The sequence below is a fragment of the Rhinatrema bivittatum genome, chromosome 3, assembly GCF_901001135.1.
Source record: "Rhinatrema bivittatum chromosome 3, aRhiBiv1.1, whole genome shotgun sequence".
Taxonomy (NCBI): domain Eukaryota; kingdom Metazoa; phylum Chordata; class Amphibia; order Gymnophiona; family Rhinatrematidae; genus Rhinatrema; species Rhinatrema bivittatum.
In genome coordinates this window covers 25133334-25710049 of record NC_042617.1, presented here as the reverse complement: position 1 = coordinate 25710049, position 576716 = coordinate 25133334, and the positions used below count along the sequence as shown (strand labels likewise).

Sequence of the window (576716 nt, the reverse complement as noted above, 5' to 3'; positions counted from 1 at the left end):
TCCAGAGCAGGCCATTCCTCCTAGGATATAATATATAATCTGTCTAGCAGTACTTTCATCTCTTCCTCAGTTCTTCTTCTACCAAATCTGTTCTCTTTGGCAGTTTTGGGGGAGCCTGAGTTTTCAAGGCTTTTACCGTACAACATGCAAAAGAACTCTTGATAAATCAGGTGCATTGTTTGGAGATGCCATACCGTAGAGGAGCTCCTTGCTAGAGGTGACACAGCAATGACAGCTCTTTCAAATAACCCATCAGATGTTATAAATATCAAAAAGCTTTGACTCTTTAAAAATGTGGACTGAGTTGGGGGTGGAGGGACCTCTGTTTTTTTTTTCTTTTACATTTTCTTCCATTGGGTTTGATTTCATAGTCTATGGGGCTGACAATGCTTAGAATGCTAAATTGCATCCTAGTCAATAATGGTTTAGCACAGGTGAAAACCTGCATGAAACCAAGCATGTGTGCGCACTAAAAATTACACACGCGTGCAAAATATTCAAATAGAGTAATCATGAACTCATTGGCTATTATCATCATAGACCCTGCTAAATTTACCAAACCTGATAGATCCTGCCAAATTTAGCAGCAGGGGGTATAGGTAAATGTTAGGACACTGATCGACATTTAACTTGGGGCAGGGAAAGGTCATGCCCTCAGGTCCTCCCTCCCCCTTCCCAGTTAGTTGGATGGCCCTTACGGGTTCTCAGTTTACTGGCTCTGGTCCCCAAAATTCCTCACTGGTAAAAGAGAAGCCAGCACCTCTGCACAACTCCAGATGGTGCATATGGCTAGATACACTGTGAAACATCACTAGGCAGCATCGTTTGGAGTTGTGCAATGGTACCAACAGGAGGCTGATGGGTTCCCTCTTTCCGGTGAGGATTTAAGTGGGTGAGAACTGGTGAGGTGGGGTCTCAGCTATAGAACTACTTCAGGGGGATCTGTGGAAGGAGGGTGGGGCGGGTGGGAAGGGAAGCCGCCTTCATAGGAACAGGCAGTGTGCAGCCACAAGTTGGGCTCATTTTCAGCTATAAACTAGTATCATCAAGAACTAGTAAGTAGCATAATAGGTTGGGAACCAGAAAACCAGAGTTCAAATCCTGCTTTTCCCAAGGATACACTCTGTGACCTTGAGCAGGTTAGTCATTTCCCATTCCCGACGGTACGCAAAAGCTGTCTGAGGCAAAGACCTATAGGCCTGCCTTTTATTTGATGTGAAGCACGTTGGTGCTTAGGTTCCCGGGTAAAATCTTTTGAATATTGTCTTTATAGAATATTGTCTACAATGGCATTTGAAATGTAATAAAGATGTTTCTATATGCATAGAAGTAAGGCAAACTTCTAGATTCTCCATACGAAACTTTGATAGCCATATTCCTAAGGTCAGGGAAAAACTCAATTAATCCAAAAGTCTCACAGACCTCTCTAACAAGTGAATGTGGATGTCCAAATCCTGGCACAAATCATCATTTCTGACAGATTGGAAAGTTGCATCATAGATGCCTGCACATGATTTATGCCTTCCAGATGGACCTTGTACAACGTAGGAAGTTTGTTCAACATACGATATTATGAGATGGAATATGAAAGGTCTGAAGATCTTCTTGCAATTGACATCAAGAAGGCATTCTTCAAATATATATATGCTATAATTCACCTATAGAGTTTGGCATGAAGATTCTGAAATGGTCCAAAGCTTTGCACAATAAGTCAAATGTCTCCATTGATTTCCCTTTGTAGCATGGCTTCCAATGACAGAGCCCATTCTTTGCTACGGCAATGAAACCTGCTGAGGCAGGAATACTCCACAGATCGGATCCAAGTAGGGGAAACCTGCAGTGCAATATTATGACTTGGGCAAAACCTGCCCTACGTCAGAAAATGCAGAAGGAAAGCGATTTGCACCAGCCCTGCAGATATTTTCATGCATGGTTTCCATTTGAAAATTAGCAAGCGCAAAGACCGTGTGCTAAAAGCGGCTGCATGCTTTGCTCCTCCTATTTGTTCGGGTGGCTGAGAGGGGGCTAAAATAGCATTTGTGCCTTTGGAAAACGTGCGCTATTTCAGTGCAATATTGCAGTGCAATATTATGACTTTATCCCAATTCTCAACGGGAAAACGCTTAGGGGGAAAAAGCTGCCACAGAGATTTGCCCCTGTTTTTTTTTTTTTTATCCGTTTGCTTCCTTCCCTTCAAATCTGCATGCAGCATTGCATCTCCCACCCGATCCAGGCCTCCAGGTCCGCCTCCGCACACAACACACAGACGTCTACCCGAGGAGAGTGTAGGCAATTTAACCGCATCAATGGCTTTTTTGCAAAGTCGCCCTCTGATGGTTTAACAGAACAGTAGGGGGTTCTTCAGCTGTGGCTTCAGAGCAAATGACCAGGGCCATCCATTGCTAGGTGTGTGAGAAAGAAGCGAGGCCGTCCCACTGCTGTTACCAGCTCCCGCCCTTCCACGGGATGCTTCCCCTTGCCATCATCTCATGCACTCTTTCATTTGAGATCTTGTCCTTTCAGCTAATCTTCAGCATTCACCCTCTGCGCCTTTGACTGGCAGGCCAGAAAGCGTGTGCCATTGGACCACAAATCTTTCTGGATATCTCAAGTCAACGCTATTTATTTATGTTTTCTTTCTTTCCTATGTCCTCATTATGCTTCTGATTTATCTCTTATTCCATCCACCCTAGATTTGGTTGTGCTCTGAGGGCTCTGCTTCAGGTATTGCTCCTTCAGGGTTATTTTACAAACTATAAAGATTAAACATAATCTCTTCTCTCATATAAGTCTTCATTCTTAGATGCCAGTAGCATCATCCGTTAAGACCTAACATACGTGAATAATATCCTGTCAAAGATGTCCAGTTTAACTGGAATGTAGTGGAGCCTTCAGTCACTACAGCGTATTCATGAGGAGGCATAAAAGATATCCTGAGTGGGCACCCCTGCCCCCACCCTCTACAAGCATGACGTGTTGGCTCAGGAATAAATCAGAACGGTTATAGTGGTCATTATCTGTATTCCAGGAAGCATCCAAAATCCCAGTCGTTTTTCAGGCCTCTAGATATCATTGCTCCACATCCGTGAATCCAATTCAGAGAAGAGCAACCAAAATGATAAAGGGGATGGAACAGCTCCCCTATGAGGAAAGGCTGAAGAAGTTAGGACTTTTCAGCTTGGAGAAGAGACGGCTGAGGGGGGGGATATGATAGAGATCTTTAAGATCATGGGAGGTCTTGAACGAGTAGATGTGAATCGATTATTTACACTTTCGAATAATAGAAGGACTAGGGGGCATTCCATGAAGTTAGCAAGTAGCACATTTAAGACTAATCGGAGAAAATTCTTTTTCACTCAACGCACAATTAAGCTCTGGAATTTGTTGCCAGAGGATGTGGTTAGTGCAGTTAGTGTAGCTGGGTTCAAAAAAGGTTTGGATAAGTTCTTGGAGGAGAAGTCCATTAACTGCTATCAATCAAGTTTACTTAGGGAATAACCACTGCTATTAATTGCATCAGTAGCATGGGATCTTCTTAGTGTTTGGGTAATTGCCAGGTTCTTGTGACCTGGTTTGGCCTCTGTTGGAAACAGGATGCTGGGCTTGATGGACTCTTGGTCTGACCCAGCAAGGCAATTTCTTATGTTCTTAAGTGAAATAGATTTCTTTTCAGCCCTGAGCTCAGATTTATGTTCAGTGATTCTGGTTTTTAATTTCCTGGCTGTTTTTCCCCCACATAGCTCAATTCACAGGGACACTTAAGAAGGAAAAATCACAAATTCATGTGTTCTTTGCTTTTGTATCATTTGCCTCTCCCAGGGTGATAAAAGCCATCACCAGTCATATTTCTGCAGTTTGAGCAATTTTGACACCTAAAATTACTTCCTTTTCTGTTTGAGAAGCAACAGGATGTCTGATAATTCTCTGGATATTCAGCTTCCAGCAATTTCTTTCTCAAATTGGATCTTTTCTGGAACGAAAGAAAAAAATCAGTCTCAAAAAAGAAAAAAAAAAAGTTTTTCCAGTGTCATCTGTGATTGCAGGATATGCCAGTGTCGCCGAATAATTCTGCTAATAAGACGAGAGACAATGGTAAACGACAGTACAAACGGTATTCTTTCTTCCCTGGTTTGTAATGTTTTTTTCAGTAGTAGCTTTTATCCATCTTGTTGTATAACCCTGTTCTGTGCTTGTATCTAAATATTGCTGATAGCCTCTTATCACAAACTTTTCTTTCACATCCTTCTCTCTCTCCCTCGCTCTTGTTGACCATTGGTGTTTCTTTTCAGACTGAGAAATTATGATTTTACTAAGTCTCTAAAGAAAAGATTTGGGATCAACGTTAGCAGCACGCAGGTGTCTGTCACAATCTTGCCATCTTTTAATCCGATCTTTACATCCAGAAAATGCATCTGATATATATTTTTTTCTTTTTCGCTCCATTCTGCTTTAAATATACACACCCTCCCTCTCCCTCACCACCCCCCATCCAACTTATGGCTTCCTGATATTCAGTCACCACCTCTCCTTCCCTCGCCACCCCCTGCCCCCTTGTACAGTTCCTACCCCACCCCGCCTCCCCTATGCGCTTCATCCCCCACCCCCGCGCTACCCCCCACTTTGTCGTCTCTTGTATATAATTAATTATGTCCAACTTGGTTAACCATATGTAATCTCATTTAATAACTGTGGCGCCCGTTGGCTCTACAGTAAAGTTGTCACCTTTTAACTTTCTATCCTTCCTCCATCTATCATTGTAATTTCCTTTCTCAGTTGTCTGTAAACCGACATGATGTTTTTTTTACGAATGCCGGTATATAAAAGTTATAAATAAATAAATAAATAAAATATAATTATAGCTGGGATTCTATTCCTGTTATCTATGCAAGTTTTGAAATCATCCTTTTTACCATCCAGAATGAGAAAAATATCATCTCTGTATGAAAATAAATATTCATATTTATGGATGAGAAGGTTCACATGGCTAGGAACCCAGAATGAACCTCATAGCTGCCCCCCCCCAAATAAATAAATATGCCTCAGGACAATATATATAATATGTTACTCCCTGGGGAATTCTGTGCAAAAAAATCTGAAATTCTGCAAAATTCTGCACATTTTATATTGGTTAAAATAACACAATTGTGTTATTGTGAGGGAGTCCCTCCCAATACCTTAAGGGACCGTGCACAGCTGTCTCATCCAGTCTTCCTTAAGATCCAGACCCACAAGCAATCCTAGCTGAAGGTTAAGGTTTATTATTATTTATATACTGTTGTCTCAGCATAGCCTTCACAGCGGTTAACATATCTGCTGAGGCGTCCCTCAGCAGACTACAAGAACTCAGGGCCCAGAAGGGTTAAACAGAGCCCGGGAGCAGACAGGAAGCCAGCCTGTACTAAAATCTGCTATATTTGATGTGCATGCCACCTGAACTTAAGGTGAGCTGCTTTCTTTGTTTTGATTTGATTTGCACTGTAAATAAATTGCTCATAAAGGAAATAGCCAGAGTTTGTCTCCTTATTCCTCCTGGCTGTTTCCCAAGCCGCTATTGCCCAAGTCACCACATATGGTAGTAGCAGTGGGATCTCCTACAAAGCGGGAAGCACAGGCAGGAGCCCACAGCCGCAGCAGCAGAAGGAAAAAAGAAACATCCCTGCAGAGTTTCACTTACCTAGCTGTGCACTCAGAATTCAAGCAGTAAGTCAGGGCCAAACAGGCCAGCATGTTTTATTTGTTTTGTTTTTTCCCTTCTCCTTTACCTGGAGAGATGAACATAAGAACATGCCATACTGGGTCAGACCAAGGGTCCATCAAGCCCAGCATCCTGTTTCCAACAGTGGCCAATCCAGGTTTCAAGTAACTGGCAAGTACCCAAAAACTAAGTCTATCCCATGTTACCATTGCTAATGGCAGTGACTATTCTCTAAGGGGCGGATTTTAAAAGGCCCGCGCTTGTAAATCCTTCTGGATTTACGCGCGCAGGGCCCTCGCACACCGGCGGCCTATTTTGTATAGGCCGCCGGTGCGCGTAAAGCCCCGGGACGCGCGTAAGTCCAGGGGCTTTCGAAAAGGGGTGGGAGGGGGCGTGTCCGGGGGCATTCCCGAAACAATGCAGCGTTTCGGGGGCGGGCCCCGGTGTTTCGGGGGCGGGCCCAGGGGTGTGGTCGAGGCCTCCGGACCAGCCCCGGGACCGGAGGACAGAGCGGAGCTTCCGGCGACACGCGCAAAGGTAAGGGGGGGGTTTAGATAGGGCCGGGGGGGGTGGGTTAGGTAGGGGAAGGGAGGGGAAGGTGGGGGGAGGGCGAAGAAAAGTTCCCTCTGAGGCCGCTCCGAAATCGGAGCGGCCTCGGAGGGAACATGCAGCTCGTGCTGGGCTCGGCGCACACAGGTTGCACAAATGTGCACCCCCCTTGCGCGCGCCGACTCCGGATTTTATAAGATACGCGCGTAGCCGTGCGTATCTTATAAAATCCAGCAAACTTTTGTTCGCGCTCGCGTATTTTTTAAAAATCTGCCCCTAAGTGAACTTAATAGCAGGTAATGGACTTCTCCTCCAAGAACTTATCCAATCCTTTTTTAAACACAGCTATACTAACTGCACTAACCACATCCTCTGGCAACAAATTCCAGAGTTTAATTGTGCGTTGAGTAAAAAAAGAACTTTCTCCGATTAGTTTTATATGTGCCCCATGCTAACTTCATGGAGTGCCCCCCTAGTCTTTCTATTATCCGAAAGAGTAAATAACTGATTCACATCTACCCGTTCTAGACCTCTTATAATTTTAAACACCTCTATCATATCCCCCCTCAGCCGTCTCTTCTCCAAGCTGAAAAGTCCTAACCTCTTTGGTCTTTCCTCATAGGGGAGCTGTTCCATCCCCTTTATCATTTTGGTTGCCCTTCTCTATACCTTCTCCATCGCAATTATATCTTTTTTGAGATGTGGCGACCAGAATTGTACACAGTATTCAAGGTGCGGTCTCACCATGGAGCGATACAGAAGCATTATGACATTTTCCGTTTTATTCACCATTCCCTTTCTAATAATTCCCAACATTGTGCTTGCTTTTTTGATTGCTGCAGCACACTGAACCAATGATTTTGATGTGTTATCCACTATGACACCTAGATCTCTTTCTGGGGTTGTAGCACCTAATATGGAACCCAACATTGTGTAACTATAGCATGGGTTATTTCTCCCTATATGCATCACCTTGCACTTATCCACATTAAATTTCATCTGCCATTTGGATGCCATTTCAGAGAGCAGCTGTCCAATGCACAGCAGGTCACTTAAAGCAGCTGATGAAGCTTATCAGGTCGTACACACCTGGTGCAGCATGACATCATTACACCTCCTGGAGTTGTTGTGCGGCTCGGAGTTATAGAGGAGTCTAATGGTGATTGGTCCTTACCCATAGTGATGGTGCCAAAGCCAGATGGCAGCATAATATTCTGCATTGACTTTAGAAATGTCAACGAGGTCTCAAAACTTGATGCATACCTGATGCCTCGAGGTATGAGCTGATTTAGTGTCTGGGATCATCACAATTCATCTCTACCCTGGACCTTACAAAAGGCTCTCACGCAAGCAGTAAAGGAAAAGACTGCGTTCTCAGTACCTGGGGGACTTTTCTAGTTCACTGTCCTCCCTTTTAGATTCTTTGGCACCCCTGCAATATTTCAGTGCTTGGTCAACTGCCTGCTCAGTCCACTTCAAGGGTACGCAGTCATCTATTTTGATGACATTATGGTGTATATCCCAGATTAGAAGACACACTTAAGCAAACTCCAGGCCATGCTAACTAGTCTGAGTAAAGCAGGATTGACAACCAACTCTAAGAAGTGCTTCATTGGGGGGGGGGGGGGCAGGAAGTTCAATATCTTGGCTACATCCTGGAGAAGGGGATAGTTCATTTTCAGTCCTAGAAGCTTGAGGTGATCACCTGGGTGCCAGTCTCACAAACAAAAGTGAGAGTGTTCCTAAGCATCATTTATTACAAGTTTTTATATACCGGTATTCGTTTTCACATCATATCGGTACTATAGAAGATTTATCTCCAGTTATTCAGAGAAGGCATATTGTTCTCACAAGGCTGTTGGTGAAGAAAGTACTAGAGAAGATCCAGTGGTCAGCTTAGGCAAAGAAGGCCTTCCAAGCTCTGAAAGAGGCATTATGCTCTGAACCAGTCCTAATAAGTCCAAACTTTACCAAAACCTTCACGGTGCAGACCAGTGCCTCAGAAGTAGGCTTGGGAGCAGTCTTAATCCACAAGAAGGATGGCCAAGAACATCCTGTGGCATACATTAGTCCAGAAGCTGAAGCCACAGGAAAGGCATTATTCAACAGTCAAGAAGGAAGCCTTGGCAGTCAAGTGGGCCTTAGAGGCCATGCGCTACTATCTGCTGGGACAGCAGTTCATGCTCATATTGAACCACCTCCTTTGGATAAATAGAAATAAGGAGACCAATGCAAGGGTGATGAGACTGTTCTTGGTCCTACAGCCCTTCAACTACAAAATCCAACATAGGGCAGGAAAGGAAACACCAATGCAGATTTCCTGGTCAGGCTCAGCAGCACCAGAGGAATGCCCTTTCTGTAGCCAGGAAAAATGGATATGAAAGATCGCTCTTGATGATGATAGAAGATGATCATAATAAAGGTTTCAATAGGGAAACCAAGATGGCCACCATCTGAGAGGCACGCCGAGAGAGCTCCCTCTGTGCTTTGTTTCTTGCTGCCAGTATGCCTCATACTAAATGTAAGGCAAAATTAAGGCAGAATATTTGCTCTTCTCTCTTGATGGATGTACAACAGCGTCGAATTGAGAGCTTTTTTGCAGCTCCACCGCCAATTTCACCAGAAGCGCAGGACATTTAGGAGCCCAACGTGGAGTGAACGCCATCTCCATTGGCCGAAGTTGTTTCATTCGGCCCCGATGCGCCGACAAAGCCTTCCCCTCCGTATTGTGCTCTTGCTGCTGACGAGGTCGTTCAGCCATCGTACCCCGAAGAGGGGCACAGAAAGCTGTCGTTGGGAGGGAATGGAACAGAGGACCTCAAAAGAAATATCGTGGCTCTACCATCAAGGGGTTTAAATTCTGTATTGAATTTATTGCATTCATCAGAATCTTTGCGAACGGATGATTCTGTTGGTCATGCTTCTGCTACAACTCCTCCCAGGATTAAGGAAGGTATTAACATCCCTATGAGAGTAGGCGATGGGGATATCAAGGTATGTCCGACACCTAGACCAGCTTTGATAAAGCCAGCTGTGATAATCTTGGACGCTGTCTGGAATGCACTCCTATCTTTGGAATCAGCTATTTCTTTTTTAACCACTGTTACTCTTGACACTAATCATTGCGTACTTGCTATTGAAAGTTTGGTTACTACCCATGGAGCAAAACTTGAAGAATTGGAATCTTGGGTTTCTACAGTTGAGAAAGTCCAGCATAAACTGGTTCATTTCTGATTTGGTTTACTCTAAAAAGTTGGAGAATGTTGAAAATTCTTTGAGAATTTTGAATTTAAGGGTTCTCAATTTTCCACTAATTAAAATGATTTCCCCATATGATTTAATCAAGAGTTATTTGTCTCAAATTCTTAAGATCCCATCAGATGCTATGCCTGTTATCTCTAAAGCTTACTATCTACCTCAAAATAAAGATGGAACAACTGAAAAGCAAATGCTAGACCCTTCTTTAAATCTGACGGATATTCTTGAATTATCCCAGGAGACAATTGTGCTTAAGAGAGGAACGTTGCTGGTTTCTTTTGCATTTATTTCAGATAGAAATTCTGTGCTCAGGTTTTTTCTTCATAATTGTTTGCAGCTATTCCATGGACCGAAAATTTGGATTTATCCAGACATTACCAGAATAACTCAAGGGGCAGATTTTAAAACCTGCGCGCGGGCGCAGATTTGTTCGTGCAACCCGGCATGAACAAATCTACGCCCGATTTTATAACATGCGTGCGCAGCCACGCGCATGTTATAAAATCCAGGGTCGGCATGCGCAAGGGGGTGCACAATTGTGCAACCTGCGCGTGCCGAGCCGCGCAGCCTGCCTCCATTCCCTCCGAGGCCGCTCCGAAATCAGAGTGCCCTTGGAGGGAACTTTCCTTCTGCCCCACCGCACCTTCCCCTACCTAGCCCCCCCCCCCTCCAGCCCTACCTAGAACCCCCCTTACCTTAGTTGAAGAAGTTACGCGAGCCGGCCAACGGCCGGCACACGATCCCGGGCACAGTGGCAAATGGCCGCTGTGCCTGGAGGCTCAGGCCATGCCACGCCCTGCCCCCGGACCGCCCACTCCCCGCCCCTTTTTGCAAGCCCCAGGACATACGTGCGTCCCGGGGCTTGTGCGCGCCGACGAGCCTATGCAAGATACGCTCGACGCGCACAGGGGGAGGCAGGGGTAGGTTTTCGGGGGTTGTGCATGTATCTTATGCGCGCAACCCTTTGAAAATCTACCCCCAAGAGCGCAGGTTTCTTTCAATGAGATCTGAAGTGTTGTCATGGGGGGCCAAATTTACATTAAAATACCCCTGTAAATGTTTAGTGAAATATCCTAATTCTAATTATATTTTCTTTGAACCTTCAAAACTTCAGATGTTCCTTGATTCCAATGTCTAGGGAGCTCTCTTAAGTAGGTTTGGCTAAACTAAGAACATAAGAACATACCATACTGGGTCAGACCAGCATCCTGTTTCCAACAGTGGCCAATCCAGGCCATAAGAACCTGGCAAGTACCCAAAAACTAAGTCTATTCCATGTTACTGTTGCTAGTAATAGCAGTGGCTATTTTCTAAGTCAACTTAATTAATAGTAGGTAATGGATTTCTCCTCCAAGAATTTATCCAATCCTTTTTTAATCACAGCTCCACTAACTGCACTAACCACATCCTCTGGCAACAAATTCCAGAGTTTAATTGTGCGTTGAGTAAAAAAGAACTTTCTCCGATTAGTTTTAAATGTGCTACATGCTAACTTCATGGAATGCCCCCTAGTCCTTCCTTTATCTGAAAGCGTAAATAACTGATTCACATCTAGAGCTCTGTTAAGTAGTTTGATAATCTCTCAAGGCTTTCTTTTTGCCTTTCTTTTTATTGTACCTTTGGCTCTTTATCCTCTTGGTTTCTCCCTTTTTTTCTGTTATTTGGAGATATGTATAACAGTGAGATATTCACCTTCTGTTTATTTTCTTTGTTCTTCCTTTCTAAATGATTTTGATGCATGTTTATTTGTAAAATTCATTAAAAATAAAATTAAAAAAAAAAGGTCTCAATAGTAATTTGGAAAAAATAAAATTTAAAAAAAGGTCTCAATAGTAATTTGGAGCAATTGTTTCAATCAAAAATTGTTTCGTGATTGGGGCTTCACATGGGATGAGTTTTGTTTCGTTTGCTTGCATTATTTAATGAATTGCATGGAAGGAAATCATGAATACCTTTTTTTTACAAAATATTCTTGTTTTGAACATTTTTACATGCTAAATCTGTAATGTCCAATTGAGAGGGTACAATCATTATCACAAAGAGTCAGAAAACGTCTCTAATCTGCATACGTGTGCTGCTTAAAATTTTTTAATTTGGGACCTTCACAACTGAGGGGTACAGTGTCGCCTTTGATCACAAGTTGTGACACTTTAAGTGCTTGCTTCCGCCCTACTTTCTAATCATTGCTCCTGGGTTTTCACCGTATGTTTTTTTGTTTCTCTTTTCGTTTGCATATAAAAAGAGGGAAAGCTGATAACTTCTGTGGGTTCCATCTTATTTTAAATATTAAGTATCCCCGACATGGTCCCCGTTTCGGATACCTTCCTGCTTTAGGGGATCTCCACAAAAAAAGTTTTTTTAGGTCCCAAGACTCTTCCTCATAATAGCGGTATCTACACCAGCTGTACCATGCCCCCACCATCCTTTCGCTGAAGAAATAGTTCCATGTATTACGCCGCGTTCACTCTCATTTCATGAATTTGGGTCCATTGGAACGGGAATGCTTCTCATGCATTATTTGTACCTGTCAGGTACCTGAATGCCTCTGTTATAAAACGTGGTTATTTGAACAAGCGTTCACACAATGATATCCGATTAATCTGAAATGCCATTTAATTTTCTACCCCCATTAACTCCCTGCTTCTTGTCCCTACCACCCTTTATCATACCCCTAAATTACTACTCTCCCCGTACTCCCGCACTATCCCTGATTATGAACTTTCAATTGGTTTTAAAGAATAGAATATTCCTTTGTTCAATTTAGAACCTGTTTTCCCTATCAGCTCCGTTATTGTCTTATATGCTCTATGGTTTTTGTTTTGGTTCGTAAATGATTTTTAGTTAATTCCGAATTCATTATTGTATGTAAAACATTCTACTAATTGTTGGTTTACTGTCTGTAAAGCCTGCTTTCCGTCAAACCCGTTATCTGTAAAGCCTGTTGCTAATTTATTGTTAATTGTAAACCGCGGTGATGTATATTCTTACGTACTGCGGTATATAAAAATCTCTAAATAAATAAATAAATAATCCCCTTTCCCCTCCTCTCTTCTAGGTTATTTATATATTTCAGTTCTGAGGCTCCCATTATAGGGTTTATGATGTTCCATTTTGGTAATCCTCCTCTGGACAGTTTCTGCTCTGTCTTGAAGGGTAAATTGCCAATAAGTCTTACTAACCGCAATGCCCACATATTTGAAAGCCCATGCAGAACAGGGAGATTTTCAAACACAAAGGTACCATGTAAATGAAGTTTATTTATTTATTTAACACGTTTCTACATTAACAAATATCAGCGTTGCTTTGCAGTTTACAATAATACATTCATAAAACTTTACACAGATTAAAACGTAAACAACATAAAAGGGATAAAAACAAAAGACAGGAACCATATGAAACCTATAAAATCTAAAAGCACAACTTGATCGCTCTGCAAAAACATCTCTTCATGTTTGAAAATCAGGTTGTTGTGAAGGTGAACCTGTGCAGGTACTGTATATTTAGGAGAAGTAAAACCGGGGTGTGCATTTAAGCGCATCAGTGGCATGCCATCTTTATGCATACCTTTTGAAAATGTACGGCTCACCCATACATCTAATGCACGCCCTCAAAATGCCCCAGAGCATCTCTTATTTTTAAGTGGACAATTCTGGGCATCTTATGGAAGTATTTGCGAACTTTCAGGAAGCTGAAAATCCCATGTACGGTGGATTTAGTTGGGATAACAGGCCCCTAAGTCTTTGAAAATTTACCCCTGAATGGCCCACTTCTTCTGGGGCAGAACTTTGTTCACATTGATGCTTTGATAAGAACATAAGAAATAAGAACATAAGAAATTGCCATGCTGGGTCAGACCAAGGGTCCATCAAGCCCAGCATCCTAGGATCATGATCCATAATTCTGAATCAATTGCAATCAGTAAAACAAATCACCTTTTTATGATCCACTTGATAGCAGGTTTTGATCCACAGACTACCATGAATAGCATGTGGCACATTTAAAACTAATCGGAGAAAGTTCTTTTTCACTCAACGCACAATTAAAGTCTGGAATTTGTTGTCAGAGGATGTGGTTAGTGCAGTTAGTGGAGCTGGGTTTAAAAAAGGTTTGAATAAGTTCTTGCAGGAGAAGTCCATTACCTGCTATTAATTAAGTTGACTTAGAAAATAGCCACTGCTATTACTAGCAACGGTAACATGGAATAGACTTAGTTTTTGGGTACTTGCCAGGTTCTTATGGCCTGGATTGGCCAGTGTTGGAAACAGTGACCCAGTATGGCATGTTCTTATGTCCTTACTCTGCCCTTCTCTATCCAGGGTATTTATTGTAATTTTTTATTATTTGAATCCTGAATAAAGCTACAAGGAGATGAGCTATCTTAGTTTCCTGGGTGTTCAAATTAACTAAAAAAAAAAATAAATCTCTAACTACTTTGCTGTCTGAAGAACAAATATAACTCTAGCAGCTAAAAGCACTTGCAATTACTTTTAAAAACTACATTTTACAACTCTGCACGTATGTGTCGTATGCGCAACCGTAAAAAGTGTTATTAGCCTTCTGCTAATGCACGTCTTCTTGTACCTTGCCCGCTCCCCACCCCTCGTTTCGCACATCCACACACACATCCACATCTAAAAGAAATGCAAAAGAATAGCTCATCAATATGAATTCAGGACTGCGGGGGAAGAAAAGGAGAATGATAGAGACAGATTACAGAAAGCACTTAGCATGTGGTATTCTCAGAGGAGCTTAATGAGCCACCTTGTATGACCACTGATTGTCACATCAGCAAGCAAGAGGCAATCATTCGTCCTTTCCTCCTTCTATTCTGCCATTCTTCAGTTCTTCCTTCCTGCCCCATAGCTTTTCTGAATTTATTTCTGACTATAGGCCTATGTCCTTCCTCCCCTTTCTAAAGTTCTCGAATAGGCAGCGTAATACCATCAGGTTATCCTATTTTGACTTCTCAGATTCAGTTCATATTTATTTTTCCTCTCTCACCTGTGGCATTTTGTCTTCAGTATCCTGGTCGACGACTCCTCCTTCTCTTAATCTTATCTCTCAGGAAAGGTTCCTCATGGCTTTATATGGGGGCCCCTACGTTTCTTTCCTGCCTACAGTCATTCCTTGAATGCGCTTGAATTTTTTTTCTTTGGGCGTCCTCATCGTTCCTTTGCTAGTGACGCCCAGATCTTTCTCTCCTCTCTGTGTCTGCCCAGCTCTCGTCCTTTGTTTCTGCTGTTATCTGTGCGGATGCTGAACCCAGCCATGACTGAGGTTTCTCTGTTTTACAGCCTCCGCTCAGGTCTCTCGCGTGCCTAACTGTCTTCCTTTCCACTGATCCCATGCTGTGCTCCACTTCTGACAATATGGGGCCGATATTCAGGCAGCTGTATGCGCGTAACGTTAACCAAATAAGGGGCCTGATTTTCAAAAGCATTTACTCAAGCACAACTGGGTTTTACTTGAGTAAATGCACTTTACTCGACTAAGTGGGCTTTTGAAAATTGCTACTATAGATGCCATTGATTTCTCCTTAGGATTTACTCGCGTAAGTGCACTTTACTTGAGTGAATGGCTTTTGAAAATTGCTAGGATGGTAGGTTACATTTACACACGTAACTCCTTTGAAAATTGCCTCCTAAGCTTGGACTAAATATTCGGTCTGAAGTTAACTGTACAAAGATACACTGTGAACTTTAAACTTGCTATTTGGCCGTCCAGAGTTATTTGGGTATCTTTGGCTGAATATCAGCGCTGATCAGTGAAAGTTGAAGTGCGCCTGAGGAACACACTCAGCACCGCTTCCTTTTGTCTGGTTAGATTTTGTGTGTGGGGACAAAACTTAGCTGGTCAGCACAGGGGACTGGACAAACCCTGCCATTTGAAATGTCAGGGTTTGTCCAGCTCACTCCCAAAGTTAGTCAAACAAAGTCTTTGAATATCTGCCTGTAAGGAAATAACCTCAGCTGGGCCGATCCAGTAAAATGCGCGGGAGAGCCGGCGCTCCGAGGCGAGCGCCCGCTCTCCCGACGTACGCCCAGGCCACTCTCCTGGGCGGGCGATTCTCCATGCAAATGAGGGCCCGCGGTAATAAGGAGGCGCTAGGGACCCTAGCGAATCCCTAGCGCCTACTGTATAAGGGGTAATAATAGCGTGTGGAAAACATGCGTCCAAATGGGGCTAACGGTGCGCTCGGCCTGAGTGTTAGAATTAAGCTCTCTCTCTCTCTCTCTCTGTTCTTATATGTCTGTCCTCACTTCATCCCTTTGCTGTGAGCTATACAACGTTCTCTCATCTTCGACTCCTGTCACGCTCTGTTTCAAGTTCCCTTCTTCTGGCACTGGGACTTCTGTAACAGCTTCCTATCAGTTCTTTGTCAATCTGCGCTTTGCCCCGTACGGCTCTAACAAAATTATGTCCTGAGCCTCCTCTGCCATTCTCATATCACGCTTGCTGTGCTTTCTCTTCAATGCCTTTCTGTCAGATATGCGCAGAGTTAAAACTTCCTCACCAGCACCTGTAAACATGGCCCTGTGTAGTAGCTGGGATGCTCATTTTCAAAGACCCACTGAGCGGAAAAGATAGCCTGGCAATTTTATCTGGTTATCTTTAGGGAAAATGTCAGCTGACATTAACTGGCTAGGTTTAGTGCGGCTGCTACTTATACTTACTTATACTTATACTATACTTAACCGGTTGGTGCTGAAAATCAGGCACTAACCAGCTAAATGCTCTTAAAAATACAACAACAACAACCTAGGGGTCCCTCCCTGCCTCCTACAGCTGATGACAGAATTAAAAAGCTCCCTTCCCCATGAGTGCCAACTCCTTCCCTCCCTCTCTTCCCCCCGCCTGGTATTTAAAGCTGCCCAGAGTCGGATGCCCCCTTCTGCCTGCCCGCCCGACAGCTAATGAAGAAGATTGCCCGGAATTGAATGCCACCTTCTCCCTCCCTCCTACCTGCCCAATTAGTGCCAACCTGTTCCTTCTCTTCCCTCCACACTATGTTAAAATTAAAGACAACAGCACCAGTTGCGCCCTCCACCTCTCCCGTCCTTGCCGACCAAAAAAAAGAGGCCTGCCTGCTGCTGATCCCCTACCTCCGCTCTGCCCAAAGAATGCGCACGTCCTGGGCCTCCAGTTTTCCTCATGCATGGGGCTCCGGGAATGGTTGGGGTAGCACTGACGTCACGATTCCATTTCATCGGTTTTCTTAAAACGGAAGAGAATGTGCACTCTGGGAGCTGGCAATTATTTTGCATTCAGTTTTTGGTTTTGATGGTATTTTTCGTATATTTATTTATTGTTTCAGTCTTATGAATACCTCTGCCCTAAAATGCTCAGTGATGAACAATATATATATAAAAAAAGGACAATAAAATCATCTTGTGCACGCACACGCACACACACGTAAATATGTGCTAAAGGCTTTCTGGTTTTCCTTCTTCGATGAGACGCATCTGAAGACGTGTTCACCTTGGAAGACGTTAAACTGCAAAGAAAAAAAAGAAAAATTATTTTCTGCTACATGAGCATGTTCAGGATCAGCAGGAGTTCCGTTTCCGGCCTTGCTTTGTAATGGGAGCGCATTTCCAGTACTTTTCCGAGAAACGACCTTGTCTTTGTCTCTCTCTCTCTTTGTTGCAGGATCTCGGGTTACGGGGCTGCTGGTGGGAAGGGGGCTAAGAGTGCCAAGAGGGCCCATGGGACTGCAGTCCTGGGAATTTTTGACCTTGAAAAAGACGACACCTTGTACATCTTAGTCGGGCAACAGGGAGAAGATGCCTGCCCTCGTGTGAGTACATCCAATTTATTCTCCATGATGTGACCCTGAAAAAAAGTTGGTAACCTCCCCCTTAATAATGCCCGTGCTCGATATTTATAGTGAAAAAGCAGCACTGAACAAAAACCCAACTCTCCCTGGCCACTGTCCTGGTTTTAAAGTGAAACTCTGCTCTTGTTGTAGCTTTAAACTTTCAAAGAGCTTTTAATTTGATCAGGCCTTCCCAAAACCTCCCCTAGTTTCCCGCTGCAGCTTTCCTCCCCACTCTGACCCTTTTTTTTGCTCTGGTTGGAGCTGCTTTGTATGGGTCCAGAATTAGGGAATTTGAACTACCAGGTATGGGGGCGGGGCAGCGTTCTGGTCCAGCCACTTTCCCAGGGACCCTTGCAAGCTTGCTGCTTGCCTGGCGGTATGCTCCTCCCTGGGGCTGCCGTTTCTCAGGCCAGGGAACCGGACAGCCTCTTCCTTGCTGTTTCCATACGCTCGGCAATTCCTGGAGACGCGGCCTCCTCCAGTCTATGACTGACGTACTCGTCTCGTGGAACTCTTGGCAGGTCGCTATATGTTTTAGTGGACCAACATGAGAATTACAGGAGGATTCTCTGTTGCACATGAATTTTAGAGTCCCCTCCCGCTCTGGCGAAGACCATTCGTCCACTCCAGCATTATCTTTGGATTATTCCAATATGGTTGGCCCAGCACAACTACCAGCACTGAGAGCGACTGTATGACACTGGTCAAATCCTAGCTTCTCCCAGTGGATCAGGATATGCTTTATGCACTAGTTATTTTGTGTTATATTTTATTATTGTTCATGCACCAGTTTATTTGTCTTATATTTTACTATTCTATATTATATTTTTATGTTTGACTTTTATGTATGTTTTGAAATGTATGCCGCATATACTTTGGATCTGTGGTTTATAAACTTGGAAATAAATAAATACATATTGCTGGGCATCCATTTTATGAATCTGAAAAAAAACACAAGTACTTGAAAATAATTTTTTTTTTATGGATAAAGAGGGCAGTATTAGCACATTACTTGCCCATGTGCACTTTTCAAAGATTACACAGTACATCGTGGTTACTTTGTTTAAAGAAATTAAATGGTAGAAAATAGAGAGAGATTTTGCCTTGTAATTGCCTGAAAGAGGTCATGTGGCATTTGTGATTCTGCAAAAAACAGTCTAAGTGAAAGGTTCTCATTATCCAGTTTTAAGTGTGCTGTTCCTTGGCCCTCTGCATCAAAATGTTTTTTGTTTTTTTTAAATATGATTACAGTCTTGCCATCTCTAATTGTGTCTGAAACCTTTACTTCCTGAGTAGCTGAACAAAGTTAAACTTGTAGGAAAAATGACTGGCTTAATGACTACTGGGAAGGAGGACTGAGTTGACTTCCCGATGCTGAAGTCGACTCCACGGGCCAGCAAAGGCTGAAATGTAGCAGAGATAGTGTTCACAGCGCTTTGGGGAGGAGAGAGGCTCAGATATCACGCAATGGTGACACCTAGTGGCCAGAGTCAGTGTGCACATGGACCATGTTCCGGAGGGCCCCTGGCTGCAGGGGCTGGGCTAGAAAGGCAATGGGAATTACAAGTGGGGAACGTCCCCGTAAAGGATCACTGTAGATCCTTGGCCATACCCCTGGGGGGGGGCTCCTGGTTGTCCACCTTGGCTCTTCCCAACAGTAAACCACCACCAGAATGCATGGTTGTGCGCTCTTTATTTTTCAGTGCTCCCTGCTTTCTGTTCAGGCAGCGCAGAGCAGAGTCCCTGCACGCACCGCGCGTATCTTAAAAGGCCTTAAGCCTCGCGCGTATCTCCCGGTACGTGTGGGCGTGGTCTGGGCGTGGCACGGGCAGGCAAAGACTGCACCATGAAGTCAGCACATAAGTAGTTACGCGCACAAGCGCACGGCGAGGTCCCCTACCGTATAACTTTACTTCTGCTATGGATGGCGTGCAAGTCATACAACAAAAAAAGCAAGGCTAGTCAGTGGGATTTTAAGACTCAGGGCTAATAGGTTAAAAGGGAGGCAAGTTAGCTAGGTGGTTTAGGAAGTCCTCTCCTTTACTGGGGCGAACTGGGAGCGAACTGGTAAAAAGGCCTATTGCATCGCTGCGCGTACCTACTAAAATCCCCTCCCCCCCCCCCACTTACATGCTCGAGATGGCATTCACGTGCCCATGCACGCGTCAATATAAAATTGTGCACACATGTACACGCAGATAGCCGATTTTATAACACGTGCGCATCTACGCACATATGTTATAAAATCGGCGTGTCCATGTGCGCGTGCGATAACGGCCCATCGCGATTTGAAAAATGACCCCCTTGGTTTCGTTTGTTATAAATTTTAAAAAGCTATTTTTCGTTTATTTGTACCAATTGTTTTCCATTGAAGTCAATGAGGAAAGCAACCTTAAGGCCCCATTGACATCAATGTAAATAAAAAAAAAACCCAAACTAGACGGGGACTGGGGCCAAATCCAGGAACTGAGGCCTAAGCCTGGTACCTGACCCAAGGCTGGGTCCCACTGCTGAGGCCTAGGCCCCAGTTGGCACCCAGCCCAAGGCCAAGTCCCTCCACCAAGGACTAGGCCCAACACAGAGGCCCAGCCAAAGGCCGGGTGATATTGCATTTAAAGTTAGGACAGTGCCCTTAGGCATGTATCCCTGTAAACCTCAATCAGTAACATCTTGGTCCATTAGCATATGGGCCCCTTCCAAACAACACTGAGATAGGTGACTGCTGAATGGCCTTATCAGTAGAGGGGCCTGCAATATATCATTGAGCAGAGTGGCTACCACCTGCGGCTTCAGGCAGGTCAGTCCTTAGCCTCTTGGCCCTGCAAAAGGACTGGGATCTTCCTCTAGGAACGTGTGAGGCTGACATCCCTGCTTCTTGCCCCTATACTGGTACTTGAACTGCTGCTTTCTGAGTCCCCGCATTTTCCCATGGCCTCTATCCTTTGGTAACCTTTGTGGTTTGGCTTCACTCAAGTCTTTTACCAACTTCTCCAACTCCTTGCCGAATAGAAGTGCCATCCCCTAAAGGGAAGCTTATACAGTCATGCCTTAGATACTGAATCTACCACCCAGCTATGGAACCATAGTAATCTTCTGTTTGTGACCCCAGATGCAACCAGCCTTAAAGATAACCTAACCATGTATTACAATGTTTCCACCAAAAAGGCCGCTGCTCACGCCTAGTGGGCCCTCTCCTGACTTTCTGGCAATTGCTGAACCCAGCATATGGGTGACCCGAGCTACAGAGACCCTGCAAATTGAGGCCTGAATCATCATGGCCTCTGAGGATAAGACCTCCTTTAGGACTGCCTCTTATCTTCCTGTATACACTTAGGACTCATAGCAGCTTATTATTGTCATCTGCAGGAAGTCAGTACAATTTCCCCATCACCCTGCTGCCTTTGAGTCTGCCCCGAGGGAAGTCCCATTCTGTGAGTACCATCCGTATTAGGGCCTCATGTAATGGAAAAGACTTTGCGGGCTTCTTAATGCACTGAAGGACTTGGGTCCCTTCTGGCAGGTTCTCTGCCCTGGTATTAGCTATCTTCAAGACTGGATGCTGGTGATAAGGGCTGCATGCTCCTCCTTTCAGAACAGCCAGACCACAGAGGAGGCCTCGTCATCCAAGGAGCATTGTCTTTCTTGAGAGCCCAGGAGGTGGTTTGTCTGCCAACCACCCCTCCTCTCCCAAGGAGGTTGGTGGTCGTTCCAAGCAAGCCCCTCTGCCTGTTGGATTCATGGACCCTTGAGCCGGCTGGGACACATCATGCGAAGGCCCACAGTGGAAGTTGAAGCTGGGAGGCGGCACAGGGCAGGAGACCAGAGGGATCTTCACCACTGGAAGCCCGAGGTCCCCCCAGGAGGAGCCCGTGAGGACCCGAGCCACTTGGACTTGCGTGCGGTCTCCTGTGGGTCGGTGCCTGAAGAGGAGTTCCAGAGGATAGAGAAGAGTAGAGCTGAAGCCAGGAGGCCAACTGGAACTTCACCACTGGAAGCCCGCGGTCCCCTCGAGAGGAGCTCGTGAGGACCTGAGCCACTTGGACTTAGGAGAGGCCTCCTGGATGAAAGCCGGAGTCAGGAACCAGTGGACAGAAGCCAGAATCAGAAGCCAGTGGACGAGCTGAAGTCAGAAGCCAGTAGTCGGAAGCAGCAACTACCGTGTTTCCCCGATAGTAAGACACCCCTGATAGTAAGACGTAGTGGGAATTTTAGGGGGGTCGGCTAATGTAAGACATCCCCCGAAAGTAAGACGTAGTGTTCAAAAAAAATTTATTTTTAAATACCTGTCGGAGGGCCGTGTGGGTCCAGGCGGCCGGCGGCGGGAGCCGGGTGGTCGCATGTTAAATCTAGGCCGCGGGCGGGTGGGCGCTTGTTCCCGGGGGGGGGGGGGGGGGCGGGTGGACGCGCGTTAGTTCGAGACGGCCGGCGGGCGGTCGCGTGTTACATCTAGGCCGGGTCGCACAGGCGCGCATTCATTCACTGCCGGTGGGGGCTGCCTCGGCAGCCCCCCCGGCAGCCCCCACCGGCAGTGAATGAATGCGCGCACAGGCCCACAGCGCCTGTGCGACCCCTGCGATTCGGCGCTGGGGGCTGCCGGTGGGGGCTGCTTTCGGCGCTCAAGGCAGTCACATGCTGTGACGTGGCATGTGACTGCCTTGAGCGCCGAAAGCAGCCCCCACCGGCAGTGAATGAATGCGCGCCTGTGCGACCCGGCCTAGATGTAACACGCGACCACCCGCCGCCCGCCGGCCGTCTCGAACTAACGCGCGTCCACCCCCCCCCCCCCCCCGGGAACAAGCGCCCACCCGCCCGCGGCCTAGATGTAACACGCGACCACCCGCCGGCCGTCTCGAACTAACGCGCGTCCACCCGCCCCCCCCCCCCCCCGGGAACAAGCGCCCACCCGCCCGCGGCCTAGATTTAACACGCGACCACTCGGCTCCCGCCGCCGGCCGCCTGGACCCACGCGGCCCTCCGACAGGTATTTAAAAATAATTTTTTTTTGAACACTACGTCTTACTTTCGGGGGATGTCTTACAGGTTTTTTCCAATATAAGACATACCCTGAAAGTAAGACATAGTGGGACTTTTTGGGGTAAAAAGAAAGTAAGACGCTGTCTTACTTTCGGGGAAACACGGTAGTAGCTCTCAACAGAGTGAACCTCGTTGCAAGGCAAAGCATAGCCTAGCTGCCGGGTTTAAATACCCCTGCAGCATCTGACGTCATCTGTGGGCTGCTCCCTTTCTTCCCGCGCTGGCCCCTTTAAATCTTGAGCCCCTGCGCGTGTGCCTAGGGAGCGGGGCCAGGCGTGGCATATCGACGACGTCTCCCTCAAGGAGGGAGCACCGCGGCAGAGGCCGGGACGGGCCTTGCCAGCCGAGAAGGCGTTGCAGTGGCCCGGGCCAGCCCCGAGGTAGGTAAAGGGACAGGGGCACGGCCCGGGACCGTAACACTGCCTCTGCATAGCCCATGGATGAGTCAAGGCTGCTGTTCTGTCTCCCATATTCTAGACATTTTGTCCCGCTGTAGAATCTGTCTTCTGCATGATGCAGAAGGCTAGGTGCATTACAAGCACAAAATCAGAGGAAAACCCTCTAGGGTGAACTCTGCTAGGTCTCTGGCAGGGTCTGAAATAAGACCCTGCTCTGGGCTTAGTGAAATGTACCCCTGAAACCCTTCGGGGCCACCCCCATCTACCAAGGGGGGCTTACCATGGCTAGCTGTCCTGGGATTAGGGCTTCCTCCTCGCCAAGGGTTCCGGAGGTTACAGCCCTACTATTGCACTCCCATTCGTGGCCCTTCACCTACGTGAGAGAGGTTACTGCTGGGGCCCTTCCTGGGGTCCGCATCCAGACCACTATCATGCAGAGGGCAGAAGGAGCCTGTCACACTGAGCACATTTCCAGAGCTCAAGAAGCCATACCTGCAGCTCCTAAGCATGGTTACAGAGCCTGCAACCACGGTACCATCAGCCACCAGACCGTGCTAAGCGTAATCTGTGGGGCCGATGCAATAAAGTGCGCCCAGTCTAGTGCACAGGTAAACATGCGGTTAGACATGCTAGACTAACATCCAATGCAAAAAGGGAATTGTTGCGTCCAAAACAAGCAGCCAAACAAACTCATAGCTAACAGCGCTTATCACATGTAAATGCCATTAGATGAGGCTATTAGCCAATACCCCCTGATGCAGAAAAACGCCGGTCACCCAATGCACCCTTTTTAAAATGGCAAATTTAACCGCAAGCCCTGGAGCTGGCGTTAAGTCGTACCACAAGCCAAGGGGGCATGAAAAATACAAAAATACTGCTGTCTTTGATCCCTCCTGCTGAGTATCATTGCGATACTAAGATCTACCGCTTGTGGCGATGAAAATTAAGGAAAATGTAATGGGCTGATAACCCAAAAAGTATTTCTGGGCGCAGCATGCCCGTGCACAATATACACGCTCCAGAGCGATGCGAGTGTGCCGTGTAAACCAACTGCGGGGTGAGAAAACGGCAGCTCATTATCATATAGCATCGGGCGCCTAGGAGAGGTGGTTGTGCACGCATTAGGAAAACGGACACTCAATACGAGCCCCCGTTTTACCGCGTGTGATATTGCACCGGCCCCTGTATAAGTAAAAAACGAAGCATTCCGATCTGCTTAGAGTAGGGCGTAGCCTGTGTCTCTCCTATCTCAGCGCTGCTCAGAGCGAGCTGTTCTAGTGCCCATGCACTACCGCTGTGCGGGCCTGCTGCAATCCCCTTTTAATACGGTGCAACATGATCCGCCCTCCACCCATTTTCCCACACTTCGCTCTCAAGTTTACTCACCACCTCCAGGGGAAATGCACTTTCAGTCAGCCTCCCCTTCTTTTCTCCTCTTTTTTTTTTTTGCTAGGTTATATTCAGCCTCATCCTGGAACGCAGAAAAAATGCAGCAGTTCCAGGGGAGGGAGGCAGACTGACGGGAAGAATAAGGAAAAGGAGGGAGAGAAGGAAAGAGTGAGATGGAGACCTCAAGCCCAGTGTTTTTTTTGGAAAGGCCAGGCCTCTACAGAGCCACCACTCCCAAAGAAGGAGGGGTCCTCCTTAGGAGGATGCTCAGTCCCTTGGGAGCAGAGATCCAAGCCCTAGGTACCCACAACCAGTAAACTCTGGAAGGCAGCTGAGCTTAGAAGATCAATCCCGAGAGGTTATTGTCCCAGTAGCTTAGTGAACTCCACCAGGCCAGGGCCACACCCTCACCCTGTGAGTGAGCGATGAGTCCGTCTATCCTTGTCCACAGCTGCAGGAGGCAGAGACTACTGACAAAAGCCTCCGACCACGCCCAGCTTTATGCTAAAGTGTGAAGCCATAAAAGGGGTGTGAGCTCTGACTCCAGCAGCTGAGGAGCGGGAAAATCCCAAGAGTCAAGCAGGAGGAAAGGAATCTCTGTTTCTTCCCTCGTGGAAAAAAAATCTTAGCACAGATTTTTAGAGAATTCGGGATCTCCACTTCCCTGTTTCCTTCTTGGAAGGCACTTCTCAGTCTCTCCTTCCTTCAAGGTTGATTCTCTGTCCTTTAGTCCAGTCACTTTCCTCCAAAACCCCAGTAGCCCCCTACTGGGCCATCACACTCCCTGCCAACCTGAAGCATGGACTGGAATGTACCGCTCTTGCTTCAGGATCAAGAATCAAATTCATTCAACTCAGTTTCCCACAGGGCCACATCTAGACTGAGAGGTGGTATTTATGCAGCTTTTGTGCTGTGAGGTGCTGTGTTCCTCAAGTAATACATGAGCTGTTATCCTATGTTCTGCTATGTGCTTCTGCTTTTTTTTTAATGTGTGTCATTTTATGGCATGACGGACAGAAGTTGATGTTTGAGCTTATGATGCACCCAAAAAATTTTCAGGACCCATAGCAAGATCCAGATGCCCAGCTTTGAAATCTGTGCTGCAGAAAATATCCATGTGGCATGGTCCATTAATTAAAAACTATTTGTAAACCCCCACCCCCAGCTCAGGGTTGGTACGAGAGGGGGGAAATAGCATAACAAGAAAAAGAAAGCTCCTTAAAGTATTGTGCATCCAAGGGTTCTTAGAAATTGGGAGAAGATACTGAATTTCCAGGGTCCCCCCTGCTCCACACAAACCAGAAGTGAAGATTCTCGGGGACACCCACATATAACCCAATAGGCCAGGGGCGGGCAATTCCAGTCCTAGAGAGCCACAAACTGACCTGCGTTTCAGGATATCCCCCGATGAATGTGCGTGAGGTATAGTCGCATGTGCTGCCTCCATCGTATGTAAATGTACCTTGTGCATATTCCTGAAAACCAGGCCTACCTACCCTCATGCAGTACACCCTTGCCTCAGAGTCCCCACTCCTGCAGTCAGGAGTTAAATAATCCAAAAGTCCACCGTTAGGATTCAAAACATTACTGAGCACCTTGGAACAAGTAAAGACAACCCAGAATACCATGCGTCACATTGCAGAAACAAACAAGCAGACAAAATACCACGCAGCATAAAATAAGTAACACAGGGCAAACTGTTTGGTGCAGTTTAGTTGGAAGTTCTTTCTCAAATCCGTCCCTAAGAGGAACATGGAAAAAAGATCACGGGTTTCTCTCCTGTAGGAATGAAGTGAAGCCAGAAAAAGGTATGTGTTATCAGGTAGAACAAAGATCCTCCCAGTCCCTTGAGAAGTGAATGAAAGCGAGGCGCTGGCTAGTAATATCCCCCTTCACTGAAGCCCTCCACTTCTCTTTTCCCCCAGAGTAGTCTCTGACACATTGGTTAGGATTTCTTGTTTATGGAAGTTAATTCAGCTCCTGTAGTTTCAGCAGTACCTCGGGGGCAGTTAATAGCTTGCGGCTTTTTTTTGGCGCTGTGAGCTGATCTTACTCCGTGCGTGTGAGACAGAGGCAGGGCGACTCGCCACTGGACCTTAAGACTTCCCCGGGCCTCTCGGCTAACGAAGCATACAGAGTTGGTACAGATCTCCTTTCTCAAAATGACAGAAAGAGAAACCTCGTTCTCTGCTCCTGGGCTTGCAGAGCTGCTCACTCTCTGCTGTCTCCTGGGCTGTTATCAGGCAGGTTATTCCTCCCCAGCTCCCTATAGCCCTGTGCTTTACACACCGCACGTCTCTTGTAGCCTGATTCATCATAGACACAGAATGGCAGAAAAGCTTTAGTGACTCAGGGCCTCAGTGTGTCTTTTTTATTTTTATTTTTTTTTAACCCTGATGTTCCCTGTCTACAGTCTGCAAGCAACACCCGAGTCAGACAATGCTGTTTCTCCTCCAGTCTGGTTCTGGGCAGCAAGCAGCTTCCTGATTGGTTACTTGCAGGCATCACTCACACTTTCAAGTTAGAGAGAGCAGTCAAGCTGGTGCGAAGCAACAGAAATGAACCTCTTAGGGGGGGGGTAATTTTCAAATAACCCACCTACATTAGGCAGCTAAAACATGCATAAGTTACGCTGATTTTCAAGGTGGACTTACACACATAAGGCCACTTTGAGAATGAGGCCACCAAATTTACCCACACACAATTATGCCTGCGGAAAATTATGTGCGCAGAAAGCTTTTGGGAAATTTTATGCACGTACGTTTTTGAAAATGAAAAAGTATGCGTGGAAGTCCAAGCCCCCGCCAGCTCCACTCCCGGGAATGCCTCTGCGCTCTGTCTGCGTAACCTTACACGTGAAGAGAGCATAGATACGCAAATTTACCCACATACTGGCCGGGCAATTTTGGAAAAGGTCATTTCTGCTGATAAAATGCTGTTTTGCCCCCCCTGGAATCGCCTCTGGAAATTACCTTCTTAGGGAGTCATTTTCAGAAAGCCCAGGAAAAACATGCCTAAGTTACGCCGGTTTTCAAGGAAGACTTCACTCGCGTAATTCCGCTTTGAAGATGGCCCACACCCAATCACACCTGCTGTTATGTACATGGAACATTCTCAAGAGCCTGTACAGTTTTGAAATACCAAGTCCAAATCCCTCTCTTACACCGCTCCCGGCAGCGCATTCACAAACAGGACAGACGTGTGCCAGTTCACCCGCCTATCAGGCTGGCAACGTTTGGAAGAGAAAAAGCCGTTTCTTGTGGGGAAATCTCTTTTACCCAAAGAAGTGTCTTTGACCGAGGGGAGGTGGGGGTGTGGGGCTGGCACTTGCACGCAGTACTTTTCCATTTTCAAAAGCGTACGATTAAAAGTTGCCCAGAATTGTCTACGCACACGATAGCATAACCCGCGATGAACAAACTGGAAATAGCGGAATAGAAGTCGGAATAAATATATGAATCAATGTGTGAGTGGGGCAGTTTTCAAAGTGGACTTATGCACGTGAGCACGCCGGGGAGATCGGGGCCAACTCACGGGTGTATTCGCCGCCTAATTTACGCGAGCCGTTGGAAAATTACCCCCATAAGCTAGGTTTGCATTCCCCTAAAGGAAACAGTTCTTCATGCGTGCTTGAGGGTTAGGGGAGGGTCACATATCGTGACGTCCGTTCCGCCGAGCAAGTTGCTTCTTATCTGTGCCCTCCTCCACCTCCTGACTCCGTGCTTTTCTCCTTGCTGTGCCGTACGCCTGGAGCATCGTGCATGGGGCTCCCTCAAATCCAGTGTAAACGCTCACCTTCTTGAGGCTGCTTTCCAATCCTAAGCACTTTTCTTCGATAAACCCAATTCCCGTAGGCTCTTCTGTTTCATGTGTGTTTGTCTTGGCTAGACTGTAAGCTCCACGGAGCAGGGACTGTCTCTCAAATGCATCTGTACGGCACCGCATTATTTCTAGTAGCAATTTAGAAATGAGGAATGCCATTGGTAGTATATTGGCCCTTTTCGTGTTTTTGATTAATTTTCCACGGGTCTGTCCAGTGGAGTCCTCCCTTATTCCCTAAAATGAACAGGGTTAATAAGTATTTAAAAAGAAGGGATCGCAATATTTGTCACAGCTTCTTCTTTTTAGCAGCTTCCATGTGCTTTAACGCAGCCCTGCAGCACTTTGGGGGGTGTGATCTTCCCAGGGGATTTATCGACATTAAGGGTATAGTGACCACTGGGAGGCAGGGTTCCCCTGCAATTTCATGGACAGCATAGTCTGGTTCCGTATGGGCCTGGAGGAAAAATGTCTCAGAAGGCCATGGGTTACTGACCCAGGCATCGCGCACCTGCTGACGCAGCGCTCTATTAAGGTGAAAATTATTTCCATATTAACGGAGGAAGGAGGTGGAACTACCCTTCTGCCATTCGTGCCGGCTAACCATACCGTAAAAGTAAACCACGAGTGCCCCGTGCTCTAGCAGTAAACTTAAAAAATGATGAACGAGGAGCCTCTCCTTAACTTCCCCCTGGGGGGTGGATGCAATCACAGAATGCTAGCGAGGTAAACAAAGCCTTATTAACTTTCCTGGCTGCTCTGCTTTTCTTTAGCTGAAGAGAAACTCAGCTGCATGCGGGTAAACATTTTTTTCCGTTTCATGGAAGTTGGGGGCTGGGGCGGGTATAGAACCCACATTCTTGGACTTGCTGTGGGGGGAGGGGGGGGGGAGAGAGAAGGGGGGAGGGACGCACAGAGAAAAGGGCCCAGCTGGATGTGGCTCAGAGGCAAAGTCTCAGAGATGCTGTAATGATGCTGTAGCTCCTGGAAGGTATAAGAACGGATTATTTCTAAGGGTCTGGTTTGCACCGTCCCATGCAGCGTGGCCCACTACTCCTTACATTTCAAAAAATAGCACAGGGCTAACCATAATCTGTGCATGCCCAGGACGCGCATGTTTCTAAGCTCGGCTGATCCCACCATAGCATTAGTTATCTGGCAATGGTCGGACAGTGCTGCCGCAGTATTCCAGATCAGATTTAAAAAGCTGACTTTGTTATGTTTATGTTTTAATGGGGGTTTAAAAAATGTTTTTCTCACAGGACAAGCAGGATGGTTGTCCTCACAAATGGGTGACATCGAGGATGGAGCCCACCACGGAAAACTTCTGTCAAAGTTTAAACAGAACTTTGACTGGCCCCTACTGGGCATGCCCAGCAAGGCACTGACCCTGCAGCCAGCAGGGGTCTCCCTTCAGTCTTCTTTTTTCCGCGCAGCAGTTGCCACGCGGTGAAAGGAGCTCTCTTACCACGTTCCTGACAGGAATTCGGTATTTTTCTTTCCGAAGAAAATTTGCCCCTCAGGGGTCTCCCTTCGACAAATTTTTGTCACCGCCGCAGAAACCGGTAAGTTTTTTGCCTTTTTTCTTCGACTACCGTCGAATTTGGCCCTCGAGGCCTGTTGGCAATTACCGAGCCCGCGACTAAATTTGGCCTTAAGCCATGGCGACGGGGTTCCGTCGATGCCCGGATTGTACCCGGACTATGTCAATCACAGACCCCCATAGGGTTTGTGTTTTGTGTTTGGGTAGTGAGCATGATGTCCTGACTTGCACCAAATGTGCCCTAATGACACCTAAGGGTCGCAAAGCCAGGATGGAGAAGATGGGGCTCCTCTTCCATGCACCCACCCCAACGCCATCGATAGCATCGACGTCATCGGAACCGGCACCGTCGAAGTTGCACCACCATCGTCAACCCTCCGGTGACCGTCCACCATCGATGACTTCTCGGCCGTCGACTCCTGTCCCCTCCCCGGATGGGCGAGGAGACCGGAAGGACAAGCATCGCCATCGACGGCACAAGTCTCGGCCTGTCGAGGATCCACAGTCATCGACCTCTGAACAAGCCGAGCCACCGACTAAGAGGCCTCGTTCAGACTTGGCACCGTCCACGTCTCGTTCGCAGGCATCGAGGAAACCCTCACCCTCTCGGGGTGTGGGAGCCGTGATCCCACCGGTTACGGTGGTCCCTCCGGCTCTGCCTCAGCCTCCCTCTCCCATCGAGCCGGGTATTGTTACCCCTGGTCTCCGGGCAGAACTGGACCGGCTGGTCCAGGAGGCCATCGAGAAAGCGATGCAAAGATTCCAACCTCCATTGGCACCATCTCCGGCACCGATTCCGGCACCGCCACCGGCATCGACCCCGGCACCGACTCCGCCACCGAGGAAGGAACCGACCACCGAACCTTTGGTGGAAGCGCTGGCACCGCTACTACAACGTATGGAGGCACTTGTACATGCCCTCCCATCGATAATTCCAGTAGCACCGACAGCTCCATCGTCTCCGACTGGATTTTCATCGGCGGGAGAAACACCGTTCCTGATTCCCCCTTCCGGGGTGGTCCCATCGGTGCCTTCTCGAATATCTCCACCGATTTATCCTTTGGCTCCATCGGTTCCAAGACCGGCACCGACTCCATCGGCAGCACCGAAACCCTCGATGCCGTTCCCAGTACCGATTGTACCACCGGTTCCTCCAAGGTTTCCTTCGATGCCTTCGGATCCTCAACCAGGTCCATCGGGGCTTCAACCCCCAAGTGATCCCTATGATACCTGGGGTGATGATACATCTTCTGACACAGATTTACCATCACCGCCTTCTCCTACAGAGAGTAGAAAAAGATCTCCTCCAGAGGATCTCTCCTTTATTAATTTTGTAAAGGAGATGTCCGAAATTGTACCTTTTCAGCTGCAATCTGAGACCGATGACAGACACCAGATGATGGAACTGCTTCAATTTTTGGACGCTCCAAAAATCATCGCTTCCATCCCCATTCACCAGGTGTTTCTTGATCTCTTAAAGAAAAACTGGGAATCTCCTTCATCTGTATCACCAGTTAACAAGAAGGCTGACTCCACATACCTCGTCCAGTCAGCACCAGGCTTTCAAAAGCCTCAACTGGATCATCGCTCTGTTGTGGTGGAGTCCGCACAAAGAAAAGCCAAGCGTCTCAAGCCACACTCCTCCACTCCGCCGGTCAAGGACAATAAATTCCTAGACAGTGTGGGACGGAAAGTGTACCATGGAGCTATGCTGATTTCTCGCATAGCCTCATATCAACTCTACATGACGCAATATAACAGAGCCATCCTTAAACAGATGCAAGATTTTGCTGACACATTACCTGACCAATACCAGCCACAGCTTCAGGCCCTTCTTAACAAAGGGTTTGAAGCGGGGAAGCACGAGATCAGAACGGCTTATGACATCTTCGATGCCTCCACAAAGGTTTCAGCTACTGCCATCTCGGCCAGACGTTGGGCTTGGTTAAAGTCATCCAACCTTCGCCCAGAGGTCCAGGATCGTTTAGCGGATTTACCCTGCTTAGGGGACAATCTGTTTGGAGAACAAATTCAGCAAATAGTAGCTGAATTGAAAGATCACCACGAGACGTTGAAACAACTTTCTTCTGTTCCGTCTGAGGTTTCCTCCAAACAACCACTTAAGAAGGACTCTAAGAAGTCGTTCTTTCGGCCACGCCGTTACTACCCTCCATCGGCCAGGCCTCGTCCAGCTCGATCCTCTACTAGGCCTCAGCCGCGTCAGCCAAGGAAACAAAGGCCTACTGTAGCCCCTCCTCCTGGGCCTGCGGTTGGCCTTTGACTCCCCTGTAGGGAACACATGCCAAACCCCTCTTCCAGACATTCCTGTAGGAGGTCGACTGTACCATTTTCTAAACCTTGGTTGCAGATCACCTCAGATCAGTGGGTGCTAACAATTATCGCACAGGGTTACCACCTCAACTTCATAACTCTTCTGGCAGACTCCCCGCCTCTTCAAGCGTGGAGTCTATCCACCCATTTGGCTCAATTACAACAGGAAGTGTCTCTTCTTCTGCAATCAAATGCTATAGAACCCGTTCCTCCCTCTCAACGAGGCAAGGGATTCTATTCCAGATACTTCCTAATACTAAAGAAATCAGGGGGACTACGTCCCATTTTGGACCTTCGAGCCCTCAACAAATACCTTCAAAAAGAGAAGTTCAAAATGGTAACCCTAGGCGCGCTGCTCCCTCTGCTACAAAGAGGGGATTGGCTGTGCTCTCTCGACCTCAAGGACGCTTATACCCACATTGCGATCACACAATCCCATCGCAAATATCTGCGGTTTCTCGTAGGCCACGACCATTATCAATACCGTGTCCTACCTTTCGGTCTGGCTTCTGCCCCACGAGTCTTTACCAAATGTCTCGTAGTGGTAGCAGCATTCTTAAGGAAGGAAGGTGTCCACGTCTACCCCTACCTGGACGATTGGCTAATCAGGGCCTCCACCCAACAGATAGCTCAATCCTCCCTAAAATTGACAATTCAAACACTCCTTTCCTTAGGGTTTCTTGTCAATTACGAGAAATCTTGCTTAGTCCTGTCTCAAACCTTATTCTTCATTGGAGCAGACTTGGACACCTTACAGGCAAAGGCTTACCTTCCTCTTCAGAGGGTCCACACCCTAATGTCCCTGGCTCGCCAGCTCCAGTCTCAGAACACTGCCACGGCTCGCCAGTTCCTCATTCTCCTAGGACACATGGCATCCTCGGTTCAAGTCACTCCCATGACCCGACTAGCCATGAGAGTAACACAATGGACTCTACGACACCAATGGATTCAAGCTTTTCAGCCTCTGTCCTCCATAGTCACAGTCACACAAGCGCTGCGCCTATCCTTAACCTGGTGGACGACTCAGGTCAACCTCCTTCAGGGCTTACCTTTTCTTCCACCGGATCCGCAAGTAATCCTAACCACCGACGCTTCTCACATCGGTTGGGGAGCCCATGTGGACGACTTTCAAACCCAAGGGTTATGGTCCAAAGAGGAAGCCGAACACCAGATCAATTTCCTGGAACTTCGAGCAATCCGCTATGCGCTCCGCACTTTCAAAGATCATCTCTTTCATCAGATAATCTTAATCCAGACGGACAACCAAGTGGCCATGTGGTACATAAACAAGCAGGGAGGCACAGGCTCCTTCCTTCTGTGTCAGGAAGCTGCGCAGATCTGGGCGGAAGCCCTCTCCCACTCCATGTACCTCAGGGCCACTTACCTGCCGGGAGTAGACAATGTATTGGCAGACCAGCTGAGCCGTGTCTTCCACCCACACGAGTGGTCACTCGATCCTCTGGTAGCGACCTCTCTGTTTCACAAGTGGGGTTCTCCCTGCATAGACCTCTTTGCGTCCCCTCAGAACCACAAAGTGGACGATTACTGCTCTCTCATTCGGAGCCAGCACTCTCGGCCGAGGGATGCATTCTCCCTCAAGTGGACAACCGGTCTGCTCTATGCATTCCCTCCACTCCCTCTTGTGTCAAAGACTCTCGTGAAGCTCCGCCAGGACGGAGGAACCATGATCCTGATAGCACCTTACTGGCCACGCCAAGTATGGTTTCCAATACTCCAGGATCTCTCCATCCGCAGGCACATTCCTCTGGGAAAGGACCCGCATCTGCTCACTCAAAACGACGGATACCTCCTCCATCCCAACCTCCAAGCCTTGTCCCTGACGGCATGGATGTTGAAAGGTTAGTCCTTCAACCATTTAACCTTTCAGATTCCGTTTCTCGAGTCCTGATAGCTTCACGAAAGCCTTCCACAAGAAAGTCTTACTCATACAAATGGAAAAGGTACACATCATGGTGCACTTCTCAGTCCCTTGATCCCCTTTCCTGTCCAATCTCCAAATTCTTGGACTATTTATGGCATCTCTCTGAATCAGGTCTTAAAACCTCTTCTATCAGAATGCATGTCAGTGCGGTAGCCGCCTTCCATAAGGGTATTGGGGGTAATCCTATTTCAGTGCAACCCCTAGTAACACGCTTTCTTAAGGGCTTACTCCATCTAAAGCCACCCTTGCGTCCTCCGGCCCCCTCCTGGGACCTTAACCTGGTTCTTGGTCGTCTAATGAAACCTCCTTTCGAACCTCTGCACTCCTGTGACTTGAAATATCTCACTTGGAAAGTGTTATTCCTTTTGGCTGTTACTTCAGCTCGCAGGGTTAGTGAATTACAGGCCCTAGTTACCTATCCGCCTTACACTAAGCTCCTGCAGGACCGGGCGGTACTCCGCACTCACCCTAAATTTTTAGCTAAGGTAGTTTCGGAGTTTCATATCAATCAATCTATCGTACTACCTATCTTTTTTCCCAGGCCCCACTCAAACTCTTGAGAGCAGACCCTGCATACCCTAGACTGTAAACGGGCTCTAGCTTTTTACCTAGACCGTACAGTTTCCCACAGGAAGAGCACTCAATTATTCGTCTCTTTGCATCCTAATAAGTTGGGACAACCTGTGGGTAAGCAGGCTCTTTCTTCCTGGTTGGCGGACTGCATTTCTTTTTGCTATGAGCAAGCTGGCATTCCTTTTCAAGACCGTGTTAAAGCACACTCTGTGAGGGCCATGGCGACGTCAGTGGCACACCTTCGATCGGTGCCGCTTCCGGACATCTGCAAAGCTGCAACCTGGAGTTCTCTCCATACTTTTGCAGCCCATTATTGTTTGGACAAGGCTGGAAGACAGGACTCCATCTTCGGCCAGTCTGTCTTGCGTAACCTTTTTCCAACCTGATGTACCAACACCCTTCCACCTACCCGGTAGGGTGCGGATGCCCTTTCCCAAATTTCTCCTCAGTTGTTGTGCCTGCTGCACACCGTTGGGTACATTTGGTGCAGGTCGGGACATCCTCAGCTCGGTACTCACCCATTTGTGAGGACAACCATCCTGCTTGTCCTGTGAGAAAGCAAATGTTGCTTACCTGATGTAACAGGTGTTCTCACAGGACAGCAGGATGTTAGTCCTCACGAAACCCGCCCGCCTCCCCGCGGTGTTGGGTTCGTTTTATTTTTACTTTCTAGGCACTGCCTGTAGCTTTGAAAATCAGACTGAAGGGAGACCCCTGCTGGCTGCAGGGTCAGTGCCTTGCTGGGCATGCCTAGTAGGGGCCAGTCAAAGTTCTGTTTAAACTTTGACAGAAGTTTTCCGTGGTGGGCTCCATCCTCGATGTCACCCATTTGTGAGGACTAACATCCTGCTGTCCTGTGAGAACACCTGTTACATCAGGTAAGCAACATTTGCTTTCTGTTTTATCTTCTAATTCATATTCTGCTTCAATATTTTCTTTCCTTTTCTTCTTTTCCATTTTGCCTCTTGTCTCACAGTTCACCTGTCTCTTTCCTAAATGTTTTGTTCTTTCTTCATTCCTTTATTTCTGTGCTTTCCAGCCTACAGAATGTTGGGAAGCATCGTGCAGAAGGGATCGCTCTGTCCAGCCGTCTGTCTGTCCTGTCCAACTGTAGGCACAGTAACTCCCCAAAAAAAAATAAAAAATACGAAAAAAAGGGATGGAAATTCACCAAATTTGACATGCAGGAAGACAATGTGAATACGAGTAGTCTGCAGCTTAAGGCATCACAACAGTTTGAAGTTGTAACTTTTCCAAATTCATACCGTTATTCAATGAAAATGTTTCTTTAAGATGCCCAGGGATCTCCAGGCAGGTGTGCGTTAGTGTTCGGAGGATTCACTGGGAGGCCCCGTGAGGTGACTTCCTATCCTCCGAGCAGTGTTGGTGCAGTCCCCTCCTGGAGGTGGGCCTTGGCACTTTCCTCTTCAGACATAAAACAAATGTGTGTTTTAAAATGTGTCTGTGCTTTTAACAGCACTATAAATTACTAAGTGCCAGGTTATTGTGCTGAAAGTTAAGCTATCTGGCCTTGACACACTGGAACCAAACCCCATTTATAACTTTCTTCTTAAGGGCCAGTTGGTTTTGTCTTACCACAGTCCAACTTAAGATGTGATTTTCAGGACTTCCTATAATCTTGGCCAAGTATGAAAACCAGAAACATTGGATCCCTATTTTCAGCGACCTAGACCTCCCAACAAAATCCACATACTGTTAGAAGCTGCAGACTGCTGACCAGTGCTTCAATCCAAAACCCCTCCCTCGCCTGTCCAGCACTTTGATCCAGAGCAACACAGGCTGACACAGAAAGGGAAAAATAACTTGCAGCTGATGAAGGATGGTACCAAACGGCACCATCAAAACCACCTTCCCCGCACTTCCAAAGTCACTCACACACACACACACACACACCTTACACTCGTACCTATCCATACACACGCACACCCCTTACACTCATACCTATCCATACACACGCACACACACACACACACACACACACACACCCCTTACACTCGTACCTATCCATACACACGCACACATACTCCATGTCATTATAAGTGCGGTAATTTACCCAGACTGAGCAAAGGCATTCCATAGGTGGAGTTTGGGGGAAGGGGTTGGACTTACATGCATAAAAAGATTTACATATTAAAAAGTACAGAAAATGTGCGTGGATGTTGTAGCAGGTATAGACTGTGCAGGAAAATTTGGGGGGATCATTTTTAAAATGGACTTCCGCATACAGGTCCTCTTTGAAAATTGGTGTAACTTATGCGCATATGTACTGACATTTTTTAGGTGCAATGTTAGAAAATTATTCAGTTCAGCTTTAACCAGCTGCTGTTCATCTTGTCAGCCAAATGAAGCCTTTCCTTTTTCAATCAAACTGTAATCTATGCATTGCAGTGGGTCATTGCACATTATTATTACTCAGTTTCTCTGCTCTCAAACTTTGGACCTCAATTAGCAGTAGGGTTCCACAAAAGATTTTCTTTTTATTCCTAACACAGAAACATAGAACATGCCGGCAAATAAACACCATACGTCCCATCCAGTCTGCTCATCCACACAGTAACATAGTAATGACAGCAGAAAAAGACCAAATGGTTCATTTAGTCTGCCCAGCAATTTGCTTATGGTAGTAACTGCTGCTCCGTGCAGATTACCCCCATGTGTTCTGTTAAGGGTAGTAACTGCTGCTCCGTGCAGGTTACCCCCATGTGTTCTGTTAAGGATAGTAACTGCTGCTCTGTGCAGGTTACCCCATATGTTCTGTTAAGGGCAGTAACTGCTGCTCCGTGCAGGTTACCCCCATGCATTCTGTTAAGGGTAGTAACTGCTGCTCTGTGCAGGTTACCCCATGTGTTCTTTTAAGGGTAGTAACTGCTGCTCCATGCAGGTTACCCCATATGTTCTGTTAAGGGTAGTAACTGCTGCTCCGTGCAGGTTACCCCCATATGTTCTGTTAAGGGTAGTAACTGCTGCTCCGTGCAGGTTACCCCCATATGTTCTGTTAAGGGTAGTAACTGCTGCTCCGTGCAGGTTACTCCCATATGTTCTGTTAAGGGTAGTAACTGCTGCTCCGTGCAGGTTACCCCATATGTTCTGCTAAGGGTAGTAACTGTTGCTCTGTGCAGGTTATCCCATATGTTCTGTTAAGGGTAGTAACTGCTGCTCCGTGCAGGTTACCCCATGTGTTTTTTAAGGGTAGTAACTGCTGCTCCGTGCAGGTTACCCCATGTGTTCTGTTATGGTTAGTAACTGCTGCTCTGTGCAGGTTACCCCATGTGTTCTGTTAAGGGTAGTAACTGCTGCTCTGTGCAGGTTACCCCATGTGTTCTGTTAGGGTAGTAACTGCTGCTCTGTGCAGGTTACCCCATGTGTTCTGTTAAGGGTAGTAACTGCTGCTCCATGCAGGTTACCCCCATATGTTCTGTTAAGGGCAGTAACTGCTGCTCCGTGCAGGTTACCCCCATGAGTTCTGTTAGGGTAGTAACTGCTGCTCTGTGCAGGTTACCCCCATGTGTTCTGTTAAGGGTAGTAACTGCTGCTCTGTGCAGGTTACCCCCATGTGTTCTGTTAAGGGTAGTAACTGCTGCTCCGTGCAGATAACCCCATGTGTTCTGTTAAGGGTAGTAACTGCTGCTCCGTGCAGATAACCCCATGTGTTCTGTTAAGGGTAGTAACTGCTGCTCTGTGCAGATAACCCCATGTGTTCTGTTAAGGGTAGTAACTGCTGCTCCGTGCAGATAACCCCATGTGTTCTGTTAAGGGTAGTAACTGCTGCTCCGTGCAGATAACCCCATCTGTTCTGTTAAGGGTAGTAACTGCTGCTCTGTGCAGATAACCCCATGTGTTCTGTTAAGGGCAGTAACTGCTGCTCCATGCAGGTTACCCCCATGTGTTCTGTTAAGGGTAGTAACTGCTGCTCTGTGCAGGTTACCCCCATGTGTTCTGTTAAGGGTAGTAACTGCTGCTCTGTGCAGATAACCCCATGCCTTCTATTAAGGGTAGTAACTGCCGCTCCATACAGATTACCCCATGTGTTCTATTAAGGGTAGTAACTGCTGCTCTGTGCAGGTTACCCCCATGTGTTCTGTTAAGGGTAGTAACTGCCGCTGTGTACAGGTTACCCCTATACTGCATAAGTGGGGGGATTTTGATAGACACGCGTGCCGATGCCATTACCAGTTTCCCCAGTGTGTTCCCAGTTTGCTCAGGTAAGGGATAGGGACTTCCAAAACCCCCTTGTTTAATAGCTTCCCTTCTCCCCTGTTAGCCCTGACCTTGGAAATCGTGCTGATGTGTTTAGTTTTTTTTGTTTTATGGCTTACGTGCCACCCATAGCCGAAGTAAAGTTACGCGGCAGGGGACCCTGGGCACGTAAGTATTTACGCACTAAGCTCTTTGTGAAATCCTAGAACGCCCAGACCCTGCCCAGACCACGCCTGCTCCTTTTTTGGGGAAAACCTTTTGCGCGTGCAGCCGGAAATGCACACGTATCCGGGCTGCTCTTAAAATCAGCCCGGTGTGGTGCCAGCCTAACTTATTTGCGTATCCCGTAAATGATGCACGCGCCGGGCTTTTAAAATTCCCCCGTTAGGTTTTTTACAACCGCAGTGCACGACCTTGCATTTTTTACCCTAAAATCCTAGGTGCCAGACTAAGTTTAGACCATTCTTCAAGCTTCACTAGACTCCTCTTCCATGATTTGCATGCCTTCCCTGTTGCCGATTTTGATATCATCTACAAACAGGCAAAGCCCTTCTGCAACATCACCTACAAAGATGTTAAACAAAACTGAACCGAGAACCAATCCGTGCAGCGCATCACTGGTAACCTCCATTTTTCCGTTCACCACTACACCTTTTAGCATCCCACTCCTCCAGTTTCTAAACCAGTCAGTCACTTTAGGTCCCGTGGCATAAGTGCTCTGTTTATTTATAAGTCGCCTACGCTGAACCATTTCAAAGATCTTGCTGAAATCCAAGTGCACTATACCTGGCGCTCTACCCTGATCCAAGTTTCCGGTCACCCAGTCAAAGAAATTGATCAGCTTCGTCTGACAAGACCTACTTCTGGTAAAAACCATGCTGCCTGATATCCTGTAATCATTTGGATTTCAGAAACCTCACTTTCCTCTGTTTTGGCAGAGATTCTATTAACCTTTTCAAGAAATGCATTGCTAATCACAGGAATTAGGCAAAGAGTGCAAGTTGCTCAATTTATTAAAATAAAGTGGAACCCTGTGTAAAGGTTAAAAGGATACTACTTCTGCTTGAAAGTACATTGGAGGTCATCGATGCTGTGCTTTAATTAGGAGAGTGGTTTTAGGGTGGTCATGGGGCCTGGGTTCTAAGCCACCTTAACATTGGCCTTTTACACTTGTGAATGGCTGATGCTAACTTGGCATGCACTAACTAATGAGATGCAAATGAGCAGCATGTTAACTGGTTAATACGCGTGGGTAATAGGGTAGTGTGCGGCTGCCTTTTCCTGCAGCTTTCTGCCCCTGATATCCGTTTGCTAGGGAGTTTCTGTGTCACCAAGTCACTATCACCTCTCCCCGATCTCAGCTGCTACCTTATGACTGAACGTAGGCTGCAGTTTCCTAAAACTGGCAGAAGCCCAGAAGCCTCCTGCCTGCTTTTTTTTTTTTTTGACTTTCACTTGTTTTACATAGAGTTTACCTGCCTCTTTTCCCCACAGTGCCATCTACAGCTCCAGCTGACCAACTTCTCTGTATGCTGGGGCTGTTTCTGACTGTCGGGCAGATACAGTAAAGTCTACGGGAGAGCGGGCAAACGCGCACCGGCCACTCGCAGTATTTAAATTAGGTCCGGCGGTAGATCAGGGCAAAAGGAGGCTGTCAGCGGGTTTGACAGCCGACGCTCAATTTTGCCGGCGTCTGTTCTTGAGCCCGCTGACAGTCGTGGGCTCGGAAACCGGACGCCAGCAAAATTGAGCTTCCGGTTTTCAGCCCGACAGCCGCGGGCCGAATTCAAATCTATTTTTTATTTTTTTACTTTTTTTACCCTTCGGGACCTCCGACTTAATATCGCTATGATATTAAGTCGGAGGGTGCACAGAAAGCAGTAAAAACTGCTTCCAGCACTTTCCCAGTGCCGGAAGAAATTAGCGCCGTCGTTTGGGTCGGCGCTAATTTCGGAAAGTAAAATGTGAGCTTGGCTGCACATTTTACTTTCTGTATCCCGCGCGCATACCTAATAGGGCCATCAACATGCGCTATTAGGTTCCGCGGGTTGGACGTGCGTTTTCCCTTACCCCTTACTGAATAAGGGGTAAGGGAAAACGCGCGTCCAATAGCAGGCTAACAGTGCGCTCCGTCGGAGCGCACTGTACTGTATCGGCCTGTGTGTGAGGTGCCCGCTGCATCACAGACCTCTCCAGGATTTTTGCCAGCCCAGGCCCAGGCCTAGTGCGCCTGTGTAGAAATCCAAGCCTGCAGAGCCCCTTCCGTCTCCGTATACTTCTCCTTGAGACCCCGCCCCCACCCATGCTCAAGCACACTGCATAAAATAGCCTCCTTAATAGACATCCTCTGAAGGACTACGATGTGCACAGAATGTGCACAGAAGCACCGTGAATCCCCCAGCACAGACTATCCATGCCCGGTAGTCACCAGCTGTGAGAGACGGAAGGATCCGCGGTGAAGCAAATGGTTCCCTGGTTACAAATTGTTGATGGTGCCCCCCCTCCCTCCCGCAGCCGATCCCCCACCTCCATTCCTTGGCATGGATTAGCAGGAAGAGGGTGCCTGCATGCAAGCTTTCCTCCCATCCTTCCCCCAGTTGTCAAGGGGGGGGGGGCAGACTTTCTATCCTCTCCCCGATTCATTCACACTCTTCATCCTCCCTGTCTAGCGCTTTTCCCACTCCCCAGGCCTCCAGTCCAATACCATCAGCCTGAGGGATTTTATTTATTTATGTATTTGTTTTTTATATACCGACATCCAACTAAAGTCAGCACGTCGGTTTACATATAACAAAAATTAGAGAGGTTACATTGTAATAGAAAGTAAAACAGAAAATAATAAAACAGAGAAGGAGAAATAAAAAGAGAGATAAATAAGTTAGAATTAGGATGATTCAGCTACACACGCACACCTTCTCTTTCTCCAGCACGCCCATCCCCTGAGCATGCAGGACGATTCGGCTGCAGCTGCGGGGCACCACTCCTTCTGGTGGGAGCCGCCCACGTGATGCCATTGGCTGCTCCTTCTTTTGTCCACATGGGTGGGTGTGAAATGACCCATCCTCCCCCCCCCCCCCCCCCCCCCCCCCCCCCCGCAGAAGTGGACCTGACACGAATCTTGCTCCCTCCGTCGCAATGGGCCAGTACAATATGGGCGCCTCCTTCTAGCTCGCCTGTGCAGACGACACGACGCTGGCTTCCTTCCGTGCCCATGCCCAGAGAGAGAGAGAGAGGCATGATGTTGGCATTGTGGAAGGGGGATACGTCCTCCCATGGCCAAAACACCTATGAGCAGCTCAGCAGTACTGGGAGTGAGAAGCCCGGGCAATGGTGTCCCTTGTCTCGTGGCACCCTAAGTCGGCCAGCCAGCTCGCCGTACCCAAAAGCTAACACTGACGGCAGGGAGGGAGGGTCAGGCTGTCGCTCACAAGACAACACGCCCTACCAGACTCCTCGCGGGCATGCAGCTCCCCGAGCCCTGCCCTCGCAGTGGCACAGTCCCTGTCTTCTGAATCTCCTTCTCCAGACGCCTGCCCCACCGTGGAGTAAAGGCCGATAAGATGACAAGTGACTCCTTCAGTTTCAACGTGAGCCACCCTCACCAGGTCCAGCAACCCACACAGATGGACTTTACCAGTTTTTTATCTTGTGCTGGCAGCCTGGCCAGAGAAAAAGCAACCAAGCTGGCTGAACACTGACTGGTTGGCAGCCTTAATTGGATCCTAAGAATTACTGTGTGAGATTCTCATTCTCATTTTTGATGAATCGTTTCAATGTGCGTTTTCAAAACGTGCTGATAAATAGCTCCCAACACCCCCCCCCCCCTTCACATTCCAGTAATGCTTCAAGACAAGTCTGCAATGTTTTAATAGCAAAATTATTTCCATTGTTAAATGCTTACTGTGGGCAGATTTGCTCAGATTGCTTTAAACATATTTGATTTATTTATTCATAAGTTAATTACGGCTCTGATTCAGCAAACAGTTCCTCACATTTTGTACCCATGGGAAAGTGATTCAGCCCGAGTGAATTTTTATGGCAACTAATGGAGTGTAGACGCTTCATAATTTCTGGTACCTAATCATAACATTTTTTTTTTTAGGTAAATTTAATTTAAAAAAACGATTTGCTACATAAATAGAATTGGGTTTAACGATTATCTGTAAGTACAGTGCTGTCAGCATAAAAGCCCGTGGTAGCCTGCAGCTTGCTGAGCAGATAGCACGGTGCTGTAAGGATCCCTTTAGGAGGGGCTGCAGAATCCTGTGACCAGAGTCCTGGCTTCTGATTGGTTAAATTTGGCAAGAGCAGCAGCCAATAACGATGGCTCCAGCCCCTCTCCCCCCCATCCTCAACACCTCCAAAAGCAACATGAAAACATTGAACAGGGCACGGAAATTCGATAAGCAGAGGGGGGTAACTTGCTGGCGTGGCGTTTGCTACCCTTAGCAGAAGGCATAGAGGTCACTACCCTTAGCAATAAGCCTTGAGGCTTTTAATGCAACTGCAACACTGCTCCCCCGCTTCAACGGCAGGGGGGGCGGGGAAAGGGGAATTGGATTCAGACAACAGCGAATGAGGACCCCCCGACTTGTACGGTCTGGGGTACTGATACGCAGGCATAAGGGAAAAAGCACAGGTCTGCTTCTACGGCCAAGTCCATAAGCAAAGCAGGTCAAGCAGCACTGTCTGAATTTTCAAGAAAAGCTCATCACTCAGTAAAAGATGTTCTAGCTGAAATGTTTGTGGGTTATCATAAGGCTTGGGGATACCTACACAGAGTGGCAGTTACTACCCTTAAGAAGCTTGCTGGGCAGACTGGATGGAGCATTTGTTCCTTTACTGCCGTCATTACTATGTTTCTGTGTTTCTATGAAGTTATATATCAACCAGCAAATGTTTTCCCATCAAATCCATTATTCGTATTTGATTACTCACTTTTCTAAGCCTGACCTCCCAGCAAGTTGTATTCAGGTACAGTAGGCATTCCCCTGTCCCCGGAGAACTTAAAACTATAAACATTATAAGTATGAATGTATTTTCAAAGTGCATGTACATGAATACAAGCTATGTATGTGCATATATGCTAATTTTACACTAAGTCTGTATCGCAAAAGGTGCATCAGTGGGGGAAGTGAGATCTGAACGCCGGCTTTTCTGGTTCTTAGCCTGCTGCTTTAACCACTAGCCCATTCCTCCACAACCATGTCATGTGGGTACTTGCCTCCTCCCTCGATTCCATATTATCTCCAACTCCATCCTCCCCTCATCCCCGCCGCCTCCTTCTCTTAATTAAACTGTGAATGAAACTCTCTGGCACAATAATATTTGCAAACAAAGATCTTTATTGGATGGCCATGGCTGCAGCATAGATCAAAGTAAATAAACTACATTCAACCATTAACCAAACCATCTTTATGTTATGCAATCCCTATAAGATGACCACACCCTCATCTGAGTTGCAGTTTAAAAAGGCTCATTATGTATCATGCTAATGCAATATTCTGGCGCCGGGGATGCAGGGATGCTGAAGCCATGCCCTTCCGTTGACGTGCTTGGTCCGTGGCAAGAGCAGGACTCGCTTATTCAGGATGCAGCACAAGTACTGGGGATGAGCAGGCCAATCCCGACCCTCAAAGCCGAAGACTTGACAGGCAAGTCATCTATGCTCTCACCTACCCATGCAACGCAGTGGCTGGAATACCTGTTTGGTATTCACTGCCTGACCAGCTTTTACATTGCACTTATCCTGCACAGCATTAGGGATGTGAATCGGGCTTCGAACGATTGAAAATATCGTCGATATTTTCAAAATTGTCAGAAATCGGGGGCTCCCCCAAAACGATAGGAAAACCCCATGATATTGTTCGTGGGGGTTCTCTTATCATTTTGGGGGTGGGCGGGAAAAACGGCACACAAAAATAACCTCTAAACAATCTTTAAAAATGGCGCGGGCCATCCAGTGCTCCTACCATGTGACAGGGGCCGGCCAATGGCACGGATACCCTGTCACATGGTAAGGGCAAAGGGCCATCGGCGCCATTTTGATTAGTGGCAGCCGACGGCCCGGGAGTGGGAGATCGCTCCCGGGACCCCCACTGGACCACCAGGTACCTGTAAAAAGTTTTTTGGGGGGTCGGAAGGGTGGGAGAAGCTAAGGGATTAGTTTTAAAGGGTCAGGGTGGGTTTTTTGTTTATCGGCTCGGGCGCAGCTGATAAACAAAACCGCGATCGGGCCAGACGAAAAAAAAAAACACGATGTGAATCAAAACCGGAATCCGAACCGATTCCGGTTCCGATTCACATCTCTACACAGCATAGCAGCTAGAGAACCCGCTTGCTATTCTCCACCTGATCTACTTTCAAAAATAGCACTTGCCGTGTACCCTTAGGGCATGTCCAACCTTGCCACAAGCCCACGGTAGCAACATCTCACTTACCGTGGGCTCCCCACCATCCAGGCTGTGGCTATAACCTAATCCCTAATGCTGCCTATGGCTGCAAAAGCCATGGAGGCCCTTATTCAAATCAAAGCCATAGTACTTCTGTAAACATACTGCATATTTGCTGCAGAGATAGCATGACTGCCGTGATAGCAAGGTCCCCCAAAGCCGTAGGGGTTGGAGCAGATTTGCGCCACATGTGCAATTGCCTCTATTCATATGTAACCCTTTTTCGGGGAATATATCTGATTCCAAAGGGCCATAAAAGAATTTCTTAAAATGGACTAGCTCCTTTGCCATTTCCCCAATTCTTCTGCCTCCAAGGGCTGGGTTCTTTTCTGTGGGGGGAAGGCTAACCATCTGGGCCCAGGCACTGGAATCATTCTTTTTGTGTGTGTTACCATAGCTCTTTGGGTCAGGTGCCTTGACAAAACAGGCTGGACTCCTTGGATGGGTGCTCAAATTAAAGTTTACTATGCTCGATGTCAAAAGAATCAATAGGAGCAAATAATAAAGTGTCAAAGTACATCCAGATTCATTATCCTTCAGGGTGCAGAGGTTTAAGTTGTATCTGCCTCTGGGGACGTGTCCCTTTGTACTGAAACTTGGCACTTGTATTTCACCCATGCTGTAGAATGAATGAGTGTCCCAAGGGGCTGGAGTCTGCCTACCAGGGCGGATGTCCCATTCCCCAGAGTGCCTGATGTCCAGAGGGCACCCTGCCTGCGTCTTGTGTCCCAAGGTGGAAAATGATTGGGGGAGGGGGTCTCCTGATATTCTTTTCCTTTAGTATCCCCTTCGAAAGATAGACTTCTGATCCTTCTTTTTTTTTTTAAATTTATTCTTTATTCAATTTTCATTCAAAACAATTTCAAACAAAAATATACCGTATGTAATAGTGAATGTAATAGTGAATACAATAAAATTAAGATAATTCTTTTACATCAACATAAGTAAGTTTAGTTTCACTAATTACGCCTCATAATTGGGGGAAAAAACCAAATATTTAATCCATAACATATAAAAATTCAAGAGGAGAGGGAGAATACTCTTACTTATTGACCATCTACATTTCCACCTTCTGTATTTTTATCCTGTAAAAACATCTCCAAATGTGACGGGTCAGAAAAACTAAATCTATTTCCCTGAAAAGTTACATAACATGTACTTGGATATTTAAGGAAAAAACTAGCCGACTTCTGATCCTTCTAAAGGGAGAACCTTTACCGGACTGGAACAATTCTTACTGTCTGGGTAAGGCAGCAAAATACTTCCTTCCCCAAGGATGAAAAAACACTTAGGGCCAGATTTTCAAAGGGTTATGCGCGTAAATCCTCTCCTGCGCGCGCCGAGCCTATTTTGCATAGGCCTGGTGACTCGCGCAAGCCCCAGGACGCGCGTATGCCCTGGGGCTTGAAAAAAGGGGTGGTCTGGGGGTGGGGAGGTCTGGGGCGGGGCGGGGCCGGAGCCTCCAGGCACAGAGCGCAACCTACGCCTGCCCAGAGGCGGGCGCAACTTATAAGATAAAGGTAAGGGGGGATTTTAGGTAGGGCTGGGGGGGTGGGGAAGGGAGGGGAAGGTGGGGGGGTGTAAGGAAAGTTCCCTCTGATCGGAGTGGCCTCGGAGGGAACAGAGGAAGGCTGCGTGGCTTGGCTCACACAAATTGCACAACTGTGCACCCCCCCACCGACCCTGGATTTTATAACATGCTGCACGCGCATGTTATAAAATCGGGCGTACCTCTTAAAATCCGGCCCTTAGATTGCCAAAAACACCCTGGATCTTCTCTCACAAGTCTCTGCAGCTTCTTCTTTACTGGGGCGAAATGGTGTGCAGGACCCCTCCTGCATTTTTGTAGAGGGGATTTCCGCCTCCCAGAAGGCACAGGTTTAAAACTGCAAATATCTTAATTCTCTGAGCAAAATGGAAAAAAAACCAAACTCTCTAGGTCCCTTTTCCCTCAGTCTGTCACCAAGACTGCAGGGCAGCGCCTCTCCCTCTCTGTGCTAGATTGGGAGCCTAACCTGGAGAGCACACTGAATGTTTCATGAGTTTTCCTTCATGAAAGCAAAACTACAGTGCCCCCCATTCCTCTCTCCTACCCCCCCCCCCCCAATGGATTAAGGCTACTCATTCTAGCAAGCCTCTGGGGGAGGTGCTGTGTGGAATGGCAAGTCCCTCTAGGTGACTAACCATGGACTGGGAGCTAGCACCATCTAGTGGAGACCTCATAGATTATACACATAGAAGGTACTGTGTGTCGTATATCACCACAGGCTCAACTAGGGGGTCGATTATGCAGGATGAAGCCTGCATAATCCTAGAGTATCCTTGAATTACCCAACCCACAAAGGGTCCACCAAGAACGTTTCTCCAGTGTAGATGAATAGCGAATAGCACTTAAGGGGCTGAAGCGAACCCATGCAGAGCTACATACATCACCTAATAGCCTCCAAAAAGAGGCTCCCTCCTTGGCAACCTGCAAGATAGTCAAGGAACTGGTACAGCTGACAAGGCAGGAACTGCACACACCACTGACCATTCTTGGTGCCTCAGTGGAATACAGGAAACATACCCGTGCATAACAAGGTTGCCCGAACTCACTCCATGCTGTTCGCTTAGACACTGTGTACAGCCATACCCTCTCAGTAAAGGAATAGTTCTTAATATTCCTACTGAGCCCACCCACTTGCACCCTTGCCCCATGACCCCCAGTTCTAGCGCCTACTTTCCACTGAGAGAGGCTCACCTCCCATTCACGGAAACCTTGGAGGCATTAAATGTCTCTATCCTGATCTCCCCCCAATCTTGCCTTCCCTCTAGGGTATATAAGTCTTTTGTCAGTCATTGACCACTGACCATATTAGCAGTTGCTCTCTTGACCAAATGCAACTGGCGCCGAAAGGCTGGTGGACGGACCAACCATAGCTTAAATTGAGCTCACCGGCCCTCCCACCAGCCTCTGCACCTCCCCCCCCCCCCCCAACCCGGAGGCAGAGCACCTCCACAATTGTGGCCTCTCCTTTACCTGGGATGGGGGTGGCTCCTCTGTGTTTGATTATTGCATTTGTTGCTTGGTGTAAATGTGCCTTTGGAAGGTATAATATAATATAACACTCTCATTACATAGGTTCAGTGTTCAGGTTTTTAATGTGATTGCCATAGCACTTGGCGTATCGTATGAAGTGTTTCTGTAGATGTTGCCTGTGAGCGGTCTTGTGGATTAAAGATGAGAAGAGGTTCTAATACAAAAAAAGTCCCACTGATGCAGATATCGAAACGTGGATCCATGTCCGGGGCAGTGATGGCAATATAAAGATAAGTGTGGAGTTTGAATTTTACTCTCTATGTGAGGACATTGTTTTCTACAAGGATTGCTCCTGTGGGGACCTTTGATATATATGAAAATAAAATAAAAAGAAGTTAAGAGTTCCAGAGGTCCAGGTATAGATTTTTAATAGAAAGTAACAATATTAAAATTCTTAATATCCCTGAACAAGCTTCACCTGTAGTAGTTAGAGCATTTTATGTTGGGTTAATAAAGAAGAAAGGACAAGCTGAGAAAAGTGCTAGTCAGAAGGAACAGGTAGTGGAGCCATCGATAAATATATCAGATTTGCTACAAAAATCTCAGGACGAAATAGACATTAGTGAAAGAAGTACCCTTTTAGTTCAGTTTGCTTTCATCACTGATAAGGACAACGTTTTAAAGTTATTCTTTCGAAATAGAACTAAAACCTTTTTTGGTCAGAAAGTCTGGATTTTCCCAGATTTAGAAAAGAATACACAACAACGCAGGAAAAAGTTTTTGACTTTCAAGAAAGACATAGAGGATAGAGGAGGATTCTTCCTCTTAAAATACCCCTGTAGGTGTATAATAAAGCTTGAGGGGAAGGATTATTCCTTCTTAGATCCAGAGCAGTTAAAAAGCCTTCTAGATAATAGATCAGGTGAATAAGGAATAAAAGAGATTCCATTGTACTTATGTTAAAGTATGTTTAAATTCTTAAGAAATTGCTCTTTTTTCCTTTCGTATCGAATTTCACAATTTTTTCCTGTAGTTGGATGTTCATCTACGGAATGAGGATCATGATATTGCTGTTTTGTTTTCTTTTTGATAAATAGATGCTTCAATGTAGATGACATGTATTTCTTTCAGCAAGGTGTTTTTTTGGTTAAAATATTCTTGTGTAGAATGTGAAAATTTATAAATAAACAATTAAAAAAAAAAAAAAAAAAAAGAAAGTAACAATATAATAAAATAAAGTTGGTCTTATGAGTAAAAGCAGTCTGTGACTTATACATACTAGGGTAGATTTTAAAAGGTTGCGTGCCTCTGGGCAGGTGCAAATTGCGCGCACTGGCCAGCTGCCGGCGCGCAATCCCCAGCACAGCTGCTAATATGGCCACTGTGCCGGGAGCCTGACCCCGCCCCGGACAGCCCACATCCCACCCCTTCCCCGCCCCGTTTTGCAAGCCCTGGGACTTACACGCGTCCCGGGGCTTTACGCGCGTCGCCGGGCCTTTTTAAAATAGGCCCGGCACGCGCACAAGGCCGATTACACGCATAACCTTTTAAAATCCGAGCCCACTATGTACTTGGAGGTCCCACAAAAAGAATAAAAAGTGGAAAAAGAATTCAGGTATAATAAGTTAATTTAAATATTGCTGGGTGACTTGTGGTTGTTGGAAGCAAGAGAGATAAGACAGGAATAAATTAGAGTATGATGAGGCCATGACAATGTAGAAAGCTTTGATTGATTCTTCAAAAAAGACATATTATTCATCTTTAACCTCAAAGTCTATAAATAAGCCATTAGAATTAGGTTCTGAGGAAAAAAGTATGAGGCAGAATCCAAAGGGACCTACCAACATGTACAGAATTAGTGGTTTATTTTTATGAGAAGGTTCATAATTTGTGTTCGATATAAAGTGTTCTTTTGGGGATTTAGAGATGAGCAATAATAATGAAGGTTGGGAAGTAAAGAGAGACACTTTTGTGCCATTATCCAGTAGGAGTTTAGGGAATGTGTAATCTTTAGTTAAGACAAAGAATTGTACATTAGATCCCTATCCATTTGGAGTATTAAAAAGTATTATGCCAGCTATTAGAGACGTTTTAATAAATATTGTAAAATCAATCTCTGCAATTGGGGAGGTTCCAGATACTTTGAAACCTGTTTGAAAAATAGATCTGAATCTGTCTTGTCACTGGCTAGTTATCGTTCAGTGTCTAACCTTTGCTTATTGGGACGATAACTTTTAAACAGGCGTGCGGGCGCATGTTCGTTGGCCCGCACCCAGGGACACGGCCATTTTATAACATACGTACATATATTCATGCATGTTATAAAATAGCCTGACCGCATGCACACGTGCGTTCAATTTTAAGTGGGTGCGTGTCTGTGCACCCAAATGCCACTTCTACCGTGTAATGGGGGATTTTAAAAGGCACGCGCACCAACCCGATTACCAGTTTTCCCAGTTTATTCCCAGTTCGCTCAAGTAAGGAATAGGACTTCCAAATCCCCATAGTTTAATTGCCAACTTTTTCCCATTAGCTTCGACTCTTTAAACCCCGTCGATCTGCCTACTTCTCTTTATTTTATTACTTATGCTTCATCCATAGCAGAAGTAAAGTTATGTGGCAGGGGACCCCTGGCACGTGTCTGGCGCAAAAGTATTTATTGTTGCGGGAGCGCTGGGGAGAGGTCCCAATTCAGGAGAGATATTATGCCCTTAGGCCAGGCACGGCCCCAGAAGGTGAACTCCGGAGAAGCGGCGAGGCAGGCGAAACGCATCTGAGCATGGGCGGACAGGCTAGAGACTCGTAACCCTGACCTCTGCTGAACCTGAATGCTCCAGAAGAGATCCAACAATGCAATGCTGGTCTCTGGAGTAGCCCTCCAGCCACTCGTTAGCCCTTTCAGACCCGCCACCTGGGAACGGCAGATGCGACAGGATGGACAGAAGTCGAGGACAGGCGATGGCACTGGAACAAGGACGAGATGAAGGCACTTGGAGACTTGGATTAGACAAAGGCACTAGAGGACTAGGACTAGGACAAGGTTTCAGGATACTTGGAAAGAGTACAGGTTGAGTACTGCACCGCAGTGCGCCCTACACAGCCGCCCATGGCTGGTCGCGGACCATGCCGGAAGTGAAACAGACTCCAGGCGAGAAAGTGGAGATTTGGGACTGGAAACATGTCGAAGATTGAGGAGAGGCCTGCACCGAGGCACGCTCTGGTCGCAGACTACGCTGAAGCGGAGCAGGTTCTGGCTTGAGTCTTGGGCATGGACGAAAGCAGGAATAAGGTACTCCAAAGACCGGGAACAGGATTCAAGACTCAGAATTCAAGACTTGGAACTCGGATTCAGGAACAGACCTCAGCATTAAAAACAAGGGCCTTCTGGAGACTTGCACTGCAGACGTGAAGACAGACCTTATGCCATGAAGTACCCTACACAGCCCCCCATGGGCTGGTCACGGACCATGACAGTGGCACACCAGGAAAGGTGGACAAGTAGGAAACCTGGAAGCAGGACGTAGAGCCTAAGATGAGGACATCAGGATCAGGACTGGAACACTGAACGTCAGGAACATCTGGAGACAGGAACATCATGGCACAGGACGGACTAGGACGCAGGATCCGACAATAGACCAGGAACCACAGCTGAAGGCAAGGGAGCTCCCACGAAGAAGAAAAGACCTTGAAGAAGCAAAGGTGGACCTCGGAGCCTCCTGGAACAAAGAGCTGGAACAGACGAGGAATCCAGGAGCAGACTGGCTCCTTGCGAAGGCAACGAGGGACTGACGAGGAGCCTTTTTATAGGGCTGAAGAGAAGATGCCCATGGGGCTTTTCCCGCTGCGGGTCCTTTTAATAGCCAGGACCGGGAGCAGCAGCAGCGGCGGCCGTGAGACGAGGCCAGGACGTCGGCGGCTCCATGCCACAAGGAAGAAGCAGGTCGGCAGCGGCTCTGCCCGCCACAAAGCGGAGGACGGCAGCGGCGTTTGGGCCATGTGGATGGCAGCATCAGCAGTGGCCTCCAGGCCAAAGAAGACTGACATTGGCGGCAGCCTCCGGGCCACGAAAGAGGAACGTCTGCAGCGGCTCTGCCCGCCGCAGAGAACAGAAAGAGGAAGCGCTCAGGCCGCATGGCAGGTGAAATCCAAGAACACCCATGTCCCGCCTAGACTCACCCATGCCTCCCCTTTTCGGAGCTTTTCATTTGTGCCTGCAGCAGGAAATACATATGCATGCCGTGCGCATATTATAAAATCCAGGGTCGGCGCGCGCAGGGGGTGCTCAATTGTGCAACCTGTGCACGCCGAGCCGAGCAGCCTGCCTCCGTCCCCTCCGAGGCCACTCCAAAATCGGAGCGGCCTCGGAGGGAACTTTTTTTCCGGCCCCCCCCCCCCACCTTCCCCTCCCCTACCTTTGTTGAGAAAGTTACGCCTGCCCGAGGCAGGCGTAACTTGCGCGTGCTGGCTGGCCAAGCCCCAAAACAGGCCGCTGTGTCGGGGCACTCGGCCACGCCCCGGGCCATGCCCCACCTACGGCCACGCCCCCAGACCGCCCATTTTTCGAAGCCCCGGGACATACGCGCGTCCCGGGGCTTGCGGGCACCGCCGAGCCTATGCAAGATAGGCTCGGCGCGCGCAGGGGGAGGCAGGGGTAGGTTTTCGGGAGTTGCACGCGTATCTTACGCGCACAACCCTTTGAAAATCTATCCCATAGTTTGTAGAGAGTAGTATTCAACATAACAGGCACCAAAAATCTTCATCGTATCAAAAGAAGAATACTTTACAATAGGTTGTCTAGCATTAGGGAGTATTCAATTAGAGAGACTCGAGGTTACAAAAATAATCATCTAGGGGTTTCCGAATTTGGGACCATGATGCCAGTCTGTGAAACTTAATAGCTACATTAGCTGTATAGCTATATAAACAAACAGAATTCCACCAAAAATGTTCACTAAGTAAATCACTAGGTTTCCAAAAGGATAGTATTAAATGGATGGCATTGGCTATAGCAAGCAAAAAATCAAGAAGCTTGCTTTGTGAAAGAGTGAGCTGGAAGGGTAAAGTGGAACTCCTTAGGACTAGTATCCGGTAGGATAAGGGAGTTTTAATATGCAAAATTTGTGAAATAATGGTCCACACTTTCTGCCAAAAGGTCGATATTAGAGGACAGTAAAACAATATGGGGCAGATTTTATAACATGCGCGCGCAGCCGTGCGCATGTTATAAAATCCAGGGTCAGCGCGCACAAGGGGGTGCACAATTGTGCAACTTGCGCGCGCAGAGCCACACAGCCTGCCTCCGTTCCCTCTGAGGCCACACCAAAATTGGAGCGGCCTCAGAAGGAACTTTCCTTCTGCCCCTCCCCCTGCACCTTCCCCTCCCTTCCCCTACCTAACCCGCCCTCCAGCCCTACCTAGAATCCTCCCTTACCTTTGTTGAAGAAGTTACGCCTGCCGGCCAACGGCCAGCCCGCAATCCCGGGCACAGCGGCAAATAGCCGCTGTGCCTGGATGCTCAGGCCCCGCCCTGCCCCGGACCGCCCACGCCCCGCCCCTTTTTGCAAGCCCCAGGACATATGTGCGCCCCGGAGCTTGTGCGTGCCGCCGAGCCTATGCAAGATAGGCTTGGCGCGCGCAGGGGCAGCTTTTCGGGAGTTACGCGCGTAACCCTTTGAAAATCTGCCCCTATATGTGACAGTGAGGCTTTGGGAGCAGAACAGGGCCAACAAGCGGAAGAGGGCGTCATTTTAGCTCTAAATAGTCTCCATGGGGTCCAAACCGCTCTGTGAGCTACAAAAAAAGAGGTCTGAGTAATGCTAGATGATAATGAGATGCGTTTTGAGGTACTCCAAAAAACTTTCCAATTAATATCAGTAGATTCTGTATTGGTTTCAGTACTCCATAATTTTTGTAATCCCCCAGGCGGTTTATACAAAGCATTTCTAATCATTTTATATATCCGAGAGGATAAGTGCCCTAATGGACCATATTCATGATATGGATTATATATAGCAGGGTATTCTAAAAGATACAAGTGTGAACAAAAATTAAAAGATAAAGCTCCTTTGAGTTGTAGCCAAACGAAAAACTGAGATTTTGGTAGCGAATGGATTCCTTGCAAATCTGAAAAAGGAATAAGTACCAAATACCACAGTTCTACCAATTTCTCCAGTTCAGACAGCGACCACCAATTTTTAGGGAAGGGTGAAACCACGGGGAGGCTAATTTAGAATACTGCCAATAAGGGGCCAGGGAGGACATTAATTTGTCATATGCCTGAAAGGCGGATAAAGTAGTAAGGAGAATGGGATTGTCTCTCACCACACGTGAAGGGCTCATTCCTGTAATACATTCTAAGGGAAAGGGGAGCATTGTGTCTCACTCAAATGAAACCCATCGAGGTGTGTTTTCTATGGAGAACAAATTAGCTAACCAAAAATATCCTTGCTGTAAGATATATGCTTGATGATACCTAAAAAAGTCTGGAAAGTTGACACATCCCTGATATTTCTCTGCTTTCAATTTGATTAAAGCTTTTCAAGGGGTTTTATTATTTCCATAAAAAATGTGAGAACAAGTGATCCACTTGTCTATAAGAATCTTTAGAAAAGTATATCGGGATCATGGAAAGTGCAAAGTTTAAGCATGGCGCTAAAACCATTTTAATAGAATCCAGTCTACCCCATCATGTTAAATGTAAAGGGGACCAATGGATTATGGCATCACGTAGCATTTGAAGAAGGGAAGTTTCACAATTGGAAATGGTGAGGAGTGTATCTCTGAAAAAATGTATACCCAAATATTTAAGCCCTTGTGATTGGTTCTGAAAAGGATATGCAGTTAAATCCTCTTGCATTCCCAAAAAGTTCAAAGGCAGTATTTCAGTTTTGTGCCAGTTTACTCGATACCCAGAGAGAGAAGAAAAGACGGAAATGATCAAAAACAGAGAAGGTAAGGAGGAATTTGGATTAGCTAGCTAAAGAAGTATATCATCAGTACAAGCAGAAAGTTTGTACATTTCAGTACCATACATAATACCTTGCACATCCAGTGTTTGCCTAACAGCAAGTAGAAAGGGTTCCAAAGCCAGGTTAAATAACAGGGGTGATAACGGACATCCCTGTCTAATTTCATGTTGGAGAGTGAATCGGGAAGAAATTCTATTGTTTAAATATATAAATGCTGTTGGGCTGTGATAGAGCAATTGAATCCACGATGCAGATGTAGGTCCAAAACTGAACAATTGTAGGGTAGCAAATAAAAACTTCCATTCTACTCTGTCAAACGCTTTTTCAGCATCAAATGACATTGCAATCACTGGATATTGTGCAGATTGCACGTGGTTTTGTATGTGCAGTAATAAGTGTGCATTTCTGGAAATCAGTCGATGTTTAATAAAACCAGATTGATCCGGATGAATAAGGGATTCCATGACATCAGCTAACTGAGTAGCCAAAATTTGGTAAAAATGTTGTAATCTGTGTTGAGTAAAGATGTAGGTCAGTAAATGGAAACCATTTGTGGATCTCTACCTTTGGAAGAACTACCACACATGCTTCATTGAAAAAAGGTTAACAGTCAGGGGAGAAAGCAAGAAACATATAGAATCTACGCATATGAGGCATCAAATTGGACCGGAAAGCTTGAGAGAAATCTACTGGAAAGCCATCTGGCCCTGGAGCCTTTCCTGGCTTCAACACTGAAATGGCATTAGAATATTCCACCATGGAGATCGGATGCTCCAGCTTGGACTGCTGTGTGGGAGTTAATGAGGGATGAGACCATTGTGAAAGAAATTGGTTTATGTCAGACTTCGAGGAAGATACTTCGGAGCTATATAACTCATAATAAAAATTGTGAAATTCCTATAGTATTTCCTTACCAATCACCACTAGTTGCCCGGAGGATGATTTAAGGGCATGAATTCGTTTTCTCTCTCTTTTTTTTTTTTTTAGATAATTTGCCAAGAGATTCCCACATTTATTATTCTCTGCATAGTAGTGGGCCGTCTGCACAAAAATATCTTTACCAGCTTGATGGCATAGTAATTCATTGTATTCGTATCTTGCCTTAAATAGAGCTAATAATGTACTAGGGGATGAACTAACTACTAATATGTGCTTGTTCTAAATAAGATACTTCAGAATGCAGTTTGGTGAGTTCAGCCTGTTGCTTTTTATGATTGTTATACTCATGTCAAGGGCCCGGGCCGAGTCCCCCTTCTCCACCGCTTCCCGAGGCCAGAGGGCCTCCGCTCCTGCTAACGTCAGCGCGGGCCTGCTGGTGCATAGGACGCCGCCGGTGCAACTCCCAGTGACCTCCTGCCCTAGGAGAGTGTGCCTTCTGGGGAGATTTAAAGGACCCGCGGCAGGAAGATGCCGCTGGCCCTTCCCCCTTGACGTCAGGGCTCGGCCCTTTAAAACCTCACTCCTGACGATCCTTGGACGACTTGGCAACAGGTCTTTTTGGCTGTGCTTCGGTGCTGTGCTTCTTCTTGCATTCTTGCTCCCGGTTCTCCTGTTCCTGCATCCTGAGCTCCTGTTCCAGTCTTCCTTGTGCCTGCTCCTGCCTCCTCCTCCGGTCCCCTCTCCTGCTCCCTTTCCTCGGACGGATCTCCCTGGCTTTTGACTTTGGATTGGACCTCACGCCTCTTGCTCGCTGCCTGCCCTGGACTTTGGATTGGACCTCACACCTCCTGCTCGCTGCCTGCCCAGGACTTCGGATTGGACTTCATGCCTCTCGCTCGCCACCTGTCCTGGACTTCGGATTGGACCTCACGCCTCTTGCTTGCTGCCTGCCCGGAACTTCGGATTCACCCTCGTTGGACCCTCTTCACATGGGCCCACCTAAGTCCAGCAGACCCCCAGAACCCAAGGGCTCAACTTGCGGGAAACAGGGTTGGTATTGGTGAAGTGTCCGCCTTCGGCTCTTGTCGCTCTTCAGCCTCACCTCCTGACATTTGGAACCGGCAGTGGGATCTTCTCCCAGGTAGCAACAATCCCAATTCAGGCCAAGGGTCAACAACCTACACCGTGCTGGTAACAGATTGCCAAGTCCATGGACCCGGCAGAGGCCTCTGCCAGACAGGACATACCAGGCCTTGCCCAGAAGATCCTGGAACAGCAGAAGGTCCTTGAGTTCCTCGCCTCGGCGGTGGATCGCCTAGCCAGCACCTTGAGCCCTCCATCCAACAGGGGGCGTCCGCCCTGTCTGCTGAGCGTCTCTCGCCTCCCATTCCCTCCGCACGACTGGTCCTACCGCTCCCGGCTCCTCCACACTTCACCGGGAACCCCCAGCTGTGTCGCGGCTTCATTAATCAGTGCCACATGCACTTTTGCCTGCAGTCCACTCTCTTTCCCACAGACCTTACCAAGGCCACTTACATGTTCTCCCTTTTGGATGGTAAGGCCCTGACCTGGGCCTCCGCGCTTTGGGAGCGAGCCGATCTGGTTCTGGAGGATATTCAAACGTTTCTTTCATTGTTCCGAACCGTCTTTGATGACTCCGGATGGCAGACGGTGTCCAGCAGCAACTTGTTGCACCTGCATCAAGGGTCCTGTCCCCTTACAGACTTTGTAATCCAGTTCCGCACCTTGGCATCTGAACTTCAATGGGGCGAGGACTGTTTGCGCTCAATTTTCTTGGACGGTTTAAACCCATGGATCAAGGATGAGTTGGAAACCCGTGAGTTACCTTCTTCATTGGATGCCCTGATTGACCTTGCCGGCCATATTGATCGCCGGCTCCAGGAAAGGTCCCGGGAGTTATCGACCGCTAGGAAGCCAATACCTACATCTCGGCCCTCTCGCCGTTCACCTTCTCCCAAGCCAGTACCAGCTGCACCCACGGATACACCTGAAGAACCCATGCAGTTGGGCCGCAGTCATTTGACCCGCAAAGAATGCCTCCAACAGCATTGTGCAGGACTCTGCTTGTACTGCGGAGGAGCAGGGCATCTCCTCGCCCATTGCCCAGTGCATCCGGAAAACGTCCGGGCCTAGGGCAAATCGGGGGACTTTCCCTAGGTCTAACTTATCCTGCTTCCCCGCTTACACTACCAATAACCATCATCGGCGAGATTTTCACACCTTGGATCTAGTTGATTCCGGCTTAGGCGGCAACTTCATTCTTAAATAACTGGTTCAGCATCTACGGATTCCCACCTGTCTTGTTCCAACTCCGCTGATAATTTCTTCCATCTCAGGTGAGCCCTTGCCAGGGAGGATCACCCATACCACGATACCTGTCACGCTGCGCACTGGCGCCCTTCATGAGGAAAGCATCACCTTTCACATCTTGGACTGTGCCATTCACCCCATAGTCCTGGGGTTGCCCTGGCTCTGAAAACACTCCCCTCAATTTGAGTGGACTTCCATGCAGTTGTCACAGTGGGGTCCCTTATGTCATGATGCTTTCCTAAAGACACCGTCCACTCAACGCTGCCTCTCTACCGCCCTGGCTCCTGTTGGTCTACCAGCCCACTATGCCTCCTATGCAGACGTCTTCTTGAAACAAGGGGCGGATATTCTACCACCGTATGATTGCGCCATCAATCTCCTGCCCAATACAGAACCTCCCCGTGGGCGTGTCTATCCTCTCTCCCTTACTGAGACCAAGGCCATGTCTGACTATGTGCAGGAGAATTTGGCTAAGCGATTCATACAACAGTCAACATCCCCCACTGGAGCAGGATTCTTTTTCATGGGAAAAAGGATGGGTCTCTACGACCCTGATGAGACTACAGGGGTTTGAACGCCATTACCCAAAAGGACAGCTATCCGTTGCCGCTCATCTCAGAGTTATTTGATTGCCTGTGAGGAGCTAGAATTTTCTCAAAACTTGATCTCCGCGGGGCCTACAAACTAATTTGGATACGAGAGGGCAATGAGTGGAAGACGGCATTCAGTACTCGAGATGGGCACTATGTTATGCCATTTGGCTTATGCAATGCTCCCGCCACCTTTCAAAACATGATGAATGAAATCTTCCGCAATCTTTTATACAGCTGCACAGTTATCTACTTAGATGATATCCTGGTTTTCTCCAAAGACTTACAAACACATCGCCAAGATTTTGTCCGTGTACTTCAGCGTCTTTGAAACAACCATCTGTTTGCCAAACTGGAGAAATGCTCCTTTGAGGTGGAAAGTTTACCGTTTCTTGGTTATATCGTCTCTCGACATGGATTACAGATGGACCCCGAAAAACTCAAAAGAATTCTGAACTGGCCCCAGCCAGTTGGCCTGCGGGCCCTACAGCACCTCTTAGGATTTGATAATTATTACCGGACTTTTATCCATAACTATGCAAAACTATTACTGCCTCTCACCGCTTTGACCTGCAAGACAGCGAATCCAAAGCAGTGGCCTGCCGCGGCCATATAAGCTTTTCAACGTCTAAAAACTGCCTTCCTCCAGGAACCTTGTCTCCACCATCCCAATCCCTTGCGGCCCTTCGTGATTGAGGTGGATGCCTCCTCTGTGGGTGTGGGAGCAGTCTTGAGCCAGCATTCCCCTATGGGCACTCTTCATCCATGCTCCTTCTATTTTAAACAATTTTCTCCTGCAGAACGCAACTATGGGATTGGTGACAAGGAGCTCCTGGCAGTGAAACTCACTTTTGAGGAATAGCAGCCTTGGCTCAAAGGGGCACAATATCCCATCACTGTATACATGGACCATAAAAACTTAGAGTACCTTCATCAAGTCCAGAGACTGAATCCCCGTCAGGCCCGCTGAGCCCTCTTCTTCGCCCTTTTCAATTTCTGTCTACGCTACCGCCCTGTTATGAAACATCTCAAGGCAGATGCCCTTTCTCGTTCCTTTATCCCAGAGGACATCGAAGAACCCCCGTGCCATTTCATCGATCCGGCTCGGGTCATCCTCTCTGCCACCATTACTGTGCCTTTGGGGAAGATGGTCGTCCCACGTCGACTTTGGAACACCGTCCTGCAATGGGCCCATGATGTCTGCAATGCGGGCCACCCCGGGAGAGCTCGTACTTTGGCTACTCTACATCGCTTCTACTAGTGGCCCACGATCAGATGCGATGTAAATGACTATGTGGATTCCTGCCTGGTTTGCACTCAGCAAAATCCTTTCACTGGATGACCCTGGGGCCTACTACAACCCCTTCCTGCGCCCACGGAGCCATGGTCTCACATCGCCACGGATTTTGTGGTAGACCTTCCATCTTCTGACGGTAACACTGTCATATGGTCGATAATAGACTGGTTCTCCAAAATGGCACACTTTGATGTCCTGCCTGCTCTTCCTTCTGCTCTGCAGTTTGCACAACAATGGCCTTCCTCAGCATATTGTTTTGGATCGTGGAATGCAATTTACGGCCAAGTTTTGGAAAGCTCTTTGCAAAAAGTTTAATATTTCGCAAGACTTCACCACGGCCTATCACCCACAAGCTAATGGACAAGCGGAGAGGACCCATCGTACCCTAAAACAATTTCTTCGCAGCTACGTTAATGCATGTCAAAAAGACTGGGCATCCCTCCTGCCCTGGGCAGAATTCGCATTGAATTCTCACATCTCCTCAGCCCCAAGACGTCTCCTTTTCTCCTGGTATATGGCCGACAGCCTCTTCCTCCACTACCAGTACCATCTCCAGCAGCTCAGCTAAAGGCCCAAGAGTTACACACTCTTTGGAAGGATACCCAATGACTCCTTCAAGAGGCCAGTCGCAAGGTCAAGAGAATGACCCAAAATATACACCTTAAACTCCCCTCCATGTGCCTGGCTCCACGTTATATTGGACCATTCCCCATCCTTTGACGCTTGGATCCTGTCACCTACCAGCTTCGCTTACCCCCATCACTACGAATCCGCAATTCCTTTCACGTCTCGCTCCTGAAACATTTGGTCCTCTCTTGGCCCACCAGGAAACAACCGGAGCCACAACCAATAGCCTCTGATGATGACACCACCTATCAAGTCCGAGATGTTCTGGATGTAAGAAAGCAGGGCCGTAGATGGGAGTACCTCCTCGCTTGGGAGGGTTTTGGCCCAGAGGAGAATTCCTGGGAACCCGCCATCAACATCCTGGATAAAAATCTGCTACTACAATTCCATGCTTCTTACCCCAAAAAGCCAAAACCCCCTGGAAGGGGGCCTAGGAGGGCGGTACTGTTATACTCACGTCCTGGGCCCGGGCCGGGACCCCCTTCCGCACCACTTCCTGAGGCCAGAGGGCCTCCACTCCTGCTGACATCGGCATGGGCCTGCCAGTGCGCAGGATGCCACTGGCACAGCTCCCGACAACCTCCTGCCCTAGGCGTGCATGCGCGCCTTCTGGGGAGATTTAAAGCGCCCGTGGCAGGAAGACACTGCTGGCCCTTCCCCCTTGACGTCAGGGCTCGGCTCTTTAAAAAGCTCACTCCTGACGATCCTTGGACACCTTGGCAACAGGTCTTCTTGGCTGTGCTTCGGTGCTGTGCTGCTTCTTACGTTCTTGCTCCTGGTTCTCCTGTTCCTGTCACCTGAGTTCCTGTTCCGGTCTTCCTTGTGCCCGCTCCTGCCTCCTTCTCCGGTCCCCGCTCCTGCTCCCTTTCGTTGGATGGATCTCCCTGGCTTTTGACTTCGGATTGGACCTCACGCCTCTCGCTCGCCGTCTGCCCTGGACTTCGGATTGGACCTCATGCCTCTCGCTCACTGTCTGCCCTGGACTTCGGATTGGACCTCATGCCTCCTGCTCACCACCTGCCCTGGACTTCGGATTGGACCTCATGCCTCTTGCTTGCCACCTGCCCTGGACTTTGGATTGGACCTCACACTTCTTGCTCGCTGCCTGCCAGGAACTTCAGATTTGCCTTGTCGGAGCCTCATCACAGGGGCCCACCTAAGTCCAGCTGGCCCCTGGAACACAAGGGCTCAACCTGAGGGGAACGGGATTAGTATTGGTGAAGCATCCGCCTTCGGCCCCTGTCGCTCATTAGCCTCGCCTCCTGACGTTGGGAATCTGAGGTGGGATCTCCTCCCAGGTAGCGACAATCCCAGCTCAGGCCAAGGGTCCACAACCTACACCATGCTGGTAACAATGATGTTTAATGCTAAAACTCATAATGTCCCCTCTGATAGTAGCTTTGAAGGCCGCCCACAGTGTGGAAGCAGAGACCTCAGGGGTGTCATTGAGAGAGAAATATTCCCCAATTTTAGTATCAAGAAATGTGAGAAATTCCGAGACCTCCAATAAGGAGGAATTAAACCTCCATAGTTTATCTACTTGCCTCGAGGAGGTAAGAGATAGTTTGAGAGAGATTGCTGCATGGTCTGATATTAGAATTGGATAAATACGGGCTTCCTGGATCTGGGGGGTGAGCTTAGAGGAAGTTAAAAAATAATCTATCCTGGAGTAGGTGGAAAGCGGATGAGAGAAAGGTATAATCCTTGTCTGTGGGATGAAACAATCGCCAAGGATCAATAAGTTTGGCAGAATCCATTAAATCCAGCAGTGCTTTATGAGCCCTGGATTGAGAAAGTTTAGTATATGATTTCCTGTCCTTAAAAATATCCAAGGGCAAGTTGAAATCTCCCCCTAATATTAGGGGAAAGATACCAACCTCCAGGGACTGGGAAAAAATGGTTTGGAAAAAGGCCGGGTCTTCTATATCAGGAGCATAAAGGTTGAAAAAAATAAAGCTTTCATCATTAATCTTCCAATTTTTATTCAGTTTTTTAAGATATATATTTAGTCATATATTTTTAGAAAAATATAACATCCACACATAGCATGCAAGAAATACAATAATATTTACATATTCATAAATATCTACTAAATCTAACTACAGGGGACATATCAAAGCACAGAGCCCTTCAGTATAGATATAATTCAGTATTTTTTTGTGCTGAGGAACAATCAGTTCTCTTAAAAGTTTGAAGATGTCACCAGGGGTAGATTGGCCTATCAGGTGATCAGACATCCCCTGCTGGGCCAGTCGTGCCGATCATGTGGGTGTTTTCTTTCACCTTTCTGGCTCGAAGAGAAACCTGCAGGGCCGTGGCAGAGCCCTTCCCCCTCCCCACCTTGCAGGAGCAGCAGGTAGCAGTGGTCTTCTTCCACCTCCCTTCTTGCACTGAAGAGCAGCACTGCCATCCTAACGCCAAAAGAAAAGGGAAGGCTCGAAAGCTATATGTGTGTGTATGAAAAAGAGCACATCTTGGTGTGTGTATGAGAGAGAGCCTGCGTGTATGTATGAGACAGCCTGCATGGTATGTGTGTGAGAGAGCCTGCAAATTTGCATCAGAGTGCGAGAGAGACAGAGGCTGTGTGTGTGTGAGAGAGTGACAGAGCCTGTGTATATGTGAGAGACTCTGTATGTATGACAGAGCAAGAGTGCCTGCATGTGTCTGTGAGAGGCTGAGACTGTGTGTGTGTGTGTGTGTGTGTGTGTGTGTGCGAGAGAGAGAGAGACTGTGTGTGTGAGAGAGAGAGAGTGACAGAGCCTGTGTATATGTGAGAGACTCTGTATGTATGATAGAGCAAGAGTGCCTGCATGTGTCTGTGAAAGGCTGAGACTGTGTGTGTGTGTGTGTGTGTGTGTGTGTGTGTGTGTGTGTGCGAGAGAGAGAGAGTGAAAGAGCCTTTGTATATGTGAGAGACTCTGTATGTATGACAGAGCAAGAGTGCCTGCATTTGTCTGTGAGAGGCTGAGACGGGGTGTGTGTGTGTGTGCGAGAGTGAAAGAGCCTGTGTATGTGACAGCATATATGTGAGTGAGAGAAAGTCTCTGTGTGTGACAACATGAGAGTATATTAAGGGGAGGGGAGAGAGAATAAAGATTGTGAGGCCTCCTCCCCCAGTCCACAACAATCTGTGGGTGACTGGAAATCAAAAGCTCCCAGGTATGGGAGAGCCTATTATTTTAAATTTTGGGGTATTATTTCATGTGTCTGCTGTTTGAAATATTTGGTGTTTGGGAAATATTAGAAAAAACCTGTGAGTTATTTTAATTACTGGATGTTCGTTGTCTGTTGCCTGCTTGACATGTTTATTCTTTTTATTAGTACGGTTTTAATATTATGAATGATGTTTCATGTCTCTTGACTTTATTGCTTAATGCTTTATGAGGAAAGATGTTTCTGTTTTCCCATTGTTGCACTGCATAATAGTCAGGCTTGCTTTGCTTTCCAGAGCATGTGCATGAGCAACAGTGAGTGAGCCAGTGAGCATGTGTGTGAGCAAGAGGACTTTTTAAACCAGTGAGCATGTATGTGAGCCAGAGTTTGTGAGCCAGTCATCATGTGTGCGTGAGAGAATATAAAAGGGAGTTTGTGTGAGAATGAACATGAGTGTTTATATGAGAGACAGGAGAAAGTTTGTGCACACCTCCTATCCCTGACTAATCCATGACAATCTCAGGGTGACTGGAATCTAAAGTTCCCAGGTATGGAGAGCAAGGGAATTTTTTTAAGCCTTCATTTTAATTATTGGGTGTTATTTGATGCATCTGGTATTTTGAAATATTTTGATTGGAAAATTTAAAAAACAATGTTATATATTTTTAATCATTTAATCAGCTGCTTTGAAATATTTATTCTTTTTATGAACATGGTTTTACTATTATGATTGATGTTTTATATATCTTGATTTTATTTTTGATGTTTAGTGAGGAATGGTGATGTTTCTGTTTTTCCATCGTTGCACTGCATACGGAGTCTGTCTTGTTATGGTTTTCCAATTCAGTTTTTGCCTGTCCTGCTTCTAGTTCAACTTTATTGTCTCTTTATTCTGTATTTGGTGAGGGTATGTGTATTCTGCATGTGTGACTCAAGTGAGGTATCTACTAGTGTGTAGTTTCTGTGTAAGTATCTATAACAGCTTGACTTTTTCTGTTATCCTAATATCAGGTGTATTGGTGTTTTAGGGCCTGGTATAATATTTGCATTATTCCTTTTCATTGTTAAGATTGTTACTGTTTGAGTGCTGGCAGTTAGTGTTGTTTTCATATGGAAGGTTTATTATATTGTAATTCAGTTTACTCAAAGCTTTCTCAAGGCTGACATGCTTTACAATAGTCCTAATACCATATGATTGCTGGTGTTTTTTTTGCAAAGTTTTCTGGCTGGTACCCTAGTGCATGCAAATAATATACATGTTATAAGTGATATTTTTGCCTTAGAACATTGAATGTTCTTTTTCATGTAAAATCTGTTACTATAAATGCATAATTTTTAATTGTTTGTGGTAAGGTGGTGCCTGGAGTGTGTGCAAGGCTGTAAGGTTCGCCCTATGACACCTAAGACCCTCGCACCAGCTCTGGCTGCACCGGCTCCACAAGAGAAAGCAGGATTCCACCTGGAGCTGTGCTACTTTGGGTTGGTGGCTCTCCCCAGTCTCAGCCAGGCTTAATTTTCTGTTTTTATAAGCCCAGGGAACAGTAGGGGTCACTTCTTATCCCCTCTCCCCTGGAGTCGGTAGGCAGAGCAGAGCCTGGGGCATCATAAAGGCAGCAGACTGTGTAGCCTGCAGTCATTGGGAATGCACTAGAGTGGTGGGAGGGTTGCGGAGAAGTGGCGGCAAGCTACAGGCACAGGAAGGAAGGGGGCGTAAAACAGGAGGAAGTACCTATGCAGTGCTGGGGAGACTTCTGTCTGAGGTGACTGCACTGAGCTCTGAGAGAAGCAGCTGGCCCTGGAACCAGTGAGTCTCTTAGAGAATGAGACTGGGAAAGGTAGGGTGCCTGCTGCAGAATGGGGAAGGGCTGGCAACAAGCAAGAACTTTACATCCTGATGCAGCCATGCTGGACTGGGGGCACTCACTGTGTGAGCACATAAGCAGCAGCACAACAGTTGCATGTCTATGTGTGTGTGTGTGTGTGTGTCAGAGAGAATGAGTGAGAGAGACATAGCCATATACACTTTATCTGTGAGAGAGAGAGTGTGTAGGTGTGGGTGTCTTTCTCTCTGACACACACTCTTTGTGTGGGTGTGTCTTTGAGTCTGAGAAAGAGTATGTGTCTTTGTATACGCCAGTGTGTATGGGCCAATAAAGTTTCTGCAATCTAAAAATTGGTTTGTGACTGAGCGTGTGTGTGTCTGACATTGGCTGGCAGTGTCATTACTTGCAACTGGTTCAAGAGCCAGACCAGGAATCCAGAATATATCTCTATAAGAGATATAAGCAGATGTGTAGGGGGCCCAACCAATTTGAATAGATGGAATGGGGGTTGCAGCTCTGCTTACCCTTGATCTAGAATATGCTCAACTTCATAGTTTTTTTAGGAAAGATGAAGTTTATTTTGGACATATTTTTGCTCAATCCTGCCAAGTTTCAGGGTTGACTTGGTGTGCTTTTGAGAGTTATTGACATATGTGCTGCAGGGAAATTACATGAGGGCATCAAATACCCCATAGGCTGGTTTTGAAAAAATCCCACATGCTAATATTTTCCTGCAGTCCGCACCTGCATGTTGCATGAGCGGGGTCAAAAAGGTTGTCCTACGAAGTCCATTCATTCCTCAACATAGGCTCCTGTTTCACCTGGTAATGGCTTTGTCAGGAAGAAGAGTCTATATCACGAAGAGGACCCCCATCCTGAGAATAACTCACTATAACTGCATATATAAAAAGCAAATACAATTGTTGGAAATATACACAGTATTACTTAATAGTACAAAAATGTACCCTCAACATTCAGGAAATCATGGATGTGTCACAAAATGCATTATTAAATAAACAGATACTCCATAAGAATTTTTAGAAATGTCGAAATACAATTTAAAAAAATCTTTCTTGAGACTTACACGGGGATGAAACCTTCAGCCCCATAAAACAAAACCCATACTGTACATTATAATAATAAAGCAGTTTAAAACACAGCGCCACCCGCACGGGGCTTACCTCAGCCTTCCTTCTGCTTAATTAGACATTGAGAAATCATAATGAGGTTGAAAATCACGAGATGCGTGAACTATTTATATCCTCCTGATGCACAGCTGAGGAGGAAAAAATGCACGCCAAATCCATGGAGGGGCTCAGCTACAGATGACGTCATCAGGCTTCAAATCCAGCTCAAGACAGTTGATGATCTTACAGAAAGGTTTCCCACTCTATCATTGAGTTCAAGCCATGCGGGGCACCTGTATTCTAAGAATAAATAGAAAATTGTTCTCTCCATTGCAGTTGTACAATCATACGTGGCTTTGACTTTTTATTAACTTAATACTGAAAGCATGTTTTATGTCTTTTAGTATTTATTGGTTTAATATTTATGGCTTCTGATATTATTTTATTAGGATATCTTTTATTTTCACTTGTTAAATTTTATCTCTTATTATTATTATTGTTTGTAATTTTCTTTTATTGTATTTTATTATCATGTTAACCGCTGTGAAGGCTACGCCGAGACAACGGTATATAAGTACCAATAAACCTTAAATCCTCTGCTGTGTAACAAAAAATTGTATTATAGAATAGCTTTTGTAGAGGCATTTCTCTGCTTATGAGGAGGGTGTCCATTCACCATTTACCTTTTTGACTGCTGGAACGTATTTATTGAACTGAGGGTGCTTGTTCATTGATCACCTTTGGATCTGGTGGAGTTTATTGTGAACTTTGCAACAGATCTCTCCATGGTGTGCAACGACACAGAGGGGTAGATTTTAAAAGAAGCGCGATCAGCCTACTTTTGCTTGCGCATCAGACTCAAGCAAAAGTACGCTGGATTTTAGTAGATACGCGCGGAGCCGCGCATATCCACTAAAATCCTGGATCGGCGCGCGCAAGGCTATCGATTTTGTATAGCCTGCGCGCGCCGAGCCGCGCTGCCTCCCCCCGTTCCCTCCAAGGCCGCTCCGAAATCGGAGCGGCCTTGGAGGGAACTTTCCTTTGCCCTCCCCTCACCTTACCCTCCCTTCCCCTACCTAACCCACCCACCCGGCCCTGTCTACACCCCCCCCTTACCTTTGTCGGGGGATTTACGCCTCCCGGAGGGAGACGTAAATCCCCGCGCGCCAGCGGGCCTGCTGCGCGCCGGGCCGCGACCTGGGGGCGGGTACGGAGGGCGCGGCCACGCCCCCGGGCCGTAGCCACGCCCCGTACCCGCCCCCAAAACGCTGCCGACACGCCCCCGCAACGCCGCGCGCTCCGGCCCCGCCCCCCGACACGCCCCCCTCCGAGAACCCCGGGACGTACGCGAGTCCCGGGGCTCTGCGCGCGCCGGGAGGCCTATGTAAAATAGGCTTCCCGGCGCGCAGGGCCCTGCTCGCGTAAATCCGCCCGGTTTTGGGCGGATTTACGCGAGCAGGGCTCTGAAAATCCGCCCCACAGAGAATATTTGTTTAGAAAATGAGCATGTAAGAAAATAAATCAGAGAAATAGCTGTGCTAAAAATATATGGTATTATATAATACATATTCCGGTTTTGAAAAGTACTATTGTGTGTCTCTCTCTACAATAATAACATAAAAAGGTACAGGGCCATACAATGATATTGTTATGATGGTGAAACCGAATGACGGCATACAAAACACATTAAATAAATAAATAAAATAAAAATATAGATGTGTGTGTGTGTGTGAGTGGGTGATTTAAGAGATGTTTGATATAAAACAAAAATTGAAATATTCTTTACTTGTAAGAAAAGGCAACGGACAGGTTTTTATGAAAATCAATCTAGTCGAATTTATTTTCAAAATATTGTAATAAAGGTTTAATACTGATTGAATATTTATTGAGGGAGGTATTAGTTTGTTTTGTAGGGGTGTATATATATATATGTGTATATTTACATTTCAAACTGCTTTCAAATTAATCATTAAAATCACTGAACCATCTTGAGTGGCCTCAATGATATTTCAGACAAATAGTACTTTTTTAGGGTGTCACGACTTAGAGCATGCCCAATCCTGATTCATCAGAAAACCGGATGTTCAAGGTAAAGTGGTTGGTGCTGGAATCATGGACAATTAACCAAATATCACAGAGTTATTGAAAAGTGCTTCTTAAGTGATTTAAATACCATGTAACAAAAATTTTAGACAAATAAATGATAAGATCCTTACGTTCTCCTTTACGGTCATGTTGCAGTTGTCTAGTGAAATGTCAAATCTCCAAAACCAACTATTAGTGCGCTTCCACACACAGGACAGTCCCATTTTACGGAGGGTATGCGTTGGGGAGAATAATGAAATTGAAGACGAAATTCAAGTTAATGGGAGCGTGAACGAATGGGCCGGTGGCGGAGGTGGTGGTGGAGGAGCAACATACGTATTTAAGGTAAGGAAGTGGGATCACTGCTCTCTCCATGCTAGCTGAAATGAGGAGCGCTCATGTGTTGTTCCCGGAATTTTGAGACTCTGAAACGTTTAGGCCCCACCACCGCTACCTTCGTGCTATACGTTCTCTCCACATCAGTAGCTTTACTTTTTTAAGCTGTTGATGGGGAGAAACAAACCTCCGAGCAGTAAAGCTTCAAATCGAGGGATGTCGTGGGGTTTTTTTCTGACAAGCCGGCTCCCGCTCTGATACGTGGTTGCTCATTTCCCTTCGACTACAACTTCACCAGTGCAAGAACCTGCTGTGTTCAAGGTGAGGAACTGTCCCGGTGGGCCGGCGCAATGCCTTGCGGGAGGGTCAGGGTTCCATTCTCGAGTCTGTCTTTTGCTTCTCGTGCTGCCCAGGGCTGGGGATACTGCAGGGGTGTCGTTCACAGCCTCTGGATGGAAGGCGAGAGAATCCTCTACTGTTTTTGGAGTTTTTTGCTCTGGGTGCATCTGTATTTTGAAAATGGTGTAGGTGTACCTGTAGGGAGGGTAATTTTCAAAGCCACCTCCACCAGATAAAACAGCATTTTACCTACTGAAAGGCCTTTTACAGAACTGCCTGCCCGCTGTGTGGGTAAACTTTAGGGAACTGTGTTCATCTGAAATGAAATAGGAAATATCAGCATTTCATTATATTTTCAAAATAGAATGAAAGAAAAACCAATTTCCTAGTGTCTAGCAGATGGACTCAGGACCAATGGGTATAGTGTACTCCTGATAGCAGTTGGAGACGGATCAGATTTCAATCTGACGTCAGCCCCTAGTACATATACCCCTGCAGGAAGTGCAGCTCTTCAGTATTTTCTGTCTCCATAGCAGTTAGGGACTCTCTGCACGCTCATACAGCGTTAGAGTAATTTTACCAAGGAAAATCAAAATAAGAAGAAATCTTACTCTGCAGATGAGCCCCGCTCTCCTGCGGTGACACCCATTGGGTCCCTCCCCCAGTTGAGAATTCCCGAGGTGATTTCCGTGATCCCTCGGAGGTAAGCCTCGGTCTGGCGGCTGACCCTTGGCGAGGACCTAGCCCCCGACATCGGGTGAGGCTGAGAGGCAGCGGGTTCAACTTCGAGCGCGGCAGTGAAGGTATTTTCCCTCTCCTCCCGCAGCCGGAGACCGCCCGGAACGAGACCGGGAAGCGCCGAGACAAGGTAAGGTAGACATCTAGTTAAAAGTCTCCGGCCTCCAAAGCTCGAGGAATCGCACAGGTCGCCAGCCAACACCAGTGCCACAGGGTTGATCTGCCCTAGCAGGGCTAGACCCCGGTCAGATCCGAGGGTCCTCCCACGTGGAGACCCTCCGAGGTGGTCGCCATATTGTCCGCGTGGTTGCCGTCACCATTTTGAGCTGTTTGCCGCCCTATCCGCCGTTCCAATCCATGCGTACAGAGGCGAGACGTGTGCACAAATACCTTGTGCGCACAATGTCGCGTGCCTATGTACCGTGCGCACAAGCGACGCACATAGCCACACGCTTACTGTGCCGGGCGCATAACTTCGATCTGTGCGCATAACAGCACACACATCTCACTGAGTGCTCACCAAACCTAAGTGCACAACTTCGACGCACCAGAGCGCACAACTGTATCTTACGAGCACAAGCCATGGCATAACTAAAGGGGAGCCAGCTCAGGCTCAGGCCCCAGCCGCACCCCACAATGAAAATCAGCCGACCCGTCCAAAGGAAGAAGCCATAGGGGGCAGACTTGCCCTATTCTACCAAAGATGGGTCGCGATAACTTCAGACAAGTGGGTCCTATCCATCATTCGAGAGGGATATTACCTGGATTTCCATCACTTCCCTCCAGACAAGTTTGTGGAATTTCCCTGCCATGACCCTTTCAAGAGGATGGCAGTGGAAGCCACACTGACCAGATTGCTAGCCTTAGAGACTATAACACCGGAGCCCCCACAACAAATAAATACTGGATATTATTCCATCTATTTTATCATCCCCAAGAAAGAAGGAAAGTTCAGACCCATCCTGGACCTCAAGGTGGTCAGCCGTCATCTGAAGATTCCTCGCTTCCGCATGGAAACCCTACGCTCAGTAATAAGGGCGATACAACCGGGAGAGTTCCTTACATCCCTGGATCTGTCGGAAGCCTACCTACACATTCCGATCCATCAACAGCATCAGCGTTTTCTATGCTTCTCGATCCTCGGCTGTCACTACCAGTTCCAGGCACTACCTTTCGGGTTAGCCACTGCACCCCGGACTTTCACCAAGATCATAGTGATGGTGACAGCAACACTGAGGAAGGAAGGAATCCGCGTGCACCCTTATCTAGACGATTGGCTGATCAGGGCAAAATCCCAAGAGGAAAGCCACCGGGCAACCAACAGAGTCAAAAGTCTACTGGATAGCCTCGGGTGGGTGGTCAACACAAACAAGAGCTGCCTGCAGCCCTCCCAATCTCTAGAACACTTGGGAGTCCGGTTCGACACCAAACAAGACAAGGTCATCCTGACACCGACAAGGAGATCAAAACTGATGACCCAGTTGCGAACCCTGTTGAGCGAACTTCGCCCCACAGCATGGGACCTATAGGTCCTCGGCCTCATGGCATCCACACTGGAAGTAGTGCCATGGGCACGAGCTCACATGAGACCCCTACAATGTTCACTATTATCACAATGGAATCCACTGTCCCAGAACTATACCGTACGTCTTCAGCTCCCGGACAGAGTTCGGGCCCAAATACGGTGATGGCTACAAGAAGGCCATCTGAGCCAGGGAACAAGACTATCCTCACCAACCTGGATCCTGCTTACCATGGATGCCAGCCTATGAGGATGGGGAGCACACTGCCAGGAGCTAACCGCCCAAGGGCAATGGAACAAAGAAGAGTTAGTTTGGAACATCAATCGCCTAGAAGCCCGGGCAGTCAGGCTAGCCTGCCTACGGTTCGATCACAGACTCCGAGACAAAGCGGTCAGAGTAATGTCGGACAACGCCACAACAGTGGCCTACATCAACTGTCAGAGAGGAACCAGAAGCCAACAGGTGTCTCTGGAAATAGACCTCCTAATGTCATGGGCGGAAGCGAATCTTCAAGAGATCTCGGCCGTCCACATCGCCGGGAAAGACAACGTCGCTGCGGATTACCTCAGCAGAGAAAGTCTAGACCCAGGAGAATGGAGGCTGTCGACCACAGCATTCCAATGGATAGTAAACCATTGGGGAACACCAACCATGGACCTCCTGGCAAACCGGTCCAACGCTCAAGTGCCCAGCTTCTTTAGCCGCAGGCGGGAACCCCAGTCCCAGGGAATCGATACCCTGGTACAGACCTGGCCACAGGAGACTCTATTATACGTCTTCCTGGCATGGCCCCTATTGGGCGCAATCATCCACAAGACAGAACACCACAGGGGACCAGTACATCTAGTGGCCCCGAACTGGCCAAGAAGACCGTGGTATGCAGACATGCGAAGACTGCTGACAGGGATCCCCCTTCCGCTACCTCCACACAGAGACCTGCTCCAACAGGGACCAATCCTCCACGAGGATCCAGCTCGATTCTCTCTTACGGTCTGGCCATTGAGAGGACTCGCTTAAGGAAGAGCGGATACTCGGGGGCAGTAATTGACACCCTATTCCGAGCATGCAAGTTCTCCACATCCCTAACATATATAAGGATTTGGAGAGTATTCGAAGCCTGGTGCAAGGACCGCGACATCATACCACGCTCAGTCAAAATTCCTGCAATTTTGGAATTCCTGCAAACGGCCTACAGAAGGGATTGTCTCCCAACTCCATCAAGATACAGGTGGCCGCATTGTCATGCTACGGAACCAAGAGCGAGAGCGGCAGCATAGCCTCTCACTCGGATGTCTCCCGCTTTCTGAAAGGAGTCAAGCAGATCCGACCACCCCTAAAGTGGCCGGTGCCTCTTTGGAACCTCAACCTGGTCCTAGATTTCCTAGCAGGAACCTCCTTCAGACCTCTCCGCAGCCTGTCTCTCCGACTATTAACACTGAAGACAGCCTTCCTGCTGGCAGTCTGTTCGGCCCATCGTATATCCGAGCTACAAGCACTGTCCTGCCGAGAGCCGTTCCTCAGACTCACCCCGGGAACCATCCAGTTGCGCACAGTTTCGTCATTCCTCCCCAAAGTAGTGTCTCACTTCCATCTCAACCAAATCATCTCGCTACCATCGCCAGATGAGCATAAGAATTCGGAAGAGGCTCGAAGTCTACGCCATCTCAACGTCAGCAGGCTCCTAGTCCAATACCTGGAAAGATCGGAATCCATACGAAAGACAGACCAACTATTCGTCCTTCACAGCGGGAAGAAGCAAGGGGAAGCGGCCTCATGAGCAACCATAGCCTGCTGGATCAAAGAAGTCATCAAGGCGGCCTACGTAGAAGCAGCCAAGCCACCGCCTTTACAAGTCAAGGCCTATTCTATTAGAGCCCAGGCGGAAACCAAGATGCTGTCACTCGCCGAGATCTGCAGGGTGGCGACATGGTCCTCCATCGACAACTTCTCCAGGTTTTACCGCCTGGATGTTCAGGCTCGGGAGGACACAGCATTTGCAAGGGCAGTACTAAGTGGGTCACGGGCAGCCTCCCACCCAGTTCGGGAGTAGCTTTTATACATCCCATCGGTCCTGAGTCCATCTGCTACATTTATTTTATTTTATTTATTTATTTATTTTTAATTTTTATATACCAAGGTTCATGTAGGAAATACAAATCACTCTGGTTTACATAAAACAGTGAGATGCCCAAAAAGGGAGGGGCTTTACATAAAACAGTAGAACAAAGTACAAATTGAACATAGAATAGTGTAGTTACAAGAAACGTTTGAACTCAGTATCATAGTGTTGAAACAAATAACAAATAGAACCATAAAGCGCAGTGTATACAATAAAGTATAAATTATAAATTATATATAATAAAGTATCTATAAACACATGCTAGGAAATGGAGAAATTACTTACCTGATAATTTTGTTTTCCTTAGTGTAGACAGATGGACTCAGCATCCCACCCACGGCTGCCGACAATCATGGAATTCTCGGGGGACATCCCCAGGAACGAGTGATTCTCTGGTAAGCCATGGTTTCCTTCATCTAGGACACACATCCTACCGGGTGTCGACATTTCTCGGTTGAGGGCACTGGCGGTCTCCAGCTATAGCCAATTCAACCAGTTCAAATTAATTAAGTTATCCAAGTTATAAAGTTAATCAAGTTATCCAAGTTATAAAGTTAATCAAGTTATTTGAATTATTCAGCCATGCATATATCCACAATGCTTTTCGAGGAGAATACTGAGGAGCTGCACTTCCTGCAGGGGTATGTGTACTAGGGCTGATGTCAGATTGAAATCTGATCCGTCTCCAACTGCTACCAGGAGTACACTATACCCATTGGTCCTGAGTCCATCTGTCTACACTAAGGAAAACGAAATTATCAGGTAAGTAATTTCTCCATTAAATTTCATTGGTTTTCTTTTGTTGCATTTTGAAAAAAAGCTGCAAAAACAGAAAATAAAACACAAAAACCAGCACCAGTTTGGGCCCCTGGGAGTCCCCGAGGCCACATCAAAACGAATTTCCAGCCAACCTTCCTAAAAAAGTGGCCCAAGGCTTCCAACCCCAACCACCTAGACCCTCCCCCCCCCCCAAAAAAAAAAAAAAACATTGCTGTGGTCAGGGCACCTCTGGAGGGGAGGGCGGGAACTACACAAGCCCTCACCCATCCGTGGGAGTCATGTGTAGTAAGGGGCAGATTTTCAAAGGGGTACGCACGTAACATACGGACGTACCCCCTGAAAACCTGCCCCAAGTTCCCCCTGCGCGCGCCGAGCCTATGATGAATAGGCTCAGCGGGGCTTTCCTGGGGGGGTGTGTCAGGGGCATGTCGGGGAGGGGGGTGTCGCAGCAGCACGTCATCCGAGAGTGGGACCATGGGCATGGTTCCGGTCTGGGGGCGTGGCCGAGGCCTCCGAAACAGCTCCCAGGCCGGGGAATCGCGCAGCCAGGGCAGGCGTAACTCTTCAAACAAAGGTAGGGGGGGTTTAGATAGGGCTGGGGGAGTGGGTTAGGTAGGGGAAGAGAGGGGAAGGTGCGGAGGGGTGGAAGGAAAGTTCCCTCCGAGGCCGCTTCGATTTCAGAGTGGCCTCGGAGGGAATGGAGGCAGGCCGCGCGGCTCAGCGCACGCAGGCTGCCGATTTTGCACAGCCTTGCGCGCGCCGACCCCGGATTTTAAAGGATACACGCGTATCTATTAAAATCCGGCATACTCTTGTTCGCTCCTGGTGCACGAACAAAAGTACGCGTGGGCGTACTTTATTAAAATCTACCCCTAAAAGTGGCAATAGGGATCCCCGCTTGCCTCCCGCTTCTGGGAGTCTCCTTTCAAATGGTGCCCATCGGCCCCTGAGACTGGCGCCATAGTGACTTCAAAATACTACTTACATCATTCTTTGAAATGCTAAATAGTTCAAAATACTAAAAAACATACAGCCGTACAAAAAACTGGCCCAGGCCAGAGCCCTTTTCACATCACCATGGCCATGGAGTCAGGGTCAACCGGCACCATTTGAAAGAGGAGGACCTCATCAAACTTCTTTTAGTTACCAAGAACCTTTTCCTTTGAGTTCATTTCCTTTAGATTTGCATTTGCAGTTAAATCAACTGAAATTTAGGAGCTTTGTTAAGTCTTGGCTTTATAACCAAGCTTTAAATAATTGAATTGATTTCTGTTCTTAATTATTTAGCAGTATCTCCTACTGAGTTATTCTTGTATAGCATTTTTTTGCTGCATTTTATTGTTTTATTACTGTCATGTTTTGAGTTTTGTCATTTTATTATTATTGTTATTATTATTATTGTACGTCTTACCATTGTATTTTGTCTTAACTGTCTTGATTACGACTGTGAATTTTTAATTGTTACCCACATAGCTGTAATTCTCTATAAACAATTTATCAAAGTCAATAAATAATAATAATAATGATAATACTTTTGTATTTTAAAAAAACTGCGCACACATTAGCAGGTGCCAATGAGTATGGACAGTTTGGGTGGAGTAATTTCCCCTTTGAAAATCGGTACAAAGTCCACGGATAGAAGCTACCTACAGAATTTACGCCAATGTGGGCAGTCACCAAATGACCCCCCCTTAATGAACACAGGGCTTCCGTCCATCTTGATTTTTCTATTTGCTCAAACTGTTAGATGGAGAATGGAGAGCCTGTCGCCTTGCTAATTGCAGCAGGAGGTGGTGGGAGAGCCTACAGAGATCAGAAAAGCACCGCCTTTTCAGAAAGACTGGAAAGTGATTTATCTGTTCCAGGGCTGAATGGGAGATCAGGAGCCGCAGGTATGGAAGCTTCACTGACTCGTCAATAGTTGAAACAGAACTTGAACAGGGTGGAAATTCAAAAACCACTTTTAGACTTAACAACGTGTCTGTTGTCCAGTTGAGCCTCCTCCAAATCAAGGGAGACTGGGTTGACTTCGATTTTTGGGCTGCGGCTACTTCCGTCCATATTGACTAAACCCTGGCTTGACCCAGTTTGCCAAATATTACCAGTACCACTGCGATATCATTTCCTTAATTTGTAGACAAAAGGGAAATGAACTGTAGAGCAGAGTTGGGGAGGGGAGACAGAGTGGGGGGGGGGGGAGCAGGACCAGGGCTGGGTATGACCTATGTGAGAGGGAGGGGCCAAGGTCAAGTGTGACACACACACACACACACGCATTCTCTCTCACACACACCCTTGTGCAAACGCACTCAGGAGCAGCAGAAGCAGTGGGGCATTCACCTCCTGTCTCTTCAGCCTTTGCCATCCTCCCTCATGGCCTCCTTAATTGTGCCAGGAAATTGCAGAAAACTCAAGGCCAAGTGGCTGCTCCTGTCTCAGCCCCAACTCATTCTGGTCTGCTTTCCCCCGGGGGCGGGGGGGCGGGGGAGTAAAATTGGTTTGTGCCACCACCATCCCTACTCTGTCTCCTCAGGGAGCCGGAACCCATTTACACCACCAACTCTACTCTGCCTCCTTGGGTCTGCTTCATGTTCACCCCAACCACTCCTGTTCCCTGTAGAAGAGGAGAGGGGGGAAACCAACAAGAAGGAAGGGGCTGGAGTAGAGAGCAGAGGGGCTGCTCTGTCTGCGCTGCATCTTATGTCTGAAAAGAAGGGGTGGGGACTGGGTTCCAAGCCGTTCCCCCAGAAATTAGGCCCTGATCCTGTCTACGGTGCTTCTAAATGCACACAGCATCGTTCACATGCACATAAGAGAAAGTGCCTGCTTCCTGGAGCTTATAGACAGAAAAGGCAGATAAGAGACTTCAGGAAATGTACATACTGTAGAAAACGTGGCAAAGATCAACAGGGCTGTGGTGGGTGACAAGGTAGTATTTGAACTTAAATCCTAGGCATTCGCAGGACTCATAGTGCTGTAACCATTACATTACAAGCTTCTCTGCATCACTACCTTCATAACAGACTGATAGTATGAAAAAACAGCAGCCAAACAGGATGTGAGCTATCAAGGCATCCAGCACTACTGGATAGGCAGGCACTTAAAAGATAAATGGCTGCTTTTCTTTCCTTTCAAGCCGTCGAATAACTGGAAAGGCATCGTTCACTTGATGCTGTGGAGGCGTTTGAGAGTCAATGTTCTGCATTAATAGACTGATCTTGTAATGTTGTGTTTTCTTGAGGTTAACGGGGGGAATGTGTTGTGTTCTTCCCTGCAGGTGGCGGAGGTGGCTGGCACGATAACACTTCCTACCACTGGTCGGGAAAGTCCTTGCTGGAAGGTTCCGCTGGAGGAGAATCCTGCCCCCAGGCCATGAAGAAGTGGGGGTGGGAGACAAGAGGGGGTTTCGGAGGGGGTGGAGGGGGGTGCTCCTCAGGTGGAGGAGGCGGAGGATACATAGGTAAACATGTTTCCTGTCCAAGGTGTCACGTTATCCTCCTCTAGTTTTAACAGTCATTGATTGGACATTTTTGTATAGGATATGATACCAAAGTTGTAGTTGGGTCTATCTAGAGTCAATCTTGATGTCTTGAGCCTGGTATGATGTAATAGTCACCAAAAAGCCTTACTTCTTCTCAGGCCAGGCTTCCCATAATCAGTGAAGTCCAGGAGATCTTAACATCAGTTTGATTGTTTTAATGTCCACTATAAATCAAGGTGAAGGTATCAACCCAATCCCATGCCTTCATCATCTTGCGTGGGACCTGTCTAAGTTAAAGGCATCACAATTGACTGTTAGAGGTAAGAAGTCTTCTGAATATTTGGAAGATGTTAACATTCTTTACCCCGCAAAAAATAATATATTAGTGGAGTTCTCAGAAAACGTTGACTAGTTAAAGATCATCATTCTATCAGAGATGTTCACTTTTACCTAACAGTTCCCACATCAAAAATGCATGCAAGACTACTCTTATAAAAGTAAGAGATTTTCATGGAGCTCTTAAACATATGGGCCAATATTCAAAAGATCTAGGCGCCTAACTAAGGGCCTAATTTACAAAAGCATATACACACTTAAAATAGGGTTTTACACGTGTAAATGCACTTCACCCAAGCAAGTGGGCTTTTGAAAATTGCTACAATATATGCCATTGAATTGTCCATAGGATTTACCTATGTAAGTGCACTTTATGCTCGTAAATAGCTTTTGAAAATTGCTATGGTAGTATGTTACATTTACACGTGTAACTTCTCTGAAAATTCACCTGTTAAGATGTTAGGCATCTAAATCTTCCTAAATTAAAATCCTACACACACACATACTGAAGCCCCTAAATATAGGTGCCTGTTGTTACTATTACAGAAAAAGAAGGCAGGCCAGGAGTAGTGGGTCAGTTCGGGGGAAGTAAGATTTCCAGTGCTGATATGAAGCTTAAGTGGCTATATTTAGGTGAATAAATAAGCCTAATTTAAGGGCCTCTATTAGACATCTATTTTCAGTCAAACTTAAAACTAAGGGCCTGAATTACGATGCATTTTGCCTATAGACACATATATGTCTATACTCAAAAGCATTTAGCCAGATAACTCCGAAGTTATCCAAATAATGAAGATTTGGACACTTATTTGGCTAAATCGTAGCCAGCTAATAAGGTAGCCGGCTAATAAGTTGGCTAGACAGAATTTAGCCAGATAAGTTAGGGGCATTCCGGGAATCGTAACTGGGAGGCGTTGAGTTAGCCGGCTAAGTTAACTGGCAAACTCCAATATTCAGAGGTAGCCAGAAACCTTAGCCAGCTAAGGCCTGGATTCTGTAAGGTCGTAGACCTTAGAGAATCCGGTGGTAACGGGGGGTGGGGGGCGAAGCGGGGGGGGCGTTCCTGCGATAGCCGGCAGCGATCGCACTTCCGCAGTGCAATCGCTGCCGGCTTTTATGGTGTAGTTATTCGGCGCGAAACTGACGGCGATAAAGAATCTTACCTTTCGCTGCCAGCGATGTGTCCGCAGCGTCGGCCCGGGTGCCGCCCTGACTCCTCCTCTTCCGGGGCCGACTCCGCCCCGAGCTTGCTATCGCACACGAAAAGGGACTTTTCCGCGTGCGATTGCGTTAGAGAATGACCCCCTAAGTCTGGTTGGGTCAAAGAGCTGACCTGGAGTTAGCTGGATAAAGTTAGCTGGCTAATTTTTAAGATGTAATCACCCTCGACAACTACTACTACAAAAACTAAATAGCTCAATGGGCAAACTGTCACTCCCCTTCTTGACTAACAAACTTCAAACTACAATCTTGTAAGAGAGCATGTCAATAAACTATATTATAAATATTTAAGGAGGGTGGCGGTAGGTTTCATTCGACCACTTCATCCCATGGGAATGTATCTGCAGTCTGTGTAATCATTAACCACTGCCTTCCTTCCACATGAGTTTTTTTTATATTGTTATTTCATTATTTGAAGTGCTCTAAGTGCTCTATATTTTGAATTGATGAGTCTAAGCTACGAAAAGCAGACAGTCCAGCTTCCACAAGTCTCTATAAATATTGTGGCACCGTGAGATAAATCCAACAAGAAAACAGGATACTTTCCTCCCTACATGGCCATGTTTCAGACTCGCCGTCCTTCCTCAGGGGATGTTAGAAAGTGAATGACCCGCTGTTTCCTACGGTCTACTCGAGTCATCGTGAATCGATGATTACTTTTACGCCGCCATGTTTGTTAATCGCACGGATTCTCCCCATTTAGCCCATTGAGCTAATTAGTTTTAGTAGTCTTTGTAGTAGTCGTTGAGGATGATTATATTTTGTATATTGGTATTATTTGCTAATCATCACCCAGTTGTGGTTTATTCTTTTTAATTTTTAAGATAACCAGCTATGTTCAGTAGTGTGGCCGCACAATTGAATGTACCTGCAAAGTTAGCCAGATAAGCTTATCCAGCTTAACTTTGCTATCTGGACAGTGACTTAATATGGACCTCAGAATGAGAAAGAAACCTTAGTAAATGAGGTCTTAAGTTCAGTGCTGAAACTAGGTCCCTACATTTATGAGCTCTGCTTTTTGGAATATTAGCCTCACAGAGTGTACAGTAATAATTTCATACAATAATGCAAAGAAGTAAGAGATGGACACTAACTCACTCCTCTATACGCGCTCATATGCTATAGTCTGTCTCATTGGGTATGCACTAGGATGATGGACTCTGTCTTAAGATACAGTACTGTGCAATAATTTAGGAAGAAACAGAGTAGTCATTTGACATTATATGACACCTTTTACAAATGGTACAGTAGGTTATATTATCATGTATAGTAGAGTAGCAAATTCTGGTTACAAATAACTTTGAATAATGCTAATGATGCATTAACGGCCTGAAGCTGATCCATATCTTCTGAAGAAGGGTCACTTTGTCTCTTCCTACTGACCAAACTAACCAGAACCAGGGCTTCAGTTATACTTTTGTGATCATATTAGCCAAGAAGCCCACCATTTTCTCATCCCTTTAACTCCTTTGGACTTGCTGTATATACTCTAGTTGGTTTGGGACAGGGTGTACCTTCCATAGAGGATCTTGGTTTGCTTTATGCCTATGAATTCTTGATCTGTATGACGTATGAGTTATCAAAGCTGCAGGTTTGGTATTTCCCCTCTAATCTAAGGCACGATGGTGGTCCTGGAGATGACCATTTTCAAAGCAATCTTGGAATATCAAAATGGATTAATGTGCATATAGTGCCCTGTATGAAAACTGCCCTCCAACGTGTGCAGTTTGAAACAACATGTAACGAAGCATTTCGTTACATGTTGTTTCAAAATAAAACGAAAGGAAAAATCAAACAAAATTAATTGGATTGGCCTTTCATTTAGGAATGCAGACCCAGGTACACCGCTGCCAAAGCCCCTTTTCCCCAATGCTACTAGAATTAAAAAAAAAAAAAAGACTCCCTGCCCCCCCACATCTTTCACATTTCCCTAGCTTCCCCTTGCCCATCTTACCCAACTGTGTGCTTGTAAATGCCAAAATGGAGCAGGAGCAAACCTTAGTCATTCCTGCCATGCTGACTCCAGCTTTTAGATTGGTACCAGCTGCTCCTGAGGCTGGTGCCATTTTGTTGTACGCCTGTATACCATATGGCTGTACAGCTGAATAGTATTAGCCTCAGGGCCAGCGGATGACATTATGACAACCTGGAACTCTGATTCCATATATGGAGCTGCATTCCTACAGTGATGGCAGCAGCCCAAATCCAGCTGTTGCAGTGCTACTGGAATCAGTCATAAGAGATATTTAATACCCATTGGCTGGATTTATAGTCCATGGTACAGGGTTCTGGAATGACCACACTAGGAGGAGTGCGGGGGAAGGGACTCTATTAAATGTTTAAATAAAATAGAGTGCATGTGGAAGAACATTATAGGCTTTTTAATATAGTTATATTTGTTTTAAGTTTTGTTTGTATGTCTGGGTTTTTATGTTTTGTTTTTCTTATACTGTATCTGTTTCGTATATAATTTTATGCATCTGGAGTTATAACAGGCATTCTACGCATAGGATTTGCGGAATATAAATTGTTTTATATAAATAAATCGAGGAGAAGTCCTCGGGTAGTTGTAAATGAAGATCTACAGTGCCGGGATACTGACTGAGCTAGAATAAAAGGGAGAAAGGAAGAACTAATGGGCAAAAGAAAGATATTTTTAAAATAGCTGGGAGTTTCTAAACTTGCAGCCTCTGATGGCGAGTGACTCGAGGGTTCACTTCCAGGAACATTCTTCATAATTAAAATATATGGCAGGCCTCTGCGAAGGCGCCCGGACATGGCCCCTTTTCCTCCTCCCTTGGTTAAGGGCTGCCTGTTACAGTCAATTAGAGTGCCGGAAGCAAAATCCAATCTAGCAATCGCTAGCAAGTTACAGAGAGATGAACATTTTCACCCAAATGGTACTGAAAGAGCATAAATCACCGAATGGACAGATTTAGTGAGCTTGCTTGGGGGAAGAGTGTCTTGTCATCTTTCAGTATGGCGCTCTGGTAATGACTGCAGCTGCTGAAATGTTGATGAGGATCCATAATGAAGCAAAAATAATAATAATAATAATAATAATAAAACCATCACAAATCCACCAATCAAAAATATTATCATGGATATGAATTGAAAAAAATAAGTGACCAATGTCAATAACAACTATTTTCCTAAAAGGGCTGTCGTATAGTGTGGCACCAGTTCTTTAAAGGCATCAGACCCGTTCACAGAGAGCCACTTAACCCATAAACAGAGCCTCAGAAAAACAGTGCAAGGAATTCCAGGAGTCAAATACTAGGAGAAAACAACAGCACTTCTCTTTTTAATGTGACGCGCCGTTCAGGCGTCAGTTGTTTCCAAAGTCAGAATCCTGTCACTTGCGTTGCGGCCCACCACCACGCGAGAGCGTATTCAGAAGTCTCGGCAGCGTTCATGTCTGCCAGGCATAGCCATGTTCTTCCGCTTTGAGGGCTCTCGCTCCCGGAATGCTGCCTCTGATATTTTGGCACCCGGGATTTCTTGCACTGTTTTCTCTCGGGCTCTGTTTATAAGTCAAGCGGGTCTCTACGAATGGATTTCATATCCTTAAAGAACTGATACTGCAACGTAAGACAGCCCTCTTGTGATATAGTTGTTACTGGCATTGTTCACTTATTCTCTCATATCCAGGGAAATATTTTTTATATTTCTGGCACTGGGATCCTTCACATGGCTTTGACACATGATATAAGTGGCACCTGTGCACATTCTTATACTGTTTATTATGAAAGGAAAATATGTCTGTCTGTTAAATTCCCCAACCTTAAAAAAATAATAACAGCATGTACTTAATTGTTTGAAATGTTCTCCCCCCCCCCCCCCCCCTTTAACTGTTGGGATATTCATAATGTTATCTGATTTACAGACCAAGAGAATAACTCCTAATTTAGACAGATGGGATTTTTTGATTTCCAGAAGTTAAAATGACCCACAGAAGGGCTGGTTTGCACAGCATTCAATGTCTCAAACATTGCAAGGTGGATGGAAAGATAATCCTGCATATTATTTGTTAAAAATCAGTATTTTTCTGCTCTGTCCCTGGAAATAAAAAAAAACCTCATCTGATCATCTAAATGAGCCTTTAAGATTTATCCTCATTCCCTGCACACATGTTCTTAAATGTGACGAAACTAGAGCAGCCCAAGCACTGGTGTGGCATTAACTACAGGACACCGCTCCCTTCTGATTCCACTCGCACAACCTGCAGTGGTTGAATTTATGGTTTCTTAAGGTGCATTCTCATTTTGTCTTAGGTGGCAATGCTGCAGAGGACAATGACCCCGACGTGGATGGGGGGGATGGCGTGTCCTTCCTTAATCCCGTGGGCATTTTGTACATGCTACCACTGCAAGGTACTCGTACCATTCCAGTCTTCCTTTCCGGTTTAGGGCAGTATATGAGTCATCAGAAGAGCAGGGCAAGATTTGGTTTTATCCATGCAGATGTGCTACCAAAGGTAATGGGCCGGATTTTAAAAGCCCTACGCGCGCCGGGCCTATTTTATAAAGGCCCGGCGATGCGCGTAAAGCCCCGGAACGCGTGTAAGTCCCGGGGTTTTACAAAAGAAGCGGGGCGGGGCCAGAGGCCTCCAGCTCAGCGGCCATTTGCCGCTGTGTTGGAGGATCACGCGCTGGTGGCCTCGGAGGAAACGGAGGATGGCTGCGCGGCTCAGCACGCACAGGCTGCCGATTTTGCACGGCCTTGCGCACGCTGACCCTGTATTTTATAACATGCGCGCAGTAGCGCACACATGTTATAAAATCAGGAGTAGATTTGTTCGCGCCAGGTTGCTCGAACAAATCTACTCCCGCGCGCACCTTTTAAAATCTACCCCTTTATGTTTTGGCATCAATGTGTCCGTACATTTGCGGGGGGGGGATTTTCCCTCCTTCAGACAGGACCAGATCATCAGCAAAGCCCCGAAATAAAAATCCAGAACTTCCTTAAGTAAAACTGCGAAAACCTTGAGGAAATGTCACCAGCCAGGTTGTGGCACCAGAGAGGTTGGATGCCGCCTTCCTAACCCTGGACAAAGAAAATTACTCCTTTGCTTCTGAATGTAACCCAAAAATGCCCCACCAGACCTCCCTCCCTTCCTGCATTAATGCACAGGAGCTCACAGTTCCCGCTGCCGCACTGGGGCGCGCCCCACGCCTACTCCTAGATCTGAACTCTTAACTAAGGCTATCTAGTGGTTGCCACATACACATATATAGATATACGAGAGCCCCAAAGAAGCTAAACAGCCGTAATTATTATTTTGAAAGAATGTATTTATTTGTATTTATGTATTTATATGATAATGTATGTATATAATATATTTGATTATGCACTTTATTTTGCATAGTCCTGTGATGGATCAGAAAGGCAGTTATATAAACTCCAGATTATATTTTATATACATACATTTATGCATACACACGCACACGCACACACGCTCTGTCAACCCAAGGATCTGGATTATAATCCAGGCGTGAAACCCATCCTGCTTGCTCAGCAGCACAGAGCATGACTGGCTGCCTGCTCCGTACTCGTTTACAGGACTCATCTTGCTTTTCTTAAACTTTTCGATTTAGTGATGGAGAGCCACGGGGAAGTGGAGATTAAACTGGAGCCCAACTGCAGCCACTGCGAGATGGACGTGTGCCACGTTCACCCAGAAGCTCAAGAGATTGTTTGCCTGTGTGGGTATGGAGCAACCTTGGCGGCTGACGGTGTCTCCTGCCTAGGTATGGGAATGAATGATTTGGAATCGGGGGTTACCGGAACATTTCGCTCGCTGTCTTTACAGTAAATGCACTGGATAGATGGTGCCCATATCTCTTTCCAGTCCCGCCCTTACTAAAGATATCAGCAGCATTTGGAGGTCAGACTAGATTGAGAAGTCTGTGAAAAGTGCACACTGAATATAAGCATATTTGCTTTTTTTTTTTTTCCTTTATTTGTATTGTTGCTCAGAAAATAAAAGAATTATTGGAAGTATAACAAGAAAAGGAAAGATAACTTTCTGTGAGAAAGAACAGAGCCTACCAAATAAGACACATCTGAGAGAATCATTCCACACTTAGTGGTCTTCCCTTTAAGGGCACTTTTCTCTGGCCCAGCTTGCACGGAGGATGCACCCGTTCAGTTCGCCCTCATACATTGCACCAGTTATGAAGGAAAATGACCCCCACCCCCATTCTTACTCTTTCAAAACGAGCAAATGCAAAGAGCCCAGGTTAAAAAGCGTCTTGTGATTTCCACCTGCTCTTTGTGTGTGGTAGCAGAGTGGGGGACAAAATAGCGTGTGCACACGTTTGGAAGTCCCATGCAGAGACGCGCGCTGTTTTCCTCTCCCGGCCTAACACACACCCACAGGGGCACTAAGTGGAAGCCACCCAGCACTTTGAAGTGCAAGCGAGAAGGGCAGCCTGCAGCCAGGCATTTTACCTGTGGAAATAGGCCTTTGGAAAATCACCTGCTCCTGATGGTGGCCTTCTGTGAAAACACCACTCTCAAAAGTAATAAACCCAATCTTCAAATTACAATTATACTCACAGTATTCATTAGCCACCATTTCACCATTTTTTACTCTTTTTTTTACCTTTTATTCTTATGTACTATTTTTTTCTTCAATTATTTTTTAGATGTGTTTAGATGTGGGTTGGGTGTTGCACAGATAAGTACATTTTGAATTTGTCACCCGAAAAATCTAAAGATTCTTTGAGACGGTAGATTGTCAGAGAATGAACAGTACCCACTCTGCTGCAGTAGCAAGAAAAAAGAGAACTGTTTACCACATTTTATACAGAAGATAATTAAAATAAGAATAAAAGTTGAAAGGTTTTTTGTTTTTTTTTACCAGTGTTGGCTAGAAGCACAGAGAGAGAAAATAAAGATTTTGGTGCTACTGCTGTCTGAGGTTTTCTCTCTCATTAGCAGGTGTGCTAAGTACTAGCATTAAAGTTGGAAATTTGATATTTAATGTGGCACAGATAAATGGTGGATAAAGTATAAATAAAAGTAAACATTTTTGTGTACAAAAATTTTGAACCGGTAACCGGTGAATATTGTGAGTATAATTCGGTCTTCGGTAAATCCATTCATATTTGCTTATAGCCAAGGGGCCCAATTTATAAATGAATGGCTTCCAAAAAGTCAAGCTCAAAGACTGCTGGGAGGCACTGTAACATAGCCTGGGACTTTGGCGCTGCGTAATGCCAAACCGTTACCTGCAAGACTGATCTTTACTGCCAAATCCCCTCGGGGTTTTTTTCGATGCTGTGTATTTTTCTCCCAGCATTACTTGTTTTTAATGTTAGGGGTTTTTTTTTTCATGAATATTATTATAAGGTGAAGATAACCGACATGATGGTAACAGACGGCCTTAACGTTTCATTAAGTAGTGCTGTAATGTCCTCTGAGGAAGCAGAGAGCTTAATAAATGGAAAATAGCTAGCTCAAAAAATTGTTTAGACACACATGCTATCTAACTAAACCAGGGTCGCCATCCCTTGAGGCTGCAGTCTTGTTAAACCCAATGGGACAGCAGAGAGCAATCAGGAACTGAGAAATGCCAAAGCAAAGAACAATCGGAAAGCTGTTTTGGATATTAAAGTCCTTTTCTTGTCTTTTGGGGGTTTCATTATTGACAGGGACACCTCCAGTCATGGCTGTGTAAGTTTTAAGCTGCGCCGCTCTTCTGAACTCTTGCACTCATGGCGTAAATAATCTGTGTCTTATCTGTGCATGGAAAGTGTTTGCATGCGGAAGGGACTCCAGCTCGCTTTACAGGTGCAACCTTCATTTCTTCCTTATTTCTTTCATTCTACCCAGTACCCGGTGTCCCTGAGTCTCATCTCCCTCTATCTCTGGTCTTGTCCGTGGTGACCTCAGCGCTTGTGGCTGCCCTTATCCTGGTCTTTTCGGGGATAATGTTTGGTGAGTGTTGTAATGTGATAGGTGATCTTGCAGTATACAGACCTGCTTGTTGGATTAATGTGCACTGAAAGCATTCAAGTTGTCTAAATCCACCTTTTTTTTTTAAATTTTGCCAGCAGGCTTGTGAGATTGGTGGGGATAAGTGACTTTGGTTATGTTCGACAAGCACTGCAAAGGTTATTCAGTTACCTCTAATCACATATGAAAATAAAATGCTTAGAAAGAAATCAAAATGCAAAAAATGCAAGTGTTTTATGTCCACAATATTTACTTGGAAGTGTTTGTATCCTGACAGCAACAATATCTACCCCCAGAAAACAAATAAATATATTTTTTACAAACTAGAAATCGGTTGATTTGTTTTAGTCAAAATGTTTGCGATCCAAGGGATAGGATGTGATCCGAAATATTTTTGGATGTGTCTGCCTCTTTAATTGTGATTACCCTGTCATGTTTTTAATCCAGAAGTCGCCAAATTAAAAGACACAGATGCCAGGTTTTCGTTTTCAGTCTGGTCCTTGGGGACAACCCTGTGTTGCTTGTTGATCCTTCCGCCTCCAAAGCTATGAGTAGCAAGGGATGAGCTGTTTAAAGAGGTCTTTTGAGGGAAGGTTGCCGCTACCTCCTTCAGATCGCAGCTGGGAACAGGGGCACCACAGCTGGGGAGGAGAGTGGGGGGCAGAAAAAAAAAGACTCAATTAGGAGTGCCTGAGGGATACGAGAGAGAAAAATCCACTGGGTGATTTCAAAATAATAATAATATTACTGTTAAATTCTTCTGTTTACTTTGATGCATGTAATGAAACACTAGAGCAGTGTCTTATCAGCGTCATATGTACTACATTGCCTCGAGCATCCTGCGTTTCTGTGTCCCCTTTGGTAGTGTATCGCCGGAAGCATCAGGAGCTGCAGGCCATGCAGATGGAGTTACAGAGCCCCGACTACAAACTCAGCAAGCTGCGGACCTCCACCATCATGACTGACTACAACCCCAATTACTGCTTTGCAGGCAAGGTCACTTCCATCGGGGATCTCAAAGAGGTGCCCCGCAAACACATCTCCCTGGTCAGGTAAATCTGCCTTTTCCCTCCCTCCCTTCCCTCCCCCCCTCCAACCTTGTGCAGGCAAGCGAGCCTGCGGCTGTGACCTTCAGTGTTACAGCAACACCTGGCACTGAATGTGAATCTGTGCCGTGGTCAGAAAAACCCGAATCCATGCCCCGTATTGCGGTTTATACTGAATACCGCTAAGCCGCCAAGAGAGAATCATGTTTGCAACTCATTTTGGGTGCATGCTATAGGCCTTATTCAAAAGGACATTTTCTTATTCTGTGACAGTGGGAAAAAAATCTTTTTGCAATAAAGCCCAGTGTATTCTTAAGTCTGTGAACCTGTGGCAACAGTGCCGGTGATGTCTTAAGGAAAGGTGTTAAAAAAAATAAAGGAAGGAAGGGAATAAAACCGAGAGACTTAACACCTTGTACAGGAGTCTTTGACTTGGGAGATGACACCGAAAAGAGAGCAAATGTGAGGCAAAAAAACTTTGCTGACCTCATGGACATGACATAAAGGGAATGTTCAAAGCTCTTTCTGCAGATATAAAACAGCATTATTTTCCCACAGAAATCAGAGCGGTAAAAATGATCTCATTTGTGTGCAGGTCGTACTTTTACCCAAGGATGGGGTTTTGGGGGAGGAGGGGGATTGAAGACCACATTTAGTTTTGATTATACAGAACTACAGACCTTATTCTGTGCCAAATAATTGCCCCCAGGGAGAGCAGAAGTGCCCAGGTGCTTTTGCTTAGGTTTTATTGCAGACCCCCATAAATAAAAAGTATCCACTGAGTTTGCAGCTCGGTGCCAGGTTGGGATTTATTTATTTACAACATTCCTAGACCACTTACCAACATTGCTAAGCTATTTACAATGATACATTCACAAAATATAGCACAGATTAAAACATAAATAACATAAAATGGATGAAGACAAAAACAAAAGACAGGAACCACTTAAAAACACATAAAAAATACAAAATCTAAAAGTACAACTTGATCATTCTGCAAGAATATCCATTCATGCTCATAGCCCCAGATTCATTTAAAACATCATATGTTAAAAGCAGTCTGAAAAAAATGCACTTTCACCACCTTTCTAAATTTTAAACGTGATGGTTCAGTCTTAATGTTTCTTGGTAGCATGTTCCTTAATTCTGGACCCTGAACGCAAAAGAAGCGCTCACGAGATTTGTCTTATCTACTAAAAAGAAGGCAAGCATAGCGGGTGCTGAGACTGATCTTAAACTTCTCACAAGCTGGTAGATCTTCAGTGGCGGTCCATTCATACCTTTAAAAACTAAGAATACAATTTTACGTTTTATTCGCCACACAATGCTAGCCAGTGAAGCTTAACCAGGGTAGGAGTGGCGTGCTGTCTTATTGAAATTCTGGCAATTATGCGAGCTGCCGCAGCCTGTGCTAACCGCAAAGCATGTATAATAGACGGTAGTGGACCTATGTACAATGCACTGCAATAATCAAATGACAAAATGACCAGTGTGCGCATTACAGACTTCAAGTCCATTTCATCTAAAAAAAATGATGCAATCTACGTAACAAATGCAGTTTGTAAAAGGTGCTCTTTACAACCTTATTAATCAGTGGCCAGTTTAGTATCTACAACGACATCTAAATTGCGTACTTGGTTAGAGATTGCAATAGACATACTGATTTCTTGCTGTTGCTAGCAAGAAGAGGCATGCATGATTGCACACGTTCTCAGAAAGGAGGTCCTATCACTTTAAGAGCCATTGCTGGTGTCTCCTGTTGCTGCAAGGTGCTGAGAGCAGAGCCCAGGTGCCGGCCTGGATCAGAGCCTCAGGCAGTGGTGACGTTTTCCATGGGACACCTGATCAGGTCTGAAGGCATCCCAGTGTGCCATAGCCCACCAGTTGGGAAACACTATCCTAGGCTCTGCTCTGACTACCTTCTCCTGAGTAGGAAGGAACCAGCTTTCTCCAGGACTTAATGAAAAGAGAATTAAGCCCTGGCCAAAACTATGCGCATCACTGCTGTAGCCAAGACTGGAGGGAGCCTGGCCTAGGACAGCATAGACATAGATCCAGTGCAGCCGGGGCTGGTGCAAGGCTATTATGCACTCCAGAAAAGCCTTAAAGCCTTGCACCTCCCAGCCCCAGCTCCACTCACCACACACATATAAAATTAAAAGTTAAGCATTTGTGATAAAATTGTACACGAAAAAGGACATTCAAAGTGCAATCTTCTGAAGTAAAATATCATAACATGTATCCTATATTTATATGCATTGCTGTGGTGCCAAACAGAAAACTGCAAAAAAAAAAGTCAAAAAGACACTTGGAATTCATATGGCATTAGGCCTATTTAATGTGCATTGGGTGTAGGCTTGGCCCTTAGAAAGCCATGGGTAAACTAAATTGCAGTATAGTAAATTTCTCATACCAAAACGGCATTAACTGCCAAAATTCAAACAGTAATAATATTACCTATAAAAAAGGCAACACTGCAAATATTACACCAGATCCTAAATCATCAATACACCTCCTATTAGGAAACAGAACAATCCAGGCTGATATAGATCCCAACACTGAAATTACACCCTAACAGAATACCTCACCTGGGTCTAACACTGGCAGAACACAGACAGAGCCTCACTAAATACAGTGCCACGATACTGACTGCTAGGCAGTCCCCCTGCCAGCAGGGGTCCTCACTGGGCCAAGCTCAGACCCATGATGCAGCAAGACCAGCCCTATAAAAGCCTCCCTTGCAGGGTACTCCCTGCCTCAGCGTGGAGTCTCGTTTCTGTATCTGGCCCTTTGCCTTTGTATTCCTTACATAGAATCCCTGTTCTTGCCTGCTTCTTTGCTCTTTTTAGGCCTCCCAGTGGCATTACTTACCTGCGTGTTCCTAGCTTTGCTCCTGTCCTGTTAGGTCTTTCAGGGGCCTCCTTGTCCGTGTGTTTCCCTTGTGCTATCTGTTGTTGTTCTTTACTTTGTCTGGTTCCTTGTTAGTCTATCCTTATACGATTGTAAACCACTTTGAAACCATTTTTTGGAAAAAAGCGGAATATCAAACAATTGGAAATAAATGAACAATACATAAATAAAGAATTTTGAAATCCCCACACGACATTCACAGCACAGATTTTGTACCCATTGCAAAACAGGTGCAAAGTTCACAGGTACTACAATGAGCTCAGTGCCAGCCAGCCCCAAATTTTCAAAGGCAAATTCAGCTGGGGAGTTTCCATTCGAAAAAGTGCTTGCCGACCCCCGGGGTACCTGGCATTTGCAAGCACCCCCGCAGGATTTAAAAACTGATAGGGAATGTTCATACTGTCTAGTTTTGGAACAAAGTTTGTGGTTACTTTTTTACCTGAGGACTTTCAGCCGAGTATCATAGAGGGAGCACACCCATACTTCCAATTTCAAACTAGCTGTAAGTACAAAGTGTTCACAAAAATTCGCACCTGCCTCTTGTGAAGGCAGATGTTCTGTAGAAAATAAAGCATGGAGACTTGAAAATACAATCTAGTTTCCAGCCCCACCCACAGTTTGCCCCCAGGGAATGCCTTCCCTATAGGTGGCTGCAAGCTAGTGAGGTCGATATTCTAAAGATTTGTCCAAGTCACTTTTTCAATTACCCAGACAAAGCCCGAGATTTGAATATTTTCCCCTGCTGACAAACTACATTTTGTCAGGTTAACTTATTACCCACACAAATTCTAGCCAGATTAAAAAAAAAAGACAGCGATGGGGTATTCCAGGGACGGGACTAAATTTTAGTTGGTGAACACTGATATTCGGCACTACCTGGCTAACGTTAATAAGTCTGGGTGGCACATTCCTGCCGTAATGTTACCTGGATAATTTTATCTGGGTATATTCAGTGGAATGCTGCTTTTTAACTTATTCATAAATGACCTAGAGTGGGAACAAAGAGTGAAGTGATCAAATTTGCTGATGATGCAAAATTATTCAAAGTTGTTAAATCACAAGAGGGTTATGAGAAATTGCAAGAGGATTTTGCAAGACTGGACATCCAAATGACAGATGACTTTTAATGTGGACAAGTGCAAAGTGATGCGCATAGGGAAAAGCAACCCAAATTATATCTACACAACGAAAGGTTCCACATTGGGAGTCAACACCCAGGAAAAGGATCTAGGCATCATGGTGGATATCTTGAAATCCTCTGTTCAGTGTGCAGTAGCAGTGGCCAAGAAAGCCAATAGAATGCTTGGAATTATTAGGAAAGGAATGGAGAATAAAACAGAGAATATCCTAATGCCTCTGTATCGCTCCATGGGGCAACTAGACCTTGAGTATTGTGCGTTGTTCTGGTCACTGTATCTCAAAAAAAATATAGCGGGATTAAAAAAGGTACAGAAAAGAATGACAAAAATGTTAAAGGGGATGCAAGAATTCCCTTATGAGGAAAGGCTAAAGAGATTAGGGCTCTTCAGTTTGGAGAAGAAATGGTTGAAAAGAGATATTGATAGAGATCTATAAAATAATGAGTAGAGTGGAATGAGTAAACACGAATCAGTTGTTTAATCTTTCAAAAAGTACAAAGCCTAGGGGACATTCAATGAATTTACTAGGTGATACATTTAACATAAATAGGAAAAAATATTTTTTACTCAATGCATAATTAAACTCTGGAATTTGTTGCCTGAGGATGTGGTGAAAGCTATTTATGTATTTATTTATCGAGTTTTATATACCATCATCCGGTTTCGCCATCATAATGGTTTACAAGTTTCGATCGAAGTAGAAGATCTTAGATAACTAATACAAGCATTATAATACAGATAAGATAAAAGTTATAATTGGAAGTAATTGAAGCATTATAATAACAATGAAATACAAGTTATAATTAGAGGCATGCAATTGTAATAAAATATGATCAGGGTGGAAATAAAAGTTGTCATGACTGAGAGAGATAACAACAGTGAGGTGCAGTAAAGAGATATATTGTGAAGAGGATGCATGATTGTCATTGGGTGTTTTGATAGGCATTGGTGAACAGCTATTAGTATGGCTTGGTTTAAAAAAGGTTTAGATAAGTTCCTGGAAGAAAAGCCCATAAATCATTATTAAGGTGATCCGAGATAAGCGGTAAGGAATCTATCTACCCTTTGGGATCCTGCCTGAAACTCATGGCCTGGCTTGGCCACTGTTGGAAACCGAATACTGGGTTTGATGTTCTTTGATCTGACCCAGAATGGCAATTCTTGAGTATAGGGTCTTTGTGATCTATCTGCCTGGTTCATACACAGTAGATACTACACATATTAGCACATATGTGCTAACCTGAGCATGGGCAATCCTCTTTACTTCAAACCTTTAAAACCTGTAAGCCTGGCCTATGGAGCTGGTTATCAGTGCTGAGGGCAGGAGTGAGAGAGCATTTGGACCTCAGGAGAGGAGGTAAAAGAAGAGAAGAGATGTCCAGGAGAGGGAAAAGTAGAGCAAAATCATGTATCTCAGATGTCTTCCAAGGAAACAAAGGATATGCAGGAGGCGAAGGAGGAGAAAAGTGAGGAGGAATGAGAGAAGAGTGATGGTTTCATTCTGGAGGCTGCACCACACACACCTGGGATGCCCTATCCCTACCCTTACATGACATCCAGCCAGGAGAGTCTGCAGGCATCGGGTGATGACTTAGCCACCTCTGGCACATCCAGCCCATTGTTTCTGAGAGGGAAATCTTCCTGCCTTGACTATGGAGGGCGCTGGCATCTATCTCTCCTCTCGAAGTACCTTTTAGTGTTGGGTCTAGGGCCAGTCTCTGCCCCAGTGGTGCCCAGGGCTGACAATCTCAAGATTTGGGGGGGGGGGGGGGGTGAGGTGGGGAAGGATTTCAGTTCTGAGGCTGCAACAGCTGGAAAGACGCAATCAGAGGAGGAGGGATCTCAAAAGACCTCTGCAGTCAAACCATAAAGCTGGCTGACCTCAGAGAAGCCCTCGCTGCTCAGGCAAAGTCTCAGAAGGCCTGCAGTGACTTTGGACTGAATAAACACAGACAGCGATGATCATCACAATCCTGCCAGTCTGAACTAGCTTGTGGAATGGTCTTTTAGAGACTATGGGTGGTTCCGGAAACAACCGAAGACAGTATTATTCGCTGAGGTATTTCAGAAATAAGTGCTGTGATTTGATCTATCAGCTAAGCGATTCTTAGTTGTTGTCTGTATTTTAATGCTATATGTAGTCTTTTGACTATTTTATTATTTATGTTTTTATGGAATCCAGCCAGAACAGTAGTTCCGAAGGTGACGGAGTATATATTTTCTAAAAAATAAATTAAACTATTGTACCTTATATATTGAGGATCCTACAACAATGTTTGATCATCACTTGTCTGTTATTAACTTTTGCTTTGAAAATACATTTCCATGGTTTAAATAAATGTGTACAAAGATTTTTAAAATGTGTGAGCTCGTGTCTTTTTCTTTTCTAAAGAGAAGTGTGGGAAGATGTGTTCTAGCTCTGGGGGCCAGTTGGTAAACTTTTAGAGTGTTATCTCATGTACATTTGCATCATCTCTGAGCCACAATGCCTGAGGGTAGCTGAGGCATCTATAAAACATGCACATCAAAAGGTTAACACCAAGTCCAAGGTATGTGTTAACATTTTCAGCCTTATCGAGCATGTGCTAAATAGAGCTTGGAGGAGACCATATCCCACTATATAGCACACGCTTGCTAAAGCCTAGTTTGCATTTGACTTTCTTTTCTTTACATGCTTATACCCGCAAATTTTGCATACATGCATTAAAATCTTCTAAAACAATTTATCTTTCATAGAAACATAGAAACATGACAACAGAAAAAGACCGTATGTCCCATCCAGTCTCCCCATCCATCCAATTAATTTAGCATTATAAGTCCCATCACTTCCTTAGAGATCCCCACTGTTAATCCCGTGCTTTCTTGAATTCAGGTACTTCCACTGAGAGGCTGTTCCACACATCCACCACCCTCTCTGTAAAGAAATATTTCCTAAGATTACTCCTGAGTCTATCCCCTTTCAACTTCATTTCAGGACCCCTTGTTCTAGAGCCTCCTTTCCATTGAAAAGGCTCACCTCCTGTGCATGGAAACCTTTGAGATAGTTGAATGTCTCTATCATATCTCCCTATCTCACCTTTCCTCTAGGGTGTACATGTCTAGATCTTTAAGTCTATCCCCATGTGCTTTAGAACAAAGACCACTGACCATGTTAGTAGCCTCCCTCTGGACTGACTCCATCCTGTTTCCTTTAGAAGGTGAGGTCTCCAGATTTGTACACAATGAGGTAGATTTTAAAAACAGACGCGCGCGCGTACATTTGTTCGTGCACCAAGCACGAACAAAAGTACACTGGATTTTATAAGATACGCGCATAGCCGCGCGTATCTTATAAAATCCGGGGTCGGCGCATGCAAGGGGGTGCACATTTGTGCAACTTGCGCGCGCCGAGCCCTGCGCGCGCTGCCCGTTCCCTCCGAGGCCGCTCCGAAATTGGAGCGGCCTCGGAGGGAACTTGTTTTCTACTCCCCCGCACCTTCCCTTCCCTTCCCCTACCTAACCCACCCCCCCGGCCCTATCTAGACCCCCCCCCTGCCTTTATCGGAGAAGTTACTATTGCCTCCGGGCAGTAGTAACTTACGAGCGCCGGCATGGCAGGCCCCGACACAGGCCACTGTGTCAGGGCACTCGGCCACGCCCCTGGACTGCCCACATGCCCCTGGACACGCCCCGATCCCTAACTGCGCCCCCTGGACACGCCCCCGACCGCCCCTTTTTGCAAGCCCCGGGACTTACGAGCGTCCCGGGGCTTGCACACGCCGCCGAGCCTATGCAAAATAGGCTCGGCGCGCACAGGGGGAGTTTGGGGTAGTTTTTCGGGGGGGGGGGGGGTACGCACGTATCCCTTTGAAAATCTATTCCAAGTGAGATCTCACCTGGGACCTGTACAGGGCAATATCACCTCCCTTTTTCTGCTGACTATTCCTCTCCCTATGCAGCCAAGCATCTTTCTGGCTTTTACCATCGCTTTATCTATCTGTTTGGCCACGCAGGATCATCAGATACAGTTATCCCCAGATCCCACACTGGCTTTGTGCTTAGAAGAATTTCACGTCTCTGAAACTGTACCCTTCTCTTGGATTTTTGCATCCTAAATGCAATACTCTACATTTTTTAGCATTAAATCTTAGCTGTCAGACCTTATACCATACCTTGAGCTTTGCTAGATCCTGCCGCATGTTTTCCATTCCTTTTGGTATCATTAGCAAAAAGGCAAACCTTTTCCAACAACCCTTCTGTTGTGCCGCTCACAAAAATACTGAAATAAAATGGTCCAAGGACTGATCCCTGAGGCACAGCACTTAACAACCCCCTCCTCAAGAGAAAACTCCATTTACCACCACCCTTTGTCGCCTCCTACTCAACCAGTTTCTAACCCAGTCAGTCACTTAGGATCCATACCTAGGGTGCTCAATGTATTTACAAGTCTTCTTTACGGAACCGTTCCAAAGGCCTTGCTGAATTAAATTCCAAGTAAGAACATAAGAACATAAGAAAATGCCATACTGGGTCAGACCAAGGGTCCATCAAGCCCAGCATCCTGTTTCCAACAGTGGCCAATCCAGGCCATAAGAGCCTGGCAAGTACCCAATAACTAAGTCTATTCCTTGTAACCATTGCTAGTGGCAGTGGCTATTCTCTAAGTGAACTTAATAGCAGGTAATGGACTTCTCCTCCAAGAACTTATCCAATCCTTTTTTAAACACAGCTATACTAACTGCACTAACCACATCCCCTGGCATCAAATTCCAGAGTTTAATTGTGCGTTGAGTAAAAAAGAACTTTCTCCGATTAGTTTTAAATGTGCCCCATGCTAACTTCATGCAGTGCCCCCTAGTCTTTCTACTATCCGAAAGAGTAAATAACCGATTCAGATCGACCCGTTCTAGACCTCTCATAATTTTAAACACCTCTATCATATCCCCCCTCAGCCGTCTCTTCTCCAAGCTGAACAGCCCTAACCTCTTCAGCCTTTCCTCATAGGGGAGCTGTTCCATTCCCCTTATCATTTTGGTTGCCCTTCTCTGTACCTTCTCCATCGCAATTATATCTTTTTTGAGATGCGGCGACCAGAATTGTACACAGTATTCAAGGTGCGGTCTCACCATGGAGCGATACAGAGGCATTATGACATTTTCCGTTTTATTCACCATTCCTTTTCTAATAATTCCCAACATTCTGTTTGCTTATTTGACTGCCGCAGCACACTGCACCGTCGATTTCAATGTGTTACTGCAGGAGGTCGTTCAGCGGGGGTTCGCCGCTGAACGACCTCCTGCAGTCGATCTCCTGCCGGCGCCATTTTCCGTACGGAAAACGATTCGCGGCAGGAGATCGTTTTCCGGACCCCCGCTGGACCCCCACAAGACTTGCCAAAAGTCCAGCGGGGGTCCAGCGGGGGTCTATGGCCGCCGCCATTTTGAAAAATGGCGCCGGCTGAAGACAACACAATTCAATTGCAGGAGGCCGTTCCGGACCGCTGCCGTTCCGGACCGCCGCTGGACCCCCAGGTAATTTAAGGCATTTGGGGGGGTTCGGGAGGGTGGGGGGATTTAATTTAAAGGGTCGGGGGTGGGTTTTAGGGGGTTTTAGTGTGCCGGTTTTCCTGCCCTCCCCCTTCCCCCGATTTACGATTTTTTGACGATAAATCGGGGGAATTGGTATTGTATCGTGGCCCTAAAGATTTTTGACGATTTAAAATATATCGGACGATATTTTAAATTGTCAAAAAACGATTCACATCCCTACTCTTTATTCCTTTCCAGATCATTTATAAATATATTAAAAAGTACCATCCCCTGGAGAGATCCATGGGGCACACCACTATTTACCTTCCTCCATTGAGAAATCTGACCATTTATCCCTATTCTCTGTTTCCTATTTTTTGACCAGTTCACAATCCACAATAGGACATTGCTTGTATCCCGTGATTTTTTTAAAATTATCTCAGGAGTCTCACAAGAGGGACTATATCTACTGGATCACTATTATCCACATGTGTATTAACCCATTTGTAGCAGATTGGTGAGGCAAGATCTCCCTTGGGTAAATCCATGTTGGTTTTGTTCCTGTTACGCCCGTCTTTCGCTGACGGCTGCGACCGCTGTTGCTCACCTCCTTCTTTGCAGCTTTGACTCCGTGGGGAAGACTTGCAGCATCTGCCAGCTATCGCTGGCCTGCTTACCATTCCAGGGCCTCCCTGGCGCCGCGGACGCTGCCGACAGCCATCTTGCCCTCGGAACTCCCTAGGCGCACGCACGAGCCAGTCTTAAGCACGTCATGGCGGGAATCTTGGGGGCATCCCCTCCAGATGATGTCATCCTTCCAGGACATTTAAGCCATCTGGCTCTGCCTACCTACGACTTGGCAACGAGTTCCCTCATTGCTAATCCGCTTCGCTCACTACAGACTTCCCATTCCAGTTCCTGCTACTTTGACGTGAGACGCTCTAGGTACCCGCTCCTCGGGGGCCCTTCCTCGTTTCTGGCTATCCACTCCTCGGAGGGCCTTCTGTCTTGGACTACTGCTTGCCCTGTTTCCCGGGGCTTCTCCTGGAACCTTCGCTACTGTGAGTACCTCCGCTCTACAGACCACTACCGTACCATCTCTAGTGAGGAACCCTCATTGGTGTACCCCGCACTGCAGGCCACTACCGTGTCATCTCTGAGTGAGGAACCCTCATTGGTGTACCCCATTCTTTGGACCACTACCGTGTCATCTATAGTGAGGACCCTTCACTGGTGTGCCCTGCTCCATGGACCACTACCGTATCATCTACTGAGGAGACTCATCGGTGTACCCCACTCCCAAGGACCATTGCCATATCTCCACTACCGAGGTATTCCCTTTGGGTATACTCCATCGCACAGACTCTATGTCTTTCTCCTGCACTCCCCGCTCCACGGGCAGTGCCTCTCTATCTCTCTAATAAAGACTCTATTCCACAGCTGTGTCTGACATCTGCTGAGACCTCGCCTCCCGACGGTGAGGCTCACAGGGCTCCTCCCTGTGGGCGGTACCATCGCTCACCTCAATCCAGGGCCCACATACCTACAAATCCTACCAGTTCCATTAAACCATGTATTTCTATATGTTCAGAAATTTTGTTCTTTAGAACAACAGGCTCACCAGTCTATAGTTTCTAGGATGACCCCTGGAGCCCTTGGCTACCATGCAATCTTTAGGTGCAATTGACAATTTTAATGATTGGTTACAAATTATTAGTAATATGTCTGCAATTTCATTTTTTAGTTCTTTCAATGCTTGATATTTAATAACACACTTACAACTATAATTTAACCAAAACATACCCCCAAGCTGTAATACCTGGGGCTGGCTCAAAAGAAATTGGTTCCTTTTCTGTGGTGTGGCCTTAGCCACATCCAGAAAGTCATAAATTATAGAATTCAAAAAAAGGACATCCTTACACTGGAAAGAAAAAGCTTCACAACTAGTCCCTATCAGGCTCGAGCAAATTTTACAAGTCACGTTGAAACTGAGGTGGCATCTTCCTCCATCTTTTCCGAGCACCAGTTACATCAGGAAAATCAAATGAAGAATCAGGGAAATAAAGTGCTGTGGAAACAAAGCAAAGGGAGGAGGTGTTGCTAACGTAGGAACATAAATGGAACGCAAAGTCCAGTTTCTGATCGTATTTTCTAATCGCTCCCTTTTGTTGTGGATCATCAAATTGGCTTTCATCAATATTTTCCAGTTTTCTTTTGATCCATTACTACAAGCTCCAGCTCTTTAGCTTTAACAGGAATCTCCTGGAACTGAGAGGAAAGTGACTGAAACTGAGGAGACAAAGGCCTCTCCAATGTCACTATAGCTTCCCAGATCACTTCCGAGCTGATGGTCTTAGGACTTACCAGCCAGACGAGCAATAGGCTTTAAGGAGACCTCCTCCTGTTGAATCTCTTGAAGTTCTCTCATCGCCATTCCCTCCTGTAGAGATTCCTCTCCTCCAGCCATCCACGAATGCATCAGTTCAGTCCCAGCGCTCATTTCCGTTGCCTCGAGCCCGGCTCTTGAGCAGCATCTGATATTATCCAAAGGTGCCATTTCTGTCAAGCTGCAGAAAGATTTCCCACAGGCTGGTGCTGAAGAAGCAGCTCATGTCTCCAGACTCAAGGTCGCACATCCTGGTCTGGAGCAGCTGCCACCTGTCGCTCCCAGGGACACATCACTAGTGTCTCCCAGTAAGAGAGTTCTTAAAACACACGAGCGTCCATTGGGCACAACAAGTTCTACACGCCAGGGTTCTCAGGGAAAGACCTGAGGTTTGCCTTTCTATTTGATGATTGGTTCAGGACAGCAGCAGGCCTGGCAGCACACACGCAGCTCAAAGCCTCATGTCTGCCATGTCGGACCCCTCCCCCACACCTCCTAGCATCTGGCCACCAAGTGTCCCCTCATTTTTAGGACACTGCAGCATATGTCAGAAGCCTTGCATTACCCGTTGAGTGCCTTTCTTTCATGAATTATGACTGAGCAGCGTGAGTAAGTTTACACATGACCTCCTTCAATTGCACAGCCAGAACCTTAGCATAAATGTTACTGTCTATGTCGATTAAAGAATTAGGCCTATAATTTTTGGCTTCTAGTGAATCTTTTTCAAGTTTGTGAAACAGCCCTACTAACGCTTCCCAAAAAAAAAAAAAAAAAAGATTCTTCAGCTTTCCCCTGCTGCATAAAATGTTTGAGCTTCGGCATTAGGCCGGTATGAAACACCTGGCAAAATTCCACATTAAACCCATCAATCCGAGAGATTTGCATTGTGTTATGGACATTATTTCATCCTCAGATACGTCTTTATTAAGGCACTTACTTTTTTCCACCAATAGTGAATTACCTTACAGTGTTTGTTTGGTTTTTTTTAATTTCCTGCATATTCTGCTCCTTACCGATCTGTTCTGATTTGTAAAGACCAGTGCAGAATTCCTTAAAGCACTTACCAATATCTCCCTCATTATTTCTTATCTCACCACTGCTCTTCCTAATTGCCAGAATTGATTCCCTATTTTGTTTTGATTTTAGATATTGGGCCAACAGGTGCCCATATCTGTTGCCTAAAGAATAATAATGAGCCATACAGGGAAAAAGGGTTTGAGAACTACAAACTGAGTCATATTTCTATTTTAACCATTGTAATTGCTTTAATAAAGATGGATCATTGCTATGCGAATGACGATCAAGTTGTTTAGTATCTCTCTCCATTGGGATCGTTTCCTTCCTCTGTATTTTGTTTTTCCCTGCATCATAATTAATAATTACACCTCTGTGTTGCCTTGAAGACATTCCATATTGTTACTGTGGAAACAGAACTAATATCATTGAGCTGGATATATTCCTCAATTGTTCTCTCCACTACGTTCTTAAATTCTTCCTCTTCTAATAATCTGGTGTTAAACCTCTACATGGGTGTCTTAATAGGCAATGGGATGCCATAGGAATTCCACAGATATAGCAGCATGATCAGGCACCACAATATCTTGGCTAACATAGAAACATGATGGCAGTAAAAGACTATATGTCCTACAGTGGCATAGCCAGAAATTAATTTTTGGGGGGACCCAAGGTTAACATGGGTGGGCAGTTGACAAACAAGTGTAGGCCCTATTATTTGTACTCTTATCAACAGAGACAGGATGGAGGCGGTCCAAAGAAGGGCGACCAAAAAGGTGGATGGTCTTCATCGAATGACTTATGAGGAGAAATTGAAGAATCTAAATATGTACACCCTGGAGGAAAGGAGGAGCAGAGGTGATATGATACAGACTTTCAGATACTTGAAAGGTTTTAATGATCCAAAGATAACGACAAACCTTTTCCGTTTGAAAAAAATCAGCAGAACCAGGGGTCATGATTTGAAGCTCCAGGAAGGAAGACTCAGAACCAATGTCAGGAAGTATTTCTTCACGGAGAGGGTGGTGGATGCCTGGAATGCCCTTCCGGAGGAAGTGGTGAACACCAGAACTGTGAAGGACTTCAAAGGAGCGTGGGATAAACACTGTGGATCCATAGAGTCTAGAGGATGTGAATGAAGAGAGGGTGGCTGGCGGGAATGACGGCTACTACCTGGAGATAATACCCTTATTCATTAAACATACACATGGTTAATGCGACTCCAACATTGCGCTAAGCTTCAACGGCAAGAGGAAATGTGGAAAAAAAGATTTGCATTCACAAAAAAGTGGGGGAGTAGTATGCTTACTACAGCGGTTACTACCCCAAAACAAATAAGCCTGATACTTCACTTTCAATGCATATCCAGCATAGCTCTCTGCTGCAACAGCAGGAGGGAATGAAGAAAATTGGATTTATATACAGACAACAATCAACAAGGACTGAATTACATAGTCTGGGTAAACAAATAAGCATGGGTGTAGCTTGCTTGTTACGGCGGTTACTACCCCGAATCAATTAAGCCTGATACTTCACTTGAAATGCATATGCAGCACAGTTCACTGCTTCAATGGGAGGGGGGATGAAGAAAAGTGGATTTATATTCAGACAAGCAACTAGGACTGAATTGCACAGGCTGGGTAAACAAATAAGCATGGGAGTAGCTTGCTTATTGCGGTGATTACTACCCCTAATTATTTAAGCTAGATATTTCACTTAGATGTAGTTCCAACACGGCTTTCTACATTAATGGCGGGGGTGGAAGGGAAATAGAACCAAAAGGTTAGTAAAGGCCAAGAGTAACAGATAAGTATGAGAAAAAAACAAGTGCGAAAGCTTGCTGGGCAGACTGGATGGGCCGTTTGGTCTTCTTCTGCCGTCATTTCTATGTTTCTATGTTTCTAAATAATGCCTTAGGAGCAGATTTTAAAACCTATGGGGTAGATTTTCAAACCGCGCGATTTGGCGTACTTTTGCTGGCGCATCAGGCGCAAGCAAAAGTACGAGGGATTTTAGTAGATACGCGCGTAGCCGCTAAAATCCTGGATCGGCGCGCGCAAGGCTATCGATTTCGTATAGCCTGCGCGCGCCGAGCCGCGCAGCCTACCCCCTTTCCCTCCGAGACCGCTCCGAAATCGGAGCGGTCTCGGAGGGAATCCTCTAACGCCCTCCCCTCACCTTCCCCTCCCTTCCTCTACCTAACCCACCCCCCGGCCCTGTCTAAACCCCCCCTACCTTTGTTGGGGGATTTACGCCTCCCAGAGGGAGAAGTAAATCCCCGCGCGCCAGCGGGCCGCTGGCGCGCCTAGTTGCGACCCGGGGGCGGATCCGGAGGGCGCGGCCACGCCCCCGGACCGCCCCGGGCCGTAACCACGCCCCCGGGCCCGCCCCCAAAACGCTGCCGACACGCCCCCAAAACACCGCGTGGATCTGGCCCGCCCCCGACACGCCCCCCCTCGGAAAACCCCGGGACTTACGCGAGTCCCGGGGTCTGCGCGCGCCAGTAGGCCTATTGAACATAGGCACACCGGCGCGCAGGGCCCTGCTTGCCTAAATCCGCCCGGATTTAGGCGGATTTAGGCGAGCAGGGCTCTGAAAATCCGCCCCTATGCGTGTGGCCTATATTTGTGCGCACTACCCATGCTCTCACTCATACATACACAGACAAGCTTCTCATTCCCATACTCTCTCTTACACACACACATGTACACAGGCTTCTCAGTCCCATGCTCTCACTCATACATACACAGACAGGCTTCTCACTCCCATACTCTCTTTCATACACACACACAGGCATCTCACTTCCATGCTCTCTTTCATACACACACACAGGCATCTCACTTCCATGCTCTCTTTCATACACACATGTACACCCAGGCTTATCACTCCCATGCTCTCTCTCATACACACACACAGGCATCTCACTTCCATGCTCTCTTTAATACAGAGACTAGCTTCTCACTCCCATGCTCTCTCTCATACATACACACTCAGGCTTGTCACTCCCATACTCGCTCTTACACACACACATATACACAGGCTTCTCACTCCCATGCTCTTTCACACACACATGCACACATAGATGCTTCTCACTCCCATTCTGTCTGTCTCTCTCTCATACATACACAAACACATACACACACACACACACATATATACTCTGTCAGGGCCTCTCCCTCGCTTCCGGGCCTCCTTGCTGCAAGGCCTCTTCTCTGGCCATGCGTGTTGAGTTCCATGATGGAACTGGGATGGTCAGGCCTCTCTTCTCAGGTTGCGCGGGATGAGCTCCACAATGGCCCTGCAGAAGTCAGGTCAGGCCAGGCCTCGAGCCACGTAGGATGAGTTTTGCGATGGCCCTGTATCAGGCCTCTCTTCTCAGGTGCTGGGTAACTCTCAGTGGGTGGGCCTGAACACTACCCACCCTGGCCTACCCGTGGCTATGCCACTGACGTCCTATCTAGTCTGTCCTCCACACCAAGTATTCAGCTTTACAATCGGGGCCGGTGCTAACATTTTTGATGCCCTGTATGAAAAAGTGCTGTGCTGACCCCCCCTTCTATTTTTTTTTAACATAACATTTTTGTTGTCTTCCCCAGTAACCAACACATTATAGAAACTATCAGTCTCACACTCTGTCCCAGACCCCCTGTTGCTGCTAAAAAAAAGCCCTCTCCCTCCGAGGATCCAAACTGTCAAAACTGACACAGTTTCATGAACCTATTTTACCCTATCCACAGGTCCAAAGCAAGAATGATCCCCAGGTGCTCCTTCCCCACCTACCAGTACATAAAATTGGAGCTGGCTGGGACCTGTAGCTGGTACCAACTTGTTATACAGAAAAACATGCTCTGCTGTGGTGTAAAACCCTGCAAAAAAAGACACTTGGAACCCGTATTAGGCCTATTGAAATGAGTGTTAGGTATGGGTTTGGTCCGTGGACAGCCTTGAGTAAACTGAATGACAGCAATATAGTAAAATTCTCATACCACAACAGTACTAACTGCCAGCACTCAAAGAGGAACAACCCTGTCTATGAAAATGCAAATATTATACCAGGTCCTAAAGCACCTCCTATTGGGCTAGCAGAACAAACCAGTCTGCTCTAAATTCCTGCATGCTAGCAGAATCCCTCACCTCTCTTACAGATGCAGAACACAGACAGACCCTCACCAAATACAGAATAAAGAGACCATAAACTATAAATAGAAATGTGTAGATAGAAACTGAACTGGAAACTGCCTCAAGCCAAACGCTGTATGCAATAAAGCAATGGAAAAACACAAACATCACCAGTCCTCATCAATCATCAAACAAAATCAAGAAATATAAATCGATTACAATAAACCATACCAAGAAAAAGAATATTGTCAAACAGATGACAAATAGAATAACATCCAATAATTAAGAACTCATATAATACATTTTAAACATTTCCAAACAACAATAAAATATTTCAAAATAGCAGATACATCAAACACCTAATTAAAGCAAGAAGAGAAAAATATCTCTCTTCCCATACCCGAAAACGATTGATTTCCAGTCACCTTGAGCTTGTCATGGATTGGTGGGAGTGACATACATTTTTTGACATTCCCCTTCCATGGCAGGCTACCATTGACATACATACCCCCATGCCAGTTCCTATTCACACACACACCCATCCCTCCTAGGCAGGTAGCCATTCACACACACACACACCCAACCATGCCAGGTTCCGATTCTCACACACATACCCACCCCAATCCCAGGAAGGCAGGCTTCCATTCACACACACCCACACACCCATCCCTGCCAGGCTCCGATTCTCACACACATATACCCACCCCAATCCCAGGCAGGCAGGCTTCCATTCACACACACACACACCCATCTCCTCCCCAAGCTCCAATTCACACATAAAAGCAACCTCTACGGAGGCCGAGACCATGGGTCTCTTATTCCTCTTCTGCGTCTTCTGCTGCCGCCACTACCCATGCCTTACTCCTTGGGAGAGGATAAGATTGCTTGCACCATTGCTGAAGTCATTCCAGCAGCTCCTCCTCATGTGTCAGCCGGTCCCGCAATGTTAGCGCTTCCTGTATGCTCATCTCGTGCTTCACATGATGAGCATACAGGAAGTGCTAGCACCGCGAGGATTTACTGTGGGGCCAGCACACAAGGAGGAGCTGCAAAATGAGCTCCCTCTTACATAGAAACATAGAAACATAGAAATGACGGCAGAAGAAGACCAAATGGCCCATCCAGTCTGCCCAGCAAGCTTCACACATTTTTTCTCTCATACTTATCTATTTCTCTTAGCTCTTGGTTCTATTTCCCTTCCTCCCCCACCATTAATGTAGAGAGCAGTGATGGAGCTGCATCCAAGTGAAATATCTAGCTTGATTAGTTAGGGGTAGTAGGGGTAGTAACCGCCGCAATAAGCAAGCTACACCCATGCTCATTTGTTTTTTCCCAGACTATGTTATACAGCCCTTATTGGTTGTTTTTCTTCTCCCCTGCCGTTGGAGCAGAGAGCTATGCTGGATATGCATCGAAAGTGAAGTATCAGGTACATTTGGTTTGGGGTAGTAACCGCCGTAACAAGCCAGCTACTCCCCGCTTTGTGAGTGCGAACCCTTTTTTTTCTTCTCCCCTGCCGTTGAAGCGGAGAGCTCTGCTGGATGTGTGAAGTATCAGTTTTTTCTTCTCCCCTGCCGTTGAAGCAGAGAACTATGCTGGATATGCATTGAAAGTGAAGTATCAGGCTTATTTGGTTTGGGGTAGTAACCGCCGTAACAAGCCAGCTACTCCCGTCTTTGTGAGTGCAAATCCTTTTTTCCACATTTCCTCTTGCTGTTGAAGCTTAGAGCGATGTTGGAGTCACAGTAACCATGTGTATGTTTATTGAATAAAGGTATTGTCTCCAGGCAGTAGCCATCATTCTGGCGAGTCACCCACACTTCATTGGCGGCCTCTTGACTTTATGGATCCACAGTGTTTATCCCACGCCCCTTTGAAGTCCTTCACAGTTCTGGTCTTCACCACTTCCTCCGGAAGGGCATTCCAGGCATCCACCACCCTCTCCGTGAAGAAATACTTCCTGACATTGGTTCTGAATCTTCCTCCCTGGAGCTTCAAATCGTGACCCCTGGTTCTGCTGATTTTTTTCTTATGGTAAAGGTTTGTCGTTGCCTTTGGATCATTAAAACCTTTCAAGTATCTGAAAATCTGTATCTTCTTCAGCCACTGTGCAGATCTCTCTCATCTTCTTACGCCGGTGGGTTGGGGTCCACTGGCAGCCGCATGGGCTTCTCGCTGCTCCTGGTGGGCCCTGTCTGCTGCCCTCTTGGGTGTGCCGCTCCATGCAAGTGCATGGTTTGCACACCCAGTAGCACTGGGCCTGTTTACAATCCCTATCACTCTCTCAGAGATCATCTGTGCTTTTCCCATGTTTTCTTGAATTCAGAGTCTGTCCTTGTCTCCACCACCTCCACAGGGAGGGGGGTTTCATGCATTCACCACCCCCTCTTTAAAGAAATATTTCCATAGATTATTCCTGAGTCTAACCCCTTTCATCCTGATCCCAAGACCTCCTCATTCCGGAGCCTCCTTTCCTTTGAAAGAGGCCAGCCTCCTCTGTGTGGAAACCCTGGTAGTCTTGCTGAAATCCACAAGAAGCTGGTGGATTTCAGCAAGACCGTTACGAATGATGTGAAAAGTGTTTAAAGATAAGTGCGGTATTTTAGCACGATATAGATTTTACACTTCAAGAATTGAATTTTATGTGCAGTAAAAAATTTTCAAAAAAAAGTACAAGCTAACATCGCAGTTGAATCCAGAACTGTAATGACCTATGATTATAAATAAGGCTGAGTTCAAATACGCGAAAGCTCACACGATGAAGCCTATTATGATGGTCATGATAATAGAAGACATTGCTTAACCACCACTCACAGCGTCTGAATTTTCAGGGATTATTTACAAATTTGTATCGGTCGTTTGTGTTACATTTTGATCTCCGATACAGTTTGGAACAAAACCAGTTCTATCCTTACTTTGATAATTTTCAAGTATTTAAATGCCTCCATCAAACTCTATATCAGCTGTCACGTGCTCAAAATCAGGGATTTTTCAGATAAAAAAGCAATCAATCCTAGTGTAAGTATTATGTGGGGGCCAAATGCAAGCTCTATTCCCTCCCACAGGGATTTAGGAGTCTCCAAGGATCCACCAATCCCCGTTCTTGGATTATCGAATGAATCATGTGCACAACTTTGGCAGCACATATTCTGGATACCTTGCTTCCGTCCAAAATTGCAGCCAAATGCTAGTTAAAATCTCCCCCTGCTATTAAAAGGAGCTCTTCCCAGAACTCAGGAGAATCAGTGCTTTGAGCTTTTCTTGTTATGGCATTAAAATAACTTGTACCCACCTCCCCTCATTATCTGATTGCTGAGTAATCAATTATATATCAGGTTTTTGGGGTTTTTTAAAATGAGGATTATTACCTTATTTTTCTTATGCACAGCTGGCAAAAGTGCACCATCCAGCACTTAATCCTGTTTCAGCTTAAGCGACTCTGCACAGTTACGGTGGATCTCCTGCAGAAGCACGTACATTGGACCCTCTTTTCTGAGTAAAATTTAAGATGGTTTTACTTAGCTGTTCCAACCATTTTTTTGTTTAGAGATGCAATCTTAAACCTATAAGATGACATCTTTTTTTAAATCAATTTTTATTAACCCTGAAACATAACAAAATAATCACAACCGCTTTTACATATAGAATGGTCCATAATTTTCCAATATAAAATCCAACCTCCACCCCACCCCACAATCAGGACAGAAAACCCAATTACTGAAGCAAAAGGCCATATATCCGTCAAACAGCAAGGCCTATTAGGGCTGCTTGTCACAACAACTTAGATGCGGCTCCCAAATACTAAGAAAATTTGGAAGCGATTCCTTACGGAGCGCAGTTAGTTTCCCCCTATACAAAACATTCCCAATACGTTTATTAAGAGCCAGCTTGGAAGGAAGATTCACCTTTCTCCAAACAGCAGCAAATCTCACATCTGGCTACATTTCTATTACCCCCTCCACGTAAAATGCTAGCTGGTTTGGGTCTCAGTTACAAGATGTATGCTGAGGATGTGCAGTTCCTTTTTCCGATTACCACTTCTTGACCTACAGTTTTGAATCTTGCCACTATCTATTTTTCCACTATTAAACAATGGCTCTACAATAACAAACGCCTTCTCAACATGAAGAGAACTAAACTGATCATACTAAGTTGGAATCCTGTGTCAGATCATCCCACTGTCTTTTGTTTTGATGGTCAAAATATTCCCATTTTTCAATCTGTCCACAATTAATCTTGGTGTGATTCTAGATGCTTGTCAATGGCTCCCATGTTCAAGAAGTTCCTAAATCATCATTATTTAAACTAAAGATGTTACGCCGGCTGAAACCTTTTCTGCTGGTTGAGAACCTTTGGTCCATTCTTCAGACCCTGGTGCTATCAAGACTAGATTATTGAAATGCTCTCTTATCTTGGTCTGCCAGCTTCCCTGACAAGTCCATTACAATTGATTCAAAATTCGGCAGCTCGTCTTGTATCTGGATTAAAGTTGAATGAACACATTACTCCAATTTTGGTCTCCCTCCATTGGTTACCCATCCAGTGGAGAGTGAAATACAAGGTTCTGACAATGAGTCAGAAAGTCATCAACACCAAAGTGGCCTCTTTGGCTATATCAACCACCAGGATCTCTCAGGTCTGCGGATAGAGGCTTACTTGAAATTCTGTCTTTCTGCTCTCTGCGGCTTAGAGAAACTTGTGGCCATGCATTTTCTATTGCTGGTCCACATTTATGGAATTCTTTGTCAGAAGCACTTCGACAAACAATTTGTCTGAAGTCCTTTAAAAAAAAACCAAAACAGCTAAAAACCTACCTCTTTCAGCTTGCATTTGAGGACATTTGATCTGTAGCTTTATCCTCCTTGATTTATGCATTGCTACTGATTTTGACAATCTCGGTATTTTATTTGTAATTGTCTGTTAAGTTATTCTATTTCTTTATTTAGGAACACTTATGAATTGCCTTACAGATTAAAGAAAATCTCTTGATATGATGTACAACAAACAGAATATTCAGACATCAAACTGGAAGAACTATTTAAAGAACCGTTAAACAAGGGTTTTTTTTGATTGTGTGTCTGATTATTATGCATGTACATAAGTTACCCGTTACAAACAATGGAGCATGCGGGATACAAATTCTTAAAATAAATAATTAAATAAAACATTCATTTATAACACCAGTTTCAGGTTTTTCATAGGAATATCAGAAGGCTAGATGGAAAGCAAAAATATTTTAGAGAGCTTTGGTAAAGAGATATTAACATCTTGCTGAATCAAATTTATTACCCCATCCCAGTAAGAATGAATGCAATTACATTCCCACCAAATATGGGAAAAGGGTCCACTGTTACCACATAAACACCAACATGAAGCATCAGTTGTGGGATAGATTTTGTGTAATTTGTCAGGTGTCAAAAGCAACAAAAAAATAGAATTAAAATATTTTAAAGCATCACTCATGATGAAACTACTTAGAAATCCATTATCAGATGCACTCTTAAGGGTAGATTTTCAAAACAGCACGCGTGGTGTATGTTGCGCTCCTCCCGTGGCTGTGCCACAGGAGGCGCTTACCTTCACGGCCCAGAGGCCGCAGAAGCACCTGCCTTGCCTGCACCTGGAGCTGCCGACGTCGTCTGCGCTCCACGGCCCGGGAAGGCCTCATCCTTGACCTCGGCTGCAGTTGGGGCCGACCCCAACTCCTTCTCCGGTGGCCGGACGCCGCCACTCCTCATCGGGGCCTGCCTTTGGCCCTTCTCCAGCTCCTCCTGCTCTCCGCCTTCTCAGTGGCAGCATGGCCGCTGTCCAGGGTCCTGCCCAGCTTCCTCTAGGGGCGGGCCCGCTGCTCCTCACCAGATTTAAAGGGCCAGCCAGGTGTGCTCCTCCTGGACTCCTCCCAGGGAGTTGCCTTCTTCTAGCCCTATAAAAGGGCTTCTCTGCCAGTCAGTCCTTGCTTCAGCAAGGGGCTAAGTCCCTTGCTGAAGCATCCTCGTCTCCAGCTTTTGCCTGGCTTCCTTGATCTTCACCCATGGTTCCAGTCCTGATGTGCTGTTCCAGTCCTGATATTCCGTTCCAGTCTTGATGTCTGATGTCTCATCACGGTCCTGATGCTCCAGGTCCTGATCAACCTGTGCCTCCGGAGATTCCTTGCTTTTAATCTGAGTTCCTTGTTTTATCTGCTCCTGAATCCAGTCCCGACTCCGGAGGATCCGAGGGGTTGCTTCACTCCTGTGCTATGAGACCTTCCGAGTCAGTCCCGCTTCCCACGTGGATCGCGACCAGCAATCGGGCTATGTAGGGTGCGTGGAGGACAGCGTGGTTCACGACCAGCCTCCGGGCTGTGAAGGGCACCTGAGGGTCTTGCTCGCCCCCTCTCTGTGTCTGTGCCCAAGTCTTCAAGGACTTTCGTCGTCTACATCTACTCCAAGTCTTCAAGGACTTTCTTCATCCACGTCTACTCCAAGACTTGGAGTAGACGTGGATGAAGAAAGACTTGGAGTAGACGTGGATGAAGACTTGGAGTAGACGTGGATGAAGAAAGTCCTTGAAGACTTGGAGTAGATGTAGACGACGAAAGTCCTTGAAGACTTGGGCACAGACACAGAGAGGGGGCGAGCAAGACCCTCAGGTGCCCTTCACAGCCCGGAGGCTGGTCTTCATGCCTGTTCCAAGTCTTCATGGACTTTCCTTGCCTCCCAGACTTGGATCGTCCTCACCGCAAGGGTGCACACTCTCCTCGTCCCACGCTGGAGAGCTCCCAGTTGCGCTCCGTTCCATCGCCAGCGCAACAGCGTACATGTGTGCTACCCGACGCGCACACATGTACGCCCAATTTTATAACATGCGTGCACGCTGCTTTCCCCCGTTCCCTACTGCACCTTCCCTTCCCCTACCTCCCCCGCCCTTTCCCCCCTACCTTTTTTGTCTTCTTTTTTTTTGGTTTCAAAACTTACTTCTGCCGGCCAACTGCCGGCGCGATATCCCCAGCACAGCGGCCGTGCGGAGGCCTCTGGCCACACCCGACCCCGCCCCCTGACCTCCCCTTTTTGCAAGCCCCGGGACATACATACACGTCACCGGGCCTTTTGAAAATAGGCCCAACATACGTATGGCCGGTTACGTGTGTAACCTTTTGAAAATCTGGCCCTAAGGCATTATTTTTTGATAAGAGTACAAATAGTAGGGCCTAGATGTCTATCACAACTGCCCAGCCATGTTAACCTCGGGGCCCCCCCCCCAAAAATTAATTTCTGGCTATTGCACTGTAGGACGTATAGTCTTTTTCTGCCATCATGTTTCTATGATAGCCAAGATATTGTGGTGCCTGATCATGCTGCTGTATCTGTGGAATTCCTGTGGAATCCCATTGCCTATTAAGACACCCATGTAGAGGTTTAACACCAGATTATTAGAAGAGGAAGAATTTAAGAACTTAGTGGAGAGAACAATTGAGGAATATTTCCAAATCAATAATACTAGTTCTGTTTCCACAGTAACAATATGGACTGCCTTCAAGGCAACACAGAGGTGTAATTATTAATTATGATGCAGGGAAAAACAAAATACAGAGGAATGAAACGATCCCAACGAAGAAAGATACTAAACAACTTGATCTTTGATTGAAAGTTATCTTTCCTGGTCCTAAACCCCAAAGACACTGAATAGATAACATTTTACATTTTAACTTCTGGAGCAGAAGTTAAAATGGAGCACTTGGAGCCAATGAAGGTTGATATAGTGTCCCAATAAGTCATCTAGCAGCAACGTACTGAATCAACTGCAGGCTTTAACAAAGATAATCCGGGTATGCCCTGGAACGAGGAATAACAGTAATCCACCCAGCTCATCACCAATGAGTGGATAAGAGTTGCCAAGTCTCTAGTATCCAGCATGGCCCAAAGAGGACAAACATTTCGTAGATGACAAAAGGCACCCCTAACCACCGTTGAAATCTGGCAATTCATATTCGGGTTAGCATCCTTCACTCCCAAACTACAAACATCCTTCCCTGAATAATCCATAAGAATTCAGACTGCTTGAGATTCAGTTTGAGTTTAAATGACAGCAGCCATTTCATTGTTGCATTGAGACAAATATTAAACCTTGTCACACTCATAATCTTATTCAGTCCATTATATTTCACCGGCTGAATATACCCGAATAAGTTTTAGACAAATATTTCTGAATATCTATCCCTAAAAGTCTCCATTATCTGTATTCCAAATGAAGTCTTCTTTTTAGTTAACAATTCTCATCGTTCCTTCTGCAGACATAATCACATGTCTCTTTACATGCTCAAACTGGTACTGCTGCCTTGTCAATATCGCAGTTCACTTAATCCCTCACCCGTGTGCTGGTTGGCCTCAGTTTACTGTTTTTTATTTTGTATCTTTTCATTTAACCATTTTCAGGCATACAAAACAATGTACAGGCCACAGCAGCAATAACTTACAATGAAATAAAAACTTAAATCAAGGGTCAAAAGAGATAAAAGAACCAAACGACCCAGGTTTGGTTACAATCCTTACCACTAGGGGAGGATCTTGTCGAAGAAAATTGTATATATGGAAATACATGTGAATAACCTTTTACAGATGATCCAATTTGTAGTATGTGAGGTACGGTCCCCATATCTGGCCTAGCTTAAAACCCTTAGGGCCAGATTTTTAAACTTATGCGCAGGCATAAATTTGTTCGCGCAAACCGGAGCGAACAAATCTACGCCCGATTTTATAACATGCGCGCGCTGCCATGCGCATGTTATAAAATCTGGGGTCGGCACACGCAAGGGGGTGCACACATGTGCACCTTGCGCATGCCGAGCCCGAGGGGAGCCCCGATGGATTTCCCCATTCCCTCCAAGGCCACTCTGAAATCGGAGCGGACTTGGCGGGAACTTTTTCTCCGGCCCCCCCTCACCTTCCCCTACCTTCGCCTATCTAATCCACCCCCAGCCCTAACTAAATCCCCCCCCCACCTTTGAAAACGGTGGGGGGGGGGATTTAGGTATAACTTGCGCGCGCCGGCTCGCCATCCCCCAGCACAGGCCGCTGTGCTGGAGGACTCGGCCCATGCCCCCGGACCGCCCCCGAACTGCTGCCCCGACCCCGGCCCCGCCCCTGGACTGCCCTGTTTTGAAAGCCCCAGGACATATGCACGTCCTGGGGCTTGCACATGCCGCCGAGCCTTTGTAAGATAGGCTCGGCGCGCGCAGGGTCAGCTTTTCGGGGGTTACGCGCATAACCCTTTGAAAATCTGTCCCTTATCGAGCAAGTCATATTGTAGTTTTTCTATATCCATAATGTTGCCTCAGTTTACTATTTTAGTAGCGTATCTCTGCCCAGTCTTCTAAAATCAGAAAATATCCCTCTCCAGTTGTCACCAGTACTGATGTCTTTGTACGAGGTCAGAGCAAATAGAAAACTCTTTCCTCTCAGCCGTCACTGCATTTGAAAAGTCCTGGAAAATTGGCATCTTGTCTTCTTCAAATCTGATTTCAGGGCATTTCCTATACACCTGTAGTATCAAGGCTTTGGTACAAAATTGAATGCTCCAGCTACTTATGTTAGTCGTGGCAGATTTTGCACATTGTTTCTCAATCTTGTGTGCTCCATCAAATGAAATTATGCCGATCATACTGTCCAACCCAATTTCTCTAAGCAGCGGCTTTTCCAGTCACTAATATAGAATGCTTAGTTTGTCGCTTGTCTGCCACATTCAATTTCCACATCAAAAACATAAACAAGTTGTGATTTTTTTAGTGAATTCATTTGAGTTTTGATGCCACAAGCTAAACCAGCAACCTTCAATCCCCAAACCTAATCCTTGCGGCAGCGATCTCCAGAAATTAAATTGCTATCTCAGTAATGCAATTTAACGCTGAAAAATAAGGATCGCCTTGATACTGAGCAATCAAGTTTTGGGCCTTACGAAAGGAGAACTAAGAATGTGCAGAACTGTTGGGCGGGGAGACGAGAGCTGATTTTGTGATTACATTGGTAAAATGAGCAAACGCCATGAGGAATGCTGCCCCACAAACCAAAGCTGGAAGGTGGGAGTGTTCTAATGCTAAATTACACATTTAAAGCGCTGTCAGCGACCGACCCCAGAATACCAAGCCATCCACCTTGCTTTCCGAGTGCTTTTTTTTTTTTTATTCATTCTTGGAATTTCATGCGGGTTGCATTTCGTTGCATTTCGTTTGTTCATATGCCTGATCATTAGCTGGATTGTATTTGCGCTTTTTTCACTTCATCAAAGCCGTTTCCCTGGCTCAGCTATGGCTCCGCTAACTGCTCCCGTTTTCTCATACTCCAACGCAGTAGCCACTCACCAGGGTCACCTTCAGCAGCAGCAGCGCTTCATTTGTCAGCGCTGCCTGCAAGCTTGTCGTTTCATCCGCCATCGTGTTCTCTCTTATTTTGTTCCTTAACTCGTTGGGGGGGGGGGGTAGTTTTTTTGTTTGTTTTTTTTTTGTCTTTTGATAGTTTGATTGTCCTCATGGCTATTACAACAGTTTTTCCCATCTGCTTTTACCACATGATTGAATCAATTAAGTCCTCTTAGGTCACAGGGCCATGCTGTAATTTATCAGAAATGCAGAGATGGCACCCAGAGCTGGAGGAAGGCACCTCACTCCCTGCTCATCCGCATCACGTGATCTTCGTTGGTCTTTTAAAAATATCACAATGTGCAAAGGCTCCTGTACTTCTCTTGCGTGAAGATGAGACAGAATGCGGCCTAATATTCTTAAATTCCTTAGTCAAGTAGACCTCCTTAATATTCACTAAAAAAAACCCCAAAACAACCAATCATAATTGGTGAAAGTTTATTGCTGTTCACCAAGATTCACGTGGTCTAGGATCTAGAGAATATTTCTGAACACATAGATGAATTTGTTTTGTGTTTGTGAAGCTACAGTCGTTCGATGAATTTGGACAAACCATAGGCACAAATGCCTCATCGCTGCACGGTGAAACTATCTCGGGCATTTTACCAGAAATTGTTACAACTGTGCAAACTTTGTGCCTCTGCCAGCCCAGACCGCTTTTGGCTATTTCTGCCAAATCCATTAAACATTGCAATATCTCGTTCCGTGTAGAGTCTGAACTGACCCTAATACCAGAATAGAACTGGGAGACTAATTAGTGGCGAACCTAAAATGCATCCAGGATGAGTTAAAAAAAAAAAAAACGCAATCGCAGAGACAGGCGTGGTCAGACAGGAAGAATCGATAAAGGTGAAGCCAGAGCAGCCGCTGCCAGAGCAATCACTTGCATTAGTTTCTGTTTTTAGCAGGTCGCCATTGAATACCCTCACACAAGGGGAAGGGCCACAGAGCTGCTGTGTAACTGGGAACAGTGATTTTTCTCCCACTTTTGTTTGTTACCATAAATTGATAAATTCCCAGGGAAAATGCAATAAAAACTGAAACTGAAAGTCCCTATGCATAACCCACCGAGCATTCAAAGGCAAAATCAAGCCAGGGTTCCCCGTGTCACAGTGTAAAAGGCACCCGTAAGCAGCAGCAGCAGTCTTTGAAGGTACAACTCCTGGCAGTGGGGTGGGAGGAGGGATCAATAGCTGTAATTAAATGGACCTACTGCTTTTTACCGAAACATAAGTTAATGAGTGTTGGGGCTTTCTTTTTTTTTTTTTCTTATGCAGGGGCTTGGGCCATGGAGCGTTTGGTGAAGTGTATGAGGGTCAGGTGTCAACGACCCCAAGTGATCCCAATCCCTTGAAAGTAGCTGTGAAAGTAAGTACCAGTAAGTGATTACAGGTAGTATTATTGCATTAGGGCTTCTATTTGATTTTGTCATTTATAATGGCTACCTAGAACATAACCTTCCTTAATAAAATACAGTGGCATAAAGATAATGTAAAATAGATAAGGCTAAGCGTGATGACATGAACTGTTTACCAAAGAATTTCTGCCATCGCGTTGCTATTGCATTAGGTGCTACTCTGCAGAGTTTTTGAATGCTGGAACTGCACTGCTGATTAAGACAATAGGGGAAAACACTAGGCAATGAACTAACCAGCAAGGGGAACGCTGTTAGTCACTGATACTTTTATTCTGAAAGCAAAGCAAAATATCTAACAATTCAGAGAGAAAAAAAATTCTCCTTCTTCGGTTATTTCATTACCTTTATTCCCCTGTGTTGAAGAAAGTATTCTTGGTAATAGAATCAGACTGGATTCGACTGCTGTGGAAGTTTATTTTGCCCTTAATTTCTGGTGCACCGTTTTCCCCCCCACATTATACCATCCACATTTGGCATGGATAATATCGTTTGTATCCGGGACCTGTAGTGGCGTTTTGTGCTCGTTTCACAATATCCACACAAAATAATACAAGAAGCAATGGTCTTGAAATTACAGCAAGGGAGACTGAGGATAAAATTTAGAAAGAATTTTCTAATCCTAATGGTATCTAAGCACAGGAACAGGTTACTAGGGCAGGTTTTTTTTAAGAGCAGAGAAGTCAAACATCTGTTTGTGAGGGTTTTGGTAAAATTGAACCTGCCTGGAGAAAAGTGGCTGGACCAGATGGTTCTCACTGGTGATTTCCTGGAACCTTTTGTCTCTGTTATGAAACTTTTTTTTAACTCACTTTCTTTTCTCCATTGCAACTAGAGTGCAAGGTAGAGGCCACCACTGGCCTCAACCAGTTTTAGAAAATGACCACTGGGTGACTTCTTGAAATAATTCCCAGCCCCACCTTTCAATGACTGCTTCATTTTTGTGTATTGCATGAAATGTGCATAAGAAATATACAGGCACCTGCTGCTGACGTTTTAAAAGATTCGGTCCGAGTCATTACAGCTCTTCACTAACTGCTAATAAGTCATTTGATATTATTTTCTTTTCAAATTTATCAGAACTCTTTATTGAATAATTTTCATTAGTGAGCTACACAAACTGAGTAATCCCATAGTCCTGCTATAGTTCTGCAATATTACATTTACTCCGTGGGGGTCTGTGTACAAATTGGGATTAAAACTGGCATTGAAATGCAGGTTACATCAGGCGTTAATGCCTGAAGTATAACATCTTGATATGCAGGATGTGCCAGTGTCACCATGGCCATGTTAAAGACAGTGCATCCGTGTTAATGCAGGCTGTGATTTGTACCTCTCCATGCTCACCGACCCAAAGTGTTAGTGCAGGGAAACCTCCCCCTCCCCCACCCACAAACTACCTAGGACCATAATTGGGTATCTCAACCCGTGAACCTCGCCTCTGCCCAAAACAAACACTACCTTCTGCTTTGCCATGTGGGTCAGAGTGTCTTCAGCACCATTTTGAATTTGCTGCTACAGCCAACAGCAGGAAAACCAATTCCCCTTCCTGCTGGCAAAGATTCTGGGGGAATCTGGAGAGATATGTGATGGGGGAGGCCATGGGCCACTGAGGCCAATGTGACTTTAGGTGAAGGAAGAAGGCCTGGAGTTCAGGCTTGTTTTGGGGGGAGGGGTCTGAGACTGCCAAGTGGGAGTCTCAGACCCCTCCCAAGTGGGAGGCCAAGGATGTCAATCATTATTCAGGGGCTGGAGTGTGTGTGTGTGGGGGGGGTTTGCGCAAAGCCCAGAAGTCATTGTTTATTGGCTGACGTTGGAAGGAAGAAGGCCCCAGTTGATCACTACTGTTGCAGCAGGGGGTGGAGCACCGGTCCATTGGTGCATGATAATGCAGGCCACCACCAGCAGGGAAATGAACAGGTTCAGGTATTAATGCTCAATACACTATCCAGTATTATATCCTAATGAGCTAATTAGCATAGCATTTTCAGCTCATCAGCTTATTTGCATTCGCATTACATCATCATGCAATAATGCTAATTTTCTTGCAAATAACTGGCATTGGATGTGGGTGTGAATGAAAAAGACATTCTGGAGATGAGTCTGCTGTACTGCCCTCTCTTTCCCTCCTCTCTTTGCAGACCTTGCCAGAAGTGTGTTCTGAACAAGATGAGCTGGACTTCCTCATGGAAGCTCTTATCATCAGGTACTGTACCAGGCAAACTGATGCCTCTCCCCAGTTGCACGCAGCCTTTGCCCCTTAAAGGAATGAGCACGTTACAGAAGAATCCCACAAAGCCTTAGTGCATTGCTCAATATCTTGGCCCCTGTGCTAGCAAGGTCCCTGATAGAAAATAGTTTTCTGAATGGAGGACGCAGTGACTGGTAGCCCAAAAGGCCAGGTCTGTATCCCTCTTCCTCTGAGGGGTCAATCGTCACCCATTACTGAGCAAAGGCCTGGACTGATATTTTTTGCATTCTGTATTCAATCATAACGGTTTAAAGCAATTGTATAAACAGATAATAATTAACAATTCATTACATTCTAAACTCAAATAAAATACAATAAGATCAATCTAATCAAATCAAAATAACAAACAATAAAAAACAAGCATGATACGGTAAAATAAATAAATAAGCCTCTTGTGATCCTGGTTTACATTTTTTTTTAATGCTGACCTGATTGTCTCATTCCTCTCATGCTTGCTTAAAGAGCCACATCATTAGATTTTTCTTGAAAATAAAAAAAAATGTGTTGCAGCCTTATTTCAGTAGGGATAGAGTTTCATAGTTTAGGGCCAGCAACTGAAATAGCTCTGTCTGTTACCTCACTCAAATGCGCTGATCGCATTCAGGGAACGGTTAAAAGGCCTTTATTTGCTGATCTCAGATTTCATTGGGGAATATGTAGATGCAAAAAGGCATTTAACCATTCAAATTTCTCATTATAAATGGATTTGTGTAATAAACATAATACTTTAAAATCAATCCTGTATTTTATTGGCAACCAATATAAAGTGATCAATGTAGGGGTAATATGATCAAACTTTCTCCCATCCGTTAAGGTCCCTGCTGTAGCATTCTGTAAAATTTGTAATGGTCTTAATGTGTTCAAAGGTAGTCCAATCAAAAAGGGGATTACAATAATCAAGGTTGGCAAAAATGAACATTCGAAGTACTGTTCGAAAATTGTCAAAGCTAAGAAGGGGTTTCAATTGTTTAAAGATGTGTAATTTATTATAGCCATTTCTAAGTTTGTGCCTAATGTATTTCTTCAAGTTTAATTCACTGTCAATAATTCCACCAAGATCACGCGCACAATCTTTTAGTTCAATTTGCATGGGGGTTTTGAAATGGATAGACGAGTTTGCTGACAATTTTCTATTTAACAATATAATTTAATACCAATTTCTTATGGAATACCATTGTGACTAGGGATTTCAAATGGATAGCAATATCCTCTGAAAAGGCCTCATGTGCATCCTCACCCAGAATATTAAGTCCAAGAGGCTGCCATGGACCCCAAAAGTTGAAAATAGGAGCACACTATCTGATGCTTTATGGACAAAAGCGCAGGCACTTGGCAAGCTATCTTCTGCAATCTTTGGTCTCTTAAACAAACTTGAACCAGCTTCGTATTGAAATGGGCTCCTGTATAAATTAGAGTCTGGGATGGCCACAGATTGCTCTTAGAGAAATTGCCTAACCAGCCTGCAAGCACTGAATCACTCTCTGGGTGGCCAAGAGTCTCTCTGAGTGCGACTTCACCCCTGATCAACCAATCATCCAGCTAAGTATGAACCAAGATTCCTTCCTTGTGCAAGGCCATTGCATCAACCACCCTCATCTTTGAAAAAGTCCCTGGTGCCATCGCTAACCCCAAAGGGCAGGGCTTTGAAACTGGACATGCCGACCCAGAACCGCAAAACGAAGAAAGCGCTGATGAGTTGATCTTTTCAGAATATGAAGATAAGCCTCCATCAGGTCCAGCGTGGTTAACAATTCTCCCTTTCTTACTGCCAGACTCACTGATCTCAGATTTTCCATTCTACAAGCATGCAGTAAGTACGCCAAAGAGATCACTGTGTTGATGGCTACGTTAGAGGGTCCCAGTACATGGACGGTGACTGTTTTTTTAGAGTGATAAGTCAGCTAATGTGACAAGATTCAAGGAGCACAGAGATTTTGATACAAAACATTTAGTTCAGTTTATTGTTCCACTTGATATGCCGCAGTCTCATTATTACATAGATGCGGTTACTGTTACAAATACAATGCATACACAATCATCTTCCAAACATGCCCACCTCCCAATTTCCACCCTCCCCCAATGCAAATTCCCCCCCGATTATCACCCACTAAAAACACCCTCCCCCTAAAACCATTTGTCATGGCCGTGTAGGCCAGTTAAATGAAATCCCCAAGTAGGAGCAGTACAGGACTCAAGAGCAGAGCAGGGCAGGGTCTTCTGCCTATCCGGCCACCTCCCCCTTGGGTTGAGCCCACAGGTTCTGGTGGCTGGCAGGATACTCTGGCAGGACTCCTCTGGCAGGATACTTGGAGCAGGGGTTCAGGCAGATTCGAAGACAGGCAGGGCAGGCAGAGTTCGAGCAGAGGCAATGTTGAAGATCAGGCCTGATCAGGAATGAAAAGTCAGTCCGATAGCAAGGAGATGCAGGGCTAGCAGGAACTTGAACAGGGGAAATATCAGGGGTGGAGCAAGGTGGGAAATAGGGCAGACAAATAGACAGAAACAGAGACAGAGGGCAAGGCATGGCAATTCTGGGACAGGATACAAGGCAGATCAGGGAGCAGACAATCAAGAGAGCAGAGGAACAGAGACGGGAACAAGGCAAGGCAGGGGCAAGACAAGCGAGACACCAAGGCTAGGACAGGGGCAAGGGCAAAGCAGAAACAGAATGCAGGACAAGACAGGGAGCAGACAGACAAGGACAGAAAACAGGCAAGAAGGCTGTTAGGAGGCCAAGCAGGAACTGGTAGGAGGGTCACAGGGAGGACAGGGGAGCAAACAAAAAGAAACTTGATAAGACAAGTGTGGCCTCTAACAGGCCTCACTCAGAAAAGGTACTAGACAAGGCAAGAAAGCCTCTAACAGGCCACACAGGGAACGGGAATAAGTCAAAGCGATAATAAATAATAAAGCACAGAGGTGGCCAGATCAGGAGGGCAAGGAGACCCGATGAGGCGGCAGTGGGCTATGAGTGAAGTAATGTGGATAAGTGCAAGGTATATTCCAAAATTCGGGGGGGGGGGGGGGGGGGGGGGGGGCAGCTAAATGCTATCCAACAGGTCGGTTAAATGCACTTTCCCCAAAGGAGCTGTTTCCAGGAAAGCTGTTGGTGCATAGTAAATTAATGAGTCCATCAAAGACTTAAAGGTGAATCTTCAAACGTGTGCTTAAAAATCAGCATTTACGCATGTAAATGGCATTAACGCGTGTATGTGCTGTTTTATAAACCTCAAAGTACACGCACAAGTAAGGGTTGGTGAGTAAGTTTGCGCATGTGAAAAAGCGGCGTGCCAGGAGAGTTCTGGGGCGGGGCCGACATTAGTTACGCGTGAGAGATGTAGGCATGCAGATTTGGCAGCTTGCTCACCTGTATTTACGTATCTGAATCTAGAGTAGGTGATCGTCAAGGTCTTAAAATGTGAAATACTGACTGGGTGAGGGGGTCTGGGTGAAATGGGGGACTCGGGGGCTGAAGATCCAGGAGGGTCTCGATGACCTGCAGATGGGGCTGGGCAAACGGTTAGACTAATTGGTAAAAATGGTAATTTCACTGCCGCTCGCATGTTAGGAAATCTCCCGACTTAACACACGTAAAACCTGGTTTATTGGGGGTAAATGCATGGAAATTACGCAGGTAAAATCTCCACGCGTAAGTTTTTAAATTTAGACGTATAAATACTTGAGTATAGCAGCTGCCAGCTACTTATGTAGATAAATTCTGATCTGTCCGGCTAAGTAGGGGCTTTGCTGTTACTTAGCCGGATAAATCGGAACTTGTCTGGATATGTGCAATATGTATTAGAGATGTGAATCAGAACTGGAATCTGATCGGTTCCGGTTCCGATCCAAATCTTAAAATTTTTATCGCCCAGCCCGATTTGAGTTCTATCGGCTGCGCCCGATCCGATAATCAAAACACCCTCCTGAACCCCCCAAAAAGGTTTTAAAATTACCTAGTGGTCCAGCGGGAGCGTGGGGAGCGATCTCCCGCTCTCAGGCCATCGGCTGCGTTAATAAAAATGGTGCCGATGGCCCTTTGCCCTTACCATGTGACAGGGCAAAGGTAGCGCCGGCGCCATTTTGAATATTGGCAATACGGCCTGAGTGCAGGAGATCGCTCCCGGACCCCGCTGGACCCCCAGGGACTTTTGGCAAGCTTGGGGGGGGCCTCCTGACTCCCACAAGACTTGCCAAAAGTCCAGCGGGGGTCCGGGAGCGACCTCCTGCACTCGGGCCGTATTGCCAGTATTCAAAATGGTGCCGGCGCTACCTTTGCCCTGTCACATGGTAAGGGCATCGGCGCCATTTTTATTAACGCAGCCGATGGCTCGAGAGCGGGAGATCGCACCCCCGCTGGACCACCAGGAAATTTTAAAAGGTTTTGGGGGGTTCAAGGGGTCATTTTAAAGGGTCAGGTGGGTTTTTTTTTATCGGGCCATCGGCGCCATTTATATTAGTGGCAGCCAAAATGGCGCCGATGGCCCGAGAGCGGGAGATCAGGCCGGGACCCCCCCCACTGGACCACCAGGTAATTTAAAACATTTTGGGGGGGTTCGGGAGGGTGGGGGATTTGTTTTAAAGGGTCGGGTGGGTTTAGGGGTTGTTTTGGTGTGACGGTTTTCCCGCCCTCCCCCCTCCCCCGATTTACGATTTTTCACAATAAATCGGGGGAATTTCTATTGTATCGCGACTCTAACGATTTTTGACGATTTAAAAAATATCTGACGATTTTTTTAAATCGTCAAAAAACGATTCACATCCCTAATATGTATTCATGTGGGGACTTTTTACACGTGTACGCGTGTTACAGGGTGCAATTCGGCCTATTTTGGAAACTGTGTATATCATATATGTGCAGGTTATAAATACAGGAGTAGATTTCCATGCGCCCACATAAATATAGTCAAGGGCATGCACGCGGTTGTTTGAAAGTTATCTTTCCCTGTTTCTAAACCCCAAAGATACTGAAACACAATAGATAACATTTTACATTTTAACCTCTGCTCCACTTGGAGCCAATGAAGGCTGGATATAGTGTCCCAATAATAGCAGCAACGTTCTGAATCAACTGCGGCCTTTAACATAGATAATCCGGGTATGCCCTGGAACGAGGAATAACAGTAATCCACCCCAACTCATCACCAGTGAGTGGATAAGAGTTGCCAAGTCTCTAGTATCCAGCATGGCCCAAAGTGGACAAACATTTCGTAGATGACAAAAGGCACCCCTAACCACCGTTGGAATCTGGCAATCCATATTCAGGTTAGCATCCTTCACTCCCAAACTACAAACATCCTTCCCTGAATAATCCATAAGAATTCAGACTGCTTGAGATTCAGTTTGAGTTTAAACGACAGCAGCCATTTCATTGCTGTATTGAGACAGGTATTAAAGCTTGTCACACGCATAATCTTATTCAGTCCATTATATTTCACCGGCTGAATGTCATCAGCAAAGAGATAGCATTCATCCTGATAAACTCTGAATCAGAGACGGCGCCAAGTGAAGGTCAAACAAAAGTGGTGACAGAACAGGGTCCTTGTGGAGTTCCGTGAAGCGTTGTCCTTACTCCCGAAATGCTGTGCCTACTAACGAACTCTAACTCTGATCTGTCAGATAAGATGTAAACCCTTTCTCAACTGCACCCAGAAATCCCAAGGCGTGCAAAGATTTCAGTAAAAGATCAGGATCAGCCCAGTCAAAGGCTGCTGAAATATCAAGCAGCGTAATAAGCGAATCCAGGTCATGGTCATCCTGGTCCTGGTCACCGTCATCTTTCATTCACTAGAGCCAGAAGGGCTGTCTCAGCTCCATGTCCTGGCAGGAACCCGGATGGAGCCCCTTAACAGCTTCCAAACGACCTTGTATCTGAAGGTAAACTGCTTTCTCAATAACGCTGGGTCCGTAATGCTCCCTTCCCCCAAACTACTCTCCTAGTAGTTCCCGAGAAGAGCGATAATCTCCCTCCAGTGCTGCCTGGACAGTCTGCATGTGGTGAGCTAATGCCCCTGGTTTTCAATATTGTTTGCCGAGGCCTGGGAATTTCTAGCAGCTTCCATCCCTAGAAAGCGTTTCTGCATCTGTCCAGGCTGAAGCTCATTCTTTCAGAGCTCCCCACCCTCGCAGGAAGGATAATCTAATATAAATAACTGATACATTCATATATCTATATATATATATATCTATATATATATATATATATAGGGGTAGATTTTTTTAAAAAGCGCGATCGCGTACTTTATAAGATATGCGCATAGCCACGCGTATCCTCTAAAATCCTGGATCGGCGCGCGCAAGGCTGCCGATTTTGGGCAGCCTGCGCGCGCCGAGCCGCGCAGCCTGCCTCCATTCCCTCCGAGGCCGCTCCGAAATCAGAGCAGCCTCGGAGGGAACTTCCTTTCGCCCTCCCCTCACCTTCCCCTCCCTTCCTCTACCTAACCCACCCCCCCCCCCCCCGGCCCTATCTAAACCCCCCCCTTACCTTTGTCCCTAGATTTATGCCTGCGAGAAGCAGACGTAAATCTACGCGCGCCAGCAGACTGCTGGCGCGCCGTCTTCCGACCCGGCAGCTGGTCCGGAGGCCTGGACCATGCCCCCGGGCCGGCGCCACGCCCCCAGTCCCGCCCCCGAAACGCTGCATCATCCGGTCCCGCCCCCGACACGCCACCTTTGAAAAACCCCGGGACCTACGTGCGTCCCGGGGCTCTGTGCGCACCGGCGGCCTATGGAAAATAGGCGCGCCGGCGCGCAAGGCCCTGCTCGCGTAAATCCGGGCAGATTTACGCGAGCAGGGCTTTTAAAATCCGCCCGATAGTGAAAAAAGATATCTGAAAACTTACACTAATATAGTGCTGTACCACTAAATATCTATAATTCTAATTACCCCTAGTGTAAAACAGCACATAAAAATGTTTCTTAAAATCAAAACTAAATATGTCACAAAATCATAACTAAACCTTTATTCAAAACTTACACAAAAAGTACATACCTAAAAATGCATATAATGTTAATATCAAAAATATAAATTTGTGTGTAGTACAAATGTAATTAAATACATACAATGAAAAAGGTTTTACAGATGTTATACTGAAAACAATCCTATGTATAACACACACACCACACTCATACTCAAATCATGCTCAGATAAAGATACAAACAACTTGTGTCCTTTTTCTTAATAAACCAGCAAATACAGAATATAATGTGAGGTTAGCAAGCTCAATCAAAAAAGAATATCTTTCTATCTATCTATCTATATATATATATATCACAAAACTGGCAGACAGCGATGTCATACTACAACCATATCAGATGTACCATCCTCCCTCAACGTCCCATAACAGACTCGTTGTTACATTTACGCAAATGTGTGTTTAACATATCATATTATCTCGTTCTTTAAAGGTCAAAGTTTATATTGTATCTGTTATTCAAAAGTTACAAGGTGTTATTACTGTTAACTGTTCTAAGCTGTAACATGTTGTTTTACCTGTAAACCGGAGTGAAGGCAGCTAGCTATACTTCGGTATATAAAAGACTTTAAATAAATAAATATATATATATATATAAATATCACATAATTTGCATGACCCAATGTTGAAGTTCGGCTTTGAAGAACTCCGACAAGGATCCTCGTTTCACCTGTTGGCTTCTTCAGGGGGAATCTGAACATGGAAAAACATCAACTAAATCTAATTGAAATAGGAAAAAATGCCGTCTGTCTTAAAGGGGATTATATTGGTGCAAGAGCAACAAAATCTGGTGTCTTAGAAAAGTAGGAAGCGTGTGTGTTTGCTTCCAGAAAGATCCTCTTTATTAAAGCCTCCTTCGAACGTATAATCTGAAAAGTCTCCACTTAATACCGTACGCAGATGTTCACCAGTGTAATCTTCGTGGCGTTACTGCCGCTGTTTCTGCTCTCTGTAATGCCCGACAGTCCGCTGTGTAAACAGGACAAGCTGACCGCTTGGGAAGGCGAGTTGCAATATTAGTCTAGGTAGTGAAATTAACAGGAAAAGTCCATAAACAAATTTGTGATATTTTTTTGGGGGGACGGCCCCAAAATTTCTTCTTCTACTGTACTGAATAAAATTATTAATTTTCGGGGGGGGGGGAGGGGCAGAGGGTTTGAAGGATGACGAATCAGACTTTTAACTATTTGAAAACTAAGGGTACTTGAAAAAGGGGGAGGTTAGTGCTGTTACCTTTAAATCTTAACCCTGTTATAGAAAAAGTAAAACATTTTTTTAACTCCACCACCACCTGCACTGCCACCTGCTCCAACTCCAACTGCACTAAGTACAGGAGAAAATCAGTCATCGGAGTGCACACTGGACAGCTATAGGGTAGGATGTTATATGTGGATTTTTGCGACCATGCTCACTTAGGAAAGCGAAAACTGATCTGAGTTTCCCCCTTGGAAGGGGAAGCAAGCAAGCTCGAACGTCACTTCAGAGTAACCTAGTGCTGGTCTGTAATTTGCCTTTGAGTAAAGCTTGGGCCGAACTGCCTTTCTCACCCAAGTTGTTATGTCCTCTGTTTCTGCAGCAAATTCAGCCACCAGAACATTGTGCGTTGCATCGGTGTCAGCTTGCAGGCCCTGCCTCGCTGTATCCTGCTGGAGCTCATGGCCGGAGGGGACCTGAAATCCTTCCTTAGGGAGACACGGCCTAGACTGGTAATGTTTCCCACTGCAAAATATTTTGGGACCGTTTCTTACTTTCTTTTGCCTACTAATGCCCGTTGGGCATAGGAATATTTCACAATAGGTATCAAAATTATGTGGCGCCTACATTTAGATGCCAGAAATCCCAGCTTCAACCTGATGTCCAGAAAGAGAAGTAACTATGGAGAGGCGACCATTTCAGTGAGAATATCTCCTGAAAAGTGCTTGTAATCTCTTGATGGATGCAGTGCACTTGCAGGCAGACACATGGAAATTACCATCTGATGTTTATGTGCTGCAAGATAATAATAATAAAAAAAAAAAAAACGTTGCCACCTCTAGATTTATCTTGGATAAGGTAGTGGTGTTGTAATGTTAGTCCAAAAAGACACCTAGAAATAAAGGTCAACAGATAAGCCCCATGAGTGATTCCTTCTCATTGGACTCGTCGTGGTACACTCAGTTCAGTTTCTCCCATCGGCGTTATGGCACCGGAGCAAAGGCTCATGCAGGAGGGGATGTTCTAAGTGTACGATCTGTAAATGGCTCACATCATGCTGAAATGCCTCTTTTCAAAAAATAGCACTATCCCAAGTCTCTTTTTAGCTGGTCTTATTGTGCAGCTCAGGGTAGATCAGTCGCTCTGTCTGGTGCCCGAGGGAGCTCCAGGGGCTGTCTCTGGTGACTGCGGTTGGCCCTGGCATGAAGTCTTTGTGTGTTAGACTCTGCTGTCCTCCAGGGGAAAACGGGAAGCAGTCACACGGTGCTTCCGGCACGCCCGTTGTTGACAACTCTCCCAAGCCCTTGAGGGGACTCTTCTAAACCCCCCTCATGCCCTAGACTTTTAAAATAAAAATTTAGGAAGAATAATAACTTAGACAAAGGTTTCATGTCGTCTTATTATTGTACAGTTAGCCTTTTGTTGTTGCATTGTCTCAAGCATCCCTGCATCTTGCGATCTCCCTGTGTCCTCACAATGCTGATAGATTCTTTGCAGAGAGGGAACCAGCTGACGGCGAACGCCTGGGAATGTCTTTCTGAACTTTGAGCCTTGAGTGTGAGCCTCAGTTGGCAGAGATCGCATATTTACTATTGTTTCTCTAGAGTTTCCAACCGGCCAGTACCCAGTCAGCCTGGCTTTTTATTTATCTGGACCGGCTGGCTGCCAGCACACGTTCAAAACCAGCAATATAAAAGTGGGTTTTGAAGCTTCTCTCTCTCTCTCTCTCTCTCCTCTCACCAGCTGTGTGTTAGCCGGGAGTCAGCAGGACCCCAGTATCCCAGGTCACAAGCAGAGGAAACAAGAGCTGCTCTGCTTTCTCCAGCTCCTTTTACCCCTCTGGTCCCGGGGACAGGCGAGAGAGTACTGCAGTTACATAGCAGGCTCTTCTCTGCTCCCAGGTCTGCTGACAGTGCTGCCAGCAAATAGAGGAAGAGGAGGAGGAGGAGAGAGCCCCAGTCAGCATAAAGCCAACTGGGAATGACGTGAGGAGATGCATACTGAAAGTGGATGAGGAGGTGGTGAATGTGGGTGGGAGAGACTGATGAAAGTGATGAGGAGGAGTGAATGTTTGGAGAATGAGGAGAGAGGTGATGAGGAGGGGTGAATGCTGGGATTGGAAAGATGGAAATGCTGAATGAGGATGGGGGTTAATGATGGAAGGGGGAAAGTGAATACTAAGGGGGGGTGGCAAGGAATGGGTTAATGCTAGGGAGGGTGAAAGAGGGTGAATGCTGCAGGCGAATCTTTGCTGAGGGAGTAGGGGGGGGGGGGTGAATACTGGACCAGGGGATGAGGAGGAGGGGTGAATGCTGGGGGTGACAAGTCATAGGAAGGAGCGGATGTTGGGGAGGTGAGAAGTGGGTGAAAGTTGGGGGAAGCCTGAGGAGCAGGTGAATCTAGGGGAGGGGGAGTGAGGAGGAGGAGAGGGTGAATACTAAAGGCAGGAAGTGATGAGGCTAAATGAATACTGGGGAGAACATTTGAACGGGATGAACGCTGGTGGATTATGGAGAAGAGCACAAATGCTGGGGGAATGGGATGACGAGGAAGGGGGTGAATGCTGTGGGGGATGGGAGGAGCATGTAAAAACTGGATGAACCTGAGGAGGGGGGTGAATAAAGAGGAGGAGCAAATACTGAGGAAGGGGCGGAGACGGGGAATAATGCTAGGGAAGGGGGAGTAAGGAGGAGAGCTTAATGTTGGGGATGATGAGTCGCGAGAAGGCGTGAATGCTGTGGTGAAGAAGAAGAGCAGGGGTTAAATGCTTGGGGGAGCGAGAAGGAAGGGTGAATGCTGGGAGAAAGACATAAAGAGGAGGGGTGGATGCTAGGGGAAGAGTGTAAAGAGGAAGGGGGAGGTGAGGAGCGAGTGAAGGCTGGGGGCAGTGGTGAGGTGAGAAGCGAAGACAGGGTGAGAATAGGAGAACACTTCCAAACTTGTGAGCTGGGGTTTATCCAGATAGCCAAAGAGCTACCTGGACAAAAACTCTGAACAGAACAGGTCACCCTCTCACCATCGAAAGTTTACTTGGTTAATTCTTTACCCGGGTAACATTTAGCTGGATAAAAAGACGGAGGATGGAGGGTTTCCAGGGGCAGGGCTTAAATTTAGCTGTACTTAGGTGGTTTAAGTGGTCGGAAAAAAAAACTGGGGCCTAAAGTCACTCTGGGTAACTTTAGCAGAGTATATTTGGCGGCAGACTTACCCGGGTAAGTCCTGCTGACTTTCTTGCCTAAAGTTAAGCAGACAGATTCCCGCTCCCTGCACTGCTGAAGACGAGCCTTCGGTTCTCGGCCTGTCGGCCCTTAGCGTCTCTTCCAGATCTTGAATATCCTGGATTACTCTCTTACGGCTCTGCCATTTGTCTTGTCTGGGAACCATTTTCTGTGCGCATCTCTGCCTCTGCGTGTGTCTTGCGGGATGAATCGTGGAAGAGGAACAAAGGCGTGTTTATATGGGTAGAGCTTTATGCAAAGATAAGGGCGGCTTTTCGGAAGGGAATCAGACTTCTTTCATTCTGTGCTCAGTTAGTTGTTGTAGTGGGGCCACGGGGTGAAAGCAGACAACGTCAGGGGCGACCACTCCCGTCCTCTACCTGGCAACACGATGGCACTTAAGTCAGGACTTGAAATAACGGCAGGCAACTCCAAAGCCGTGGTTCCAAAACTGGTCTGACGAAGTCCCCAAACAATTATTCACAAGCTGTCCCATGGGCGCGGTTCAGCCTACACAGGTCTCGCGTGCTCTTTGCTGAGCATTTGGGCCGATACTATGGAGGAGAAGCCACAGAAAAGCAGTAACTTCTGTTTGTTTGTTTTTTTCTTTTTCCCCCGAGCCCTTGACGCACGGGGAAAAGGGCCGAGGCAGAACGTGGGTCCTCTGCTGAGTGAGATTTAGCACCGCCGGGAGGCAGTAAATCTTCAGCCACTCCGCCGCCCTCCCCTGGGGTTTTTGCCGTCCTAGGCACGGGGCCTGGGGAAGTCCATGAGCCGACCGCTGTCCCAGCCTGTGGGAGGCGGGAAAGCCAATCATTGCTCTTGGAACAGCTAAAGAGCCCCCAGCCCAGTGACGGTGGCACCGGGCCACAAGAAGCGGCAGGGGTATTCCACACCTCCCACGGGCCGTGGCAGGGGTCGGCTCACGGACCTCCCCCCCAGGACGGGATAGACCAACAGAAGCGAGCTGAAGGCGATCCATGTTGCGTGTCCGCTGGGAGACGGAGAGTACCGAGCAGAGAGAGATGCTTTGCAGGGGAGGAGAAATGGGAAAAAAAAAAAAGCAGAAATGTGACTTGAATTCTGTACGATGCTCATATTTATTTAAAATTATATATATATATTTAAAATCTTTTATGTGCTGCTTCTGCAATAAAGGCATTTGTTTCCCTGCTTCCTGCAGAACCAGCCCTCTTCCCTGGCTATGCTGGACTTGTTGAACGCGGCTCGTGACATCGCGCACGGCTGTCAGTATTTGGAAGAAAACCACTTTATTCACAGGTGAGCCCACCCTTCTTCTCTTGCCCCTTTCCATTTCCGTTTGTTTTGCCTTTTGTTACCCCTGAGGTTCGCCATGCCTGAAATTTCAGGCGACGGTGTCTCCGCGGCTGGACAGTAACTTACAGCCTGCCGCGAGTCACAAGCCCCACAGCACCGGGGGGCAGGGCAGGGAGGCAGGACGCCCCCTTTCGCTTCGGTCCAAGCTATCACTACCCTACTGCTGCGCAAAGCACAGGCCCTCAACTGCAGCAGGACAGCCCCCAAGACCTGCTCTTCAAAAATAGTCCATGCATTCCTACAAAGGCAAGGGGCACACTTAGTACCAGGGCTTAGTCCTACCAAACCCTGGCATGGATTTTGAGAAAGGGAGAGGGAGGGGGTGAAGGATGGGCCTACAGGGTCCAAGGTGTAGTTTATGGCTTCTCTTTCAGTGGTCGTGTGCTCAAACGCTGTAGCTTCCAGAGCCAAGAAACAGAATGGACACTTACTCTGTGTTCAAAAAATCAAAGGCTTAGGGCCAGATTTTCGAAACCTACGTGCGGGCGTAGATTTGTGCGCGCAACCCGGCGCGCACAAATCCACGCCTGATTTTATAACATGCGCGCACGCAAGGGGGTGCACCTTGTGCGCGTCGAGCCCTAGGGGAGCCCCGATGGCTTTCCCCGGAGTGGCCTCAGAGGGAACTTTCCTTTCGCCCCCCCCCCCACCTTCCCCTCCCTTCCCTATCTAACACGCCCCCCAGCCCTACCTAAATCCCCCCACCTTTATTATTAAAGTTGCGCCTGCCTCTGGCCACGCCCCCGCCCCGCCCCTTTTTCGAGTCCCGGGACATACGCGCGTCCCGGGGCTTGCGTGCGTCGCCGAGCCTATGCAAAATAGGCTCGGCACACGCAGGAGGGGTTTAAAAGGGTTACGCGCCTAACCCTTTCAAAATCTGCCCCTTACTGTTCAGCTCGTTTAATGGAAATGAATTGGCACCAGGTACATTTTCTTCTTGTCACGTCCGTAATCACAGCAATAAATCGAATCTCAAACGATCTGTATCTGCAGTTCTGTGATCTTTTCCCCAGGGTCCTGGCTTTCCTTGGAGGGAGTATAGACTGCTTGGATTGCACTAAAAAGGATTCTCCTATCCCTTGAGGGTCTCCCTTTCTCCATTACCCGAATACCTGTGATCCACTGCCTGATCCTTCCTTCTCCTCTTCTCCCGGCTGAATCTTCCATGGGCGGCTCCCGGTTTTCTCCTCCCAGTTTGGGATTCCAGTTCGTGTCCATTCCTTTTCTCCACGGTTCTTGTAGATGACACAAGGATGTATTCTTCCCCATTCCTCTCTCTGGGACAGGAAGAACAGACACGAAACTTCCTCCCGGCAAAAATCCGCATACGCTCAAAAGACACAAAAGCCAAGATGACCCCTGTCGCTAGCCTCTGTATGTAGGCCAGCAAAATTGATCCATTTCTTCCTGTGCTTCTCAGGAGAGGGTTTAGCCACTGCTGCTAAAACAGAAAAAAAAAAAAGAGGGGAACTACAAAACGCCAGACCTTCTCCAAAATAAAATGTCGCACTGGACCTAGAGGTCACCTGCTAATATGCATTGCAGCCACCTCCCGTGGGGGTGTTGTGGCAAGATGGCACATTCACTGCTTGGTCCTAGCCAGTAGGCCCAGGTCTGTAGCAGAGATCCCAGTGCGGCCCCACACGAGCAACGCCGGGGGGGGTCCACTGGCCGTGTTTTTGCACTTATCTCACCCATTTGCACACTGACCGTTTGACGTGTCTGATTCCCCGTGTAAAACAGGAGCGTACGCTACTAAGACAGCTCTTACAGCAAACAGTAAATGTGTGACCGGGTCACGTATTGACTTTGCTTCCTTTCGAAAAACAGAAGTAGCAAAAGGTAAGCCGATGATGGACTGTGGTCCAGGGCGCTGCAGCAGGAAACAAACTGGGAAGACCGGACGGGCAGGCTAGACAAGTCACATCCTATGTCTCTATGCAGCCCACGGTCTGGTCAAGCAGGCGCGCTCGTATGGGCAGTAAGCTTGGCCTTAGATTTTATGGAACGAGCCATCCTATGAATTCCCTCTTGGTTTTTCTAATACACCTTTCCATATTTTATTCTGCATTTTGCTCATAGTGTAGCACTTCTGATCTTTTATTTCTGCCCAGCTCGTGCCCTTTCAGTAATTCTTAGGAGGGCCCAGTTTCCTGGATGACCAATAGAGGTCCCAGAACGCCGCTCCCCATCCTCCTCCTGCCCTATGACCTGGCCACTTAGCAAAACCTAACTCTGCCGCTGTTGGGGTTGGTTTTTTTTTTCCCTCTAAAGATTCCAAGGTACATATCAGTTTAACTGAAACCGTGGTTAAAAGGGGGGGAATGTAGAATTCAATAATAATAACGCGTCTGGAATGCAGAAAATGCAAACATTTCTTCATGTGCAGAAAACTGTAAATAAAGTCTCTTTTTTTTTTCCAGGGACATTGCTGCCAGGAACTGCCTCCTTACTTGTCAGGGGCCTGGGAGAATCGCCAAAATTGGAGATTTCGGTATGGCCCGGGATATCTACAGGTAAGAAAACAGAGCCAACGGCGATGCTATTTAAAAGGGGAGGGTTTTTCTTGGCATCAGATACTGAGTGTCCCTTCAAGGGGGGGCAAATTTTAACCCCCCCCCCCCGGCTCGTATACGGGTCCGCCAGTACTTTGTGCCGGCAGATCCGCGAGCTCACTTTCAAAAGGAGACCCATTGCGTTTCCCTGTGAAATCAGCACCAGCGGGGAGGGGAGGGGGGCTCAGCGGGTCAGGGGCCTGGCGCCTGCTTCACACACAGTAAAGTATCCGCGGGATTTGCAAAATGAAATCAGTGCACAGTGCTTTCCCGCCCCCCCCCCGGGCTTGCCCCTTTCACAGCGTGCAACCGCATGACGTTTACCAAGATAATTAATGCAAAGCTGGTCCCGCAGAGAGCCTCAAGGAGCCACACTGGAATTTTAAAAACAGGTTACAGGGAAGAAGAGCAGATTTAAATTTTTCCAGCAAGAATCAAAGATCGCGCAACAGGCCCGAGAGCCATTTTCCCGTCGCGATTCTGACTAGCGCGCAACTTTTCGCTTGAGGATTTAAATTTCCTGAAGCTTCTGGAAGGGAAAAAAAATAAAACTCTTTCAGAGAATATCCCGCAGGCACACGTTTCCTTCCAAATGTGCGGGCGGGCATTTGCCTGAAAGTGCAACACTGGAAGACTCGGGCGAACGTCCCTCCTTGGGTTTTGCACAAAATCCTGCTCGCACAATTTTTTTTTTTCTTTTTTGGCAGCTAAACTCGGCTACTTTGGAACTGCTTAAATCAAGCGAACATTTGCTGAACGTTTTTCTCTCTTTTTTAAATTTGAACTCTATTTATTTAGAGCCTTTCTGTACCTCAGGCCAAGCTAATTACGCCGAGGTGGATCTTAGCTGGCTAGAGAGAGAGCGTGAGAAAGTTATCGCCAGGAGACTCCGCGGCCCCCTACCCAGCTAGTCCTGCCGCTGAACGTACCCCAGCTAAAACTGCCCGGCCAACACTGAGAGGCGGTGCTTGGTGGCACCCAGCAGGACCTCTTTCTGTGCAGCTAAGTAGTATGCGGGTTATGAAGAGAGGAGAAGAAGAGGTCGTCCTGGCTGAATGCAAGGCTGGCGTGGCGTGGCGCGCCCGGGGCCCTCCCTCTAGTCTCCGGCAGGGACCATTGCTTTGGGGGTCTGGAGTATCTGGCTGAGGGCATGAGAGAAGAGCTCTGTGTGGTACCTGAAGACCTTGCGTTCCCCTCCTCCAGCCTTGATGTGACGGGCGGATGCCATGGAAGTGACCATTTCAAAATGACTGCTGGCGCTAAACTCAATGCAAATGACCCCTCTTCCTCCAAAAGATAAGTCTTAATTTAAGACTGTCAAGGAGAACACTATCCCCCTCTTATCCTCTTTCCTCCCTCTCCTCCTTTATGTAGTCTGCTCATTTTTACTTCTCCAAGTGACTTCTTAGTGCTGCTACTGTGCTGCTTTGTCAGGTTGAAGCAGACCAGGTCTCCCTTTGGGCCCAGCACCGTCACCGCTGCCTCCGGCCCACGCGGGCTGATCCTCCCCCTCTATCTGCCGTCACCGCTGCCTCCATCCCACGCGGGCTGATCCTCCCCCTCTATCTGCCGTCACCGCTGCCTCCATCCCACGCGGGCTGATCCTCCCCCTCTATCTGCCGTCACCGCTGCCTCCATCCCACGCGGGCTGGTCCTCCCCCTCTATCTGCCGTCACCGCTGCCTCCATCCCACGCGGACTGATCCTCCCCCTCTATCTGCCGTCACCGCTGCCTCCATCCCACGTGGGCTGATCCTCCCCCTCTATCTGCCGTCACCGCTGCCTCCATCCCACGCGGGCTGATCCTCTCCCTCTATCTGCCGTCACCGCTGCTTCCATCCCACGCGGGCTGATCCTCCCCCTCTATCTGCCGTCACCTCTGCCTCCATCCCACGCGGGCTGATCCTCCCCCTCTATCTGCCGTCACCGCTGCCTCCATCCCACGCGGGCTGATCCTCCCCCTCTATCTGCCGTCACCGCTGCCTCCATCCCACGCGGGCTGATCCTCCCCCTCTATCTGCCGTCACCGCTGCCTCCATCCCACGCGGGCTGATCCTCTCCCTCTATCTGCCATCACCGCTGCCTCCATCCCACGCGGGCTGATCCTCCCCCTCTATCTGCCGTCACCGCTGCCTCCATCCCACGCGGGCTGGTCCTCCCCCTCTATCTGCCGTCACCGCTGCCTCCATCCCACGCGGGCTGATCCTCTCCCTCTATCTGCCGTCACCGCTGCTTCCATCCCACGCGGGCTGATCCTCCCCCTCTATCTGCCGTCACCTCTGCCTCCATCCCACGCGGGCTGATCCTCCCCCTCTATCTGCCGTCACCGCTGCTTCCATCCCACGCGGGCTGATCCTCCCCCTCTATCTGCCGTCACCTCTGCCTCCATCCCACGCGGGCTGATCCTCCCCCTCTATCTGCCGTCACCGCTGCCTCCATCCCACGCGGGCTGATCCTCCCCCTCTATCTGCCGTCACCGCTTGCCTCCATCCCACGCGGGGCTGATCCTCCCCCTCTATCTGCCGTCACCGCTGCCTCCATCCCACGCGGGCTGATCCTCTCCCTCTATCTGCCGTCACCGCTGCCTCCATCCCACGCGGGCTGATCCTCTCCCTCTATCTGCCGTCACCGCTGCCTCCATCCCACGCGGGCTGATCCTCCCCCTCTATCTGCCGTCACCGCTGCCTCCATCCCACGCGGACTGATCCTCCCCCTCTATCTGCCGTCACCACTGCCTCCATCCCACGCGGGCTGATCCTCCCCCTCTATCTGCCGTCACCGCTGCCTCCATCCCACGCGGGCTGATCCTCTCCCTCTATCTGCCGTCACCGCTGCTTCCATCCCACGCGGGCTGATCCTCCCCCTCTATCTGCCATCAACCTCTGCCTCCATCCCACGCGGGCTGATCCTCCCCCCTCTATCTGCCGTCACCGCTGCCTCCATCCCACGCGGGCTGATCCTCCCCCTCTATCTGCCGTCACCGCTGCCTCCATCCCACGCGGGCTGATCCTCCCCCCTCTATCTTGCCGTCACCGCTGCCTCCATCCCACGCGGGCTGATCCTCTCCCTCTATCTGCCGTCACCCGCTGCCTCCATCCCACGCGGGCTGATCCTCTCCCTCTATCTGCCGTCACCGCTGCCTCCATCCCACGCGGGCTGATCCTCCCCCTCTATCTGCCGTCACCGCTGCCTCCGGCCCACGCGGACTGATCCTCTCCCTCTATCTGCCGTCACCGCTGCCTCCATCCCATGCGGGCTGATCCTCCCCCTCTATCTGCCGTCACCGCTGCCTCCATCCCACGCGGGCTGATCCTCTCCCTCTATCTGCCGTCACCGCTGCCTCCGGCCCACGCGGGCTGATCCTCTCCCTCTATCTGCCGTCACCGCTGCCTCCATCCCACGCGGGCTGATCCTCCCCCCTCTATCTGCCAGTCACCGCTGCCTCCATCCCACGCGGGCTGATCCTCCCCCTCTCTATCTGCCGTCACCGCTGCCTCCATCCCACGCGGGCTGATCCTCCCCCTCTATCTGCCGTCACCGCTGCCTCCATCCCACGCGGGCTCATCCTCCCCCTCTATCTGCCGTCACCGCTGCCTCCATCCCACGCGGGCTGATCCTCCCCTCTATCTGCCGTCACCGCTGCCTCCATCCCACGCGGGCTGATCCTCCCCCTCTATCTGCCGTCACCGCTGCCTCCATCCCACGCGGGCTGATCCTCCCCCTCTATCTGCCGTCCCCGCTGCCTCCATCCCACGCGGGCTGATCCTCCCCCCTCTATCTGCCGTCACCGCTGCCTCCATCCCACGCCGGGCTGATCCTTCCCCTCTATCTGCCGTCACCGCTGCCTCCATCCCACGCGGGCTGATCCTCCCCCTCTATCTGCCGTCACCGCTGCCTCCATTCCACGCGGGCTGATCCTCCCCCTCTATCTGCCGTCACCGCTGCCTCCATCCCACGCGGGCTGATCCTCCCCCTCTATCTGCCGTCACCGCTGCCTCCCATCCCACGCGGGCTGATCCTCCCCCTCTATCTGCCGTCACCGCTGCCTCCATCCCACGCGGGCTGATCCTCCCGCTGTATATCCATTATTGCTGCCTTCAGTCCATATAAGCCAGTCCTCCTATTGGGCCCATCCTGCTCGCAGGCCAATTACCGATGACCACAGGTTTCCAATGCTGGCTTCAGGGAAAAGGGGAACGATGGTGGGGGTTGGGATAGGGGAATATTTTACAGCTGACAAATACCATCCTCACATCTCTCCCAAAAATACCCTTTATGCAATGATGATAGCATCTGATGTGCTTAAGTATTTAGAGGATGAGTTTCTAAGTAGTTTATTTATTTATTTTTATTTATTTATTTAAGGTTTTTATATACCGGCAATCATGAGCACATATCTTGCTGGTTTACATGAAACGGGAGTGCATTAAATACATCAACTAGAACTGTGGTGATCGAAGGAGCAGTTACAAATAACAAGGGTAGCAGAACTTGGATAAGAAGGAAGAGATAGGAAAGAATAAACGGTTGAACGGTATACAATACCGTTCTTGGATAAGAACTTGGATAAGAAGGAAGAGATAGGAAAGAATAAACGGTTGAACGGTATAGTTGGGTAAATAGGTATTTTGCTGGGTAGATCAGTCTGTGTTCTCCCTTCGCTTGTGCACACTTCCTCATTTTGTTAGAGTCTGGATTAGTCTTTTTAGGATGTCTGCTGGATTGCCAACTCTGAGTTGCAAATCTGCCAGTTTCCCTGGTTAGAGCCCTGCAGGGTTGATTGCATATTTTTCCTCCTTGGCATTCTGCCCAGGCTTATAACCTGACCAGCACATAATTCAAAATGTTTTACACAATCTGGGCCATATGCTCCAATGTGCTGTAAAAGTAATGTATTCCCATGGCCAGGAACTTCTACTCACAACAGTTTAATTAGTGTGGTAGAACTGACAATTGATTTTTTTTGTACCTCTGTTTGCTGCTATTGGATCACTTGAGGGTTAATAGACATTTTGCAGCTTTCACCTGCTGCAGGTTTTCTCAAGTCTCTCTGCCTATAATTGCTCTTAGCAAGATTTAAATAAGCAGTTTTCTTAGCACATCCAGGCAATTAGTAACATCTTGGTTACACTAAGCTCATGAAATAAGAAGCTAAGAGCCTGATTTTCCAAAGGATTTACCTGTTTGAAACTCATTTTATGCACTTGCATGGGTTTTTGAAAATTGCTCAGGAAAGGGTCTGGTTGTGTGTGTGTAAAAGCACTCACCGAAGCGATTTTACATGTACTTCAATGGACGTCAGGGAAACCATTCACGTGCATAACTCTGCACATAGTGATACCCGCCAGCGAGCAGGTGAAAATAAGTGCACACATGCTGTGCTGGGCTCCGCACACACCTGCTAAATTTTCAAAGTGGATTTATGCACGGATTAAATCCACTTTGAAAATTTGGGATAAAGTCTGCAGGTCCTTTGGGTACACAACCTTTAGTCTTGCACGGGTCTCTGAAAATTACCCTCCCTATGCATAAATTGGCTGAATGTCATTAAGTGAATCTTCCGCCATCTAAAACTACACGTGTACATTTGTAACTTGATTAAATCTGACCACCTAAGAAAGAGGCAGCTCGGGGAGAGAGGGCGTTGTTCTGAATCTTCTATGTGCATAATTTACATTTTCCAAAGGTATGCACATAACTTACGCCTGTGTTTTGCAGTGGGGCACACATACATTTAGCCTAATAGCCACCTCCTAGCCGAACACAATCTCCATAGCTGCCTGAGCTTGAAATGTAACGAAGCAACAATAATTGGCCTCAGTCTGAGTTTGTCAGGAAAAGAAAGGAGGCACCTTCAAAATTCTGCACGTCAGTTCTGGAAAAATAAGTAGGGTTTGGGGCTTGGCTGATTCTGGAGGGAGCGTTTGCATTCTTGGGTGAGGGGAGGCGATATAGGAGTGGGTAGGCCCGAATGGGGCTTCTTGAGTTGGTCTGGGGGTGGAGAGATTTCAGGCTCATTCTGTAAAGTGCGCGCTCGGCCGTGCGCACTGTTTAACACGGATTTGGCTGCGTGTTTTTGAGGGATGTCTATTACCCCTTATACTGTAAGGGGCTTAGTGCCTCGAAAATGCGCGGCCAAACCCCCTGAAAACCAATAGCGCTCATCACATGCAAATGCATGTGATGAGGCTGTTAGTCATTCACCCAGGATACTGAAAGTAAAATGTGCAGCCAATCCACACATATTGCGCTCATAAATGTATGAGCAACCCAGAAAATACTGCTTTTCTGTACACCCTCTGACTTACTATCCTAGAGATATTAAGTCGGAAGAACCAAAAATGTTTAAAAAAAAAATAATGTTTTTTTACATGTGCCAGCCGATCCGGTTAGGAGAACGGAAGCTCAATTTTACCGGCCTCCGTTTTCCTATCCGATTCACTGTCAGCGGGTTTGGAAAACTGGCGCTCGTAAAATTGAGCGTCGGTTTCCTGAACCCGCTGACAGAGCCACCTCTCCTGGGCCAAGGAGTCGCTAGGGGTGCGTGATCGTCCTCAGCGCCGCCTTTCAGCGCGACCCCTCATTTAAATATAGGATCGCGTGCCCAGGAGAGGTGGCTGGGCGCATCGGGAGAGCGGGCGCTTAACACGGAGCACCGTCCTCCTGCGTTTCTTGCAGAGTCGGCCTGTTTGAGTGGGACACTTTGCAGCAGGAAAGCAAAGTTGGCACAGTCTTTGAGGGATTGTGGTGGAGAATAAAATTCCCTCTGCTAAATGACCCTTTTACTATGGGCTGGTTAACACGCGGGGATTTCACAGCAGCGGGCCCACAGTAAATAGCTGGTAGAGGACAGCTTGCCTTGCTAGTTACTGGGAGCCTGATAAATCCTCTTATACGTTTGGCTATGCACTCATTTTAGCAAGTACACATTCATGTGTTGGAAACCATTGCAATGCACAAGTTAAGGCTTACTGCATAGCACACTTTTTAGTGGATATAAAATGGCATTAAGCGTGCACACTGAGCTTCAGTGCACGAGCCCCTGTTTTGTGCATGTATTGGGTCACCTATAGGCTCTTTCCAAATGAGCTGTCTCTCCCCGTTTCTCCTCCAGTGAATTCAGATGGATGATTTAGAAACCATGTCTTCTGTCTCTGCAGTGTAAACACAATTTAACAAGTGCATGTTTTCCTACAGGGCAAGCTATTACAGAAAGGAGGTGTGCAATGCTCCCCGTCAAGTGGATGCCCCCGGAGGCCTTCATGGAAGGGATGTTTACCTCTAAAACGGATACATGGTACAGCTCCCTTTTCACGCATTACAAACTCCCTCCTTCAGTCTGCAGAAGAAGTGCCACGTTCCTGAAGAGGCCTACGCCTTTCCAAGTCGGGCAGGTTTACCAGGTCCTTCCGGAAACAGCGTTTGCACCTCAGATTACTGCGGGTGCTGCAGTGGTTGGATGCACGAGGCACCAGTTCATACAATCCGGACCATTTTATTTACAAATCCAATCAGATCCAGTTAGGGAGTCCATTTTCTGTGAATTTAGTCTAAATGTGTAGCTGATATAGAGATGCACCGAGAGCATGGAATCAAACAAAATCAAATTTCTAAGTCACAAGTCGGTAATACAATACATTACACATATATATATATATATATATATATATATATATATATTTATTTTTTTTTTTTTTTAACAGTCACCATTTCCAATAAGGCCTAAAATGCCATTTCAGCCTTAATTTAGGTAGGCTTACTTTAGCAAACTAACTATAATGTAGCTGGTTAATTTAGGATAAGATGCGGTTTTGCTATTTTTCCTACAATGCTTATTTATACAAAATAGAGTAGAAATGGGTAAACGTTTATTGGATAAGGCCCTCCTGCTGCCTGGACAGCTGGCTTTGCTGAAAGGTACAGTAATGCTGTATTTAATTTACAGCAGACTCTGTGTTTTTCAGGTTATTTAAGCTACTATTGACTCATTACAGTTTTGGCTGGAAGGGACCTAGTGAATGATCGAGATCTTCTAATGGTGATATTACCGTATCCCAGAGACTGCTCTGAACTCTGCTATTAGGTGCACATGTGGCAGGTACATCTGGGGGAGCGAAGCCGACTGAGTCATCCAACCCGTTCCTCCTAGGTTAGGCGACATGCAGACTCTGCGGTCCCCCTTAAGACTCTGCGGTCCACCTTAAGTCACTCATTTCATATTCTCCTATAAAAAAATCTCTCCCCACCTGGTCTGAATGCCTTTACTCCATCCAGGGTGCCAACCAGCAATTCTGTTTTTCTTTCTGTGTCCAGGTCCTTTGGCGTGCTGCTGTGGGAGATATTCTCTCTTGGATACATGCCTTACCCCACTAAAAGTAACCAAGAGGTCTTAGAGTTTGTAACAAGTGGAGGAAGAATGGATCCACCCAAAAATTGTCCTGGACCAGTGTATGTATGAAAAGTTTATTTTTAAAAATTAAGTCACGAAGTAGTGTAATTTATTTCAGAGCCACTTAACCTCTGCCTGGAAAGGGGAGAGAATATAAAATGTAAGGTTTTCACTGTTATTCAGCCACCCAACTATTGAGTTAGATGGCCAGATCTTCAGCTTGGAAAATTTGTTACCGCTGAGCGGCTAAATATAGATTTCTAGCTTCCATTTGATCCCAGGGGTCAGGTCAGGTCAGGGGTAATAACATAGCTGGCTAACTGGGTGATGCATCAAGCCGCCTTAGTGCTCTAACGCGCGTTATATAACATATATCGTGTGATATACATATTTTGCATTTTCCCATCCAGGTATCTTCCCCTATTACAATGACCTTCTTTGCATGCAATTTGCATGCATGCAAAATGCAAAAGCATACAAAGGTGGTCATGCATAGGCAGCCCTATGCAGATATTTTATTGTGGCCAACCAAGAAGGTGATCAGCCACGATAAAATAACACCTCTTGGAAAAGTGGTAAATGTGCAGCAGGAGGCCCAGGACCCTAACGCGGTCCCAAGGCTCCCGCCGCACATTAAAACAGCAGGGAAGTTGAGCGGGGATCAATGCTGATGCTCATGTTAACCTGGGGCCCCCAAAATGCACCCACACAGTGGCGGTGACAACCCCAGTCGCCCCCATATCTCTCCAATCAATAAAGGCTTCGGCCCCATCCCCCCCTTCCCATTCCCTCCCCCACCCCCTAGTGACTCAGTCGACCCCCCCCCCCAAGTCCATACCCCCCTCCTCTCCTAATGACACAGATGACCCCCCAATTTAAAAAAGAATTTGTTCCTGGGCCCCACCCGAAAAAAGGAAAAAAAATGTAGAGTCCAGGCCCCACGCCGTTCCCAACCTTCCCCTATCACTGACCCCCCCCCCCCCCCCCCCCCCCCCCCCCCCCCATATCCTTAAATCAGATCCCGTGTTGGGGCCGGGTGAACCCTTGCACTCGGCCCGGTCGGCGTCATTTTCCAAACTGGTACAGGCCTGATCTTGCCCCAGCCATGAGATTGTCTGATCCCCGATCTTACCCCAGTCACATGGTTGGGGCAAGGTCAGGTCCCCATGTGCTGTGACTTTGATTTTTTTTTTCCCATGAGGTTAGGGCCGTCATTGAGTTAAAGGGACCCTTGATGCATTCTTTTGTGCCGCAGTGTTTGGCCGCAACCCAAAAAGAACGCGACAGACAGCCGCGATGCTTTTGTGGGGGAGGGGCCCCACTATCATGGCAACAGCCCCCTGAGACAGTGAGACCCTCCCCCTGCAATAAAACACCATGGTTTATTGAATCTAGGGGTAAGTTAACCAGCTATTCCTCTGTACAAGGACAGTGGACTTAAGTCTAGCCGGCTAACTTTGAGAGAAGGGTTAAAAACAGGATTACTGCAATGTTCTTTATATTGGCTGTCCTCAAACTACCATAAGACCACTTCAAATGATCCAGAATGTGGCTGCTCATATTCTTACAGGGTCAAAAATACATGACCACTTCACACCTATCCTTCACTCACTGAACTGGCTGCTGGTCCAGATGTGTGAACTTTGTAAACCTGGAATTATGCTTCACAATCTTCCCAACGTCAACAACCCCTGGATCACTGCCACTTTAAAAAGACCGTACTCCTGTAAGCACCCTAATAGATGTAGGCACGCACATGCACGTATGTGCACAAGCCTGCGGCCTAGATTTAGGCATGTCATTGCGCAGCTACGGCCATGTGCGCGTCGGCGTGAGTGCAGGGGACCTCGTAGAAAGAGAGTGAGCTTTTCGATGAAGGATAATGGCACCAGGGACAAAAAGTCTAAGCACCTTGCTATTTGCGCGGCTTGCCAAAAAAGGACAATTCAGCCATCGCTGTCATTTTGCCTGTGCCAGCACTGTCTGGAGACTCAAGGTGATCTGCCTCCCAAGGATTTTGCCACTGTTGGAGCATCTCCTCTACTGATAGAGGACTCAGTGGGAGGTGGTGCAGGAGGCAATACAATGGACAGTTCCCCTCCCCCCTTGTCCCGATGGGAGGACCATCCCTGAGGGAGGGAACGGAGCGGGCAATGTTTGGTCCAATGTACCCTGGTATGGATTCATCCTCCTCCTGAGTGGAGTTTTCCCTTGGGTTACAAGCCTTTTTGAAAGGGCGTCCAGGGAAGCAAAGCAGGCCAGTAAGAAGGGGGTTCCTCATAGGGCGTCCCTCTTGACGTCCAAGATGGGCAAGTGCTGTAGAGAGGCAGCCTCTGGAGAAATAAAGAAGGATGAGGATCATGGCCCTTCAGATGGAGATTTGGCTTTCACACATCTTAAAGAGGGGGAAATTCTGCCTGACTTAGAACCACATAGGACTTTATTCCACTTCTTTCACAAAGATGAGTTGCCAGGTCTATTAACTAAGACCCTTAAAACACTCCGAGGAGATGGAGGTGATGCGATGGTATCACAAAAGAAAGATCCCATCTTGGATACCTTGCGCAAGGCACCCTGTTTCTTTCCCCTCCTGGAACCAATTTAAGAATTAATTGACCTTCAGTAGAACATGCCAGAAGTGAGCTTTAAAGGGGGGCATTCTTTGGCATGCCTGTATCCCTTGGATCCGAAGGCAAAGGAGCAGTTGCAATTCCTGAAGGTTGATGCCTTCGTGTGTGCTGTTACCAAGCGAACCATCTCGGTTGAAGAGAAAGCAACTCTGAAGGCTGCCTGGGATAGGAGGATTGACACCATTCTCAAGCAGGCGTTTGAAGCCATGGCAATGAATTTGCGACTTGGATTGGCCACTGTTGGATACAGGATACTGGGCTTGATGGACCCTTGGTCTGACCTAGTATGGCATGTTCTTATATTCTTTTTTCTTTTTTATATTTAAATTTTTATTAGTGTTACCAAACATCTCAGGTAAACCACACAATATTCCAGTTTCTTTACAACATCCAACTGTTTAGGTTGCACTCTTTTGTACCTTTAAACCCCCCGCCCTCTCCACCCTCCCACCCCTCTGACCAGTGAGTCCAAACTGTTAAAACCAAACACAAAAATAAAGGGCTTGTATCGCCATATTAGCTCAGTAGGTGCCAAGAAAGTAAGCTGAAGTCCTCATAAGCAGTTAAAGTTGCACATTTGACCACCGCAAAAGGGGCTCCCAAATAAGTAAGTGAATGGATATCTTGTCCTCACTCACCGCGGTAAGATATGAGAGATTATGCAAGTCCCAGAGTCTTCGGAGAACCGCTGAAGATGCGGGTGGTATTGGTTGTTTCCAATGCAATGACACCGCTAGCCTGGCTGCACACAAAGCATGATTGACGAGGTGTGACCGTGCATAGGACCATCCTGGTGAATAGAAGGACAGTAGATATAGATGGGGGTCAAAATCCACCCTCAGCGAAATCATCTCCCAGATAATCCTTTCAATCCATTTCCAATAAATAGTCAGGATCGGGCACTGCCACCAGAAATGTATGAAGGTATCGGTCATCCCACACTGTCTCCAGCATCTGTCTGAATACTCCGGGTATAATTTGTGTAGGCGAAACCGGCATGAGGTGCCATCTGTATAATAACTTACAATTAAGTTCCTTCACCACTGCTGATACAGAGCTCTTAGCAATAACCGCATAACAATATTCCCACTGTTCACTGGTCCATTTTTTGCCCCACTCAATCTCCCACCCCTTCACATAGGATCTTTGTAAGTGTCTGGGGGTAGGAGCATTTGGTAAAGCTTGGAGGTGAGCCCCTTGCCTGTTTTCTGGAAATAACACAGTTGCTCCAATTCTGTAAGTTCCCGGGCAACATGGGGGCGGACAGCAGGATCAGACAAACAATGGACCGCTTGTAACTACCAATAATAATCCCTAGGTTGCAAGTCAATATGATGCCTCAATGCTTCATAAGTGAGTATCTGATTGTCAACAAATAACTGACCACAACACCACAGCCCCTGTTGTGACCTTTTGCGATACCAAGCTAAGCTCTGGGGTATGGCTGTATTCCCTTTATACACCCCTATGGGCAGTCAAGGAGAAACGGCCTATCAGCCATGCCTTCCATTGCCTCCACATTTGAAGGGTGTGTTGAGTGAATGGATTTTCCACCTGCACCCTCCCTGTTGGGTTATTGGCCTCCCAGATCAGATAGTATAGGGTCCCACTCCTGAGATGCGATTGCTCCAAGTTTATCCAAGATTTGGGAACTGTTCTAGCAGACCACTCATATATCACGTTCAATTGGGCCGCCGCACAATATTTAATGAAATCAAGGACCGCTAGCCCCCCTTTAACCGTGGGAGATAAAGCACCCGCCTAATCATCCTAGGTGGCCACTGCTTCCATATGAACCTAAAGGAAGGCAGGCCAATCCGCAACCTGCCCTGGGCTGCCTACTTGGTTTTGGTTTCAATTCATTTCTTTATTTGGGGACGATGGTTATGAGTCATTTAAAGTGCTGATAAGTGAAAACCCAGCCCCTAATTTCAGTTGAATTTACATTTTTACTGAAATCTGTGCTTCCCAGTTGGTTGTACCTGTTCTATTCAAGTACAATCAATCTGTCCACAGTTTGGTTTTTATAGAGATACTGGCAGGCTGATGTTGGGGCAGGACTTATGTCAGTGACATCAGCAAGTCATAAGAATATAAGAAATTGCCATGCTGGGTCAGACCAAGGGTCCATCAAGCCCAGCATCCTGTTTCCAACAGAGGCCAAACCAGGCCATAAGAACCTGGCAAGTACCCAAACACTAAGAAGATCCCATGCTACTGATGCAATTAATAGCAGTGGCCATTCCCTAAGGGGTAGATTTTTAATGTTACGCGTGCGGGGAACTTGTGCACGCTATCTAGTGCGCGCAAATGTACACCTGATTTTATAACATGCGCACGCTGCGTGCAAGGGGGTGCACACTTGTGTACCTTGTGCGTGCCGAGCCCTAGGGGAGGCCCGATGATGTTCCCCGTTCCCTCCCCCCCACCTTCCCTTCCCTTCCCCTATCTAACCCTCCCCCCTGCCCTATCTAACCCCCCCCCCCTACCTTTATTGCAGGAGTTACGCCTGCCTCTGGCAGTCGTATCTTGCGTGCACCGGCCGGCTGCCGGCGCGCCAACCCCAGGCACAGCCGCTGTGCCGGAGGACTCAGGACCGCCGCCCCACCCCCAGCCCCACCCCGGACCGCCCCTTTTTCAAAGCCCTGGGACATACGCGCGTCCCGGGGCTTGCGCGCGCTGCCGAGCCTATGCAAAATAGGCTCGGCCAGCGCAGGGGTAGGTTTTAAAGGGTTAAGCACGTATGTTACGCACTTAACTTTTTGAAAATCTACCCCAAGTCAACTTGATTAATAGCAGTTAATGGACTTCTCCAAAAATCTATCCAAACCTTTTTCAAACCCAGCCACATTAACTGCACTAACCACATCCTCTGGTAACAAATTCCAGAACTTAATTGTGCGTTGAGTGAAAAAGAATTTTCTCCAATTAGTATTAAATGTGCTTCGTGCTATCTTCATGGAGTGCCCCCTAGTCCTTCTATTATCCGAAAGTGTAAATAACCGCTTCACATTTACCTGTTCTAGACCTCTCATGATCTTAAAGACCTCTATCATATCCCCCCTCAGCCGTCTCTTCTCCAAGCTGAACAGCCCTAACCTCTTTAGCCTTTCCTCATAGGGGAGCTGTTCCATCCCCTTTATCATTTTGGTTGCCCTTCTCTGTACCTTCTCCATCGCAACTATATCTTTTTTGAGATGCGGCGACCAGAATTGTACACAGTATTCAAGGTGCGGTCTCACCATGGAGCGATACAGAGGCATTATGACATTTTCTGTTTTATTAACCATTCCCTTCCCAATAGTTCCTAATATTCTGTTTGCTTTTTTGACTGCTGCAGCACACTGAGCAGACAATTTCAATGTATTATCCACTATGATGCATAGATCTTTTTCCTGGGTGGTAGCTCCTAATATGGAACCTAACATCGTGTAACTACAGCAAGGGTTATTTTTCCCTATATGCATCACCTTGCATTTGTCCACATTAAATTCCATGTGTCATTTGGATGCCCAGTCTTCCAGTCTCGCAAGGTTCTCCTGCAATTTATCACAATCTGCTTGTTTTCTCCGTCTCCATCTACTGGTAGGAGTGCATAACCTACTGGTGTGGACTGGGCTGCCTGAGTGCAGTGGAAAGGAAATTATCAGGTAAAAGGTTATTTCACCTTCATAATTCTCTTAAAGCTAGCCAGCCATAGAAGAGCCAGCTGTTTAGCTGCTGAACGCCTTACTAAAAATGAGAGCTATAACCTTTTTTTTTACAAAGATATTTTAACTTAACAGATGTTTTGTTTTTCATATAAAAGTGTCTTCAATGGGGAAACTGCAACAATCACCACATCATTAAATAAAACATATGCAAAGACAATAGTTTTTTGGTTTTTTTTTTTTTGCTCCAATATCAATCTGGAGTTTTGCTTAAAGATTGCAAAGATATTTTTTCTTAACACAATCATGTTTGGTATGAAAAACGTGTGCTTGTTATAACGCTCTAAGCAATGGTGGGATCAGAATAATGTGGGTATGGAAATACAATGCGGTATCCAACAGTGATCCCCTGGGGTTGCCGCTGTCCTAATGCCCAGGCGCTCTTTGGGGGGGGCGTTTCCCTTGTGGGGTAGCTCGAGCTGGCGACACTGTGAGTTGTCTGCCATTTATATCCTTATCCTGCCTCATTACTGCTGCAGCTTGCTCCTTGTGCTTCTAAATACTCCCCCAGACGTAGTCTCAGTGGCTATAACAGGAGCGGCAGCGGCTTCACACCTGATTCACAGGGGATCAGAGTCCTTGGTCTTCGATGAGTCATGCAAGCAGACTTTCATCAGCTTCACTGGTGGACAAGCAAACAGATATCTGCACTGTTGAGTGGCATTTCTGGATTCCAGTAGTAATATCTCACCCCCCCTCCCCACCCCCCCAGAAAGCCAGGAGGATGGGGAAGTATGTGATATCCAGCAGTATACGTTTTCATTTCCCTTTCATTCCATCATGCCTATGTAACTTGACCAGGGGGAGCTAAATCGAGAAGAAATCCGCGCCATTAGCACCGTCTGCCAGCTTCTGGTGCCTGATGGCGTTTCGGAGGACGGTTCCTGCCTGGCTAATGCGAGCACAGCAGATTAGTTGGGAAATGACCAAACGGGTTCACGTTGCTCTGGGAAACCATCTGTTGGAACGATTCATCTTTTAGGCTCGGCATGGGTTTCAGCGCCAGCATAGCCCTCGCCGAAAGCCCTGGTCCTAGAAAGAAGAAAAGCAACGCCACAGCACAGCGGGCCCAAGCCAGCAGAGCTGTCCGTCTAACCACTGCCCAGCTCGTTGCTTCCAAATGAATAAAAAAGCAGTATTTATGTTTTTCACATGTTCGACATTTTGGTTTACAGTTTGTTCTCCTTGTGTGAGAAGAAAATTAATTATCCTGGAAAAAAAAATCATTTACTAAAGCATTGCCTGTCGCCGTTTGGTTTTTAGGTATCGCATCATGACCCAGTGCTGGCAGCACCAGCCCGAGGACAGACCTAATTTTGCCATTATACTGGAACGGATTGAGTACTGCACTCAGGTAGGATATTCATCTGACCTTGAGACAAACGTGGTGACCAGAGCCAGGTGCACAACCAGAAGAAAAAGAAAAAAGGAGACCTCATCTGGAGTAGTGTCCAGCTCTGTCCCTCGACCGCTTACCTCACAGGGTGCTCCCAGGTTCAGGACCAATCAGGCAGGAGCCCCTCCCCCTAAGGCAGACTCCATTGGTCCTCACATTCTTGGCACCTCTACCTGGGGAAGAAGGTGTTAGTGGATAGGATGTCCTTCCCTTCAACCCAGAAAAAAAACAATTCTTCTATTGTTTGACCCTGCAAAAATCACCTCTCATCCAAAAATGCCAAGAACCACAGAGCTGCAGCCATGTGCACATCTCTCTATCCTACCCAGCCAGGGAACCTCATGCCCAACGTATCTGAATACCCCTGCTAGTCGGGGTGAAACCTGTCTGCCTCCCAGCCCTGTTTTCCAGCACATTTCTCTCACAGATCCCTTCCCCAGTCATAGTTCTGTAATTTAGAAGTTTGAATCCTCTGGATTTTTTGTTACTGATATTTGCTATGAAATTACCCAGAGGTCCAGGGGACTGTGGCAGGCAAACCCCCTCCCTGAATGTCTGACCAATCCATTCACTGGTCAGTTAAGCATCCTCACAGCCTGTCCTCACGTCCGAGCTCGTGGCTCAGCTGACATAGTCGTATTGTTCTGTTCTTTTCTCTCCTGCCGCTCTCACTCAAACCTCAGCCTCTTGGGGTGGGGGTGGAGTTTCACCAGGGTTAGAAAAATGATGCAAGCTCTGCAAAAGTGAGCCTTAAAGAGCAGGGCCAGTAACTTTCAACCCGGCGCGAGGGCATATCCGTACGCACGCGTGCCGAGAAGCGCAGTCATTTTATAATATCCGCGCACACATGCACGCATGTTACAAAACTGCCTGGCCACGCGCGCCTCGAATCTTAAGAGGTCGCGCGCGTAGGCGTGACCATCTCGCTTCTACTGTGCATGTCCACGCCATGGTCAGTTTAAGCTGCTCGTCCACCGGTTCGCCCAGTTAACAGATAGGTTTGATAGCCTACACTCGCCCCAGCTTCCCCAGACCCTTTAAGCCCCTCAGAAATGGCGCAGTCATTTTATTTTATAGCTTACACGACCTCCATAGCAGAAGTAAAGTTACGCGGAGGGGGACCTCGGCGCGGGCCGGCGCGTGAAAGTATTTAGGCGCACGTACCTTGGCCAGGCCCCCAAACGCCCAGACCATGTCCACTCCCCGCCCTTTTTTTGAGACACTTTTCAGAAGTGTGCACAGCAGGTTTTATGTACGTATCTGGGCACTTTTTAAAAACAGAATTGGTGCACATAAGCCGACCTATATGCACATCCCCCAAGTGATGCGCACGCCAGGCGTTTAAAACTCACCTTTAAGCAGGTGGAATCTGGGGGAGAAGGTGAGAGAAGGGGATACAATAGAGATATTCAAATGCTTGAAAGGTATAAATAATAATAATAATAAAGAAGCAAACAATAGCAGGCTTTTTTGTGAGGCTCCAAGGGGACAGAATCAGTAACATTACAAAATATTTCTTCACAGACAGGGTGAGATGACAGAGGCAGTAACAGTAACAGAATTGAAGCAAAACCCAGGATGAAGCAGAGAGGATCCTTAGTTATGAGGAAATGAAGGGAAAGGCAGACATCAGCTGTGGTCTGTGGAGTTGGGCAGACAGAATACATAACACACACATAGCAGAACACGGAGAGGCAGTGACTACGCTTAACGCAACACATGGGGGTAACGTGCACGGAGCGGCAGTTACTACCCTTAACAGATACATAGGAGTAATCTGCACGGAGCAGCATTTACTACCATAAGCCACTTGCTAGGCAGACTGAGTGGACCATCTGGGCTTTAACTGTCGTCATTACTATGTTACCATGTTAGAATAGGTCTTGCACCTCCTATCTGCCACCATATTCTTTGTTTCTATGATACCTGGGCCATTCATGAGTAATGCATATCTCTAATTTCTATAGCTTTCATAATCAGACTGCAAATTATCCAACATCACTATGGTATTCATGGTTATCACTGCATAAATTCTGTTTTAACTCAGTAACAAGCCATGGTGAGCATGTGAGACGGATTTACATGCACTTGTTTCAGTTTTAAATAAGCGTGGAGGTAATTTGCATATGTGTGGGTGATCTGTGGGGCCTGCATGTAAGGAAGCCACAGCTAAGGTGTAGTTCATGGGATTATGTGGTGCCTTTGCAGCTCTGGGCATGGAATGAACGTTCTGCAGCTTTCAGCTGGACAGAAACATCATTGCCACCAAAGGGTCGGAAACAAAGCAGCAGGGTGTACAGACCCATTAATCTCCTCTCTCTTGTCTGGTCACTTATCATTTTGTAAAACGTGCTCTAGGGCTCTCTTGGCTTGAAACGCAATATACATAATTTGTATTATGTTATTATACAATAATGCTAGATGCTGTTAGTCACAGTTTAAAGCATTACCATGTGAGCCATCCTGGCCGATGAAACATGCAATACGTGCTGTCTGGTAAGGTGACTAATAATGCATTCCTTCACCGTAGGACAAACCCCCTCCCCCCAACATCCAGGGCAAGTTTTACTGTGCAGTTTCTTCAAGTGTTTTGTACTCAATCAACCTGTAGTAATGGATGTGCGATGTTTGTGCATTTTTTCAAAGAACAGCGTGTACTGCAATTGCTATTATTACAAAATCAACGGCAAAGTCTAGCGTGTTTAATATTTGTCTCGTTTTGTTGATCATTCACAATTGAAACAAAAATATTCTTTTTAATGCTTCTGAAAGCTGGCCAGGTCCATTAAGCTCATGCCTCCACTTTATCTTTAGGGAGTCATTTTCAGACATAAGAAAGCTGGCAAACAGATGTGCAGGGTGCCGCCAATGAGACTTATGCCCGTAATTATCCCACTAAATCTACCTGCACAAATTACAATCCTGCTAAAGCCCACCACACAAATTTTCCATGAAAGTTTCTGCACATGCCTTCTAAAATCTACCTGTGTGCGTGTAAGTCCAAGTCCCTCCCCAGCTATACCCCCTGCTCTTACAGGACATGTGTGCGCACACTTACCCGCATCTCTGGCAGGCAGTTTTGGAAAAGGTCATTTCTGTGTGCAGAAACCCTTCCTCTGACTTCAAGAAACCAAACGAGCGTCTATGCGCCTCGATTCCTCTTTAATGAACGGCAACATTCTCTGGTTTGTTTGGGGGAGGGGAGGAGCTGCTCTAAGAAGTCCTGTGCTCATTACAAAAAGATTGCCAATTCTGTATTTTTCAAAAGTTGTAGCTATGAGCTGTAAAACACTAAGGGGCGTTAAATTAAAGATTTTATTGTGCACGATAATGCTACCACCCTATGAGGCCTAAAAGCATGCAAACATATTTGTGGTAAAAGTGGCCCACATTTCCAGCATGCACATTAAAAAAATAGTTTTTTCTACTAATTTCAAAGTAGTAAGGAGGGAAATGTTCAAAGGCACTTGAACAGGTAAAATGCTGTTTGAAGGTAAAAGTAAGGCAAGAAAAGATACTCAATACCTGTAGCATACAATGAAATCTTTACATACTAATCGAATCAATAAAGTCTTTATCCAAATGCTGACTTGTAAGAAAAAAACCTCAAACAAGAGTGTGCAAGGAATCATGCAGACAAAATTCATAACTTGTACAATTACTGGTCTATGTGATAAAAATCTTTTTATTGTCAATACAAAATTTGAATTTCAAATACATTCTAATACATTGTCAATTTTATGTTATTGAAACCTAAATTAAAATTTCTGTTTGGCTCCTATGTCTCTCAGTGAGCTAATCTGTGAATCCAGAACCAGAAATCCTGACCACTAAACCAGGGTTCACGATTTGAACCTCCAGGCAGGAAGACTCAGAACCAGTGTCAGGAAGTATTTCTTCACGGAGAGGGTGGTGGATGCCTGGAATGCCCTGCCGGAGGAAGTGGTGAAGACCAGAACTGTGAAGGATTTCAAAGGGGCATGGGATCCATAAAAGGCTAGAGGATGGGAATGAAGAGAAGAGCCAAGGGTGTGGCTTGCTGAAATGGTGGCTACTACCTGGTGATTACTACCCTTACTCAATAAGCCTTCACATGGTTAATGCAACTCCAACATTGCTTTCTGCTTCAACAGCAAGGGGAAATGTGGAAAAGAGGATTTGTATTCAGACAACAACCAACAAGGTCTGAACTACACAGTCTGGGTAAACAAATAAGTGTGGGGGTAGCTTGCTTATTGCAGGCAGTTACCACCCTAAACCAGTTAAGCCTGATACTTCATTTTGAATGCATATACAGCATTGCTCTCTGCTTCAATGGCAGGGGGAAATGTGGAAAAGAGGATTTACATTCAGACAACATCCAACAAAGCATTGATTTGTGCAGTCTGGGTAAACAAGCATCGGGGTAACTTGCTTGATGCGGCAGTTACTACCCTGAACCATTAAACCTTATGATTCACTTTTGATGCAACTCCAACATTACTCTCTGCGTCAATGACAGGGGGTGGCAGGAAATTCGAATCAAACAGTTACCAACAAGGGCCCTGAACTTGATGAACGGTGAAACAGATAAGTATGGGAAAATAAGTATGAGAGCTTGCTGGGCAGACTGGATGGGCCAATTGGTCTTTTTCTGCCATCATTTCTATGTTTCTATGTTAAATCATTGAACTGAAACCATCAATAAGCAAGAATTCAACCATATGACCACATTTGTGTCCTTATAACCATGTTTTTATAATCTAACCAATAAGCCTAAGGCAGGCTTTAAACAAATGTTAAACTATCCTTCCAGAGGAAAAAAAAAAACACTGTCCAGATTTCAATTCTTTGCAGAAAAACTTCAGCTAGTGTACAGGTCAGTCCATTGCATTAGGTCCTTGGTCTCATCATAACTTTAGCCAGTGTAAAGCTCAGTTCATTGCATTAAGCCATTGTTTCACTTCGCTTTCACTGAGATAAAACTACCGCTCACAATAGAAAACCACCGCATCAAAGCTGCATTAAGTCTACAACTGAATAAAATCATTATGAGAAGATGACAATATTACAAAAGGTCCATTACAATATGGCATGGAAATTGCATACTTACAGTTTATGGTGAAGTCTGCAGTTTTACAAAGGAGCAATGTTTCAGCAATATAATAAGGGTGGTTATATCCAAACTTGCATACTTAAAAACCTGCCTTAAACTTATTGGTCAGACTATAACAACATGGTTATAAGAACACAAATGTGATCATATGGTTGAACTCTGGCTTATTGCTAGCTTCAATTCAAATGATCTAGCGGTTAGGATTTTTGGCTCTCAGGGGTCTGGCTTCAGCTCCAGGCATGGGAACCAGATGGAAATTGTTATTTTGGTCATTGTATAAAATAAATTCTAATATGCTGTCAGTCTTGTTATTTGTAACTCACAGTTTGTATTCACAATAACAAGTTTGGTTTTTTTTTTATGACATAGACCAGTGATTGTACAAGTTATGAATTTTGTCTGCATGATTCCTTGCACACTCTTGTTTGAGGCTTTTTTTCTTACAAGTCAGCATTTGGATAAAGATTTTATTGATTTGATTGGTATGTAAAGATGTCATTGTGTGTGTCTCTTTTTACCTGCTTTGGAATAGAGCTGTTCCGGGCTGCAGTTAACTCAGGGGACTTTGGTTGGGCCCAGCATTCGCAGAAAAAGCAGTTGCAGATCTCTGCAGGCACTTTTTCCTTCAGCAGTTTTTGAAAGTAAAAGTACGTGCAGACACTCCCAGGCTTTGCAGCTATGTGGTAGTCTGAAAAGTGCCCTAATATGCATAGTGCACCTGTACCATGAAGTCTGTATTAACCATAGCGCACTGTTAGCACACACAGGCCCTGATATTCCCCCATGCTAACCAGTCCAAAGGGCAATTGAGCTTGGGGAACCCCCTCTCACTCTTCCAACCCCCCTCTCTGCCTGGACCCTCCCCTCAAATAGTCAGACACTTGCAACCCTCCCCCCCCCCCCCCCATTTTTTTTTAACTTCCATCGGTTAGACATCCACTGATGACCTGGCATCAGCTGGCAGTATGCAGCTCAAGGTTTGAGACACTGCTATGGAGGGTCCTGGGAGAGGGCTGCTTCTGTGAGTAACAGCTTGCTGGTAGAAAGGCCAAGGGCACGGCCTTCCCCCGAAGTAAATGGCATGCTAAATTGGTGCACTATTAATTTATTACAGCCCCCTGACAGGAGCACCCTGTGTGTTTGTGCCTATGAGTGTGGTGGTCTGTGGCTGCTTGGGGGAGCCCGTGTGTGTGTGTGTGTGTGGTGTGTGTGTGTGTGGGTCTGCCTGCGTGCAGTTCCTTCCTGTGTGTGTACCTCTGTGTGCATGTGACAGAGCTTTGCAGATGGAGCAGATTGTCTTTCAAGCATGCACCTTCCACTGTTTCATGCGCCACCTGGTGGCCAAATACAGACACGACGGTGTGACTGACTGACACAAAACAAGCCTTTTATATACATTGGACCTGATATTCAGACACCGGACAGCTGGATAAGTAGGATCTATCAGGCTGTTTGGCTAGCTGGCTAACTTAGGGGTGGACAGTAGGCAGATCAGGGCCGGTGCTAAACTTCCATCCAAGCAGCGCTTTTAACGGGGATATTAAACTTAATGAGACTAAATATTTAAGCAATCTACTACAATTTAACTTATAATAAAGTCCTATTTTAAAATTCTTTGAAAGTAAAATGTTTGTTTTTTCTCTCTAACCGAGACTGTCTGAGACCCCCTCCAGAATTATCAGATTTGTCAATGTTCATCTTTCAAGCAAGACATATCCTGTGGATTGTAAAAGCTTTGTTCGGAGCTCGCTTGGGTTCGGTTTAGTAACCTGTTTCCAAGGAAAAGGCATTTTAATTGCGCTGGTGGTGGCTTAGCAACTCAGGTTTCTTACTCAGTCCCCATCCACCCAATTTCTTGTTTTATTATTTAGACTCTTCAAAGTGAAGAGGACAGGTTTTTGCCATAACTTTATTCAATTAGATTAAGTGGTTAGCAAAGGGACATTTGGAAAAGCTTTACTAAAACATTTTTAAAAAGGGAAAAGATTCTTACACAGAAATAAAAGTGTAAGCAACCCTGGAATGCTGTCCTTAGGGCAACGTCTAAGGCTCCGGAAGGTTCTGTGTCTCTTTGCATCTCTCTGCAGTAGGCACGGCAATGGCTCAGCTGCCTCCATTCATTCTCAAAAGAACAGATGAAGTATGGGGGGTTCTGATAGAAACTGTGAAACAGAGACTTGCCTGGTCCTTGTATGGTCCCGTCCTGTCTGCCATGTCCAGTCCTGTATTTGTTTGGTCGTGCCCTGCTCAGCCTGGTATCCTACCCCCGTCTTGCCTTACCTCAGCCCCAGTTCATGTCCGGTATCCTTGCCCTGACTCTGGGGCCGATGCAATACGGCGCGCTGAGCCGAGCACACGCTTAACCTGCAGTTGGTCACGGGTAGAGAAAAGGCGCTAATCTATCCCCCTAATGCAATAAGGGGATTAGCGTCTCTTCAACGCGCGTCTAACGCGGCATGAATGTAATAGCGCTCTTCACATGCAAATGCATGCGAATGAGGCTATTAGGCATTCACTCCCCATGCAAAAAGAAAAATGTGCGTCATCGAAAAAAAAAGAAAAAGAAAATTTTAAAAAATGTTGTTACCAGCGGACAGCCACGAAAACTGACACCGATAAGCCCGGCGTCGGTTTTCGTGACCGCCATACGGTCACCCGTCTCTGCTTCATCGCCCCTGCCTTTCTTTTTTCTCTCTGTCACTTCCTCCTACCTCGCGCCTGCCCTCCCCGTCTTCTCTTGGCAGTTTCGGTGATTTCCTACTGTCCGGGGCTTCCTGTTTAAAAAAATGACACAGAAGCAGCAGCGGCTGCCTTGCCCCCCTCTCCCGGGCCCCTGCTAAGGGGGTGTCTCGCACCTTTTCTCCCGAGGACCGCCCACCACAGCCCTGGGAACTCCACTCCCGCCACCGCGTGTTTCCCTGGCACCGTCTCTGCTTCCTCCCCCGCCTTTCAATAAAGGCTGACAGACTCGAGTCTGATCTGGTCACGTGGAACGCCGTGCAATAGGAGGTTTTAAAGGGAAACCGACGCCGATAAAACCCAGCTGGTTTTAAATCAACACCAGGTTTATCGGCGTCGTTTCCCTTACTGCCCGGCGGTCACGAAAACCAACACCAGGTTTATCAGCGTCGGTTTCGTGACTGCTGTAAAACCAGCCGGGTTTATCGGCATCAGTTTCCCTTACTGCCGTACTGCAGTCACGAAAATCGACGCCGAGTTTATTGGCATCTTATTCCTTTCCAGATCATTTATAAATATATTGAAAAGCTCCGGTCCAAGTACAGATCCCTGAGGCACTCCACTGTTTACCCTTTTCCACTGAGAAAATTGACCATTTAATCCTACTCTCTGTTTCCTGTTTTTTAATCAGTTGTAATCCACAAAAGGACATCACCTCCTATCCCATGACTTTTTAGTTTTCTTAGAAGGCTCTCATGAGGGATTTTATCAAATGCCTTCTGAAAATCCAAATACACTACATCTACTGGTTCACCTTTATTCACATGTTTATTAACCCCTTCAAAAAAATGAAGCAAATTTGTTAGGCAAGTCATCCCATGAGTAAATCCATGTTGACTGTGTTCCATTAAACCATGTCTTTCTATATGCTTTACAATTTTGATCTTGAGAATAGTTTCCACTATTTTTCCCAGCACTGAAGTCAGGCTCACCGGTCTATAGTTTTCCAGATCGCCCCTGGAGCTATTTTTAAATATTGGGGTTACATTGGCAACTCTCCAGTCTTCAGGTACAATAGATGATTTTAATGATAGGTTACAAATTTTAACTAATAGATCAGAAATTTCATTTTTGAGTTCATTCAGTACCCTAGGATGCATACCATCCGGTCCAGGTGATCTGCTACTCTTTAGTTTGTCAATCTGGCCTACTACATCTTCCAGGTTCACAGTGATTTGGTTCAGTTTGTCTGACTCATCACCCTTGAAAAACATCTCCGGAACTGGTATCTCCCCAACATCCTCATTAGTAAACACAGAAGCAAAGAATTTGTTTAGTCTTTCTGCAATGGCCTTATCTTCCCTAAGAGCCCCTTTGACCCCTCCATCATCTAACAGTCCAACCGACTCCCTCACAGGTTTCTTGCTTCAGATATATTTTAAAAAGTTGTTATTATGAGTTTTTGCCTCTATGGCCAACTTCAGTTCAAATTCTCTCTTTGCCTGTCTTATCAATGTTTTACACTTACCTTGACAATGCTTATGTTTTATCCTATTGTCTTCAGATGGATCCTTCTTCCAATTTTTGAAGGATGTTTTTTTTGGCTAAAATAGCCTCTTCCACCTCACTTTTTAACCATGACGGTAATCGTTTTGCCTTCCTTCCACCTTTCTTAATGCGTGGAATACACCTGGCCTTCATGTCTAGGATTGTATTTTTAAACAATTTCCATGCCTGTTCAACACGTTTAACCTTTGCAGCTGCACCTTTCAGTTTTTTTTCTAACTATTTTCCTCATTCTATCAAAGTTTCCCTTTTGAAAGTTTAGTGTTAGAGCTGCAGATTTACTTATTCTCCCCCTTCCAGTTATTAGTTTAAATTTGATCATGTTATGATCACTGTTGCCAAGTGGCCCCACCACCATTACCTCTCTCACCAAATCCTGCATTCCGCTAAGAACTATGGGGCAGATTTTAAAACCTGCGCGCGGGGGCAGATTTGTTTGTGCAACCCGGCGCGCATGTTATAAAATCCAGGGTCGGCGCGCGCAAAGGGGGTGCAAAATTATGCAACCTGCGCACGCCGAGCTGCACAGCTCCCCCCACACCTTCCCCTCCCTTCCCCTCCCTTCCCCGACCCCCAGCCCCATGGAGCGATACAGAGGCATTATGACATTTTCCGTTTTATTCACCATTCCCTTTCTAATAATTCCCAACATTCTGTCTGCTTTTTTGACTGCCGCAGCAAACTGAACCGACGATTTCAATGTGTTATCCATTATGACGCCTAGATCTCTTTCTTGGGTTGTAGCAACTAATATGGAACCAAACATCGTGTAACTATAGCACGGGTTATTTTTCCCATGTCTTCTGTTCCACAAGGCTCCTCTCTCTCTCTGCTGCACTTTTCAACATTTACCTTGCTCTGAAAAGCAAAATTCTTTCTAATCTTTCGTTCTGTTACAAAGTTTATGCAGATGACATTCAGTTCGTTTTACAACTACATTCCACCTGGCAAAACACTGAGGAACACATAAACATTTGCTTTTCTACCATTAAATCCTGGTTACATCACAATAAATGTGATGCATATCAGTCACAATGTCTCTGTTTCGCTCCATGGTGAGACCGCACCTTGAATACTGTGTACAATTCTGGTCACCGCATCTAAAAAACGATATAGTTGTGATGGAGAAGGTACAGAGAAGGGCAACCAAAATGATAAAGGGGATGGAACAACTCCCCTATGAGGAAAGACTAAAGAGGTTAGGACTTTTCAGCTTGGAGAAGAGACAGCTGAGGGGGGATATGATAGAGGTGTTTAAAATCATGAGAGGTCTAGAACGGGTAGATGTGAATCGGTTATTTACTCTTTCAGATAATAGAAGGACTAGGGGGCACTCCATGAAGTTAGCATGGGGCACATTTAAAACTAATCAGAGAAAGTTCTTTTTCACTCAACGCACAATTAAACTCTGGAATTTGTTGCCAGAGGATGTGGTTAGTGCAGTTAGTGTAGCTGGGTTTAAAAAAGGATTGGATAAGTTCTTGGAGGAGAAGTCCATTACCTGCTATTAATTAAGTTGACTTAGAAAATAGCCACTGCTATTACTAACAACAGTAACATGGTATAGACTTAGTTTTTGGGAACTTGCCAGGTTCTTATGGCAAGTTCTTATGCATTGACCAGTGGAAATGGGATGCTGGGCTTGATGGACCCTTGGACTAACCCAGTATGGCATGTTCTTAAGTTCTTAACTGAGATCGATTTGAAAGATAGGATTGAAACCATTTAAGAATATCCCCACCAAACCAAATTCACGAATACAGAGGAGGAGGATATCATGATCAACCGTGTCAAAAGCAGAAGATATGTCAAGTGACATGAAAAGAAATTTATGACCATTTTCAATTCTTCTTCTTAACGTGTCAGTGAGGGACAGTAGGGAGGATTTAGTGTTCAGGACACGCCTGAAACCAAATTGATGGGGTCAATCAAATTCATTGAGGGTTCAGCAACCCCCTCATCCTTCCCAAAAGGAAAACTCACTCATTGGGGTTCAACAGTCTCCTTGCCCTAATGTTTAATGAAAAAATGTTGGGTCCCAGGCTCCCCACCCCACCCCCCACCATTTCTCCAAACATAGAAACATAGAAATGACAGTAGAAAAGGACCAAAGGGGCCATCCAGTCTGCCAAGCAAGGTTAAGATAATATCTGCCATGCCGTACAGGTTACCCCCATGCTTATCAGTTTCCCAAACTGTAAAATTCAGGGCCCTCAGTGAGGGAATCAAGGGAATAATCACCTCCTTTTTCTTACTGGTTATTCCACTCTCTATGCAGCCCAGCATTCTTCTGGCTTTAGCTATCGCCATGTCACATTGTTTTGCCATCTTCAGATCTCCAGACACTGTTACCTAAAGATCTCTCTCCTGGTCCACGCATATCAGTCTTACATCCCCCATCACATACAGCGCTTTTGGATTACCGCACCCCAGATGCATGACTCTGCACTTTTTGGCATTGAATCCCAGTTGCCAAATCTTTGACCTCTCTTCCAACTTTCTTAAATCTCTTTTTATTCTCTCTAGTTCTTCAGGTATGTCCACTTTATTACAGATCTTAGTATCATTGCAAATAGGCAAATTTTACCTCCTACCCCTTCCATAATGTCACACCCAAAGATATTGAACAGAACCGGTCGCTTCTTCAGAGTAGGTTGCATTTACCATTTCACTCTGTATCCTATCAGTCAACCAGTTTATAATCCATGCCACCACCTTGGCGCTCACTCCCAAACTTCTTGTTTTATTCACAAGCCTAAGTGGGATCGTATCAAAAGCTTTGCTGTAATCCAAGTAGATCACATCTAATGCTCTGCCTTGATCCAATTCTCTAGTCACCTAATCAAAACAAATCAATCTGATTTGTCTGACAGGACCTTCCTCTGGTGAATTCATGCTGCCTCGGGTCCAGCAACCCATCAAATTGTAGATAGTTCTCTATCCTTTCCTTCAGCAGAGTCCCCATTAATTTTCCCACCACCAAGGTGAGCCTAACTGGTCTATAGTTTCCAGCCTCCTCTCTGTTCCCACTCTTGTGAAGCAGGGCACCACCGCTCTTCTCCAATCCTGTGGCATCACTCCCATTTCCAGGGATCTATTAAACAGATCCTTCAGCAGACCCATTAGCACATCTCTCAGCTCTCTCATTTTCCTGAGATGTATCTTATCTGGCCCCATGGCCTTGTCCACTTTCAGTTTACCTAGCTCCTCCCATACATTCTCTTCTGTAAACGGAATTTCTTCAATACCATCCCCATCTACAGTCTTTTTTAATCAGCAGTGGGCCTTCTCTAGGGTCTTCTTTAGTGAATACCAAACTGAAATATTTGTTTAATATTTCTGCCATTTCTTCATTACGCTCTAGACATTACTCCTTGTCACCTTTCAATTTCACTATACCACTTCTGACCTCCCTTCTTTCACTGATATATCTGAAAAATGTTTTGTCTCCTCACTTTATCTCTCTGGCCAACCTTTCTTCTGCTTGACCCTTTGCATTCCTTAATTCTTTCTTTGTCTCCCTCAGTTTCACCAGGTATTCTTCCCTGTGTTCCTTTTTTTGGGATCCTTTATACTTCTTGAACGCTGTTCTTTTTGCCTTTATTTTTTTTAGCCACTTCCTTACAGAACCAGATTGGTTTCTTTTTCCTCTTACTCTTCTTTACTTTCCTAATATATAGATTTGTTGCCTTTGTATTAGATCCTTTTAACTTGGCCCACTGTCGTTTCACCTCCCCCATTTTCTCCCAGTCTTCCAGTTCTTCCAGGTACGTCCCCATTTCGACAAAGTCTGTATTTCTGAAATTCAAAACTTGGGTCTTCACGTGTCTTCTCTGCATCTTATTTGAAAAATTGAACCATACCATCTGATGATCAGTAGTGCACAGGTGAGCTTCTACCTGAACATTAGAGACATTACAACCATTAGTAAGCACTATGTCGAATAGCACACCCTTTCTCGTGTGCCATTGAGCAGAGCTCCTTGAAGGGCATCCATTATCTCTCCCAAAGGGAGGAACACAAAGAAGAATATCTGATTCAACTGAGGGAGACAAATAAATTAATCAAGTTGGCAAAAGGTCAAGCGGAAGAGAGGATTGCCAAGGAGATAAAAAATGGAGACAAAACATTTTTCAGATACATCAGCGAAAAGAGAAAGATCCAAAGTGGTATAGTGAAATTGAAAGGTGGTAATGATCAATGTGTGGAGGGAGACGAAGAAATGGCAGAAATATTAAACGAATACTTCAGCTCTGTGTTCACTAAAGAAGACCCTGGAGAAGGACCATCTCTACACAACAAAAAACTGGTGGGAAGTGGAATAGATGAAAATCCTTTTACAGTAGAAAATGTGTGGGAAGAGCTAAAGAACCTGAAAGTGGACAAAGCCATGGGGCCTGATGGGATTCATCCAAGGATATTGAGGGAGCTCAGAGATGTTCTGGCGGCTCCGCTGTGTGACCTGTTCAATAGATCCCTAGAAACGGGAGTGGTGCCGAGTGATTGGAGAAGAGCGGTGGTGGTCCCGCTTCACAAGAGTGGGAACAGGGAGGAGGCTGGCAACTACAGACCGGTCAGCCTCACTTCGGTGGTGGGAAAAGTAATGGAGTCACTGCTGAAAGAGAGAATAGTGAACTATCTACAGTCCGGAGAATTGATGGACCAGAGGCAACATGGATTCACCAGGGGAAGATCCTGTCAGACAAATCTGATTGACTTTTTTGACTGGGTAACCAAGGAATTGGATCAAGGAAGAGCGCTCGATATCATATACTTGGATTTCAGCAAAGCTTTTGACACGGTTCCGCACAGGAGACTGGTGAATAAAACGAGAAGCTTGGGAGTGAGTGCCGAGGTGGTGACCTGGATTGCAAATTGGTTGACGGACAGAAGACAATGTGTGATGGTAAATGGAACCTTCTCTGAAGAGAGAGCGGTTTTAAGTGGTGTACCGCAAGGATCGGTGTTGGGACCGGTCCTGTTCAATATCTTTGTGAGCGACATTGCGGACGGGATAGAAGGCAAGGTTTGTCTTTTCGCGGATGACACTAAGATCTGCAACAGAGTGGACACGCCGGAAGGAGTGGAGAGAATGAGACGGGATCTAAGGAAACTGGAAGAGTGGTCGAAGATATGGCAGCTGAGATTCAATGCCAAGAAGTGCAAAGTCATGCATATGGGGAGTGGAAACCCGAATGAACAGTATTCGATGGGGGGGGAAAGGCTGATGTGCACGGAGCAGGAGAGGGACCTTGGGGTGATAGTGTCTAATGATATGAAGTCTGCGAAACAATGCGACAAGGCTATAGCAAAAGCCAGAAGAATGCTGGGCTGCATAGAGAGAGGAATATCGAGTAAGAAAAGGGAAGTGATTATTCCCTTGTACAGGTCCTTGTTGAGGCCTCACCTGGAGTTCTGTGTTCAGTTCTGGAGACCGTATCTACAAAAAGACAAAGACAAGATGGAAGCGGTACAGAGAAGGGCGACCAGGAAGGTGGAGGATCTTCATCGGATGACGTACGAGGAGAGATTGAAGAATCTAAATATGTACACCCTGGAGGAAAGGAGGAGCAGAGGCGATATGATACAGACTTTCAGATACTTGAAAGGTTTTAATGATCCAAAGACAACGACAAACCTTTTCCGTAGGAAAAAAATCAGCAGAACCAGGGGTCACGATTTGAAGCTACAGGGAGGAAGATTCAGAACCAATGTTAGGAAGTATTTCTTCACGGAGAGGGTGGTGGATGCCTGGAATGCCCTTCCGGAGGATGTGGTGAAGACCAGAACTGTGAAGGACTTCAAAGGGGCGTGGGATAAACACTGTGGATCCATAAAGTCAAGAGGCCGCCAATGAAGAGTGGGTGACTCACCAGAATGATGGCTACTGCCTGGAGACAATACCCTTATTCAATAAACGTACACATGCTTACTGTGACTCCAACATCGTTCTAGCTTCAACAGCAAGAGGAAATGTGGAATAAAGGATCTGCACTCACAAAGGGGGGAGTAGCTGGCTTGTTACGGCGGTTACTACCCCAAACCAAATAAGCCTGTTACTTCTATTTCTATGCATATACAGCATAGTTCTCTGCTTCAACGGCAGGGGAGAAGAAAAAACTGATACTTCACGCATATCCAGCATAGCTCCCTGCTTCAACAGCAGGGGAGAAGAAAAAAGGGTTCACACTCACAAAGCGGGGAGTAGCTGGCTTGTTACGGCAGTTACTACCCCAAACCAAATGTGTCTGATACTTCACTTTCGATGCATATCCAGCATGGCTCTCTGCTTCAACAGCATGGGAGAAGAATAAACTGATACCTCAAGCATATCCAGCATAGCTCCCTGCTTCAACGGCAGGGGAGAAGATAAACAACCAATAAGGGCTGTATAACATAGTCTGAGTAAAACAAATAAGCATGGGTGTAGCTTGCTTATTGTGGCGGTTACTACCCCTACTATCCCTAACTTATCAGCTAGATATTCACTTGGATGCAGCTCCATCACTGCTTTCTACATTAATGGTGGGGGTGGAAAGGAAATAGAACCAAGAGCTAAGAGAAACAGATAAGTATGAGAGAAAAAAGTGTGTGAAGCTTGCTGGGCAGACTGGATGGGCCATTTGGTCTTCTTCTGCCGTCATTTCTATGTTTCTATGTTTCTATGTTACTTCACGTAGATTTCACAGTCAAGATTCTCCAATCCACATGCAGCAGATTAAAATCTCCAATGAGCAACACTTCACCCTTCTTCCCCACCTTTTGGATGTCTTCTATGAGTTTTTTGTCCATTTCTTCAGTTCCAGTCAGTGACCTGTAGATCACACCAATAAAAATGGAAGTATCATCTTCTTTTTTATGATGGTCCACAATGCTTCTTCTCTACTCCATGTCCCTTGTAATTCAATTGCTTGGATATTGTTTTTGACAAAAAGAGCTACTCCTCCCCCTTTTCTGTCCTCTCTGTCCTTTCTTAGCAAGTTAGCACCCAAGATGGCTGTATCCCAATCATGAGAATCGGTGAACCATATCTCTGTAACTGAATCAATATTTATGTCCACCTCCACTATTAGGGCCTGCAAGTTCGGGATTATGTTACTCATAGTATGAAAGTTTGTAGTCATAGTTTTCCAGCTATTCTTCCTAGTCAACTTTTCTACATTTTTGAACTGTGATTACTTTCTCTTCCCTCTTCCTATTTTGCTTGGGGTGACATGCCAAGTTCCCTGGCCACCTCCTGCTACCCTTGCTCCTTAGTTTAAATATCTGATATGATCTGAATTTTTCACTTAGCATCCTCTTTCCTGCCATTGACAAATGTAGGCCATCGTTACCATATAATCTTTTTTTTTTTTATTTGAACAGTTTTTATATACCGGTGTTTAGTCCGAGGACCATCACATCAGTTTACAGTCATACAGTTTAAAAATTAATGGTACATAAATTCAATAAAATAAGATCATATATAACATTAACAAATTCAATTCATTAAGTGATAAAATCAAATCAAAGTAAATTAAATAAAATATCTAAAAGTAAATGAAAGAAAAATACAGATACTGCAATGGAACATATCAGATGGTTCCATTCATGGCCCCAGCCTCCAATGTTTCCAAATCCACATTCTTTACACCTTCAATGCCTGTCTCTTTTTGAGACAGGCATTGAAGTTATCTGTATGGCATGACCTTTCCTTTCCCTTTCCATAAACAGGTAATACTTCTGAAAAGGCAGTAATATTTGCCAATTGTAATTTTTTCCCTGGATTTTGGAAACCTTTCTGTACTCTATGGGCATCATTTCTAACAAGATCTTTGGTCTCCAGATGGATTATAATATTGATATCACATTTCTTACCTTCTTCTTTAATTGTGTTGAGCACCTTGTTTGCATTTCTGTTAGCTGAGGATCCTGGAAGGCATTTAACTATTGTGTCCCCATCATAATGAGTTCCCAAACTGATTCCTTTGATTATTGAATCTCCCAGCAAAAGCATCTTTCTTTTAGGACATTTAATCATATTGTAGGCTTTGTGGGTGCATGGGTGACTACTTCCCTTTCAGACATCACTTCATATTCAGTTATTTGGACTTCTTCATTTTCCACTATAGAAAATGCATTATGTAAGGCTACCAGTGGGGAGAGTGGGTTTCTTCATTTTCCAATGAAGAAAATGCATTATGTAAGGATACCAGCAGAGAGAGTGGGTATCTCTTTGTCACAGGCCTTATTTTGCCAGAGCCCACTGTAATACAAATTTTCCTGGGATTCTGAATCCTGGATGTCTGGCTTCTCTGTGGGAGTGGGGGTGGACACTCAGGATGCTCCAAAGTTGGGGAAACTGGGTGTCTCAGAGTCACAGGTCTTATTCTACCAGAACCCACTGTAAACCATTTATATCTGGGTTTCTGAATCCTCTGTGAGAATTAGGAGACATATAGAGGATGCTGCAAGGAAGGGGAAGTTATTTGAATCTTGCTTAATATCTCTTTCAGGTGCATTAGATCCTTATTCATGGCAAACAGCTGAAGGCAAATTAGATAACCCTTAATTCTCCAAATGATAGTTCTTGGAATATAAGCATCACAATTGTTGCAATGAATAAAATACATTTTGCTAATAGAGACTAATAAGCTAGTTAAGAGATTGGTACTTCAGGCCTATATTTATTTATTTATTTGTTGTTTTTTTATATACCGGTGTTCGATTTACATATCACATCGGTTTACATATAACTTAATGGTGCAGGAAGTCAAGCATTTCCTTTTGTTTGGTACAGGGAACAATTGGAAACAGTAACATGAAAATATAACAGTAACATGATTAAAAACAATAATAGTAATAGTAATAAATAAAAAACAGCATTTGGTATAGCCGTAACATGGGTAATATGTTGCATGGATCATGTAGCGTATGGTGTATCTGTTACAGTAACATGGGTGGTTTGTTACATGGGACGTGAAAGAGTGGGTATTATGTATTAAGAAGAGCATCATGGCTATGGAATGGATAGATAGAGCAGCATGAATATTGAATGGATAGATAGTTATTTACAGGTGTGGTAGTTGAAGGTGGTGTTTTCCCTGACTGCAGGGGTTAGGGCCTGGTTTGGGGTTCGTTCGTGTTTGTTGTTGGGAAGGCTTTGCGGAATAGCCATATCTTAAGATTTTTCTTGAACGATTGGGTGGATGGATCGGTTCTTAGATCTGTGGGGAGTTTGTTCCATAGGGTGGGACCGGCAATTGATAGTGTTCGTTCCCTTGTTGATATCCATTTAGTAGCTTTCAGGGACGATGTTTGTAGCAGGCCAGAGTTTGAGGAGCGCAGAGACCATGTGGAAGTGTGGAAGTGAAGGGGGATAGTCAGCCAGTTGGTTTTGTCATTGTGGAGAATTTTGTGGGTGATGGTTAGAGTCTTGTACAGTATTCTCTGAGGGAAGGGTAACCAGTGTAGGTCTTTGAGGATGGGTGTGATGTGGTCTGATCTTCTGCTGTTTGTGAGTGCTCGGGCCGCGGCGTTTTGGAGTAGTTGGATAGGTTCAAGGGTGGAGGCTGGGAGACCTAGTAGTAAGGCATTGCAGTAGTCAAGTTTGGAAAAGAGAAGAGCCTGTAAAACTGTTCGTAAGTCTTGTGGGTATAGAAGTGGCTTGAGTTTTCTTAGGATTTGGAGGTTGTTGAATCCGTCTTTCAACCAGTTGTTGATGTGTTTCTTGAAGTTTAATTGGTTGTCTAGCACGACGCCAAGGTTCTTTACTGTGGAGAGTGTTTGGTTTGTAAGTAGGTGTGAGGAGGGGGATCGGTGAAGGGGGGTGGGGAGGGTTTGTTGGATATGTATAGGATTTCTGTTTTGGTGTGATTGAGAGTGAGGGATAGTTGTGAGAGTAGGTGTTTTATTGAAGTTAGGTGATCGTTCCATAGCTTTAGAGTGTGCTCATTGGAGTCTTTGATTGGGAGTAAGATTTGCACATCATCGGCATATACATAGTGCATCAGTCCTGTTTCATTTAGGAGCTTGCACAGTGGGGTCATATAAATGTTGAACAATGTGGAGGATAGGGATGAACCTTGTGGTACTCCGTGGGGGAGGGGGATTTGCTTGGATTCAGTGTCGTTGAATTTGACCTTGTATGACCTGTTGGATAGGTAGGATTTAAGCCAGCTGAGCATTGTGCCTTGAAGTCCGATTTCTTTTTTTTTTTTTTTTTTTTTAATTCTTTATTTATAAATTTAATTCTTTATTTATAAATTTTCAAAAATTACAGACAATAATATTTTGAACTTTACATTATTCAAAAGAATCTTTTGAATATTTTCTAGGTATTCAGGACATTTTATATAGAAATTACATAACCATTCATTTTTCTAAATAAAATAAAAAATACATCCTGAAACCAGTTACAATACCAGTATTTGGGGAACCTAAAGCAACAAAATTAAACATAAATAAAATCTATCCAAACTGGATTCATTATAACAGGAATTTAGGTAGATAATTACTCTTATCTTTCCAACTTGGAACAGGTTTAGACAGTGTTACCCTCTCTTTGGTTTCTTCGCTCTACCAAATATTTCTCTAAATGAGACAGATCATAGTAAACATATCTTACCCCCTCTACCCGCATGTCACATTTACATGGAAATCTTATCATTATTTGTATGTCAAAAGTTCTAGCTATTTTAGCCAGAGCAATGAACCTTTTCCTTCTTTCTTGTGTCTCTTTAGAGACATCTGGATATATCCAGATTTTTTTCACCCAGGTATAGAGAGGATCTTTTTATCATAAAGGCTTTTAAGACCTTATCTCTGTCCAAAGACATCATAAATTTAACTATAAGGGTTCCCCTCATCTCCACCTGGGTGGTATATGAAGTTTCAATCAGGTCTGTTATATTTAAGGAAACTTCCACTTGCTCTGTGTTAATTTTCTTCTCATTAATAAAATAAGCATTTGTGATTTGTGGAAAGTTTTCAGGCAACCATGTAAAGATTTCTGAAAAATAGTTTTTTAATTGTTCTTTAGGCGAAACCATACGACATTTAGGGAAGTTGACTATTCTTAAATTTGTATATTTTAAGTGATTTTCTATTACTTCTACCTTTTTATTTAAAGCCGATTCCCCCTTAATGATCGAGGATTGTACCTTTTCTATAGAGGAGATATCCTGCTGTACCTTAATCAAAGTTGTCCCATAGTTTTGCACCATGGGACCTAGATTTACTAATACATTTTGCATTTCATTAATAGTGGTATTTAACTTCATAATATTATTTTGTAACATATTCATGGAGCGCCATAACATTTCCACCGTCACTAGTTTTGGAGTGCCAGGTAATGCATCAGGGGTTAGAGGTAAGGGAACATCAACACCTTGTACTTGGTTCACGTTATTCCCCGAGAGGGAACTACTTGTCCAACCTTTTGTTGTTATTGAGGCCTTAGGTCTGACCATAGCCTCTCCACAGTCCTGCACCTTTTTAAGAGAAAAACTCTGAGAGTCCTTACTCTGTTCTTGAAGCATTAATGAACCATGGTCCTCCTCGAACAGGCTCAGCTGCTCCATCGGGTTCCGTATGGCAGCTGTGCTAGAAACCTCGGTCATAATACTAATTCTTGGAGGTGGGGGCGTAGTTGGAGCCCTGGGACTTAGACTCACCTCTCCCAGTAAGGGTGGGGTTTGCTCATCCCCCACTCTTACAACGGGACACTCCAGGGTTACAAATTCTACCGGTGGAAAAAAGGTTGTCATTGTTGTTTGCAATGGGGGAGGTGCCGTGGGGGTCGAGGCTTCCATTCGCACCTTTCCCTTCCGCTTTGAATGCGGCATTGTTACATAAATTGTCGTAAATAGTGTCAAAACAAGAAGACAAAATTTTTTTACTCAAGTGGCTTTAGTTTTCTTAGGATTTGGAGGTTGTTGAATCCGTCTTTCAACCAGTTGTTGATGTGTTTCTTGAAGTTTAATTGGTTGTCTAGCACGACGCCAAGGTTCTTTACTGTGGAGAGTGTTTGGTTTGTAAGTAGGTGTGAGGAGGGGGATCGGTGAAGGGGGGTGGGGAGGGTTTGTTGGATATGTATAGGATTTCTGTTTTGGTGTGATTGAGAGTGAGGGATAGTTGTGAGAGTAGGTGTTTTATTGAAGTTAGGTGATCGTTCCATAGCTTTAGAGTGTGCTCATTGGAGTCTTTGATTGGGAGTAAGACTTGCACATCATCGGCATATACATAGTGCATCAGTCCTGTTTCGTTTAGGAGCTTGCACAGTGGGGTCATATAAATGTTGAACAATGTGGAGGATAGGGATGAACCTTGTGGTACTCCGTGGGGGAAGGGGATTTGCTTGGATTCAGTGTCGTTGAATTTGACCTTGTATGACCTGTTGGATAGGTAGGATTTAAGCCAGCTGAGCATTGTGCCTTGAAGTCCGATTTCTTTTAGTCTGTGTATTAACGTTTTGTGATTGACTGTATCAAATGCCGCTGATATGTCAAGGAGGATGAGTAAATAGTAGGTGTCACAGTCCAGTCCTCTGAGGATTGTCTGAGAGGGAGAGTAGTAGTGTTTCGGTGCTGAGAGAGGTTCTGAAGCCGTGTTGGGCAGGGGAGAGTATATTGTGGGTGTCCAGGTGTTCAGAGAGTTGACGATTTACAATTTTTTTGAGGATCTTGGCTATGAAGGGTAGGTTCGAGATTGGTCTGAAGTTTGCTAGATCAGTTTCATCGAGATGAGGTTTTTTGAGTATTGGTTTGATGCTGGCGCATTTTAGATTATCGGGGAAAATGCCTTAGTCTAGTGAAAGGTTGATTGGCTATGTGATTCGGTATTTGTTTAAGGAATTTTATGGGAATTGGGTTAAAGGGATGAGATGCAGGATTGATGTTTTGTATAGAAACATAGAAGTGACGGCAGAAGAAGACCAAATGGCCCATCCAGTCTGCCCCGCAAGCTTTCACAGTTATTTTTCTCATACTTATCTGTTACTCTGACAGCTGAGGTCAAGGCCCTTATTGGTAACTTTTTGGTTCAAATTTTCCTTCCACACCTGCCATTGATGTAGAGAGCAGTGCCGGAGCTGCATAAAAGTGAAGTATCAAGCCTAATTGGTATGGGGTAGTTTTGGTCGAAGCAACGTAATCGAAATGTGTCCATTTGTCATTGTTTGTGTGTGGTTCTGTTGTAACCTCGGTGTTTGTGTGGGGGGGTTTTTGTGATTAGATTTAGTATTTTATTGTTGAAGAATTGGGCCAGTTCGTCGCTGGTGTTTGTCTGAATGGCTGTTGTGAGTGAGTTTTGGATTGGTTGTGTGAGGTTGTTGACAAATACGGAGGGTTCTGGGGTTGAATTGGTGGTTATGTATTTTCACAGCGTAGTAATCGCGTTTGGCTTTATCTGTGTAGGTTTTGTAGATATACAGTATGGTTCTGAAGCTGTCTTTCAGCTGAGGATTGGGGTTTCGTCTCCACTTCTTTTCGGCTTGCCTTAGAAGGAGTTTGGTCTTCTTTAGTTCGGTGGTGTACCACGGTGCTTTCTGCTTGGTAGATGGTTTGAGTTCTTTCCTGATGAGTGGGCATTTGATTCTAGTGACTTCCGTGTTGATGTTGAGCCATGAGTCTATGGCGGAATTTGTGTTCGTTATGTTTAGGGATTTCAGAGAGTTTGGAAGTATTTCGATTAGGTCTTTGCTGGTGCATTATTTGTTGAACTCAATTAGTTTATTGCGCTTCTTTGGCTCCAGGGTGGGGTTTACTAGTTGAATGTTGGTTTGGATTAGTTTGTGGTCTGACCAGAGGATTGCAGTTGCTGTTGGTGGTATGTATTTTGAGATTTTTTCATTGGTGAAGATGAGGTCGAGTGTGTGGCCTGCTTTGTGGATGGGGGTTTTTATTATTTGTTTGAATAATATTATTTAATTATCCTAGGTCCTTGGAAGAAATATTTAAGAAGGAAACACTCTAGGGGTAGGAGGGAGAGGCACCCCCACCTATTGATCCCCTCACCTTCCAAAGCTGTCTCATGTCCCTCGTTAGGTCTAGGGCACCCTCCTCGCACCAGGCCCAGTTGCTGCCATTTTTCAAAATGGCACCAATCTGATCTTGCCCCTGCCATTTGACTGGGGCAAGGTCCAGGTATCAGACCCACATAACTTCTATTTCTTTTTTTTTTTTTTTTTTTTTACTTTTGGACAGTCGGGGGTCAGCACTGACCCCTGCTCAACCTTTTTTCAAGCTGCGGAAATCTTTTTTTTTTTTTTGTGTGTGCAGCCCTTTAAGGCGATGGTGTCCCTTGAGGTTGGGGGTCATCTTCACGTTAATAGGCCACTAGCTGTATTGGTGTTCCTGGTTTGTAGCCCAATGCTCTAACCACTAGGCTACTCCTCCACTCCAGTTTAGCAATATCAACACCTGTTGTGTGGGTGCTGCTTGTTTAGCAGCTAATTGCCTCTTGAAAAAGGCCCAAATATTACAATTAAATATAAAAATAGTATTCACTGTGAATTTTGAATTTTTGTAATTAAGGGAGTCCGCAAGACATCTCAAATTGTTGAAAGGAGTGCAGTAGTCATTAAAGGTTGAGAGCCACTATTCTAGCACATGTCATCGTTATGAGTTTAGATTTAAGAACCTAAGCATGTATCCCCTAAAGGAAAGGGAAGAGACAGAAAATATGATCGACGCAGTCAAATACTTCAAAGATATAAATGATGCCCAAGAAGTCAAACTGTTTCAGAAGACAGTATTCTAGAAAGAGGTCACAAGAGCAATAAAGAGTATCAAGAGCAATAAAAAAAATATATTGCTTCAGAAAAAGGATGGTGCAGGGAACAGCCTCCTAGTGGATGTAGTGGAAACAACAATAATAGAATTCAAGGAAGCCTAGGAATCCCTAGTTGCAAATAACGGAAGGGAAATCAACCAAAGTCTATGATATTGCACCAGGAAGTAAACTGGACAGACTAGATGGGATTGCAGCCTTTACCTTTCTCTATGTAAACCCAATGAAACTAGAAAACAATGCTAATTGTCTTATCATGTACCTAACTGGGGATAGAACTGCTCCCCTATGAGAAAAGACTAAAGATGTTAGGGCTGTTCAGCTTGGAGAAGAGACGGCTGAGGGGGGAATATGATAGAGGTGTTTAAAATCATGAGAGGTCTAGAACAGGTAAATGTGAATCGGTTATTTACTCTTTCGTATAATAGGGGGCACACCATGAAGTTAGCATATGGCACATTTAAAACTAATCGGAGAAAATTCTTTTTCACTCAACACATAATTAAACTCTGGAATTTGATGCCAGAGAATGTGGTTAGTGCAGTTACTGTAAGTGGGTTTAAAAAAGGTTTGGATACTTTCTTGGAGGAGAATTCCATTACCTGCTATTAATCAAGTTAACTTATAAAATAGCCATTGCTATTTCTGGCATCAGTAGCATGGGATAGACTTAGTTTTTGGGCCAGGTACTTGTAGCCTGGATTGGCCACTGTTGGAAACAGGATTCCGGGCTTGATGGACCCTTGGTCTGACCAGTATGACAATTTCTTATGTTCTCTTATAGTACTGACTTAATTTGATTATATGTATTGACTCGTTACTTTATTCTTCAGGACCCAGATGTAATCAATTCAGCTCTGCCCATAGACTATGGTCCATCAGTGGAAGAAACAGAAAAAGTCTCTATGCGTCCAGAAGACCCTAATGGAATTCCTCCACTGTTAGTCATTCCTGTTCAAGAAATATTGGGCAGTGGACAAAACTCGCCATCTCCTTCTGCTTTACTGTCTCCCAATTGTGATGACCAACTTCCAGTGAAAACCACAATCACTGATCACCTATCAAATACAAGTGCTGGGTCAGGGGTGGTGGAAGGACACTTTAACATGGCATATACCCAGTCGGACCTACACATTGACTCCCACAAAAGTACAGGAAACAAGCCTACCAACCTCTGGAATCCAACCTATGGTTCCTGGTTTGCAGAGAAACCAACTGTAAAGAATATTTCTCCACCGGAGAAGCATCAGCCAGAGAAAGAGGATCTGGAGAATGAGAACAACCACAGTGTCCAACATGTTATGGCTGCCAGGGTGCCAAGGTCTTCTCTACTATTAGAACCTTCTTCACTAACTTCAAATGTTCAGGAAGTGCCTCTGTTCAGACTCCGCCACTTCCCTTGTGGGAACATCAATTACGGCTATCAACAAAGAGGTTTGCCATTAGATGCCTCAGCTCCGTCTTGCTCTAATGATTATGAAGACTCTGTTCTTAGAAATAAGGGCAATGTAGCCCACCAGGAGCCCTGAAATGTGCTTCACTGTTAAAGTTTGCCATTTGGGACCAGAACTCTTTAACCTTGAAAACTATGTCAGTATTACAAAAGAGACCGAACAAGGCTAACTTTCCATTATGTGCCAAGCTGCTCTAAAGTGACATGATTTCAAATTGCATTTTCAAATAGGTCAAGTAGTCCAGGGATTGTGAACTCCAGCCATCTGAGTGTTAGATGCAGGTTTTGATTCCAGGAAATCAACAATGAATTTTCATGAGATTTTTGACTGAATACAATGGCTCAAGTTATTCGTAAATTTACATTTTTTTAACTGTCTTGAGACCATTAACTGAGGATACAGAGTTCACCATCCTTGAACTAGATTACTCAGAACTTTTAATTGCAAGGCCTAGCTTTGCTTGTATTACATCCTCTATGCATGGCCAATGTGCATTACTGTGTGCTTCTTTTCAACTGTGAGCTCAGCTTAAATGCAAAGTCAGAAGCTGCTAATGGAACGAATTGCTTACTAAACCAGTGCTGAAACAGAATGGACATGGCCGGTGCAAGAGTATTTGGCACCCTAGGTGGAGCTTCAGTCATGCATCCCCCTACCCCCAGCTTAACAATTGGCAGAGGCTCCAGCATAGCGCTCCCTTCTTTGGCAGTCTTGGCTTTCCCCCTGTGGGCCTTGTGCTGGTGGGGATTTTGCTGCCCCAAAAACTTTGCCGCTCTAGGCGACTGCGTAGTTTGCCTAATGGAAGCACCGGCCCTGAGAATGGATCAGCAAGTTTTATCTTGAAAAAAAGGTGATGATCATCAAATAAAACAGCTGTAAAGACTTGATTTCACTCTTACTGTCACAGCATTATAAAAGGTAACAGAAAACAATTAGTGAGAGACCAAAGGAGATGTCATCAAGGCACCTGCTGAAGATCACTAACTAACCAGGAGCGGACTGCACACAGAATAACATTACTATTATAAGCTATCATTTGGAAACTATTTAATAATACTTAAGTATTTCTCATGTTGGCATGTCGCAAAAATAAAAAAAGAGAGTAATAAGATAACCAGTTAGGAAGCATCATTCCCACTAACATTTCATCAGGATTCGATTGCTTACAGGACAATGCTTTATAATAAATCTGTTGGCACCTTATCTGCATGCAATAAGGCCCCCGGCATACTAAAATAATGCACGTCCATTTATACTGGTGCAAATTTGTCTGCTTGAGAGCAGATATAATAAATCACTGCATACATCTGATCAACCGAACCCCTCCTTGCCTCAATAAGGTAACAGAACAGAATAGTAAAGCCGAAGACCATTTGCAGAGCCCAGGATGGACTTCTTCTAAGGGTTCAGAATGCTTCGAGATGACAACAACAACAAAATTAGAATCCAATAAAGACAGGGGTAGAAGGTCCTGAAGGAATCAATTAGCATGGCCCCCTGCCTTAAGAAGGATCCGGTGTACCTAAGCCACCTCATACAGGCGCTGATCTAATCTGCTCTTCAAAACCTCTAATGAATGAAGACCCAGCCACTTCAGTAGGTAAATTATTCCAGAAAGTTCTTCCTGCTGTCCAATCTTAATCTTCCGTGCAGCACTTTAAGTCAGTTACTTCTTGTTCTCTGCTGGAGGAGAAAGAGAACAGCTGATCACCAAGTGCTTTATAATCCCACTTATTTATGTACTTAAATACTACCACAATCATACGGTGAAGAGACGAAACCATCAGCATAAATTCACAATCAAGGAGGAATGGTCAACAAATTGTGATGTCCACAAGTCTTGCATCAAGTTAAACAATAGTATTTAATACTTCTTATGATGCGTCAAAATGGCGGTGACTTGACTTCAAGCAACGCAGTCATTTTGATACCTCATAAGAAGTATTACTCTTGCTTAACCTGATGCAGGACTTGTGGACATCACAATTTGTTATCCATTCCTCTTTAAATACTACCATACAATTCACCTTCAAAGGATTTCACTTTTTTCTGCACCAGGTAACTTTAGAATCTGAATGTGGGAAATAATTTAAAATAGCTCCATATCCATGAAATAATATGCCTTTTAAGTATTGTGTACCCCTCCAAAATAGGTTAACTGGAGTAGTCGGGACCATACCCTCCCCAAATTGCCTCCCACTTATTCGGGGAACACACAGACAGTGACGCGTCGGTCTCAGTTTGAATCAGTTTTATTAAATGATTAACAATGAATCTAATACAAGTATCAAAGTGTCAGCCCCTAGCCCTAGCTTCCCCCCCTCCCCCCCACATACACTCTCCTTTACCAGAAAGATGACCTTTGAGGCCAGTGCACATTTGCTAAACTTTGACTCCAGGGCCATTGGTAACAACTTGCCCTCTTCTGGCCGCCGAAGTGGAACATCAGCAGTCCCAGCCATACGACGTGGGGCCTGCTCCTGCCTGAAGGCAGAATCCCCGTGGCCCATCATGCATCACAAGGCCTTGTCTGTATGATTCCAAGAGTCAGAGGCTGCCCTGGCTCATAACCCTGGGCCACTGCCCAAGTGGCAGCTCTCCATCTGCTGGCCTGTTTGACCCCTCCCCTCTACTTCAGAGGTTCAAACATCCACTGTGACAGCAATTCAGTTGTAATTATCAAGCATCCCAAAATCAGTTCCCACTCCCCCATTGCACACTCCCCCATTGCATCCTCGGCATCCAAAACAATTCCTACCTATGTTAACCTAGCAGGCAGCTGCCCGTAGGATGGATAGCAGATGGGACGGGTGGCTGGGTAGATGGGTTACAGACAGCTTTCATGGCAGGCAGCAAGCCAAAATGGGAGTGCATCGGACTCTCTTTAATTCTCCTGCAAGCTCCATCCCCATTCTTCAATGGTTGGCTAATCATCATCCCCAGAAGCTGTCCACCCATTGCAATGTCACTGTGGGCCGCGTGGCATGGCAAGACAGAACTCAGAATTTCCAGGCAGCCACGTGGTTTGTATTGCCATGTGGCTTGTTAGCAGGAAGGGGAGGCACATTGCTGTCCTGACCATGTGGCAGGTTCTGGACACATGCAGCCCTCTCTCCTTCCCCCTGACACTGACTGGCAAACCACCCAGACTGGAGGCCCCCTCCTCCAGAGTAGTAAGTCACCCACCTTTCTGAGGGGGAACCAGGAGGGACGTATTCAGCCTGGTAATGGGGTGAGATATTGGAAAAGGGGGAGGCCAAGGAGCCTCATTACCAGAGACACCCACATACCTGTGCAAAAAGGGAGGGGCTGCGAGCATGGCGGCATCAGGGCCATTCTCCTCCAAGGCCCCCCCCCCCCCCCAATCCTCTGCATACAGACTCTCCCCCCTTCTGGGAGGACACCCTGACAGTGGCACCAGTCTGAATTTGGATAATTGGCCACAGCTTTATTAGATGATTGACAAGGAATCTAACATAGGTGTCCAGGTGTAAAGTCTCTCTCCCTAGCTCCCCACCTCCTTTGGCAAGCAGATTCGCTCAGCAGCCAGCATGCGTTTGCTAAGCTTTGAATCCAAGCCCATTGATATCAACAGGCCCTGCCCCAGCCACCCGAGCAGAATCTCACCAGATCTGCAGGCAGCACCCCCATGGCCCATCATATATTGCAAAGCCTTCCCCGTATAATATCCTGTGCTGTAGACTGCCCTGCCTTGTAGGGATGTGAATTGGGCTTCGGACGATTGAAAATATCGTTGATATTTTCAAAATCGTCAGAAATCAGGGGCTCCCCCAAAACGATAGGAAAACCCTACGATATTGTTCGTGGGGGTTCTCTTATTGTTTTGGGGGAGGGCGGGAAAAACGGCACACAAAAATAACCCCTAAACCCACCCCGACCCTTTAAAACTAATCCCTTAGCTTCCCCCACCCTCCTGACCCCCCCCCAAAAAACTTTTTACAGGTACCTGGTGGTCCAGTGGGGGTCCCAGGAGCGATCTCCCGCTCCCGGGCCTTCGGCTGCCACTAATCAAAATGGCGCCAATGGCCCTTTGCCCTTACCATGTGACAGAGTATCCGTGCCATTGGCCGGCCCCTGTCACCTGGAGGGAGCACTGGATGGCCGGCGCCATCTTTAAAAATGGCGCCCCCCCCCGGTGTCAAGCATAATTGTGCCTTGTAAGGGGGGAAAATAACCCCCATAGCCTGCTGCAGCCGTGAGGCAAGTAACCTCTACCCAAGATCCCCTCAGCATATGCACAAGACATTTAAGAACAACCTCATCCCCAACTCTGACAAGGTCTGATTCCAGCTCTAGAGACAGCAGGAGCAGCTCCTGTACCAGGAGGGGTTTGTTGCTTCAGGGAGAGAGCTCTTCAGAGCAGTTGGGCCCCAACAGATCGCTCAAGGTTATGGGATGATCAAAGGAAAAAAAAAGTAGGTAACTCTAACTGTGTCTTTCTTTCCTTCCCACTCACCCCAGCTCCCAAGTACTCCTAAGCAGATTTTTTTTAATGAATAGACTCTTATCCCATTTAAGAGGACAAGAGATATTTTCATGCCAAAAATCACTTAGGGATTTATCTAAAACAAGGGAATGACCCAGCCCTCATCAATAGATTAATTATCCCCTTGCAGGCCTTTGCCAAACTAACATTAAATACACCACATAAATTTAAAGAACTTTAGTTTACACATCCCTACTCTCTTAGCAACCTAAATTATCTAAGAGCACAACAATATTAGGATGCAGATAGCAGTCCTGCAGTGAGATGGGAGCCTTCCAGTCTTTTGCACCAAGTGCCACATGTATGATTAGCTACTAGTTGGTGAAAGGTTGCATGTGTGTCTGGTGCAGAAATGCTCCTGGCTCTCAGAAAAGGAGTCTGATATCTGGAGGCTAGAGTGGCAGATGTGGAGGAGCTGAGGAAGACAGACAGGTATATAGAGGAGACTTACAGAGACATAGTAGCTAAGTCCCAACTTCAGTCTGGTAGCCCCTGTGTGCCTTAGAGGAGCAAGGTTATCTGGATGGAGAGCATCAACTTGAAGTAACAGAAAGTGATCCTGTAGCTAGGACCTGCTCTCCAGGTAATGCATTGACCTCTTGCATCGAGGATGAGTTTCCAAGAGTTTGTGCCATCAAAGTTGGTGATTCAGTCATTAAGGATGTAGATAGCTGGGTGGCTGGGGGACATGAGGATTGCTTGGTAACTTGCCTGCCTAGTGTGATAGTGGCGGGCTTCATGTGTCACCTAAACAGGATTTTAGACAGCGCTGGAGAGGAACATGTGGGCACCAACAATATAGGAAGGTGTGGGAGGGAGGTTCTGGAAGCCAAATGTAGGATTTTAGGTAGAAAATTGAAATCCAGAACCTCCAGGGTAGCATTCTCTGAAATGCTCCCTATTCCACACGCAGGTCCCCAGAGGCAGGAAGAGCCCCGGAGTCTCAATGCATGAATGAGACAAGGCTGCAGGGAAGAGTGCTTTAGTTTATTTAGGAACCAGCAACATTTTGGGGAAGGAAGAGCCTATTCTGAAAGATGGGCTCCACCTTAAACAGAGTGGAACCAGACTGCTGGTGCTAATCTTTCAAAAGGAGATAGAGCTTCTTGCAAACTAGAACATGGGGGAAACCAATAGTCACCTGGCAGTGCATGGTTCAGAGAGATGTATCTTCAAAGAATAATAAAATAACAGTTGAGTTAAGGCATCTTGATAGAGAGGTTCCAATAAAAATATAGGTAGCTCATTTGCCTATAACTAAAGAACAGATTGAGTTATAAGATTCCAAATTATCACTGTCCACTGCTAAGAAAGATGTATATACAAATAAAACATATACCTTGAAATCTATGTATGCTAATATTAGAAGTCTAAAAAGTAAGATGGAAGAGTTAGAGTGTATAGCACTGAATGAAGAGCCAGATCTAATTGGCATTTCAGAGACCAATGGGACAGTGCTATACCAGGGTATAAATTATATCGCAATGGTAGGGTGGATCAACTTGGTGATGGTGGTGCTGGAGGGGTCTGAGGGGAAGGGGATTTGGTGCTTTATGTTAGGGATGGCGTAGAGTCCAATAGGATAAAGATCCTGAAAGGAGATTAAATGAACAGTAGAAACTTTATGGGTGGAGGGGAAGAGTTTAGTGGGGTATACTGCCATACACCTGACCAAAATGATCAGATGGATGATGAAATGCTAATGGAAAAGAGGGAAGCTAACAAATTTGGAAGCACAGTAATAATGGGAGATTTCAATTACACCAATATTGACTGAATAAATGTCACATCAGGACATGCTAGGAAAGTAAAGTTTCTAGATGAAATAAATGACTGCTTCATGGAGCAGCTGGTCTGGGAACTGATGTGTGGAGGAGTCAGGATTCAGTGTGAGAGGTAACAGCAATGGGACCGCTTGGCAATAATGATCATAATGTGATCAAATATGAGCTAATGACTGGAGGAGGGACATTAAGTAAATCTACTGCTCTAGCATTTAACTTTTAAAAGGGAGACTTTGATAAAATGAGGAAAATAGAAAAAAAAAGTAAAAGGGTACAGCTACAAAGGTTAAGAGTTAAAACCACGTGTAGACATTGTTTAAAAATACTGTCTTGGAAGCCCATCCAGATGTATTCCAAGCATTAGAAAAGGCAGAAGGAAGGCCAAACGGCTGTCAGCATGGTTAAAAGGTGAGGTAAAAGAGGCTATATTAGCCAAAATAAGTTATTTCAAAACTTGAAAAAAGTATCCAACTCAAGAAAAAAGGATAAGCATTGGCAAGTTATATGTAAAACATTGATAAGGCAGGCAAAAAGAGAATTTGAAAAGAAGCTGGCCAGAGAAGCAAAAACTCATAATAAAAGCTTTATAAAATATATCCAAAGCAAGAAGCCTGTGAGGAGAGGAGGTTGGACTGTTAGACAATCACAGGGTGAAAGGGGCACTTAGGATATACAAGGTCACAGCGGAAAGACTAAATGAATTCTTTGCTTTGATGTTTACTGAAGAGAATGTTGGGGAGATAACTGTGCCAACAATGTTATTTCATGGTGATGATTTGGAAGAACTGAAACAAATCACGGTGAACCTGGATGACGTAATAGGGCAGAGTGACAGACTAAGAGAAGCAAATTGCCTTTACCGGATGGCTTACACCCCTTAGTTCTACAAGAACTAAAAAATGAAATCACTGATACTATTACTTGTAATTTGCAATCTATCATTAAAATCATCTGTTGTACCTGAAGACTGGAGGGTGGCCAATGTGACACTGATCTCTAAAAAGTGCTCCAGAGGTGATATGGGAAACTATAGACTGGGAACATGATTTCAGTGCGAGAAAATTGTAGAAACTATTCTAAAGAATAAAATCCTAAAACATATAGAAAGATAAAGTTTAATGGGACTCAGCCCAGCATGGATTTACACAAGGGAGGGTAGATATTTAAAGCTGGCCGTGTAAGTAACTAACAGGGTCATTCATCAAAATGCATTATGGCATTAACGCCCATGATAACGCCATAATGCAAGCTATAGTTATCGCAGCACGAATGTAAATTTGGCAAATTTATTCAAAGTGTTGGGATTGGGGAGGGGTTTGGGTGGGATTAATGGAAATGAGGTGCACTATTGCATGCTTTTAATGCTGAAAATAACTACACCTTTTTTCCTAATGATAAGCTGAGCATTATGTCTGAAACTCAATTTGCGATAAATATTGCAAATATCTATTTCAGGCATTTTGGGGGGGGGGAGAGAGAGAGAGCCTCTGGGGTGGCACATGTAGTAGTCAACACTTTTTACGCTATAGGAGGGCCAGCTAGTAACTCTAGGTGAGGTTTTGGTGGTGGTCTAGGGTTTTGGGGCCAGTTTTACATGCACAGTGAGACGTATGAACAGCACAGTAGACCTCGGTGAAGGTTTGACGTGATTTGGAATGAGGAAAGTCACACAAAGATGAGATTTCTACAATGTTCTCTCGCCCTAGTTTGATTGACTCTCTACCAGGGTACTATCAAGCTAGGATTTTTCCACAGTGTTCTCTCGCCCTAGCTTGATTGACTCTCTACCAGGGTACTATCAAGCTAGGATGAGAGAATACTGAAGTAATCTCATCTTGGTCTGACTTTCCTCACTCCAAATCACGTCAAATCTTCACCGAGGTCTACTATGCTGTTCATACATTTCACTCTGCATGTAAAACTGGTTCCAAAACCATAGACCACCTCCAAAACCTCACCTCGAGTTACTAGCTGGCCCTCCTACAGTGATATAAAAAATTGACTAAATAATTGACTAATATAAAAGCCTTATAAAGAGTCAGTCTCTCTCTCTCTCTCTCACTCAGTGAGGCACTTGCAAAGTACAAGCATCACAGGGTGTGAAAAGTTTAATGCATGTTTCAATAAACTACCTACCTGCAGTAATTCTAAAATTAACATAGCCACATCCCTTTTCCTTATCGCAGGCGTTATCCATGTGATACTTATTGCATTTTGATGAATCTAGGAGTTAGCTGGTTAAAATGTACCTGGCTAAGTTACAATGTATATTCAGTGACACGGTGAAGCCACTGAATATATTCGCTTAGCTGGATAAGTCTACCCAGCTAATTTTAGACCTGCTCTAAGGCACGTCTAAACTTACACGAGCAAGTTTAGAAGGTTACTGAAAGTGTATGTTGTACTTTATTTATGTGTATTGTTTCAATTGTAAATTTTGTGATGTTTTAAAATTGTTTTATCTGATTTTCTGTTTTGTTTTTTTATTGTGTATGTTTTATGCGATCCACATTGAACACTGTGGAAAATGCGAAATACAAGATTTAATAAATAAATAAATAAATAAATAATAATAATAAAATTATGCAGCTAAATCTGGATATCGGTAGTTAGCCACATAACTTATTGGGCTAACTCATTCCTCCCCAATCCGCCCAGTACACACCTATTTTTTTTTTTTTGTGCATAAAGTTTTTAGCTGGATAAGGAACTTATGTGTCTAAGCGGCGGCCACTGAATGTGAGCACATATTCAGCGGCTGCTACTTAGCCACATAAGTCCCACTTATCTGGCTAAATAGCGCTGAACGCGCTTTGAATATCGGGTCTGGGAAATCTTGTCTCACCTATCTGATATATTTTTTGAAGGGGTTAATACACATATGGATATTGTGTATTTGGATTTTCAGAAAGCGTTTGACAAAGTCAGTGCTCTATTGTGGATTGCAACCTGGTTAAATGACAGGAAACAGAGAGTAGGAATAAATGATCAATTTTCCCAGTGGAGAAAGGTAAACAGTGGAGTGCCTCAGGGATCTGTACTTGGACCGGTGCTTTTCAATATATTTATAAATGATCTGGAAAGGGGTACGACGAGTGAGGTGATTAAATTTGCGGATGACACAAAAATATTCGAGTAGTGAAATTACAAGCAAATTGTGAGAAATTGCAGGCAGACTGGGAGGTTGGGCATCCAAATGGCAATGTGAACAACTGCAAAGTGATGAATATAGGGAAAGTAACTCATATATTGTACGATGTTAGGTTCCATATTAGGAGTTACAGCCCAGGAAAAAGATCTGGGTGTCATCATTGACAATACTTTGAAATCCTCAGCTCAGTGTGTGGCGGTGATCAAAAAGGAAACAAAATTAGAAATTATTAGGAAAGGCATGGAGAATAAAATGGAGAATGTCATAATATCTCTGTATTATTCCATGGTGAAACCACTTCTAGAGAACTGTGTGTAATTCTGGTCACCGCATCTCAAGAAAGATAGAGTTGCGATGGAGTAGAAACAGAGAAGGGTGACCAAAATGATAAAGGGGATGGAACAGCTCCCCTATGAGGAAAGGCTAAAAAAAAGTTAGGGCTGTTCAGCTTGGAGAAGAGATGGCAAAGGGGGGATATGATAGAGGTCTACAAGATCATTAGTGGCATAGAACTAGTAAAGGTGAATCTGATATTTACTCTTTCAAATAATACAAAAACTAGGGGACACTCCATGGAATAAGTGAATAGCACATTTAAAATAAATTGAAGAAAATTCTTTTTCACTCAACACTCAACTCTGGAATTCAATTTCAGAGGATGTGGTAAAGACAGTATAGAGCGGCTTAAAAAAGGTTTGGGCAAATTCTTTGAGAAGTCCATAAACTTGGGAAAAGCCATTACTTATCCCTGGGTGTTAGCAGCATGAGATCTATCTACTGCTCAGGATCTTGCCAGATACCTGCGACTTGGATTGGCCACTGTTGGAAATAGGAAATTGGGCTTGATGGACCCTCTGTCTGACCCAATATGGCAATTATGTTCTTACGAGACGGCATTATGTTGATGTTTTCCACCTACTCTTAGGGTGCAGAGAGTGGAACCAGAGGTGACAGAAGAGGAAGAAAGAGCGGGCTAGAAAACTGGCACAAAGGGAGAGGGGATCAATTGGGCAAGGCCCTTCATATGCTTGGCTACAGTGGTGTGCAGGGCAGATATCTCCCAGCCCTTCGCATTATGGCCATATATAGATGCCATCTTGAGAGCTTACAAACAGTATGAAGGCTTTGTGTGGCTTAATTATGATGAGGCCTTCATGAAAAAGAAGGTGGACCATCCAGACCTATCATGGAAGACACAGAGTGCATGATGCTAAAGCACAGGAGATGAAACCACAGATTTGCTCCTTCTGGGGACTTGCCAGTGGCAGTACACAGGCTGGAGACTGCCCTGTCAGATGTCCACTGGCAGCTCAATAGGAATAATTGTTCACTGCCAGATTGCTGCTTCAGGTATGCATGCTCAAAGTATGCAAATGCCCCAAGAAAACTGAGGTGCCCATTGGAAAGTAGTACCGGGCTGAACAAGGCCTCTACACTGGCACACTGGGAGGCACTGGAGCCAGGGCTCACTGCTTACGTGGATAGGTGACCCACTGCCACACTGCTTGCTGGTTTTATAGATGGTTTTATGATTCCATACTCAAGGCCACTAATTAGGTTGGACCCCCCTCGAACGCCTGGTCAGCCAACACCTTGAAGACATCATTAACAACAAGTTGACAAAGGAACTCTAGCTCAGCCACATCATGGACCCTTTCACGAGATGATTGTCTCCTGCCTCATAACAGCTCTTAAAAGGTGGATTTGCAACCTGTCCTACCCAGAGGGCAGCTCAGCGAATGACTTTATGCCACCAGAGGAGTGCTCAGTGCATCAGGCCTCCTCAGAGACCGCTTGCAGAGGACGCAGCAGGCCACATTGGAATGGAGAATGGACTACTCCACCTTTTATTCCCTCCAATCACCATCCCCAGAGGCTGGCTGCCCATTGTGACATCACTGCAAGCAGTGCAGCCCGCCAGCGCAGACCTCGGAAGCTTTGCCACACAACCATGAGGCTTGCCTTGCCATGCGGCTCGAGGAAGGGAAGAGGAGGCACACTGCTGCCGTGACCATGCAGCAGGCCCAGAACACACGCAGGCCTCTCTCCCCTCTCCTTCCCCAATCACTAAAGGCTTGAGAATCAAAGCCTTTACACACTGAGACACGGTCCCCAAATCTTGAATAATACATCTTCACAGAGCCTGAGCCCATAGCATCGGAGACAGGCCCCATTGATGATGATGATTTTCTACTGGCATGGAATTAATTTTAAAAAGATATTTTTATTTTATTTTTTGTTACCGGCAGTTGTCAATCCCAGATCCGTGATCTAATCACTCAGTTACAGTATCAAACCCCTATTTTTATCCACTTGTACACAATGCTTTAGGGAACCACTTTTCCTTTTTCAACGTGCATTTAAATCATTAATTAGGACAACAGGATGGTTCTGTAAAGTGTCAGGCTGATAGTTATCGAGATTTAGAAGCCGAACACTAAACCGCAGCAACCCACATTAACATTAACACAGGTAAGACGTAGATTAGTTAGGGGCCGATTTCAAATATTACGCTCGGGGTACATTTGTGCACTGGTAACAGTAAGCTCTTATCTTCCCCACAAAGGGAATCAAAGATCTGACCAAAAATAAAAATGTTATCTGCCAAAGATGATGTCCTTGAACATAGAATGGAAAACAGAGCAAGGTGGCGATAGGCGACTTTCAGCCTGCAGAGGCACATACGGGGGTCTGGTTTTCAAGATGATCAAAATAATGTAGATGAAATGAGCTCTTAGATCCCCAAAAAAATGCAAACGCCTGATGGGATAACATGAAAACCAGACCTGTGTGTGACTCTCTAGGACCGCAGCTGCCTATCCCAGAGATAATCTTTAATATGCAAGCAGCCAGCTCAGGTATCGTACCTTTGTTGGGGAAAAAAAATCAGTTGCCCTTGAATATTCCTTTGCCATTAAGTCTGCTAAAAGGAGTCATTGCTTTAGTGTTTTTGCTTTCATCTTTGCTGTCATGAAAAACCAGGACTTAAGTCATTAGCAAGATATTTTACTTAGTTTTTACCATTACAGCTTAGAGCTAAATGGAATATGAAAGGTTTCATCTTTTTTTTTTTTCCGGGTTTATATCTAGTTGTCTGGAGGACAGAATGAAACGTATGATTTACTGAACAGCGTAACTGCAGAACATGCAAGACCACAGAAGCATCTGGGTGGTGACCAAAGTCACCTTGAAATTAAACCCTATTAGTTGTGCTTATAACGTACAGTTAGTTATGGCTGCCTCTGCCCTTAGGTTACACAGTGAGAGAGAGTGCAACTAAACCTGTGTTTCCAGCAGGGTGGCCAACACTCACACATTACTCTCACCCTCACCGTTTTGTGCACAGCTCCGCTTATTCCGCCGACATGAATCCCTGCGTGCACACAGACCTGAATCCCCCATGCAGCTTCATAGAGCCCGAGCTCACAACACCGGAGGCAGGTACATTGCTCATGAATTTACAGATAAGAAATTATCTTTATAGGGATGTCTGGTTTGTTTTTTTTTAACTGACAATTGTTAACCTCAGCTCCGTGCTCTAACCTAGCATTTCCCAAACAAGCAGGCTGATGCAATTATCGGCGCACGTTAAAGGGGCGCTCATGATTGATGACCGAGCTCCCTTAGGGGTGAATTTTCAAACATATGCTCGGGCGTACATGTGCGCGCGCAACCCGGCGCACGCACATGTACACCTGATTTTATAACATGCGTGCACCCTGTGCGCTGACGCCCTTCCCCCATTCCCTACCCCCAGCCTGACCTTCTTACCACTTCCCCTTGCCTTTCCGCCCCTAACCTAACCCCAAAACCCCCCCCCCCAAAATTTTAATTTCACCCTTTGTGCCTGCCTGCCGGCAAGCGATCCTCTGGCCACGCCCCCGGACCGCATCATCCCTTTTGTAAAGCCCCGGGACTTAGATGCGTCCCAGGGTTTTAGGCCCGGTGCGCGTAGGGCTTTTAAAATACGGCCCTTAATGCGCACTGACCACCTCTCCCCAGTGCCCGAATCGAGTGCTGAGGTAAAAAGGAGTCACTAGGGAAAACCTGCGCGCCCCTAGCGCCTCCTCGGCAGCGGGCGCCTGGGAGAGCTGGCTGTCAGCGGGTTAGGAATACGGACGCTCGTTAATTGAGCGTCCCTGACCGCCAGCACCCTTTTTTGGGGGGGGAGGGACATTTCTAATTTTTAGTTCCTCTGACTTAGTATCGCCACAATATTAAGTTGGAGGAAGTATTTTCCGCTTTTCTCCTCCAAATTTAACATCTGCTTGGGACAGACATTAATTTTGGTGAATAAAAATGGGCACTTCAGGCGCGCTTTTATTTTTTGCATCGGGGGGAATAGACAATAATGCATTTACATGTGATGAGTGCTAACACCTATGAGCGTAACTGGACACGCATTTACACGTGATGAGTGCTAACACCTATGAGCGTAACTGGACACGCATTTACACGTGATGAGTGCTAACACCTATGAGCGTAACTGGACACGCATTTACACGTGATGAGTGCTAACACCTATGTGTGTGACTGGACACGCATTTACACGCGATGAGTGCTAACACCTATGAGCGTAACTGGACACGCATTTACACGTGATGAGTGCTAACACCTATGTGTGTGACTGGACACGCATTTACACGCGATGAGTGCTAACACCTATGAGTGTAACTGGACACGCATTTACACGTGATGAGTGCTAACACCTATGTGTGTGATTGGACACGCATTTACATGCGATGAGTGCTAACACCTATGAGCGTAACTGGACACGCATTTACACGTGATGAGTGCTAATACCTACGTGTGTGATTGGACACACATTTACATGCGATGAGTGCTAACACCTACGTGTGTGATTCGACACGCATTTACACGCGATGACTGCTAACACCTACGTGTGTGATTGGACACGCATTTACATGCGATGAGTGCTAACACCTACGAGTGTGACTGGACACGCATTTACATGCGATGAGTGCTAATACCTACGTGTGTGATTGGACACACATTTACATGCGATGAGTGCTAACACCTACGTGTGTGATTGGACACGCATTTACATGCGATGAGTGCTAACACCTACGAGTGTGACTGGACACGCATTTACATGTGATGAGTGCTAACACCTACGAGTGTGACTGGACACGCATTTACATGCGATGAGTGCTAACACCTATGAGTGTGACTGGACACACATTTACATGCGATGAGTGCTAACACCTACGTGTGTGATTGGACACGCATTTACATGTGATGAGTGCTAACACCTACGTGTGTGACTGGACACGCATTTACATGCGATGAGTGCTAACACCTACGAGTGTGACTGGACACGCATTTACATGCGATGAGTGCTAACACCTATGAGTGTGACTGGACACGCATTTACATGTGATGAGTGCTAACACCTACGTGTGTGATTGGTCACGCATTTTGGATGCTCTAACCCCCGTTTTGCACCGAGGGTTATGGATGTGCGTCCAATCGCACATTGAACTGTGTGCTGCAGCCAGTGCATGGTATTGCATCGGCCTGAATGTGTCACGAAATTTTCCTCCAGCTAACCAGAGCCCAATAGACAGAAAGATTTAAGTGGGTTTAAGCTGCTGCTACTGGTCACAGCAACGTCTTTCTTTTATCCTTCTCCCCACTCCTCCTGGCCTGCAGGGAGAGTCGGGGCAAGCAGTGCTTATCAGCTGTCTCCTCTGCAACTGAAACTGCAACCTCCATAGCCTAGCAAGACCTGCAGCCCCATGCAGCGCCGACTGCCCAGAGAAAGCAGCAGCAGGTAAACGCTGCTTACCAACATCTGTCAGGTGCAGGATATGTGGTGGGGGGGGGGGGGGAGGTGAGTAAGCCAGGGGCATGGGGGAGAGGGAAGGGAGGATGATGGTGCCATAGAGGGGGAGAATAGGGAAAGGAAGAGAAGGTGATGCCAGGGGGTGGGGAGAGGGAAGCTGGTGGTGTTACCGTGATGAAGTGAAACCTGTGCCAGGTGTATTGCAACACTAAAAAAGGTTGGAAACCACTTAGCAACAGCATCAGCCCCCTGTTGGTTTATAAAAAGGTACATGGATTTTTAATATTCATAGCGAAATCCTAACAAAATGGACCAGATCTCAGCACAATGGGTCAAACACTTCATAACATTATAAAAACCCTTTTCTCCGCGGATCTGAATCCCAACATAGTGCATGTTTGCTGTTGGAGTCCTGGGCCTCTGCTAGGGATTAGGCTGAATTGGACATGGAATTTATTTTTATTTATTTATTTATTTTAAATTTTTATATACCGGAATTCCTGTATACAATACAAATCAATCCGGTTTACAATAAACAATAAGTTACCCTGGTTGGGGCGGTCCAACCTGGGCTTATTACAAGGAACATTGAGAAGTAAATATAATATTTAACCTGGACTTATTACAATGAACATTGATAAGTAACCATAATATTTAACATTTAACATTTGTCATAATTTGTGTTTTGCAACAGTACATGAGTACAACTTTTTACAAAGAGCTTTAGTAGCGACAACCTAGCTACCATACAGTATACAAGAGTAAGAGAATACAAAAGTTGAGAATACAGTGTACAAGAATACAGTTATGTATTATATTATGTGATTTATGTTTGTTAAGATCAAATTGTGAAAGAGAAAGTATAAGATTAAGTGTCAATAATGTTAGTGGTACGCTGCAATGAATGGATCTGTAATGATTGGATCTGAAAGTCAGGAGGAGGTGCTTAATTACACTCTGGTAATTGGAAAGCTTGCCTGAAGAGCCAGGTTTTTAACTTTTTTTTTAACTCTGGTAGACTGGGTTCGAGGAGTAGGTCTGGTGGGAGAGCATTCCATTGGTGTGGTCCCGCAGATGAGAGTGCTCTTTTTCTTAGTGTGGATTTAACTGGAGCTGCGACTAAAGTGCCTTTGTAGGCACTTCTGATGGGTCTGGAGGATAAGTGTGGACGAAGTTGAGTTTGTAGTGATAAAGGTGCGACATTATGAATTGCTTTATGAATAATGGTTAAGGTTTTATATAGGATTCTCTGTTTGATGGGTAGCCAGTGGAGACTGCTCAAGATGGGGGTGATATGGTCTCTTCTATTTGTGTTAGTTAGGATTCTGGCTGCGGCATTTTGTACCATCTGTAGGGGTCTGATGCTGTTGGAGGGGAGGCCAAGTAGGATTGAGTTGCAGTAATCGAGTTTAGAAAAAATAATGGATTGTAGAACGAGGCGGAAGTCATTGAAGTGAAGGAGTGGTTTTAGCTTTCTTAGGACTTGTAGTTTAAAGAAGCAGTCCTTGGTGGTTGTGTTTATGAATTTTTTTAGGTTAAGTTGGTTGTCAAGCCACGCTCCTAGATTCCTGACGTCTGCAGATAGATTCTTATTTAAAGATGTGGATTGTGCAAGGCTTGGTGTAGGTTGTGCCAGGCTAGTTGTGTGGGTGTTTGGGTTATGAGAAATAAGAAGCATCTCTGTTTTGCTGGAGTTTAGAATCAGGTTCATGTTGGAAAGAAGTTGTTTAATTGGTTGAAGACAGTTCTCCCAGAAGGTGAAGGTTTTTTGAATTGATTCTGTGATGGGGATGAGGATCTGGATGTCATCTGCATAGAGGTAATGAGTAAGCTTGAGTTGTGATAGCAGATGGCAGAGGGGGAGGAGGTAAATGTTGAACAGGGTGGGAGAGAGGGATGAACCTTGTGGTACGCCTTGGTCTGATAGGATGGGGTCAGATTCTTTGTTGTTAATTCTGACCTTGTAAAACCTGTTTGATAGGAACGACTTGAACCAACTTAGAGCTGTGCCTTTTATTCCTATGTTTGATAGTTGGTCTAGAAGTTGTGAGTGATTTACCGTGTCGAACGCTGAGGATAAGTCTAACAGAACCAGTAAGAATGACTGTTTTTTCTCAAGCTTCAAAAGTATTGTATCCGTGAGAGAAAGCAACAGGGACTCTGTGCTTAGTGATTTACGAAAACCGAATTGTGCAGGGGAAAGAATGTTGTGCTCCTCGAGATAATCAGAGAGTTGTTTATTTACAGCTTTTTCCATCAATTTGGAGATCAGTGGCAGGTTTGCAATGGGTCTGAAGTTAGCTGGGTCCGTGGGTGAAGCAGTTGGTTTTTTCAGTAGTGGTTTGAGGATTGCTAGTTTTAGCTGGTTAGGAACTGTGCCTAGGGCTAAGGAGGTGCTAATGATATCTGCAATGGGTTTTGCAACGGTGCTTCGGATGGCAGTGAGCAAATTAGTAGGAAGTGGGTCTGAAGGATGAGCAGATGGTTTAATTTTTTTAAGTAAGTTTTCGATCTCCATGGCGGATGTGGGCTCGAATGACTCTAGTCTGGCATTCTGAGTGAGATGGTATGTGCTTGGAGGTGTAGGTGGAGTGAGCTGGGTTGTAAGGGGGCGAGTAAGGTTGGAGATTTTTGTCTTAAAGTAGGTGGCTAATTCGTTGGCCTTGCTGAGTGCTTGTTGGTCAGGGATGGATGGGGGCGTTGGTTTGGTGAGGGATGCGACATAAGAGAATAAAGCTTTAGAGTCAAAGATGAAATTATGAATTCTTTTTGCGTAGAAGTCCTTTTTTGTTTTGTGTATGGCGTTTCTGTAAGTGTTGAGTGTAGCTTTGTAGTCCAGTTTAGAGGTAGGTGAGGGATTGTTTCTCCAGCTTTGTTCTTTGTTTCGTAGTTTTTGTTTTAGGGCTTTGAGATCTGGGGTGAACCACGGTTTTCTGTTGTCTCTTGCTGGTTGGATTACCTTTGAAGATGTTGGGCAGAGTTGATCTGCTATCTTGTTCGTGAGTTTGATCCAAGAGGTGGTGGCTGTGTTGGCGTCTGAAAGGTCTAGTTGTTTGAGATCTTTGGAGCATTGTTCGTTGAGTATGTCAAGTGGGCATGGTTTCCTGAAATGAATGGTGGTTTTGGAGATGTTTGGAGGAGGTGTGTTTTTCATTTTGAGTGTTGTATCGATGATTTGGTGATCTGACCAGGGGACTGGTGTGCAGGTGGGATTGGTATGGATGGAAAAGCAGTCGTTGATAAATATGAGGTCTAATGTATGACCTGCTTTGTGTGTGGGCCCGCTGATTATTTGTGAGAAACCAAGGTGACTGAGGGAGGTAAGGAAGGTTTCGCAGTTAGAGGATAGAGGGATGGAGTCTACGTGCATGTTGAAGTCTCCCAGTATGATGGTTGGCTTGTCTGAATTGGAGTGTTTGGCTATCAATTCTATTAAAGGGGAGGGGTTAGCCTCTAGAGTTCCTGGTGTGGCGTAGATGAGGAATATTTGTAGATGTTGAGATTTGAATATGGAGCATTCAAGTTTTGAGTTGGAGTATGATTGTTGTAGGGTTATGCCCAGTTGTTTTTTTGCAGCAAGTAGAGTTCCTCCTCCTTTTTTTTTCCCTGTCTTGGTATTGAGAAGAGGTCGAAGTATTGTGTAGGTAGTTGGTTTGTTAATGATATGTCCGTGGGTTTTAACCAAGTTTCTGTTATTGCACATATGTCAGGGTTGTTGTCAATGAGGTAATCGTTAAGTAGGTGCATTTTTTTGGAAAGTGATTGTGCATTGAATAAGGTTAAAGTGAATAATGAGAGGCCTAGAAGTTGTGTTATGGGAAAGCTTACTAGACTGACTCCATGAGCCTCAGCCCGCTTCGGACCTGAACCATATCGGAACCCGGCTTTTCATAAGGAAGAGGATACTGTACTAAGGAAAGAGACTAAGCCTGTGAAGCTGAGCTTGCCTTCTTTCTGCCTACCCACAGATTTTTCATAATAGCACAAGCAGGAAGAGCAGCATTTTCTCTCTGCTTTGATTACTGCACAGAACAAAAGAAACCTGTCAAAGCAAGAGGACAGGCTGAATGCATAATGAGCTAAGTGCATTTCAATACCAGCTGTCTGTTTATGCTCCGTGTTAACTGTTTTATTGTCTGATAATAAGACACGGAGGGGGCTAAGTGAAAAATAAAATGTGATTAACTTTTGAGCACAACTAGGGTGGCAATTCAGCAAAACATACATTTAAAAAGGGAAACATCGTTCTGAAAGTTCAAATGAAATTGATAGCGCTCTTTCAAGTCATTCTTATCAGCAGGAGAAAGTGATCCATAGAGATCCTCACTTGCAGATTATAAAATGGCATCAGTAGCCAAACAGACTCAGAAACTAATATGGCACAAAACAGAAACTCGTGGAGGGAAAACAAGTTTTAATTGCTGTGTAATTTTTTTGAAGTGAAATATAACTTTTTACACTGAGCAACAAAGGTAAACAAACAAAGTGGAGATGATACATTTTTATTGGACTAGCGTAGTGTAGTGCATTTGCGACCAGCTTTCAAGAGTTCTGCTTCCTCCATCAATTTAATGCAAGGGATTACAACTCTCAAAAGCTAGCCACAAATGAATTTGGTTAGTCTAATAACAATTTTGCATCTACAGCTTGTTTGTTGAACTTTATTTCTGCATATCAAAGTGGATTAACATGCCAATTGCACTACTTCATTTATGCACTGAGCCACTAATAGCACCTTTGCTCATTAACTGCAGATAAAACACACAGCAAAGATTACAGGTAATGAAGTATAAGAGTTTATGTGATACAAACAATAGACAAACACAATTCCTATCCCCTACAATTAAGACGGGAGTGAGTGAATCACCTTTCATCCCCAAATAAGGAGCACAAGCTTAGAAATTACAGCCGTTCATGCAATGGATTTTCAGTTGATCTTTAAAAAGTTGTCTGAACAGCAACAAAAAAAAAAAAAAAGCCAATCAGATGAACATCCAGGCATGGTTTCAACAAAGATCCGTTTTCAAACTACATGACTTGATTAGCCAAGTCTTCTAAGGCATCATGCGGCAACCCAAGGCATTGCAGAGCAAAACTGCAGTCAGGCTGACATGAAAATAGAGGGATAGTGGCACCATGAGGCATTAAACCATTGATTTCTTAATGAGAAGCATCAAAGAAAATTGATTAAGTCTTTAGTGTCCAAAGACCACCAACACTAACAGGCCCATGCAATATTTAAATCGGGTGCAGCGGTAAAAAGGAGCTGCTAGGGAATCTGTGCGGCCCGGTGCCTCCTCGGCAGCGAGCGCTCAAGAGAGGCGGCAATCAGGTTAGGAAAATGGATGCCTAATTTTATGAGCGTCCCGTTTCCTAACCTGACTGCAGGCACGCTTTTTTTTTTTTTTAATTCTCCTATTTTGGTTCCTCCGACTTAAAATCGCAAAAATATTAAGTCAGAGGAACCAAAAAAAGGGACAGAAAATCAGTATTTTCTGCTTTTCTGTTATTTTTTGGGGCTCTCAAGAATTAACACCTGCTCCAGGCAGGCGGTGATTTTTGCAGGTTAAAATCTGCGCATTGGGTGCACATTTTTCTTTTTGAATCAGGGGGAAATAGGTAATAGCCTCCACAACATGAATTTACATGTAAGGAGCTCTACTACCTACATGCCCGGGCAGGCGTAACTTTCTGAACAAAGGTAGAGGGGGATTTAGTTAGGGCTGGGGGGTGGGTTAGGTAGGAGAAGGGAGGGGAAGGTGGGGGGCGGAAAAAAGGTTCCCTCCTAGGCCGCTCCGATTTTGGAGCGGCCTCGGAGGGAACGGAGGCAGGCTGCTCGGCTCGGCACACACAGGTTGCACAATTGTGCACCCCCCTGCGCACGCCGACCCTGGATTTTATAACATACGGGTGGCAGCGTGAGCATGTTATAAAATCGGGCGTAGAGTTGTTCGCGCCAGGGTGCGCAAACAAATCTACGCCCGCGCATAACTTTAAAAATCCGCCCCACTGTGATTAGAACAAAGCAGTCAGATATTCACCAGGGATTACACATTTAAGTTTGATGTAACATAAAGGAAGCTCAGAGTAAATGAACATGGGAAAACTTTTGAACACTGCTGATTATAGCAAATTTTAATTTTGATTGAGATAAAAATAAGACTTGTAGGTTGTAATACAACCAATATTTTTCTGTTTTTCATTTACCTGTTCAGCCTGATGGAGTGATTTATGTGTGTAATCCATGGCTGATGTTCTCCCCTTATAAACATGTAAACTGGATTTAGCCATTTTTGGTGATTTGTAATCGCAATTTGGCATCAAATTAGATCATTGATCCAGGTCGCATGCACGGCATAAAACTGTGCGAGAGATGGCTCCTGTATGAATAAACTCAATCCGCCTGTATCTAGGGCACTCAGATCATTCCCCGTCATGAGATCCAGGAGTGACCCATTACCTAGTCCTAAGTCTGCTAAGAACAGCGAGACCAGTCAAGAAATGCAGTGAGATACAAACCAGATCTGGCTCAGTCTGCCCTTATGGCAAGGAGCTCTCTAGTTACCTTTTAGTTACATTGAGCTCCCCGTATACATTTTATATATATATCATGAGTTTCTGAATAAAGTGTAGCATTCATTCTTTTTCCTTACACCAAAAATATGCTATTACCCTTCCTTTCTGGAATAAGAAACCTACTGCACTGTTCCCTAGACTAGGAAGCTTTGCTGACAGTCACAAGGTCACTACAGTCCCAGGTCATCAGGGACAGGGTGAGCCACGCTAGCCCTTGCCCTGGTGAAATATATAATTCAGGAAAGCTGCTTCCATGCTTCTGTATAACCAAAAATAATTTTGTTGAGAGTACTGGGGGAAAGAAAAATATTTGGTTTCTGCATGTGCAAAGAGACTATGCTACGTCCGTCAAACTTACACTACTTAAAAATCATCCACACTGAATCCAGACGCAGATGCATTAAGAATATCTGCTCTGTGTATGGCAGTGCATGCAACTTTATTTATAAATAAAAAAAAGGCATCCATGAACTTCAGGGAAACTATTAGGTGACAAATAAACACTACTTCTGTATAAATATGTATGTAGTATGGTATTATAAATAGTGTTGTATTTGTATTGTAAACAAGTCTCATCAAGCAAAGGCATGAAAAATAAAACCCCCATAACTGGCCTATATTGTTTTGATCTACATTAAAGTGTTGCCTTTTGCCTTTTAAAGATGATTATATCATCTAATCAATTACAAATGTGATGTCTGCTTATACTGATTTCCGATGGTAAGCTAAAGTTTTAGTTCAAATAAATTAAGACTAGTTTTATTCACATAAAATATATTTTATACAGTGCCACGAGGAAGTGCTCATGGGAACCAGGAGGAGGCGAGGGTGTTCAAGGGCGGGCTGGCCTAGGGAGATACGGTAACCCTCACAGGAAAACTGCAGGGTCAGCACTCAGTCTATGTCCCTCCCTCCCTCCCTCCTGCAACAACCATGGCCTCGATCCTCGAGCCAAGCAGACCCATCTTCCAAAATAAAGACCATCTGCAGGGACTGCTCAGCTAAATGTCCAACTAGCACCTGAGAAAAAGGTGTCAGAAGCTGAGCTGTGCCCCAGCTACGCCCCCCCATGAGGCTTGTGTCAGCAGATCTTAAGCAGATGGTTTTAAGAAATGCCGATGAAAGGACATCCTCGAGACATGCCCTGGCAAGGGCCAGCTTGTGTGTACACTGGCATGTCTCTAACGGGTTCAGAGTAAAGCCTTGGACCGCAGGAGGAAACTCCAAGCCTAGGAAAGCTGAGGGCCGGCAGGTCAGCCGTTAGGCAGCTGGGACACTACTGGAAGAAAGCTTAGCCCAGTGCAGGAACGGTGAAAGGCACCGCCGAAAAGGAAAACCTGCAACCCTATTCATTCAGTGACCGCCCTCTGTACGCTTATGGATCACACGAAGGACTGGGTGGGAAGTCATATTTTCCACAAGGGGCCGCTGTGAATTGTTTTAATAAAGGTGCTAAATGGAACATTTAAACTCCATATTCTGTGAAAGCCATCATCTTCTTTGGTATCCCGAGGGCCCTTCATCCCAGATGGCTTGTGGGCGCCAGCATCAGCCATGCTGTGGGCGAGGATGGGTTGCGCTGTCCACCCCAGCGAGATCATTCCTTGCAGCTGTAGTGGAAAGGTGGCTTCTGTTTCAGTGCAAAGGGTGGCAAGAGGTGCTGAAGTCAAGATTAAAGAAGATCATGAAGGAGATTGGGGAAGAGAGGCACATGAAAGAGGTTGTGAGGGAAAAAAAAAGGAAAGAGAGCAGCATGGAAAAAAAGGGCAGAGACCCAAGTGAGAGAAGAGCTGATAAGGAGAAGAATTGGGGGAAATGGAGTTAAAAGAGAGTGAGACAACATTAGCTATACTGTCAGTAATCTTCCATGCTCCCTCTCTCTCTCCCTTCCACCTGCAATCACATGTACGCTCTCTCGCTCTCCCACATGCAGACATACATGTGCACTTTCTCTCCTGTTCTTCCACATGCAATCACACACATACTCCCTCTCTCACTTCCACAAGTAATCACACACATGCTCTTGCTCTCCCACATGCAATCACACACACGTGCTCCCTCTCTCTTACTTCCACGTGCAATTTTGCCAGCGTCCGGTTTCCGAGCCCGTGGCTGTCAGCGGGCTCGAGAACCGACGCCGGCAAAATTGAGCGTCGGCTGTCAAACCCGCTGACAGCTGCCGCTCCAGGCCAAAAGGAGGCGCTAGGGACGCGCTAGTGTCCCTAGCACCTCCTTTTGCCTGTTTCTACCACCGGGCCTCATTTAAATAGAGAATCGCACGCACAGGAGAGTGGCCTGTGCGTGCACTGGGAGAGCGGGCATTTGCCCGCTCTCCCGCGGACTTTACTGTATCGGCCCGTCTGTTAACTGCCACCTTACTACCCCATTGCTCTGTACCTTTACCTGCTGTACTTTAACCTGACTGTACTTGTACCTGACCATGTTGTTGATCTTTGTACTACCCATCTAAACTATCCTTCCTGTCGAAATTTGTAAACCGTTGTGATGGCATAACCGAATGACGGGATATAAAACTCGATAGATAAATAAATAAATAGTGGGCCCAACTCAGCAGGGAGAACGTAAGAACAGCTCCTTACTCCTCAGCCTAAGCCCTGTGAGCTTCCTGCAGCAAGAAAAAGAAGCCATTGTTTATTTTCTTAGAATTCATTTTTTTCCACTTTTTCTGTAAATAAATACACATTCATTCCTTGTCTAGCCTGCCTTTGTCTCAGGCCATGCATCTCCTGCAAGTGTGCCTTAGTCAGCTCTTCCTCCTCCTCTTCTTCACCCCGATTCTCTCGCTGTCCCCCTCTGGAGGAGGCAGGCCTCTGCTTTTGGCAAGGTTGTGTAGCATACAGCAGGCTAGAAAGATCTCTCACACTTTAGGGGGGCTGTAAAGAAGGCATCCTCCTGATCCGTCCAGACATTGGAAATGTGTTTTAAGTAAGCCAAAGGTTCTCTCAATGACGGCCCTGGTCTTCCAGCGTGCCCTGTTGTAGCACCACTCAGCTGCAGTCCCTGGGGTAGCTATGGGGATCATGAGCCAGGTTTTGAGTGGGTAGTCTCGGTCACCTGTAGGGGAGAAGCCACAGAAAAGTTGAGTGGCATATACCTTTTGGGTTTGAGAGTGGGACTCTTCACAGGACTAGTTTTTAGCAGGCCTGCAGTGCCAACACCCAAGCCAACCTAAACATTAGGGAGACATCAGGAAGCGGTGAACTTGGTATGTGGTGTAAGCGATGGGCACCTTCCTGCCTAGTAGCCATCCCCCAGTGAGGTGTCCTTGCTGGAAGCGGTCATGAATTCTTGATTGCGAGAGAATGTAGGCGTCGTGAGTGGATCCTCGAAAACTGGGCCTGACGTTCATGATGGCCTAGGTCACAGACCACTTGCATACTGAGGGAGTGGAAGCCCTTGCAGTTGCAGTAGGCAGCCTTGTTTCCCCCTGGTGCCCTTATGGAGACGTGAGTGCAGTCGATAGCTCCCAATACAGAGGGCAAATGTGCAATTTGATAGAAATCAGTCATTACTTGGTGGTGTTGCTAAAAAGTGTTGTGTCTCCCTGAGCAAGGCAGTCAGGACCTGCCCTATACACATAGAGGTGGCAGACTGACTGATTCCGGATGTCACACCTAGAGGTATCTGGAAGGTGCTAGTAGCAAAAAAAGGCCAGGGTGGTAATGAATTTCATATTTACTGGCAAGGCATGGCCCCCTTTGGGTGGTAGGTTGAAGGTCCCACTCTAACAGCTGGTACTGTATGAATTCCTTGCCAAACCTGAATTTGTGCATGACCTGCTCCTCTGACAGATCCAGAAACGGTGTCCTAGTCCTGTAAACTCTATAAGGGGTACCTCCTCCTCCTCCTCAGCTGTATTTATCTGAGTACCCAGGCAGCTATTAGAATCGGAACACTCCAAGAATGAGAACCCCCCCTCACTGTGAAGGTACAACACACCCTCCTAGCCTCTTTTGTAGGCCCCCCCTGTTCCTGTCTCATCCCTTTCTATTTCTCTAAACACAAGTCTACACCTGAATATCTTTTTAAAACAGTGTAACCCTCTTTATCCCTGATTCACAAGCCAGGTGGGCATGTCCCTATAACGCTCTCAGAGTCCCCCAGTAGGTCCCAGTCTGTCCCCCACACACTCCCTCCCACTCCCTGACCAGGTTCTGTGTCCACTCACCCAGAGACACCAGCCCAGCCAAGGAAAACACAGGACTGAAAATGAAAGTTTGCCCTGCCTCACACAAACAGGCAGCAGCAAATGTGCGTGCATCTATGTGCCGAAACGCGCCACCTCATAAGCACGCGTCCCTTATAAAATACGTCATACGCGCATATGTGTGTGAAGCCCGCCCCGACACCCCTAGTTTTTGTGCATACATATATATGTGCGTGCACAAATACCAGTTTTATAAAATAGCATTCCCATGCGCTGGGCACACATGCGTGAGTATCCGTTTTCGCATGCACAGGCCTTTCAAAATTCACCCTTATGACAGTAACTTTTAAAGAGGCATGCGAGTGCGCATATTCATCGGCCTGCGCCCAGGGATGTGGCTATTTTATAACATACGCACGCATGTTATAAAATAGCCCGGCGATGCACACAAGTGCGCCTAATTGTAAGTGGATGTGCGCACAAAACCCACTTCCACTACAAACATAGGGAAATGTGCTGACGCCATTGCCTGTTTTACCAGTTCATTCCGAGTTTGCCCAGTCCCCACAACCTTTAAACCCATCCGAAATGGGTGGGGGTTTATTTTGGACTTGCTCGCCATCCACAGCAGAAGTGAAGTTACATAGCAGGGGGCCTCGGGGTACTCCATATCGTGTAAGTATTTACGCACAAATTTCTGGCTAAAGTCCCAAAACACCATGCTCTGCTCAGACCACGCCTCGCCTCTTTTTGAGAAGTACCGAGATGCGCGCACAGCAGAATTTACAAGCGTCTCTGGGCAGGTTTGAAAATCCACTCTGCACACATGAGCTCAACATATTCGATCATCCCCTAATTAATGCGTGCATCAGGCTTTTAAAATTCACCTTTATATGTGCGTAGACGGAGTGAAATCACTATAATTTGTCCTGTCTTTTTCTCTTTAGCTTTGCTGTGTTCATATTTTGGAAAGGTTAAAGGTTATCTTCGGCATCGGTCTTGTCCTTTCTTCTGTACTGTACTTTACTGAGTGTAGGCAGACTGTGCAGCTCTGTCTCTAAAAGGCCTAACTGCTCCATTCCAGGTTTGGCACAGCACATCTGTGCATTCCCTACTGCTTTCCCTGGAGTGGAACGGATAGCCCTTTTTGATTTGAAAGTGTGCGTGCTGCCTCCACTATTGCTTTTATTTTCAGTGCAAAGTTTTGCATTCTGACAGAAGATTGAGATAATGACATTGGCTGTCCTACCAGAGAGACCTAAACATGAGCAGCAGGTGGCAGCTATCCACCCACTCTTAAGAGATGCCAAGGCCCAGTAACTTTCCCAGAGAGGAACATACAAAAACTGGATCAGAGGTTACTAACCCCCTCCCCCTAAAAGTGCTTAATTGAAGACCCCCCCCCCCAAGATGATTCTACTCTGAAGATTTACCACCCCCGATGATTACCTGAAGATTTGTCTCCCTTGCACTGGAGAAGGTTCAGAGAAGGGCGGCTAAAATGATAAAGGGGATGGTACAGCTCCCCTATGAGGAAAGGCTAAAGAGCTTAGGACTGTTCAGCTTGGAGAAGAGACTGAGGGGGGATATGATAGAGGCCTTTAAAATCATGAGAGGTCTTGAATGAGTAGATGTGAATCGGTTATTTACTCTTTCGGATAATAGAAGGACTAGGGGGCATTCCATGAAGTTAGCAAGTAGCACATTTAAAACTAATCAGAGAAAATTATTTTTTCTCAATGCACAATTAAGCTCTGCAATTTGTTGCCAGTGGATGTGATTAGTGCAGTTAGTGTAGCTGGTTTTAAAAAACAGTTTGGATAAGTTCTTGGAGGAGAAGTCCATTAACTGCTATTAACCAAGTTGACATAGGTAATAGCCACTGCTATTACTGGCATCAGTAGCATTGGATTTCCTTAGTGTTTGGGTACTTGTAGCCTGGATTGGCCACTGTTGGAAACAGGATGCTGGGCTTGATGGATCCTTGGTCTCACCCAGTATGGCAATTTCTTATGTTCTTATATTCAGTAATCTGACTGAATGAATAAGGAAGTAAATATATAGGCATTGTTTGGTGAGGGGGGGGGGGGGGGGGGTTGGGGGGAGTGGAAGCAGTACAAATCTCCACCCCATAATATAACCTCCCCCAAACTATCACATCCATGCTCATCTGAAGATTATTCCACCCCCCATAGCTTATAACTCCTGAAGATCAACCACACCAATGCCAACTGGATGTGATGGTTGTCATGTGTGTTTCTCCAGACAAGCAGCCGAGTATCGGAGAGTGAAATCTAGGCAGCTGATGGTAGTAAGTCTTCTGCCTATGCCAGTCCCCTTCCTTTTATGTTGAGCTCTCAAGGCTTGGCAGCTGGCGAGGCATGAGAAACAGGGGTAGTCCCGTATATGAATAAGGAGCAAGTGTCTGAAACAGAGCGAGGAGCTGGAACAAACCAGGAATAGGGAGGAGAGAAGGCAGGTACACTAAAAGTAGAACCTAGAGACGAAGAAGTCTTCTGGACACCGGAACAGAGCCAGAGTATGAGGACTGGAAGGTGGGGCCAAGCTCAGGCGACTGACTGATGAGACTGCCCCAGTATAAATATAAGACTATATAGGAAATAGGATGACCACCAGAAAGGGGGGGGAGAACGAGGGACACAGGGCTGGGAGGACTGGATAGATAGTCCAGGCAGCTCACAGTGCCACCCACAGGCTGGAGAACTCAGCAACAGATCCTTACACTGGAAAGGCAGATCTTCATACAATCCAAAAATGCTAATCTAAGTTTTCCCTTGAATATTTTTGGTAAAAATGTACTTTTTGTATAACATAGTAACACAGTAATGATGGCAGAAAAAGACCAACTGGCCCATCCAGTCTGCCCAGCAAGTTTCTTATGGTGGTAACTGCTGCTCCATACCGATTACCCTCATGTTTCTGTTAAAGTTAGCAACTGCTGCTCTGTACTGTTTATCCCCAAGCCTTATGTTAAGGGCAGTAATATTTACAATCAAAACCAAACAACTGTCAAACCCATAATAAAATTACTGCTAGCAACATTTTTACGGGGTGAGCAGCCTTCCTGATCATTCAGACCTTGCTGCTGCTTGACCTGCTTTGCTTTTGGACTTGGCCGTAGAAGCAGACCTGTGCTTTTTCCCTAAATGTCTGCGTATCAGTGCCCGGGACTGTAAAAGTCAGGGCCCAGCATTGGCTGTTGTCTGCATCCAATTCCCCCTTTTCCCCCTGCCGAAGCGGAGAGCAGTGCTGCAGTTGCATGAAAAGCATCCAGGCTAATTGGTTAAAGGTAGTAATCCCCTTGCCTTCTGTTAAGGGCAGTAACTGTCTCTCCATGCAGGTTCCCCCCACCCCCACCCCCTTCATTTCCAATCTCCAGCCTTTAGGGATCCATTGTGTTTATCCCATAAACAGAATGCAATTTCATTGCCAGTAAGAAAGTCATATGTTAGCAAACGTGAGAGGAGTGAATGAAAGAACAAGTATTCCTGTGCCCCGGGGGTACTTCTAGAGCAGGGCTTTCCAAACATTTAGCCAATGTGACCCCATTTTAGCACTTGAAAGCTCACATGACCCAAGAGGATGATCAAAACAAATCAGCAGGGGTGCGCTCCCCTCTCTTAACCTCCACCCTCTCCAGTTGATCCTCTCAAACCTCCCCCCAGCCGACTCCTTCCCCCCCCAGCAAGCCCCTTCTTACAGCCCCAGCTCCTCTCACCTCACCAGGCCATCTCCTTCACCCCTTCCAGCCCCTTCTATATCCCCTCAGCCAAGTCCTCTCACCATCAAGTCTTTCTTATAACCCCCAATTATCCCCTCCTACTCACCCCGTTCCCTTCTCACACTCATCGCCCATCCCCCCTCTCATGTCCTAGCTTCGCTTCTTCCCCTTCGCCTTCCCTTCCTTCTTTTCATCCCACAACCGATTCCCTCTCACCCCCAGCTTCTCTTTCATCCTCCTGTTCAGTCATTCTCCCTCTCTTACTATCCACAGCCAATCCCTCTCCATCTAATTTAACCCTCCTGAATCTGATTTCTCCCTTCAGACAGCCCTATCTCCAAAAATCTCCCAGGCCAGGGTCAGTGACATTTTCCTTTTGGCCTGGGCCAAAGGTGAATAACTACTGGTGGGAAGATTAGACAGGCAGATATGGGGCAACAGTTATCTCTTGGGTAGCTTCAATGTAGGGTGGAGAGAGGGGCAGTGGCAATCTCCATTAGCCCATGGACCCTGAGCTCTCCTGTCCTGTCATGGCTGGTCCCAACCTACATGGCCATCTGCAAGTGGCAGCAGAATTGGTAATGAAAGTCAGCATAGAGCCTCCGAGCCAGTGCAAGCTCACAGGCTCTGCAGTGGTCCCAATCCCTCCTCGTGCAGGGCTTCCTGTTACCATAGAAACTCATGGGATGAAGGTCCACTGCAAGGCCTATAAATGCAGACTTTCACACTAATGCTGCTACTGATGGCCGAAGAGCACCACTGTTTGAGACACTTGGACCCCAGCTGAAGGTTTTGTGACCCCTATTTGGGGTCTTGACCCACAGTTTGGGAAGCCCTTTGCTAGAGTATGTTTGAAACTTTGGGAGAACAGCAAAATCAACTAGATTAAAAATGCTAAATACTAGAAAAATTAAGTTCCTTATCAACTATCTAATAGACAAAATATGTTATAGCAGATTTGGTCCATGGAGAATCCCTTAAATGTGCTAATTGTGTTATGCACCTAGGGGTAGATTTTTAAAAAATGCGCGTTCGCGTACTTTTGTTGGCGCACCAGTCGCAAACAAAAGTACGCTGGATTTTAGTAGATACGCGTGTAGCCGCGCGTATCTTCTAAAATCCAGGATCGGCGCGTGCAAGGCTGCCGATTTTGGCCATCCGGCGCGCGCCGAGCCGCGCAGCCTGCCTCCGTTCCCTCCGAGGCCGCTCCGAAATCGGAGCGGCCTCGGAGGGAACTCTCTTTCGCCCTCCCCTCACCTTCCCCTCCCTTCCTCTACCTAACCCACCCCCCCGGCCCTATCTAAACCCCCCCCTACCTTTGTCCATGGATTTACGCCTCCCGGAGGGAGAAGTAAATCCACGCGTGCCAGCAGGCTGCTGGCGCGCCGAGACGCAACCCGGGGGTGGTTCTGGAGGGCACGGCCACGCCCCCGGACCGCCCCGGGCTGAAACCACGCCCCCAGGTGAGCCCCCGAAACGCCGCATCCTGCCCCCAAAACGCCACAATCGGCCCCGCCCCCGACACGCCCCCCCCGACACGCCCCCGACAAAAAACCCCGGGACTTATGCGAGTCCCGGGGCTCTGTGCGCACCGGCAGGCCTATGGAAAATAGGCACGCCAGCGCGCAAGGCCCTGCTCGCGTAAATCCGGGCGGATTTACGTGAGCAGGGCTTTTAAAATCCGCCCTCTAGGAAATAGTCACTAGGGATAACACTCCTGCTGTAGACATTGCATTTTGCATTCAGTCAGCATCTGAAGTGTTTGGAAGGCTATTGAACCATCTTTGGTATCAGTATCATATCACTACTGAGGTCTGGGGAAGCTAGAGTTCAAATCCACTTCTCCCACTGATGTTCTTTGTGTCTTCGGGCAGGTCCCTTTGCCCTCTCTTCATTGCCTCAGGTACAACTTAGATTTTAAGCCCTTTGGAGCAGGGAAATAAGTAACTGTACCTAAACTGTGAAGGACCCCAAGCTTGGATATGGAAAATTAAGAAATTAATCCTTATACAGGCGACACACTAAAAGCTTAGAAGACTGCAATTGAAACATCTGTGGCAGTTTGTAGGCATCAAGAGGATAATTTTCAAAGGCATTTCCATAGGTAAACAGTCCTTTACCTGTGGAAGCAGCCTGTCATAAAACTGCTTGCCTGATATGTATGTAAATTGACCTGGACTGAGCTGAGGCAGGGTTTGCACTTACACAAATATTTGTACATTTTCAAAAGTATGTGCATAAAATTTCCCCAAATATTTCTGCATCCCTAATAGCAGGTATAATTGTGTGTGGGTAGTTTTGGTGGGGTACTTTTCAAAGTGAACTTGTGGATGTAGGCTTGCTTTGAAAATTGATGAAAGCTGTTAGTGTAGCTGCATTTACAAAAGGTTTGGATAAGTTGCTGGAGGAAAAGTCCATAAGCCAATATTAAGGTGGAGTTGCAGAAATCCACTGCTTAACCTTGCGAATAGCAGCATGGAATCTACCTATCCTTTGGGACCTGGATTGGCCACTGTTGGAAACAGGATACTGGGCTTGATGGATTTTTAGTCTGATCCAGTATGGCAAACTTTATGTTCATTGCCTCCATTTTTAAGGACTTCAGCAGGGGTACCCCTATTGCAAGATTACTGTGTATATTGCAACAATTGTTAATATTCATGTCTAATTCAACTTACTAGTAACATAGTGTGGTTAATTTTGGAATTCTGTTTATGTTAAGTCATGCATTACCAATACAAAATGTTACAATTTCAAAATTCGTGACAGTACAGTTATTAAGGGAGGATAGGGCTCAAGATGGGGCTCAAGAGAGTTGAGGTGATAGGGCATACATGATGGATTGGGTTGCCCGGAAACTGCCTCACTGGCAATGTCACGGGAGCTGCGCAACTGTTGCAAGGGTACTTCCAGAAACATTCCAGCTCTAGGCAGAAGTAAACATAATTGGCTTTTTGCAGTCAAAGTGGCAATTAAAAACAGCCCAAGTATATGGGTGAATAGTCCTTTCTGGCTGGTTCCTGGGCAGAATGAAGATATTAATGGAGCATCTATGAAGGCTCTAGCACCTGCACACCACAAATATTTTTCCTAGATCAATGCTGAATCTTTTTCGTCACAATTAACCCCAAATATCCCCTTTTATGATGGGTGCTATTCAGCTAAAAAATATTATTCTATCATACTTGCTCCCCAAAGTCGAGAATACAGTAAGTGAATCGAACCTTGTATATTTATACACTAGCCGTTAAGCCCGTAACAACGGGCTCGGTCCATTTCCTTCCCACTCCCTCCCCCTCATTCTCCCTCCTCCACTCTCACCCCCCTCCCTCTCACACCCCTCCCCCTCCTCTCATCCCCCTCTCACCTCCTCTCTCCCTCCCCCTCTCACCCTCCCCCTCTCTCTCACCTCCCTCTCTCCCTCCCCTCTCTCACCTCCCTCTCTCCCTCCCCCTCTCTCTCACCTCCCTCTCTCTCACACCTCCCTCTCTCTCACCTCCCTCCCTCTCTCTCTCTCTCACCTTCCCTCTCACCACCTTCTCCTCCCGCTCCTGCCGGCAGATCTCGGAGGGGGGGGGGTGTCACTCCCGTGCGCGCGGCGCTGCTTCTCCTGCCGCTCCTGCCGGCAGATCTCGGGGGGGGGGGGGTGTCACTCGCGCACGGTGCTGCTGCTTTCCGCGCGCGGCGCTGCTTCTCCTGCCGGCAGATCTCCGGGGGGGGGGGGGGGTGTCACTCGCGACTCGCGCACGGCGCCTCTGCTCCTCCTCCCGCTCCTGCTTCGCGGCCGCCGCCGCTCCTGCGGCCCCACCGCCATGTTTTTTGTTTCGGGCACGCACGGCTCTGACCAACGTGCTGGCCCGCACATGCGCGGTAGAGCTGCTCTCTACTGCGCATTTGCGGGCCGTCGGTCAGAGCCCATTTATAAGGTAGATATTGGATCTGGTTCATCAAAGGATTTTTACCAGATGCAGACTGAGAGAAAACTTTGGCTTGACTGTTTCAATACTTGAGCTATTTGGATCAAATGCTAACTTACCTGAGGTTTTGTTTTCTTTTCCTCTGATGTAAAAATGGAAGCGAATGGTCTTTTCTTCTCTTTTGGCTGCTCAGTGACCTTCTTTACCCCGCTTCTAAAACTTGCTTTTAACTCCGATACTACTATTTAAGGCACAAGCATGTATCCTAAAATAAAGATGAAGAGGCATCCTCTGCTGCCCATGTTTCTATCACCCCTGCCTTCTTAGTGTACCTGACAGAGGCCCAAATAACTGCTTTTTCTGAGCTAAATAGCCCAGGAAGAGTGGGAGGGCTGGGAGACAAAAGCAAAAATAACAATGTCTACGACTGCTCCCACCCCTCTGCATATTGCAAAAATCACAAACTGTCAGGGACTGGCAGGTTGGAGTCTGGGAATACCCCCATAGAGGAAGTGCATGGCTGCAGGGCAGGACTGGAGCTTGGCTTCTGTCTATCCAACTCCCTCCCTGCAGGTTGAGCCTTTTGGTTCTGGGGGCTAGTTGGGCTTGTCTCCGGCTGTACGTCATTGTGCAGGCTGTGAGCTGGATACAGGTACCAGCTGGGGCTCGAAACAGACACAGACTAAAGGCTGGAACTGGCTGGGGCTGGATACAGACTGAATGCAAGGATGGCTGGGGATGGACAGAGAGACAGACTGAATGCAGAGACTGGCTGGGGGGTGGACAGAGAGACAGACTGAATGCAGAGACTGGCTGGGGGCGGACAGAGAGACAGACTGAATGCAGAGACTGGCTGGGGGGTGGACAGAGAGACAGACTGAATGCAGGCACTGGCTGGGGATGGACAGAGAGACAGACTGAATGCAGAGACTGGCTGGGAGCGGATAGAGAGACAGACTGAATGCAGGGACTGGCTGGGAGTGGATAGAGAGACAGACTGAATGCAGGGACTGGCTGGGGGTGGACAGAGAGACAGACTGAATGCAGGGACTGGCTGGGGTAGACAGAGAGACAGACTGAATGCAGGGACTGGCTGGGGGTGGATAGAGAGACAGACTGAATGCAGGGACTGGCTGGGAGCGGATAGAGAAACAGACTGAATGCAGGGACTGGCTGGGAGTGGATAGAGAGACAGACTGAATGCAGGGACTGGCTGGGAGTGGATAGCGAGACAGACTGAATGCAGGGACGGGCTGGATACAGGAAAAGACAGGAACCGGGACAAGGGGTGGACTGGACAGAACAGGCAACAGTAAACAGGGAAGCCCAATAGTGAACAAGGCTGGCTAGGAGAACCTAGCAGGTCCAGAGGCCATAAGGCAATACAAGATGCCACAAGGCAAGGCAGGAAGCCTGGGTAGGCTGCAAGGGATGGCAGGAGGTTGTGGTAGGTTGCAAGATAGGACAGTAAGGACAAAGTGGCCAGGTCAGCAAGCCAAGGTGACTCGAAGAGGCATTGAGCAGACTCTGTTAAATAGGACTGAAGCTGAGGCGTGATGTGACCACTGCAGATGTAACTGGCAGAAGTGTGAGCGAAGCTGGCTGGAGGCCTCTGCTGGTGGGGAGGTACCATAGCAGGTAAAACCAGGGCAGGGTGAGGCTGAACAACAGGCAAAACTGTTACACAAACATTTGCTAAATAATGCCAGATAGAGTTAAAAAGAGCAAAAACACACAGAAAACTAATGTAAAACTTTTCAAAATCACATAATATATGTCAAATATAAATATCTGATTATCTTTGCATTTTTCTCTCCTTTCTTTTTATGTTTGGCCTCGACTCTTGTTCCTGCTTTATTTTTCCTGCTCCGGCTCTCCTCATGTTTCTCTTTCCCCTTCCATGTCAGGACTCTCCAGATTCAGAAACCTTTATTGTCAAAACAATATAGAGTAGGGGTAAATTTTTTTTTTTTTTTAACAATCTGCATAAGAAAGTCAGCAAATGCGCACATAGATAACACCAAATTTCAATATGAACTTGTGTACATGTGTTCACTTGGAAAATTAGCCTACCACTACTATCTGCACACTCTTACATCTGCTAATTTATGTGCAGAAACATTTTGGGAAAATTTACAAACATACTTTTGAAAATCCAAAAGTATTCATGTAAATCTAAACCTTCCTCAACTGTACCCCCAGTAACACCTCAGCTCAGTGTGGAGAAAGCAGTTGCTTCTCTGTAACAGGTGTTCTTCGAGGGCAGCAGGATGTCAGTCCTCTCTGTGGGTGACGTCATCCGATGGAACCTGGCAGAGAAGCTTCGAGCTTGCTCCCCTACCCACATCACCATGTCCCACGCGTGATCCCTCCAGTCCATGACGAAGTTAAAGACTTGGAGAAACACACTCTGCGAGGACCAACATCCTACTGTCCACAGAGAACACTTGTTACAAAGAAGCAACTCTGCTTTCTCTGAGGACAAGCAGGATAGCAGTCCTCACACATAAGGAATCCCTCACTACCAGGGGCGGATTGGCCTAGCGGGGGATCGGGCATCTCCCAGTGGGCTGGTCGCTCTAGTCACATGGTCTGCTGAGCGCGGCCATGACAGAGCCGCGCTCGGCAGACCACGTGGTATCTCCTGGGCCAGCCCAGGCAGCGAATCCCCGGGCCGGTCGTCATCAGGAATCCGCCCCTGCTCACTACACACAGTCCTGAAAGTAGAAAGTACTCAAACATGTTTCTGTGTGGAGCAGGAGAAAGGAGCTAGAGCCTTTCCCAAACAACACAAGGCAAATCTCCACTTCAAAACCGTAGGATTTCCTGAAAGCCAGAAGAATACAAGACCTATCCTCAGACAGATTCAGAGTTTGCAGGCTATCCTTTCAACATCCAGGCTGGGAGGGCCAGGGATCCAAGGTTGGGGTCTCGTAGCAGCCCCCAATCCTCACTGGGGAATTCCTCAACTTGACTGGATCCTCACTGGGGAATTCCTCAACTTGACTGGATGTAGGACATCTGGATCCCATATGAGTTTCAATAAGGTCTTTGCCACCAGAGGAACATAAGAAATGCCATACTGGTTCAGACCACAGGTCCATCAAGCCCAGCATTCTGTCTTTGACAGTGACCAATCTAGATCACAAGTACCTGGTAGGATCCCAAAGAATAGGTCCAATTCTTGGTTAAAAGGAAGGTATTGTATTATATGCAAGAGAAGACTATTGTCTAATTTTATTTATGTTTTTTTTGTTGCTAGTTTTAACATTTGGGTTTTATGAATGTTTATTATACACCAGATAGAAATTTTGATCTGTGGTATATAAATTATATAACTAAATATTTAAATAAATATGCATGATTAATAGTAGTTTATGGACTTTTTCTCCAGGACCTTGTCCAAACCCTTTTTCAATCCAGCTATGCTAATTGCTTTCACCATATCCTCTGGCAACAAATTCCACAGTTAATTGTGTGCAGAGTGAAAAAAAGACTCTTCAGTTTATTTTAAATGTGTTACCTATTAGCTTCATGGAGTTCCCCTAATCCTAGAACTAAATGACCTAAATCCTAGGCTAAATAACCATTCCCTATTTACTTGTTCCATGCCACTTGTGAGTTTATAGATCTCTATCATATTTCCTCTCAGTTGTCTCTTATCCAGGCTGAAGAGCCCTGTTTAGCCTGTGCAGCCAGCAGCGCAAGACATTTTGTAAATGCATTTTGTATTATTTGTTGGCAATTCAGCTTTTCCAATTTTTTATTTTACTATGAATGTTTATTGTAATCCACTTACATTTGTAGATAAGCAGACCATATATTTTTAAATAAAGACATGAGATGCTGACAAGTGCAAAATGGCAACACGTGATATTGAAGATGGTGCTTGTCTACTAGAAATCTGAGATACTTCCAGTGAGCTGGCCAGATTTCTGTAGGTGTAAGCATCATTTAGATCTAGAGAGCATAGCTAGTTCCCTTTTTCTAGAAAAGGAAGCAGAAGGCCAAGGGAAAAGGAAACCATGTCTAGTTTTCCCAATTAGTCCACCAGTTTGTCCAATTAACATCAAAGTCTTTCAGACCCCTCTGATTCTTCATCCTTCATGCCACCCAGTTGACCCAGACCTCTCACCTTGTCCTATAAGCCCTAAAACTTGAGATCTACAGACTTGCTCCTCATCAGGAGCACCAGTAAAGTTATGCGGATATCTAGCCTATGCGCGCTGCAGTTTTTCAGTTTTAAAATATGGAGCTGTGCAGGTAAGTGTTGGTCCCCCTTTTCCGCCCCCTTATTTCTCATGCGCGCACAGGTACATACACAAATAATTTGTGGCTTTCTAAAATCCGCATTGCTGGTATGTGGCCTGCATACACATGTATGGGGCATTTTTGCGCAAGCAATGCTTTTAAAATCAGTCTTTAAAGTTTTATGTAAACCTTTGGCCCAGACTAACCTCAGACAATTGGGTTCTCAGCGTAATCAGAAGAGGATACAGATCATGCCTAGTGAATATTCCTCTAAATCCTCTTCTGAAAAGTATTTTGGCAGCTTCTCCACATCTGGAATGGCTTCAAAAGGAGCTTTTTTTGTCCTCCTAGAGGCAGTCAAACACTTTCCATCAGAGGAAAGAGGGCAGGGATCCTACTCAATGTATTTCCTGATCCCTTAAGTGTACATGGGAGCTCTGTACCATCCTAGACCGCAGGGCACTGAACAACTTGTAAGGGAAAAGTTCAGCACATGCTTCATGAGAGCATATTTTAAAATCTGATTACGTACCACATTAAAGGCAGCAAAGTCCTATGAAAGACCCTTGCATTATCTTTGCTAGAGTAACCTCTTAAAATTAGGAGCATACTTACGGGCAGTTGGTGCATTTTAAAACACATGTAAATGATTTAAAATTCCAGCATATCTTTACTCGCACGCTGATAGGCGTGTGTATGGGCACATGCATGCTTGTTTTAAAATTACCGGCTTAGCCTTCATTCAACAGCAAGTTTCTCTAGTATGGATACTAGGATCTCATCCCAGGTTTTGGCTGGGATGCAGGCTGTGGTTTTTGGCCCTCTGCTGTCTGGGACAAAAACAAGGATCTAGCTTCTGGCAATGATGAGTGGAATGGTGTGATGTGACTCTTCGAAGGACAGAGATGTCTACTCGATGCCCCATTCCCAAACCTCCTGGCTGAGGACAGTAGGTCTGGAGCATCGTGCCGTGGTCTTTTATCAAAGCAAGTTAAATGTAAGACACTGATAAGACAGGCTAAGAGAGAATTTGAAATGAGGTTGGCCATAGAGGCAAAACCTCACAACAAAAACCTTTTAAAATACATTCGAAGCAGAAAGCCAGCGAGAGAGTCGGTTGGACCGTTAGATGATTGAGGAGTTAAAGGGGCACTTAGGGAAGATAAGGCCATTGCGGAAGATTAAATAATTTCTTTGCTTTGGTGTTTACTGAAGAGGATGTTGGGGAGATACCCTTTCTGGAGACACTTTTCAAGAGTAATGTTTCAGATGAACTGAAATAATTCACGGTGAACCTGGAAGATGTGGTAGGCCAAATTGACAAACTGAAGAGTAGTAAATCACTTGGACTAGATAGTTTAGTTCTGAAAGAACTAAAAAATTAAATTATAGACCTATTTCTATTCATTTGTAACCTATCATTAAAATCATCTGTTGTACTTGAAGACTGGAAGATGGCAATGTAACCTCGATATTTAAAAAGGGCTCCAGGGATAATCCTGCAAACTATAGGCTCGTGAGCCTGACTTCAGTGCAGGAAAAATAGTGGAAACTATTATAAAGAATAAAATCTCAAAACATTTAGTTAGACATGGTTTAATGGGACACAGCCAGCATGGATTTACTCAAGGGAAGTCCTGCCTTACAAATCTCCTACATTTATTTGAAGGGGTGAATAAACATGTGGATAAAGTTGAACCGATAGATGTGGTATATTTGGATTTTCAGAAGGCATTCAACAGTCCCGCATGAGAGGCTTCTAAGAAAACTAAAAAGTCTTGGGATAGGTGATGTCCTTTTGTGGATTGCAAGCTGGTTAAAGGACAGGAAACAGAGAGTAGGATTAAATGGTCTGTTTTCACAGTGGAAAAAGGTAAACAGTGGAGTGCCTCTGGGATCTGTATTTCGACCGGTGCTTTTTAATATATTTATAAATGATCTGGAAAGGGGTGTGATGAGTGAGGTGATCAAATCTGATGATGGCACAAAATTATACAGAGCAGTTAAATCTCAAGCAGATTGTGATAAATTGCAGGAAGACCTTGCGAGACTGGAAGATTGGGCTTCCAAATGGCAGATGAAATTAAACATGGATAAGTGCAAAGTGTAGCAACCAGAAGAAGAAAGATCAATAAAAGGCAAAGATTCTTTATTATCACAGTATGTAGAAAATAGGCCCGACTCTGGCCGAGTTTCGCTCTATTCAGTGAGATGCTTCAGGGGCTACTATAATTGTAAAACATATATATTAAACATATAAAAACATTAAAAGATGCTTATACATCACAAAAACATAAATAAAAAATCATTAAATATAAATTAAAGTGATGACATAAAATTAAAATTAACAGAAATACACACACAAAAGGTACATAAACATTTAAATTATACTAAACAGTAGCTAAAAACTGGTTTATGTAAATGGAAAAACTTGTATATAATGCAAAAATGTTGTTTTAATCATATTGATTTCTCTTTTTTTTCTTATCCACAAGCAGTGTTCCAATATTTGTTCCTGTACTGTTACAATTAGTATAAATGAAAACATGGTGTCAACAGTGCCTAAGAGGCAAGTACATGGTATTGTATTTCTGTTAATTTTAATTTTGTGTCATTTTAATTTATATTTAATTATGATTTTTTATTATTTATGGTTTTGTGATGTATAAGCATCTTTTAATGTTTTTATATGTTTAATATATATGTTTTACAATTATAGAAGCCCCTGAAGCAGCTCACTGAACAGAGAGAAACTTGGCCAGAGTCAGGCCTAATTTCTACATACTGTGATAATAAAGAATCTTTGCCTTTTACCGATCTTTCTACTTCTGGTTGCTACACTGCCATATTGGATCGGCTTCCGTTGTGTTTCCTAAGTGCAAAGTGTTGCATATAGGGAAAAATAACCCTTGCTGTAGTTACACAATGTTAGGTTCTACCTTAAGAGTTACCACCCAGGAAAGAGATCTAAGCGCCATAGTGGTTAATACATTGAAATTGTCAGCTCAGTGTGCTGTGGTGATCAAAAAAGCCAACAGAATGCTAGGAATTATTAGGAAGGGAATGACAAATAAAACAGCAAGAAACTTGTGAGGGAGTTGGTTGGACCATTAGATGACAGAGGGGTTAAAGGGGCTCTTAGGGAAGATAAGGCCATTGCAGAAAGACTAAATGAATTCTTTGCCTCCGTGTTTACTAATGAGGATGTTGGGGAGATACCAGTTCCGGAGATGGTTTTCAGGGGTGATGAGTCAGACGAACTGAACGAAATCACAGTGAACCTGGAAGATGTAGTAGGCCAGATTGACAAACTAAAGAGTAGCAAATCACCTGGACCGGATGGTATGCATCCTAGGGTTCTGAAGGAACTCAAAAATGAAATTTCTGATCTATTAGTTAAAATTTGTAACCTATCATTAAAATCATCCATTGTACCCGAAGACTAGAGGGTGGCCAATGTAACCCCAATATTTAAAAAAGGCTCCAGGGGCGATCCGAATAACTATAGACCAGTGAGCCTGACTTCAGTGCCGGGAAAAATAGTGAAAACTATTCTCAAGAACAAAATTGTAAAGCATATAGAAAGACATGATTTAATGGAACATAGTCAACATGGATTTACCCAAGGGAAGTCTTGCCGAACAAACCTGCTTCATTTTTTTGAAGGGGTTAATAAACATATGGATAAAGGTGAACCGGTAGATGTAGTGTATTTGGATTTTCAGAAGGCGTTTGACAAAGTCCCTCGTGAGAGGCTTCTACGAAAACTAAAAAGTAATGGGATAGGAGGCGATGTCCTTTCGTGGATTACAAGCTGGTTAAAAGACAGGAAACAGAGAGTAGGATTAAATGGTCAATTTTCTCAGTGGAAAAGGGTAAACAGTGGAGTGCCTCAGGGATCTGTACTTGGACTGGTGCATTTCAATATATATATATATATAAATGATCTGGAAAGGAATACGACGAGTGAGGTTATCAAATTTGCAGATGATACAAAATTATTCAGAAGAGTTACAACACAAGCAGACTGTGATACATTGCAGGACCTTGCAAGACTTGAAGATTGGGCATCCAAATGGCAGATGAAATTTAATGTGGACAAGTGCAAGGTGTTGCATATAGGGAAAAATAACCGTTGCTGTAGTTACACGATGTTAGGTTCCATATTAGGAGCTACCACCCAGGAAAAAGATCTAGGCATCATAGTGGATAATACTTTAAAATCATCAGCTCAGTGTGCTGCAGCAGACAAAAAAGCAAATAGAAATTTAGGAATTATTAGGAAGGGAATGGTTAATAGAATGGAAAATGTCATAATGCCTCTATATCGCTCCATGGTGAGACCACACCTTGAATACTGTGTACAATTCTGGTCGCCGCATCTCAAAAAATATAAAGTTGTGATGGAGAAGGTATAGAGAAGGGCAACCAAAATGATAAAGGGGATGGAACAGCTTCCCTATGAGGAAAGGCTGAAGAGGTTAGGGCTGTTCAGCTTGGAGAAGAGACGGCTGAGGGAGGATATGATAGAGGTCTTTAAGATCATGAGAGGTCTTGAACGAGTAGATGTGACTCGGTTATTTTCACTTTCGAATAATAGGAGGACTAGGGAGCATTCCATGAAGTTAGCAAGTAGCACATTTAAGACTAATCGGAGAAAATTCTTTTTCACTCAACGCACAATAAAGCTCTGGAATTTGTTGCCAGAGGATGTGGTTAGTGCAGTTAGTGTAGCTGGGTTCAAAAAAGGTTTGGATAAGTTCTTGGAGGAGAAGTCCATTAATGGCTATTGATCAATTTTACTTAGGGACTAGCCAATGCTATTAATTGCATCAGTAGCATGGGATCTTCTTAGTGTTTGGGTAATTGCCAGGTTCTTCTGGCCTGGTTTTGGCCTCTGTTGGAAACAGGATGCTGGGCTTGATGGACCCTTGGTCTGACCCAGCATGGCAATTTCTTATGTTCTTATGTTTTTAATGTATGTCATAATGCCTCTGTATCGCTCCATGGTGAGACCACATCTTGAATACTGTATGCAATTCTGGTCACTGCATCTAAAAAAAAGATATAGTTGCACTGGAAAAAGTGCAGAGAATGGCAACCAAAATGATAAGGGGCATGGAACAGCTGCCCTATGACAAAAGGCTAAGGAAGTTAGGGCTGTTCAGTTTGGAGAAGAGGGATATGATTGAGGTCTACAGAATCATGAAAGGACTTGAACAAGTTAATATAAATTGGTTATTTACTCTCTCAGATATTAGAAGGGACTTGGGGGCACTCCATGAAGTTAGCAAGTAGCTCATTTAAAACAAGTCAAAGAAAAGAGTGTGGCTTATTGCGTATAGAGCACTTCCTTTGCAATGGTGCAATATTGTCTCCTATTGATATTTTAACCAAGTACCATATGGAGAGTATAAACTTCTTAGAATATGTCCAACTTCGGCATTTTAATGTAGTATTGCAGATTGGCGGCTCTACGAGAGGGATGGTCTTTATTTGAAAATTATTGCAACCAGGCTGATATATTTGGGCAGCAATTCTCAACCGGTGTGTCATGATACACCAGTGTGTTGCCAAGCACCAGCAGGTTTGTTGCGGCTCCCGATGTCCCACTGCCCCACTTGTGCTTCCCTTCTCCCCATGGGCGGACTGGCCGATGCAGTTGATAGGGGAGTGCCACCGCGGAGGCCAGGCCGGCAGCAACTGAAGAGCGAAGGCCAGACTTATTGGGTCAAACAATGAGAAGAGGCTCCACATGAGCTTGTGTGCGTGTAAGAGTGGCAGCTTTGTGGTTGGGTGGTAGAATGGGAGAAAGAGCATTTGTGTGTGATTGAGAGCTTGTATGTAAGTGACAGAGCATGTGTATGATTGAGAGACAGACTGTTCGGAGGTGTGTTTCTGTGAGGGAGACAGACTGTCAGGAAGATGACTGGTGTGCGTGTGTGTCAGAGACAGAGACTGGTCAGGGAGGTGACTGGTGTGGGTGTGAGATAGAAACTGGTCAAGGAGGTGACTGGTGTGTTTGAGAGAGACAGATTGGTCAGTGAGGTGACTGGTGTGTGTGTGTGTGTGTGAGACAGAGACTGGTCAGGGAGGTGACTGGTGTGGGTGTGAGATAGAAACTGGTCAAGGAGGTGACTGGTGTGTTTGAGAGAGACAGATTGGTCAGTGAGGTGACTGGTGTGTGTGTGTGTGTGTGTGTGAGAGACAGAGACTGGTCAGGGAGGTGACTGGTGTTTGTGTGTGTGAGACAAAGATTGGTCAGGGAGAAGACTGGTGTGTGTAAAACAGAGACTGGTCAGGAAGGTGACTGGGGTCTGTGTGTGAGAGACAGTGACTGGTCAGGGAGGTGACTGGTATCTGTGTGTGAGAGAAAGATTAGTCAGCAAGGTGACTGGAGTGTGTGTGAGAGACAGAGATTGGTCAGGGAGGTGACTGGTGTGTGAGAGAGACAGACTGGACAGGGAGGTGACTGGTGTGTGTGTGTGTGTGAGATCAGAGACTGGTCAGGGAGGTGACTGGTATGTGTGTGAGGAAGAGAGACTGGTCAGGGAGGTGACTGGTACATTTGTGAGGAAGAGAGACTGGTTAGGGAGGTTACTGGTCTGTGTGAGATAGAGACTGTGTGTGAGTTGTGGGCCCTAAGGAAGAGGACCGTGAGGACAGAGTTTCAGCAGCTACTGCTGTTTCTGGTGTGTGCTACTGGCCTGCAAGGGAAAGGAGTAGGAGAGTTGCTGGAGAGGGTAAGTAAAGGTGGCTTTTTATGTTTATTTTTCTTGATTGACTGCCATTTTAATTATTGGGTATTATGTGATATATCTGCTGTTTTGAAATATTTCATTGATATTTGGACAATTTTTTTTTAATTTTATTTTTATTGAGGTTTCAATTCAAATTACATTGAAAACAATATTACTGAAAAAGATAGAAATAACTTCTTTATATTAAATCCCCAAAGAAATACCATTCACCATATATTATAGGTAATGTGGGGGAACCATATAATCAAGTGGGTCCAAAAGAAATATAATTCTTATTAATCTATTTAGCTGCAACACCGTGTAATCTCCAAATTATTTTATCAACATCTCTTGGATTATTCAGGAGTGCGAGTCCAAGTATGCACGCAATTGTTCCTGCTCAGAAAAAATGTATTTATCATTTTGGTAAATCAAAATACACCTACATGGGAACCTTAAAAAGAATTTGGCTCCCCGTGAAGTTACTTCGCCTTTCATCATCAGAAAACTTTTTCTTTTCTCCTGCATTTTCTTAGTTATATCCGGAAATATTCTTATTTGTTGTCAGTAGAAAAGCTGAGACTGGTTCCGGAAGAATATTCGTAGAATATTATCTCTATCTCACTGTTGTATAAAAGTCACCATCAATGTTGCTCTGGATTCTATTTTACATTTAAAAGATTTTTCTAGTATCTCAGTAAGATTATCTGAGGAAATATTATCCTGATTTTATGATCTCTTTTCTTCTCTTTTTTCAGGTAAATAAAATATTTTAGAACTCAGTGGCATAAGTGCTTCTGAGAATCCCAAAATATTAATAAGATAACTTTTAAGAAGGTCTTTGGGTGCCATCCATCTAGTTTTTGGAAAATTCAAAAGTCTTAAGTTGTTTCTTCTTAAATCATTTTCAATAAGATCCATCCTTCTCATCATCATACTCTCAGATTTTATCAAATTAAATTGTACCTCTTTCACACTGTTTATTTCAGTCTCAACATTCTTCACAGAGCTTTCCACCATTTGAATCTTACTGTCCAATCTATGTGTTTCTTCCAGATTTTGTTTTACAACATTTGTTAAATCATTTATGGCTCTATTCATATTCATTAATACCTTCCAAACCTCTTCTAAGGTAATTTTATCAGGAGTATCCAATATTGGATTCAAAATTACACAAATCTCAGTCTCTTTACCTCCCTTCTCCAAGAAGCCAGCCTCGTCTAATTCAAAATGCCGAGCCTCCTCTTGCTTACCCTTGGAGCCCGAACCTGTCGGGCTCACCGAAGCAGACGGTTGTTCTCTGTCTCTTCTCGGGGTATCGCATGTCCTAGGAGCAGTTTGTATCCGAGGTGTTAGAAGTAATTGTTGTTCTGTTCCCTCAGTTTCAGAGAGCCTGTATAGCAAGGCTGGTACTGTTGGTGCGCCGGGGCTGAGCGATGTTTCCTCGGCCACAGCGTCTGGCAACCGTTCTCCACCATCGATGCTCGCGGCCCATCCCTCCGGCCTCAGGAGTTTATTCCCGAAAACTTCTTCAATCCGTGGTTGACGAGTGGAAGTATTAGGAGTTGAGGTAACGTTTTCGCGCCTTTCTTTTAGTATGCGGCATTGCTTGTCATAAGAAAGAATATTCAAGGCAATAGAAGGACTTCAAAATTCACCGCAGAGCCAAGATGTTTTCGGTGCTCACGGTGTGGCAGCCATCTTGGTTCCCCACCCTTGATATTTGGACAATTTTTATGAGTTTTTAATTGTTGGATGTTATTCTGTTCATCAGCCGTTTTGTAACATTTATTAGTATAGTTTTACCATTTTTTCTGTATGGGGATCTATAGCAGTTTGGCTTGTTCTGTTTTCCTAATAGGAGGCGTATTAGTGTTTAGGGCCTGGTTAAATATTTGCAATGTTGCCTTTTCATAGATAGGGTTGTTACTGTTTTGAGTGTGTTCCATAATGCAGGTGTAACTTTGTGCAGGTTAGTTTGTGTACATTACTGCAGATCCTGGGACTATTAGGGTCATTTATCACAATGCGATAAGGCGTTTTTGCATGCGATAAGCCCTTAATGCATGCGATAGCACCATATCATATGGTACAATGCAAATCCAAAAAAGAGGAGGAGTTAGGGGCTGGGTTTACCATTTTGCAAAGCCCTATTGCACGGCTTTAACTACACCTCTTTCAGTAGTGTTAAGCCATGCGATAGCTTTAATACTTATGAGACTCCCAGAAAAGAGAGAGAGAGAGAAGAGAGATACTAGCCATAATGCCCTAACCCTAGACAGGTATTTATTTCTCTATGGGAGGCCCACCTAGTAACTCGAGGTGAGGTTAGGTATTAGTGTAGGGGCCACTTTGACATTCAAAGTGAGACGTACAAACAGAACAGAGCTCTCTTGTGAAGATTTGATGACCCTCGGAGTGAGGAAACTCACTCAGAGATTATATTTGTGCAACGTTCTCTCAACCTAGCTTGATGGACTCTCTACCTGGGCAACATCAAGCTAAGTTGAGAGAACGTTGCACAAATCTCATCTTTGGGTGAGTTTCCTCACTCCGAGGGTCATCAAATCTTCATAAGAGAGCACTGTTCTGTTCATACGTCTCACTCTCTCTCTCTCTCTCTCCATAAACATGGTCCCCCCCAGTGGTTGTATGTAGGAAATATCACATTCTGGCACTTATCTCAAAGTGCAAAAAAGTGATCACAATTTGCAATAACTTAGCTCTTCGCATAGGTATTAGCACAAATTGTAATAAACTGCCTATTACCATAAAACATGCCCCTTTTTCTATCATAGGCGATATTTAGTGCATTTTGATAAATACAGGCCTATGTTAGGTGCTATATTTCTCTTTCCATTTCTCCAGGTTTGCACTGCATGCAGAGTGGCTGTTTTGGTTTTCATTCCAGCTTGTCTCCATATTTATAATTGCTGGTCTTTCTGTACTTGGTGAAGGTCAGTTCTGGGTGTGTGACCAAGGTGAGGTATTTTACTAGCATGTAGGCATTTGTCTAATCTTATTTGTTGTGTTTTCTCAATAGGAGATGCATTAGTTGTAAATTACTGTGTTGTTTTTTTTATAAGGAGTGGTATTGTGCCCGCCAGTAAAGGGAGTTTGTTTTGCTTTTACTGAGAAGTCATCAGAACCAGAATTTTTTTTTGTATGGTGAGTTGTAATGCTCTAGTTCTGCTCTGCACCCATTATTGGGGGTCGAGGAGGTTCCTGAGGATGCAGAATGTATATTTACATTTAGCCCTGTAACGGTCACATGTTCGGTGTGTCACACATGTGAGAACCATCTGTCAGGTGTGTCCTGGCTGAAAGAAGGTTGAGAACCACTGCATTAGGAGACTGGGTTTCTAAAGTATATTGTTTGCTTAATGGATTTCTCCTGGACAAACTCTCCTATTTCGAACTTGGTAAACAGACCTAGGGGAACAACTGAGTGAGGATGATTGGGACTCCATTTTTTCTTGTGCTGTGCTAGAAAGTGCTCTATCTCTGCTCACATCCAAGAAAATTGTTATAAGGTACTATTCCGATGGCATCTAACTCCTTCTAGGCACCATTGTATTTACTCCTCTGTGAATGCCTTATGCTGGCGACTCTGTGGACAGGAGGGAACTTACATACATATTTGGTGGAGTTGTAATGTTATTGTGCCATTCTGACGTCAAATTGTTGGGTTGATATTTACTATTCTGGAAGTGGGGGATGTATATGATGTTCGATTTAGTCTGCTAGGGAAACCAGTAGACGGTCTTACCGATCTACAACAGCTGTTATGTCAGCAAATTTTTATTGCAGCTAGATGTGAAGTGACTTTGCTCTGGAAAAATGCTGATGCCCCCTCTCTTCAGAAGGTCTTATCTCATTTATGTAACAATTACAGTCTAGCTTATCTCACGGCTCTGCGTTACAAATGCATGCCACTCTTTAGGAAAATCTGGTATCCATCCGATAAATGGCGTCCGTCCCAGTCTGAAGGTATGCATGCCCTTTAGCTTATATTTACATGGGTTATGTTTTACTAAGCATTTCCACACACTGATTCTCTACACTTACTTTTATCTTTTAGTTTTTTGTTGGTAAATGCTCTCAAGGTGCCTCTTCTTTTTGGTTAAAGATTGGAGTGTAATCTTTCAGTATTTTGTATCTTGGTGCAGTAAGATTTCTGACTATGATAATAAACGCTGCGCTTGTGGTTAGGGGGTAGGGGGTGTTTATTGTGATCTTTGGGTGTTTACTTGTGTTGCTTTTTATACACATCCAATAAAAAATTTTAATAACGAAAAAAAAACCAAATTGAAGAAAATTCTCTCTCACTCAGCGCATAGTTAAGCTCTGGAATTCATTGCCAGAGGATGTGGCTATAGCCAGAGGATGTGGCAGTGTAACTGGGTTTAAAAAAAGGTTTGGATAAGTTACTAGAGGAAAAATCCATAAACTGCTATTAATTAATAAGCAACAGTAGCCTGACATTTATTTAATGTTTGCATACTTGCCAGTTACTTGTGACTTGGATTGGTCACTGTTGGAAACAGGATATTGTGCTTGATGGACCATTTGTCTGACCCAGTATGGCATATCTTATGTGCTTATGTTCTTATGAGATTCTCCCCATTGCATGGCATGTCAGCGTGTCTATTCTGGACATTCTGTCACAAGATCATAGCCTGCAACCAGGCAAGTCTGTGGGTACCCATATCCAGTACAGAGATTCTCAATACAGATTCTAAAACATTAAAGGTCAAACAGACCATTTTCTTCCTGCACTCTAGACCTTTGTTCACTACTGACTTCAGGTTATCACAATAATTTTGAGGGAGATACTATGACAATGCCTTGATGTCTTTCAGCATATTTTGGATGGAATGGTACATGAAGAGTTGATAGGAGGCTAAGCAAGCAATCAGCATAGCCTCTTGATAAACCTTCCTCCCAAGAGTGTCAAGAGTAAGAGATTACCTCCTTGGAGGTACCGAAGAGTGGGTCCTAGAACCTTTGGCCTTCCTGGAGGCCAATTTGACCACCATGAACTGGTGCATTAGCTTCTGCTTTTTGAATCTGGGAGTCTTCCACACGATGAATCATGTCCATTTTTTTATCAACAGAAGTCACAGAGAGTTGAGTCCCACAAAATTACACCTAGAGTCAACAAGCTACAACTTTATTTTGTGGAAGGGGTCCCAATATTGCAGGGGGGGTGTCACTACAATAGTGTTCCCCTCCCCCAAAAAGATATTGTGGCTCTATTGTGCATTGTTTTGTCTTGCTGCCAAACACCGTGGGACAAAACAACACAACTAACGGGCCCTTTAGGTGTAATGGTGGCCCCAACCTCAAGGGACTGCCATCGCCTTATAGGGCTGGCCACTGAAAAAAACCCTGGCAAACAAGATTGAATTAAGTGGGAGTCAGGATTGACCCCCGGCTCAACTTGAGGCCACCACCCCTAAGTAAAAAAATAGTGGTAAGAAGGTCTTCGTGGTGACAGCCACAGCCCCACCCCACTCCATTTTCAATAAAATACATTCCCCCCCCATCTGCTTTTCCAATGACAATAGGACATTCCAACCCCAACCCCAATGCATTAAACTCAGGGGTATAGTGCCCTCCCCTCCAATCCCCAAATGTATGATGGGGCCAGGAGCACCCATAGCCCTTGGCCCAGTTGTTGCCATTTTTCAAAATGGCACCGAAAAATGGCACAGAACTGAGCTTGCCTTATCATACGATAGGGGGGAGACCTTGGTCATGTGTCATTGGAAAAGGGTGGTGGGGGAATGTATTTTATTGAACATAGGGTGGGGCTATTGCTGTGAGAACTATTTACCACTTTTATTTAGGGGTATCTGTGCTGCTTTAAGTAGTGGCCCCTGTTTGAGCTGGGGGTCAGTCTTGACCCACTCTCAATTCGATCTTTTTCGCTGCCGTTATTTTTGTATGCATTGCCCTTTAAATGTAACTTGGGATCCTCAGGACCACATTATGGACCTGGGGCTCCCACGTAACATTTACCAATTCCCCAGGAGGTGGTGGTATTTTATCATAGCTGACCACTTTCATGGTTGGCTGAGATAAAATATTTACATGAAGTTGCCTAGTAATTTATTTATTTTATTTATTTAAAATTTTTTTGATATACCGATGCTCAAGACTAGTGTCTTATCGTACCGGTTTACATTGAAACAAGGGGTAACCAATTAACTAGGAAGATAAAGTTACAATGAACAAGGGGTCTACAGAGTGGGAGAGTTGAGATCAAAAGCATACGATTAACATATCAAAGAAAAGCATAACAAAGTTTAAACATAACAGAGTTTAACATAGGGATAGGATGTGGTAAGCTTTGACAATAGCTTAATCTTTAGGTCTATAAAACTGCAGGCAGGAAGATGGGAGAAGGAGGGGGCGGATCTGTGAAAATGAAGTGCAGGGCTGTGCTGTTAGAAGGGTGTCCATCAAGGGAAGGCTTGAGTGAACAGCCACGTTTTTAGTTTCTAGTTTTTAGTAATGACCTGCTTTGCGTGCATTTGCATTATTTGTGCATGCAAACCACATGCAAAGCAGGCCATGTTAATAGGGGAGGGAACCTGGGCAGAGCCTTGCAAAAATCACATATATATTGTGCACTATTGCACGATATATGCTGTTTAACACACATTAGAGCACTACCACAGCTTGAGCTCTTCATCTTCCTGCAACTCAAACAGAATGGAATCAGTCTTTCTCTTCACAAAGTCGGCGAATGAGAGGTCCTCTGGAGGAGACTTTCTCTTTTCCTGTGGTGGAGAGGGGTTAGAGGGGAGACTTGTTGATTCAAGCTGATCAGAAAAAAGTCCTCTGATCCATAGCCATATCCCCAGGAATACTCAGATCCAGATGGATCTCAGAGAGGACAGCGCTTGCCTGTTCGGGCCAAGAACCTGATGAACTCCTATGCACCAGGAAAGCTTTCCCTCTCCCTGATGCATTGGAAATTAGCTTTGGTATGGTAATACCAATGCCATTTTCCCTCCGGGAACCAACATCAGAGCCCTATTGCCGGGTGCCTCAATTCTCCCCAGAACGAACTGGATGTTAGTCTGCAGACACCGATGCACTTGATGCCGGTGCACAGATGCTCTGCATCTTACAATCCAGGGCCTCCTGGATCTTCCTTCCCAGTTCCACCTTCAAAAGTGCTAATCCCAGGACAGGCTGGGAGGCAGGAGGAATGGCCACATCTTCCTAGACACCAGAAATGAATCAATGGCTGACAACTGGACCCTTGGAGATTGAAGTGTTTCCCAAGGCTATGGCAAGGATGATCTCTCCTCCCCAAATGAATGCTTCGGGGATTCATGGCTACTGCCAGAAACTCCCCAACTCCTTGCATTGACTGAAACTAATGTCGATGCTTCTTAGTCTTCGCCTGATGTACATTATCGTAACTCCGCAATGCCAATACCAAAGATGCAGATTCCTGCACTTTCTTTAAATGGGAGATGGTAAACAAAGGTCTGTCTCCACAGTCCTTCCTGGTGCTCAGTGTTGAGGGGAGTTGATGCCTCCCCAGTGTCAATACACTGCCAACAGTTGATGCAGCTCTTGGGTCCCTTAATGTTGATATCTCTGATGCATATTGGCCAGGCTTAAGTCCCTCAAAGCGCTTTACCTTGAACTCCAACCAGGAATGATGTCCTCTAGAGGTCACCATCTCACAAAGGATGAAGCATGAGATGTCATGGTTTGCACACATTGTGAGGATCCACGAGAGACAGGATGCATTCATATAGAGGGCATTTGTTGAAGCCACTGGCCTTCTTCTCATTCTGAGGCATCAGGCAAAAAATAAGCAAGATGAAATCAAATGATTTGATAGCAGAACTAAACAGATGCTGTTCCAGAGCACTGGAACTGGTACACCATGCAGCCAATTAAAAATTAAAGGAACGTATAATTAGTAGATAAACCTACTTAAGAGATCAAAATAGAAGGTAACCAAAATGGTGTGGGGTCTGTTTCAGAAGACCTATGAAGAGAGGCTAAAGGATATATGTATATCTTGGAAGAGAGGAGGAGCAGGGGAGATACGATACAGATCTTCAGATACCTGAAAGATATTAATAATGTACAAACAAACATTTTCTATTGGAAAGGAAACTGTACGATTAGGGGGTCATGATATGAAACTCCAGGGGAGACAACTCAGAACCAGTATCAGGAAATATTTATTCAAGGAGAGGATGGTGGATACCTGAAATACCTTCCTGAAAGAGATGGTGAGGACAAGAACAATGGGTGAATTTAAAAGAGCATGGATTAAATATTGCAGATCCCTAAAGGCTTAAGGTTGGTCATGATGAAAATGGGTAGCCTAAGTTAACTTTAGGTGTAATATTTCTGCACAGCACATTAGCTACTACTCTTAACAGAATGTATGGGGTTAACCTGCATGGAGCAGTAGTTACTACCCTTAATGGATCATATGGGGAGAACCTGCACAGCATGCCAGTTGCTACGCTTAACATAATACATGGAATTAACCTGCATGATGAGGCTGTTACTAACATAAACCACTTGCTGAGCAGACTGGACAGACCATTAGGTCTTTATCTGCTGTCACTGCTATGTTACGATGAGGCCCTGTAAATAAAAGTCTTCCAGTGCAGCAGCTGAGACAGAGATGAATCTCAATCTGCAGGCTCTGTGGAACAGATGAAACTGAAAGACCATGTAGTGATGTGGGCAGAGCAGCACATGCACAGTTGGGCATACTCAAAGCTTTTAGAAACTTTGAAGTCAAACTTCTCATGCTTGGATTCATCTGATGAAGTCATCCACGTGAGGATTGCCATCCTGCTTGTCCTCTGAAAAACTTACATTCATACAGAACATACACATGTACGTCTACCAGCATATCGGGTAGACAATTTTATAACAAGCCATTTCTGTGGTTAAAGCACCATATTACTGCAGAAATGCCTCTGAAAATTATTCTCATTATGTTCCTGGCCTGGTAGCAAGATACAATGTCACACTGGAGTAAATGTTGCACTTAACACAATAAGTGTACATTGGACATGAAAATAAATTCTTATTGGTGAAGGTTCATAAGATGCTAGTTTGTTTATTCTCAATTCGGCGACTCCACTTAGTTAAACACAGTGTTAAAAAGCAAATCCCCCAACACGGACTCCGTGTTTCGCCAGTCCGGCTGCATCGGGAAGGATGGCAATTTTTAACAACAAACAATCTGTAAGAGAGGAACAGTGTATAATGACCAAAATACAAAAACTGGGATTGAGGCAACAGATGAAATAAAGGCAAAGATATTAACTTTCTTGCACGCTAAACATACCTGTGTTATAGACTGTAACATACTTAAATGGGAGCGCACTGAGTTGGCTTTACCAAAAGGGTTTTAAACTCTGACAACCAATTTGGCGCAAAACCATGCACCAATAGGAGGAGTGGAAGCACTGACCAATCACCACACGTTCAAGCTCAATGACGTAAACATACTGTCAGATAAAATAACTCCACTCGAGTTCCGCATTCTCCCTCCCCGCGATGGGGGGAGATTTCTCTGAAATTCTCATTAGAAAAGTGCAGAAATGGATTCATATTTTGGACAGCATCTCTCCTAAGGGTTTGAATGCAGAACTCGAGTGGAGTTATTTTATCTGACAGTATGTTTACGTCATTGAGCTTGAACGTGTGGTGATTGGTCAGTGCTTCCACTCCTCCTATTGGTGCGTGGTTTTGCAAAAAATTGGTTGTCAGAGTTTAAAACGCTTTTGGTAAAGCCAACTCAGTGCGCTCCTGTTTAAGTATGTTACAGTCTATAACACAGGTATGTTTAGCGTGCAAGAAAGTTAATATCTTTGCTTTTATTTCATCTGTTGCCTCAATCCCAGTTTTTGTATTTTGGTCATTATACACTGTTCCTCTCTTACAGATTGTTTGTTGTTAAAAATTGCCATCCCTCCCGATGCAGCCAGACTGGCGAAACACAGAGTCCGTGTTGGGGGATTTGCTTTATAACACTGTAACTAAGTGGAGTCGCCGAATTGAGAATACACAAACTAGCATATTATGACCCTTGACCAATAAGAATTTATTTGCACTTGTCGTGTGTACACTGGTAGCAAGATACAACATAATATGCTGCTTTAATGGCTGTTTCTCCATCTCCCTCATCCTTCTTCACTCTCTTCCAGGACTCCATCTTCACTGTCTCATCCCTTTCATAGCATAAAGTAACATAGTAAAATACTGGCATACAATGGCCAATTGACCCCAGAGCCGGATTTAAGATTATGGCACCTATATGGGTAAGGGTTATGGCCTCTGAAAATCAGGAAGCAGCACGGGGAGTTCTAGGTTTTGGGCACCTTCACAATTTGGCACCCTAGGCACTTGCCTATATTGTCTATGCCTAAATCTGGCTCTGGTTGGCCCACCCAGTCTGCCTGGTTGTCACTACCTACACTGATATTATGAATTTCTCCCAACTATAAGCAGGAGATCATGCCTTATCCAAGTCAGTTTATTTTTGTTCTTTCCTTTTGAAGTTTTAAAGGGGGAGATGAGGTGTGTTAATCCTGCCACATAAAGAGAAGCTGTTCCTTTAGGAGGAGGACAAGGAAGAGTTGCAGCAGACTGGTAGCACAAGGACACAGTGAGACCTCCCTCCCAGTCCCTGTAGTTGCTCCTCCCACTCACCATCCTGCCCTTCATTGATGAACTAGGACGTGCATGGGAGAGGGAAAGAGCAGCTGTGGTGGCTAAGAATGAGCACTCTCTTTCTTAACAGAGTGCTCTGTTAATCATTTTTTTAGTAATGTGACATCTTGGTTTTGAGGTTGAAGAGCAGTAAAGTTAAAAGCAAAAATATGTATAAATGTAAAGTTGCATTTAAAATATATTATTTTTTAACTTAAAAAAAGATTGATCAATTTTATTTATAAACAATAAATAAATTACATTCAATTGTTTAAAAAAATACATGATCCTGCAAGTCAGGTTTAACAAATGAAAAACAAATATCCAAGTATAGGACAATGTCACTTCCTGCTCTATGAAAATATCTCATTAAATGTCCAATAAATTGTTGCCTCTTCCAGAGTAAAAGAAACCAAAATACATTCTGTAAAACATTTATTAGATTCATACCCTGACTAGACCCCAGTTATAGAAAGGTACTTAAACAAAGAAGGCAAAGAATACAGCTTTGTGTGATTCCACACTTTATTTGTGTTTCCAAAATCAGATGTTTTGTGCCACACAGGGTTACTGCAGTGATAGATTATAAATGGCATGAAGGTATAAAACATACTTGATGAATATCAGATCAGTCACCATAATATCTTTGCACAATTTACATAATCTGTCTGTATGAGCAAAATGATAATACTGTGATGTGTATAATTTTTGACTTATTAAACATAACAGGGAGACAACTATGATTTCTTCTTAAAAACAACCAGCATGAATCAACATGGTACCTTGTGGTATTATACATGCTAAAGACTTAAAACTGGAACACTTGTTGCATAGAAATGTTGAATATTGCAACCAGGGGCTTCCGTTAAATTATTTTTAGAAGTCAAAATAATTCTGTATCCAAATTTGGAGGTAAGCCCCAAACATTTAGCAGTATACTAATGAAGCACCAATTTTATTTTTTAAAGATTACATTTTGGAAGTGAATTTACTTCTACAATTTTTCGGAAGGTAAAAAACCCCTCTAAACTGAGGTTAACAGAAGCCCCAAGACAATGACCATGTGAATCTTAAAAAGAAATGAAACAAATGTATTTTCCAATGTCTATCGGTTTGTAGTTTAACAAGTTTATCTTCAAAATGTACACTCTTTAATTCGGTCAATAAAATATTAAACAGATTAGACTTGCTATGCAAGTGTAATTCAGGAAAAATACTTCTAGCAATATATCTAAATAACACTTTTATTTAAAGCTGCAGTTTCAGTTCAAAAATAGGAGGTTAATCCTTGTAGTAAATGTATTCTCAAAGGTCAAATGCCCTTCAGATCCAACCAATGCTACAAGTTAACCAAAGTGCAAATACACAACTCTTTTTATATTACAAGTCAAATGTTTTCTATTTCTGTTACATTTTAAAATCAGAATGCCTATGGTGAAACAGAGGCAGTCTCTGACACATGGATGGTTAAATACATGTACAAATATAAATCTTTTAAAAGTTCTTTGAAAAGCCAAATCGCAGCCCATTTTGTGACAGGTCAGTTTCTCTGATGTATGCTATATCAGATATGTATTCAAAACCTTTACATAACACATGTAATTGTGTCTAAATCAGGCACGCTATCACTTACTGTTTTCGATGGCTCCGCCCGACAAATGCCTGGTATTTGTTGGAATGGGCACTTTCCCCCAGCATGCATGCTATCAAACTGTATAAAACAATGTTGTGAACAGAGCCAAAATAAAAGTGTTTACTTTTTGGCTCTATGACGTACAAATTCATTTCCACAAGGTTAAATACTCTAACAGTTAACCTGAACATATGCAAATTAAATTATTATACATCAAAACACTTTAGTTTTTTATTGAAAATTGTAATTTGCCCTCCCAGTTTGTGCTCTTGTTTATCTAATTTTAATGCTCATTAGGAAATGTGTAAAAACAGCATCTTTCTATTCGCCACATTTTCAGACTATTCCAAATGTTTTCAAAGTTTGTTTGAAATTAGGTTGAGAATGTTTAGGACATCTCCAAGGTGCATGGCTCTAACCTTGAAAGCTCCATTCCTTTAGGCTCGTGTTTTCCAGAACTCAATTGCAAAGATGTTCATTAGATACATTACATAACCACTTGCCAACAAACTGTGCCATTCTTCTACATATATGTCTGACTTTTTTGAAAACAGGGCCCCATCCAGTCTACCTAATGATCTTGTGCTTTGTGCTAATGTGAAGGAGCAAAAAATAATTATTTAATTACTGTGTTCTAGAACTGGAAAATTAGTGAGAGGTGTTCGAGTTACACTGACCCGAGGAATACAAGCTGAATGTAATACTCTGACAGACAGACTTCTGTGTGTGATTATATAATATGCATACTGCCTACAGAGCATATCCTGCAGTTCAATAAGCACACAGATACATTCCCACTATCTGAGTGCTGTTGGTGGTTAGAATTATAGAAGGCACACTGTAACATGAAGCAGAGAGGTTTCTCTTTAGCTTTTTTTCTCAATTGACAAAACTGTGCTAAGCACAGACTGCGGCTATAATAGGTAGAAATAATAATGTCATAAGAAGGCGAGAAATAAAGTTTTCAACAAAGATGAAAGTGCGTAAGGTCTCAAAAGTGCTTATTAAGTGCTGATGTTTTTCATGAATGTATGGGGAAAAAGTCAGAAAGTGCTTTTATCAGAAACCCTAAAACAAACCCTATATAATATTTAATTGTGCATTTACAGGTCATCTTTTTATTTGATTTCCTCTGCATTGTTTACTTTATACCCATAGATTTTTCCTATTCAGTCCTGAAAAATCTTTGGAAAATAGAAGCCTGTATCTATTTAGTAGCACATTGCTTCTTGTTATCTACCCCTGACCTCTTTATCTCCTTGTTCTGTAAGTTCATTTTATTTTTTCCTCAGGTTTAAAGAAGGGAGATGAAACCTACTGTATGTAACAAATGATCTGAAAATCCATTAGCAATTTCCTTTGTCCTTCGTTGGTCTTGCTTATTGCTATTGGAAAGGCTAGGGATGAGTAATGTGTGTTATAAAGAGTAGGGGAACACACAGCTTGCTATTAAAGGAATAAAGTCAAATCTAAATCATAAAATAGTCCAAAAAATGTGCTATTCTTGAAACTATCTAGTGGTAAACCTTTCATCAGCAACTCTTGAACCTATAATGCTGAACACTACAGTAAGTTGTCTTTTTCCACAAGCAAGCTGCAGTGTGACTGCTTGCATTTACATACATTAGAACATGTGTGTCTCTTATTACATAGATATTTTTATGTATTTCATATACATTGCAAACTGTGTTTAACACCTAAACAAAAATAAATAAGATAAACACATTTTCATGCTAACAGGCTTTTGTTTGACATTTCTTATCTACTTTTAACAGTTCTCACTGCATGCAAGTTCTGTGTTCAGCAGACATCATCCACAAGTTTTGCTCCATTAATTCCACGGTAAGTTACCCTGCTCGGCCTAACTAAGACACCATGGTTTGGCTTACAATTAAAATAACGTTTGTCCCCTACGGATCCATCATTCTTCCCCTTAGCACACCGGAGTTCCAGCCCCAGCCACATTCCTGGTGCAAACTCAGTAGGGCCAATGTACCTGATAATGCCCATTTCATTGGAACTGGTCAGGAGAACCTGAGAGCCTTCATGCAGTTTCACGCTCCCTTCCACGCTGTTTGTAGTACTACTGCTCCAACTGCGACGCAGGACAGGGTTCTTAGATCTCATTGTAAAAAAGAAAGGAAAAACTATGTTACATTTAGAGCAATGTATTACCGTATTTACTGATAAAATACGCAGCCCCCGTGTGTTGCCCTCTAAATCAGCAGAATTACCAAAATAAGCTGAACTCCATCAAACGTTAAAACAATATCATTCAAAACGGTTGCTCTCTAACTGTTGTTCTGCAAACACAGCACTTAAGTAGAGTCACATTGATGAATCCAGTGTGGCAGCATGAAGTTCACAATAAGCTTCTACAACTGGAATGTAAACTGCATCATACATATATGCTCCCAAGCATGAGTATCTTGAAAGCTCTTCAACAAGCAAACACAATTCTCAAAAGGGGAGAATGATGAACCAAGGTTGTGTGATTGCTTTGAAATATTACCTTTGGAAAACACCAGTACAGATCAGCAATTACTCATTCTGCAAAGGTAGGTATTTCAATAGAGTCAAGCTAATGCTTATCTAGGATTCAGATCAATGCAACTACACAACATGTTTCAGTGTAAGAGAAGACACAAAAGATTTTGTGTGTTCTGCATACATTTCTGTAAACAAACATTAAACCTCAGTTGAGCATTAACTCATAAAAAAAACCAAAACACCTGGAACACCTTCATGCCAAATCTACTTCTGATGTGAGAAAAACCCTAAATAGCAGTGCTTGGTAAAAGTGCAGATAGAACTCTACAGTGTAGCCTTGTAAACCTCATCTATGGAGACCAATCCAAGGTTGATGTCTATTGTTAACTCTCCAGGTTCAGACTTGCAATAGCATAACAATGAGAGATGAAATTTCCTAGTTACGGGCCGATACAGAAAACTTCGTGGGAGAGTGGGCAAGCGCCCGCTCTCCTGGGTGCACAATCCAGTAAATAAATTTATGTAAATGAGGGCCCGCGGTAAAAGGAGGCGCTAGGGACACTAGTGCATTCCTAGCACCTCCTTTTTGACAGAAGCGGCGGCTGGCAGCGGGTTTGACAGCAGACGCTTAATTTTACCGGAGTTGGTTGTCGAGCCCGCTGACAGCCACGGGTTCGGAAAACGGACGCCAGCAAAATTGAGCATCCGTCTTCCAACCCGTGGGCTGCGGGCAGATTTAAATTTTTTTTTTTTTTGCTTTTGGGGCCTCCAACTTAATATCTCTATGATATTAAGTTGGAGAGTGTACAGAAAAGCAGTTTTTTCTGCTTTTCTCTGCACTTTCCTGGTGCCGGCCGAATTTAACACCTGCCGGAGCGCACTTTACTGTATCGGCCTGTTCATTTGTAACTGTGTACATGTACCCAAACCTTGGCATTTTCAGCCAAAATAAAATGCAAATGAATTTTCTAGAAAGCTCTATTCATTTCAGATAAACTTCTTTACAGCGTATATTACAAAAATATAAAATAACTTACTCCCTGTACAAAGGACTGCTAGATAGGTATGGTGGAATGTCAATACCTCTGAGGAAGAACTTCTGGTGCACACACCTTATATATTAATAAAATATTGCATTCAATGGGTCTGCCACTAGAGCCTGGGTTCACTGACTCTTTGGGCTCAAGCGATCGCCACTAAAAGTATGATGATCTAGATCAAGTATCTGATCTCACATAATAGAATCACTATAGGATATTTTAAAAGGGTGTTTGAAAAGGGTAGTGTTTTGAAGTTGTTTTCACCTAAAAAAAAGAAAAAACATTGAAAGGGAAGAGGTAGATGACGTAACAAAAAGTGCAAACAGAGGAGAGGGGTTTGCAGTCCTTTGAGGGCAAGAGCCCATGAGACTGCAGCACTGAGCAGTCTGATACCGATTCCCAGGATTTTAAGAGTGTGTGAGTATAAGTATTACTGTATTGTGCAGTTTTCCCTCAAATAACTTTCTTTCTTTGGCTAGATAAACATCCTCCATGAAAATGCTTAGTTCACTTCACTAACACAAGATTTTGACTTGCTCCCAATTTAAGATAGTGGCCTTTACATTTCGGGTAACGAGGGTCAAAGGACCACTCTAGCTATTATATAAACTGGAATGATACTGTCTCCTGTAGAGTTCCTTATCTATTGGGCATTACATCTGGTGCCTTCTTTCAGGATAGTATGAGGTGTTTAGGGCAAGGTTTTTCTCTTTTGTGACACCTACATTGTGGAATAAGCTCCCTATGGAGATCATACAAGCTGAATTGCCTCACCTTTTGTAAAAGGTGACAACTTGGCTCTTGAGGGGTGTAGCCATTGTTTTTTATAGATTTGGATGTTTATCGAGGACATCCCAAACAACCCTAGTAGCTGCATTTTAGACTACTTATAGCTTATTTATAAACCACTGTAGTAGGTCCACATATAGGCTATTACAATAGCAAAATTGAGACATCACCAAGAAGTAAATCACCATTTTAAGATATTTCAAGTCCAATAAAGGACAGTTTCCTCATACTTCATAGCTTCAGAAAAGCTGACCAATTCATTTTGGACATGAGTTTCTAAACCAACCTTAGATTTAAAAAAGATGACTAGATTTTGTTATCATATAATTCATTCCCTTAACTTCAAGGGAGAAAGAAGATCAGCATGTCCAATTCTAAGGACCTATGTTTTAGATTAATTCAAGCATAACTTACTCTGTAAGAACCAATCTGCAATCACAACTAAATTTAAGATCTAATGATTCCCCAGCTACTTCTTTACCCAGAGGTACAATAATCTGCAAGTCATCTGTGTAAGGATAACTCCACAGACCAAGTAAGCAAAGCAATAGACCTAGTGGCTGCATGAAGACCTTAAACAAAGGGGAAAGGGTGACCACTGAAGAACACAACACCCACTTACCAGAATGGATGCCAAAATTCTCTTAACATATACCTGGACTAGACCTATTCACAAGGAAGGAGGCAATCTATTACAAAACCGTTCCATATAAACCTAAAAACTACCACCAGTTCAGCAAGAGGGAATGACCCACCAGATCAAAAGCAGATGAAAGATCTAATAAAACTTATTTTAAAGTTCAGTGAAAATGTTCTCCTCACTATTCTGTTATTCAACTACTAAGAAAAAAATGTTTACTGTTCACAATACTCTACTGTTCCCAACTACCATGTTAACTCCATTTGATTGTATGCTAATTGCATATTTTGTATGCTAATTGCATATTTTGTAAACTGTTATGATGGCTCTACCGAATAACGGTATATAAAACTCTACAAATAAATAAATAAATAAATAGGAACTTCTCTCTGTCCACCTTACACAAAATATCAATTACAGAGATCAGAACGGTCTCTGTGCTGCGACTTGTCTGAAATCCTCTCTGGAATGGGTCCAACCACTCTGCCTCCTTCAAATAAGATGTCAATTGTATAGTTACTACTTTCTCCAAAATCTTTGCCAAGAATGGAGTATTAGCCACAGGTCGATAATTCTAGCGCGATGCATCAAGCATAGATTTTTTTAAATTTTATAATTATAATTGTAACCCCACCCGGTGTGCCTGTCCTGTACAGGTGGCGCCATAAAAGAATTTGTAAACTCTTTGGGTCAGGAACTCTGGCTAGCTCTTCTCCATAGCTCTTTCCCCAAGGTGTGGATCCTTTTCAAGGGGGGGGGGGGAGATTTACTTTCAGGGCCCAGTGCTGGGGGCGAATGACCTCCTTTGGCTTGCCCCTGGGAGAGGGCAATTTTCTTCACTGTGTATGCGGTATGCCCCAATAAACACACTGGACTCACTGGGTTAATGTCCAAAATAAAATCTTTACTGTCAAATGTTGAATAATGGCACAATAAATATGACTCCAGCATCAAAGACTTTCTTGCTCTCTTTACAGTCCTTTTTCTCTATCCATGCAGGAATAACTTATACCAGGGTCCTAGAACTTCTGGCCTCCAGGGTTTAGATAATTAAAGTTCCCAGGTGGTCAGAGTATCCCTAGGATGGGCAGGAGATCCCTTTCGAGCTGGCAAAAATGTTAAAATCCCTGTCTCTGCACAAAGTAAATCCTCTCTTACAGTTAGTAGATCTTTTCCTTTTAATTTGATGGGGATCCCTTTTGGGAGGGATCCAAGCTGGAACTATATCTTCTCAGATTTTTAGATGGGTAAGAAGAGGAGCAGAAACACGTCCTCCCAGATCTTCACAAAACAATTTCTTCTGGGGCCCAAAAATGAAATAACACCGGAGTTGTCCCTTGCAACTGGTCACCACCTCAGTGGGCAGGTCTTCCATTCCTGGAAAGGCCCAGGTGTCCAGCAAGTCTCCTAGCATGTAAAAGTACAAAATTCCAAAAAATTCCTGCAATGAAACCCTTACCCACCAGGTAGTGGATAGGCAGGGAAATCTTCGGCCTTACTCGCAGACTGCCAGCCAGGAGGGCCAGTGCCTCCATGAGTAGGCCCAAAATCAAGCAAGGTAAAATCTCCAACCCTCGTCCTGAACTGCAAACTTATACTGCCCCCAGAGCTTTTGGCAGAGCGCTGCTATAAAATCTCTGACGCGAGATACCCATTCTAGCACCCTCAAAGGGAGGGGCTGCACCTGAATAGATCCTCCCCTAATTATTCCCTCACTAACTGCACTACCCATGACATATCCCAGGGCTTACTAGTAGACTGACAGGATGATCTGGTTACACCCCATCCCACTCAGGCAAAATCTGGGCTTGGGAGAATACTTGTACAGATATTACAGCAAAATCACACATAATATTGCATTGTAATACACACATTTAAAAAAAATACCATATACAGCCTCTGTCTGTCTGGGTGGGGCCCCAACCCCAAACAGGCGCTACACCTGGTATAGGCATTAACATTCTGGGCCTGCTGGCTCCATCCTTCAAAAGAAAAGTTAATACAACACTTGCAAATGAATTTTCAAAGGAGTTACACGCATATATGTAACATACTATCATAGCAATTTTCAAAAGTCATTTATGCATGTAAAATGCACTTATGCAAATAAATCCTATGGACATTTCAATAGCATATATTGTAGCAATTTTCAAAAGCCCACTTACATGGGTGAAGTGCATTTAGATGTGTAAAATCCAGTTTTATGCATGTAAATGCTTTTGAAAATCAGGCCCTTGGAATGCATCTCTGGCAGAATATGATGGACAAAGGAAATAACATGGAAGTAAATGACCAGCACTGCCACCACTGACCAACAGAGGGTGCTGCTACCACCCTTAAATGCTGTGGACTCCCTCACCATCCTCTAAGCATACTCTCAATACTGTACAAGCTTCCACTGCCAAGGGGGGAGATGAATTTCTCCTGGTTCTCCTGGATGGAAACCAGATGACACATAAAGCTTCCTTTGGTTCACTCTTACTGGAGAGATACAGCAGGTATCTCTTCCATGGCCTGAAGAGAGAAGTACAATTAGCTTGTTGATAGTCACTCCTTCTGTGGCATCCTCTTAGAATAAATTGTTATAAGGCACTAGATAGGCAGTTGCATCCAACCTACAAAGCAAGCGGTTTCTTTACATGGCAGTTACAATAAAATAAATCCAAGGACACAGTTTTACAAACAAACTTTGAGATTTTTATAGAAAGATTTTAACATTTTATGTTAAGCCAACTCTTTAGAACATAAATAAAACATTTTGTCATTATTAGCAGCTTCAGACAGAAATACAATAACTAGTGGTATCACAATATATAAACTTAAAGAATTTAATAAGTATAATGCCATCCATTTGATGGTATGGAATGACAGTAAAATTTAATAAAGTCTCTTCCCAACCAAGGAAAGAAGACAGTGGATTTCATGCTTTCCAGGCCTCTTGACCAGCCAAGTCATCTAGTTGATTGCAGATGTTAAATTCTAGAAGGGCAATGTTCAAAAGAAATAGTATTCCTCAAAGGATGAAAACAAACCAGTCTTTGGTAATAAAAGTCCAAACACCCCATCACAAAAGAGGTAAAACATTTCCTTTTAACAAACCTTCCCTTCCCCAAAGGGTGAAACATAGCAGATATTAGAGGTCATACCTACAACTGACTTTAAAATGTATTTCTTTATTCTTGGCTAGGAGGGGGAAAAGGGTAAGGCTCGTAGAGGTCAGGGTGAGGTTTCAGGATGGTTACCCTACAGAGAAGATGGCATTTGATACTCTGCTCCGTAGGAGGCCCAAGCACATGGTGGTAGACTGCAGTATGCTTACATAGTAACATAGTAATGATGGCAGAAAAGGCCCAAATGGTCCATCCAGTCTGCCCAGCAAGCTTATGGTAGTATCTGTCATGACATGCAGATTATCCCATGTTTCTCTTAAGAGTAGCAGCTGCCGCCCCGTGCAGTTATTTGTTGAGCCTTTTTGAAAATTCAGACAGTGATGGAATCTATCTACCCCTTGTGATCCTGCAAGGTACTTGTGTCCTGGCTTGGCCATTGTTGGAAACAGGATACTGGGCTTGATGGACCCTTGGTCTGACCCAGTATGGTAAGCCTTATGTCTTGCTTATGGACTTAATCTTAGAAGCAGTCCTGTATTTTTTCACTTATGTCTGTGTATCAGTAACCCAGAATACTGCGACCCAGATGCATTTCTCTGGTGCGCTTGGCTATCTCCCTTGGGTAATCAGGATGGGTCCTCCTGAAATAAGGATCAGTGAAGTTCCTTGTAATAGCAAATGTTGCTTACCTGATGTAACAGGTGTTCTCACAGGACAGCAGGATGTTAGTCCTCACAAATGGGTGACATCGAGGATGGAGCCCACCACGGAAAACTTCTGTCAAAGTTTAAACAGAACTTTGACTGGCCCCTACTGGGCATGCCCAGCAAGGCACTGACCCTGCAGCCAGCAGGGGTCTCCCTTCAGTCTGATTTTCAAAGCTACAGGCAGTGCCTAGAAAGTAAAAATAAACGAACCCAACACCGCGGGGAGGCGGGCGGGTTTCGTGAGGACTAACATCCTGCTGTCCTGTGAGAACACCTGTTACATCAGGTAAGCAACATTTGCTTTCTCACAGGACAAGCAGGATGGTTGTCCTCACAAATGGGTGAGTACCGAGCTGAGGATGTCCCGACTTGCACCAAATGTACCCAACGGTGTGCAGCAGGCACAACAACTGAGGAGAAATTTGGGAAAGGGCATCCGCACCCTACCGGGTAGGTGGAAGGGTGTTGGTACATCAGGTTGGAAAAAGGTTACGCAAGACAGACTGGCCGAAGATGGAGTCTTGTCTTCCAGCCTTGTCCAAACAATAATGGGCTGCAAAAGTATGGAGAGAAGTCCAGGTTGCAGCTTTGCAGATGTCCGGAAGCGGCACCGATCGAAGGTGTGCCACTGACGTCGCCATGGCCCTCACAGAGTGTGCTTTAACACGGTCTTGAAAAGGAATGCCAGCTTGCTCATAGCAAAAAGAAATGCAGTCCGCCAACCAGGAAGAAAGAGCCTGCTTACCCACAGGTTGTCCCAACTTATTAGGATGGAAAGAGACGAATAATTGAGTGCTCTTCCTGTGGGAAACTGTACGGTCTAGGTAAAAAGCTAGAGCCCGTTTACAGTCTAGGGTATGCAGGGTCTGCTCTCCAGAGTTGGAGTGGGGCCTGGGAAAAAAGATAGGTAGTACGATAGATTGATTGATATGAAACTCCGAAACTACCTTAGGTAAAAATTTAGGGTGAGTGCGGAGTACCGCCCGGTCCTGCAGGAGCGTAGTGTAAGGCGGATAGGTAACTAGGGCCTGTAATTCACTAACCCTGCGAGCTGAAGTAACAGCCAAAAGGAATAACACTTTCCAAGTGAGATATTTCAAGTCACAGGAGTGCAGAGGTTCGAAAGGAGGTTTCATTAGACGACCAAGATCCAGGTTAAGGTCCCAGGATGGGGCCGGAGGACGCAAGGGTGGCTTTAGATGGAGTAAGCCCTTAAGAAAGCGTGTTACTACGGGTTGTACTGAAATAGGATTACCCCAATACCCTTATGGAAGGCGGCTACCGCACTGACATGCATTCTGATAGAAGAGGTTTTAAGACCTGATTCAGAGAGATGCCATAAATAGTCCAAGAATTTGGAGATTGGACAGGAAAGGGGATCAAGGGACTGAGAAGTGCACCATGATGTGTACCTTTTCCATTTGTATGAGTAAGACTTTCTTGTGGAAGGCTTTCGTGAAGCTATCAGGACTCGAGAAACGGAATCTGAAAGGTTAAATGGTTGAAGGACTAACCTTTCAACATCCATGCCGTCAGGGACAAGGCTTGGAGGTTGGGATGGAGGAGGCATCCGTCGTTTTGAAGTGAGCAGATGCGGGTCATTCCCAGAGGAATGTGCCTGCGGATGGAGAGATCCTGGAGTATTGGAAACCATACTTGGCGTGGCCAGTAAGGTGCTATCAGGATCATGGTTCCTCCGTCCTGGCGTAGCTTCACGAGAGTCCTTGACACAAGAGGGAGTGGAGGGAATGCATAGAGCAGACCGGTTGTCCACTTGAGGGAGAAAGCATCCCTCGGCCGAGAGTGCTGGCTCCGAATGAGAGAGCAGTAATCGTGAACTTTGTGGTTCTGAGGGGACGCAAAGAGGTCTATGCGGGGAGAACCCCACTTGTGAAACAGAGAGGTCGCTACCAGAGGATCGAGTGACCACTCGTGTGGGTGGAAGACTCGGCTCAGCTGGTCTGCCAATACATTGTCTACTCCCGGCAGGTAAGTGGCCCTGAGGTACATGGAGTGGGAGAGGGCTTCCGCCCAGATCTGTGCAGCTTCCTGACACAGAAGGAAGGAGCCTGTGCCTCCCTGCTTGTTTATGTACCACATGGCCACTTGGTTGTCCGTCTGGATTAAGATTATCTGATGAAAGAGATGATCTTTGAAAGTGCGGAGCGCATAGCAGATTGCTCGAAGTTCCAGGAAATTTATCTGGTGTTCGGCTTCCTCTTTGGACCATAACCCTTCGGTTTGAAAGTCGTCCACATGGGCTCCCCAACCGATGTGAGAAGCGTCGGTGGTGAGGATTACTTGCGGATCCGGTGGAAGAAAAGGTAAGCCCTGAAGGAGGTTGACCTGAGTCGTCCACCAGGTTAAGGATAGGCGCAGCGCTTGTGTGACTGTGACTATGGAGGACAGAGGCTGAAAAGCTTGAATCCATTGGTGTCGTAGAGTCCATTGTGTTACTCTCATGGCTAGTCGGGTCATGGGAGTGACTTGAACCGAGGATGCCATGTGTCCTAGGAGAATGAGGAACTGGCGAGCCGTGGCAGTGTTCTGAGACTGGAGCTGACGAGCCAGGGAGATTAGGGTGTGGACCCTCTGAAGTGGAAGGTAAGCCTTTGCCTGTAAGGTGTCCAAGTCTGCTCCAATGAAGAATAAGGTTTGAGACGGGACTAAGCAAGATTTCTCGTAATTGACAAGAAACCCTAAGGAAAGGAGTGTTTGAATTGTCAATTTTAGGGAGGATTGAGCTATCTGTTGGGTGGAGGCCCTGATTAGCCAATCGTCCAGGTAGGGGTAGACGTGGACACCTTCCTTCCTTAAGAATGCTGCTACCACTACGAGACATTTGGTAAAGACTCGTGGGGCAGAAGCCAGACCGAAAGGTAGGACACGGTATTGATAATGGTCGTGGCCTACGAGAAACCGCAGATATTTGCGATGGGATTGTGTGATCGCAATGTGGGTATAAGCGTCCTTGAGGTCGAGAGAGCACAGCCAATCCCCTCTTTGTAGCAGAGGGAGCAGTGCGCCTAGGGTTACCATTTTGAACTTCTCTTTTTGAAGGTATTTGTTGAGGGCTCGAAGGTCCAAAATGGGACGTAGTCCCCCTGATTTCTTTGGTATTAGGAAGTATCTGGAATAGAATCCCTTGCCTCGTTGAGAGGGAGGAACGGGTTCTATAGCATTTGATTGCAGAAGAAGAGACACTTCCTGTTGTAATTGAGCCAAATGGGTGGATAGACTCCACGCTTGAAGAGGCGGGGAGTCTGCCGGAAGAGTTATGAAGTTGAGGTGGTAACCCTGTGCGATAATTGTTAGCACCCACTGATCTGAGGTGATCTGCAACCAAGGTTGTAGAAAATGGTACAGTCGACCTCCTACAGGAATGTCTGGAAGAGGGGTTTGGCATGTGTTCCCTACAAGGGAGTCAAAGGCCAGCCGCAGGCCCCGGTGGAGGGGCTACAGTAGGCCTTTGTTTCCTAGGCTGACGCGGCTGAGGCCTAGTAGAGGATCGAGCTGGACGAGGCCTGGCCGATGGAGGGTAGTAACGGCGTGGCCGAAAGAACGACTTCTTAGAGTCCTTCTTAAGTGGTTGTTTGGAGGAAACCTCAGACGGAACAGAAGAAAGTTGTTTTCAACGTCTCGTGGTGATCTTTTAATTCAGCTACAATTGCTGAATTTGTTCCCCAAACAAATTGTCCCCTAAGCAGGGTAAATCCGCTAAACGATCCTGGACTTCTGGGCGAAGGTTGGATGATTTTAACCAAGCCCAACGTCTGGCCGAAATGGCAGTAGCTGAAACCTTTGTGGAGGCATCAAAGATGTCATAAGCCGTTCTGATCTCGTGCTTCCCTGCTTCAAACCCTTTGTTAAGAAGGGCCTGAAGCTGTGGCTGGTATTGGTCAGGTAATGTGTCAGCAAAATCTTGCATCTGTTTAAGGATGGCTCTGTTATATTGCGTCATGTAGAGTTGATATGAGGCTATGCGAGAAATCAGCATAGCTCCATGGTACACTTTCCGTCCCACACTGTCCAGGAATTTATTGTCCTTGACCGGCGGAGTGGAGGAGTGTGGCTTTAGACGCTTGGCCTTTCTTTGTGCGGACTCAACCACAACAGAGCGATGATCCAGTTGAGGCTTTTGAAAGCCTGGTGCTGACTGGACGAGGTATGTGGAGTCAGCCTTCTTGTTAACTGGTGATACAGATGAAGGAGATTCCCAGTTTTTCTTTAAGAGATCGAGAAACACCTGGTGAATGGGGATGGAAGCGATGATTTTTGGAGCATCCAAAAATTGAAGCAGTTCCATCATCTGGTGTCTGTCATCGGTCTCAGATTGTAGCTGAAAAGGTACAATTTCGGACATCTCCTTTACAAAATTAATAAAGGAGAGATCCTCTGGAGGAGATCTTTTTCTACTCTCTGTAGGAGAAGGCGGTGATGGTAAATCTGTGTCAGAAGATGTATCATCACCCCAGGTATCATAGGGATCACTTGGGGGTTGAAGCCCCGATGGACCAGGTTAAGGATCCAAAGGCATCGAAGGAAACCTTGGAGGAACCGGTGGTACAATCGGTACTGGGAACGGCATCGAGGGTTTCGGTGCTGCCGATGGAGTCGGTGCCGGTCTTGGAACCGATGGAGTCAAAGGATAAATCGGTGGAGATATTCGAGAAGGCACCGATGGGACCACCCCGGAAGGGGGAATCAGGAACGGTGTTTCTCCCGCCGATGAAAATCCAGTCGGAGACGATGGCGCTGTCGGTGCTACTGGAATCATCGATGGAAGGGCATGTACAAGTGCCTCCATACGTTGTAGTAGCGGTGCCAGCGCTTCCACCAAAGGTTCGGTGGTCGGTTCCTTCCTCGGTGGCGGAGTCGGTGCCGGGGTCGATGCCGGTGGCGGTGCCGGAATCGGTGCCGGAGACGGTGCCAATGGAGGTTGGAATTTTTGCATCGCTTTCTCGATGGCCTCCTGGACCAGCCGGTCCAGTTCTGCCCGGAGACCAGGGGTAACAATACCCGGCTCGACGGGAGAGGGAGGCTGAGGCAGAGCCGGAGGGACCACCGTAACCGGTGGGATCACGGCTCCCACACCCCGAGAGGGTGAGGGTTTCCTCGATGCCTGCGAACGAGACGTGGACGGTGCCAAGTCTGATCGAGGCCTCTTAGTCGGTGGCTCGGCTTGTTCAGAGGTCGATGACTGTGGATCCTCGACAGGCCGAGACTTGTGCCGTCGATGGCGATGCTTGTCCTTCCGGTCTCCTCGCCCATCCGGGGAGGGGACAGGAGTCGACGGCCGAGAAGTCATCGATGGTGGACGGTCACCGGAGGGTTGACGATGGTGGTGCAACTTCGACGGTGCCGGTTCCGATGACGTCGATGCTATCGATGGCGTTGGGGTGGGTGCATGGAAGAGGAGCCCCATCTTCTCCATCCTGGCTTTGCGACCCTTAGGTGTCATTAGGGCACATTTGGTGCAAGTCAGGACATCATGCTCACTTCCCAAACACAAAACACAAACCCTATGGGGGTCAGTGATTGACATAGTCCGGGTACAATCCGGGCATCGACGGAACCCCGTCGCCATGGCTTAAGGCCAAATTTAGTCGCGGGCTCGGTAATTGCCAACAGGCCTCAAGGGCCAAATTCGACGGTAGTCGAAGAAAAAAGGCAAAAAACTTACCGGTTTCCGCGGAGGTGACAAAAATTTGTCGAAGGGAGACCCCTGAGGGGCAAATTTTCTTCGGAAAGAAAAATACCGAATTCCTGTCAGGAACGTGGTAAGAGAGCTCCTTTCACCGCGTGGCAACTGCTGCGCGGAAAAAAGAAGACTGAAGGGAGACCCCTGCTGGCTGCAGGGTCAGTGCCTTGCTGGGCATGCCCAGTAGGGGCCAGTCAAAGTTCTGTTTAAACTTTGACAGAAGTTTTCCGTGGTGGGCTCCATCCTCGATGTCACCCATTTGTGAGGACAACCATCCTGCTTGTCCTGTGAGAAACATTGATCCACTTCTTCTAACCATTCCTGGTGATTGGCCTCTAGGTACTTCATCACATGCATGGGTACATAGGGATAGTAAAGGCCCAAATCTGCTTGTACCCATTGGTAGACTATCCTCTCCACTTGGGAGGCTTGTGGAAGTGTCCTCGAGTCAGGGCAGGGGCTCAGGACCACCCAAGATTGGTCCCTTACACCTGATTGTAAAGTCTGGTCAAACAGTTTGTTAGGCATCCTCAAACTGCGGGTAGATAGACCCATCAATGATTCACTGGGTGCTGTTGACCTAATATAAGGTAATTCTGGCAGACCAGATCCTGGTGAACTGCTACCGCCCTGCAAGGTCACCACCGAGGAGACCCCTGAGCTGGACATCACCTGGCATCCCTTCATGGCTTGAATGCATTATTCCCAGTAAGTCCTGGGTTCTTTGGCATAAAGCTTTACATCAGGGGTCATAATATTGAATCTTTCTCTCGCCACTCAGGAGCTGGTTGCCATGTTCCATTGGGCCGATTTGTTGCTCCCTCTGGATCTCCCAAGTGGTGTCCACCCAGATGAATGGGAACTAGTTAATCACCTCTGTTTAATTCTCCCAGTAGCACAGCTGGTGTACTTCACCCCACTCTCCAAGGCCTGACGTGTGTAAGAGGTCTCCTTAAGGGAAACCTACATCATTCAGGCTGTTTCATTTTTATCTATTTATTTATTTATGTAAAAGCTTTTTTTAGACCGACATTCGTTGGGAACATCACATCGGTTTACAAGGAACAAGAAATGCAGCGCAGGTGCTTTACAATGAACTGGTAACAACAAAACATAACGAGGGCAGGAGGCTTAATTAATGGGGAATAATAACATGTAAAAACTGCAATACTAAAATAACAGGGTAAGAGTAAAAGACAAGCGGGATATGAGTGGGGAGAGAAAGGTACTACGATGAAAGATGGAGAAGTAACAAGAAGGTTAGGAAGTATAATAAGAATAGAGGGAACATAAGATGTAAATTGCTAGATGCATAAATATTGCTAAAAGCATAATAGGAGTAGGGGTGCACAATATATAGATTGCTGAATGCATAAAATCGCCAATTGCATAAATACATGGCGCTCATAAAATTAACCAGCGGAGAGGATCTTGAACTCCGGCCCCAGAAACTCCACTTCCACTAGGTCTCCCCAGTTGGGTTGACTCAGCCACAATGGCAGTCTTTCCAATTCATTTACTGAAGGGCTCCCAAGGCCACTGCGTTGATAGGCCTCGGCTGCCTCCTTGGACAGCAATGATCTGCCACCACTCACTGGACCTGCAGGACAGGGTCACTCCCACTATTGCCGTCACTCCAATTGCTCGGGCCCCATTGCCATCCGATTCCTCGGATGGCAATACCCGTCATCCCAGCCACATTGATTCTCTCCAGAATAGTCGCAAGCTGTGCACTGGTGAATCCGGGGGCAGGAGCAGTGCTCGCCAAGTTGGCCACCTTGAATGTTAGACCAAGACAGGTGCAGCATTGAAGCTGGATGGGTTGCGCAGGCTGCAGGGTATAGCAGTATCGACATTCTCAGGCCCCCATTGCTGGAGTAAATACCACAAAAATGAAGTGGACCGATGCGCAGAAATCATACCAATAGAAAATATCAATAAAAAATATGTGTGTGCTGCGATAACATTCAGGTGGCTGCGTACAAACAAAATATCTTAAATTAATTAAACACTTCATTAAATGATAGAAAGTCTTTTTAATCAGGGATAGTCCAAAACACAATCCTTAAGAGAGTGCCCTTGAAATATAATGGCCCAAACCTTATTAAGCTATTATATTTCAAGGACACTCTATTAAGGATTGTGCTTTGGGCTATCACTGATTAAAAGGACTTTCTATCATTTAATGAAGTGTTCTTTTCATGTTTAAATTATTTAAGATCTTTTATTGTTCGCAACCACCTGAATGTTATTGCAGCACATACATATGTTTTATTGATATCCTCATTGCTTGAGTGCCTTTGAGGGTAATCTTAACCCTCCCATGAGGGGTGAAGAAGGTTGCTATCTCAACGGTGGGTGAGGTGTCTCCTGAAGTGACACCCAAACTGGGGTCATCTCGGTCCAGCAATTCGGCACTACTTCTGCATCTGTGATAGTCACCGGATCCCTCTTCAGAGCCATTGTTTGAGTGGTGGCTGCTGCTCGTTCCGGAATGGGCGAAACTAGCCATAGCTAGGTTCACCGGATAAAGGTGAACCTGTAGATGTAGTGTACTTGGATTTTCAGAAGGCATTTGACAAATTTCCTCATGAGAGGTTTCTAGGAAAAATAAAAAGTCATGGGATAGGTGGTGATGTCCTTTCGTGGATTACAAACCGGCTAAAAGACAGGAAACAAAGAGTAGGATTAAATGGACAATTTTCTCAGTGGAAGGGTGTGGGCAGTGGAGTGTCTCAGGGATCTTTATTGGGAGCCTTACTTTTCAATATATTTATAAATGATCTGGAAAGAAATACGACGATTGAGGTAATCAAATTTGCAGATGATACAAAATTGTTCAGAGTAGTTAAATCACAAGCAGATTGTGATAAATTGCAGGAAGACCTTGTGAGGCTGGAAAATTGGGCATCAAAATGGCAGATGAAATTTAATGTGGACAAGTGCAAGGTGATGCATATAGGGAAAAATAACCCATGCTATAGTTACACAATGTTAGGTTCCATATTAGGCGCTACTACCCAAGAAAGAGATCTAGGCTTCATAGTGGATAACACATTGAAAATGTCGGTTCAGTGTGCTGCAGCAGTCAAAAAAGCAAACAGAATGTTGGGAATTATTAGAAAGGGAATGGTGAATAAAACGGAAAATGTCATAATGCCTCTGTATCGCTCCATGGTGAGACCGCACCTTGAATACTGTGTACAATTCTGGTCGCCGCATCTCAAAAAAGATATAATTGCGATGGAGAAGGTACAGAGAAGGGCGACTAAAATGATAAAGGGATTGGAACAGCTCCCCTATGAGGAAAGACTAAAGAGGTTAGGACTTTTCAGCTTGGAAAAGAGACGGCTGAGGGGGGATATGATAGAGGTGTTTAAAATCATGAGGTCTAGAACGGGTAGATGTGAATCGTTTTTTTATTCTTTCGGATAATAGAAAGACTAGGGGGCACTCCATGAAGTTAGCATGTGGCACATTTAAAACTAATCGGAGAAAGTTCTTTTTCACTCAATGCACAATTAAACTCTGGAATTTGCTGCCAGACGATGTGATTAGTGCAGTTAGTATAGCTGTGTTTAAAAAAGGATTGGATAAGTTCTTGGAGGAGAAGTCCATTACCTGCTATTAATTAAGTTGACTTAGATAATAACCACCGCTATTACTAGCAACGGTAACATGGAATAGACTTAGTTTTTGGGTTCTTGCCAGGTTCTTATGGCCTGGATTGGCCACTGTTGGAAACAGGATGCTGGGCTTGATGGACCCTTGGTCTGACCCAGTATGGCCTGTTCTTATGTTCTTAGCTGCATCATAGGATTCTCTGATTGCTGCTCTTGAACCAACTGCTGGGCCTTATGCTAAAATGCCGTCGACGTGATGATGTTTCACTGACGCCCCAGCATTATTCCAGTTGATGATGTCACACATTCGCCAATGTACTCCCTTCATTTGGTGCACTTTTGCTTGTTACTGATCACTTCAGTGGGAACGGCGCTTCAGTGGAAACAGTATCCATTTTGTAGATTTTCATGGTTCTTGCCTTAAACGTCTGATCAATTGTAAGAATTGCATTACAGCGATTTCTAAATCAATTTCGTCGGTCTTCACACCCTATATTCCATGCCCCACATTTGGCACCATTTTATGTAACCCCATCCCCGGGTGTAGACTGCTACCTGATCAGGCCATAAAAGAATTTGTTTCTCTTTGGGGCTGGAACCACTCACTGGCTAACTCTCTCACAAGCTCTCTTACTCTCAGGGCTGGATCCTTTGTAGGTGGGGGGAAAGAATTACTCTCAGGGCCCAGTGTGACAGGGGTGACTCTTATTCATATTCCTTGGGAGGGATACACTTTTCTCAAAACTATGGATGCTGTAAATGGCAGAAAGAATACACAGGAGACTCTGGTTGAGTGCCCCAAAATCAAATGCTTTACTGATGGGTAATCAGATGAAAATGGCACAATTCAACTTAATTCCTTTAGTTTCCACATATGACTGTTTCAGTTCTCTCTCTTTCTATCTGTGCAAGGGTCTCTTTACTTTGGTCCAGGAGCAAGGGAAGCACTCACCCTCCAGAGCTTGAATTAATGAGGTTCCCAGCTGGGCAGGGATATCCTTGCTGGGATGGAAACCCCCCTTCTAGCTGGCCAAAAATCTATCACACAGTTTCTGCACAGTATTCTCAATTCTCAATAATCTCTCTTCCCAGGGGCAAAGACTCTGAGTGGGGGTCCTCTGATGTACCTCAAATTTAGTTTTCCAGTTTTCCTCAGTCCTTTTCAATCTCACTCACTTTTCACAAATCCCAAGCTAGGAAGGGCTCCTCTAGAACTCACAGCTTTCGATGTTCCTTTATCAGGGTAGGAAGAAGGGGCAGCCAAAATCTTCCTCCCATATCTGCTAACAAGGTTGTCTTTTTATCCCAGAAACTGATATTAACACTGGAGTTGTTCCTTGCAGCAGGTCACCTCTTGGGCAGTTCTTCCCTATTCCTACCCCTGATCACCACAAACAAGAGGTTCCCCATGTCCTGTGTCCAGGAGAGGCCCAGATGTCTCACAAGGCTACCACGAAAACTGTAAAAACATGAAAACAACCCAGAGTGAAAATCTCAACAGCCAGCGAGTGGACTGGAAAAAAAAAACCTTTCCAACCCTGGTCAGGATCCCCAGGCAGGGTTTGCCTGGCTCCTCTAACTGGGCCTGAAAAATCTGCTCCACACTACCTCCTAATTCTAACTCAAAGCTGCACCTTCTCCAAAGCTTACTCTTACAAGCTGCTTTTGTTAACTCTCAGGTGGCGGACCATCCCAGTACCCTCAAAGGGAGGGGATGCTTTCTGATTATAGGAATACCCATGACTTAATGGTGACCTAAGCGAAGGGTCCTTTACATAATTATTAATACTCTAAAGGTATTCACTCTATAACTGAAGAACAAAGTGATGTTGTTACAAACAGACAACCAAGTAGTAAAGTTATACATCAACAAGTAGGAGGAATGGATTCATACAAGCATTGTCTGAAAACTGCAAGAATTTGGAAATGGGTAATTTCTCATAACTTCCTGAAGAGCAAAATCTGATAAAACAGCTTAAATCGCCAGCTTCAACCTCCTGGAACAGTCATTACAAATTCAAATATTGCAGGAGCTTTTTTCAACTTTGAAGCACTCTGCAAATAGATCTTTTTGCAACTTTCCTCAACAACAAAGTTCCAACATTTTTATCTAAGAGACCAGCAAGATTCAGATTTGTGGTAGATATGTTCTCCATCCCATGGAATCAAGAACTCTTTTTTAATGGGAGCAGCCCTCTGGACATTCTATAAGCCCTTTCAGACTGGTCAGAGTTGGATATGTGAACCCTTGAAGCTGGTGCCGGGAGTAGAATGTCTAGTCTGAGAACAGACCAATGCCAATTAGCTGCTAGGTGATGGGTCACAACCAGGCCAAAGGGGGAGAACTCCATAGAACAGGCAGGGGTTAAAGCAGGCGGCAGGCAAGGTGAGATCCGGTAACAGGCAAGGGTCAAGGAAGGTGACAAACAAGGCAAGAAACCAAAGTTCAAAGACTCAGGATACACGGATATAAAACCTGTTGCTCAGGCATCACCTAATTGAATGAGCAAGCTTACATGCAGGAAGAGTCAACTTTATTAAATCTTTGATTAATTTATCATTGAGCTGGCCAAGTTCCTGGGCCTCTTAAGACTGCATCAGTTAGACCTATATTAAAAGAATCTAATCTCAACGCTCTAGATTTAAATAACTATTGCCCATCTCTAATCTTCCATTTGTTGCAAAGGTCCTAAAGAAAGCAATACTGAAGCAATTTCAAACTTGACTACTCTATCCTAGACCTCCATCAATATGGGTTTTGTGCTGGCCACAGCACGGGGACCTTGTTTCTATCTTTATTTGATTCTTTTCATAGAGATTTTGACTATGACACAGAATATTTTTTGGTCCTTCTGGACCTTACCACTGCATTTGATACTGTGGATCACAATCACTTGTTAGAGAGATTAAAAGATATTAGAGTAGCTAGTTAGGTATATCAGTGGCTTGCATCTTTTTTGAATGGACATCACAGACAGCAGTGACTCATGAATCCAAATCTGCTCTTTTTAATATTAAAACCAGAGTCCCACAAGGTTCTGCACTATTGGCATCACTATTTAATGCCTATATCATGTCTATCAACATGTCTATCAACATCAGGGCTTGATGGTGATTATCGCACTTTTGCGGATGACATTCAGTTTTATATTCTAATAAAGGGATCAACGAAGGATGCACTTGATAAAACTGTCAATGCTTGATCATCTTTAAAAAATTACAAGTTGTTAATAAATTGTCTTTGAATATGACGAAGACTGAGATTTTATATCTGGCAAGGTAAACATCTGACAGTATCCTTGAAAGTATCTCTGCTGATAATGTTCATCTTCCCATAGTCAATAAGGCTCATAACCTAGGGGTAAGCATGGACTCCACTTTATCCCTTCGTCCACATATTAATCAGATTGTCAAAAGTGCTTTCTTCAAACTTTGCATGGTACATAGGGTGCGCCGCACCTGACTGAAAATGATCTAAAGACTACTATCCATTCTTTAGCAATGCCTTTCCTTGACCATTGCAATGCCCTTTTATATAGGCTTGTCACAAACAACTTTATGCATTTTTCAATATGTCCAAAACGCTGCTGCACGACTTGTGTCAGGGACTCCGATTCAACAAAATATTTCTGCTATTCTGGCTCAATATCGCTGGTTACCTATAGTCTGGTGGATTAGGTTCAAAATTCATTTAATGGTTTTTAAAGGTTTTAACAGCCTAGCCTTCTGTTTTAATGCCACCTTGAAACTTCACCAGCCGACATGCCCGCTAAGATCCTCCTTCCAGTACTTACTTAATGTTCCATCGTTCAGATATATTAGGCTGGACGAGTTTCAAGACTGATTATTTTGTGTTCAGTGATCTCTTCTTTGGAATGCTCTACCCATATGAGCTAAGATGGAATGTTCTTTACTTAAGTTTGGAAAGATGATAAATCTTTTCTTTTTAATCAAGCATACAACCTGAGGCCAGCAGTAATTGAAGACCTTAGAAGAGGCTTGACAACATTTTGGCTTAGAAGTTTTTAGTGCTTGAGACCACTATGATGTGAGGTCTAATATATTCTCTAGGGTTTGCTGCAGTGTCTGAATGCTATATTGTTTTAATATTGTTATGTTTTATTTGTTTTGCTCTGTAATTGGTTTGTCATGTAGCTATTTAATTTATGACTGAACTGTTGTAAACCACCTAGAAATGTTGATAGGTAGACTACACATTTTATAAATAAATAATTATCAGGGTGAATCAAAGGAAGTCTAGGGTGCTGGACCTATAAAACCAGGAAATGGAGAGACTAAAGCCAACCAGGAATCAGACAAGGGGCCAAAGCTGGAGTCTATGCTAGAACTCCTATAGATGCCAGAAGTCAACAATGCAGATATGTTACATCCTTTGTGCTTGTCCCCTACTTCCGCTATTATCCAGGACAATCCAAAAACCAAGAAGGGAAAGAGTAGAAATGATTTTAAGGTACAGAGAAGGGCTACCAAAATGATAAGGGGAATGGAACAGCTCCCCTATGAGGAAAGACTAAAGAGGTTAGGACTTTTCAGCTTGGAGAAGAGACGGCTGAGGGGGGATATGATAGAGCTATTCTTTAAATCTAAGGGGAGGCAAAAGGGATACTGTGGCCGATTTATCGTGCTGTCAATGTAGGACACCTGCGACAGGTGAGCAACTTTGCTTTCTCCATGGGAAGCAGGATAAAATCAGCCACACATGTAAGGACTCGCAAGCTGCATATAATTATTTTGTTACCTGAGAATTGATATGCGTCATCACAACCTGTAATTATTGTTAGAGGATGCAGAATAGAGTTGAAGAGATTAATTAAATAAGCTTTTAAGAACTACCTGTCTAAAATTTCTTTCTTGATGGGCAGCAATGGATAGGCAATAATGAGTTGTGAAAGTACATACAGCAGACCAAGTAGCAGCCTTGCAGATTTCTATAAAAGCAGAATAGAGATGTGCCAAGGAAGCTGCAGTAGCCCTAACTTGATGGGCTTTCATTTTATTTTGCAGATGTAGTCCTGACTGGTTGTAGCAATAAGTGATCCAATCAGATATCCAAGTTAATAGTATCCTCTTTGTAAGGGACACCCCTTGCTTAAATGGGCTGAAATAGTTTTAAAGACTTTATGAAATAAAGCAGCTCTTCTGTAATTCATTGTATGATGAGCTTGTTGAACCTTATGGGAAAGAACGATGGCAAAACAGTGAATTAACTTAAATAGAACAGAGAAACCATTATTTGTATAAATTTAGGAGGCATCAACAAAACCACTCTATTGCGGAAGATTTGAGTATAAGGAGTGTATGAGGCTATGGTTTGAAATAGCAAATGTTACTTACCTGTAACAGGTGTTCTCACAGGACAGCAGGATGTTAGTCCTCACATATGGGTGACATCATCAGGATGGAGCCCAATCACGGAAAACTTCTGTTAAAGTTTCCAGAACTTTGACTGGCCCCTACTGGGCATGCCCAGCATGGCACTAACCCTGCAGCCAGCAGGGGTCCCCTTCAGTTTTATTTGATAGCTACAGGCAGTGCCGAAAAAATAAAACAAGAAAACGTTTCGAACCCAACACCATGGGGCGGCGGGCGGGTTTCGTGAGGACTAACATCCTGCTGTCCTGTGAGAACACCTGTTACAGGTAAGCAACATTTGCTTTCTCACAGGACAAGCAGGATGGTAGTCCTCACATATGGGTGAGTACCAAACTGAGAATGTCCGAACATGCACCAAATGTACCCAAAGGCGTGCAACAGGCACAACTGGGGTGGAATTTGGTAGAGGGCATCCTGAACCCCACCGGGCAGGCGGAAGAGTGTTGGTACATCACGTTGGAAATAAGTTACGCAGGACAGATTGGCCGAAGATGGAATCTTGTCTTCCGGCTTTGTCCAAGCAATAGTGGGCTGCGAAAGTGTGGAGAGAACTCCAGGTGGCAGCCCTGCAAATGTCAGGAAGCGGCACCGATCGTAGGTGTGCTACTGAAGTCGTCATGGCCCTCACAGAGTGTGCTTTAACACGGTCTTGAAAAGGAATGCCTGCTTGCTGATAGCAAAAAGATATGCAGTCCGCCAACCAGGAGGAGAGAGTCTGCTTACCCACAGGTTGCCCTAATTTGTTGGGATGGAAAGAGACGAATAACTGCGTGCTCTTCCTGTGGGCAACTGTACGGTCTAGGTAGAACGCTAGAGCCCGTTTACAGTCAAGGATATGCAGAGCCTGTTCCCCTGGGTTGGAGTGGGGCCTGGGAAAGAAGATAGGTAGTATGATGGATTGATTAATGTGAAACTCCAAAACTACCTTAGGCAAAAACTTAGGGTGAGTGCGGAGTACCGCCCGGTCCTGCAGGAGTTTAGTGTAAGGCGGATAGTTATCTAGGGCCTGTAACTCACTAACCCTGCGAGCTGAAGTGATAGCCAAAAGGAAAATCACTTTCCATGTGAGATATTTTAGGTCACAGGAGTGAAGAGGTTCGAATGGTGGTTTCATGAGCCACCCGAGAACCAGATTAAGGTCCCAAGAAGGGGCCGGAGGATGTAAAGGTGGCTTGATATGGAGCAAGCCTTTCAGAAAACGTGTTACGAGGGGTTGTACCGATATAGGGACATCCCCGACACCTTTATGGAAGGCGGCTACCGCACTGACATGCATTCTGATGGAAGAGGTCTTTAGATCTGATTCCGATAAATGCCAGAGATAGTCCAAAAACGTTGGGATTAGACAGGAAAAGGGATCAAGAGATTGCGAAGAACACCATGAGGTATACCTTTTCCATTTATAGGAATAAGACTTTCTTGTGGAAGGCTTCTGTGAAGCAATCAGGACACGAGAAACTGAATCTGAAAGGTTAAGTGGTTGAAGGATTAACCTTTCAACATCCATGCCGTCAGGGACAAGGCCTGAAGATTGGGATGGCGTAGACATCCGTCGTTCTGAGTGATAAGATGCAGGTCCGTTCCCAAGGGAATGTGCCTGCGGATGGAGAGATCCTAGAGTATGGGAAACCACACTTGGCGTGGCCAGTGAGGTGCTATCAGGATCATGGTTCCCTTGTCCTGACGGAGCTTCACGAGAGTCTTCGAGAGAAGAGGAAGTGGAGGGAACGCATAAAGCAGACCGGTTGCCCACGAGAGGGAGAATGCATCTCTGGGCTGAGAGTGTTTGCTGCGAATGAGGGAGCAGTAATTGTCCACTTTGTGGTTTTGAGGGGACGCAAAGAGGTCTATTTGGGGATAACCCCATTGCTGGAAGAGGAAGGTCGCTACCGAGGGGTTGAGAGACCACTCGTGCGGTTGGAAGACACGACTTAGTTTGTCTGCCAAGACATTGTGCACTCCCGGCAAATAGGTGGCCCTGAGGTACATCGAGTGGGAGAGCGCTTCCGCCCAAATCTGCGCAGCTTCCTGACACAGAAGGAAGGAGCCTGTGCCTCCCTGCTTGTTGATGTACCACATGGCCACCTGGTTGTCCGTCTGAATCAGGATGACGTGATTTGATAAGCAATCCTGAAAAGCTCTGAGAGCATATCGCATTGCTCGAAGCTCCAGGAAATTTATCTGGTGTTTGGCTTCCTCTGGAGACCAAGATCCTTGTGTCTGTAGATCGTTCACATGGGCTCCCCACCCGAGGTTGGAAGCATCGGTGGTGAGAATGAGTTGAGGATCTGGTGGTTGAAAGGGCAGTCCCTGGAGGAGATTGTTCTGATCTTTCCACCAGGCGAGAGACAGTGCGCCGGTGATGTGGACAATGGTCGACAGAGGCTGAGTAGCTTGAATCCAATGTGACCTCAGAGTCCAATGCATGAGCCTCATGGCCAGGCGGGCCATTGGTGTGACATGGACTGAGGACGCCATGTGTCCGAGAAGAACAAGGAATTGCCGAGCTGTTGCTGTATACTGAGACTGCAACTGGTGAGCGAGGGACACGAGGGTTTGCACTCGTTGTTGAGGTAGAAAGGCTTTTGCCTGCAAGGTGTCCAAGTCTGCCCCAATGAACAACAAAGTTTGAGATGGGACTAAATAGGATTTCTCGTAATTGACGAGAAATCCTAGAGAAATTAGAGTGTGTAGGGTCAAATCCAGGGACGATCGAGCGGCTTGCTGGGTTGGGGCCCTGATTAACCAGTCGTCTAGATAGGGGTAGGCGTGAACACCTTCTTTCCTGAGAAAAGCTGCGACAACTACGAGACATTTGGTAAAGACTCGTGGTGCCGATGCTAGGCCGAATGGAAGCACTCAGTATTGATAGTGCTTTGGGCCTACTAAAAACCGGAGGTACTTGCGATGAACTGGAGATATCGCAATGTGGGTGTATGCGTCCTGGAGGTCCAGAGAGCAGAGCCAGTCTCCTCTTTGTAGAAGAGGTAGAAGCGAGCCCAAGGTTACCATCTTGAACTTTTCCCGCTGGAGGTACTTGTTGAGGGCACGTAGGTCCAGAATTGGATGAAGCCCCCCGGATTTTTTGGGGATCAAAAAGTACAGGGAATAGAACCCTAGGCCTTGTTGCAAAAGTGGGACGGGTTCTATTGCTCTTAACTGGAGAAGAAGGGAAACCTCCTGCTCCAGGAGGAGAGAGTGACCGGTTACTCTCCACGCTTGTAGAGGTGGTGAGTCCGGTGGAAGAGCAAGAAAGTTTAGGTGGTAACCCTGAGCAATGATTGCTAGCACCCATTGGTCGGTTGTGATTGATTGCCACATGCCGTGAAAGTGGCACAATCGACCTCCCACTGGTATGCTTGGCAGAGGAATCAGGCTGCTGCTCTCCAAGGGAAAGTCAAAAACCTGAGGCAAGCCCCGGCTGGGGAGCTGCCTGTGGCTTTTGCTTCCGGGGCTGGCGAGGCTGAGGTTTTTGATGTCTCGTAATTCGGGACCTTGGTGGTGAAGGATAGTACTTCCTTGGGCGGAAGAATGACTTCTTAGAGTCCTTCTTGAAGGGCTGTCTAGAGGGGAAGTCAGAAGGTATCGATGAGAGCTGTTTGAGGGTCTCATGATGGTCCTTTAATTCAGCCACTATTTGCTGAATCTGTTTACCGAACAGATTATCTCCTATACAGGGCAGGTCAGAGAGCCTGTCTTGTACTTCTGGGCGAAGGTCAGAAGACTTGAGCCAGGCCCAGCATCTTGCCGAAATGGCAGTTGCAGACACTTTAGTGGAGGTGTTGAAGATATCATAAGCTGTTCTTATCTCATGGTTTCCTGCCTCAAACCTCTTGTTGACAAGGATTTGAAGATGTTCTTGGAATTGGTCAGGCAGGGTTTCAGAGAAGTCCTGTATTTGCTTGAAAATGACCCTGTTGTATTGGGTCATGTACAGCTGGTAAGAAGCAATTCTGGAGATGAGCATGGCCCCTTGGAACACTCGTCGACCAATATTGTCTAGGAACTTGTGTTCCTTAACAGGAGGGGTAGAGGAGTGAGGCTTCGTCCTTTTTGCTTTCTTTTGAGCCGATTCTACCACAACTGAGTGGTGGTCGAGCTGAGATTTTTGAAAGCCAGGGGCTGACTGTACTAGATAAGTAGTGTCAGCCTTTCTGTGTACTGGGGCAATGGATCCAGGGTTCTCCCAGTTCTTTTTGAGGAGGTCAAGAAGAACTTGATGAATGGGAATAGAAGTGATCACTTTAGGGGCATCCAGGAACTGAAGAAGCTCCATCATCTGGTGCCTATCATCCTGCTCCATCAGAAGCTGAAAAGGGACCAATTCCGACATTTCCTTCACAAAATTAATGAAAGAAAGGTCCTCTGGAGGAGAACGCTTTCTACTTTCAGTAGGAGAGGGAGGTGAAGGTAAGTCATCGGTGTCTGTGGAAGTATCAACACCCCAGGTGTCATAAGGATCAGCAGGCTGACCTGTAGGACGAGAAGGGGGTTGGATACCCGAAGGGCCCGGTTGAGGATCCGAGAAAATCGAAGGAATCACCGGGGGCACCGTGGACGCCCTGGGGGTATCGGTGCCGGCATCGAAGGCATCGATGGCGCCGATGTGTGTATCACCCCCGATGAATGAATCGGTGGCGAGGGACGACATGGCATCGATGGCTGAGGCAATACCCCCGAAGAAGGAATGCGGAACGGTGTTTCTCCTCCCGATGAAGCTGTCAACGGGGGGCGCACCGGAGCCATCGGAGACCTGGGAATCACCGGTGGAAGGGCGGTCATGAGCGCCTCCATCCGGGATAGCAGCGGTGCCAGCGCTGCTGGAATCGGGTCGGTGACCGGTTCCACTCTCGGTGCCGGAGGAACCTGGAGTCGTTGCATTTCCTTGTCGATGGCCTCCTGGACCAGCCGGTCCAGTTCTTCCCGGAGACCTGGGGCAAGCATCCCCGGTTCCGTGACAGAAGAGGGAAGCTGAGGCACAGTCGGAGGGACCACCTTTACAGGCGGAATCGCGACTCCCAAACCCCGATCGGGTGAGGGTGGCCTCGATGTCCCGGTCGCAGGAGTGGTCGGTGCCGTTCCTGGACGGGGCTTCTTCGATGGTGGCTCGGACGGTGGCGAGGTCGATGATTTCGCTCCCTCGATGGTCCGAGACTTACGATGCCGATGGCGATGTTTCTCCCTACGATCCCCTCGATCTTGAGGGGGAGAAACGGGAGTCGATGGCCATGAAGATGTCGATGGCGGGCGGTCACCGGACGGTGGTCGATGCTGGTGCGACTTCGACGGTGCCGGTTCTGATGACGTCGTTGCGATGGACGGCGTCGGGGTGAGAGCACGGAAAAGGAGTCCCATCTTCTCCATTCTGGCTTTGCGACCTTTTGGTGTCATGAGGGCACATTTGGTGCAGGTCAGGACATCATGCTCACGGCCTAAACACATTACACAGACTCCATGAGGGTCTGTGATAGACATGGTGCGAATACAGTCCGGGCACCGACGAAACCCCGACGCCATGGCCATAGAAAAATCGAGCCACGGTACGGTCGTTGGCCAGTAGGCCACGAGGGCCAAACTCGACGGTAATCGACAAAAAATGGTGAAAAACTTACCGGAGTACCGCGGCCTGAGAAAAGTTAGAGGAGGGACCCCTGTGGGGCAGTTTAAATTTAACTCCATGAGGAAAATTCCTGTCAGGAATCTCTTCAGAGCTCCTAAACCATGAGGCTACTGCTGCACGGAAAAAAGAAGACTGAAGGGGGACCCCTGCTGGCTGCAGGGTTAATGCCATGCTGGGTATACCCAGTAGGGGCCAGTCAAAGTTCTGGAAACTTTGACAGAAGTTTTCCATGATTGGGCTCCATCCTGATGATGTCACCCATATGTGAGGACTACCATCCTGCTTGTCCTGTGAGAATCTCTTATCTTCCAGGCTGAAACAACTACTAATAAAAATTGAATTTTCCAGGAGAAGAATTTTAGATCAGCTGAAGATAATAGTTGAAAAGGAGGCTTTATAAGGTCAGCAAGGAGTATTTTCAGATCTCAAGGATTTTTTATTGAAAGTTTCAGATTCAAGAGGACCTTCATAAATCTGGCGACTGTAGGCTGATGAAAAACAGGTTGCCCTCCCAGTCCTCATGGTATGCTGCTATAGCATGAAGGTAAATTATAACAGAGTTGGTTTTCAGACCTGAGTCTGAAAGACTTTGTAGATAATGAAGCAAAAAAAAAAAAAAAGAAGAAACAGGACATTTAAACAGGTCTTGATTGAAATGTATATACCAGGCAGTATATTTTCTCCATTTAAACTGTAAGGGATAGATTTTTAAAGGTGCTTGCTGATTTTATAACGTGTGTACCGGCGCGCAAATGTTATAAAATCCAGGGGTCGCGTGCACATGTGCGCTGGATTTTATAATCCACGCATGTACGGGCGGCGCGTGCAAGGGGGCGGGGGAGACTTCCACAATTTTTGCGTGGCGACAGATCCTGGCCTTCCCCAGTTCCCTCCCAGTCTGCTCCAATTAAGGAGCGGACTGGGAGGGAACTTCCCTACCCCCTTCCCTAACTCCTTTCCCCTTCCCTTCTCCTCCCCACCCCCTAAACCCTTTCTCCTACCTTTTACTTTTATTTTGTTGCTTACTGCTCCATTGGAGCAGAAGCAACTTGTGCGCGCTGGCAGTCCCTTCCCCGGCACAGCTGCAAATGGCCGCTGTACTGGCCTACCTCCAGCCCCACCCCTCTCCCCGGACCATCCCTCCCCCGCCCTCCAACCACCCGTTTCCTTCGGCCTGGCATTTCTGTGCATAACAGGAGTTATGCGTGTGGCTGGGCCCCTCTGAAAATGCACACAGCACGCGCAAGGCGCAGCCACTCGCATAATCCCTGTTTTTTATGTGCGTGGCCGAATAAAAATTTACCTGTAATATCTTCTGATCAAGTACTTCTTTAAAACAAGAACAACTTTCTTAACCTGTGTAGGCATCTGCACAAATGAGACTAAATGACTTTCAACATACAAGTTAGAACCAAAGACTGAAGGTTGGGGATGCAGGAAATTCCTGTTGCACTGAATAATGGAAGGGAATATTCTCAATCTTATTGATTCATGAACAACTAGGTGCTGTAGCCATGGAAAGGACTACACATGCTCAGAAAAACCTTTTTAGTTTTTCTGAGCTCTGAGAGAGCTGCTTTATTCTTGGTGCTGTTAGAAGACATCATCCACTTGTGTGGTTGAATTTATCCTGCCTGTTCATGGTAAAAAAGCATTTTATCTGCATTAATTGGCTGTTTGAAAATTGTCCTCCCTTAATACATCTAAATGTTTTCACAACGCATATACTTTTATCTACAATGAGAGGAGGCCTTTCCCGGGGCATGTTTAGATCTGGGAAAGAAAAGTACACGAATAAACGACATTTTCAAATCTTCACGCTTACTTTTCCAGCAAAAATTTACCCACAGAAAAAGCAGGTGCAAGTGTACACAAGTTTCAAAGCAAAAGTATACATGCACTTTCACTTTGAAAATGAGTGCAAAGCTCACAAGTAAAAAAAAACAATAAAAAAATAATGCATGCAGACTTTATCATACTGTAGGCAGTTTTAAAATTGTCCCCATATGTTTCACTCTCCAAACCCAAAACATGGAGAAATTTCCTTATGTGTTCCATTAGTCCTGCTACACCAGTAAAGCCCTTGACAAGTGGGTTGTTTCCCCCTACCAGCAGATGGAGGCAAACAATACTGTTTTCCTCTGTGATATTACAGTTATTAAGCACATAAGAATATGCCATACTGCGTCAGACCAAGGGTCTATCAAGCCCAGCATCCTGTTACCAACAGTGGCCAATCCAGGCTACAAGTACCTGGCAAGTACCCAAAAACTAAGTATATCCCATGCTGATGCTAGTAGTAGCAGTGGCTATTTTCTAAGTCAACTTGAAAAACAGGTAATGGACTTCTCCAAGAACCTTACCCAAACCTTTTTTAAACCTAACTGCAGTAACCACATCCCCTGGCGGCAAAGTCCAGAGTTTAATTGTGCATTGAATGAAAAAGAACTTTCTCCAATTAGTTTTAAATGTGCTACATGCTAAATGCCTCCTAGACCTTCTATTATCCAAAAGAGTAAATAATTGATTCACATTTACCCGTTCTAGACCTCTAATGATTTTAAACACCTCTATCATATTCCCCCCTCAGCCATCCCTTCTCGAAGCTGAACATTTCTAACCTCTTTTGTCTTTCCGCATAGGGGAGCAGTTCCATCCACTTTATCATTTTGGTCAACCTTCTCTGTACCTTCTCCATTGCAACTATATCTTTTTTGAGATGCGGTGACCAGAACTGTATTCAGTATTCAAGGTGTAGTCTCACCATGGAGCGATACAGAGGCATTATGACATTTTCCGTTGTATTCACCATTCCCTTCCTAATAATTCCTAATATTCTGTTTGCTTTTTTGACTACCGCAGCACACTGAGCCAACGATTTCAAAGAATTATCCACTATGACACCTAGATCTCTTTCCTGGGTGGTAGCTCCTAATATGGAACCTAACCGTGAAATTATAGCATGGGTTATTTTTCCCTATATGCATCACCTTGCACTTATCCACATTAAATTTCATCTGCCATTTGGATGCTCAGTTTTCCTTTCTTACAAGGTCCTCCTGCAATTTATCACAATCTGCTTGTGATTTAACTACTCTGAATAATTTTGTATCATCTGCAAATTTGATTACCTCACTTGTTGTATTCCTTTCCAGATCATTTATAAATATATTGAAAAGTAAGGGTCCCAGTACAGATCCCTGAGGCACTCCACTGTCCACTCCCTTCCATTGAGAAAATTGACCATTTAATCCTACTCTCTGTTTCCTGTCTTTTAACCAGTTTGTAATCCACGAAAGGACAACGCCACCTATCCCATGACTTTTTACTTTTCCTAGAAGCTTCTCATGAGGAACTTTGTCAATCAATGAGGAATTTTGTAACTCGTTCAATTTTATTATTATATATATATTTTCACATGTTCTTTGTTTCACTGTAAAGCGCTTTTAGCTGATTTTCGTTTATTGTGAACCGATGAGATGTTCCCAAGGTTCATCAGTATATAAAAACTTCTAAATAAATAAAATAAATAAATAAAATTGTCTTCTGAAAATCCAAATACACTACATCTACCGGTTCACCTTTATCTACATTTAGATTTTTTTTGTATTCTGCTTTTTGTGCTTTTTTCAGCACTTCAAAATGGATTACATTCAGGTACTGTAGGCATTTCCCTATCCCCAGAGGGATTACAATCTAAGGGGGTCATTTATCAAAGTGCTATATGGCGGATTTGCATGCGTTAAGGCGTTTCCGCATGCAAAAAACACCTTTAATTCATGCGAAAGCACCATAATGCATGGTGCGATGCAAATGAGAAAAAGGGGAGGATTTTGGGGCGGGATCTGTGAGCTGGGTTCACAGTTTTGTGAAGCCGTATTGCACGGCTTTAATGCGAATTTTAACTACACCTTTTTCATTTGCGTAAAGCCGTGCGATGGGGGAGGGGGGGGAGGAGAGAGAGAGAGACTAACCATAATGCCCCATACTAGACAGGCATTTATATCTCTATAGGAGGCCCACCTAGTAACTCGAGGTGATGGGCTCTCTACCTGGGTAACATCAAGCTAGGTTGAGAGAACACTGCACAAATCTCATCTTTGGGTGAGTTTCCTCACTCCAAAGGTCATCAAATCTTCACAAGAGAGCACTGTTCTGTTCGTACGTCTCACTTTGAATGTCAAAGTGGCCCCTAACCCCTACACTAATATCTAAACCTCACCTTGAATTACTAGGTGGGCCTCCTATAGAGATATAAATACCTATCTAGTATGAGGGCATTATGGTTGGTCTCTCTCTCCCCCCCCCCACCCCCCACCAAGTGGGCCCTGATAGCCAGGCTGGCTCTCCAGGAGCTTAAAACTACTAAACATGGTAACCTCAGTGGTTGTATGTAGGAAATACAACAATTCTGGCACTTATCACAAAGTGCAAAAAAGTTATTGCAATTTGCGCTTCACATAGGTATTAGCACAAATTGCAATAAACTGCCTATTACCATAAAACACGCCCCTTTTCCTATCACATGTGATATTTAGTGCATTTTGATAAATCCAGGCCTAAGTTTGTACCTTCAAAAAAGTGAAGCAGATTAGTGAGGCAAGACTTGCCTTGAATAAAGCCATGCTGACTTTGTTCCATTAAACCATGTCTTTCTATATTTTCTGTGATTTTGATCTTTAGAACACTTTCCACTATTTTTCCCGGCACTGAAGTTTCCCAGATTGCCCATGGAGTCCTTTTTAAATATTGGGGTTACATTGGCCACCCTCCAGTCTTCAGGTATAATGGATGATTTTAATGATAGGTTACAAATTTTTACTAACAGATCTGAAACTTCATTTTTTAGTTCCTTCAGAACCCTGGGGTGTATACCATCTGGTCCAGGTGATTTACTACTCTTCAGTTTGCCAATCTAGGTTTACCGAGATTTGGTTCAGTCCATCTGAATCATTACCCATGAAAACCTTCTCCGGAAAGGGTATCTACCCAACATCCTCTTCAGTAAACACCGAAGAAAAGAAATCGTTTAATCTTTCTGCAATGGCCTTATCTTCTTTAAGTTTCCCTTAACCCCTCAATCATCTAACGGTCCAACTGACTCACTCGCAAGCTTTCTGCTTCGGATATATTTGAAAAAGGTTTAACTATGAGTTTTTGCCTCTATGGCCATCTTCTTTTCAAATTCTTTCTTAGCCTGTCTTATCAATGTCTTACATTTAATTTGCCAACACTTATGCTTTCTCCTGTTCTCTTCTGTTGGATCCTTCTTCCAATTTTTGAATGATCTTTTGGCTAAAATAGCCTCTTTCACCTCACCTTTTAACCATGCCAGTAATCATTTTGCCTTCCTTCCACCTTTCTTAATGTGTGGAATACATTTATTTATTTATTTAGGGTTTTTATATACCGACATTCTCGATATACATATCAAATCAAGTCGGTTTCCATATAACAAAACTGTCGCCGGTAAGGCGTTACATTAAACATGGTAAAGGTAAAGGGAGTACATTAAACAATAGACAAAGTATTGAACAGAGAACGTGCAGCATAACATTAAACAATCAACAAATTATTGAACAAAAGAACGTAGATCAATAAATATTAAATATTAAACGTAAAAAAGATATATAAAATAAAATAACTATGGGAAGAGCATGAGCTAGAAAGCTGATGCTTCAAGAGATGGTTTTTCTGGACTGTGCTTCTAAGATGGTATTTTTTAACAATGTCCACGCCTCTTGCACAACTTTTACTTTTGTAGCTGTTCCTTTCAGTTTTTTTTTCTAACTATTTTTCTCATTTTATCAAAGTTTCCCTTTCGAATGTTTAGCACTAGAGCCGTGGATTTGCTTACTATCCTCCTTCCAGTCATTAATTCAAATTTGATCATATTATGATCACTACTGCCACGATCAGCCCAAGCACTTGCAAATAATCTCACATGGAGTGGCCTGGCAGGTCCAGGAAGCCCTGAATTTGAAGGATTATCTTGCACACTCTCTTATCCATGTATTTATTTATTAAATACATAAATAAAATATATCCATGAGGAACACTTGTACCACCTATGTATCAAACCATACCCCCAAGCACTCCAGGGACTGCATGGGCTGAAAGGTACTCTTGGCAAAATTGACCACCCAGCCCAAGCCTTCTAAAAACTGAACCACTCGATGAGTCACACACACTGCCTCTTCGTGAGATGGTGCATGGATTAACCAATCGTTGAGATATGAGTGTACCTTAATTCCTTCATGCCAGAAAGCCATGATAATGTTCAGAACTGAAAATGTTCCCACAGCATGCAAAAACAAAGACAACTCTGATCCTGTTCCTGAATGGGAATATACAGGTAAGACTCCGACAGATCCAGTGAACACAGGAACTCCCCCTGTGAACAACGGAGAGAAAGGACCGCAAAGTTTCCATGCAAAAACATGGAACCCGCAAACTGCGGTTTACGCCCTTGAGATCTAGGATGGGATGAAAGAAACCGTCCTTTTTGGGAATCACAAAATAAATTAAATAATTGCCTCAGTCCCACTCTGATGGAGGCACCAGTACCACTGCCTGCAAGAGCTGCAGCAAAGTCTCATAGACTGCCTGCTGCTTGGCTGGAGTGGAACAAGGAGATACCATAAAGATGTCTAGAATGGGATGATACAGGACCAACATATAACCAGAATGAACGATCTCCAACACCTACTGATCGGATGTTATGTGGGTCCATTCCCTATAGAACTCCTGCAGGCAGCCCCCTACACAGGTCAAAAGTGAGTGAACCCACAGAATTTCATGAGGAGGCCCTGCCAGCTCCTGTGGAAGAACTGGCATCAGCCCTCTGCTTTCTGGCTCCATGAAAGGACAGACCTTGGCCTCTCAAAACTGAATAAATAGCGTAGGTAGCACAAAAAAATTGTCTACCCGACCGGCACCGCCTTGAGGCTCAAAACTGCCCCCAACCTCTGCCAGCCCTATAAAAGAAGCGGCCTTTATCCTCTGGCAAGCACTAGCGCTTAGGATGTCAGAGATTCTTTACCAACTGGTCTAGATCCTCCCCGAATAGCAGCCTGCCCTTAAAAACCAACTTCCCCAGGCAGATTTTAGACCAAACGTCTGCTGAACAATTGTGTAGCCACAGAAGCTGGTGTACCGTGACCAAAAGGGACACTGATCAGGCAGAGCTCCATAACAAATCATACAGAGTGACTGCCAAAAAAAGCTGTGACAAGACTCCATCCTGGCCACATCCTCGCTGTCTGGCAGCTGTTGAATCCATTGAAAGAAGGCTTAGACCACCAGAGTCGAACAAATGGAAATCTGAATCACCGTCACAGACAAGATAAACTTCTCAGAGACAGCTCCATCTTTCTGTCTTGTGGATCCTTTAGAGACATGCTCCCCATCCACAGGAACAGTGGTACACCTGGTCACTGGCGTGACCATAGCAACCACAAGCGGAACCTAAAAACCTTTTTGCAACGTAGGCAAAGGAAGAAGATACAGCCGTTGTAGGAAGTTGACTTCTCTCAGGCCTGACTCTGGGACTCCCACTCAGCCAACATCATCCCCACCTCCAGGTGGAATGGAAAAGCGGTAGTGGCCTTTCAATTTCTCTTAATAATTGAGTCCCACACCAGAGTCACTTGGGGCTTTTGTCTCCTCCAGCTGGAGACAAGAAATCACCTGATCATAAAACCTCTCTTATCCTTGTGAATGTGACAACTCAAAGAAAAAAAATCCTTAGGGCCAGGGGTATTCCCCCTCCACCAAGGAGACTGAATTATTGGCATCCCTAGGCTCCTCCCATGATGACTTCAATAGCTGGTTGTGCCCTCTTGGCAGGAATCTGGGGAAAGGACAAGCAGCCTTCTGGTGCCTTCATATTAGCCCTGCGTAGTACTTCCCCAGGCCGAGAAAAAGCACAAAAGACCTGGTGGAGAAATCAAAATAATTCCAGGGAGAAGTTCCTAGGGGCCATGAGACCAAGGCAGATACACCAGATACATCCCCTCATCGAAGACCCCACTGAGGCTACAACCAGCACTAAAACGGGAGGATAGCTGGCTCCCACTGCTCCACTGGCACCTAGGCCCAATCATGTAGGAGAACTCAAAATGGCTGCAGACTATGAAGCCTTCACGGCAGACTGTGTGTCAGGGCCCTCAAGGCTTGGCACGTCAAAGAAACTAGCGAACAGTGAAGAGGGAGCTAATCTCTCTGCAGAACAGTCACTGGGCCTCTCTCCAGTGTGGGAACATGCCAAACATACAAGACCCTTTTCCACTGTGGCCCAAAGGACACCGCAGACCTCACAGCACTGCATACTGCGGGCAGGCCTGTCCATCCTTCCCCCTTCACAGTTGCACCTGATTGCTGCCAAAAAACTCAAGCTGCACTTGCTTCTCCTCCCCTTGCAGTCGTAGGAATGCCAGCAGCGATTCACCCCCAGACAGCCTTCATTACCGATTAGCTCCTTCTGTTCCTGCATGCAGCCCATTTGCTCCAATGGCTAATGCTTTTTTTTTCTAAACTTTAAGCCACAAACTGCAGGAACTGAAGGGGGAAGGAGGCAGAAGTGTAGAGAGAAAAAGAAAAACTAAGGAAGCAGGCAAATGTCCTCTCAGATGGAGAAAGGGAAGAAATAACTTATCTGCCTACTATGTCCCTTTCTTATTTTCTCTTTGTTTTTTGTTGCTCCATGGCCAAGCTCAACCAGATACCCCCTTAGGGGCTGGGAATAGAGCAATGGGCTTGCACTGCTGGCTGAAACCAGTGGCCTGTCTCCGGGGTCTGATCACGGATCCAACGCTGAGCTGCTGCACCAAACCACTCATACCATATGCTGGGGGCAGAAAACTCTTGGTTCCTACTGCTTAGCACCATACCTAAAGTAGTGGCTGTGATATTACAGAGGAAAACAATGTTGTCTGCCTCCATCTGCTGGTTGGGGGAAACAACCCACTTGTCAAGGGCTGCACTGGTGTAGCAGGATAAGATGGAATTAAATTTGTTAGTCAAACCCAAAAGCAAATGATTTGTGTTTCACTGCAATGTTATTCTCTGCAAATGTACTCTGGATTATATATGGACCAGATGGTACACCATTTAGAGTCCTGGAATGCCCTGATGATTTGACTTTTAGCTTCCCATGGGAGCACCTCAAACATCTCCCACTCCAGAGAGAACTACTGTACATGCTTGTCCTTGCCTTCCATGAACATGAATTTGTCCATATGCATAAAAACAATTATAACTAATGTCATCTGTGCAATCATGGATGACTGTTCACTCATTCATTTGGGAAGAATAAGTTTCTTTGCTGCACATAATGCTGTCTCTATGCATTTTGTGATGAAGTGCATGCTGTCTCGGGAGAGGAAAACCTGAACCGGAACACCCCTGGGAGAGCCCAGAGCAGATCGAGACAGCAGAAGCTGCATGTGAACTGGGATAAGACTACATTTCCCAGGTTCTTAGAACCACAATTAGACCAATGGGATGAAAGAGACAGGTTTGATGAGGCAGCTGGGCAGGGCACCTGGGGAATGTACACACCTGAACCCATGATTACTGAAGAGAAAAGCTCTGGCGTTCCATTAGGGTTAAAAGAAAAACTCAGCTCATCAGAGGGGGAGGAAGTCATGGAGGTGGAGGCTCCGACTGTGGAAAATGCTAGCACTGACATGGAGGTAGAGTAAGAGGGGATTACTCTCAAGTGTTGGTTGGTTCTTTTGTCGGGTTGTGTTTTTTTTCAAGGACTGGGAGGACCGTAGCCTGCAGCACAACTGAGGGGAGTTGGGGAGTGCTGTGCTACTCCCAAGCAGGGCGGTTTTTGCTGGCTGGAAGGCTAAACATATTTGTCGCTTCCCCAATGAACTGAAGGCTTTGAGACATTGTGCAGTTGTTGTTTATGAACTATAAAGAAAAGGTGTTTGGACACAAGCTTCTCTTTGTGCTTTCTTTACTGAGAGACGGAGCTTGCAGGGGGACCTTTAAGCCTTTGCTTGAACCCTGTAAGGGCCGCAGGCCACGCCAGGGCCGGAAGACTTTATTGTGGTGCGGAGTCTGGTGCACTACCGGGAGGAGATGGATCTGTGGACGGACAGCAGTAGCAAGGGATCTTCTTCGGCCGGTGCTTCATCACTACAATCTTTAGACTCCTGAAAAACTCCTAATTATCCTTTTCCTTCAAGGGCAAAGTGGGGCTCAGATGAAGAAAAGAGTGCTTTACATGAATCTGAGAAAACTGTTCCTCTCTTGAACAAGAGGATGTGTGATAAGTTGAAATATATTCCTAGTATCTCCAGCTGGAAAAAGTCAAGTGCAATAGTGATGAGCCTTCAATTTGGTGACAATAACTTTAACATTCACAGATTTAAAACCTATTACTACTTACCTCCCAAAGGAGTTTCTTGTATTTATCTCCCTCTGAGAAGGATACTCAGATGTTGTACTGAAGCTTCGCCTGAAACCTAAATAATTGAAAAGGTACAAAATATTTTCACCAGGGTACTTTTTTTTTTTTTTTTTAATCTTTTAAGCTAGATAGATTCAAACATTAGAATGTACTCCATAGATACTGCAGCTCTAAAAAGACACTTCAGCTTAATTTATTCCAAAATTATTTATTTTATATTTATTTATTTTAATTTGTTTGTTGTTCACGACCTCCAAAGTTAGGGATGGGGTACATAAAAATATACATAAAAGTAAACAATTACATAATTTTCAGACAAATAATAACTTATACAAGTTGCTTTACAATAACTCGCATATTATAAAGCTAGATGTTGCTAGACAAGGTGCCCTCAATAAGCATGTTTATAGAGCTTTTTTGAACTCTAGGGTCTTTTGTGTTTTTTGCAAGAGAGAAGAGAGAGTTTCATAAAACTGATCTGGCCGTGGAATAAGGCCTTTTTCACGTTATAGAAAGGCATGTGATGCGGGGAGAAGGAATTTATTTATTTAAAAACATTTATATGCCGCATCATTTACAATTCTGAGTGGCTTACAATAAAAACATACATAATAATCACAACATACAAAAACAAACATAATAAAAGTCATACTAAAAAGTAAATCATATTCAAAACAAACATAACTTAACTCTTAAGAGATAAGCTTAAAATTAAAAAAAAATAACCAGATTTTGATTAGAGGCCTGAAGGGTTCATGTGGGAATGGAGAACCTTAAGGATGAACTGATCTAGGGAGAAGTAAAATTATTCAGAAGTATGTGTATTTTAACTAGGGATGTGCAATCGTTTTTCTCGAATTAGGCAATGTCAATGAAATTGCCTAATATGGAATGGTTCGGGAGAACCGGAAAATGATAGATTTTTTTCCGAAATTTCAGGATAGTGAGCACTAACCCAAAAATCGGGGCCCCTGACACGAAGCCCGACATAACATTTTTTCCCAAAGCACATCTCTAATTTTAACATCCATCTTATACTGTATAAGTAGCCAATGGAATGATTGTATTTATTATTTATTTATTGGCATTTGATATTATGCTTTTTACTATGAATGGCTTCAAAGCAGATTATAATAAATTTAAAGTTGGTTACAATAATATTAGATCAGCCAACAATATTGGTTGAAGATCTATATATTTAAAAATATATTAAAAGTTAGGTTCTTTTGTTGTTGCTGTAGAAATAGGGGCCCAGATAGTCAGCTGGCATATAGCTGAATAAGTAGGACTTGTCCGGCTATCGTTGAGTTGTAGAACTTTGTGGGTGTGCAGTGGGTGGATCAGAGTGGTGCTACTTAGCCGGATAACTTATCCAGCTAAGTAGTGATATTTAGACTTAGCCGGATATGTTGTCCATCTAAGCTAGACCTGCTCAATAGTAGGTCTAAATTTAGATGGATACTACTTATCCGGCTAAGTAGCGACTTCTATGCGGATATTCAGCAGCACAGTCATGCCGCTGAATATTCACATAACTTAGCCAGATAAGTTATATCTGGCTAAGTTACTTAGTCGTTTAGGCTTTAAATATCTACCACAGGAATACTTTTGTAGTAACTAGGTTGTTGGACAGGAAGTCTCTGTTGGGAATGCTTGGTTAGAAAGCTATGCTTTAGTTTTCCTCCTCAAGGTGAGGTAGCTGGGCTCCAAGTGTAGGGAATAATGGAAGCATGTTCCAGATCTTTGGTGCATAACAGCTAAAGGCCTGAAGTCTGGTGCAAGACAGTCTAGAAGAAGCCAGAGGTGGCATGGAAAGTAGAGCCAGTTGGGAAGATCTGAGTTTTCTCTTGGGGGCATAAGGGAGAAGGAGCTACGAAAGATATTCTGGGGCCTGTCTGTTCATGCACTTCAAGACAAAGCAAAGTGTTTTGAATTTGATTCTGCTCTCTATTGGTAGCCAGTGTATTCGAGAGAGAATAGGTTTTATATGGTCAGATGCTTTTGCTCTTACTAGGATTCTTGCTGCTGTATTATGTAGGAGCAGGAGGTATTTTGAATTATTCAGGGAGACGCCACTGAATAAAGAATTGCAGTAGTCAATTCTGCTAGGAATTAGTGAGTGGATTACTGTAGCTAGATTGTGTTTATCTAGGTAGTTCAGTAGTTGATAGACGTGATGCAGCTGCATGAATGAGGTTTTGACTACTTTGGAGATGTGAGTTTCCATATTGAGGTTTTGATCAAGTAGGACCACCTAAGCTTCGTACTGATTCTTTGGGATGTAACGATGTTTCTAACAGATAGGGTGGTGACTATAAGAAAATTATTCTTTACCTGCTAATTTTCGTTCCTGTAATACCATGGATCATTCCAGACGGTGGGTTATGTCCCCCGTCCAGCAGATGGAGTCAGAACAAAAAAGTCTCAGGGGAGGACCCATATAACCACGCCTCCCCTGTCTCAGCTCTCAGTAACTAGACTAGCAAAGCCCAAAAAGAGAAGAGACCAAACCAGAGGGATCAAGTAACCAAAAAGGAATTGAAATAACCGTTGTCCAACTAACAGCAACTAAATTCTGAACAGTGAACTTGCGAACAGCAGTGCGTGAACAAAACAGACGCGCAGTATCCAAAATACAGAGTAAAAGATTGTTAAGACAGGTAGGCAGGGATGTCCCACAAGCAACCCCCAAACCAAGGGAGGGTGTCTGGAATGATCCATGGTATTACAGGAACGAAAATTAGCAGGTAAGGAATAATTTTCTTTTCCCTGTACATACCAGGATCATTCCAGACGGTGGGATGTACCAAAGCTTCCCCTTCATGGGTGGGCCGCAGACAGCCCTGCTCGTATTACCTTGTCTCCAAGCTGACCGCCCGACGGAGCACCGATGTCCAGGCGATAATGTCTCATAAAAGTATGAATAGACTTCCAGGTGGCCGCCCTGCATATCTCCTGAATGGAGACGGAGGAGCTCTCCGCCCACGATGTCGCCTGGGCTCGAAGAGAATGAGCCTTGACAACTAGCAGAGGGGACTTAACTACTCCAAGGTACGCCGCTATGATCGCTCCCTTCAACCACCGCGCAATAGATTGTTTGGAGGCCATGCAACCCTTCCTGGGTCCTGACCAGAGGATAAACAGATGATCGTAGAGCCGAAAATCATTAGACACCTCCAGATAGCGTATCAGAGACTGCCGTACATCCAGTCTACGCAGATCTCCCGACTCAGAAGAGGCAAACGATGGTAATTCCACCGATTGGTTGAGGTGGAACGCCGAAACCACCTTAGGAAGAAAAGAAGGAACCGTCCGCAGCGAAACCCCTTCAGGCGTGAAACGAAGGTATGGTTCCCGGCAGGATAGGGCCTGCAGCTCGGAAATCCATCTTGCCGAGCTGATTGCCACGAGAAAGATGGTCTTGAGAGTGACATCCTTGATGGTGGCTGCGCTCAGAGGTTCGAATGGCGACCCACAGAGGACTCGGAGCACCAGATTCAGATTCCACGACGGACAAGGTGGGTGAATCGGAGGCTTCAAGTGCTTCACTCCTTTAAGGAAATGTGAGACGTCCGGATGCGACGACAGGAACTCCTTATTTCCACTGCGAAGAAAAGCTCCCAAGGCCGCATCTTGAACCGAAGAGAATTGTAGGCAAGACCCAAATCCAGACCTGCCTGCAAGAAGGAAAGGACCTGTGTCACCGAGGCCTGCATGGGAAGAATTCCATTCGCTCCGCACCAATCCTCAAAAACCTTCCAGACTCGGACATAGGTAATAGAAATGGACATATTACGTGCTTTCAGTAGCGTTGAGATGACAGGCTCCGGATAACCGCACCTCCTCAACTGGCGCCTCTCAAAAGCCAGGCTGCAAGACAGAAGCGATCTGCCTCCTTGAAAAATATTGGTCCCTGGCGGAGGAGACGTGGCAGCTGGCCGAGGCGAAGGGGGCCCTCCACCGTCAGATTGCGCAGATCCGCGAACCATGGTCGTCGGGGCCACTCTGGCGCCACCAGGATCACCGACCCTTGGTGTGCCTCTATCCTGCGGATGACTTTGCCCACGAGGGGCCATGGTGGGAAAACATACAGGAGACACTGGCGCGGCCAAGGAAGGACCAGCGCGTCCACCCCTTCGGTGCCGCGCTCAGCCTGCGGCTGAAGAAGCGGGCGGCCTTTGCATTTCCGGCGGTCGCCATTAGATCCACATGCGGTGTCCCCCAGCGCTTTACTATCATCCACATCGCTTCCTCCGAGAGCTCCCACTCTCCGGGGTCCAGGTTTTGTCGGCTGAGGAAGTCCGCCTGCACGTTGTCCACGCCCGCTATATGCGAGGCCACTAGTCGTTGGAGGTGAAGCTCCGCCCATTCCATCAATTTGTCGGTTTCCAGAGAGACCAACCGACTTCTCGTGCCTCCCTGGCGATTGATGTATGCCACCGTGGTCGCATTGTCCGATAGCACCCTGACTGCTTGATGGAGTACTATTGGGAAGAAACCTTGTAACGCCAGGCGGACCGCCCTGGTCTCCAAGCGGTTGATGGGCCACTTCGACTGTTCCTCCGTCCATTGGCCCTGGATTGAGCTGTCCTTACAGACTGCTCCCCAGCCTGTGAGGCTGGCGTCCGTGTTGATAATCACCCAATCCGGGTCCTCCAGCGACACCCCCTGAGCTAGGTGCTGCGGATCCAGCCACCAGCGGAGACTGAGGAAGGTTCCTCTCGGAATCGGAAGGATCGCCTGGAAATCTCTCGACACCGGGAGAGTAGGGATCTCTGCAGAGGCCTCAGATGCGCGAATGCCCACAGGACCAGATTGATGGTCGAGGCCATGGTCCCCAGTACCTGCAGGTAGTCCCAGGCAGTGGGCGTCTCGAGCGCCATGAAACCTTGAATCTGCTGATGCAGAGCATGGGCTCTCTCCGGATGCAGAAAAACCTTGGCATTCTTGGTGTCGAAGTGAGCTCCCAAAAAGTCCAACGACTGAGACGGAACCAGGCTGCTCTTGGTGAAGTTGACAACCCACCCCAGAGATTGGAGAAGCTGTACAACTCTGTCGACCGCCTGGATACACTGTGCCCGTGATTTTGCCCGAATGAGCCAATCGTCCAGGTAAGGATGCACCAGGATGCCTTCCTTGCGTAAGGTCGCCGCCACTATCACCATGATCTTTGTGAAAACCCGTGGAGCTGTGGCCAGGCCAAAGGGAAGTGCGCAAAATTGGAAGTGCTGACCCAAAATTTTGAAGCGTAGGTAACGCTGATGGCCTTGGTAAATCGGTATGTGAAGATACGCCTCCGTGAGATCCAACAAGGCCAAGAATTCTCCCGGATGAACTGCAGCTAGCACTGAACGAAGTGTCTCCATGCGGAGACCGTAGGTTGACCGTCTTGAGATCCAGGATAGGACGAAAAGTACCTTCCTTCTTGGGGACAACGAAGTAGATCAAATAATGCCCCCGGCCCAGTTCAGAGACTGGTACTGGCACTATCGAGGGTCTGCCGCACGGTTCCCTGTTTGATTAAAGACCCGCAAGGGGAAAACAGAAACCGGTCTCAAGGAGCGCGAACAAAATCCAAAGCATAGCCGTGTCTTAGAATATCCAAAACCCATTGATCCGAAGTGATTTGGACCCACTCTTCGTAGAAGAGAGCAAGGCGACCCCCCAGCCGAGGGACCACCTCGCGGGTCCGTCTGGCATCATTGGGTAGATTTAATGGATGCGCTCGATCCCTGCGCCTCCTTACCCTGGCAGCGCCCATGAAAGGGCCGGTTCCAGGAGTGTGAACGAGAAGAGGGCGCCCAGGGTGGCTGCTGCCTCTGAGGGCGCGCTCTCCACTGATTACGATAACGGTTTCTGGAGGAATTATATGATCTTGACGAACGTGGCCGATCTTCTGGCAACTTGTGCACCACATTCTCGTTAAGGGACTTGATGATCTGATCCAAGTCTTCCCCAAATAGATACCTACCCTTGAAGGGAAGGGACCCCAAACGTGTTTTGGAAGAGGCATCAGCCGACCAGTTGCGAAGCCAAAGGAGACGACGCGCTGATACCGCCGCCACCATGGATCGGGCTAGGACCCTTAATAGATCATATAAAGCGTCCGCACCATAGGCAACCATGGCTTCCAGTCTGTCCGCCTGATGAGCCTCAGCGTCTGGTAAGGACCGAGAGGTGAGAAGCTGCTGAAGCCAACGAAGACCCGCTCGCTGTGCAAGGGAACTGCAGATAGCTGCCCGCATCCCCAAGGCCGAGACCTCGAAGATGCGCTTGAGGTAAACCTCCAGTTTCCAATCCTGCATATCCTTCAACGCTGTCCCTCCAGTAAGGGATAGTGGTATGTTTCGTGACCGCTGAAACCGCTGAATCTACCGCGGGAACCTTGAGAATTTCCAAAAAGTCGTCCGGTAGAGGATACAATTTTTCCATGGCTCTACCGACCCTAAGGTTGGCCTCCGGAGCATCCCACTCCCTTGTGATCAACTGCAAGATCTTATGATGAGTGGGAAAAGACTTGGCTAGAGGCCGCAGACCTGCTAGGAGGGGGTCCCCTTTCTTGAGGGCCGGGTCAGTCCCACCGGTTCCGGAGGAGGATCAATGTCCATTTCCTGGAGGATGTAGGGAATAAGATCATCTAACTCCACCGCTTGGAAGATGCGGAGGACCCTTGGGTCATCGTCCACCACCTGGGCCGCCAGGGTGGGGTCGTCTACGTCCGGGTCCTGGGGTTGTTCCCCCCCCCCCCCTGACGGAGTCTGCACCATCGATGGTGTCACGGTAGTACCACAAGATGTCCCCGCTCCCCCCCCCTAACAGAGGGGAACGACCTTGAGGAAGGACCCCACCCAGGAGGGGGGCAGAACATGGTATCTTGGAGAAGGTCCCCAGGTCCAGAAGCTCGTGTCTCTGCTCTGAAGAAAAGCCCTGTGCATCAGGACGACGAACTCAGGGGAAAAGGCCTGGCCTCCCGAGGGGGCACCCCCCCGAGGGCCCCCCCCCTCTGTCTACCTGGGTCAGGCTCGGGAGAAGGGTCCAAAACGGGCCTAGAAGCGGAGAACGGATTATCAGAAAGCACGGCATCTGAATCTTGCAGCAAAATGGCCGCCGTTCCCGCGCTGAGAGAGAACGGGGCCTGGCACTTCCTTCCCACGCGGTCTGCAGCTCGACCGTTCTTGCTAGTAGCCGGAGCGCCCTACCCTTCGGGGAGACAGCCTGAGCAAAGACCCTCTTCGGTCAGTAAACCGGACCTGTCACAGCCCTCACAAAGCGCCGCAGACTGCATCGCCGCAGGGAGAGGGAGGGGGAGGCTCAAACGTGGCTCATGCTAAAAAATGAGCGCCGACCCGGTAAGGACGCTTCCCGCATTCCCCCACTGACCTAGGGAAGAACCGTCGGGGAATTACTCTCCCGACGGCAGGCGGCCCCGGGGAATGGTGCTTCGCGGGGCCACAGGTCGGGACGTCGATCGCTCCCCAAAGGGGAGGGGGGAAAAACCGGGTCAGGAGGGAGAGGTCAGCCCCACCGACTTTCACCTCAGAGAGCCTACCCAAAATTGCAGACTTCTGCTGAAAAGGAAGGTGAAACAACCCCAGCTGAGCCCTCAGTGAGGAAAATGAAAACGGGAGAAAGAGAGAGAGAGACAGGCAACAGCCTGTCAGCAAGTCACAGGCTAGAGAGCGATGAGCTAGCACTAGCGGGCAGCAGTTCCCCTGCTGTAAGGAGGACCTTAGCAAGTGACCTAAACCCCAAATTTAAAACTTCCTGTTATATATATATAATTTTTTTTTAAAACTTGATCCCCCTGAGGAGGTAGCCCTAAGCTAACATGCTGGGGACCACAAGTCCCCTGCTCACATCTGCTGGAGTCAGAACATTACTGAGAGCTGAGACAGGGGAGGCGTGGTTATATGGGTCCTCCCCTGAGACTTTTTTGTTCTGACTCCATCTGCTGGACGGGGGACATAACCCACTGTCTGGAATGATCCTGGTATGTACAGGGAAAAGGGATGATCTTGGTGGCTAATCCAAAGAAGTGCTAATTTAGAGGGGTTTCAATTTGAGTTTCTGGTTGCCAAGCCATTGTGCCACTGACTTAAGACAATTATGGGTAAATTTTTAAAGGTATGCGCAGGCGTCCATGTGTGCACGCTACCTGGCACGAACACATGGACACCCGATTTTATAAAATGCTCGCACAGGTGTGTGCATGTTAAAAAATCGGGGGTCGGCACGCGCAAAGGGGTGCACATTAGTGCAACTTGCACACGCAGATGCCCAGAGCCTTCCCCCCTTTCCCTCCCAACCCCCTAAACTAACCTCCCTTCCCCTAACCTCCCCCCCAGCCCTAATCTAAACCCCCCCCCAAATTGTTATTATACCTGTTGCGCCTGCCTCTGGATTTACGCGCGTAGAGCTTTTAAAATCCAGGCCATAGTGAGATTTGAAATAGAGGGTGACTGGTTGGCTCCAATTTTGATGCAAAGTTGAATGTCATCTGCAAAAAGATGGCACTCAATATTGAAGGCTTGAATGAAGTCACATATCAGATGGATTTAAATGTTAAAAAGAACCAGGGAGAGCACTGAGCCTTGGGGAACTCCACACATGAGAGCTCAAGATTTTGAAGGTTTATTGGCCCAAGTGACAGAAGGGTTCTGTTAGAGAGAAAAGATTCAAACCAGTTTTGGGCGGTACCTTCAATACCAATGTTGCATAAGTGCTAGATCAGAAGTTGGTGGTCACCAGGCAGCAGAGAGACCTAGCAAGACAAAGAGGGAATCACTACCTTGATCAGCGTGCAAGTGGATGGTATTAGTGATGACTAATAGAATAGATTCAGTTCCATGGCCTTTCCTAAGGCTGGATTATTGACAGTGTAAAATGTTGTTTTCCTCAAGGTGGTCAAGAAGTTGAAGATAAACTACTGTGGGAGAAATATGCTCATGGATATTAGTGCCAGTGGGTATATGTGCAGCATTTGACTGAAGGAGTTTGATTGAGTTTTGGCTATATATACAGTAATTGAGAGCTGTAAGAACTAGTGATTGGAGAACTGTTCTGAAGTCAATGAGGGCAAGGAGTGGCTTGAGATGACCAAGAAGTCTCAGTTTGGCAAAGGAGGCCTGTAAGACTGTTTTAATATGTGGTTGCATAGACAAAGAGGAGTTGAGGATGACACGAAAATTACGGACTTTGAGATATATGTAAGCCATGGTTGTCGAGGGAATGGGATAAATTGGGCCAGCTTTTAATAGTAAGTAAGCAAAGACAGGCGACTTGGGTAGTGGTGGACCAAGAAGACTTTAGGGGGAAAAGGAACTAAATGTCGTCTGCGTATAATTTGTATGAAAGACCTAAGGTAGAAAGCAGAAGCACAGTGGTGCGAGATAGAAATTTGAAAATGAAAATGTCATTTCTGCTTTAGTTTGGGAAACTTTCATCCAGGTGCGCAGCATCCTGAACAATGAGATAATGAAGCTCACTGACTGGTACTTCAAGGCCATACTGAGTCTAAAGTATGGAATAAATGTTCCCTTGATACTTTTTAAAGGACCAAGAAATGTTGTGATGTGTTCTTGAGACCTTATATTTGTACACCTCTGAGGTCTCAAAAGCTCATGTACTACAACTAGAGAAGTGAAGACCCAGCAAAAAAACAAAAACATTTGGAAAAAAAAAAAAAGTTTTTCTATTTTCTCCCTCAAGACCAGAAATAGAAATATTGGAAATTTAAAAAAAAACTGAAAAACAATTATTTTGAAATATTTTCTCTTAAAATGATGTATAAATGCTTTTCAAAGCATGGTTTTAAAAGATCTCTACCTGCGGTGACTGGAAAGTTAGCTGGCTAAAGTTAACCAGCTAACTTTGGTTGGGATATTCAGCAGAACCTAAGTCTTCCGCTGAATATACCCAGCTAAAGCTATTCAGGTAACTTTGCCATTTAATGGGTTATTGAATATTGAAAGAAAGAAAATCTAGCATGCCATACAGATGCCGATAGCCCCCCCTCCCCCCCACATACAAACCTACCTTAAAAAAAATGTTGGTCAACTCCCCATCTCTCAAACCCCCAAAGTGGCAAGCTGTGCCGAATAGAAGCAGGGTAATTTTCAAAGGAAAATATAAATGCAACATACTAGCACAACACATTTCAAAAGCCCATTTACCTCTATTAAGTGCAGGTAGGTAACACCTATTGACAATTTAATCGACTATGGGAGGTAATTTTCAAAAGAATTTACACACTTAAATCTGGATTTTACACATGAAAATGCACTTTATGTATGTAAGTGGGATTTCAGAAATTGCTACAATATATGCTATTGAATTGTCAATAGATTTTACACTCATAAGAGCACGTTAAGCTTTTGAAAATTGCTATGACAGTATGTTACGTTTACATTTTCTTTTGAAAATTATGCTGTAAGTGAAATAGAGCTGATAGCTCCCAGCCCATTGATAGGAATTTATTTACTTAAAGACCAATGACTAGTGGGAGAAATCCCCTAACTTTAGGCAAACAAAGCTACTCAATTCTGAAAGGGGCCTAGTCCCACCAATCACTGGTCTTTTCACCCAGAGTGGAGCAACTAAATTAATATGAATGTATGGGGAGCTATCAGCTCTGATAAACTCAGTATTCAGCCCAGCAGGCAACATTTGGGAGTTTGGGATGTGGGAATCTGGTCAATACCTTATTTCAAGTAAGGGATGAGCAAGGGGGGGAACTGGCTTCCACTTGACATGCTAGGTTTTGTTTTTTTTAGATATCCAATCACTTTTGGCCTGCTATTTTTTGACCAGAATTAGTTGGATAACTTTACCTGGCTATTCAGCATCAGCTAGGTAAATTTAAGCCCCATCCCCAGAATATCTCAAACCTGCCTTTTTTTATCCAGATAAGTTTTAGCTGGGTAATGATTTAACCAGCTAAAGCTTAGCCGTTGAGTGGGACAGCATATTTACATCTCAGGGTTTGTCCAGCTAAGTTCAGGACTTAAAACCTTCTGAATAGCGACCTCTATGTAACATGAACATGTTAAGAAAATGAAAAATATTAGATAATTACAATTCTAATCCTCAACAAAATATTGCGGCTGTCATGTTAGTTCACATGAATATGGAGAAATAAGTGAAACTTTTTTATTGGATTAAGTACATCTGTAACTAGCCTCCAGCACCAGATACATTTTAATAATGCTTTGGTATACTTATTAAATTTAAAAGTAAAACTGCCTTAGTTGTATATTAACAAAAAGAAAATTCTTATTCGCTCAGCTGTACATAGTTCATTTTATGTCCTGCAAACAGTAAACCAAATGTAAATATTATTTTAAAAAAATAAGCATTGTATAAATTTCTCCAAATTTTCGGGGGGGGGGGGGGTCTAGTAAATAAAAACAAAATTTTTTTCCTAGTACTTCAAAACGTCTGGAAACTTTACACCTTTAACTACAACACCTTTTTTTGCTTGATCCTTTAAAATGTAACACAACCTACACAACCTACAAAAACTCCAAAGATCCTAGGGAATTTTCAAAAGCTCTTTGATTTTAAAAGAAACAAGAAGAGGGTGTATAGATGGAATTGGTATTCTTTCATTCGTGCAACCATGGTTGAAAAGATGGCAGTTTCTGTCCCATCTTCCCCGCATCAGCTATGTGCCTTGTGCTGTGAGGCAACAGCTGGCTCCACAACTCTGGTGGCAGGCTCGTTTTATCCCAAAACAGCACCCTCTAGTGGTCAGGTGCTCAGGGATGCCAGATGCTTGTGACAACCCCTGGCTCCACAACACTGGAAGTCGGCACTCAATTTCCCCCACTACAGTATCCACATGTGTCTGCAGTAGTGCAACCCAAGGGGTTAGAGACAGAAGGATGGACACAACCAAGGCAAAGCATTTTCTTGCAAAAACACCTAAAAAATGTCAAAGAAAGGCTATAGCTCCTTCTGTATGCTTGGTTTTACCATCTCAGTTTTTAAAAATGTAAATTATCAGAAGACCTCTTTTGGAACTGTAGGTTTAAAAAACTGAGTTGTTTTACGTTTTCTGATATTATAGCACAATATTGTATCCCACGTAGCAATATGGAACAGAACTTCATTAATTCTTACCTGGAAAAGAATGATTCAGTTTGCTTGCTGGAATTTCAGACAAGGAATCCAGAGAACCAGATATCCTAAAAGTAATTTAGTTCACTGTATTAACAATTTATACATACTTTTGGTATGCTGTCAAACTTAGGGGTTACATTTCAAAGAGTTACTCAGCGGGATACATGCACTCATGGAGTCCTTGTGCATGGCAAGTGAATTTTCGGGTTGGAAGATTGCATGCACTTAACATTTCGCATCATATCTTTGTGAGTCACAAAAAAAAAAGGGGGGTGGGGGGAGCATTTCAAGAGCATTCCAGGATGGGGGTCAAAAGTGCACACAAGTATTTGGTAAGTGGGGTACAGGCAACTTTTATACTGGTGTAAAAGCTTGTATAGAAGTCATAGAAATGGAATCGCATTTGTTTTTGTCTGCAGTTTTGTAATAGGAGGTATGACTTAAGTGGTAGGGACGTCAGGGTGAACTGGTGATTAAAAGTACACGTGCAAGTATTTTCATAAGCAGACGGCGCTCATGTTATAAAATATCTGCCTCTGCATATATACCGAGGGTTACTACACACATAAGGTTACCATTATTCCCATGTTAAAGATATACGCGTACTTTTATAAAATAGGTGCATAAAGTATGCAGATATCTGCATTATAAAAAAATAAATGTGCACCCACTGACACATACATATGCATTTTCAGGGCAGACACACATAGTATTTTATGAGAGCCAGTGGTTGGGTATGGTGCGGTGGGTGGTTGCCCGGGGCGCTGTGAGCTGAGAGGTGCCCTGGGCACTGCCAGCATCACTCATCCTGTGGCAGTCGAACTGAGGCCTGTGTGTAGAGGGGAGGGGTAATATTCGCCTAGGGCACCATTTGACCTAGAGCCAGCCCTATATTTTATAGAATGTGCGACTGCTGCAATACTTTATAAAATCTTAACTTCAGGCGCACTGACTTATATGTGCGTTTGTGCTAGCATGCACACTATTGAAAATTACTCTCCCTAAGCATCCAGTCCTACCTACCTACTTCCCTATGTATCATTTTAATACTAAAGAGCAGTCTCTAGATTTCTGAAAATATTACATCATCATTATAATTAAATTATAGTTGATTAGAGAAGGATAATAAAATAGAGATAAAAAGCCCTTGCCATGATATAGGTGTTATTAGCTGAACATGAATTTCTTAATCATGAATCCAGAAGGCAAAATAAACATAGGCCCACAAACATTACATGGAAAATCACAATCTCATATGATATTCCTTGCAATTTTGACTTGTTTTTAATAGAATGGCTCAACATGGAAACATAGAAGTGATGACAGAAAAGGATCAAATGGTCCATCCAGTCTGCCCAGCAACCTTATGGAAGCACCAGCCACGCCACACAGGTCACCCCCATGCTTATCAGTTTCCCAGACTGTCAAAATCAGGGCCCTTGTTGGTTGCTGTCTGAGTCTAATTCCCTGTTACCTCTTGCCGTTGAATCAAAGAGCTCCCCCCCCCAAAAAAAAAACCCCACCCTGAGTTGAAAGTGCCTCTCTTACAGTGGGAGATATATAGAGTGCCATATTGTCTCTCTAACAGAGTCTCTCTCCCCCCCTTCCCCAAATATGGTCACTTGTTGCAAGCATGTTATTAAAATATGCGCGTAAAGGCTGCACACGTGTGCAGCAGGGATATATGATACACGTGTACTTGCACGTACGATATAAAATTAAGCATATGTCTGCTCGCATGCCATGATCTTCCGTCGGTGCCCTGACTGTAATCCTTTGGAGCCTCGACCAGGACCGTCAGGTATCCCACCACCCCGTACTCCTCCATGGTTCCTCATCCTGTAAGCTCCACATCTGAGCCCGAACCTTGCTCCTCATCAGGACCAGCAGTAAAGTTACGCAGGTAACATGCCAACTGGCACCATGATCTGCCTTTGCAAAATTCAGGGTTACGTGTTTAAGTCTTGGGAATGCCTATGCCCCGCCCCTTTTCTGCCTTATTCTTGATGCGGCACAGGTACGTACAAACATACTTCCCAGCTTCTTAACATTTGCGTTGCTCGCGCGTGGCCTACATACGCATGTAAGGGGTCATTTTTGCGTGAGCAACGCTTTTAAAATCTACCTGCTAGGGCTCTCCACTCTGTTGCAGATCTTAGTGTCATCTTCAAAAAGATAAGCTTTGCCTTCTCATCCCTCCACATTATCACCCAATAAGTCATTGAAGAAAACCAGCACCAAGACCAGTCCCTGAGACACTACTTCACTAATCACTCCTCTTTCCTCACAGTGAATTCTATTTATCACCACTCTCTGTTGTCCATCACTTGGAAAAAGTATCTGCAGAAAAAGCAGGTGCAAATTTCTGTGGGTACATTTTCCTTATACAATTTTAAAAGTGAAAGAACGCATATACTTTCACTCTGAAACCTGGTGCAAAGTCTGTGCATAAAGTACCTGCAGACTTTACAGTAAGGTGAGTAGTATGAAAATCATACCCCATCCCCAAAAGTGTGCTCCCTATAACCCACATACCAAAGTTCAAGATTATCATCTAAATGACTCCCATACCAGCTACTACAGTGTTACTGTCATTTGAAATAGATTTAATATCTCATATCCTAAACCAGAGGCACACAATGCTGGTCTTCAAAGGCCACAAACAAGACTATATTACTGAATTATCAAGTTCGTACATTAACCTGATTCTCAGATTAAATGTATGCAAATATACCCGATGAATATTCATTATGGATGTCCTGTTGGGGCCCTCAAGGAACAGCATTGTGCTGCTCAGCCCTAAACCAAATGAAAATAAATTAACCACAAGTAAGCAGAAACAAAACAGAGCTGCACTAACAAGTCAAGGAACTATTTTAGACTACAACTGATAATGCAAGCCAAGAAAAAAATAAAAATTCACTTGAAAAAATGGGATCATCATTTCCTTATTAACTCTAATTTTATATCTCTTCAAACATTAACAGTTAATTGGTCTCTGCAGCTTCCCATGATGGAAGTTCCTATTTCTTATTCAAATGTGTTTAACAAGTTTAAACTATGCTTTGTAATATTCATATCCTTCCCACAGTTTTTTGATAAACAACACAGAGGAATAGTACTATAAAATCATATCATTATATTTTAAAGATAACACCATAACTACAGTAATTGTTTTAGACTATGTTCTCCTAGTTATTCCTGTCTCACCCCTCCCATAAGTCATCAATGTTCCCTTTAGAATGACTCAAAACTTTAGCGATTTACAGGTGTTCTAAAGTTGGCTTTTAAAGAGACCGGTCCTAAATCTTAAGGGTTTTTTGGCAAAATCCTATGGAATCTAGTTCATGACACCTTTTAAAGGACCAACAAGAAAGGGAGGGAGGTTCTTAGTGGAAGCTCAAACAGTAACAGATTTTAAAAACCCATGGGATAAGCACAGAGGCTTTTCAGATGCTGAAAGTAAAAAGATATCCAAAGCATGACCTAGTGGGCACAAGTGTTTAAAGTCAACATACATCCATATCTAGAGACTTAAATGATGCTCATAATACAGTATCAGCAAATTCTCAATGTTGAACTCATGACCCTCACAATAGGCATCATTGTTATAGTTAACTCTTTAGGACTCAGCCTTATGTTTAACCATAGGTCACAATAGAAGAATCTGTATAGAATTTAAGACTTTTTTTGATATGCAGCAATTAAAATGTGCTGCTGCATTGTAGTCTTAGTATGATTGATTTGTGGGACATTTTGGATATTAATAGGTTGCAATATGTAAAGTTTTTTTGGTGCAGAGAAATTACTTATAGCCTGCCAGACAAGGACAAGTACGTCCGAAACACTGTCCCGTGTCGGGTGACCAGAGTGTCAGTGGTGAACAGACACGAAAGTAAAGAGTTTGAATGGACATGACTTTACTGGCAGCCGACGGCCCTTTGCCCTTACTATGTCACAGGGGCTACCGCTGCCATTGGTCAGTCCCAGTGACATAGTAAGGGCAAAGGGCCGTCGGCACCATTTTGATTACTGGCAGCTGACGGCCCAAGCCCAGGAGATCGCTCCCGGACCGCTCCTGGCCCCCCCCCCCCCACTGGACCACCAGGGACTTTTGGCAGGTCTTGGGGGGTTCAGGAGGGTGGGGGGTTGTAGTAAATTCATTTGGCAGGTCTTGGGGGGGTCAGGAGGGTGGGGGGGGTGTTAATTCATTTAAAGGGTTGGGATGGGGGTTTTTTTTGAGGCGAGGGGGGGGTTCCCAGAGAAAGATAAAAGTTTTCTGATCTGGGGAGTGGACAGAAATGGCCCTCCCCAGACCCGAAAACAAAATGGGGAGAAAAAGAAAATGTTATGCACTCCCCTAATTTACTCCATAAGACGCACAGACGCCCGGGGACAGAGCCGGTTTAGCACAAATTTTTTTTTTTTAAATTTCCCCCCTCTGAATCCTAGGTGCGTCTTATGGTCAGGTGCGTCTTATGGAGCGAAAAATACGGTAGTTTGTGCGTGCCAGCCGACTGCCGGCGCACGCTTCCCTGGGACAGTGGCTAATGGCTGCTGTCCCAGCCGGCCTCTGTCCTGCCCAGACCCTGCCCGCATGCATTTTCAAAAAGGCCCAGCAATGCGCATAATTGCCGGAATTTGCGCGCGTGGCCGATTTAAAATTCAGCTGTATATTTCTAATAGACCAAGTTAACCATATCAAGAAACAACTTCTTTAAGCAGTTCTTCCGTTTTGTAAGAAACCCTTCAATTGAACAGGGTCAAAGAACACATACCTGCCACCCTTAAATTTCACAAAGCATTTACAAGGCAACTGAAGTAAAAATATAACTCCCATATCAAGGACTCTCTGCTAAGTTGTTTTAAAGGCTTTTTATTAAATTAAATATACAATAATAAACACACTAAATAAATGTGGTTCCAACATAACTTTACTGACAATTAATTGTAAGGTGAAATTAATGACAACTTACAAGTCCTTGTTCAATCCAGTCCATTGTATTTGCATTTTCCAATAAATCTGTGCATCTGTACTGCTGGTTTAAACTGCTCTTCTGATGCAATAGCCCAGGGGTGGCCAACCGGCGTCTCTTGAGCTGCATTAGGCTCTTCCAAAGTTAAACTGCAGCTCCCGACTGCGGATACACATGCAGCTGAGTTGTCAGCATCCTGCAAACAGTGATCCTTTCCCTTCTCAGCAGCTGGCTCCAGAGGAAGTTGTAAACCTACAACTTTCACCCAAGCCAGCTGCTATGAAGGGGAAGGACTGTGCACTCATAAGCACCAGAATGGAGTAGACCACAGGAGCCATAGCCCCATCAAAATTTGAGCCAGCAAATTAAATTAGTCTTCTGGCCACCAGCAGCAACTACTCCCCACTCTTCCTCTATCATCAGCAGCAGGAGAAGGAACAGCGGCCTGAAGAAGATACTAGGACCCGATGAAGGAATGGCACGGACCGCCTATTTAAAGAGCCTCGCATTCCCCCCTTCCTGCCCCACAGTTAGAAGCAGTACATCTTGCAGATAGAAGCTGCATCAATTTCCTGTCCCCCTCTCCTTCCAGCCCCTCTCCTGCTGTGCTGCCCTTCCTGCTGACTGCCAGGAAGGAGAGGGGGACAGGAAATTGATGCAGCTTCTATCTGCAAGATGTACTATATATATATATCCTCCTCTTCCCCTGCAGTCAGGAGCAGCTTGGCCAGCTGGACTGAAGAAGCAGCATCGACCTCCCTCAGCCCTTGGGAGCAGGAGAAACAGCATGGCCTGCAGGGCTAGAAGAAACAGCATCAGCTCCCTGGCAATGAGGAGCAGGAGGGGCAGTAGGGGCTAGCCACTAGAAGAGGCAGAGCCTGGTGGGCTGCAGGAGGCTGCTATTGCTGCTGCCGCTTCTGCTCCTTTTGCCTTCAAAGGAAGAAACAAGTGAAAAGATTATGGGCTGGATTTTAAGACGTACGCGTGGGCGTACATTTGTGTGCGCAACCAGGCGTACACAAATGCCAGATTTTATAACATGCGCGTGCAGCCGCGCGCATGTTATAAAAACCAGGGTCGGCGCGCAAAGGGGATGCACACTAGTGCACCTTGCGTGCGCAGAGCCCTAGGGGAGCCCCGATGGCTTTCCCTGTTCCCTCCCGCCCCCTTCCCCCCTCCCTAACCCGCCCCCCAGTCCTACCTAAAAACCCCCCAACCTTTGGTTTTACAAGTTGCGCGTGCTGGCACGCGATCCCCCGGCCTAGCGGCCCTACAGAGACCTCTGGCCACGCCCCCGCTCCGGACCGCCCACGCCCTGCTCCTTTTTTCAAGCCCCAGGACATACGCACATCCTGGGGCCTATGCGCGTAGGGCTTTTAAAATCTGTCCCTATGTGTGTTTAAATAAGCAAGTCTGAATGTGCATGTATGTTGGTGAATGAGAGAATGTATGTGAATGAAAAAAAACATGTGGCGTGTGTGTGTGTGAGAATCACCCCTCCTCTTCCCTTCCTTATCTGCCATGATCTTAGAAGATCTGGAGATCCAAGGATTATTGCTGTTCCTGAATGTGTTCCTTTTGTTTTTTTGGGAGAAAATCCTTGGGCCTTATGGATTAAGACTTGAACTAGAAAGGTAGAAAGCATGTCATCTTCCTTCTTTTGAAACGACAGTATATAAAAAAGCATAAATAAATAAATAATGAAGGAAGGCTAAGGGTCAACCGAGGAGGCCTGTAGCAACAAGAGATACTATTCGGTAACAACGAAGCAAAAAAAAAAAGAAAAAAAAAAGCCAAATAATTAGAAAGTTAGAAAGAAAACACGTGTCTGATCACATCCAAGAGGACGAAAAATAATCAAGGACATTCATGAGGCAGCAGCTGTGCAAGAACGTCCGCACATGATCGGAAAACCCATTTAATTTTCCTCAGTTCTAAGAGAGTATTCCATGTTGGCACCATCCGATGAAGTTACCCAGTTGTATAGTTTAGAAATACTGCTTGTCAACAAAGAAAAGCAGGAGCAATTGACCACACATACTTTGTATCTGCTGCCATTTTCAAAGTGAAATTAGTTACTTTTGCTTTGAAAATTTTGCAAAGCCCACATAAAATATATGTGCAATTTTTGTCCAATGTTAAGAGTTTGAAACTTACCCCATAAATCATTGTTTACATATGCAAATAGCTTTGAAAATTGTCCATATTTTCTGGGCTTAATGGAAGCCGTAACCTATGTGATTGATACATTTAAGGAACATCACTTTCCTTCTTCTAAGCATTTCATTCATTCTTATGAAATAGGATAAGTTTAATGAATTTTAGCCTGCACTGAAAAATTTCTTGTGAGGAAGAAAAATGACTGGAAAAGTGACAATTGCACAGTGTGAAACTTACCTACTTCTGATTTAAGTTCTATTAGATCCAAACTGTTCTACCAACACTAATATTTTCAAATATTGATTACTGCAACTCACTATTACTAGGACTACCTTCAGGACTACTAAAACCATTACAACTTCTACAAAATGCCTCAGCTAGACTTCTACTGGGGACAAGGAAAATTGAGCACATCACCCCATTGCTGTTAGATCTACACTGGTTGCCAGTACAATCAAGAATCCACTACAAAGTACTTAGACTAATTTTCAACATAATCAATGACAGAAACTCTTGTTTATTAGATGTGAATCTCCAACCATACACACTCCTGCGATCATGAAGATCACAAAACAAAGTACTTACACCGTGAGTACTCATCTGACACAAACAAGAGAGCGGATGTTTTCTATAGCGGACCCCAAGCTATGGAATGCTCTACCTGAGTCATTACATCTGATCACTGAAAGAAAGAGCTTCAAAGGTGAGCTGAAAACATGGCTTTTCAAAAATGCGTATGATCTAATGTAAAAAGCAGAGTTGCTTACCTGTAACAGGTGTTCTCACAGGACAGCAGGATGTTAGTCCTCACATATGGGTGACATCATTAATGGAGCCCTATCACGGAACACTTTTGTCAAAGTTTCTAGAACTTTGACTGGCACCACTGAGCATGCCCAGCATGGTACCAACCCTGCATCCAGCAGGGGTCTCCCTTCAGTTTCGTGTATAGCAAAAAGTACATGCGAAAAATAAAATAATAAATTGCAAGCGTACCCAACTCCGCGGGGTGGCGGGTGGGTTCCGTGAGGACTAACAACCTGCTGTCCTGTGAGAACACCTGTTACAGGTAAGCAACTCTGCTTTCTCATAGGACAAGCAGGATGGTAGTCCTCACATATGGGTGAATAGTGAGCTGAGGATGCCCGAACAATGTACCAAAAGCACCCAAAGACGTGCAACCGGCACAACAACAGGAGACCTGTTGCCCAGGAGCGGCAAAGGCGTCCCTCGGTGTTTTTTGACTGCGATGTAGGGAGCAGAAGTTTTCCACCTTGCGATTGTGAACCGATGCAAAGAGGTCGATGCTCGGATACCCCCACTTCTGAAATATGTGATCCGCAACTGCGGCGTTCAGGGACCACTTGTGGGGTTGCAAAGTATGACTGATTCTGTCTGCTAGAACATTGTCCACGCCCGCCAGGTAGGTCGCTCTCAGTAGCATGGAATGACAGAGAGCTAAGACCCAAATTTGTGCTACTTCCTGACGCAGGAGGTAGAAACCGGTCTCCCCCTGCTTGTTGATGTACCACATTGCTTCTTGATTGTCTGTTTGGATTAGGATTGTCTTGTTGGATAAGCAATCCTGGAAGGCTAGAAGGGCATGTCTGATCGCCCTGAGCTCCAGAAAGTTTATCTGATGTTGTGCTTCTGCTGCAGACCAGGTTCCCTGAGTTTGCAGGTGGTTTACAAGCGCTCCCCAACCGAAGAGTGGAAGCATCGGTTGTCAGAATTATTTGAGATTCTGGCGCCTGAAACGGAAGCCCTTTGAGCAGGTGGGACTCTTGGATCCACCAAGCCAGTGAGAGACGAAGATGCCTGGTGACATGGACAATGTTGGACATTGAATGGTGTGCCTGGGACCACTGGGATTTTAATGTCCACTGCGTTACTCGCATGACAAGTCGAGCCATTGGGGTAACATGGACCGAGGACGCCATATGTCCCAACAAGACGAGGACATGACACACAGTCGTGGTTCGGTGAGACTGTACAGTGCGCGCAAGCACTGCCAGCATATGAGCTCTGTCCCTGGGAAGGAAAGCTTTCGCTTGGATAGTGTCTAGATCCTCTCTGATAAAGGAAAGGGATGGAGACGGAATAAGATTGGACTTCTGATAACTGATTAGAAATCCCAATGATAGTAGGAACCGCACAGTGAGATGGAGGGAGTGAAGAACCGCCTCTGGAGACCGAGTACTCAGTAACCAGTCGTCTAGATAAAGATAGATGTGAGTGCCTAGTCGTCTTAAGTATGCGGCTACTACTGCCAGGCATTTCGTGAAGACATGAGGGGCCGAAGTTAGGCCGAATGGAAGTATTCGGTACAGGAAGTGCTTGTTTCCGATGAGGAACCGGAGGTACTTCCTGTGAGATGGGGTAATTGCTATGTGCATATACGCGTCTTTTAGATCTAGAGAGCAAAGCCAATTCCCCTGTTGGAGAAGAGGGAGTAAAGAGCCTAAGGTTACCATTCTGAACTTCTCCTTTCGTAGATGTTTGTTCAGAGCACGAAGATCTAATATGGGGCGAATGCCTCCCGTCTTTTTTGGCATTAAGCAGTATCGGGAGTAGAAGCCCTGTCCCCTTTGTAAAGAAGGAACTGGCTCTATGGCACTGGCTTGCAGGAGGGAAGTTATCTCCCCCTACAGGAGTTGAGAGTGATTGGAGGAAGTCCACCTCAGCCGAGGTGGAGAGTCCGATGGTATGAAGAGGAAGTTTAGATGGTAACCTTGAGCTACGACTGACTGGACCCACTGGTCCGTGGTGACCTTGAGCCACATGGTGGTAAAGTGGCATAGCCGGCCGCGACCAGCAGGGACGGCAGAGGGGGAAGATGATAATCGCTCTCTAGGGGGGTCAAAACCCCAAGGCAGGACCAGGTTGTGCAGATGGCTGTGCTTTGAGGCCTGGGTTGTCGAGGTGAAGGCCTTTGATAGGGTCTAGATGGATGAGACCGAGCTGGTGGAGGGTAGTATCTTCGTGCTTTGTAAGCAGTTCTTTTCGCCTCTCTCCTGAACAGCGTTTAGAAGAGGTAGAGAAGTCACCATGTACAGCAGAAAGCTGCCGCAATGTCTTGCTATAATCTTTGAGTTGTGCGACAGTTTCTTGCATTTTTTTCTCCAAACAGATTGTCCCATGTACAGGGGAGGTCTGCTAAGCGGTCTTGTACTTCTGGGCGTAAATCTGAGGATTTTAGCCAGGCCCACCTCCTTGCGCTTATTCCGGCTGCTGCTAACCTGGAGGCCGTATCAAAAATGTCGTAAGCTGCGCGGAAAAAAATAGGCTGAAGGGAGACCCCTGCTGGATGCAGGGTTGGTTCCATGCTGGGCATGCTCAGTGGTGCCAGTCAAAGTTCTAGAAACTTTGACAAAAGTGTTCCGTGATTGGGCTCCATCCTGATGATTTCACCCATATGTGAGGACTACCATCCTGCTTGTCCTGTGAGAATAATAAATGCCATAAAATTTCATTAACATTGGCTAATGAAAAAGCAAGTCATTAAGAGATGTAAAGAGTACTAAGACAACTCAGTGATGATTTTAATAATCTAGTTAACATGCTTTGATGATATTCTGACCTAAAATAAATCTAGAAAATGCATGCCCTTTAACCTAAAGAGCTCTGAATAAGAAAAGCTACAGGACTCCAAGATGCTGCCCAATATTATAGCAAAACAAGTATGCAGAAGCGTTATTCTGCTTTCTTAGTTTATGCCATCTAAAAGTATTAAAAAAGTTAGAAAAGAACACTTATAGAAGTGGCAAATAGCTCCAGTATGGCTCACTATCAATGTGCTTTATTTCTAACTCCATTCTCAGAATATATTCTAATACATGTCCTGTTTTTTCATTTGAGAAAAAGAGGGCTTGTAATATATAGCCTGGAGACCACCGGTCATACTTTAAATGGTGGGGATCAACATTTGAATATACTGTACAACTCAAAGATATGATTAGAGTTTCCTTAAAATTAAGCAAAGTTACAAGTGTTACCAAAAACATTGAATTAAGAAAAAATTGTTAGTAAATAGTTCTTCGGTACTTACTTTTGTACTCTGGACGGTGGAGCAAATATCCCATGTTTAGGAGGACAAGTGAAGTACTGAACACCTCCAACTGAACCATCATTCTTCCCATGTGGTTTATCAAATTCAACACCACACCAAAACCCTAGAAAACAATCAGGTTAGTAGAGTTTAATGCACTTTTCATTTTAAAGCTCAATATATATTTAAAAACTAAATTGCAGTGAATTGTCAACTATGTGGGAGAGACAGAGCAATCTGATTTACTGAGTTCCAAGTTATATATAAAAATCCTTGTTTGGGTCTAAGCATTCTACATACAGACTCTTCCATTTTTCAATATATAAGAGGAAAAATCATTAAAAATGACATTTATATAAACATAAAAAATACTTATTTTTCTTTAACAGTTGTTTTACAACCAATTCTTAACAGCAATAATACATTTCAGGCTAGTTCATGTCAGGTGGTTATTTGTAACTAGCGCCAGGCCTAAACCATTAAATTGAATGGTGTTAAGGATAAAAATGTCAGAAACAATTATACTATGCACTGTGCAACATTCAAAAATATACATGCCATGTAGTACAACTATAACACAGTGGAAGGCTGATTGGGCATATTAGTCTAAAGAGAAGTCTGACATGCAATAGATAGTATAGATGCGTTTATGATAAATATCTAATATATATATATATAAGCCAGTTATGTTTGTGAGTTTGTCTCGGTATCCAATCGGAATCTAATAGATGCTACTGCCGTCTCGTGGCCAGTGCTAGTACTGCAGCCTATCGCATTTCCTGGAATTATGATGCATTACATAAAAGTAATGCATGGTAAAAGGACTTAGTTTGCACTAATTGCCAATGCTGCATGCTAAAAGCATGCACAAACTGCAAATGTGTGCTAAAAGGAACACACTGGGAAAAGCCTGCTCCTACTGGTGGCCACCAATGAAGAGCAAGGAGGAGGAGGAAAGAGAAGGGCAAGGGGAGCAGGTGAAGGGAAGAGAAAGACAGGCAAAGGAAGCAGAGAAAAGAAGAGGAAAGGGAAGAAGGAAAGTTGAAGTGAAGAAATGTGGAAGAAGGGGAGAGGAAAGTTGGGAGGGACAGAGAAGGGAGAAGGAAATAGTGAATATTTAGGAAAATATGTTTTAATGCAGTCAAGTACTCGTAACATTTATCCGCTGTGGACAAAAAGGATGTTCCCAAGGGTGGGGGGAGTGAATCTACACACACACACACACACACACACACACACACACACACTTACAATTTGTTCCTGCATTTTTGACAGGTCCTTCCATTATTGATTATAAAAAAGTAGAATTCTATCTGTAACACACCCTAAGTACTGTCTGTATAATATCATCCACCCACTCTTCAATGTAAGAAAAATTTAGGTATTTACTTGAAACTTGAGCAGGTGACAAGAGAGTTATACAAACTTATCATTCACACTAACCTCTGAAAAAGATACTATTCTTAAACAAAAAAATAGTTCTCACCATATTAACTACACAGTAGTTCAGATTGTTACAGAAAATGTATTCCATTTGATTACAAGATCATGTTGCTTCTGATTCAAACAATCCACAGGATTTTGGTCTAAATTAATACATGTTCCCTTCTAATTAGTCCCAGACTGTAGGACATGAGGAGGTCGATATTCAAAAGCCATTTAGACGAATAACTGAAACGTTAGCCATCTAAATGGCAAAACAGTGATATTTATCACCATATGTGGCTACATTCTAGCTGCATAACAAGTTATGTGGTATAGATGAAGGTCTTGACTATTCTGTCTCTGCTTTGCCTGGGTCTGCTTGCTGACAGTGGGAACCTGCAGGGCTCCTCTCTGCAGGTAGGGTCAATCCTGCCTCAGTTCAAAGATCCACAGATATAACAGAATTTGAATTTATTAAAAATTATTGTCCGCTTTGTTAGAACAAATAGTGTTCAAAGTGGATTACAAAAAGATAAAATATACATAAAAATTAAGAGAGAATAGTAAACAAACATTGGAAAATATCTGTAGCACGACTCAAATTCCTGCATAGGTAAGCATAGCAGAGGTTGAAAAAAAAGTTATGCTTGCAAGCCATTAAAAGCCAGCTTAAACAAAAAGGTCAACATTATTTTAAAGAAGCTGCGATACCCCATAGTTCTTTTGGTCATGTAAAGAGTTCCAGAGCAAAGGTCTCTTCCTTTTGTAAACTCAAGGCATACAATTTTTAACAAAGAAATTTTAAGCATGCATTTATTCTCCGATCATAGAGAGTGAGATGGTTTATAAACATGCAATGCAGAGTTCACCCAGCAGTCAGCTTCTCCATAAATCATTCTGTAAACTAACAAGACCAATTTAAATTGACATCTAAATTTAATAGGCAGGCAGTATAATGTAGCTAGAATAGGTGAAATGTAATCTACCTGTCACAGTGCAGCTGCATTGTTCTGGACTAATTGCTGGGACTGCAGTGCGCTAAGGGAAAGCCCTTAATTAAGAGCATTACAGTAATCCAGTTTTGATAGCACCAGTGCCTGTACCATGGAGGGCGCAGACCTCGCACCATCCGCAACTTAAAAAAACAGAAGATCTGAGGCATCAGGATGAGATCAGTCAATAATCACACCAAAGTTCCTGACCTGTTGACTTACTGGAATGATACTATTCTGAAATTGCAAACTACTGGGAAAATCCAGTGGTAGAAATTTATTGAGGATTATAATTTCTGTCTTCTTGATTTTCAGAAGCAATTTGTTGTGATGCAGCCAGGTGTTAACATATTGCATACATAAGGAGACCAAATTAAAAGTCTCAGACCAGGCAGAAGATTTCTGAACGAAAAATTTAATGTCGCTCACATACTGGCAGTAATTCATAACAAGATAAGAGAGGGTCCTGCAGACTGCGGCTAAGTAAATATTGAACAAAGTTGCTGTCATGGTTTCGCCTGCCATGCAACCTCACCATGCCCTGCTTCTATCTGCAATGACACCAACCTGCCAGCAGAGGCCTCCAATGAGCTCTGTTCCTAGCTATCTGAGCTATCTCCGCCACCTGACTCAGCAGTTTGCCTGCCCAGTCCATTGATGCCTCTTCATGGAGTCACACTTGGCTCTCTGACCTGGCTGCTCTTACCTTGCTCCATGCCTTGTTTTCTCTGGGCTTTGTTACCTTGTATTTTGCATTGTGGCTTATTGAGGCCTTCCATGGCCTTGTGGCTTCCATGCCTTTTACCTTATACCTTGCCTTGCGGACTATCCAAGCAACTCCTTGCCTTGTGGCCTCCGGGCCTTATGCCTAGCAGCTTACAGGCCTTCTGCTTTGCTGCATTCGGGCCTCAGTGTTCTCTGTTGTCGTTGTCTATTATGTTTGTTTTACTTATCATGACTATTTTATTGAAAACTAATTAGTAATTGATAAGTGGTATATAGGTCTACTAAATAAATAGTCCTTGTCTGGTCTTGTCATGCCCTGTCCAATCCAATTCTTGTATCCATTCCCTGCTTTGCCATTGCCTTGTCTTGCCCCAGGCTCAACCTGCGGGGAAGGGGACTGGTTAAGTAGAAGATAAACCCCAGTCCAGCCCAGTAGTCCTGCAGAGCTCCTAAGACAGTATTACCAGACCCCCACCAGCATGAAAGTGGCACTCTTCTTTTATTATCATTCCATTCCAAGTTAGCAGTCCTAATCCTAATTTGTTGAGTTCTATTGGACAGGAAAGACAAGAATCAGTTTAAAACAGCTCCTGTGATCCCTAATGATTTTAAATGTGTCAGCAATATATCATGATCAAGGGTATTGAAAGCGGCAGATACGTCAAAAAGAACAAGGATAAATTCCAAGCCACTCTCAAAACCCCTAACAAAAGTGTCAAATGAAGACAACAACAAGGTTTCAGTGCTATGTGATTTTCAGAAGCCAAGTTGAAAGCGGTCAAGAATGGCATGTTGAGCTATGAAATCAGCAAGCTGCATTAGGACAACATTTTCAATTATCTTGGCCAAGTATGGGAGAAAGGAAATTGGCCTGCAATTGGCTAACATGAAAGGGTCAGCAGTCATTTTCTTAAGAAGAGGCCAAACGGAGGCCTGTTTGAGACTAGCAGGTAAAATACCTGAAGACAAATATAAATTTACAATGTCTGTTATAGTTTTGTTGCCCTCCTCTCTTGGTACTTGACCAAGGCAGTGGAGCAAGGGTTTAACAGACATAATAACAAAAGGAAAATTGGTTCTTACCTGCTAATTTTTGTTCCTGGAATACCACAGATCAGTCCAGATGACTGGGTTTTCATCTCTACCAGCAGATGAAGACAGAGAAGAAAAGATTTACTGAGCCTGTAATATTTAGGAAGTGTGCCACCTGCAGTTTCCTCAGTATGACCTGTACCCAAGTCATGATGAATACATTTCTAACTATTTGTCACTCCTATCAATAGCAGGGCATAGGTAAAGCCCTAAAACTTAGCCCATTGTTCAACATGGAGTCTGAATACACAACTGAATCAACTCAGAAAATGAACTAACATAACTGCACTGATTATACAAAAAGCAAGTTTGCTTACTGTAAACGGTGTTTCCGTAAATAGCAGGATGAATTAGCCATGCTGTCTGGAAGCGCGTCGCACCGGTCAGTAGGCAGAGTTTTCTCAGTTAATACAGAGTTTTGAACTGTGTACGGCTACGTGGTGAGCTTCCCGCGCGATTGCCTTGTTACCTCAGTCTCTTGTAGCCAAGCGAGATGTATGTGGAAATGTTTTGGTAGAATCTGTAGACTGTCTAGGGAGGTGGGAAGGGATTGCATGGCTAATTCATCCTGCTATCTACGGAAACACGGTTTATGGTAAGCAAACTTGCTTTTTCCCGTTGATAGCAGGGCTGAATTAGCCATGCTGTCTGGGAGTCCCAAGCTCCAGGGTTGTGTCCATATAATATGTTTTATGAGTTGCGGACACTACCCTTCAAAAAAAGGTAGACAGTCTTATTCATTATTTAGAGTTGACAGAACTGCCGAACCCAGAGCCGAATTGGAAGATGTTTGCTGTTTGATACAGTAGTGAGATGTGAAGATATGAAGAGAAGTCCAAGTTGCTGCTTTGCAGATGTCCAGCAGCGGAACCTTCCTCAAATGCACAACAGATGCTGCTGTTGCACGTATCTGGTGCTTTAGGTTTGTCGTTCAAAACAAGAGAACGTTTATTGTAGCAGAATTGAATGCATTGGGACAACCAACTAGCAATGGTTCTCTTGGAGACCGGCTGGCTTGGATTATTACGGTTAAAGGAGAGGAACAGTTGAAATGGTCTGCACTGAGACTGGGTCCTTTGTTTGTAATAAGCTAATGCTATTTTACAGTCTAAAGAATGTAGAAGTCTATCCCGGTCATTATGATGAGATTTAGGTTTGAAGATCAGCAGTGTAATTGACTGGTTTATGTGAAAAGCCGATACTACCTTAGGAAGAAAAGTAGGATGAGGTCGAAGAGTCACTTTATTATGGTATAATTCTAAATAAGGGGAATAGTGAACCAAGGCTTGTAGCTCACTTACTCTTCGTGCTGATGTGACAGCCACTAGGAATACCGTTTTCCATGTGGCATGAATCTAATGGTTCGAAAGGAGGCAGCATTAGTTGTTCAAGGACTATATTGAGATTCCATGGTACAGGTGGCTTTGACACTGGTGGCCTTAGATGTAACATGCCCAGCATGAATCTGGAGATTAAAGGATGGTTGGAAATGGGAAGTCCATTATGAGAGTGGTGGAAAGCTGCAATAACGCTAACATGCACATGAACTGAAGCGAATGCTAAACCAGCAAGGTAGAGCGTATGGAGATAGTCTAGGAGTTGCATGACTGTTGATGAGAAAGGGTCTAGTCGTCGTGGTTTTCACCATTCTGTGCAACGATGCCACTTTCCTGCATAGTTATGCCTGGTTGAAGGCTTCCTGGATGCAATGAGATTGTCTTCAAGTTGAGATGGCAGTCCTAGGTGGTTTAATAATTGCCTTTCAACCTCCAAGCTGTCACGTGGAGGGAATGATGCATTGGATGAAGGAGGGACCCCCCCTTCCTGAGTCAACAGACGTGGATGGTTCTCCAGTGGAATTGGTGGGCGAATGGATAGTCGCATGAGATACGGATTCCATGGCTGCCTTGGCCATGCTGGAGCTATGAGGATCATATCCGCTGTTGTCCTGGATGCATTTTTAAATCGTCCTTGATATTAGTGGAATGGAAGGGTAAGCGTAGAGCAAGCCCCCCCCCCCCCCCCCCGGTCCATGGAATGAGAAAGGCATCTGGAGCATGACGAAGTTTGCTCGGGTAAATGGAGCAAAATGTTTGCGTTTGACAGTTGTTCTCTGTGGCAAAGAGATCTATTATCGGGTTGCCCCAGCGCTGAAAGATTCTGGTTGCTACTTCTCGATTTAAAGTCCATTCGTGTGGATGAAAAATTCTGCTGAGGTGATCCGCCGTGACGTTGTCTAAACCTGGGAGGTAAGTGGCTTGTATTGAAACTTCGTTTGCTATTGCCCACATTAGTATCCGAAGTGTTTCCCGACAGAGTATCCATGAACCTAACCCTCCTTCCTTGTTTATGTAGAACATGGCGACTTGGTTGTCTGTGTATACCATGAGATGTTTGCCTTGAACTTGAGGGGAGAAGGTTTGAAGTGCTTTCCAAATGGCTCAAAGTTCCAGGAGGTTGATCTGGTGTATACTCTCCTGAGGAGACCAGAGACCTTGAGTCTTTAGGTTGCACAGATGGGCTCCCCAGCCTCTTCTGGATGCATCCGTTGTGAGCGTGAGTTGATGAGGAGGTAACCGGAAAGGTGCTCCCGAGGTCAGGTTGCTGGTGTTTCTCCACCATCGAATGTCGGTGTGCATTTGAGTGGTAAGTTGTATCCTGGTTGAGAGGGGTTGTAAGTATTGAGACCATTGATTTTTTAGCCCCCATTGTAGGCGGCGCATGTGTAGTCTCGTGTAGGGAACCACATGGATAGCTGCTGCCATACGACCCAGTAGCTGGAGGACTTGACATGCCGATGCATGTGATCGTTTGCATAGACGCCGAGCTAGTGAAGATAGAGTTTGAATCCTGTCCTGCGGAAGGTATGCGCTCTCTGTTGTGTTGTATCGATGAGCGCTCCAATGAACTGTAGTGTTTGGGTCGGTTGCAGGTTGGACTTTTCGTAATTGATTATGAAGCCCAATGTCTGAAGACAGTTGATTGTTTGGAACGTGAGAGTTCGTAGAGTAGCCTGATCTAAGGCTACTAAAAGCCAGTCGTCCAGAGAGGGAAAAATCTGGATTGTCAGTTGTCTGAGGTGAGCCACCACCACCACTAAACATTTTGTGAACACTCTTGGGGCTGAAGACAGGCCAAAGGGTAGAACCTTACATTGATAGTGGCTGCTCTGAGCTTGAAAGCAAAGGTATTGCCAGCCAGGAAGAAGGATGCATGGGTATATGGGAGTATGCATCCTTCAAGTCTATGGAACATAGCCAGTCGTTGGGTTGTAGGAGGGGAAGCATAGTTTTGAGTAGAGATGTGAATAGTGTCCTCGATCGTCTTAACGATCGATTTCGGCTGGGAGGGAATCGTATTGTTGCCGTTTGGGTGTGTAAACTATCGTGAAAATCGTTAAAATCGTGAGCCGGCACACTAAAACCCCCTAAAACCCACCCCCGACCCTTTAAATTAAATCCCCCACCCTCCCGAACCCCCCCCCCCAATGCTTTAAATTACCTGGGGATCCAGCGGTGGTCCAGAACGGCGGCGGTCCGGAACGGCCCCCTCAATTGAATCCTGTTGTCTTCAGCCGGTGCCATTTTCCAAAATGGCCGCCGCAAAATGGCGGCGGCCATAGACGAAAATGATTCGACGCAGGAGGTCGTTCCGGACCCCCGCTGGACTTTTGGCAAGTCTTGTGGGGGTCAGGAGGCCCCCCCAAGCTGGCCAAAAGTTCCTGGGAGTCCAGCGGGGTTCCGGGAGCGATTTCTTGCCGCGAATCGTTTTCCGTACAGAAAATGGTGCCGGCAGGAGATCGACTGCAGGAGGTCGTTCAGCGGGGGTTCCGGACCGACCTCCTGCGTTGAATCGTTTTCGTCTATGGCCGCCGCCATTTTGCGGCGGCCATTTTGGAAAATGGCGCCGGCTGAAGACAACAGGATTCAATTGAGGGGGCCGTTCCGGACCGCCGCCGTTCTGGACCACCGCTGGATCCCCAGGTAATTTAAAGCATTTGGGGGGGGGGGGGGTTCGGGAGGGTGGGGGATTTAATTTAAAGGGTCGGGGGTGGGTTTTAGGGGGTTTTAGTGTGCCGGTTTTCCTGCCCTCCCCCTTCCCCCGATTTAAGATTTTTTAACGATAAATCGGGGGAATTGGTATTGTATCGTGGCCCTAACGATTTTTGACGATTTAAAATATATCGGACGATATTTTAAATCGTCAAAAAACGATTCACATCCCTAGTTTTGAGAGAGGTCATCTTGAATTTTTCTTTTTGAATGTGTTTGTTGAGATTCCTTAAGTCTAAGATGGGCCGAAGACCTCCGGACTTTTTCGGAATGAGAAAATAATGGGAGTAGAATCTCTGATTTTCCCATGACATTGGAATTCTTTGAATGGATTTCTGGATTTGTAGATTTTGTAACTGTTCTTGAAGGTACAGTGAGTGGGTTGATGTATTTCGAAGGGAGGGAACATGAGGGAGGCCTGGGAGTGTTATAAAATGTATTTGGTAGCCCTCCCTTATGATGTTCAGCACCCAACAATCTGAGGTAATCGCCTTCCAAGTGGCATAAAATCGTTGAAGGCGACCTCCTATGTATGGTGGTGGAGGTGGCTCAGGATAGCTCAAAAAGATGAAGTCTGTTTTTGAGGAGGTGCTGGTGCTTGCTTTTGTGGTCGTTGTTGACGAGGTCGTCCACGGGATTGATGAGTATGAGATTGGTATCTTTGGTGGGAATAATTCTGTGCTTGATAGGTATTGTATGTTTTAAAGGGTGCCCTTGAGTAGGATTTCTTCCTGGACGAAGGGTAAAATTTCCTGGACAAGGTATGAGGGTCCATTGGAGATGTGAGTGACAGTACAGTGGTACTCTGTTCTTTTAGAAGGGTAACAGTTTCCCCAAATTTATCACCAAATAGATTGTCTCTTAGACACGGTATGTCCACTAACATATCGTGAATGTCCTCTCTAATTGCGCTCACTCTCAACCACACCATTCGTCGTGCTGCTATAGCCATAGCTGAAGATCTTGCGGAAGACTCAAACGACTCATATACAGACCGAAGTAGATGGCGAAGGCCTTCTTCCATGTCTGTAAAAGGTTGTGGTAGAGTGTTATCAGAGCTAAACATAAGGGATGTAATCTCTGAAGACATTCAAATAAATACTGGATTACATAAAACTGATGGGGTTGAATTTTCGTTGCTAGCATGGACAAATGTTATACCTTACGGCCGAAGTCATCCATAGACTTATGATCCTTCCCTGGTGGTCACCTAGCATAAAGCTTTGTCCTTTTTGCCTTCAATAGTGCAGATTCCACTACTATTGAGTTGTGTGGTAATTGTGTGGAATCATAAATTGTGGAACTATGCATACAGTACTTTTTTTTTTTTTTTTTTAAATTTGACAATTTTTATTCTTAATATACCAAGGAACAGTACATCAGCGTGAACAGCAAGCAGTAAAGAGTCCATAACAGCGGATTGCTCCACTCCCTCAGGCAATCCTTAGCATGAACCACCCTCCCCCCCTCCCCAACCCCTCCCCCCGACAGAGTAACATGAAATACAGCAATCTGTCCATCCGTCCCCTGCAGTTACACAAGTGAAAAAAGAATAGCATACATCCACAGTCTGTCTAGTGGGTGAAAGAAAAACATCAAAAGTGGCATAGAGTACCGCAAATAATACACAGTTGATTAGTGTTAGGAGCTGTATGAGAAAATGCGTACACCTTAGGAAGGTAGACCTATCAAGGGCAATGCGATAGCTAGGGGAATGCGAGAGCAACCCAAAGGCACATCAGAATCAGGTAGAGTTATCAGGGTAGCGGGATATCAACCCAATTGCAAAGGAAAATGAGGGCAGACTATCCCAGGCCCAAGGCATCAACAAAAGGTTTCCAGGTGGAGGAAAAACCAGCCAACCGGCGATGCCGAGCCGCAGTCAGGTGGGCCAGACGGTGATACGAAGAAAATTTCGCCTTCACCTCCTTGAGCGTCGGGACCCTCCCAGATTTCCAATTAGTTGCTATGAGACTACGAGTAGCAATGAACAGTTGACTACAAGCCCGGTGGTACTTCTCAGGCACTAGGGTGGGAAAATCATGTAATAAGGCCACCTGGGCGCTGGCAACAATATCCAGTGCCAGTGAGCTACCCAGCCAAGCAAAAACTTCCTTCCATAAGGAGGCAACGGTTGGGCAGTGCCACCAGATATGTAAATAGGTGCCCACCGCCCCGCATCCGCGCCAGCATTCGTCTCCAATGAGGGGATAAAATTTATGCAGCTTGGCCGGAGTATGATACCAGCGATATATCATTTTAAAACAGTTTTCCTGGAGCTTAGCGGATATGGAGCATTGTCTAGCTCGTTTCAATATAACACTCCAAGTTTGTGGCCCAAGCTGCACATTCAGATCCGTCTCCCATTGTTTGACAAATGTACACTGTTCAATGCCATTAGGGAAAAAGAGCTGATAGAGCTTGGAAATGGCGCCCTTTAAAAAATCACAATACAGAAAATAAGATTCAAAGATAGACCTACCCGGTCTTAGTGAGCCTGTACGTTGCAATGACCGAATAAAGTGGGTGAGTTGAGCATAAGCCAGAAAGCTCAGAGGAGGGAGACTATATTTAAGAGCTAATTGATCCACTGACTGTAGTGACCCCTGAAAGATAAAATGCCCAATGGTGAAGATCCCCTGTTCCCGCCAAGCGTGAAAGAGGGGGGAGGTGGCGCCCGGACTAAACCGTTCATTAAAGGCCAAAGACGATTGATAAAAATAATGGTAGTCACCTAGGAGCTGTTTGCGGGTCTGCCCCCATACTCGCATCGTAGTCTCTAAGGCCCAGGGTATGCATTGGACGGGTCTCCCAACATCCCGCGGTTGCCATGGCATGGCTGTGATCGCCATCTGCCCAGCCATAGCCTGTTCAAGTTGGGTCCATTGTTTAGGAAATCTGGTACGGTTTAAGTCCAGGAGGGCCCGGAGTTGAGCTGCCCGATAGTACCGCAATAGGCAAGGGACCCCCAGGCCTCCCTGTTGTCTTGGTAAAAAAAGAAGAGCACGAGGTAGCCTGGGAGGTCGCCGGCGCCAAATAAAATCAAAAATCCGGCATTGCCAATTACGGAGAATGGAAGCAGGAATGTAAACTGGTAAGGAGGAGAATAAATACAGGAATTTTGGCAAGATACTCATTTTAACAATAGCAATTCTGCCCAACCAGGAGTACGGTCCCCGATTCCAACGACTCATATCAGTCGTAATTTTGGCAGCAAGGGGTATATAGTTGATGTGAAATAAGTCAGACAATTGGGATGATATGCGCACTCCCAGATATTTAATATGAGATTTCGCCCACTTAAAAGGAAAGCGATCCTTTAACCATTGCACCATCTCTGAGGCCAGATTAATATTGAGAAGCTCTGATTTATCCAGGTTTACCCTTAACCCCGACACGCCACTGAAGGCATCCAGTTCCTGCATGACCCCCTGCAGGGATGACATTGGGTCAGACAGAAATAGCAAAACATCGTCCGCAAATAAGGACAGCTTGTACCTGCGACCCCCCACTTCCAAACCCTTAACTGCCAAAGACTCACGGATTCTAACAGTAAAAGGTTCCAAGTAAAGGGCAAACAACAGGGGCGAGAGCGGGCACCCCTGTCGGGTACCCCTACCAATATCAAAGGGAGGGCCATAGCCATTGTTAACCTTCACCCTCGCTTGTGGGCTAGAATAAAGCCGTTTGATCCACTGGAGGAAGTAAGGTCCAAACGCCATGTTTTGCAGGGTAGAAAATAAAAAGGGCCAGTGTACCAGGTCAAACGCCTTTTCGGCGTCCAATGAGAGCAACGCTGCCGGTATCTTATTTTTGTGTGCCCACCACATCAAATCTAGCACCTTACGGATATTATCCGCGGCCATGCGTTGGGGCACGAAACCCACCTGGTCACTATGTATAAGTGAGGGGAGGAAATTATTTAGTCGAATGGCCAAGATCCGGGCAAGAAGTTTGAGATCGACATTAATTAATGATATAGGCCTATAAGAGGAGCACTGTGTTGGATCTCGTCCCGGCTTCGGCAGGACCGTAATGCCCGCCACATTAGCTTGAGGTGCAATTACACCCTCTTCCCGTAGACTATTAAAAAATTGTGTCAACGGGCCAATGATGGTATGAACGCATTTCTTATAATAAACACCGGATAATCCATCTAGGCCTGGTGCCTTACCCGGTTTAAGGGCCTTAATGGCCGCTGATACCTCCCCTTCCGTAATGGGGGCTTCTAAGGCGTGCTGTTGATCCGAGGTAAGGCTCGGTAGCGTAGCCGTTTGTAAATATTGGGCAATGCGGTCCGGGCATATCTCAACATTCGCTTGATATAGTTGACCATAAAAGCTCGTGAAAGCTTCCCGAATTCCCGGAGAAGCTGTTAACATGTCACCCGCAGAGTTCTTTATTTTAGCTATGGTGTTACGTGCCATCTTGGCTTTTAGGCTACGGGCCAGCAAACGCCCAGCTTTGTCACCCCCCTCATAATATGCTTGTTTAGTAATCTCTAGAGTATGTAACAGGTGAGCATTATCAATTTTATAGAGCTCCGACTTAGCAGCTAACAGTTTTTGATAACACTTGGGGGAGAAGGTCCTCATATGCTCTTGGGAAAGGAGCCTGATCTTATGCAATAAAGCCCCCCGGGCCTGAAGTTGCCGGCGTTTGCAGGCTGTCGCTCTGGATAGTAGAAGCCCTCGAGCGAACGCCTTGGAACAGTCCCAGATTATGCCGGGGTTGACATCGGGGGTGACATTAAGCTGAAAGTATTCAGAGAATTGGGCCTCAAGCTTCTGTACAAAGGAGGGATCAGAAAGGAGGGATTCGTTAAGCCTCCAGAAACAGGCCCCCCGGTCATCATCCCTAATGTCTATGTCCAGAGTAACAGGGGCATGGTCAGACCAAGAAATAGCATCAAGATCGGTTTTAGAGACCTTATTGCCCAGCTGCTTGTCTACAAGAAAATAATCTATTCTAGAGTAGCTGTCATGTGGAGGGGAATAAAACGAATAAGATCGTGACTGGGGGTGCCGAACCCGCCAGATATCTATAAGAGACCAGTCCTCCATCAAAGCCTTCATTTGCTTCCGGACAGCCCGAGGCGTGTGAGAACGTGGTGTCGAGGAATCCAATCCCTGCTGCAGGGTAAGATTAAAGTCTCCACCTAGGATAATAGAACCCTCAGCGTGATTTACCAATAACTCCTGTATTTCCTTCAATAAGGGCACATGAGTCGTGTTGGGTGCATAGATAGTGACCAAAGTGTATACCTGGGAACCCAGTTTAAGTTTCAGCAATAAATAGCGACCGTTAGGGTCGGCGACATGTGACAGGTATTCATAAACCAATGAAGCCGATAACAATATCCCCGTCCCCGTATATTTAGCGCCCCTGGAGCAGCCTGCATGATACACTGTTGGAAAGGACTTATGATCCAACAAATAGCTATGGTGGTTCCGCAAGTGTGTTTCTTGCACATAAACGATATCTGCCTTTTGGCGTTGTAATTCCTGTCTAAGGAGTAGCCGCTTCCTATAGGTGTTTAAGCCCTTTACGTTGAGTGAGATTATTCTAACCATAAGGAAAACATAGGATACATAGGTCGTCTCTGAAAGGTACTCTGACAGACCTTACCATTTAGAAATAATAGATTGTGGAAATATTGACTAGATTGATAAAGCTCCAATACTCTATCTGGGAACTGGATGGACTGTGTAACCTGCAAGGACATGGAAGTAGCCCTGTCTCTAGTGGGTATGTAACAGAGAGCGTCCGCTGTCAGAGCACACGGACCTCTACCCAGGGGGTACCGAGGAACACCGCTGAAGGTCCACTCACAGCCCCCCCCCCCCAAGCTCTGCATAAGAAACAAAATAATAAACAGCAACAAGAAACTTATTAAACAGTCCATCTGGGTACATTATCACATAACTATAGAAACAAGTGAGAATGCTAACGTTAGAAAAATGAACACAGACCGTGTCCCACGATCTGGGAAAAAGGATATCAAGAAACCGGCTCTGCATTTAAGAGTAACAGATAGCAAAACCAATACCAACAAATGGCCAGAAGTCCATTCAGTCCAATCATCCGTGCTCAGAGGATTGTGGGGCCACCGGGGTGGATTGCCGCCTCAGTCGTCCCCTGCCAGCTCCTGGTCGACGCCATCTTGGAGTCGCATCGGGCAAATTCTGCTTGTTCATGGTGGCTGCAGTAGCGAAAGAGTGAGCTAGGCCTGCCTCCTTAAAGTGATGCGCCGCATCCGCCAAGGATTTGATTTTATAGGAGATCCCGTTGTGCTGAAATAAGAGGGCAAAAGGAAATGCCCACCGATACTTGATCTCTTCCCGGCGCAAAACGGTAGTGGCTTCCCGCAGTTGAAATCGCTTTTGAAGCGTGGAGGGCGCCAGGTCATTATAAAAGGCGACAGAGCAACCCTGCCAAGTCCAGCTGGGGTGCGCCCTCGCCAGCGAGATGATTTCCTCTTTCTGCTGATAGTTTAAAAATTTTATCACAATGTCCCGCGGCTGATTATCTCTCCTCTGGCCTAAGGCCCGATGCGCACGCTCTAGCACGATAATGGGGTCAGACTGCGCCTCAGTGGTAGGAGTTTTATGATCCAGAATAAGGGCTTTACAAATGGCCGCCGCCGTGTGCATGCAGTCCAGGAACAAGTCCGTTTCCGGCACGCCGCGAATACGGAGGTTGGAGCGTCGCGCTCGATTCTCTAAGTCCTCAATCTTTTCCTGTAGCGATTCTACTGTAAGCGAGGTCTGATGCGTGTGACCAGTGAGCGATTCCAAATTAGCACTGTGACCATCCATTCTGGTATCCATGTCGTCCACGCGGCGTCCGAGGGAGTTTAGATCTTCTCGCAAATCGGCCATGCTAGCTAGAAGGTCCGCCTTGTAGTTTTTCAGATCCGCTCGTATCTCACAGAACCAGGATCTGATTTCAGATCGAGTGGGGATATCCGGGTGCAGACCTCCAGCGGCCCGTTCTTCCACTCCTTCATGCCCGGTCTCCATCACGACAGGCTCCTCTAAGTCAGCCCGCTGTTGCAGGCCCTGCTCGTTACCCTCGTCCGGTGGTAGTTCGTCGGCGATTTTACTAAATGAAAAACGCTTTAAATCGGCAGTTCTCTTTCTCGCAGCCAGCTTAGCCCCATCTGCCATGAGTCCGGTGTAGTGTGCTAGCAAAAGCGGCCCAGATAGAATCTAATTATAGGCGTTTTTAAGAGCTTTGGGAGGGAGCGCAGCTCTTATGCGGCCATCTTGCAGCGCTGCTCAATAGCGCCCCCCTGCATACAGTACTTTAAGTCCGTTTTCCTGGATGTGGCTGTGGTGGTAAAAGGTTTCACCCACATTTTACGAAGAACTGCATCCAGCACTGTATGTGGTAGTAGAGCTGTTGGCTCTGGAGGCATTTCAAATATTTTCAGTATTCCTAGAACCTCCGACCTATGATCAGGGATCTTTCCCGTCTCGATATTTAAGAGAGCCTACTTTCTCAATGAACTTTGTGTAGGACAAGTCTTCAGGAGGGGAATAAGGTTCCGGGAGACCTTCTGGAGGGTCAGATGGGAATCCTGTGGATGAACCAGGCGACGATTTCCATTGAGAATCTGGTCGATCTGGTGATGCAGATGGTGAAGGTTGAGAAGGCGCAAGTGGAGGCTGAGGATGTGCAGACTCCAGATCTTGGAAAAAAGTATTTAATGCCTGCGTAATTTGTAACATCTCTTTAGATGCGAGATGGTGAGGTTGTGAAGGTCCTGGAGATGGACCTGGTCCTGGAGGCAGTGTTGCTAACAGCAAGTCTTGAGGAGGCAGGCCTGACGTATGTAGAAGACGAGGGGATTGTGGTCTACTAAATGAAGACCCATCAGATTCAGAACCCTCACTAAGTGAATGTTTATTAGAGATGTCGGAGTCATGGACAGAGACTAGTTCCACATCTTGGTCAGAATCTGTCTCACGAGGTTTTGATGATCTTATATGTTTCGTTTTTTGTGTCTTTTTAAGATGTTTTTGACTGTGCAGTGTAGACTGCGTCAAGACTGGTGTCATGTGCGTCAGAGTTCGAGGTTGGATCGAGAGCTTCGCATGTTTTGAGTCGTCATGCTTCGATGCGTCGTGTACCATATGCTCTGATGCTGTATGCTTAGATGCGCCGTTGTGCGCCGATGCGTTGTGCGCGCATCCATGCGCCGATGCGTTGTGCACCTGTGTTGTCTGCTGATCTATGCGCCTATGTGCCGTGCGCGCATCCCTGCGCTGATGCGCTGTTCACCGAATGCTTCGTTTCGTTTTGATTTTTTATGCTCCGACTTTTTTGGCGTTGAGGAGCGGGAGCGAGCGGGTACAGTGGCCTGAAACCCTAGTGGCTTATGAGGGGCTTTCTGTGGAGGAGTTGCGGCCTCAACTCCCTTCACTGGCCCTGGTGGTATGACCGACCTGCCGAGGCACCCTCTAGTGAAGCAGATCTCTTAGCTGGTGTGTTCTTCAGTCTCTTTGTCGGTCCCAGCAAAGACTGTGTGGACGATATCTTTAAATGCGCAATATATAGCCATATATAGCAGTAATTATGTCCATCTGTAATGGACAATTTTACCGCATTGGCAGTACTTTCCTGATGGCTTAGGAGCCATTACTGCCAAGAAGAAAAAAATCGTAAAAAAAATAAAAAAATAAATAAAAATTTGAAATAAATCGAGAAAAAATCTCTTCAGAGACGAGGAGGAGAAAACCCCCACATGCAGACTGCTCGCGGAAAAAAAAGAGACTGAGGTAACAAGGCAATCGCACGGGAAGCTCACTGTGCAGCCATTCAGAGTTCAAAGTCTGTACTAACAGAGAAAACTCTGCCTACTGACCGGTCCCGACGCACTCCCAGACAGCATGGCTAATTCAGCCCTGCTATCGACGGGAAACTTAAAGATCACATCATATCTGCAGATAAATGAGTGCTCTTTCCAGACAGGGTGGGATTCTGGACTGATTTGTGATATTCTAGGAATGAAAATTAGTAAGTAAGAACCGATTTTCCTTACCTGTTCGTAACCAGATCAGTCCAGACAACAGGAATGTATCCAAGCTCCCTTACACTGGGCGGGACCATGAAACACCTGCTCACAACACACGTTCTCTAAATCCCATGTCTTGTAGCACACGCACATCCAGATGTTAATGTCTTGCGAAAGTGTGCAAAAACGACCAAGTTGCCACCCGACAAATTTTTTGTGGGGATACCAATTGATATGCGGCCCAGGACACTGCCTGCACCCTGGTAGAATGGGCTTGTGGCCCTTCAGGCACAAAAGGCCCTTGCAGACATAATCCGATGCACTGGCCTCCTTGAGGCATATCGCTATGGTTGCCTTAGATGCTTTATTTCCTTTCTTTGCTCCTCCAAATAGCACAAAGAGATGGTCTGAACAACAGAAGCTATTAGTCATCTTCAAATAGCACAATAATCCCATCAAACATCCAACAAATGCAATTCCTTTGCCTGCGGATCCAAATCCAGGCCCTAAAGAAGGGAAGCTCCACCATCTGATTAAGATGAAAAACAGATACTACCTTTGGCAAGAAGGAAGGTACAGTGCGCATCGACACCACACCTCAGTTCACTGAAGGAAAGGATCCCGACATGACAAGGCCTGAAGTTCTGAAGCCATCTGGCCAAAAAGACCACCACCAGAAAAAAAACAAATCAACATTAAGTCCTTCAATATTGCATTTCTCAAGGACTCAAAAGGTAGACTGCAAAAGATCTTCAGAACCAAATTCTGATTTCAAAAAGGAACATCCAATGTACTGAAAGGTGCAAATACTTTACCCCCTCTCCAAAGAAAACAAATCATATCTGAATGCGAAGCCAAGGCCATGTCTGGCACCTTACACCTAAAACAGCCTAGCGCCACATCTTAGACCCTGAAAGAATTAAACACAAGCCCTTTCTTTAAGCCAATCTGCAAAAAGGCTAAGATGCAAGACTCTGAAGCCTGCAGCGGTATCATGCTCTCTAGAGGCACCATGCCTCAAACACCTTCCACACCCAGAGATAGGCCAACGAAGTGGATGATCTCCTAGCCTGCAACGAAGTAGTAATTACCTCTTCCAAATAGCCTTTCAAGTGTATACGGTGTGAGACAGAAGCGATCCATCTGATCCAAAAAAATGGGATCTTGATGGAGTAATCTGGGCAGATGCCTGAATCTTAGAGGTCAGTCTACTGCTAGATTTAATAGGTCCGTGAACCTCAGCCGAAGAGGCCACTCTGGAGACACTAAGATCACTTCCCCTGGGTGAGTCTCGATGCATTCGAGCACTCTTCCTATGAGAGGCTAGGGAGGAAAAGATGCACAGCAGAATCCCTGGTGGCCACTGGAAAGCAGGGCATCGAGACCTTCTGCTCTGCTCTCCCGTCTGTGACTGAAGAAGCGTTGGGCCTTGGCATTTCCTCTCAATGACATCAAATCTAATAGAGGAACTCCCCACATGATGCAAATGAGAGCCATCTCCTCTACCGCTAGCTCCCATTCTCCGGGATCCAAGGTTTGATGGCTGAGATAATCTGCTTGGACATTGTCCACTCTGGCCATGTGAGATGCCGCCAGAATTTTTAAGTGCTGTTCTGCACATAAGAACAGACAGCGTGCCTCCCTGGACACCATAAGACTCAGAGTTCCTCCTTGTCAAATGACATAAGCCACCGTAGTTGCATTGTCTGACAGGACTCTCACCGGACAATTCCTCAACAATGGAAGAAAACACATCAGGGCCTTGCGTACTGCTCTCGTTTCCAAATGATTGATGGACCAAGAGGCCGCCTCTGCTGACCATTGCCCCTGCACCATTTGCCCTAGGCAAATGGCATCCTAACCTATGAGGCCAGTATTGATGGTAACCACCACTCATTCTGGGGTCTACATCTCCACATCCTTCAGCAAGTGGTCTCGTGAAAGCCACCAGGATAGACTGGACCAGGATTCCTCTTGCAGAGGCAGCTGTAGCTGAAACTCCTCTGACTGAGGGAACCAGTGTGACAAAAGAGCCCTCTGGAGAGGGCTCATATGCCAACGCCCAGGGAACAAGTTCTAGTGTAGATGCCATAGACCCCAGAACCTGAAAATAATCCCAGACTCTGGGAACTGATAGTTGCAATAACCTGCAAACCTGCATCTGTATCTTCCAGACACTTTCTTCTGTTAGGAACACCCTGCCTAGACTGGTATCAAAACAGGTCTCTGGATATTCAAGTGACTGGGTCAGAACCAGTTTGCTCTTTGCCATATTTACCACCCAGCCCAGGGCCTGCAATAGTTGCATGACTCTGCCTACCGAATCCCAACACAGAATTTCCATTTTTGTACAAATAAGCCAACTGACCAAGTACGGGTCCACTAGCACTCCTTCCTTTCGTAACTCTGCAGCCACCACCAACATCACTTTGATGAACATACAGAGTGCTGTCACTAAGCCAAATGGAAGAGCTTGAAACTGATAATGGTTTCCCAACACCTGGAATCATAGGAACTTCTGATGTTCCATTTTGATGGGGTATGCTTCAGTCAAGTCCAGGGATGCCAAGTACTCTCCCTTTCTGGATCACCGCAATCACCGAGAGCAACGCTTCCATCCGAAACTGTGGCACTCGCAAAGCCCTGTTCACTTTCTTGAGATCTAAATTGGGACGAAAGGTCCCTTCCTTCTTCGGGACCATGAAGTAGATGGAATACCTTCCTCAGACCCATTCCGCTATAGTTGCTGGAACTAAAGGTCTCATCTCTATTCCTCTCTGTATGCCTCAACTCCTTCAGTTCTGCCACTCTTAACTTCTAGAGATCAGACTCGTTCTCTGAGAGACAGGAGCACTTTGTACTGAGTGCACACCTCTCACCGGCGGGTAAAAAATCATACATGTGACACTCTATGCAAAAGACTGCAAGGCCCCTCTTGCTGCTGGACTGGGCCTTCATCTTAATTTTATTCAGTTCCTAGCTAAGTTTAGGTTGCTTTGGGAGTAGGGATGCATACAATTTGAGTGCTTTAAATTTATTAGTGTATTACATATAGAAACATAGAAACATAGAAACATAGAAATGATGGCAGAAGAAGACCAAATGGCCCATCCAGTCTGCCCAGCAAGCTTCACACATTTTTTCTCTCATACTTATCTGTTTCTCTTAGCTCTTGGTTCTATTTCCCTTCCACCCCCAGTTTTAATGTAGAGAGCAGTGATGGAGCTGCATCCAAGTGAAATATCTAGCTTGATTAGTTAGGGGTAGTAGCCGCCGCAATAAGTAAGCTACACCCATGCTTATTTGTTTTACCCAGCCTATGTTATACAGCCCTTAATGGTTGTTTTTCTTCTCCCCTGCCGTTGAAGCAGGGAGCTATGCTGGATACGCGTGAAGTATCAGTCTTCTCCCATGCCGTTGAAGCAGAGAGCCATGCTGGATGTGCATCGAAAGTGAAGTATCAGGCACATTTGGTTTGGGGTAGTAACCGCCGTAACAAGCCAGCTACTCCCCGTTTTGTGAGTGCGAACCCTCATTTTCTCCCCTGCCGTTGAAACAGAGAGCTCTGCTGGATGTGTGAAGTATTGGTTTTTCTTCTCCCCTGCCGTTGAATCAGAGAACTATGCTGTATATGCATTGAAAGTGAAGTATCAGACTTATTTGATTTGGGGTAGTAACCGCCGTAACAAGCCAGCTACTCCCCTCTTTGTGAGTGCGAACCTTTTTTTCACATTTCCTCTTGCTGTTGAAGCTTAGAGCGATGTTGGAGTCACAGTAAGCATGTGTATGTTTATTTAATAAGGGTATTGACTCCAGGCAGTAGCCCTCATTCTGGCGAGTCACCCACTCTTCATTGGCGGCCTCTTGACTTTATGGATCCACAGTGTTTATCCCACGCCCCTTTGAAGTCCTTCACAGTTCTGGTCTTCACCACATCCTCAGGAAGGGCATTCCAGGCATCCACCACCCTCTCCGTGAAGAAATACTTCCTGACATTGGTTCTGAATCTTCCTCCCTGGAGCTTCAAATCGTGACCCCTGGTTCTGGTGATTTTTTTCCTACGGAAAAGGTTTGTCGTTGTCTTTTGATTATTAACACCTTTCAAGTATCTGAAAGTCTGTATCATGTCACCTCTGCTCCTCCTTTCCTCCAGGGTGTACATATTTAGATTCTTCAATCTCTCCTCGTACGTCATCCGATGAAGATCCTCCACCTTCCTGGTCGCCCTTCTCTGTACCGCCTCCATCTTGTCTTTGTCTTTTTGAAGATACGGTCTCCAGAACTGAACACAGTACTCCAGGTGAGGCCTCACCAAGAACCTGTACAAGGGAATAATCACTTCCCTTTTCTTACTCGATATTCCTCTCTCTATGCAGCCCAGCATTCTTCTGGCTTTAGCTATCGCCTTGTCGCATTGTTTTGCCGATTTCAGATCATTAGACACCATCACCCCAAGGTCCCTCTCCTGCTCCGTGCACATCAGCCTTTCCCCGCCCATCGAATACAGTTCATTCGGATTTCCACTCCCCATATGCATGACTTTGCACTTCTTGGCATTGAATCTCAGCTGCCATATCTTCGACCAATCTTCCAGTTTCCTTAGATCTCGTCTCATTCTCTCCACTCCTTCCAGCGTGTCCACTCTGTTGCAGATCTTTGTGTCATCCGCAAAAAGACAAACCTTACCTTCTATCCCGTCCGCAATGTCGCTCACAAAGATATTGAACAGGACCGGTCCCAACACCGATCCTTGCGGTACACCACTTAAAACCGCTCTCTCTTCAGAGAAGGTTCCATTTACCATCACACATTGTCTTCTGTCCGTCAACCAATTTGCAATCCAGGTCACCACCTCGGCACTCACTCCCAAGCTTCTCGTTTTATTCACCAGTCTCCTGTGCGGAACCGTATCAAAAGCTTTGCTGAAATCCAAGTATATGATATCGAGCGCTCTTCCTCGATCCAATTCCTTGGTTACCCAGTCAAAAAAGTCAATCAGGTTTGTCTGACAGGATCTTCCTCTGGTGAATCCATGCTGCCTCTGGTCCATCAAATCTCCTGACTGTAGATAGTTCACTATTCTCTCTTTCAACAGTGACTCCATTACTTTTCCCACCACCGAAGTGAGGCTAACCGGTCTGTAGTTACCAGCCTCCTCTCTGTTCCCACTCTTGTGAAGCGGGACCACCACCGCTCTTCTCCAATCACTCGGCACCACTCCCGTTTCTAGGGATCTATTGAACAGGTTGCACAGCGGTCCCGCCAGCACATCTCTGAGCTCCCTCAGTATCCTTGGATGAATCCCATCAGGCCCCATGGCTTTGTCCACTTTCAGATTCTTTAGCTCTTCCCATACATTATCTACTGTAAATGGATTTTCCTCTGTTCCGCTTCCCTCCAGTTTCTTGTTGTGTAGAGATGGTCCTTCTCCAGGGTCTTCTTTAGTGAACACAGAGCTGAAGTATTCGTTTAATATTTCTGCCATTTCTTCGTCTCTCTCCACACATTGATCATTTCCACCTTTCAATTTCACTATACCACTTTGGACTTTTCTCTTTTCGCTGATGTATCTGAAAAATGTTTTGTCACCATATTTTATCTCCTTGGCAATCCTCTCTTCCGCTTGACTTTTTGCCAACTTGATTAATTTCTTAGTCTCCCTCAGTTGAATCAGATATTCTTCTTTGTGCTCCTCCCTTTGGGATCTTTTGTATTTCTTGTATGCAGTTCTTTTAGCTTTAATTTTGTCAGCCACTTCCTTTGAGAACCAGATAGGTTTCATTTTTCTTTTGCTTTTCTTTACATTTCTAACATATAGAGCAGTTGCCTTGGCGATTGCTCCTTTTAGATTGGTCCACTGCTGATCCACATCTCTCTCATTTTCCCATCCATTTAGTTCTTCCTCTAGGTACTTCCCCATTTCCTCAAAGTCTGTGTTTTTGAACTGTAAAACTCTGGTCTTTGTGCTTCTTTTCCATATTCTTTTAGTGATATTAAACCATACCGTTTGATGATCACTGGTGCTGAGGTGGGCGCCCACCTTGACATCAGAGACTATATCTCCATTATTGAGCACTAAGTCGAGAATAGTTCCTTCTCTCGTGGGTTCCAATACCATTTGTTTGAACAGAGATACTTGCATGGCATCCACTATTGCTCTACTGTTTTTAGATTCTGCAGATGGGATTTTCCAGTCTACATCTGGCATATTAAAGTCACCAACGATCACCACTTCCCCTTTCTTACCTATCTTATGGATGTCTTCAACCAGATCTCTGTCCAGCTCTTCCTTTTGGTTTGGAGGCCTGTAAACCACTCCAATATAAATGGATGCTCCATCATCTGTTTTTAGGTCGACCCATAGTGCTTCTTCCTTGCCCCAACTTCCTTGCAGCTCAGATGCTTGGATATTATTCACTGTTTATCTGGTAGTATTCACTGTTTATCTGGTAGTGACTTACAAGGGGATGATTAAACTCTTGATAAGGCCTGGGACAATAGTATTCACTGTTTATCTGGTAGTGACTTACAAGGGGATGATTAAACTCTTGATAAGGCCTGGGACAATCCTGTGTTTAAGTTAAAAGGCTGATTATTTTTAGGTGAAAGTGTCTCCTACCTATAAATCAAAGGATGAGCTAGGGGTGGGTGGGAGAGAGGGAACTCCCAAACTCCTGGGTTCTGCCTGCCTTCTGATTAGTTATTTAACACATTCACACAAACACACTAAAGAATATGCTCCAATAATTTACTTCTCCCCAAAACATTTTAAGTTCTAAAATTTCCCAAAGCAGCACTTACTGATTTTCTTCAGCCACAAGCAAGGTGATCCTCTCCTCTCAGTGCTCTCACAAGATCTAATATGATGCTACCAATCAGCTCACAAGAAATGTATTTAATTTGTTTTATATGCAGAAAACAGAATGAGCTAATTCACTTTTCTGGTACCAACCAATATTTTTCTCTCTTATCCTGAAAATCAATTACCTGAAATATCTACAATGGTATTACTAATTAATCTTCTCCTGAAACGTTACATGATTCCACGGTAATTACATTTATCTTAAGTACTTCCTTGTGATATTTTGCCAACCAATGTCTTCCCCTGATGGGGGGGGAGGGTGCTCCTTTCTTCTATTCTTGCTTTCTAAAACTAAGAAAAAAAATGCCTAAGAAACAAAAAAAGCAATGCAAAAAATCTCTTTTCAAAATTAAATGAACAAAAAGTTATCAATAACAATTATCCCCCTCAAAAGTAAGGTTTCTGCAGTTGAATTCAGCCAGAAAAAAACCCTTACCTGTTGTAGTTTAGCTCCTCCAATAAAGGAGGTCCTCTCTTCTCCGAATGCCTCTGGGGAACAGTGGACCAGCCTTGCCTCATTGTACAGCCTTATATTCTCTCCAGCACCCTGGTTGGAATTGTCTCAGGAGGATCAGAGTGAACCACGAAAGAACTGCAACCTGTTCGATTCTTGTTGCTGGGTGGACAAGAACACCCTGCCAGGGCGATATCTCCTCCAATCCCTGAATTTTGACATGGGGGGGGAAATTCTTCTTGCCCCCCCTTGAGCTTATCCTTTGGCAAATTATGCCCCTTAGACTTGCCCAGGTACTTGACCAACTACTCCAGATCCTCTCCAAACAGGAGCTTGCCCTTAAAAGGGAAACTTCCCAGGTACTTGACCAACTGCTCCAGATCCACTCCAAACAGAAGCTTGCCCTTAAAAGGGAAACTTCCCAGTTGCAACTGGGACCAATCTTCTGCTGACCAATTTCTCATCCATAGGAGTAGCCTAGCTGTTACCACCAACATCATACTTCTTGCCAATGTGTGGAGCAAATCATAAGGCATCCGCAACGTAGGCCACTCCCCTCCTCCAAGCGCTCTTCTTGATTGGCAGACCCTGAAGATGATGAAGCTAAAGGCCCCTTCACTGGACGTTGCTGAACCCAATGCAAATAGGTACATGCCAGGAAACTGCTGTAAATTGCTGAGCAAATGGCCAGTGCTAAGACATCAAAGTTTTTCAAGGTGAATCTCTAACTTCCACTCCTGTGCATCTTTTAGCACTGTTAACCCTACCATCAGTATAGTGGTCCTCTTAGTCACAACAGAAATCAACACATCCACCTTCAGCAGCTGTAGCAGTTCAAGTTCATCTTCCATCAAGCTGTACAGCTTTGCACAGCTCTCCCCACCTTATGCCCGGCTTCAGGAGTCTCCCACTATGGTATCACCAGCTTTTTAACTGACTTGTGGAAGGGAAATGCCCTCGCAGCCAATCCAGAGATGTATCTGCTCCCTCATGATCCACCTCTTCCTGCGGCCCCTTTATCCCTAGCTTCTTTAGAGCTTGCAGAATAAGAGGAAACAGCTCCTCTCTTTTAAAGAATTTAACCACCTTAAGGTTATCTTCCTCCACTACTGGCACCTCCTCAGGGTCCAAGGGCCCCTCATGAGCGTCCATGTCTGGAGTGCATACAGGCAGATCCCCATCCACATCTGAAAGCTCAGATTCCTCAGAGGCGCCTAATGGATGCCTTCCCAGAACAGCTGTGCGCCCAGACACCTTTTTGCGCTCCTGAAGATTCCCCACCATTGAAGGGGACTATGAGAGTGCTTTTTCCTTGCCTCCTTCTTTGCCAAGAAGGTCTTATGAAGCAAAAACAGAGTCCATAGAAAAAGCTTCTGCGCAGCCTCAGAATATTCCTCGGACAGGTCTCCACACCCCTCCAATTCCTCAACCATCTGCTTGGCATCAAGAACAGCTGGGAATAAGCCAGGAGGAGATCCATCATCCTCCCCCAATCTGCCTTGCCTCCCTGCATAAGCCTCCAAAATGGCCACCGTTCCAACACTAACCTGAAAATTCAGGCTTGTTGCCGCCGAAGATCGCGTCATGCACCTGCTATCCCTGGTGGGATTACCAGTACCGGAGCTGCCCTCTCCTCCTTACTTGTAGCCTTGGCACAGCCCCACTGTGGACAATCACGACCACTGCTCTTCTCAGGCATGGCAACGCTTTCTGTGCCTTGAGGTTGTCATTATGTACAATGCATGCAATATCAAGCCTCTCCGTTGCTCCCCAAGTCAGTCGAAAAAATGTGCCTGCATCCGAGCATCTACTGTCATGATTCCCTTCTACTGCTCTCCCAAGCTGAAAAGGCTGGCCTCTCGATGCCACACTGATGTCCCCGGCACCAGCCAACAAGTTTCTGCGCCAAAGTTCCTTTCTCTTTTCTTTTTTGGCACAGTTATCACCAGCATCAAAGGGAAGAATAAAATCAATACTTCCATGTGCTGGACTTCTCCAGTGAAACATTGACAGGAATTCCATGGGGACAAGGGGATCCAGATCACCTGGTTTCAACCCCTACCAACTCTGGGCCGGAACATACAGGGCTTCCAACCCCCTTCTCCAGTGAGGTGATGGATCCTCTCAGGTCCTAACACCCCCAGGAGAAAATCCAGTTTTTTATCTTTTTTTTTTTAAGTCTCAAACTGCAGGTGCTTTACACCTCTTCCATCTACTGGAGGCACACTGCCTAAGTACTACAGGCTCAGTAAAGCTTTTCTTCTTTGTCTCCATCTGCTGATAGGGATACAAAACCCAGTCATCTGGACTGATCTGGGTATGAACAGGAACTCAACTTTAATAAAATATGAACAATTTTACTTTTGGTTGCTGTCTGGACAATATCCCAGTGCAAGCGAGACTGTATGTCAGCTACTGGAGATAGATTTATTATTAGGCTTAACTAATAAGCCTTGATGCCTTTGACACAACTGCAACATCACTCTCCGCTGGAGGGTGGAAGAGGAATTCGATTCAGACGACAACCAATACGGACCCCGATTTTTATGGTCTGAAGTACTGATATGCAGACATAAGGGAAAAAGCACAGGATTGCTTCAGTGGCCAAATCCATAAGCAATGCATGTCAAGCAGCATTGTCTGAATTTTCAAGGAGGCTTATAACCCAGTAAAATAACGTGGCAGATACTACCATAAGAAGATTGCTGGGAAGACTGGATGGACCGTTTTGTCCTTTTCTGCTATCATTACTATCATTCTGTGATCTGGTCCGAAATGCTTAACCACTACCTTATCATTACTTAACTTTTATCCATAGAAATCCATTGGTTATAGTTTCTTTAGCAGTGGACAGTGGATTTAATTAAGTGTAAAACATTGATATGTCAGGCAAAGAGAGAATTTGAACTGAAGTTGGCCGTAGAGGCAAAAACTCATAATAAAAACTTTTTAAAATATATCCGAAGCAAGAAAAGAAAAATTAGTTTCTTACCTGATAATTTTCGTTCCTGTAGTACCACGGATCAGTCCAGACTCCTGGGTTTTGCACCCCCCCCCCCAGCAGATGGAGACAGAGCAGTTATCAAAACAAACTCCACCTATATATAGGCTGGTGCCACCTACAGTCCGGCAGTATTACTCAATGTCAAAGCAAAATGGAACTCTCAAAACCATCAAAACTATATATATATATATATATAAAATAAAAGAAACAAACCGGTCCACTGAACCCTCCTGGGACCTGAACCTTGAGAATCACTTGAGGAAAAAATTCAAATCTCTGCCAATCTGAAATAACGAAATACATAAGAACCGAGCAGACTCTCCCTTTCTTCCATGTCCTTTTCTAGCAATAGTTTCTGTTCCTTTTTATATAGTTCCTTGTTTTTCATTTAATTATAGTTACTGTTCCATGTAAAGGCACTGCCTAAAAGTTCCAAGTTATTTGTAAACCGATGCGATGTGCAAACGGATGTCGGTATATTAAAAAAAAATGCTAAATAAATAAATAAATAAATAAATAAATAAATAAATAAATAAAATGTCTCTGACGGGTGGGATTCTGGACTGATCCGTGGTACTACAGGAACGAAAATTATCAGGTAAGAAACTAATTTTCCTTTCCCTGTACGTACCCGGATCAGTCCAGACTCCTGGGATGTACCAGAGATTTCTTACCTGGGATGGGATCCAGAGAGGCCCGCTCGAAGCACTCCTTCTCCAAATCCTCCTGAAACTGGAGCCTGGACATCCAGTCTGTAATGTCTCACAAAAGTATGCAGGGATTTCCACGCAGCCGCCCTGCAATCTCCTGCGGTGATACCATCTGACACTCTGCCCAAGACGCCGCTTGCGAACGAGTAGAGTGGGCACGCAGACCTGTAGGAAGGGATCTACCATGAAGGAGATAGGCTGAACTAATAGCCTCCTTTAGCCAACGAGCTATAGTAGCTTTGGACGCTTGCCGTCCTCATCTAGGACCGCTCCACAGCACAAAAAGATGGTCAGTCACACAAAACTGATTGGTAACCTGTAGGTAACGCAGCAAGGCTCTGTGAACGTCGAGCTTCCGCACTCCCAGTGCTGAAACCTCAAAAATCCTTTTAAGTTGCACTTCCAACTTCCTGTCTTGTAAGCCCTTGAGTGCTGTAGCTCCTTTCTAGAGGAAGCGCACCACCTTAGGGTCATCCCCTTCCGCAGCATGTGTCCCACGCATTGCGCCTTGGTGCTGTAAATCAGGGTCTACATCCACCCCCGTGGGGGCTTGGGCTGGAGACCTGGGTCATCTGGATCAGTTTCCTGACTAGAAGTATCTGGAGTAATCTGGGAAACATAACCGACGGAGACGCTTAGGCTGAGCAGACTCCGCACCTCCCTTAGACGTAGACCGTTTCTTAGCAGAAGGCTTAGAACTTTGAAAAAAGACCTTTTTAAATTATAAAACTTGCCCGGTAGTGGTCCAATGTGCTGATCCCTTCGGGTGGAGTGAACCGGGCTCCCCAATGCTGCACCCAAGCCGCTAAGTAGATAAATAGGGCCCTCGACCCTGTGAAGCAGCTGCCTCAGACCAGTGGGGGATGGTCCTCTCAGAACCAAACGACCCCCTGGGAGGCTTCCAACCACTGTGCTGCCACAAGCTCCTTTCTTATTTTTCCTTTTTTTTTTTTTTTTTAAATAAAGCTGAAATAAGCCAGAAACAAAAGACAAAAAAGTCCCCTAAACTAACTAAACACAAGAAAATCAAATAAGCACACAGCCCAAACTGTAGGTTTTGCACCTCCACCATCTGCTAGAGACAGAGGAATACTGCCGGACTGTATGTGACACCAGCCTATATATAGGCAGAGTTTGTTTTGATAACTGCTCTGTCTCCATCTACTAGAGGGGAGGCAAAATCCAGAAGTCTTGACTGATCCGGGTACGTACAGAGAACGGGCAGGTGAGGGAGTCAGTTGGACCATTAGATGACGGAGGGGTTTAAAGGGGCTCTTAGGGAAGATAGGGCCATTGCAGAAAGACTAAATTAATTTTTTGCTTCTGTGTTTACTAATGAGGATGTTGGGGAGATACTAGTTCCGGAGATGGTTTTCAAGGGTGATGAGTCAGACGAACTGAACCAAATCACTGTGAACCTGGAAGATGTAGTAGGCCAGCTTGACAAACTAAAGAGTAGAAAATCACCTGGACCGGATGGTATGCATCCTAGGGTACTGAAGGAACTCAAAAATGAAATTTCTGATCTATTATTAAAATTTGTAACCTATCATTAAAATCATCCATTGTACATGAAGACTGGAGAGTTGCCAGTGTAACCCCAATATCTAAAAAGGGCTCCAGGGGCGATCCAGGAAACTATAGATCAGTGAGCCTGACTTCAGTGCCAGGAAAAATATGGAAACTATTCTAAAGATCAAAATCGTAGAGCATATAGAAAGACATTAAATGTAAACCGCGGTGATGTATATCTTTACGTACTGTGGTATATAAAAATCCTTACATAAATAAATAAATAAATGGTTTAATGGAACACAGTCAAAATGGTTTTACTCATGGGAAGTCTTGCCTAACAAATCTGATTCATGTTTTTGAAGGGGTTAATAAACATGTGGATAAAGGTGAACCGGTAGGCGTAGTGTATTTGGATTTTCAGAAGGCGTTTAACAAAGTCCCTCATGAGAGGCTTCTAAGAAAACTAAAAAGTCATGTGATAGGAGGCGATGATGTCCTTTCGTGGATTACAAACTGGTTAAAAGACAGGAAACAGAGAGTAGGATTAAATGGTCAATTTTCTCAGTGGAAAAGGGTAAACAGTGGAATGCCTCAGGGATCTGTACTTGGACCGGTGCTTTTCAATATATATATATATATATATATATATATATATATATATATATAAATGATCTGGAAAGGAATACGATGAGTGAGGTTATCAAATTTGTGGATTATACAGAATTATTCAGAGTAGTTAAATCACAAGCAGATTGTGATACATTACAGGAGGACCTTGCAAGACTGGAAGATTGGGCATCCAAATGGCAGATGAAATTTAATGTGGACAAGTGCAAGGTGTTGCACATAGGGAAAAATAACCCTTGCTATAGTTACACGTTGTTAGGTTCCATATTAGGAGCTACCATCCAGGAAAAATATCTAGCATCATAGTGGATAATACTTTAAAATCATCGGCTCAGTGTGCTGCAGCAGTCAAAAAAGCAAACAGAATGTTAGGAATTATTAGGAAGGGAATGGTTAATAAAATGGAAAATGTTATAATGCCTCTGTATCGCTCCATGGTGAGACCGCACCTAGAGTACTGTGTACAATTCTGGTCGCCGCATCTCAAAAAAGATATAGTTGTGATGGAGAAGGTACAGATAAGGGCACCCAAAATGATAAAGGGGATGGAACAGCTCCCCTATGAGGAAAGGCTGAAGAGGTTAGGGCTGTTCAGCTTGGAGGAGAGACGGCTGAGGAGGGATATGATAGAGGTCTTTAAGATCATGAGAGGTCTTGAACGAGTAGATGTGAATCGGTTATTTATATTTTTGAATAAGAGAAGGTCTAGGGGGCATTCCATGAGGTTAGCAAGTAGCACATTTAAGACTAAATGGAGAAAATTCATTTTCACTCACTGCACAATAAAGCTCTGGAATTTGTTGCCAGAGGATGTGGTTAGTGCAGTTAGTGTAGCTGGGTTCAAAAAAGGTTTGGATAAGTTCTTGGAGGAGAAGTCCATTAACGTCTATTAATCAAGTTTACTTAGGGGCGGATTTTAAGAGCCCTGCTCGCCGGGAAGCCTATTTTACATAGGCCTACCGGCGCGCGCAGAGCCCCGGGACTCGCGTAAGTCCCGGGGTTCTCCGAGGGGGGCGTGTCGGGGGGCGGGCCCGGTCGTCGCGGCGTTTTCGGGGCGTGTCGGCAGCGTTTTGGGGGCGGGTACGGGGGCGTGGCTACGGCCCGGGGCGGTCCGGGGGCGTGGCCGCGCCCTCTGTACCCGCCCCCAGGTCGCGGCCCGGCGCGCAGGAGGCCCGCTGGCGCGCGGGGATTTACGCCTCCCTCTGGGAGGCGTAAATCCCCCAACAAAGGTAAGGGGGGGTGTAGACAGGGCCGGGCGGGTGGGTTAGGTAGAGGAAGGGAGGGGAAGGTGAGGGGAGGGCGTTAGAGGATTCCCTCCGAGGCCGCTCCAATTTCGGAGCGGCCTTGGAGGGAACGGGGGTAGGCTGCGCGGCTCGGCGCGTGCCGGCTATACAAAATCCATAGCCTTGCGCGCGCCGATCCAGGTTTTTAGCAGATACGTGCGGCTCCGCGCGTATCTACTAAAATCCAGCGTACTTTTGCTTGCGCCTGGAGCGCAAACAAAAGTAGGCTATTCGCGCTCCTTTTAAAATCCGCCCCTAAGGGAATAGCCACTGCTATTAATTGCATCAGTAGTATGGGATCTTCTTAGTGTTTGGTTAATTGCCAGGTTCTTGTGGCCTGGTTTGGCCTCTGTTGGAAACAGGATGCTGGGCTTGATGGACCCTTGGGGTCTGACCCAGCATGGCAATTTTTTTATGTTCTTATGTTCCACAGCTACACAGGAATTACTAGTGTTGGCGCTATTGTATGATGTCATCCAGGGTTGATCCATTCTTTTTGTCTATGGAGAAAATAAATTGTACGTTTATCCTGGACATGCTATGCAGAAAATACCATCTCTGTCCATATGTATCTATATCCAACTGATAAATAAAATAAATACTGTGAAATAACCTGTTTAGCCTACCTGGGGCAAAGCTTGTTCTTCCATAAAATCGCACTGTGCCAATTCTTTGCCCAATCACAAGTACTCTGTCTCCAACCTGTATGTCTGTTTCATCAAGGTGAATGTTTCCTACTGATGTAGTTCGGTTCTGCAATCCTGTTCAGTGAAGAAGAAACTTGTGTAAACAGTTTTAAAATATGGGGAAAACGTTCCATGCACATGTCAAGGAAAAATGCAATAATTGTCTAAATTTCATTACTTTTACCTAATATACAACTAGTTAGATTAATCTAAACAGCATGGAATAGCATTTACTACCCTAAACAAATTGCTGGGCATTGACTATTTGGGTCTTTATCTGCCCTCATTTACTGTTACTATTTTACCATCTAACCCTGTGAAAGTGATTCTTTTTTTTTTTTTTTCACTCTAGTGACCAATTCTCAGTCCTAAACTTTTTCCAGTATATTTTGGTGGCATTAATCTGCTAAAATTAAGATGTTTCCTGTTAACAAATAATCACACCAGCATAAATGTTTCCATTAAAACAACCTATTTTACCAGTCTTTTTAAACAGTTAATTATAAAAGTAAAACAATTTACAACTGCATCACAGTAAAATACAGTGAAAGTTCTATATGTTGTCTTTATTATATGCAGCATACACCTGAATGATTTTCAAGTTCTTACTGTACATTAGGGGTACAATAGGGGCCGACTAGATGGGCTGGTTGATCTTTATTTGCCATCTTCTACTATGCAGTCAATTTTCAAATTAATCTAGCTATGTAAGTAAGGACTTAGCCAGATAGTTCAAAGTCTTTGAAAATCCTCCAATTCCTCCTCTCTTCCTCCAAGTCCCACTAGATGGCTAAATTCAAGGCAGGCCGAATTTGGATTAGTTTGGGAGAAGAAAGCTAGGTGGTCAACGCTAATTCTCATCATTAGTGTCCTAACTTATTTGGTCAAATTTAGGCACTGCCATAGCAGACCTGAATCTGACTGTCACCGTCCCTCCAGACATTGGGGGGGGGGGGGGGTGCAAGGCAGGAAGAATTGCTACCGCCAACTCATTCATTATGGTGGCTGAAGAAGGAGAGAGCCCACCATAGGAGCACATCCCCGTGGTAAGCAAAGAAGTTGTCCCACCGAAGTAAAGCCGTGGCGGGAGCCCATTGCTGCGGTGGCAGAAGAAGGAGTTTGACGGTGAGCCTTTGTGCCAGCATGTGAGAATGGGAGCCTGGATGTGAGTGAGAGAGAAAGGAGAGAGAGAGAATTGGAGCCTGGGTATTTGTATGTGAGATGGGAGCCTGGGTGTGTGTGTGGGTAAGAAAGGGAGCCTGGGTGTGTGTGTGAGAGCTTGTGTGTGGTAGAACATGTGAGAGTGAGAGCTTGTGAGTGTAAGAGAGTCTGTAAGAGAAAGTATGAGCCTTTGTGTGTGTGCATCTGAGGGAGAGGAAGGGAAGAAGACAGGAGAGAGAAGAAACAAAGAAGAGTGACCCTGGAGAAAGAATTAGAAAGTAGAAAAAGGAGACCTGGACCAACTGATTAGAAAAATAGAAAAGATAAGACAAAGGTAAAAAACAAAACAAAACAAAAAACTCAACATTTTGAGGTTCTAGCTATTGGAATATGCTATCTTTGGGTATGTGCATTTCTTATAATTTTGTATTTTGTTCTTTAACTTTCCACTGTTCAGTTTGGTTTCTTACTCTATTTTGGTTTTGTTTGCATGTTTCTATTTCTAAATTGTAGTCCCTTATTTCTGTATTAGGTAAGGGTCAGTCTATGTTCTGCCTGTGTGTGACTGAGGTGCAATATTGCTGCTAGCATCAGTTTCTCTATAGGGATTTGTAGCAGTCTGGCTTGTTCTGTTATCCCAGTAGGTGGTAAATTAATGTTCTAGGGCCTGGTTAAGTATTTACATTGCTTCTTTTTCATAAGGTTGCTGTTATTTGAGTCCTGAGAGTCAGTGCTGTTATGATATGGGATGGCAAGATTCTAGGTGCCTTTTATTTATTTATTTATTTTTGCAGGGATTTGTGTTCATTCACAAAATATTTAGCAGTGGAGGGAGTCTTTTTTTTTTTTTTTTGCTGAGGTGACTCCAGAATGTTAATATAGCTTTTTTTCATGTTGGGTTGTAATTTGAACTGTCAGTTTTGCTCTGCCCCCACTCTCATGATTATTGCTATTTTATTGTAGTTATAGTGATCTCTGCCTTTCTGGAAAGAGGATTCTAGAAAGAATACATTGATATTTGTTTTATGACATAATTGATTGGACATGATATTTATGTGTGCTTTGCTTTTTACCTATTCTTGTTTATTTAAATGCAATAAATGTAAAAATAAATTAATACAGGAATTTTTAATGTTGGTAAGTGCTTGAAATAACAGAGTTAAAATATTCTAAAAAGTTTCACTCATGATGCACAAGGGCTGTTGTAGACTACTTAGGAACCCATTGTAAGATGCACTCAAAGGCATTATTTATCAATAAGAGTACAACTAATGGGTTCAGACCTGTACGCTTACTGCCCACCTTGTTACCCTTGGGCCCACCCAAAAACTCAGTTCTGGCTATGCTACTGGGGGGTTGATAGGACAGTGACCTGGCGATGAGAGGAGCCCCAATTCCTCCTCTCTTCCTCCAAGTCAATAACATAGCAGGGTCAAAGGTGCTGCAAACCTCATTCCCTTCTGCCGAAATAAGAATTATAATGGGGCCAAAAGGTGCCCCAAATGCCCCACCCTCCTGCCCAAGGCACAGATTTGTAAGGGAAAACATCAGAACCCCATCCCACTGCAATCTTCCTTCCTTCTCCGCATCTGAAATCCATTAATACCTCTCATGGCTCCCTACCTCATTGTTGCCAGAGTAACATCAGGACACCAAGCTGGAAAGAGGGTCTTCCCTCCTGACAGCTTGTCCGTGCATGCTAGAGGTGAGTTTGGGAGAATTATAAGGAGTGTGGGAGAGACAGGGGGAGGGGATCCTGATGTCCCCTGACAGATGTATGCTTTGGTCAGGATAGAGGGGTAATCAGGAAACCTCTCAGCTCAGCCACATTATTCTTCATAACAGAGAAGGAGGGATTGGAATACTGCTTGGTCCTGCTACATTATCTTGGAGGAAGGGAGAGTGATCTTGACTTTTAAATTTATCTTTTCTTCTTTTTTTTTTTAATTGTCTATCTGTTAGCATTAATTTTCAGAGCTAATTGGCTAAGTCTGTAAATCTATCTGGTCAAAATTTGACTGGCTAGCGTTAGGAGAATATTCAGCTGAAAACCTAGATGGTTAGATTTAGCTGAAAATTAACTGGTTATCTTGCCTGTTCAATGGATCTTTGAAAATTGACTTTTATGTTACTATGTTAAAAGGCCTTTTTATTTCAGGAAGCTTTTATCAGTGTTTTAAAATAATGTTTGATTCTACATAGATTTTTATTTATTTATTTAAGCAACTCTAACTTAATTGGAAGAACTTGACAGACATCCACAGAGTGGGAAAAAAAGGGAGAAGTGTTGATTGTTGGAGATTTTAATCTGCCAGACTTAGACTGGAGAATCGCTTCTGTGGAATCTACTAGAAGTAGAGAGATAGTAGATGCCCTGCAAGGGGCTCTGTTCAAACAAATCATAATCGAACCCATGAGGGAAAATGCGATACTCGACTTGGTGCTCACTAATGGGGAAAATGTCTCTAATGTCCAGGTGGGTGCCCACCTCAGCACCAGTGATCATCAAACGGTATGTTTTGATATTGTAAATAGGATGCAAAGAAGTCACAGAAATACATGAGTTTTTAATTTCAAAAATACAGTCTTTATTGAAATGGGAACATACATGGATATGGAATTAGAAGACTGGGAGAAAATGGTTGAGGTGGAACAACTATGGGCCAAACTAAAAGGAGCAATTACAAAGGCAACAAATCTATATGTTAGAAGCGTAAACAAAAGTAAGAGAAATAAGAAACCGATCTGGTTCTCAAAGGAGGTGGCTGCTAAAATAAAAGCAAAAAGAGCAGTGTTCAAGAAATATAAAGGATACCAAAATGAGGAACACAGGGAAGAATATTGCTTGAAACTGAGGGAAACAAAGGAAATCAAGAAAGCAAAAGGTCAGGTGGAAGAAAGGATTGCCAAAGAGGTAAAGAGAGGAGACAAAACATTTTTCAGATATATCAGAGAAAGGTCCAAAGTGGAATAGTGAAATTGAAAGGTGACAATGATCAATGTGTGGAGAGAGAAGAAGAAAAGGCAGAAATATTAAACAAATACTTTGGTTCAGTGTTCACTAAAAAAGACTCTGGAGAAGGACCTTTGCTGGTTGACAAAACCATTGGTGGAGATGGGATGGATGAAACTTCATTTAAATGTACGGGAAGAGCAAGGAAAACTGAAAGTGGACAAGGCCATGGGGCTGGATGAGGTACATCCCAGGATACTAAGGGAGCTCTCAGAGATGTGCTGGCGGGTCCGCTGCGCAACCTATTCAATAGATCCCTGGAAACAGGAGTGCTGACGAGTGATTGAAGAGTGGTGGTGGTCTCGCTCTACAAGAGTGGGAGCAGACAGGAGGCAGGAAACTACAGGCCAGTTAGCCTCACCTAGGTGGTGGGTAAATTAATGGAGACTCTGCTGAAGGAAAGGATAGTGAAATATCTACAGTCAGGAGGATTGCTGGACCCCTGGCAGCATGAATTCACTAAGAGAAGGTCCTGTCAGACAAATCTGAATTGGATCAAGGAAAAGCGCTCAATGTGATCTACTTGGATTTCAGCAAAGCTTTTGATACGGTCCCACATAAGAGGTGTTGCGCTCGCCGCTCGCAGAGCCACTCCCATGTGGTCTGAATGCTGCCGACAGGACCCTGCTTCCTGCGGCATGGAAGCCGCTATTAGTTTTTTTGCTGCTCTTGCCGCCGCTGGGGTTCCTCGCGGCATGGAGCCACTGCCTTCTCTGCTCTCGCGGTCCGGATGCCATCAACGCCTGTCAGTCCCGCGGCAGGAATGCTGCTGTCACTCTCCTCATTGTGGCCCGGGTATCATCAACACCCCTGTTGCTCCTGCTCCATCTGGCTCTTGCATAGGCGCACGCATCTCTTCTCAATATTTAAATGGTCAGTGGCGGGAAAAGCCCCGCGGCCCCAAGTGATGATATCATCACCTTGTCCTGCCTTCAGCCCTATAAAAAGGATCTCTGTCACTTCCTCGGGGCCTTCGCATCGAATCTTCATGTTGTCCATGGCCTCTTTGTCCGGCAAGTTCCTCCGTGGTCTCCTTCTGTCTAGATGGCTCTATGTTCTCTGTTGGATGCTCCTGTTCCAGTCCTGGTTCCTGGCTTCCTTGTCCCTTCGGAGCTCCGTCATGTTGTCTGTTCTGTGTTCCTGGTCTCCTGTTGGTCCCTCTTCTAGTCTTCTGAATCTTCATCTCATCCGACTCGTCAATCAAGTTCCCAATGTTCCAGTCTTCTGGATTCTCCCTTGTCATTCCTCCAGGTGTGCCAGCGTCGTGGTCCGTGACCAGCCATGGACGGCTGTATAGGGCGCGCTTCCTGGCTCAGGGCCTGTTTCCAAGTTCGTCTTCGCTGGATCAAGTCTTCGGAGGCCATCCCTGTTTCTAGAATTTCAAGATCCAAGTTAAGTCTCGAGTTCCTGTTCATGTTCCTAGTTCTGGGCTCGTTAAGCTTGACCAGCCAGTAGATTGCCTTTCCTTGTTCCAAGCCTTGTTCTGAGTTCCAAGTGATGTCCTGACTCCTGTTCTCCTCCGAGTCACAGTCCTGAGCCTATCCCACTCCCCGCCCGTCCTGAGCCTATCCCACTCCCACGCCCTACACAACCCGCCACAGGTTAGTCGCAGACTAACCTGTGGCGGGTTGTGTAGGGCGTGCAGTGGGACAGTGTGGTCCGCAACCACCCACTGGGGGCTGTGTAGGGTGCGCGGAGGTGCAGTGCCCTGGGAGGCTGGACTCTTCCTGTTCCTGACTCTCTCCAATGTTAAGTCTTCTGAGTCTTCATCTCCAGTTCCAAGTCTTCCGAGTCTCCATGTCAAGTTCCAAGTCTTCTGAGTCTTTGAGTTCCATGTCATGCTTGTCCTTGTCCTCAGCCTTCATCTGTCCTGACACACAAGACTTTCCCAAGCGGCAGGTTTGAAAGGGCTATTGAGTGGCCGGAGGGCTACCCCTGAGCCCAGCATTGCATTGCATTGTTGGGTCTCACTCTGTGCGTTCAGGGTCAACGGAGGTCTGAGTGAGATTTGTTCCAAGCTTCCAGCTACATTCCAAGATTCAAGCTATGTTCCAAGATCCTAGCTCTGTTCCAAGACCTAAGTTATGTCTCAAGTCTCAGCTACATTCCAAGTCCCAAGCTATGTTCCAAGTTCCGAGTCCCAACCCATGCCCAACTGTTCGCCTCCCACGGTGTCTTCCTTGGAGTCTCATTCTGGGGTTGTGCCGTGGTTCAAGGGCTCACTTTCCTCAAGCAGTGACCGCATCTCCTGCGTTCACACCAGGAGGCTTGTGAATAAAATGAGACGCTTGGGAATAAGCGCCAAAGTGGTGGCCTGGATTACAAACTGGTTATCAGACAGAAGACAGTGTGTGATGGTGAATGGAACCTACTCAGAGAGGCTGGTGTTAAGTGGAGTGCCACAAGGATCGGTGTTGGGACCGGTTCTCTTCAATATCTTTGTGAGCGACATTGCGGAAGGGATAGAAAGTAAAGTTTGTCTATTTGCGAATGATACGAAGTTCTTATTTATTTATTTAAAACTTTTATATACCGACATTCATATGCATATCACATCGGTTTACAAGCAACAAGGGGAGTAATGCCTTTAAATGAGAAAGGGAAAAATAAAGTTACATTTAACAGGGATATCAAAGGAACAAGGGGAGAGTGAGAAAATAAAGGGTCAGGATGACCTAGATCAGGCGTTAAGGAGAGAATGAACCAAAACTAAATTACAAAAACTTATAGGTTTGGGGGGGGGGGGGGGGGGGGAGGAGTGGGAAATAGGGAACTATGAGTTCATGGGGGGGGGACGGAATTATGAATAGGCTTGTTTGAACAGCCAAATTTTTAGTTGTTTTTTTTTAAGTTGTTGTATAGTGTTCTTGGCGTAGTTCAGGTGGCATAGAGTTCCAAATAGTAGGTCCCGCTATGGAAAGCGCCCGTTCTTTGGTGGAGATGTGTTGGATGAGTTTGTGAGAGGGAGTAGACAGGGATCCTTTGTACGCAGATCTAGTGGGTCTGCTGGAGGTGTGGTACTGGAGGGAGTCATTAAGCCAATGAATGTTCTTATTGTGCAAGGTTTTGTGGATAATTGTAAGACTCTTATGGAGAATTCTGGATGGGATCGGGAGCCAGTGGAGGTCTCTGAGTACTGGGGTGATATGGTCTGTTCTGCGTGAGTTGGTGAGGATTCTAGCCACTGTATTTTGCAGCATTTGGAGATTGAGACTGAGGGAAGGCCCAAGAGTAGGGAATTGCAATAGTCTATTTTTGTAAATAAGGTGGCTTGGAGGACAGTCCGGAAGTCGTTATGATGTAGTAGGGGTCTTAATTTCTTAAGTATCTGCAGTTTGTAGAAACAATCTTTGGTCGTGTTATTGATAGTGGACATGCTGGAAGGAGTAGAGAGAATGAGAAATGATTTAAGGAAGCTTGAAGAGTGATTAAAGTTATGACAGCTGGGATTCAATGCCAAGAAGTGCAGAGTCATGCATCTGGGGGGGGGGGGGGATGGGACAGTAAACCAAAAGAGCTATATGTGATGGGGGAGGGTGAAGGGCTTTTGTGCATGGAGCATGAGAGGGACCTTGGGGTGATAGTGTGTAGTGATCTGAAGACAGCGAAACAATGTGACAAGGCGATAGCTAAAGCCATAAGAATGCTTGGTTGCATAGAGAGAGGAATAATTAGTAAAAAAAAATAAAAAAGAGGAAGTGATAATCCCCTTGTACAGGTCCTTGGTGAGGCCTCAACTGGAGTACTGTGTTCAGTTCTGGAGACCGTAATCTCAAAAGGGACAGGGACAGGATGCAGGCAGTCCAGTGAAGGGCAACCAAAATGGTGGGGGGGTCTCCATCAAATGACTTATGAGGAGAGGCTGAAAGACTTAAATATGTATACCCTGGAGGAGAGGAGGTGTAGGGGGGATATGATACAGACCTTCAGATACCTGAAAGATTTTAATAATGCACAATCAACAAACCTTTTCCGAGGGAAAGAAATCAGTAGAACTAGGGGTAACGAAATAAAACTCCAGGGAGGATGACCCACAACCAATGTCAGGAAATATTTCTTCACGGAGAGGGTGGTGGATGCCTAGAATGCCCTCCTGGAGGAGGTGGTGAAGACAAAAATGGTGAAAGATTTCAAAGGGGCATGGGATAAACACTGTGAATCCCTAAAGGCTAGAGGATGGAAACGAAGAAATGAGTACATAGGGGTAACTTGATGGTGTGGAGATTACTACCCTTAACAAATTCACAACTTCATCATTGCTCTCTGCTTCAATGGCAGGGAGAATGGAGTAAAAGGGAATTAAATATAGATAGCAAATAACTAGGACACTGAATTTTGCGGTCTGGGAAAAATAAACATATAGGGATAACTTGCTGATACGGCTGTTACTACCCTTAACCAATAAGCCTGAAACTCTAGATACAACTCCAACAGTACTCTCAACTCCAATATTACTCTCTGCTTCTACGGCAGAAGGTAACAGGGAATTTGGACTAACAGCAAACAACAAGGGCCCTGACTTTGACGGCCTGGGAAGCTGATAAAAATGGGGGACTTGTATGGCTCAACAGAAACTACCATAAACTTGCTGGGTAGACTGGATGGATCGTAGGTCTTTTTCTGCCATCATTTCTATATGTTTCTGTAGCCTGCTGATCCACCAATCTTAGCAGATTACAACTTACATACAAAGTCAATATAACATACAAGTTTGACAAAGCATAAGAAAACAATAGCACATAACAAATAAAATAAAGTAAAACGGTTATAAACCAAATAAATCTAAAAAGTCATGTTGTTTATACTAACATTGTTTTGTTTGTTTTATGAGTTGCTGTATCTATGTTACCTTGTTCACCGCTTAGTATGATTAATTCGCTTTAAGCGATTTATAAGACTTTTTAAATAAATACATCATCACATAAATTTCTTGGTATACTAATTTTTTTGTTGAAAGATATAATTACACTATACAAAATGTATAGTTGATTTATAATAATTTTAAGGTAAATGTTAAACTGAAGCAGGTAAACCCTGTAAAAATAAGAATGATATATATACCAGCAGTGGTCCTAAATGAAGTAGCGATAGGTTTAAATGCTGTTCTCTTGCTACTGTTGTTAGAGGTCCGTTGCTGGGGGTGAACCTGTTGGGACAGTTGGTTCTCTAATGAGGATGTGGAGGAGCAACAGCTGGATCCATGAACAGAAGCTAAAATAAAGAAAAGGAAATAGGTCCAAAAATAAATAGTGGACCTACCATATTTGAAGGACAAATTCTAATTGAATTAATGATGAAAGACTTTCAATTCTATGTAACTATTGATAAATTTGCATAAAGTCTAAGAAGATGAAAACTTCATTTAAAGCTCTGAGACTACTAAAATAGAGGTTATATAACATTCTACCATTAACATCTGAATGGGATGTGACTCAAAAGTTCTGCAGTCAGCTAGCCCAAATACAACTGAAACTGAGTAAGAACACAAGGCTAAATGAATAGGAAAGAAAAAGAGGAGAAAATACAGGGAGAAAACACAGTCCTTTTTCCCTCTATGAAAACCACTGAGATTTGTTAATTATGAGGTCCATATTCAGCTGCTATGCAGCTGTGCTAGTTAGTCAGTGGTCAAACCACTGAATATCCCGGCTATCGTAAAGTTAGCGGGTTAAGTATAACTGGCTAACTTTAGGACTGCTCTATATCCCGACCAGAGTTAGCTGCAGAAGATAACAGGCTAACTCTGAATATCGGCGTTCAATAGAAGGCATTCTGGGAAGGAGTGGCGTAATAGTTATCCGTCTAAATGGCTTTTGAATATTGACCTCATTATATTTTAAAAGATAACTGGATATGTATGGAAGAACACAGAGAAAGAATTTCAAGATCTATCCCTAAAACGATGGGAGAAATACTGTCTCACTGATGTGCAAATAAATATACAGGAAAAATGAATCAATGCACCAGAGTGCTTAAATCAAGAAGGATAATTTCAAACAACTGTGTGCATATGGGTCCGTGCAGGTTTACTATAGTATTTTAGAATCTGTGCAGCTGGGTCTTCACAGCTTATAAAATTTGCATATTTGTGGCCCCAAAAGAAAGCATGTGTTTTATATTTGCGCAGAAACATGCACTTATGGTGAAAAGTTCATGCATACCTTGAAACTTGTATACATGCATGTTTTTATGTGCATGCACTTCCTGTTCTGCTGAAGTTGAGTTCATTCCAAAATGACACCCCCACTACCCACCTCCGCCAGCAGGGCAGCCAAGGGACGCGTCAAGGCTAGTAACCCTAGTGGTGAGGCACAAGTTCCTTCTGTTCCCCATTCGGCAGGGCTGGAGGAACCTACAGGAGACTTTTAATCATGGAGATTCCTACCTCCAAGGGTAAGTATATTGTGGGAACTAGGAAGGTGGGTGGGGTAGTGGTGTGAAGGAGGTATTAGGGGTGGATGGGGGGGCATTTAGAGGGTATGTGATGGGCAGGGTAGGAGAAGGGTGTGTTGGGGTGACATTTAGGAATGGGGGAGGTTGTTCTGGGTGGGGAGCAAAGGGGAGGCCATTGTGGGCTTGTGATAGGACATGAGTCAAGAGGCATATATCGATACAGAAAAAAGATTCATAATACATTATTGGTATGACCGATGTACAGGTGTTACTAAAAGATTATATTGAAAGAGTTAAAAAAAGGGACTAATTTAGACAAAGACCATAAGTAAAGTAAAGGTCTAGGTAAGGGAAAGAATATCTTCAGGGACATGTTTCTGGTTTTGTTGCTAGCCCCTATTGTAGAGTTGACCAGTGACCTAGTTCCAAGACAGAGAAAACTGGGGCAATCTTACATCTAAACTTACATCCCAAAGCTTTGTGGTATCTGTAGTTCCTGATTCTTCCCTTTGAAATCAGTGTAGCTGGGCCCATAATGCATCAGAATGGGGTTGTCCAAAAGCCTGGACCTGCCTGCTATCTCCCTCTTGAAACTGGATACCTTGGCTATTCTGGGATTGTCCCTGCTCTGGTTTATTTTCTGGCCAGGTAGCAGGACACCAATATATCTGCATGAAGGGAGAGCAAACAGTCTCAAAGCTTCAAATGAAAAAAAAAAAAAAAGAAACATACCATTCTGGAGGTCACAAAACCTGCAACTTTGAACTAAGAGCTTTGTATTTCTATTTTTCTGTATAGACTGAGGACCTCATGAAAGCAGGCCGAGATCTACACAGAAAGGAAAGGAAGTAGCTGGAGCTGCTGCATGCCTGGCAGGAGGCAGATGGAGGTACACTCATTAAATGTCCATCAGGGAGATGACAACACAATCTATTTCCTGTTTCCATCACAGGCCACATTTTTGCCCTGCCACTCTACAAGACCCAGTCTCTGCCTAGAGTTTTAAGAAATCTTCATGCATATTAACTTTATCATTGGCAATTGTCTGGGTCACGGGCACAACTGTCATGAAGCACTACTTGTAATTCAATCCTAGGTCAACTATTAAAAACTCAAGGAAGGAATGTCAAGGCCTCACATCCAGCAGAGACCCATAGACTTATGGCTGCATCACAGCCCTTCACTGCTTGCAATCTAGGGCAAACCCCAAGACATACCATTCAGACAATGAACCTACTTCCGAGCCCCTATCACTAGCTAGGCACTATGCTGTACAGTACTGTTGTAAGAAGTATATGTACCTCAAGAAGCCTATCTGTGGCTTGTCACCCCTTATAGGACATGAGTGTCTCACCATTAGGAGCACTTGCCATTACCTCCACCTCTCCTAGAAACACTATGGCCTCTAACACTTTGTATGATGCTACATATCACACCCTGGAGCATACCAGATGATGACTTGATGCATACCTTTTGTTCTGTTCACAGATAACACCAGCTTGAAGGAGGAAGAACTTCTGGCTCCTCCTGCTGATGCAGCAGCTGCGCTTGCTTCACGGGAGCAGTAGCTATCACCACCACCAACGGTGAACCCGGTGGTGGCACAGCAGTCATTTCCTCCTCCCCCCCTCCCCCCAATGGGAGGCACCAGGCCAACACAGTCACCACTGCTTCTCCCTTTCCGGTAGGTAGGGCCTCCTCCCTGTTCTGCCCTAGGACTTCTGAACATAGGTTCTAAGCTGCATTCCTTGGCTGCAGAAGCAGCTAGAGCACCTGCTCCAGGCCTGGAGGCCTGGTCTTTAGCAGCTATTGGCCAGGTGGTCCAGAGGATGGGGAAGGAATTTAGCAGGGTGCAAGCCATCCTCAGGAAGCTGATAAGAGGTGGTGGAGCACCTCACCAGGCTCAAGAGGGCTTCACAGTTCTTGACCTGATGGGCAGGTGATCACCACAACCCTCAGTGTCCTACGCCAGTCAGGACTTTGTCCCCTGAGATTCCTGGATCATTTTTATTTTATATAAATAGTTTACACCCTAGTTTATCCCCACCAGTCCCACTTTTTGTTTTATTTTTGCATACATTTGTATATGGTTTTTAAAGTTTTTATATTCTTGTATAAAAGTTATTATTTATATTTTGTGTGTGTGTCTTAAGCATGCAAAAGTTCATGTTCACACTGAGTTAAGCCCCTTTCAAGACATCCCATTACAATTATTCTCTCACCCACACATAGCCATGTATGCAGCTTTCCATACAACTCTGTCCTATAATCTCTATCCTCCACTCATCTACCCTTACAGCTGCCTATGTGTAATGTCTGGTTATTTGGGTGTGCCTTCTATACTTAGCTCCCCTGAAAAACCTTCCTGTAATGGATACTTTAGAAGAGCTTTAAGTCTACATTTACTGCTTACTTCTTCACAGGGCCTGAAATGTGAATGCAGCCAAGCCACAAGCACAGACATAGTCTATGGATGAAAAAACCTTGCATGCTTCCCCACTACTAAAAGCACTGACAGGGATACAAAGATCACACAAAAAGTGTTTCTTTCAATAACAGCACAACTTCCAGCAGAGAAGTGGTATCATATAGTTGCAGATAGAAGCTCCATTCACCTGAAGCAGTCTACAGCAAGTTCTGATAAATCACTTCTATGTCCCAAAAGTTGGTGATGTCAATGAAAGAAACAGATAACATAATCTGTTTTATCCTACAGTGATGAAGAGCTATCTGGAGTAATACAGGTGTCTGATGCTATTATTGCACCAAATCTAACCTTATTTATTTATTTATTTATTTATTAGCTTTTTTTATACCGGTGTTCGTAAAGGTACATCATGCCGGTTCACATTATAACAAAAGTAGTGAAATTACATAATAACAGGGAAAAGGGATGGGGCAACATAGTGAAGCACAGAAGTACAGCTCAAATGCAACAACAAAATGTATCAAGAATATAACGAGGTGTAAGTAACACAACTTCAGCAAAACGACTGGAGGAGCAACAAATTGAAAGTAATGACTAAGGTGAAAGATGCTGTATCAGACTAAATAACATTTCAAGAGAATATCTCTGTAATGAGGAAAAAAGGTATTCCAGGCAGAGGGGCTGGTTTGAGCATTTCAAGAATTATAGCTGTAGTGAGCAGCAATGAGTACCAGGGACTGAGCAGGATCGAGCAGGGAAATGGGATCGGCAGGAATGGGGTTCTTGAGGGTGGAGAAGTGGGCAGCATAGAGGCATAAATGAGGGTGAGGAGACTAGTCAGGAAAGGCTTCTCCCTGCTCACACTGGCTCGCCTCCCTGATAGGGCCCAGCTTACCTCTACAAGGCTACTAGTTTCCATCTGCAACTCCCTTCATCATCATGTCCTAATTTTTATCTCTGAAGAACACACTTCTAATGGTAATCCTGCTTGCCAAAACACAGATTTTGCCAGGGCCCCTGTCCATGTAGGCAAATGGAGTTTTTGAGGGCTCTCTCTTTAAAGCTTCCAGTCGCGAGTTTTATTTATTTATTTATTTAGTGTTTTTCTGTACCGGCATTCGAGATAAAAATCCCATCATGCTGGTTTACATTAAGCAGGAGGTGTACAAAGAGAAAACACTGGAAATCTATAACAAGTGAACAGAGAATCTGAAGTTACAATAAAACAAGGATGTTCCAAACTTGGGAGAGGAAGGATAGTCTAAAGGAAATAACAGAAAGAGCAATTATTTACAGTGTTCTAAGAATATCTGATTATGGTTGTCATTGAATAGAAGAGTCAGTTGGGTGCTGGGAAGGCTTGAGTTATCAGAGACTTCTTGATGCTTTTATGACCTTGCTCTCTCACCCATCTATACCACCTGTAACTGGGAAGGAACTTGACACAGAAAGCCTTCAGAGTCTGGCTATCACCTGAAGCTTGGTCAGAACTGTAATTTCCCTCAGTTGCTTCCCATCCAGTCATCAGTTACAATGGAGTTTGTAGGGTAGATGTAGCTAATGAGAACAAGTAGAAACTCATTGCTTGATGTATTTCTTATGCACAGCACACATACACTTTCCAAAACAATTGTAACTTGCTAACTGAAGGTTCTCTTTCTTATAGATAAAATACCAAGTATAAGGAATGCATGCAAAGGCAAAAATATAAGAATTCCAGACTTCAGATGATGAGTTCATCATTCACATATGCCTTGCTTTCCTTACATCCAATATATAGCTTATGGATAGTGAATACACTTACCTTTTTCAGGGGAAGACACTGGCCGATAATTTGACAATGGCCTTGGAAGTGTTAGATGGTATTTTGCACAAGTGCTGACAGAAATCCCAGAGAAAGTCAGTGATAATGTGGAGGAGGAGGAATCAGCAGAATCCAGGGCTGACAGAGAGAAGATTGAGAGGGAGGTGGCTGCAGATGATGAACGCCACCAAGCGTTACTGAAGGAGAAGAAGAAGCTGAAGGCCACCTACACCCAGCCACCTACTCTTGATGTATAGCATCTTTGCTTACCATTAATGGTGTTTTCCATAGATAGCAGGATGAATTAGCCATTATATGTGGGTGACGTCATTAGGAGGCACCGAATGGACTTATCTCTCCAAACTGTAGAGCTTTTAGCTCTACTGAGTATGTGTGGGAATTCCCATGCAGGTATTACCTCATGAACCTCCTCAGTCAGTAAAGAGTTAATGTGGCTGTGTAGTCAACTCTCCAGGGAGGTGAGCAGGTATTCCATGGCTAATTCATCCTACTATGGAAAACACTGTTTACGGTAAGCAAACATGATTTTTCCATTGATAAAGCAAGCTAAATTAGCCATTACGTGTGTCCCAAGCTGAGGGTTGCAGTGGAGAATGTCTGTAGGCGAAGATCTTCCACTACTAATCTTAGAGATATTAGTCTCCGAACCAATGAGAACTGTAAGGGCAGTTTGACCCCGTTCTCTGGCCAATCTTGGATAAGCTGAAAAATGCTGGGTTAGAAGACCTCTTGCAGACCACATAGAGATGCAGCATCTCTTGCCGATCCAGATGGGGATCTTATGGGCTGTATGCTTGAGGACAGTCCATGTATCTCATGGAACAAAATGTGCGTTGGAATCCATTGTGGCTTGCATCAGATGCACCAGCACTCAATGTGAGGAGCACAGTATCAGAAGAGACCACATGTGTCAAATGCATCGTGATGACTTACATCAGTGCATCATGTATCAACGGCTGACGCAGCATCATAGGTTTAATTGTGCACGTCATGCACTGTGGTTGAGGATCACTGGAAAATCAAGTGTGTTAATAGTCTCAGGAACATTGGTGTACCATGCTTTGACTGTTTGGCCAGCAAACCAGCAAATTAAAAAGTTAGAAGCAAACACATTTCTGGGCATGGATTACGACTTCCCAGATTGCCCCACCCCCTCTGCCCCTCCTCCTAGCCTGCTGCAGTGTTCACTCATTGAAAGAAGCTAGCCACCAAACACAAAATTGAAAAAGAGAAGGCAAGTTTATATTTAGCGGGTAAATTAACTGTAGTAAAAGTGTAAGTATTTGCACAGTTTTGATGATATTTGCACATAGGTTCTTATATAAAATAGCAAAGTATACATGTACTTTAACCTACATATGTTGTTCTTTTTAAAAATTGGGTATGTATTCATCTATTCAATATACGAACGTATATGCTGTTTTTTGTGAGTAAATCCTTTAAAAATTACCATTTAAGTAAGCACTAGAAACTCAGGGAAACTAAGTAGCTTGCAGAAGGTCACAAGTGTCAGTGGCAGAGGCAGGGTGTGAACATCAATGTCTTGGTTGAACCAAAAGGCCACCCCCTCATTCCTTATTTGATAAAGCTAGTCTGCTAATAGCAGCATTTAGCTCATAGAAACCCATATTCCTATTGTCAGATTCATATACTAGTATATATTCATTAAGGATCATAAGAATTGTGTTTTTTGTGTTTCACATCTATTATTTTTTTCCATAGTCTTTTCCTCCATCCTGACAATGATGGATACACAAATATATAATTGCTTCATTTTCTCTTTAAAAGTGGTTGCAGAGCTGCACATTTTGAGGATAATTTTCAAAAGTATTTTCACAGGTAAAACAGTGTCTTACATGCAGAAATTGGCTTTTTTTAAATTGCCCGCTTGATATGGGTAAGCATATGTGCATTATGTCTTGTTTGAATGCAAATTTACCTGGACTGAGCAGAGATGTTACTGGGGCAGAGTTGGGGAGTGGTTTGCAGTTATGTGCATACTTTTGTATTTTAAAAAGTATGTGCAGAAATTTTCACAAGAAATCTGTGCAGACATTTTAGCACATGGTGCGATAATTTTCAAATTGAATTTATATGTGCCAGTCCACTTTGAAAACTGGCATAGCTTATATACATATTTTTCAGATAAAATATGCACAATGCCAGAAAACTACCCCATCATGATTGCAGCCTTTTTTTATCTCTAACATACATTTTAATCTCCAATTTAAAACAATAATGACGTCTCTGTTTTGCATTTATATTCTGATCAATGAAGTACAAATTGACTTGGCATATAAAATCTTTTTCCCAGTTCACAAAAACATTTTCCAACAACATGGAACTTTTCATGATATCTTGAATTTGAGCAGCTTTTAATATAGTTGCTCATTCTTTATCTAGTCTATAATCAACTTTATTTGTGCTGGCCTCAGTAAACAATGATCTATTTTTATATCTTGGGAGCTGTTACATGCAGACATATGAATAAAGTAAAATTAAGAGCAGTAAGTTAAAGATTAATGTCCTTCTTTATGAAGCTAATTTTCAACGGTGCACGTCAGCACATATACGTATAAGTATGTGCACACAAAGGGGCCGATGCAATAAATGTGCGCTGATCTCTGAAATCCCACACTACATACCTGATCGCCTGAAGCTTCAGGAAGTTGATCTGACAAGAACATCCCTGAGCAGACCACAGCTCCTGGGTGCTGAGCCCATTCACATGAGCTCTCCACCCCAGGGTAGTTTCATCCGTGGTTAGCACAATTTAAGTAGGGAGATTCCAAAAGGAACCCCCCCCCCCCCCCATTCCAGATTGGAGAGTACCTGCCACCAGGACAAAGAGTCCTGGAGAGACGGGGTGACATGGATGCAATCCTGGAAGCTTTGAGTGGCCTGGTGCCACTGTGATCTCAGGGTCCATCGGGCTCTGTGCATGTGTAATCGTGCCAAAGGAGTGACATGGATTGTCGCGGCCATGTGATCCAACATCCTCAACATGTGCCACGCTGACACCAGCTGGCTCTATTGCACTTGTGTCGCAATGGTCGCCAGAGCAACAGCCCTCTGGCATGGCAGAAAGGACTTGGCTTGAGTCATGTCTAGCAGGGCTTCAATGAAATCCAATTGAGGTGATAGACTGAGATGAGACTTTGGGTACTTGAGAATGAACACTAGTGACTCCTACATCCAGATGGTCACGTGCATGGACTGGATGGCCCCTGCCTGAGACATGCACTCCCAAATCTGCGGAGGTGTGCCACCACCAAGGCTGGGTATTTTGTGAAGACTCGTGGGGCAGACGCAAGCCTGAATGGCAACACCCGGTACTTTTCCCACCACAAATCGGAGATACTTCCTGTGATCAGGAAAGATCTCGATATGGGTGTATGCGTTGTTCAGATCGAGGGAGCATAGGCAGTTCCCTTTTTTCAAGAGGGGTTCAAGGTGCCCAGGGAAAACGTCTTGAACTTTTCGTTTCTTAGAAACTTGTTCAAGGTCCTCAGGTCTAGGATGGGATGGAGCCCTCCATTCCTCTGTGGAATCAAGAAGTAAGTGGAGCAGAATCCCCACCCTCTTTGCCCTGGTGGAACAGGCTCGACCACCCTGGCTGTTAAGAGGGAGGAGAGCTCAGTTTGTAGCAATTTTATGGGAAACCCAATAGGTTTAATTGGTACCCATGGCGGACGATGGATAAAACCCACTGGTCCGAGGTTACACTGGGCCACCGTTTCGCAAAGAACCGGAGGGTCCATCATCCCGGTTACTAGTAACTGGCTTACACTCCCTACGGCCCAGTCAAAACTACATCCCTGGAGTTGACTGAACAGCTGGCTGGGGCTTAGGAGCTCTCTGCTGCCTGGAATGGCTGCAGGAGCTCTGATGGTATGTAAGGGCTCAAGGAGGCGGAGGATAGTACTTCCCTCTGGTGAAAAAAGAGACTTCCTGGGCCTCTGCCTTGATGGCCTCCTGGATGAGAACGGGCCCAGAGTGCAGGTAGAGAGCTGTTAGAGATGTCGATACTTCTTGGTCTTCCTATGATGCTCAGCCCAGTCTTTCCTCCGGTGCTGAGGTTGAGGATGATAAACCTGACATCCTTGGAAACTTATCTGAACACCGAAAACCCTGACTGGGGACACTATGGGAAGGTATCAAGAAGGTACCAAGAAGGACCCAGTGATAGACTTTTGGAGGGAGAGAGAGAGAGAGAGAGAGAGAGAGAGAGAGAGAGAGAGAGAGAGCAAAAAACCGCAAAAAAAGTTTTCCATGAGGCAAAATGCCAAAGTTTTAGAGCTCAAGCCAACCGTGATGCTGGCAGCTCTGCGAAAAAAAAAGAGACTGAAGAGGGACCCCCGTGTGGATGCGTGATATAGGGCATGCTCAGTGTGCCTAGAAACTTTGACATAAGTTTTCCACATCAGGCTCCATCTGATGATGTCACCCATGTGTGAGAACTACCATCCTGCTTGTCCTTGGAGAACACGCATAACTTCCAATTTTATGCATTGAAACATTTTGAAAATTACCCAAAGAAAGTAAATTAACAACTTTGATATTTATACAAAAAAAAAATTACAATTCCATGCTGAAAAATTACTGACTTTTCATTTTTTTTTCTAGCCTTACTGTACTGTGCATAAAACTATTACAAAAGGTCTTGCATATTTTGGTAACATATTTTTCATAGAGTTTGCAGTTTTGAATTAATCTTTCCTACCAATGAAAATTGGCAAACATTGAGTAATGTGATGATGCAACCATACAACATTTCCACAAGGTCGCGAGAATGTATTCTTGCTAGCAGTTACTGTATATCCAAGTATGTGTAAGAAACATTATTGTATCTTTGATCACTTGGAAACTTTTTGAATTTGTCATCAAAAAAATTGTTTGTAAGGTTATACCTATTGCATTTAATGCTTGATGAATGATCTCGCATGCATTCTACAGATCATGTAGTTAGGTCATTGGGAATTGTTTAGTGAATATTATTTTATATACTCCAAATATGGCTATCATGTCTAGTGTACTGGCAAATATGTTTTTAAAACAGCCATCTTACAAATCTGCATATTTACTGGAATTCATTTACAAACTTAGCAGAAGCCTTAACAAAATGCCAAAACATGAGTTTAGTTTATTAACAAAAATCATTATTACCTTCTTTCTCTGTCACAGCTTTTGCTCCCTCCTCAGTGGCCAATAAACACGTTAATGCACAACAACCATTTTTCTGGGATACTACTAAACCTAAAAAAAAAAAAGGGAAATGAAAAATATAACTCCACATACAGAGTAATATTTAAGTCTTATATATTAACTTTTATTTCAGATATTTCAAGGTAGTGATCTCATAGGAGCTGACAGACGGGTCTAGCCAGCTAAGGAGTTAGCAATTAGGATCAATCAGGATAAAAATTTCAACTCACAGAGAAAGTAAATATAGTCACCCAGTGAAATTATATTTAGTTGCTCAAAATCTGGCAGTCCCAGATGAATAGTCAGGTAAGGGGAAGAAGTTAGCTAACTACCACTGAAATTTCAGCACTAACCAGTTAACTTAGGAGTGTATTTACTAACTTTTGACTCATGTTATGCGTTATTCCTGTGGCTCCCATCATTGACCTAGTCTCTAATAATGCTCATTAATGTGCATTACAGGTTAATGAATAGACCTCTTAGCCAGCTATCACTATGCAGACACAGCTGGCTTAATTCTAACCAACTATTACTGCACAGCAGGACCTGATGATCTCTCCTCTCTCCTCCCTGATCTTAAAAAAAAAAAAAAAAAAATTCTCCCAATATCCCCTCTCTCCTGCCCAGTCTCAAAGAAAAGGCAGCCCTTTCATTCCATCTTCCATGTGTTCCATCTCACAGAAAAAGAAAGTTCATCTATTGCATCATCTTTGGATTTCCTATGTGGTCCAAAGAATAATATCAACTTGCATAGAATCCTAACTTCAAGACCAGTGCTCTGCATTACATGAATTTTGTAAAATCTTAAAAGAGGAAAACCACTGAGGCCTAATTTGAGAAGTCTTCAGTCTTCTGGGCCAGAAAGATTATAGATTTTCCCACAGATACAAGATAGGAGAAAGCAGAGTTGCTTACCTGTAACAGGTGTTCTCCCAGGACAGCAGGATGTAGTCCTCACATATAGGTGATGTCATCAGGCGGAACCCTATTATGGAACACTTTTGGCTGGCACACTGAGCACGCCCAGCATGCCATGATCCCTGTGTCCACAGGGGTCTCCCTTCAGTCTCATTTGTAGCAAAAAGCGCGAGCGAAAAAATAAAATAATAAACGTAAGTGGACCCAACTCCATGGGGTGGTGGGTGGGTTTCGTGAGGACTACATCCTGCTGTCCTGGGAGAACACCTGTTACAGGTAAGCAACTCTGCTTTCTCCCAGGACAAGCAGGATGGTAGTCCTCACATATGGGTGATTAGCAAGCTACAGGCTGACTCATCTTACAACAGGCCAATAGCAGACAACTCGTGCAGCAAGCACAATAATTGGGGTGCTATTGGCAATGATGAGGCAGCCTGAAATCACAGGTGGTTGTGGAAGGAGTTGAGGATTATACTGGAAAAAAGTTTTTCAAGACAGACTGGCCAAAGGCAGAGTCTTGACGGTCTTCCTTATCTAAGCAGTAGAGGGCTGTGAATGTGTGAAGAGAGCTCCATGTCGCAGCCTAGCAAATGTCGGCAATTGGTACTGAACAATAGTGTGCTTCCGATGTTACCATGGCCCTTACAAAATGTGCCTGCACTCACCCCTGGAAAGGAAGGCCTGTTTCCTCATAGCAGAATTCGATACAGTCTGCTAGCCAGTTGGAGAGAGTTTTTTGCCCCACTGGAACTCGCAGCTTGTCTTTGTCAAAGAAGCAAAGAGTTGGGTGGATTTCCTATGGAGTGCAGTGCGATCTAGATAGAATGCAAGTGTACGCTTACAGTCCAAGGTGTGCAAAATCCTCTCGCCCTGGTGAGAGAGAGGCCTTGGGAAAGAGTAAGCGGACTATAGACTGAGTAAGGTGAGAGGAGGCAAGATTGCTGGATCTGACCTCCGAAGGCCCCGGAACGGCCTAGAAGCACTGGATTTCAGTTGGCAGCTGGAGCAGCGTTGGCAGTACCTGAATTTATTAAAACAGACCTGGTAAAACCTTCAGTGATCTCCCTTGACTCAATATGGGAGGCTATTCAAACTCTTAATTCTAATATTCTTAAACAAATGGCTCCAGTTTATACTTACTTGGGGAATATGGATATTCACGTAGGAAATGTGGAGAGAAATATTTTGTCTTATAAGAACACAATTGAAGTACTACAGCAGGATTTAAACAACAAATCATCTTCTCAGGCACTGTTGATTAAGGAGAATCAGGCATTGGTTGGAAGGCTGGAAAACCTGGAAAACTCAATGAAAGGGAAAAATTTACACTTCATAAATTTTCCTAGGGATCTGTTAATCCCTGCAAAGGATATGTGGAAGAAATATATGTTTGAAATGTTTAAAAGTCTCAGAACAGACATTACCATTAACATCTAGAGTGTATTATATCCCTCAGTTTAAGAGAGAGGATTCTAAAGAACAAAAAGGAATGCACGTTTTAACACCAACTGTGACGCCTCATCTAAGTCTTACAGAAATACTCGTAACCACCCAAAAGGATTTGATCACCCCTGCGATCTGATTGTCTCATTTCTTTTAGAGGCGGATAAGGAGCGGACATTAAAGATGTACTTTCGCCACCATTTAGAAACTTTCATGGATCATAAAATTAGTATTTTTCTAGATTTGTCAAGGATTACCCAAAAAAGAAGGAAACAGTTTTTGTTAATGAGACCTAGATTCTCTGAGATTGGGGCCCTATTTAGACTAAAAAAAGATGTATTTCCTACATCTTTTTTCAGCCCAATCAGCTTTCCTTTTTCCTTTCAGATAAGATTGTACCAGTAACCAGCACTTCTCCAATTGTAACTGACTGAGTGATATTTAGCCATTTAGGTCCCTAATGTGCAATATCATTCTCAGTACAGAGATTCTTATTTCCTTTGCTTTTTATATATCTGAGGTTGAGAAACTGGATCCCATGTTGAGGACTTTGATTAACAGAGATGATGTGTAATTTCCATTGAGCTACAATGTCTGATTTTTGTGCATCTCTGATTTCAACCAAAATATGTATTTCTTGCAAACATGTTAAATTCATAAACAATAAATAAAAAAAAAGAAAAATCTCAGAAGGATGCCAGAAGAATATTTTGAGTATCCAGTCTTTGTTCGGCTCCAAGAGAAAAGAAACAAGCATAGTGGGATCTAACAGAGTCAAAGGCTGAACCTCTTGTCCTTTAACACATCCTTTCTTAAAGGGAGGTAAATAATAAACTTTGGAAACAGGAGGAATGGCTTGTTCTGGAATTTTCAAAATCTCCAACACACAATTTTACACATAACCGTTGCAGAAGTAAGAGGAATTTTGGGAAAGTTAATAAATGATAGATTTCTATTTCTCACAAGATTCTCCAAATTCTTCACTCTATTAGAAAGCAGTCAATTCTCTTTCATTAAAGATTCTTGCTGGGTCTAACAGTCAATTCCTTGTTTAAATAAATCAAACTGACACCCAACATTTGTATTAGCCTTTTCCAGAGCCTGTACTTTAGTTTCCAAAACATGATATTTAGTAATCAGAGGGTTCGTCTATGCCATTATACTAGAACCCAGATATTCAATTGCATCCCAAATAGATTCTAGTATAAATGAAGCCAGTCTCACCATAAAGAAAAGAAAAGAATTAGACGTGGCTTCAGAAGAAACTACAGATGACAGTGAGTGGCCTACTATGAGCAATGGCTCACTCCTTTCAGCAAAATTCTCCCCTGGATCTCTGGACCTAGACATACCGGCTGCAGCAGTTGCACCCCCGAGATGTTGCGGTCTCTGCCTGGATCATGTCAGCATCAGCATCATCAGCTCATGCTGGCTCCAGTAGCAAGGTCTGGGCTCAAATCACTGCCAGATTCTCAGGGGCAGCTCTATCACGGAAAAAGATGTCAGCGAGTCTGGGGAAAGAGTGAGTGCAGCTTCCTCTCACCCTATTTCCAGCGACATTTCTCCCAATCTCGAAGTCAGATGAATCATATGGGCATCCATAGGGCCAGCTAAGGAACCTTCAAGAGGGCTGGTAGAGACAATCCTCTCCCTGGATCTCCTTTTGCGAAACGCATATGGCATAGTACAGATAATTGTTCAAAAAGGAGAAAGGTCTGTACCGTGTAGTGTGCTAAGACACCATCTTGGATCTGCATGCTTTCATGCTTCTGACAACTACATCATCATTCTCCTCCACTTCAGTCCGCAGGACTTTCTAGTGGAAGGCTTTCTGGATGCCAGCAGGTCCTGAGACACATCCTCAGAGAGATCAAGCAGCTGCAGAATTAACCTTTCAACATCCAAGCTGTAAGCGACAGTGCCTGGAGGTTGGGATGCCGTAGCCTGCCCTGATCTTGTGTAATGAGATCTGGGGAAGTCCCCAGACTGATCGGTCTTCGGATGGACAACTCCTGAAGACTGGAAACTAGATTTGTCTCAGCCAATGAGGGGCTATGAGGATCATTTATTTATTTGTTTATTTATTTGTTTATTTATTTGTTTTTATATACCGGTGTTTGATTTACATATCACATTGGTTTACAAATAATTTTAAGGTGCAGGAAGGAGGTCCTTTCCTTTTGACAGGTACAGAAAATGATTAGGGAAATGTAATAAGATGTTATCGCAGTAGCATGGGTAAAACACTGTCAATCATGGAAACCATCAGCATCAATGGAGGAACAGATAGCATAAATAATAATAGTGTAACAAAGGAATAGACAGCATAAATAAATAATATAACAACAATAATTAGCATTAGAGTAACAGAGTAACAATAATTAGCATTAGGTATATGTTGTATCAATGACAGAGCTTGATGGGGAGGATAAATGTATTAGAGGGGCAGATGTCTATTGAGTGGAGGGATGAATTTATTGGTGTGGTGGTGGGGGGCAGTGACTGCTCTTGGTGCAGGGTTAGGGTCTGGTTTAGGGTTGTTTCGTGTGTGATGTTTTGTTTATTTATTTATTTATTATTTTTATACACTGACATTCGTTCTGAGATATCTCAGTTTAGATTCAGGTACTGTAGGTATTTCCCTATCCCCAGAGGGCTTATAATCTAAGTTTTTGTACTTGAGGCAATGGAGGGTAAAGTGACCTGCCCAAGGTCACAAGGTGTGACAGCGGGACTCGAACCCTCGTCTCCTGGCTCGTAGCCCACTGCTCTAACCACTAGGCTATTCCTCCTTTGCAGAATAACCATGTTTTAAGATTTTTCTTGAATGACTGGGTGGATGGATCTATTCTTAGTTCTGTAGGGAGTTTGTTCCATAGGATGGGGCCAGCAAAAGAAAATGTTCATTCCCTTGTAGATATCCATTGAGTGGCTTTAGGGGGCGGCGTTTGTAGGTGGCCAGAGGGTGAGGAGCGAAGATTCCGTGTGGGGGTATGGAGGAGAAGGGGGGTGGGCAGCCAGTTAGTTTTGTTGTTGTGGAGGATTTTGTGTATGATGGTTAGAGTTTTGTACTGTATTCTCTGAGGGATGGGAAACCAGTGTAGATCTTTGAGGATGGGTATGATGTGGTCTGATCTCTTGCTGTTTGTGAGGGCTCTGGCCGCAGCGTTTTGGAATAGTTGAATGGGTTTGAGGGTGGAGGCTGGGAGACCTAGTAGTAGGGCATTGCAGTAGTCAAGTTTAGAGAAGAGAAGAGCCTGTAGAACTGTTCAGAAGTCTTGAGGGTATAACAATGGCTTGAGCTTTCTTAGGATATGGAGTTTGTAAAATCAGTCTTTTAGTAGGTTGTTGATGTGTTTCTTGAAGTTCAGTTGATTGTCGAGCATGATGCTAAGGTGTTTGACTGTAGAGAGTGTTTGGTTTGTAAGATGTTATGTGGAGGGGTCGGTGGAAGGTGGTGGTGGTGGGGGGGGGTTGCTGGATATGTATAAGATTTCAGTTTTTGTGTGATTGAGAGTAAGGGATAATTGTGATAGTAGGTGCTTTATTGATGAGAGGTGAGCATTCCATCGCTCTAGGGTGTGTTCGATGGAGTCTTTGATTGGGAGTAAGATTTGTACATCATCGGCATATACGTAATGCAACAGACCTGCTTCATTGAGGAGTTTGATTAGTGGGGTCATACAGATGTTGAATAAAGTGGAGGATAGAGAAGAGCCTTGTGGAACTCCATGGGGGAGAGGGATTTGCTTGGATTCGGTGTCATTGAATTTGACCTTGTATGACCTGTTGGATAGGTAGGATTTAAACCAGTTGAGCATTGTGTCTTGTAGTCCGATTTCCTGTAGTCTGTGTATTAACTTTTTGTGGTTGACAGTATCAAATGTGGCTATGTCGAGGAGGATGAGTAAGTAGTAGGTGTTACAGTTGAGTCCTTTGAGGATTGTGTCTGAGAGGGAGAGTAGTAGTGTTTCAGTACTGAGGGAGGTTCTGAAGCCGTATTGCGCGGGGAAGAGAATATTGTGGGAGTCCAAGTATTCAACGAGTTGACGGTTTACAATTTTTTCGAGGATCTTGGCTATGAAGGGTAGGTTCCCTCAGTCCTCTTGAAGCTTCAAGAGAGTCCTCGTCACCAGAGGAATCGGAGGATATGCATACAGAAGACCCTTGCCCAAAACACTGGCAAAGTCATCCGAGGCTTTTTCACCATCTGGCCTGTTCAGAGAGCAGAACTGAGTCACCTTCTTGTTGCAGGGGGACGTGAACAAGTCCAAATCTGGGTTTCCCCAGAGGCGGAAGATCTGGTTCGCCACCCCCGGTCTAGGGACCACTCGTGGGGTCTGAAGGCACAACTCAGTCTGTCTGCTATCACTTTCTCTGTTCCGGCGAGATACATGGCCCTGAGTACTATCCCGTAGAACAGGTCCCAGGACCAGATCTGGACTACTTTCTGACACAGGAGGTACAACCCTGCTTGACGACATACCACATTGCTACTTAGTTGTCTGTTTGGATCAGGACAACATTGTTGGACAGCCGATCTCTGAAAGTCCACACCTCATATTTGATCGCCCGGAGCTCCAAGAAGTTGATTTGACACCATGCTTCCTGGGCGGATTATAGGCCCTGGCTGCAGATCCCCTCTATATGAGCTCCCCACCCCAAGGTGGATACGTCCATAGTTAGGATATGTTGGGTAGGGAGATTTTGGAAAGATATTCCCTGTTCCAAATTCGAGAGAACCCACCACCAAAACAAAGAGTCCCCGAAAGATGGAGTGCCTTGGATATGAGCCTGGAGACTAAGTGGAATGGCGCCACTGCGACCTCAGGGTCCACTGGGCTCTGCACATGTGCAAGCATGCCAAGGGACTAACATAGACAGTTGCGGCCATGTGGTTCAACAGCCTCAACATGTGCCGAGCTGAAACCTGCTGGCTCTGTTGAAGCACCACCATTATAGACGCCAAGATGACCACCCTGGATCGCAGCAGGAAGGCTATTGCCTGTGCCATGTCTAGCAGGGCTCCTATGAAGTCCAATTGAGATGAAAGGCTGAGATGAGACTTTGGGTAGTTGATGACGAACCCTAGGGACTCCAACACCCAGATGGTCAAACGCATGGACCGATCGGCCCCTGACTGAGAGATGTTCTTGACCAGCCAATCGTACAAGAAAGGGAAAACATGTACTCCCACCTTGGCCAGGCATTTTATAAAGACACCTGGGGCCAATGCTAGTCCCAATAGCAACAATCTGTATCGGCAGTGCTGTTTTCTCACCACAAATCTGAGATACTTCATGTGACCTGGGAAAATCTCAATGTGAGAATATGCGCCCTTTAAATCTGTTGTGTTTGTGGCATGATGTGGACTCTTGGTCGCCATGGCGATGAGTCTAGCCTATCATTGTGGGGAACCACATTGATAGGCTAGACTAAATAGCAAGCGGACACAGAGGAAAAGGAAGCTTTATTATACTGCTGTGATGAAGATGTTACTCGTCCGAGGACGGACAATGCTGTAGTCCAGCGATATCACAGTAAGGCTCCAGATAATCTCAGTAGTACTGTAGTTGATGATCTCACCCAGATGTAGTAAAGGTCCGGTAGTGTTCCGCAGCACGGGATAACCCGTGAACCTGAAGGGTGAAGCGAGGAGAGCTTGGAGCGTAGTAGTACTCACTGGGTAGCAGCGATGATAGCTTCCTTCGGTAGTCGAGTGAAGAGAAGGACCTGGATCTGAGGTGCAGGATACCCAGAGCAGGATAGGCCCTCGAGGAGCGAGTACCTTGGAGCACCAAGGGTACCTGGAATAAAGTAGACAAGACCCCCGAAGGGCGGGTGTCCTGATGGTTAGGCTGAATAACCCCGGACGGCAAGTAGCAGCAAGGGACCCCCGAGGAGCGGGTACCCAGAGCTTCAGTAGATAGTGAATACCCCAGAGGGTAGTGAGGAATCCAAGCGAGCAGCTTAGAAGCGGTCAGAGTAGCAAAACCGAAGTCCTTGCTAGCTCGCTGTATTGGAGCGGAGCGGAGGTTTAAATACTCGGAGGTACTGACATCATGCGGTGGGGCCATCCCCGAGGTTCCCGCCATGACATGTTTAAGAACGTGGGTAGCGTGCCAGCGCATGCCCTAGGAGGCCTCAGGATCTCATGCACCGGGACTCCTGGTATCAATGGAGGATGGGCATTTCTCAATGTGGTGTTGCTTCGGGGGCATCATGGCATGAGCCAGCACCTTCCCGAGCATGGTACCGTGCATCGAAGGTTACTGCTGCCAATGCTTCCTCGGCTTCCCTCTGTGCCCGGCCCAGTCTTTCCCCAATGCAGAGGTCGATAACGATGAACCCAATGTCCTCGACCTAAAAGAGACCAACAGGGGCCGGTCCCCAACACCCCTATCCACCTGTGGCATTGATGAAACAGATGGCCCATCGATATCAATGGCTCCGTGTCCATCAGTGCAATTCCCAGGTCCATGAGTGCAGATGTTGCCAATGCCAATGTCTCAGGCTTCCTCAATCCGAAGAGTTTCTCCATCTTATCAAGTGTGACATCCCTTAGGGTTCATCTGGGCACAAAAGCGGCAACCCTGGACGTTGTGTGACGCCCCCAGGCAGAGGACACACATCTCGTGGAGGTCCGAGATGGTCATGGTCCTCGGATACTGGGGACATCAATTGAAACGGGCCAGGGCCATGATGAATGAAAATAAGGGCAAAAATGAGAGACTGTGATGGTGGGTGGTTGACGCTGGTGGGCAGCAAGGCACCGCTGCCATGGGGGGGGAACGGAAGCAAAAATAAACTTGCCGAACCACCCAAAAAACAAAAATAATCAGTGAATTTCCAAGGCAATTTCTTGAAGAAAAGCCAAGAGCTCACTTAACCGCAAGTCGAAAGCTCCGTGGGAAAAAAGGGACTGAAGAGGGGCTCCCGGTGAACGCGTGGTATAGGGCATACTCGGCATGCTCAGTGTGCTCAGTCAAAGTTCCAAAAACTTTGACATAAGTTTTCCATGCCGGACTCCATCCTATGATGTCACACATGTGGGATGGACTACCATCCTGCTTGTCCTAGGAGAAAAACTTTGATCAAAGACAAAGAAAATACAGGATCGATGCTTCAATGTTTCATATATAATAAATATAAATGACTGGTACAACCAGTAAATCTAGAACTAATATCAAAATCTTTCGCCAGATATATATGTAGGCCCCTTACTCCAAGGGTCTGTATAATATCACGGTTGTACCAGTCATTTGTATTTGTGGACACACATTACGGTACACTAGAATACAGTGGTTTTTGTGGGGAATAGGTTGTGATTATCATATATAATAAATACATTTATAATATGCTGCACCTTAACAATAAGAACATTTTGTGCCTTGCATTTACAATTTATCTTCATTACAGGTCCTACATCAACTTATGAGTAATCAATATAATGGAATGCAGTCTAGGATAGGTTAAACCATTTGAAAGTCCCCATCATCATTAAGTTGAACAAGTCAGGGGCAATGTGTAGTTTTCACAAATGAAAAACTAACAAAGACAATAGGTACACTATATACAGTATATAGAAAAGTACCCACAAATGTATTGAAATGAACCCCAAAAAGTTAAATCATTTTAATTTTGAAGGAGGAAAAAAGACTTTATAAACCAACTATGGCAATCAAATTGTCTAAAGCGGTTGGGCTGCTTAATCATGAGTCTTAAAAAACCTTATTTAAGGTGAACAGTGTTCTCAAAAAATGTGTATCAAAAAAACTTAACTTTTATCATTTCAGATTCCTTCTGTGCCTTGCATCAAATTCCATTTGAGGGATCATCCTTCTAAAAACTCCGTAGTTGGCCAGCATTTCGCCAGTCTACAGCTGCATCAGAGAATTATTTTATATTTTTTATTGTAATATCCAAGACACACAGGATCATCTGATGCAAAACTCTAAAATGCAAGGCTTATTGCAACATGATGCCTATGAAAGCAGCCGTAAACTGGAGAAATGCTGGCCACTATCAGAGTTTTTAGAAGGACGATCCCTCACATGGAGTTTGATGCAAAGCACAAAAGGAATCTGCAAATTATAAAAGTGTAAAATCCAATTTTAAGCACGTAAATGTTTTTTAAAATCAGGCCCTTACTGTATAAAAAAATGAGAATAGCTGATTTTAAGTTTTATATTGCCATTTCCCTTCGCCTTCAAATAAAAACAAAGAGAGACAGTTCCTGTCCACATTTCCAATTAAAGATTTCAAATTCTGCCTAATTCTCATGGGCACTGAAACTGCAGTACTTTAAATTAATATGTTTTCATTCTTACCAGTATTTACTTTTGAAGTTATACGAGATACATCAATTTTCAGTGGCTTGATAGATGTGGAGAAACGTGTAGATGCATATCTTCCAGAAGTCTTCATTGATTCCGATGCCTTGTTTATTTTGGAAAGAGGTGCAAAAATACCTGAAAGGAAACAAACAGTCAAATTTGTTCAGAGTAAGAAGAGAGTACATGACAATCAATTCTCTACCCTAAATTAGGGTCATGAATGATATCTAATTAAAAATTGCTTAAACTATGCACATGAAGATGCTAGTTTGCAGTAATTCAGCCTAAAACAGATATATTCACAAGAAATAAAGCAAAATTGCTTACCTTGTAATAGGTGTTATCCCAGGACAGCAGGATGTAGTCCTCACATATGGTTGATGTCATTGATGGAGCCCTATTGCGGAAAACTTTCTGTCAAAATTTCTAGAAACTTTTGACTGGCACTCTGAGCATGCCCAGCATGCCATGATATTCTCAGCCACAGGGGTCTCCCTTCAGTCTCATATGTAGCAATAAGCTTTAGCAAAAAATAAAATAATAAAACGTATCGGACCTAACTCCGCGGGGTGGTGTGTGGGTTTCGTGAGGACTACATCCTGCTGTCCTGGGATAACACCTATTACAAGGTAAGCAATTTTGCTTTATCCCAGGACAAGCAGGATGCTAGTCCTCACATATGGGTGATTAGCAAGCTAGAGGCTGAGTCATTTTGTAGTGAAGCAACACTGAAGTATTGTTGGTGAAAATGAAGCAGCCGAAGATCACAGCAGGTTGGATGTAGAAGGAGTTGGGATTATACTGGAAACAAGTTCTTTAAGACAGATTATCCGTAGGCTGAATCTTGTCGTCCTTCTTTGTCCAAACATGTTGCAGCTTTACATATGTCAAGAACTGGCACTGAACAATAGTGTGCTACTGAGGTTGACATTGCTCTTACTGAATGCGCCTTTACTCGCCCTTGGAGAGGAAGGCCTGCTTTTTCATAGCAGAACTCTATGCAATCTGCTAGCCAGTTGGAGAGAGTGTGTTTGCCCACTGGATTACCCGGTTTGTTTGGATCAAAAGTTACAAAGAGTTGAGTGGTTTTCCTGTGGACTGCAATGCGGTCTAAGTAATATGCTAGCGCACATTTACAGTCCAAGGTATGTAAGGCCCGTTCCCCTTGGTGAGAATGAGGCTTTGGAAAGAATGTAGGCAAAACTATGGATTGGTTCACGTGGAATTTGGATGTGTATGGAGAACCACTCTGTCATGTAGGAATTTTGTCTAGGGTGAGTACGTGACAAGTGCTTGTAACTCACTAACCCTTCTAGCCGATGTAATGGCTATAAGGAAGATAGTCTTCCATGTGAGAAATTTAAGATCACAGGAATTCATGGGTTCGAAAGGAGAACGCATGAGCCTTGTAATACCAGATTCAGGTCCCATTCTGTGACAGGTGGCTGAATTGGTGGTTTAAGGTGAATTAAACCTCTCATAAATCTAATGACAAGAGGATGTATGGATATTTATTTATTTATTTATTTATTTATATTCTTTTTTTATACCGAAGTATAGCTGTGTGCCTTCACCCCGGTTTACAGAGTAACAACATTATACAATGAACATGTTATAAGAAATAACGCAGTACAGATAACAGAACTATAACATCTCGGCAAAAGGCAGAGTATAACATGTTATCAGGAGACAATTTAAGATTTGGTTATAAGATACTTATTAAAGGAACTTTAGGGTTCAAGATGAAAAATTGATATTAATCATAGCAGTCCGTGAATGATTGTCTAAACAACCATGTTTTTAATTCTTTTTTGAAGGTTTTGGAATCTCTGATAGAACTTAGGTATCCTGGGATGGAGTTCCATTCTGTAGGTCCAGCTATCGAGAAGGCTCTATGTCTTGTAGCGGATAGTTTCGCAGATGACAGTGGGGGAATGATTAGTTGTAATTTGTCAGAAGACCTTGAAGAGCGGGGTGATTTGTGAATTGCAATCATGTTATCCAGAGAGGAATTGTTGTCCTTGTAAATTTCGTTATGTAGAATGGTTAAGGACTTGTATTTAATTCTTTGTGAAATTGGAAGCCAATGAAGGTTTTTTAGAGTTGGAGAGATGTGATCAAACTTCTTTTTGCCAGTGAGCACTCGTGCAGCGGCATTCTGCAGTAATTGTAGCGGTTTTAGGGTAGATTTAGGAAGTCCTAAGAAAATTGAGTTGCAATAATCTAGGCTTGAGAAAATGAGGGTTTGAAGAATTGTTCTGAAGTCGTTCGGGTACAGCAGAGGTTTGAGATGTTTGAGGATCTGGAGTTTATGAAAGCCTTCTCTCGTTTTTATAGCTATGCAATTCTTAAAGCTCAGATCATAATCTATCCAGATGCCAAGATCCTTTATTGGATTTTTCATTTGAATGTTGGAGTTATCAATTTGAATGTATGGTATTTGAGAAGATTGAGCTGAGAAGTTTCTTTTTATTTGGATCCATTCAGTTTTGTTCATGTTTAAGCATAGTTTTAGTTGGTTGAGAAAAATTTTGATTGATTTGAGGTAATTTACTGTGAGGCATATGGCTTCTTCGATGGTAGATGTTATAGGGATTAGTAATTGAATATCGTCGGCATAGAGAAAGAAGGTGATGCCTAGATTAGAGATGAAGTGACAGAGTGGTAGAAGATAAATATTGAAGAGGATGGCAGATAGGGCAGATCCTTGCGGTACTCCTGTATCAAGGGGGTAGGGATCAGATGAGAAGTTATTAAAGGTGACTTTGAAATACCTGTCTTTTAGAAATGATGTGAACCAATCAAGGGTATTTCCAGCAAGACCTATGTTGGCAAGGCTTGATATTAGTAAATTGTGGATATTGGTGCATCTCCCATCTTGTTATGGTAAGCTGAGATTGCACTTAAATGTACTCTTATACATGATATCTGGAGACCAGAATCTGAAAGGTGGCATAAGTAATCTAATAGAGAAGTTGTGGGGCAGGAGAAAGGGTCATTGTTCTTTGCCGTGCACCACAAGGTAAACCTTTTCCATTTCGAAGAATAGTTCTTTCGTGTTGAAGGTTTACGTGAAGCTATAAGCACTTGAGAGACATTAGTTGAAAGATTGAGTGGTTGTAAGATCAAGCTTTCAACATCCATGCTGTCAGGGATAGGGATTGAAGGTTGGGATGGCGCAACCGACCCTGATCCTGAGTTATGAGAGTGGGAGCTACACCCAGGTGAATTGGTTCTCTGATTGAGAGGTCTAGAAGTATGGGAAACCATACTTGTCAAGGCCAATATGGGGCTATGAGTATCATGGACCCCTTGTCCTGTTGTAGCTTCACTAGGGTTTTGGTTATTAGCAGTATCGGAGGATACGCGTATAGAAGGCCTGAGTTCCAAGGGCGAGCAAAGGCGTCCTTGGCTGGCTGGTGTTTCTGTCTGTGCAGAGAGCAGAATCTGTCCACTTTGTGATTCAGGTGTGATGCAAAGAGGTCTGTTGTTGGTTGCCCCCAACGCTGAAATATCCTGGTCACCACTAAGGGATCAAGGGACCATTCTTGCGGTTGGAACTGACGACTGAGGCGATCTGCAACTACACTGTTGATGCCCGCTAGATAAGTTGCCCGTAGAAACATGGAATGTGTCAGGGCCCAACCCCAAATCTGAGCGGCTTCTTGACAAAGGAAATACGAGCCCGTACCTCCCTGTTTGTTCAGGTACCACATGGCTACTGTATTGTCTGTTTGAATCAGAACAGTCTTGTGTGAAAGGCAGTCCTTGAACGCATGCAGAGCATAACTTATAGCTCGAAGTTCCAGGAAATTGATTTGAAATGTTGCTTCGAGTTTTGTCCAAGTACCCTGGGTTTGGAGATTGTTTATGTGAGTTCCCCAACCTAAGGTGGATGCATCTGTAGTTAAATTTATCTGTGGGACTGGTTGTTGGAAGGGCAGACCCTTGCACAAATTGTCCTTGTTTGCCCACCAAAGTAGAGATGAACATAGTTGGTGTGTGATTTGAATTGGAGAGGACAGTGGTTGAATGGCTTGGATCCATTGTGATCTTTATGTCCATTGGGTTATTCTCATGGCTAGTCTGGCCATAGGGGTGACATGAACTGTGGAGCCATGTGACCTAGTAACGTGAGAAACTGATGAGCTGTTGCTTGTTTGTTTGAGTGTAGCGAGTTTACCAACAAGGCAAGTGTTACTGCTCGATCCTCGGGTAGAAAGGCTTTTGAGAGGATGGTGTTCAATTCTGCTCCCATGAATTGAAGCAGGTGAGACGGAATGAGATGGGACTTTTGATAATTGATGAGAAATCCCATTGATTGAAGTAGAGTAATTGTTCGATTGAGAGAAGCCAGAGCTCCTTGTTGAGATTGACTTCTGATGAGCCAGTCGTCTAGATAAGGGAAAACATGAACACGTTCCTTGTGTAAGTGTGCTGCTATTACTGCCAGGCATTTCGTGAACACTCTGGGAGCTGAAGCGAGTCCGAATGGTAGTACTCTGTACTGGAAATGTTGATGACCCACCAGGAAGCGCAGATACTTGCGATGAGGAGGGAATATTGGAATGTGAGCGTAAGCATCTTGTAGATCCAGAGAACAAAGCCAATCTCCTGTTTGAAGAAGTGGAAGCATGGTGCCTAAAGATACCATCCTGAACTTTTCTTTCTTCAGAAATTTGTTGAGATTTCTGAGGTCTAGGATGGGACGTAGGTCTCCTGTTTTCTTTGGAATGAGGAAATAACGGGAGTAGAATCCTCTGCCCTGCTGAGTCCGGGGCACCGGCTCTACGGCTCTGGCTCTCAGAAGGGTGGATAATTCTGCTTGTAGATGAATTATGTGATTTTCATTTAGCGGAAGAGGTTTTTGAGGAGAGTCTCTTGGAGTTGAGAGAAAATTGAGTTGGTAACCTCGAAATATTACTGAGAGTACCTATTGGTCTGTTGTTATCTGTAACCAATGGTTGTAGAAGGAGGAAACTCGGCCTCCTACTGGCAGGTTCGGTTTTGGATGGTGGAGATGGCTTTGGTCTCTGGTGGTGGCCTCAAAAGCCTGCAGCCGGTCCTGTCTGCGGTTGAGGTTGAGACCTAGCAGCTCTAGGCTGCCTGGGTTGAGATCTTTGCTGTGAAAGAGAATATCTACCTCTGGATGCTGGTGGGTAGTAACGTCTCTGCCTGTAGAAAGGTTTTCAAGATTCCTTCCTAGGAGGACGGCAAGATGATGATGTAGCAGAGTCTTGCGGAACTGACGACAGTTGGCGCAAGGTTTCCGTATGTTCTTTCAGTTGGGCTACAGCATCCTGTACCTTTGACCCAAAGAGGTTGTCACCTATGCATGGCAAATCCACCAGTTTTTCCTGTACCTCAGGCCTGAGGTCAGAGGCTTTCAACCATGCCCAGCGATGTGCACTTATTCCTGAGGCCGCTACTCTTGAAGCTGTTTCAAAGTTGTCATAGGCGGCTCGGACTTCGTGCTTTCCAGCTTCAAGTCCTTTGTGTATAATGGCCTGGAGTTGCTTCTTGGTACTGCTGAGGTAGGGAGTTGGAAAGCTCCTGCATCTGTTTCCAAAGATTCCTCTGGTATTGCGTCATATATAGTTGATATGACGCAATTCTTGAATTGAGCATAGCTCCCTGGTATACTTTCCTCCCTAAGGAGTCCAGGAATCTATGGTCCTTTCCAGGAGGAGTGGAGGAATGAGGTCTTATTCTTTTGGATTTCTTCTGTGCCGACTCAACAACAACTGATTGATGTGGCAGCTGTGATTTTTGGTATCCAGGAACATTTTGGACCAGATAGGTGGTGTCCACTCTTTTGTTAATAGGTGGAACTGAGCATGGATGTTCCCAGAGTCTATGCTGTAATTCCAAAAGTACCTCGTGGACAGGTATGGCCAGGACCTCTTTTGGAGGGTTCACGAACTGTAAAACTTCCAAAGTTTGCTGTCTCATGTCCTCTTCAGATACCAAGTTAAATGGTATTGTGTCTGCCATGTCCTTAATAAAATTAGTGAAGGACAAGTCCTCTGGTGGGGACTTCTTTCTACCTTCTGGAGGAGAAGGGTCAGACATGAAGCTTTCGGAGGAAGTGTCAGAACGCTTATCTTCCCATGAATCATATGGGTCTTCTCTGCAAGGGGAAGTGGGAGAAGACCTCGGTGGTCGAAAAAGTCCTGAGGGCCCTGGCTACGGATCTTCAATAGGTCTCTGTCCAGGAACTTCTTCAGCTGGTTTAGATGGAACAGATTTCGGTGGGAGAGCACCGACGATTGCGTCAAATCTATCCATCAGTAGTTGAAATAATGCCATTTCCGGGTTGTCCTGGGGCCCCAGGCACTGGTATCGTCGGGACTGGTTCCGGCATTGGTCTGGGTACTGGCGATGGTAGAGGCATCGGCATTGGTACAGTCTTTGGTACTGGTTCAGTCAGCGGCTTCGGTGTTGGTACCAGAATCAGTGCGGGCACTGGCATCTGTGCGGGCACCGGTATCGACATCGGCGAGGGCATCAATGACCGATGATCCTGTAACGCTTGCAGCACCGCTTGGCGGATAAATCCGCTCAATTCCTCCGTGATAGCTGGTGCAGGCAGAGCAACTACACGTGGTGGCGGTGGAAGTGTTATTGGTCCTTCCACAGGGCCCTGTAGAGGATCAATGACTGGCACATCAAGAGGAGGTGAACGCCTCGGCGTATCCTGAAGGCGAGGCCGTTTGGCAGTCGATTTCTCTGGGGATAGCAGAGCCTCCGGAATTGATGGATGGCGATGTTGATGTTCCACCATTGACCTCGTCGATGCCACGGATGGGGGTCGGCGATGAACGATCCTCTGAACCTTCCGGACGACGTTTTTTGAGAATTAGACGTTTTGAAACTCTGGCCGGAGATGACTGAGTAGACGTCGATGGAGAAGGTAAAAGTTGAAGATGGAACAAGTGTTCCATCTTTTCTTGTTGCGCCTTTCGACCCTTCATTGGGACATTTTTTCAATCCCGTGGCCATATTTCCCTCAACAGCCATCGATGAAAATGAGAAGAAAAATACTTTTACTCAAAAGAGTCAGAATGAGAAAAAATTTACTCACCGGCCGGTGGTAATGTGGGAGACCCCAATATGGGAGAGAAATAATCACTTTTAAATCAGATTTCTAGTCAGAAATATATGTGAGAAAACTCACACAGGCTCCTGCTGCATGATGTCAAAAGCAGCGCGGAAAAACGAAGACTGCTTTCTCACTTACATGCTGGGCATGCTCAGTGGGCTCAGAGTGCCAGTCAAAAGTTTTTAGAAACTTTGACAGAAAGTTTTCCGCAATAGGGCTCCATCAATGATGTCACCCATATGTGAGGACTAGCATCCTGTTTGTCCTGGGATAACCCAGTGTTTACCATAGTATTTTAATCATTACATATTGAAGGTTAATTTGAACAAGGTCGGCAAAATTGTACCGTGTGCTATGCTGTTTTCGGATGTATGCACAGTAAGTAGTAATAATATGCATACTGACGAGTGGGAAGGGCAATTTTGATACTGCCTGCAGTGCTTACAGGCCTGTAAGTACTTTGTTGCCACAGACTTGTATGCTGATTTTGAAAGGGAAACTCTCCAGGGCCCAGATAGGCTGTTATGCTGGGGCTGAGGGCAGACCTCTTTCTGTTGCGAAGTTTGATAAGGACAGGAAATCCTCCATGCTAACCAGTCGGAAATCAAAGAGCTCGTTAGCAAGGGGAATTTCTGGCCCTTTACTAATCCCACTGAAAACATTTGTGAAGAAAGCATACCATGTTATTTTCTATGGGCCCTATCAAGTATTGCATATGATGCTTTCTCACTTACATGCAAGGTCATACTAATTTTAGCATGACCTTGTTAATTTCACAAGTGAGCATTTTAACATGTACCATAAGGTCTTCTTGCATAGAAAGGTATTTTTTGATTGTACAACACAGTATTAGCACGCATGTTCAAGTTTATTGCATGGGCTCCTCTGTCTCTGAATATCTTACCCAAACATTTCCTTCTAAATTTAAAAGGAAGAAAGGAAATCCTTGAAAGCAAATCCAATATTATCACCAGAGGAAATCAATATATCTGCCACAATGTGCTCTGGTAGGATCCCAGTATGCTTTCTGTCCTAGTAGATCTCTCCCCACTAACACTAAACGAATGACAGCTTCATTCAGTAAAAAGCCATCTTTTAAACACTACTGTGTAAATTAATGTTAGATGCTGGCAATCATTACAACTAGTGTGAACATACCATTTATTATCATTTTTTTGGGAGGGCAAGATACAGAACTTTACTTCTGCAGACACAGAGTCTAACACACTGTCTCATATTTTGCTAATATTCTGATGAAAAACCATTTTCCTGAGATATATTTTGTAGAAAAGTTAAATGACAGAAGAATTATATAGAAATAAAGACCATACCATATTTTGGTGCACATTTAAAATATTGAACACCTCCAACGCTGCCATCATTCTTTCCTTCTGGTTGATTCAGTTCTATACCCGCCCACTGTCCACTGGCAAACTCTGTCGTGCCACAAAATCTTAATATACCAACCTAATGAAAAAAACACAAACATTTTGGCTAAAGCACATGACCTCATTCACAGGATATTACATTTATTAGAAATTATTAGGGATGTGCATTCGTTCTGGTTCGGGGGAGTCCAAAACCCGAACGAGTTTTTCCCGAAATTTCAGGAAAAATTAATTTTCAGGTTTAGTGAGCACTAACTCCCGTTATTGCACGCTAACTAGTGTGCAATAATCCGAAATTCGGGTCCCCCCGAATTTAAAAGGCCCAAACCGCAGGAAATACAAAATTTCCCGCAGTGGGCCGAAAACGAAGCCCAAACCAAAAGGTTCGAGTTTCGCACATCTCTAGAAATTATGGCTTTGGAAGTCATGGTCCGTTATTAAGATCAGTGAAATCACTGAATTCTAAAATTTGAAATATATGTTACAGTGGGTTTAGAAAGTGCTTCTCTACAATAGTGCACTGAAAAAGCAGAGTTGCTTATCTGTAACAGGTGTTCTCCCAGGACAGCAGGATGTTAGTCCTCACATGTGGGTGACATCATCGGATGGAGCCCTATCATGGTACACTTTTGTCAAGTTTCTAGAACTTTGACTGGCACACTGAGCATACCCAGCATGCCACCAACCCTGCATCCAGCAGGGGTCCGCCTTCAGTCTCGTTTGTAGCAAAAAGTACGAGCAAAAAATAAAATAATAAAGCACAAGCGAACCCAACTCTGTGGGGTGGTGGGTGGGTTTTATGAGAACTAACATCCTGCTGTCCTGGAGAACACCTGTTACAAGTAAGCAACTTTGCTTTCTCCCAGGAGAAGCAGGATGGTAGTCCTCACATGTGGGTGAATAGCGAGCTACTGGATGCCTGAATAGAATGAAGCAAAAACACCCGACGTGCAACAGACACAACAATTGGGGTGGTTTTGGGTATGAGGGCAGCCTGAGTTTCTCAGTGGGTCGTAGGTAGGAAGTTGGGTTATCAAACTGGAAATAAATTACGCAGGACCAACTGGCCAAAGATGGTATCTTGCCGGCCAGCCTTGTCGAGACATGTGGCAGCTCTGCAGATGTCAGCAAGAGGTACAGAACGGAGGTGCGCTACTGACGTTGCCATGGCTCTTACTGAATGCGCTTTTACACGTCCCTGTAGCGGAAGGCCAGCTTGTCGGTAGCAGAAGGAAATGCAGTCCGCCAGCCAGGTGGACAGGGTCTGCTTGCCCACCAGAACTCCCAATTTAGTTTTATCAGAGACAAACAGTTGGGTGAACTTCCTATGGGCTGCAGTGCGGTCCAGATAAAAGGCGAGCACACGTTTACAGTCCAAGGAACATAGATCCCACTTACCTGGTTGTGAGTGATGCCTTGGAAAAAAGGTAGGAAGTATTATGGACTGATTTAAGTGGAAATCAGAACTACCTATGGCAAGAAATTCAGATGAGTGCGGAGTACCACACGATCGTTAAGAAATTTGGTATACGCTGGGTATGTTACCAGTGCCTGTAGCTCACTGACTCTGCGAGCTGGGGTTATAGCAACTAGAAAGATCACTTTCCAAGTGAGATGGCAAAGCTTGCAGGCATGCAGGGGCTCGAACAGAGGCCACATGAGCCATGCTAGCACAAAATTGAGGTCCCATGCTGGAACCGGAGGACGCAGTGGAGGTTTGATCTGGAGCAGGCCTCTCAAAGCGCCCTACCAGGGGTTGCGCCGAGATTGGGGCATCTCCTACACCTTTATGGTAAGCGGCTATGGCGCTGACATGCACTCGGATGGAGGAAGTCTGCAGACCAGACTCAGAAAGGTGCCACAGATAGTCCAGGAACCTTGTTGTGAGGCAGTAAAAGGGATCTATTTCTTTTGTGGTGCACCACAAGGAGAATCTTTTCCATTTGGAACAATAAGATCTCCTAGTAGAAGGCTTTCGTGAAGCTACAAGGACCTGAGACACACTAACAGAGAGATTAAGGGATTGTAGTATTAATCTTTCAACATCCAAGCTGTCAGAGACAGGGAGTGAAGGTTTGGATGACGCAACAGCCCATTGTTCTGTGTTATCAGAGTTGGATCTGTGCCCGGGCGAATTGGTTGCTGGACTGAGGGGTCGCGTAGGATGGGAAACCAAGCCTGGCGTGGCCAGTGAGGGGCTATGAGGATCATTGTGCCCCCGTCCTGTCGTTACTTCACGAGAGTCTTGCTGATGAGTGGAAGTGGAGGGTAGGCATATAGATGACCCGTAGCCCACAAGTGGGTGAAAGCATCTCATGGAGGTGTAGAAAGCAAAAATTGTCCACTTTGCGGTTGTGAATTGACACAAAGAGATCAATGTGTGGGCGGCCCCACTGATGAAATATTTGGTTTGCTACAGTGGGATCTAGGGACCATTCGTGGGGTTGAAAGGTCCGGCTGAGGTTGTCTGCCATCACATTGTCCACACCTGCCAGGTAGGTCGCTCTCAGTAGCATGGAATGGGAGAGAGCCCAGGCCCAGATCTGCGCAGCTTCCTGGCATAGCAGGTAAGAGTCTGTGTCCCCTTGCTTGCTGAGGTACCACATTGCTACCTGGTTGACTGTTTGAATTAGGATTACCTTGTTGGAGAGGCAATCCCGAAAAGCAAAGAGGGCATATCGAATTGAGCGAAGCTCCAAAAAATGTATCTGGTGCTTTGCTTCCTGTGTGGTCCAGGTTCCCTGGGTTTGGAGGTTGTTGACATGGGCCCCCCAACACAGGTTGGATGCATCTGTTGTCAGAGTAATTTGAGGTTGCAGAGGTTGGAAGGGTAGTCCTATCTGAAGATCTGACTCCTGTATCCACCAAACAAGTGATAGACGAAGCTGGCTGGTGAAGTGGACAATGTCGGACATGTGTTGATTTAATTGGGACCACGGGGACTTTAAAGTCCATTGTGTTACTCTCATGGCTAGACGAGCCAGTGGGGTAACATGAACCGTGGACGCCATGTGACCTAGTAAGGTTAGTAGATGAGCTGTAGTGGTTCGGTGAGTCTGCACTGCTTTCAAGGTTGATAATGTGCATGCTCGGTCGTTTGGGAGAAACGCTTTGGCCTGGACAGTGTTTAGATCTGCTCCGATGAACGAGAGGGTGCGTGATGGAGTCAGATGTGACTTGGGATAGCTTATTAGAAATCCCAAGGATTGCAGTAGGCTGATGGTGAAATGGAGGGAGTGGAGTACTACCTCTTGGGATGGACCTCTGAGGAGCCAATCGTCTAGATATGGATAGACGTGGATGTTGCGTTGTTGCAAGTGAGCTGCAACTACTGCCAGGCATTTCATAAATACACGGGGTGCTGATGCTAAGCCGAATGGCAGCACTCAATATTGGAAATGATTGTGGCCTACTATAAACCTGAGGTATTTTCGATGAGGAGGGTATATGGCAATGTGGGCATAAGCCTCCTGAAGATCTAGACAGCAGAGCCAATCTCCCCATTGCATGAGAGAAGCATGGTGCCCAATGTTATCATTCTGAACTTTTCTTTGTGGAGATGTTTGCTTAGTGCACGTAGGTCCCAGATAGGATGAATGCCGCCTGACTTTTTTTGGAATTAGAAAATACCGAGAGTAGAGATCCCACTGCAGTCGAGGTACCGGTTCCACGGCATTGGACTACAGGAGGGTTGAGAGCTCTGCCTCGAGAAGTGGAGAGGGTTGATCAGACCCCACACCGGACATGGGGAAGTGTTCGGTGGTAGCGTGAGGAAGTTCAGATGGTACCCGTGGGTGACCACAGAAAGGACCCATAGGTCTGTTTTAATTGTGTGAAATATGCTGGGAAAATGGCACAAGCGGCCTCCAACAGAAATGGGTGTGGTAGGCGGGGGTTGATTTCTGCCCTCTAGAAAGGAGTCAAAACCCCGATGCTGGACCAGTCTGAGGGGCTGCTTGGGCTTTTGGGGCCCTGTGTTGTCGAGGCTGACCTCTTTGAGAGGGTCTAAGCTGTTGAGTACGGGATGGAGGTGGGTAATACCTACGTGGCTTATAGGTTAGCCTCCTAGGATCCCATCGAAAAGACCACTTGGTGGTAGATGGGAAGTCTGAAGGGAGAGTGGACAGCTGACGCAAGGTGTCATGGTGATCTTTTAGATGCGGGTCACTATTACTTTAATCATAGTCATCCATAAACTCAATTTTTTGTTTTTCAAAGTTTTTTTCAAAAATTATAGGGCAATTCCCAATCAAGATAAAAAACGGATACTTATCCGCACTGAAAAGGTCCCAGGTAACCCGACATGGCCATGTTTCGGACCGCTGTCCTGCTTCAGGGGAAAGGAAGAAACCAATTCAGGTAGTCGTAGAAAACATCTTCTTCTTGCGGCGTATTTACTCCGTGCCGATCCTTTTTGTCAAAGCGAGCTGCGTTTCAACCCGCTGCTCGCTTTGACAAAAAGGATCGGCACGGAGTAAATACGACGCAAGAAGAAGATGTTTTCTACGACTACCTGAATTGGTTTCTTCCTTTCCCCTGAAGCAGGACAGCGGTCCGAAACATGGCCATGTCGGGTTACCTGGGACCTTTTCAGTGCGGATAAGTATCCGTTTTTTTATCTTGATTGGGAATTGCCCTATAATTTTTGAAAAAAACTTTGAAAAACAAAAAATTGAGTTTATGGATGACTATGATTAAAGTAATAGTGACCCCTATGAGAAACGAGTTGTACACACAAAATGTCTGCCCGTGAATAGAGGGTCTTACATAAGTTGCTTGGCATTCTAGGAGCTATATTAAGTTCAAGACTAGTACACTGTTTATTTTGGTTTGTTTACATTGGTGTGTACTGGAGTACACCAGTTTGTGTGTGTGGGTTTTTTGTATGATCTTTTAGATGCCCCACTGTTTCTTGAATTTTGTCACCAAGCAAATTGTCCTCTGTACATGGGAGGTCTGCCAACGTTCTTGGACTTCCTGGCGCAGGTCAGAAGACTTGAGCCATGCCCAGCATCTGGCGCTTATGCCTGCTGCTGATACTCTTCAGGCAGTTTCAAAGATGTCGTATGCTGCCCTAACTTCATGCTTTCCAGAACCAAGTCTTTTTTGGAGGATTGCGGTGAGCCCTTCTTGATATTCCTCCAGTAGGGTCTCAGAGAATTCTTGGACTTTCTTCCAAAGATTTCTTGAGTACTGAGTCATGTATAGCTGGTAGGCTGCTATACGTGCCATTAGCATAGAACCATGGAACACTCTTCGTACGAAGGCATCCAAAGATTTCTGTTCTTTACCTGGAGGGACAGAATAATGAGGCCGGGATCTCTTGGCTTTCTTCTGGACAGACTCAACGACTACGGATTTATGGGGCAGTTGGCTTTTGTGGAACCCCAGAGCTGACTGAACCAGATAGGGGGCATCAGTTTTTCTGTTCACTGGTGGAACTGTGCCAGGGTGCTCCTAGGTGTGTTGTAACAAATCAAGGAGCACTTCATGTACTGGAACTGCCATCACTTCTGGCATCCACAAATTGCAATACCTGGCATCTTGTGCCTGGCATCCTCCTCCGTTTGTAGTTTAAAAGGGATGGTTTCAGACATCTCTTTAATGAAGTTGGTAAATGTGAGGTCTTCAGGAGGGGAGCGCTGGTGTTCTTCTGGGGGTGAAGGCTCTGACAGGAGTTCCTCGGAGGCCTGAGTGTCAGAGGAATCATCACCCCAGGGATCACAAGGTGTATCTCCAGCACCATGCGGGCCTTCAGATGGAGGTAAGGGTCCAAATCCAGCCGGATCTGGAGGTGGCACCGACGGGAAAGATGGAGGCACTGAATCAGGTACCGAGGATGGTGATGGCATCGTTGGAATCGGCGCTTTTGGTGGATGTCGGGGTGGCAATAGATCCGATGGTCCTGGAACCGGCTCCGGCATTGGTAAAATGTGTTCCTCATCCGAGGACAATGGAATGGGCATCGGTGTCAGTGGCCTTGGAGGTGCCGATGGCATGGAAGGAACGGGCATCGATGGTAATGCACCGATTAGTGTATCCACGCACTCAAGGAGTGGAGCCAGCATGGTAGGCATCGGATCAGGTATCGGCATCGGAGCCGATGCCGGTGGTGATTGGAATCCCCGAAGTGCCTGAAGCACTGCCTCTTGGACCATCCAGTCCAATTCCTCCCAGAAGGCTGGTATTGGTAACACAGCGACCGGGGTTGGAGGCTCAGAAGGCGTTGATGGAGGGACCACCTGTATCAGTGGAGTCTCGGCTCCCAGCACCAGTGCTGGTGGGGAACGCCTCGGTGTCCCGGGTCCAGAGGGGGATGGGGCCCCTTCTCCCCAGGACTTCTTGGCCGGTGGATCTGCCAATGCCGATGGCTTGTCGGTGCCGGCATCGGAAGAAGGCTTATATCGATGGCGGTGATGGTGCTTTTCCTGATGCTCGGTCCGGTCCTTCTCCGGCACAGAGGAGGAAGATGTCGATGCCTTCGAAAGTGAAGAAGCCGGTGAAGGACGGTCACCAGTGTCTCGATGGCGCTGAGACTTTCGACCTGGTGTACTCTTGGCTGGAGTAGATGGAGGCACAAGCTTGAATAGGTGGTCCATCTTATCCAAGCGGACCCTGTGGCCTTTTGGCATCCTCTGAGCATAGCTAGTGCACCGTTGGACGTTGTGAGTGGGCCCCAAGCATAAGACACAAACGTCATGAGGGACCGTTATGGACATGGTCCTCGGGTACTCGGGGCATTTTCGAAACTCGGTCGCCTTTTTAAAAAAAAAAAAAAAAGGCGGTGCGGGTCGTGGCCGTCAGGCACCGATGAAAGCACCGCCAGGAACCGACCACAAAGGACAAGGTAAAACTTACCGGCATCGAAGTAGGTCGGTGGTCGATGGGGCACCCCAGGATGGGGAAAAAGTTTGAAATTTTAAAGAAAGTTTCCGTGAGGAAAATACTTGTGAGGAATTCTCACAGAGCTCCTGAAAACCACGAGGCTACTGCTGCACGGAAAAAAAAGGAGACTGAAGGGGGACCTCTGCTGGATGCAGGGTTGGTGGCATGCTGGGCATGTTCAATGTGCCAGTCAAAGTTCTAGAAACTTTGACAAAAGTGTTCCGTGATAGGGCTCCATCTGATGATGTCACCCACATGTGAGAACTACCATCCTGCTTGTCCTGGGAGAATTACTATTTCCAACCACTAAAAACATATTTGGACAGTTTACTGCTGTAGAAAGAGACTACGAGTGTGTGATTCTGCAGAGGCCAATTTCCAAGGCAGTGATACAGTGAGGATGTTTCTTTAGTTTGAGATGAGTGTGATTATTGTGTTGCTACTGGCAGGTAAAAATATGCTTTTCTTGGGTATAGGAAGGGCTGCAAGTTTGAATGGAAGGATTTTGTGCCATTAAAAGGATTGGTATTGCTGCTGACTGACATGAGTATGTGTATGCACTGTTGGCTTGGGATGACTGTGCTCTATTCACTACAATAGCGTGTCTACTATAGCAAGGGGTGAATTTTAAAAGCTTGGCATGCGCCAAACCTGGAAGATATGTGCAGAAGTCAGGCCAGCATGCGCCGCACGGATTTTAAAACACATCTGTGTATGTACATATCTCCCAGTACGTGCAAAAAAATTTTTTTCGGAAAAAGGGGTGAAGCATGGGTATGGTCTGGGTGGGGCTTGGGCATGAATGAAACTAGCATGTAAATACCTATGCGCACAAGTACACAGCGGGGTCCCCTACTGTGTAACTTTACTTCTGCTATGGAAGGTATGTAAGTCCTAAAACAAAAAAAACTAGGCTAGTCTTCGGGGTTTTAAGAGTAAGGACTAACAGGGTAAAAGGGAGGCTAATTAACTAGAGGGGTTAGGAAGTCCTATCCTTTACCTAGGCAAACGAGAATAAACTGGGAAAACTGGTAATTGCGTCAACCCGCATCTACTAAAATCCCCCCACTTACACAGTAGAGGCGGCATTTGCACACACACGTGCGCATCCATATAAAATTGTGCGCACATGTACGCACATACAGCCTATTTTATACCATGCATATACACTCGAATGTTATAAAATTGCTGTGACCTCTGGCACAAGCTGTCATACATGCTTACATGTGCGCCCACATGGCTATTTAAAAGTTACCATCTAAATGAGTGAATTTGTGTGTACATTGTTGTTGCAACTGAAAATGTGTTTATGTATGCACTTGCTTCACATGAATGTGTATGCTCTTCGCTGTTTGCAAGTGTATTTGTACATGTATTGTTTTTTGTAGGCAACTGTGTTCCTGGTTGAGTGCATGTATGGGCGCTCATGTTTGCTAGTAAATGTATGTGTGTGGGCTGCTGGCTGAAAAAATATGTTTGCATGTAGTAGCTGTTGGTTACCAAAAAGTATGCAGGTATTAGAGTGTAATTTTGCATGCACCTACCTACAAGTATGCATGCTACTGCTGCTCAAGTGTGTGTGTGTACTCATGTATATATCTGTGGTTTTGCTTAAAGTTTTTGTGCATATCTGGCTTGTGGCTCAAGGGGATTATTTATGTTAGTGTTTGGGGGCTGAGTGAATGCATGCAGACTGCTCACCTTTGAATTACAGAATCATGCATGAACCCAGAAGGATATACTTGACTTCAGTTTTTGGTTTGTTTTTTTTTTATTATAAAACTTTTTTTTTTTTTTTTACTGCTTATTATATTTTAACATCACACTTCAAGAACAAACTTGAGAACACAGCAAGCATAAAGGAAAAGGAATGAAAAAAGTAAACCAATAAACTTAGAGGCCAATAGTTGAAAAAGAAGAGAATGGATAAGTTATCAGTGATATTCAAAGAGATAAATGTTCCACTGAATGTACATGAAAGTTATCCAGGTGACATTTCCTGGATAACTTTAAAACCTAATTGGCTATGTCTGAAACGTCCAAAACGCCCCAGAACCACCGGGATCATGTACCAGTCCCAGAGTATTATGTTGATAGCAATGCCAGTAGCTTCCAGTTCCAGCATTGCTGTCAAAGCAATGCTGGAAGCTGCCATGAGCAATACGATTGTGTCATAATCCAAGCAGCCCAGGGGGTTTATGATGGAGCTGAGAGGGAGGGGCCTGTAAATTTTGTGACAGTGCTGAGGAGAGGTTGGGGGGTGGCACTTGGACAGATAGGCCTGCAACTTTATCACTATCTTTTGGGAGGGGGAGAGAGAGATTGGGCACAATGGCCAATATAATTTTCAAGCATTAGTGGGGTTGAGGTGGAAGATTGAGCCTGAAGGACCACAAACTTTTTTTTAATTATTTATTTTTCTCAGCACTTAACCAGCTATATCGTTTGAATATAGCCAGTTAAAATACATTTATCTGGCTTTATGTACCCTGATAATTTTAACCATGCTCAGAGGCACATCCAAGCTTATCCGAATAACATATCTGAGTATCTGAATATCTGACTTAACTGGATAAAATATATCCAGTTAAATGGGGCCAGACACTCAAACCTCAGGGTTTATCTGGCTAACTCAAAAGTAATCTGAACAAATCCCTTTGAATATTGACTTTTATATGCATTGTTCTTTTCAGTCCTCAAATATGGAAAAGTCAAGGTGCCATCCAGGGAAAAACAGATTACCCTATATAAATATTTAGCGGGCTTCCCTCCTAAAGGAAAGAGCGAGCGAGAGGGGAACAAGGCAGTCCTTTTTGTACTACTTTGTTTTTCAGCCAATTCAATTGACATCATTTTTCACTTAATTGCAGTTCAGGTGAACACATTGCCAATCTGATTTGCACACATTTACCCTGAACAACCCAGAAGGAGACCTTGGACGAAACCCATTCCAGTTATTAACTTCACTGATTTGGGATGAAAAGGTGGACAGTGATTTACTGCTCTGTGGCCCACATATACAAGGAGACCAAATATTTTGCAGGTTGTTTCATTACACTGTATTGATTTACTTCAGTTGAGCAATGTGCCTTGCATGCTTTTTGAAGTGCTTGCTTGCTCTTGTCACAACTAATACAGTCTGTATAAATCAGCAGCCAAAGTTAAACCTGTATTTTGGGATCCACAGTCTGTAAATTACCATGTGTCTCTGCCCTGAAAGTAGGCATGTACTTTTCAATATGCACATATTTTCTAATGTAGGGAGCCATATATGTCCTATGCATAGATTTTACATGCAAATTATAGTAATATGTGTATGTATTTATGGTACATTATGCCAGTCAGGTATTTTATAAAATGTGTGTACTCTGCTTCTGAAAATACTTTGGCACATACTTTTAACCATCATTTCACCTAGACCCATCATCCCTTTACCCTGACCCCCCTCCCCCCCCCCCCCCCACAAAAACAGCAGACAAAAGGCAAATACAAATTCATTAGCAAGTGTAAAATGAGTCTCTTAACGTATGCGACCATACCGATTATAAAATACTAACTTGTGTGCTTACTTCCAAACCCCACCCTGGAATACACCGATGCACAACACAGCTAGGACGCACATACTTCCGGCTTTTACGAAGCACGTGTACATGCTACTTATCTGTGTAACTTCCAATTTTGCCCCAGTAAGAGGTCATTTGTCATTTTAAAAAAGGGTTTATGCATGTAAATCATCTTCTGAAAATCAACAGTTTAGGGTGTGGGGGAGATTTTGTCTGATAAAATATAAAGGAAACTATTTTGTGTGTACTTTTTCCTGCAATCAGTCGTGGGAATGGGGGTGGGGGAAGAGGTAAGCATTTACACGCACACTTTCTATTTTTGAAAGTGTAAGTTTAGAAACATAAAAATAGAAACATGCTGACAGAAAAAGACCATGTGGCCTATCTAGTCTGCCTATCCACTCAACTAATGCAGCTTTACAATCCCTACCACTCCCTCAGAGATGCCTGTTTTGTTTATCCCCATGCTTTTTTGGGAATATCACTGCAAAAAGGAGGCGACCTACCTCAGATAAGGGAGTGAGGCCACAACCAGCGAGGTGCTCCGTCTCCAGAGCAAAAGAGGGAGGGGGTAGAGGGTGGGGCTGGCAAGCCAATTAAAAGCAGAAGTCGACCATCCACCAAGCTCTTCTTGCAGCGGTTTCCCCCCCCCAGCCCACCCATGTGGAGGTCACCTTACAAAGTTTCTATGTGGCATGGCAGGTGTGGAGGGCTGCTAAACAGTCGCAGCATAGGGATCGGGGCTGACCATGTCCTGGGGTGCATGGCATGTGCAATGATTGAAAGCTGGCCAGGCAGATAATATCTAGAAATGTGGTATTCTGCTTCTACGTTGTGAGACAAGTTGCCTGTCAAGTCTTCAGCTTTGACGGATGGGATTGGCCTCTGCATTACCCAAAATTTCTATTGGCATATTTAATGAATGACCCCCTGCTCTTTTATAGACCAGGGCCTTGTTGCAGCTCAGAGAACTCAGTCAGTGATCAAGTATCGAATTGCAGGATAACCTGAGGGGCAAGACTTTGACGGCTCCTTGCATCCCTCAACAGCACTACATTGCTGTAGTATGTTACTAAGTAGCATTTTGTAAAATTGGAGCAAGGCTTCGATGGCCCTGTGCTCCCATACAGCGCTACATTGCAGTAGCATGATCATATCGAGCATTTGGTGAATTGACATCTTACAGGTGAGAGCATGGTTACCCTGGGGATTGAGACTGTTAGTAATTTGTAAATATTTAGTAACTGAATTTGTATGCAGTTGAATTGTATGTATTGACCTATGCTGCGGCAGTATCCATCCAATAACGATCTTCTTTGTGAATGTTGGAGTGACAGAGCTGTCCCTGACAAATGCATGAGAAGCAGTTGGTGGCGGGTTAATCGTGGGTATTCAAGAGGCGGTTGTCCGCACATGAGCCGGCTGTGGCCAGTATGAATCTACATGATTTCTGTTTTTGCTGGCTGGGACCATGGCATGACCTGTCAAATTGTGCCATGTTTGGGAGAATGTCTCTGCCTCCCTACTGAGCGCAATCATATAGAGAGCTGAAGTTGGAAAAACTAAATGTCTTCTCCTTTGGAGGATAGGAAAGCTTGGATAGACCAGTGCTTAAAATGTAAAAGTCTGAGTTTCCTAAGCACTGTAGCCATAGCTCACCTATCTCCCGTACCAAACCTCAAAAAGGCACTGTAATGAGTCCCTATCAGCGCCGAAGAAAGAAGGCAGCATCTATTTCTAGCGCCTTCAGGTCAGTACTGAAAATTCAGGAGCTTGCAGTACCATCAGCACTATTTGCTACAGCACCAATAACTTTCAGCACTGATATATCTCTTTTGTGCAGAGAATATTTCTCAGTATTTACCACTGGTGTTGGGTCTGGAGTCAGAAACATCTTCTGTAACACTTCAACATATTATATCAAAATGCTACTTCTTTACACAAATGTTGTGGTTGAAATTTGTTCATAATTACATGAAAATAATTTCATCTACTGCTTTGCCATCTCTTATAATGAGCCCATTTTGGAAAATGTTGCAACTCAATACAGTCTCAAAAACCTCTAAAGAACCAAAAGAAAAAAATCTCATAGTTCAGTATCATTCAGGGATAGAACATCTCCCAGAGAAATTCTAGTATTAATATCTGATTCTGATCAGGATTCAATATTCTTCAAAATGGATTTCATCAAATTCTTTGAGCATTCGGTAAAATCATCATCTGATCCGTGACTGGAATGAGTTAGAAGTATTATGCCTCCAAATGATACACTGTACCCAGATTTCATTCAAAAGCATGGTAAATAAATTCTGTACCATTCAAACCAGAGAAAAAGAAGATATCTAAGGAAGAATTTCCCGAAAGAGCAAGTTTGCTTACCGTAAACGGTGTTTTCCGTAGATAGCAGATGAATTAGCCATGCTGTCTGGGATATCCTCCCGTCCTGTAGGTGGCGGAAATCTCAAAGTAAAGTTCTAAGTCTTGCTGTAGTGTGTACCTGCTTGGCATCTCCCCCTCCCCTCTGCAGAGTCTCCTCAGTCCGTGGTTAAACAAGTATAGAATGCAAGACTGTTCGGGGAGGTGGGAGGGTCAGCATGGCTAATTCATCTGCTACTACGGAAAACACTGTTTACGGTAAGCAAACTTGCACTTTTCACTTAGATAAGCAGATGAATTAGCCATGCTGTCTGGGATGTCCTCCCGTCCTGTAGGTGGTGGAGATCTCAAGTAAAGTTCTAAGTCTTGCTGTAGTGTGTACCTGCTTGGCATCTCCCCCTCCCTTCTGCAGAGTCTCCTCAGTCCGTGGTTAAACATGTATAGAATGCAAGACTGTCCAGGGAGGTGGGAGGGTCAGCATGGCTAATTCATCAGCTATCTACGGAAAACACCATTTACAGTAAGCAAACTTGCTCTTTTCACTGAGATAAGCAGCTGAATTAGCCATGCTGTCTGGGAGTCCCCAGCTAACAACTTGGGCTGCACTCATTATTGTTCTGTTACCTGTATGCTCAAGTTGCAAAAAATGTAGTGCGGACAGACCTTTGTAATATGAAAAGACAGTTAGCAGGTGCCCGCTTGTAAAATCTGTGTGTCCATGGATGCATCTGATGAAGCAAGTTTATCCAAACAGTAATGAGTGGTGAATGTATGAAGTGACGACTACGTCGCAGCTTTGCAAATGTCTAATATCGGTACGTCATGTAGGTTGGCAATAGAGGCCGCAACTGCTCTTACTTGATGAGCTTTAGGCGTAGATGAAATGGTTTTTGAACAACGTTGGTAACAGAATTGAATGCAGTTTGTAATCCAGGATGACAAAGTTCATTTTGTGACTGGTAAGCCAGGCCTGTTTGGATTAAAGGAGAGGAAGAGTTGAGAAGTCTGGAAGAAGAGGCTGTGCATTGCTTATAGTATGCCAGTGCTCGTTTGCAATCTAAGGTATGTAGCCTATGCTAAGACGCATCTGTATGAAGACGTGGATGAAGGTTGGTAGGGTTATGGATTGATTGAGATGGAAAGATGTAACTACCTTCGGAAGGAAAGTCGGATGTGGACGTAAAACAACCTTATTGTGGTAGAAAACCAGATATGGAGAATAGCGAACCAGAGCTTGTAGTTCGCCGATTCTTCTAGCTGAAGTAAGTGCCACTAGAAAAAGGACCTTCCATGACAGATATCTGGTGTGACAGGTGTCAAGAGGTTCAAAAGGAGGCAACATTAATTGCTCTAGGACCAGGTTTAAGTCCCACGGCACTGGGGGTCTGCACACCGGTGGGTGTAGTCGTAATACTCCTTTCATAAATCTGGAGATGAGAGGATAAGTGGAAATTGGTGCATCATTGTGTAGTGAATGAAAAGCCGCTATGGCACTAAGGTGAACTCTGAGGGAAGCAAGAGCCAAACCTTACTGGTAAAGTGTATGGAGATAGGACAGTAATGTTTCCACCGGACAGTTGAATGGGTCAATGTACAAGTCAGAGCACCATGAGGCATAGTTGAACCATTTCCTTCTGTAGTTTTGTCTGGTCGAAGGTTTTCTAGAGGAAAATAGAATATCTTCTAATTGAGGCGAGAGGTAGCGTCCTTTCAACCTCCACGCCATGAGGTTGAGAGAGGAGTGGAGCGGATGTAGAAGTGTGCCCCTGTCTTGTGTGAGTAGACGAGGGTTGGCTCCCATTGGTATTGGATCTCCACTGACAGTCGGATTAGGTATGCATACCATGGTTGTCTGGGTCATACTGGAGCTATCAAGATGAGATTCGCTTTGTCCCTGATACATTTCTGCACTGTGTGTGAAATCAAGGGTATTGGAGGAAACGCGTAAAGGAGGTGTTGAGACCAGTCCATGAGGAATGCGTCTTGGGTTAGTCTCTCTTGGCTGGGATAAATTGAACAAAATTGCGGCACTTTGCGATTTTGTTCTGTGGCAAACAGATCGATGTGAGGCCACCCCCAGGTGTGGAAGATCCTCAGTGCTACACTGTGTTGAAGTTCCCATTCGTGGGGATGGAAGATCCTGCTGAGTTTGTCCGCTCTGGCATTGTCTATGCCTGGTAAGTACGTCGCCTGAAGTACAATGGAGTTGGCTGTTGCCCACTCCCAAATGGATACCGCCTCTTTGCACAGTGTCCAAGAACCAGACCCTCCTTGTTTGTTTATAAGGAACATTGCCACTTGGTTGTCTGTATGTATCATTACCGCTTTTCCTTGTAGTTGCAAACGGAAGGCTTGAAGAGCATTCCTCATCGCTCGGAGTTCCAAGAGGTTTATTTGTTGTGTTTTTTCCTAGGCGTTCCAGAGACCTTGAGTTTGCAGGCGAGTTAGATGAGCTCCCCAGCCCTTTGGAGAGGCATCTGTGGTGAGTATGATCTGACGCTCCGGAGGTCATAGAGGAGCTCCTATGGTGAGGGCTGTTGAGTGCAGCCACCAATCCAGATCCAGTTTCATGTTGTTCGTCACTGAAATCGGAGTGGAGAGGCAGTCAGAGAATTGTTTCCATTGGGCCTTTAATCCCCATTGTAGACATCTCATATGTAGAAGAATGTATGGGACTACGTATATAGACGCCGCCATATGGCCGAGTATGGTTAGGATTTGACGGGCTGGAGTACAGTTCAAGTGACTCAAAGTCTGAGCTGGATTCTTAAGAGCTATAGCTCTTGGTCGAGGAAGAAAAGCCTTGTCTCGTAAAGTGTCGATAGTGGCCCCTATGAATTGCAATACTTGAGTGGGATGCAAATTGGACTTTTCGTAATTGACTAGTAGACCCAATGAGTCCAAACATTGGAGAGTCGTAAGAAGATTGTTCTGTAGAATGGAAGGGCTGGATGCTACTAGAAGCCAGTCGTCCAGGTATGGAAATATTTGGATCCCCTCGCGATGTAGATGAGCCACCGCTACCGCTAGGCATTTTGTAAAAACTCTGGGGGCTGATGGAAGACCAAAGGAAAGAACCTTGTACTGGAAGTGATGATTCATTGCTGTGATGCAAAGGTACCACCAGGAGGCCTTGTGCATCAGTATGTGGGAATATGCATCCTTGAGATCGATGGAACACATCCAGTACTTGGGTTGGATGAAGGATAGGATGGATTTGACAGAAGTCATCTTGAACTTCTCCATTGTTAGATGTTTGAGTGCCCTGAGATCCAGGATAGGTCAGAACACTCCTGATTTTTTTGGAATGAGGAAGTATGGGGAATAAAAACCTGTTTGGTGTTGAGAAACCGGTAGTTCCTGGATGCAATGTTGTTGCAGGAAGTTGTTGATCTCCAGGTGTAAAAGTTGAATGCAGGTTTTGTTCTCTTTTGGATGCTAAATGAGGTATAACCGGGGAGGGTTTGGAAGTTTAATGCATATTCATTTTTTATAGTGCTTAATACCCAGCTGTCTGTTGTTACGTTGGTCCAGGCAGATAAGAATTGAGTCAATCTGCCCCCTACTAAGAAAGCCTTAGGTTGGGACTGTTCTTGAAGTGCTTTAGCTTGCCTTGGAGGTCTTTGACGTTGATGCAAGGTTTGAGTTTGCGTCATTTGAGGGTGTGGAGAATAATAAGAAGGCCGAGAAGGCGGGTAAGGCCTAAAGGAGTGCCTTTGATATTGAGATCGTCAGTAGGACGGATAGTAACCTCTGTAGTAAGAGTAAGAGGGTGGAGCAGTCAGAGACTGCACTGCTAGCTTTTGCTCCTTTAATTGTGCTATTGTGTCTTTAAAATTATCTCCAAATAAATTGTCAGGTAGACACGGAAGATTTGCTAGTTTTTCTTGCACATCTTCACGAATAGCACTTACTCGATGCCATGCTAATCTTCTGGCTGCAATAGCATTCCCGGTAGACTTTGCTGAAGTCTCGAAGCCTTCATACACTGTGCGGATAAGGTGACGCATTCCCTCTTCCATATTATGGAACTCCTCCAGCAACTGCTTGTCCGGTAATGTGTCTTGTAGTTTTGACTTTAGAGCTTGTAAACATTCAAATAGATATTGCATTATCTCAAATTGATGATGTTGTATTCTGGCGTTCAACATTCCAGACTGAAATGCTCATTTTCCAAAATCATCCATATACTTATCTTGGCCGGGAGGCGTGTTGGAGTGAAGCCGTGATTTGTGTGCCTTCTGCATCGCGGATTCCACAACCACTGATGCGTGTGGCAGTTGTAAATGAGCATAATAGGATGATTTGCTCATCCTGTATTTCAGCTCAGATTTCCTGGAGGTAGCTGGTCCTGTGAGAGGTGTTTCCCAGGTTCTCTTCATGAGGGTGTCAAGTACCTCATGTGAAGGTAAAGCTACCGGCTCCAATGGCGTTTCGAAAACTTTGAGTAGTCCATAGCTCTCTGCTTCAACGGCAGGGGAGAAAGTCTGATACTTCACTTCAATGCATAGCCAGCATAGCTCTCTGCTTCAACGGCAGGGGAGAAAGTCTGTTACTTCACTTTCAACGCATAGCTCTCTGCTTCAACGGCAGGGGAGAAAGTCTGTTACTTCACTTTCAACGCATAGCTCTCTGCTTCAACGGCAGGGGCAATGTAGAAAAGAGGATCTAAATATAGACAACAACCAACAAGGACTGAATTACATAGTCGAGTAAACAAAAGCATGGGTGTAGCTTGCTTATTGAGGCGGTTACTACCCCTAACTAAGCTACATATTCAATTAGATGCAGTTCCAACACTGCTCTCTACATTAATGGTGGGGTGGAAGGGAAATAGAACTAAAAGGTACTAAGAGCCAGGTGTAACAAGTAAGAGGGGAAAAAAAAGTGCATAGCTTGCTGGGCAGACTGGATGGGCCGTTTGGTCTTCTTCTGCCATCATTTCTATGTTTCTATGTGACTTCTGCCCTAGGATCTGGTAACTTTCTGGTTTCTATATTAAGGGTCTCGCCCACCTTTTCCAGGAACTTTGAATATGTTAAATCTTCGGGTGGTGAAATTGGCTCTGGCTGGTCTTCTGGTGGGTCAGATGGGTACCCCGTAGAAGAACCAGGAGAGGATGTTATTGGCGAAGTGTCTTGTGGTGGTGGGGAAGGTAAGGTTGGCCTTGTCCCCGAAATTCGGCTCCCTGGAGGTGACTGGGGTTCCTGCAATGGTGGTTGTCCAGCAGGCTGTTCCGAATTTGCCATGGAAGCTAAAAATTTCGCCAAGATTACAGAAATTTGGAACATCGCTTGCGATGTCCGAACTTGCTGAGGCTGTCTAACTGGCGTAGTGTCAGCCGGGCCAGGAAGAGGATGCTCCACAGGTCTGTGTTTCTCTAAGGACTTGTGTGGTCGTTTTGGTAATGGCTCCTCTTGATCAGAATGTAGAGAAGATGAAGACGACCCAGGAGTTGATGAACTTGGGTCATCATCCACTATGAGTAGTGGAGATGGTTCTTTCATTTTTTTATGTCCTGAGACATGTTTTTTAGGTGGTTTTAGAATCTTATGTGAGAATGGAGTCGAGTCTGAATGCCTTTTATGATGCATCTGCTTCATTATGCATCGGTGCATCGAGATGGAGTGACCATGATTCGAGCCCGAAGCATGGTCTGACTTAGCTATGCTGAGTGTGTCGATGTGTCGGCGTGTCAGTGTTTATGCATCGATGCGCCGGGTGCTTCGAAGCGTTGATGTGAGTGCGTCGATGCGCCGGTCCCAGTCGATGCACCCACGCCGGTCGATGCACTTGATTGTTTTGGTGCATTTGATGAATCGCCGGCTCCAGTGATCACCTTTGTAGTTGGCGCCGTCGATGCTGAACTTCCCATCGACGCTGCCTGTGGCCGTGCCAACTCCTTTGACGCGCGCTGCGGCCCCGGGGAGGATTTTGAGACTCCTCCGAGGTGGCATAAGAGCCTACCATTAGCTTTTTCAACTCCTCCATTTTAGCTTTCCTCTGACGTTGTGCTCTGGGGGACATCCGTCCACAGTCAGCACAAGTACTTTGTTCATGCTGGGGCCCCAGACATATATAACATTTCAGATGCCCGTCTATGACAGACATTATTTTACCACAGTCACAGAATTTGAATCCTGGACGAGGCATTTTTGAACTAATTTCACAGATTTGTTGAAAGTAGTTAAGCCTAACTACTAAGAAGTGATTGAAAGATCAAAAAGTCTTCTTTTTCACAACAAATATTTCTCTCAGAGAAATAAGCTCGAGTAGACCAAGAGCTCCGCGTGCTGTCAGGCTCATGGAAAAAAACGGACTGAAGAGACTCTGCAGAGGGGAGGGGGAGGTGCCAAGCAGGCACACACTACAGCAAGACTTAGAACTTTACTTTAAGAGCTCCGCCACCTACAGGACGGGAGGACATCCCAGACAGCATGGCTAATTCAGCTGCTTATCTACGTGAAAATGCTGAAGTTTATACAAGGATCGAAGCAGACTATGGACATCCCCATTCATAAAGCACTTCAGGACCTACAATCAAAGATTTGACAAACATCCTTTACCAGGCCATCAACAGCCAGCAAGGTAAACTTGAAATATAAATCTTCAGAGGGATAGCTGTGTTAGCTGGAGTAGCAAACATGACAAGTGATTGGCACCTTATAAACTAAACAAATTGAGGCATGAGCTTTCAAGGACCAGAATTCACTTCATCAGATGCATGAAATGTAGTACAGGAGATGGATAAATATTAATGAAGATGGGTGTTGGGGGGTGTGGATAGGATACCAAATAAAGAGAAGGTACTGAATAAATCAGGGTATGGTATGAAAAGTGAATGTCAATAGGATTATAGTTCAGCCAACTGACCATTGGGGTAAGTGAGAAAAGATAGGATGGTCTGAGAATAGTTAAGTCCATAGACTTATAAAGCCATTGTCTCTGTTCAGACCTAGGGTGATGGTGTTAAGTTTAATGATGAGTTCTAATTCAGCAGTTTCTTGCTGGAGTGTCCCTATGATTTTAATGTTACAATCTTTACTGCCTTTACAGGGTCACTGTTATGATGTCTCTGCTTTGGGAGTATTGTCAGGTTTTCTTTATATTTACCTTGGATATAAACAGAGATATCACTTTTCCTGTCATTCACAATGATGGCTGATCCTAAGAGGATTGAAATGTCATGTATTTTCTTAACTAAGTAAAAAATATCTGTCTCTTTAATACTGCTGAGGCGCTTGCAGATTTAACTTTTCAGACAATACACAGACACCATTAATTGAGAAAATTTCTTTTAAATGAGAACTAATGCATATTTTACACTGAAATTATTTACCATAGGCTACTACGATTTTGGAAACAGAATTGATTTTAACAACTGGTTTTCATTTACCATTTATAATGTAGTATTTGGAATCCAATTTCTGATTGAATAGGATGCAATCAATTCCTGCAGTGACATCACTTTACACTTTGGGGACAATTTTGAAACAGCCCATGTATACTTTCCCTTTGAAAATTCAGGTAAAGTATGTGCAGTGAAACTGCCCACATAGGGTAGGCGAACTAGCACATATACCGTGTTTCCCCGAAAATAAGACAGTGTCTTATATTAATTTTTGCTACCAAAGATGCACTAGGCCTTATTTTCAGGGGATGTCTTATTTTTCCATGAAGAAGAATTCACATATATTGTTGAACAAAAAAATGAACATTTATCATATTCTGAATAGTTGTCTGGTTATGCTGGTTTGTGATGACAACTAACTGTGAATCCTGCAGGGTAAAAAAAATCACAGCTGCATGCTCTGGTGTTCTGTGCGACGGGCATGCTCCCAAATAAAAACTTTGCTAGGTCTTACTTTCGGGGGAGGTCTTATATTTAGCAATTCAGCAAAACCTCTACTAGGTCTTATTTTCGGGGGATGTCTTATTTTCGGGGAAACAGGGTACTTATGAAAATATCACGTGCATGCACTATTTTCGTCCCTGGACCTAAACATGCCCAAAGGAACACCTCTTTTTAAGGTGGCTAAAAGTATGCGTATGATGAATTTCATGTAAGCTTTTTAATCTCTCCGAGAAGAGCAATTTTAAGACATGCCAATTTATTTGAGTAAGCGGCTTTGAAAATTATCCTTCCAATATGGAGCTACATTCCTTCAGTGAAACAGATACATAGAATATGAGAGCAGATAAGGAACATAAGGTCCTTCTAGTCTGCCAAATTCATTTCCTGGCACATGCCACTGACTCTAGTTGATCTCTGGCTCCCTTCACATCATCAGCAAGGATCTGTGCCTGAAGTCCTTTACTATCTTCATCTCTATCACTTCCCCTGGAAGGCTTCCATCCTTTCTGTGAAGAAATTTAATATTACTCCTGAGTCTACCCTCAATGGACCCTCATTACATGTCCTCTTGATCTACAGCGTCCACCATCTTGGTTCCCATCCCAAACTGCTCAGTTTTGTCTATGTCAGACAGTATTAAGCCTTGCTGAAATTCAATTATATCATATCCAGTGCACACTAGGGATGTACATTTTTGCTACCGTCAATTTCATTTCAGTTTAGTGGGTCTATTTCAAAATAGTGCAGACTAAAAATTGAAGCACCACACACTAAATTTCAAAATAATGTGCAAAGGATAATTTTATACATGTCCACATTCAGGTAAAGTCTGCATGTATTTTATTTATTAAATTTCAATTTCACATCTATAATAAAAAATGCTTGGAGCAGGTTTAAACAAAGATATTAGCAAAACATTTTACATGTAGACTTTACATTTAATTTTCAAAGCAAACTTATGCAAATAAGTTTGTTTAGAAAATTCATAAGTAATTGGCCCTGTACAAAGACAGATTATCTCGCACAAAGTTTCATCTCCTCTTCAGAGGATGCAAATAATGGGTAGGGGCAGATTTTTAAAGGGATTCGCGCGTAACCCCCCCCCCCCCCCCGAAAACCTGCCCCAAGCTCCCCCTGTGCGCTCCGAGCCTATGGTGAATAGGCTCGGCGGTGCGCGCAAGCCCCAGGATGTGCGTAAGTCCCGGGGCTTTCCTGGGGGGCGTGTTGGGGCGTGTTGCGGTGGCACGTCATCCGGGGGCGGGGCTGTGGGCATGGTTCAGGCCCGGGGGCGTTTTGGGGGCATGGCCGAGGCCTCCGAAACTGTTCCCGGGCTGAGGAATCGCGCAGCCGGCGCGCGAGAGTTACGCCTGCCTTGGACAGGCGTAACTTTTCAAACAAAGGTGGGGGGGTTTAGATAGGGCTGGGGGGTGGGTTAGGTAGGGGAAGGGAGGGGAAGGTGCCGGGGGGGTGGGAGGGAACGGAGACAGGCTGCGCGGCTCGGCGCGCGCAGGCTGCCGATTTTGCACAGCCTTGCGCGCGCCAACCCTGGATTTTAAAGGATATGCACGGCTACGCGCATATCTATTAAAATCCGGCATACTCTTGTTTGCGCCTGGCGGGCGTACTTTTTTAAAATCTACCCCAATTTGTGCAGATAAACCTACCCACAGGTGGCCTAACTTTCAAACCTATCCACGGTACAGCATTTACGTGCCTAAGTGGATGCACGGAGACTTAAACAAGTATTTTACACACTGTGCAGCAAATGCTTTCTCTACCTATTTTATAAACATACACATTTTTTTATGCACTTAGAATATAACATGTACACATAATAACCCTGATTTATATGTAGAAGCAGATAAGTTATAAACGAGGTGCACATGACATTTTGAAAATACCTATTTGCTTGCATACTTAAAATCACCAGTTTGTCCACCCAATCCATTTCCAGTTCTACCACTTAATCCTGAACCTTTACCAGTTCACCCAGACCTCCCACCCAAAAACTGCAGCCAACAGACGAGGCCAATGTCACTTATGCCAGTAAATAAGCAGGTGTAAAAGTGTACGAATAAGTTTGGTAATGTATACTCATCTATCTTTTAGAAAATAGTACCTACTACACATACTTCTGAACCATTCCCTGGAACGCCCCTAGCCCGCCCCTTTTTCTGTTGGTAAAATGTATGTGCGAAACGGAAAATATGCACATACGCTTGACATTTATAAAATAGCATATCCAAGCGAACATGTTACTTACGCACAGATATACTATTTTTATGCACAAATTATGCACAGGATTTTTATTTTTTTAATTTTATTTACTGGTTTTATATACCGTCGTTCAGTATTCTATCACAACGGTTTACATAATCATAAAATGCTAGGACAATTAATTACATACAATAATAGCATAAATAACAGGTAAAATAGTAAAGAAATAATAATAAAGATGATAAAAAGCTATTGGTGGCCAACGGTTAAGACAAGATGTTCGTGTCTTCGTCGACTCCTGCCCCACTTGTGCATTGCAAAAACCGCTTGGCGGGAAACCTAGAGGGTTGTTACACCCCTTGCCTATCCCGGTGGAGCCCTGGACGCACATCTCCACAGATTTTGTGGTGGATCTCCCAGCATCAGACGGGAACACGGTCATCTGGGTTGTTGTGGATCGGTTCTCCAAAATGGCACGTTTTGTTCCCCTGTCGAAATTTCCTTCAGCGCCCGACTTGGCTAATTTATTTGTTCAACATGTGTTCCGACTTCATGGTCAGCCAGCACCAGTCTACCTTCCTGGGGACCGTGTTTGGCTGAGTACAAAGAATCTACAACTTCGGATTCCTTCCCGCAGACTCGCCCCCAGATTCTGTGGACCACCCTGCGGAGTTGGGTCCGACACGTTTTATTATTTTATTTTTGGCTAATGCTAATTGCTATAAAAAGCGACTGAAGGGAGACCCCTGTGGCAGAGAATATCATGGCATGCTGGGCATGCTCAGTAGGCACTCTGGGTGCCAGTCAAAGGTTTATGGAAACTTTGACAGAAGTTTTTCCGTATACGGCTCCATTATCGATGTCACCCATATGTGAGGACTACATCCTGCTTGTCCTGGGATAATACTGGAGAGCTAAGCTTGCTGCACGGGTATATATAGGGTGACGTCAGCTTTGAAATCTGACTCCGTCTCCCATCTGATATCAGGAGAGCACAATACCATTGGTCTTGAGTCCATCTGGCTACACGCTAGGAAATTAAAATTAGTAAGGATTTAAAAAGATTCCCCACTCTCCATACCTGGAAACATTTGATATCCAGATGCCCCGAGATTGTAAGGGATTAGAAGGCAGAGAGAAAGGGGGGAGGTTGTTGCACACACATGTACTCTCTTTCTCTCATCCACAACACATACACATGCTTTCTCCCACCCACCCATATTCATATGCTTTTCTCCCACCCACCCATATTCATATGTGCTCCTCACCCCCCAGGCAGGCTTCCATTCATTCTCACACACAGACCCCCAGCATACACACATCCATTCTCTCTCTCACATACACACTCACACAGAGACCCCCAGGCAGGCACCCATTCATTCTCACACACACAAAGACCCCCCAGGTAGGCACCCATTTCATTCTCTCACACATAGACCTCCAGGCAGGCACCCATTCATTCTCTCTCTCACACACACACACAGATACCTTGGCCTGCTTCCATTCATTCTCACACCCACATGGAGACCCCCCAGGCAGGCTCCCATTTACTCACACACATACACAGAGTCCTCCAGGCAGGCATCATCCAGTCTCACACACACACATACACAGACCCCAGGTAGGCACCCTTTCATTCTCACCCACACATTCACTCGAGACGCTCCCTCCCTTTTTTTTGCCTGTAGCCTCGGAGCCTCTTACTCCTCTGCTACCTTTGTCACTGCCACTGTATGCTTGTTGGGGAGGAGCTGATCCATCCTTACAGAAGCCCGCTCTGTTGTTCCTCCTCTCTGTAGGCCCTGTGTACTAAAAATTTGTGGGTGTAGCACTTTCTCCATACTCATCTCATGCATTGAAAGATCAGCATAGAGAAAGTACTACCCTCATGAGTTTTTAATACTGCAAAGCCTGCACAGATGACAAGATGGGCTGAATTCCGGCTTCATTTCTTCAGCCACTGGTGGGATGGGGTCCACTGGCAGCCGCATGGGCCTCTCTGTTTTTGGCCTCCAGTGGGATAGGGTCCACCAGTAGCACACACAGCTGATTCTGGCGGGGCTGCAAATCTCCTCCTCTTCCTGCCCTGCCGGCCACCCTGCCTGGATGTCACTGCCAGCTGCTGACACTCAGATTGATATCATAAACAAAGGTCCGCGAAATCAGGCATTGTTGATGACATCGGCGCTGATGGGCCAGAGATAATGGGAAAAACTGAAGAGGAGGAGGGCCGGAAAAAGTCTGTTGTATAGTTGGGTTTGGCCCATGGGCTGAAGTTTGCCCACCATTGGTTTGAGTCTAAGAATGAATGAAGTCTGAGAAGAAGTCGTAAAAAAAGCATGAGCTTTGTACTACATGAGAAACACGCTGACTTTATTAAGGAGTTTATTTGTATACCCAGAATGGTGATGACTTCTTTGATATGAATAGGGTTTCTTGCAATAATGGGGGAGGGGGCGAAGTATATAAGGAGGGTGTTTTCTGAAAATCCACCTGGCTTCAGATTTTGTTGGGTTGATCTTTAATTTGAAGGAAGTTAACCAGTTGTCCTGTCTATTGGTATTGGTATATTGGTATGCTATTCTTTTGCTGTTATGACTTTGGTTCATCAAATGGGAGACAAAGTTTATTAATTTTCTTTCCCTTGTTAACATGTCTGATATGATATTTTTGCAACTTCAGTGCTACTTTTTATCGCTATACATAGTTCCTTCTCTCTTTTACATCCCCTACTACTGCTAAGGCTTCCATAACGTAGTTATTCATTTTCTTAAAGTCAATCTTTCTGAAATCTACAATCCTTATGATAGTACAGTTTAGTTCTAGTCCAGTTTTTACAACTGATCCAATAGTATGGTGGTCACTGAACCCCAGTTAATATAACCTCAGTGATATTGTTCATTTTTGATTCTGTAAATAGTATGCTCCAGTCTACATTTGGCTTGTAAAAATTTCCCATCAGCAACACTGTATCATATGGGCCGAATTTTAAGACCTACGCCCGATTTTATAACATGCGCGTGCAGCCGCGCGCGTGTTATAAAAATCTGGGGTCGGTGCACGCAAGGGGGTGCACAATTGTGCACCTTACGTGCGCCGAGCCTTAGGGGAGTCCCGATGGCTTTCCCCGTTCCCTCCGAGGCCGCTCTGAAATCGGAGCGGCCTTGGAGGGAACTTTCCTTCCACCTCCCCCCACCTTCCCCTACCTAACCTGCTCCCCAGCCCTATCTAAAACTCCCCCTTACCTTTGTTAAATAGGTTGCGCCTGCCTCTGGGCAGGCATAGGTTGCGCGCACCGGCCAAGTGCCGGTGCGCGATCCCCTGGCATGGCCGCTGTGCCGGAGGCCTCAGTCCCGCCCACTCCCCGCCCTTTTTTTCAAGCCCTGGGGCATTCGCACGTCGCCGGGCCTATGCAAAATAGGATCGGCGCACGCAGGAGCGGTTTTTCGGGGTTACGTGCATAACCCTTTGAAAATCCGCCCCTATATGACTACATCTATATCTAGCTCTTCATCAGGTGCCAGAAGTCTGCAAGTAACTCTAGCGTAGATGGAAATGCTACCTCCCCTTTCCAAGATAATATGCGGAAAGGAGGAGATACTGTGGGTTATCTGAATTTCAGTTACTTTAATAAGATTTGACATAAAGAGCTACTCCATTTTTCCTGCCTTGCTTAGTTATTTGATTTATTGTTCACCCATCCTATAAGATCAGGGCAAAGAACAAAACAAACATTAAAATACAACAGTCAGTATTGTAACACAAAAAGACAGAACCAACATCACAAACAGTCCATATAAATAATATTGACTAAAACAGAAAACAGTAAATTACTGTAACTTTATCAGAATCAAGCAAGGTAGGCTATTAAAATAACAACCAAATAATATTTAAGTTAAAAAAAAATGACCTTTCACCGTCCCCTAAAAGTCAAATAGTTCCCTAAAAATCTCAGCTTCCTGAAGAAACTATGCTAAATATTAGTGCCCACAATTGAAAAGGCCTTTTTTCTAGTGTCAGTTAATCTGATATCATTAATCAAAGGAACATACAGAAGGGCATCTTGTGAAGAACACATTTCTGGCTGGAGTGTAAATCTGAAAGCTATCTTTAAGCTATAAGGAGCGGTTAAGTGATAAGGTCTTAAAAACCAATAAACAAATCTTAAACTGAACTCTGAAAATCACAGGGAACCAATATATCCAGTTGTTCCAGAGGTGGAGTGATAAGATTAAGATTTTAGCCCCAGGAGAATACAGACAGCAGGAGTTGATTTGTACAAATCAATTCCTTTTCATCACTTATAAGGGTCTAAAATTCTTTAATGATGTCAATTTTATAATGGATATCTCTGAATGTGACTGTAACACCCTGCCCCCAACCTCAACCCACCTCCAGAAAACTCACCCTGAATCAAAGTGCCCCCTTACAGAGTATCAGACTGAGCCTTATAAAGAGTCTCTCTCTCCCCCGCCCGAATAGTCACTGGACTCCTGCTTCTAAAAAGGAGCTGTAGCAAAGTGGCATGCGTGGGCCGGGACAGCACCATTGTACACTGTTCTGATGACTCGTGTGCCAGCAGCTGGCTGGCGCACACAACTTACTTAGCTCGGGCCCTGAAGTAAGTTGAAAAAAACCAACAAAAAAAAACGATAGCTAGGTAGGGTTTAGGGGGTGGGGAGGAGAGGAGAGGGGAGGAGAGGAGAGGGGAAGAGGGAGGGAGTTTAGGTAGGGGAGTAGGGAAGTTCCCTCCCAGTGGAGCGCACTGGGAGGCAACTGGGGAAAGCCTGATTGTGTTGCTGCGCGGAAATTGCAAAAGGTGACCCCCCCTCCCCCCTTGCGCGCACCGCCTGCACGGATTGTAAAATCCTGTGCGCATGGCCCCCCGATTTTATAACATGCGTGTGCATGCTATAAAATTGGTGCGTCCATGTGTGCGCACTGGGAACCGCATGCACATGGGCACGTGTATGTTTTAAAGTTTACCCCTAAGGTTCTATCTTAGTCATGGGACTCATTGATTCACATCTCTGTGATAGCAATATCTATGTTTTCCCTCAATCAATAGTGCTAGAAAGTCTAGAATTTTATTAACTAGTCCTCAAACATCTGTGCTCTTAGCCTTCCAGATATTTTCCATTCTCCCATCTTCCTTCTGTGTCTTATTTGCCCCCATGTCTTCCCTGCTGTTTATAAGTACCCTTGTATGACATTTCTGCATTTCCCTACTACCATTAGCTGTTTGTAGGGTTCGGCAGCCCCATTCAGTTGGCTTCAATCCACCATCTGTCTCATCTAGTTTAAACTCTTGTCAATATATGTTCTGAACTGTTCACGGGGATGGTAACTTTTAAACAGCCGTGAAGGTGCGCATGTACACGCGTATACCAGCTCAAGCCAATGGACGCAGCCATTTTATAACATATGCGCGTATATGAACACACAATTTTATACAGACATGCACACGTGCGCACAAATTCCGCCTCTACTGCGTAAATGATAGAATTTTAGTAGACAAAGCACTGACACAATTACTAGTTTCCCTAGTTTACCCAGGTAAAGGATAGGACTTCCTAACCCCCCTAGTTAACTAGCCTATCTTTTACTCTACTAGCCCCAATGCTTAAAATCCCTCTAACTTCTTTATTTTTTTTTGCTTCAGGACTTACACGCCAACCACAGCAGAAGTGTGATGGTAAATGGAACTCTCTCTGAAGAGAGAGCGGTTTTAAGCGGTGTACCACAGGGATCGGTGTTGGGACTGGTCCTGTTCAATATCTTTGTGAGCGACATTGCGGACGGGATAGAAGGTAAGATTTGTCTTTTTGCGGATGACACTAAGATCTGCAACAGAGTGGACACGCCGGAAGGAGTGGAGAGAATGAGATGGGATTTAAGGAAGTTGGAAGAGTGGTCGAAGATATGGCAGCTGAGATTCAATGCCAAAAAGTGCAGAGTCATGCATATGGGGAGTGGAAATCCGAATGAACTGTATTCGATGGGGGGAGAAAGGCTGATATGCACGGAGCAGGAGAGAGACCTTGGGGTGATGGTGTCTAATGATCTGAAGTCGGTGAAACAATGTGACAAGGTGATAGCTAAAGCCAGAAGAATGCTGGGCTGCATAAAGAGAGGAATATCGAGTAAGAAAAGGGAAGTGATTATCCCATTGTACAAGTCCTTGGTGAGACCTCACCTGGAGTATTGTGTTCAGTTCTGGAGACCGTATCTCCAAATAGACAGAGACAAGATGGAGGCGGTCCAGAGAAGGGCGACCAAAAAGGTGGAAGGTCTTCATCAAATGACTTATGAGGAGAGATTGAAGAATCTAAATATGTACACCCTGGAGGAAAGGAGGAGCAGAGGTGATATGATACAGACTTTCAGATACTTGAAAGGTTTTAATGATCCAAAGACAACGACAAACCTTTTCAGTAGGAAAAAAATCAGCAGAACCAGGGGTCACGACTTGAAGCTCCAGGGAGGAAGATTCAGAACCAATGTCAGGAAGTATTTCTTCACGGAAAGGGTGGTAGATGCCTGGAATGCCTTTCCGGAGGAAATGGTGAAGACCAGAACTGTGAAGGACTTCAAAGGGGCGTGGGATAAACACTGTGGATCCATAAAGTCAAGAGGCCGTCAATGAAGAGTGGGAGGCTCGCCAGAATGACGGCTACTGCCTGGAGATAATACCCTTATTCAATAAACATACACATGGTTACTGTGACTCCAACATCACTCTAAGCTTCAACAGCAAGAGGAAATGTGGAAAAAAGGATTTGCACTCACAAAGTGGGGAGTAGCTGGCTTGTTACGGCGGTTACTACCCCAAACCAAATAAGCCTGATACTTCACTTTCAATGCATATCCAGCATAGCTCTCTGCTTCAACGGCAGGGGAGAAGAAAAACTAATACTTCACGCATATCCAGCATAGCTCTCTGCTTCAACGGCAGGGGAGAAGAAAAACTGATACTTCACACATATCCAGCATAGCTCTCTGCTTCAACGGCAGGAGAGAAGAAAAACTGATACTTCACACATATCCAGCATAACTCTCTGCTTCAACGGCAGGGGAGAAGAAAAACAACCAATAAGGGCTGAATAACATAGTCTGGGTAAAACAAATAAGCATGGGTGTAGCTTGCTTATTGTGGCGGTTACTACCCCTAACTAATCAAGCTTGATATTTCACTTGGATGCAGCTCCATCACTGCTCTCTACATTAATGGTGGGGGTGGAAGGGAAATAGAACCAAAGAGCTAAGAGAAACAGATAAGTGTGAAAAAAAACATGTGTGAAGCTTGCTGGGCAGACTGGATGGGCCGTTTGGTCTTCTTCTGCCGTCATTTCTATGTTTCTATAAGTAAAGTTACATGATAGAGACCCAAGCATATGCTTTTGTGCGTAAATACTTACATGCAGATTTCATTTGGAAATCTAGAAACACCCATGCTCCGACCAGGCCATACCCACACCCCACCCATTTGCAAAAACTAATTTGTGCTTGAACCAGGAGATAGAGCAGTTGCTTACCTGTAACAGGTGTTCTCCTGGAACAGCAGGATGTTTGTCCTCACATGTGGGCAACATCATCCGATGGAGCCCGGCATGGAAAACTATTGTCAAAGTTTCTAGAAGCTTTGATCAGCTCACTGAGCATGCCCAGCATATTGCTATCCGCGCCTCCACGCAAGGTGTCCCCCCTTCAGTCTCACTCTCACTGGTTCCCTCACCAGGGGATTTACGCGCATACGGGCAGATTTTAAAAGCCCTGCTCGTGTAAATCCGGGCGGATTTACGTGAGCAGCGCCGGCGCGCCTATTTTGCATAGGCCGCCGGCGCGCGTAGGTCCCAGGGCTTTTTGAAGGGGGCGTGTCGGGGTGGGGCCAAATGATGCGGCGTTTCGGGGGCGTGGCGCCGGCCCTGGTCCCGCCCCACGGCTATGCGCGTACCTTATAAAATCCAGCGTACTTTTGTTTGCGTCTGCTGCGCCAACAAAAGTACGTGATCACGCTTTTTTTAAAAATCTACCCCATAGGCTTTTAAAAATCTACCCCAATTTGTGCACAAACCATTTTTTCTGTACATAAATCTTGCAAACAGGCCCCAGCCCCCACCACCAACTCCAGGTTAAACCACATAGACTAATACTGGCCCTGGGAACTTTATTCCTCTTCTGACTTCAAATTAAATTTTGAGCATTAACAAAACATGAATTAAGCTCACACACACACACACACACACACACACACACACACACACCTCTCTTTATGGGTGTGTGTGTGTGTGTGTGGGGGGGGGGGGGGGGGGTAATAGCTATTAGTTAATGCCTTCATTAGCATTGGATTTCCATGCAAGGGCACTAACCGATAAATGCACAGTTTTAAGCTTGCACTGCTTGTGTGCAGAATTCCTTGATGCAACAGGAGTAAAGTATGACACAAAGAATTTGCACACAACTTCAGGTTGGTGCAGATTTAGTTTCCAGGATTTACACAATAAATATATAAAATACTCCTGTAAGTAACCTGCTTAAACTTGTATATAGTCCTGTAAATAGCTCATTACAGTTTTAATGCTTTAATTTCTATGCCCCCTGCTCTTTGTATAATCCTCCTTGTTTTCCCCTCCCTGTTGATTGTAATTTCTGCCTTTAGTTACAATGTGAACCGGTATGATGTATGCATACTAATACCGGTATATAAAAGTTTCAAATAAATAAATAAATAAAATATATTCGCATGCACTGCCTCCATTGTAGGCAAATCTATCTCATGTATATTCATTGTGGATATCCTGAAAACCAGACCTATTTGTGGCATTCCAGGATCAGAGTTGCCTACCACTGATATAGCAAATGTTGCTTACCTGTAACAGGTGTTCTCACAGGACAGCAGGATATTAGTCCTCACATATGGGTGACATCACAGGATGGAGCCCAATCACGGAACACTTCTGTCAAAGTTTCCAAAACTTTGACTGGCCCCTATTGGGCATGCCCAGCATGGCACTAACCCTGCAGCCGGCACTGCAGCCAGCAGTGCTGAAAAATAAAATAAGAAAACGTTATGAACCCAACACCGCGGGGCATTGGGCGGGTTTCGTGAGGACTACCATCCTGCTGTCCTGTGAGAACACCTGTTACAGGTAAGCAACATTTGCTTTCCCACAGGACAAGCAGGATGGTAGTCCTCACATATGGGTGAGTACCGAGCTGAGGATGTCAGAGAAATGCACCAAATGTACCCAAGATGTGCAATAGGCACAAATATTGGGGAGGTGTTTGGTAGAGGGCATCCTGAACCTAACGGGTAGGCGGAAGGGTGTTGGTACGTCACGTTGTAAACAGGTTACGAAGGACAGATTGGCCGAAGATGGAATCCTGTCTTCCGGCTTTGTCCAAGCAATAGTGGGCTGTAAAGGTATGGAGAGAACTCCAGGTGGCAGCCCTGCAAATGTCAGGAAGCGGCACCGATCGTAGGTGTGCTACTGAAGTCGCCATGGCCCTCACAGAGTGTGCTTTAACATGGTCTTGAAATGGAATACCCGCTTGCTGATAGATAAAGGATATGCAGTCCGCCAACCAGGAGGAGAGAGTCTGCTTACCCACAGGCTTCCCTAACTTGTTAGGATGGAAAGAGACAAACAATTGAGTGCTTTCCCTGTGGGCAGCTGTACGGTCTAGGTAGAATGCTAGAGCCCGTTTACAGTCAAGGGTATGCAGAGCCTGTTCTCCTGGAATGGAATGGGGCCTGGGAAAAAAGGTAAGTATTTATTTATTTATTTAGTATTTTTATATACCGACATTCGATCTCAATCAAGATATCACACCGGTTTACATTCAGGTACTGTAGGTATTTCCCTATCCCCAAAGGGCTTACAATCTAAGTTTTGTACCTGGTAGTATTATGGTATTATGGACCTTGGCACCTCCAGTTTTAATCATCTTTAGCTTTAACCCTCATTGAAACTGTACTGTATACAATAATCTGTATTGCACTATTGTACCATGTAGCAATCTCTTCCTACATGTCTTCTTTCTTATCTGTTCTTTCTTCCAGCGTTAAGCTTCCAAGTTTTTTACTCCTTGTTAATTGTAACTTTGCCTTATTCACCTCTATTGTTATTATCCTCAGTTATTTGTCTTAGTTATCCCCTTGTTCTTTGTAAACCGATCCGATATGGTTTTACTATGAAGGTCGGTATAAAAAAGTGTTAAATAAATAAATAAATGGTAGTATTATGGATTGATTTAGATGAAAATCCGAAACTACCTTAGGTAAAAATTTAGGGTGAGGGCGGAGTACTGCCCAGTCCTGCAGAAGTTTAGTGTAAGGCAGATAGGTAACTAGGGCCTGTAATTCACTAACTCTGCGAGCTGAAGTGATTGCCAGAAGGAAAATCACTTTCCATGTGAGATAGCGAAGATCACAGGAGTGAAGAGGCTCGAATGGTGGTTTCATGAGCCGACCCAAAACTAGGTTGAGGTCCCAAGAAGGGGCCGGAGGACGCAGTGGAGGCTTGAGGTGAAGCAAGCCTTTCAGAAAACGTGTTACAAGGGGTTGTACTGATATAGGAACATCCCTGACACCTTTATGGAAGGCGGCTACCGCACTGATATGCATTCTGATGGAAGAAGTTTTTAGACCTGACTCTGATAAGTGCCAGAGATAGTCCTGAAATTTCGGAATTGGACAGGTAAAGGGGTCAAGGGACTGAGAAGAGCACCATGACGTAAAACTGTTCCATTTGTAAGAGTAAGATTTTCTCGTGGAAGGCTTCCGTGAAGCAATCAAGACAGGGAAACTGGTTCAGAAAGGTTAAGTGGTTGAAGGATTAACCTTTCAACATCCATGCCGTCAGGGATAAGGCGTGAAGGTTGGGGTGGCAGAGGCACCCGTCGTTTTGAGTGATCAGAAGCGGGTCCTTTCCCAAGGGAATGTGCCTGCGAATGGAGAGATCCTGAAGTATTGGAAACCACACTTGGCGTGGCCAGTGAGGTGCTATCAGGATCATGGTTCCCTTGTCCTGACGTAACTTCATGAGAGTCTTCGAGAGAAGAGGAAGTGGAGGGAATGCATAGAGTAGACCGGTTGCCCACAAGAGGGAAAATGCGTCTCTGGGCTGAGAGTGTTTGCTGCGAATGAGAGACGCAAAGAGGTCTATTATGTTCTTATGTTCTTATCCCCATTGTTGGAAGATGGAGTTCGCTAATGAGGAGATGAGAGACCACTCGTGCGGTTGAAAGATGCGACTCAGCTTGTTTGCCAACACATTGTCCACTCCCGGCAAGTAGGTGGCCCTGAGGTACATCGAATGGGGGAGAGTTTCCACCCATATCTGTGCAGCTTCCTGACAAAGAAGGAAGGAGCCCGTGCCTCCCTGTTTGTTGATGTACCACATGGCCACCTGGTTGTCCGTCTGGATCAGGATAACTTGATTTGAGAGGCAATCCTGAAATGCCCTGAGAGCATATCTGATTGCTCGAAGCTCCAGGAAATTTATTTGGGGTTTGGCTTCCTCTGGAGACCAAGATCCTTGTGTCTGCAGATTGGCCACATGGGCTCCCCATCTGAGGTTGGAAGCATCGGTGGTGAGAATTAATTGAGGGTCTGGAGCCTGAAAGGGCAAGCCATGGAGGAGATTGATCTGATTTTTCCACCAGGCTAGAGACTGACAGAGTGAGTCTGTTACGTAGATAATAGTCAACAGGGGCTGAATGCTTTGAGTCCATTGAGACCTTAGAGTCCACTGCATGACTCTCATGGCCAAACGGGCCATTGGTGTGACCTGAACTGAGGATGCCATGTGTCCCAGGAGGATGAGAAAGTGGCGTGCAGTCGCAGAGTGCTGAGACTGCAGCTGGCGTGCAAGAGACACGAGAGTGAGAGCTCGCTGTTAAGGCAGAAAAGCCTTTGCCTGCAAGGTGTCCAAGTCTGCCCCAATGAACAAGGTTTGAGATGGGACTAAGTAGGATTTGTCGTAGTTGATGAGAAATCCTAATGAAATTAGAGTGTGTAAGGTTAGATTGAGGGACGACAGAGCAGCTTGCTGAGTGGGAGCCCTGATTAACCAGTCGTCTAGATAGGGGTAGATGTGAACACCTTGGATCCTGAGGAAGGCTGCAACTACTATGAGGCATTTTGTGAAGACTCGTGGCGCAGACGCCAGGCCAATTGGAAGCACTTGGTATTGATAATGCTTGGGACCTACTAGAAACTTCAGGTATTTGCGATGAGATGGAGTTATCGCAATATGAGTGTATGCATCCTGGAGGTCCAGAGAGCAGAACCAGTCTCCTCTTTGTAGAAGAGGAAGAAGCGAGCCTAAGGTTACCATCTTGAATTATCACTCTGGCGGTACTTGTTGAGGGCCCATAGGTCCAGAATAGGACGAACGCCTCCCGATTTTTTGGGGATTAGAAAGTCCCGGGAATATAATCCTAGGCCATGCTGAGAGTAGGGTACGGGTTCTATTGCCTTGGACTGGAGAAGGAGGGAGACATCTTGATCCAGAAGGATGGAGTGATCGGATGCTCTCCACGTCGGTAGAGGTGGGGAGTCCAGTGGCACGGAGAGAAAGTTCAGATGGTAACCCTGAGCAATTATCACCAGTACCCATTGGTCTGAGGTGATTGAGTGCCATATGTTGTGGAAGTAGCACAATCGACCTCCCACTGGTATGTGAGGCAATGGAAGCTGGCTGCTGCTCTCTAGGTAGAAGTGAAATACCTGAAGTGGGACCTGGTTGAGGAGCTGCTTGCGGTTTTTCTTTCCGTGTCTGATGAGACTGGGCTTTTTGAAAAGGTCTCGTGGAACGGGATCTGGTTGGTGGCGGGTAGGACTTCTTCGGGCGGAAGAATGACTTCTTAGAGTCTTACTCTTAGAGAAGAGTAGTCAGAAGGCATCAGAGAGAGCTGTCTTAGGGTCTCATGATGGTCCTTAGGTTCCGCCACCGTCCGTTGAATTTGTTCGCCAAACAGATTATCTCCTACACAGGGCAGGTCAGATAACCTGGTCAGAAGACTTGAGCCAGGCCCACCTTCTTGCCGAAATAGCAGCTGCAGATACCCTGTTAGCAGTGTCAAAGATATCATAAGATGATCTGATCTCATGCTTGCCTGCCTCAAAACCCTTGTTTACTAGGGTTTGGAGCTGATCTTGAAATTGCTGAGGCAGGGAGTCTGTCAAGTCTTGTATCTGCTTAAAAATTACCCTATTTTATTGGGTCATATAGAGTTGATAAGCGGCAATTCGGGAAATGAGCATTGATCCTTGGAAGACTCGGCGACCAATGACATCTAGAAACTTCTGTTCCTTACCAGGGGGAAAAGAAGTGTGAGGCTTTGACCTCTTTGCTCTCTTCTGTGCAGATTCTACCACTACAGATTGGTGATCCAATTGAGGCTTCTGAAAGCCCGGAGCTGACTGCACCAAATAGGTAGTGTCAGCTTTTCTGTGGACTGGAGCAATGGAGCCATGATGTTCCCAGTTCTTCTTGAGGAGGTCTAGAAGAACCTGGTGGATAGGGATGGAGGTTATTTCCTTGGGAGCATCCAGGAATTGGAGCAACTCCATCATCTAATGTCTATCATCCTGTTCAGTCTGTAATAGGAAGGGAACCAATTCAGACATTTCCTTCACAAAATTTATAAATGAAAGGTCCTCTGGAGGAGAATGCTTTATACTTTCAGTGGGTGAAGGTGGTGAAGGCAAATCATCGGTGTCTGGGGAGGAATCATCAGTCCAGGTGTCATAGGGATCAGCACCTGCCCCTCTAGGAAGTAGAGGAGGACGGGGTGATGGGATACCTGAAGGTGCTGGTCTAGGCTCCGAAGGAATCAAAGGAATAATTGGAGGCATCGATGAAGGCATCGAAGGCACTGGCGCAGGCATCGATGGATGGCTTGGTGGTGCCGACGGGCGTATCGGCACCAATGGTTGGATCGGTGGTAAGGGATGTATCGGCATCGATGGCTAAGGGAGCGGCAGAACTCCCGATGGAGGGATGCGGAACGGTGTTTCTCCTCCCGATGACAGAGTAAGCCGGGGAGGGCATCGGAGCCATCAGTGACCCGGGGTCCATCGGTGGAAAAGCGGCAATGAGCGCTTCCATCCTGGAGAGCAGTGGTGCCAATGCTGCCAGAACGGTTGGTGGTCGGTTCCACAATTGGTAACGGTGTCGGTGCCAGAGGAACCTGGAGTCGTTGCATCGCCTTGTCGATAGCCTCCTGAACCATCCAGTCCAGTTCTTCTCGGAGACCTGGAGCAAGCAGCCCCGGCTCCGGAAGAGAAGAAGGAGGCAGAGGCATAGCCGGAGGGACCACCGTTAAAGGCGGAGTCGTGGCTCCCGATACCCTGTCGGGTGAGGGTTGCCTCGGTGACCTGGTAGTCGAGGAAGGTCGGTGCCTTTTCTGGACGGTGTTTCTTCGACGGCGGCTTGGACGATGGCGAGGTCGATGATTTTGCTCCCTCGATGGTCCGAGACTTTCGATGTCGATGGCGATGTTTGTCTCTATGATCCCCTCGGTCCTGAGGGGGAGTAGAGAGTGTCGAAGGCCGAGATGTCGTCGATGCCGGACGGTCACCAGCTGATGGTCGATGCTGGCGCGAAGTTGGCGGAGCCGGTTCTGACGACGCCGATGCAATGGATGGAGTCGGGGTTTGAGCACGGAAGAGAAGTTCCATCTTCTCCATTCTGGCCTTGCAACCTTTTGGTGTCATTAGGACACATTTGGTGCAGGTCAAGACATCGTGCTCTCGTCCAAGACACATTACACAGACTTTATGGGGGTCTGTGATGGACATGGTGCAATTACAGTCCGGGCACCGACGGAACCCCGACGCCATGGCAAAAAATTGGGCCGCGGTATGGTCGACGGCCAGTAGGCCCGCAAGGGCCAAACTCGACGGTAATCGATGGAAAAACGGGTAAAAGCTTACCAGAGTACCGCGGCTTGGAAAAGTTAAAGGAGGAACCCCTGTGGGGCAAATTAATTTTTAGTAATTCCGTGAGGAAAATTCCTGTCAGGAATCTCTGCAGAGCTCCTTAACCGCGAGGCTACTGCTGCATGGAAAAAAGAAGACTAAAGGGGGACCCCTGCTGGCTGCAGGGTTAGTGCCATGCTGGGCATGCCCAGTAGGGGCCAGCCAAAGTTCTGGAAACTTTGACAAAAGTGTTCCATGATTGGTCTCCATCCTGTGATGTCACCCATATGTGAGGACTACCATCCTGCTTGTCCTGTGAGAAACAGCTATCTACCCTTTTGAGATTAAAACATTATTACCTACATAGCTTTCAAAGTAGCACACCCAGAATATTACTTACCTACTCAGCAGTTCTCTAATTGTACAACAGATCTGCTGATTTGTATATTAGATTATGGTAGGGTCTACTAGGTGTCAACATTTAGGCAAAAATACAGGAACGGAGTTTATTCAAATTTAATTTGCCCTACAGAAAGTTTGAAGAATTATAGAACAGGGTTATTCACCCACAGCTGACATTTCAACATGCCCAGCTTTTAGTGATACATCTAGAAATATTTAAAAAAATATATTTTAGGAACCAGGGACTACTGCCGTTTGTTACCATAAATAAGTTTATCACAATGTTAAATATTTTTCTTTAGCCATATTGTATGTACTATTTAAAGGGCTTTAAATAAATTATAAAAAACTGAGTTATAAAATCTCACAAAATATATGCTATACTTTCCAGCAATTGTTTTTATATACACATTTTAAATATTAACACAAAATTTATCAATAAAAACCCCCCCACAAAGCACTACACAACACACAGGGATTAGTTGCTATGTTTGAATTTATTTACTGTACCTTCTGTCCTGCAATGACAACACGATCCCCCAGCTGTAGGCCAACTGACATAAGCATGGCCTTGCCAGAGACATGATCATAGTTGGGAAGCATGGCCTTTGAAATATCGCATGCTAGAGGCAATGCTTCTAGCAGTATCTGCTTGAGTTCTTTAGCAACTGCTGCTGCATCTGCCATTTCCAATGGCATATCCACTGGATCAGGAACCACATCAGCTGGAATTCGCCCTTTATCATCCTAACAAAGATTAGTAGCAAAAGAATTAATTCAAAGATGAAAACTGAAGAGCTGATAAATATACAATAAAATATGTAGCATATACTACAATAAAATGCATTAAAATAAATTTCAAGAAATGTAAATAAAATGTATCTTAATTAACCAATAACCTAAAGAGAAAACAGAATATTAACAGGATGACAATTCATGTAATTGTGTATTCACATACTGTTTTATACAGTATATTTGATTTATTATGAATGTTTTATTGTACACCACCCTGAACCTTAGAAGGGCAGGTAAGAAATAATTTTAGATAAATAAATAAATGTAGCAAGGATACAAGTATTTCCCTGGGTAAAGATTTCCATATTTCTGAAGTTCACAGAATGTTTCATTTACATTTTGCTAATAACTTCCACAGAATTCATGAAGTTAAAGCATTTTAACATAGCTAAAAGTCATGCATGTTGAAAACTCTTGCATATACCTATTGTAGGAAAATATAACTCTTTAAATATATAAAATCCTCTGCTATATCTTTTTTCAGCTACGGTGACCAGAATTGCGCACAGTACTCAAGATGTGGTCATACCATGGAGCAATACAATAATATTCTCTGTTGTATTCTCCATTCCTTTCCTAATAATTCCTAGCATTCTATTTGCTTTCTTGGCTGCCACCGCACACTGAGCAGAGGATTTCAACATATTTTCAATGATGATACCCAGATCCTTTTCCCAAGTGGTGACTGCTTATTTGGAACCTTGCACTGTGTATTTATAGGTTAGTTTGTTCTTCCCTATGTGCATCACTTTGCATTTGTTCACATTAAATGTTATCTGCTATATGCATTACCAGTCTCCCAGTCTTGCAAGGTCCTCTTGCAATTTCTCACAATCCTCTTGTGAATTCACAACTTTGAATAATTTTGTGTCATCTGCAAACTTGATCATCTCACTTATTCCCATCTCCAAGTCATTTATAAAAATAATAAAAAGCAGTGGTCCCAGAACAGATCCTTGGGGTTCTCCACTATTAACCTTTTCTCCATTGAGAAAATTGACCATTTAGCCCTTCTCTCTATTTTCTGTCTTTTAACCATTTCCTAATCCCCAATAGGATATTGCCTCCTATCTCATGACTTTTTAATTTCCTCAGAAGTTTCTCAAATGCTTTCTGGAAATCCAGATACACTACATCAACTGGCTCATCTTTATCCACGTGTTTATTTTACACCTTCAAAAAAATGTAGCAGATTGGTAAGGCAAGACTTCCCTTGGCTAAATCCTTGCTGGCTTTGTCCCATTAAACTATGTCCATTTATATGTTCAGTAAGTTTGTTCTTATGATAGTTTACCATTTTGCCTGGCTCTGCCATCAGGCTCACTAGCCTGCAGTTTCCTAGATCACCACTGGAACCCTTTTTAAAAACTGACGATACATTGGCAACCTTTCAATCTTCAGGTACTGTAGATGATTCTAAAAGATAATTTACAAATTACTAATAGTATGTCTGGAATTTCATTTTTCAGTTCTTTCAACACTCTGGGAGGTATATCATCTGGTTCAGGTGATTTGCTACTCCAGTTTGTCAATTTGCTCTATTACATCTTCCAGGTTCAGAGATTTGTTTCCGTTCCTCTGATTCATCACCTTTAAATATCTCATAGGTATCTACTTTATATCTTCCTTAATTAACTAAAGCAAAGAATTAATTTAGTGTCTCTGCTATGGCCTTTGTCTTCTCTACATGCCCCTTTTACCCCTTATCAACTAACTAGTGGTCCAACTGACTTCCATACAGGCTATTTTGAATGTAATCAAAAAAGCTTTTATGATGAGTTTTTGCTTCCATGGCAAACTTCTTTTCAAATTCTCTTTGCCTTTCTTATCAATGCTTTGCATCTGTCTTGCCAGTGCTTATGAAGTTTCCAGTTTTCTTCATTCATTTATTTATTTATTTATTTGATGAGTTTTATATACCGTTATTCGGTTGAGCCATCATAACGGTTTACAAAAGTGTACAGTATCTTGTAACAGAGCATTAGAAAGAACAGTACTTAACAGATGGGTAGCAGTACAGAACCAATTGAACTATTAAACAATATCATAGAAATAGGTATCAAGTCCAGAAAGATTTAAAATAAGGATAGATGGGGAGGGAAGGCAGAAAAGGGAGGAAGGGGTGAAATTATGCGGTAAACAATTGGGAGTTTAGTTGGAGGTCTTCCAAGAGCTGTTGCACCCAGCACAAAACTGGCCAAGTCACATATTTCCCACAAATGGAGACCTGAACTGCTAAAGCCATGGAAGCAAAGGCATGTTTCAAGAAAGGCTCAGTCTTCCTATCTTGGGGATCCTCAAGGGCCATTCCCCTTTCAACGAGGATAGTTGTTTTGCAGGTCACAGCTGGAACAAAGGAACTGACCCCTGGCATACAAAACAGATGTTCTCTGGCATAAGCAGGCATCGGATAAACTTGTTTGTAGTCTGTTTTTCTGCCCGCCCTTTGGAGGATTTCCATTCAGATAGAACCACGGGCCCAAAGGAACCTCCACTGTTATGGAGAGGAAAAGCTTTTGACAGCTTGCAGACTCTCTGATGGATGGATTTCCCACAGGCTCTTCTTCAACTTTAGAATCTATCATCTGAAGGAACAAAATCATCTAGGAAATATGAAAGGCTCTCTCATCCTTAAAGAAAAGATGGATGACAGAAGGGGACTCTTCTTTGGACAATTCCCCTTCAAGGAACCTAAAGAGCTGTTTGCCTCTGCTCCAGAATTTGGAGGAGGCTTAAGAGATAATCCCTCCCAGTAAATTCAACACTTCCTTAGCCCACCCTAGTCGCTGAATCTCCCCAGCTCTTTAAGCCACTCCCCACTATGTCTCTGTTTGGCACAGGCCTCATACAAAAATCTAAAATTCAGATGAAAAACATCCCCTGAGAGAGTATGGATTAAAATCACAGGCCCAAAGGAACCTAGCTTAGCGCAAATGACAGGCAATGCAAGTGGGATTGACCTGCAAGAATCAAAATGGCAGCCATTCCTGTCACATGGGCTTCATGAGAATGAAAGGAAGACAAGTTTGCTCCCGCCTGCACCTTCAGAGACATCAGCTTAGCAAGCACAGGAGAACTAGAGTCTCCTCTCCCAATACATCTGCTTTTGGCACAATATTAGCCAGCAGCATTGCTCATGAGCTGGTGGCCCAGCTTGGTCATATTCATGTGGCCATGGGCCTGCTGGTACTCATTTCCAGCCCCAAAATCAAGATCAGAGCTAAAGCTACCCCAGAGAAAGGCCTCTATCCAATAGGGAGGAGTAACAGAAGAGAAATATGGCCCATAGTACAGAGAACAGACTAAGGCCCTATTCTTATTTGAGCGTCAACACTCCTAAACTGACTTCAACCCACAGCTGAGTTACTCTTTCCAGGCACCCACTGCTGTTCACTGTTTTTCTCTTGTATGCTCCTCTTTCTCTTTTTAATAACATTAATAAACAGCCAGAGCAGGTGCCAAAAATAGAAGAGAGAAAAGAGTAGGGTTGGGGGATCTCAAGAAACAAGTTCTCAAAGGCACTACTCCTGAGCCAACCCGCTACCCCCTAAGAGCTCAACCAGGCTCTGCAGGGAACCGAGCAGCTGTCTGTCAGGACTCACTTAGCGTGGGCCCAAGCAATGTTCAGTTAGATCAATAGTGAGAGCTGCTGCTCTAGAAGTGAAGCTAAAAGTACTCCACCAGGCGAAGCCATAAGCCAAAACCTGGGAGCCAGAAATCTTACTGGAGAAGTCCAAAACATGCTACCATCTACTGAAGATAGATAATACTGGCATTTGTTTACACTGTAACATCCTATGTGTTTTTTATTTTATTTTATATTTAACTTTTCAGCACTTCAAAGAGGATTACATTCAGGTATGATAGATATTTCCCTATTCCCAAGAGGCTGACAATAAGTTTGAACCTAAGGCAACGAAGGGTAAAGTGACTTGCCCGAGGTCATAAGGCGTAGCAGTGGGATTTTCACCAGTGATGATTCTCCATCTACTAATAGGGAGATATAAATCAACACATCTAGATGGGTCTAGCAGGATAATAAAGAAATTAGTTTTGCCTCCAGAAGTATACATTTTAACAAAAGAATCCCTTACTGTAAAATATGATTTAGAAAGTAATCAGACTACAATTAACATCTTTCCTAATATTTTTAAATACCACTTACCCTAAAAGCAGGATTGGCTCCATGTTCCAATAAACATTTTACAGTTGCTGTACACAAGTTAGAAGCAGCAATGTGCAGAGCTGTTCCAAAATCAAAGTCACTGCATGTGCAATCCACATCTGCAAGTTATAATCATGTGTTTATGCAATTTGCAAGAAAGCAGAGTTGCTTACCTGTTACAGGTGTTCTCACAGGATAGCAGGATGTTAGTCCTCACATATGGGTGACATCATTAATGGAGCCCAATCACGGAACACTTCTGTCAAACTTTCTAGAACTTTGACTGGCACCTACTGGGCATGCCCAGCATGGCACTAACCCTGCATCCAGCAGGGGTCTCCCTTCAGTCTTGTGTATAGCAAAAAGTACGTGCAAAAAATAAAATAAATCGCAAGCAAACCCAACTCCGCAGAGTGGCGGGCGGGGTTCATGAGGACCAACATCCTGCTGTCCTGTGAGAACACCTGTTACAGGTAAGCAACTCTGCTTTCTCACAGGACAAGCAGGATGGTAGTCCTCACATATGGGTGAGTAGCGAGCTGAGGATGCCCGACCAATGCACCAAATGCTCCCAAAGACGTGCAACAGGCACATCAGCAGGGGTGAATTTGGGTAGGAGGGCATCCTGAAAACCCTGAAGGGGTCGCTGGTAGGATGTTGGGTAGTTAAGCTGAGAATAAGTTGCGTAGAACAGACTGGCCAAAAAAGGAATCTTGCCGGCTAGAATTATCTAAACAATAATGGGCTGCGAAGGTATTGAGAGAGCTCCAGGTCGCAGCCTTACAAATATCAACAAGTGGCACCGACCGAAGGTGAGCCACAGAGGTTGCCACGGCCCTAATAGAGTGTGCTTTCACACGGTCTTGTAGCGGAATGCCTGCTTGCTGGTAGCAAAAGGAGATACAGTCCGCCAACCAGGAGGAAAGGGTCTGTTTTCCCACTGGATTTCCCAATTTGATGTTATCAAAAGAAACAAATAATTGAGTGGACTTTCTGTGGGCTGACGTGCGCTCCAGATAAAAGGCTAGGGCACGTTTGCAGTCCAGGGAATGTAGAGCCTTTTCTCCTGGATTTGAATGGGGCCTTGGGAAGAAAGTAGGTAACATGATGGATTCATTAAGATGAAATTCCGACACTACCTTTGGTAAAAACTTAGGGTGTGTACGGAGGACCACTGTCATGTAGAATTTTAGTGTAAGGCGGGTAGATGACTAATGCCTGTAACTCACTAACTCTATGAGCAGATGTTATAGCAAGAAGAAAGATTACTTTCCAGGTGAGATAGCGGAGCTCACAGGAGTGAAGATGCTCAAGCGGAGGTTTCATGAGCCGCCCTAATACCACGTTAAGGTCCCAAGTGGGAGCCAGAGGGCACAATGGAGGTTTCAAGTGGAGCAACCCTCTCATGAAGCGTGTGACTAAGAGCTGTGTAAAAATAGAGACATCTCCTATTCCGTTGTGGACGGCGGCTACCACACTGACATGCACTCTTATAGAGGAAGTTTTCAGACCTGATTCTGACATATGCCAGAGATAGTCCAGAAACTTCGCAGTGGAGCAAGTGAAGGGGTCTATGGACATAGACATGCACCAGACCGTAAACTTTTTCCACTTGGATCGATAAGAGCTTCTCGTGGAAGGCTCTCGTGAAGCTACCAGGACTCGGGATACTGACTCCAAAAGGTTAAGGGGTTGAAATATTAACCTTTCAACATCCAGGCAGTCAGCGACAAGGCCTGGAGATTGGGGTGGCGCAGGCACCCATTGTTGTGAGTTATCAGAAGCGGATCCTTCCCTAGAGGGATGTGCTGTCGGACTGATAGATCCTCGAGAATTGGGAACCAGACTTGGCGTGGCCAGTGAGGGGCTATCAGAATCATTAAAAGCCCTTGTCCCTTTGTAACTTCACAAGAGTCTTTGATATGAGTGGAAGTGGAGGGTACGCATAGAGGAGACCGCTGGACCATAAGAGGGCGAAAGCGTCCCTTGGCTATGAGTGGCGACTGTGAGTGAGCGAGCAGAAGTTCTCTACTTTGCGGTTATGAAAGGACGCAAAGAGGTCTATGGGTGGATACTAACGTTGGAAGATTATGTCCGCTACTGCAGGGTTAAGAGACCATTAGTGCGGATGGAAGGTCCGGCTCAACCTGTCTGCCAGAACATCGTCCACACCCACCAAGTAGGTCACTCTGAGTTACACTGAGTGGGAAAGAGCCCACGCCCATATCTGTGCAGCTTCCTGACACAGAAGGTAGGAACCCATTCCCCCTTGCTTGTTGATGTACCACATCGCTACCTGGTTGTCGGTTTGAATCAGGATGGTCTAGTTTGAGAGGCAATCCTGAAAGACTGAGGGCAAATCTGATCGCTCAAAGTTCCAAGAAATGTATCTGATGTTTGGCTTCCTCTGGAGACCAGGGACCCTGAGTCTACAGGTCATTGACATGAGCACCCCAACCTAGATTGGAGGCGCCTGTCGTTAGGACAATTTGAGGCTCTGGAACCTGAAAGGGAAGGCCTTGAAGAAGGTTGGAAAGCTGCATCCACCAGGCCAGCGACAGGCAGAGCTGCTTGGTAACGTGGACAATGCTGCACACTGGCTGGTAAGCCTGAGTCCACTGGGACTTTAGAGTCCACTGCATGACTCTCATGGCGAGGTGTGTCATTGGAATGACATGTACAGTGGATGTCATGTGACCCAGCAAAATGAGAAAATGATGAGTTGTCGAATAATGCTGACTCTGGAGGCATTGTGCGAGGGATGTGAGAGTACGAGCTCGATCCTGAGGGAGGAATGCTCTTGCCTGCATGGTATCCAGGTCGGCTCCTATGTAGGATAGGGTTTGAGATGGAACTATGCTGGACTTGAGGTAGTTGATCAGAAACCCAAAAGACAGTAACGTATGGATAGTTAGACGTAAGGAGGCTAATGCATCCGTCTGAGTCGGAGCCCTTATCAGCCAATTGTCGAGATAAGGGTAGACATGGACGTCCTGACATCTCAGGCCGCTACCACTACGAGGCACTTAGTGAAGACTCGAGGAGCGGATGCTAGGCCAAACGGCAATACCCGGTACTGAAAATGCCGGGGGCCGACCAGGAAACGAAGGAATTTGCAGTGGGACGGAGTGATCGAGATATGTGTATATTTAAATGTTTAATGTATTTGACAAAGGTAACGCATAAGTTCCTGCAAATTTTGTTTAAATGTAAACCGATGTGATATGTAAAATCGAACACCGGTATATAAAAGTAAATAAATAAATAAATGTGTATAAGCGTCCTGAAGATCTAGAGAGCAAAGCCGATCTCCTCTTTGCAGAAGAGGCAGTAGAGAACCCAAGGTCACCATCCTGAACTTCTCCCTCTGTAGATATTTGTTTAAAGTGCGCAGGTCCAATATTGGACGAATGCTGCCTGACTTTTTTGGGATGAGGAAGTAACTGGAATAGAACCCCTGCCCCTGCTGCGAGAGGGGCACTGGTTCTATTGCCTGGGATTTCAGGAGGGTTGATACCTCCTCTTCCAGAAGAGAGGAGTGGTTGGATGACCCCCACGTCGGCTGATAGGAAGTTGAGGTGGTAGCCTTGGGTCAGTACAGCAAGTTCCCACTGGTCTGAAGTGATCGTGTGCCATATGTTGGTGAAATGGCACAGTCGACCGCCGACTGGTACGGAGGGTAGAGGAGGTTGGCTTATGCTCTCCAGCAAGGAGTCAAAATCCAGCAGCTGGGCCCGGTTGAGGGGCTGGCTGGGTCTTCTGAGATCGGGCTTGCCTGGGCTGACCCTTCTGGTAAAGCCTGGAAGGACGACCTCGAGCGGCAGGAGGATAATATCTCCGTGGCTTGAAAGATGGTCGCTTAGAGTCCCTTCGGAATGTTCTCTTAGAAGTAGACAGGAAATCAGAGGGTACTGAGGAAAGCTGGCGCAGCGTTTCATGGTGGTCCTTTAGCTGTGCCACTGTTTCCTGGATTTTGTCCCCGAAGAGATTATCTTCAGTGCAGGGTAGGTCTGCTAACCGGTCCTGCACCTCTGGTCGTAGGTCTGAGGACTTCAGCCAGGCCCACCTTCTTGCACTAATCCCCACTGCAGACACTCTGGTGGCAGTGTCAAAAATAACATAGGTAGCGCAGTTGTGCTTGCCAGCATCTAGGCTCTTTTGAGCCAGAGCATTGAGTGGATCCTGGAATTGTTCTGGTAAAGATTCAGAGAAATCTTGGATCTTCTTGAACAGGTCCCTGTTATACTGGGTCATGTATAACTGGTAGGAAGCAGTGCGAGAAATGAGCATTGAGCCATGGAAGACACGCCTACCAAAAGCATCCAGGGACCTCTGTTCTTTCCCTGGAGGTTTGGAGGAATAAGGTTTAGAACGTCGTGCCTTCTTCTGGACTGACTCCACAACCACAGAATGGTGATCCAGCTGTGTTTTTTGAAAACCAGGGGCTGTCTGGCAAGGTAGGTGGCATCTGTCTTTCGGTTGACAGGTGGTACCGAGCCTGGGTGCTCCCAATTCCTTTTCAGCAGGTCAATTAGGATTTAATGAATAGGAAAAGACATGATTTCCTTTCAGGCATCCAGAAAATGGAGTACTTCCAACATTTTGTGCCTCGAGTCCTCTTCTGTCTGAAGCTAAAATGGAATCGTTTCAGACATTTCCTTTATGAAAAAAAATTTAGCTGCGGTGCGGTCGATGGCCGGTAGGCCCCGAAGGGAAAACTCGAAGGGAATCGATCGCAAACGAGGATAAAGCCTTACCCCTATGGGGTACAATTTTTTGAAAATTTAGAAAGAAGTTCCATGAGGAAATTTCCTGTCAGGAATCTCTAGAGAGCTCCTTAACCCGCGTGGCTACTGCTGCGCGGAAAAAAATGCAGGGTTAGTGCCATGCTGGGCATGCCCAGTAGGTGCCAGTTAAAGTTCTAGAAACTTTGACAAAAGTGTTCCGTGATTGGGCTCCATCCTGATGTTGTCACCTATATGTGAGGACTACCATCCTTCTTGTCCTGTGAGAATAAATGTTTTACTTATTATACTAAAACAAGATACAGCATGCAAGACAGATTGCTTGCAGCAAATATCATCTGCAAACTTAACAGTAAATTCAAACAAAAAAGACAGTATACACAAAAAAAAAAACCCCTTATATGCCTGCACAGAATGGACTTAAAAATAATTTAACTCAAATAAAAGTACACCAACAAAAGGAAAGTACAAAAATGGTTTGCAAATGTCCCAGGCCTGTCCATGCACAAAGTACTCAGAAAGTTCTGCTTTAGCCTACAGGTCACAAACTGATATAGGTTTCACCATTAAGCTTTTTCATGTGCAGGGAGTGAAAATGGTAGGACCGGCATCCTAAAGCAATACTTTCAGAATTTTCTGTGAATGGTTGAGGTCAACTAATTTACTAGCACTTTATGTAAATTTTCAAGCCATTTAAACAGATAAAATAGTGCTTTACCCACAGATATGGTCTTTTACAAAATTGCCTGTTGGATATGCAAGCAAACTTACATGAATATTGTTTGTATGTGTATAACTTTACCTGCAGTGAGCAGGGGCATTCCTGAGGGCTGGGCTAGGGAGGGTTTGCACTTAATGCACACTATTATATCTTCAAACGTATGCAGGTAAATTTTCCCAGAAGGTGATACTACTTCTTACCTGATAATTTCCTTTCCTCAAAATAGGGCAAATCAGTCCACACCAGTGGGTTGTTCACTCCAAACAGCAGATGGAGAAGGAAAAACCATGACTTGCTGATGTCACCTTCATATAGCTCTGCTCAGGCACCAGCCAGTCAGTATTTCTTCAAAAGCAAATTGTGGATACTAACCACTAAACATGAACAAGAAATAAACCATAGACACTATTCAATTTAACCTTGTGGATTTTTTTTTTTTAAACAATGGAAACACTGGACTCCGTTCCACCAGCAACAGTCCCCTAGGACAATTAGAAACCAGAGTATCCTAGAAGGAGAACAGAACTCACTTACTCGATTTGTGCTTATCCAGCTGCATGAAAGATCCTTGAATCACATTCCTTCCTTGACAAGGATCTAACAAAACAGAAGAAAGTCGGCCATCCCAAGGCAACCCAAGGCGGGATGGTGGACTGGCTTGCCCTACCTTTGAGGAAAGGAAAATATTAGGTAACACGTAGTTTCATCTTCCTCTTCATCCGGGCAAGCCAGTCCACACCAATGGGATGTACGAAAGCTACTCCTCAGAAGGGTGGGAGGCTGCTTGAGGCCCAAGCAGCACTGCCCTGGCAAAGGCAGAATCCTCTCACGCCGCCACATCCAGTCAGTATTACATGGCAAACATATGTAAAGAAGACCACGTCACTGCTCTACAGATCTCTGCCGGAGAAAGCAAACACAATTTTGTCCAGGAAACAGCCTGTGCCCGCGTCGAATGCACCCGAACTTGCTTTCGAAGAGGCTTCCCGAAATCCACATAGGCCTCTGACACTACCTTCCTTAATCCAACGAGCTACTGTGCCCCGAGAAGCTGCTTCCCACTTCTTCACCCCCTGGTGAAGAACAAAAAGCCGATCCGATTTCCGAAACTCGTTCATAACCTCCAGACAACACAATAAATACCACCGCACGTTCAACGGCTGTTCAACAGCCACAATTTCCTGTATTCCTGACCATCCATATCCTTATCCAAGGATGGTAACACAACCGACTGATTTAAGTGAAACTCCAAAATTACCTTCGGTAAAAAGACAGGAACCGTCTGAACCTGCACTCTATTTGGTGTGATAATCAAAAATGTATCTCTGCACGACAACGCTTGCAATTCCAAAATCCACCTTGATGAACAAACAGCGTCCAAAAATATCATCCTCAGGGTCAGTAAACGCAAGGAAATGCCCTGAAGAGGACGAAATGTCGAACTCACCAGAAATGAGAGAAGCAGATTCAAATTCCACAAGGGCACTGGGAAACGCAAAGAAGGTCTAAGGTGTTTCACTCCCCTCAAGAACCTAGACACATCTAGATCAGAACAGAATGGCCTCCCCTGCACATGACTCCAATAACACACTACAGCAGCCTCCTGAACCTTCAGCGTGTTCAAGGCCAACTCCTTACTCAGACCTTCTTGTAAAAAATCCAAGGTTAAGGGAACAGGTGCCAAAGCAGACATAGAAATGTGATTCTGACACCAATGCTCAAAAAACCTGCCAAACACAAATATGTGCCAAGGAAGTGGAAAACATACGAGCTCTCAGAAGAGTTTCCACCACTACCCCTGAGTAACTTCGCCTTAATAGCCTAGTCCTCTCAAGAGTCAAACCATAAGACAAAACTGATTTGGAATGTCGTGAAAAATAGGGCCCTGCCGCAACAGCCCGCCCCCCCCCCCCCCTCGAGAAGAGGGAACTGCCATGGCTCACCCATCAGACGACATCGCAGATCCGCGTACCACAGCCTATGCAGCCAATCTGGGGCAACCAGAAGCACCATGCCTGCATGTTGCACTTTCTTCTTCAATAAGCGGATGATCACGGGCTATGGTGGAAATGCAGAGAATAACGCCTGAACTAGCACATCTACTCTCCGCGTGCTTGAGCATCCCTTGTCAGACTGTAAAATCTCTCCACTTTCGCATTCTTGTGACTCACCATTAGATCTAGAAAGGGACATCCCCAGCGATCCACAATAAGGTGAAAAACCTCAGGAGCCTGTTCCCATTCTCCTGGATCCAACTCATGACGACTGAGATAATCCACCCACACGTTGTTGACTCCTGGTATATGGAAGGCTGACAGTGCCTGGAAATAAGGTTCTGCCCATGAAAGAAGGGCATCCATTTCTAGAGAGACTTGCTGATTTTGAATCCCCACTTGGTGATTTATGTACACCACCACTGTCGTGTTGTCCGACATAACTTTCACCCCTTTCCTTCCAACCAGTCTGTGAACTGCAGGAAGGCTAACCAAACTGCTCATGCCTCTAGTTGACTGATGGACCAAGTCACCTCTTCAGGAGTCCACTGTCCTTGCGCCACCAACTCCTAACAGTGTGCTCCCCAGCCCTGGAGACTCGCATCCGTTGTGACCACCAACCAATCGGGAGTCTCCAAATCCATACCTTTTTCAAGATGCTCCCTTTGCAACCAACATAGCAGATTCCGCCTCAACTATGGCAGCAAGGTCAATGTTACATTGTACTCATGAGACTGGGGATTCCATCGAGTCAGGAGGGACAGCTGCAGAGGATGCATATGACCACGCACCCAAGGTACAGCCTCTATCATTGCGGCCATTGATCCCAATGTCTGCAGATATGACCAGATGGACAGACTGATCGCAGCACACAGGGTCCAGACCTGACCCCAGAGCTTCTGGATGTGAGACTCCTGAAGAAACACCTTGCTTTGTGCCATATCGAATTGGACCCCCAGATACTCCATGACCTGAGATGGCTGCATATTGCTCTTGGTCAAGTTCACTACCCATCCGAGGTGCAGTAACAACTGAACCACCCTGCTGTACACCACTCAGCTCTCCTCCAATGAACTGGCTCCAATCAGCCAGTCATCCAAGTTCGGATAAACCAGAATGCCCTCTTTTCTGAGGGCCGCAGCCCTGACTACTATCACCTTGGAGCAGGTTCTGGGTGCCATGGCCAAGCCGAAGGGCCTCGCTTGGAACTGGTAGTGCCAACCTAACACTACAAAGCGCAGATATCGCTGATACTGCTTGCGAATCGAAATATGAAGGTAAGCCTCTGACAGGTCCAGAGAAGTGAGAAATTTCCCTTCTGCATCACCATAATCACTGGTCTTAATGTTTCCATCTAAAAATAAATAACTTGAAGGCACAACTGACCCCCCCTTGTGATCAAGAATAGGCCAAAACAAACCCTCTTTCTTGGGAACCACAAAGTAAATGGAATAGCACCCTGTGTCCTTCTGATCCTTTGGAACTGTAACCATGGTTTTCAGAGAGAGCAGCCACTGAGGAGTGGACTGAATCGCTGACTCCTCTTCCACACAGTTGCAGAGGGAAACCATTAAAGCATATGAGAAAGGGCGGAAAAGTTCCAAAGTGTATCCGTCATGCTCAACTTCCAAAACCCACTGGTCAGATGTGATGTGGGTCTACCTCCGATAAAACTGAGACAGGCAACCGCCTATCTCCAGCACCGGAAGAGGAGGAGATTACCCATGATGCTGAGCCTCATAGAACTATGCTTCGACTTTTTCACAAGGATGAGATGTCTGGTTTAATTTTGCAGAATTTGAAGGCCCTTGGATGTGAGGAGCCCTTGCCGGCAGCGGCCAAGGATCCGAAGAAGAACCCTGTAATGGTAAGCTTGTGCAAGGGATCCTGGTTTTTCCCTCTGCATTATGCTATCCAGGAGCTGATAGATATGGAATGGAGCGCACCTGAGGCTAATTTTAAAGGAGGTTGCTCCTTAGGATTGTATTCTATGGACCTTAAAGCAAGGGAGCAACTCTGGTTTCCCAAAGTGGACGCCTTGGTCTGCGCAGTGACAAAACGGACCACCATTCCAGTGGAAAAAGGTGCAGCTTTAAAAGATGCTCAAGATTGGAACATCGAGGCCATTTTGAAGCAGGCCTTTGAGGTGATGGCCATGAATCTCCAAATCTCTGCTTGCTGTTGTATGATGGCTAAGGCTGGGTTACAGTTAGCCCAGAAGGCCCAGGAAGCTCTGGGAGAGAATGCCCATACCTGGAGCCGGGAATAGCCTTCCTGGCGGATGCTGGTTATGATTTGGCATGCATGGCGGCTCAAGGGGTGGCTTTGGTGATTGCAACCCAAAGGCTGCTGTGGCTGTGAAACAGGTCTGCTGCAACTTTTGATTTCAAAATAGAATCAGCAGACCCAGCCTTCAAGTTCTGCAAAATTAAACCAGACATCTCATCCTTGTCAAAAAGTCAAAGCTTAGTTCTATGAGGCTTAACATCATGGGTAATCTCCTCCTCTTCCAATAATGGCTTGTTGGGATCCCCAACTGAGGATTCCGACTCCCCATCTGGGCCTGAAGGATCCCTGTCATTACCCTCTTCTCCTCAGTCTGTCTCCTTCTTTTCTTCCTCCTGAGAAAGCAGAGAGAAGAGAGAAGAACAAGACAGAGAAGAGGACTATGCAGCAGGTCTGTGCCCAAGGCCTCTTTACTCTATCAGAGCTCTTGTCCTGTCAGGAGGAGGGCTAGGGCTACAGTCTTCACCTCATTCCTGTCCTGAAATTGTTTCCAGACACTCAACTGTCTGGACTGTCAGGACAGTCTTCACCTCATTCCTGTCCTGAAATTGTTTCCAGACACTCAACTGAGGAAGGGACTGCTATCACCACAGGAGGTCAAAATGGCCTGTTCAATCCTGAAGGCTGAAATTCACAAGTAAAGATGCATGTCCACCACCTGCTGGAGGAGAAAAACTGACTGGCTGGTACCTGAGCAGAGCTATATGAAGGTGACATCAGCGAGTTGTTGTTCTCCATCTCTATCTGCTGGCTGGCGTGGACTGGTTTGCCTGGATGAAGAGGAAACTATGCATATATATTAGCAAGTGTAAATGTGTGCAGGTAGTTTTGGTGGGATGATTTTCAAAGGGAAAAATGTAGTAAAATATGCAGATAATTGCATTAAAATCTATCTGGACTGTTAATAAATTATCCCCAACGTGACTGTGCCTCTGGCTGACTTTGCTCACCAACCCTGTCAATGGACTCTGCTGTCTAGATCCCATGTTTGTATCTAGGTGGAAAATGCAAGGAATGGCTGGGTGGGTAAAGTGACTTTCATGAAAGGAAGAGCAAGGCATGATGAAAGAGAGAAAGAGAGAAAGACTCACTCCTCCCCCACCTTTATCTCCGAGATCATCTCCCAGTGGCTGGCAACTCCCAGCAGCCCTTCCACTGACTGTTCCATTGCTTCTCTCTCTCATGCTGCCAGTGCCTTCTTTTGTTTTGTTTGTTTTTTGTGCTGGTGGGGGCTTGGGGATCCCTACCAGCTGTTCTGTTGCCTGCACTGCCACTGCACTCACTGGCCCTGCTGTTTCTACATTGGTGCTTCTCTTTCTCTGTTTGCAGCCTTTCCATCTGCTCCAGGTGAGGTCATTAAGTCATGCAGATGTAGATGTGATGCAATGATTACCCGAAGCACCTAACATTTTTATAGTATAGCGAAATAATCTACTCTTGCTGATTTGGGGGTCAACTGGGCCCAAATAAAGATATTTGGAATGAGCAGTAGGAAAGTCTGCCTAAACTTTCTGTATCAGACTCCTCTATATCTCTTATCTTCACCCCAAAGGTATATTCCCCCCTCTAGATACAAGATTTATTGACATCCTTAGGGCCTTTACCAGAATATATTTACTCCTCCTTAGAACATAAATCAGTCTGAGTGCCTTCCTTTTTGCCTATCCTCCCATTTTTTCCTATGGGAGAAAAAATATATATATATTTTTTCCTCCCATGGAAAATCATGGGAGCCAGTCTATGCTATACTATTTCCTTTTACTTTGGTTTGATTCCAGTAGAATACCAATCAGAAAAAAGTCTCAGGAAAGCGTTGGAAAAATGTTTTCAGATGGCCAATTTACCCACATAAATGGCTTTGAAAACTGTCTTCCCCAAGATTACAAGAAACAAATCTTTATTAATGAGTGGTGCTAGACAATACAGTGGAGTACGTAATAGCAATACAACAGACTGACTTCAGTGATGATTCTACCTGACCCAGCCATTACATCATATCTAATTCATGACTTGTTGTACACCTATACAATGAACAGCCTTTAACTTCATAGCTACCTTTAGGCTTTGATGCTTTTAAAAGAACTCTTATAAGCTCTGGAACATCAAAGTAGGCAGCATAATGTAAAGCATTCATGTTAGTCCAGCGACTACGCAAACCAATATCAGCACCAAGTTCAATGAGATTGGCAGCAAATTTGGCAGAAGTCTCAGCATCACCTATTTAAAAAAAAACAAAAACAAAAACAAATAAAATTGATTTTAACTCAATAAATATGTTATATTCACCTTATAGAGAGATAGAACCAATTTTTTAAAAGACCCAAAATCTCATTATTTGCAAAGTAGAGGACTACTCAGTAGTAAATCTATTTAATAAATCTGTCCCTTTATATGATATAGGTTTCCAACTGAATTTACTCAAAATTAAAAAAAAACAAAACAATTAGATTAACAATATTATTCTAATTCCAAAGAAGTCTGAATTATGCTCTTGTTATCCTGCTTTTCATTTGCTATTTTTCTGACAGTTTAATTGTGTTTTAATCTCATAAGCCCCATGTACATCTTCCACAAAGGACACTATTCTCCTATGTGAATTTTTTTGTGTTTTTTATTCACAGACATCAGTACCAGTCACTTCATGAATAATTATGAAAGTGCATCATTCCTACTATTAGAAACACCAGTCATATTTGCATTTCCAGAACTGTCAGAGGACTATTGCTTAGAGTCCTACATTCAAAACACAGATATGCACAAAATCAATTGTTTGGATGAGCACATTTTAAGAGGTATGCATGATCAAAGTGTGAGAAAGATTAAGAATGGCAAGAAATTAGAAATAATCTTCCCAGGTTCCATTTCCAGCACCCATGCTAAGAGATCACTTACTTAGCACTATACTGTGACTACTCTATCTACATGCTGCTGAGAGGTAATTAGATGCAGGGAAAACCTTGGTCCCCTGCACTTGTCTCTTTTGTATAAGTACTAACTAGTAAATTAAAAAAAAAAGATATTACTTTTTGCTGTGTAAATTGAACACTAAGTGGTAGCTGCCAACCAAAAGAAGCTAATAGTTAGTCTCAATAAGTAATCACTACCTTATTCTATTAGAGTAAGTTTGGAACAAATTTTGGAAAATGCAGACAATTTAAAGGAGGAAGATCAGAGACATGATCATCCATAGCGGAAAGACCAAGCAGATATCAAATCAGAGAGAGAGAAAGAGAAAGATCAGCAAGTAAGTTAGCACTCATTATATTATCCAGTCTTTAGGGACTAGAGATAAAACTGAAAAATGATTGGTGATCAAATCTCCACTCATATGGGCCTTTACAATAAAACGTGCAAGAAAAATGTAACTTGCATGCTAATGGAAATCCAGTAATAGACAGAATATAAATTGTGAAATAAATAAATAAAATATTACTTAACAAGTGATGCAAAAAGATAGCAGAGTTGCTTACCTGTAACAAGTGTTCTCCAAGGACAGCAGGATGTTAGTCCACACACATGGGTGACATCATCAGATGGTGCCCAAAGTGGAAAACTAGGCACACTGAACATGCTCAGCATGCCCTATACCATGCGTCCCTACAGGGACCCTCTTCAGTATTGTAAAGCAGAGTTGCTTACATGTAACAGGTGTTCTCCCAGGACAGCAGGTGTGTGCAGAGCTCGCTCACCTGGATAAGCGTGAGGCCTTGGAAAGAAAGTGGTCAAGACTATTGACTGATTTAAGTGGAAATCTGTTACCACCTTAGGAAGGAATTTAGGGTGAGTTCGGAGAACCACCCGGTCACGGAGGAATCTTGTGTAGGGTGAGTAGGTCACACATGGGTGACATCATCAGATGGAGCCCTGTCACGGAACACTTTTGTCAAAGTTTCTAGAACTTTGACTGGCACACTGAGCATGCCCAGCATGCCACTAACCCTGTGGCTACATGGGGTCCCCCCCTTCAGTCTCATTTGTAGCAAAACGTATGAGCAAAAAATAAAATAGAAAAAGTTATTAAAGCCAACTCCGTGAGTTGGCGGGTGGGTTTTGTGAGGACTAACATCCTGCTGTCCTGGGAGGACACCTGTTACAGGTAAGCAACTCTGCTTTCTCCCAGGACAAGCAGGATGGTAGTCCTCATATATGGGTGAATAGCAAGCTACAGGCTGATTCATAACGAAGTAGGCCAAGCAGCACACAACATGTGCAACAGCCACAACAATTGGGGTGCTGTTGACAATAATGAGGCAGCCTGAAATTCACAGCAGGTCGAGGTAGGACGAGTTGGGTTTTTACACTGGGAATAAGTTCCGTAGAACAGACTGGCCAAAGACGGAGTCTTGTCGCCCAGCCTCGTCAAAACAGTAGTGGGCTGCGAAGGTGTGGAGAGAGCTCCATGTCGCAGCCCTGCAGATGTCGGCAATCAGTACTGAATGGTATTGTGCTACTGACGTTGCCATGGCCCTGACTGAGTGCGCCTTCACTCGTCCCTGAAGTGGAAGGCCTGCTTGTTGGTAGCAGAATTCAATGCAGTCTGCCAACCAGTTGGAGAGAGTTTGCTTGCCCACCGCAACTCCAAGTTTGTTTTTGTCAAAAGAAACAAAGAGTTTGATGGACTTCCTGTGGGCCATAGTGCGGTCTAAATAAAATGCCAGCGCATGCTTACAGTCCAAGGTGTGCAGAGCTCGCTCACCTGGATAAGCGTGAGGCCTTGGAAAGAAAATGGTCAAGACTATTGACTGATTTAAGTGGAAATCTGTTACCACCTTAGGAAGGAATTTAGGGTGAGTTCAGAGAACCACCCGGTCACGGAGGAATCTTGTGTAGGGTGAGTAGGTCACAAGGGCCTGTAACTCACTTACCCTGCGAGCAGATGTGATTGCTACTAGGAAAATTACTTTCCATCGGGCCGATACAGTACAGTGCGCTCCGACGGAGCGCACTGTTAACCCGCCATTGGTCGTGCGTTTTCCCTTACCCCTTATTCAGTAAGGGGCTGAAAAAGCACGTCCAATCCCCCGAACCTAATAGCGCTCGCAACATGCAAATGCATATTGATGACCCTATTAGGTATTCCCGCGCAATTCAGAAAACAAGATGTGCAGCCAAGCTGCACATTTTGCTTTCAGAAATTAGCGCCTACACAAAGGTAGGCGCTAATTTCTTCAGGCACCGAGAAAGTGCACAGAAAAGCAGTAAAAACTGCTTTTCTGTGCACCCTCAGACTTTAATGTCATGGTGATATTAAGTCGGAGGTCCCGAAATGTTACAAAAGTAAAAAAAAAAATAAAAATTTGAAGTCGGCCCGTGGCTGTCGGGTCGAAAACTGGATGCTCAATTTTGCCGGCGTCCGGTTTCTGAGCCCGTGGCTGTCAGCGGGCTCGAGAACCAACGCCGGCAAAATTGAGCATCAGCTGTCAAACCTGCTGACAGCCGCTGCTCCGGTCCAAAAGGAGGCGCTAGGGACGCGCTAGTGTCCCTAGTGCCTCCTTTTACCTGGTTTTACCGCCGGGCCTAATTAGCATACCTAATCGCGCGCACAGAAGAGTGGACTTTACTGAATTGGCCCGCATGTAAGGTATCTGAGTTCGTAGGAGTGCAGTGGCTCAAAAGGAGGATGCATGAGCCATGCAAGTACCACGTTGAGGTCCCATGTCACGATCGGTGGTCATAGAGGCGGCTTAAGCTGTATTAAGCCTCTCTTGAAGCGACTTACAAGGGGTTGAGCCGTTATCTGGGCATCCCCTACTCCTTGATGGTAAGCAGAGATGGCACTGAGGTGTACACATATGGAGGAAGCCTGTAAGCTAGATTCTGAGAGGAGCCAGAGATAATCCAAGAGTGCTGGTGTGGGGCAAGAAAAGGGATCAAGGGCCTTCTGTGTGCACCACATAGTAAACCTCTTAAATTTAGAACAGTAAGACTTCCACGTGGAAGGCTTTCGTGAAGCTATGAGGACTTGAGAGACGCTACTAGAAAGGTTGAGGGGCTGTAGTATCAACCTTTCAACATCCAGGCCATCAGGGTCTGGAGGTTCAGGTGGCACAACTTGCCGTGATTCTGTGTTATGAGGTTGGGCGTTGTGCCCAGGCGAATGGATTCCTGGACAGAAAGGTTGAGAAGTATGAGACACCAGACTTAGCATGGCCAATACGGGGCTATGAGTATCATCAAGCCTCGGTCCTGTTGTAGCTTCACGAGAGTCGGAGGGTTTGCATATAGCAGGCCTGTGTTCCAGGGATGGGCGAAGGCATCCATGGTTGGTGCTCTTCGGTCCCTGTGTAGAGAGCAGAATCGGTCCCCTTTGCGGTTCTGGCTGGATGCAAAGAGGTCGATATCCGGCTGACCCCACCGGTGGAAGATTCTGCCCGCAACAGAGGGATACAGAGACCACTCATGGGGCTGGAAACTTCAGCTGAGGTGGTCCGCCACTGTATTCCGTGTGTCTGCCAGGTAAGTGGCTCACAGAAGAATTGAGTGCAACAGGGTCCACGCCCAAATCTGCGTGGCAGAGCAGATAAGAGCCTGTGTCCTCCTGTTTGTTCAGGTACCACATTGCTACTTGGTTGTCTGTTTGAATTAAGACGACCTTGTTGGATAGGCAGTCCCTGTATGCATAAAGGACGTACTGCATCGCTTGAAGCTCTAGAAAGTTGATTTGATAAGTCGCTTCGACTTTTGTCCTTGGGTTTGAAGGCCTTTGACATGGGCTCCCCAACCTAGGTTGGAGGCGTCCGTGGTTAAGGTCACCTGAGGAGCTGGTTGCTTGAAGGGAAGACCTGTTTGTAGGTTGATTTTGTGTGTCCACCAAGCAAGGGACAGACGAAGCCGGTTGGTTATGTGGACAAGGGACGAAAGTGGCTGAGTGGCTTGGTGCCGCTGAGTTTTTAGGGTCCATTGAGTCAGTCTCATGTCTAGTCATGCCATTGGAGTGAAGTGGACTGTTGATGCCATTGGCCTAGTAATGCGAGCAATTGGCGAGCCAAGGCTGTTTTTCGACTGCGGATAAAGCTGGCAAGGTTGGACAGCGTGGTTGCTCGGTTGTTGTGTAAGAACCCTCTGGCCACTTCGGTGTCTAGGTCTGCTCCTATAAAGGAGAGATGGTGAGACGGTGTCAAGTGGGATTTCGGGTAGTTGATCAGAAAACCTAATGAATGCAAAAGCCGTATAGTGAGATCAAGGGAGTCGAGGGCTCCTTGTCTGGACTGGCTTTTTATGAGCCAGTTATCAAGATATGGAAAGACATGGACGCCTTTGCGGCGTAAGTGTGCAGCCACGACTGCCAAACATTTCGTGAACACTCGGGGAGCCGAAGCCAGGCCGAATGGCAGTACCCTGTATTGGTAGTGCCCGAGACCCGCTACAAATCGCAGGTATTTGCAATGAGGGGGAAGATGGCTATATGGGCGTAAGCATCCTGAAGGTCCAGAGAGCAGAGCCAGTAGGGAGGTCCAGAGAGCAGAGCCAGTAGGGCGAGCATGGTGCCGAGGGACACCATTCTGAATCGTTCTTTGTGAAAAAAGATGTTTAAGGAACGGGGTCCAAAATAGGGCAGACGCCTCCGGTATTTTTTGGGATTAGGAAATAATGGGAGTAGAACCCTCTCCCTTGCTGTGTCAAGAGAACCGGTTCTACGGCCCTGGCATACAGAAGAGTTGAGAGCTCTGAGTCGAGAAGAGTTATGTGATCGTACCGGTTCCATGCTGGACTGGGTGGGGAGTGCAAGGGTACCGCTGAAAAATTTAAACGGTAACCGTGGGATATGAAGGACAGTATCTATTGGTCCGTTGTAATCGGTTGCCACTTGGTTACGAAGTGGCAGAGGTAGCCTCCCACTGGTAAATTGGGTTGTGTGGGTCAGGGGAAGGTGGCTGCTGCTCTCTGGAAAGGAGTCAAAATCCAGTAGCAGGACCAGCTTGTGGAGCTGGTTGCGCTCTAGGAGTTCTTGTTTGTCGTGCATGTCCTCTCTGTTGGGCCCGAGCAGGTCGGGCCCGGGACACGGGAGAATAATACCTACGTGGTCTATAAAATTGTTTCCTGGTGCCCCTACGTATGGCCCTACGGACTATGGAGAGTACCTCTGAAGTGACAGTGGACAGCTGACGCAGGGTTTCATGATGGTCTTTTAACTGGGCCACTGCATCTTGAATTTTGTCTCCAAACAGGTTTTCTCCTGTCCATGGTAGATCTGCAAGCTTGTCCTAAACTTCCGGGCATAGGTCTGAGGCCTTAAGCCAGGCCCAGCGTCCAGCACTGATACCCGCTGCCGAGACTCTGGAAGCTGTATCAAAAGAGTCGTAAGCAGCTCTCACTTCACGTTTACCTGCTTCCAAACCCTTTTGTAGGATGGAAGTTAAGGTTTCTTGATGTTGTTGAGGTAATGTGTCAGCGAATTCCTGGACTTGTTTCCAGAGATTTCTGTTATATTGGGTCATGTATAATTGGTATGCAGATATTCGCACTATTAAAATGGACTCTTGAAAGACTCTGCGCCCCAATGCATCCAGTGACTTCTGTTCCTTACCAGGAGGAGCAGAGGAGTGTGGACGAGATCTCTTAGCCTTCTTTTGGGCTGATTCCACTCTAGAGAATGATAGGGCCATTGGCTTTTCTGAAATCCTGGTGCTTGCTGGACCAGGTATGTAGCATCTGTCTTTCTATTTACTGGAGGCACAGTACCTGGATGGTCCCACAGGCGGTGCAAAAGATCAAAAAGAACTTCATGCACTGGTATTGCCATTACCTCTTTTGGAGCATCTACGAATTGTAAGACCTCCAGCATCTTGTGGTGTGCATCTTCCTCTGTTACCAATGGAAATAGGATAGTTTCAGACATCTCCTTGACAATGCTAGCAAAGGAGAGGTCTTCAGGAAGAGATCGATGCCTTTCTTCCGGGTGTGAGGGCTCTGAGAGCAACTCATCGGAAGCTTGAGTGTCCAAGGACGCCTCCTCCCACCTGCCGGTATTTCTGAGGGAGGAAGGATGCCAGAGCCTAGAGGGCAAGAAGGCATCGATGGATGTCAAGGTGGCATCGATGGATGCAGCACCGGCATCGAGGGCACCGAAGCAGATGAAGTGTGCTTAGGCACTGGCAGACCCAATGGCCCTGGAACAGTCTCTGGCATCGGTGGATTCCATGCTGGGATCAGGCCAGAAGTCCCCTCCTCGTCCTCCAAGGAACCTTGTATGGGAATCGGGACCTGCGGAGGCCTCGATGGTCGACTTGATGCCAGCGTGTCCGATGGCACCGATGAGGGTGTCCAGGCGCTCGAGGAGTGGTGCAAACATCGAGGGCGCTGGTTCTGGCGCCAGTACGGGGTTCAGCGCCGGTGGTGACTTGAAGCCCCAGAGGGCATTGAGCACTGCTTCTTGGACTAGTCTGTCCAATTCCTCTCTGAAGGCTGGCATGGATAGCACTGTGCCTGGGGTAGGAGGCAGGCTAGGCGTTATTGGAGGCTCCACAGCAATCTGTGGAGACTCAATACCAGGCACCGATATCAGTGGGAAATGCCTTGGGGTCCCAAGGTCAAGAGGAGGATGGGGGGCTCCTCTCCCTGGACCCTCTTCGCAGGCGGCTCGATGGAATTCGATGCCACTGCGGTATTGGTGCTGGCACTGGTCGGCGACACATGTCAGTGCCGGTGACGATGTTTCCCTCGGTGCTCAGTCCGGTCCTTCTCCAGCTCAGAGGACAATGACGCCGATGCCTTCGAGGGTGTCTGTGATGGACGGTTACCCGCTCCACAATGATTCTGGCGGGGCATCTCCGAGGTCGATGGACCCTCTCCAGTCGGTGCCATTTGAACTGGGGTCAATGGAATGGAACGTTTTGACGCATATGCTCCATCTTGTCCAGTCGGGCGCACCGGCCTTTGAGGGTCATTTGTGCGCAACTGGGGCATCGACGGATGTCGTGCGAGGGACCTAAGCACAAAATGCAAACATTGCGCGGGTCGCCATGCCGAACAAAAATGGTGAATAAATCAATAAACCAACAATTCTGCACCTGTGGCTCAAATGTTGTTATCTTATGTTATATGGAGGATATGGATGACCATCATAAGAGTCTTGTCACTGGCTCATAATTGAAGCCTATAATGACACTAAGACCTGGTATGTATAGTGCAACAGGCTAAAAATATTCAATAAAGCCTTAAAGCACAATACCCAGTTTAATCATTGGTCATTCCCCACCAAAAGATTTTTTATAGGCTCAAGATCGCTTGGCTGTGTATAGCATAGGATAGTGCACAGACCAAAACATAAGGTGCACTTATCTGAGTCCTGAATGGTGGGCATGCGGTCGGTGACCGAGAGGTAAGCCGCCAGGAACCTACCACAAACCATGGGAAAAACACTTACCAAGCGTCGGAGGGTACAGAGCGCAATGGGAAACCCCAGTGAGAGTGATTTTAAGAAAGTAAACTTCAAATATTTCCGTGAGGAAAATTGTGAGGAATTTCTCATAGAGCTCCTAACCGCGAGGCAACTTGCTGCATGGAAAAAAAGAGACTGAAGGGGGACCCCGTGTGGCCACAGAGTTAGTGGCATGCTGGGCATGCTCAGTGTGCCAGTCAAAGTTCTAGAAACTTTGACAAAAGTGTCCGAGACAGGTCTCCAGCTGATGATGTTACCTATATGTGAGGACTACCATCCTGCTTGTCCTGGGAGAAAACAGAATTATGAAAAATTACAACAATTAAAAAATAGGAGCAACCCAACTCCAAGGGATTGCGGGCTCGTTTTGTGAGGACTAACATCCTGCTGTCCTTGGAGAAAACCTGTTATAGGTAAGCAACTCTTTCTCCAAGGGACAAGCAGGATGGCAGTCCTCACACATGGTTGAATCCCTAGTTACAGGCTGCTCCCAACACAAAAGGCAACCAGACACCTAATCAGGTGCCAACGGGCACAACACCACCAGTGCTGTTGGTAACAGAGGGGGACAGTCCCGCCTAGGCATAACAGAAGGAGATGCAATCTGTTAGCCAATTGGATAGTGTCTGTTTGGCAATAGCAACGCCCAACCTATTCTTATCAAAAGAAACAAAAAGTTGCGTGGACTGTCTATGGACTTCTGTCCACTCCAGATAGAAGGCTAAGGCTCGCTTGCAGCCCAAACTGTGCAGTTCTCATTCTCCTTAGTGCGACTGGGGCCTGGGAAATAATATTGGTAGGTTGATTGACTGGTTAAGATGAAAATCCATTACCACCTTAGGCAGGAACTTAGGGTGCATACGCAAGACCACCTTGTCGTGATAAAATTTGGTATAAGGTGGATAAATTACTAAGGCCTGGAGCTCGCTAACCCTGTGCAATGAAGTGACCGCCACCAAAAATATGACTTTCCAGGTCAGGTACTTCAGGTCACAGGTACTCAGCTTTCGTCAGCTGAGACAATACCACGTTGAGGTCCCAAAACACAGCAGGAGGCCTTGAGGGAGGCTTCAGCTGAAGCAGGCAATGCATGAAATGTACAACTATAGGCTGTACAGAGATGGGTGCATCATTTACACCATGGTAGTATGTGCCAATTGCACTCAAATGAACTCTAATGGAATTGGTTTTCAAGCCATCCTCCAATAAGTGTAGAAGGTAATCAAACAGTTTTTGTGTGGGGCAGGAGAACGGATCTAGGGCCTTCTGTTCACACCATATGGAAAACCTCCTCCACTTCAGTCCGTAAGACTTCCTAGTGGAAGGCTTTCTAGAAGCCATCAAAACCAGAGCACATCTTCCGTAAGATCAAGTGGCTGCAGAATTAACCTCTCAACATCCAGCCTATGAGTGACAGGGCCTGGAGGTTGGGATGCCGCAGCCTGCCCTGATCTTGTGTGATGAGATCTAGGGAAGTCCCTTGACTGATAGGTCTCTGGATGGACAACTCCTGAAGGAGTGGAAACAGACCTGCCTCAGCCAATCAGCGGCTATAAGAATCATAGTTCCTCTGTATTCGCGAGCTTCAAGACAGTCTTCACCACTAAGGGAATTGGAGGATAAGCATACAGAAGACCTGTGCCCCAATGGCGGCCAAGGGCAGCTGAGGCTGGTTTGCCATCTGTCCTGTACAAAGAACAGAACTGAGGCGAACAGATCTATGTCCAGGCTCCCTCAGATGCGGAATATCCGATTTACTACCGCCTGATCCAAGGACCACTTGTAGGATCTGAAGGCTCAATTTAGCTTGTCCACAACCACATTCTCCATCCCAGTCAGGTACATGGCCCTGAGCACCATCCCATGGGTCAGGGCCCACGACCAGATTTGCACCACTTCCTGACACAGGAAGTATAATCCCGTACTTCCTTGCTTGTTGACATACCACATGGCTACTTGGCTGTCAGTCTGGAACAGAACAACTTTGTTGGACAGCTAATCTCTGAAAGCCCGGAGCTCCAAGAAGTTGATTTGACATGAATATTCTATAAGCCCTGGGTGTTGAGCCCATCCACATGAGCTCCCTATCCCAGGGTAGGTGTATCCATGGTTAACACAATTTGAGTGGGAAGACTCCAAAAGAAGATTCCCTGTTCCAGATTGAAAATACCCACCACCAGGACAAGGAGTCCCAGAGGGATGTGGTGACTTGGATGTAATCATGGAGGCTTTGTGTGGTTTGCCATCACTGAGACTTCAGGGTCCATTGGGCTCTGCGGATGTGTAATCGGGCCAAGGGAGTAACATGGATGGTCGCGGCCTGTTGAACATCTGCCACAATGGCCGCTACTGCGACAGCCCTCTGGCGTGGCAGAAAGGCCTTGGCAGGGCTCCAAAGAAGTATAACTGAGGTGACAGACTGAGATGGGATTTTGCGTATTTGAGAATGAATCCTAGCGACTTCAACACTCGAATGGTCAAGTGCACGGACCTGGCTGCCCCTGCCTGAGACGTGTTCGTGACCAGTCAATCATCCAGATAGGGAAAAACATGCACTCCCAGTCTGCGGAGGTGCGCCGCCGCCACGGCCAGGCATTTTGTGAATACCCATGGGGCAGACGCAAACTAAAAAGGCAACACCCGGTACTGGAAGTGCTGTTTTCCCACCATGAATCTCAGATACTTCCTGTGATCTGGGAAGATCTCGATATGGGCGTATACGTCCTGTTAGTTGAGGGAGCATAGCCAGTCCCCTTGTTGCAAAAGGGGGATCAAGGTACCCATGGAAACCATCTTGAATGTTTCTTCTTTTTAGAAATTTGTTCAAGGCCCTCAGGTCAAGAATGAGATGATGTCCTCCTGTTCTCTTTGGAATATGGAAGTACCTGGAGTAAAATTCCCATGCTCTTTGCCATGATAGAATGAGCTCATCCGCTCTGGCTGTTAATAGGGAGGAAGGCTCCACTAGCAGTAATTCCTGATGCACTACCGGCTCCCAATACGTGTACAGAGGGCAATTTGATGGGCCATCCAATAGATTTAATTGGTACCCCTGACGGATGATGGACAGAACCCTATTCTTGTGCATGAAAACCAAAAAGTGCATTGACTAAATAGCATGAGCATGTGACTCGCTGAAGGTAAGCTAAATAGTGTGATCTTGCTAAACTGTGCATGCTCAGCTCTCTTTTCTTTATGCTTGCTTCCAAAAGATATGCAAGCAAGCCTGACATATTGGGTGTTCATTAGCCGGACAAATCACAGCAATAATCTCCATAGTCATAGAGACTGGTTACACACCATTAAACCTCTATGGCCTTGTACACGTGAGATGGCACAATGCACGAAGAGCCTATATGATGTGTAACTCTTTTCTCTAAGGAGGAATATTTGAGGTGTGACTATGTATAGGTGTGTAAGAATTCTCTCAAAAAGTGTGCATTAGCTGTGTTTTGTTCCAGCAAAAGAGAAGCATGGTCAAATTTATTCATCCTCAAGGGTCTATGGGTACAGTTTTACAGCATCTCCTGTACATAACCTTCATTTTGCAGGTCCTCTGTTTGCAAGCTAGCTGAGCCCTGTTAATGGTATGCATATTGGCAAGTTATCACCAGGTCCAAAATTGGTATTAAATAATGTGCCATTAGCAAGCTCTCACTAAATAGCATGGAGGATGAGCATAACTTGCTATTTACCTTCTAATCACTAAAGCCTCATTTACACATGATGTTCCTTCATTTTCATGTATGGATATGTTAAGTTAATTTTAGTGAGCTCCAGTTAACTAGAAGGGGGGGGGGGGGGGGAACGACTCTGTTAGAGAGACAATTTGACACTCTATATATCTCCCACTGTAAGAGGTGCACTTTCAACTCAGGGTGGGTTCTGTAGGGGGACAGTGTTACAAGAGTCTACAGACCTTGTGCCCTAGGCAGACCAATGTAAGCCCCCCCCCCTCCAAAAAAAAAAAACCCATCCTGAGCTTAATGTGCCCCTCTTATAGAGGGAGATTTAAAAAAAAAAAATCTGACACTCTATATAAGGGTCTCCCCCCCCCCCCGTGTTCAGGATCCCTCTGGCCTAAAATCCAGACTTGCACCTCATCAGGACCAGTAATAAAGTTACGCAGGTAGCATGAAGCTGGTTGTAATGGTCAGCCTTGCAAAATTCGGGAGTTACATGCGTAAGTCTTGACCCCACCCCGGAACGCCCATTCCCCGTCAATTTTCTGCCTCCTTATTCTTGACATGCGTACTTCCTGGCTTCTTATCATTTGTGTTGCTCACATGCGGCCCACATGCGTATGGGGCTGTTTTTCCACAAGCAATGCTTTTAAAATCTACCTTTATCTGCATAGCATGAAGTTTTTAGCATGCATAATTATGTCCTTGACATGCACATTTAATTTTATTGCATAAGACCCATAACATAGGTATTTCCCTATCCATTCACAGTTTATTAGAACAGAATTACTGCTCACCAAACATTTCTGAAAATCAGCAGAAATATATATATATTTTTTTTAATTTAAATTCTTTTACTATACCGATACTCAAGACGAGGTCTTATCGTACCAGTTTACAATAGAACAGGGGGAAACCAATTAACAACTATATAGAAGGTAAAAATTACATCAAACAGGGAGCGAAAAACATGGGAGCTGGAGGACAGGAAAGATTTTTTAAAAACGATAACAACTGAAGAGTGGTAAAATGGTCATTGAAAACAATGAAAAACCAAATAAAGCGATACATAATCAGCTAGATTGAGCTCGGCTGTAGGATTATCTTAGGCAATTATTCATATATCTTGTGGACGGGGCAAACATGGAGAGGTAATCGGGGGGGGGTGGCGGGGCAGGGATGGGGGGGGGGGGGGAGTTAGGGAAGCGGTCAGGGTGAGAGTCAATGTGGTTGATAAAGGTTCCTTCAACGGTAAGCTTGAGTGAACAGCCAGGTTTTCAGTTTCTTTCTGAAGGAGAGATGGCATTGTTCCTGGCGTATAACTGGGGGAAGCGAATTCCAATGGAGCGAACCCACATGATCATATATACATCAAGAATGCAAAGTTTTACCCACTCATTGCTGGAAACCCAGGAAAAAGATGAACAGATCCAGAAAGTCCCTTCCTTTGCTAACTTTCTTTCCCTTCCCACTCTACTATCCCTTGTAAAAATCAAAAAGAGGAAAGAAAGAGAACAAAGAAAACAGCACCAAGGTTTCATGAAAAATACTGTATATACAGCTGAAATCCAAACTGTCAATCATACTATCTGATTAGGTAAATTTATCCTTTCTCTGTTTAGAAAACAGACCAGCTTATCTACAAGAAAATAAGAAACAGGCCTGCAATGTGAAATTTATATTTCAGTCCTATAAAAAAGTAAGTAGATGTGCATGCGTAGATGCTACTTTTTCATTTACTTATAAATGGGAAGAAGAGTGGGAGAAGTATAATCTTTTTGCTCTATTAGATGAATATACTCAAAACTAGGGACTGGAAATGTTATTCAATTCCAAATTTCTTCCCTAGATAGAGCATTTATTTAATAATTCACATTCAAAACCATAAATGTCAGAAACACCAGGTAGAAAACATTTTTAATATCCTAATTAGAAATACCTATATACTTAAACATACTGATTTAAAATAGCAAAAGCTTACCAATGCCTTGGGCCCCCGATTTGCAGGTATAATGCAAGAGTGTCATATCAGTCAGTCCATCCCTGTCATTCACATTGCACCCTCTCTTTAGGATCTGCAGAAAAATGAAGAGCACATTCTGTACCTTTAACATTAAAAAAAATCCTTTAAAGACAACATTTTTAAGTCCATTTGTATGTATAAAATCCAGTTGAATATGCATAAGTGGCTAGGTAGAAATTGTGCCAGGCTTTGTGCAAAAAGCATGTGCTTAATTTATTTACTTATTTATTTATAAGGTTTTATACACAGACATTCGTACGAAACATCATGCCGGTTTACAATTAACAATTAAAGATGGAGAAAATTACAATGAACAGAGAGTGAAGAGGGAGAAGGCTGGAAAAAGAGGGAGGGGGAGGAAACCGTTATGCATGCAAAGAGATGTTCCGGGGAAGAGAAATTTGGATTTCTGTGCATACATTCAATTTTAATAAGTTTGTGCATAAATCCATATACAGAAGTTACGACATACCAGGATCAGGTGTAACTTTGTGTGTGGGAGTTTGTGCATACATTTTCCAAGAATTTTCAAAATGAAAGTGTTTTTGTACACTTTTGCTTTCAAAATATATGGACAATCTACAAGTAAAAAGTACCTACAACTTTCCCAGGGGCAGATTGAGGGAAAATAGTGGCCCGGGGGATTTTTCTCCATACTGGCCCATGGGTACCCAATTACATATACAATATAATTTACATATATATGTACACACCCCTATATTTCGGCATGGTCCTCCCATATCAACACAGTACTATTTGCCAAAATTCAAAGAATAATAACCCCACCTATGAAAAAGAATACCACAAATATTACACCAGATTCTAAAATATCAATACACCTCCTATCAGGAAAACAGAACAGGCCAAGCTACTACAGATCCCTACAGAAAAACCACATGCTAAAAGAATGCTTCATCTCAGTCTTTGCATGCAGAACACAAACTCTCACCAAATACAGAATAAAGCCACATAAAGTATAAATAGAAATGTGCAGACAAAAACTAAACTGTAAAACGTATCACGCCAGACTCTATACAGTGCAACAATGGAAAAACAAAAATGTCACCATTCCTCATGAAACAATCAATAAAATCAAGATATATAAATCATGAATCATAATTATAAAATCATACTAATAAAATAATTTCAAAACAGCTGATGAATAGAATATCCAATAATTAAAGACTCAAGCAAATTTTGAAACCTTTACCAAACACCAATAAAATATTTCAAACAGCAGACACATCACATACTACCCAATAATTAAAATGGCAGTCAATCAAGAAAAATGAACTTAAAAAGCCACCTTTACTTACCCTCTCCAGCAGTTCTCTTACTCCTTTCCCTTGCAGGCCACACCAGAAGCAGCAGCTGAAGCTGTCCTCACGGTCCACTTCCTTAGGGACCACAACCAGTCTCTTCAGCCGCCGCCACCCTCGATTTTAATTTATTCGGCCCCCACCGGCTTGGTCTCCCGTGGGGGCTGGCTGATCTTCTTTTCTTCGGCCTCAATTTTTATTTCTTCGGCCCCAGCCGGCTTGGTCTCCGGCGGGGGCTGGCTGGGAGGTGCTGAGGCTGGGCTGAGGAAGAGCCACGCGGTCGAGACCACATGACCAGCTAGACCGGCCCACCAGGGGAAGCCCGATCCCCCGATAGGCCAATCCGCCCCTGAACTTTCCTGTCACTGGGGCCGAGGTAATAAAACCTGCAGTAAAATTTTAGTGCTGATTTTTCTTACCACATGTTAAAAATACGCTGTAAACTAATGGTATGCAAATCAAACTGGCATTAAAGGTCTATGGTAAGTCCAAACAGCATGCTAAAACCAGAGTTAAAACCAAAATGCAGAAAACTACAGTAAAAGAAGCAGTAAAAAATAGCACTAAGTTTGAAAAATGCTGCAGCATTCCCTATTGGTTGATAGAAGTGACCTAGGCAGAACTGTGATGGGATTGGTGATGCATAGATGTCCATCAGTTTTCCCTAAAAGGTAGTGAGCACACACCGGAACCCTTCAAACACAAGAGAGCCACTATCAAATCACTCTTCTACAACTAAGAGCAATTATATACGCTCTAACAACTTTTACACATCATCTTCAAGGAAAATACATCCTGATTCAGACAGACAACTAGGTTGTGATGTTTTACATCAGCAAGCAAGGAAGAACGGAACCATGGCCTCTCTGCCAGGAAGCCCTAAAGATCTGGAATTGAATGGAAAGAAATTGAGTTGCTCCACAGGTCACCTATCTGTCGGTCATCTCCAATATGCTGGCAGACCGACTCAGCAGAGTATTTCAACCACACGAGTGGTCTCTACAGCAATCTATGGCTGAACTTTTCAGCTTATAGGATCTACCATCAGTGGACCTATTCGCATCACAGCAAAACACAAAACTAAATCAATTTTGCTCAGTTCTGCCAAGAGATCACAGACTAGTTCAAGATGTTTTACAACTCGATTGGCGACAAAGCCTCATGTATACTTTTCTACTGTCAATCCTTAACACCAGAACAGTGCAAAAGGTTCTTCAAGACCATGCTCATCTGATCTGCATAGCTCCGGCATGGCCCAGACAGATCTGATATGCATATTTCATATAACTTTCCAGCAGCCTTGGGATATAACATTTTTAATTTGAGGGCGGAAAGAGAGGGTATCATCAAGAATAACACCAAGGCTTTTAATTTGATTCTTGATAGGAAAAGAAAGATTATCCAGTGTGATAGTGCTATCATTAAAAGCAGAGTAAGGGCTGTAGTGTGTATACCAATGAATTCAGTTTTGGACATGTTGAGGGCAAGTTTGTTAAAATTTAACCATTTTTTAATGGTAGTGAAAAATTGAGAAGCTCAAGGGTCTCCTGCCATGTAGGACAGATTCAAAGTACAAACTGTATGTCATTAGCATAAAGTTTGTAACAGTCTGTTAAAGTGGATAGAATTCTGCATATCAGAGCAAGGTATATATTGAAGAGAGTCACAGAAAGAGCAGAGCCTTGAGGAACTCCAGGTTTGACAGAGGACAGATCAGAGAAATTATTTTGAAATTTAATAAGGTGGGTTTGGTCAGAGAAATAAGAAACAAACCATTTGAGAACATCCCAATGTGTTCAATGTGTCCTCCAGCCTGGTGCAGGCGGTGGGACATCCTCGTCAGAGACCAGGATAGGTTCCTACATGAGGCTTGCTAGAAGTGAGCAGTGCTATAGAGGTCACTGGCTCTGCAGTCGGCAAATGAAGTCCTTCTGCTACTACTGTAGGCGGGATCAGCACCCTAGTTATTGGCAGTGGCAGGGGTAATCTGAGCCCTCTCTCCCACAGACCTAGGATGGACTGTGTAAAGCTGCATTGGTAAAGCAGCTTGATTTGAAGTATATGGTGGATGGGTCAATGACTTTGATGGGGTAGAATGTTTGGACGCTTTGGATGCTCTGGTATACTTCAGAGATCTTTAGAGATGACACCAAGGAATCTGCTGCAGGTCAACAATATTGCATCAGTTGCACTGGAGCTGCGTCATGGGTCCTTGCACCATGCATCGCGGTGGAGGCCACAGGCTTGCGCTGTGTTAGAGTATCATGCATCGAATACATCAGTGCATTGTGTGTTGAGCACTTCATTGGAAGTTTCATCGGACAAGTTGTCACACCTGATGCTACTAACTCTGACAGTGCCGATGGCCACATCAATGGTGCCGATGCACCACGCTTAGAATATTTATGCTTCTTTGATGCAGGATGCGATGGCTCTGTTGACTGATGCCTCTTTTGTCTTCAACACAGGGCGGCTGGTGGAACTCGACCCCATGCCTTCAGCATGAATGGATGGAAGAGTTTTTGAGGAGATCCTACTCAACTGCTTTCCCAATGAGGTGGACAGGGCTGCATTGTAGGACAAGGACCTACTTACTGCGACTCCAGAGAGATTTACTCAGTTCCTCAATGTGAAGCACCCTGGATCTCTAAGCAGGGGACATCGGTCCACAGGTACAGCAGTTCTCTTGGTCATATTCTGGGCTGAGACACCGATAACACAATTCATGGCCATTAGTGAGGGAAATCTTTCCACAAATACAACTTTTGAAACTACTCACTTTAATTGCTTTCTTCTCACAGGATATGGAGGAAGAGAAGGCCACATTTCCTTGTAATGCTTTTTTTTGGTAGCAATGAAAAGTGCTGTTGTGTGGCTGCAGAGGCAGCAAGGCAACTAAATAAGAAGAAACTGAAGTAAAAATATCAAATTGAGAGAGATAGGGATTTTTTTCAGAAAAAATATAGGCAAGAATTCATGTCCATGCACTGCACGGACAAAAAAAATGATTGAGGAGACTCATGAGGCAACGCCCATGTGGGAACTCCCACCCATGCTCAGGTGAGTTCTACTAGCTTGGAGTCCATTTGGTTCCGCCAGATGACATCACGTACATATAATGACTCACATATGTAATGGCTAATTCAGCCTGTTTATCGACAGAAAACACCTGCTATTATATGCACAGAAATTTTTCTGGAAAATGCATATACTTTTGAAAATCCAAAAGTATGTGCCTAACACAAACCCTTCACCAGCTGTGCCCTCGAGAATGCTTCTCAGCCCAGGTAAATTCAAATGTGAACAGACTGTCTGCAGATAAGTTTATCCACATATCAGGTAGGCAATTTTGTAAAGGCTATTTCTACAAGTAAAGCATTGTATTACCTAAGAAAATTCCACAGAACGTTGCTCTCTAAGGGGATAATTTTCAAACAACCTACATAAATTAGACAGCAATTATGTACATCAGTTACACCAATTTTCAAAGGGAATATGTGTGTATACTTTCCCTTTTGAAAATGATCCCACCGAAACTATCCCCATACAAGGCCAGCAGATAGCTGCCTCCTTATCATCCCAGGTGGGAGTTGGTTGACTTCTCTTACATTGGGCCTGGTGGGAGGCTGCTCTCACTTCCTTCGCTTCTTTCTGGCCTAGTGGGAGGCTGTTTCCTCCTTCACCCAGATCAGAGCAAGACATTACCAGCTCCTGCTGTTCTGGGCCTGATGGGACACAAACTTTATTTTCCCCTACTGAGTATGGAAGTGATGCTGCTGATGATCTCTTCACCCTGTGGAGGGTGGGGGAAAGGAGGTTGGGGAAGCTGGGAAGATGAAGGTGGAATGAAGAGGAAGTGTGGGGGCTGCTGAGCAGGAAGGGGTGGGATACAGGGTGGTCGGGGTAGCTGGACAGGCAGGGAGATGGGATGAAGGGAGTAGGGAGAGTTAAGCAGGGGAGAGAGAGAGCAAAGGAAAAAGGATGTGGGGGTCAGGAATGCTGGGCAGGGATATGAGTGTGAGCGGATGATTGAAAGGGACATATACTGGCCAGACTCTGGGTGCATATGTATTATGCTCTGGAAGGAGCCACTATTCATAGCCCCAAGCTGAGCATTATTACTATGATGAATGGGCTACAAGGTAGTTATGAATGAAAGCTCAAAGGACCACAGTGCCAGTAAAAGCAGATAGCAGAGTTGCTTACCTATAACAGATGTTCTCCCAGGACAGCAGGATGTTAGTCCTCACATATGAGTGACATCATCAGATGGAGCCCTGTCACGGAACACTTTTGTCAAAGTTTCTAGAACTTTGACTGGCACACTGAGCATGCTCAGCATGCCACTAACCCTGTAGCCACATGGGGTCCCCCTTCAGTCTCGTTTGTAGCAAAAGTACGAGCGAAAAATAAAATAAAACGTAAGAGAACCCAACTCTGCGGGGTGGCAGGCGGGTTTCTTGAGGACTAACATCCTGCATCCTGGGAGAACACCTGTTACAGGTAAGCAACTCTGCCGTCTCCCAGGACAAGCAGGATGGTAGTCCTCACATATGGGGGAATAGCAAGCTACAGGCTGATTCATAACAAAGTAGGCCAAGCAGCACACAACATGTGCAACAGGCACAACAACTGGGGTGCTGTTGGCAAGGATGAGGCAGCCTGAAATTCACAGCGGGTCAAGGTAGGACGAGTTCAGTTCCTATACTGGGAACAAATTTCTTAGGACAGACTGGCCAAAGATGGAATCCTGTCGTCCAGCCTTGTCCAGGCAGTAGTGAGCTGCGAAGGTATGGAGAGAGCTCCATATCATAGCCCTGCAGATGTCAGCAATCGGTACTGAACGGTAGTGTGCTATTGATGTTGCCATTGTTCTGACTGAGTGTGCCTTTACTCGTCCCTGTAGTGGAAGGCCTGCTTGCTGGTAACAGAATGCAATGCAGTCTGCCAACCAGTATGAGAGTGTTTGCTTGCCCACCGCATTCCCAAGTTTGTTCTTATCAAAAGATTCAAAGAGTTGGGTGGACTTTTTGTGGGCTGTAGTGCGGTCTAATAAAACGCAAGAGCATTCTTACAGTCCAAGGTGTGCAGAGCTTGCTCACTTGGGTGAGCGTGAGGTCTTGGAAAGAAAGTGGGTAAGACTTTGGACTTTTAAATGGAAATCAGTTACTACCTTAGGAAGGAATTTAGGGTGAGTGCGAAAAACCACCCAGTCATGGAGGAACCTTGTGTAGGGTGAGTAGGTCACAAAGGCCTCTTACTCACTTACCCTGCAAGCAGACATGATGGCTACTAGGAAAAGAACCTTCCACGTAAGGTATCTGAGTTTGCAGGAGTGCAAGGGCTCAAAAGGCGTGTGCATGAGCCGTGCAAGGACAACATTGAGGTCCCATGCCGAGACCGGTGGCCGTAGAGGAGATTTAAGCTGTAATAAGCCTCTCAAAGCGACTGACTGGGGTGGAGCCGTTATCTGGGCATCCCCTACTCCCTGATGGTAAGCAGAAATGGCACTAAGGTGCACTCGGATAGATGATGTCTGGAGACCAGATTCTGAGAGGTGCCAGAGATAATTTAACAGTCTCGATGTGGGGCAAGAAAATGGGTCCAAGCCCTTCTGTGTGCACCACAAGGTAAATCTCTTCCATTTAGAGCAGTAGGATTTCCGCGTGGAAGGCTTCCGTGAAACTACTAGGACTTGAGATACATCACTTGAAAGGTTGAGTGGTTGTAGTATCAGCCTTTCAACATCCAGGCTGTCAGAGAGAGGGCCTGGAGGTTCGGGTGGCATAACTTGCCGTGATTCTGTGTTATGAGGTTGGGCGACGTGCCCAGGGGAATGGGGTCCTGGACAGAAAGGTCGAGAAGTATGGAAACCAAATTTGGCGCAGCCAATATGGGGCTATGAGAATCATTAAGCCCCGGTCCTGTTGTAGCTTCATGAGAGTCTTGCTTATTAGCGAAATCGGAGGATACGCATAAAGAAGGCCTTTGTTCCAGGGACGGGCGAAGGCATCCCTGGCTGATGCTCGCCGGTCCCTGTGCAGACAGCAGAAGTGTTCCACTTTGTGATTCTGACTGGACGCAAAGTGTTCGACGGTCAGATGACCCCACCGGTGGAAGATTCTGCTCGCAACCGAGGGATCCAGAGACCATTCGTGGGGCAGGAAACGTCGGCTGAGGCGGTCTGCCAGTGCATTCTGAATGCCCGCTAGATAAGTGGCTAGCAGAAGAATGGAATGCGACAGGGCCCAGGCCCAAATCTGCGCTGCCTCCTGGCAGAACAGATAGGAGCCCATGCCCCTGTTTGTTCAGGTACCACATTGCAACTTGGTTGTCTGTTTGAATCTGGACAACTCCGTTGGAAAGGCAGTCCTGAAATGAATAAAGGGCGTACCGCATCACTTGAAGTTCCAAAAATGTGATTTGATGGGTCGTTCGGCTGTTGCCCAAGTCCCTTGAGTTTGAAGGCCTTGGACGTGGGCTCTCCAATCTAAGTTGGAGGCGTCCATAGTTAAGGTCACCTGAGGAGCCGGTTGCTGGAAAGGAAGACCCACTTGTAAGTTGGCTTTGTGTGTCCACCATGCAAGGGACAGACGAACCTGGCTGGTTATGTGTACCAGGACGACAGCAGTTGAGCAACTTGTCGCCACTTGGATTTTAGAGTCCAGTCAGTCTCATGGCAAGGCATGCCATAGGGGTGACATGGACTGTTGATGCCATGTGGCCGAACAACCTGAGTAGCTGGCCAGCGGAGGCTCTTTTCTGACGGCGGATAAAGCTGGCAAGGTTGGATAGCGTAATCGCACAGTCCTTGGGTAAGAATGCTCTGGACAGTGTCGTGTCTAGGTCTGCTCCTATAAAGGAGAGAAGATGAGACGGTGTCAACTGGGATTTGGGGTAATTGATTAAAAATCCCAATGAGTTTAGAAGCCTTATGGTGAGACCGAGAGAGTCGAGGGCTCCTTGTTTTGACTGGCTTTTTATGAACCAGTCGTCCAGGTATGGAAAAACGTATATGCCTCTGCTGCATAACTGCGCAGCCACGATTGCCAGGCACTTCGTAAAGACTCGAGGCGCCGAGGCTAGGCCGAATGGTAATACCTTGTTATTGATAGTGACTGTGACCCACCACGAATAGCAGATATTTGCAAAGAGGAGGGGAGATCGCAATATCGGTGTATGCGTCTTGAAGGTCCAGAGACCAGAGCCAATCCCCTTGTTGAAGTAGAGGAAGCATGGTGCCCAGGGATACCATTCTAAAGAAATGTATTCAAGGCACGGAGGTCCAGAATAGGCCGGAGGCCGCCGGTCTTTTTTGGAATTGGGAAATATCTGGAGTAGAACCCTTTCCCCTGCTGATTCAGTGGAACCGGTTCCACGGCTCTGACCGACAGAAGGGTTGAGAGCTCTGACTCGAGTTTTCCTGTGTGGTCGTACCAACTCCAGGATGGATTTGGTGGGAAGTCCAGGGGTATTTTTGAAAAATTTAGATGGTAACCATGGGTTACGAAGGACAATACCCACTGGTCCATGGTAATCGGATGCCAATTTGTTGCAAAGTGGCACAGGCGGTCCCCCACTGGAATATGGTTGCTGCTCTCTGGAAAAGAGTCAAAATCCAGACACAGGGCCAGCTTGTGGAGCTGGCTGTGGTCTAGATGTTCTCGCTTGGCGCTCATGTCCCCTCTGAGGTGCCTGAGTCGGTCGTGCACGGGATGCAGGACAGTAATATCTGCGTGGCCTGAAGAATTGTTTCTTGGGTACTCTACGCGTGACCCTGCGGGCTATGGAGGGAACATCTAGGGAGACAGTTGACAACTGGCGCAAGGTCTCATGATGGTCTTTTAATTGGGCCACTGAATCCTGGATCTTATCCCCAAACAGGTTGTCTCCGGTAAAGGGTAGATCTGCCAGTTTGTCCTGCACTTCTGGGCGTAGGTCTGAGGCCTTAAGCCAGGCCCAGAGTCTAGCACTGATGCCCGCTGCCAAGACTGTGGATGCTATTTCAAAAGAATCGTAGGCAGCTCTGACTTCATGTTTGTCTGCTTCCATTCCTTTTTGTAGGATGGAGGATAAAGTTTCCTGTTGCTGTTGTTGAGGCAATGTCTCTGCAAATTCCTGGACTTGTTTCCAGAGATTTCTGGTATATTGGGTCATGTATAATTGATATGCTGCAATTCATGATATCAAAATGGACCCTTGGAAAACTCTTCGTCCCAACGCATCCAATGCCTTCTGTTCCTTTCCGGGAGGAGCAGAGGAATGTGGGCGCGATCGTTTAGCCTTTTTCTGAGCTGATTCCGCGACTACAGAGTGGTGGGGCAGCTGACTTTTTTGGAAACCTGGGGCTTGTTGAACCAGGTAGGTAGCATCTGTCTTTCTATTGACTTCATGCCAGTCCGTTATGGACATGGTCCTCGGACACTCGGGGCATTTTCTAAACCCGGTCGCCATGTTAAAAATTGGTGGGCGTGCAGTTGGTGACCATCAGGCACCAAAGCGGTAAGCTGCCGGGAACCGACCACAAGTACTGGAAAAAATACTTACCGAGCGTCGGAGGGAATGGAGCGCGATGGGGGACCCCGATGAGGGATTTTTAAGAAGATAACTTCAAATATTTCCATGAGGAAAGTTGTGAGAAATTTCTCACAGAGCCCCTAAACAGCGAGGCAACTGCTGCGTGGAAAAAATGAGACTGAAGGGAGACCCCTGGTGGCTACAGGGTTAGTGGCATGCTGGGCATGCTCAGTGTGCCAGTCAAAGTTCTAGAAACTTTGACAAAAGTGTTCCATGACAGGGCTCCATCTGATGATGTCACCCATATGTGAGGATTACCATCCTGCTTGTTCTGGGAGAATTCAAAAAAAAGAAAACAAACTTCAACGTAGCAGGCTATAAGCTGACACGTGGAGGGTATCTAGATTAATTGCTTACTTCATTTCCAATAATTTCAATATTCTGCTGGACTTGTGGAACCCACTGTCTTAAAATAGCAAAAAGTTCAGAAATTGAGGTATTTGGATTGACGAGAATTGCCTGGCAAGCTGCATCGTTTGGGTCAAAGAACGAGAACTCTGTGGTAAGAAAAGAGAAAAAAACAGAGCTTTAATAAATGTATGCAATATGGAGAAATTCAGACTTACCTGATATAAAGGAAAGGAAATTAAATTATTCCTACTACACCAATCTAGAAAAATTGGGTTTAATGCCCTTTCCAGCTGAAGAAGGCAGAGGTTGTTTTTTTTAAACACTTGACATTGCTAGTATATATGTGGGGCAAAGAACCTAAGTTGACCAGTTTTCTACTGCCAAAACTAATAATTAAATGAGTAAACAAACTATAAAAACACGAAAAGTTTCATCTGCACTTTTTATATACATTTAATTAATTTAATGTTAAAGAAGATCCTTCTCCTCTATTTTTATTTTATATTTTTAAAGAATTTGTAAATTTTTCTTTCACTTTCTATTTTAGAACCATTAGGAAGTACCAAAGCCCAATTATTCTGGGTGGGAGGATGTTAAACCAGCCTTAAAAAACCTATTCCGAAAGTAGTATCTTTATTTATTTTTCTCTTTTTTTCTATACTGCCTATCATCAATCTAGGCGGTTTACAAATTTTACATATATAAAGTTTTAAAATAAATAAAATACAATACCAGTACAAAATAGTATAAAACATACAACATGAATAAGCGATTTTTGACTTTCCCATCTAAACCCTCTTGCTACTTAACTTTTCAGCCCTGTCTCTTTACCTTTAGATATCATTATAAGCCGCCATAAAAAGCCAGGTTTTTAGCATTTCCCTAAATAGCTTATGCTCTCTCATTAGCTATAACTCCTCTGGCATTGAATTCCAGGGTACTGATCCTGCCACTGTAATCACTCGCTCATGCACCAGATTCAAGCTAGCTTCCTTCACTGAAGTGGTCACTAAAAGACCTTTATTCTCAGACCGTAATTCCCTTTGCAGCACATACCACTGTAATCTGGATCTCAACCTTCCATTTTCCAGTTTAAAGAGTACCTTATGTATTATTACTAACACTTTAAAACGGATTCTAAAAAATACTGGCAACCAATGAGGGTCCTTAAATACAGGCATGATATGTTCATACCTCCCCACTCCACAAAGTACTTTGGCCACGGACTTTTGTAACAACTGTACTAATTTAATCATGTTTTTTTGTAAACCTCGAAGAAGTGGGTTACAATAGTCAATATTATTTAGTATCATTTGCATAACTAACCGAAAATCAAACCCCAATTATGGTGTCAATCAACGCAATATACGCAACTTGAAGTACCTGATTTTCACCAGCTTATGCACATGATCCTTCACAGCTAATTCACAATCCAACTGGACTCCCAAGTTAAGTACAACTGACGATAGTGCAAAATCAATTCCTTCAAATAACATCTTCAACACCTTGACATCTAAACACCTTTTTACAAACTATATAATTTCAGTCTTACTGGTGTTCAATGCTAACCGATTCTGAGTTAACCATATTTTTATTGACAAATATGATGTCAGCATCTCAAATGCTTCCTTCAGAGAATCCTTATTTAAAAACCAAAACCGAATATCATATGGGAACATCCGATATTCTACCCCCAATTTTCCCAATACATGGTGCAATATAAATAATAAATAGGGGAGCAGACAGGGAAGATTCCTGTGGAACCCCCATTTTAATATCGAACCAATTAGAAGTTCTCAGAGATTAGTTGAAAGCTTATTTTTGAAAGAAATGAGGAAAACCAGTCTTTCACAACCCCAGATATCCCGAATTCAGACAGTCGATGTAGCAGCAGAGTATGGTCATCTGTATCAAATGCTGCTCAAAACCCGTCAAAACGTATCTGGAAAAATAACAGTAGCAACTCCATGTTGTTATATCTCCTAAATCCATAATGAGTGGAATTCAAGAGGGAGTTTTCTTCCAGATACCTAACTAAATGTCTATACACTACTTTCTCAATAACCTTTACCAAAAAGGTCAATGAGGATATGGGACGATAATTCATTAAATTTTCTGGATCTAGGTTCCCCCCACCCCCCCTTTTTTTTTTTTTTTTTTTTTTTTTTTAACAGTAGACACACTACTGCCCTCTTCGGTTAATCAGGGACTATTCCTTGACAGTTCAGGTGACCTGCACACTCCTGGAATATCCCCTTTCCTTGAATAAAGACATTTTTTTCTTTTAGCTGCCAGTGTTAAGCATTTCTTTTCAGCCCACTACACTGTACCTCCTTGCTTCTTTACATAATACATGGCCACCTGGATGTCTGTCTGGATCAAGATTCTCTTGTTCAATAGCAGATGGGAGAAAACCCATAAGGGTTGATTTTAAAATCCACGCGTGCACGTGCAAGCGGCGTGTGGGAGGGGGAGGGGAATTTTCGCAAAATAAGCGTGGCGACACAATCGAGCCTCCCCCAGTTCCCTACCCCCCTACTTAACCTTCCTCCTTCTTCCCCTCTCCTCCCCGCTCCCTAAACCTAACCTGTTCCTAAATCTTTTATTTTGGTACTTACTGCTCCTCTGGAGCAGAAGTAATATCTGTGTGCCGGCCGTGTGCCGGCCGGCTGCCGGTGCGTGATTCCCCGGGACAGTGTCGAATGGCGCTGCCCTGCGTGGCCCAGACCATGCCCTCCCGTTCGCCCCTTTCTTTGGGTCCAGCACTTCTGTGCGTAACAGGGGTTACGCTTGTGGCTGGGCCTGTTCTAAAATGCACACAGAGCGCACAAGGCCCAGCCACATGTGTAACCCCGTAATTTAGGCACGTGGCCCTTTTAAAATCGGGTCATTAGAGCATAATAGATTGCTCTCAGCTCCAGAAATTTGATTTGCAGTTCATGCTCCGCTAGAGGCCACAACCCCTGGGCTCAGGCGGCACTGGTGTACACTACCTACACTTTGGGACAGATTTTAAAAGCCCTAAGCGCGTAAATCCAGCTGGGGTTACGCGCGCCGAGCCTATTTTGCATAGGCCCGGCGATGCGCGCAAAGCCCCAGGATACACGTATGTCTGGGGGCTTGAAAAAAGGGGCAGGGCGGGGCCAGAGGCCGCCGTAGGGCTACTCGGCCGCCTTGCACAACCTATGCCTGCCCAGAGGCAGGCGCAACTTGTAAAATAAAGGTTAGGGGGGGGATAGGTGGGGCTGGGAGGCGGGTTAGGTAGGGGGGGGGGGGGGGGCGGAAGGAAAGTTCCCTCCGAGGATGCTCCAATTTCGGAGCACTAGTGTGCAAGCCCTTGCATGCGCCGACCCTGGATTTTATAACATGTGCGCGGTTGCGCACACATATTATAAAATCGGGCGTACATTTGTGCGCGCCGGGTAGCACGCACAAATGTACCCCGCACGTGTAGGTTTAAAAATCCGGCCTTTTGGCAGGAGCACTGGTGATCACTGTCACTTGATGCACCGGGACATATTTATTTATTGTTGTTTTCTATACCACCTATACAAATATTCCTATGGTCTAAGCGGTTCACATGAAAAATGTGAAAAATACATTGACATAATCAATTAAAACAACAATTAAAAAATAACACTAAACAATATAAAAGTTTAAAAATCAAATAAAAAGTGATAAAAATTAACAAATAAAATAAAAAAAAAACTAGCTGACAATAAATGAAATAGGCTTATTAGGTGGAGTCAAAAGGTTGTTGATGCAGAGTTGTAGACCGAGGAACATAGGTAGGTTTTTACGGCTTTTTAAAATTTGGCTATGTTAAGACATTAAACGGAGAGAATCGGGAACAGAGTTCCAAAGAACGGGACCTGCCACTGAGAAAGCTCTTTTTCTCATTAAATCCAGTCTAGCTGTTTTGATTCTAGGGATTTCTAGGAGACATTTATCTTGGGATCGTAGCTGGTGCAATGGTTGGTATTATCTTAGGGTAGAACAAAGCCAAATTGAAGAAGGATTGTAGATTAGATCAGTGGTTCTCAACCTTTTTTCTGTCGGGACACACCTGACAGATGGTTCTCACATGCGTGACACACTGACCCATGATCGTCATGGGGCTAGATGTAAAAGTACAGTTTGCATCCACGGGAACCCCCCTGACCCACAATAATGGATGTAAAGCAGAATTATGACATTCCCCATACAACTCACCCTACAAAAAAGATATTCTGGTTCTGGTGTCATCTCAGTAACAGCAACTCAAACTCCTTCTACTTCCAGGCTCAATAGCCCTACTTATGAAAAGACAACAGTTTACCACCAATGCATGTCCACTTGAGAAAACACAACAAATAAGACTGATACAAATGCTTACATGCTAGTAAAATATCTCATCTCGGTAACAGACACAGAACTGACCTAACATACTCCCAGGATCTGTAGTAATGCACATAAACTAATCCACACACAGTCACACCTGAATTATGGAATACACTCAAACAGGAGCAACCCTATCTATGAAAAGGCAACACTACAAATAATAAATCAGGCCCTAAAAACCAATACACCTCTTATTAGGAAAACAGAACTAGCAAGCAGCTATAGATCCCACACAGAAATAATTGTAAAACTATACTAATAAGCAGAATAAATGTTTCAAAACAGCTATGAACAGAATAACATCCAACAATTAAAAACTCATAAAAACTATTAAACATTCTCCAAACACCAATAAAATATTTCAAAAAAGCAGACATCACATAATATTAAATAATTAAAATGGCAGTCAATCACGAAAAATTAACTTAAAAAGCCACCTTTACTTACCCCCTCCAGCAGATCTCCTACTCCCCTTCCAAGCAGGCCATGGCACACACCAGAAGCAACAGTAGAAGCTAAGCTCTATAATCATGGGCCTCTTCCTTAGTGCCCATGTCTCTCACACACACACCATACCAGTCATGCCCCCAAGACCAGTTTCTGTCTCTCACACACCAATCATCTCCCAAACAGTCTTTGACACACACACACCAGTCACCTTCCTGAACAGTTTCTCTCATGCCATACACACACACAGGCTTCTCACTCCCGTGTTCTACTTACATATATGGGCTTCTCGCTCTCATAATCACTTTCTCTGTCTCACACACACACACTCACCAGTCTCTCACTCCCATGCTTGTTCTCTCCACATGCACAGACTTCTCATTCCCATAATCACTTTCTTTCTCTCTCTCACACACACACACCAGTCATTTGACCTCTCTCATGCATACACACACACAGGCTTCCCACTCCCATGATCTCTTTCAGATATACAGGCTCCTCTCTCCCATGCTGTGTCACACACACCCAGGTTTCTCACTCCCATGCTCACTCTCTTCACATGATTAGGCTTCGCATTCCCATAATCACTTTCTCTCTGTTACACACACACCAGACTCTCTCTCCACGTGCACAGGCTTCTCATTCCCTGAATCACATTCTCTCTCTCACATTCACACACACCAGTCTCTTTCTCTCACACACACAGTCACCTTACCAACCCAGTCTCTCTCTCTCTCATGCATGCACACACACACAGGCTTTCCACTCCCAAGCTCTCTCACATAATCAGGCTTCTCACTCCCATGCTTTCTTTCACACACACACACACACACACACACACACACACACACACACACACACCCCACAACACCAGGCTTCTTACGCCCATGCTTTCTCACATACCCAGATTTCTCACTTCCATGCTTTTTCTCTCTCTCTCTCTCACACACACACACACACACACACATCAGTCACCTCTCTGACTAATGTCTCACACTCTCACATACACATCAGTCATCTCCCTGAGCAGTCACTTGCATTGTCTCTCTCACATATACACACACATCAGCTCTCTGACCAGTTTCTCTCAATCACACACAGGCTGGCTGCTTCTCTCTCTCTCTCTCACTCACTTCCTTCCCCCCCCCCCCCCCCCCCCGAGCACAAATGGTAGCTGCAGCAGTCTCCTCCTCCAGCCCCCACAGGTCAAGAAGAATCCCTTCGGCCGTGGGAGGCTCATGCTGCTATCGCCTTTCCCGATTACCGGCTGCTTCGATTGCTCGGGGGCCGATGCTGCTGCCGCCACTATTTTTCCACGCGGCACGGCTCTTTCTCCTTCCCATGCACCAAGTATCACTTCCAGTTACGGGTCACGGGCGGGGGGGGGGCGCGCGGGAAGAAGAAAAGGCCAGCCGCAGGTGCCACTGCTTCTTCTACCACCGCTGCCGTTCCCACTGGGCTTGAACGTACTGATAGCCCGGTGGCAATGGCAGCAGGGAAGAAAGAGCAGCAGGAGAGACCGGGAGCACGCGACACACCTGCCGGTGCTTGGTGACACACTGATTGAAAAGCGCTGGATTATATTATGGATAATTGTTAACACTTTAAATTGGATTTGTTGTTTTATTGGAAGCCAGTGAAGAGTCTGGAGAATGGGAGTAATATGGTCTCTGCGCACTGTGTTGGAAATAAGACTAGTGGCAGTATTTTGGACTAACGGACAGATCGCAATGTCAGGAAGACCTAGAAGCAGAGAGTTATAGTAATCAAAAGACACACCAACAGATCTTCTGGTTTCATCCACCACTGGAGAGATGCTTGCAACTCGGAAGTTAAAGAAACTGCCCTTGTAGGAACCAATGAACACCCCATACATACAACTGAATTGTAGAGGTGCCTCTCTAAATATTCATATATCCACTGAGCTTATGGCAAGATAAATTGAATTTTAATTTGTTAGCCATTATATAGACTGATTTCTTGCTGACATTTTCTGCATTTCTGTGTTTATGCATGGTTTGAAATCTCTATCTATTTGTCCTAGTTTTATAAGGATTTTTTTTAGTTCTTGCTAGATTGTGTTTTAGTAACTGCATTTGTTAATTTTTAAAAAGGGCTGGTATCTACAAAAGTTGTTTGTTTCCTCCCTCCCACCATACCCATCTCCTAGGGTATTTTCTTCTTAAATAGTTCTTCAAAGAACTTAGGTTAAGTGAATAATATAATACCAATCTACCATCTTGTATATTAGTCAGAATTAGCAGAAAGCAAATGTTGCTTACCTGTAACAGGTGTTCTCACAGGACAGCAGGATGTTAGTCCTCACATATGGGTGACATCACAGGATGGAGCCCAATCACGGAACACTTCTGTCAAAGTTTCCAGAACTTTAACTGGCCCCTACTGGGCATGCCCAGCATGGCACTATCCTTGCAGCCATCAGGGGTCCCCCTTCAGTCTTGTTAAAAAGCTACAGGTAATGCCGAAAATAAAATAAGAAAACGTTATGAACCCAAAACTGCAGGGCGGCGGGCAGGTTTCGTGAGGACTAACATCCTGCTGTCCTGTGAGAACACCTGTTACAGGTAAACAACATTAGCTTTCTCACAGGACAAGCAGGATGGTAGTCCTCACATATGGGTGACTACAGAGGTGAGGATGTCCAAGTATGCACCAAATGTACTCAGGCATGCAAGGCATTAGGCCTGGGATGAAATCTGGCCGAGGGCATCCTGAACCCCACCAGGCAGGTGGAAGGGTGTTGGTATGTCACGTTGTAAATAGGTTGCGCAAGACAGACTTGCCAAAGATGGAATTTTGTCTTCTGGCTTTGTCTAAGCAATAATGGGCTGTAAAGGTATGGAGAGAACTCCAGGTGGCAGCCCTGCAAATGTCAGGAAGCTGCACTGAGCAGAGGTGTGCTACTGAAGTTGCCATGACCCTCACAGAGTGTGCTTTAACACGGTCTTGAAGTGGAATGCCTGCTTGCTGATAGCAAAATGATATGCAGTCCGCCAACCAGGAGGAGAGAGTCTTTTTACCCACAGGCTGCCCCAATTTGATAGGATGGAAAGAGACAAACAATTGAGTGCTTTTCCTGTGGGCAGCTGTACAATCTAGATAGAACGCTAGAGCCCGTTTGCAGTCAAGGGTATGCAGAGCCTGCTCTCCTGGATTGGAATGGGGCCTGGGAAAGAAGGTAGGTAGTATAATGGATTGATTGAGATGAAACTCTGAAACTACCTTAGGTAAGAATTTAGGGTGAGTGCGGAGTACTGCCCGGTCCTGCAGAAGTTTAGTGTAAGGCGGATAGGTAACTAGAGGCTGTAATTCACTAACTCTGCAAGCGGAAGTCATTGCCAAAAGGAAAATCACTTTCCATGTGAGATATCGAAGGTCACAGGATTAAAGAGGCTCGAATGGTGGTTTCATGAGCCAACCCAAAACTAGGTTGAGGTCCCAAGAAGGGGCCAAAGGACGCAGAGGAGGCTTGAGGTGAAGCAAGCCTTTCAAAAAAAGTGTTACCAGGGGTTGTACTGATATGGGAACATCCCCGACACCTTTATGGAAGGCAGCTACCGCACTGACATGCATCCTGATGGAGGAAGTTTTTAGAGCTGACTCTGACAAATGCCAGAGATAGTCCAGAAACTTCGTGATTAGACAGGTAAAGGGGTCAAGGGATTGAGAAGAGCACCATGACGTAAACCTGGTCCATTTGTAAGAATACGATTTCCTTGTGGAAGGCTTCCGTGAAGCAATCAGGACATGGGAAACTGGTTCAGAAAGGTTAAGTGGCTGAAGGATTAACCTTTCAACATCCATGTCGTCAGGGACAAGGCTTGAAGATCGGGGTGGCGGAGGCACCCGTCGTTTTGAGTGATTAGAAGCGGGTCCTTTCCCAAAGGAATGTGCCTGCGAATGGAGAGATCCTGAAGTATTGGAAACCACACTTGGCGTGGCCAGTGAGGGTGCTATCAGGATCATGGTTCTCTTGTCCTGATGTACCTTCACGAGAGTCTTAGAGAGAAGTGGAAGTGGAGGGAATGCATATAGGAGACCGGTTGTCCATGATAGGGAGAACGCGTCTCCTGGCTGACAGTGTTGGCTGCGAGTGAGAGAGCAGAAGTTGTCTACTTTGCGATTTTGAGGTGAAGCAAAGAGGTCTATTTGAGGATAACCCCATTGGTGGAAGATCGAGTTCGCCCTTTCTGGAGAAGAATGAACATGGCAGGAGGCTCCCTTGGTAACTGTGTTGACTGAAGACAGTCCCTACCCCAAGGTAGAGGCATCTACCTCCAGGATGAAGGGATGATCAGAATCTGGGTGCCATAAGAGAAGGCTTGTTTGAGATCCTGGAAGGCGTTGACAGTGTCTATAGACCAATTCCCAGTATCTTCACCCTTTCAGGTCAAGGTGCTGAGTGGCATTGCCAGAGCTGAATACCCAGGGACAAATAGGTGGTAGTAGTTAGCGAATAATAGAAAATGCTGTTGCACCCAAAAGCTGACCAACTGGGGCCAGTCTAGGATTGGTTTCAGGGAGGTGCATTCGTTGGTCAATTTGTTTCATTTGTTTTGTCAAATGGAGAGTAGGCGCACAAAACAATGGTATGCATGTATGTGGGTAGCTACCTACAAACACGAATACCATATTTTGAAAGCTGCTGTTGTGTTGCAGAGTCTGAATGGCATGAGATGGTATTCATAATGCCGTCTCACGTATTAAACATGGTTTTCCACTCGTCTCCCTCTCTGATGCAAATAAGATTGTATGCTCCCCGTAGATCTAACTTAGTGAAGACCTTGGTACCTTTGCAGGCAATCAAAGAGCTCCGAGATGAGAGGTAGCAGGTACCAGTTCTTTTTTTTTTGCGAAGGCATTAAGGCCCCAGTAGTCATTACAGGGCCTGAGGGTGCCATCCTTTTTGCCCATGAATTAAAAAAACCACTCCAGTGGGAGAAGATGGCCGAATAAATCCCCTTGCTAAGTTCTCCTTGACATATAGACTCATGGCCTCAGTCCCTGGAACAGATAATGGGTAGACCCTTCCACACCTGGGTACCTTGTCTAGAAGAAGGTCGATACCACAATTGTAAGAGTGGTGCAGGGGCATGGTTTCAGTCTACTGCTTCGAGAATATATTGGTGAATTCAAAATACTGTGGAGGAGGCTGGTCAGAAGGGGGAGAGGCACTGTAATCTCAGAGAGTCATCCTGGAATAGGATCTCTAATTACAGAGGAGATAGTTACCGGGTATTCCAGGATACTGGTAGAAATCTGATGTTTATGAATCAGGGCTTGTTCAATGAAATTATCTCCCGCTCTGGAATCCACAAAGGCCTCTTCATCCAGCTGACAATGCTCAGTGGAAATGGAGATGGGAACCAGAAATTGTGGGGAGGAGAAGTTCCAACCTAGGGTTGCCTCCACGATTAACCCTAGGCATGGGAATTTCCCAATTTCTCAGGGCATTGTGATACTAAGTGTCCATGACCAATACAGTATAGGCCCAAGCCCAGCTCTTCAGAGCTTCTCAATCGAGAGGAGAGCTTAGCTCAGCCCAATTGCATGGGCTCGTCTGGTACTTTGGGTTCTGGAGATGACCCTGGGGTCATGGGCGACTGGAAACGGGTGCCGGATGGTTTTATTCTCCTGAGCCCTTTTATGGAAGAGACGATCAATGTGACCAGCCAACAAGATCAAGACATCCAATGAGTTGGGAACGTCTCGGTCTGACAATTCATCTTTGATTCTACTGGAAAGCCTTTGCCAGAAGATGGCGGTAAGACTGTCCTCCCTTAGTTCAGTTTGGAGGCAAGAGTGCAGAACTCTATGGCATACTCCCAGAAAGTGCTGAACCTTGCTGAATCCAGAACAGGTCGCTGCCAAGGAGGCGGTTTAGTTGAAATTGCTGGAGGAAGTCTGGGAGACTCTGGAGTAGAGGATCACCATGTTCTTATATGGGAGAGGCCCAGGCTAGCGCAATACCACCTAACGATGAGAGGATGCACGTAACCTTGGGACTGATCAGTGGGAAAGAGATTGGATTGCAGCTCAAAATGCATACGATACTGACTGATGAATCTGTGACATTCTTTGGCATCCCCCTGATAGCATGGTGGCGAAGGGAGCTGCAGGTACTGGTCAACATGGTGCACAGGGAGGAAAGGAGGCAAAGCTGCCGAAGTGGTGCTGGTGTCAGGGCATCAATATGAATTGTGTTCTTTCAAGCAGAGCAGTCACCTGGTTTAGGACCCCATTACTGTTCTTGGACATGCTGGGCCAGGCCTGGAATAGCCTGGAGCAAGGTCAGGTCCACTGAATCCATGGCCTCAGCAATCTGTAAGATCTCTGGACCCTTGCTGCTGTGGCGAGGTTGGCTCAACCTACGGGGAAGGCCCCATAAGCTCTTACTGACAGCTGGTGGAGCTACACAGAGAAGACTGACTAGGACCTTCACTGATACCAACCCCTTTCCCCTAGTGTTGAGCCATTGGGTTCTGGGGCCAGCAGGTCTTAGGCGAGAGTCTCTGTGGTTATAGCATAGGCATCAATCCAGGACCAGACTAGGGTCAAAGGGAGGTGAAAACAAGAATGATCAGTGTCCAGACAAGGGACAGATCCAGTAGTCAGTCTGAGGGGAGGTGAGCAGATGAGGCAAGGCTGGGCTGGAGAGACGAGGCAAGGCTGGAATGCAGGAAACAGAAGCAGAAAACACACAACACATTTTCTAGTGTAGACAACCCATTGCTGAGGCAAGACCAGGGTGCGAAGCTGGGCCTTATGTACTCAGCCACGTAATGTCATCGGGAGGCACTGGCAACCCTGGTTCCCACCATGGGCCCGTTAAGAGGCGGCACACATGTGCCAAGGGGCAGCCCACGGGGGAGGGAGGAAGATGAGGTGATGGCGGCATCCTGCTCAAACTAGCTTGCTGGGCATCTCCCCAGCAGTGAAGGGGTGAGTACTACCAGTCAAGAGTGGCTCCCACTTCTGGCAAATGTAACAAGTAAGAGGAAAAAAAGAAACCAATCTAGTTCTCAAAGGAGGTCGCTGAAAAAATAAAGGCAAAAAGAACAGCATTCAAGAAGTATAAAAGGATCCCAAAGAGGAACACAGGGAAGAATACCTGGAGAAGTTGAGAGATGAAGAAAGAAATCAGGAAAGCAAAAAGTCAAGCAGAAGAAAGTATTGCCAAAGAGGTAAAGCGACATGACAAACATTTTTCAGATATAAAAAGGAAAGAAGAGAGGCTTGAAGTGGTATAGTAAAATTGGAAGATGACAAACAGCAATATGCGTCGAGGGACAAAGAAATGGCAGAAATATTAAACATAAGAACATAGGAAATTGCCATGCTGGATCAGAGCAAGGGTCCATCAAGCCCAGCATCCTGTTTCCAACAGATGCCAAACCAGGCCACAAGAACCTGGCAAATACCCAAACATCAAGAAGATCCCATGCTACTGATGTAATTAATAGCAGTGGCTAATTCCTAAGTCAACTTGATTAATTGCAGTTCATGGACTTCTCCTCCAAGAACTTATCTAAACCTTTTTTGAACCCAGCTACACTAACTGCACTAACCACATCCTATGGCAACAAATTCCAGAGCTTAATTGTGCGTTGAGTGAAAAAGAATTTTCTCCGATTAGTCTTATATGTGCTACTTGCTAACTTCATTGAGTGCCCCCTAGTCCTTCTGTTATCCAAAAGTGTAAATGTATTTATTATTTATTTTATTTAATAGTTTTTCTATACCGTCGTTAAGTTATTTACCATCACAACGGTTTACATCAAGGCACATAAAATAGCATTAAATATCTAAAATGGATAAAAAATTATAAAAGTGCCAATAATTTAAAATCCGGTTATAAAATACAGTATCATAAAATTCTATTTGATGTATTTCATTTCTCTTGTCTCTTAAATACATGTACCATAATTAATCTACATGTAAATACATAAACCTCTTACAATTAATATTATAGATAAAAACTATCGTAAATAACCAATTCATATCTACTCGTTCAAGACCTCTCATGATTTTAAAGACCTCTATCATATTCCCCCCCTCAGCCGTCTCTTCTCCAATTCAGTATTCGCTAAAGACAACTCTGGAGAAAGACAGTAGCTGGTTGAGTAGAAGTTAGATTGGGGTGGGGTAGAAGAAACTCCATATATAGAAGAGAATGTATGGGAAGAGCTAGGAAAACTGAAAGTGGACAAGGCCACGGGGCCAGATGAGGTACATCCCAGGATACTGAGGGAGCTCAGAGATGTGCTGGCATGTCCAGTGAAAGACCTGTGCAATAGATCCCTGGAAACTGGATTGCTGCCGCGTGACTGGAGAAGAGCGGTGGTGATCCCACTTCACAAGAGCAGGTCTCAATAATCCTGACTTCTTGGGGATTAGAAAGTACTGGGAATACAACTATGACCACATTCCAAGGGCAGAACCCACTCAATTGCCTTCTGCTGAAGAGAGGCTAATTTCAAATGCAGTTAGGCAGATTGAGAGGGTCGGAACTGAAGACTGACCTCCACTGGACTGGAGGGGTCCGAAAGAAGTACAAGTGGTAGCCATATTTCACATTCTTCAGGACCCACTTGTCCTTGGCAATATGCGAAGGCAGGGATGTCAAACTGGTTCTAAACTTATACAAGGACTTCTGCTGGGCCTTTGGCTAATGCCTCTCCCTTTGCTGGACTCGAGTTGGGAGCTGCTGTGATATAGTAGGTGAAGCTTGATGAGGCAGAAAAGGACGGAAGGGATGTCTTGGAAAAATGGACACTTGTAGGCGAAGTACTAGTGTCTAGCAGGAACCAGCTGGTCCACTACTGCTGCCAACTTGCACCTTCAGTCTGGATTGATGCTCCTTGATCAGACCCACTGTCTCCTGCATCTTAACTCGAAATAAGTTTCCTCCTGTGCGTGGTATATCCAACAAATGGTTTTGTGCATCTTCATGGCAGCCATTCTCTCAAATATGCAAGCCTCCTAGCTCTTATAGAGAAAGCCAAGTTTCTGGTCACAGTGTTGAAAGCTTTTATAAATGGAGCAGATGATATGTTTCTCACACTTTTCCATATCTTCTACAGCCTAGTGGATGCCTGCATGCCTGGGGTCTGAAGATTCTATCAAATGCTTCAATTTTTGTACATACATGTAAATAGTACACCATGTACAACTGGCGAGCCACAGTTCAAACCCCAAGCATAGATTCCTGGAAGACATTATTTCCAAATGCATCCAATGCCCTTGGATCCTTCACAGGAATCATGTTAGAATAATCTCAGGAGCACTTTGCACTGACTCTACAATCAGAGTGGTGCAATAGTTGGACTACTTCAAAGCCTGGGAAGGCCTGAACTCTATACTTCAGATCAAGCTTATGGCTACAGGAAGACATGATATCGAAGCCTGCTACATTCTCATCTGCAGGTTGTTGAGGAGGCTATGTACTGGGATGGACGAGGAATCTGATGGAGGTTAGAGAAACAGCTACAACTTGAAGATATATATTCTTGGGTCCCGCTCTTTTCTGACACCAATGGACATCTTTGTTAGCTTATCTAGAAAGTGTGAGTAGCTGAGATCTTCTGGATAAGGAGAGGTATATAGAGGCAAGTCTGGCAAAGAATCTGAAAGAAAGAATCCCCATAGAATCTTCTTCCTTGATCCCAGTGAAATGCTGATCCAGACTGTGGTCTATCAGGGAGCTGTTTCTTACTGCAGAGAAGTGTTACAGAGGGTATCACAAAGCTCCTGTCCAGGTGATTTACTACTCTTAAGTTTGTCGATCAGGTCTACCACATATTCTAGGTTCACCGTGATTTGGTTCAGTCCATCTGAATCATTACCCATGAAAACCTTCTCCAGTACGGGTACCTCCCCAACATCCTCTTCAGTAAACACCGAAGAAAAGAAATCATTTAATCTTTCCGTGATGGCCTTATCTTATCTATGTGCCCCTTTAACCCCTCAAACATCTAACGGTCCAACTGACTCCCTCACAGGCTTTCTGCTTCGGATATATTTTTAAAAGTTTTTACTGTGAGTTTTTGCCTCTTCGGCCAACTTCTTTTCAAATTCTCTCTTAGCCTGTCTTATCAATGTCTTACATTTAACTTGCCAATGTTTATGCATTAACGTATTTTCTTCTGTTGGATCCTTCTTCCAATTTTTGAATGAAGATCTTTTGGCTAAAATAGCTTCTTTCACCTCCCCTTTTAACCATGCCGGTAATCGTTTTGCCTTCTTTCCACCTTTCTTAATGTGTGGAATACATCTGGATTGTGCTTCTAGGATGGTTTTTGGGTTTTTTTTAACAATGACCACACCTCTTGCATACTTTTTACTTTTGTAGCTGCACCTTTCAGTTTTTTTCTAACTATTTTTCTCATTTTATCAAAGTTTCCTTTTTGAAAGTTTAGCACGAGAGCTGTGGATTTGCTTACTGTCCCCCTTCCAGTCATTAAATCAAATTTGATTATATTATGATCACTATTGCCAAGCGGCCCCACCACCGTTACCTCTCTCACCAAATCCTATTCTCCACTGAGAATTAGATCTAAAATTGCTCCCTCTCTCGTCGGTTCCTGAACCAATTGCTTAATGGGTAATGATTCAGATGGACTGAACCAAATCACGGTGAACCTAGAAGATGTGGTAGACCTGATTGACAAACTTAAGAGTAGTAAATCACCTGGACCGGATGGTATACAACCCAGAGTTCTGAAGGAACTAAAAAATGAAATTTCAGACCTATTAGTAAAAATTTGTAACTTATCATTAAAATCATCCATTGTACCTGAAGACTGGAGGATAGTTAATATAACCCCCATATTTAAAAAGGGCTCCAGGGGCGATTCGGGAAACTACAGACCGGTTAGCCTGACTTCAGTGCCAGGAAAAATAGTGGAAAGTGTTCTAAACATCAAAATCACAGAACATATAGAAAGACATGGTTTAATGGAACAAAGTCAGCATGGCTTTACCCAAGGCAAGTCTTGCCTCACAAATCTGCTTCATTTTTTGAAGGAGTTAATAAACATGTGGATAAAGGTGAACCGGTAGATGTAGTGTACTTGGATTTTCAGAAGGCATTTGACAAAGTTCCTCATGAGAGGCTTCTAGGAAAAATAAAAAGTCATGGGATAGGTGGCGATGTCCTTTCGTGGATTACAAACTGGCTAAAAGACAGGAAACAGAGGAAGGGAGTGGGCAGTGGAGTGCCTCAGGGATCTGTTTTGGGACCCTTACTTTTCAATATATTTATAAATGATCTGGAAAGAAATACAACAAGTGAGGTAATCAAATTTGCAGATGATACAAAATTGTTCAGAGTAGTTAAATCACAAGCAGATTGTGATAAATTGCAGGAAGATCTTGTGAGGCTGGAAAATTGGGCATCAAAATGGCAGACGAAATTTAATGTGGACAAGTGCAAGGTGATGCATATTGGGAAAAATAACCCATGCTATAGTTACATAATGTTAGGTTCCATATTAGGTGCTACTACCCAAGAAAGAGATCTAGGTGCCATAGTGGATAACACATTGAAATCGTCGGTTCAGTGTTCTGCGGCAGTCAAAAAAGCAAACAGAATGTTGGGAATTATTAGAAAGGGAATGGTGAATAAAACGGAAAATGTCTTAATGCCTCTGTATCGCGCCATGGTGAGACCGCACCTTGAATACTGTGTACAATTCTGGTCGCCACATCACAAAAACAATATAATTGTGATGTAGAAGGTACAGAGAAGTGCAACCAAAATGATAAGGGGAATGGGACAGCTCCCCTATAAGGAAAGACTAAAGAGGTTAGGACTTTTCAGCTTGGAGAAGAGACGGCTGAGGGGGGATATGATAGAGGTGTTTAAAATCATGAGAGGTCTAGAATGGGTAGATGTGAATCGGTTTTTTACTCTTTCAGATAATAGAAAGACTAGGGGGCACTCCATGAAGTTAACATGTGGCACATTTAAAACTAATCGGAGAAAGTTCTTTTTCACTCAACGCACAATTAAACTCTGGAATTTGTTGCCAGAAGATGTGGTTAGTGCAGTTAGTATAGCTGTGTTTAAAAAAGGATTGGATAAGTTCTTGGAGGAGAAGTCCATTACCTGCTATTAATTATATTAATTTGACTTAAATAATAACCACCACTATTACTAGCAACGGTAACATGGAATAGACTTAGTTTTTGGGTACTTGCCAGGTTCTTATGGCCTGGATTGGCCACTGTTGGAAACAGGATGCTGGGCTTGATGGACCCTTGGTCTGACCCAGTATGGCATGTTCTTATGGTCTTATGAGCAATTTAATTCAACCTTTTGGGTTTATCCCATTTATGCAGATGATATTCAATTAGTGGTTCTACCTGGTCAAACAGAGGAGAAGGTTGTTTTGCAACTAAATGAATGTTTAAGTGCAATTGCAGTATGGTTGAGAAAGAATGGCCTGGTTCTAAATACTAGTAAGACAGGAACTATTGAGGTTGGGAGTGGGGGACAAAGCTACCTACCCATCTTTGGAGAGTAATGTGTTGACTCCTGCAGAAGAGATGAAATCGTTAGGAGTAAAACTGGACCCTTTTCTGACAGTGAAGAACAGATCTCATCAGTGGCAAGGACTGCATTCTAGAGATTGAAATAGGTTAGACAAATAAGACCATTTTTGGACTTTGGAGCATTAAAAAAAGGTGACATATGCTGTGATTAATTCAGAGACTCACCCAGTATAAATGATATTATATGAGAAAAATAATACTTTCCATAGACAACAGCTGGTACTGTCGTAGTTTGATTACTGCAATGCACTTTACCTTGGATTACTAGGTAAAGCGATCAGGAGGTTGCAGGGTATACAAAATGCAAGAGCACATATAATTTTGGATGTGCACAGCATATACCAGCTGCCTCATTGCTTTTGAAACTGTACTGTATTCTCATCGCTCAGCAGTGTAAATTTAAATATCTAATCCTGGCATTTAAAAGGTATTGACAGGAGTTTGTCTTCCTCGCCTTAAAGGTCATATCAAGTGGCAAAATCGAGGTCGTGAATTAAAAACAAATTTGAGATCTCAACTCCAACTGCCATCAGCAAATGTATATAAACATATATGTTTGCAAAACCAGGCTCTCTCTACAGCAATCCCTAAATTATGGAATGAATTACCGTATTTTTTGCTCCATAAGACGCACTTTTTTTCCCCCAAAAGTGGGGGGGAAACGTCTGTGTGTCTTATGGAGCAAATGTAGCTTCTCTCCCTCTCATGCGCCTTCACCCTCCTCCTCCTCCCAACTCAGCCCAATCAGTATGGCGCAGGTCAAACATCAGCTGTTTGAACCACGTGTGCTACGGAGGCCCCTCCAGTTCAAACAGCTCCCTGCCGGTCTGCTATTCCCGGGGTGCCGCCGACCTTCGCAGTAAGATGCACCCTACGGCACCCCGGGAACAGCTGACCAGCAGAGAGCTGTTTGAACTGGAGGGGCCTCCGTAGCGCACGCGGTTCAAACAGCTGATGTTTGACCTGCACCATGCCGAGCTTCGCAGTAAGATGCACCCTGGGAACAGCAGACCGGCAGGGAGCTGAAGCTCTACTGGCAGAAGACAATACATGGCATCAAAATTAGTACAGGCCATTTCCTTCTCATTTGTTTAGATATAGCAAATGTTGCTTACCTGTAACAGGTGTTCTCACAGGACTGCAGGATGTTAGTCCTCACAATTGGGTGACATCACAGGATGGAGCCCTGTACGGAAAACTTCTGTCAAAGTTTCCACAAAGCTTTGACTGACACTGGCACACTGAGTGCACTGAGCATGCTCAGCCTGCAATTATCCCTGTGAGCCACAGGTGTCTCCCTCAGTCTCGTCTTATAGCTTAAAAGCGCAAGCGAAACTAAAATAAAAGTGAAAACATATAGAGACCCAACTCCGCGGGGTGGCGGATGGGTTTCATGAGGACTAACATCCTGCTGTCCTGTGAGAACACCTGTTACAGGTAAGCAACATTTGCTTTCTCATAGGACAAGCAGGATGGTAGTCCTCACAAATGGGTGAGTACCGAGCTGAGGATGCCAGAGAGTGCACCAAATGCACCAAAGACACGTGAAGGGCGCGATTACGTGGGTGAAGTTTGGGACGGAGGGCATCCTGAAATCCTTAAAGGGTTGGTGGAAGGATGTTGGGTAGTTAACCCAAAAGGAATAGGAGTAGACGGACTGGCCAAACATGGAGCATGCCGGCTAGTCGTATGTAAGCAATAATGGGCTGCGAAGGTATGGAGAGAGCTCCAGGTTGCAGCCTGATAATATGTGTACAAGCAGCAGCGGCCGAAGGGAAGCTATTAAGGCTGAGGCCGATGCAATAGAGTGTGATTACACACAGTGTTGTAGTGAGATGCCTGCTGGTTGGTAGGAAAAGAGTTACAGACCGTTTATTAAAAGGGATAGGTCTGTTTGCCAACTGGAACTCGCAGCTTGGCTCTTGCCACAGAAGGAAAGAGTTAGGTGGAATTCCTATGGAATGTAGGCAAGCTAGGTAGAATGCAAGCGTAGCCTTTCTGTCCAAGAAATGGAAAGAATCCTCTCGCTCTGGTGAGAGAGAGAGGTGTTGGAAAAAATGGGCAGAGTATATCCTGAGTAAGGTGAGATGCAACATCTACCTTAATAAAGATAGAAAGTTGAACACGTGAAAACCACTCAGTGATGGAGGAACGCAGGGTCAGATGAGTATGTAACTACAAGGTGTAACTCATTGACACTGCTGGCAGAAATGACATTTATGAGGGAAGAATTTCCCATGCCAAACCGTGAAATGAGAGGAATGGAAAGGCTCGAACGGAGAACGTATGAGACTTATAAGCATGAAATATATGTTCCATTCCGTGACTAGTGAAAATAGAGGCGGCTTGATCAGTGGAAAATCCATGGTAAGCTGACTCAGAAGGGATGTACCGTGAATCGGGTATCCCCACTCCCAAACGATACACCAATTGGAACAGAGGTGTACGTATGTGGAGGATGTCTGGGGAGCAGAATCCGAGGGAGCAAGAGAAAGAGTGGTGTGGAAAAAGAAAAAAGGGTAATACCCTTTTGTATGTGTCATGTAGTAAATCTTGCCATTTTGAATGGCAGGATTTATGTGTGGAAGGTTTTGTGACGCTACCAGAAACCTGAGAACATCAGTTAGTCTACGATTTGGGACTGACTGGTGAGAAGGTAGATTGGTTACTGGTGTGATAGATTGAGAAGTATGGGAAGCATACTGGTCTCGGTCAGGGCGAGGGTTAGCGGAATAGTGAACCCCATCCCGGTTCAACATTAGAAGAGTGCTGGCTATGAGAGGCAGCAGAAGAGATATATTTAAGAGGCCCTTGATGGAAGAAAGGTGTCTATGGGAACGCATTGGAAATGTGTAGGGAGTAGAATCTGTGCACCGTATGGTTCGATTCAGACGCAGAGGGCAAGTTCGGTTGACCTCAGCGTTAGAAGATTTTTCTCTTTACACATGTAGTCGGAGACCATTCGAGAGGATAGAACCTACATGGAGAAAGTTCAGAAAATCTCTTAGATGAGTGGCCCGAGGATGCATGAAGTGAGCAAGGGCCAAGGATAGAGCTGCGCAGCTTGTCAGCAGGGCAGCTAAGGTAATGCGTGCTTGTGTGTTAGAAAGCACATTGTCCCTATGCTGTCTGTCTGTATGCACAAAGGTTTATTGCAGAGGCAGTATTGGAAGGCATAAGGGTATAACTCATGACTACAAGCTTCAGGAAGTTTATGAGAAAATTGTGCCTGGAGTGGATAGACGCATATAGGGTTGGGAAGCATTTAGGCCAAACTTTACAACCCTGAGTAATGCAAGCATGAGCAGAATCAGACTAGGTTTTGGTTCTAGATCTGGAATATGGATGAGGGACGAAAGCGGTTGCACAACTTAGACCCACTAATATTGGAATTTCACTGAATGTAACCCATAGCAGTTTTCTATGAGAAAAGTGCATAGTGAAAAAACCCCATGGCCCGACAATGAAGAATTGAGGGCCTGAGGTAATAGAAGATGCATGCAGGGACATGTAAAAATTTATTAGAATGTCTGCGTGTATGCTGGACAGGAAGGTCTTTATGACTGTGGTGTCCAGAAGTGTTGTATAAGGGATTTATGGCAGTGACAGTAATCACAGTTAGGAAATGTATAGTGAGTCATGAAGAAGTTAGAGCTCCTTGCATGGACTGACTGTGGTTGTGCAGTTGTCCATGCAAGGAAAAGAGTGAATGATGTTGCAGTCCGCAGAGAAACAGCATTCACCAATAGTGATTCAATGAAAAACTTCGGCTGCCGAAGCTGATGCCAGCGGCAGAGTTGTTGACTCACCATAAAGCACTTAGAAAGATTAGAGTAATGTACTTACTGCAATCTGGAAGCATGGAAACGAGAGTTACCATTTTACCTGTGACTTCTGAAGGAAGTTGGTACTTCTGAGGTCCAGAATGTGCGGAGAGTAACTACTTTCTGTTGAAAGAAAGAATAGTGAGATTAAAACTCCCCGACCCCCCTCCCTCCCCCCCATGCGCTTCGTAGCGCTTGGGGGAGTGTACCGGGGCTTTGGTACAAGGTGGGGTGGCCGCTCTGATATCCGGCCAGATGGGACACTGGGGCGTGTCCCAGTGGAGAGGCTGAAGTAATCTGGATATCATGTAAGCTCCCACAGGAGTGTGAGCGGTAAAGTCGTACCCGCATTTCTGTGTGCTGTACAAGGCGACACTAAGACCTGATGTCAGGCTTCAAGGTGGACTTGTACTTGAGGCAATATTTGCTGAAGCTTGTGTTTAGCAGATCAGCGAATGCACCTGAACCTTGGTTTTGAAGCAGGAACCAGAGGACAGAGCATTAATCAGTACAGAGCCTCATTGCTGGAAAGGGAAGGAAGCCCTGACGCAATCCCAAAGAAATGAAAGAGGGGTTCTCTTGGTATTGTGGCTAACATAACTAGCATAGCGATATGTGACACTAATACAGTTCTTGAAAGGCACATGATCTAGAACTTTTCTAACCATGTGGTCCGAATTAGAGAACACATCTCAAAGGGAATGCCGCAGAAGCGGGTACTTACCATCCGACGTGGATCGCCGCAGGACAAGCCGGTGAAGATTGCTGGCTCCGATATCCGGAGTCCTCGAGGGGTAGGCCGTGGATGTAAACGGCCACCTCACTCTGAAACCTGGTATGGTGGCACAGGTAAAGAGGAGCAGGCCGGGCGTGATTGGCATTTCGACTGCTATTGAAAACAGAGGGCCAGAATCCCACACCACTTGATGGTGGGGCACGCCGGGAACAGGGGAGCCGATTAACGAGCTCATGATCCCCTCCCTCGTCACAGCGGCTCGATGTGTTGTGATGCCAATGCAGAATCCGTCGGACTCGATCCGGTGTTTCTGGATCACCCAGGGCTGCCAAAACTGTACGGATCAGTGCTGATGGCAGTGGTGATGTTGCTCTGCCCGAGCATTGTCTAGCATCAAGAAGGATAGCACTGATGTGCTAGATGGCGTCAGCGGCGGACAATCACTGTGTCGGCAACGATGGGTGCCACAGTACTCGGCATAGTCTTTCCCCAGCGCCGAGATGGAAGCCCTCGCTGTCCTGGATGGCGATCGATGACAGATTGTCAGTACGCCTGCTCTGCTAATAAGGGGCTTGAAAAAGAACCCAAAGCGTGGAGCATTGTATGCAGGCGAGGGCATTACGTGGCAGTGCTATGTCGTTATCGATGGCAGCCGAAGCGGCCTCGAGGGCATCGTCAAAATTGGATATAAAAAAACGTCGATGACTCGGCCAGAGTAATGATGCCAGTGAAGGAGCACTGACAGCATCGGCATAGGTATCTATGGGAACGATGTGGCATCGAATAGTCGAGAAAAATATCGTCATTAACGAAAAGAGATACCGGCATCGACGGAGTCGGTGACCGCATCAATAGGAACGTCGAAGACACCGATGGGAACGACGTGGGTGTCGAGGGCATCGATGTATGGGGCGGGCGCCAACGTCCTCAGTGGCATAGCCACGGGCATCGACAGTATGGCCATAGACGTTGACGGTATCGATTGGACTGACTCGGGTAGCAAATGTGTGCATGGAATCGGCGCCACGGACAGGGGTGTCGATGGCACCAACCCGGGCACCGATGAAATCGATGTTGGCATGGATCCCATGGATGGAAGAGACACTGACATCGATGGATCCATTTTGGCATCGATGCCAGCCATGGAATTGGCATTGATGGCATCCATGGAATCGACCTGGGGATCGACTTGGGCATCGATGCCCATCGATGGAAAGGCTCTGGGCATCGATGCCCATCGATGGAAAGGCTCTGGGCATCGATGGCATCCATAATTTAAGGGATGGCATCGAGGAAAGTGACCCTGGCATCGATGGAAGTGTCCCGGGCAACGGTGGCATTGACCAGAGTATGGATGGCAGCGACGAGACAAGGTGTACGTCGAGGGCATTCACCCGGGTAAGGCGGCACCGAAGGAGCCCAAGGAAAAAACAGCGCAAAGGAGTAAAAAACCTGGCAGCACTGATAAAAACGATGCAGGGAGGATGGCATCAGGGTACCGCGGGGGAGGGGTACTGATGGTACCTAAAAATCCATGGCGGTCTGAGGAGGGGTACCTACGGTAGCGATGGGGCATCGACTGCGCAAGGGTACCGGGGAACAAAGGACCCGAAACTAAAGGGGCCCTGGCGGTAAAGTCCCTGTCCCACTAGCGCTAATAACCAAGCAGAGTGTCACAGAGAGACACTCGCAGGCTATGTGTAGCTAACTGAAAAAATAGGGAGAGGGAAGGTCTCAGTTGGTTAGCAGGCCAGAAGGTGACAGGAACCGACCGAAAAAATTAGTCAAAGTACTCACCGAGCGTCGTAAAAACATACGTGGAGGGAGACCCGTGCAGGGAAAAGTGTCTATTGAAGTAAAAAGTAAAGTGTTTCCATGAGGAAAAAAGTTAAAATTTCCTCACAGAGTGGAAAAAAGAAGACTGAGGGAGACACCTGTGGCTCACAGGGATAATTGCAGGCTGAGCATGCTCAGTGCACACAGTGTGCCAGTGTCAGTCAAAGCTTTGTGGAAACTTTGACAGAAGTTTTCCTTACAGGGCTCCATCCTGTGATGTCAACCATTTGTGAGGACTACCATCCTGCTTGTCCTGTGAGAAATTAGATGTTTCATGCATTTGACCTGCGCCACCATATTGATTGGGCTGAGTTGGGAGGAGGAGGGGGGGGGGGGGGGACGGCGCGCGAGAGGGAGAGATGCCACATTCGCTCCAGGGGGAGCTCTGTACAGAGCCCGTCATGGGGACAGAATTTTTTTTTTCTTATTTTCCTCCTCTAAATCCTAGGTGCGTCTTATGGTCAGGGGCGTCTTATGGAGCACAAAATACGATACCTGTTTTGCTGAGAGAAGGATTTGATGAAGTCCGTAAAGGTCTGAAAATCTGGTTGATGAGTACTGGGTGTTAAGGGAATTTAGTTGTTAAACAGTGACAGTGCTCTGGTAGGTTTATAAAGGGAAGCCAGAAGCAGTTAATGTTGTTAGTTGTATTTTATAAATGATGTGTGTTGTACTATTTGTGCCTTTGTACATTGCTTTGAGCAAATTTTTTTTAATCTGGAAAGAGCGATTTATAAATACTTTTAAATAAATAAAATCTCCTGTCTTGGTGTTAAGGAAGGGTCTGCTCCAGTAGAGCCCTGCAACAAATGCGCTGGCTTCTTGGGCACCAAGGGGGAGACCCCCATACCATTTAGGTGCTCTTTTCAGTGCCCATACCCCCATACCATTTAGGTGCTCTTTTCAGTGCCCATACCCCCATACCATTTAGGTGCTCTTTTCAGTGCCCATACCCCCATACCATTTCGGTGCTCTTTTCAGTGCCCATACCCCCATACCATTTAGGTGCTCTTTTCAGTGCCCATACCCCCATACCATTTAGGTGCTCTTTTCAGTGCCCATACCCCCATACCATTTCGGTGCTCTTTTCAGTGCCCATACCCCCATACCATTTAGGTGCTCTTTTCAGTGCCCATACCCCCATACCATTTCGGTGCTCTTTTCAGTGCCCATACCCCCATACCATTTAGGTGCTCTTTTCAGTGCCCATACCCCCATACCATTTAGGTGCTCTTTTCAGTGCCCATACCCCCATACCATTTCGGTGCTCTTTTCAGTGCCCATACCCCCATACCATTTAGGTGCTCTTTTCAGTGCCCATACCCCCATACCATTTAGGTGCTCTTTTCAGTGCCCATACCCCCATACCATTTAGGTGCTCTTTTCAGTGCCCATACCCCCATACCATTTAGGTGCTCTTTTCAGTGCCTCATCCAACACCACAGACTTCTGCACCTCGTTCAACTCCTGACCACTGGGAGGGCATAACCTTCCCCGACATGCAGGATAGGGAAGTCATTGTGGCAACGAGAATCAGAAGAAGCCGCATTCCACTGCCTGCCTTTGCGTTGTGGTCTTACCTGCTGGTGCCTTCCACAGGACCTCTATCATTCAGACACAGTACTGTTGTGCTCTCAGGGACAATAAACTACATTCAAGGCAGTTGCTGTTTATTATGGTCCAGATCCAGGTAGCAATAGCAAATAGAATGGGTTTCAGTGATAGACATCCGATTTAAACTCACTGATCACATGCTTTTGTCCTTGGGTTGTTTCTTTTTCTTTTTGGTATAACTGAAAAGTCATGTTATGCCATCAGATGAGAAAACTGGAAAGGACGGCGATATAATCAAGTGGTTCCCTCCTTCCTATCAAAAAGGACATTCTAAGTCAAACTGGGCAAAGATACGTCTGACATCTTCCCAATCGATGTAGGTGTCCCCCAGGGTTCAGCACTATCTGCTACTCTATTCAACATCTACATGCTTCCCCTTTGCAAATTACTATCTGATCTAGGAATTGCCTCTACCTATACACCAATGACATTCAGTTCTACATACTGTGCACCATTTCTGTTGAAAATACTATACTGACTCTTGCAGCACACATGAAGGCCACACAACTTGAACTATCCAAGCTCAAACTAACTCTACACACAAAAAAAACTGAAATCATTCTGTTAAGAAGAAATCCACCTATAACATCAACACAGACACTTGAACTGGCTAACTTCAATATTACACCCTCAGACCAAGTGCGGGACATAGGAATACAGATTGACGAGAACCTTACAATAGAAAAGCACATAAATAAATTAATCAAACCAGGCTATGCTTACTGAAACTATAGCTGACTCATGTGGACCTCCGCACGATCAGCAGAGTTGCTTACCTGTAACAGGTCTTCTCCCAGGACAGCAGGATGTTAGTCCTCACAGATGAGTGACAGCATCAGATGGAGCCCTGTCACGGAACACTTTTGACAAAGTTTCTAGAACTTGACTGGCACACTGAGCATGCCTAGCATGCCACTAACCCTGTGGCCACATGGGACCCCCTTCAGTCTCGTTTTATAGCAAAAAGCACGAGCAAAAAATAAAATAAGAAAACGTAACCGAACCCAACTCCACGGGGTAGCAGGCGGGTTTCATGAGGACTAACATCCTGCTGTCCTGGGAGAACACATGTTACAGGTAAGCAACTCTGCTTTCTCCCAGGACAAGCAGGATGGTAGTCCTCACAGATGGGTGAACAACAAGCTGCAGGCTGTCCCCGGAACACTCCGGGCCAACAAGCACCCAATAACATGCAACAGGCACAACAACAGGTGTGCTGCTGGCAACAACAGGGCAGCCTGAATATCATACTGGGCCCTAGGTAGGAAGAGTTGGTTTGTTACACTGGAAACAGATTTCAGAGGACAGAATAGCCAAAGATGCTATCCTGTCAACCGTCCTTATCCAGACAGTAATGGGCTGCAAAAGTGTGAAAGGAACTCCACGTCGTGACCTTGCAGATTTCAGAGACAGGACTGCCCGGAAGTGCGCCACTGACACTGCCATGGACCTCACTGAGTGCGCTTTCACTCGGCCCTCAAGCGGAAGGCCTGCTTGCTGGTAGCAGAAAGCAATAGAGTCCGCCAACCAATTGGAGAGGGTGTGCTTGCCCAACGCCAACACCCAGTCTATTCTTGTCGAAGGAGACAAAGAGTTGGGTGGACTGCCTGTGGTGCGGTCTAGATAAAAGGCGAGAGCACGTTAGCAGTCCAAGGTATGCAAGAACCCTCTCACCTGGGTGTGAGTGTGGCCTCGGGAAAAAGGTGGGCAACACAATGGACTGATTTAGGTGGAAGTCAGTCACTATCTTAGGCAGGAACTTAGGGTGAGTGCGCAGTACCACCCTGTCGTGAAAGAACCTCGTGTAAGGCGGATAGGTCACTAGGACATGCAGCTCACTTACTCTGCGAGAAGAAGTAACCGCCATGAGGAAGAGAACCTTCCAAGTGAGGTTCTTGAACTCGCAGGAGCGCAGGGGCTCAAATGGAGGCCGCATGAGCCACGCCAGCACTACATTGAGGTCCCAGCCCACGTAATGGAGGCTTCAGCTGAAGTAAGCCTCTCATGAAGCACCCTACTAAGGGCTGCACCGAGACTGGAGTTTCTCCCACCCCTTGCTGGTAGGCGCTAATGGCACTCAGATGAACCCGGATTGAGGTTGTTTATAGACCAGACTCCGAAAGGCACCAGAGGTAGTCCAAAAGCTTCGGCGTGGGGCAAGGGAAGGGGTCAAGGCCTTCCTGCGTGCACCAAGAGGAGAACCTTTTCCACTTCGCCTGATACGATTTCCGTGTGGAAGTCTTTCGTGAAGCTACTAGGACCCGCGAGACATTATCAGAAAGATCGAGGCGCTGTAATATTAGCCTTTCAACATCCGGGCTGTTAGGGACAGCAACCGGAGGGTGGCACAGCCTGCCCTGATCCTGCGTGATGAGGTCGGGTGAGGTGCCCAGGTGAAGGGGCTCCTGGACAGAGAGGTTGCGGAGAATGGGGAACCAGACCTGACGCGGCCAATGCGGGGCTATGAAGATCATGGAGCCTCGGTCCTGCTGTAGCTTCACAAGAATCTTCCCTATTAGCGGAATTGGAGGGTACGCATGTAGGAGGCCCGCACTCCAGGAGTGGGTGAAGGCATCTATGGCCAGTCTCCCTCAGTCCCTGTGTAGGGAGCAGAATCGGTCTACCTTGTGGTTCTGCGAGGACACAAAGAGATCTACGTCCGGCTGACCCCACCGGCGAAAGATCCTGGCCACTACACAGGGGTTCAGGGACCAAGCGTGAGGCTGGAATGTCTGGCTGAGGCAGTCCGCCACTACATCCTCAGTTCCTGCCAGGTAGATGGCTCGCAGGAGCATGGAATGCGACAGGGCCCAGGTCCAAATCTGTGCCGCCTCTTGGCAGAGTAGATAGGAGCCTGTGTCTCCCTGTTGTCTGTCTGGATCAAGACAACCTTCTTGGACAGGCAGTCCTTGAATGCAAAGAAGGCATCGCCCAGCGTTCCAGGAAATTTATCTGGCAGGCCACCTCAGCTCTTGACCATACCCCTTGTGTCTGCAGGCCGTTGACATGGGCTCCCCAGCCTAAGTTGGAGGCGTTCGTGGTCAAGATCACCTGAGCAGCTGGGGGTTGAAAGGGAAGTGCCTTGCTCAAGTTGGATTCCTGCGCACACCAGGCGAGGGAGAGCTGGAGTGGGTTGGTTATCTGGACAAGTGCTGACAGTTTCTGAGTGGCTTGGTGCCACTGAGACCGCAGGGTCCATGTGTGACCCTCATGGCTAGGCAGGCCATTGGGGTGATGTGCACCAACGATGCCATGTGACCCAGCAACTTCAGGAGCAGGTGGGCAGAGGCTGTCTGCCGGCGGCGGATGGATCTGGCCAGCCCAGCCAGGGTGGCTATGCGTTCGTTGGAGAGGAATACCTTTGGCCAATGTGGTGTCCAGGTCTGCTCCTATGAAAGTCAGTCGCTGGGACGGAGTCAGCTGGGATTTTGGGTAGTTGACAAGAAACCCCAGTGACTGGAGGAGGGAAAGTGTCACGTTGAGGGACTGAAGGACCCCTCTTTTGACGAACTCTTGATGAGCCAATCATCCAGATATGGGAATACATGTACCCCGTTCCGGCGCAAATCTGCTCCCACCACTGCCAGGCACTTCGTGAAGACCCGAGGTGTGGAGGATAGCCCTAAAGGGGAGGACCCTGTACTGGACGTGTCGGTGGCCAACTACAAAGCGCAGATATTTGCAATGAGGTGGAAAAATCGCAATGTGCTCGTAAACGTCCTGTAGATCCAGAGAGCAGAGCCATTCCCCTTGATGCAGAAGCGGAAGTAGGGTGCCCAAGGACACCATTCTGAACCGTTCCCTGTGAAGGAACCTGTTTAAGGCTCGAAGATTGAGGATGGCATGGAGGTCACCTCTCCTTTTTGGGATGAGAAAATACTGGGAGAAAAACCCTCGCCCCTGCTGAGCCCGAGGAACTGGTTCCACAGCTCTGGACTGTAGCAGGGCCGAGAGTTCTAACTCGAGGATTGCTGCGTGTTCCACAAAGCTCCATGCCAGGGAGGGTGGGGACTCTGGAGGAACAGTGAGGAGATTCAGGTGGTAACCGTAAGCTACGATGGATAATACCCATCGGTCGGTGGTTATTGGGAACCAATGGTTAATGAAGTGGCATAGACGACCTCCCACAGGTGGGACGGACAGTGTGGGAAGAGGGGACTGGTTTCTGCTCTCTCGATGCCAGTCAAAACCCAGCTGCAGGACCAGGCTGGGGAGCTGATTGAGCTCTGCTCTTTGCTGGCGAGGGAGTCCTCTTTGGGTGGACCAAGCTACACGAGCATGAGAGGCCGGAGGGTAGTATCTCTGTTGCTTGTAAAATTGCTTCCTGGTATCCCTATGTGGACCTCTATGGGCCGCTGAGGAGGCATCAGAGGTGGTAGTGGATAACTGACGCAGAGTCTCATGGTGGTCCTTGAGTTGGACCACTGTGACACGGATTTTGTCCCCAAACAGGTTTTCTCCTGTACAATGGAAGTCAGACAATTTTTCCTGGACCTCTGGACGAAGGTCTGAGGCCTTTAGCCAGACCAAGCGACTGGCAATAATGCCCGCCACTGAGACCCTTTACGCTGTTTCAAAAACATCATAGGCCGCCCTCACTTCAATGTTTTCCAGCCTCCAATTCTTTCTGGAGGATGGATCTCAGGCCCTCCTGAAACTGCTGTGGCAGGGTCTCCGAAAACTCCTGAACTTGTTTCCAGAGGTTCCTGTTATACTGGTTCATGTATAGCTGGTATGCAGCTATGCGAGCAATCATAGAACTCTGGAAAACCCTTCGACCTAGGGCGTCTAAGGCTCTTTGGTCTTTTCCTGGAGGGGCGGAGGAGAGAGGGCAAGTTCTCTTGCCCTTTTTCTGGGCTGATTCCACTACCACAGATTGGTGTGGCAACTGGCTCTTCTGAAAACCCAGGACCTGTTGCACTAGATAGGTGGCATCAGTCTTCTTATTGACTGGAGGCACCATACCTGGATGTTCCCACAGATGATGAAGGAGGTCCAGAAGAACCTTGTGTACCGGAACCGGCATTACCTCCTTAGGAGCATCCACAAACTGTAGGACCTCCAACATTTTGTGGCAGGCGTCTTTCTCTGTTGACAGTTGGAAGGGAATGGTTTCTGCCATCTCCCTGATGAAACTAGCAAAGGAGAGATCCTCCGGAGGTGAGCGCCGTCTCTCTTCCGGGGGGGAGGGGGGGGAGGAGGCACTGAAAGAAGTTCCTCGGAGGCCTCCGAGGAGTGTTCAGAGGAGGCGTCCCCCCATGGTCATAGGGGGCCTCTTCATCACCGGCGAAGCGCCTGGGACGAAGAGAGATGCCAAGACCAAAGGTATGGGACACAGGTACCGATGGACAGTGATATGGCACCTCCAGCGGTGGTGCCAGCATCGATAGCACCGGGACCTGCGAGGGACGCCGGGGCACCGGAAGGCCCAATGGCCCGGGGACAGGCTCCGGCATCGGTGGTTCCGACTGCAGAGATGGGCGAGGAGCCGCATCTTCCTCCTCCGAGGAGCCCGGAATCAGGATTGAGACTGGAGGTGCCGGTGGTTGGCTGGGCACTGAGGGGTCCACAGGTACGGGCTGCGTTGGCAAAGCACCGAGCAACACGTCCAGCCTTTCCAAGGGAGGTGCCAACATAGAGGGCGCAGGTTCTGATGCCGGTATGGGGGCCAGCGTTGGTGGCAGTTGAAGGCCCCAAAGGGCATTGAGCACTGCCTGCTGGTCCACGCAGTCCAGCTCCTCAACTGGAGCAGGAGGCAGGCTAGGCGTCACCAGAGCGTCCTCGGGGGTCTGCAGAGGCTCGGTGCCCAGCACCGATATTTGTGGGGAATGCCGTGGGCTGCCGGGTCCAGAGGAGGATGGGGCCTCCTCTTCCCGGGGCCTCTTGAGAGGGGGCTTGACTGAGGCCGTTGCTGCTACAGTGTCGGTGCCGGCACTGGACAGTGACGACCGTCTGAGCTGGTGTCGATGCTTCCCATGGTGCTCGGCTCGGTCCTTCTCCGGCGCTGATGCAAAAGTCTTTGAATGAGTCGATGCCAGTGAGGGGTGGTCTCCCACTCCTCGGGCTTCTTGGCGATGTTTCGAAGGGAAAGGTCCCGAGTTAAGAGCGATTCCCACGACTCGATGCACCCGGCACCGGAGTCAATGGAGCAGATTGCTTGGAACCAAACAAGTACTCCATCTTCTCCAGGCGGGCACGCTGGCCTTTGGGGGTCATCTGAGCACAGCTTGGACATCGACGGACGTCAAGGGAAGGCCTGAGACACAGGACGTAGACGTTGTGTAGGTCCGTATTGGACATAGACCACAGACACTCCGGGCACTTCCGAAAACCGGTCGCCATAACAAAGAGGAGGCGGTGTGCAGTCAGTGACCATCGGTCACCGGGAGGTAACAGCTGGGAACCAACCGCAAAAACACAAACGGACTTACCGGACGTCGAAGAAGTCGGTGCGCAATGGGGGACCCCGAAAAGGGGAAAAATTGGAAGAAAACTTCGAAGTATTCCGTATGTGGAAAAAATTCTCACAGAGCTCTAGTAACCGGGAGGCAATCGCTACGTGAAAAAAAAAAAAAAGAGACTGAAGGGGGACCCAGTGTGGTCATGGGGTTAGTGGCATGCAAAGTGTGCCAGTCAAAGTTCTAGAAACTATGACAAAAGTGTTCCATGCCGGGCTCCATCGGTTGATGTCACCCACATGTGAGGACTACCATTCTGTTTGTCCTAAAAGAACAAAAGGATCCATTTTCCTACATTTAATTTGAATTTGAATTTTCAGGCTGCCCACAGCTCAGCTATTCTGCTGCAAGCTGCAACACAAGAGACGTTCAGATTCCTTTTCTCTGGAACTGGCAGAGTACAGATACATCATTATGGTTGTATGAGCATGGAATAAGAACATGCCATACTGGGTCAGACCAAGGGTCAATCAAGCCCAGCATTCTGTTTCCAACAGTGGCCAATCCAGGCCATAAGAACCAAAAACTAAGTCTAACTCATGCTACTGTTGCTAGTAATAGCAGTGGCTATTTTCTAAGTCAACTTAATTAATAGCAGGTAATGGACTTCTCCTCCAAGAACGTATCCAAACCTTTTTTAAACCCCGCTACTCTAACTGCACTAGCAACAAATTCTAGAGTTTAATTGTGCGCTGAGTGAAAAAGAACTTTCTCCAAGTAGTTTTAAATGTGCTACATGTTAACTTCATGGAGTGCCCCCTAATCCTTCTATTATCCGAAAGAGTAAATAACAGATTCACTTTTATCCGTTCTAGACCTCTCATGATTTTAAACACCTCTAATATAACCTCCCTCAACCGTCTCGTCTCCAAGCTGAACAGTCCTAACCTCTTTAGTCTTTCCTCATAGGGGAGCTGTTCCATCCCCTTTATCATTTTGGTTACCCTCCTCTGTAACTTCTCTATCGCAACTATACTTTTTTTGAGATGTGGCGACCAGAATTATACACACTATTCAAGGTGCGGTCTCAACATGGAGCGATACAGAGGCATTATGACATTTTCTGTTTTATTCACCATTCCCTTTCTAATAATGCCCAACATTCTGTTTGCTTTTTTTGACTGCCGCAGCACACTGAACTGATGATCTCTTTCCTGAATGGTAGCTCCTAATATGGAACCTAACATTGTGTATCTATAGCATGGGTTATTTTTCCCTATATGCATCACCTTGCATTTATCCACATTAAATTTCATCTGCCATTTAGATGACCAATTTTCCAATCTCACAAGGTCTTCCTGTAATTTATCACACTCTGCTTCTGATTTTACTACTCTAATTTTCTATCTGCAAATTTGATTACCTCACACGTCGTATTCCTTTCCAGATCATTTATAAATATATTGAAAAGCATGTGTCCCAGTACAGATCCCTGAGGCACTCCACTGCCCACTCCCCTCCACAGAGAAAATTGTCCATTTAATCCTATTCTCTGTTTCCTGGCTTTTAACCAATTTGTAATCCACAAAAGGTCATCACCACTTATCCCATTACTTTTTACTTTTCCTAGAAGCCTCTCATGAGGAACTTTGTCAAATGCCTTCTGAAAATCCAAATACACTACATCAACTGGTTCCACTTTTATCTACATGTTTATTAACCCCTTCAAAAAAGTGAAGCAGATTTGTGAGGCAAGACTTGCCTTGGGTAAAGCCATGCTGACTTTGTTCCATTAAACCATGTCTTTCTATATGTTTTGTGATTTTGATGTTTAGAACACTTTCCACTATTTTTTCCTGGCACTGAAGTCAGGCTAACCGGTCTGTAGTTTCCCGGATCACCTCTGGAGCCCTTTTTAAATCTTGGGGTTATATTAGCCATCCTCCAGTCTTCAGGTACAATGGATGATTTTAATGATAGATTACAAATTTTTACTAATAGATCTGAAATTTCATTTTTGATTTCCTTCAGAACCGTGGGGTGTATATCAACCGGTCCAGGTGATTTACTACTCTTCAGTTTGTCAATCAGGCCTACCACATATTCTAGGTTCACCGTGATTTGGTTCAGTCCCTCTGAATCATTACCCATGAAAACCTTCTCTGGAACGGGTATCTCCCCAACATTCTCTTCAGTAAACACCGAAGCAAAGAAATCATTTAATCTTTCCTTGATGGCCTTATCTTCTCTAAGTCTTCACAGGCTTCATAAACAACATGGTAAAGGAGTGTTACTTTAAACTCCAAGTTCTAGAAAGGCTAAGACCCCTCCTCCATTTCCAGGATTTCAGGTCAGTCTTACAATCCATCATATTCTCAAAAATTGACTATTGCAATGCACTTCTTCACGGCCTGCCAGATACCTCACTTAAGCCTCTACAGTTTTACAGAATGCAACTGCTAGGATTCTCACAAAATCCAATAAAAGGGACCATATAACTCCAATTTTAAAGAAATTACACTGGCTCCCAATTAAGTTTAGAATCCTTCACAAACTATTAACAGTCACTCACAAGGCCATACACAACATCACTCCACTGGACCTCACAATTCCTTTACAACTCCACACCTCCGCCCGTCCTCTAAGACTAGCCCAGAGAGGCACTCTGCAAGCATCTAGCATCAAAACCTCATTTAGAAAAAGAGCTTTGTCCGCCTCGGGGCCCCAAACAATGGAACCTGCTCCCACCTGAATTAAGGCTTGAACAATGTCCAATCACATTCAAGAAGAGACTGAAGACTTTGCTGTTTAGCCAAGCTTTCCCATAACCACTCATTTCCGCCTCAGCCCCATCTATCTAGACCCCAGTCTTCCTTTAATCATCCTATTTATTGGTAACTAAGCCATTATTTTTATCCCCTTATCCCCATTTAACCAACACTGCCCTTCTGGTTTTTCCCTTCTTGTACATCTCACCACGGATATATTTTGCATTTTACAGTTTACATTCTCCCAAATGATGTTTATCCAAGTTTTCTCCACACCATTCAATATAAGTCAAGACTCTATTACTGCTTTCGCCCAAGTTATGTTTATCCAGGTTTCTTTTCCTTGTTCAATGTAAGACAAGACTTTGTCACTGTTGTTTTTTACTGGTTGTAATGTAAACCGAAGTGATAATTAATTCTGTTAATTGAACCTCGGTATATAAAAGTTATAAATAAATAAATAAGTGCCTCTTTAACCCCTCGATCATCTAACAGTCCAACTGACTCGCTCGCAAGCTTTCTGCTTTGGATATATTTTTAAAAATTTTTACTGTGAGTTTTTGCCTCTTCAGCCAACCTTTTTTTCAAATTTTCTCTTTGCCTGTCTTATCAATGTCTTACATTTCACTTGCCAACGCTTATGCTTTATCCTATTTTCTTCTATTGGATCCTTCTTCCAATTTTTGAATGAAGATCTTTTGGCTAGCATAGCCTCTTTCACCTCACCTTTTAACCATGCTGGTAATCGTTTTGCCTTCCTTCCACCTTTCTTAATGTGTGGAATACATCTGGACTGTGCTTCTAGGATGGTGGTTTTTTTTAACAATGTCCACGCCTCTTGCACACTTTTTACCTTTGTAGCTGCTCCTTTCAGGTTTTTTTTTCTAACTATTTTTCTCATTTTATCAAAGTTTCCCTTTTGAAAGTTTAGTACTAGAGCTTACTATCCCCCTTCCAGGCATTAATTCAAATCTGATCAAATTATGATCACTATTGCCAAGCGGCCCCACCACAGTTACCTCCCTTACCAAATCCTGTGCTCCACTGAGAATTAGATCTAAAATTGCTCCCTCTCTCGTCTGTTCCTGAACCAATTGCTCCATAAAAGTGTCATTTATTCCATCCAGGAACTTTATCTCTCTAGCATATCCCAATGATACACTTACCCAGTCAATATTGGGGTAACTGAAATCTCACATTATTACTGCAATGGAGAGCAGGAAGAATAATCATTGCAGAGCACATACCTGCTGACACATGAGCAGCATAGAAGGGGTTAAGAGCTTCATAGCATGTTTCCATCATCCAGTCCAGAATGAACTGACATGGAGTAGTAGCCTTATGGCTAAAGCAGCAGACTGAAAACCAAGGTAAAATCCCATTATTTCCCCTGATGCCCCTGGTGACCATAAGCCTCAGAATGGAGGTCACAGAGGATATGGCCCAAACAAAATCTGATCTTTCCTGCAGAATTGTGAGGAGATCTGGGGTGAGCAAGCAGCAGCTGTTTGGCAACATGAGGAGGAAGAGGAAAAGAAGAGCAGAAGTGCATCTACCATGTCCTCCACCTCTACAGCTCTGGGCCCTACTGCTGCTTTGGAATGCATAGGATTCAGTATAGCCCCCCCACCCGGTTCAAAGCAGCAGTCATGCCAGGCAGAAGAGGAAGAGAAGTATGCAGCCAGAGGCATCACAGCTCTCCTCCTCCTGATGCTGTTCAGCATATGAAGAGAGAGAGAGAGACAAAAAGAGGTAGGGGGCAGGGGAACACAGAATGTGGATGACTTAAATCACTTTTCCAATATTCATGGAGTGTAGTGATATAAGAATAAATTAAAAAGTTATGGCAAAATGTCAATTACATCATCCAAATATCCCCAAAGTATAAAGCTTTAAATTAATATATAAAAGGCTTGCCTAATGATCTGACATTATGCTCTTATGAAATACGGAGGAAAGGGAGTACCTACACAGGGAGGAGGAATAGCCTAGTGGTTAGAGCAGTGGACTATGAACTAGGAGACCAAGGTTCAAGTCCTGCTGTCGCTCCTTGTGACCTTGGGCAAGTCACTTTACCCTCCATTGCCTCAGGTACAAACTTAGATTGTAAGCCCACTGGGGATAGAGAAATACCTACTGTACCTGAATGTAAACCAATGTGATATCTCAATTGAGATGAATGTCGGTATATAAAAATAATAAATAAATAATTCACAGTGCACCCATTAGTACCTCAGCATAGGGATGGCACCTCAGAAATGTCTGCAAATTTTCTCACACTCAAGAAATGCATAGCTAATGTTGTATGTAATAGGAAACACCGGGAGAGGTGGGGGCAGTACAAATTGAACATGAAGCTCAAATTCTGGCCTTTCACCCTTCTCAAGACACACATGCATACTCCCCCCAATGAAAGGTTTAAGCAGTAAGTAATTACAAATGGAAATGAAGCACTGGGGCAAGCGTGTGTGCAGTTGAAAGATGGCAGTAAAGGCGGCTTATTAAAACCAAAACATCAAAACAGATCCAGACATTAATTAAGAATATTAAAATCTAACCTAGGGACCATGTGATACGGTGAGCGCGAGCGGACGTGCTCTGGCAGGGCTCCAGGCGCCGTGTTCCGCTCTTCAATAAATAATTAGCAAAAACCCTCTCAAAAAACTGCGGAAACGGTGGGTTTGAAATTTGTATATGTCAATTGCGACATATATGCAAAGATCGCCCTCAGGGATGCTCATAATGACAGGGAGAAAAGAAAGAGAAAAATCTAAGCCGGCGGAAATTAAGATGGCAGCGACACCTGAAGTGGCAAATGCAGGAGACAGCCCCTTGAATACATCTGAGAACGTAAAAGCCATTGTCTTAGAGGCATTAGATCTTAAACTCGCCTCTATTTCAGCTCAAATTTCCGAAGTACGATCCACGCTGAATGAGCTGAACCCTAGATTCGAACAAATAGAAGGCAGAGTGGCGCTCCTTGAAGACGACGGTCTTGCTACCACATCTAAACTCATGGCCCTAGAAAAAACAGTAGTGGCCCAGACCGTGAAAATAGAGGACCTGGAAAATAGAGCGAGGTGTTTGAATCTTAGATTGATGGGTCTTCCCGATTCACTGGATGAAAGGAATCTGGGTCCCTTACTAGAAAAATGGTTACCAGTGGTGCTAAATCTTACAGAGATCCAAGATACTTTCTGCATTGAAAGGACCCACTGACTGGGACGGCGTAAAAATGGGGATACAAGACCAAGGTGAGTAATAATGAAAGTGCTGAACTTCATGCATAAGCAGGCAATCATGCAAGCTTATAGAAAATCCCCAGAGCTCACCTATAATGCGGCAAGAATTTGCGTATTCCAAAATTATTCCGCCCAAGTCTCGATGCAAAGGAAGACATTTTCGCCGGTATGCTCTGCGCTTTTTGCGAAGCAGTTACGGTTCGTGCTGCAGTTTCCCGCCCGACTTAAAGTGTGGCACAAAGAAACAATTAAAGTTTTTGAGTCAGCGGCAGAAGCTCAGACCTATATGGATAATCATATTGAATAATGAGCCGAGAATCGGACACGGAGGTAACATTTACTAAAAGTGTTGAGAGTTTATGTTGGTTCTTATGGTTTAACAGTCTACGCTTTGTGCGAATTGATGAGAAAGACGGCTGGAGGTGCACCTTTCACTCTAGCCACATGGCAGGCTGTGGATCTTTTTCCTGCTTGGCAAGAGGACTCGTCGGCCATCTTGTGTTCAGCACTAGTTTATAATCCCATACACAGGGTCCTGAATCTGCTAGCACAGGGCTGACTGCTAAGGACGTTGTGAGTCCATGTTCTTTTTTCTTTGGCTCAGCGCGGGAACCCTGCTTGCGAGGGGGAACAATACGCTGGGACAGGAGCCACTGATGCTAAAAGTGCCACAGGTCGAGACTCTCCTCTGTACAATTTTGGGAGCAGAGGTGGCTCTACAAAGCTAATACTGGCACGAGAAATGGATCACCCGTTCTCTCTCAGCAGCGACTCGAACCGCACAGCTGTGAAGGCATTTACCGGAGGAGATATCGGAGCCAGTCAGCTAAAATCTGAATTGTGGTATGGAGGGGACAGTTCATACGCATATCAATGGGATTGATTATCATGGTAATCGGCCTTGTGTCCCACATGCTGAACAAAGGAACTGGCCACAAGTTGTTTATTAAGTTGTATCTTTAATGTTGGGTTGTCATGAATAGGGGTTTATGGACGCAAGCACATATGTATAAAGAGAGTTGGAGCGCGGCACCCACCCACATCCAACGTGGTTTCAGACCTCCTTTTTTTTGTGGGGTCTCAAAATGTTTCTCTTTGATAGGGGAATGGGGACTAAAAGGATGGGAAGTGGGAAGGAAAAGGGGGGGAGCAAGGGAGAGGGGGGGAGAGGGTTTAAGATAGAACGGAAAGGGCCGGGATAGGAGATGAGGGAGTGGGGAGGGGGGCAGGGGAGATTACTTACTGTCTGGATGTTTTGCCTGATGCTTATCTCATGGAGCTACACAAACGGCCTAGGGCCTTTAGGTTGTAAAACTAAGGGATGGTTATGCTCAGTGAGAGACGCGACGCACAGAGGGGTTTTTGTCACATGGGTTCTCTGGTACAGAAGGCACAGCTCACGCTGACAGGCACTTTTAAGAAAACTAATGGGGGGGGGGTCATCTACAACTGGTAGACCATATAAGCTGGATAATCACATCACGGGATAAGAATGAGTGATCCATTGCGCATAATATCCTGGAATGTTAACGGGCTAGGCTCATCTATTAAAAGGTAACAGGTACTACAAAGGATTAGTAAGTGCAAACCCTCAATTGCTTGTATTCAGGAGACTCACTTGTCTGCGCTGGAAAGTCAAAAGCTGAAAAGGTCATGGGTGGGCGCTTGTTACTTCTCACAGGCCAAAAAGAAAAAAGCAGGAGTCGCAATTCTGGTACACAAATCAGCATCCTTTCAGCACTTGACGACACATAGTGATGAGGAGGGCCGCTTTGTTATGGTTACAGATGTACTTAATGGCCAAGAGGTAACGATATGTTCACTCTATGCTCCTAACCAATATTCGCATGAGTTTTTTACATGTCTTAACGCAACTAATTACGAATGGGCGGGGCTACGTGCTAGTAACTGGGGATTTTAACATAACACATGTCTCTCAGTGGGATAGATCTCCAGCAGGCCACAATGGCGCAAACTGGGAAGTACGGTGAAATCCTTTTCTATGTAAAAAATATGGTCTCAGATTCCTGGCCAATATTACACCCTACAGAGATTATACACGTCTCCAGGGCTCATATTTTTTTTTATCAAGAACTGATTACATACTGGTACCCAAGGACGGTTTCCATGCACTTCAAGAGGCACACATAGGGCCACAAGTGGTTTCGGACCATGCAATTATCTGGGTAGATTTACAGTTCTCAATACAGGAACCTTGTGAGCATTTTTGGAGTTTCCAGGCAGACCCAGACTTTAAAAGCTATCTCCTAAAAAAGTGGGACGAATTTGCTTTACATAAAGAACATGTGGGGAATGCACAACTTTATTGGGAAACGAACAAAGCTGTGATCAGAGGAGAGATTATACCTCATGTTTCTGCCCGTAGAAAACAAATCAACCAAGCTATTTTAAATTTAGAACATCAATCAGAGATAGAAAAAAGACAACTCATATCCCAACCAACAATACAACAACATAAATTATACTTTGCCATCCAAAGAGACATTAACTGTTGATGGTCTCCAGATCAGGCACACACAACATGGAGACGGCAACTGACCCAGAATCCTCTGCATTCTTAGCCTGTCTTGGCTGTATGAACTCTAAGTGAGCCTGACTTGGAGAAATTCCAGGGACACCTGGACAGCATTTGAAGCTGGTGCCACATTATGATGCTTAATTATAGGATCATAAAAGGAGAAGGCAATGGAGGAAACTTCAGGCTATACTGTCACAATAAGAGGCACTATTCTCAGAAGTATCTGTAAACACAACCTCAGATGTGTTAATTGCCCTGACCAGCAAGATTCTAAGAGAACAAAGGACTATCTAGAGAGTGATGGTAAATGGGCCCTCCCTGGGAGAAGTAATCAGGGCAGTTTAGGGATAATCACATCATACTGTTGACATGACAACCAATGTAAATTATTCTCTGGGCAGTCACGCACTTCTAGAATCTTCTAACCTCGAACAATATTTATGTTATCTATAAAAGAAGGATCACTTCCTTTATACAAGGAGATGCTGGTAGTCAGTTTGTCAGAGAAATGGCATCAGCATCTCCCAAGAATACTTATATTAATAAATAAAAAATTATACTTTCTACAAAAATCTAAGTGTTCTTATATCCCTGGATTTATAAGCGTAGGTTGCGCTTAACACTGTCTACTGCAACAGCGGGCCCAACACACGCTACAGGTGGCAGAACTTAACTTTTTCAGATACGGCAACGAGACAGGAACATACCTCGCCAACTTAGTTCGGGCGCACAGGGAACAAACCTTTATCCCCTCTATGAAAAACACTCAGGGAACCACTGTTACGTCACGCAAAGAGATCTACGAAGTATTTTGGGTTTTCTATGAAACCTTATATGCTGATGATGTACCTGGGGGAGGGAGGAGGAAGAAGACTTCTTTGCACAGTTGAAATTACCCAATCTGTCGGCGTCCCAGCATTTTTTTCTAAATCGTCCTATCTTACCCATTGAAGTTAGCAACGCTATCTCCACCAGGCAATATGGGAAAGCCCCGGGGCTGGATGGTTTTTCTTTCGATTTTTATAAATTGTTAAAACCTCAACTAATAAGCCCATTGATGGCCTTCTTTGGGGAAGTGGCCATAAAACAGACACTCCCTCCACAATTTAACATGGCAAACATCACTGTACTCCCAAAGCCAGGCAAGGACCCCCAATATCCTGCATCTTTTAGACCAATATCGCTGCTCAATTGTGATCTAAAGCTATTAGCTGGAATATTGGCGGAGAGGCTGGGGGTACTCCTTCCTACTCTAATTTTGGAACATCAAGTAGGTTTCGTCAAAAACAGACCTGCCCGTTCTCATATAGTCAAATTGCTCTCTGCCTTGCATGCCTCAATCTTTCGTAAAACAGCGGCCCTAGCTATTGGATTCAACTCTGAAAAAGCTTTTGACAGAGTATCTTGGCCTTATTTATTCTCTGTTTTGCAAATATATGGTTTGGATGGTAATATCTTAACCTATATTTCCCTGCTGTATGGGAATCCTAAATCCCATATAGTAGTGAACGGCTGAGAGTCAGAAGCTGTCGAAATTAGAAGGGGGGTACGGCAGGGTTGTCCTCTTTCCCCACTATCTGGCTATTGACCCTTTACTACGGAAAACAGCGCAAACACTGGAGATAAAAGGCTTCTCCTCAAGTCCTTATGAATTCAAAATCATGGCATTCACAGACGACATCTTAATCTTTATTACTGATCCACAATCTTCTCTGGCTCCCTTATTACAAATTCAGTCACAGTACGGTAGATTCGCAGGGCTCCGTATAAATCAAGATAAATCGGAAGCATTAGACATAGGAGGAACGGTTCGAAAAGATTGGGAAGGGGACTTCCCTTTGAAGTGGGTGGATAACTCCATGAAATATCTAGGGGTCAGAATCCCGACCAATCATAGGGACCTATACCAGGTTAATATTGATTCTCTCTTACAGCACACATCACAGTTATTGAAGAAATGGCAGGGTCTTCCACTATCAATTTCCAGCCGTATACAGGTGTTTAAGATGATACTTCCCAAATGGCTATATGTGCTACAAATGGTGCCTCTGTGGTTGACCAAAAAAGATCGTTTAAAAGTCGGGCACAGCTTAAGGCATTTCCTTTGGAACGGCAAACGTGCTCTTATCTCCCTTAACACGCTCCAACAGTCCAGCTCCCAAGGAGGATTAGACTGCCCTAATTTGCGGATGTATAATTTAGCATGTATGCTTTGGCATATTCATGATATAATTATGGGAACCTCTAAGTTTAGCCCAACATTTAAAATCAAGCACTGGCTGGATAATACATCTTTAAACTTTATAATTCAAGCCCCATAGGCGATGGTCCCTGCAGTTATGGGCCAGCAGCTTTTCATTCAAAGTAGCCGTAAAGTGTGGTCATACCTTTGTAACTGGATAAAGCTTCCTTCAAATTTATCGGCCTTCTTGAACATATGTGGCCACCCCCTCTTCGCACCGGCTCACGAGAGGTCTTTAGTCCACAAGTGGAAGGACAAGGGGTTGGTGTTTCTTTATCAATGTTTTTCCCAGTCTACAGGTCAATTACTTTCTTTTCAAGAACTCCAGTGCGAACACGCCTTGACAGCTTCAGACTACTTCCCCCACCTTCAACACTTCTTTCGGGCCCTACTCAAACTCTGCAGGTCTCCCCACAGTTTCAACAATTACGTAAACTACTGATACCTGCTGGTACACAAAAACCCTCCATTGCCATTTTTTGCAGGGCTTTGCAGTCTGAAGTTGAACAGGGTGATTTAGTGAGCCTTTATAATAAATGGCAAAAGTGGTCCAACTTTACCTTAAAAGAATTTAACTAATGCTTTGTAGATATTCGTGCATGGTCTGATTATATCATTATCAGAGAACTTCAATACAAGTTCTTACGTCGCTTTTACTTGACTCCAGTTAAGGCCTTTTATGCCCATATAGTGACATCCCCTGTCTGTGTAAAATGTAAACTGGGACACGGTACCTTTTCCCACTGCATTTGGACATGCCCTCAAATTCAACAATTCTAGCAGACAGTGCATCTTAAATGTGAGGAGATATTGGCAACACGTATACCAGCCGATCCTATGCTCTGGCTTTTTGGTATTTGCTCTCATAAGACAATGACTTTGAATGATACGCTAACTCTCTTTATTTGGAAAGCCAGTTTAGTGGGGAAGAAAGTAATACTCTCCAATTGGATTTCAGAGCAATTACCTACCCTAGATCATTGGTTTAAACTGTTACTTCAGCTTTATACAAGAGAATATATTTCTGCAAAGACCACCATTGGAAAACAATGGGATGAGATGCAGAAGATTTGGAAACCCTTTAATGATTATCTAGCACCACACACCAACGTGTCAGTATTAGACTCTCACCGAATCTAGACAAGTATAGCTGTCAGGCAATCATTCTGGAGCATCTGAGGAGAAGAGGGTAGGGAGGGGGGTGGCAGGGGGAGGGAGGGAGGGAATAGATGGACACCTAGACATTATGGTTGGCTGTGCAAACTGTGGATTCATCATGTCTGATAATTATATGTTGATGTCCAATGTTATATGAGTCTTTGCTTCGTTTTAAGACTTGCTGTTGTTTAACGTGCCATGATGTTAGATGTCTGTTTTGTTCTTGTGTTTTGTAAAAGACAATAAACATAAATTAAAAAAAAAAATTAAAAAAAACTAACCTAAAAGCCTAACTTTTAAACCTTAGTCTATGCGATACAGCACTTTCATGAGTATGTGGACACATGGAGACTAATGCTAGTAGTTTATAAACTGCAAGGCAGTAGCTGCACAGATTATAAAATATCATGTATTTCTTCAATGAAAGTACCGGGTTTTGCATAACCTTTGCCTCCCCCATTGCAACAGCAACCAGAAATATGCAACTCACCATTTTAATCAGCATTCAAAATAGAATTAAACATATAATAGTTAGTATGCTCATCAATTACTTGCAAAACGGCTTTAAAACGAGTGGGATATAAACACCACAAATTTTGAAATAAATCGGTATTTTCCAGATTTAATAAGACCAATTCCAAATTTCGATGCAAAGCTGAGGTGGAATAACATCCCTGACCACTTTACTTCAATATTATTTTTATTTATTTATTTAAAATTTTTATATACCGACATTCATCCAGGATATCATATCGGTTCACATTGTAACATAAACTGGCGCTAGGCATGGCGCTTTACATTGAACGATTAAAACATGCGAACAAGGTATTAAAAGGGGGTGGGAGATAACATGGGAAAGTTTGCATTAAATTATATTATAGCAACGTTTGCAAATATATACATATGTACAATGGAAAAAGACTAAGAAGTGCACTCTCCACCTCATTACACTCTCCACCTCATCCTTAATAAATCCTTAATAAATCCTTAATAAATAATCCTTAATAAATAATTAATAATCCTTAATAAATCCTTAATAAATCCTCATTACACTCTCCACCTCATCCTTAATAAAGGCACCTATGTTTTCGGCAGTGTTTAAGTCTGGAGAGTTCCCTGGCCAAACGTCGCTACCACAAAAATTAATGCCATTTTCTTTAAGCGCTATTATGTGGCATTGGCTCCCAATTCATGGTGCCTTATCATGGACAAAAGTAGCTTCATCTACTACCAAAATGTTTTCAGATCACTCAAAAATGAGAACGTTTTTGGCTAAAATCATATTCTGAAAATAGGCGCCATCCTAAGCATCCCCACATTCTTTCATTACCCACAACATTTTCTTCGCTGTGAACATGACAAAGACCAATGCAAGTAGGGTTTCTGACAATTTGGTGATAATGCTCCTTGTCGCTAATTTCGTTCAAAGTTTTTGACAAACGCAATCATTTTGAAAATTTGGTTTTCGAATTGACCAAATGAAAAATTCATCAGAAGGCACTAAATGAAGGACATCCTCTTTATCCCAGAGCCTGCTTTGGATATGGGATTCAGTTTTCAATGGTTTTGAAATAACATGAAATGCCTGGATACCAGCCCTGATTTGATAAACTGTTCCTCTATCAACTTTTTTCCTCCTCTCATGCAAAATCGTTAGGACCAACTGGTAACAGCTTTTTTTCTGCTTGTTGCTGGAATTTTCAATAATTTTTTGGCTTTTTTAAAACAATTTTAGTGGTTGACCATCAAATTCCTTAAAACACTCATCAGCAGTCTTGCCCCATGTCCTCTGAACCCAGCTTTCGTTTCCACCTAATTTTTCGGCAATCCATTTTTTCATAATAAATGATGCTCTAGCATCACGAGTCTAACAAAATGCAACACACTTAATATGGTCAATCTGATGCTGTTTTTCGCTATCGCATGCTCTGGTCATAAATAATAAATGTGTAAGGTACTGTTAAATTGCAAACTGAATGGCCTACAAAATGGTACAAAAATTATATTAGTGGGATAATCCAGTGGGACGCTGGGGCAGGCAAAGGTTATGTAACACCTGGTACACGTGTATGTTTCAGGATGCATGAATATTTCCAATGCAAGAAAACACATACTTTATCCACCCATTTTGTAAACATACAGGCATATATTTTAAGCATGAAATAACTGTGACACTGCTAATAAATACCCAAAATTAAACATGGAGGCAGGATTTTACAAAGTATCTGCATACATTGTTTTGAAAATATTTGCATGCGTACTTCGAATCACCAGTTCTCCAATACCTCCTGTAGTTCACCCAGTCCTTCTACAGTTCACTTAAACCCTTCTAGCAATTTACTGAGACCTTCCACCTAAAAAACTGCAAACAGACTAGTCAGATTTCAATTGCACTAGTCAATTAGCAGATGTAAAAATGTAAGTTCAGTAATGAATATGCTATTTTGTAAGAGATATGTGCAACTACTGTGCATACTTCTGAATCCAGCTCCAGAATGCACCTAGACCTCCCCTTTTTCCCCTCCCCACCAACAATAAAATGTACACACGAATCTGAAAATATGCATACACTCTCGACATTTACAAAATAGCATATATGCGTGCAAGCTACTTATGTGTGTATATGCTATTTTTACGTGGAGCCTTTTTGAAAACCAACTCCTAAGGTTATAATGATTTGACACGTGCAGCAAGTGTTCAGGGCTGCTATTTTAAATTCTAAAACTGTCTGCTAATAAAATTTCTCCAGTTTATTCAAATATAATCAGTACTCAAATTCTTGTTTCTGTAATGTTAATTACCACAATCTGAAGGCATTGGTGCTGCAGCAACTGAATATATAACTGGTCTGTCGGAGCCTGGGAATAAGAACCGATATCTTCCAAAAAAACTCTCTTCTTCTGGGGCAGGTTCTGGAAAGTCTTCTATGGTCATCTTCTAGAAAGCCACCTACATAAAAAAAAATGTGTAAACAGACTGTGAGTTAACTGTGTTAGCATGCAATTTGTCATTTTTACTAAATCAAAGATGAGACTTTTCATCACCATACTACTCTTTTTAAAGCAACAGTTTCTTCATATCCCTAATTATTAATTCACTTGGGTATTTTTTCATTCTATTACTTCCTCTTCCCGTCTCATTCCCAGCTCTCCTTTCTTTTTTGCCTTAATATTTGGGAATATAAGATGCTACCCTAAAGCATCTGCACTGCTATGGTGTTGCACAAGAACTATTTATTTTATGTTGCAGTATATGAAAAAACTGAAGGAAATATAATAGACAGAAAATTATGAAATATTATCAACTTATTATAGTCTGATGTCTTTCCCTCTCTCTTCCTTGTCTATTTTATTGGTCTTTATCAGTTTTTATCTGGTTTTACTTCCATTCGTTTTTCTCTTGGGGGCAGGGTCTCCAAAAGGATTTGTTTTGCGCATGCCTTGAAGGAATGAACCTTATTCAGAAGCTGGGTCAAATTGGGAACTCTCTCAATTTCTCAAATAAACTGCTTATACTCTTCTTAATACTTGCAATGTGCCAAAGAGTGCCTTCTTCTGGAGTTCAACATACCAAGGTGCGCCTGAAAGCTCTCAAATCAGGCCAGTGGCATCCAATACAAATGGAACCATTTCTGTATCTTTCTGTCATTTTCTTGGTCACTGACTGCATTTCCTGGTTCTTAGAACTCTTTATCCTCTCCATACAATCCACAAAGTAGTCGCTTGGAATGAAGATCTGTTCTTGTGCTTTTCTCCTTTATTACAATGGCCAGTTTCCTAGCACCAAACTTACTGGCTGGAATAGGAATATCCCAGATGATCACAACTTCTCTGTTTTCTTCATTTCTGTTAGGATTATGGTCCTGATGTTTTTCTGGTACAGCAATATTATGGTGTTTACACAGTTTCCAATGGATGAGCCATGCCACCTTCCTGTATACAACAGGCCTTCTGACATCTGCATGTCACATCCAACAATGGGATGTATAACCATTTTCAGTTCCATTTTACAGAATACATATTTATTTATTTATTTTGTTTATATACCGTCATTCGGTAAAGCCATCATAACGGTTTACAAAATTTAAATTCTAACTCTCTTGGCAGCGTGTTCCTGTTTGGAGGCAGCCCCGGGTGAGCCAATCTCCTTTGTTTGGACCTCTCTGCTCCCTGTCCGTCCGGAGGGAGGAGCCCTGGGAGGACGCCGATAAGACCGGCGCCAGAGAGACTAACTTTTGCAGCGTGTTCCTGTTTGGAGGCAGCCCCGGGTGAGCCAATCTCCTTTGTTTGGACCTCTCTGCTCCCTGTCCGTCCGGAGGGAGGAGCCCTGGGAGGACGCCGATAAGACCGGCGCCCTACGGCGCGCCACCACCACCGGCGCGCGACTCTGTTCGACTCCGTTCGGACTCAAGAGGAAGAGAGTCTAATTAGTTAAAGTCTGCTACCGCAGAGGCTAAAAGACTATACTGTTGCCATATACGAACGTTCTGAGTTTGGACTATATGTGAAATGCCACCGAAACGAAAAGGCAAGGTAAGGGTTTATCCTTCCTTACAAATGCCGCAGTTAACACAACAGGAAATTGTTCGATTTATGGTAAATCCTGCATTATCTCCAGTAGCTAAGGAATCTGCTGGCTCTGCCACAAAGGGAGGTGGTTCAGAGTCTATGGAGGAAGCTTCACTGAGCCCCAACCTAGGATTACCACCTGAGTGGAGAGCCCCTGAGGTATCACTGGATCAATCCCACTCCACTATTGCCAGGCCCCAAACCCCAGTTGGAGTGGAAGGCGCTGAGGGAGGAACAGCCCAAGGAGATGAAAATCAAGCTGTAGGTGGAATGAGGTTACCAGAGACTTTAGAGCGTCCCATGGTGGTAACACTTGAGATATTGTGGGACATGATGGCTGCTATGACTCTGAATTTAAAGGGGTTAGAGAAGAAAATGGATCAAAATACAGGGGAAAATAAACAGGAAGTGACAGTGATACAAAACAAATTAAAGGATACAGAAGAAAGGGTTAAAAATTTAGAAGAACTGGGGAGGAAAAATGCTGAATTTCAAGTAGCTGTCGTCAAAGACAGGGATTTTCTATCTAGGAGAATTGAAATTTTTGAGAACAATGTTAAACGATTAAATCTGAGAATGCTAAATTTTCCACGGTTAGCAGGTGAAGTACCATTTGAAACTTTACGAAGATTCCTTAGAGATGTTATGTCTTTTTCAGATGATGAGATGCCTGAGATTAGTTTCTGTTATTTTATCCCCAATAGAAACCCCAATATCAATACAGAAGAGGCTCCCTTCCAAGGGAACCTAACAAATTTTCTGGAGAGTACTAATAATCAGATTATTGACAGGGGTACACTGCTAGTATCATTCATAAATCTTCTGCAATTGAACAAGGTAATGAAAGTATATTTTACTAAATATCCTATCACTTTTAATGATGGTATTGTAAAAATCTTTCCAGACTTGTCCACACTCACACAAATAAAAAGAAAAAACTTCCTGACCCTTCGCCAGGAAGTATTAGATTTGGGATATACATATGTATTACGTTATCCATGTAAGTGTGTGATCAAGAAGCGACAAGACACATATATTTTCTTTTCACCAGAACAGCTTAAAAGTTTTATTGAACAGAGGAAAATTGCAACAATGTCCCCAATAGCAAGTGAATGAATAATTAATATGCAGGAATTACAGTGTAGGATGTTTCCTTGAAGATTAATGTAAAATCTCCCTTCTGAGATAATTAGGGGGTAGATTTTCAGACGAGCGCGAACAGCCTACTTTTGTTTGCGCTCCAGGCGCAAACAAAAGTACGCTGGATTTTAGTAGATACGCGCGGAGCCGCGCGTATCCACTAAAATCCTGGATCGGCGCGCACAAGGCTATCGATTTTGTATAGCCTGCGCGCGCCGAGCCGCGCTGCCTCCCCCCGTTCCCTCCAAGGCCGCTCCGAAATCGGAGCGGCCTCGGAGGGAACTTTCCTTTGCCCTCCCCTCACCTTACCCTCCCTTCCCCTACCTAACCCACCCGGCCCTGTCTACACCCCCCCCCTTACCTTTGTCGGGGGATTTACGCCTCCCGGAGGGAGACGTAAATCCCCGCGCGCCAGCGGGCCTGCTGCGCGCCGGGCCGCGACCTGGGGGCGGGTACGGAGGGCGCGGCCACGCCCCCGGGCCGTAGCCACGCCCCGTACCCGCCCCCAAAACGCTGCCGACACGCCCCTGCAACGCCGCGCGCTCCGGCCCCGCCCCCCCGACACGCCCCCCTCCGAGAACCCCGGGACGTACGCGAGTCCCGGGGCTCTGCGCGCGCCGGGAGGCCTATGTAAAATAGGCTTCCCGGCGCGCAGGGCCCTGCTCGCGTAAATCCGCCCGGTTTTGGGCGGATTTACGCGAGCAGGGCTCTGAAAATCTACCCCTAAGCCTTTGCATTCTTTTTTCTTTGTATGTATTTACGTAGATGTTGAATCCAAATTACAATGGATCATGTTAGAAAGTTGTTATATATTTCAGTAATGACGGTTTGTTAAAAACTGTAAAGGGAAACTTATTTCCTATGTAATATGTTAAAAAATTAATAAAGATATAAATTAAAAAAAAAAAAAATTCTAACTCTCTTAACAATTGTGGAAGAAGTATAACAATGTGCATATTAAGCAGAGGTTAAACATTTCAAGTCCAGAAAGTATCATTATGTGGGAGGAGGAGGGATTGTTTGTTCTGGTTGGAGAGAAATTATTTTGAGGTTTTTGGATGAAAATTCGATTGGGAGTTAGGATGTTCAGAAGTATGAAACCAATGTATGAATGTCAGTGTAGAATTTGCGAAACAGCAATGTTTTTAGGTCTTTTTTTTTTTTACCATTTTATCTGTTTTACCATTTTATCCATCTCTCACCTTTAGGGCTACGTTCAATGTGGGATTCTGAAGTAACTCTGAGCTTCTGTCAGTTATTTATCCTTGTTTGCTGGTCTGATCATTTAAAGAATTTTTCTCTTATATTGCAAATTCTGTTGCTCCTTTCCCCTCATGTGCTGGTGGATTCTCACGCATTCCTTCTATTTGCCAGAAGGATTGTCCAAGGTTAAGAATGGAGACCCATGGGTACTTCAGCACTTTTTTGGCATTTAGGTCTGTTGAAATCATTAAGTATGCCTATGGTGCATGTATAATCTATTTCTATTAGACCCATACCACCTTAACTTCTAAGGATGTACTATCTCAGCTAGAGTTTAAAGAGTATTTCAGCAGGAAAATATTCACAGAATTATACAAATAATAGAAAATTAAACATGTATATGAAAGCAGAGGGCATTGTTCCTCCATTGTTCCATTTACTGAACTTCATGATTCCATGGAGAAAGTATACGTAATCATGCCCTTGGATATTGATATCTAGGCCAGGTTGTTGGGCAGTCTGTTTTGAGATCAGACAGACCCTGCCCTGGTACCCCCTTTGGGTTGCCAGGTTGGTAAAGGAATCCTGTTTCTACAGTGCTTTGCACTGGTGGCATCGCAGCTTTATCTCTTGGTGGATTTCTTCCCCAGGAGGTCTGCTCTCAGTTTCAGCTGTTCCTATCATGGTGAGAAATGTAATTTGGGAAGTAACTCCCTACTGCACTCAGCAGTGAGTTGTTTGGTTGGGGTTGATAAATATAGCCTAGCAGCTTTATCTTATCTCTACAGTCTACCTCATTGTGTTCTTCGCTCCTTCCAACTTCTGGTCGGAATGTTGGGGGGGGGGGGGGGGGGGAGATAAATTACAGCATGTGTGATATATCTTAGTGTATACCTCCAGGGATCACACCACCACCTTTCCCCTGTTTTTTCACCAAGTTCTGGCCAGTACTGCCTTTAGCTTTCATACTTCATTGGGTTGACCAAAGTGCCTTCCTGCTCACCTGAACTATCCTGTGGATCAGATGGATAGGCCTACCCTTGACAAGGTGAGCGTGGGCGAGCTTCAGGCCTAGCTTAACCTGGGGGGTTTTAGGCTAGCGATCCTGTTTCAGGGATTGCCTTTCATCCTCTGACAGTCTTGATGTCTGTCCTGGGTGGTCAGATCTATCTGGTACTTTGGCAGGTAAGGTCGGCCACAGACTTGGCCACAGTTGCAGCTTCTTTTTCCAAGTGTTGCTTGGGTTTTTCTGCTCATTGGGCCTATCAGCCAATCATTGGGGATTGCTTCTGCAAAAGCATTCTCTCTTCAGTTGCTCGTAGACCATAGTTTCTTTCTGGAGGGCTTTCTGGTCCCAGTTGGTTTTTTGGTTGTCTGGTGACACCTAAGGAAACTGTGGGGGTCTTCCTCCAAGAGTTCTTCTCTTAGCTGATTCTCTGGGCCTTTTCCTATAGCCAGGAGGATCTAGACCTACCTACTGTGAGGCAAAGTATGCGTCTCACTGGATTTCACTTCATGCCCCTGCCTTAGACGCCTCTGCTATGCATTGGGGTATTTGAGTCTCAGTCTGTTCTCTGGTTTCCTTTTTTAGAATCCAACTTTTTCCCACCTTAACCCGTTTTTGGGTCGACTGCCTCACAGGCAAATGGGAAAAAGGTGGTGCTTTCAGCACTGCGGGATTCCCCATTTTGTCCTGCACAGGCAACCTATAGCTTGGGAATCATCCATGTATGAGGATTGCCATCTTGCTTGTCCTCGGAGAAAGCAGAGTTTCTTACCTGTAACAGGATTTCTCTGAGGACAGTAGGATGTCAGTCCTCACACAACTCACCAGCCTCCCCTGGGAGATGATTTCTCTATTTATTAGCTATATCATGAACTGAGGGACTCTGTGTAGGGGGCAGGGTGAAACTACAGTTGCACATGCTAAATAGGGCATGTTAAAAAGCTCTAGAATCTTTGAGATCAAAGTTACAGGCCAGGCTCCATCCGATGATGTCACCCATGTTTGAGAACTGTACTTGGAGAAAAAGGGAGTATTGCTAAAGAGTATTAAAAATATAGTAGCTGAGTGATGGTTAATTTACAGGTTTATAGTTATACACTTAAGGATGGCTAAAGTTTACATTGACATTTTAGAACTATAGAATACGATGGTAACACCATTGGTAGTAGTTTTCATAGCTTGTTAAAGAGGGCAAAGGGAGTATCGCTAAAGAATGATAAAAGAGTATCAGTACACAGGTGTAGGTGACAAGATACTGGTGACAGTCTTTATAGTTTAATTTGAGAGAGGCAAGGGAGCATCACAGATGGCAGGGGGCCAGACGTCCCCCTAATAAAAAGTGTAACAGTCACTGGTAAATAGTTTAGATTTCAACTCTGGGTTATGGCTGTGGGCCAAATGCTGTTGGAAAGAGCCATGTTTTCAGTAGCATGTCTGGTGCTTGTCTGATAGTTGGTGGATATAAAATGCAAATCAATAAAAATGTATTCTAAACATCACAAGAAAAACATTGGTTCTATAAATTTCAACTACACAAGAAGTTTGCATTTCTGGGGAGAAACAAAGACTGCAACAAGAGACCCCTATTTAATTAAAAGATTATATATGTATATATCCAACTAACATGTAAAGAATAGTCATGCATAAATTTATCAGAAATAGTAACCACATAAATTTATCCAAAATAAAAATACTTATTTATTCAGTAGATACATAATTAATAACACAATGCAGTTATTTCTAAACTGACTATTTAGCATCCTAAAGTACAAAATATCCTACATGAGGTCAATATTCAGCCTCAGAGCAGCTAATTAAGTTAGCCAGATAGAGCTATCCGGCTAACTTAATGGGGATATTCAGCGGTGCAGCTGTGCAACTGAATATTCCCGGCTATCTTAAAATTAGCTGGATAGGTATATCCGGCCAACTTTAGGACAGCCCTATGGTGCGACCAGAGTTAGCCCAGAAATGTCTCCTGCTCACCCCTGGAACGCTCTTGACTTATGCAGCTAGAATTTAGCCACATATGACTTTAAATATAGCCAGCTAGCCATTTAATGGATGTTTCAATTATCCATCTAAATGGCTTTTGAATATCGACCTCCATATGTCTAAATATAGCACTTAACAGACTTTAATGAATTTTCACAGAAGAAAACATTATATATGTCTCACTTGAATTGTTAAACAGTTCTAACCACCAATGATATCCATGTGAGTATTCCAATAGAACTATAGTGAAAGTCTTGTTTTCTTTTTTAAAAAGGTCCAACCAGATCCTCGACAAAGGCCGATGTTTCACCATAGATTGGCTTTATCAGGACGACGAGATGGAGACTTGGACACCGAACTTGCAGATGAATACCTCAAACTTGTATGTCATATGTGGCTTTTCTTCTAAACCATTTCACTTCTTATTCACAGGTGGGAGAACCCCAATTTATAAATGTGGTCTTGATAACCTCTTCTTGAATGAAGAGGTTATCAAGACCAAGAATATCTTCAATGTTACTAGTTAAATTCTCTAGAAATCTGAGCCTTCTTCTGGAGGATACGCATACAGGAGACCCTCGCCCCAATGGCAGTTGAAGTCATCTGAGGCTGGTTTGCCTCATGTCCTGTATAGGGAGCAGAACTGAGGAACCTTCCTGTTCCAAGGCACTGTGAAGAAATTCATAACCGGGCTTCCTGAGAGGAGGAAGATCTAATTCGCAACCCCTTGCTCCAGAGACTAATTGTGGGGACTGAAGGTGCGCCACAATCTATCCGCTATCGCATTCTCCATTCCAGCCAGGTATATGGCCCTGGTCACCATCCCATGGGAAAAGGCCCACAATCAGATCTTGACCGCTTCCTGACACTGGAAGTACAATCCCGTACTTCCCTGCTTGTTGACATACCACAGCGACATTGCCAATTTGTTGTTTGTCTGTATCAGAACAATTTTGTTGGACAGTCAATCTCTGAAAGCCCATAGCGCATACCTGATAACCCGGAACTCCAGGAAATTGATTTGATAGAGTCGTTCCTGGGCAGACCAAAGGCCTTAGGTGGACACACCTGTAGTTAGAACAGTTTGGGTGGGAGAGCTTTAGAAAGACTTCCCACTTTCCAGATTTGAAATTTCCCACCTCCAGGACAGAGTCCCAAAGCAATGGCGTGATTCAAATGCGATCTTGGAAGACCTGAGAAGCTTGTCACCACTGTGACCTCAGGATCCATTTTGCATGTGTAAAAGTGCCAAAGGAATGACATGAACTGTTGGGGCTGATGATGTTGGAGAGATACCCGTATCAGAGAAGATTTTCATGGGTAATGATTCAGATGGACTGAATCAAATCACGGTGAACCTAGAAGATGTGGTAGGCCTGATTGACAAACTGAAGAGTAGTAAATCACCTGGACCGGATGGTATACACCCCAGGCTTCTGAAGGAACTAAAAAATGAAATTACAGACCTATTATAAAAATTTGTAAGCTATCATTAAAATCATCCATTGTACCTGAAGACTGGAGGGTGGCTAATGTAACCCCAATATTTAAAAAGGGCTCCAGGGGCGATCCAAGAAACTACAGACCAATTAGCCTGACTTCAGTACCAGGAAAAATAGTGGAAAGTATTCTAAATATCAAAATCACAGAACATACAGAAAGACATGGTTTAATGGAACAAAGTCAGCATGGCTTTACCCAAGGCAAGTCTTGCCTCACAAATCTGCTTCACTTTTTTGAAGGAGTTAATAAACATGTAGATGAGGTATATTTGGATTTTCAGAAGGCGTTTGACAAAGTTCCTCATGAGAGGCTTCTAGGAAAAGTAAAAAGTCATGGGATTGGTGGCGATGTCCTTTCATGGATTACAAACTGGCTAAAAGACAGGAAACAGAGTAGGATTAAATGGACAATTTTTTCAGTGAAAGGGAGTAGGCAGTGGAGTGCCTCAGGGATCTGTATTGGGACCCTTACTTTTCAATATATTTAAAAATGATCTGGAAAGAAATATGACAAATGAGGTAATCAAATTTGCAAATGATACAAAATTGTTCAGAGTAGTTAAATCACAAGCAGATTTTGATAAATTGCAGGAAGAACATCTGAGACTAGAAAATTGGTGAAACAAATGGCAGATGAAATTTAATATGGATAAGTGCAAGATGGTGCATATAGGGAAAAATAACCCATGCTATAGTTACACAATGTTAGGGTCCATATTAGGAGCTACCACCCAAGAAAGAGATCTAGGCGTCATAGTGGATAACACATTGAAATCATCGGTTCAGTGTGCTGCGTCAGTCAAAAAAGCAAACAGAATGTTGGGAATTATTAGAAAGGGAATAGTGAATAAAACAGAAAACGTCATAATGCCTCTGTATCGCCCCATGGTGAGACTGCACCTTGAATACTGTGTACAATTTTGGTCGCCGCATCTCAAATTTCACAAAGTCTACATTAATGATTTATTTATTTAAATTTATTTAAATGTTTTTTATATACCGAAGTATAGCTAGCTGCCTTCACTCCGGTTTACAGATATTTAATTCAACAATCTAACTTCAGTCAATACTACCAACCAGACCCATGCAAGAGAGATACTGAAATAACATCTGGCATCAACCATTGTAGTAGCAATATGAACTTATACTTAACAACGCTAGAAGTCCATCCCAAAGATGAATACATACCAAGACTATTACCATCCTCCTTTTCCCTTTATTTCTTTGTCCTCCCTTTTTCACCACCAACCTCACCCCCCCTTCCCTTCATCTCTCCCACTGTTAATTTATGCAGATATGTTTTAATTGTATATTCTCTGTTTGATTGTTGTAAACTGTTATGATGGCTGCACCGAATGACGGTATATAAAGCTGAACAAATAAATGAATGAATGAATGAATGAATGAATGAATGAATGAATAAATAAATAAATAAATAAATAAAATATAGTTGTGATGGAGAAGGTAAGAGAAGGGCGACCAAAATGATAAAGGGAATGACTAAAGGAAAGACTAAAGAGGTTAGGACTTTTCAGCTTGGAAAAGAGACTGCTGAAGGGGGACATGATAGAAGTGTTTAAAATCATGAGAGGTCTAGAACAGGTTAATGTGAATCAGTTATTTACTCTTTCAGATAATAGAAAGATTAGGGGGGCACTCCATGAAATTAGCATATGGCACATTTAAAACTAATCAGAGAAAGTTCTTTTTCACTCAACGCACAATTAAACTCTGGAATTTTTTGCCAGGGGATGTGGTTAGTGCAGTTAGTGTAGCTGTGTTTAAAAAAGGATTGGATAAGTTCTTGGAGAAGTCCATTACCTGCTATCAATTAAGTTGACCTAGAAAAAAGCCACTGCTATTACTAGCAACAGTAGCATGGAAAAGACTTAGTTTTGGGATACTTGCCAGGTTCTTATGGCCTGGATTGGCCACTGTTGGAAACAGGATGCTGGGCTTGATGTACTCTTGGTCTAACCCAGTATGGCATGTTCTTATGTTCTTATATGGCCCAAGTGTCTCAACATGTGCCAAGCTTATGCCTGCTGCCTCTGTTGAATCCCTGCCGTGATGGTCATCAGGTTGATGGCCCTTTGCCAGGGCAGGAAGGCCTTGGTCTGAGCCATGTCTAACAAGGCTCCAATGAAGTCCAATTGAGGTAACAGGCTGAGATGGGACTTGGGGCAGTTGATAATGAACCCTAGGATCTCCAGCACCCAGATGGTCGAGTGCACGGACCAATCGGCCCTGCCCGAGAGGTGCTCTTGACCAGCTAATTGTCCAGATACAGGAAAATTTGAACTCCCAGCCTACGAAGGTGCACCGTCACCACAGCTAGACATTTTGTAAAGACACATGGGGCTGACACGAGCCCAAACAGCAAAACGCGAAGCTGGAAATGCTGCTTTCCTACCACAAATCTGAGATACTTCTGATGACTTGGGAAGATCTGAGTGTACGCGCCTTTGAGATCCAGAGAGCAAGCAGAGTTGCTTACCTGTAACAGGTGTTGTCACAGGACTGCAGGATGTTAGTCCTCACATATGGGTGACATCATCAGGATGGAGCCCAATCACTGAACATTTTTGTCAAAGTTTCTAGAACTTTGACTGGCACCTACTGGGCATGCTCAGCAATGCACTGACCATGCATCCAGCAGGGGTCCCCCTTCAGTCTTGATATATAGCAAAAAGTACGTGCAAAAAATAAAATAAGAAAACATAAACGAACCCAACTCTGCAGGGTGGCGGGTGGGTTTCATGAGGATTAATATCCTGCTGTCCTGTGAGAACACCTTATAGGTAAGCAACTCTGCTTTCTTCACAGGACAAGCAGGATGGTAGTCCTCACATATCGGTGAGTACCGAGCTGAGGATGCCCGAGCAAAGCCTTTCCTCTTAGGAGAGCTGTTCCATCCCCTTTATCATTTTGGTTGCCCTTCTCTGTACGTTCTCCATTGTTCTCACATATGTCTGACCATGGGAGGGCACTGGCACCGACTGTGCTGACCTTGAAGCAGTCTTGGACCGAGGAAGCTTTGCCTTCCGTGGAACCCAAGGGGCCCAGCTATCCCCAACCATTGGGGGGAGGCACAGATCCCCCTCGCGGTTCCAGGAAGGATCTGATTTCGCTGTCTCCTCCTTCTCAAGCTGTCCTATCCTTGTCAGCATTCAAGGAGGATTTGGAGAGATGTGTGTGGCTGGCGGTCATCCAGGCCCTGCAGGGCATCGAGCCACTGATTCCACTGGGAGCGCCGTCACCACCAGAGCCCACTCCACTGGTGCTTGCGCCTTTGCTGAAGCGGCTGGACCTGCTGCTCAGTGTATTGCTGACGCAGCCTGCCCCGATGCCCTGGGCCCCCTTGACCCAAAGGACATCAATGCGGCCTCCACCGGACCTCAGTACACACTGTTTAGAAGAAGCTTTAGACTTCTGTTGCAAATATTTTCTTGCTCTCGCTGCTTCCCCATCCCCACTCCAATCCTTGAGTACCTGCTCTCACCCCCAGTCCTCAAGTCCCATTTTTCCCCTGCTCTCTCCAAATCCCTAAGTCCCTGCTTTCCCATCACCCTGCTCTACAAGTGCCCATTCTTCCCCCTCTCTCCAACCAATTTCTGAGTTCCTGTTCTCTCCTAAATACTCAAGTCCTTGCTCTTTCTTCTTTGGCCCCAACAGCCCAACAACTTTAACTTGTCTGGAAAAAGAAACTGATTGGTTCTCAAAGGAGATGGCTAAAAAAAAAAAAAAATGGAAAAAGATCAGCATTCAGGAAATATAAACATCCCAAAAACAGGAACACAGGGAAGAATCCCTGGCAAAACTGAGGGAGACGAAGAGAGAAATCAGGAAAGCAAAAGGTCATGCAGAAGAAAGGATTGCCAAAAAGGTAGAGAGGTGACAAAACATTTTTCAGATATTATAAAAGAAAGAAGGAAAGCCCAAGTGGGATAATGAAATTGAAAGGTGACAAGGAGCAATGTTTAGAGACAGTCGAAGAAATGGTGGAAATATTAAACAAATACTTCAGGTTGGTGTTCACTAAAGAAGGCCCTGGAGAAGGACCGTCGCTGGTTGACAAGAATGTAGAAAGGAATCAGGTAGACAATTCCTTTTACAGAAGAGAAATTATGGGTAAAGCTAGGAAAACTGAAAGTGACAAGGCCATGGAACTACGGGAACTCAGAGATACTATGGGAACTCAGATGCCCTCGTGGGTCCGCTGAAAGACCTGTTCAATAGATCTCTGGAAATGAGGGTGGTACCATGAGATTGGATGAGAATGGTTGTGGTCCCACTTCATAAGAGTGGTAGCAGAGAAGAGCTGGAAATTACAGGCCAGTTAGCTTCACCTCGGTGGTAGGAAAATTAATGGAGACACTACTGAAAGAAAGGATACTGAACTATCTGGTAAGCTGCTGGACCCGAGGCAGGGGAAGGTCCAGTAAGCCAAATCTGATTGATTTTTTTTTATTCGGTGACTAGAGAATTGGATCAGGGAAGAGCACACGATGTGATCTACTTGGATTTCAGCAAAGCTTTTAATACTGTCCTGCATAGGAGTCTTGTGAATAAAATGAAAAGCTTGGGAGTGAGCGCCACGGTGGTGGTGTGGATTACAAATTGGTTGACCAATAGGAGACGGCATGTAATAGTAAATGGAACATATTCTGAAGAGAGAACCATGTTAAGTGGAGTGCCACAGGAATCGGTTTTGGGACCGGTTCTGTTCAATATCTTTGTGATTGATATTGCAGAAGGGATAGAAGGTAAAGTTTGTTTATTTGCGGATGATAAGATTTGCAACACAGTTGACAAGCCTGAAGGAGTAGAGAGAATGAAAAGTGATTTAAGAAAGCTTGAAGAGTGGTTGAAGATTTGGTAGCTTGGAATTCAATGCCAAGAAGTGCAGTGTTATGCATCTAGGTTGCGGTAATCCAAAAGAGCTGAATGTGATGGGGGGTGAAAGACTGATGTGAACGGATCAAGAAAGGGATTCTTGGGGTGATAGTGTCTGGCGATCTGAAGATTGTGAAGCAATTGACAAGGCAATAATTAAAGCCAGAAGAATGATGGACTGCATAGAAAGAGGTAATAATGAACTTGTACAGGTCCTTTGGTGAGGCCTCACCTCAAGTACTGTGTTCGGTTCTGGAGCCTGTATCTCAAAAAGGACAGAGAAAGGATGGAGTCGGTCCAGAGAAGGTGACCACGATGGTTTGGGGTCAGTATTGGAAGACTTATGGAGGAGAGACTGAAAGATATGAATATGTGTACACTGAAAGAGAGAAGGTGCAGGGGAGATATGATTAAAACCTTTCAGGTTTCTGAAGGGTCTGTATGATGCACAAATGTCAAACCTTTTCTGTTTGAAAGAAATCAGTAGAACTAGGTATCATGAAATGAAACTCCAGGGAGGATGACTCAGAACCAATGTCAGGAAAGCAAAATTTCTTAACTGTAACAGGTGTTCTCAGAGGACAGCAGGATGTTAGTCCTCACACATGGGTGACATCATCGGATGAAGTCTGCTCCAGCATCTGCAGCATCGACGCACTTGGACATATAGGTAAGCCGAGGGGAACCGTTGATGGCATTGGCAGTCATCGGATCCTGTGGGCACCGATGAGGAGTGTTGGGGCTGCAGAACCTGTACCTGCAGGCGCCCCTGGCATCCTCAGGACTGCCTGTCCATTGATGCCTTTGGGCACAGGGGGTCTGTATCAAGGCCGTCGAAGCCCTGGGTGTAGCATCGTTTGTTTGCCTTATGGGTCCCCCCCTGGACTCCTGGTTGTCCACCCCTACAATGGGTGACCCTTGGTCTCCGTTTCCTGGAGAAGAGATGTTACTGCTCTTGACTCGCAGTCGCTCTCCGTTCCTCGCGGAACCAATAGCCAGTCAAGCGGTAGTGCTCTTCTTAGGTCATCCAAAGGCACAGCAGGTCTATTTCGCGAGGGAGCAATTCCAGATTCAATCTCCCTGTCATACTAGGAGTCTTCTCTTCGGGGTAGCTCCCCGGAGAAGGTTAGGGGTTTCTCCCATCCAGGAGTCACCTTTTGAAACCTGCTGAGCTCAATGGGCATTTTTTGTGGAGGACCACTATTGCCAGTCATTGTCACCTGCGGGACCCTACCTCAGTGAGGATAGCTCTAGTTCATCTAATTGGCAAGTATGCCTTTCAACCTCTCGGCATATCCATGGATGAGGGAGTTGGGGGAACGAGGGACCCCGCAACAGAGGTGCTACTCTTTGGTGGCAGTGGCTTACAAGCTATACTTCTCCATTTTAGGGATAACCCTATCTTCAGACTGGAGAGTCCTGGTTCATATAATGTTTGTTGCATTTACTGGACTGCATGCTTCCTTGGGGAAGTATGTATAATCATGGCTGAGGTATTAATACCTAAGCCAGGTTGGTGGACAGCCTTTCCGAGATCACACTGACTCTGCCCTGGTACTCTTAGGATTTACAGGCTGGTGAAGAAATCCTGTCTCATAGTGGAGTGTTTCTGGATTTCTACCCTGGGAGATTCGCTCTTAGTTTCAGCTGTTCCAAGCAGGCTGAGGGCTCTTATCTCAGTGGGTAACTCCTTACTGGAATCGACAGTGAGTTATTCGCTTGGGGTTGAGATATACAACCTAGCGACTTGTTCTTACTCCTTTAGTCCAATGGCCTGCCTCCTTGTGTTCTTTGCTCCTTCCGACCTCCAGTTGGAATGTCGAGGGGAGGGGAAGAAAAGCTAGGGTATTTATGGTATATCTTAGTGTATACCTGCAGGGAAAGATATTCCCCTTTTTCACATAGATAAGCAGCTGAATTAGCCATGCTGTATGGATATGACCTCCATGCCACTAGGGGTCGGAGCTCTCAGTGTAGCAAAGTCTTTTAGCTAGGCATGCCCTCCCTCCTGTATTCTGACAGGATCACCTCAGGCTCCTCAGTCAAAATTTTTCCATGCAGCTGCGTGCGTGAAGCTCTCCCTTCTCCTCACTTTTACTTAATTAAACACACAACTAATATATCTACATATCAAGATAAGAAAACAGAAGAAAGAAGAGAAGAAGGAAATTAAAAAAAAAAAAATTTGCCTCAGATGACTTGCCCCGACGAGATTGTAACAAACATCTCTGGCACCCCATCCCCCCTTCCAGCCTATTGACTTTCCACCTCTCTGTGGGCCTCACGGTTCACCTGGGGTGGGCACCGAGTGAACCCCGGGGGAGGGGCGCTAACTCCACTCCTACTAAGGGTAACTAAACACAAAGGTAACTTAAGAAATAGTCTCACTAAGTCGTCTCACTACAGTGGACCTCTTGTTACACTATACCACAAAAAAAAAAATGAATGGCTTTGTTCGGTTTCTCTGAGCTCACTGACTCCAGGCGCCTTTCTCATCGATTGCTCACAACACATATTTTATGCAATCCCTCCTATACCACTCATCTCTCGATCACTCCAGAGATGAGTGGTATAGGAGAATCTGCCTTAATCGCGGATATGCGTTAAACCCCTCTCCCCCCAGAAACAAACCAATCGGATCTGTTCCACATCGTGCCACCATGCCCTAAATGTCCATGGTACAATTACCTACCACGGCTTTCGATCCACAAGCCAATTTGCCTGAGCGCCAACATAAGAACATAAGAAATTCCATACTGGGTCAGACCAAGGGTCCATCAAGCCCAGCATCCTGTCTCCAACAGTGGCCAATCCAAGTCACAAGTACCTGGCAAGTACCCAAACATTAAATAGATCTCCAGCTACTATTGCTTATTAAATAATAGCAGTTTATGGATTTTCCTTTAGGAGCTTATCCAAACCTTTTTTAAACCCAATTACACTAACTGTGCCTTAACCTCATCCTCTGGTAATGAATTCCAGAGCTTAATTATGCACTGAGTGAAAAAGAATTTTCTTCGATTTGTTTTAAATGAGCTACTTGCTAACTTCATGGAGTGCCCCCTGGTCCTTCTATTATCTGAGAGAGTAAATAACTGATTTATTTTAATTTGTTCACGTCCTTTCATGATTTTGTAGACTTCTATCATATCCTCCTTCAGTCATCTCGTCTCCAAACTGAACAGCCCTAACTTCCTTAGCTTAACTCATAGGGCAGCTGTTTCATGCCACTTGTCATTTTGCTCACCTTTCTCTGTACCTTCTCAATCGCAACTATATTTGTTTTGAGATCCGGTGACCAGAATTGCTCGCAGTATTCAAGGTGTGGTCTCACCATGGAGCGATACAGAGGCATTATGACATTTTCCATTTTATTTTCCATTCCCTTTCTAATAATTCCTAACATTCTGTTTGCTTTTTTGAGCTGACGATTTCAATGTATTATCCACTATGAGGCCTAGATCTCTTTCCTGGGTGGTAACTCCTAAGATAGAACCTAACATTGTGTAACTACAGCAAGAGTTATTTTTCCCTATATGCATCACTTTGCACTTGTCCAAGTTAAATTTCATCTTCCATTTGGAAGCCCAATCTTCCAGTCTTGCAGGGTCCTCTTGCAATTCATTGCAATTCACTTGGGATTTAACTACTCTGCATAATTTTGTGCCATCCGCTAATTTGATCACCTCACTCGTCGTACCTCTTTCCAGGTTCCTTCCTTTTCTACCTTTCCAGGCGTGCTACCATCGTGGTCCGTGACCAGCCCATGGGGGGCTGTGTAGGGTGCCTCGTGGTCCAAGGCTTACCTTCATTCCGCAGTGCAAGTCTCCAAAAGGCCCTTGTTTTTAATGACGAGGTATGTTCCTGAATTCTGAGTTCCGAGTCTTAAATCCTGAGTCTTGTATCCTGTCCCGGTCTTCGAAGTACCTTGTGCCTGCTTCCGTCCATGCCCTAGACTCTGCCAGCATGGTCCGCTGTGTAAGGCACGCCTCGGTGCAGGCCTCTCCTGAATCTTCGACATGTCCTGGTTTCAAGTTCCACTGCTTCGCTTCCAGCGTGGTCCGTGACCAGCCATGGACGGCTGTGTAGTGCGCGCTGTGTTGCAGCACCCACCCAGTTCCATCCTGAATTGTTGCCTGAGAATCCCAGCTTCCACTAAACCTTGTCAGAGTCTTCCAAGTCTGAGTTCGAGTCTTCCGAGTCCTCATGCGAGTCCTCAATCCGAGACCTCCAAGTATACTGACTCTTGTTCACATTTCTCAAGTATTCTGAATCTGAGTCTTCAAGTCTTCGCCCGAGTCCTCAGCCCGAGTCCTCCAAGTATACTGATTCTTGTCTGTGTCTTCCAAGTATCCTGATTCTTCTGTTCCAGTTTCATGTCTTGTCTTGCTTCTGCTCTCAGCATCCTTCTGGCCTCACGCACTTGTCGTTTCCTAGTGGCGGGTCCGGAAGGGCTACCGAGTGGCCAGAGGGCTACTCCTGAGACCAGCATTGCATTGCTGCGTCTCACTGGTACGTGTAGGCCCAGCGGAGGGCTGAGCCTGCCTTGTTCCAGTTCCTGACGCTCCTTGTCTCATCCAGTCCAGCCTTATTCCTGCTCCGCCCGTGCCTGTACTTGCTCACCTCCCATGGGATGTGAATTGGGGTTCCTCCCTGAGCCTTCCCGTGGCCCAAGGGCTCACTATCTCCCCAAGAGCAGGCAACCATGCCTCCACGTCCCTCAACAGGATTTGAAGGCACCGTGGTCTTAACAGCTTCATTGGCACTTGAGGGCTCTCAGAAGCCCCGGTAGTCGATGGCCTCGAGGGTGACCAGACCGCTTAATAGCGATCCCAGTGTCTCATTGATGGTGCTTGATATCGTCGAGAGCAGCAATAAACATCACTGCCCAACATGCCCGATGGCCTCCATGGCAGCCCCACACCTCGATGGCATTGAGGGAGACCATGGCATTGAGGTAGCTCTGCATCTCGATGGCAATGAGGGCAGCCATGGCAGAGGCCCCACACCTTGATAGCATCGAGCAAAGCACGCAGTTTAATGGGCTCGAGGGCAGCTCCGATGTCGTCAGTGGGACCATGGTGCTCAATGGCAGTCCTGGTCCCTGACACTAGAAGTTGGTGCCACTTCTCTGCCACATCGAGGTCCCAAGCACTCGATGATTCCAGTGCATTGAGACTATGGCTCCCACAGATGTCTATGACACAGAAGGCCCTTAGAGCATCGAGGGCAGTCATGCACCTCGATGGCATTAAGGGCGCCCCTGCACCTTGACAGCGTCAAGGATGACCATGGCACTCAATGGCCGACCTGGCCCCCGACGTGGTCCTGACATCATGTCAGATTATCGGTGCACAGGCAACATTTACTGGGCATGGCACCAAACGTGCAGCAGCAAGCTGCTTGCCCAGGCTCCTGCTCATAAGGAGACTGCACTATTATCACAGGTAAGCAGGAGGGGAGGCTACGTCATCCAGGGCTCCTGGCCCATGGAGAATAGTTCCTTTCAATGTGAGGAGAATGAGCTCTCCCCCCGCAGGAATGGTGAGGTCCTCGATCTCTTCACTGTCCAAACCTCTATCGATGACAATCGATCAGTGAAACCTCATGGAACTCCTGCCCGGGTAGAATTCAGGCAAGTTCCCTGGCTCAGCGGCCTACAAGGATCACCCACGAACAAAGGTACAAAAACAAACAGGGCAAGGAGAGGACACAGATAAATACTGCACTTGCAGTTTAGTATTTAATACAGGACAGTATTAGACTGCCAAGCTGCACAGTGATCAAGGCCCGCCATGCAGCTAGCAGACAGGGGAAAGAAGAGGAAAAAAGGAGAAGAAAAGAGAAAATAAAACTACTACTACTAAGGTAAAGGAAAGAAAAACAGCTGCAGCGCTAGAAAAATATCAATTACAAAAACTGTGAAGAGAGAACTGAATAATGTGACACAAACGGCTCCCGCGACCACCTGGCTCCGCAGAAAAAAAAAAGAGACTGAGGGACTCTGCCCACGGGGCAGGGTGATAACTATAGTTGCACATGCTCAGTAGGGCATATTTGAAAATTCTAGAATCTTTGAGATCAAAGTTCTGGACCAGGCTCCATCCAATGATGTCACCCATGTGATTGAAATATCCTGTGTTTAAATTTCAGGACTCTATCTATGGAACCTTGGCTGGTTCAAACACCAAATGTTTCAACCACACAACTGCACACAGGAGGGAGGAAGGAAATGGCACCCATTCCCAAAGCTAGAAGCAGCAGCCAGAAAGGTTAGAAGTGCTGGCCAAGGTTATGGGGGCAAGTCAATTTTTGGGAGGAGGAGGAAGCGTTTGCTACCCTGCAGCGACACCTCTGCTTGGGGAATCAGGATTTAATTAGTTCATTTCTCAATTAATTGTCCTTAAATAGAATTACAGAACTAGACTGAGAGCTCAAGTTACTTGTCTATAAAGTAACAGATGCCATAAATGCAATGAAAGCTGAGAAAAGCACAGGGGGGTAAGAGTTTTACCTCAACTTTTTATAAGCACTTTTCACACCACTCAGTTACTAAAGTGATTAATGGACTAGAACATACAATGGGTATTTCAATGATATATCTTTTCTAGAGTCAATGATATGGTGATTATCTCAGCTATTCATAACTCAGGCAAAGATCCAAGGAAATGTGGGTCTTACCACTCCATACTGCTGCTTAATTATGATTTATTTATTTAAAAATGTTTTTATACCGCCTTTTATACCACCTTTACAAAGGCCTGGATTTATCAAAATGCGGTAAGTACCGCATGCGATATCAAAAGAGGCGTGTTTTATGCTAACATTGAAATACCCATTGTATGTTCTAGTCCATTAATCATTTTAGTAACTGAGTGGTGTGAAAAGTGCTTATAAAAAGTTGAGGTAAAACTCTTACCCCCCCTGTGCTTTTCTCAGCTTTCTTTGCATTTATGGCATCTGTTACTTTATAGACAAGTAACTTGAGCTCTCAGTCTAGTTCTGTAATTCTATTTAAGGACAATTAATTGAGAAATGAACTAATTAAATCCTGATTCCCCGAGCAGAGGTGTCGCTGCAGGGTAGCAAACGCTTCCTCCTCCTCCCAAAAATTGACTTGCCACCATAACCTTGGCCAGCACTTCTAACCTTTCTGGCTGCTGCTTCTAGCTTTGGGAATGGGTGCCATTTCCTTCCTCCCTCCTGTGTGCAGTTGTGTGGTTGAAACATTTGGTGTTTGAACCAGCCAAGGTTCCATAGATAGAGTCCTGAAATTTAAACACAGGATATTTCAATCACATGGGTGACATCATTGGATGGAGCCTGGTCCAGAACTTTGATCTCAAAGATTCTAGAATTTTCAAATATGCCCTACTGAGCATGTGCAACTATAGTTATCACCCTGCCCCGTGGGCAGAGTGACTCTCTCTCTCCCCCCCCCCCCCCAAGTGGTTGAATGCAGGAAATACAACAGGTCTGGCGGTATCGCAATTTGCACTAACTTAGCTCTTCGCACAGTTATTTAGCGCAAATTGCGATAAATGCTATAATATATCTTTTCTAGAGTCAATGATATGGTGATTATCTCAGTTATTCATAACTCAGGCAAAGATCCAAGGAAATGTGGGTCTTACCACTCCATACTGCTGCTTAATTATGATTTATTTATTTAAAAATGTTTTTATACCGCCTTTTATACCACCTTTACAAACAAAGGCCTGGATTTATCAAAATGCGGTAAGTACCGCATGCAACAGCAAAAGAGGCGTGTTTTATGCTAATATAGCATTTATCGCAATTTGCGCTAAATAACTGTACGAAGAGCTAAGTTAGTGCAAATTGCGATACCGCCAGACCTGTTGCATTTCCTGCATTCAACCACTTTGGGGGGGGGGGAGAGAGAGAGAGAGAGAGAGCCCTTAACACAGGCGAAAACGCCTTATAGAACTTTGATAAATGAGGGGGAAAGTTTAGTCAAAACGGTGTACAAAAAATATGTTCAGAATAAAAATAAAAGTAAAATACAAATCTCTTAAAATTACAAAAAGAACATACAATTGATAAATACAAGAAAATAAAATTCTTAAACCAATTTTCAAAACAATTCACGTACACAAACAGCATTGTGCCTGCATTAAATGATAGACTGAAAATAGCCATCCTTCAATGTGGCTACAATTACAAACGTGCATTGAGAGATGGCATTTCCGGGAGCATGTGTAAGCTAGAGGAGGAAAAGTACACACACAAAGTATTTTCAAATCTTTGCACATATTTTCCAGCAAAATCTACCCACAGAATAAGCAGAAGCTTAACACTGATTTTCAGCACTAGGTACCTAGGCAAATGAATAGCATCTTGAAGAATATGATTGATCAGATACGCAATATTAGGAAGGAAAAATACCCAGACGCCTCTGCTGTACTGTGGCCTGGCAGAGGTGAATGAACTTTGAGTGCCTTTCTGAGCATGACTTGCAGAATATCTCTGAGATAGATCTATTGGCACCAACAAAAGAGGCCTATTCAATGGCAACATTTACTTCATAATACAAGGAAACTTGGTTCACATGACACCAGGATGTAAGCTTTTGTCTTACAAATGCATATCTCAACGGACAGGAGCCAGGTGAAAAGATTCTTCTTTTAAAGTTACAGTTTTAATTAAATCCTGGTGCCAAGAAACGGAATTCAGGCCTAACTCCTATTGAAGCCACAGACTTGCTATTTGTTTACACAACAAAGAAGAACAACAGGATACTAGAAGGAACAGAGTGCATCAAAGCCGTGGTGATAAAGGAACTTTTATGGTGGAAGGGTGGTTTCAGGGAAGACAAGTAAATAGTATGATTTTTACAAATGAATGGAGGATGTCCTCACAAGCATTTCCTATACATGATAGATTGTCATGACAACAGCATAATGTATCTTTGTAAATAAGTCTTTGGGCAGTCACGTCATTCATTCTGGAAACTTCGGTAGTGCTGTATTTTGATTATATAAGTCAGGGCATGTCATATATTCATTGAGATGCTAGTTATTACAGATAGAGGGCATATAGCAACTCCCAGGAACACTTGTCTTTGACTCTTCTTTAAAAAAGCCAAAATAAACTAAATTTAAAAACCTCTTGCTGAGTTAAAGTGTTCTTGTTGCCCTGGCTTTGAGTCCAGAAATTATTGACAATCTTAAATTTAGGGCCCTAAAATTTACATCAACTTTTTTAGCTGAAAACTTGGCTCCTATTTTTGGTTGAAAATATGTACCTAACTCAGGTGCCTAAATTTTAGGACTTGGCTTTTTTTTTTTTTTTTTTTAATATCAGTCTGTCTTTTTAAGGAAATAATTCCCTATCCAAAAGCTTTAAGAATAGAAACAGAAAATGACCTTTAGTTTTGCTGAATGCCAAAAAAGTGTTTGACAGAATTTAACAGGGCTCCTTGTTCTTAGCTAACCAAAATTAAATCAGTGGCTCTTTTAATGTTGCCAATATCTCAACAATTTTACTGGGTGATGCATCAAGCCGTGTTAGTGCTCCAACACGTTGTTATATTGCGAATATCACGCAATATACCCAATATTTTACATCTCCCTGCCCAGAGACCCTCCCCTATTACAATGACCTTATTTGCATATGATTTGCATGCATGAATAATGCAAATGCATGCAAAGTCAATTTGATTTTAATATGTTATCATGGCCAACCAAGAAAGTAAAATAACACCACGTCTTTGAAATGCGTTAGATGTGCGGAAGGAGGCCCAGGACATTAATGTGGGTCCCAACAAGGCTACCGTGCAAATTTAAAGCGGCAGAAAAAAAATGTTGCAGCCAAATGGGGAGTTGAAACCACTGAAACATATCAAGGATCTACAATCCATCCTGGGCAATGATCCCACCCTCTCACAAGTCTTGGGTGGCAAGCCTATCCTGGCTTACCGACAGCCTCCCAACCTCAAACGGATACTCACCAGCATCCACAAATTATACAACAATGACACCGACTCAGGAATCAGATCCTGCCAGAAACCCTGATGCCAGCTCTGTCCACATATTAACCCAGGTAAAACCATCAACTACAACATCTAGGGCTCATTTACCTGCTCTTCTTCCAAAATATTATATGCCATCACCTACCAGCAATGTTCCTCTGCTGTCCACATAAGACAAACAGGTCAATCCCATCACTCTTGATCTGAACAGAGACAATGGCTTCGTGGCTCACAACAACTATCTATGAACTTAACTGTTCAGATCATTCTGTCTTTTCACACTGACCTCAGTTGTCAGTAGTCTGGACTATAATGCTATCAACACTGTTTCCACATCCTGTCTGCCTCATTCAGTGCCTTCTCTTTGTTCTGTATTCCTCTCCCCACACCCATCCCCATATATTTTACCCATCTCTATATTACAGTTCATGCATCTGACAACGTGGTCTCTGTCCTTGAAAACTCATGCCTCAGTGAATTGGTTAGTCTAAAAGGTGCCACCTGCTTCTTGTCATTTTAGCCAGATAAAATGTCTAATACTAACCTCAAAAGCTTCCAGAGTGCTGGTTGCAAATCCTCCTTTTAATTCTGAATACATACAAGTGGCTATGGCAATCTATTTCACACACAAAACTGACCTCCTCTCTCTCACACATGCAAAGCCTCATGTTCGTTGTCATACACAAACACCAGCTCCTCATGTCACACCCAATTTTGTGTATTCCAAGTTTAGTTAGGTTTCTGGAATAGATACTCTACTGTAACTTAAATAAGAAAAGAGTTCCCATCATATTGGTACATAATAAAAGAGGACAGGAAATCTGAGAACGCTGAACTCTACCTTGCTAACCCCATATCTATCACCCAGAGTCTGAAGAAGCTATAAAAAAAAATTGTGTTTAAAAATACATTGACCAGCACCAGAAAGCCTTCACAGAGCAGGAACACATAGGCAGCCTTCATTTACAAAGTCACTACAGGGTCACTTTAAATATATTCTGGGCTCCTTTCAAGTATCTGTTGACAGAAAGCTGCCAGACTCACTGAACTCATCATAAGCTTATATTATTAGAACTAGCTTATTGTGACAATATACGTGACTAGTACTTGTTTAAGGTTATGTTTGGAAAATTAAACATTTTGTCCAGTAAACCTTTTGTCACATAACCCTAAAATTATACATAGCTATTTTTGCACCTCCGAAAACAATTTCCATTCCAAAACTACCTTCCTGCGTATAGCAGTCTGAAAAAAAATCCCAGAATGATAAAGGTGTTTGTTTTTTTTTAATTTATTTAAATACAAATTTTCTGTTGCTATATTTCTTTCTATTCTGTGGTAGTTCTCATTGTCTCAGTTTTTGTATTAATATTTCCTCACAATGAGCAGATGAATTTGGTTTTGATTCCCTTGCTCTTTATTTGACGCTTACCAATCCACGTAACTGGTTTGAATTACTCTACCAAGGTGACCCTTTGACTGAAAGGGTGCATGACAATATGATCACAGAAAGATTATACATACAGACCTTTCCATTATTTTTCTATTTTATATAATAAACTATAGTTCTGGGCAGTAGAATGTGTTAGATATAAATGCTTCTATTTAAACAAATGCAAGAAGGTGCACAAATAAAACATGGATACTTGCTGGCCGAAACCTGATTAGCCTTAATAAGATTAAAATCCTATTTTGCACTCAGCATCTGTCAAGACTTTAGAAAGGCACACAAGCTGCCTTAATCCACTGCAGTGAAATCCTGCAGAGCTTTCAAGCTGCTAAATAGCAACAGAAACGCAGTATTTAAAATGTACACGGTGGTTCACATTCAAAAAAGAAGCTCGGAGATAGAAAAGTTGTTAGCAAAAAGGAAACAGTCTCAACTTTAATGGCAGTAAGAAGAGGAATTCTTCCCAAAACATCTGAAAAATGGCTTTTTGCCCAACTGGGTGAAACTAAAATCTGGAGTTTTCATTTAGAAATTATCAGAAGAAGCAAATCAGTATGGGCTGTGCACCTTCTCAGAACAGTATCATCCATGCTATTACAAAAAATGCAACTCGGCCACTAAGGAAGCATAAAGCTATACTGCCTCCTGATCACAAAACTGATGATTCCTCTATCCCTTTCCTAGTTAAAGGCTCCAGCGTCTATGATACTGATGGCGAGTTCAACCTAGAAGCAATCTGGCATAAACAAGGTTTGCAGGAAAATAAGAAAACTTTTCAGCAGAATAAAAATGAAACTCAGCATTTTCTTACTAAGAATTCCTCTTTGCCTGATCTCCACAAAGAGAAGAATACTGAAAGACAGGCTACTGATGCAGAAATGGCAATGTCCCAGTTAATAAATTATCAAAAACATATAACTGAGGATATACAGCTTCAAAAGCAAATATCTACAGAATCTGAGCTTGCTTTCTCCTGTGAAAAGAGAAACGAGACTAACCAAAAGAAAGGAAGGAAATCAAAGAGTCAGAAATTGAGAAAACAAGGACAACACACCAAGCTCAGAGAGAAAAAAAGACTTGCATGTGATATGGAACAAAAGGTAGATTTTCCAGATCTACTTGTAAAGGCACACCAGAATGCTTATGCCTATCTGAACCCTAATCTTTCCAAATATGAAGCCATTGTATGTATAGCTAATCAGGCAACACAAACTCAGCTTATTTTGCAGCAGATGGTCAGCTTTTTAGCAATTTGCTTTGGTGAAATGAACCGCCTTTTGCAAGAAATTGTTGATGATGGAGAAGATCTTCTCAAGGAAGCAGGGAAGAATTTTGCCTGGCCACTTAATGAAGGGGACTCAAAGGAGCAGCCAGATCTCCTGCAGCAGTTACTGCAGTACACAGTAAATAAAATGCAAGTATTAAATGAGGCAGTGGCTTCATTAACCTCTAATGTACTGCAGGAGACATGCAGTTACCTAGAATCTGCTGCTAATAATTTTCAAGAAAAACTGAAATTAAAACAACAGTTTGATAAGCATATGCTTAGGATAATGAAACTGCTTGAAGCTTATACCATTGGATCCTGTCAATCTAACCCCTACGATTTGACTCTTTACTCAGAAGACAGTGGAATTGGTGTAGATAATGAATCTTTCAGACAAGGTTCTTTCCCTGAAAAACCGGGAATACAAGGGAGTTCCAATTCCTCACCAGACGTTGGAGGAATCCAATCTGTTTCATGTCATAAAGAGTCACACAGCCTGAATTTGGTGTCCAGTACACATAAATCCAAGGACTGTGTGCCTGGAAAACATTTTAAGCAAATGGTTAACCCAGCTAAAAATGGCGAAAGCAAACCTGCTTGCCCATCTGCAATACATACAAATAATTCAGCTGTGCCTGAATGTTCTTCTTTGACAAGCAGTTTTTCCTTCAACTCTCTGGATTCTTTTGCTACCCTTGGAGGTTACAATTCTCAATCAGATTCTACTGAAGATGATTGCTATGAAGTTGGTGATGACGAAAGTTTATCGGAAATGTTGATGATGACCTTGCCTAGAAGGCCTACGACATCTCCTGCGAGAACTAGTGAACACAGGCCTTCTTACAAAAAGATAGCGAATCCTGAAAATGAAGAAATGACACAGAAAATGAAATATGCCATCAGTGAAAAAATTAAATTTGTTCCTCTTAAATCAAGCAAGAATATGTGGACAGAAGAGGAAGAAGAAAAAACAGCCCCAACAAGGCCAAGTTCAGCAAGTGGATGCAGGAAAAGTACAATTAGACAAAGAAGATCCAGGTCAGCAGAGTCTCTAAAAAGTCAAGCTGAAGACCCAACCCTATTAGAACTTCAAAGAACTCAAAAAGAACTTAATAAAAGATTTGAAAAACTGAACTTAGTTAACAGAAACCAGGATGTGGATGGTAAACCAGAAAGCCTAAAGTATAGTGTTCCATCCACCCTGCAAGATATTGATCGTATTGTCTCAAGCTCTTCCACCAATAAACTTAAAGCATCACTGAATAAAAATTTCACAATTTTGCCTAATCAAGATAAGATTACTTTAACTAAGTATGATCAGAGGATTTCACGTCATTTAGATGAAAGAAAGGATAGAAAGTCTTTAACAGCAATTACACCTACCCAAGAATCTGCATGCAGAGAAGAAAATGAGAACCCGGTGACAAAAACATTGCAAAGTAACTGTGCTTCCCCTCGACAATCAGTTAAAAAGCTTATTGAAACTTTCAGCCTCACAGAAGGCATGATGAAACCTACAGATATTAAATCCTTAGGGCCTCTCAAATGCATCAGAAAATTTGGAGTACCAGTTTTGCCTCCTACCAGTCCTATATATAAACAACTTGACCCTTTAAATCACAAGCCTATTGCTTCATCCTCATGGATCACAAATGATTCACAAATATGCACAAGTCAGTATATGTCTGCAACTATCCTTCAACCAGTGAGAACTGCAGAAATTTCCAGGAACGAAAGCAACGACGACACAGCAGAAGACTTGGAGAGCCTGCCACCACCTCCCCTTGAAATTCTGATGGACAATTCATTTACGTTATCTTCAGAAACTGAAAATCAAGAAGAAAACTCTGCGCTTAATGTCTGTATTGAATCGGGAAGAGTCTATCCATGTGTCAAAACACAGTCTGGTGCCCCAAGAAAAACAGCAGTTTCTCAAAAGATGAAAGTCTCATTGAATGTTATTGATCTTCTACCAAGTAAACATATTACAAGTACCAACATGATTCCTAATAAAATGCCTAGAAATTCCAATCTGGTCTCTAAGTTCAGAAAATATTCATTGGAACTGCATCGTGAACAAGAGAACACTACAGTAATGAAGAAGAATCATGAAATGGAGCAGGCTGCACATTTATACAAGCAATCACATAAAATAATCCTACTGCCAGATCCTGGGGATGTTCCAAAGATCTTTAATAATGAACAAAAAGAACCCTGTGAAAAAACAGTATCAGTTCAACATCAAAAACAGACTTCTACTTCACTCAGGAAAACTGATAAAATTCCAGCAGGAGTCAGAAAAGGGTCCCCAACTAAAACATCTTCATCCCCTCCCACTGAAAAAACGTTCACTAGCTCACCTATCCATCAAAAACGTTCTGTACAAGCTCCTACTGCTGCACACCCCAGACCTCCACCGATGCAAAGGCAGGTTAGTCCTCCAGTTAGCCCAAGGATCCCAAGCCCTCCAGCACAAAAGAGATCATCCAGTCCACCAGCACAACAAAAAATGCTTAACCCTCCATTAAAACAAAGACAAAAAAGTCCACCTGCTCAACAAAAGCTGCCAAGTCCACCAACAAAATGTAGAGATGAAAGTCCATCTCCAATTTGTGCCACCCCTTCACCACAGTCATCGCCATCTTTATCTTGTGTAAGACTAAGAAATAGTGTGGATTCCAGTACTGAATTCCATTCTTCCTCAAAATTTGTCAGCAATGCACATTCAATATTTTGCCCAGCAATAACTTCTTTATTTGAAGCCAAACCACCTTCTCCAACCAGCATTTCCAATACAGAGGCTGCTAGCCAAAATCATACTCCATCACCCTCATGGAAAAATAATTTCTCACTCAGGCAGTGTGGAGACCAGCAGAAAAGGATGGCCATGAGTGCTGCAAATCCCCAACCTTTTGTCAGGAGGTGCTATTCTGATCGTAGGCCTGGTGTCAAACTTCAATTTCCAGCCTCCATTTCTGTTTCAGCTAACAATAAACCTGCTGTTCAACAAGTCAAGTAAGTAATTTCATATTCATTCCACTATATTAGCTTGCATGTTTTTTGAAATATTCAAAAATGGTTACCATGATAATTGTAAACTGCATATATGTAAATGGTTACTGCATAATTGTAAACTGTCTTTACTCACAAAAACAAGTTTGAAAATTATCCATTTACAGTTATTCAGACTTTAAAGTTACCTGATAATTAACACCAAGGGCCTGATTCATCAATACCTTTTCCCATGAATTGTGGATAAGACTACATTAATTGTAAGCTTTATTTAAGAAACAAGCAATAATTGGGTCCAAAGATTATTCCTGCACAAGCATGATTTTATATTTTTAAGCATAAAGTTAGGATATTTCCAAACGTTGCCTGATCCACACACCAGTGAAGAAATGCATTATGGAGTTAAAAACAAGAGATTCTCAAGAGAAGAGTTTCATTTATAATCGAAATATCCCCGTAAATGTAATCTGTATTGTGTAACAGATTTGCTATGAACTCCATCAGGTTGCTTTGTTCTTAAAAGGATAAAGTTCCAAACAATGAGAGCAGAATGGGAGGTAGCCTTATTGGTACATAGTTTTCCAGAACTTTAATTAAATCTGGCTTGATTAAATGGTATTACTGTAGGTGCTTATTTATCTTGCTGAAAGAGATCAGTCTCTGTTTTTATTATTAGGGATTATTTTTTACCTTTTCTTTCCTCTGTATTTCAGCTTGAGTCTCCCCATCATTTTGTGGTCTCTTCTCAGACATAATTTTTATATATTAGTTGTTATATTGCTTAGTTATGATTTTAAGAAGAATACTGTCTAAATGTATATTGTAATTCAGGAACCATTTGTGTTGATTAAAAATGTGAAGGATCTTTTTCATTAGGCAAAGAATGGAAAAAAGTAAATTAGGACTTAAAGGTAAGGCCTCTAGCCTTTCATGATTCTATGGACTGCGATAAGGGCCACAAAATCTGACCCCTTGCTGTGGAACTGACTGGTCCCTGAAAAACTGCCGTGGGAGCTGGGAGGAGACAGCAGCCATGAGGGCACCTTTCTTCTCTCCCCACTCTGATTCCCCACTTTTATCTAAGGCTCAGTGGGAGGCACTGAGCCTTAGATAAATGCTTCTTCACTTTCATAGTAAATGAAATAATTTAGAAGAAAACTGAGTAATATAAAAGAGATTTGGTATATTATTATATGTGGTGATATTTCAGTCAATATGATTTGGCATGGTAACACTTTGTATGATACCTGTTTAATAAGATAATTGTTCAATATCATTACAAGATATTAGACAACACAAGCCAAAATATTTTTCTGGTATACTGGCCTTAAATTTTGTATGTTTAAAAAAGGTTGACAAGTGTTTGGAGGACAAGTCTATTAATGCTTATTAGTTAGGCAGGCAAGGAGAAAGCGGTTACTTACCTGTAAACAGGTGTTCTCCTAGGACAACAGTATGTTAGTCCTCACAGATGGGTGACATCATCAGATGGAGCCTGGCACAGAAAACTTTTGTCAAAATTTCTAGAAGCTTTGACTGGCACACTGAGCATGCCCAGCATGCCACTATCCACGCATTCACACAAGGTCCCCCTTCAGACTCATAACAGAAAAATACGATCGAAAAAATAAAATAACAAAAAAACGAAGGAAAAACTAACTCCGCGGGGTGGCAGGCGGGTTTTCCTGAGAATTAACATCCTGCTATCCTAGGAGAACACCTGTTACAGGTAAGCAACTGTGCTTTCTCCTAGGACAAGCAGGATGGTAGTCCTCACAGATGGGTGAATACCAAGCTCCAGGCTGTTCCCGGCAACATCTAAGACCAACAGGTACCGAACAAGGTGCCAATGGGCACAATAACAACTGAGGTACTGTTGGGCAGAAGGGAAACAGCTTGGTTTCAACTTCCAGGGTGCTCTTGGGAAGAAGAGTTGGGTTTAAGTCTGGAAGATATTACGCAGGACAGATTTGCCGAATCTGCCATCTTGTCGACCATCCTTGTCTAAGCAGTAATGGGCATCTAACGTGTGTAGGAAGCTCCACATCGCAGCCCTGAAGATTTTGACAATAGGAACTGCCTGTAAGTGGGCCACTGATGCCGCCAAAGCCTTCACAGAGTGACCCTTAACTCTGCCATCTAGATGAAGACCTGATTGTGCATAGCAGAATGAGATGCAATCTGCTAGCCAGTTGGATAAGGTCTGTTTGCCCACCACAACCCCCATTCTGTTCTTGTCAAAAGATATGAACAGTTGGGTGGACTACCTATGGCATGATGAGCATTCTAAGTAGAAGGCCAGAGCTCTTTGCAATCCAACGTATGTAGAGCCCATTCCCATTGGTGGGAATGGGGCCTCAGAAAAAAGGTGGGCAACACAATGGACTGATTGATGTGAAAATCAGTCACGAATTTCAGCAGGAACTTGTAATGCGTACCACACAATCATGAAATAATTTCATGTAGGGGGGGTATATAACCAAGGCCTGAAGCTCGCTTACCCTATGAGCTGAAGTAACCACCACCAGGAAAAAGACTTTCCAGGTGAGGCATTTCAACTCACAGGAGCGCATAGGTTCAAAAGGAGGATGCATGAGCTGCGCCAACACATTGTTGAGATCCCAGGACACAACAGGGGGGCTTCAGCTGAAGCAGGTCCCGCATAAAACGACCTACTATGGGTTGAACCAAGATGGGTGTGCCAGCAACCCCACTATGGCAAGTACTGACTGCACTCAAATGGACCCTGACCAAGGTGGTTTTGAGTCCAGTCTCAGAAAGGTGCCACAGGTACTCCAGAAATTTCGGTACTGGGTAAGTCCTGTTCCCCACACCAGGCTGAGAACCTCTTCCACTTCAACTTATAATACTTCCTCCAAGAAGGCTTCCCGGAGGCCACCAGCATCTGGGACATGTTATCAGATAGGTTCAGGGGCTGAAGGACTAGGTGCTCAACATCCAAGCCATCAAGGCCAACGCCAGGAAGTTTGGATGGTGCAGCGTGCCCCGGTCCTGAGTTATCAGATTGGGCGCAGTCCTTATGGACAGATCTTGGAGGAGAGGGAACCAGACTTGCCTGGGCCAGTATGACGCCAGTAGAATCATGGTCCCCAGTCCCGTTGGAGCTTCAGGAGCGTCCCCATGAGAAGCAGAATCGGAGGTACATTTGGAGGAGACCTGTGCCCCAATGGAGGGCAAAGGCATTGAAGGCTGGGCGTCCATCCGTTCTGAAGAGGAAGAAGTTGCTCACTTTGCAACTGTAGGGAGAGGCGAAGAGATCCAAATCTGGAGTTCCCCACAAGTGGAAAATCTAGGCTGCTACTGCCATATTTAAGGACCACTCTTGCGGCTGAAAAGAGCAGCTCAAGCGGTCCACCAGTACGTTGAATGCCTCAGCCAGGCACGTCGCTCGTAGGGACATACCCTGAAACAGAGCCCAAGCCCAGATCTGCACCACCTCCTGACAGAGGCGGTAAGATCCTGTACCTCCCTGCTTGTTGATACACCAAATTGCTACTTGATTGTCTGTCCGAATCAGGACTGCTTTGTGGAACAGCCAATCCTGAAACGCCCAAAGAGCGTAGAGGATGCCCGAAGCTCCAGGAAGTTTATCTGGTACCGAGATTCCTGAGCTGACCATTTCCCCTGTGTGTGGAGGCCATCCACATGCGCCCCCCCCCGCCGTGTGGGGAGGCATAAGTGGTAAGGACTACTTGAAGTAGCACAGGTTGGAAAGGAGCCTCCTGTTCCAGATTGGAGAGATTCTCCCACCAGGACAAGGAAATCCTCAGGGGCTGCGTGATGGAGACATAAGTTCCGAGATCCTGGGATGCCTGCTGCCACTGCACCCTGTGCATGCAGAGGCATGCCAAGGGGGTGACATGGACAGAAGCTGCCATGTGGCCCAGCAATTGAAGGCTGCCAGAGAGGATAGGGCGAGAGCCCAATCATGGGGCAAAAATGCCCTCACTTGAGTGATGGAGGCCACTGACATTCAAGCAGATGTGTCAAAGGCCTTGTAGATGGTTCTTAGTAGGTGTCATAGACCTTCTTACAGGACTATTAATGATTGCAGTGTTCCTTGATCTTCCTGCCCTATAGAGACAAAGGGCTTCAAGTTTTGGACACACCAAATCCATCCAATACCCTGTTGTCTTTTTCAAGGGGGTGTACTGGAGTGCAATCTCATTGTCTTTGCTTTTTTCATAGCCGATTCTAAGACTACAGAGGCATGTGGAATTTGAACTGTGCCAAAACATCTAGACTTTCGCATCTTGAATTTTAGATCTAATTTCCTGGATGCTGCAAGTATGGTATGAGGGGATTCTCATGTTTTGTCCATGACAGAATCCAGCAGTGTATGCTAGGGCAGAGCCGTTGGTTCTGATGGAACTTCTAAGATCTTTAAAATGCCCATTGTCTCTGCTCTTGTGGGTCTCCACCTTTAAAGAGTGTGCCTACCTTCTCCAGAAATTTGAAGTAGGTTAGGTCTTCAGGCGGTAAAGAAAACTCAGGGGGCTCTTCCGGTGGGTCCAAAGAGATTCCAATAGAGCTTCTTGGTGAAGATGGAGGTGTCTCCTGAGGCTGGTCGTTCAGCTCAAGGGAAAAAAGTGGACTTCCTGGAGGATGAGGGTTGAACTCCATGTTTATAGTTGATGGAAAATATTCTGATTAAGGAGAACAATCTCCTTCGGATAGTACTGGAGAGTGAGGTGGTTTAGAAACATATTCTGTAGGGAGGCTTGCAAAGAAGGACTTCAAGATGGAGGTGATTTGAAACAACATTTCTGCAGCAGAGGTACCTGGGGCTGCTGGATGGGTATGTCCTTTATGTGATGGCTTAACTGCTGACTAGCTCAACAAAGAGTGAGATCCAGAACCTGGAGATGAATGGGATCTGGAACTCTTCACTCCCAGTGGGGGTAGCGCTACTAAAAGAATGCTTGCATCTGGGGCCCTAGGTCTAGGTGCTGGAGGTTCTTTTACTGGATGTCTGGGACTATTTTGTAGAGGTTCCTGTAGAGTAAGGGAACAACATCTATGATCCCTGAAAGAGAGATTCCATCCTGAGTGAGCTGAATCTGGGGAAGAGGATATGTGGACAGGAGATTCCTCCTCCATTTCCAGGTCTGACAGCTGTAGAAGAGGGTCTGAGAATGAACTTGGACAGAGCTTTGAGGTTTGTTGTTGTATCATGATGTGATTCATCTTTTTTATGGAGAGATTTGTCCAGCCTCGATTTTTTTGTCCTGCGTCGAGTGATGCGTCGACTGTTTTAATTGCGTCAAACTCAACGTCGCTTCATACATCAAGTGGTACGATGCTTTCACTTGCATCGACTTCTCAGACGACTTGATGTGCGTCGGTCCCAAACACCCTGTCTTACTTCAAGCGTGCCAAAGCTTTCACCTGCGTTGACTTCTCCGATGCCTTAGTATGTGTCAACTTCTCTGACACTGTAACCTGCGTCGATGATTTTGACGACCTATCGTGCATCAGTCAGTCCAATGTTTTCCTTTGCATCAATTCTTCTGACACCGTAGTCTGTGTCAATCTATCCGATGGACTAACCTGCATTGACCGCTCCGATGTCTTTTTATGAGTGTTAGCATGTGGCGCAATCTGTGTATTCGACGACTTTTGAAGCAATTCAGTCACTTTTGATGGTGGTAGCACAATGGGATTTTTTACTTTTCTGGCTACTTTTGGCGTCTCCGGATTCTACTGATGACAATAGCCTTACAGAGTCTGGATGATGGAACTTCAGTCCCAGAGAGGATTGTGTCAATCTTCCTTAATGCAATGAAGATGGGGCATAGGATTTCGATGTTTGTTGCTGGAGCCTTAGCATTTTTGTGGCTCTCTAGCATTGGGCTCTGGGAGACATTTCTTCCACAGTCTCTTCAGGCTGCTTGGTCATTTTTGGGACCAAGGCACAGATAGCTTTAGTTGTGTCCATCGGTCACCAACATGATTTTGTCACACCGGCCAGGGGTTTTAGGCATTGTAGCACTTAAAAGTGCTTTTGTGAGAGAAAAATTAAATTGACAAGTATTCCTGAGGAGAAAAAGAGAGAGATTTAACTCCACACATCCATGCACAGCGTGTAAAAAAAGAAACTGTGGAGACTTGCACAAGGCACGCAGGAAGAGCAGCGCAGCCGCACAGGGGAAAAGCTCTGCGAGCTTAGAGAGTACCCATGAAGCCCAGATGTCGTCACCCAGACAGACAGCATGGCTAAATAAGTCTGCTTATCAATGGAAAACAAACAATCAAAACAGTGTACAATAAAATAATTACCCTAGTAGAAATGTCATAAATGGTCAGTGGGTCCTGTTCAATAAAGATGTTTCCTCAGGAACTGAATGGAGGAAAAGAACTTTTTGATTACAGCAAAGCTGTTGATATTGCAGCAGAGTAGGAGAGGTAAGGGATGGAAAGACAGAGCTGCAGATCGTTGCCATACTGGTAGTAGCTCAGCCACAGGATTACTGAGGCTGTGAAGGAAGCATTCACATAGAGAAAAAGGAGAGGACTGAGAAGAGAACCTTGTGGGCTGCTAAAATATAATGAGAGGGAAGGATAGACATAATTGAAAAAGCAATTAGAAACATCAGAAGAGAAGCAGGATAGAGCAGAGCTGCAACGCCAAGGGAGACTGAGAGAAAAAGAGTGATATTAAAGTATTCAAGTTTACAAAAGGACAAAACCAGAGAAGAGAAAAACCTTTTTCAACGAAAATAAAAGTTCTGGAAATAGGAGGAAAGATATGAAGCTCCAAGGGGTAGACTCATGATCAACTTCAGGAAGAAAAAATATATAATTTTTTTTTAAAGGAAAGGTGATGGATATCTGGAATCCTGTCCCAGTGGAAGTGGTGGAAAGAAAATATATAATTTATAATATATAATATATAAATATATATATAAATATATAATTTTTTTTTAAAGGAAAGGTGATGGATATCTGGAATCCTGTCCCAGTGGAAGTGGTGGAAAGAAAAACAGTACCAGAATTCAAAGAGGCATGGGATAAACTCAAAGGATCCCTAGGATGATAATAAAGCACTGGGGATAATAAAGCACAGTTACAACCCTAAACAGAAGGCTTTGAGAGTAACCTGCACAGAGCAGCAATTACAACCCTAAAAAATATTGCTCGGCAGACTGGATGGGCCATTTGTGTATTTTTCACCTTCATTTACTATGTTAAGTGACCAGGGCATTTAGCTAGGAGAGGTTCATTTGAAATTTGCTGCACCAGTGAAGCAGGTTGAGTGGAACTCAGTAAGCAAATGGAAGAAAGTAAGCAAGCTCTCCGGAATATTATTGAAGGGTTATTGGTAGTTCAAATAAGTTAATCAACATATTCTGTTGCAGTTGGATACTGCAGGCAAGGTAGTGGACCCTTGGGCCGGCCCACCTAGGATGACAGGGTAGGCCGGGAGGCGGAGCCACAGGCTGGCGGTGTTCACCCGGGAACCAGGAGCCCCCCAGGAGGAGCCCGTAGGGTCCTGGAACCTTGGGACTTGGGGAATATGCTCAAAGTCCAGTGGCAGGTAAGGCCCAGGCAGGGAGTGTAGTATAGGAAGTCCAAGAGTATAAGGTAGTCCGTGGACCGGCTGTACAGGCCGAGGGCCAGCTGATGACAGGGCAGCGGGCGGCAGCGGGAACTGTAACTAACCGGACACTGAGGCAGGGTCTGTAGAATGCTGGAACTGGAGCAGGCTGAAGTCTGAAGTGGGATCTGTAGCAGACTGTGGACTGGAGCAGGCTGTAGACTGGAATGGAGTCTGTAGCAGGCTGTGGACTGAAGCAGGCTGTAGACTAAAGCAGGCTGTAGACTGAAGCAGGCTATAGCGAAGTCGGGAACGGACCAAGGTCAGAGGCAGGGGGCAGGCTGAAGCGAAGTCGGGAACGGACCAAGGTCAGAGGCAGGGGGCAGGCTGAAGCGAAGTCGGGAACGAACCAAGCTCAGAGGCAGGCGGCAGGCTGAAGCGAAGTCAAAAGGCAGTCCAAAGATTAAGTCAGGAACGAGGAACAGACGAAGCGCAACTCAGAACTACTAGGCAGTAGTGAACCTCGTTGCAAGGCAAGGAGAAGGAGTCCGGACGCTGGTTATATCGGGCTTAGGGCGTGGCGTCATCAGCACAGGCGGGGTCAGACTTCCGGGAGCTGTGCGCCCAAAGTGGGCGTCCTCGCGCGCGCACAAGGCAACGGGGAGACGGGCAAGCAATGGCGGCCGCCACGTGGAACTGGCAGAGCTGCCGGAGTCCCAGCCACGCAGAACGTGGCGTTTCCAGCAGCGGAGATAGGCACTGTTCAGGGCTAGCGAAGGGGAAGCGGCAGAGACCGCAACAGTACCCCCCCCCCCCCCCTTTACGACCCCTCTTGAGAGGCCCTGGTTTTCCTGGATGGTCCTGATGGAACTGCTGCAATAAGTTCTTGTCAAGGATATTGCGGCTGGGTTCCCAGGTGTTATCTTCATCACCGCAGCCCTCCCACGCCAGTAGGTATTCCCATCTATGGTTGTGGAAGCGGACGTCCAGGACCTCACGTACTTGGTAAGTAGGGTCATAGACGATGGCTGTTGCAGTAGGATCCGGAAGCGTACGGTGATAACGAGAGAGGACCACAGGCTTAAGCAGGGACACATGAAAGACATTGTGGATTCGGAGAGTAGAAGGCAGTCTCAGCCGATACGAAACCAGGCCCACCCGCTCAGCAACCCGAAATGGCCCACAGTACTTGGGTGCAAATCTCCGTGATGGGAGTCGGAGATGGATGTTCCCGGTGCTGAGCCAGACTTGGTTCCCCGGCTGGTAGGTGGGAGCTGGTCGTCGGTGGCGGTCGGCCGCTTGTTTGGTGGACACGGCTGAGCGGCGTAATTGGTTCTGAGTCTTGTGCCACAATGTCCATAGTTGCTGGGCCGTTACTTGAACGGCAGGCGAGGCGCTGGGGGCATCCAGCGGGAGCGGAGGTCTTAGTGGTTTCCCGTAGACAAGCTGAAATGGGGATTTGCCAGTGGCGGCGTGAACTTGGTTGTTGTAGGCGAACTCGGCCCAGGGCAGTAGTTCTGACCAATTGTCCTGTCTTTCATTAATGAAAGCCCGAATGTAGGCCTTCAGGGTCCGATTCATTCTCTCGGTCTGCCCATTGCTCTGTGGATGAAAGGCTGTGGAGAAGCTGAGCTTTACTTTAAAGCATTTGCAGAGGGCTCTCCAATAGCGAGCTACAAACTGGGGTCCCCTGTCAGAGACTATGTCTTGGGGAAGACCATGTAGCCTGAAGACATGCTGAGCAAAGAGACGGGCCAGTTCGGGTGCTGAAGGAAGTTTAGGCAAAGGCACTAGGTGCACCATCTTTGAGAAGCGGTCAACGGTGACCCAGATGACCGTATGCCCGCAAGACGAGGGTAAGTCCACCACGAAGTCCGTAGCTATGTGGGTCCAGGGTTCGGTGGGGACCGGTAGTGGCTGCAGAAAGCCACAAGGGGATCCAGGGCTGGGTTTCTGACGGGCGCAGGTGGGGCAGGAACTCACATAGGAGAAAACATCCCGCCGAATGTTGGGCCACCAATAGAAGCGATTGATAAGTTCTAAGGTTCTTTCACGTCCTGCGTGCCCTCCGATGAGAGAGTCATGAGCCCAGCGTAAGGCCGTTAGGCGATCCCGACGAGGAAGTACAGTCCTACCCTGGGAGAGGACCGTCAAAGCAGACAGGCGGACCTTACTCGGGTCCAGGATAAATTGAGGAGGTTCTTGATCCTCCTCGACGCATGAAGTGCGGGAGAGAGCATCCGCTCGGAGGTTCTTGGCCGCCGGCCGATATTGCAGAACAAAGTCAAAACGACTGAAAAACAAGGCCCAGCGGGCTTGACGGGGGTTCAGTCGTTGAGCCTGTGACAGGAACTCCAGGTTCTTGTGGTCTGTGTATACGGTGGTGGTATGCAGGGAGCCCTCGAGCCACTGTCTCCACTCTTCGAAGGCGAGCTTAATCGCCAACAGCTCTTTGTCCCCGATGGAGTAATTGCTCTCAGCTGGAGAAAACTTCCTGGAGAAGTAAGAGCAGGGGAGGAGTTGGCCAGAGTCGGAGTGTTGGCTGAGAACCGCCCCAACCGCTATACTGGAGGCGTCGACTTCCACAATGAACAGTCTGGAGGGATCTGGATGCCGGAGGCAAACGTCTGAAAGAAATGCCTCTTTGAGGTCGGAAAAGGCTGCCATCGTAGCGTCAGGCCAGTTTTTGGCGTCAGCTCCCTTGCGGGTCAGGGCCGTGAGTGGAGCAACTCGATGCGAGTATCGCGGGATAAAGTGTCTATAAAAATTAGCGAAGCCCAGAAATCGCTGGAGGGCCTTGAGGCCCGTGGGCTGAGGCCACTTGGTGATGGCCGCTACTTTTTCTGGGTCCATGCGGAAGCCGGTAGAGGAGATGATGTATCCCAAGAAGGGCAATGACTCAGCCTTGAATGTACACTTCTCCAGCTTGGCATACAAGCGGTTGTCTCGGAGGGCCTGAAGAACCTGTGTAACGTGGCGGCGATGGGAGTCCACATCCTTGGAAAAGATGAGGACGTCGTCCAGGTAGACTATGACATGTGAGTGGAGCATGTCACGCAGTACCTCATTCATGAGGTGCTGGAAGACGGCGGGGGCATTGCAGAGTCCAAAGGGCATTACCAAATACTCGTAATGCCCATCCCTGGTGTTGAATGCCGTCTTCCATTCGTCCCCTCGGCGTATACGGACGAGGTTATAGGCCCCTCTGAGATCCAACTTCGTGACAATGCGGGCACCCTGGAGGCGATCCAGAAGCTCCGGGATAAGCGGGGGGGGGGGGGTACCGATCTCGTTTGGTGATGGCGTTCAGGCCGCGGTAATCGATACACGGCCGGAGGGAGCCATCCTTCTTGGCCACAAAGAAGAATCCGGCACCAGCCAGTGAGCGAGACTGGCGGATGAACCCCTTGGCTAGGTTCTCCGTAACATACTGGGACATGGCCTTCGTTTCGGGTAGCGACAGAGGATACACTCGGCCACGAGGGGGCGTGGTGCCCGGCAATAGGTTGATAGGACAATCAAACGGCCGGTGCTGGGGAAGAATCTCCGCCATCTCCTTGGAGAAAACATCCTGAAAGCTTTGGTATGGCTCAGGTAGGAGGTGCGAGGAGCAGAGGTGTAGAGGTCTGAGCGGACGTGGGATCTGTAGACAGCGTTCAAAACAGGCAGGACCCCAATGAACTAGTTGGAAGTCATCCCATCGTATCACGGGAGAATGCTGACGTAACCAAGGAAGTCCCAAAACCTCCAGGACGAGCAGGGAGATCTCCTCCGAGTGGAACAGGCCTGTTTGCAGTGTCACTGGGGCCGTGGAGCAGGTAATGACCCCCGGAAGCAGAGTACCTCGGATCGAGGAGATCCACAGAGGAGGGACCTTCTGTAGAGTCGGTAGGGAAAGCTGAGTCACCAGATCGGCCACAATAAAGTTCCCCTCAGCGCCAGAGTCAATGAAGGCACGAATCTGGAGTTCCCCACCGGGGTATTTCAGAGTTACTGGTAGCGTGCAGAGAGGAGCTGATCCAGTAGCGCCTAGGTGTAGCTCCTCAGTGTAACCTAGGCATGAGCGTTTCCCAGACGCTCTGGGCAAGAAGCAAGAAAGTGCCCCTTGCCTCCACAATAGAGGCATAGGGAGCGACATCTCTTCCTTTCTTCCGGGGTAAGTGGAGACCTGCCCAATTGCATGGGTTCCCCAGTAGGCACAGTGGGAGGAAGAACCTTGGGAGCAGGTGTTCTGGCGGAGGTAGACAGTTGTGGTGGGGCACGGCGACTCGAGCAAGTCTCTCTATCCCGCTGTTGGAGACGGCGATCCACCCTACCAGCAATGTCCATTAGGTCATTTAAGTCCTCAGGGAGCTCCCGACCTGCCAGTTCATCCTTGATACGGCCTGCCAGGCCCTCGAGAAAAATCCCTTTAAGGCAATCGTCTTGCCAAGCGACCTCCATGGCCAGGGTTCGGAAGTCTATAATGTACTCAGCCACCGGGCGTGTCCCTTGCCGAAGGTGTAAGAGCTCGGAGGCCGTGGTGGATCGGCGTGCGGGGTCATCAAAGGCCAGGCGGAAGTTAAGGAGGAAATCTTGTAGGTTCTGTAGCAAATGATCCGAACGTTCCCACAAGGGTGAAGCCCAGTCGAGGGCCTTGCCGTCCAGCAGAGAAAAGATAAAGACTACCTTGGCTGCATCTGAGGGAAACTGTGCTGGCAGCAGGGTGAAGCGCACTTGGCACTGGTTTAGGAAACCACGGCATGTCTTGCTGTCCCCGGCGTACCGGGTAGGCGTGGGCAGCTGAGTGCTTGAAGTTGCAGTGGACGCGGGTGCCGGATGCAACTCCCAAGTGGAAACCTCAAGACGAGAGACCAACTGTTCCACAGTGGCAGCGAGGGTATCAATGCAGTGCTGTTGTTGCTGGAGGCATTGAGCCATTCCTGGAATGGCCTGCAGGCTTGGAGTCTCCTCCGAGTCCATGGCCTTGCAAACTGTTGCAGTTGGATACTGCAGGAAAGGTAGTGGACCCTTGGGCCGGCCCACCTAGGATGACAGGGTAGGCCGGGAGGCGGAGCCACAGGCTGGCAGTGTTCACCCAGGAACCAGGAGCCCCCCAGGAGGAGCCCATAGGGTCCTGGAACCTTGGGACTTGGGGAATATGCTCAAAGTCCAGTGGCAGGTAAGGCCTAGGCAGGGAGTGTAGTATAGGAAGTCCAAGAGTATAAGGTAGTCCGTGGACCGGCTGTACAGGCCGAGGGCCAGCTGATGACAGGGCAGCGGGCGGCAGCGGGAACTGTAACTAACCGGACACTGAGGCAGGGTCTGTAGAATGCTGGAACTGGAGCAGGCTGAAGTCTGAAGTGGGATCTGTAGCAGACTGTGGACTGGAGCAGGCTGTAGACTGGAATGGAGTCTGTAGCAGGCTGTGGACTGAAGCAGGCTGTGGACTGAAACAGGCTGTAGCGAAGTCGGGAACGGACCAAGGTCAGAGGCAGGCGGCAGGCTGAAGCGAAGTCGGGAACGAACCAAGGTCAGAGGCAGGCGGCAGGCTGAAGCGAAGTCAAAAGGCAGTCCAAAGATTAAGTCAGGAACGAGGAACAGACGAAGCGCAACTCAGAACTACTAGGCCAGTGGTTCTCAACCTTTTTTTGGCCGGGACACACCTGACAAATGGTTCTCATATGCGTGACACACTGAACATGTGACCATCACGGGGCTAAGTGTAAACATGCACTCTGCATCCACAGGACTCCCCTCAACCCTCAGCAATGAGTGCAGAGCAGATCTAGGGCATAACCCGTACAACTCACCATACAAAAAAAAGATATTCTGGTTCTGATGACATCTCAGTAAAAGCAAAACAAACTCCCTTTACTACCAGGCACAATAGCCTTCCTTATGAAAAGACAGTAATTTACCACTAATGCATATCCTATTGAGAAAACACATCAAATAAGATTGATACAAATGCCTACATGCTAGTAAAACACCTCACTTTGGTCATACACCCAGAACTGACCTTCACCAAGTACAGAAAAAACACAAATTATAAATATGGAGACAGAAACTGGAACGGAAAACCAAAAAAGCCACTCTGCATACAGTGCGAACCTGGAGAAATGGAAAGAGAAATATAGCACCTAACAGACTCAGGATTTGCAATAATGCACACAAACTAACCTGCACAAAGTTACACCTGTATTACGGAACACACGCAAACAGTAACAACCCTATCTAAGAAATACAACTATTAAACCAGGCCCTAAACACTAAAACATTTCCTATTGGGAAAACAGAATAAGCCAAGCTGCTACAGAGCCCCACACAGAAATCATTGTAAAGTTATAACAAAAATGTTACAAAGCAGCTGCTGAACAGAATAATATTCAATTAAATACTCATAAAAATTATTAAAACATGTCCAAATATCAATAAAATATTTCAAAACAGCAGACATCGCATAATACCCAATATCATATCACCCCAATCCTCCACCACCTCCACTGGCTTCCGATTAAATACAGGATCCAGTTCAAGTCTTTAATGATGATACATAAGGCCTTACACAACATCACACCTCTCAACTTAACATTTCAAATTCAACTACACTCATCCGTGAAACCAACCAGAAGCGCTTATCAGAACAGACTAATCACACAACCGGCGAAATCCGCTCTGAGGAAACGTGCACTATCCACAGCGGGCCCTTCACTTTGGAACTCTCTCCCTCCAGACCTGCGTCTAGAACCATGCCACACTACATTTAAAAAGAAACTTAAGACTTGGTTGTTCAAACAAGCTTTCCCCTTGAGCCAATGATCAGGAAGAAAAGTATTTTCACTCCCACATGCCATGTTATTTATTGATTTATTTATTTTCACTCCCACATGCCATGTTATTTATTGATTTATTTAACTGCATGTTTATTAACGGTCTAATTTTATACACTATTTGCTTACTTTGATTAGTTTTTGTTATATGTTAAAACTTGTTCACTTCGTTTGTTCAATGGAAAACTTGCTTACTTCATTTGTTCAATTGTAAAAACGTTTTTCCTAATTCTGTTCTATGTAAACCGCTAAATGTAGCGATAGTTACTGTTCCTTGTAAACCGGGGTGATATGTATATTATACAGGAACCTCCGGTATATAAATTATAAATTATATAAATAAATAATTAAAATGGCAGTCAATCAAGAAAAATAAATTTAAAAAGCCACCTTTACTTACCTTCTCCAGCAACTCTCCTACTCCTTTCCCTTCCAGGCCAATAGCACTAACCAGAAGCAGCAAGGGCTGCTGAAGCTCTGTCCTCAATCTTCTTCCTTAGCACCCACAACCAGTCACTCACAACACACACACCCCCAAATAGACCCCACGACCAGTCTCGGTCTCTTTCACACCAGTCATCTTCCTGACCAGTTTCTCTCTCTCACACAGAAACACATCACCTCCCTGACCAGTCTCGCTCTCTCAATCACACTCATGTTCTCTTATATACAAGCTCTCAATCACACACAAAAGCTCTTACACCCATTCACACCAGCTCTCACCCAGGCTTCCATTCACACCCCTACACACAAGCTCTCACCCAAGCACCCATTCACACCCAATGACACAAGCTCTCACCCAGGTACCCATTCACACCCACAGACACAAGCTCTCCCCCAGGCACCCATTCACACCCTCAGACACAAGCTCTCACCCAGGCACCCATTCACACCCACAGACACAAGCTCTCACCCAGGCACCCATTCACACCCACAGACACAAGCTCTCACCCAGATATCCCATTCACACCCACAGACACAAGCTCTCACCCAGGCACCCATTCACACCCTCAGACACAAGCTCTCACCCAGGCACCCATTCACACCCACAGACACAAGCTCTCACCCAGACATCCATTCACACCCACAGACACAAGCTCTCACCCAGACATCCATTCACACCCACAGACACAAGCTCTCACCCAGACATCCATTCACACCCACAGACACAAGCTCTCACCCAGACATCCATTCACACCCACAGACACAAGCTTTCACCCAGGCATCCAATCACACCCACAGACACAAGCTTTCACCCAGGCATCCAATCACACCCACAGACACAAGCTCTCACCCAGACATCCATTCACACCCTCAGACACAAGCTCTCACCCAGGCACCCATTCACACCCTCAGACACAAGCTCTCACCCAGGCACCCATTCACACCCACAGACACAAGCTCTCACCCAGGCACCCATTCACACCCACAGACACAAGCTCTCACCCAGGCACCCATTCACACCCACAGACACAAGCTCTCACCCAGGCACCCATTCACACCCACAGACACAAGCTCTCACCCAGGCATCCATTCACACCCACAGACACAAGCTCTCACCCAGGCATCCATTCACACCCACAGACACAAGCTTTCACCCAGGCACCCATTCACACCCACAGACACAAGCTCTCACCCAGACATCCATTCACACCCACAGACACAAGCTCTCACCCAGGCATCCATTCACACCCACAGACACAAGCTCTCACCCAGACATCCATTCACACCCACAGACACAAGCTTTCACCCAGGCACCCATTCACACCCACAGACACAAGCTCTCACCCAGACATCCATTCACACCCTCAGACACAAGCTCTCATCCAGGCATCCATTCACACCCTCAGACACAAGCTTTCACCCAGGCATCCAATCACACCCATAGACACAAGCTCTCACCCAGGCATCCAATCACACCCATAGACACAAGCTCTCACCCAGGCATTCATTCACACCCTCAGACACAAGCTCTCACCCAGGCATTCATTCACACCCTCAGACACAAGCTCTCACCCAGGCATTCATTCACACCCTCAGACACAAGCTCTCACCCAGGCCCCCATTCACACACAAGCTCTCACCCAGACATCCATTCACACCCACAGACACAAGCTCTCACCCAGGCATTCATTCACACCCTCAGACACAAGCTTTCACCCAGGCCCCCATTCACACACAAGCTCTCACCCAGGCCCCCATTCACACACAGACACACCAGCTCTCACCAAAAATAACTTCTTCCTTCATTGCAGGGATAGGCTCCGGTTCCGCCGTGGCTTTAATCCGGCGGGCCTTCTTTTTTCGGCGCCACGGGGATGGGCGCCTCAGTCAGAGGTCGGGTTTCCTCTTCGTCGCTACGGGGCTGGGCTCCCGTAGCGGCCTTGCACCATCGGGGTTGGGTTTTCTCTTCACCGCTACGGGGCTGGGCTCCCGTAGCGGCCTTGCACCGTTGGGGTCGGGTTTTCTCTTCACCGCTACGGGGATGGGCTCCCGTAGCGGCCTTGCACCGTCGGGGTCGGGTTTTCTCTTCACCGCTACGGGGATGGGCTCCCGTAGCGGCCTTGCACCGTCGCGGTCGGGTTTTCCTCTTCACCGCTACGGGGATGGGCTCCCATAGCGGCCTTGCTTCGTCGGGGTCCTACACTGTTATTCCTCCCACCCCACTCCCGGACAGTGCCATGCCTGCCTCACCGGCCAATCAAAGGCTTCCTCCCTTCTTCCTACTACCACTGGCAGGTGGCAGGGAGGAGGCTTCCGATTGGCCTGCGCGGGGGAAGGCAAAATGAAGGAGGCTTCCCATTGGGCAGTGGGGGTAGGAAGAAAGGAAGCTTTCAATTGGACCGCGGGGGCTGGAAAAAGGGAGAAGGAAAGTACAATGGGGCAGTGGGACACCGGGAGACCCGACACACCGGTTGAGAAGCGCTGTACTAGGCAGTAGTGAACCTCGTTGCAAGGCAAGGAGAAGGAGTCCGGACGCCGGTTATATCGGGCTTAGGGCGGTGGCGTCATCAGCACAGGCGGGGTCAGACTTCCGGGAGCTGTGCGCCCAAAGTGGGCGTCCTCGCACGCGCGCGAGGCAGCGGGGAGACGGGCAAGCAATGGCGGCCGCCACGTGGAACTGGCAGAGCTGCCGGAGTCCCAGCCACGCGGAACGTGGCGTTTCCAGCAGCGGAGGCAGGCACTGTTCAGGGCTAGCGAAGGGGAAGCGGCAGAGACCGCAACAATATTCTGCCTATACAGTATGATTAATCTCCATTCTTTCATGCAATATCATGGATGAATTGGAGAACTTCTCTGTCTCCATTTCTCAAAAGCTGTATTCTTGCTTAAAGTTTTTTTTTAATTTCCTATTTCTGTATAAGAAATCTTTATTGGCCAGTTTAGTCATGCAAGCCATTTGAGATACCATTAAGTGCTAGCAAGCTGAGAGAGTATTCAAGGCTACATCTTGAGAACTGCTGAGCAGACTTTGCTGAGGCTATGCATTATTGTGTGCCATTTAAAGCAGTCATAGCGGAGATTTGTTCAACAGAAGTAGAAGCAATAAGACATTTTAAGTAAATGGTGCTGCGTGCCATACTTGATGGTAACATGCATGCAGCCATTATGGAGAGAGGTGCCTCTTTTTGGCTAACACCCAAGCGTAGATCTGAGTCATGCATTTAAGGCAATCCCTTCTTGGCCATTTGGTTGTGATTGAAAATTGCAGGACAATAAGGTGGCTTAATGCCCTGCCACTTAACTCCACTGGGGACATAATGATGAAACGACCAGTGCTAATAGCAGAAATATTAAACTACCCACATATAGCCTGGCAGAACATTGCTAACACTGCAACTGTATGAACGTTCCCAAAAGGTGTGTAGTGAGGAGAGAGGGGAGGGAATCAGAGAGCGCGGGGGGGGGGGCGTGAAAGAAAGAGCCGTGGTGAGGGGGGTGAGAGAGGGAGCCTATATGAGGAGATTGTGAATGTGTGTGAGAGATTGGGTGCTGGTGTGTATGAAAAAGGGATCGTGTGTATGCGAGGGTGCTAGCCTGTGTGAAGGGGTGCCTGTGTATGTGTGAGAGAGAACCTGTGTGAAGGGGTGCACGAGAGACAGACATAGGTAGCTTGCGTGGGTGTGTATGCAAGAGAGAGGGCCCCTATATGAGGGCATGGGTGTGTGTGAGAGAGTGAGGGAGCCTTGTGAATGTGCACTAGAGAGAGGGAGTATGTGTGTGAGAGAGGGAGGGACAGAGGGAGCCTGTGTGAGGGGCAGTACTGAGAACAGGTCAAACTTTGGGAGTGGCAATAGAGTGGAAGGGGTTGAGCCTAGAGGTGGAGGAGTTGGGGCCTGAGAAGGCAAAGTGGCCAGGGGAGTAGAGAGAGTGAGTATAAGGGACACTCTTACAGTGAATTTCTAGGGAAATTCTGCTCAAAATATTTAAAATTCTGCATCTTTAAGTAATAATTTTTTCTGTATTAATTTAAAATGAATTACTTAAAAACTGTCATATAAATTATGTTATTTTAACCAATATAAAGTTTGCAGAATTTAACGTTTTTGTGCGCAGAATTTTAATTTTTTTTTGTGCAGAATTCCCCTAGGAGTAGGAAGTGTTAGTAACCATTGAGATTCAGAGGGCAAGGATATAGAGGGTGATATAAACGAATTAATTGTTTTAGATAGGCTGGGTCGCTACTTATCTGTATTATGCTCTTTTTGTGAATTGTTCTTAATTCAATTAAAAGATTTGATACATAGATAGGGTAATCCATGGTGAGTGCCCAGCCTATGAACTAGAGACAAGATCTTAAAAATGGACCCAATACTCAATGGGGATCCAATGCAACTCACATAAAACGGGAAATATGAACAGAGAGAGAACAACCTGAGATCACTCGAGCGGCAGAATGCAACAAAATTTGTAAAGCTTCAACATAACATTTGGGTAACCCAATGTAAAGTGCATTACAATAGTCCAAACATGTTAGGATGAAAGCTTGATAACCACCATAAAATCATCACGATCTAGAAAAAATTTTAACCTGCATAGCTTCCGTAGTTTAAAAAAGCCCTTTCTTACCAGTTTGCAATTGAGGTTGTAAAGAGAATCTAGAATCTAACACAGGGGTCGGGAACCCATGGCTCGCGAGCCAGATATGGCTCTTTTGAGGGCTGCATCTGGCTCGCAGACAAGTGTCGCCATACTTCGCGGTTCCCCGCTGACCCAGCTGCTCCCCGGTCCTCCGCCGCCCGGGCTTAAAATGCTGTCAGCCCGGGCAGAACGCGGCAGGACAGCTGGAGTCAGCGGCACCGGCGTGCTCTCTTCTCCTCCCCCCCCGCGGCCCGGAAGAGGAAGTGGAGAGCATCGGGTGCCTGCGCGGGAAGAAGAGACCCCCCTAGCGTGGTCTCTTCTTCCGCGCAGGCACCCGATGCTCACCACTTCCTCTTCCGGGCCGCGGGGGGGGAGGAGAAGAGAGCACGCCGACTGGAGTCATCCGGGTGCCTGCGCGGGAGTCATCGGGTGTCAGCCGGGTGCCAGCGCTGGAGTCATCGGGTGCCTGCGCGGGTCTTCCCGCGCAGGCACCCGATGCTCTCCACTTCCTCTTCCGGGTCGCGGGAAGAAGAGAGCACCCGGTGCTCTCTTCTTCCCGCGGCCCGGAAGAGGAAGGGGAGAGCATCGGGTGCCTGCGCGGGAAGACCCGCGCAGGCACGCTAGTGTCCGACGGGAAGAAGACTGCAGCGCGGCTCGGAGGAAAATGAAAATCTTCAACCGCGGCCGATGGGACTCCGCCTTCGCCTCCGCGAGGGCTGAAAATGAAGGAGGTTAGCGTTGGGAGGTGGCTGCTGCTGCCGCGAGTTCCCGGGGGGGGGGGGGGGGGGGGGAGAGAGAGAGTGAATGAGCGAGCAAGCATGTGTGTTTGAGATCCTGTGTGTGTGAGTGAGAGATTGCATGTATGTGAATGATTGAGAGCCTGTATATGTGAAAGAGAGTATGTCTGTGATTGAGATCCTGCCTGTGTGAGAGAGAGCATGAATGTAAGTTTACCATTGGGAACCTGTATGTGTAAGTTTGTAATTGAAAACCTGTTTGTTGGAAAGAGTATGTGTGTATGATTGAGATCCTTTGTGTGTGAGAGAGATCATGTGTATGTATGATTAAGAGCCTGTGTGTATAAGTAAGAGAGAGATCATGTGTGTCTGTGTCTGATTGACAGCTGGTTTAGGTGATGGAGCATGTGAGTATGTGATTGAGAGCCTGTGTTTAAATGAGAGAGAGAGACCATGTGTGTCTGTGTGATTGAGAGCTGATTTAGGTGAGGGAGCATGTGAGTATGTGATTGAGAGCCTGTGTTTAAATGAGAGAGAGAGACCATGTGTGTCTGTGTGTGATTGAGAGCTGATTTAGGTGAGGGAGCATGTGAGTATGTGATTGAGAGCCTGTGTGTAAATGAGAGAAAGAGAGGACATGTTTGTAAGCATGTGAATGAGAGTCTGTGTGTGAGAGAAAAAGACAGCATGTATTTATGTGATTGAAAGCCTGTGTGTGTGTAAGCGTGAAAAGATAGACAGCATGTGTGTAAATGTGTAATTAAGAGCCTATATAAGTGAGAGAGAAAAAACATTTGTATATGTGAGTGACTGAGAGCATGTGTGTATAGGTGTGTCATTGAGAGCCAGTGTGAGAGAGAGCGCTGGTATGTGACTGAGAGAGGAGAAAGTTCCAAGCAAACCACTCCACCTCCTGCTAATTCAGAACAATCTCAGGACACCTGGATATCAAACTTTCCCAGGTATGCAGAGCAAAAAAATTTTTGTATCCTTATTATTTTTCATTACTGGATCTTTGTGTCTGCTATTTTGAAATATTTTGTTGGTATCTGGAAATGTTTTATATGAGTTTTTAATTATTGGATATTCCACTCATCAGCTGTTTCGAAATATGTTCTTTTTGTTAGTACAGTTTTACTGCTGATGATTTTATATTTCTTGATTTGTTTTATAAGGATGGGTGATGTTTCTTTTTTCCTTTGTTACACTGCATACAGAGACTCTGGCTTGTTGCAGTTTTCAATTCAGTTTTTGTCTGCATGCTTCTTGTTATGCGTTTTGGTCTCTTTATTCTATGTTAGGTGAGGGACAGCACGTGATTCAGGTGAGGTTTTCTGCTGGCGTGTAGTTTCTGTGTAGGACTCTATAGCAGCCTGACTTGGTCCGTTTTCCTAATAGGAGATGTATTGGTGTCTTAAGGCCTGGTGTAATATTTTCAGAGACTTATTGTACTTTAAAAGTGTGATCTTACATAAAATGCACACATTTACTTGTATTTAGTTTTAAACATATTGTATGGCTCTCATGGAATTACATTTTAAAATATGTGGCGTTTATGGCTCTCTCAGCCAAAAAGGTTCCTGACCCCTGATCTAACAGAACACCAAGATCACAAACCATCTCCATTACTGAAACAGTATCACCTTTTAACTGACAGGAAATAGGAGAGATGGGCATCTCCATCCTAGTAACTAGTAAAATCTCAGTTTTCTTCACATTCATCTGTAAACCACTAGCCTTCATCCATAATCCTCTCTCTTCAATATCTTTATTCACATGTGACATTGTATCCTGCATAACATTATTTACTGAATAAAGCAATTGCAAGTCATCAGCATATAGATGAAAATTTATATTCATTTGCTCTAGCAACTTACATAACCGTAACATGAAAATATTAAATAATATGGCTGATAGACAAGAACCTTGTGGATCTCCACGTTGTAAATTCATCCACTCAGTGCTATTTTCTCCCCCTCGCACTTGATATTGTCTACCTATCAACTACGACACAAACCATTTTGCCCACCAACCCAATTTATCAGATAATTTGATAAGTTATGCCTAATACTGGCATTATTTTATTAATTACAAGCCAGCCAGACTATAAGAAGCCCCCATGTATTTCTCCAAGCAGATCAGGTATGCTCTACTTGTGACCAAAAATCCATGTCTTAACTTAAGTATCTTTTCTATTTTCAGTGCAGAATCAGCTTCTCAAAAGGAGACTGAAACAAAGAACAGCCAATGTTTAGCTGAATTCAAGGGATCCAGCAGGTCTGCCTCTCACCCAGAGCTGTGCATCATGGGGCAGGGGCTCCAGAAGGAGGAACAACTATGCAAGCGCACATAGAGTGCATATTTCTGTTGGGAAGATCACTGCATGTATATACGTGTGCATCTATCATTTCCACCGTTTCCAGTTTCATCTGCTCATTGTTCATGCAGCAGAACCAGCTGGAATTAACTGTGCCTACAATTTCATCAATGATTACATACTACTATTAGTTTCTTATTAGGCACCTTAGAGTCATTGAATATATAATTAAACTTCTAAACTAAACCATGTCTTTGATTCAGTGTTGTTTAATCTGGAGTAATGTGGTTGCCAGATTACCATGTTAGACCACTTCAGGTCAGACATACTAAGCATTTGTCTCAGATTTAGTAAAGAGCTTTTCCCCCATTGTGGACCTGATTCATTAAGCTTTTTGGCCCTAGAGAGAGAAAGGATGGGAGAAAACCTTACAAGTATGTACAAAGAAAATCAACACAGGTTGCCATGATAACTTTTTACTGATTAAATTAATATATATTCAGAGTTAGATCCTCTTCAACAAGAGGACAAAGCAAGTTTGCTTACCGTAAACAGTGCTTTCCATAGATAGCAGGAAGAATTAGCCATGCTTTCTGGGAGCGCCCCTTGGAAGCTCGCAGCAGGAACTTCTCCTCGCAGTAGTAAAGTGTCTTCCCGCATGGTCAATGATCTCTTCTCAGTTGGTCTCAAAGCACATAATGAAGACAGCAGAAGAATGAGAGAAAGAGCAGAAAGAAGTATAGACTATCCTGGAAGGAGGGAGGTGATGCATGGCTAATTCATCCTACTATCTATGGAAATCACTGTTTACGGTAAGCAAATTTGCTTTTTTCCGCAGATAAGTAGGCTGAATTAGCCATACTTTCTGGGAGTCCCCAATTCAAGGATTTGGAGCACAGGTCAGTGGGTAGCGTATCCACAAAAGCTATTCCTCTCTTCTTCTTTGTTTGATGTGCAGAGAAAATCCTTAGGTCGGTGAACAGTCCACCAGAGAAAGAAGTTGGAACCTATGTCTTTGCTCAATTCCCACTCGTGGGGATAAAACGTTCAGCTGAGCTTGTCAGCCTCTGAGCTCTTTATGCCGGGGAGATAAGGGCTTGTAGCTGTATTGAGTGTGCTAGTGCCCATTCCACTAGAAGCATGGATTCTCTGCACAAAGTCCTGGAACCAGACCCGCCTTCTTTGTTTATGTAACACATGGCTACCTGGTTGTCCGTGTATACCATGACTGATTTGTCTGCAAGAAGCCATAAGAAGGTGTGGATGGCTTAGCAAATGGCTCGCAGTTCCAGAAGATTGATTTGAAACCTGCTCTCTGCAGGTGACCATAGCCCATGTGTCTTCAGATGCAATACGTGGGCTCCCTATCCCTTCGTGGAAGCATCTGTAGTCAGAATGATCTGATGAGGTGGGTGCCGAAAGGGGGCATCGGAGTGCAAATTTTCCGTCTGCAGCCACCAGTCCACATCCCTCGCCATTGAACGTGTTAGAGCTACCTTGCGCAACATTGGCTGAAAACGCTGGGACCACTGGGAATTTAAGCCCCATTGGAGAAGACACATGAGGAGGCAGGTGTCTGCCACCATGTGCCCCAGCAACGTTAGGACCTGATGTGCAGTTGGTTGCACTAAATATCTCAGATTTTTGGCTAGGATTTGAAATGTGGAGACTCTGTCCCTCAGGGGGAAGGCTTTGCAGAGTTGTGTGTTGATGACCGCACCTATAAATTGTAGTGTCTGAGAGGGGTTGAAGTGAGATTTATCGTAGTTTACTATCAATCCCAGGCTTTCCAAACAAGAGAGAACTCGAATTTGATGGGTGCAAATCAGTTCCGGACTCGGAGCTACTAGTAGCCAATCGTCAAGGCAGGGAAGATTTTTATGCCCTCTTTCGAAGGTGAGCTGCGGCTACTGCTAAACATTTGGTGAAGACCCTGGGTGCTGATGATAGGCCGAAAGGTAGAACCTGATATTGATAATGTTGTTTGCGAATTTGGAAGCACAGGTAGTGCCAGGATGAGGGATGCATGGGGATGTGAGCATAAGCATCTTTTGAGGTCCAATGAACATATAGCAAATGTTGCTTACCTGTAACAGGTGTTCTCACAGGACAGCAGGATGTTAGTCCTCACATATGGGTGACATCACAGGATGGAGCCCAATCATGGAAAACTTCTATCAAAGTTTCCAGAACTTTGACTGGCCCCTACTGGGCATGCCCAGCATGGCACTAACCCTGCAGCCAGCAGGGGTCCCCCTTCAGTCTTATTTAAAAGCTACAGGCAGTGCCGAAAAATAAAATAGTAAAGTGTTACAAACCCTACACCGCGGGGCGGCGGGCGGGTTTCATGAGGACTAACATCCTACTGTCCTGTGAGAACACCTGTTACAGGTAAGCAACATTTGCTTTCTCACAGGACAAGCAGGATGGTAGTCCTCACATATGGGTGAGTACTGAGCTGAAGATGTTGGTATGTCATGTTGTAAACAGGTTACGAAGGACAGACTGGCTGAAGATGGAATCTTGTCTCCCGGCTTTGTCCAAGCAATAGTGGGCTGCAAAGGTATGGAGAGAACTCCAGGTGGCAGCCCTGCAAATGTCAGGAAGCGGCACCGATCGCAGGTGTGCTACTGAAGTCGCCATGGCCCTCACAGAATGTGCTTTAACATGGTCTTGAAATGGAATGCCCACTTGCTGATAGCAAAAGGATACGCAGTCCGCCAACCAGGAGGAGAGAGTCTGCTTACCCACAGGTTGCCCTAATTTGTTAGGGCGGAAGGAGACGAACAACTGAGTGCTCTTCCTGTGGGCAACTGTACGGTCTAGATAAAATGCTAGAGCCCGTTTACAGTCAAGGGTATGCAGAGCCTGCTCTCCTGGATTGGAATGTGGCTTGGGAAAAAAGGTAGGTAGTATGATGGATTGATTGAGGTGAAAATCCGAAACTATCTTAGGTAAGAATTTAGGGTAAGTGCGGAGTACCGCCCGGTCCTGCAGAAGTTTAGTGTAAGGCAGATAGGTAACTAGGGCCTGTAATTAACTAACTCTGCGAGCTGAAGAGGGTCGAATGGTGGTTTCATGAGCCGACCCAAAACCAGATTAAGGTCCCAAGAAGGGGCCGGAGGACGCAGTGGAGGCTTGAGGTGAAGCAAGCCCTTTAAAAAATGTGTTACAAGGGGTTGTACTGATATAGGAACATCGTGATTGGGCAGGAAAAGAGGTCAAGGGACTGAGAAGAGCACCATGACGTGAACCTTTTCCATTTGTAAGAGTAAGCTTTTCTCGTGGAAGGCTTCCGTGAAGCAATCAAGACACGGGAAACTGGTTCAGAAAGGTTAAATGGCTGAAGGATTAACCTTTCAACATCCATGCCGTCAGGGACAAGGTATGAAGATTGGGATGGCGGAGGAACCTGTCGTTTTGAGTGATCAGAATCGGGTCCTTTCCCAAGGGAATGCGCCTGCGAATGGAGAGATCCTGCAGTATTGGAAACCACACTTGAGCTCACAGAAGAACATAACACTAGTCTAGGGACTGGAGTAACACTTACCAGTAATCCTTGTAACAAATAGGCACACAGGAGGATCATTACGCAGTCATTCAGTAGCCAAGGGAGGGAAGATGGATTCATCTGACTGTCCTAAAGAAAAGGAAATCATCAGGTAAGTAGTAATTTCTCATTTCTCAGCATCCAGTCAGATAAATTCAGAACAAGTAAGATGTACCTAGGCTACTCCTGAAAAGGGTGGGAGGCTACCCGCAGTCCAGACAAAACCATACGTCCAAAAGCCACATCCTCCCAGGCCTGAATATCCAGGCGATAATAACTGGAAAAGGTGTTTAAGGAGGACCATGTTGCAGCTTGGCAAATGTCAATGGGAGACAACAATCTAACGTCTAACCATGATACCGTCTGAGCCTGAGTTGAATGAGCCCAAATCCGACTAGGTAACATCTCCCCAACATCCACGATTGTAGCCGTGACTACCTCCTTAATCCAGCAAGCTATTGTAGCCCGAAAGGCTGGATCTCCCTGTCTAGTACCACCGCGAAGGACAATACAGGCGATGCGACTTCTGCAAAGGCTCAGTAACCTCCAGATACTGAACAATATGACTCTTGACATCCAAGGGTCGCAACAAATGATACTCCACTGCATATCTCTCTCTTTATCCAGAGATGGCAGGGACAAGGTCTGATTCAAGTGAAACTCGGTGACCACCTTCAGTAAAAAGGAAGGAAAAGTATGCAACTGTACCACCCCGGAGTCACTTGGAGAAATGGCTCCCGACAAGACAAGGCCTGCAGTTCGGAAACCCTACGCACCAAATTGCCACAAGGACACCATTTTCAAGGTCAACAACTACAAAGATGTTTCACTCCTTTCAGAAAACAGACCACATCAGTCTGAGCCAACAAGGGTCCACCATTTACCTGACCCTTGAAACAGGCGAGAGCCACTACTTGTACCTTTAAGAAATCAAAAGCCAAGCTTTTATTCAAGCCATCCTGCAAAAATTCCAAAAGAAGCGGAATCTTGACCAAGGAAGGAAGCGCAGGCCTCAAACACTCTCCAAACTCACGCACAGGCCAAGGAAGAGAAGAACTTTCTAGCTCTTAGCAAGGTGGAAATCACTACCGCAGAGTACCCACATTTCAGCAAGCGAGTCTTTTCAAGGGCCATACCATAAGACAAAATTGTGTCGGATCTTCAGGAACAACAGGGCCCTGTTGCAACAGGTCCCTATGCACGGGAAGTCAAAGAGGCGACTCACCAGAAGCCTCCGCATACCTGCATACTACGGTCTCCTGGGCTAATCTGAAGCGACCGAGAGCACCATCCCCCTGTGTCGTTCGATCCTTCGAATCAATCTGCCCAACATGGGCCAATGTGGAAAGGCAAACAGCAATTTGATTTTCGGCCACTCCTGCACCAAGGCATCAATCCCCAATGACTTCGGATCTCTTCTGCAGTTGAAGAATCGCTGCACTTTTGTGTTATGCAGTTTCCTTCAGGTCCAGGAACGGGAGACCCCAGTGATCCCAAATCAGCTGAAACACCTCCCCTGACAATGCTCACTCTCCTGGGTCCAGACTCTCTCTGCTGAGAAAGTCTGCTCTGACATTGTCTTTGCCTGCAATGTGCAAAGCTGAGAACATCTGGAGATGCACCTCCGCCCATTCCATAAGTTGATCTACTTCCAGCGACATCTGCTGGCTCTTGGTACCCCCTTGCCAATTGATGTAAGCCACGGTCGTTGAACTGTCCGACATTCGGACTAACTGACCTTGCAGCCTGTCACCGAACTGAAAACATGCTAACCGGACTGCTCTGGCTTCTAGCCGATTGATGTTCCAGAGAGGCTCTTCTGCACTCCAACGCCTATGCGCCATCAGCTCCTGACAGTGAGCTCCCCAACCTAGGAGATTCGCATACATTATCATTACAGACCGGTGGGGACAAGGAGACTCCCTACCGTAGATAATCGCATGCAACCACAACTGCAGTTGGGAGGAGAAGTTCAACGGCAGGTGGAGTCAAACCGAATAGTCCTGAGACTGCAGAATCCTCCAAGACAGCAGGGAGCGCTGAAGAGGACGCACCATGGTACCACTTCCAAGGTCTCTGCCATTAAGCCAAGAATCTGCATGTAAGACCATATAGTCAGGTGCAGAATGTTCAACAACAGACAGATTTAAGCTAGCAACATAGACAGTCTCTGGTTGTGGGGGGGGGGGGAGAAAAGGCATTTGCTCTCACCACCACACTTGGCTTCCTGCACCTGCTGCCTTTCAGCTGCTCAAGCAGCTAAGTTCTAACCAGCTACCGGACCAAGGCACACCTCTGAAGGACCACGGAAATTACCTCAGGAATTCTCAACTGGGAAGGGACCATTTGGTATCACCACAGGAGAGTGGGGCATTAATTTTCTATCCAAAATTCTCCTTTATAAAACTGAATCAATCCCCAGTGGGAAGATGCACGACCACCATCTGCTAGAGATGGAAAATACTGGTGGGCTGAGGTCACTGCAGGGGTAAATATACTGTGACATCAGCTTGCTCCTTCTCTATCTGCTGGTAGGAGTGCACAACCCACTTGTTCTGGATTCATCTGACTGGACGCTAAGAAATACAAGAAACTACATACTTTGGAGCCCCAGGATACACAAAATCTCTCTCATTCATATTCACTGGGAATATCTTAGAAATTCTACTGGATGTGACGTCTGCAGATCAGGATTGGGAAGCCCCAATATAAAAGCTCATTCATGCAGCCTTCAAAAGAAAACATGGTAAACAGCCATGGTTCTCCCAACAATTCTCAAGAGCCATTCTACCAGTCTAGGTTTTAGGATATCCCTCACGAGTATGAATAAGATTTGTGTGCATTAAACTGATTCTTAGATCCAATATATACAAATATATCTATGTATATACCCTCAAAGCCAAACCGGCTAGGATGTTCATGGCTCCTGAGGATTGGTTTGAGAACCACTGGTATAGAAAAATAGGAAGTGAATAAAACTATTCCTGTTATCAAAACTAATTACTAAAGATTTTTTCCCCCATTCTGTGTCTACAGGAAAAAAGCTTAGAAAATCTGGCCCTAAATAGGATATAAAAGCGCTGATTTTGTTTGGACTGGGCATTCAGAGACAAACAACCCTGCTAAATGAAAGTTAGAAACCAAAATCCTCCAAGCCATACTCAGAGGCTTTAAACCATACCTGTGTGTGCTTTAAAGAGAATCCATAATCCATAACATATCTGGCTTGGTAGTGCCGTCTGTGCTCGCGCATGTTCCCCAGCCCGCCGATAGATGGCGAAGGCAGCTCCCTGGCCGCCTTGGAGGCTCAAACACGCCATACAGTGGCCATGTCACACCACCAGGGAATTCAGCGCTACTGCGGAATGCAGATTTTGCGCAGAATTCCTCCTTCCTGCAGATTTCCTCCCTCACCTCGCCGATTTCCTCCCTTGCCGGAAGACTATTCAAAACCGGAAGGACAGCAGCCATCTCGGGACAGGCAGAAAATAGCAGATGAGACCCTGGCATGCTGCAAACGTAGCGCGTCCCGCGGCACACGCTCCGTTCACGGCGAAGATGAAGGCCCGGTGCGCCGTTCGCGGCAAAAAGGAAAGGCCCCCTTTGTGCCGCGATTGGCACACCCGAGCCTTCCTCTTCACCGCGAATGGAGCGTGTGCCGCGGAACGTGCTCCGTTCGCGGCATGCCGGGGTCTCTGCTGCTATTTTCTGCTCAAGGCGAAAATGGAAGGCCCCCTGTGCCGTGAACGGCGCGCTGGGCCTTCATCTTCTCAGTGAATGGTGCGAGTCCCGCGGCAGGCTGGTGAGCGAGAAAATGTGTGTCGGGGAGGGGAGGTGAGGTGAGAGAGAGCAGGAGGGTGTGAGAGAGAGTATGGGGGGGGATGCCGGTGAGAGAGAATGTGTGCGTGTGAGAGAGGGGGGGTGACAGAGAGCAAGGTTGGTAAGAGAGGGGTGGAGAGGGTGTGAGAGAGAGCATGGGAGGTAAGAGTGGGTGGGGGGATGCTTGAGTGTGGGTTTCAGAGAGAGGGAACCTATATGAGGGGCGGGGGATGCCAGTGAGAGAGAATGTGTGTGTGAGAGAGGAGAGGGGGTGTGGGGGAATGCGAGAGACAGCTTGGTAAATAAACTTTGCCAGCCCTGGCTTTAGCAAATGTGCCTCCACGTCCCTTGCCCTGGGTGAAAACAATTTAGTTTTTCCTTTTCGGCTAACGCTTCCATACAAGAGAATATGTGCCAATAAAAAGGCTCGCTGCCCGGGCGTAGAACAGGTACAGTTGCTAGTTTATACAATATGAGACTGTATTGTATATGACAGTATACAGTTTCAGTAACCATATTGGTCCTGGAAAAAGAAAAAGATGAATTATTTGCAGTTTGACAAAATAGTCAAAATGCCAGCTGCATGAAACAGTCCCCCCTCCTCCCCCCAACTAAAATCCATGCTAAGTTGTCATGCTGGCTACAAGGGGATAATCAGAGCAACCTATAAGCTCTTGTCAAGCTACATAAAACCGTCTCGGTCTCAAGTCAAAATGGCAGGGCTGAAAGGACAGAAAATGAAGAAAAAAGCTGGAGGGGCAAGGAATGGAAAGCAAGGAGTAGGGCTGGAAGCTGTGGGAATTCTGGAAAGGAAGGTATTTGAAATCTGATGTTTTCACTTTAGGGACAGGTGGTTTTAGCTGCATGCTCTGCTGGTTCAGGGCCAATACTGCATGCTCAGTATAAGCCTCAGGCAAGTTTAGATAGCTCCCTTTTTCGTTCCCTGTGAACTACCTTACCAGGAAAGCATGCACCGTGGTTTAGTTTCTCCATTTCATACACTTAAATATGTTTGCTTTCATAGCCCCGCGCCAGCCTGAGATGAGTATATTTTGTTTGTCTGTAAGTGAGAGTCTGGGAGCCCAGAGTGGCAGGGAGTACAGCCCAGATACCATAAATGGCCACCTCAGCTTATGAAACCCTGTATTAGATCAACATAAGGCTTAACAAGAAAAATGTAGCTTTATGTGGGGTTTCAAGGGCATATAGGTCTCTCCTTCAAGAAAAAAAAGAAATAAAGCTAATGAATTAACTTTTTCCCCAGTTTTTTTATTCCATTTGTAAGGGTCTTATTTCTCCTTTGCACTGAAATGCTAAATCCCCTGTCATGAATTATCAGTCCATCCAGAGATGAAGAGATTCAAGCCTGGGATATAAATACCCCTGGTATAGCACTTTCCAGGGAGCTCATTGAGCTTGCCTACACGTACAGCTAATGTAAGCAACTTTCCTGAGCTACGAATCAAATGTGACCATGTGGTGCCAGGTGTCTGTGACAAGGCCATGACAGCGATTGTGCTAGCAAATACTCCCTTTTAGCACTAAGGCTCACTTAAGACTTTCTTCACCACTGCAAGGAGCTAGTTACTGACAAAAAAAAAAAAAAAAAAACAGAACCAGTCAATTTGAAATGTATCTTTCCCATCATTGAAAGTGTTCCTTGTAATTATTTAAAAACAACAGATATAAAAGTAACCCTGTATTGTGCCTCTGGCAGTGATAAGTAAGGGGGAAAAAATGGTTATCCTGACAACCTACTGTGTTTCACAGGTTTGCTGTTCGAGCTGAGACACCTAACCAGCAATTTTCTCTTTTTTCCTTCTGCCTGGCTCAATCTCAGCTGGAAATAAATCTACACAGCCTGAACCGAGTCTGGTAGTAATTCAAGAGCCAGCCTGCAGTCATTCCAGAATGGGGTCTGAAGGAAGAAAACCCAGCTCAATTAGTAGTCATATATGGCTTTGAAGTGCAAAGACAACCTGATATGATACAAATCGCTTCTTGCTCTTCACAAGTCCCACTTCAACAAAGGAACATTGGCGGCTAGACAAACATCAGATTCGGTATTATTACCGAAAGATCTCACAGAACCACTTAATTTGAAATTGCAATTACACACCACGATTGAAAATAAGTAAAAAAGTCACCTGTCTTTCTGCTCCCTAGAGACAAGACAGAACAGTTGTCTCGGTGTTGCCATTAAATCCTGGGACAGATATATTCTAATAAAAAAAAAAAATCAACAAATTAAAAACTCCCTGCTGAATAAATATTGATGTTTGCAATGCTGGAAATCATATTGGGTTATATGCAGTTTCTCTCATTTTCTCTCAGTTTCTCTCATTTTGTGTCTATGAGGGAAAAAACAGCTTTTTTCTTTTTTGGCATTAAAATGAGCTCTATCCTCGTAGCTGGAAAGTACATGTGCACTGTTAAACCAACTACAGAGACTTTGTTGCCACGTGTCTGCTAAATTTATAGTCCAACATTACTTCAAAACTAGCCAATTATTTAAAATGGAAAATATCTTTTTATCAATGCATTGCTTCACACTTGGCAAAGAGTGCAATGGGCAGTAACCCCTACTGTAACAAAGAGAGAAACTATGGAAGCTCAAAGAAAAATTTTAATTACATACCAGCAAAATAATTTTAAAAACATCAGGAGTGTGGAGTCCCTAAAAGTCCATATTTGCTTGAAACTAAGGACTGCTGGATATGTGAGAACGTCAAATTGCCTGACATTTGATTAAAGCAGGTGGAGGTTATGATGTCAAGGAAAGTGGTAAGCACTGTGTAAGGCAAAGCTTGAGTCTTTATTTCTTGATCCACTATACAAAGAAAGGAGGTTACAGGAGGGCAGAAGGCAAAGTTTGCATTTTTACTCCTTGATCCACTGTCCAAAAAAAGGAGGTACAGGAGGGTGGAATGCAGAGATTGGCCAGTGGATCAAAGAATAAGGACACAAAGAAAGGATGTACAGTAGTGCTGAAGAAGGAAGGCAGAGTTTGCATCTTTATTCATTGATCCACTTGGTAGCATGAGGAGTGATGATGCCTCAGAAACAGAGGCAAAAGATCAAGGGTCCAGCTAGCTGCAGGCTAATGGCATAACTAAAGTTTCCAAGGATTGCAGGATTCGTATTTTCAATACTTTTATTCCAGTCAGAGACAACAGAAAAAGTACAGACACAATAGAGCCAATAGTGGCTCAATGAGGAGAATTGTTTTAGGATGTAACAAACCCAGAACTTAAGAAGAGGAAAGGGTATTTATCAGAATTCATGAAACTTCTCAAACAACCACTAAAATAAATATAATTTTGTTATTTTATTTAATTGGTTATATAAAATGATAACCAACAAACTGTAGCTCTATATGGAGCAGCAGTTTGCTCGTCAAGCCAGAGGAAACTAAAATAATATTCAACACATGTGAAAGCTGAGATTGGAGAAAACAGAAAAATTGTCAGAGGCCATGCATTATAGCCTCTTGCTAATCCCCTCAAAGAAGGTCTGATGTGCTTTTCAAGTTAATCAGTTATCGGTACAAGGAACCCATTCTTCTAACAATAAACAAGACAAAATAGAAGGCAGTTTGCAAACCTTTCCTGCGGGCAAATAGCTGTTTATCTGCAGGAAAAGCCCCACTGAAAACTGCTTTCCCCTCATTCATAGCACAAGTACTTTTACCCATGTTGGAATTGGGGCAGGGTAAAGTTGGGGGGAGGGAAAGTCCGCATTGGTACAGTCAAAGGTGCAAATGTATGCCCACAGAATGCAGCCCTAATACCTGACAACATTTGGTTTCCCTTTGAAAATGTATTTGCAGGCCTGCAAGAACTGTGGGCGGTTTAGACATTAGCCCTTAAATTTTTTCTCTCCAAATGAGGGTTAATTGTCATTTTTAGAGAATTAAAGGACAAGTGTATCCAATGCCTTGTGCTTATACAGGAAAAAGATAGGAAACAATTTAGAGATGGGAAGAATCATCAAAAGCTCCAGTATTTAAAGCTCAAAATGTTACTTGTGCAACCAAAAGAAAAACTGCATCAGTATGTACTGTCCTGTATAATAAAGCATAGAACATTAACATGGTACACAATCATGAGCATGCACCACTGCTTCAACGATTATATATTTTGTTAAGAACGCAAGAAATTGCCATGCTGGGTCAGACCAAGGGTCCATCAAGCCCAGCATCCTGTTTCCAACAGAGGCCAAAACCAGGCCACAAGAACCTGGCAATTACCCAAACACTAAGAAGATCCCATGCCACTGATGCAACTAATAGCAGTGGCTATTCCCTAAGTAAAACTGATCAATAGCCATTAATGGACTTCTCCTCCAAGAACTTATCCAAACCTTCTACTTATCCAAACCTTCTACTTATCCAAACCCAGCCACACCAACCGCACCAGCCACATCCTCTGGCAACAAATTCCAGAACTTTATTGTGCGTTGAGTGAAAAAGAATTCTCTCCGATTAGTCCCAAATGTGCCACTTGCTAACTTCATGGAATGCCCCCCAGTCCCCCTGTTATTCGAAAGTGTAAATAACCGAGTCACATCCACTTGTTAATCTATTTTGTTCCAGTAACTCCTCCAATTCTAGAAACTCTTTAGAACAGTCTTAATTGAAACATGGCTGCGCCCTAATACTCTGGAAAATTGCAGGGCAACTGCTTATAAAAAAAATGTAAACAATCCAGAGTACTTCAAGCAAGCAAACCCAGGTTAAAATGTTACCTGAATTATTACCGTGAGGGCAAAAAATAAATTTCATTTTCAGCCTTTTTATCTCATTTAAATTGCAATGAGAAATCTTGTTACTAGCATAGTTCATAAAAAGTATGTGCTATAAAAGATTTTATGCAATTATTTACTTAAAGATATGCAACTTGAGATACAACTGAACATTGTTGTAGTCTCTCCTACTGATAGCAATTGCTGAAATCTGTGAATTTTCTGATTAAGTCTGTCTCTTTTTGCAAATACAAAACTGGTAGACAATTGCACAATTTCAGGCCTCTGCTAGGCAAAAAAATATCAGCGTTCTAACAATGAAAGCTGGAGACATGGAGAGTATTTTGCTTTACTAGAAAGGCAGACTTCTCTTATTATGTAAGCATGGGAAGACACAAGGTACTATATACACAGATCTGCAAATATAACAATTTTGCTGTGTTAACAGTAGAGTAGGTATAAGCAAAATGTCAGGAAAAATATTGCAGTAACTTTTGGATTTATGAGAAGTCTGCATCCATTAGATGACACCAAAGGCTAAGTAATTCTGAGATGATTATACCAATTCTCAATCGATATCAGATCAATGTAGTGATATCACCAGAGATGGGCATAACTAACTTGTCATCATGTACAGAAAATTTAATCATGAGAAAAAAAAACAAACAAACAATCTATAACAGAGAGGGCAGTGTCCTTTCCCCCTATTCTGTGTTTTGCTTACCATGCTTTTCTGTGTCTCTGCTTCTGCCGTCTAGCCTTTCTTTCTGTAAATATGTGCTGTAACTAACAGGTACAATAAAAAGAACAAACTAATTAATCTAACAATAAAAAGAACACACTAATTAATCTACAAAAACTGACCCCTTGATATCTACCAAAGAGAGGAGTCCTGACAGATGGAATCACAGATTCAGAGACTTGCCCATTTACAAATTTAGAACTTTTAAACTGTCTCAAAGATGTAAAATTATAGTTATCTATGACTAGCATTAAGTTAGTATAATAAAAAAAGATAACATTTATTGATCCTTATTTCTTCATATTCAAGTGAACTAATCATACTATACAGTTTAGGTGAAACATATGTATTTAAAAACCTTGGGAGACCATGATCTGAAATAAGAAACATTAACAATTTGATTTAAATGTGATGTAAACTCCCATGTTGTGCTGATCCTATGAGCAATATGTTCTATATGACCAAGTAGTTCCGTTTGAATCAGTGATTAATATACTTTTCTGCAGATATCATCTTGTGCACAAAGCAGTCTTTCCATTTTCCCAATAACCAATCTATAACTGCCCTTCAAAAAAATATCCTCCGTATTCTGCTTCCAAGTGCATGAATATATCTCCAAACTTGGAGGTGTATAAACTTTTCATAATTCTAAAATATTAAAATATTACTGAATTCTAGCATACACCTGCTTATTTTAAGGAGGGTTCAGCAAGTAAAACCAACTTCACTGGCAGTGGCCAAGCTCTGAGAGATTCAGTAATTTTATCAAGCAAGCTTCAATGCCTATGTGCCTTTTTCCTGTTTAGTTTGGGGATGGGACAAAGAGGAAACGATTCAGCACTAGTGTCTGGAGACAGCCACAATGCCCTGATCAGGCTTCCCGTTACCATGGCAACCACAGGCCGCCGGCCCATCAGTTGCAGAGATGTCATTGTGAACGCAATAACCGAGCATCGATTAACCCCAGAACCTACCGCTCACAGCGGCTGCCAATCCCACTGCTCTCACCAGCGTCTTTTGCGGCCCCAGTCCTTCAACAACGCCTTGGACTTTGCATTCCCAAGCGGCCTCAGTCAGCTGCCCCAGCCTGTCCCTTCTCTCCCCCCAACAGCGTTCCGGCAGCAGACAGCACATATTCGCACCACGCCACACACACACAGTACACTCATAAAATAAAATAAAACTCGTACCTGCAATAAAGATAACTCAAAATCTCTTACCGCCCTCAAAGTTATTCTATCCAAGCCCAACGTTGTTTCTCAATATACACCTTGCGTCCTCCCTACAGCCAGGGAAGAGACAGCCTTGCAGCGATAGCCGCAAAGCGCATGCGCAACATTATCAATCACCGCGAGACCCAAAGTGGTCGTTGGATTCTAGGAGGTTCTCGTCGGCAAGCACCCTGTGACGTTTCCGGGGGAGGGGGGGGGTAGGGAACGCATGCGCAAAGTGCCGCTTCCTCCCTCCCGCTCTTCCTCATGCAGACTTTGCAGTGTTGCCAACCTCGCTTATTTACCGCGAGATTGGGCTTCTTTTCCTAGTCATTCGCGGGTTTTTTTTTTCCGATTCGCTAGTTGCTTTTAATTGGGCTATTTTTTTCTGCCAGTCGCGGTTTTTTGGGCTTGTTGGGCGGGACTTGTGCTCTGATGTTACAGTGATTGGCTGCTGCTGCGATGAAGCCTGTCCATGGCAGGCACACCCTATCCCTATATTGCAGCAGTAAGCCAATCAGAGCAGGATTCAAATAGTGAGCTGCAAGCCTTATTGATGGATACCTCACGAGCACATTTTTGTTGGCAGACCTGGAACGGGAAGGCCAGCAGCAGGGCCTTGGAGGGCAACAGCAAAGGAATCTTCAGACTGTGCAGCTACAGCCAGGTATCAGGAGGGGAGGCATTAGTATGTTGGGAGGGGGGGAATGAGAATGTGGGGGCCAGAGATGTGCTCGGAGGGGGGAGGGGGGTGGGGAATGAGTGAGTGTGTGGGGGCCAGGGATGTGCTCGGAGAGGGGAATGAATGAGAGTGTGGGGGGCCAGAGATGTGCTTGGAGGGGGGGTGGGGAGAGGGGAATGAGTGAGTGTGTGGGGGCCAGAGATGTGCTTGGAGGGGGGTGGGGAGAGGGGAATGAATGAAAGTGTGGGGACCAGAGATGTGCTCGGAGGGGGGTGGGGAGAGGGGAATGAGTGAGTGTGTGGGGGCCAGGGATGTGCTCGGAGGGGGGAATGAGTGAGTGTGTGGGGGCCAGGGATGTGCTCGGAGAGGGGAATGAGTGAGTGTGTGGGGGCCAGGGATGTGCTCGGAGAGGGGAATGAGTGAGTGTGTGGGGGCCAGGGATGTGCTCGGAGAGGGGAATGAGTGAGTGTGTGGGGGCCAGGGATGTGCTCGGAGAGGGGAATGAGTGAGTGTGTGGGGGCCAGGGATGTGCTCGGAGGGGGGAATGAGTGTGAGGGGCTGGTATCTTTTATTTCCTAGTGTGTAGCAGATGGACTCAGGACCAATGGGTATAGTGTACTCCTGCTAGCAGCTGGAGACGGATCAGATTTCAATCTGACGTCAGCCGCTAGTACATATACCCCTGCAGGAAGTGCAGCTCCTCAGTATTTTCCGTCTCCAAAGCAGTTGGGAACTATCTGCATGCTCTCTGAGCGTTAGAACCAAAATTCAAGGAAAAACCCAAATTTAAGAAGAAAAGTTTACCTGAAGACTAGCCCCGCTCTCCTGCGGTGATACCCTCGGGTCCCTCCCCCAGTTGAGATTCCCGAGGTGATTTCCGTGGTCCCTCAGAGGTGAGCCTCGATCCGGTGACCGAATCTCAGCAGGGACTTAGCCCCCGATTTCGGGCACGGCTGAGAGGCAGCGGGTGCATTCCTTGAGTGCGGTGGTGAAGGTATTTGCCCCTGCAGACAGAGACCGCCCGGGACGAAACCGGGAAGCGCCGAAGACAAGGTAAGGTAGAAATCTTCTATGTAAACGGTCTCCGAGGATCGAAGAGGAGCACAGGCCGCCGATCGGAGCCAGTGCCGCCGGGTTGATCCGCCCTAGCAGGGCTAGGCCCCGGCTGTTCCCGAGGGTCTACCCACGTGGAGACCCTCTGATGAGGTCGCCATATTGCCCTCAAGATCGCTGTCGCCATCTTGACCCGCCTCGCCGTTGAACTCGAGCGCACAAATTGAGCTAGGTGCACAAGTCCCTTGTGCGCATAAACTTAGGCGCACATAATACCTCACGCGCATAAGTTGCGCGCACGGAACAAGGCGCATATCTGTGGCTAGGCGCACATCTCCGCGCATATCTGAGGCGCACTGAAGCGCACAAGAGCTCACGCGGCCACAGTCATGTCACCTCCAGAGTCGGGCATAAAAGCGCAAGGCCTCTGCCAAGCATGCCACGTCAGAGCCGCACAGAGCGAGGAGGCAGACGCCCTGTGTGCACAGTTGGAGGAGGCCCTGGGAGATCCAGGCCAGGGCCGTTCCCAGCCAGGGCCCAATGCTAGCTCTTCAGGGGGCACCCCGGACCTAGCAGGCCCCAGGGAGTCCACCCCGCACTCGGGGACTCCCAGAGAACCGGCGCCCCTCAACTTAGACCCAGCTTCGATATCCTGGGTGGAGCTGTTCAAGGGGATTCATGCCTTTGTCAGGATGCAAACTGAACCCCGGGAGGTCCAGCCTCCGGAGGACCCTCATGCCCCAGGACCCTTGAGGCCTAGGCACAGGTCCACATCATCCAGAAGTTCCGCCTACGGGGACACAGACCACTCTGAAGAGGAAATTGAGCCCCTGGAAGAAGGGGAACTCCCCCCGGGGACAGAGCCACACCGAACCATGAGTCGCTTCTTCACAAAGGATGAGCTCCCGGACCTAGTATCCCAATGTCTAACGGAACTCGCTATCCCGGGCCAAGGGCAACCTAGAATGAACCCCCTGCTGGAGGGCCTTCGTCAGACGTCTCGCCATTTTCCTCTCTTACAGGTGGCACAACAGCTAATTGACCTAGAGTGGAATGCTCCAGAGTCCTCATTCAAAGGGGGTCGAGCACTGTCGGCCATGTATCCCCTGGACCCAGCGACCAAAGAACTCCTGGCGTGCCCTAGGGTGGACGCCATGGTCTGCACGGTCGCTAAGCGCACTACCATCCCAGTGGAGGGAGGAGCGGCGCTCAAGGACGCTCATGACCGGCGCCTAGAAGCCTTGCTAAAGCAGTCATTCGAGGTTGCAGCTCTGTCCCTTCAGATTGCGGCCTGCTGCACCGTGGTGACGCGTGCCTGCCTATCTCAAGCCAGGAACAGCACCCCGGGAGAGGACATGGAATTAACTCTGTCCTTTCTCACCGATGCGGCTTCCGATCTAGTGCGTACAACAGCCAGAGGAGTCTCGTCCACTGTGGCAGCCAGAAGACAGCTCTGGCTCCGAAATTGGTCGGCAGACGCCTCTTCCAAGACGAGTCTAACAAAGATGCCCTTCAAAGGATCCCTCCTCTTCGGCAGCGAAATAGAGAAACTGGCCAACAAATGGGGTGACTCCCATTACCGCGCCTGCCGGAAGACAAGACGAAGAGAAACCAGCGTCCCTTCCACAGATCCGCCAGAGGCAGAAGCTCACAGCGCTTCAACCCTTTCAAAAGCAACTATCGAGCAGCCCATCCTACGGGCAGGAACCAGTCCTTTCGGAACAAGCACACCAAGAGAGGAACCAGCGCGGGTGCAGGCTCCGGCCGCACCCCGCAATGAGAATCAGCCGACCCATCCAAGGGAAGATGCTATAGGGGCAGACTAGCCTTATTCTACCGCAGATGGGTTGAGATAACTATGGACAAATGGGTCCTGGCCATCATCCGGGAGGGGTACTACCTGGACTTCATTCGAACTCCCCCCGACAAATTCGTGGAATCTCCCTGCCATGACCCCCTCAAGAGGGCGGCAGTGGAAGCTACACTGAACAGGATTCTGACCCTCGAGGCCATAACCCCGGTGCTTATATGGGAAATGAATACTGGACATTACTCCATTTACTTCATCGTACCCAAGAAAGAGGGCACATTCAGGTCCATCCTGGACTTCAAGTCTGTCAACCGCCACCTAAGGGTTCCCCACTTCTGCATGGAAACCTTACGATCCGTCATACGGGCAATACAACCAGGAGAGTTCCTCACATCCCTGGATCTGTCTGAGGCCTACTTACACATCCCAATGCATCAGGAACACCAGCGCTTCCTACGCTTCAAGGTCCTGAATCGTCACTATCAGTTCCGGGCACTACCCTTCGGGTTAGCCACAGCACCCCGGATGTTCACCAAGGTAATAGTGGTGGCAACACTCAGGAAGGAGGGAATCCTCGTTCATCCCTACCTGGACGATTCGCTGATCAGGGCGAAGTCACCGGAGGAAAGCCACCAAGCAACCAGCAGAGTCATAGCACTACTGGAAAGCCTAGGATGGGTGGTCAACATAAACAAAAGCTCCCTGCAGCCCGCACAGTCGCTGGAATACCTAGGAGTCCAATTCGACACCAAGGAAGACAAGGTCAGCCTGACCCCCGCGAGGAGGTCAAAGCTGCGGGGCTGGCTTCAGACCTTGCTGAGCGTTCCTCGTCCCACAGCATGGGATTGCCTGCAAGTCCTCGGACTGATGGCATCCACATGAGACCTCTACAGCACTCACTTCTAACGCGGTGGAGTCCACGGTCCCAGAACTACACCGTACGCCTTCCACTCCCGGGCAGCGTCCGGACCCAGCTACGGTGGTGGTTGCAGAACAGCCACCTGAGCCGGGGATCAAGCCTATCCTCCCCAACCTGGACCCTGCTCACCACAGATGCCAGCTTACACTGATGGGAAGCACACTCCGAAGAGCTGACCGCCCAAGGGCAGTGGAACGCAGAAGAGGCGGGATGGAACATCAACCACCTAGAAGCGCGGGCAGCCAGATTAGCCTGCCTGCGGTTTGCCGCCCACAGACTTCGAGGCAAAGCGGTCAGAGTGATGTCAGACAATGCCACGACGGTGGCCTACATCAACCGACAGGGCGGAACCAGAAGCCAACAGGTGTCCCTAGAAATAGACCTCCTGATGGCGTGGGCGGAAGCAAATCTCCAGGAGATCTCGGCCGTCCACATTGCCGGGAAAGACAACATCGCGGCAGACTTCCTCGGCAGAGAAAGTCTAAATCCAGGAGAATGGAAACTGTCATCCACAGTCTTCCAAATGATAGTGAATCGGTGGGGGATCCCAAACATGGACCTTCTGGCAAGCAGATCCAACGCTCAAGTACCCAGATACTTCAGCCGCAGACGGGACCCGCAGTCCCAGGGGATTGATGCCCTGGCCTCCGGGGACCCTTCTATACGCCTTCCCGCCATGGCCCTTGCTGGGCGCAATCATTCACAAGATACAGCGACACAGGGGACTAGTTCTCCTGGTGGCCCCGGATTGGCCAAGAAGACCCTGGTACGCAGACATGAGAAGACTGCTGGCAGGGAACCCACTACCCCTGCCGCCGCACAGAGACCTGCTCCAACAAGGTCCGATCCTTCACGAGGACCCGACTCAATTCTCGCTTACGGTCTGGCCATTGAGAGGGCTCGACTGAGGAAGAGCGGATACTCGGGGGCAGTAATAGATACTCTCCTCCGGGCACGCAAGTTCTCCACATCTCTAACGTACATAAGGATTTGGAGAGTCTTCAAGGCCTGGTGCGAAGACCACAACGTCAAGCCACGCCCCTCCAGAGTTCCCGTGATCCTGGAATTCTTACAGAATGGGCTACAGAAGGGTCTGTCCCTCAATTCCATCAAGGTACAGATAGCAGCATTGTCATGCTATGGCTCCAGGAGCGAGGGCAACAGCATAGCCTCGCACCCGGATGTATCGCGCTTCCTGAAAGGAGTCAAACACATTCGCCCACCTCTAAGGTGGACGGTACCTCTGTGGAACCTCAACCTCGTCTTGGAGTTCCTAGCAGGATCCGCCTTCAGACCCCTCCGAGGCCTACCTCTCCGTCTGTTAACCTTAAAGACAGTGTTCTTGCTGGCCGTGTGTTCGGCCCGCCGAATCTCGGAGCTACAAGCACTGTCCTGCCATGAACCGTTCTTCAGATTCACCCCGGGGTCCATCCAACTACGCACAGTTCCCTCCTTCCTCCCCAAAGTGGTCTCACACTTCCACCTCAACCAAACCATCGCACTACCAACGATGGACGGCGTGAAGAACTCTGGAAAAGACCGTAGCCTACGTCACCTCGACATCGGCAGACTCCTAGCCAGATATTTGGAAAGGTCGGAACCGGTACGAAAGACAGACCACCTTTTCATCCTTCACAGCGGAAAGAGGCAAGGGGAAGCGGCCTCGCGGGCAACCATTGCCCGCTGGATCAAAGAAGTCATTAAGGCAGCCTACGTAGAAGCAGGAAAACCACCACCTCTACAAGTCAAGGCCCATTCAACCAGAGCCCAGGCGTGTCCTGGGCAGAGACTAGAATGCTGTCACCTGCGGACATCTGCAGAGCGGCAACGTGGTCCTCTATCCACACTTTCTCCAGATTCTACCGTCTGGACGTACAGGCTTAAGAGGACACGGCATTTGCAAGGACAATTCTAAGTGGACCACGGGCAGCCTCCCACCCGATTCGGGAGTAGCTTTTATAATTCCATTGGTCCTGAGTCCATCTGCTACACGCTAGGAAATGGAGAAATTACTTACCTGATAATTTTGTTTTCCTTAGTGTAGACAGATGGACTCAGCATCCCACCCTGGGCTGCCCTGAGGCATTGTGCCAATGAGTTACGGGTAAGCCATGTCTTTATTTACCTAAGATGTCCACCCTGCCCGGTGTCGACGCTTTCCGGTTGAGTACACTGGCGGTCTCCAGCTATAGTCAACCAATCAGTTCAAGTTAATCAAGTTTAATCGAGTTTAAACGTTCTAACAAGTTAGTTTGATTAACTTCATATTATGGTTAACTTATCAGTCAGTCACATATATATCCACAACGCTTTTCAAGGAAGAATACTGAGGAGCTGCACTTCCTGCAGGGGTATGTGTACTAGGGCAGTGATGGCTAACCGGTGACACGCCGAGACTTTTTGCTGACACGCGCAGCGTTGCGTGGACTATCGGGAATTTTTTTTTTTTTTTTTAATCGGCTGTGCTGACCCTTTAAAACTAGTTTTTTTTAGTATGCCCCCGGGCGCAGTGACAGGCAGATAGGCAGGGCCGCGGCCCGAAGAAAAAGATCACGTTTAAACGCACTGATGCTCCTCCTCCTTCCTGCCTGTGCGGCCCCGGAAGTAAACGTTGCCGGAGCCACGTGGGCTTGGAAGGAGGTGAAGCATCGGCGCGTGCAGAAGAGAAGCAGCGCTTGTGTTTACGGGCAGCCGCGAATCCCAAGTCGCAGCGGCCCGAGAAGAGGAAGAGGCCCGGTAGCAGGGCTGCCGCAGAGCCCATCTTGCGACGACCCGCGACGAGGAGGCCCAGAGGTGAGAGAGAGGCTGAGGGTCTGTATAGGGTGTGTGTGTGTGTGTGTGCGTGTATGAGATGAGTTGAGAGATTGTGTGTGAGTGAGGACTTGAATGTTTGCAGAGACAGCAAGTGAGAGCCTCTGTGTGTGTGAGAGACAGCATGTGACAGTGAGTGCCTGTGCTTGAGCAAGACAGCATGTGGGAGTGAGAGAGAACCTGTGTATGTGTGAGAGAGAGAGAAATGCAGGTGAGAATGAGAACCTGTGTGTTTGAGGGAAGAAGATGGAGAGAAAAAAAAACAGAAAAAAGACACTATAAAAGGAATTGGCAAAAAAAATAAGAAAGGGAAGGTGGGAAAAGAAAGGAAAGGTGGGAAAAAAAAGCCTGTGACCAACTAATTAGAAAATGAAGATCAGACGGCAAAGGTAAAAAACAAAATTACTTTTTAGTGATTGGCACATGTAATCTTTGGGAATGTGCAAGAGTAGCACTTTCTCTATGCAGATCTCAATGTACGAGATCGGCATGGAGAAAGTGGAAGCCCACGGGGCCTGCACAGAGGAGGCAGCAGAATGGGCTTCAGTGTCAGTAGCAGCAATCAGCGCCTTCCCAATAGCCATGCGGCATCAGTGACAGAGGCAGCAGAGGAATGAGAGAGGCTCTGAGGTTGCTGGCAAAAGAGAGGGGGTCTGCCTTTAGTGTGTGCATGTGAATGAATGGGACTCTGCATGGGGGTGTATGTGTGCGAATGCATGGGTGCCTGCCTGGAGGATGGAGCGGGAGTGGTATGCAAATGAATGGGAGCCTGCCTGGGGTTCAGTGTGTGTGTGAGGGAACCAGTGAGTGTGAGAGCATGAGTGTGTATGAGAAAATCCAGGGGAGTGAGAGTTTTGGGGGGGGGGGGTGGAGGGGGAGAGAGTGTTTTAATTGAAGATTTAGCCAATGAAATTCAGCAAAAAAAAGTCACTAAGCAGGTAAGGTAAATAATTGTTTTTGCTTTATTAATAAATACAGAACATTAAAATTATAACTTTTTGTTATTAGAGCTACAAATATCACAAAATTATGGATTTTTCTAGAAGTGACACACCACCCGAGTTATGCTCGGTTTTTTTATGAATTTTGACACACTGAGCGCAAAAGGTTGGCCATCACTGTAGTAGTGGCTGACGTCAGATTGAAATCTGCTCCGTCTCCAGCTGCTAACAGGAGTACACTATACCCATTGGTCCTGAGTCCATCTGTCTACACTAAGGAAAACGAAATTATCAGGTAAGTAATTTCTCCAATTTGTTCTACGCCACTTGATTTCCTCTATTTTTTTTCTCATTTCTTCCCTTATTTTGACAAAAAGAAAGCTTGTCCATACCTGCTGACTACAGGTAAAAAAAATGTGACATGGAAACTTGTAATGCTATTTTTCTACACCACTTTTGCTTTCCTCTAATTTTGCTTTTTTTTTTTCTTTCATTTCTTCTCCCTGTAGAAGATCACCTCTGTAAGAAAGCCAGTCTATACCTACTGTTTCCGTCCTTGGCTGCTACACTACTAAATGGTTTTGATCTACTATGGCTACAGTACAGAACTGGGCTAAATACAGTAAAAAGTACTGCAAAGCATGGGAAGAGGAACGTGAACTAAAAGCATGGGTTCAGCCTGTTTTCAGCAATGAGAATAAGGCTACATGCACATTTTGTAAGTGTGACATTCGTGCACATCATGCAGACCTTCTGCAACATGCTAAAACAGAGAAACATGCAAAAAGCTAAGCTCCTTTGTCATCTATGCGACTCACAGACATTGGTGTTTCAATTTCGCTTTTTTTGGGCTTGTCTTTTTGGAAAAAAGTGCTTGTTCTTTCATGAAAACCTGGCAACCCTGATGTAGAGTGTGACTGCTGGTTAGAGCTGAACGTGGAAGCGAGGCGGGAAAGAGTGGCGCGGCTCGTTGGTGGCGGCAGCGCTGTTGAAAAAGCCACTGCGAAGGAAAAAAAAGCTGTCTGGAAGTTTATAAAGCAGTTCGGAAGCTTCTTATAGTAGATGCTTTTTCACTCCCTATCATGTACAGCTCCTTAGGATACTGCACCTCAAATGCATGAATCTGCATTTATATGTTCTGGAGGAGAGAAGGAACATGGGAGCTATGCATCTATTAATCTGGAAGCCAAAAAAGGCTAATTGCATAGAGTTTGAGTATTAAGAGCCACTGAAGAAGCCATTTGATGGTTATGATGTTATGTCTTTATGTTTATGGATGCTTCTTCAGTATTTATGGATTCCAAGTTAATGTTTCTGTTTCCAGCAAGTTAGAACTTATTATCTTTCTTTATGGTTTCTGCTATCTCCCCCTCTGTTACTTCTTTGTCTAGAAACCATCTTTGTGACGTTGTCAACTCTGGGAGAGGTGTCCCCTGCAAGTATGCCGCTATAGTCTGTGGCCGTATATGCGAATCTGGAATATACAGAGTAGAATAAAACTGGTGAAATTGCTTTTGTATAGCTTTATTGTCCGTAAGTAACCCCCCTTCCTGACTTTTAATTTTCACTATTGTGGTCTGTGCTTGCCTTTTCTTTAGGGTGCGAGCCAGAAGGTTCCCCGCCTTGTTGCCTCCCTCAAAATATCTACGTTGTACCAGTTCCATTTGGTGGGCAATGACCTCAGCATCGAGGTCGTATGTTTGGTTATGCACAGCTTGTATTTTAAACTTAAGCTGTGGAGACTTGCTCCCAGATTTATGCTGATGTTCTAATTTTTGGAATGTAGTCAATAGTTGCCCTCGTTCCCCCTCCCGCTTCTTCTTAATATAAGAAGCTCTAGCTATAAATGTGCCTCTTAGAACCACCTTGAGACATTCCCACAACACCCCTGGTTGCATGCCTCCCAATTCATTCCACTTCATGTACTCTCTAATCTCCTCATTCACTTGGCTCACAAACTTTTTATCACTCAACAGCCTCCAGTATTTTTGACCTTGGTCATAATCCTTATAGTTCAATTTAAACCAGATAAGGACATGATCTGACCAGACCATGGGTTCGATGTCCGTGGCGCTCACAGAATTAAGCAAATGCTTACTAATCATGAACATGTCAATCCTAGAATGGCTATTGTGTGGGTTTGAGTAAAAGGTACAATTTCTCGATTTAGGGTAGCATGCCCTCCAGATATCCACTAACACTTCCTGCTCTAGAAAGTTGCTTAATGCCATCCTCGTGCTCTTGGGTTCAGCACTATATCCAGCTGAGGTGTCTAGAGATGAATTCAATGTGATATTAAAATCCCCCCCTACTATCATATTCCCATTCAACCTGGCTATGGACAGTGAGCTTAGAGATTTATAAAAGTCTTCCTTGTGTGTCGTGGGGCCATATACGTTAAGGAGTATCAACTTTTCTTCCCCCATTTTCATCGTTATCCATAAATAGCGCCCTTTATCGTCTGCAACCACTTGCAGTAATTCGTAATGAAAATCTTTGTGAATCAATATTCCCACCCCAGCATATTTGGCTGACACTGTCGCAACCGCCCAATATTGATGAGGGTATTTGTCAGATCTCATCATGCATTCATACCTTTTTCTGAGATGGGTTTCTTGCAGAAACACTACATCTGCTTGTAGCCTATCAAGTTCCTTAAAGAGAGTCTCCTCTTATGTGGAGAGTTTAGGCCTTTCACATTAAGTGATATAAATTTAAAATCAGCCATTAGGTCAATCTGATAAAGAAAGCAAACCGTGAACCTGGATCATCAATACAGTGTCCCAGTCATCTTCTATCCTCCCAACCCATTCCCGTAGATGTGGATCTTCCCCCTACCTCCCGCTTCCTTTGCCCCATCCCTAAGAGAATATTGTCACTTCTGCTGTGTAGTAAAGCAGAGCTTCCATAGTGGACTTCCCCTTTGATACCCCCGTCCCCTTTGCTTGGGGAAACACCACCGTTTCCCAGGAAACTTTGGAGGAAATTCCCATGCTAGCAGGCCAGATGCTCCCCATCCCTGGCCCCATAACTTTTTAATCTCATAACATTTAATCTTAAAACAATTAAACTGTGAGACCCAACCCGTTTTTGCATTAGCTATGACCCTGTCCCTTCAGAGCAGATTTATTTTTATTTTTTTATTTGTATGCTTTTATATACTGAAGTTTAGCTAGAGGCCTTCACTCCGGTTTACAGGTAAAACAACAAATTACAAGTGAAGAAACAACTGGTATAACAGATGTGGACAGGTTATAACAACGGATGCAAATTGGTTATAGCCAACAACTTATATAGCAACAGATTGGGTTTATCGTCAGTGGTAAAGAGTTTAACTATCCCTAATAGTATGGGGTGTCATTTGTTAGTCTGTTGCAAGGAAAGCTTGCCATCTGCTTTCCAGTATTCATACCACGCTTGGCAACCCGAAAACCTTCAATCATAGAATTCACTACATTATAACTTTTAACCTCATAACAAGAAAACTTGCACCAAGCCAAGTTCTTTTCAACCATGTCACCATCCCGGCGAAGCAGGGTTACTGTGCTGGTGGCATTTATCCCCTCTCAGTTCCGTTAACAGGCCCTTCTAGTCAGAAATCCGAGGTCCTTCAAGTAGGAGCGTCATCCTTGGCCTTTGCTTCCCGTGTGCGCTGAAGTCTCCATCCTCCCTTTGTGACTCTTTGCCATCGTGCCTGTTCTTCATGGGCTGGAGAAGATGCTTTTCCATTTGTGACACTGATAGGCACAGGTAAACCCATGGATTGCAATATTCCAGCTGCTTCGGCTACCGTGCGTACCCGGTGGGTTACTTCCTGTAGCATGAACCACAGTCCAAATGGAAACAACCACCAGTAGCGAACATTTTCTGCATTCAAAACACTGGTAATCGCTTTAAAATCAATGCGTTTCCTCAGCATGGTAGCAGATAAATCAGCATAAATCGAGATCTCGGAGCCTTTCCATTGCCAAGTGTGCCGTTTCTGTGCTGCTACTGCGAATTTTGCTTGTAAGCGAAGGAGTGGAAGCAGACCACCACATCCCATGTTCTATTTCCTGTTTTAGGGCCCAAAGCTCTATGGGCGCTCTCAATATTGGAGCACTGTGGGGATCCTGCAGAGTCCTCCATGTTGTCCCCAGTGATATGTAGGCAGATTTTTTTTCTATCACACTTGCACAGTCACTATATTCCTCTGTTTCTGGAATTCCTCTGAAGCACAAATTGCAGTGTCGACTCCGGTCTTCTAGTTTGTCTTCTATTTTTGCTTGATTTGCCTGCAGTTCTTGATTAGATGCCTTCAGCTGCCGTCAGTGTTCCTTCTGTGCCTCAATTCTAATATCAGCCTCATCAGTCCTGTGACCTAGCTCTGTTATTTCTTCCTTCAACTCTGCACAAAGCATATTGACCTCTGCCTTGTAGTTTTTGAGGTCCTGTCTGAGTTCTCCGAACCACTCTCTTATCTCTGACCTAGTAGGGAGATCGACTCCTTCCAGCTGCAGCGCTCCCCCCGCCACGTCTCTGTCCTCCGAATCACCATCGGATGCCATTTTGTCTCCTTCTTCCTCCGTGCCTTCTCCTCCCTTCTGGTAGGAGAATTTGCGAAAGTCGACTGCCTTGCTTTTCGCCACCATCGGGTCACGGCGAACTTCCCGTGGGAGATCTTGCCCTGCTATCGAGCTCAATCAAGCTTAAAGCTTTAGTTTTTTGCGATGTAGGCCAGGGCGACAGGGAGCTCCAGGTTTAGGCTGCCGGCATGGGAATTGATGGCACTTCCTCCTTTACTGGGCTTCCTGACTGGTGTGCGTGAAACAGTGGTTGAGTAGTGATGATGGGCTCACCTGCTTCTCACTGGAGGTAGGAATGGCTGAAGACGTTGATTTGCCCTCTCTCTTAGTGATGTCCCCCTCTGCAGCACAGGCTGAATGGTGGGCAATGTGCAAAGAGCTCGTTATTCCGGCTGGTTCTCTTTCTCTTCTATTATTGGTGAAAGATAACCAGATATTTCAATCTTCACATTCATTGAGGAGATGGAGGACTGGTGGAAGGTTGGATTAAGATTTTGGGGGGAATTTTGGAACAAGGAGTGTTGGTTTAGGTTTGGTACCCTAAAAAGTGAATTTGGTCTTAGACCGGAATCGAGGGCCATCTATAACGAGATTTAGAAAAGCTCTTATTAAACTTGAAAGCACAGGTTGGAGTGGACAAATGCCAACTAAAGTTGAAACGGTGCTCATGCTGGAAGAAGAGGGATATAAGATTATATCTTCCCTATACAGGGTTATTATCCACTTATATGAGGTTAGGGAACCTCTCACACCTCTGACCAGTGGAATGTGGACTTGGCGATCCATTTCCAAGCCAAGGATTGGAAAAGAATATAGAGGCAGCACACAAAATCTCCATTTGCAGTTGCTGGGTGGCATTGGTATATAAAATTATTGCAAAAAAACAGATTCCTGCTGTTTTATGCTAGATTTTCTCCTTCATATTCCAAATTATGCCAGTGGAGTTGTGGAAAGGAAGGAATCTACATTCACACGTGGTGCACCTGTCCCTATATTTAGAGCTTCTGGGATCAGGTTGAGAACAAAGTGGGAAGTATTCTGGGACAGAAGGTGACCATGACACCAGATCTATGTCTTTTTGGCCTCTGTGACAACTTTACTCTGAATATGTACCTGTGTAAGCTATGTGGGCAATTATTATTAGCAGTTTAGGGCCTCATTTACTAAGCATTTTTCCCATAGATACAGAATGGGAGAAAAACCTTAGTAAATTAGGTCATTAGTTTTCAATTACTACTTATTGGAAGTCACATTGGCTGTCTCAGATGCATGACATTGTTTTAATAGAAAAACTGATTTTTTTTCCTTGCAAAATAAGAATGCTGTGTATGATAAAATACGGGGATGTTATTGCCAACATATAGACTAGTAGACCAGCTGCTTTGCAACTCAGTATATCACTTCTCATGTACTTGTTAGTTTCATTGTAAAGATTTCGATGTTTTGTTAATGCCTCGGGGGTCTACTTGTAAGTGCACTGTGCTGAATTGTAATTATTGGCTGTGTACTGTACATCCTGCTCCTTGCTAAATAAACATTTTAAAAAGAAAAACAAGCACCAGAGGCAAAATGTTTCACTTTTTCTAGAGTAAACACTGCTTGGCGTGATTGAACCAGCACTTGTCCCTAGTTTGACATTATGTGTGAGGCACAGGAACTGCAAAAACCAAAATAAGCCGATACAGATATTGCTAGCTGTTTGGAAAGTTTACATCAGGGCAATGCACACTGCAAACTCTGCCATGTTGAGATTATTACAGCACCATACATTTGGTTTTTTACATTTTTCCCTATGGAGCTGGAGCTTCATAAAAGCAGTTGGAGAAGCTACAGCAGTTTGAAGCTGCTCTGGAGCCAGAGCAATGATTCCTGGAGCTGAGGATATCTTGGCCCTAGAGCCAGCCTGGAGCAAGACTATTGGAGCCACTCCAAAGCTGGCAAAGCCCAGAGCAGTGCCAACTCTGGGTTGCATGATATTGGTGCTGAGTAATTCCAGTTCTTTCTTTCAGAAATGTCTCAACTGGGATGGCTGCACCTCTGCCCCTTTTTAAATAAGTTGTGGGGTTCCCTCAAGGGGAGATCCTTTCCCCAACTCTGTTTATGATATATATTTGGCCCCTTTACTAGCTCTAGTCAGGTTCTATGGATTAAAGATTCAATGCTATGCTGATGATCTTGATATATATATAGCTCATATTGGGGTAGATTTTCAGATGTACGCGCGGGCATACATGCGCGTGCCAAGCCGCGCTGCCTTCCCCCGTTCCCTCCCAGGCCGCTCCAAAATCTGAGTGGCCTAGGAGGAAACTTCTCTACCCCCCCACCTTCCCTTACCTCCCTCGCCCTTTCCCCCCCTACCTTTTTCTTTTATTTCAAAACTTACTTCAGCCCTGGGGCTGAAGTAAGTTGCGCACACTGGCCAACTGCCGGCGCACAAATGGCCGCTGTGCCGGGAGACTCTGACCCCGCCCCGCTCCCTCCCCTTTTTGCAAGACCCGGGACTTACACGCGTCACTGGGCCTTTTGAATATAGGCCCGGCGCGCATAACCTTTTGAAAATCCAGCCCATTGTGTACAATTTTCTTTTGTTAAAAATAAATAATTGCTTAATAGCAATTTCAAATTGGATAAAGATCAAAAAGCTGTTTTTAAATCTCACTCTGAGCTGTAACTTGCCTTAGATGGAATAGTTTTTGATGGATGCGACTTTTGTAAAGAGTTCTGTTCTTAGACCTTAGATTTAACCCTTAGGGTTGGATTTACTAATGCCGCAAGGCATAGTGAATTCGGCGGTATGGGAAGTGAGGGCGATACGGGGGGGAGGGGGCAGTATTGCAATAACCGGCAGTGATCGCACCTTCGCAGTGCGATTGCTGCCGGCATCGCGCCAAATAACTACACCATAAAAGGTGTAGTTATTCGGCGCGAAACTGGCAGTGAAAACTAAGCGTACCTTTCGCTGTCGGCGAAGTCTTCACGGCATCAGCCCCGGTGCCGCCCCGACTCCGCCCCCATCTTGGTATCGCACGCGATAAGGGACTTTTCGTGTGCGATCCGCTTGGTAAATGACCCCCTTAGTTTGGAGACTATTATCCTTAATGCATCCAACGGTGTTTGGTTTACTCTGCAATTGGTCCATCGTCTCAAACTTTTTTTGTCTGATTTTTATTTTGAGCAAGTGGTCATTAATAATCTCAAATAAATCACTGTACTTCTTTTTGTTGGGTCTTACTAACAAGAACGTTAGCTGTACAGGGCAGAGCCTGACCAAGATGGCAGTACAATTGTGAATACTGAGTGTCTCACCGAACCAAGCTTATTGCAATGCCTCATTCCACCTGAAAAGAGACGCTTGAAGGAACGGGCTATCGTTGAAGCCCCTTCAGAGAAACCTCTGATTGGGCCGATGGACGCTCATGTAATTAGAGGCTCGAGAATGCCAGTGGAATCGCTGGGAGAGGAATGGGGAAAAAGAGTTACTCGTCCTTTCCCCTGATTCATCTACCATCTCCTCAACCGGCATACGGACTCCCCCGCCAAATCCTGCATTAATGAGTGTGTCGACCCCAGGAGGGGAAGCTTTTCAGGCAGAGGAAACTGTATTTCCTCCATCTTTGATTGAGACGGAAGGTTTGACAGAGTCCTCTGGAGCTCAAGCGCTCAATACATCTGGTCTTCCGCAGGGAGCTCAATTTCGAGATGGTACAGAAGTTGCTGAATCAAGTAATATTTCCTCCGGCAATGGGACTGAATTTTCCTGCTTTGCTGGTAAGACCAACCCATATTACATTAGAATCTATATGGGGTGCCATTGAAGGTCTGAGCAAGATGATTTATTTACAGTGTAATCCTACGGAGAACAAAGTTAAGGATTTGGAGATTAGATTTAATTCTTTGGAAGCTGATAAGTCTGGAATTAA

At 45.2% G+C, this 576716-nt stretch overlaps 3 protein-coding genes across 16 annotated transcripts in view; 2 read left to right on the top strand and 1 right to left on the bottom strand.

Moving 5' to 3' along the window:
• Nucleotides 1–180701, top strand: part of ALK (ALK receptor tyrosine kinase) — a 248482-nt gene extending 67781 nt beyond the window's left edge. The window contains 18 exon segments of the mRNA XM_029593009.1: nucleotides 17153–17300; nucleotides 69133–69264; nucleotides 76502–76646; nucleotides 78032–78214; nucleotides 84067–84165; nucleotides 85390–85542; nucleotides 87632–87736; nucleotides 88620–88806; nucleotides 117546–117636; nucleotides 119824–119888; nucleotides 128481–128610; nucleotides 132500–132597; nucleotides 135078–135170; nucleotides 142406–142423; nucleotides 142425–142505; nucleotides 143522–143656; nucleotides 151201–151291; nucleotides 176276–180701. Coding sequence (XP_029448869.1) covers nucleotides 17153–17300; nucleotides 69133–69264; nucleotides 76502–76646; nucleotides 78032–78214; nucleotides 84067–84165; nucleotides 85390–85542; nucleotides 87632–87736; nucleotides 88620–88806; nucleotides 117546–117636; nucleotides 119824–119888; nucleotides 128481–128610; nucleotides 132500–132597; nucleotides 135078–135170; nucleotides 142406–142423; nucleotides 142425–142505; nucleotides 143522–143656; nucleotides 151201–151291; nucleotides 176276–176971 — 2650 coding nt within the window. The 3' untranslated portion in view covers nucleotides 176972–180701.
• A 31580-nt stretch (nucleotides 180702–212281) lies between these two features.
• CLIP4 (CAP-Gly domain containing linker protein family member 4) lies at nucleotides 212282–560197 on the bottom strand. 14 transcript variants are annotated; one of them, XM_029593003.1, is made up of 20 exons: nucleotides 559995–560197; nucleotides 558787–558848; nucleotides 555467–555541; nucleotides 494216–494363; nucleotides 447661–447800; nucleotides 437366–437483; nucleotides 423376–423537; nucleotides 411575–411693; nucleotides 407125–407361; nucleotides 368331–368466; nucleotides 359892–360032; nucleotides 349162–349251; nucleotides 338411–338560; nucleotides 329116–329250; nucleotides 296729–296852; nucleotides 285545–285609; nucleotides 273404–273479; nucleotides 235884–236009; nucleotides 233888–233965; nucleotides 212282–212474 (listed from the first exon to the last, which is right to left on the bottom strand). In XM_029593003.1, the coding sequence occupies exons 4-20, from the start codon at nucleotides 494346–494348 to the stop codon at nucleotides 212426–212428; spliced, it is 2079 nt and encodes a 692-aa protein (XP_029448863.1). In that variant the 5' UTR covers nucleotides 494349–494363; nucleotides 555467–555541; nucleotides 558787–558848; nucleotides 559995–560197; the 3' UTR covers nucleotides 212282–212425. The 14 variants fall into 14 exon arrangements, with proteins under 14 accessions (XP_029448863.1, XP_029448865.1, XP_029448864.1 ...); XM_029593004.1 differs by lacking the exon at nucleotides 212282–212474 and adding exons at nucleotides 465013–465127; nucleotides 555078–555237 and having other exon boundaries at nucleotides 232762–236009; nucleotides 559995–560193; XM_029593005.1 differs by lacking the exon at nucleotides 233888–233965 and having other exon boundaries at nucleotides 559995–560195.
• On the top strand, nucleotides 519720–546135 carry PCARE (photoreceptor cilium actin regulator). The gene is made up of 2 exons (XM_029596748.1): nucleotides 519720–523447; nucleotides 545836–546135. Exons 1-2 carry the CDS (start codon nucleotides 519720–519722, stop codon nucleotides 545984–545986), a joined length of 3879 nt encoding a protein of 1292 aa, XP_029452608.1. The 3' UTR covers nucleotides 545987–546135.
• Nucleotides 560198–576716: the final 16519 nt, after the last annotated feature.

Coding starts and splice junctions, on each gene's coding strand:
- PCARE (XM_029596748.1), top strand. CDS start 519,720: ATGGGCTGTGCACCTTCTCAGAACAGTATCATCCATGCTATTACAAAA. Junction 523,448..545,835: donor CCTGCTGTTCAACAAGTCAA/GTAAGTAATTTC, acceptor TTCTATTTTCAG/TGCAGAATCAGCTTCTCAAA.
- CLIP4 (XM_029592996.1), bottom strand. CDS start 494,348: ATGACCATAGAAGACTTTCCAGAACCTGCCCCAGAAGAAGAGAGTTTT. Junction 411,694..423,375: donor AAAAGCATCAAAGCCTAAAG/GTAGCTATGAAG, acceptor TATAACTTGCAG/ATGTGGATTGCACATGCAGT. Junction 296,853..329,115: donor AAGAACAAGCTTTGCCCCAG/GTAGGCTAAACA, acceptor ATTGTTTTCTAG/GGTTTTGGTGTGGTGTTGAA.